The sequence below is a fragment of the Lonchura striata genome, chromosome 1, assembly GCF_050655825.1.
Source record: "Lonchura striata isolate lonStrDom1 chromosome 1, ASM5065582v1, whole genome shotgun sequence".
Taxonomy (NCBI): domain Eukaryota; kingdom Metazoa; phylum Chordata; class Aves; order Passeriformes; family Estrildidae; genus Lonchura; species Lonchura striata.
In genome coordinates this window covers 68,341,340-68,918,055 of record NC_140703.1, presented here as the reverse complement: position 1 = coordinate 68,918,055, position 576,716 = coordinate 68,341,340, and the positions used below count along the sequence as shown (strand labels likewise).

At 39.6% G+C, this 576,716-nt stretch overlaps 3 protein-coding genes and 2 long non-coding RNA genes across 17 annotated transcripts; 3 read left to right on the top strand and 2 right to left on the bottom strand.

Annotated features, from left to right (window-relative positions):
- Nucleotides 1-44,695: 44,695 nt before the first annotated feature.
- On the top strand, nucleotides 44,696-91,730 carry KL (klotho). Its single transcript, XM_021541866.4, has 5 exons — nucleotides 44,696-45,535; nucleotides 76,066-76,576; nucleotides 80,548-80,816; nucleotides 83,221-84,337; nucleotides 88,060-91,730. Exons 1-5 carry the CDS (start codon nucleotides 44,729-44,731, stop codon nucleotides 88,395-88,397), a joined length of 3,042 nt encoding a protein of 1,013 aa, XP_021397541.3. The 5' UTR covers nucleotides 44,696-44,728; the 3' UTR covers nucleotides 88,398-91,730.
- Nucleotides 47,885-64,266, bottom strand: LOC146768710 (uncharacterized). Its single transcript, XR_014955248.1, has 2 exons — nucleotides 56,832-64,266; nucleotides 47,885-53,267 (listed from the first exon to the last, which is right to left on the bottom strand). It is a non-coding gene; the product is annotated as an uncharacterized LOC146768710 (long non-coding RNA).
- Nucleotides 91,731-99,608: 7,878 nt separating the features above from the next.
- STARD13 (StAR related lipid transfer domain containing 13) lies at nucleotides 99,609-385,386 on the bottom strand. Of its 13 annotated transcripts, none has more exons than XM_085579263.1 (20): nucleotides 385,222-385,386; nucleotides 384,564-384,618; nucleotides 381,587-381,775; nucleotides 339,955-340,864; nucleotides 311,367-311,513; nucleotides 306,980-307,114; nucleotides 263,482-263,515; nucleotides 136,618-136,689; nucleotides 134,518-134,599; nucleotides 127,625-127,688; nucleotides 121,415-122,793; nucleotides 119,781-119,954; nucleotides 117,530-117,689; nucleotides 113,361-113,559; nucleotides 110,075-110,282; nucleotides 109,074-109,188; nucleotides 108,108-108,329; nucleotides 106,064-106,281; nucleotides 102,797-102,973; nucleotides 99,609-102,459 (listed from the first exon to the last, which is right to left on the bottom strand). In XM_085579263.1, the coding sequence occupies exons 4-20, from the start codon at nucleotides 340,708-340,710 to the stop codon at nucleotides 102,342-102,344; spliced, it is 4,260 nt and encodes a 1,419-aa protein (XP_085435389.1). In that variant the 5' UTR covers nucleotides 340,711-340,864; nucleotides 381,587-381,775; nucleotides 384,564-384,618; nucleotides 385,222-385,386; the 3' UTR covers nucleotides 99,609-102,341. The 13 variants fall into 13 exon arrangements, with proteins under 13 accessions (XP_085435389.1, XP_085435393.1, XP_085435399.1 ...); XM_085579267.1 differs by having other exon boundaries at nucleotides 381,587-381,728; XM_085579273.1 differs by lacking the exon at nucleotides 381,587-381,775.
- On the top strand, nucleotides 228,036-237,856 carry LOC146768709 (uncharacterized). The gene is made up of 2 exons (XR_014955242.1): nucleotides 228,036-228,408; nucleotides 229,558-237,856. It is a non-coding gene; the product is annotated as an uncharacterized LOC146768709 (long non-coding RNA).
- A 34,916-nt stretch (nucleotides 385,387-420,302) lies between the features above and the next one.
- Nucleotides 420,303-428,559, top strand: RFC3 (replication factor C subunit 3). The gene is made up of 9 exons (XM_021541933.3): nucleotides 420,303-420,407; nucleotides 421,540-421,677; nucleotides 422,203-422,270; nucleotides 423,900-423,997; nucleotides 424,273-424,454; nucleotides 424,703-424,839; nucleotides 424,967-425,065; nucleotides 426,064-426,133; nucleotides 427,370-428,559. The coding sequence occupies exons 1-9, from the start codon at nucleotides 420,321-420,323 to the stop codon at nucleotides 427,559-427,561; spliced, it is 1,071 nt and encodes a 356-aa protein (XP_021397608.1). The 5' UTR covers nucleotides 420,303-420,320; the 3' UTR covers nucleotides 427,562-428,559.
- The last annotated feature ends 148,157 nt before the right edge of the window (nucleotides 428,560-576,716 follow it).

The following is a 576,716-nucleotide window of genomic DNA, read 5'->3' as shown; positions in this document are numbered from 1 at the left end:
AAACAGGTCATGCTACATGCCATGAATTTTAGATTGTGTGTTATTGTCATTTATTTTTCTGTATTTTGAGTGCATCCCTGAAGTTTAAGCATGAAAAAAAGACTAGTTGAAAAACCTAGTGGATTTATCACCCAGCAGGTATTTGGTGACAGCTCTTGCCACAGGGATTATGACTCTTCTCTTGTCACTTTCTCCTTGAGCACAAGCTACACAGCCTGGGAATTTAAAACACAAGCTAATGAGGGATTAGAGGCATGTAATTTTTAGAACCCTTGTACTGTCAGGAGAAAAAATAATAGTAGGTTTCCTCTGTCATTCACACCAAACTGATCTAAATTAGCTGGAGAGACTGTAGTGAAGGACACTTTAAAACTCTTATTTTCATGTAAACTACATGGCATTTCCTGGTCAACCTCTTTGCCACCCATGAGGAATGACAAGGCACATTCAGCTCTAGAAGTGGCTGAGAGGCTATTTGATTGTTTTTGGACAGCCGTCTCAGATGCAACACAAAATATGGTTCATATAATCACTATTGTGCTTGTTAAAATGGGGGCTTTAGGCTCATCCTATGCAGAATTCCTTGGTGGTCAGAACTGCAGATTTTGGTTTTTGTGGTTCCATCTGTCTTGGTTTGTCCTAACTTCCAACACCAGCTTATCCTAAAAGGATCTTAGAGATGTACCTTGCCAAACAGCAAAGAAGATGGCAAAAGGAGACAGTTCTGGCCAGAGTTGAGCAGATCCACAGCTGGTTTTACCCGCACCCCAGTGAAGTTAACTCTTCACGTTTCCAGAATGGGGGGAGGTGTAGTAACTGTGCTTCTGCTTTTGAAAACAGGGTCTAAGGCTGCTATTTTTTTTTTTTTTGTGTGTGTTTTCCCAGGGCTCTCTTTAGTGAACTGATGTGAAAATTTATGGAGAGGTGATGCCTTGTGAAGGCTGACCTAGAATAGAGGCTAGATGGAGTTAAAGAATAAAGTGGATATTTATTAAAAAGCCTCAAAGAATACACCTTGGGCGGCAGTACAAGAGCTCAGCCAGGGCTACACCCAAGATGAACCCAGAATGATCACAAAATGGATAACCATTCACGAGGTTTCTCACATTTGTAAGTTGTAGTCCATTAGTATATTGGAGTTAATTGTCCAATTATATCTTTGGATTATGAAGTCCCATCCTTCTTGTTTTTATGTCTTTATTCCGCTGTCATTTATGCTCTTGGGCCTGAGATTTGGATCAGTTGTCCTTGGTCCCCAGCTAGAGAAGGAATTGTTTTGTCTACTTATTCTATGAAGAAAGCTTACTATCCCCTAAAGCTCAGAACTACACACTAAAGCAGTACAGAATCTGAAAAATATAAAAACTAAAACCTAAGGCATCAGAGGTTTAGACATAGTGAGACTTAAAGTGTGTAAAATGGTGGAGATGTTATTTTAAAATTGTCTTCCACATTGATAAAGAGGATTTTAACAAAGGAGTAAAAAAATGGTCTGGCAGCAGTGGGCTACTTTGACCTTGAATTCATATATCATTCTTAATACCATGATTCAAGCAAGTAGGATAAATAACTCCATGCCCTTTGGGCACAGATTGCTATACACAGCGGGTACTTTCCAGCAATGCGGATATTCTGTCCAATCTCCTTAGAGACAGAGAGACTTTGGGCCAAGCTCAAACCCCTTATAAACACAGTTGAGAATCCTTGTTTGGTATTCAGCTATTTTAGATGACATTTGCACTAATTTATCTTTTTTAAAGTCTGTTCAGCTGGACTGCTGCCTACATCTAGAGTGTGGAAAGTTGTTACACAGGAGTGCTCTGAACAGACAGAAAAGCAACCCCAGCCACCAAAAGCAAAGCCCCTTGACAACTTCAGCATTTTCAGGCACTGATTACTGGCATTGACAATCACTTCTAATGTACTCCCTGCCTGTAGGTATTGACGTCTTTGTTCTGATTCTCAGTCTTTGTTTAGGGCTTATTACTGTGATCACTTTTTCTGTTCTAGGTTTGCACATCAGCAGTTTAATTACAAAGACAGTTCTCTCTTAAATGTCAGCTTGCTATATTTTTGCTGTCCCTGTAGCCATTAACTCCTTTGTACTGATTCATGGGCATGGTTTTACACAGTAGACCTTGCTACCAACCTTGATGTCAATTTTATTTGTCCTTCTAATTTAAAACAGGAAAAAAAAAATAAAAAGAGGTCCTGTTTTTCCTCTGATACAAAAATGTTTGTGTCACGTTTATGCATGCACATTTACAGTTGCATGTGAAGAAGATATATACTCATGAAAATGGGGGACATTTATTTTGATGAATGGCAGTATGTTGCTTAGTGATGCATCAGGTCATATCAAATTGTCACTAAGCAACTACATGTGATCTGACATTATGAATTCCTTTTCATGTGTTTACTGGTTTCTTAGAAGCGCAAGTATTTTTTTTTGCCCTCATCACTAGTAATTAACTGTAAGAATCTGTTTAATGCATTTGTTTTCATTGGGTTTTGGTTATTACTAAATCTCTTCAGTTTGTCATAATTTTTCTCATCCCAGATATCCCATGAGGCAATGCACTCAGTTGCTCCAAATGTGAATTACAGCTAAGTGAAAATAAAAATACTGTATTTTTTATCGTATTAGGTTTTGTGCCCTTCTAACTCTCATCACTTACACTAGGAAATGATAGTCATCTACTGTGTCAATTCACTTACCAAATTACAAAGGTATTTTTAGTTTGGGTCATGGTTTATTAGGTAGAAATAACTATGTTTTCTTATGGTACAGACTGAAACTGAAAAGAAACTAGTGAACTAGAAGGTGCAGGTAGCTGAACATAGAATCACAGACACAAAGAATGAACTGAGTTGGGAGCAATCCATAAGGATCATTGAATCCAACTCCTGATCCTGCACAGGACACCTTAAATCACACCATATGCCTGAAAGTAGTGCCCAAACTCTTCTTGAGCTCTGTCAGGCTGGTGCTGTGACCACTTCCCTGGGGAGTCTGTTCCAGTGCCCAAGCAGCCTTCGGGTGAATATATCCAACCTAACTCGATCACTCAGTGGTCACAGTGGCCAAAACAGCTACCAATCTCCACTTCATTCATGAGATCCACTGTTGATAAGCAGATAAAGGAGGCCATTTTTCTGAGTTAGTTTCCCTTAGGACATGTTCCATAAAGTTGCCATCCAGGTATTTTAGGAATCTTCTGGCCTGGGCTGTACCAGCTGTGTGATGCTGCCAGTTAATTTCTGCCAAGCTGAAGTCCCCTATTAGGACAAGGGCAGTTGACTTGGAAGTGTTCCTCGGTTCCTCAAAGAATAATTCACTGGTGTCATTGTTCTGGCTGAAAAGTCTATAGAAGATTCCCAAGGTGACATTCACATTATATGTTACTCCTGTGATCCATTTGGTCCTTCTTCCAAGCCACCCCTTCTCAAAATTGGGTAGATATTTTTCTTGTATGATCATTTCCCCTCTTCATACAAGCACCAGGCCATGTCCTTTTTGGAGTGAGTGGCTGACTCAGGTGCTACTCAGCCTTTTGGGTGTCCTCCTGCAGGAATGTTTTGTCACTCACAATAGTGAGTCACAGTAGTGACAATTAGAGAGATACTTCTGTCTGAATTAAGGTGCAAATGACACTATAGGCCCAAGTCAATAGTACAGCAGTTATTTAACAGTAAATGACTGGGAGAGAAAGAGAGAGAGGAAGGTGTGAGAGGGGGGAGAAAGAAACATTAAGTAGAAAAAGGTGTCACCACTCTGTAGATTTCAATGACACCCTGTTGCTCCTCTTCTTCCAGTCTCAGTGGTTGCAGACTGTATCCATCAAGCGATGGAGGGAGAGTCCAAAAAACTCCCATACTGGTCCATTAGCACCACTCTCTTACAGCACCTGGGTGGGTACTGCAGGTGGTCAAATGTTAGCAGTTCAACCCCTTACACTTGTGTATATATTCCTCTCCTTTGACCTGGGATATTTGGACAACAGCCCCACCTTACCCATCTCAAGGTCCTTTTGCCATCCAAATTAGGAGACATATTCAGGAAGGGGTGGGCTTCAGTAGATGAGCAGCTGTTTCTTTGCAGTTTGCTACAGTGGACAAAAGACTTTTGGTGATCTTAACAATGATTAAGCATTAACCATTTCAGTCTCTGGCAGTGACTCCAATGTAGAGCCATCAATTAGCTTGAAACCTTTTGAAAATGTGAATTATTTGGTAGGAAAGCTAAAATAGCTTTAACTTGTTCAGAGATCTCCAGCTGTCTGTCTCTGCTTTCCTCTGTGCCATCCTAAGTATCACGACAACAGAAGTGCTGATTTTCTGTGGTGAACAGAGACCAACATGGGGGCACTCAGCTCTCTTTCCTAGCTTGTGGATTTCACAGAGCCCCCTTTGGCTTTATGTTTATGTTTCAGGGAAAAGTTGAGAAACAAAAGTGAATGTTTCATGCTTGGGGTCCTCTTGGGTCACTAGGCCAGAAGACACTTGCTCATCTTAACTGAGACTAAGAATAAGGTAAATATTAATTCCAGGTGGCATGGTGATGAACCATGCATAGACTATGGATGTTGCTAAGAATAGAATTGCTGCCTTCCAGAAAAAAAAAAAAAAAAAAAAAAAAAAAAAAAAAGATTAAAAGCTTTGAAGGGCAGGAGTAACCATTAACTAAGCTGGTTTTGCTTGCACAATTTCAGTCTTAGTTTTGGTCAGGCTTTCTGAGCATTATTAGAATATAAATGTCATCTAAATGAGTAGCAAATCAGTAGAGTAGCCCCTGCCTGATGAGAAGTAGATTCACCTGTCCTAAAAGAATTTGCTTGAAACTAGGGCAATTTCATATTTCTTTCAAATATGCAAGGATTGGAATTGCCCTCAAATGGTTCTGTCTGTGTGGGCGATAGGCAGTCTATTTGTATTAGTGTTGCCAACATGATTTCAATGCTATCGTCTGCACTGCTTATCTTGCATGCCCATGTGTGCTGCTGTGTGAAGCTGATCCAGGTAAAGTGAACCTCCTGTGCCTTTGTCACATGTCCCTCACCACCTGCATCTGGGTCCTCTGCTGCAAGTTGTGAAAGTGAGGGATGGTGGCAGCTGCCCTGAGTGTACTTGGGTGGGAGTGGAGGGTGCAGTAAGAACCAGGCAAGGAGCGCCATCAGCTTGGATGGATGGCAAACCTGCCCTGCAGCCTCACTGGGGTAGAAGAGGTTAATAATTGCAAGCGGGCTGACTGCATCTTGCAGGGAACACTGTTGTGAATGCGTCAAACAGCACAGTGGGGCAGCACTTTCCATGGGGTCCCAGGGCAGTTGCTGCTTCCTGGTCCTCCCTCATCCCCCACTACAATGTTTCTTTCAGGATAGCTCCTGATATATACATACATACATACATATATATATAGATATATATATATATAAAACATACATACATACATATATATGTGTGTGTGTGTGTATGTATGTATATAAATATACTTGACATGTTCAGTGCAGCACAAGCCAATAGCTTCTTGTGGAGAGGCACTTCTTTATATCATTCCCTCCCTGAAAAAACATTATCAATACAGAATTGCTGTGTTTTACAAGATCATGTTAACTGCACCATACATCTCTGAAAATAAACAAGAAAATAAATATATTGGGTGCAGAAGTCTTGCTATACAGTGTTGTAAATCTGAGAGTATCTGTTTCTTCCCATGGATCAGAGGGGAAATCAACAATGCTTGACTTATCTTACACTCTCCTTCTTGCTTTATCTACCTTCTCTGCTTTTCAAACAATGAAAAGTGAAATCCTGACTGATTTTAAGACCCATGTTTTAAACTTATGTTTAGACTCCTTAGACAAGCTCTGTTGAGCTCCATTTGCCAAACTTCTCAGTTTCAAAAGTGCTAAAATAAGTATAAACTCTTGTAGTTTAAGTAATTTAAATTGATACAATGTTTTTTATGTGGTAGGAAGCTCTAAGTTATTCCATAATGGGTTCATTTCTACATCCATCTCTAGAGTTCAGAATATACACCTCAGGGAGGGAGAGCAGAAAATCCAGACTTTGCTCTTTTACACCTGCTCAGAAAGGGTTGACTTGGACTGGCATTGGACTAGACTGTACTGGATGAGATTGAGAGTACATAGCCATCTTAAAACAGTAGGGTTTGTTCTAGAAAAGGAACAGAAATGCAAAAGCAGCTGTGTCAACTGCAATGCAGTTAATTCCATAGATGTGTGACTGATGGAGAATGCTACCAGGTCATGATCCACCAATACTGTACTTGGGAAGTCAGAAGAAAATTCTGGGTGAAATTCTGGTTCCTGAGGCTTGCTGTCTACACTAATAATATTAAATCAGTGTCAGGCCACAGGCTTCAGCATTTGTAATCACTCATACTGCTGGGCACAGTCACTGCAATTTTGGTCGGGGCTGACTTGCACTCTCAGCCAGGTCTGGATTTAGTGTGGGCTGGGGGTCATTTTCAGCAGTCTGCCTTGTATGATATTCCATCATTATGGAGGCCAAGGGAGTGGTAAAGTGGCTGTAGGCTGCTCCAGGGCAAATAAAAAGTCTCATGAATATTTAATTTGATGGAATGAATGCAGTTATGGTGTTGGAAGCACACCTGATTTCTTGGAATACTTTATGTATTGCATACTTTATGTAATTATCAGTGTAATTAACATTGATTGAAAGAGTGTTTACGTTTGCTGGGTCTTACACACTAAATATTGCTCACCACCATCTATCTTCTGAGAGGGAGCAACACTCTGATGACCTGAGCCAGCCAGATGCAACAACAGCTGACATGAAAAACAAGCAACCTTCCTTTTGGGCTGTTTTTGCAAATTTTAATAAAATGCTTCTCTGGCAATACAGCTTTCTGGCCAGGGATGCTAGTTTCTAGCATAAAAAAAAAGAATCAGTCAGTGGAGTTTTATCACTTCTCCTGAGGTTCTACACTGAAGAGCATTGAAAAATATTTAAGAAGCAACAGCAGAAAAGAAAGAGATGATCTGTTTTTTTCAGCAGCCCAAGGAACTGCGTGAATCCCTCTGCCTGTGCTTTAGGACAGACTGGTGCATAAATTCACCCAGGTGCAAAAATTTTCTTGTGTCCAAGCAATTTCAAACTTGGAGGGAAGAGGAAGAAATCAGGCAGATCAGCAAAGGACCATTACTTGATGAATAAGGCAGTAGTGGTTGCAATGTTGAAATTGTTTTAGCTGTCACCTATTCATGAACTAGAGGTGTTGGGCAGCCACCAAGCTGCCAATGGGCACTTCCTGTCCATGTGTGAAAGAAGCTCCCGCTGGGATTGCTAAATTGAAAAAGGGTTTCTGTGAAATATATCACTGTGAATGGCACATCAGGATTTTGAGGAAAGTGCCATCTATTTTAATCCAACTTTCTTCTTGTATTTTTGTGAGTTCTAACCCCTTTTTACACCTTTAAAGTCACAGCTTTTGCTTGTGGTTGTTATTCTTTATCCTGGAGGTGCAGGCACCCAAAAGAGTCCCAAAGCTTTCTGTCCTGAGCTTAAATGTTTGTGAAAGCTAAATTGCCTCTGATATGGACCTGCTTAGTGTTACAATTGCTAGGAAATATATTTTCATTTAATTTCTAAGAACTAATAGGTAATGGAGTTTAGCAGGATGACACAGAAGCAATTAATTGAAACATCCAAGAATTCAGAGGTCTGTTAGAGCAAGGATGTTGGTTTGTAGCTGATAACATTTTGCAAAATTGCAATTAGGATAAGACAAAATTATACAAATTCAAAAATATATTCTTCTTAGAGCAGCAGGTATTTTTTTAATTCACACACGATTATAAAAAGACTTCTTGATACAACCATTCTGGAGGGATGACTTACCGTGTCTTGTGTGCATGTAGACAACAATCCACAGCTACATGCATGGTAATTACCATGACAAGACTTGGTTGCTGTGCAGTCTTGGTCAAAGTGATGGTCACAGACCAGATCTGCCAGCTTGTGGGGGAAGACAAGAGAAGTGGTGGAGAAAAATCCCTGAGCAAATCCAAGGAACACAACATCCACTGAGTTTATACTCACTCAGGTTCAGTTGGGAACACCCAGATACCTCACCCAGGGCAGGGGCTTCACACTGGGTGATGTAATATTGTAGATCATGTCCTTGACATCTTCTAATGCAACACAGCTGCCAGTCACACCAGCTTATTATGGCCCATTGTGGTTCACCAGCAGAGATGAATGATCTCAGGCCACACCCCAATGTCCTGGTACTTCCCACGGAAAGGAGGGGGAGCCCCAAAAGCCAGTGGTTTGTGCAAGGGAAGGCAACTCAGCATGAGAAGAGGCACCACAGGATTTGTCTACTATCTCACTCATAGGCCATCATCCACCCTTTGCTTTATCAGATCAGAAGCTCACCTCCTCCATTTCAACAAGGCACTCTGGCTGTCCACAAATAAGGGAGTGCTTTGAGTCATTATGCCTAAACAGTTTGGTCTCTCACAGTGATGCCAATAATTTGACAGCCTTTCCAAGCTGAGCTGTACTTGCTTGGAACTCAGACTGCATCCCATAGACCACTATAATAGAATAGCATGAAAGAAAATACATTAAGGAAAGAAACATGAATCATGTTAAAATACAGAAATTTGTAAGGGGTCCAAGACAAGGAATGGTGGGTCAAGTGTTATTGGGATAACCACATGTCTGTGGAGGGCTGAATTTAAACCTTGCTTTGGTTTTATCACAGGCCATATTTGTTTGTGCCACAAAATAGCTGACAGATACTGCCTAGATAAGGTCCAGAGTTGGAATAATAGGAGATCTGTAATCTAAAAGCACAGGAAAACCTCCATGGACACCATCTTTGATGCACACTTGGCACTTACTAGTATTGGTAGAGCAAGTGACTCATCACTGCACTCTCAACCCCAGGAAAATAAATGTTTAAATGTCTTGTGTGAACCAATGGAAAACCTGATTAATTCAAATGTAGAACAGGAGAAGGCAGTTTAGTTGTGCAAGAATAGCTCATATTTCAAGGTAACTGTCAAAGTCTGGTAGTAATTGATTCCCCCAATACTGGAGACAGGAGCCCTCTGTTATAGGTCTGAAAGATTTGACTAAAGGAGCAAGGATTATTCTTCTCCCACCCAATGGTATGCCTCTGTTGCTATGAATGATTTCCTCTCTGTCACATTTGAATGCTTCTTATATGAATATTCAGTTCTGAACGGATACAAACTTGGTATGAAAAAGAGAAGGGAAAGTAGCTGAGGAAGTCTCTTGAACAATTTGCAACTCCCACATGTAATCAGAAACTACTTGCTGTGCTGTACTGAAAACAGTGAATTCCCATTGCTGCATTGTGGAAGCAGGAATTGGGAGTTCACAGCTCTTCTCTTCCTTGGCCTCAGTTTCAGGTGGAGCCAGTCCATTCTTAGGTCACATGGAGCTAGCTGATGTCTATGGCCATGCCATGTATAGGCTTTTTCATTTCTAGAGGCTAGTGGGAAAAAAGCCCATTGTGTAGTCTAGATTTTTTCACATTTATTCAATTTTTATTGCAAATACTTGTATAATTTTATACGTATGTAGATGAATATATGGAACTCCAAAGTATACTTTCATTAGTAATCTAAAATTACTTAGTGTAAAATGGGATGTTTTTGCATTTCTTTACAAGTAGAAGTCACTAAGTATTTTCTATTAAAAAAAACCCAACAGATTAAAAGTAATACAAAGTCCCAAAATTTCAGCATGCTGTTTGCTTTATAAGCAATGTAATATTGGTAGTCAGACTATGCCTTCCACAGCAAGCATCCAGACATTCCTCTTAAAGAAAGGGACATTGTATTACATTAGATTTTTAAAACAGTGCAGGAAGGGCAGGTACTCAGTGATTTTTCATGCCTACGTTCATATTCAGCTTATTTACTGACAACTCTCTTAAGATTTGGTTGAGGCTAAAGAACAGTTCAAATGTTTAACTGTTTTCTCAGAATTTAGCCCCAAGTGTGGCTGTAAGTCTGTATGGTGATGTGCCCCAGAGGATTTTGTGCCCATCTCCTTGCAGACAAACTTTGGCAGCATACACCAAGAACAGCCTTGGCATTTGTGTCCTTGGCATTACTTATTTCAGTCCTAGGTTTAAAACAGATCTGAAATATTGTGGAAAGATAAAAAGTTAGTGAAGATTTCTCCTCTCTGCTATGTGTAAAGACATTCAGTTTCAGCATACGTGGCCTAATAGTCTCCTCTCTGGTCTAAAGTGGGAAGGTCAGGAGACTCCTGTGTTCTTTGTAAAGTCCTGAAACACCTCAAGCTATATCATACTTTGTGGTCAACCTCAAACTGCTCTCTACAGCTCCACAAAGAAACTATGAATTTCCAAAATAGCTCAGAAAGGAGGTGCTCACATCAATGGCAGTGCACTCCAGTGTGGCATGGTTGAGTTTTCTCCTCTTTTAGCAGGGTCTTTATGTAAAAACACAGATAATTGCCTGTATACAGACAATTATCATTGTACCAATTTACATTGGTAGTTAATTTAGCTTTCCAGAACCAAAAGGGACCTACAGAAAAGCTGCAGAAGGACTTTGCATGAGGGTATGTAGTAGTAGGAGAAGGGGAAATGGCTTTAAACCTTAAGAGAGTAGGTTTAGATTAAATATCAGGAAGAAATTCCTTTCCTAGAGGGTGGTAAGACACAGGAACAAATTTCCCAGAGAAGCTGTGGATGCCCCATCCTTGGAAGTGTACAAGGCAAGGCTGAATAGGGCTTTAAGCAACCTGAAAGTTGTCCCTGCCCATGGCAAGGGGGTTGGAACTAGATGATCTTTAAGGTCCCATCCAACCCAAGTCATTCTGTGATTCTATGGATTTCATAGGCTTTAGTAATCCACATATAAAAGAGGACAAAATAATATTGCTTTCCTCCTGGTGTTTGTCAATTTTACTGATTTAAATTGAAAGCTTTCTGGTCTGGGGTCATCTTTGCAATTTGTGTGTACATAGACTTTCATAAAGGGCTTTAGAGTCTCATCTGGGTTAGAGAGACATTGCTGCACTAGAAATATTTACCAATTATTGGCAATAATTATTCCTTCACAGAGATGCACTGAAACACAGCAAAGACTATTTGAGGAAAGAAAAGCTCGCTATCAGTTGGCTAAATTGTTTGTGTTGGCCTGTGTAACAGTGCAGAGTGGAATTATTTTGCTTTACGTGATTGTTCTTGTAACTAAGGAAACTTCAGAGCAGCTGTTGACTTATTGTTGGTTTGTTTGCCAGTTAAATTTCCTAGAAAAAAACGAAGAAAATAAATTTGGAGAAACTAGAAATCAAAATGGGCACATTAATTATTTCTCTCTCTTTTCTTTATAACTGAGATACCCTGCATGCCTCAGCAAATTATTGTTGAAGTAACTGAAGTACTAACATAAAAAGCTTTAATTGAAAAGATATCTCCCGAGAATTTAAATTCTTTAGTTGAGGGCTCAGACCTCAAAGATTTTCATACATATTGCTGAAGGCTAGCGCACTGGGACATACAATCTTCAGCAGTGGATGATGCAAGTAATTAATTATTATAAAAAGTACTCAGTTTTCAGATTTTCCTCCCCACTGAGCTTGGTAAAGCACCAAAGTAGATATGTTCTTGCCCCAAAGAACCTTCGTTTTTATTAGCATGAAATATGGGAGAGAAAGCTTAGCAGAGCCATGAGGATTATTTTTAAAAGATAATCCTCACAGTGTCTTCATTCTCAAGTATTTTTCAGTTTTGCTTTATTCTTAATTCTTGGGTTTTATTAAAGAAGTGAGGCTTAGGAAATTGTACCAACTTTCTTTCCATATGCCTGCCTACAGTATATAAAAGATACCATATTTCTGAAAGTTTCAGAACTGAGAAATTCTGAGAAGAGCAAAGATCTAGTTTTTGTCCCCTGTGAAGAAAAAGTCACTAAGAAGAGAGAGACAACATGAAGCTGTTGGGAAATATACCATAAAAACACATCTCAGAAAAGCTATGCATAGTTGGGCTGGGTTTTTAGAGAAAAATCAACAATGCATCTGGACATGGAAATATTAAAACTATTCTTTTTTAATAATTAAAACCGCATTGCTCTGTGGTTTTGCTCTTATTTTGTTTTATCTAAGCTCATAAAAAGTTTGGATCCAACATGGATTAAAATTTTAAGGGCTGAGCTCTGAAACTTTCAACAGGGTTCCCAGCAGGACCTGATAGGTTCCAACACTCTTGAAAACCCAAACAGAGACTGATCTGCTCTGAAAAGTCATCATCAGGATAAGATGTCCTTATTCATCTGGAATGTAGGTCCTCATCTTGGCAGCCCAAAGAATTTTTTCAAGGGTTGCTTTAAAGAAGATTTCCCCCATTTTCTTCCTCCATTTCTGAGAAGAGCAAACTGTAGACATCAGCTCCCTATTGGACATAGCTGAAATAATATCCACCTTAAAATCTGGATGAGAAAATATTTTCACAATGGGACTTTTTGATCTCACACAGAGGTTTGAACCTTCAGATGTATGTAAAGCTAAAGCTGTGCCCTAGATATCCCAATGATGTTTTTCTCTCCAGTTCATATACTGTAGAGAAATGTTTTATAATACCTGAAAAGATAACAGAAAGACCAGTTGTCAGCCATCAAATGGTGTTTTTTCTAATGAAGTTCCTCAGGAAGTCAGTAGTAGCCATGCATCTTGCCAACAATTTTATCAATGTTCTGTAAGTAAACCACAAATAATATTTAAATGATTTGTAGTGAAAGCAGGTCAGCCACTTTTAGAAATGTGAGGTACTTGGTGACTGCAGGAAAGGATTGCTCTAAAACCTGTTTTCTTCTCAGGAATTCAAAGCTTTCTAGCTACAAATAGGAGCTGTGAAAACATTGTGGAATTCATCAAAGAGCTGACAGGGAACACGGCAATGTAGAAGGCTAAAGCAGTTAATGAACATGGATGGGAATGGAAGAGTGAGAAGGTGTTTTTTGTTTAGTATGTGGCATTATTGAGACTGATATGGGAAGGCCGAATCCTCTTGGCAGTATTTTTAGCAGATCTGAAAAACTGGAAAGCTCCAGAAAGAAGCACAAAGAAAAAAAACAAAGGACTCCATTTATCAGCCTCAGTAAGGGACATTTTTTGGCTAGGTTGAATGAAATGGTTTTTTTACAGTGGTAAAAACTTTCAGGAAGTCCTTTCCCTTCTTTTTCTTTTTGCATTTGATGTCTGTCAGTATTCTATCAAATGGTAGGATTTAGGCATGACAGACATCTTCAGTAAAATTCAGGGGTTGGTGCTGTGTGATCCCAGAGACAAATCTGATTTAATCCTTTTTGTTTCATGCAGGTATGGATATTTGTAACGCTCAACTCTCACAGGACATTTTTTATCAGTAGACCTTGGAACAAGTTGCAAATTATTTTTTTGTCATCTCTGTTTCTCTTTCATAGAAATTGAAATGCAGAGAAGTCAAGTGACAGAGTTTTCTAGAGGCAGATGTAGGAACAGAGACTGTACTCCCTCAGCACCTCTCTCCTGAGCTGCTTGACTGACTTCTGACTTCTCCTGCCTTCTCTGGGTAATACCAGATCTATTGCAGCAGTTTTCAGCCCAGTTATTATCAACTTGTTATTTCTAAGTTTTAAAATGAATGGAGTTCAACTGCCAACTGCAGATCAGCACTGGATCATGAATGATATCCCACTACAAAATGGGTAGAATTGCTAGTGTGTCAAAAGGATGGTTTTCTGGGAAACTGAAAGTGGGCTGGACAGATCTTGTGAGAAGGCAGTGCCCAGAAAAAATGTAAAAGTTCTGATCAAAAGCAGCTGATAGCTCATAATTATGGTAAATATCCCAATATCATTCCAGCTACATATGGGTATCAGATGTTAACAAGAGCAGTGAAGACCATACAGACAAGACTATGTTTGGCTTTCTTTCCTTTATCTTGTAGTGAAAATGTGAACCAACATTTTAACCTTCCTATAACTGTATTTTCATACTGAAGAAATGCAAATAACATTTCCCAAGTTTCTAGCAGCTCCTTGAAATCCTTCACTTGTGAAGTGTCAGAGGTCAGTGATTGTGTTTGTTGTTTGGTTGTATTTTTCCACAACAATACATAAAGACGCAGAGGATAATACAAAGCAGTTAATTCTCTTAAATATGTAGCTCATAAATATGTAGAACAAAATAATAAAAGGGAGATTCAAGTTTATTGAAGACCACAGGAACAATACAATATACATATAATAACATTTGATTAACTTATTTTAAAATAAATGTGGTGGTTTAATTTGTGTGTATTAAGTATACCCAATATTTTCTGTTAATTCAAAACTCTATGATATAAAAGAGTAATATCTCTCTACTACTTTTGAGATTTAATTTTTCCAATTTTAGATGTGATGATCTGGGAAAACCTGAATCTATTTGCTAGAACAATTTTGTTTAGCTGCTCTTATAAAACTCCTATCACAATTCACAGGTTTTATCTAACAAGAAAATGCTATTAAAGTCTGTGAGCTTTAAAAAACATCTGTGCTTAAGAAGAAAAAGAAATACCAAATAATAACAAATACAACAACAAAGCACAAAATGAAAATGGTAGAAGTGTATTACTCTTTGCAGTAATGTGCCATAGAGTAATGGCTTAATTTCCTGGGGATCAACTGAAATTCAACATTTTGAAGATAACTTATCATTTTCAGTGACTTTTTCAAAGTAGCATCTTGAAAAGGTACCCAGCAGTCTTATCAAAAAGTGACTTGAAGACCAGATATCTGTAAAGCTCCTTTTGCTTTGTAGTCAGTGAACCAGGACAAGACTAAGAAAACAAGACCTGTACACAAAGTGTGTACAAAGTGTGTTTAGCTTCAGCGATTACTGGGACTCTGAACCACTGTCATCCCATTAATTGTTAACTTGGGTAAATACATTTCAGTCTACCTCAAAACTAAAAAAAAAAACCAACCAAAAAAACCCCAAAAAAACCCCAAAAAATCCAACAAAACTTAGAATGCTTATAGTGGCCTTTTGGAGGCCCTTTGGCCTTTATGCCCCAAATATTAAAATTTGTATTTGGTGTGTTTGGTGGGATCCTTCAGGATAGTCCAAGCCTTGACCAAAGGACTGTCTGGTTTGCTTTGGAGGCTGTGCACCTGCAGATAACTTTAAAAATCCCTTGACTGAGAACAACATCTGTGTTGTAGAGTGCTTGATGCCACATATGGACAGTATATTTCCAGTGCCATCACTTCAATGTTGCACTGATTTGAGTGGACATAGGACTCGAGTCCTCAGGAAAAAATATTTTTGAATCAGTGCTTTGTGTGTGCTCTTTTCTTCTACAAATACGCAAAAGCATTTGATTGTTTTCTTCAGGAACTAAAAGTGAGAATTAATGTATTGTCTAAGACTGTGTCTTGTTTTCTTGTAATCAGTAATGCAATAGTTAATAATTATTGTATGTTATTTATTATGTAAGTTTTCCCTTTGCTTTCTTTTATTTTGGTGCAGCAAATATTGTTCCACCAGAAGATAAAATGTGACTGTGAGCAATGTTTTTCTACATTTTTAACATCATTAATATTTATTTACTAATTGTATACTAAATTTCTTCAAGTGAATTTACTACCATGGTGATTCTTGTTCCTTCTTCTTAGGAAGGAACATCTGTTTTAAGTTCAACAGATGAAAAAGTATTCTGATTGTAACCAGTCAGTGAAGAAAGATATATCTATATATCTATATGTCTATATATATGTATGGTACTGAAAAATATGAAAAATAAGTATTTGAAGCAAAACAATGTAAGAACAATATGAATATACTATAGAAGCCAAATTTTTAAGCCTTTTAACTGTACCTTACCTCAGTGCATATTAGTGAAATTATCTCCCTAGTAGAGAAGTATGCTAGTATGTTTCCGAGTAGTGAAGCATATATGTTGCTGTACTTCTGCTGGCAGCCCCTTTTGCCTGCCTTATTTTGCCACTTTAAAAAAATTTTTGCACAACAACCCTCTAAATAATAATAATAATAATAATAATAATAATAATAATAATAATAATAATAATAATAAGTAGCAGCAGCAGCAGCTCAGTGCATCTCAACCCCTGAAAATGGCCAGAGCTCACTGTTCAGAGGCAAAACCTGTGAGATCAACAGCTTTGAAGCAGTCTGCACAGATGAAGTGTCTTGATGGACTGTGTTTTGAGGCTTGAGATTGTTCAAATAATATCATATCCCTAATGTGATTCTGAGCGCTTCTTTTTCCTTCAATATGTAATCATCTTAATTTCAGTTATGTAACATTTGTATGCTTGTATAAGACATTTTAATGCTAAGATTTTCCTAGGTTCCACTTAGACAGTTCTGAATGTGAAGTGGCTAGTTTCCACCTGCTGCTGGGCAAGGTGGAAGAAGAGAAAACTAAGACATTTAAAATTTTATTGTTAATTCTCAGACATCAGAATACCAGATCAGAACTAAGGTCTTAAATTTAATAACTGTTTGTCTTGGATGCCAAAGTTACCTGAGGGCCTCACAATGTTTTTTCTATTCCTGATGGTTGCTCACCAGCTCTTTTAGAAAGAATTGCTTGTGAACCTTATGCTTCCAAGAGAGTAGATCTAGATACTGTCCAGATGTGGTTTGTCATCTTGTCCATGCTGATCACTGTTGCTTTTCCCGGTAATCTTAAACCTCAGGAGGTTGAAAGTCTCACCATGCCAATGACATGGTTGCACCATGAAATTCAAGTTTATCAGAACTTGCAGGCCAGTTTTCAAAATCATTTACCATGATGAGACTGAGCGAAATCCAAAAGAATCACAAAAATAGTAACAAAAGTGGCAACGGAAGTAATAGCAGGAAACTGTTTCAACTAATGTTGAAAATTCTGCTATGGAGATATGTCCTATTTTTCTCATGTCAGTCCTCTTTCAGAATAGCTAATCATGATATGGAAGAAGGATGTACACAGAGCCTAGTTTGAAAGGTTTAGTTCTCCAATATCCTTATCCCAGGGATGCTGAGTACTTCCCTACTTTCTGTGCAAAGGCTTTTCCAGCTCATATCATAAAGAAATGGCAATTAGGCTTCACTATTGAATTTTCTCTTCTCCCACTCTTAGGCACAGCCCAGAGTATGCAAAACAAGAATGGAAAGCAGGAATTGTCTTGCTACTAATGGAGCAGGCAGGTGGTAACCCCATTCTCAGCTCCTCATGTGTATGGGTGATGGAGAAAGGCTGTAATCAACCAAGTCAGAATAAAGTGCCTTTGCACAAAGCGATCTCTGAATGTTGCAAACCCATGGTTGCCTGGCAATCTTTTTAAGCTTTTGATACTGCTAATTTGTTATGTATTTTTCACACAGCACCATCCTTAGATGATTACTGTAGCTGATGCCATACAAAGAAATCTTTAAATTGTCCATGTTAGATGGTTTTGCTGATAAGATTGCCTGGTAGCAATCTTCTTATTGTCCTGTGATGATTCAAAGTGATTTTTTACAGGACATGAACATGAGCTGGAAGCCTGGGAGTTATTGGATCAGAGTTATGATCTTGGCAATAACAAAACATATTGCATGGTGGTATGTGAATGGCAAAAATCCACTGTGTTCCCATATCACTGTCTGTTCAGTGGAGAAATGACAAGAAATGATGCCTACAAGCGGATGTTGGTAGACTGTATTATTGTAAGGGATGGCAAGAGTTCCTGCAGTCAAGCTGTGAGCATACAAAGATGGTTATTTGGACATTTTATTAGTTTTCCTACAAGAGGTACTGAAAGCTTTGCTCTAACAGATAATTGTCACTTCTGCTATTGTTGCTTCGAATTTCCTCACCTTCCAGATGCTGCTGTGGCTGACACACTTTTAAAAATAAACTTTATTTTTCACTTTTTCTTTCTTGTCACATGCTTCTATCTCATTTTACTTTCCATTTTGCCATTCAGATCTCATCTCCTTTTCTCCTCCTCTTTTTTCCTTTTCTCACACCTCTGTTTTTAATTCTTGCATCTCCCTTCTTTACATTGTTTTTCTTTTCCTTCACAGTATTTTGTCCTCTCTTCATTTCTTGTCTTTCATCTTCTTTTTTTTCTACCACTAAATTCTTTCCTCTTTTTCCTTTCTACTCAGTATGTTAATAAAACATTTGACCATTCAAACATTTTCTGTCTTTGCTCTTCAGGCTTCTAAATTATTGCTATAGTTCTACCAAAACTTAATTAGCACATCAAAGAAGAGCTGTCCGCATTTAGGCAGGATTTCAGCCTTTCCAGATTTTTTTAGCATGTTTGACCTAATTAGAAGTCCTGTTTAGAATGACACTTCTACAGAAGCAGGAGGAAATTGTACAAGTTGTTTTCAGGATATTGAACAAGTCTTACACAGAATTTGAGAAATATAAAAATGTTAGATTTTTTTATTGAGGTGTTAAAATAATACTGATGGTTAAATATAATAACACCCATCTTTTATGATAATAGCACATTCTTTCCCTATCAAGTAAATATATTCATTTTAATATAATAAGTAATAATCCTGTGTCAAGACCTGCAATTGCTCCATTTTATGACAGCAGCCATTATGTTATGAATTATGTGCAGGAAACCCACTTTTTTCCCTCATATACTTTTTATGGCTTTCTTGTTCCTAATGAGGTTAATTCACTTTCCACAGAGTCCTCATAAGAACTGTATATAATAACTGGGTGAGTGCTATGATTTCCCTTCTGTAAGTGTTAAGTTTTTACATTCTCTAACTACAAAGTCTTAAGCCTATGCTGTAACTGTTTGTTATTTTAATTCTGAATTATTACTGGTCCCTTCCAACACTGTTTCTGAGATGGTGAGTCTGCAGTTATTAAATCTGTTAAAATTAAGATTGGCACTAAAATGAAACATATTAACAATCACACTGATTAATAAATCAGGAGAATATTTCACTTTGGAAAATGGAAAATTCAAAATTCAGAACTGTCTGGGAACTGTAATCAGGAGCACACGTCCTTCTGAAATGGATAGGGATACTCAGGCTGACAGATGTAACTTGTTTAGCACAAAAAAAAAGTTTTCTTCTGCAGGCAGGATATTCTGTGCTCTGTGTCATATAGGAGCCCTACACACTGGGATCTCACTGACCTTAAAAATTATAAGCAGCAGCTTCTGCTGGCTTAGTTCTGTTGACTTGGAGGGAGTTAAAAAAGCAGAGAATTTATTACTACATCCAGTTTCCTTAAATTCCCAGGAACATGCGGATGCCGCAAAGGTGTGTCTTAAAACTCCACAGCAAAACTTCAGTGTATAAATAAGACAGGCTGCTGTAAGAATGAAATACTTTGCCTGTTCTCTCCTTCTGCAGCTGAGCTCCACAGGGCAGTAAGGATACTGCATTGCATATTTGCAAGTATCTGAGATAATAACTTATAAACCCAGTATTTTTCAGACCTATTTTAGTCTCTGCCTGGGGTTCATTAAACACTGCTATGACAAAAAGGTAAAAAGTGGGTGTGTTTTTTTGTTTGTTTGTTTGTTTTTTTAATGAACTGTTCTATATCTGGAATGGCTTGGAACCAAAATGTGGGACAAAATTAGAACCAACTGAATAATGTACTAACTCTGCAAACACTAACCTTGAGTAGGTTATGTTAGGGTATGTTGTCCATTACAGTTTCTACATGTAGAATAGTTATTTAATAAAGAATGCCCTGTGAAGGTCAGACTCAGAAGAAAGGCAGCCTGTGCTGTGTAGATATTTGTAGCTAATTTGGCTACATAGGAAATATGCACTTTGAATAGTGGAAGATTTTGATGTTACAATTCACTTTCATTTCAGTAGTCACAGTAGGGTCCCTGCATCTTCCAATGCACCAGATCAATAAATCAGAGATTGAATAAGCCTCACTGAATATGTTCCTTGGCTCTGGTTCATTTCCTCATGAAGACTTTGGCCATCTGTTTACTGACTCCAGCTCAAGGGGGAGCAGACCAATAACATAAAACAGAATTTTCATGCCAAATAGCCTGAAACCAAATGGCTCTAGATTATGTATGGATTATGAACTTACAAGCAGAATACTGATTTCTTGAATCAGTAATAACCTGAAAGAAATGGGCCTTCATTTGACTGGAACCTGCAAATATGACAAAAATTTAAGTGTGCAATGATGCATTTCAAGATGACATTCAAAGTCTTGGGCACCTTATCATATAAATTTGGTTATTTTCAGTATTTTCTAGGTCTTTTTCTGTGTGACTGATGATGTAATGTATATTCTGATTAAGGAAACCAGTCCAGAAACAGCTGCATTTTGGTGGTCTCATGTTTTATCTGTGATCACTGAGTTTACTCCACATCTTTCAGGGTGATGCACAGTTGTTTCAGTTATTACAGTAAAGCAACCACTATTGACCAGTGGCTGTAGCTGTTTGTCATGGGGTTGGATGATCATTGTTATTTTGGAATATACATTTTCATAATTTTCTCTATTCTTGGCCTTTTAGCACAAATAAGGGATTTGTGAACAGCATATTCCCTTATACTAACGTCTTTCTGAGCATCACACATGGCAGCAGGAATGCTGACAAAAAACAAACAAACAAACCAAAAATTAGGCAGCAAAATTCCATAAATTCTATTAAACCACCATCTTCTTTTGCCATATAAGATGCATATCAATAAAGGCAGATCCTGTTCTGTATAGTAGACTGGCAGATTTCCCAAGAAGTACAGAGCAAAACTAAATATCTTTCATTAAATACCATTAAAAATATATATTTTGGTATCATTTCATGCTGTAGCAGATTAGCTGTGTGAAGTGACTTGCACAAGAAATGAGACTGCATATTATGGCAGACATTAAAGTAAATGTTGCTACTATTCCATTAATTTAAATGGGAAACTCTGAGTGTGATAAACCATTAAGAAACTTGTCTTGCAGCAAACACACAGGGACATTTCTTTTAGAAACAAAGGACCTTGGACTGTTTCAAGCAGAATTCTGTTCGGGAGACTAACAGTCATACACAATACATTCATTTTCCATGGCTCATCATCAGCTGGAGGTGCTCAACATGCCCCAGTGAAACATTAGGTAGGTGTAAAATGAGTCCTTGTGCTCCAGAGATACGTTAGGGACATAAGTCTTTTTAGATCTGAGTAATACTATTAATGGAATTTTCCAGGAATGAGCAGTTTTTGGTAATGTGATAATCCTGATTGTGTACACTTTTGGACTTTAACAAGTGCCGACTCAGCAAAATGGTCCCAGAAGAGCTTACTTTGAAAGTTATTGTCTTAAAATATTGCCTTTCTTTCTTAATAGCCAGTATGAGAAAAAGAGATTTTTCAGTGTCATGTGAATGAACTCTGGGAGCAAGCAGTGGATATAACACCACAACAGAGAGAACTCATAGGCACAGGGAACAGGGCAGAACTTATAATTGCTTCCAGTTAAATCTTGAGTTTCTCTGTGGTAAATATGAGAAAATGCAATAGTATCTAAATAATTAATGTATTTGATTGCATTTGCAATAGAATTTCTATTGTGTCTTGATTACTTGCAGTGAAATAGCATTCATACACTAGAAGTGTACCTGCGCTAGATACTGTGCAAACACATGAAAAAAATGTTAGTTCCTTTCATATATGCATTTTCTTTTAACTGTTAGAACAGGAAAACAGATTGCTCTGCAGAGAGCAAGTGGAATGTGCCTCCATGGAAGTACTCAAATCTCAAGTGGACAAGGCCCTGTGCAAATTGCTCTCAGTTTGAAGCCCTGAGCAGTGGGTCTAGAGGTCCCTTCCAACATATAAATATTGAGTGATACTACTTTGTACTTTGAGTTATAGAAAATTATGCACTTCTACTGTAGTCTCAAGGACATATGAAAAGATACTTGAAATGTATTTTGTTCCACAGAAGGTGTTTGAGGTGTACAGGAATAGTCAGAACACCTTTTTCTGTTTACTCAGTGATACTGATCATATTCCATGACACCTCTCACAAAGTAAGTTCCAGTCAGGCTGAACAAAATTCTACAGAATAAACTTCTTAAGTTGCAGAAAATAGAGCAAGTGACCCAAATTTAAAAAATTGATCTCAATCACCTCTCAGATAAAGCTGGAATTTTCTCCAATTTGTAGCTCAAATGCAACTATCAACTTTGTTTCGTCATGGTTAAGTGTTTTTTTTTTTTTTTTTTTTTTTTTTTGTTTTTTTTTTTGTTTTTTTTTTTGTGAGGTTTGCTGCTCACAGGAATTTCCAGCAAAATTAAATCAGGGTGAAGAGAAATGGGCCCTTGACCTGAGGTATGATAAGGTTCTTCTGCCATGACTCTGTGCTGTATTCTGCTTTTTGTGTGTGTTTGCACTGGTTGAAAGGATTTGCTCTATTTGCAGTAGATACCTTCAAAAGATGGGGACAGCAAGATCACAGAAACATCATACAATTATATGCTCTTGGATTTGAAAGTGTTGTATCTCCCAGGTATGATAACAATGGTACTAGTTCTGCTTCCATACCTGGCAGATATTTAGTGCTGAATATAGCCAAGAAAATACTGCACAATGCATGAAGAGAATTGCACTCTGAACATCTTTAGGATTATCAGGTTAGTTTCATGTTAATGCCAGAAATCTGATTTTCTGAACTGTTGAGGAAGAAACAGAAAATAGGAATAATGTGTGAAAAAAGTAATGAAAACTCTTATTTTGTTTTAGATTGCCAAATAAGATTTTCCATTCTTTTTCTCCACTGCTTTGGGGAATAGAAAGCCTACTTTAAAATGTAAATTACACATTTCATTGAATTTGTTGCAAATTACAAAAAGCTCTATAAAGTTATTCTTTATAGCAATCCTCTCAACTAGAGCAGAACTGAGAACTCCCCCTTTGTCAAGTGGTCTGCAAGTCAAGCACTTGCAACAGGAGGTGCAGGGGCTAACTGGAGATACCAGAGCTCCCTTATATTTTCCCCTACCTCCAGTAGGTGTACAGATGGGATGTATGAAGTTACATCTCCTCAAGGTCACTGCCAGCCATGGGCTTTCACACTGTTCCTAGTTCAGTTGTGTAGTAGTTCACCTCATGTCCATTTTGCATCCAAGGAGAAATCATATTCTCACTGGGCTAGGCTATGAAGTTGCAAATATAAGACTTTTTTAGTGCTGTCTTTTTGCTCATACAAAAATACACATACAATCTCACAATTTTCGTCCTAATTTCTTGTTTCATGCTGACAGTGAATATATTTAGAGTATTTTATGCAACATAGAAAGGACTTGACTGTTCCCACAGCTTTAAAACAGGTGGCCAAAGTTAGGTGGCTTTAGACTGGAATCAAAGTTATCTGCAAACACTACTTGATTGCTGTTGTTTGTCACAGATACAAGGGTTTTTATACTTTGATGCATTATGGGAAAAAAAAAAAGCAAACCTGCAGAATATAATGAAAAACTAAAAAAAAATGCACAGATTGCATTTTAATCTCCACTAAGTTTTTCTACTGTACATCAAAACAACTAGAAGAGTTTACAGGAAACGCTTCTTCCTGTGGCTCAGCTATTGAAATTAATGGGGCTGTTATACAATTCAGAAACTTGAAAATGGAATTTATCTTATCATACTCTTTGGGTGTAAAGAAATGTATCAGGCAGACTATGTCTTCCAAAAGCTTCTATTGTAATGAATGTGGTATTCATAATTTTTCCTATACAAGTTTATTTTAGAAAAAGAAAATGAATAAAAATGGGTTATTGAAAGTCATTTGTGAATTCACTCAATATTTTGAAAGAATAAGAAAAATGTCTTGGCCATTGCTAGATAAAATGGGTATCTTTAATATTACAGAAAGATAGTTATACAACACAGACTGATCTCTGTCCTGTCCCTTGCTACAATTTTTCAAGTTGCTGGGTACCTGCATTGTGGCTTTCTAGCTCATCTATGCCATGCATTTCAACTCTTCCTCAGATGTGCACTGGTAAAAGACCTGTCTGCATTTCAGGTTCTGCACAACACGGCTTTCATTTGCAAGTCAGGAATGGAGGGAATGCACCTTGTACCTATCACCTCAGTCTGAGCTGTGGTAGCTGGAAAGGGAGGATGCCTCATGGGCTTGAGGACAGCAGTTAGCTCCCTGGGAGAAGATGGAAATGGATCCTCTCCTAAACCTTGTGCTCTGTGCAGCTCTCACACTTGCTCACAGTCTAAAATGTATCCTGTCCCACATAAAGCTGGCAAAAATTAGTGTGGGAGGAGGGCTGTAGGGAAGGAAGAGGAGGAATGAGGAAAAGGTGAGATAGTCAGAAAGTGGCAAAATACAATCTTCTGTAGGTAATTAACATTTTTCCATGATTTTGTGTGAGTAAATGAGCACTTGGAGCCCAGTTGTGTAACACAAAGAATGAAAAGAAGGTCCCTGACTGTTAAAGCTTCTTCTTGATGCGGGATCTGCTCTGTGGCATTTGGGAGTGAAAAATTGCTACAGCAGAGGCTTCTCTAGCAACTCTCAGCTATGTTTTGTCTTGACAATGCCAAAGGCAGAACTGCATAAATCAAGCAACTTGTTGGTTCAGAGCTAAAAAGGTACAGAAGACTCATTGGTTTATATCCATCAGAAAAAAAAACCCACAACCCCATGCCATCTTTTATTCTTTTGTCACTGAACAGAATGGGTCATATGTAACAAAATCTAAGGAATGAGGCCATCAATTCACAATAGTGAAGGGGCTGTGGGCCTTTGTAATGTTCTAGTGGCTGATTCTAATGAAAAAAACCAACCCACCTTCAAAGCCCTCCAGCATTTGAAAGCATTTCTCTCACTCTTCCTCTCCTAGAAGCCCCAACACAATGCTATTGCATATCCCAGGAGGGCTGCTCTGATCTTGTCAAAGGTGTTCCATAGGTTGTAACGGGTACTCACAGCTGCTGAAGTAAGATTTGGAACTCACATATCCTTCCTTTTAGGTATGTCTTACTTACCGGGTCACAGGGAGTGGTAATGACTAGGTAAGATAGTAAGATATCTTAATGTGACTGTTGTTCTTTTTCCTGAAAAATCAATAAAAAGCTGTTTAGAAACTGCTTTGTATTTTTGGTTAAAAAGATTCTTAGATGGCGTCTTAGAAAGTGTCTGCCCTCTGGGGTTATCATCCTTTAGCCATCACACTTTCCACTATTGCTGTTAGTAAGTGTTCTTAAGATAGCCAAGCAGCTCTATTTATGTTTGGAAAAGATAATCTTTTTAATTACATACTTCCTATTATTGATTTTGCATGACAGTGCATAGTAAAATTTGAAGTGCTATGCTTAAAATATTGCACCAGAAGAAACAGGAAAAAATGAACTTCCTGGGGATGTGGTACTATCATCTGACATCAGCTCCCCAGAAACCATATTATGACTTACACAGAATCATAAATGCCTGTCAAACCTGACCTTGAGCATTTTCAGGGATTTGGCATTCACTACTTCCCTGGGCAACCTGTTCCAAAAAAATTTCTTTCTCATAACCCACCTTAATCTGCCCTCATCCAATTTGAAACCATAACCCCTTGTTGTGTCACTACAAGCCCTTGTAAAATGTTTTTCTCTGTCTTACAAGCTGCCTTTATAAATTGAAAGGCTGCAGTAAGGTCTTGCCAGTGACTTCTCTACTCTAGGCTGAACAACCCCAATTCTCAAAGTTTTTACTTCATAGGACAGGCGTTCCAGCCCCCATGATCATTTGTGTTCCTCCTTTGGATCTATGTGCTACTCATCTCACAGATTGCTCTGATTCTTCCATCTCTCTATCTTCCTTTAAATGCAATTGTCTCCAGGAAATGCATTTCCTCTACAGAGATGCTCTGCTATTCAACCTATTATCTTAAACTTTAGAGAAAAGCAATACAACAACTTTTAGCCACACTGAAACATGGTAATGACATTTGATCTGTTTGTACATGAACAGAACTGAAGTCAGGACATGAATCATGTGACTCCTGACCTACAGCCCAACTTGTAGAAAAACAAACTAGTTTGAAAACTAGTCCAGCTTTCACAATTGCCATTGATGGAGACCCCAGCACAAACACATTTTCAATGGATAAATATGTCATTAAGTGTACTTGTCTAGATTCAGTTTTCAGCACCGATAAAACTTTTCTTTGCAACATCTCTGCTGGTTTCCTGTTTGTGCAGATAGTTAATCTGTGATCCAAACACCTAATAACCACTCTTTTTTTTTCAGCTGTGTGGTCTGAAATGCTTGAATTTTCTTGTCTTCTCATCAATTTTAATTTTCTTCAGCTTTTTGCCATCAGCTTACTTCTTGGACTTCACACATCAGTCTGCAGCGGGATATTCCAGGACTAGTTGTGGTAATGCTAAATACAGCAGAGAGCTCCCACAATAGGAGGTTTTCTGGACAATCTGTTGGAGCCCAGCTCACTGGACTTTTTCCTCCTTAGGTGTTCTCAGGTCTCCTGGTGCTGTGCCATGACCTGTTATTATCATCTCCAGCAGCTATCGCCTGTTAGCTGAGCACAGTTACTCAGGTTATTTTTTTCCTGTGAATTACGCCCCACCAGTTCAGCCTGCTGCTAAGTGTCACCTCTCCAGCACTTTATGCACAGCGACTCCCCAAATTTCTCTATAGTAAACAATGAATTATTGAACACCTTTGGATAAGGATAGCAAATTGTCAGCTTAGACTTTGTATGGTATTCTTAAACACATTACTTAGATGTTAGAGGCAATATACTGATTGAAGCAAAGATTTTCCCTGTTTAGTTTCATTTCCTTTTCTCAGTCTGGTGATATATCCGCTGTTCAAAACTGAAAGAGAAGTAAAAACCATTTGGAGCTAGGGCAACAATCCTTATAGCTAGAGGAGGAGCAGTGGCTATTTTATGTCTTGTGTACACAGAATACTTCACACAGGCTCATATTCCTTCCAGCAAAGAAAGGAAAATTGTCTAGATAAAACATCCATGGAATAAGTGCAAAAGTGTTTGGAAAATTTTATTCTCAAAGTCATGATCAGCTTTTAACTGCCAAAGGAGGAGAAGGGGGTATTGACTGCTGCTCTGCAGAAGGGCTACCCAGCAACTGACACTCTAATCAATGGAGCAATTGAGTGGAAACCACATTTTTCATTTTCCAGATGATATCAAGCTTGGAGGGACTGCAAGGCTACCAGTGAAGTGACTCAGGTTTCAGGGTGGTCCTGACAATCGTGTGGAAACCACCTGACCTTTCCCTCCTATGCCAATTCAGTTCAACAGAGGCAGGCACATTTGACTGGGAACATGTGCAGGAATGGAGATGAATGATTTGGCAGCAGCTCTGCAGAAAGCATTCTGAGAATCACAGGGGATGAGAAGACCATGAATCAGCATTGTGCAAAAAAGGCAAACATCATACGGGGATGTATAAATAGAAGTCTTAAGTATAGATCAGTTAAAATAGTCCCCCTGCTCCACTTGGCACTTTAGAGAACTTAGCTGGTATAAAGCTGTTCCTGAATTTGTAATTACAAAAAGGTTCAATGATCAGATTGTGGTTGTTTTTTGTGCTTTTTTTTTTTTTTTAATCAATAGGGAAGAAAATGCAAAAGATAATACAAAAGTGATAGAATTAAGCAGAATCAAAGAAGTTTACTGTATTAGCTCTTGATGTATATCCGAAAGAGTAGTAAACACTGGTAAGTAACACTGGCCTTGAAGTTATGGAGTCTCTATTCTTAGCTATTTTTAAAAATAGATAGGAAAAACTGATATTAGGACTCCAGCTTGTAGAGAATGTGATCCTACCTTTTGGCAAGAGGGTGGACTTCAGGGGGCACATGTACTACCAAGAGCCTTTCCAACTCTACCTCAGCCTTTCTCTGATTTGGCACTGGATTAATGACATGAGGCTGGAAACTGAAGCATGTGGGAAAGAATAACCATAAACCTGGGTTGTTGTCAGGACCTCTCTACTGACCAGAAGATTACAAGGAGATGTAGAAAATATGAAAATGATTGCATATCCATGCCACACAATACCATTTTCTTATAAATAAAGATATGCCAGCTTGAAAATAAATTGCATGACACATATTGTCTTTTGTACTGCATTAGTAGCACTGTAAAAAATGGACACATTAATATCAAGGCATTTTCTTCTGACCCTTGATCTTAAACAACTTTAGGACAACTCATTCATCAACAGATTGTCAAGCTAAAAATTCAACAACTCTCCAAATGCCACTTGCATTTCCAAGTCTGCAGAAATCAGCCTAATTCTTCCAAAAACCTCAGTGTGTTGATATGCAGATTTACTTTTGTGCAAGGCCAGCAAGAAAATCACAAGCTCTCTTTATCCAGCCTAAGTAAAAGAAAGAAAAATGGATTTGACAGCTGGCCTTAAACACTTTCTCCTTGATGATCCAAAGAAAATGGAATCCATCTAAAGCTGTTGATTAATTCTTTAAATAGAGATGGAGAGCAGTACCTTGAAAATGTACCCCTTAGAAGTATAAAAAATGAATTCTTAGGGGTGGGGGAAGAGCTTTCTTTTACAAGATTTTCAAACAGCTCTTTCCAAGGGATCTAATACCTATTTTGTATTACAGGGTGACTTTACAATTTGTAAAATGTAAGAGAAGAGCTTTATAGATTCTCATAAAGGTGGTATGTACTACAGAGAATCTAGACTTTGAGGAGTTATCATGGATCCAAGTTAAATCTCTTCCTCTTCATACAGTCCAAGGAACTAACAGAGGCAAGAGGCTAGCTAAAAGACAAAATATTATTTCAGATAAAGTATATTCTAAAATATATTTCAACATTTTGAAAGAATAGCAATTGCCACAGACTGCAAGGCACATTTCTAGAAAGTACCAGAATATTTAATCAACAAATTCAAATCTATTTCTATGTATTTGAAATTATTTCAAAATTACATTATCTCTTTAAGTCTAGTTTTTTGCACACTGTTTACTGTTGCTGTCAATAAATAGTATGCGCTGCAGAGTTAACCAAACTAAAAGTTTGAGAATTCCTCTGAATTCTTACAGCTGTATCCAAGTTTTCCAAACAGTTGCATAGAAGCAAAACGGAGCTTTTTATCATGACTGAACCAAAATCTGCCTCTAATCTAAAAATATGATAATAAATTTGTTGAAATGTAGTCTGTCATTCAGTGTTTATATGTACCTTTAAGAGTGATGAGAGTAATAAGAATTTTATTGAACACCCACATGTACACATTCACTGTGCTACAAAATACCTGATTAAATCTAATTAAATGAGAACATTGCAGCTAGAAAATCCCTCTTTTACTTCTGAAAATGGCATATTTTTATTAAAAGGAATTCTATAGAAATGTATAATTTGCAGGAATTAATTTATCTTCTTTTATTTCTTGAAAAATCATAGGAGACTTTTAGAAGTCATTTCCTCCCCAGAAAATACGAAATAAAACGAAGTAACTTTTATTGCATCTGGAGGATATAGTTTCCCCAATTGTGCCATTCAATGGTAGTTACATGACTCTTCTAGACATGCTGACATATAAAAACCAAAACAATTTTTGAAGGGTGAAAAAAGAAACTTCAGGAATATGTTTTTCAGGCTGTCCACATTGAAGACTGCAGTACAAAACCCCAATATTTTTATGAGCCGTCATTTGTAGTAGTAAAACATATTAACAAAGGAAAGAAGCAAGTTAAATATATTCTTACAAGGCAAGGCACACTGTGCATGCAAATGAGATCACATAAAATCCCAACTCCTTCCTTTTGATGAAATATTTCATTGGAACTCCTAAAGAATATAAAGTAAAGAGAAGCAAATATAGCATACATATGCCCTCTAAGCAGAGAAATCTTGTTTCCCTTTTAAAACAGGGATTTTAATCAGCAGTGATTAATCCCCAGATAGAAATGAAATTGATATTCTCATTCTAGTAATCTGAAAAGTACTTTAGTCTACTGTTGTAGTCATTGTTCAGTGGAGGACCAGAAGTGTCCAAGAGAAAGTTGTTGCTGGACACATCCCACGCCAATAGATTGAGCAGGACATTAGGGGATGCCTGTATGGGTCCAGCAGATGAACTGAGCTTGATATTTGGTTCTAGTTCATTCCATCTAGCAAATGACACTAGAGATGAAATTTCAGTTTGAACTGGATGTCACCTAAGAGGTCATCTATACCTTACAAACATAAGATAAGGCAAAGAGCACGAGTGGTTTCAAAAAACAACACCAGCCCCCCATGCTCCAGCCCCAGCAGATAAAAACCAGCTGGCTTCACCTAACATGATCTCCTGCCACTCTGACTGTAACTGGTTGGTGTGTTTACATTAGTGATGAAGTCTCTAGGGTCAAGTACAGTCTTGGGCCAAGGCTCAGTTCAAGATTTGTGTATTATTTAACTCCTTCCTCTAAGTGATAATTAAAAATTCATAATCTGTGTTTTAAATTGGTGGTGTGCATTCCATTCATAAAGAAGAAGCACCAGTTAAAAATTCTCAGAAGACTGATGTCTGTTTGATAAAAGTGAATGGTAAAGAATAGAGAAATATTATTCTTTACACCAAGTCTTAGAGGCTTAGTATAAAGAATAAAAATAAATTTATAAGAGGCTAGTTAATGATTAATAAATACTATAAACATGTTACATAGGTACAGAAAATTGGTATATTGTATTCTAGGAGACAGCAAACAATGTTTTCAAAGCAGCCCATCAGACCTCATGGTAGGATTTTGACTCTAAAGTAGTAATTCTAATCTACTTAAAGCCATTTGTAATTATATTTTAAGTATAAAGTATGACTAGAAAAAAGATTTACATCATTATCTATAGCTATATCTGGTACAAACAACATAGTATGTATGCAAACACTTTCATATATAAGGAAATGAACGCTTGATTGGAAATACTTGGAAAGTGTTCTTGCTTTGCTTCAAAATGATCTCTGGACTTTCTATATTAAGCAGACAGAAACCAAGCAGACAAAAGAATTTGAAGTATTGCAGTGGGGAAGGGCTTTCAGCTGTTATCGGTATGAATGTATTAATGTGAAGGTCAGGTGTTCCCACAATGCAAGGTACAAAAATCACACCTGTCAGGACAACTTGTGATGGGAAACAAAGCATTAAATTGACAGAAATCCATTAATGGCAGTATAATTGCAAAAGGTATTTTTGCAGCACAGAAAGAAAGTGTGAGTAACCCTTCTCCACTAGGTATGGGGCTTCATGTTTTGTAATAAATTCCGTTATAATTTTCATATTTAATTTCTGTCTATATGTATTTTCCAAGGGGCTACATTGCAAATGGATGGATGACAATTCAAAGAGTGTGACTTACAGTTTGTTATACTCTTTGCAAAAGGCACATATATACTTAGATTATGCTATTTACTCTTGTGCCTGGCCAAATGAGATAACACAGTTGTTAAGCAAGTCACATTTGTTATCTTGCTACAGCATGTTCTTTTATTGCAATGGCATGCTTACTTAGCAATTCTGGATACCTGGAGAAAATCTGAAATGGCTGAATTACTGACAAGAGATATGTGGAAGCAAAAGCCTCTTATTTTTACAGATCACAGAGTGTTTCTCTAGAATGTATCTATGCTGTCATCGTCAGTCATTCTTTTGGAAAGATGAAATACTTCTCCCTTCTTGAGTGTCTTCTCCATTTGTAGTCCTTTATATCACTGGAATACCATGTTCTGACAGTGTCTGCTGCCAAGTGTATTTTCCATGCATACTGTGTCTGGCTGCAGTCACAAGATGCAATTGGAACTAAAATGGGAGAAGGCAGATCACTGAATCTTGTCTGCTATTATCTGACCAGAGACATGAACACCCTTTGGTTTCTTTTCTTGTATGTGGGTGCTATCGTCACATTGCATCTCTGGCAACGACACTGCACATGTGAGTCATGAGCACTGGGCTGCAAAGCAAACCTCATTTTCTCACTCTCTTGCTTCTAGATGAAAAATAACTCATCCCAGCACAGCTGGGTGAAAGGCGTACTTTCCTTGAGGGTAGAAAACAGATCTTCAGGCAGAGTCACTCACACCCAGAAATCTCAGTCTTCCCCATCTAGATAAGTGAGCCAAGCTAGAAGGCTGTTATGACTTAGGCTTCTCTACTTCTTTGATATTTTGATGTGAAAATTCCATCTGTATCAAAGCTGGCATGTACATTCCATTAAAAAACATGTGGTTTTGATAAAGCTGCATTTTCCAACCAAAAATAGTTTCTGTTGGAAAATTACCAACATATCCTACAAAATCCCATTTGGATGACAAACTCACCTTAATAATAACTTATAAATAATAAAATCCCATTAATAATAACTTAGGGTTTAATATACATTTACCAGCAAGGAAGGCTAATCCTCAAAAGTGTTGAGCAGTCATTTAAAGAACACTGAGCCTCATCCATTTGACTTGTTTTTGAACTAGTCTTCTTAACTTGGATATTTAATGAGATCCTTTCTGTAGCATCATTAGGGTTTTGCAGTCTGGAGACAAATCTCTGTTGGAAGCTACTGATAGCCACTGCAGCAACTTGTATTATTGTAGTGCCTTTCATCCCTTTCTAAAGCATTCACATTCACATTGATGAGATCTTCACTTTCCCTTCTTCCCCCGAGTGCCAGGAAAAACTTTAGGTAAATGTCAAAATGATTATAGATTAGGAATTTTAAAGAAGAAATTAAATAATATTAATGATAGACAGTATGCTACATGCTAGCAGCTCAAGCATTGTCAAGTTTTGGGGGCTTAAAAACAAATTCTTTTTTGTGGAAAAGGTAGGTAAACTTTGCAAATTTAAGGCATGGGAATAAAAGAAGCAATGCTCTACTGTATAATTGTTATCTAAAGTTACTACTATTTAGCACCAGCTTTATCACCAGTGTTTAGAAATACGTCATGCATGTGTGTACACACTGAATTTCTTCCCTATCTAGTTGATGGTCATGTAAGTTTCTGAGACGTGAGAGGATTAGAAATGTTTGTAAACTTGTCTGAGACATGGTAACTACACTAGTCATTTAGATCATGAATATAAAATACATTAACTGCTATAAATTTTTCTTCTTCTCTTAACATATGTGAGTCAGAGCTCTTGTTACACTCCTGAGCCCACCAGTAAACATTTCATGGAATCAACAATGTGCTGGGCTGACAATAACTTTTCTTATACCTTCCTTCCCTCGCAGTTCCAGGAACCATGAGTCTCCTTGGCCCTACCTAGACAAATCCTATTCCACTTGACAAGAAGCACTGAAGATTTTCATCCTTGATGTTTCTGAATTTGGGAAATTTGGTCACTCTGTGCAGGTTGGCATCACAAAGTGCCTTGGAGCAGAACAGAGAAGAGTAAAGGGTTTCACATCACAGCAATAACAGTGGTAGGTTTGTGTGTGGGGTATTATCACTTAGGCAGCAGTATGAACATAATATCATAGAATTATTTAGTTTGGCAAAGATCTTTAAGAACATTAAGTCCAGCCATTAGCCAGCATTGCCAAGTCCACCACTGAGCCATTTCCCTCAGTGCCATATCTACATGTATTTGAATAGCGCTGGGGATGGTGACTCAACCAATTTCCCTGGGCAGCATGTTCCACTGCTTAACAACCCTTTTAGTAAAGACATTTTTCTTAGTATTCAATCTAAACCTCCCCTGATGCAATCTGAGGCCATTTCAACTGGTAAAACAAAGTACAACAGCTGGTTAAAAGCTGGAAATAAAAGTTTGTAAGGACTTACATAGATGTTTATACCAACTTTCAGAAATCTGCACAGAATTTTGTGTACGTACAGATGTATTCTCTGAATAGGAACTGGTAGTGAAGTAGGTTAGATAAGCTACAGAGATGTTTTGCTGGTTATTGCTGTATGTGTAGATAAAAAAAAAAAAATCTTTGTATCAAACAGAAAGGGCTAATTGCACTTTAGCCATTTTCATGCTGCTGAAGAAAAGTGAATAAAAGAGATGGATTCATGTGCCTAGGGCTAAGCAGCACCATTTGGCTCAGGTCTGCATTGGTTATGGGCTGCTCCCCTTTGTAGCAGATTTGTCTTGCAGAGAGTTGTGCAAAAGCAGAGACAGAATGGCAATTAAATAGATTAGGCGATGAGTGTACATGCACACCAGAGTTCTCTTTTATTTACCAGTACAGTTGGACCTGTAGGTTAGTTTAGGACAGTATAACTCTGGAAGAACCACTCTTGTTTCATGCCTATGTGGCTGCTGGATTCCTTTACTCAAACAGTGGGCTGTGGGTGACCAAAACATTTCCTATGTCCAAATAGGAATAGCAATTAAAATTCTATGCAAAAATAAGTTTTTCTCATGCTTATGGGTCATGTGTTGCCCTGACTCATGTGACTCCATTTGAGTGCATCAGAAGAGGGGTTACTGGAAAAAGAGGGTGCATGTGAGGAAGGACAAAAGTGATTGGATTATTAGTCACATAATTTTTATTGCTTATCATTGAAAGAAGCAGGCTGCTCTGCTGAAGCAGAAGGTCTGAGTGTTGATAAGGAAGTTTGCTGTAGTTAAGTGCAAGTCCCAGACTTTGGGACTTTTTGGGACTGATTTGTTCCAAAAGCCCTTATGTGTGACCTCTCTGGTCCCTGGAGTAGTAGCAGTACTACTGGGGTCAAACAGCTGGAGGTGGAGAAAGGGAGGGGAAGCCTTTCGTTTAAGTCATGACAACTTCACAGTTGCATGTACCAAACACACCTGGACAGTCTGCTACTGCAGATCAGATAGCACTTGACACCAACCTAAGACCTTCTCATGCAACCATTCCCCCTGTTAAAGAAGCATAAAGATGCTTCTGTTGGTGAATATAAGTCCCATTTTAGAAGATGCACAAACTAAGTCACAATTAACATAGTTATGCCCATAATAGAATTTTTACTAACATTACTATCCCATTGTATATTAAAGAGATTTTGCTAAAAGGCTTCTTCTTCTTTTTATACTGCCTTAATATCACAAATCATAGAATGGTTTGGGTTGGAAAGGACCGTAAAATCATCTCCCTTATATCATGGTGTAGGTGAAGCTGACACTCAAAGAAAGGCAGTCCTTCCAGTTTACATATATTTCACAGTTAAGAGCCTTCCTAGCTCTTTAAGGAGTGACCACCTCCTCATAGGTATTTAGCTGATATTTGCTGTGGATTGTGATGTCCTTCACAGTAATAATGTGGAGTGTGATGTCCTTCACAGTAATGTGAAAGTATAGGCAGTCCATTTCACAGTAATGTGAAAGTATAGGCAGTAAAACAGTAATATGGAGTGTGATGTCCTTCCGTGTTAGCGGTAGAAGGGACTTTATTATATATGGTATGGTCTGGGGCTTAGGTGGAGAATGGGAACAGCACAGGATGCAGCTGAGTAATGATAAGTGTGAAATGACCTGATCTGTTTTGAGCATTGCAAAAGAGGAGTTAGAAATCAAAACACATTGTGCTAGTCCTGGGGAGGTACAGAGGGCCATGTGAACACCTTGTTACAGGCAAACATCAGACACCAAACCAGGCAGATCCTTTGCCACCAAACCAAGCCTGTCAGCATTTTTAAGAGGCAAGAGTAGTGCTGCAGTCTCTGGAGACCAAATCCACTGACCTCGAGGTCTTCCAGTGCTGACTGCACTGACAGCTGTGAGATGGATCTGGAGGATGCCCATAGCTTTGGGAATCATGCTCTCCCCATGGTGTGAAATTTTGCTGAGCTTTTTTTGGAAACACCTGCCTCACTTTGAAAAATCACATTTTCTGGCTTTAATTTGTGATCCTTGGGAAATTGCTGCTGGCCTGCTGAAATAATAATAGCAAACATGCTAAGACAAGCCTAGCACTCTGCAGGCATTGATGCACTGCCCTCACAGCACATCCACTGTAAGGGAACGTCCAGAAAAACCCTTGCATGCACAAGAGGAATTCTTGGGCAACAATGAAAAATAGGCATGAAAAATAAGTGGATATATTTAGTGGATCACCTTCCCCAATTTTTCCAGCTTTTTAAGTTAAAAACTGATTTGAACTGAAGATAGAAATAATAAAGAGAAATGGACACAGATACTTTCCTTTCACTTGTTTGTCAGCTGAAAGCCAGGCCTACAGGAACTTAAATGCTCAGTTAATAAAAAAAGACCAAATTAACTTTTCTTTGTATCTAAGACTAAGCATCATAAATCAGACAGAAAAGTGCCATACCAGCCTTTGTGACTATAAAATTGCCCAAAGGATACCTGATCTGACAGCATGCCCCAGAAACTGTAGCTCACTCAATAGCTACTCCTTGGTACTTAACAGAGAAATCAGTCTGGAAAATACTTTCTCCCCCACTTTCCTTGCAAAAAGTCCTTTCCCTATTTAAGTTTAAAGAAGGAATGGCTTGATGATGGCTAACTGTAGTACATTAAAAAAAAAAAATCGAATAGATTTAAAAGTCACTTGATGCTGCCTCTTATGAAGCATGTTTCACAATGACAGGCATCTGCTTTTCTCTCTAGGGGTGGACTGCCTCACTGTATATATAAGTGATTTTTTGCTACAAGGAAATTGTTTTGTAATTTAAAAACAAAAAATTGTTTGGATGAAGCATACATGCACCATACTGGCAAGGGGGTACATTCTTCCAGCAAAGAATGCATTTGAACTTAGTTACAGGGGCTGCAAACTATTTTTTTCAAGCTATTTTTGCATCGGTTATATTCTGTGCACATGTGAATGAACATTGTAAATCAAAGATTTGCACTTGGAAAATGTTTGCTTTAGCTGCAGCTCTAAATAGTAGATAACCTTACTAGTGGCTCAACAATTCTAGAGAATAAGCTTGCTTAACTTCCTTGCATATAGCTCAAACATACATATATCAAAGATTAATCAATATCTCCTTCAGCCACAATTTGGTAGTTTCCTCACAGCCAATGAGCAGAAATACAAAACACTTTTTTTCTTTAGAATCCCTCAGATGCTAGAATTTTCCGTAGTTACTTGATGGATGAGGAGGACTGAAACACTGATGTGCCAACATGGTACTTCATCACTGTGGCACTTTCGTTAGCTGTGCCTTCAGCTATCCACATTACAACTGTGGCATAGCTTGCCCCTCCTTATTAGATTGCTCATCCGTCTTTGATTTGCCACAGATATGTGCTGTAGAGGTGAATCAGAAAGGCTGGTGAAAATCTAATCACTGACCTTGAGAATATTCAAAATAGTCTCACAAACAATCTCAGAGAACTGAAGGCAGTGGTAGCACACTGTTTTGTCCTTGATGGTTTGGTCTAAAGAAGGGGTTGTAAGTCCATCAATAAGGGGAGAACAACCTAAACAGACTGGCTCCTGCTCAGGAAGAAGTGTTAAGATCCTGACACTGTTAAAGGCTATCCTTTGTCTAACTTCACTCTAAGAAATAGATGGACATCTTACTGCTCAAAAGAATACATGTCCTTGGATATCAGATGAGGCTAAAGCAATCAATATATTAATGACAGAAGTAGATGTATGATATATAGGAATATTATAAATGGTGTTAAGATAAAAATTTCTCTCAAAGTACCAGTAGAGTGAGACTGTTTGAGATTCAGACACCCACATGGCTTCAAAAAGAACTGGATGATGCAGAACTCACAGAAATCTGGCAATAGCAGATTGTGTAACTGGAGAGGCAAAAATCCACTATGGTCAAGGCTCCCATCTTTACACCTGATGCTAGGTATTATTCTGAACATATGAGGGTATTGCTTGACTTGCAATGGCCATTATGACTGGACATGGATCTCCCACATTTGGCTGACCACAGGAGAGTGGATGGTGTTGTTTGACAACCACTGTGTCATGCCATAGAGTCACCATATCATTTACTCAAAGCTGATGGATATGACATAAGATCTACATGTGATTTGTATTGTATTGTTTTGTAATATTAAGTGGAAGACAGGTGAAATACGTAGCCAGAAGTAATTTCAACCATAGTAGGCAGATGAAACCAGCCCTCTGTGCAATATCAGCAACTCCAATGTGGATGTGCCAGACACTGGCTGGCTGGAGAGGGGACCAGGCATACATGTTTGGGCAGGTGAATTTCCTTGGTGCTTACTTTAGGCTGACCTGAATCACTTTCTAAGATGCACATATTACATTGTTTAGATCTCCTTGAACTGACAAGGGCCCAAGTCAGTTGCCTGAACACAGGCATCTTTTGAGATGACCTGAGGCCCCCAGGACATTAGCATGGAACTACCAAAGTATTGGGTTTTTGTGGCAAGGTTTTGGTAGCAGGGGTGGTTTCTGTGAAAACTACCAGAAGCTTCCTACATGTTCAGCAGAGCAAATGCAGATGGCTCCAAGATGGATTTGGCACTGACTGAGCCAAGCCAATCAGTGATGTATTTAGAGCTCCTGGGACAATGTATTTAAGGAGTTAATGTGAAGGAGCAATTGCAGCTGGAGAGAGGAGAAAGAATATGTGAGAGGAACAGCCTTGCAGACATCAGTGTCAGTGAAGAAGAAGGAGGATGTTCTCCAGGCACTGGAACTGAAATTTCCCAGAAGCCTGTGGTGAAGACTATGTGGAGGGTCAGCTGTGCCCCTGAAGCCCACAGAGGTCCACGGGGAAGCACAGATCCCCCTGCAGCCCATGGAGGAGCCCATCCAGAGCAAGTTTCCTGGCAGATTTCCACAAGACACCCATGCTGGACCAATCTGTTCCTGGAGGATTGCACACCATAGAAGGGATATTAGAACAATTAATGCAGAACCACAGTCCATGGGAAGGATTCACGTTGGAGAAGTTGGGGGATTATCTTCTATGGGCAGGATTCCACACTGGATTACAGTGTGTGAGGAGTGCTCTTCCTCAGCAGGAAGGATCAGCAGAGACAATGTGTGATGAACTGACCATGAACTTTTCATTACTTGGCTGCAAAGTAAGGTACAAACCTTAAATTTCATTGCTGCAAACCTACTTAGTATGGAAATTATCAGACCTTCAGTTATTTAAGCAGTGCGTTAGGTAGCAGCAGAAATGCTTAATGTAAAATGGCTACTGGCCATGCATCTGTGCTTTAATATCTCAGAGATGAAGTAATTACAATAATTGTCAAGGTTTGGGTTTTTTTTTATTTTTCCCTTAGAAGAGTCTACTTTTCAAGTCTGGACTGTTGCAGCATACTCTGTCTTGGTTGACCTAACCTGGTTCAGCTCCTCAACCACATTTGAAGAGGCAGACCCCGTGTAACTGTGCATACTTACTGTTTTGGTAATAAATGTCTTGACTTCCTGGTGGTTTTGAACCAGTCTTGGAAATACAGGAGTAAACCCTTGGTAGACTAAGTGGAAATGTCTCCCAAGTACATTTATGTTAGTAGACAGCAGCATTAAAAGACTAAATGACTTCTCAGTTACTGAAATAAGTCCCATTTCAGTACTACACACTTCACACGGAATTTGGACTAAGTTTTTGCTCTTCAGTGGAAATTGATTTTGTGTAACGTAATAGTTGTGTTTATTAAAGAACATCATATAACTGTCACCCTGAAAAATGTTTATGCATTTGCAGCCTGCATTGCGTGTGCATTTAGTGATGCAGCAGCTTAGTGCAATATATTTTAAATTACTAGTTTACTAAATTTAATCTCAGTTCAGTTTAATGTGATATAACTCTTAACTGCAAAAGAGTCTTTTAGGCAGAAAAAATCTTACAAAGAATTAACACACTACAGTAGTTTTTTAAACCGATCCTATTTCTTTGTGAGCCAGTCTTTGCCTTGTAGTAAATGAGGCCAATATTTTGATGAGCTGAAACCAACAAGAAATAAGTATCTGAACTGAATTGTCATTCAAGTGCTTATTGAAATACAGACTTAGCAAGTACAGGAGTAATTCTTATCAATTTACCTACAGAAAGTGATCTAAATACATGGTGATAGAAGCAATTTTGCAACACATTCTTCCCTTATTGAATTTAATGCATAAAAATTTCAACTTTCGTGTATGTAAAACTCAGCATTGCATTTTCACTTTTGAATAGCAGTGTTTTTATTTCTTCATTTAAGTCCCCGTGGATCTTTCTTTCATAAAAGATGTGGTTTTACAATACAGGGAATTTGAAGACTGAAGAGAAATGCTTCAGTTGTGCCTGAACTGAAGAGATAGGATGATTGTATATGAAAAGTCACCACACACGTCTCTAGAGTGCTATCAGCTCTAGATTAAGACACAGAATTCAAGTTTTTGAGCCATCCTGTGGAGATGGAATGAAATTGGTTCCAAAATGACAACAGTTTATCACAGTGTATCACAAACCAAAATTAAGACAGCAGTGAGAAGAATGAAACTATTTTTCTGGTCCTTTTTATACAGAGACCACAGACCAGATTTTCATAGGTGTGCAGCTATTAGGGTTGAGATCCAGTTCCTCCAGATCCCTCATCTAAATTGTTAAATCTATTTCACCCTTGTGAGTGATCCAGTCACTCTGCTTTCCAGGATTTTCTACCCTAAAAGAGACAAAATTCATTAGGCAACTCCCTTTTTGGCCTGTAATTTTCCTGGGCACCCACTGTCACTTGTTCATACAGGCTCAGCAGACCCTATGGAAATGCATCTATTTCTTCAGCCACTGGAATCAGGGTTCTACTTCCATCTAAAAACCAGCTGAAGCCTGTGTTTCATGAGCTGTATGGCTGGACTTGACAAGGGGCATTCCTGTCCTTTCTCTTCTCCCTCAGCTCTGAACTCCTCTTGTCAGACAAATCCATGTCTCCTGCCCAGGACTGGAAGAGCAAGGCTGTACTCACTTCTTCAATACCCCTCTTCTTAGGAGAGAGGTAACTTCTTTTCCTTTCATCTGTGCCCATCCCTTCTTTTACCCATGCATCGACGCACTAGAGTGCCCATGATTCAGAATAAGCCATTGGAGTGGACTTGAGAGTGACTTGGTACTTAGAGATAGAGGAGAATTTGACATCTTCCCAAGCATTCCACAGCATTGCATTTATTTCATCAGCAAGTTTATTTTGAACCTGACAACACACTAATTTCTAATTTCAAAACAATGAAATGTCCCTAAGGTAATTCTGAATGTACAGTAAATGCATTTAAGTAGTGTGATCATGTGAGAAAGAAGGAACAGGTATGGAAGGCTGCACTTTTTCAAGGAAACTGGACTTGCAAAAGAAAGAACTTATTTGCCTTGTAGTCTGTGGTGTTCGGGCAGGGATGAAGAAGGTAAATCTAGAATGCTGTTGGACATCTTTCTAGTGGAAACAGCTATTGATGAGGAAGTGGAAGTAAAATTTCACAGCTTAGCAGTTTGCATTTAACAGACAGAACACAGAAGTAGTACTGTTATGCAGCGATGTCAGAAGCAGAGAAAACACTCAAATCTAAATCAGGTGGTGATTTTTTTAAGCAGTTTTTCCAAGTGTTAGCAAATACTTTTGTGTCCCGAGAGGAAATGCTGAGACTGCAAAATCTATTACATAAGGCCATTTTCACATGGCTGTATGGCTGTATGCATTTGGAAGTATGTTTGTGAACAGAGAAGGAGCATTAAAACAGGAGATGGTAGTTTTAGGCACTGAGATCACTTGTTCCATCACAAATGCTACTGGTATATGGCTTCTAGCTCTTCTCTGGAGATCTTAAAATGATAAAGGGGTTTTCTGCATTGAAGCATGGTATTACCTCAGGGGAAGCTGTTAAATGAATCTAAAGCAGTAATAGAGTTATTTTACCTAAAATTAAGTATCCCAGAAGATCCATCCCCTTTGGGATATAAACAGAACTGCTCAGTCAGAACACTGTCAAGTTTGATTGCATGCACTGACTCTATACCGAGCAAAGAAAATCTCAGCACAGCCTGAAGGAAGATTATAATGACACAATACTATACATTATACATATTATCAAAAGTTGAATGTTCAGTAATCACCAATACAAAGAGGCTGAAAATCAAATCCTGATCTGCTTACCTGGGGCAGGACTGAAAGCATGCTTGCTCAGCAACATGGACGAAATGGAGCCACACTTTGAACTCAAGGAGTAACGAGGGAGACCTGAATGTCTGCAAGTGTTTGGCTGACCTTTCTGCATGGTTAATATTGCACAGAGTTTTTTAGGCTGTCTGCTAGGAAAAAAAAAAATATTGGCTCAAAGCAGTTGGTAATTGTATTGCTGTCCTAAGACAAGAAAACAAGCTTTCTAAGAATAAAACCAAAAACAACACATGGAACTAGAGGCCACACCGCACATTTTCTGTTATTTACCCTCCCCCCCCCCCCACACACACACAGACACACACACAGACACACACAAAAAAAAAAAAAAAAAAAAAAAAAGCTTTCATCTGTCAGACATGCAGGTAAAGTCAAAGTTGAAGGGACAGCTTCATGCCAATGGTTTATGGTGAGATTTTGTCCCTCAAAAATGGGCTTCTTGCTTCGGGAGTACACTCCACTGTATTTTGACAGTTTTTGGATAATGTAGCCATTCTCAGATGTTTCAGAAGTTCTCTAGACTGACTTAGAGTAACACCAACAAATCATTTCTTTGCCTTGACTGTTGACAGGCTCTGGAAGAAACAAGTGAAGGAGCTTTAGTTCAGTCTCTACTTACTGGTTCTTGCAAAGTACAAATAGGATTGATCTAGGTTTTAGTTAATAATTAGCACATGAAGAAAGAATATACTATATGTATTTCAAAATCTCTTGTGTCCCTAGATACTCAATATTTTTTTCCTTAAATATTACCAATAGACTTACCATCACTAATATCTTTATTTAGGTATTGGTGTTTCTGACACATGCCTGTGCATTCCTATTTTTAAAATACTTTGTCAGCAAAATCCAGTGAAGACATTATGCATCCCTTGAAATCAGGTCTGCAGCTGAACAGGAGCCACTCCTTGCACAGGGACAATTGCAGCAATGCCCCAGTACACTTAACAATCTCCAGTTTCTGCAAGTAACTAGCAGCTGATGCCAACAATCTTTTTCTGTTGTTGTATCTGAAGTTGTCATGTACTCAGACTGTAATTGAATTTCAGCACCTTCTCAGACTGTATTCCAAACTCACTCCTGGAAACCAATGTCCAGCCTTGGTTCTGGGCCTGCCACCTCCTGTTCCTGCTTTACAAACTTTCTCCTTTAGGGAAGGGTTGTTGATGGTCCCCTGAACTGTTGAGACCTCCATCCCCCTAACATGGCAATTAATAATAATTGCCACAATGGAAGACTAATTCCAATTCTGTCTCCTACATCTTTGTTCTCTTTAAAAACAGCACAAATCAATCCCTAAAACTGATCTGGATCAGTGCAGAAAATATGGAAGTTGGAGGTTATAGAAACGGGCACGGGCAGGGCAATTGCCCTGCCTGAATTTGGGAGAGGTGAGAGCCCATCCTGTGCACAAAAAGAAACCTTCATTAGTTCACAACTAGCATTTAAATCCATTGACTCATTATCAGCAATTATCTGTAATTTTTCCCTGGGGAAGTTTATTTTCTAAAAATAAAATTAAATTACCTAAAGGCCTTCATTCAGCCTTATCTCCTGGGAACATGTCTCTGTGCTTAACAGCCTGTCTAGTAGATGTATTCTATTCTTAGGTGTCCCAAATCCTGTTAAGAGTTCACACCACTGAATACCAGGTTCTGCAAGGTGTTGGGGTGTTTCTGGCTTCGCCCTTGCGGCAGCTCTCCCCGATGGTTAAATGGTTCTGTCCACAAGAGACGCAAAGGGCAGTTTGAGACCTGCCTTTACAGAGCAGTCTGTGCCTCACGCCTGCTCAGTTGGTTACTAAACGTAACTCAGTAATCAAACTTAACTCGATTTGTTTTCTCTCCGTAAAGATCCGTGAGGCATTTCTAACTGGAACTTGTTTTTTGTGCAGCAAGCAACCAAATATACCAACCTCCTACTCCAGGAAACAAAAGAGTTGTTACTGGGAGGTGACAACCCATGAATTCCCGGGAAGCAGGCGGGGAGGAGTGAGCGTATGATGTCCTTGGACAACGAGTTCTCTGCAACTGCTGCTACATGAGAGATCCCAGGTGCGATGTGTCTTGCTAAATTACCACGACGGAAACACTGAGGGAAGGGAAAAGCGTTTTTATTTCCTCGCCTTTCCCACAGCCGAGCCCCGGGACCGCTCCCCCTGTCTCGGTCGGGCGCAGGGGCGCTGCCCCACGGACTCCCCGACGGCGGCACTGCAGCGGGGCACGGGAGGGGCTACGCTCATCCCCTCAGAGCGGACGGATCCGGCCGTCGAGTCTCCGCGGGCCCTTCCGACGGGAAGACAGTCGGCAGGGCAGCGGCGAGGGTCCCGCTTCCGAGGGGACAATGTAGTCGCAGCGAGGTGCGGGCAGCCGGCGGGGCGGGCGAAGGGCTGCGGCACCCCGCCTGCAGCCCGCGGACCGGGATCTTTCCCTTTGAGGGGCCGGGGCACCCACGGGCACCCAGGGGCGACAGGGATCTCCCCGAGGAGCCCACGCCCCGCTTCCCCCCTTTCCTCCCCGCCCGCCCCGTCTCACGCCCCGGCTCCCGCCCCCGGCGGCAGCTCTCCCCGATGGAACCGGCTGGGAATGATGCAGGCGGCAGCTCCGAGGTAATTATTAATGGCCGTGCCCATCAGGGCGGGAAGGCGGGGGCGCAAGGTGAGATAAAATGGGGCAGCGGGGAGCTGGGAGGCGGGAGCTGCCGTCGCGGAGCCCCGCCGGGAGCATGGCCCTCGCCGCGTCGCTGCTGCCACCGCTGCTGCTGCTGCTGTTGTGGCGGCCGGGGCTGGCGGCGCCGGGGCAGGGTGCGGGCACCTGGTCCCGTTTCGCCCGGCTGCCCTACCCGCAGGACCAGCTCTTCCTCCACGACACCTTCCCCGACGGCTTCCTCTGGGGCGCGGGCAGCGCCGCCTACCAGACGGAGGGCGGCTGGCGACAGGGCGGCAAGGGCGCGTCCGTCTGGGACACCTTCGTTCACCGCCCGGCCACGCCGCCGGGGGCCGCCCCGCCGGGGCCCCTGGGCGGCGACGTGGCCAGCGACAGCTACAACAACCTGTTCCGCGACGTCGAGGGGCTGCGGCGCCTGGGGGTCTCGCACTACCGCTTCTCGCTGTCCTGGGCCCGGCTGCTGCCCAACGGGACGGCGCCGCCCAACCCCGCCGGGCTGGCGCACTACGGGCGGCTGCTGGCCCGCCTGCGGGAGCTGGGCGTCGAGCCCGTGGTCACCCTCTACCACTGGGACCTGCCGCAGGCCCTGCAGGACTCCCTCGGCGGCTGGGCCAGCCCCGTCCTGCCCCGGCTCTTCCGCGACTACGCCGAGCTGTGCTTCAGGCACTTCGGCGGGCAGGTGCGCTACTGGCTGACCATGGACAACCCCTACGTGGTGGCCTGGCACGGCTACGGCACGGGGCGGCTGCCGCCCGGCGTTCGGGGGGGCCCGCGCCTGGGCTACCTGGCGGCCCACCACCTGCTGCAGGTAAACGCGGCTCCCCGCTCAGCCCGCCCCACCGGCACTCCGGTGCGCTGGTCCCACACCGGCATGGAACACAAGTCAGCACATCTATGGGCAAAGGAGGCAAAACTCGGTGTAAGGCAGGAGCTTTGCGACTGAGCTGGTGGAGTTAACTGTTTTGCAGTAGTGTCCACTTCTGCCCGCAGCAGTTCAGTTGCTATTCTGCATGAGTGAGGGTCTGCAGTCCCTGGACTGTGCCACTCCAGTGCTGCCTTTCTTAAGCTGGAAATGCTTAATATGACTGTAAAGAGAGTTTGTGTATTTGATAGAAAGGGCTTACTGAATTATTGGAGATGGTAGAAGTGGCCAATATGTTGTACAGAGACATTTTCTTGACAAAGTATGATGTTTTTTTGAGTGTGAGCACTTTTTGAGGAAAGAGACCCACAATTCCCCAATTAATCTTGTAAGTGGCACGAGTAGTTCTATATACTTCATTTTTATTCTGTGTACTATTATGTAATTATGGTATTTGCTGGGAGCAACCCGTGCGGATTTTCTGAGTTAAGCAGAAGTGTGTATGTATCCTTCCAATGACAGGAGAAGGGATTCCTAACTGGAATGGGGTGGTCATTTAGGCGTGATCTCTTGTACTTCAATATACATTTACATTTCTGCTAATACTTGTCAGCTCAGCACACACATTCTGGCAGGAGTTATATCCTAATAAGCATTGTGCATTAGATGTAGGCTTGAAGAAAACATCCAACACATGCCTTATTTGACTTTTTTCCACTTTCCTGTATTATTTCTGCATTCTTTAATGTTACAAATAAGTCAAAGGGAAAATAGAGATGGAGAAAATGTGGGTAGAATTTCAGGTTAATTTCCTCGTCCTGAAAACTTTAAGCTCTTTATGTAGTTACCATGGTCGTACTTGGCCATGTTTCATTCTTGAGTATATCCTGCATCACCATAGTATCAGAGTCCCTCATAATCTCAAGCATGTGGTTCTTCTCATAAAAGCTCTGTGAAGAAAGATACTTTTCTATGTAATAATTAGAAATTGAGCCACAGTCTTGGCCAAGCCATGTCAAAAGTGTAATTAAACCAGGAAAGTCTACCAATGCTTGCTTTAATGACGGAACCGTAGTATTTAGTTTTGTCCCAGTGGCTGTCAGTCAGGGTTTGCACATCAGTGAACATTTCTTTTTATGTACAGTGGAAGGCAGCAAGATACCACTTTTCCCCCCACATTTTATGAAAGAGGAACTGAAACACAGATTCACTTAAGAGCCAAAGTGGTCACTAGTTGTCAGTGTCCTTTTCCTGATGTGTGATCTTTGTAGATTATTGGTCAGTTACATTATACTTCCAGCTCTTCTACAAGTCATATCCTCAAATCGCAAATCGCCTGCAGAGAAAATGAGAGACATACATTATGTGCAGAGGAGCTCACATCCCTGATTTCTCCAGGTAAGAGTCTTCATGGAGGCAGAGGTAGAGCCTAGTTCTTCAGCACAGATAAGTGAACAGCTTTCATCTGTTTCTCCTTCTCCTTTTTACTTCTCTGTAGCATATTAATATTAGATCTTTTAACTTGTGCAAGCAGTGAAATAGGAGGAAGCTATATAGTATGGCTTCCACAGCCTAATATCCATGGAGAAAGTATGTGAGTTTGTGTAAGAAAAGATTAAAGTTCTACCATAGATGGTAAAGAGAGAATTGCATTTCACGTGGAAATTAAATTGTCTTACACAGGTCTAGCGTATTGACCTTGAAACTTGAATGTTGTTCTTTAATATGTGTCTATGGGTTGTATAATTTTGTAGGCGAGTTTGGGCATTTTTTTGGGAGTGTGCGCATCTTTGGTTTGTATCAGAAGGGTGCACAGCAACACTGCTTTATCACTTGAGCTGCAGCATGTGTTCAGCGCTGGACAGTGTTGCTGGGAGATACAGTCCTCTTAGACCCACTGCAAAAGATGTGGCTGAATCCTCTCATGCAAAGAAACCCCCTTTCATCGTCTAACCTTTTGCTCCCTATATCATAAGAGGTGATCCCTGGTTTCTTCTTAATCCTTTTTCCTTCTCTTTGCCATTCTTGTATTTTATTTTTCTCCAGGGAAATTGAATTTGTAGAACATGTTTGGTCTTTTTTGAAGTTAGAATTCGTTATCATAATCGTTTCTCAGCAAATGTACAGACTAGGTCTTAGTATGCATGACTTCTGACTTTTTTTCCTCTTATTTACAATATGCAGGTAAACCTGATGCCTCCTAATTTATTTGACTGGATTCTAATTATGTTAAAAAGCAAAATAATTTCCTTTAAGTTCTTTAAAATTCAACAGATATAAATGTGGATTTGGGGCTTTTTTTTTCTGAGTGACTTATTTATTATCTGAGGAAATAATCAAATAGGAGTTTGATTCAATTTAGCTTGTTTAATTCAGAGCTGGTAAAAACAGGGCAATGAAGTTTGATTTAAGTAATGATGTTTGAATTCAACTTGAATGGATTTCATCATATTGTACTGAATTTTTTAATTACCACTCATTTTTCTGAACTTCCTTAAGTGAGTCATAACATGCTAAATTGACGGAGACACTTTTTTATAGACAGGACCAAATAAAAATAGTGTAAAAAACTTGTAAGGAAAAATGATTTTATTAATGCATCCTTGGTGTGTTCTTGAGGGACATTCATCAGTATTAAGTGAAACTTTCACCCTTTTGTAGTATTTCCATTGATGCTTGTAGTTTTTGAGATGTCTAAGCCCTTCAAATGTGGTAAGAAATGGAGGAAGGTGTTCATGTTTATTCACAAAATAAACGGAATGGATCAAGTTTATTTCATAAAAGTTGGCATTCTCTCAAGTCAACAGCCAGAAAATGTAATGCCAGCAATCTGTCATGTATATGATGCATCGCTTTTCTCCAAATAGGAGTTGAGAGAGGTCAGTGTATTATGTTCTGGTTTTTGCAAATGCATTTTTTTCATTAATGGTTCACAGTATGTTGTCTGAGTTGAACATGCTTGGATTTACTCAATATAAACAGCATTTGCAGAAACAGAAGAACACGTAGTTTCCCTGAAGAAGTGAGTGGAACTGCTGCCTGGAAACCAGTCACATAGCAACAGACTGATTTCTATTCCAAAACTCTTTCCAAAACAGAAGGTAAGTACTCTTTTGTTGACCTTCAGTGCTAAACCTAATAAAGTATCAGTAATTTCAGCCTAGGAGAGTGGTCTTTTCTTGGTGTGTTTGTTTCTTTCAAAATTGAGACAGCCCTCAAAACTTTCACTCAGTGCAAATGGAATTATTTGGGATTTTCCTGAAAGTAACATAGATCATTCATAATTGTTTAGGCATACCTAATTTAAAAAAAAAAAGGAGGAACACTGCAAAGTAATAGTGGTTTTTTCCTATTCTTGCTTTCTTAAGGCATAATTCAAAGAAGAACAAAGAAGAAATTTATTCTTACCTGGGTTTGAGTATTAGTTGGGTGGCATATGTTTGCACTAATTATTATTCTACTCATTAATAATTTGAATCAGGTTTCTTTCAAATACCAGATTTGACAAAGAAGTGCAGTAAAACCGTGGTGCAAGTTCAGGTCTGATCTGCAGTTTTCTGTGCCAGTAGCTGCCAAAAGTTAAGTTATGTTCTCAAATTATATTAAAAGCTATAGTAAGTTGTTTTTAAGATTTAATGAAAAGAAAAAATGTGGTGAGTTTCATTTTAAAATGTGATAAACAGAGGAGTTTGGGTTTGTTGTAGTTTTGGGGATTCCAAAATGAAGTTTGTGGTAGAACTCATGTCACTCTGTTTTCCTTTATGTTAAAAGCTTTTCCAGTTTCCATTTCACCTTGTTTCTATGGTAGGTTTCCAGTACTTAAAGGTAGTTGATGGACATAATTCCTAGCTGTACTTGGGACCTGGGAAATAAAGCTAGTGAAGCATCTATTGTAGTTCAAGATAGTTTACAATTTTTTAATGCCTGCATTTCCCTTCTGACTGAAAGCTAGGATCTCTTAGAGCTTTCTTCCTGTGATACGTCCAGTAGAAACCTCTGTTATGTAAGCAGCAGGTTGGAAGTGCAGAGATTCTCCTTCCTTTTGAAAATATTGTCTTCTGAAATGCTCTGTCACGTAAGAGGAGGTTGTTTTAACTCATAATGTACCAATCTTCCAGAAGGTTAAATTCTGATTTCTCTTGCTTTAGTTGAAATTGTGCATATGTAAGTTTGTTCCTCACTCTTAAAAGCATCTTCTTCCTAATGTGCTCTGGGGAACAAAGTGTTTTTCCCTCCATCTTTCATTATTTCTTCAACCAGTTAGAAGCAGTGAATATGTCAATAGAGCTGCTGGCAATGTCGGGAAGTAGTGACCATTAGGACAGGATGTAGGCAATGAGAGGCATTTCATTTTAATTATTTTGGTTACTATGGTGCGTATCCTTCTAAGTTTGGGGAGAAACAGGAAAGAGCAGATGTGTATGGAGACACATCTGTAGTTTGCTTAACTCCAGTTGAAGAGTCCTGTGGCTTTCAGTTAGTAATTGGCAGAGTTCAAAGGTAGTTTGATTATCCTTGCAAATGAGTGTGTGATTTGTGTGTTTGGTTGTTGCTGATGAACATATGAAATGCTGAACTTAATCTGAAAGTCCAGGGCCAGTGTTGGCAAAGTTTTAAAAAAGCCAGGAAGCCAAGGAGTCTGCTTGTAGAGACTTGTAAATAAAGAAATGTCCACAGAAGAATTTCTTCAATTTTTTTTTCCAAGATGGTAAAAAGAAAGAAGATGAAATTACAAAGACATGCTTCTAAAGAAGTAGAGTGGGTGACCTGGATGAGGCCTGGTTGCATGGGGCTTTAGGCAACCTGGTATACTGTAAAGTATCTCCCCTCCCCACGGCATTGGGGTTGGAACTAGGATGACTTTTAAGGTCCCTTCCAACTCAAGATATTCTATGACAGGTTTTAGCAATTAAAGGATGTGTGTTACCGGTTTTAAATATTAATTAAAAAACTACTTATGCTTGCATATTTGCTTGCCAAAGTATGTAGAAAAATATCATAGTCAAATCTGTGATTTTAGATTAAATCAGAAGAATGGAGTAGAAGAATATGGTTGTAGACAAAATCTTAGGATCCTTACGAAATTACTGAAATGAATATTGGGCGCATGTCTCAAGGAGAAGGTGACTCATTGAATGTGACCATGAAAGAAGAGACTGGCTTCTGGAGAACAACTGAATTATTTCATATGAGAGAAAATGTGTCAGCAGAAGGTAAGCTGTCAAGAAGAAAGAATAACTAAGTACAAAAGGAGAAAGGGATAACTGGCCAGTGCAAGAGACTGGAGCCTTTGGTAAAATAGGATGAGTAGAAGATGAACGATACTAAAGAAGGGAAGGAATTAGACTCACACCGTTGCTCTCTGTAAATATTCCTGGACATAAATATTAATGACAGGAAGAAAATTGAGGATTAAAAGCTATATGCATACACACACAGAAGGATATAAATACAGTTAGATTGACTCTTAGAAGTCATGGATAGCTTTGGAAGAAAGCTGCTGGAATGGCCTTTCAGTGTTAATGGTAGGCAAAAAATCTTAGAAGAGTGCGGTTTGGGAAAATAGACTTGATGCATTTGGTGGCAGTGGGTGACAGTAGCAGTAAATATGAAATCTTCCTCTTTGCTTTGCGAAATTCTTAAGAGAATGATATAAGGCATGGGCTAAATCTAAGAACATCAATCAATGTAAAGAACAAAATGCAGTCTATATTAACAGTAAACAGTTCAGTCGATTAGTGATGACAGGTTCTGGCTTGCTGTAGCTTCAGGTCTAATCTGAGAGCACAAAACTCTTATAAGAAGCCTGGCCTGTTAAGTTTGTGGTGTGTATGCCTGGAGATTTGTCAGGGAGGGTCCTTTGAGATGCACACTGGAATAAAAAGAAGGACTTTGAGAATATCTGGATTTGGGACATTGGAGCCCATTTGTGTTGCTTCATCTTTATGTATGTTTAGTTTGAGAAGAGATAAACTTTTGTATTATGAAAAAGTTTAAAGCCTAATGTTTTGATTCTAAAAAAACCCCAACCCATATTCTAAATTCTCCCAGTTATTGAAATCTTTACAGATGCTGTTTGCAACAGTCGATACAGGAACTGAGAGACTGGGGCCACAGGTGCTTCTAGTGCCACCTGACAGCTGGATCTCTGTGACATTTGCATGATGGAAAGCACAGGGGCTTTTGCCCATCTCAAGATCTGGCCAGCCTGGGGGGCTGAAAGGCTGCAAGACAATCTTCAGCAGTGGGGGGAGCTGACAGGGAGCCATGCACATTGCCAGGGGACTGTCACTTCAATCTGCACATGATGAGTTTGTTTCTTGCACATTAGCTCTCATGCTGACAGCTAAGATTCGATTTTTGTTTTCAGTTACAGCTCTAAAGACAGCTAATGGTTCAAAATTGGCTGGGAGAGACTATCTTACTGAAACACCTTGCAATTTTGTGAGTCCAAAAGTCAACCCAAGGTATCCTTTTGTAGGTTTATCAGTTTAATGTTCTTACTAGAGGCTAGAAAATGTTTGTACCACTGGGATTATATTTTACAAGATATTTACTTTACAGTTGGGAAGACAGTAGCATCTGTTTTGATCCTGCTCCTAGGAAAGACTTCAAATGGTCACATGGGGGAAGGGGACATACTTGTAGCTGCTGGTCACACATTCTGGTAAGAGTTCACAGTGATTTTCCAATGCCTTTTCTCAGTCAGCTTTTTTCTTGTTTTTTTTAATATGTAGTAGCTCCACTGGATCAGTTGTTTTTCAGAGCTGAGGGCAAAGTTTACTCAGTTTGTTTGTTTAAGTTCCAGCATTTTAAGAAATGAAATAATTTTTTTGCTGCAGGCATGGAACCGTTGAACATAGTCATTGATTAATTAGTCTAATTATGGTTCCTTGGATATATATGGAAATGGTAGAATTAAGCAGCATGTATTTTCTTTTGAGAAAGTAGGTTGGAAAAATACTGAATTGTCAACTCAGTGATTTTTTAATGAAAATTAATTTTGTAAGTAAGAACGTATTGCTTAAAAATCAATTGAACAAATCTGACCTTATGGTTGAAAAGAAAGTTCAGCTGACACCTGGCTGTACAGTGGTGACACCCTTGACATGCTCTTTGTAACACACTTATTCCTCATTTGTTTTCCTGTCACAGTACAGTGTTAACTAATCATTGTTAACAAATGATGCTTGCAGAGAGAACAGTCACCACACCAGAATGGTCCATAACCAGTTATATACGCCCCTCCCGAGGCAAAATTCAGGCCAAAAAGAGTTGTAACAAAACATGGGGTGATAGGAAGGAGGAGTATTGGGAAAACAGATAATGTATGAAGATCTGGTAAGATGTGGGGGTGGCTGGCCAAGAGTAGGAATGTATGAGTTGGGTTTATGAGGCAATACTCCATTTTCATGTGTGTATTTAGCATTAAAAATTAAACTTGGTGTGAAATAAGATGGCCTGGAGACCTCAAGGATGAGTTGTTCGTTCCCTGTTTCATTTTTTTTAAATAAATGTCATGTGCATTATTTTGAGGAAGCTGAATGATGGTTTATGGAAATCACAGATCATGCTTCACAAGAATAGGGCCTGCTTCAATTACTGTCTTGGCTTATGTTGTCCACTTGCTGTCCTCTCATTGCCAGCAGCACTGGGAGTGGGGGACATGGTAAGTAGCCTGCAAAAGGAAAGAGGGATAATACATTAGATCTGGGTTTCTCAGAGGAGCTTAAGGAATATAAGTGAAAATTTATTTTCCCTTTAGCTTTTTGGGGAACAGTGTAATTTTCAAGCAGTTAAGTAAATTAACAAACTAAACTATTCCTCTTATCTTGAGGAAAATGTGCATGCCCATATTCAATCAGCATCTCTGTGTATGAAATGCAAGACCTTGGAAATACACTGAAGGAGTTCTTGAACTCAGTTTACCATTGTACTAACCTTGGCAGCTATGAACATGTCTCTTATTTTGAGAGAAGAGAATATTTGGGTATGTCACGCAGGGAACAGAGCTGCGGGAATATGATTCAGCTGCAGTTTGGCATCTTAATTATATGCTTGGTGGAAAAACAATAGCTTTTTCTTCATACCCCCCTGTCATATCAGCTAGCTTATTCTAATCTTCCTAAAAACTCCCAAATTCACAATGTCATTAGAGCAAGTTCAGAAAGATCTAAAACCTTTGAAACTGGAATTTGCTGATTCATTGAAACTAAAATATTGGAGAGACTTCAGTTTTCCAGAAAAAGTTATGAACTAGGGGAAATAAATATCAATAATTTTATTTTGCTGTAGAAATTTTTGGTTTTCCATTTTAATATGATGCTGAAAAAGTAATTTTGATGTAATGAGTCAGTCAGTCATTTCACACTCTGCCTTCTGTATTCTTTCACTGGATGAATGCCCACTGCTTCAAATTGGGTCAGTTTACCCTGTTTAACCTGCTGCAGTATGACTGACTTATTGAAGCTGGAGATTGATGCTTTTTATTCATTGATGAAAGAAATAAAATGGAGCTGTCAGGACAGAATTTTTGCACTGTAGAGGTTACTCTGTGTCTCATATTTTAGCTGGGCTCTTGCTTGTGCCACTTTTGTGTGAAACTGTAATTATTCAGTCATTTATCCAGTTCCTCTTTCCTATTTCTGCTAAAAGGAAAAGTGGTACTTGAAGGAGGCAGTTGCTTAAAAGGGGGAAAAATTCTAATAAAAGCAGCATCAGTTTGGCACAGTCATTCTGAGTATTAGAACCAGCAAACTGTAGCACAGGGAAGTTCTGAAATACTCTTTTTCCATAGCTCAGCTTAGGATAATGCAATAGAGACTTCTTCAAAATTGGTTGTTGATGAAATGCTTACAGCAAGAATATTGTAAGAGTAAGCCATGAAAGGCAGGAACCCTAAATCACACCAGTCAGATCTCACTGTACCCAAGCTGGACTCTTCTGGAGAGTAATGTTTCTTCTGTTACTAGTAATTTGGAATAGGTTTGTAGAAACCAGAGGGGGTGGAGCATTGGTCTGGATTAGATACTGATAGTGGCCTGTAGGACCTGCTTTTGTTTACTTTTGGTCAAGAAAGAATTTAAATTGTCAAGGAACAATGTAGTTTTTTGTTAGGCCTATTTTTTTCCTTTCTCTGTGCTGTGGCCAGGCTCCCAGACTTCCACTGAAAAATTATTTTACCTGAATAATTTGCCTTTTGTTGCAAGGTTTTAGGATTGTGGTGATATCTTTGCTTTTCCTGGTTTATTCCTGTGGCTTGCTATAACATCTGGAGCATTTGGCATGGGTTGTTAAATATCCTAGAATTGGTTTTTTGGGTCATAATGCTACAAACGTAGAATAACCAAATCATGTGATGGTTTGTGTTGGAAGGAGCTTTAAAGATCATCTAGTTCCAAATCCCCTGCCATGATGTGACATCCTACCCTCAAGGGGGAGGGAACACCCAAGATCATGGATGCTCATGCTTGAAATGGAATGAGAAGAATCAGAGGGTCCACAGGTTATCTCTATTATTGTGCACATGGGAAGGGACACCTTCTGCCAGATCAGGTTGCTCAAAGCCCTGCCCAGCCTGACCTTGGTCAAAGGAATGGCACATCCATAACTTTTCTGGGCAGCCTGTTCCACTGCCTCACCACCTTCGAATTTCTCCTGAATATGTAATCTGCATCTTCCCTCTTTCAGGTTAAAGCCATTTCCCCTTGTTTAATGCCCTTGTGAAAAGTCCCTCTCCAGCTTTCCTGCAGGCCCCTTTAAGCACTGGAAGGTGCTATGAAGGGAACCTTGGCTTCTCCAGGAGGAAGCATATAATAGCCATTATTATGTAGTGTTTGGGGCTAGAGTCTTGCTACAGTATTGCAGACAACTAAGCTTGGTGATTCCTGTATCTCTTATTTATTTGCTTTGGAGGTGTTCACTTTGAGTGAATGCTCCAGGGAGATATGTTTGTAGGGGTGAATTAAGTGTGAAAGACTGAACTACAAAGAGAGTGAGGATTAAGGAAGGGTCAAATGTACATCAGAGCACTCATTCCCAGTCTGGGAAAGGACCTGGAGGATCTGGAAGGATCTGTGTGACATTAGCATTTTGTAGACCCAAGATCACACAGAAGTGCCTGAGTGAGCTATTTGAGTGCCTAGGGGCAAAAAATTACACTGGGAGGTATACAGAGACAAGGCAGTTAATTGGTATGTGAAAAAATATAGAGTAATTTACCAAAATAAACTCTTTAACTGTCAGAGAGGAAGGCTTGCTGTGACACAAACACTGGCATTGGACATAAAATAGAAACAGTAGCAATGACAAGCTGCCAGGCAGAGACAGTTTTTTTGTTACATAATAAAGCAGTTCCAGATTTTTAAGTGACTGGTGCAAACAGCTGAAAATTTTTCTCTGAAGCACCTTGTTCTGGAACTGCTTCAATGATGATGAGATGGGCTGGACACCTGCTGTAGTTATCTCTTCTGCTCTTCTTGTACAAGTGTAAGAAAATAGTGCATTCTCAGTCCCTACAGTATCTTTCCAGTAAGATTATTTATCGACCCCACCCCTGAATAATACACTATTGTTTTGTGCAGTAACTATGCAGAAAGTTTGGAAGCACCAGCCCAGAGCATTTTGCATTTTGTGTCTCAAAATCTTCAAAGACTAGAATACATAGAGAAGACATATATATATATATATATATATATATATGTATGTATGTATATATGTATATAAGCAATTGGCATAATTTTGGAGTGTGGCCAATGAAAGCACTGCAGTTCTGCACCACAGGAATGACACTGCTGATGTAAATGCTGAAAAAAAAAAAGTACATTATTGCAACCGTAGTAGTTCAGATACAACTAAATACCTGTTCTAAGTGAAAAAAGTCTTTTGGTTTGTTGACTATGAAAGGGATGGTTTAACTGAAGAATAGTCTGGCAGGTATGCAAGTTATTTTTTTTGTTGGCTTGTGTCATCCAGATTGAGAACACAGGACAATATGCAAGGAAAACCAGTCTGCCTAACTAAGGCTGGATATGGCCCATACAGAATGATCTGTTTTGGTGCCAGTTGGCCACCAGCTCTCCAGCCAGGTTTCGTGGGGCTCATACGAGAGCTAGGTGGAGATCAGAGCCTGCAGAATTCCTGCACTCATCTTTGTGTATCCTGTACAGCATGGAAATAATTTTTGGGTACAGTTGGGACAGTCTTCAACCTGTAAAGATTATCAATAGCAAATGGTACTTACCCAACAGCTGAAAAACCAGTGTTAAAGTACCCGGAGTTCACCACACCCAGCTGCAGCTGTCAGTAGCAGGATATTCTGCTACTTTGAGTGAGGCTGTAGTCTTCAACCTGTAAAGATTATCAATAGCAAATGGTACTTACCCAACAGCTGAAAAACCAGTGTTAAAGTACCCGGAGTTCACCACACCCAGCTGCAGCTGTCAGTAGCAGGATATTCTGCTACTTTGAGTGAGGCTGTAGTCTGGCAAATTACTCCAGTCCCAAAGTTTAAAAGTGTCATTATTGTGCTGGTCTTCCAGGCAGTGTTTGCATCAGCTCTGAGACACAGTTTGGCATCTGCTTGGCCTTGCAATACCAGCTTTCCAGTAACCATTATGAAATGTTGTTTAGCATAAAGATACTTCTTTTAAAGTGGTTTGGCAACATTCCCAGTGATCCCAGAGGGAAGAGCAGCTAGGACTTGTTCTCCAGCTCTGAGGCAGCTGTCCACAGGGCTGACCAGGGTGGAGCTGTATGTACTTTGGCTCTGCACCACAACTAGTGAGTAAAGACATGGACTACATTGTCCTTGGCTGCCTGCAATCCTTTTGCATAGGACTATGTAATGTAAAGTGATGGGCCAGCAGCTCCAGGGTTGTGCAGCGGCTCTGTGAGGGCTTGTGATGGCTGGGTGGAGAGGGAGGAGTGCAATGCACGGGCTTTGCTATTAGATGCAGAAGAGCCATCTCCCTTGAAGACTGTAGAAGTAAATGCAGGGGTTAGCAATCACACTTGAGCTAATTTTAGGATGCGTTCACCAGAGAAACCTATGTTTGAGCTTGCCACCCTACATTCCTTTTCCAGATAATGGACAGTAGTGAGCATGGTATCTCTTGTTCTATGACCAAAAAATACAATAATTGTCCCATTTCTATCTGTGTGGTATAGGTGAACCTGTGGTGATAAACTCAATTCCAGTCTTTTTGTAGACCCACTCTCACCTTTAGTCTAATTAGTGTGGAGAGGTTCGGTAGATGACAGAGGAGGGAGTACTGAGGGGCTAGTTCAAGAATTTGCTTGAGGTGCTTTGAGTTCCTGCGACTGCTCAGAGGATGAGCTCTGACATATATTCTGGATCAAATGCAAATTTTCCTGAGTCTCCCCTATTTCAGCATGTGGTATCTCCTGCATGTCTGTAGGGAAGACCTGTGTCACATACTCTTACCCTGGTTTTCCTGGGCAGGGAGCCAAGTCTTTCTTCTGACCCAGGAAAGCAGCTGAAAGCAGCTCCCCCCTGCAAGGGTGGTCAGTAGCACCTCTTTGGTCCTGTAAATCCAGAGCAGGCAAAGAGCCATGGTGTCCCATGTAAGATGTCATGGACATTGCATAGCCCCATCTTGCAGCTCTTCTTTTCCCAGTCATCTCCTGCTGACCCACTTTTGCTGCTGGAGGCATTTTGTGTTTTTTTTCCAAGATATAAAGAGAGTAGTCCTTGTAAAATATTGTTTAAAACATAAAAAGAAAAAAAACCCAAACAAACAATCAAAACCCCTTTAAAATTAGAGTCTTTTTACCAGTAATTTGAACTGATATGCAATTGCAAACATATACTAGATGCCATAATCTCCTTCTGTCTGGAAACAGATGTCTCTTCTTTAGGAGCCCCATTATTTTCTGCAAGGATGTTACTGAACCCCACATCAAGTAATAGAATAGGTGTTTACTAGCTATGGTGTGGAGAAAATTTAAAAATGTGCATCCAGTCTTAAAAATAAATAAAACCTCATTATTGTAAAACAATACGTAGATATCTTCCAGTCACTTAAGAAAAAAGCAGCACAAGGAAAGACATACAACCATCAGGTAGTGGGGAAAAAGAGAGTTAAAAAAATTGTACTTCCAAAATGCTTTTTGTCAGATCTAGCAAGAAAACTGATCATGTTGAGCACTGGGATTCATAGACAGTAAAGGTTAATGAGGGTGAGGATTAGATAAATGTCGGTAACTGCAGGTGCAATGAACATAAAATGGTATGAATTTACACTACTGAAGTCAAGCCAGGCCCATCTGATAGCTTTCTGTGATAACTGATTGTCTGGAAAAAGAAAATATGATAAACGTAATCAATCTGTATTTTCAGTAAGACCCTTGAAATGGTGGCACATGGAGAGTTACTATTTCAGTGGAGAAAGAGGAGAATGTTCAGCAGCAGTTAGGAAATTGCTAAAGCAAATGTCATAGTGAGTTGTGCTGAAAGTAGAAGCATCAATCTCAAAGGGCAGTTCACAGCTGAACTTCTTAATGTATTTTAACTCCCATGCCTTGGCACAGGCTAGGATTGCACTACTTAGAGCATGAGCTAAAATTGAGGAAACAGTGCCAGTGCAAAGGATAATCAAAATAATAAACAGATGGAACAGAAAGACTCAAATTTTTTTTTCTGTAAGAAGAGAACTTGCTGATCACAGCATGACCATCAGATGCGAATATAATCCAACTGTGACAAAGACACATTTGTTTCTAGTCTCTATCAGATGATATTTCCAGCAGAGATGAGGAATTACTTTAGTAGAATATAACTTATTTACCTGAGCAAGACGACTAGGAGAGGATATACTTTATGTCTATAAATAGATCAGCAGGAAAAAAAAAAGGTGAAGCAAAATAACTTAGTGTAGGGAAAGTTTTGCTGCAAGAACAAGTGTTTGGACTGAGCATGAATAAATTCAACCTGAAAGTCTGGGGAAAAAGAATAACATTTGTGAAGTGTGATTCTGTAGTCATCTTCCAGAGAGTAGTATGAACAAAATACATAGCCTATGTTAAAGTAAATCTGGATCAGGTTCTAAATAGGATTGTGTCATATATTGCCCATAGAAGCACTGGATTAGATCTGATACCCTTGAGGCTCTTCCTAATTTTATAATCCATATTTTCTAACTCTTGGCAGAAGTAGACACAGGATCATAAATATGGTAATGAATTTTCTTTTCAGTATGATATTTTTTGTATTTCCGTTAAAATTCCCTGCAAGTCCAAATTTTTCTAACATGGTAATATCACTTATCATTGTTTCCTCTTTACTGTATCATTTAAAAAAGCATATGCGGTGTCTTTTTCAGAACGTTTCATACTTTTTTGTGGCATCCATTGTTGGGTCCACAATGAAAATACCATCTTGTAGGAACTTAGGAAGAGTGACAATTAACAAGACTAACTCCTGGTCTGCAGTAGATTGGGCTTATCAAAGGCCTCTGCTTTCATTCCTCCTTTTCTCCTGCAGCATAGTTATACCTAAAAAGAGGGATTATGGAGGCAGTACTCTCAGAATAGCAATAACCTCTATATATCTATCTATAAATAAAGTATATACATATATATGAAGTATAGCAAATATGCCCAGTAACTCATTTGATAATAAACATTAATGCATCTTATGTACTTGACTATAAATCGTATCCCAATATTCTTATTTATGTTTCAAATTACGTACATAAAATCCCTGATGTTTCTTCAGTATTTCCAACATCTCAGCTTTCTTCCTTCTCAGTAGTATGAGGAAAGTGGGTTTTGACTGTTATAGGTGGAACCTTGCTTTATTCCCAGGTGCTCATTTCTACAGAGATTATTTTTCCTTCCAGTAAGGCAGTAAGGACTTGTGTATGTGTCTCTTGCAGAGTATCTTAGCTGTTTTCTAAGAGTGTTCCTCTATAAAAGAGTTTCCAGTGAAAAAGTTCAGTTAATGCAATGCAATTTCTTCTACTTACTTCCCTTCTTCCTGCCTCCTTTCTTACTCCCTCCCTTCCTTCCTCCCTTCATCTCAGCAAAAAAACCTGGCTCTTTAAGCCCTTCTTACCCTAATTCAGGCCAGCAATTTGCTTTTCATTAGTGTTTGGACAACTAGTTAATTGCTGAACTGCTCCCTGCTCTGCTTTCTCTAGCATCATTGATTGAACCATGATTCCACATAAACTGTATAACCTGTGAATTTTTTAATATCTAAAGTGTGATCCTGATTTAATGTATCTTGTCTTAGACTCATTTTTTCAATATCCTTTGTACTACATACTCATTGAAGGTTGGGGCTCATTGGGGCTACTGAAAGGATAAAATAGCTGGCCAGCTCTTGGTGCACCATATGGGATCTCTTCAAGATTATTTTCCTATTTGATTTTGATTAAAAATACTATTTTCTGTTCTATGGTTCATAGCCTGAAACAGTTTGGGTTGATTTTGGAGAAAGTTAACCTGGTAGCTGCTCTGTAGGAGCACATCTGGTGTAATCTAGCTGTCCATCACCTTCTGGTCCATGGATTACTGTAGATACTGGGTCCTTAGCTCTGCTTTTTGCTAACGCACATGTAGGTACTGTGTTTGGAAATTCACTGGCTACATATTGTATTAGTGGTACACTTAATCTCCTTTTCCATCTAACAAGCCTGGAGTATCTGTAAGTCATCTGGTTGCTTACATGAGCTTGGACTGGTCTAAAAATTAAAGAGGGTATTAAAAAAAACATTGAGGTGCTGGATTTATGTCTCTTCCTGTCCTGCATTTAAGCCTGAGATGTCGCTATTCATTCTGTTGTCTGAGGGTGGGGCTGTAACAAACACTGACCTCTTTTACAAAAACCTCTGTGGCTCTGGAAGCGTTTCAATGTATGTCTTCATAGAAATCTGTTGGAATTTTTTGCTCTACCTGCATAACTGTTTGGACAGTTTACTTAGAACCAAAGCATCTATACAGATTCTTTCCTTTGAACTGCCTTCCTTTAAAACAGGCAATATTTAAATGACAGGCATCTGTCTCATGATTAGATATTGACCTAATTACCACATTGTACACGGCCTCCTGAAAAGTGCCAAGATACCTGCCCTCCTGGTAACTATGAAGCAGAGCAGTACTACTTTCTGGAATTTCTGGACCTCGATAAAGGAAGATGAATGATGCTGCTACAAGATTTGTGATCTCGCATTTCTCCCAAAATATGTTTTCTTTAAATAATTGAAAATACTATTTTATTTTGATATAGTATATTTTACATGCTGCAGTATGCTCGCAGAATTACCATGGTTATACAGAAATAAAGCCCAACCTTAGACAAATTGCTTAAAAAGTGTACCTGAAGCTCTGAGTTAATTGATAAGTTAAGGTTTCAATGTGTCCTTATATTTTTGTATCTATATTTAAAATAGCTGGGGAGTGAAAAAGTATTTAGTCTTATCTGAAATCAGTAGGAATGAAAATAAGTAGATATGCATGCATTTCATTTTTTATATTCATAGCACAGTGATCATTCTCATTTATGTATACAAGTGTCTTGTCATCACTGGCTTTATACTTTGTTCTAGAGCAATTTAAAGTTTAGTATTGCACTTTGATATAATAGACAAAAGATTAAATTTGTTGGTTTCCCCTTGTGCCCATTTGTTCACCTGAATAATATTTTTTAACAGTGTCAGTGTTAGCCAAAGGGAAAATAATATTTTGTTTGTTTCTTATGTAAAGAAACACCAATATCAAAGAGAGACAACTACTTTATCTCCAAAAGACAATGAGAACAGCACACTGTCAGAGAGCAGTGAAATATGTAAAGTTGCACTTCAAAGAAGAACATGTGCTAGGCCCCAAGAGTGCTCATTGTGCTGCTAGAGTAAAGTCTAAACTTCAAATGTGCTAAGTATGTTTAAAATTTATCAAGTTGACAGGATATTTATGAATACCTCAGTCTGTTAATGTGATGTTAATTCTGTTTAGGAAGTGTCTAGTACTGTGGTGGTGAGAGCGCAGAGGCTGAAACAAGGATTGCTGAAAGAAGAGTAGCTAATTAACATTTTCAGCTATGTATTAACCAGTGCACCCGCTTTTCCTTGGGCCTTAGACTAAGCAATCACTCTAACAACATACCTCATTTTCTTCTGCTATATTCTAGTTTCTTTTAAAATTTATTTTATTTATCTGAGGACTGGATAAAAGCAGTTTCACGGTGTTTCACTGTGATTTTTTCTTCATTGCAACAGCTGAGATTGCAGTACATTGTTAGTAACCCCCCCCTATCCTATATTGCTTAATATAAAGGTATAGGATATGGCTTGAAAAAAGAAACAACTGTAGCTGGTATTTTTGTATAAATTTTTAACATTCAACTTTTTATCAACAACATTTAAACATCTACTCACTGTTACATCATCCAGACAAGTTAGATTCTTTGTATACAAACAAGTGAAATAGTTTAATTTCAACAGGTAATCAACAATAGGAAGATTTTGTTTATAAAGCAATAATTAGATATTTAATTTTAAATACTTTTAGTTTGATGCAGTTACCTTTCTACAAGAATCCAGCTTTTACTAGAAATGGTGATTCTTATTCTGTTTGCTGGCTACAAGAGTAAAGCAGGAAAACTTTTATGTGTACACTTTTGAGTTAACACTCATCTCTGCAGTAAGGCAATTTTATATCTACCATTAAACATGTGTTTAGAAACAGACATAAAGGGACTTATTCATACCTCAAAAGTGTATTTTCATGGTTTCAGCACACTTTGGATGAGGTTCTAAATGTATTTCCTAAATCAAAGGGGTATAAATTGAATCCAGGTCAATCTGTGACTGCAGTATAGTCAAAAGCTTGTAGAAAAAACTGGATAAATACATATAAATCATCCTTCCTGCTGAAGAAATGCAAAGCTTCAAAGTCTGTTTCCAGTCTAAAACTGGACGCCCCATTTTGTCTTTCGTCTTTTGATTCATGTTGTTGCTCTAATTTAAAAAACTGGTGCCCCAAGAGTTTCACTTCTCCCAATGAATCATTTTCCTGCCCTTTCCTTGCACTGGAATTTCTCTTTCCTCTTCTGAATTTTGATTGGAATAGGTGCTTTTTATCTTCTTGGTGACTGCTGAGGAGTGTAGTAATTCCTCAAAATAAATATGTCTGACTAAAGTCTGTTTCCTCCAGTGACTATATTCCCACTGACAAGATGTGAGTTTGCTGAGTAGCCAGCTTGAATTCCTCCTATAATTTCCCAGATCTTCCTTTCATAGCCTAGCTTAGTGGAAGCAATAACATTAAGGAAGAATTACAGCTAATAATAGCCATTGTATTAATTAAAGCTTGTCAGTTAGCCCTGTGGTTCACTGTGCTGGTGCAAAGAAAGACAGACCACTGAGATATCCAGACCACAAATTATGAGTCATTCAGTTCTGCTTGACTTGTCCATCTGCAGGGTTCTATGATTAATCTTGTAAGCCTTTCAGGGATTGGTGCTGGTGTAAAACTTCTGGAGTGAAAAAGTTTTACTTAGATCCTCTTGGTTTTCCTGAATCCTTTCAGAATTTCAATTCATTCTTATATATTGTTCAAGAATATATGTCCTTCTCATTGTCAGAACTTCATGCATTCACAAGGCTACTTCTTAAGAAGCCACTAGGACGAAAGAAGTGGTACACATAATAAATGTGTACCATTTGAGAAGCCTAGAATATCCTGTCTTGCCTCCAGTTGCCAGTCCAAAAGACACAGGCTTTTCAGAGGTCATGTGTTGTTCAGATATCTTGATAGTCCAGAACATCCCAAAAAGGATGGCTCTGGGATGGTTTTGTTTGAGCAATCGAATCTTAGGTCACACATGGACATTAACTCTTCTGACTACTAATGCCATTTGTCAGGGTCAGGAGCTGCTTTCTTCTGGCCCTGGGGTGGGATTCAGTGGCTGAAGGACAGGTACCTGCTGGCATTTATGTTGTGGAATTCCTATAATATTTGCACTGGCTCACAAGCTTCACAGAGATCTGCAGGTGACCCATACTCTTGTAGCAGCAGGTCCTGGTTAGGCAGGTTCTCTTTAGGATCTGAGTTGGCACAAAAGCTACTCCGAAAGTTAACTTACTGTACAGTTTCAGGGACTTTGCAATTGAGCATTCCTTTTAAAAGCGTATAATTGGAATCACACACTTCAGTCATTTCTGTTACGTGTGCCCAAGCCAGAACATTTCAGTCAGGTTACACACAATTAGATAAGCCTGTAGTGATTGCTTTTTATCAAGTGTGCATAGAAACACAGCTGGATCTGACAGAAACAGTTGCAGACTGACTGAAAAAAGAAGGAAGAATTGCATATTCACATCTAGTCAAATTGTAATCTAAACAGTTGTCTGAAAATTGAAAAGTGGTACCTTCAATTTATATTGCTTATCCTGATGTACTGCTTTCTGCATCCATCTAGAGTGTTGAATAGGACATTCCATCTTATTCCATAGCCTGTTGTCATTGATGCATAGTTCTCATCTCAGAATAGTTAAATTTAGTGGCCAAGTTTATAGCAGAGTAAACACAGGTTATCATGTAAGTGGCTGAACTAGATTTGGGCATGAACAATCCAAATTTTTTATTTAAAAAGAATTTTGCAGTAATTGTTTCTAGCAAGTCTCCTTCATTCTGGTTTTCATTTGCCTATATTATAGCACAGAGCTCTGTTCTAATATATTGGTTCCATATATGGTGACTGAATTTGCAATTCCTATGATAACTATGTTGAGCTGAATGCCTTCATATTACTCATTGGTTCCCTCCACTGGTGGAGACTCTTCCATTTCCTTTACTGTTCATGTCCACTGGTTGTTTCTTTCTTGCAGAGGAACTCAACCTAGGAAAAGCTATCAACCATCACATTTATCTGGAAATACATTCTGAAGCCATTTGATGTACCTGGGCATTGCAGTATTGGTCTGTTGTGAAACTGATTAAGGATCATTCATTTTATATTTGCAACCATGGAATTGATATCTTTGAGTGCGGAAAAGAAAGAGGGTCTAGTTTACCTTCTAGAAACATTAAATAATTCTGTAGCAGTTGCTTAATATCTTCTCCCAGAGGGAACTACCTTTCTCCTGCTCTAGCCTTTTTGAAGTGGTGACTCTTGTGAATAAATTGGATGAGAACCCCATGATATGCTCTGGAGACCACCTATTCTTGTAGTTCACTCTTCTGCTGAGCTCACACTGTTCATGCACTTAAATGTGCTGAGCTTGGTAATTTGCACCTTTCACCCACTCTGTAGTTTCTGAGTCACCACATTAAGTCTCCCAGGAGAACCATGTGCTCATTTTGTATGGTGAAATGACTGACTTGCTTTGGTTTTGCAATAACATAACCTCTACTGCTTCTGGAGGGGGTAACAAAGTGCAAATGAAATGACCATGCTGGAATATCATCCCCAGTGTGGCTACCTATGCCAACCTTTTTGAATGCTGCTGAGGTCAGGTATTGCCCTGATCTCCACTCCCATTCCTGTACCTTCTTTAAAAACTTGGTTAAAGTTTTAATCGTATCTGCAAACACTGATAGAGAATCCTAGGGAAGAATAAAACTCTCAAAAGATTGCAGTTTACATGAGCTTGCAGAGCAAGGAGCTTCTTATTAATTTTTCTCATTCATCTTTCTAAGGTCATTAATCTACTCCTAAATATTTTTCTCTTTAATGTGCCAATTGACCTGTTCATCAGTTCACTTAGATGTGAACAGCTCCCAAAGTTATGGCTTATATTTGTATAATTCACTCTTTCAGTGATGTTTGAGCCTGACTGTAGGTTAATGTATCGCCTGTTTGTGAAATTACATGGATTTGATCAGCCTCTGATAAATGTTTCCATGCTTGACTGATACGAATATTGCATAAAGTTAGTGCACAGTGAAATTCTGGGGCAGTAGATACTTCTAGAATGGTATTGCTGCCCTGCAAATGTAGGGGGAACTTCTTCTCGTCCTTGCCCTCACAAAAAAACAATCCCAAAGACAGCATATGCTAAATCTGTTCTACCAGACTGGCATTTTTTCCTACAACAGGTGTGCTTTATGGTGTAACAGAATTAATTGCTCAAAATCTAACCATTACCTAGTAAATCCTGCTGTCTGCTTTTATGATAGGCCAGATTGGAGCATCAGAAATGCCTCTTGTAATTATTTGTTACTCCAGTAAGCTTTTTTCTGTTGTTTGGGGATATTTTTACTGTTTCTGTGGTTGATGGTCTAGACTCAAACACTTTACCATACTCTTGTATGTCTAATTTCTTTTGAGACTGATGAGGGAAATGCATCTACCTGTTCCATCTCTAGTTGAACTTCTGGAGCTTTTAGGCCAGCACATTCATGCACCTCTGTCAGCCTTCCCCAACTCTATGAACACAGACTTTCCAAATCCAGTATCATTTGATGTTTTTTTAATAATAGCATTACAGGGATTTCTTTCTGTTTGGTCCTTCTGTCTTTTGGGAGCTTTAAGTCACACTCAAAGTGTTCCAGTACCTATCCAGAAGCAGTTGGGTCTATTTATTTTTAATCTACTGATATGGCCAGGATAAGATTCAGGGTCAATTATTAACACCGGAGCATCAGAGCATCTATTCTGGGTTCTTTAAATGCAGGGATGGTGGTAATGAGTAACCTAGTTTCTGTATACTATAATATTCCTGCCAAACTGTAGGCTTTCTTCCAAGCTGGGTTTTTGGTTTAGTTTTTAGGTAGATTATGTCCAGCAAGCTAAAATCTTTTTGTCACTTCCTTATCTGTCAGGTACACTTATTGATGATGGACCTTAGTCTTATTTGTGTTTACCTCTTTCTCTTGCTAAGAAAATTTTTCTTTCTAATACACTATCTTGTTTGTTTATCTTCGGCTAACTGCTCAGATTTTCAACACAATTTTCTTCACATACTTCCAGTAAACCATCAGAAGTATGTTATTCTCCCTGTGAGAAGCCTGGCTTAGCAAATTTAGAGAGGTATGTTGAGAGGCCGAATATCAACAGCTGGATACTTGGCTTCCCTATATGCATCTACCAGAAAATCAGGTGATGCATCAAGCAAACATGCTTGACATAAGCATTTCTTCCAGAATTTTTACCCTTAAGGGTATTGGAGACATTTGCTTTTTATGTTTATTTAGTTATTGTGATTCTGCATATAATCAAAAATAGTTTCTTTTTTTTAAGACTAATGTCACTAAAGATTATGTGTGCTACTTTGTTTGGCCTCCTCACTATTGCTTTGGAAGGCAATAATCTCCTTTGGCTTCTGCCTTAGCACAAGGAAGAGTCATGAATCCTGGGGCTTTGGCTTCTAAAGCTGTGTTCTGTAGTTTGAGAGCTTCTGTGGGCAGTCCTCTTCTTCCTACTCGGCTGGTTTTTACTCTTTCCATCCAGTTCGTACAAACCTCTGTGAAACCACAGGTTTGAAGTCTTAATGGATGCCTTCTCCTTGATAGTACTATTACAAAGACTGGGAGTTTGAAGTTTTAGCATTCATTTACACTCAGTGATCTGACTGGGCATTGCTTTATCACTTTTATATATTCTATCAATGTTTTTGATATATCATTTTAAGTGAGTTTTATGAGGTTTTTATATGCTTAACATTTTTGCTCACTGCTGATTCTAGCATCATTCTTTCCAACCAGAATGTGGCTTAAAATCCACTAGTGTTCCATTTGTTTTCCTGGCTAAAGATGTATTCAGTTGTTGTAACTGTTACCATTATGAGTTTCTCCAAAGTCATGGTGCTTTTTTTTAAATCCTTCTTGTTCAGGTGTCTGACAAATATCAGCTCCTGCAAAGTGCTGTTGTCTTGGTTTGTGCTGTTTACTTCACCTTGGGCAGTTCTGTGTGATCGCATTTCTGGATTACAACTAAGTTCTTCATGTGTTTTCCCTTGTATCTATATTTTCTGTACTTGAGTGTGATCATGATGGTTGGAGCTTGGTCTGTCTTCCAAGAGGTTTGTGTTTTGGTAGAGGACTTTGCAGGTCATTCTCAGTACTGGAGCTTTTGTATGTTTATGTATCTCCAGCTGGCCCAAAGCAATTTTGATGGCAATGATTTTATCTTGGTCTTCCCCTAAATACTGCCTGAGATTCCCCTAAATACTGTCCCAGATTTCAAGTCTTTTATCAGTGACTATTTTAGTTCACTCCAGTACTGCACAATTGTCTCTAAATCACTCAAGAGTACCGCTTTGTACTTTTATCTTCTTTTTGTACTCTGTTTAAGAATCTCTCATGTCTTTAATATTCACATGGGTCACAACATTCCTTGAACTATTTTGGTGCAGTTCCGTAATTAAGCTTTTCTGTCAGAGGTAAAGGAAAATGATTAAACACATCAAGTGTCCCAGAAGCACTTGTCAGAAATAAAGCTATTTTTATCTTGTCTCCCATTGCTTCACAAAGTCAAATGCTGCTTAATTCTTTTCCAGATGACCTTTATATTTTCAGAGACTGTTTGCATCTCATGAGACTTGAAACTGCTTTCCCAGCCCACTTGTCTCTTGGTGCTTTAGTTTATTTGAACAGGACGTCAGCTTCAGTGGTTGTGCCAGCCTGTGATGAGTGGAGTGCAACAGGCACTTTTTCATCTCACTTACTCGTCTGGGCATTAAAAATGGCTTGAGTGAGTTGTGGCCCAGAGGTGTCCCTGCCTGCACTGCATGAGGAGTGCTTCAGATGCAGGTGATGGCAAAAATGGGGTGAGGAGTCCTGCCAAAGGGTTTGTCCTGTGTTTGCACAGCCTCCGATGGTGCTGGTGGAGTTTGCAGAGTTCCCTGTGCAGTCCAGCTGCCTTCTCTCTGGCTTCCATGCCACAGGGTGCTGGCCCCGTGGGTGTCCTTTCAAAGCAAGGTGAGCCTGAGAGAGGCTTAACTCAGGGCTTGTTCCATGACATCTTGGCTTTCTGTACTTCAAAGGAAAAGTTTCCTGCAGCAGCCACCTGACACAGCGGGATCAAGGGGTTTTTGTTTCTTTCCATCATGCTGTGGTCACTGTGTCTCCCTGCTGCATATCTAACTCTGATAATGTTCATTGTGGCTGTGCATACAGTGTATGAAAGTAAAATCCTTCCAAGACTTTCATCTGCTCTAAAATTCAATAGCAAAGTGTAACAATAACTCTTACTGGCTTTCTTATCTTTCAGGTTTATTTTTTTCCCCTTCTGCTAATAATTTTGGAGTACCTGCAATGCATCCTGATGGCTGTGGCTTAGCTTCATGCTTCTAGGCTGCCTTCTCTCTTTTATTGTCATGCTAGCAAAGCTCTATTTTGTTTATGATGAGGAAAAATGATGTTCTATCTAGCCACTATGCCTTCAGAAAAATATGTAATGCTTTTTTTGTTGTTGTTTGTTTGTTTGTTTTTGTTTTTGTAGAGGTGAGTATCACATTAAACAGATGCACTTCTTCTGGAGTTAATACACTGGTCTACAACTTGGGGTATCTGGTTTAATTTGTCTTTTTCTGTGCATATTTTAATATCTCTGTTTCCAGATCTTAAAATAGAGTGGTATTGCTTTGTGCCTAATGTGTAGCTGCCATAAATTAATTTGTGTTCATGTTCCAGTGACCATCACAGTGTAAAAAACAATTGGCTAATGGTTATTGAGCAAGGAACTGGAACAAAGGGTGTAGTTCAGATGTGTGATCAATACTTAGAGCTGTGATTCTAGCAAGTTTTACATGGAGTGGTTGTAGACTGAAAATAGTTTGCTTGGTGTTCTATGTACCATTTACATAGCCTAATTCTATTACAAGATTGTTGAGATTGGTCAAAAATACTAAATTAATTGAAGTTATAATCTGTGGTAATGTTTGCTAATAGATTGTAAAAATAAAACTGGAACACTACATATTTGGGAAGGAGTAATTGGGGAAAAACAGAGTAACTATATAGCTATTATATATAAAAGTCCTGTGCTTTATATATGAAGATGTTATTTTACTAGTTTTGAAATATGGGTAAAACCATAAGCAATTTCTACATACCTGTATCTGTTACTCAGTATTAAGAATATAGTTTGATTATGAAAGAGAATGTTTGCCCAAAGACTGTGTGGGTAAAACTGACTTAGGATCTAAGGGTAAAACTTATATTTAATGTGTCATCCTTTTGTTGTAGCTTTTGAAGAAAATACCTATTTTTGATGATATGGGTGAAAAAATACATTTTCCTCTTCCAGGTACAAGGCCGGTTGTGACTAATACATAGTAGGTTCCCCCATAGCATTCAAATATTTATTTCCATTTTGGAAGGGCTTTTGATGTGGAACTGAATAATTATGTTTTTGTTGGAAGTATGTCATCCCAGTTTCTACTAACCAAAACCTCTTTGTACACGTTTTCCAATTAACTCTTCTCTTTGTATTGCTAAATCATAGAATCATAGAATCATTTAACTTGAGAAAAATCATCCTCTCTGGGCAGCCTGTGGCAAAATTTCTTTCAGTGACAAAATTTTTCCCACTATCCAATCTAAACCTGCCCTGGTGCAACTTGAGACCGTTTCCTATTGTTCTGTCATTTGCAACATGGGAGAAGTGACTGACCCCCACCTGGCTACACCCTCGTTTTAGGTGGTTGTAACAAAATATAAAGTTCTCCCTGTCCCTCAGCTTCTCCAGGCTAAACAGCTCCTTCAGTTGCTCCTCATCAGACTTGTGCTCCAGACACTCTGCGAGCTCCCTTGCCCTTCTGGGGACACACTCCAGCACCTCAGTGTCCTTCTTGTAGTGAGGGGACCAGAACTGTAACACAGGATTTGAGGTGTCACCTCACCAGTGCCAAGTTCAGTAACACTTTCCAATTCATTTTAATTAATATGCAAATAGACAGTTTAAACAAGATAATTCATCTGAGCATGGAAAACAAGGTGTTAGTGCAATTTATTTGTGAATGAATGGTGTTATTACTGGTTCAGAAGACACAGAACTTAAAATTGAGAAAACTTGTTCTGGAGGAATGAACATAAATTATGGAATTGTGATGTTCCAATTAAAATTCTTGATTTGCTCTTGTGAAGGCTGTGCATCATGATAGATATAGATACTGAGAACCTGCAGAATAATACATATCAGTGCCAGATTCAGGAAGATCTTAATGATTCTGGAACTTAGAAGAGTAGTCAGGCAAACAAATGTCTTAATTTTACTGCATTGTCTTCATATAGTGATTCAGACTGTATAGGTCTGTCCTGCCATAGAGTGGACAACACAGTAGGATTTTGTCAGATTATGAAGCTTGTGTGCTTGTGTTGAATTACTTCTGCTGTCACTGCAGGATTTGGTAGGACCTAGCCCATGCTATGATATTGCAGTCTTGTTTTCTGCCTTGGAAATGTGTTTGACCCTTCCCAGGCTATTCAGGTCTCCATTTCTGCATGGAAATGGCAGGTGTGACCTGAGTCTTTATTATTCTGGGGTGGCAACTAGTTGCCTGTATTAAGACAGCTGGTGGAGCCAGAAATCTCCACTGGCTGTTGGGGGAACTTGGGCTCACACATGGACAGTGAAGTATAAGGTGTCTTCAGCTCAAAAGGAATCCTACCCTGGAAAGAGGATTCATTTGCCTGAAGATTGCTATGGGTGCAAATTATCATTTGATGTGTTCTGTAGTACCTCAGGTGTCTCTGTGGAAATAAGAGATGTGATTTAGGGTTTATTGGGAGACACAGCTTTCTGAAACCGGCTGGATTTTGGGCTGGAAGTCCAGTTTGCTCTGAAGTCTCTAAAACTGTATTAACCAGCTAATTTTAGTCAAATTAATTCTGTTCCAAATTTCCATATAGGCTCTCTGCTTTGTCACTGGCTTCTTCCAGATTTATTTCTATGCAGTTTTGGACTGTTTCATTGATCTTCATCTGCAGGGGACTTTAATGCACTGTTTTATACATTTAGAATTTTTTTAATGGAAATAATATAATTCCACTTAATGCACACTGCAGAGGGCAGACATTTAAGTGAGCTTCTTCTTGCCACCTTTCATCTGCCTATTGAATATGTCCCGTCTAAACTGAGTAATAGGTTTTGTCTGTCATTGGAGAGAGATGGACTCACAAAGGATGACTCACACTTCATATCTTAGACAGTCTTCTCATTTTCTGTAGAAGCAGACCAGGGAACTTTGAAAGTAAAGTTGAGTGAGATGATCCCACATTGCTACACTTCATCTTTTTTCATTGCAGTGAGAGAGTAAACAGCACCTCATTATGCTTGTAGAGGGATAATCTGTAGAATTCTCTTTCTTCTTTCTTCATGGTAGATCCAAAGCTACTAAAATGCTGGAAGATCTCTCTCCACTGATGGGAAACAAGGAGGGCAGAGAGTTCTGGGTGCCGCAGTTCTCAAGGTGTTCTGTTGCTGGGTAGCATACTTGCAAATTAAGATGACATAGATGAAATTACGTGTTTGAGAATGTACATGGTGGTATCTTAACATTTGAGATGGTAAACTGGAGATGAGTCACGTCCAACAGAGGAAAAATATACGACCCCTTTATAAGAGAAAATTTGGGTGTGCAAATTTGAGTTGCAAGTGGTGACAGATTTGTTCCCAATGGCATTTTAAAAATCATGTTTTTAGTGTTGGGTGTTGATTCTGACGTGTAATGTCTTTTGTTCTTTCCTGAGCGTAACAGAGCTTCAATGTGAAGTAAAGTCTGTACTTAGGTCAGCTCTCAGTTTTGGCATGAGATTTTGAAGTTGTTACTACAGTTTCTCACAAGCGTCAAAACCCATTGTATTAATATGGACAGATGGTCAGGCTCCATCATGTTTATTGGAGCTATTGATGTATTATAAATGAGAGCATCTACACTGAAGTCTGCATCTCAAAATTTGATTTAGATACATGCACATAGGTGTGGACTGTGATTCACAGTTTCTGAGATTCTTTTCTTTGGCTTTTGGTGACCACTCTGAAAGGGTGTGGCTCTAGTCTCCTGTAGGACCTGTGTCAGATCTGTGCAGGTGTTTTGTATATCCCACAATGACTCAAAGGCAGCAGGTTTCTGTATGGGGGCTGAATTGAGCCTTCATCATTGATCTTGCCTTTAGTTGCACTTTACTTCCAGTGGTTTTTCTCTCAGCAGTGATAATTAAAATTCTGCTAGAGCAGTAAAATGGTAGAATTTGCTGTTTTCCTGGGTAATTACAATGTTGATGTCAAAAATTATATTCCTAGTAATGCTGACAACTGGAAGTGTTTGTACTTCAAAGCTTAAATGGTTAAGAGTGTATGAAAATAAAACTCTGAACAGCAGCTATCAATAAATTAATGATAAAATTTGCCAACATGCCAACTGCATGGAGTGGAATTATCAGGGTTTCTATATTATTTATATTTCAGGGAAGGCTAAAAATGCATGTGCCATTTTAATACATGTTCATTTGATCTGCAACTCAGTATGGCGAGGGTGGAGGTTCATGTCATCACAGCACATATGAATGAATACTGAGTGATGAGTCTCAAAATACAAATATAAACTGTTAGTAGAATTACTAGGTAGGTTTTTATTCTAATGAGTGGATCTCAGAATTACAGAATCACAGGATGTGTCGGGCAAGAAGGGATCACGGTGGTTCATCAGGTCCAGCCTCCCTGCTCAAGCAGGATCATGCTGGATCCCATTACAAAGATATTCAGAGAACAGAATTTTTCAAGACAGTTCTTGAATATCTCCAGTGAGAGAAACTCCACAACCCCTCTGGGTACCCTATTCCAGTCCTTGGTGATCCATACAGTAAAAAAGTTCTTCCTTGTATTCAGGTGGAACTTCCTGTGCATCAGTTTCTGTCTGTTGTCCTATTGCTCAGCAGTCAGCACTGCTGAGCAGAGCCTGGATCCATTTTCTTGGCACTCTTCCTTTAGATACTTAAAAACAATGGTGAGGTCCCATCTCTTGTGGCTGAATAAGCCCAGTTCCCTCAGCCTTTCCTTGTAAGAGAGATGCTTCAGTCCCCCAGGCATCCTTGCTCTTCTCCCATGGACCTGCTTCAGGAGCTCCATGTCTCTCTTGTCCTGAGGAGCCCAGAACAGGACAGAGAATTCCAGATGTGCCTCACCAGGGCAGAGTAGAGGGGCAGGATCACCTCCCCCGACCTGCTGGCAGTGCTTTTCCATCCTCATCCACCCAAGGACACCAATGCCCTTCTTGGCCCAGGTTCTTTTGTGCAGAGCTGCTTTCCAGCAGATTTTCCCCAGCATGTCCTGTATTTGCCTTTCTGGAACTTCAGGCAGTTCTTATCTGCATCACTTCAGCCTCTTAAGTCCTTCTGGAGGGTTGCACAGAACTCTCTTGTACTGGCCACTCTCCCACCTTTGTGTTGTCAAATCTCATATTTTTACCTTTTTATCAATGACCTAGGAAAAAAAAAAAAAGGACAATTTCTACTAATGTATAGATTACAAAAGATTGAATATGGGTTCACAGAACAGTCAACATTCTTTGATAAGCTAGGTTCAAAGAAAAGATATGTTTTAGATGGTGAAGGGCTCTGGAGATGTGCATATGCTCACACTGTAATTCTGTGGCCACATGAGCAGAAATAGTATGGTAAATTGTCTTTGATTTTACTGCTGGCAAGACTGCCACTGGCATATTATGTTAAATTCTGCTTCTGCAGTTGAAAGATAGATGATGACAAATTGGAAGAGAATCAGAGGAGAGCAGTGAGAGTGGTTAAAGAGCTTGAAGGTAACGCCTGAAGATAATGCAAGGCTTCAGGAGCTTAATATTTAGCTTTTAAAGGGAACATCAAGAGACTCTTATAACTGACTCTATAAGATCTCAGGAAAGAAATTTGGTACAAAATATGTTCTTACAGTAAAAGATAAAATTATTCCAAGACGACTGCTTAAATTCTGATGCTAGGTGTAAATAGTACGTTTTATTAAATGGAATTATTGGAACAATTTTTTCAGGACCTTTGGCAATTTTTTTTTTCACCGGACTTTCTAAAGCCCAGACAGGTAGTTGTATATTCTTATGTTGTGTGTTTAGATTCAAAAAGAATTAAGTTCAAAGGTGTTTCTTTGTTTTATATCTTTTCAGAGTTTTGGGCAGCTTTTTAAGGTTCTTTTTTTATATATCCATGAATCTGCAGATAAAGTGGTATTCCTATAATGAAAACCTTTTTTGAAACATGTTTGGTTAAATGCATTTTCATTTTTGTAAATACTGGCAGTATTTCTAAACTCAATATAAGTTAATAAAGCCAGAAGTGTGTTCAGTGCTTGTAATAGTATCTTATGGAAAACAGAGATGCTCTTTTCCCAACCAACTAGCAATTCTGGTTGATACATGGTATTAATATGGTATTAATAAGTAATTTAAGTATTGTAAACTATTGATGAATTAATAAGACTGAGCCCCAGTTCTTGAGAATACTTGTGTTACTTAAAATGGATTTTTGGGTCCATTAATTAAAGCCTTTCTTTTCAACAGGCCCATGCTAAGGTCTGGCATCTCTACAATGACCATTTCCGTCCAGCTCAAAGAGGAAAAGTGTCCATTGCCCTTAGTTCCCACTGGATTAAACCCCAGCATATGACTGAAAAGAACATAAAAGAATGCCAAAAATCCCTTGATTTTGTGCTTGGCTGGTTTGCTAAGCCCATATTTATTGATGGTGACTATCCAGAGAGCATGAGGAGCAACCTCTCATCTCTGTTGCCTGAATTCAGTGAGGCTGAGAAGAAGTATGTCAAGGGAACAGCAGACTTTTTTGCTCTTTCTTTTGGAGCTACCCTGAGTTTCCAGCTTTTGGACTCCCACATGAAATTCCAGCAGTTGGAATCAATAAGCCTGAGGCAGCTCCTTTACTGGATAAACAGTGAATATAACAACCCCCAAATATTCATTGTGGAGAACAGCTGGTTCGTTTCTGGTACGACCAAGAAAGATGATGCCAAATATATTTACTATCTCAAAAAGTTCATTATGGAAACTTTAAAAGGTAGGACTTACTTTGTATTAATACATGCTTGAAAAATTATAATGCAATATAGCCTACAGAGGTGAGTTAAGGCACCAGGCTGAAAACTGATTTTAGCCTGTAGCATTCATCTTGGCACTTATGAAATGAGATTTCAAATACCTTTCCTGGGTTTGTTCTTTCCTTGAAAAACTCTCATATCTGCAATAGTATTTGGTGAGCTTGATGCTGCTGTCCTCGAGGTCAGTAGGAAAATTTCTACTGTCTTTGGTAGGAGGAGGTGCAAGACATGTAAACTAATTCTCAGTGGCCTTAGGAGAATTTACTATCTTATAAATGAATAGCTGCTTTCCTTATCTGAATGCATATGTACAAAATATAAGAATATATATACGGGAAGATAAATACTATGCAATAGGAATGCCCCTGAAAAAACCCATAAGACCAAAATAGTACATTTTAAAATTAAATATTTAAAAATTTACATTTAAAAAAATTTACATTTAAAAATTAAAAATTCATTCTGTGTCTTGCCATTGTCCAAATTTTACATTTCTACAGCTGTGGGCATCAATCACAGTAATTTGGATTTCCATCAGTTAAAGGAGAACTGGATGGTTGAGGGTATATAATCAAAATAATTAATTTGTTAACCTATTATTTTTTCCAAACATTAAGGGAACTACACCACCGTAGATGAGACTTACTTGCTGTTTTCCCGTTTTCTTCTGGCAAAACATTTTTTCAATCCTAGTAGTCGCTGATAAGTTGTTGGGGTTCCCATTTCCACTTTCATTGACTTTTAATTTCTAAATTTACAATTTATCAAGTGGTTTACTTGTCTACAGTTTACTGTTCTTGGTTTAAAGAGTATTATTTTATCTATTAGTTCAGATGAAATAGATGTTCTCTTACATTGCCATTTTCATATGGTGAATGAGAAAAACTTGGCTTCATTTTATTCTCAGCAGTAATGAAGATGCAGAGGACTCCCAAATTGGTTTCATCTGCTATTCCAGAAACCTAATTATTGCAAGTAAATTAAAAGGTGAATATATACCTGAGCAAAGCATTAACTAGCTATTGCAAGTATGGTATCACTAGTTTGCATAAAGTCAGATGAAGAGCTCATCTTCATGAAGGGGTCATAGTCCAGTTACCCCTATTTCTGCTTAGATTTTAAATTGCTGTAAATACATTCGTGGATCTGTCTTTTAATCACAGCTTGTTGGAAGCAATCTCAATTTACAAAGTGTCTTTCCATTTATTGTATCACTCAATAAGTAATAAGAACGGCAACAAGAGTATTAAAGACTTGTCATAAGACACTGGCATTTGCCTAAACCTTTTATAGAAAAAAAATAAACACAAAGAAAGCAGAGGCAGGCTGGGTCTGCAGGAAGGACTTTGGTATCATTAAAATGAAAAGTATTGCACCCAAATCTTCTGTTGTTAGAATCTGCAAAATCCAATGTAAATACCAGAGTTCTCTCTGCAATACCTTGGGGAATTTAGTTGAGAAAGATCCAAAAAAGGCATTATGCTGGCTGTGAGCAGAGTTGTTGGACAGCATTAAAAACCAAACATAAAGTCACAAGCTTTCTCTCTGAGAGATGCAGATACGCCTATCCAGTGTAATAAAGCATAGTAATATGAAGATTTTTGACGTATTCACCATGAAAATCACTCCAGTGGTGAAGAGACAGTAAATGACACTGGAGCTGTAGCACTGAGAAGCAAGGATGATTAATGTAGACATGGGGTTGCATTACTGGGATTTTGCTGCTTGCTAGATCTTGCCAATATCTGTGCCTGGTTGTGTGTATGCACTGGTTCAGACAGAACTACTTATTTCTGTATCTACTTAAACAAGTAAGTGCAGCCTAGTTGGAGCAAACCTAGAGTAAAAAAGAGTGTGAGATGGAGGCTGGTGTCCACACTTTATGTATTCCTGAAGCCCATTTCTGGATTAATTCCAGCCCAAAGGAACCCAGGCCATGCATTCTGAGTCCACGGTGTGAACTGAAGCATAATGAGGGAGATTAGCTCAAAAGTGTGCTCCTGATTTCCCTTGAAGTGCTGATGTAGGTGTTCATTCTGCTATTGCATGCTGTAGACAAGCTCTGTACATTTTTTTAAATTTATTTTTTTTATTTTCCTTTGGGAAAGAATATCCATTTGGGATTTACAGCCCTGTTTGGGGATAAGGAGGAGAGGAGAGGAGAGGAGAGGAGAGGAGAGGAGAGGAGAGGAGAGGAGAGGAGAGGAGAGGAGAGGAGAGGAGAGGAGAGGAGAGGAGAGGAGAGGAGAGGAGAGGAGAGGAGAGGAGAGGAGAGGAGAGGAGAGGAGAGGAGAGGAGAGGAGAGATACATTACATTTCATTGTGGTAATAATGCAATCTGTGTGGGATACAGTATTTGAGACTTCCAGACTTCTTAGAAATTCCAAACATTTTTCAAGTTGTTTCTTTCCTAGGTGACACTTAAAAGTTAATACACTTTTTAAAAAAGGATTTGAGGAGGATTTTTACAAGATGCTCAGGAAGTGTGGGAGTGCTGTGTGACGTGAAGAGAAGGGTGACATGCTGCTTAAAGAAGTTTTCAGTGAGACTGGTTCACACAGTGGACCTGTACTGGCTTTTACTCTGCTGTATGGCAGATGTCATCATGGGTGCATGCAGAGGTTAGAAAAATAGTGACATTTGCCAAACACAAAAGAATGATGCCTTTAGGAGGAGAAATATTCAATTTCCTTAGACATTTTCTCATGACCTCTGACAAAGACTGGGCCAAATTTGTTCCTTATTTAACTGCATTGTTCCTTTAATTGATTCAAACAGGGTTACAATCAAGAATCCATGTGGTGCCTCATAACTGGTTGTAATGAGGTACATTAGTAAATGTACCTCAGGGAATTAGGATCTTGTTATTCTGCTTGGCTGAAATAATGCTTTCAGTGTTACTAGGCTGGTAAATATTATCTTCAGTTAGTATCTAGTTCGGGGTGACAGAAAATGGTGAGTAATAAAGATAAACTTTGCTGGCTACAGTGCCAAACACTAGTTCAAAAGAACGCTTAAGAATGTGCTTAAATGCATTGCTGAATTAGGGTGTGTCTAATTATGTAATTAGAATTAGCACACTCTTTTGTGCTTTCCTGGAGCTGAGCCTTGCCCAGGAACATTTTGCTGAATCTAAAAAAAGTGAGTATCATTTGAAATCTTGTAATAATGCTGGTAAAACTAAGAGATGCCAGTAGATCCTGACATTAACCCTTAAAGCATGTGGTGATTTTAGAAGTCAAACAGTTGACCTAGAACATGCACATATTTTTAGAAACCCTTAAATATTTGAGCTGGAAAACACTGTGCCATAAAAGATGTAAAGAGGCAGAATTTCCAAATAAACAGAGTCTTTCTGTATTATCACTTCTACTTGGAATCTGTAATAAAATAAAAAAAAAAATTAAAATAATAAATAATAAATAAATAATAAAAATTCATGTGCACACCAAACGTGTGATATTCATCTCCTATTGCATAGGAGATGAAAAGGAGTACAGCTTCTGTTTGCATACAGGGTAGTGCTGCAGTAACAGCTACCCTGGAGTGAGCTGCAGCATGAACAGAGCAGAGGGCAGTGCAGGGCAGTCACCAGCTCCAGGGCTGCAGACAGCTCAGGCTCTACTCTGAGGCTGAGGTTTGGTACGTCTGATGAGCAGCTCTACTCAAACCACTGCTGCGCAGCTTCTCTTTCTAAATATAGCTGCTTTAAAGCCAAGCCAGGTACCTCTGCTGCCTCCTACCATAATCTGGCAGCTCCCTGAGTGCAGCTGAAATATGTTCCCTGAACAAGCTTTGAGGAAGGCCCTGAGATACTTATCTGACCTGTTGCATTGTTCTTACACACTAATGCTGCAAGCATTGCTGATAGGGTGTGATCTAGAGAGGAAAAATGAGCACCGTGCTAAGTTTGGGTTTGTTCTTTCCTCAGCTATCCGGTACGACGGAGTTAACGTGTTTGGCTACACAGTCTGGTCCCTCCTGGATGGCTTTGAGTGGCATAGAGGGTACAGCATTCGACGTGGACTGTTTTATGTTGATTTTCAAAGCCATGACAAGAAGTTGATGCCCAAATCTTCTGTCTTGTTCTATCAAAAGCTGATAGAAAAAAATGGCTTCCCACCTTTGCCTGAAAACCAGCCCATAGAAGGTATTTTTCCCTGTGGCTTTGCTTGGGGAATTGTTGACAACTACATTCAGGTGAGTCTGATAATAAAGCTGACAGGCTGTCCAGCCAGATCAGTGCACAAGTTCACAGTGACATATTTGCTGAATAGTGTCTTTGCCACAGTGCTGCAAGGAGATGGGTACAAGGCTTTTGTGCCAAACACTGTGTCTGTCATTCTTCACCAGACTTGCTGTGTGTGACCAAGGCAAACCAGCCAGATTGAGACACAATAAATAACATTTTAGAAAAATATATGGAAATGGGAAGGAGTCTGATGCTTGTCTTCCCTGAACATATGTGATCAGTTATGGGAAGTCAGCTCTTTTCAAAGGGAAGTCAATTAAATCTGCTAAACTGTAAAATACATGTTTTAGAAAACTTCCTGACATGCCACTTCCAGTGGCATGTTTCTTTATCTTATGCAAATACATCCTCGTGCTGTTCTTAGAGAGATTTTATATAAAATGAAGTAAACAGTATTAATTTAAATGAAATTTCTGTATTCCTTCTATTTCATTTTATGTCATCATAGAACCTAGCTAGTTCACGGTCCTCAGTCTTTATTTCAACTGATTTGATACTTTGGGAGAATTTTTCAAATTATAATACTTCATAACATGAATAAAAATTGTACCTTAGTTATGATCTCTTTAACTCTTGGGCTTTGTAATTCTTGAATGCTATTTTGGGTTGCAGAGCTTCTCTAACCACAGTAAAGAGGTGTAAATACAAAGCCAAGACTTAATCCAAAACAGAAATTTTAATTTATATTTTACACAAAGGCACAAGCTTTCTTAAGGCTTGAATGTGAGGAGCTTGTTTGTTTCTTCTCACTCCAAAATTATGATTTGACTTCGTTCTTTTGAGAAATACTGCAGCCTTCCTACCTTGTGCACTGATTTCCACGAAAATTCAAGTCATCCTTCTAGCTCTCAGATAGATTAAGAATTGGAAATGGAATTGCTGCTTTTGGAGTCAGTAACAACTATAAAGTTGCGGAGACAGTCAGCCTACAACAACTAAAAAAATCCCTCCCATCTCCAAAACCTTCAAAGCCAAATATTTTAGTTTCAAAAGGCCATTCAAACATTTTGTGCTGTAAGGCTTAGGTTGTTTGATTTGTAGATGCATCACAGTGGAAAAACTGTTTTGACAGCATTCCCACAGTATTAGTGGCAATGCATGCTTTAGTAATCTACAAGGGACAATTCTCCAGAAAAGCAATTTCCCTCAGACATGCTGTTCTTTATTACTTTCTTCTACAAGCACAGTACTGACCTCTCCGGAGAAAATAGCAACTGATTTTTAGCAGCTTCTGTTATACAGTCTGCAGAGCCTCAGCTACAAGTTGAACACTGGTTGTAGGCTGACACCTGCTTTTCAAACAGAGGGCAGGACAAGGAATCCGAACTCAGGGGGAAGCCACACACCAAAGATTAAAAAGAAAGAGAAAAGGACAAATAAAGACCATGGTACCACTATCCTGTGGTTTGGATCTAGAAAGAATTACAAAGAGTATGAATGAGGAAATTTTACACTGTGCATTATTATAAATAGTTCAGTTTTTTATTTTCTGGTTCTTACTGTGCTTGTGATTTTCATTAAAAAGTGAAAGTATAATTCTGAGCGACCCTGAGCTCATCTTGTACTGTGTTAGTGTGCCATACAGGCAGTTCTGACATCTGAAACCCTAAAGCCTTCTGGGGAATGCATTTTCTGTTGGAGTAACATACAGTGGGTTTACTCAGAGGCCCAAAAAATTTATTCAGACATCAACAGCCTGCTGAAATAGCTTGGAAATTACTTCAGTATGAATTAAATAAAAAAGGATGTCTTCAGCAAGAAGGAAAAAATTTGCTTGTCCACTGAATTTTTGCTAAAAATCAAGTGCAGAGCATTACTCATCTTTCATCATAGTCAGGAAAAGAAAAGAACACAGAAATTATGTTGTATTCATTATTTCTTCTCATGCATTCAGGAGTGGTCTTGAATCTGACTGTACTGGGTAATTCACAGAAGACAGTCTCTCTGTAGACCTTCCTTAATCTTGAAAGAAAAACATTTTAAAAATTACTGTACTCTTCACTGAACATCTTCTCTGGATATCTGTTGCAGAATTAGTGCCTTATCACTGAGCAATCCCTTATTTCTTTTGGAAACTGGAACAGCTTAGAGAAGACATAAACATGATGACCATTAGCATAAGTTTGTTTGGAAAGTAGGGTGAAAATAATATATAGATTTGGTATTTTTCTGACATCACTTGTTAACAGAAAAGTCATTCATACATACGAGCCCAAGATGCCAGTGTCAGAGATGCCGAATGCAGTGTTTTGACTCAGGATATTCTTTCACTAGAATGTGCCTGATGGTGATGATGTTCCTGCCTACCTGGAACAAACAGCTTGAATCTGGTGTGTTTCCTGTTCCTCCTAGGTAGACACGACACCCGCCCAGTTCCTTGATTCCAGTGTTTATTTGTGGGATGTTCACCAGTCAAAGAAGCTCATTAAAGTGGATGGAGTTTACGCCTCGAAGCGCAAGCGTCACTGTGTTGACTTTGCTGCTATCAGGCTCCAGATCTCTCTTCTGCAAGAAATGCATGTCACACACTTCCATTTTTCACTGAAATGGTCTTTAATCCTTCCTTTAGGTAACCTTTCTCTAATCAACCACACACTTGTACATTACTATCAGTGTTTTGCTAGTGAACTTCTCAGGGTTAACATAACTCCTGTTGTTGCTTTATGGCAACCTATGATTGAGAATCAAGAGCTTCCAGTTTCTCTTGCCAAATATGGAGCTTGGGAAAACACAGAAATTGTTCAAGCTTTTGTTGAGTATGCCAGATTCTGCTTTACAAGTCTTGGGGACCATGTCAAATTTTGGATCACCATGAATGAACCGTCTGTGAAAAACCTGACATACACAGCAGGGCACAACCTGTTGAAAGCCCATGCAAAAGTCTGGCATCTTTATGACAAAGAATTCAGGAGATCTCAGAAGGGCAAAATATCTATAGCTTTGCAAGCTGACTGGGTAGAACCAGCTTGTCCCTTTTCCAGGAATGACCAAGAAGTTGCTGACAGAATTTTAGAGTTTGACATTGGCTGGCTTGCAGAGCCCATCTTTGGGAATGGAGACTACCCAGAGGTGATGAGAGCATGGCTTCACCGAATAAACAGTGTTGACCTGTATAATTTCCACTTGCCTTACTTCTCAGAAGATGAGAAAAAGTTAATACAGGGCTCATTTGATTTTTTTGCCTTGAGTCACTACACTACTACCCTTGTGGGTTCGGAGAAAGAAGATGCAGTAAAATATGACCACTACCTTGAAGTTCAAATGATCAATGACATCACATGGCTTCACTCTCCCAGCAGAGCTGCAGTAGTGCCCTGGGGACTGCGTAAATTACTCAAGTGGGTGAAATCAAAGTATGGCGATGTCCCAATTTATGTTATGGCTAATGGAATTGACGATGACCAGAATATGGTGCATGATAAGCTCAGAGTGTATTACATAAAGAATTACATCAATGAGGCTTTAAAAGGTAAGGAATCACAGATGCTTTATATGTCACAAATGCCAGTATCAGTATACACTGTGTGATAAAGTATGCTTAGCTTTAAAATACATGTCCTCTGTAGAATACTCCATAAATGGAGTATTATGCATAAGTATACCTCTTACACTTACTACAGTGTAAGAGGTAATTTTTCCCTTGATTTATGATTGATTGGTATTACTAAACCTAAGATCTTGCTTATATTCTGCATAAGACAGCAGAAGATGATTTTTATGGATTCAACAAATTTAAATAGAAGCTGTGTGAGTAGCTCCATATGCATTTAGTCAGATTTTTTGTCTTATTGCACTTCTACTGTTGTTTTCCTTTGTTGCTTTACTCCACTGATGTGCCTTGGGGCTGGGTATGAGTTCTGTTCCTCAGTTGTCTCTGTATCTTATCCAACAGTGATCTTATCCAACAGTGATCTTCATAATAATTCAGCTGTCTACCTCATTATGCCATTTCCTGGACTGTTTCCTGCTATTCAGAACACATACCAGTCCTTTTCTCTGTCTCAAAGATTCATAAATTATAAGGCAAAAAGAATTTTGAGTCATCCTGTCATACAGCGCATGCTGTTTTTTCAGAAAAGCACAAGACCCAAATGAGATAATTTTTACTGATGAAGAATCTTTGGCACCTCACAGTGTGTGTATATATATATATATATATATATATATATAAATCTCATTTCTACTATTAGTTGCTTTAGCTTCAGCTTTATGCAAATTTGTTGTGCATTTCCACATGTATTTTACCTATGTAGGAATTTGCAGACACAAGACAAGCTATCTCTCATTTATCTCTGATAGATAATACAGACAAAGCTCTTTGTGTCCCTTGCTATAAAGCATCATTTCAAAGCTCTGAGTTATTAGGTTTTCCCTGTATACTGATACTCCTCATGAGAGGGGTAAACCCACACCTGGACACATTGTTCCTGTCACAGCCACATTTAGGCAGGTATAACATAACCTCTTACCCTCCTCATTGCTTCATTCAAGCACGTTGTTGGCCTTCTTGGCCATGGCAGCAAGTTGGTTACACAGATTCTGTGGTGATTTACTGATATTTTAAGCTCAGTTACAGATTCCTTTCCCCCATTCCAAGCAGGACTGTCTCTTCAAAAGTAGGTCTGCTTGTTCTTTGACATCTTCACATTTGGTCATGTGTAAATGCCTACTGCTTGTTTGTGCAAACCTTGCTACACTAGCTAAGTTATATCTCTAATCTTTGTGACTTGTAGACTGTGAGAGAAAGTTTTAACTTTATTTCAGGTTGCTGATATATTTAAGATCATTAAATAACTTAGTGCTAAAAGCGAACCTCCATGATCATGGTAGAAATATGCACACTATGACACCTTCAATTAGATTTACTTTCAATTACATTACAGACTTACTTCTAGTTCTATTACTTCTTAATTCTACTTGAGACTAGTTGAAATCTGTTTATTATGGGCTTCCCTTGACCTCATAACATTTTATTTTATTGTTCCAAATGCCATATAATATTAAGTCATTTGCCTTTGAAGCTCTAACTATTTAACATCAAACATCATTACTTTTATTGATCTTCTGGTCTCAGAAAAAAAGATGTCCAAGTTATCTGAAAAACTTATTTTTCATAAAGCCAAGATGATTGGCATTAATTGTGTATTATCTCCTACATTTTATATTTATCAAGCTTTATATAATCTGTTCCACTTTTTTGATAGGTAGTGAAGAATGGCTGGAAATTCCTGTCCACTTTATTAACGATTGGCTTTAATTTCCTCTTCTGTAATTTCCACGTCTTTTGCAGATTACAGAACATCAATATAAAGTGCCCAAGAGTTCATTCTCCAGCATTTTGTAGCACTGGATGCATGCTTTATAAATCTATAGTTTAAAAAATAATTTGGCTATATTTGGGCTTGTGGTTTCAAGCTGCTTTTTTTCTGTATTGCTTGTCTCCTTGGCACTTCTGTTTTCAAAGTGTTTGTGGATATAGACTTTTCTCCCAGTTCCTGTTAGCAAGAACACCTACATGCCTCTGTTTTTTACAGAACTTTGCCCTTTGTATTGTTCTGGTACTACCCAGTCACTTCTTTCGTCTTCTTCTGGCCAGCCTGTAAATAGCTCCTGTGTTTTCCAGCTTAACCTATTTTCTTATCTTTTCACCTTTTTTGTGATGGATAAATATGTTTCTGCTAACTAGCAGTAATACTTTTCCTAAAGCTTTATCTCCCACTTTAGACACCATACGCTCCTCCATAGTGTTTGGTCCATCAGCTTTCCATTTTTTATTTCTCCCTCTCTGATATTGCATTTTTGTGCATTTTTTTACATGACCTTGGCATCATGACTAATTCAGGTTTCTCCAAAACATGCATTTCTTTTTTGCATGACCTTGTGCAGTAACTAAGATGAATTAGAAATCTTGTGTCCTTACCTCAGTGTCACAGTGTAGAGGGGTATTGGTATGTGTATGCCCTGGCCTTAAAGTCCCTATTCTGCCTTCTTCCTCCAGCTGATTTCAGGCACTACATGTGGGAGTTTTTGTGCATGTAATATTGCTCACCTGCATTGTTCCAGGGGAGCCAGCAGGTTTGTGCAGATAGATGATTCCAGGATACAGTACAGGACCCTTTGGACTGAGGCTATATTTTGAAGTCCTTTGTACTCTTTTTAAGAGTACATCTTTGCCAATTGGAAACAAAGAATAGGAGTAACCATTTATGTAACACCATTAAATCCACCTGCAGTTCTGCAAACACAACTAATTATTCTGAGCAACAGCTCTGTAAAAGGCCAGGTAAATATTATTTCATTTTGCATGTGAAAAGTGGGTTAGAAGTGCTGAAGTCTTGCATGTGGCTTGAGAAAGAATTGTTTCCAGAAGCATATGAAAATTCCCTTCTGTGTTCACCTGCTTTAATTTGTTAAAACAGTGATTTTGAGAGATTAACTATTAGAGTTTGTGTTTACTACTTTGGATTGATTTTTTTTTTTTTTTGTCAAGTAGGATGGATGGCTCAAGGTTAACACTGCAGCTGCTGGGCCTCTTCCAGTAGCTGAGTTAGCAGTATGGACTGTGGACATGTTCTCAATAAAGGCTAACACAGGTCATCCTGGATCAGAAACCTGGGTTAATAACAGGAGAGGGCATAAACTTTTGCATAAACTTTCCCCTTGCACCACTGATATCCCAGTACACAACCTCAGCATGGCTGTGTGATTTTTCTGGTGTCACTGTGCCTTTGCTAGTGAGAAGTGCAGCCCGACATCCTCTGTTTCTTGACTGTCCCCATCATGATGTGCCCCGCAAGGGAGAAGGAGCAATCAGAGGAACAGGCTGCAGAAAAACAGGGGCAGGAAACCTAAAACCTGTATTCTTTCACACATAATGAAGAGAGCCATCTTTTCATGATAGGTTCCATGCTGATCATTAAACACAGTCAGGCACTCCAGCTGTGTTTACCAAGCACAAGGAAATAAATTGCAGGATACTCACAGATCACACTATCTGGCAGCGGCTGACAGATTTGTACTTTTTATGAGAAACACTTCACAGATGGACGTGTAGCTTACCTAATAATGGAGAGAAGTGCAGATGTAGGTTTAACATTCCCCTGCCACTCCTTTACATATGGACATATGGTACTGCTCTTGAATGCAAAGTGACATTGATTTGTTTCTTCAACCCTTTGTTTTCTTTTGCAGCTTACACCTTGGATGACATTAACCTTCAAGGATATTTTGTCTATTCTTTTAATGACAAGACTGCTCCTAAGTATGGTCTCTACAGCTACATTGCAAATCAGTATGAACCAAAGCCTTCTCTGAAGCAGTACAGAGAAATAATTGGCAATAATGGTTTTCCTGGTCCAGAAACTCCTGAGTTGCTGTGTCCGGAAGAGGTTGCCTCTTGTCCCGAATGCCACTTCTTCCGAACGAGAAAATCGTTATTAGCCTTTATCTCTTTTGTATTTGTTGCTTTTATTGTTACTATATTCTTCATTACTTACTACTCCAAGAGGGTAGAAAGAAGGTATAAATAGAGCTTCTCCTTTGAATACATCACTTGCTGTCCTTTTTCTTGCATCCCCTTGGGAAATCTGAAATAAAAATGCACAATGCTGTGATTGTTTCAGCATTAGGAAGGCATTTACATTGCTTGATACTGCAGGATGTTGACACCGAGAAGCTATTGCTTGCATAGGGCTTCCAGAAATAATTTTCCCTGTTACAGTACCTTTGGTTTATAACCAGTCCTTGATTCCTGTGGTTGGAGTTGTCTCACAAGTTTCCATGGAACCTTTTGTTAAGCAGATGCTTTCCCCTTCTTGGATTTCCCTTGCTGAGCTATACAGGTGAAAGTAGGTTTTGAAAACATGGTGTGATGCAAGAGCCTAAATGTCAGCTTCTCCAACTGAGGTGAAACAAGAATTTACTTTTCCAAATTAGGGTTTAACACTGGTGTTTCTTAACCAGAGCTAGAACCTAACTGGAGCAGGGATCATGACTGAGAAGAAAGATGGAGGACAACCACAAAAAGCAGTGCCAGGGGAAAGAATAATCCCCTTCCTAAAGCAGATGCTGGAGGAAGAACAGGGGGAAATGAGTCTGTACTGCTGTGAGCTCTTGGTAAATCAGTAACTGGTATTGTGGCTACATCTGAGTTCAGGATGCCATTGGGGAACTTCAGTTAAAGGAACTGTGTCTTTCTTAGCAGGTAAGAAGCAGGAATATATCCAGGGATTGCAGGGGTCATAATGGGTCATCTACTGGGAAGAGATGGGAAGGGTGAAAGGGCTTCTCTTTATTGCACTCAGAAAAAAAAGGCAAAGAACAGGAACTGGGATGTCTTCACTGTTGGCAGAAAGCTGTGTGCCTGACCTCATGCCTCTTTCCCTGTACCCAGGGACATGGCACAGCTGGGACACCCCATTTCTGCACTTCTCACAGCCAGTTGAATTCAGATGCCACTGCTGCTGCCCGGCCACTTATCTGCTGAAAACTTGTGGTAACTTAGCAGGGATGGTCTCTGCATGCTATTTATGTTGAGTGCAGAGACTTCAAAAGCCAGCATTTTGGTGTAATAGTGCAGCACTTTATTGCTGCCAGGGTCTGAGACTGTGGAACTGTTGGGCCAAACTTCTCACAGGTTGCCTGGAGATTCTCCTTTGAGTAAGTGGACCTGGCAGCATTTCATCCCAAAGTATTACTGCATGTCTGAGGGCCTCCTGTTTTTCTCTCAACAAGATAAAATAGCAGAATGTTAGCACTGTTGTTTATAAGTAGAAATAGAGAGAGAATGGGGAAAAAAAAACCTATGTAATTTTGCCTGCCTTGTGAATTGCTGCATTCAGAGGGTCCTCATTGTAAAGCAGTATGGTCATTTTTCTCTGCTTGCTAACTCAGACTGCATTGCCTTCAGCTGTAATTGTATTTTTATTGTTATGTGAACAATGTCACTTGCTGGAAAGAACATTTTAAAAGAAATATGCTCTGTGTTAATCAAGAATTATTTATCTACTAAAGTTGATTATGCTGTATAAAATGTAATGTTTATCTACTATATTACTAGAAGATGACTAAATAACCTCCCAGGGTTCTTTTCAACCTGAATACTCTGATTCTATACTGTATATTAAAACTTATATATGAAATATTATTTTAATTTGTAATTTCAGATTATATTTTTCCTTAAATAATATATAGAAAAAAATTAGTGTCTTCTCATAGTGATTGATACATTTTTCCTCTGGTTACTATCTTTAAGTGGTTTCTCTTTGCAGTTATGTATATTTTGGTATTGAGATTAAGATGCACGTTTCAGGGTAAGTGATGAAGTATTAAAAATATGTGTAAAAATTATTTATAGACTGATAGGACTTGCTGTAGAAGAGAACATTTCAAACTGCTGTATATTATGCCTTGGTGCCTGGTGCACTGAGGATTATGAAGAAATAGCTCTCCCTGAGTGTATGAAATGTGGAATGTCTTTTCCCTGGCACAGCAGTGAATCACCATGCAGTACGCTATGCCAGCTGCCAGATGCCTTTGCAGCACGTAACAAAAAGTGACGTTCATTTAGCACAAGCTGCACCCAGGTCATGCCCAGCTTGTGTGTTTTGTATGCGTTGTGTGCGTGGTGTGTATTTTGCTGTTGGTCAAACATCGGGCCTGATGTTTCTGAGAGCCAGGTGTACCTGGTTTGTACCTGCCCCCCTGGGTTTGAGGGGGGCTCAGGGGGAAATCCGGTAGAGCACAGGTGGCTTGGGCACAGTGCTGATGGACGCTGGCCTGACCTGGTGCTTCGCGAGCAGTTCCCATCCATCCAGCTGCTGCTGGGAGCTGTGGAATGGCCCAGGCACAGCACAGTGTGTGAAACAGCAGTCCCAGCACGGAGGAGGCGTGGCAGGCTCTTCCTATAGAGGCTGGGTGATATGTAACCACTGACAGGCAGATGGCACCAGCTGGATAGCTAATTTGTAGGTAAACTGGGATTTGTTGCTGTGTGATCATATCCACTCATGGAGCCATGATCCATGGAGCTAACACAGCCTTTGGCATAGTTGCCTTCAGAAGAGGTTTTAAATATCACTGCAGAGCAACAGCTGGCTTGGTTGCCAAATCCTTCTCCCAAGCATCCTGGCTGTGGTACTGCCTGGGCCTGTGAATTGCACAGTGATGGGCTGTTCTGATGGAGATAATGGTATGGTTTTGCCTCTGAAATCTGCTTTATTTTATTTAATCAGGGACAGTGCAAGATTCCTGTCAATTGTTTTGAAAAAAATCACTCTTCAGTAACAACAAAGAAACCCTTAAACAGGCAAAGATTGGGTACCTGTCCAAGGTATGCTTATGCAAACTGATGTGGCAATCATCTCCTTTGATCCTGCTGTGGGGCACTTGCTGCCTTCGATGCCCACATGAGAGCTGAGAGCAGTGATCTGATGCTCCCAACCCCATCTGTGCATCCTGAGCAGAAATGCAGGCAGCAGCAACAAGGACTTGGAGCAGTGGGGGCTCCCTGCTCAGGCTGCAAAGACAGCTTGGTGGTGGCTGGTGGTTTGTTTTCTGAAGAGCAGCAAGGCTCGGCATGTTCAACTTGCAGTTTTTTAAGTAGACTGCTTTCTTGATTTTTAGCTGTGTTTATAGAATGAAATGTTGTTGCCAGTTTACTCAATGTTCCAGAATAAACATTATATCTGTTCAAAATATTTTTATGACATGTGTGCAAAGCTTCTGGTTTATTTCTTGAAAAGATTGTGCAGAGTGACTGCGGGAGAGATGTCTTTGCTAAATGACAGGATTAATGTTATATTGTTTTTATAACAATCGCAGAAGTGAAATAAAGATACTGAATGTAACAAATTGTAACATGATCTTACTGTTTAATCTGTCCAGTTTATTCGCCTGCAGCATGAAGTACAGAGCATCTCAGGAGAGGCTATTGTGATAACTCTGCAAGGAGTTTGTGTTGTTTGTTTTTCCAATGACATAGAAGTAACTCTAACTTTCATTGGAGATTTCTAGGGCCTGTGGCTAAACAGATGTTTTTCCAACAGACCTAGGAGTTTGGAGGGTTTTTGTTATTTGAAGTGTTTTATTATTTTTTTAAGTGATTGTTGCTATTTAGAATATCTGTGGAAGTAACTATACCAGTTTAAGAGTGCTTTGGTGCAATAGCTTATTGCATTGTAACACTGCAGTAAATCGGAAAACTCTTCTATTCCAGTAAAGTTACTCTCAGGTTCAGGGATTCTGTCAGCATAGCTCAGCACTAAGCAGTCTGTTTGTGGCATCGTTGTTAAACATCCTAAGGAAAGAAAATGTCACGATTAAGGTTAGTGGGAGCAGAATGGGACAAACCCAATGAACAGAAGAGGGACCATACAAGCCTCAGCATGTCTAAACACACAGCTTGTCCTTTCCTCCTGCCATTGTATGTGTTGCTTTCAAGTCACTTAGAAAACTCGATCTGTTCATTCTGCTTCCAGAGATCGCTGAGGTGAAAATTCCCTTATTCAGGGTGAAGACGCCAATTCTAGGTGCTAGACTTTAGCTTTGGCAATGAAAGTTCAATCCTATTCCTTTTTCTATCAATCAAAGCCAAGAAAAAGAGGCATGGAAAAGAAAAGGAAAAGCTCTTCCTGTCTTTGATGTGCCACTCATGCATTGCCAAACCACCCTTCCTCAGCCCTCTCAAGGCTATGGCTGGTGCAAGCTTGTTAAGCCCACCCTTCTTGTTAAGCCTACCCTTTATAAGAGATTGGAAAAAAGGAATAATGAGGTGAGAAGAAAGTGTCAGGGCCCAATGTATCAGAGCCTTTTACTTTGCTTCATGAGTTCAACAGAAACATCACTGTCAAGCAGTTCTGAGAAAAATTAAAATTTTCAAGAAATCAGAAAGTTGAAATAACAGCCTGCAGCCAGGATGCTTCTGGGTGCTGACATTTCTCTGGCTATTATTTTGTGATGCTTTCTGTGTTTCTGAAGGAGTAGCAAAAGCACCAGTGAGGCAGAGAGAAGCCAGGGAAAATACTAATGAAGCAGGGCAGAAAAGCCACAGGCACAAGCAGATGTGCAAGTTCCTCATCCTGGGAGCTAAATGAGCAGTCCTCTGCTGTGGGCATGGGCCATAGGACTCGGAATATTCTTTGTTAAAAAATGGGTTTTTTTCCATATTTCTCATATTTCTCCCTCAGTGATATACCTCCTTCAATGATACACCTCCTCCATGAGGAATTTAACTGTCAAAAGCCTTTTTTTGTCACAAGAATTACTCACAACATGGTGCAGCCTCATTCTCTGATCCCAGCTCTCCTGAGGTCATCCAAGTCTAGCCCAAGTCCCAGGAGACCCATGGGAGTCTGAGGTGTAGGAGGGGTGGTCAGTCACAGCACTGAGCAAAGCAGTGGGAATTACCGCAGTGATGTTTTCTAAATGCTGCAAGTTCACAGTGAGTGGGATTGGTTTCTGCATTAGTTCTTTTTTGATAGTGGAAAGAGTTCCTTACTGAGAGTAACACACAAAACATAAGGTGTTTAGGGGTTTTTTGTTTGTTTGCTTTTATGTTTGTCTGTTTCTTTATGGGAAAGGGTGAGTTTTAACATTTCCCCTGTAATCTGGGATGTATGATGGAGTTCTCCCTGATATTTTTTATGGTAGGGGAGGAGAGCACCTTGGTAGTGACTTCTCAGTCACTGTTTGGTTCTCAGGAGCTTCCAAGCCAGAGCTTCCCTTGGGGCTGTACCTCATGAGGTGCATTTCCAAGATGAACCAATACCTCCCAAGTGGGACATGTGCTGGGGCCTGGAGCAAGAGCAGGACCAAGGGCATATTCTGGTGAGATCCTGGCTGGAATGGTGGTTTGGCTCTGGGCATTGAGCTGGCCAGTGTGTTGCTGCCTTCTGCATTCAGGGCTCTGTAAAAGGCCTTCAGCAGCTCTGTAAACCAGCAGGGCTGCACAAACACAACACCTGACCCGAGGAATCTGGTTTTCCTCCAGCCAGAGGAAACTGTGAATTGGCTGAGTGTTCAGTTCAAGAGGTGTAATGGTATAAACTACCTGAACTGTAAAGTTTTACGAGGTGACAAAGTTTTGTAGTCTGGCAATAGTGCAGTTGAGCTGGAGGCTGTCAGGTGCCCTGCCAGGAAAGAGAGGGGAGGAAGAAGGTGAGGAGGGCTTCCCAGCAGGCTGCAGCCTCTCTGGGCAGCCTGGAGGATGCCTTGAGGGGTGCAAGGCTGCTGCTCCTCCAGTCTGGGACATGCATGGCCCAGGCACTTAGTGCTGTGTGAAGAATGGAGCAGAACAAACTCCAGCTCTCTCATCACCCCTTCTCTCTTTGGGCACATATTTATATACACTTGGGCTATGAAATGGGGAGCTAAATACCGAGGTATGACAGAGGTATATCAAGGTGTATCGCTTACTTAGAAGGCAAAACGACGTTTACAGGCCTTACAGGTTTTTTGTCGATAGTTTTCACTTTGCAGCAACCCTTCTGCCTCCCCCTGTCCACTAGGATTAGATGGGTCTTATTTCCAAAAGCTAGAAAATAAGTGCTCATAAAGGAAACTGCCGGTGGTGCAGCTGCCTCTCCCAGCATTTGCTGAGCTTTTAAGTCAAATTCTGATGCAAGTTTGTGAATTTTATAGACATTTGTAACTCATTTATCTGCCACATTGCTGCAGGATCCTTGAGCGGATATTGCCTTTCCTTGCACCTCACAGTAGGAGGTGGTGGGGTCCTGCTCTTGGCAGCACGTGGTTGCTCCTGCTTGGTATTCACGGGCACATTCCTCTGCCTGATGATATATTATTATTGGACTGGAAGAAAAATAATGCAACCAAGCTCTTATTATTTTCTCCTTTTATCTGTTTAGTCATATTAATGTGGGATCATAGTTCCATAAATGAGCAGGAGATGCAGTCAAGGACGTTCATTTTTAAAGTTCTCCAATGCTCTTGTACTTCAGTCATTCATCTTCTGTCTTTAATTACAGCAAGTGATCTCAGAGGCACTTAAAAGATTAAATTACTCAATTATTTGAAAAACCCAAATGTAATAACTGTATCTTTTTGCTGATAAATACCAGCCATTGCTGGAAATGGTTGCCCAAGGCAAAACATATTGGGAGGCCAAGGAGGCCATATTGTAACATTTTGTCTTAACCCAGTGATGCCCTTTTAATTTTTCATCACTTGCAACCTTTACTTTTATTTGCATTGATAAAAAACACAAACTTTTCCATCACTGTCCTGGTGGTTTCAGCAGTGCGATGAATGTCACTGCCCAACATTTATGAGTGTCCTGGCACCTCCTTGGTGTGTGGAGAGAAGGACATGAGGATAACCATAAGTTAAAAAGGCATCATCAGCATGCCCAGGCAGTGAACCCCATCCAAGGCAATGCTTGTGGATGCGGGATGGTTCAGTGTTTGGGAAGGGGATGTAATTAAAACACAGGTGGTGGGGAAGGGGAATGTAATTAAAACACAAGTGGTGGCTCTCTCTATGATGAGGTGGGTGGATTCCCTGTTGGCAAAGTTGAGCATCCATGCTGTGATAGCGGGCAGGTTGGCTTGGACTCCCCAGCCTTGTAGGAAAGATGGACAAAAACTTGCTCTGAGATGGTGTTCTGGGTGTCTCATGGCCCCAGAGGGAGCTGTTGATGTGCCCTGCTTGTCGGCGTTGCTGCCAATACTGTGTCAGTGCATCTGCAGCAGCAGAGTTAGTCCTTCCTGACCAGCAGCCCCATTGCTCACTGGAGACCCCAATGTACAGCCACTGAACATAGGGAAGTTCCCCCTAAACAATTTTTTTTTTCCATCTTTTGCAAAGCAACAGATGGGGCTGAGCCAGTTCTGGAGCCTGGCTAAGGTGCTTGTGATCTGTCCTCCTTGGGCTAGGAGAAAAGCAACATGACTCTTCAGGGGAAAGAGAAATCGAGGGTAAAGAGTTAAAATCCTGTGCTTTCTCTTCATAGGTCCAATTCTGAGTTCCTGTCTCACTGGGCTCTAGACAACACTGGGCAAAATACCAGAGCAGTGATGAACCCCAGAGTGCTTTACACTTTGGTCATGGTAGGCTCCTTTCTCGTGCTGGTTGGCCAGCAGTGAGGCACAGGGCTGGGGTTTTGGTGTTGATGAAAGCTTCCTGCTTTGGACTATCCTCATGGTAAGTCTCTAAACTTAAAGAGGCAAAAAAGGGAGGCAAAAAAGGACTCTGTTGTCAAGCCAGACCAGCTGTGGTGTTTTGTGTCCTGCTGTGATGAGCAAGCCTGGCTGGTATTAGCAGGGAGCAGTGGGGTGGCCACGTGGGCTGGCAGAACTTGGGTGGGTCTGGGGGTCAGGCTGCCCTCAGCCAGCATCTGTCCCACACACGTGGTGGGGCACTGCTGGCCCACAGATGCTGCTGCTGAGAGGGTTACTGTCCTCTGCTCCACCACCTGTGGTTCCCATGTTTATTTAATTAAAAAAAAAAAAGAAAAAAAAAGGAAAAAAACAAAAGAGTATGTAATTCAATACACATCCATCCTTTCAAGGAACAGCAGTCATTCCAGCAAGAAGCAGGCCAGTGGTCTGGGGAAGGACAGATGGCCCTGCAGCTAATTTGCTCCCATAAATCTGTTGCAAATCCTCCCTGCAGTAAATGCTGGCTCTGTGTTTGTGAACATGTGTCTATCTTGGGGCTGCTATGAGCAGGAGATAGAGCAGAGTCTGTAATTTCAGGCTGTATTTCCCTTATGTGTTTTGCAGAATTGACCATTTTGGTTAAGAAATAAGTTGTAATCCTGTAGCTGGCTGCCAGCAGATCTCCATGCAACTGCTCTTGCAGCAGAGCCAGGTATTCTCTTGTCGAAGCTCCAGCATAGCCAGGAGCTCATCCTGTCCCCTTGCAAACTGCTGCTAAGGACCTGCACACTGCCGTTCAAGTCTCTGCTCAAGGCAGAGAGCATTTCACTGCCTTTAGCCTCTCCATCTTGCAGGATTCTCATCCCTGGGAGAGGATCAAAAGCCCCAGTTTGTCATTGCAATGGGACTGAGGCTTATGGTTGTTTTAGTGTGCTGGCCTTCCTGAAGAGAAGCAGAGAGACTCCTCACCCCAGAGTTTTGTCCCTACTGTGGGACACAGGACATTCTGTACTCAAGCCCTGGCAGGCTGGCCAGCCCTGTTGCAGCTGGAACTGGGACCACCTGGCCATGGCCACCCTGCCCTAAAGGCTGTGTCCTCCTGTGCATCCTGGGCTGCATTAGCAGGTCCAGGCTGGAGCCCAGCCTGCAGGCAGGCGTGCAGGGACTGAGTGGGACAGAGGTCATGCTGTGCTCAAGGACTGGGCTCAGGCAGTGGAAAAGAACTACCTGTGGGAGGTCAGTACTAAGGTATTGGGATACAGATCCTTGTTTCAGAGTCGAAGGCGTGGAAGCAGCTAAGTGTCCAGGTTACTTTTTGTGCAAGAGATGCTGATCTCTGTCAGAGACATAGAGGCCCTGGTGTCTTGGACCTGCTGTGGGGTTAGGGAGGTGTGAGACCTCCTGAACATCAGCCTATGTAGGATAGGCAAGTAGTTCTCTGCATTGTTGTGACATTTTCTCTCGTTTACTCATTAACCAAGACCCGCTGCTCTGGCCTGCATTTGCCCTTGAGTTCCACATGTCCTTGTGTTTGCTGAGCAGTCTTGCACAATGGAGCAGGTCAGTCTGCAGTTGCACAGTGTGTTCTGCTCTGCATCCATTGCTGCTCTGGATGACTTGTTGGCTTTCTACATTGTATTGCTGAGTGGCCCAGGGTATTGAGGGTCACAATTTAAAATGTACATTTTAGAAAAATCCAAACAGCTACCATGTTGCAAGTGTGTGGCTTGATGCCTTGTATTCCTGGTCGTGTCACACACTGATGTGTAACTGCATAGTAACAATAGTCTGCCTGGTCTAGCACCCATCTAAATGAAGCCCAGGTGCAGCCGTGGCTGACACACATAGGGCAAGGAGACCGTGACATAATCATGCTGAATTCCCATGAGATTGTGAGTGGGTCATGCTGCTTTCTGTTTGGCAAGGTCTGTGTTCACTCCCCAGCGTTTTCTCATCACAACTGAGCTGGAGCAGCAGTATGTGTTTTCATCCTCTCCTATCTGATTGGAAGGCTCCAGCAATCTTCTGGATATTTATTCCAATATTTTCACCTCACAGTCATCCCAGGGTGCTCAGCCTGTGCTCTTATCTAACAACTACGAGCCATTTCAGAGAGCAACCTCTCAGGCCTGCCAAAATCCTCTGAGGGTGACACCGATTCTGCAGTGTAAATGCATCAAGCAGAGGGATTGCCCTGCTGGTGACTCCTGCAAGGTGTTGTAGAGAGGATGGGCACCCAAGAATTCAACACTACAAAGTCTGTGCATACCAGTAGCTGAAACATCAGTGATCCTAAGGTTAAGACAACCTCATTGCCCTGACATTGCTGCAGGTGGGTGGGAGGGATAAATGGGAATGAGAGCATGACATGCAGTGTTTTTTTGCAAGAAAGGATGGACTTACACAGCTGACCATTTCTGCCATGGTAGAAAATTGGAAAAAAATTCTTCCTTTCAATTCAAATTTTAATACAGAGCTTTCTCTGAATGGTGGGACATAAAGGATTATCCCCTCTAAGATGGTCTCTCATAGCTGACTCTGCTCAGCACTCTGTTTTCTGAGACTCTGCTTCTTTTAGTAAGTCAAGAGAGAGTTGGAGGGATAGGTACATGACCTGCTTACAGCAGCAATAGAGCTTGTTTTCTTTTGCAGTGCTTTGCTTTGGATTCAGTATGGAAATAATATGGGTAATACAGTGATGTTTTGGCTATTGTTAAGTTGTTCTCACCCTAAGTCAAGGGCTTTTCAGTTTCCCATGCTCTACCAGTGAGGAGCTGCACAAGAAGCTGAGAGCGAGCATGGGCAGGACAGCTGACCCCAACTGGTCAAAGGGATATTCCATACTATAGAACATCATGACCAGTATATTAACTGGGGGAGTTGGCTTGGGGGGACAATTGCTGTTCAGGGATGGCTGGGCATTGGTCACTAAGTGGTGAGCAAACTGTACTGTACATCATTTGAGTTTCTTGGATTTTATTCCTCTCTTTTTTATCCCCTTGTTGTTGTGAATAATACCAATAATAATAATAATAACAATAATTATTGCTAACAACAACAATAATTTTGCTTTATTTCAATTATTAAACTATTCTTAACTCATAGGTTTTACCTTTTTCTGATTCTCTTCCCTATCTCTCCAGGTGGCAGGATAGAGAGTGTACTTAGTTGCTAGCTGGGGTTATACTACAACACCCATCCAAAGGAACATTTAATGCATCTGTAGAATGTGTATGACAAACTACAGCAATCACTATCATGCCACTGCATCTTTTACTCTTTTGCAATGGCTTGATGGATTCGAGATGGCTGATGTCTGACAGTGTGAACCCAGCACTCACCCAGCTCCAGTCACTCCTGTGAACCTAGACCTAAATTATTGACAAGAACATAGATGCAGAAACACAGAATTTGGAGAACATAGTCTTTGCCGTGAAGCTCATGTATATATACGGATACTACAGCCTAAGTATAATGAACAACAATATAATTTTGAACTTGCAGTCATTACTGAAGTCCCACACCAGAACAGTTTAGTGTATAGAGGTTGCAATAAAGAAATTGAGGGCTTAAATTCAGCATTTCTTGAGTCAATGGATAAAAAGAGAGCACAAAGGAACATGATTCTTTAGTGTATGCAAATTTATTCAACTCTGAAATTATTTATTTACAACTAATGACTGATACCAACTGATGAGGTAAAAATATGAGGTATTGATATAACATTTAAAAATGTAATTATCATAATGTATCAATGTAACAATACAAAATACTGTGGTAGTTGAATGGTAGACATGGCATAATGTGCATTTTGAAGAAATCTTATTTCAACAATACATGGCTTGGAGATGCCAGAAGCTCATGACAGAGCTTCTGCAGGGAAAACAACCCTATCTTGCTAAGGGTGGCAGATGGGCACAGGGCCTTTTCCAGCTGAGCAATGACTTGTGAGACAGGATAAAACAAATCACTGTCCAGGTTTTCCCTTATTTTCCTTAATTCATTATTTATTGCCAGACACTGCCATTCCCAGGGCTAGAAATTCTGTGCCTGTTAATGCTGAGGCGCCGCTGTATTTATGTAAACTAATGTAGCAGAAGTACTCTAATTGCTCATGTTTTGGAAAACAGCCGGCATGAAATCTGCTGCCATGGCCACAGGCATTTGGGAGAAGGTGCTGCTTTCTGGAATGGCATTCCCAGCTGGGGAGGCACTGTTTGCTCCTGGGAAGGCTGAGCCTGGGCAGTGGTGATGCCCTGCAGCCAGCAGGTGACTGCCAGACCCCACCATAGCCACATAAGGATCCTGTGAGTGCTCCCCTGTCTGCAGGACTTAAAGCTCTTGAAAGTTGCACATTACAACTATTGTTGGCCATAAACTCGAGGCAGGAGCTCCCAGGCAGCCAACATCCCTGATCCTAGGACTTGCACAACAAAACTTGAGTGACACAGCTCATGGGTGAAGATGACAGTGACTTTTTTGGAGTCCTGCTCCTTCACAAGAATATTGTGGAGCGCTGGAGCACTGTGGGTCACCTTGGGTCACCTTGTCCACGCTGAGCTCCCACAGGTGTGCTGCCTCAGCTCGCAGGGCTGTCCCCTGCCAGCATGCACGTGCAGGATGGCACGTGGGGTCATGCTCTAGCAGCTGTCACCAAACACAATGGCACAGCTCCCACACCTGGGGAATGTACAAATCTCTGGCTTTGAAGGGACTTCCTGATTCATTGAATCAGGGCACAAAGCTGTAGCTTCAGATAGGAAATGCATCCTGCTTAATCAACCTCATACTAATATTTCTGGATTTTGTTGGAAGGACTGAGCTGAAACACCGGCTGTGAGTGATTTTGCTGGTTTATGCAGCAATAAATGAATTCTAAGTGAACAAATACAATTAATGAAGAACAGTATTATCATGCTTGTACATTGTTACTGAGTCATAGATGTAATAACATTTTGGTCGTAGGTTAGTTAAAAACAAAATGGAACCCTGCCACAAAGGCAATGTTGACAAATTATTATTATTACTTTTAAAGTATTCTTCCATTAGCAAAATAATAGGTCCCTGAAAGTGAAATTATATATTAGGCTTAAATGGCTCCTACTCCTCATAGTCCTAATCCTGTTCCCATCAATGCCTACAGAGGTGGAATCATGCAGAACAGTGCAATATAAGATGAAAATGCTTGCTGTTACTATAAAAGCAATCTTTCCAAGAATAGCATTTATTTAGTCTTTTAAATCTCCAAGATGTGTTTAAAATTTTAAAAAAGCATAGTTATTTGTATAGTAAGAATATTAAAAGGCATGGTGTTCATCTACTTGTCTTTGTTTCCACTGGATGTGGAAAACCTGCTTTGGATTAGCCATCTCTACGGGAGAAGGAAAGAACACAGAAACACTTGGAACCTAGAAAAAATGCTTACAAAAAATAATTAATTTACAGCTTAATAAGTTACCAGTCTGAATTCAGCCATCTTGGGACACACAGCATTACTTTGTGCTGTCCAAGGATGAGCTGTTACCTGGAACACTGCACACAGTGAGGTTCTCTACTGACAGACACCAGTCATTTAAGGCAACAGGTAAGTTTTCAACACCTTCTACTAAAAGTCACAATTCTGCAGCTGAACATAAATGGCCTCCACAATGACTCAGATGCATCTCCATGTATTTTATTTGGTGAGACTTATTCCCTCCTCATTATTTTTAAGTGCACTGTAACCTCCTTCTTCCTTAGGTCCTGTAATTCTTCCTACATCTATTTATAGGTACCTTCTCATAGCACACACAAACACAAAACATATTTGGGAACAGGCATTTTTTATCACACAAATTAGGCCTGGTAGCTCTGATAACAGCAAACACAGCTTATGTAGCAGTGACACACTAAGAAACAAGTGACAAGTCCACTTAAGTTCCAACTGATGCAAGTGATTTGCACTGAGTTATATACAAAATAATTAATTTATACATATACATATATATAGATAGATAGAATATAGATAAATATATACATACTGTACATTATTTATTTACAATTAAAATATGCTTCTTAGAAGCCTTTAAATACCAGAGTTATGTAACATACAAGTAATGGCAATAATCTGTTTTTAAAGTAATAAAAGCTCTCTGAAGAAATGTTTAGTTCAATGATCAAAATTAATACAGAGTTGATGTGGGGGAGGGGGGGAAGGTGAAGTCTCCAGAATAAAAGAACTTTCCTATAAAATTACTTTTTCAGCTTTGTAACCCAGGCCTGGTCAGATTTCTGCAGCTTAAATCAGACCTTTGCTTTCAGTATTCCTGTTCTCTGCCAGACCCTGATTTATGCTCACATGCTCCCAGGAACACTTAATCAGATTTTTGTTTCTGGTCCCTCAGCAATCAGAGGTTGAAATGAGTTTCTGATCCTGGCAACTTCTGCTGCACACAGATGTCCAAAACCTTTGTTGTACCACTCTGGGGAATGTCCTCTGAAGAAATGAAAAGAGAATTAGTGAGAAACTCAAATACTCAAGAAACATGCCCCACAGAAATGTGCTTGCCATGCTTCCTGCTCCACACTGCCCATGGTGGTGGTGGAGATCCAAATACTTGTCTTTTTAAGTGTACTCTGAAGTTCTCCCTTGCAGTAATCAAATAAGTAGATTCTGTTTCTAAGGTCACATTTAGCAGTGGTAGGCAGTGAGTTGAGAAAAAACTGCAGGAAAACTCTGAAGCAGCAAAGCTACCCTAACCATGCCCTCTGTTCCCAGCTTGAGGGTTTTGTCCTGCTGAGTGGACAATACTTTGTGCAGGTGGGATACTTACTTTAGGTCAATCCTGCAGATGTGGGTCAGCCTGGCTTTCCCCGAGCCGCAGGGCTCTATCAAGTACTGGGAGTCCATCACGATGGCTCGCACAGCTCCCATGAGAGGAGCCTCTTCATGCTCCACAGAGATGGCAACCAGCATGCACATCCCCTTGGGCAAATCCGTCCTCCACGTCCTGCAGCAACAGATGCAAGATGGAATCACATTAGCGATGAAACTTTTGCGCACATGAGTAAGAACCAGAATTGAAGTTACAGTCTGCTTGTCTGCCTATCCTTGTTGCCTGCAATGCCAGTGGACTGTCCTAGGAATTCCTGGTGGAGTTTCATGGCCATGTGGAATGGCCACCCATCTCTGTGGCTCCAGGTGGAGAAATTTTGCTTCTCCACAGGAGTATTTTGTAACCATTAGTATTCTAGGGCATGATAGAGCTTTTTTCAGTTGGACAAAAGTTTTGGATAGGAGAAAGAGTAAGGATAAGGCATCCAGCAAAAGCTGAAACTGTGCATTGCACCCAGGCAGGCTTACGGAACAAAAAATGCAGTTTAGTACAGCAGAAATCCTCACTAATATGAGGGTATGAGGATACCCAGAATATGTTTCAAGGTTGTCTGAATTAAAAACAAAATATCCTTCCATTTCTTGCCTCTCCCATGTTTCTAGCCTCTCTTACATGCTGGAGAAGTTTTCCACCAAGTTTAAGATTCCTAGACTTTAATACTTAACATTTTTATTTTGTCCTGTAAGCATTCTCTACATACGCTTGTGTCTCACATCTTTCTCATCTGCACTGAATCTCAGAGGATAGGTCTGCACTCTTTCCTATGCTGTGGGAAGAAATGAGAAATTCTCACTGTGTTGTGCATCATGCATAACCTTGCTGTGGATTGTCTGAGAGAGGGGTTATGCTGCCTTTGGAAGTATCACATTTTAGCAGGTAAGCTGCTTTCAAGGACTGTTGAAGTTTGGACTTCAGCAGATAATGTTAACATTCTGCATTTTTCTTACATGAAACGGAACTGTTATTCTAGACTGCAGGAAGATACTGACCAGAAGATTTTATGGGCCTGGGCATTAAAAAAATTGATGAGCTATCTTGGCAGATGAAACATATGGGAGAAGGAAATCACGGCTGAGATCCAGTATGAGAAATCCTGAACCACCTCCTGCAAGTGCCTGCACAATGTTTAGATGTGCCCACATCATTTTGGTAACTACCCAGCACTCCCTGGGCCATTTGGGAAGTGGAAAGTTCTCTATCCCAAAGACTTCAGAAGACTTAAGTTTTCTGTTTCCAGTCATATGGATTTAGGCCAGTTTCAGTAGTTCTTTAAATATCTTACAGTAGTAAATCAGGCATAGCACTTAACTCACCAAAATGCTGTCATACTTAATGAACATGAAACACTTGTGGATTCTTTAATAAAAGTGATGCCTGTGTAGGGCAGCTGAGACCTGTGTCATATCCCAGGCATATGAAACATTTCTCCTCTCATCTTACCATCAGAGTCTTCTCTAGGGAGCCTAATCCCCTTGTTATGACTGTCACATTGAGAAAAAAGGGAACAACTAAGTTGATCCTTTCACAGTCCAAAGTTTGACTGAGAAGAAGAAAATTGCCATCTGTTAAAATATATTCATGTCCCCAGAGGTGTATTATAATTTCACTGTTCACTTCCCACCAACCATAAGGTATCAAATTGACTGTGGTATTGCTGGGTAACCTTGCTCTAGACATAATTATATCAATCAAAAGAGATAAACAACAGAATCTGACAGACCTGCCTGATAGCTGTTTTCAGCCCTTAAGAACCCACCAGGATTCATTTTTATGATATGCATTTCAGTCCTCGGGGGTCATTCTGCCTGGGTCAGTGAAAAGAATGAGAACTCGATAGCAGGATTTTCCTTTAACTGATGTGACTGCACAGCAGGTCTTTAAAGAACATAAACCACCACGAAACCTAATAGTGAACTAAGTGGCAAATGAGAGGACCAAATTGCGGTCATCAAAACCTCCCCACCGCTCACAGACCATCTTCTTCGTGCCACGCAGAGGCCCAAATTTATCACTGGTTCAAGATAATGACATTATATACAGAGATTATGTATAAAATAATGATAGATATATGATTATATAAAATATATAATATATATTTGATTATAAAATATTTAATTTAGCCCATTATACTGTGGTAAGTCAAAGGAAATAGAGTAATGGGAGAATTGGTTATAGAAAGCATTTTTTAAATCTTCCCCTAAGAGTTCCAATAATTCTTCCCTTATACCAACAATATCTGCATGTTGTCATCCTTTAAGAGACTACTGAAGTTCATAAAAGGGATGTACTTTCGTAATTATATTTTATTTGGCTCATCTTTTTCCTTCAATCTTCGTTCCCTTTAATACAATTCTGACTCCCTGTACCACTTTGTTTGTCAAAATTGCTTTGTATTTCTCTGGCACATTATTTCAATCAAAGAAAGCAGGGACCAAAAGCAGGAATGCACAAAATCATGCTAAAATAAATAACTGTAGGACTGACCCTGTAAGTGAAATAAGTCAGCAGCTCCTCAATAGCTCCTAGCAAGCAAAGGCCCGGATTTCAAAGACAGAAAAGGGGTTTTTTTTTTGGACTGTTCTGTACAAGCAGATACACAATGGTAGAACTGGGACTGAATGTGGAATATTGATACACAGCTATACATTTATTTGAAGAAGTCATCCCCTGGAAGAGAGAATACAAATCTACTGCCTCTTTCTGTTCATTTCCACACTAGGATTTTTATGGATCAGCATTTCTTCGTTTAAAAAGACTCCAACTGAAAATTTAAGATAATAAGTTATATAGACACTGTATAACAGCCTTAGCTTAAAAGCACCACTATCTTCTCTTCCAAACATTTGGCTCTTAAACATCAAACGTTCCCCAGAGAACAGCAAAAGCAGCGTAAAAAACAATTGGGTTCTATTTGCACTGTTTTGACAACAAACAAAGTTAAGAGAGAAGAACAGCTATTATCAGACATCTGTTCTGAGGAAGAAATTATATTTATGGCCTCAGGAGTATGTGCTGCTCAAATTACATCAGAGAAAAGGTCAGCATGCTGTAGGTGTATGACTAATTCAGTTTGAGAAATCAACACTGCTGCCCAGAAGTAGAGTTCCTGGAGAGCAATTACACAGATGTGAAGGCTGAGATAAGTCCAGATCTTTTTTATGCACTGCAGGAGGCAAAGGTACCAGAGAACCACCCTCCTCTTACCTGAGAACAACAAAGTCTCGGACGGGGTGAGGAGCCATGGTGTTCAAAACATACTGGTAAACTTCTGTCTGCTTGTCCAGGCTCTCCACCACCTTCCACTGCAAGAAGTCCTCGTCCCAAAGGTGACGTTCTCTCAGCACCCGGTTCAGGACAACTGATGGAGGGGCTTCAACTTCAACTGAGGCTTTCCAAAGCCTTAGTGGGTTCCCATCCCCAACCTGGAGTGAAGTGACCAAGAACACAAACCCTGATAATTTACATGCCTATGTTCAGCAGATGATAACTGAGGACAAAATCTCAGTGTGTGTGTCTGACTTCAGCTTAAGAGCACTCATATTTCCCTGCTAATCATTACTAATATTGCTATTGCTGCTGCTCTACTTGTCCTGGGCGGAAATCTGAAGTGATTTGTTGTTCTGCTCTCACAATAGAATATATCTGGACTAGTTCCCATAGTGCCAGCGAGGTTCTACATTACTCCTGGTGTGACAGACACTTTTCCAAGTCCAGACATCCTAAGTGGAAAGAGGAATATGTGTCTGCAGAAGTAAAAAGAGAGGAGAGACTGGAACCCTGGGCTGAAATAAAGCAACTGCCTTAGGCAATCTTATACACTACCTGGAATTGAGGGTCCATTTACCCTCCTGGTTAATTTTGGGGGAGCAGAACATACATTGATTCAGTTATATGTCAGGTACACAGATGTTTGCTCCTCAAAATAGCTGCAAGGGAAGTGTTGGGAAAACACCTTTCAAAGAGCACAGACTATTTGCTAACTCCTCCTTGCTCATAGATCCTTGTTTCTTGGAACACCTCCACAGCTTACAGTAAAGGGAGCAGAAAGTGCTGGGCTACGCACAAGGTGAATATCCTAGATTGTACACACACAGCTTTTCTGCATAGTTCTAGGGGTCCTATTTCAGGCAGTAAACAAGTTAAATAATTACTGGATCTTTCAAGTCCTGCTTTTGTAACCCTTCCCTACCCTACCATTCTCATATACCAGTGCATACTTTGGAAACCTCTAGTACCTCCCACAGACGGAGGATTGTTTCCCCAGAAACCTACCTTCCTCACCTCCCACCTTAAATTATTTCATGTTGTAATTCTTTCTCCTCAAAGCTTTCAGTTCCCCATTTCCCCTGCCCTAGAGCCCCAGACGCCAGTCCTCTCTGTAGTCTTACAGGTCCTTGACCACCAGCTGTAAAGGCCTCTATTCCCCATCTCCCACATCCTGCTCCCACCTGAGCCCTGTTACTCTCTTCCCAGCCTCTCACAGTCCCTCCCTGGAGAGGTCACGCACACAAGCTGGCCACAAACCACAGTAACTGCAATTTCTTTGCCCTGACAGAGGGGTTGCATTTTCCCAAGCTGGGTAATGCTGCCTCCTGCCCCCTCACCATCCAGATCTCACATTCCTCCCGGTGCTCTTTTCCTGCCTAATTAGTGTCACCTACCCCTAATTCATCCCTTCCTCTTGCTAGCTGCTGCTGGTTTGGAGACCTCTGCTTTGCTATTCAGTTTCCAGCAGCCCTGAACTCCACTTTCTGCAGGGACCCTGCAGCACCCTCTGCCTCACTACAGTGGTCTGGCTTTCTCTGAAGAAGTGCTGGAGTCCAAAACAGATTCAGAAATTTTAATAAAAGCTGCAGTAGCTGTGTTCTCTAAACTGCTAGCAAACATCAAGAACTGATCAGAAACTCCTCCTGTCCTCCAATCAAAGAATTTGCCCAGGAAATGTTCTCTGTTGTTTAACATTTCAGCTCACTCTCTCTGGTTGTGTTGTTTGCTGTGTCCCTTACTTGATCTATTTTGGAGACCCCAGCTTGCTTTCTGTGCCTTTCTCTGGAATCTCACATGTGAATCACTATTACATTACATTTTAACTGCTTTTAGTAATATTTTAAAAAATAATAATAAAGTAATATTGCCTTGCCAGAAAAAAAGGTGTGAGTTTTGCCATGCAACATGCCAGGATGCCCCGTAGCCGAGCTGCATTTTGCTTTTGTTTTATTACTGCTTCCTTCATGTCTTCCCAAATTACCTTTTTGTAGGCAAGTTCTGTGTTCTCTACACTGGAACATGTGACCCATCCTTTGAATTTCTCTTTTGCTTCTTTCTGGAGATTCTGCATGAGAGTTTCCAGGTACATCTGATAGTTCCCTCCTTCCTCATCCACTTGTTTCCCAAGCTCGTCCAGGGTAGGAGAATGCACTTCTGCATCGACATAGGAGTTTCGGGATTGGGTGATCATCTCGTGTGGGACCTGTGCCACAGAAGGGAGGGAAAACACACAGGGAAAATCTCCTGCTGAGAACTTTTCCTTAAGGCAATGTGTTTCTAGGCTGATGGACCATTCAGCACCCAATTGTATGAACTTAGGATCTGTAAAATGCACACCAATTTCTGTCTTTATGCAAGATGAAACACCAAAGTAGTCTAATGAAACAGCCCATGGCTCTGAACAGCACTACTCATGCAGAACTGTGTTAGATTGATCAACTGGATGTCAATACACCACTGTTACTCCTTTAGCCCTCTGAAATATTGCCTTGTGCTTCTGGGGAAAGAAGATATGAGCATTTGCTCTTGTCCAGCTGCAGTGTAAGTAGCTCAGGATTGACTGCAGGTCTCTATGTGATTTTTACTTTATTGCATGACACACAGAAATAAAGTGTATAGGCAATTATTTTTAAGATGAATAGATTTTAATTGAGGCCTTAAAAGCATTGTAATAAAATTTTACACTAGCAGATTTTGATTTGAATTAGTCTAAAATTTTCTAATCCAGTGATTTGGGTTGAAAACTGTCACAGCATCTTTTGAATATTAAAAGGGAACCACCATAAAGAAATGAGATAAATAAACTTTGGATGAAGCAAGTTTACAAATAAGTGAGGCACCCATCTCTGAGCTAACACAAGACAGAAAATATAAGGATAAACATAAATACTTCAAAGGGTGCTGCATTATGTGGCCATGAATAATGCTGTTTGAGTTTCTCACTCACCTCAAAAAGTTTGTTGCATTCCATTATCATGTGAGCAAGTCCCTGAGTAGCTGCCAGGTTTTCACTGAGGTCCTTCTGATCTGGCTTCCCTGTTGCATATTTTTTCTGTATTACTCTGTAATTGAATTCAGTATCTCAGGTAAAGAGCTGAATCTTTTTAATATGAAAGCAAAAACCAGCAGGATGCTCCCAACATCAGAGAGAAAAATCCCCTATCTTTAGTTTCTATTTATCAACAAGACTGCTCAAACTGCTGGGCCTTTTTTAAGGGAAAAATGTTTACCTAAAATGTTGCTCAGCCAAAGGTAAAAGCAGGAAAGGTTACACATATCCTCCACCATGTGTTGTACATTTTGAAATGGATTTTTAACAGACATGATGTAAAGTGGTTTACATTGTTACTTCTTAAAGCCCTTATTCAGACACAGGTTATACACATACTTGACCAAGAATCTCAGTGTATTCTGAACCAGATGGAAGGGGAAAAAGTCAAGACGGACCACTAATGTTTAGCCGGGCTATGCCCTGTTTAGACTACAATCACCATGTTACAATTTTAATGTGGCCTGAAATAAACCCTGTTTCCTGAATGACAGAATGTAGACAGTAAATTGAAAGTGAAAAAACACTCATTGAAAATCTACATGTCAAAATCCTTTAAAACATGGTTAATCTTTGATTTCAACCAGAGCAAAATCAACCCCTTTTCCTTTACAGAACATTCAACATTACTCATGCAAAACTCACTAGTGCCCCATTGAAAATTCCACATGGAAAACAGGCACCGCATATCCACAACAGACAACCAGAAATGCCTGCTGGGCTTGTGAAAACAAGTGTGCTTCTGGCTCTGCAGCAGGGGTTTTCCCCTCTTAGTGAAGCCATGCCCTTTTTAATGTGTGCTGGAAAGCAGATGGCTTGGAAAATTTTTCCTGCATACCACTGAAAATATCATTCCGTATTCAGGATGTGAATATTTATAATGCTGAGAAGAAACATACCTTGGTGAGCTTTCTTTCTTCACTATATTGAGATGGAAGAGGGAAGGGGCCAGACAAACAGCGATGTTCATGGGAGTCATCTGATTTTCCTCCACAGAGGTGACGTCGCTTAGGAAGCAGAGCAGAGTCTGCAGAACCTCCCTGTTCTCGTCGGCCATGAGCATGATTGCTGCCTGCACCGCCTGCAGCCGCTGCTCCTTGGGCACGTCTGGGAAGGAGCAAGGCACGTCCAGGGGGTCAGTTGTAAGATCAGGCAAGGAGCCAGAAAGATAAAGTTACCACAGACATTCACAGTCCCCTCAAGTGCTCAAAACCCGCCCAGATGTGGTGCTTAGGGATGTGTTTCAGTGGTGGACCTGGCAGTGTTAGGTTAATGCTCGACTCGCAGAGGTCTTTCCGGACCTTAGCAATGGATTTGCGAAGAGGCAGATGACAGGAGACCAAGGGGAAAAATCAGCTGGCTTCTGGAGAGCTGGGGTTTTTCTCCTCCATGAAGCACAGCTTCCCTCACCAGTGTTTGGCATTTCTCTCTTTGTTTGAAGGGCTGCTCCCAAGAAAGGCACTAGACTTCATTTGAAGTTTCTGAAGGGAGAATAGTACTCAGTACTCATAGCTTTAAATGGTATCTTTCAGGTTTTCTTTGTCCCCTGGCAAGACAGAAGTTTAAGTCTTAGGGAAGCTTCGGGAATCCTTAGATTTGTGTCCTAAACCATAGAAGAGTTTGATGAAAGTAGTGGAAATGTTTAAATAGCACCTCAGATTAATTTCTAAAACTACCATAAGTTCTCTCAGTTTGGACTTTAAGTCCTCCTCTGGGTATTACATACTCTCTATAATTGAGTGGAAGAACAACAAAAGCAGATTTACAGTAGAGGGAACAGCCAGCTTTTAGATTTGACTGCTAACCTTGTACAAGCACTTTATTTTAAAAGTTTTCAGACAGGAAAGACAAAATGAACACAGCTCAATACTTCTGAAGTTTCTGAAAGCAGCAAGGCCACGTTTTTCTGAGAAGTCAGAGGAGCCTTTGCTAAATCTATTCAATGTGTCTTTTCTTCCCACAACACCTCCTGGTAATCCCTCCCTCCCCTTTATTGTTGTTCTGATGAGTCTGGTACATGAAGCAGAACATCAGCCAGTGCTTCAAGTCACGGGTAAACATTCATCAACTGAGAGTTTTAGGAAAATGGAGAAAGTTTCACCAATGCTATGCCATATAGACTACTACATTAATAATCTCATCCAAAATCCCATGTGTTACAGCAATTCAAGCCATTCTGGATATATGAAAAAGGTCTTGGATATATGAAAAATATCTTCAGTGAGTCCCAGAAAATCAGAAGTCTTCTGCCAATACACTAGGAGAGGAAAAATTCTTTCTTACTTCACATTAATAATTTGTTAAACAGAACAAAGGGCAAGAAAAAAAATCTCAGCTACAGATTAGTTTAATTGCAGATGTTACGAAATACAATTGATATCTCAGAAATTTTCAACATTTTTTTCTTTCTATGAAAGGAGTTTTGTCAGTACTCTCTGAAACAGAAATACATACTTGTTGTTGGTCACATGGAAAAAAACCCTTGCTACTCATTCTTAATCCAAACAATTTTTTCTGGTGTCTACAGAGTCAATCTTTTGTTGTTCCTACCTTGGTTTAAAGACACTTATCCTCAAGTCTTTCTGAAATCCTTTTACTCCTGGTGCATTTTAGCAATCTTAGCTCATCATTTCCCCTTCTGACCAATGTAAAGAGAATTTCTTCAGATTTCCCTCTGCAGCACCATGCAGACATTACAGAGCCAGCCCATGCCTCTTTTTACATTTTTTGTTGGCTGGTATCAGTGTTTCCTCAATCATCCTCATGTCTTGGAAAAGGGGAGCCCTTCTGGCTACAGACCTGCTTATGCTGATGCCACTGGGATCTACCATCTCTCTCCTCCTGTAGCAAGGGGGTAATTTACTTGCAATCTCTTCTGTGCAAAGAGACATCCCCAGTTTTCATCAAGCAATAGTTTAGTGGTGATTTGTTTCCAAGGATACGCAGGACATGTCCTTGCAGTGGATAATCTTCTCCTTGGCCACGTCCTCATGGAAAGGGTTGTGACTGCCATTTTATTGGCGGCCAGAATTCCTGTTGCTTTTCTTAATAAGCTTATTAATGTGTGTGCAGGCAGACAACTTGTGAGCAGGAAAGAAGAAGGGGAAATGATGGTCCAGGGCTAGGCACCAACTCTCGCAGTTAACTTATGTTCCAAGACATCACGTACAGCCAAACCCACTGAATTTATTTGCAGTGCTGTCTCTCACATGCAGAATCCCAGTGTTCTCTACCAGCTACAGACACTGTGGTGGTAAATTCATTAGTGACTGCATGCCACAGACAGATTTTTACAGTAAAGGGAAGCAACGGAAGTATCTGAGATTCTTAAGCACTGGGATTACACAGTGTTTTAAAATGGCTTTCTATTGTTTTGGCAGCTGAAATGTCTGCAAGTGAAAAGACTAGACACACTTCTCTTTAGTGCTTCCAATTATTTGGCTTAGGCTGGCTGCATCTGCCAGAGTGCTGGCTGACTGGCCCTCATAATGGACATTGTCAGGAAAAAACCTCAAATTCTTCTGGCTGTTCAGTGTTTTCCTCACTGTTTATTTCTCCCTCCGTCTGGAGAAGATACACACAGTCATTTCCTGATTCACAGGGACTTTCATTATTCTGATGCATCTGAGTCTCAGATTTTTCTGAAGATTGCGTATGCTGGAGAGAAAAGAAGAAATCTTTCTTTCTCTATGAGTTCTTTACATAGAGCTTATGATCTACATGAAGGCAGCTTGTTTTTGCATGTACATTTTATTGACTATAAAGAAAAAACAAATAATCAAAAGTCACAGCAAGGAAAGGGACTACAGAGACATATATTCTCATGGTCAAGTACCACTTCTGCATGCCCAGAAGACTCACTTATATTGAGATATAAGAGCATAAAATGGGCACACAGTTGAATGAAATCTGACAAAAATATGAGTCTTCATGCTTTTTGTGTCCAGCAGCATGTTCTTCTGTCTTCTTTCTGATTGTGAGGCTGGTATGAACATTGCCTTTCCATTAAATTTGACAGAAATGTTTAGGTGGTCCTAAAGACCTGTTAGTGAAAGATTTTGAAGGCAGAGGGTTTTTTTATATCTCAAAGGTCAGCAGAAAGAAAGCTATCAAGTGTTAACACACCAACATTATTAACAGTGTATTACTATATAATAATAGAAATATGTAGAAATATCAACTTACATTGATAGATGTGCAGAAAAGTCTCTCCTAGTTTACTTGTGAGGAGAGGTTCTGGCAAGTCTCTGAAGAATTGCTTGACCATGTCAGCCACATCGTATGCGGACTGGTCTTCATAGCTGACGTTTTCTGGGGAGCTCTCGTTCATCTGTCGCAGGGCCTGGATTCGGGATTTCACTCCAGATTTCCGAAACAGACCCACCTAAAAACGTCCCATATTGAGTTGGGTAAAAGGGAAAATGGTACTTGAAGAATATATATCTGGTATATGCACTTATATGTGGGGACTTGGATCATGACCAAAGCTTGGGTTGCTTGTTTCACTGTAGGCGAGAAGGGGGGAAATGTGCAAATGCAATTGATGGTCCTACAAGCAAGGCAAGCACAGGCTGCCACAGAAGGATTGCAGGGGTTAATAATGCTGCTGCTCTCTGTCCTATCCTAGAGAGAGGGTTCAGAGTGCCTTGTGGTTTCTCTGCTGCCTGAGAAGTTTAAGCAAGATGCTCTTCTGATATAAATCAGCCTGGCTTGCTTGGCTTGGGTAACTGTCTGTTGATTTACTCCAGCTGAGAATCTGGCCTCTCATGTTTATTTGGGTATATATTTTGAAGATTAACAAGAAAATATTATGCTTAGCTAAGTAATAAATGCTGTGGCAGAAGATTAGTACTTCCTGGTAGAGCTTTAAAATCAAGATTAAATGTATTTTTTCCCTTTCATGCTCTCTGATTCCAAGAGTTCTCCCAAATCCCGCTGAAAAGTACAGTTCAAGAGCGGGGGCCACAGAGGGATTACTTGTGCAGTGTCACTAAGATACATTTTTATCCTGTTTGCTTTCTATTTTGAAAGGAAGTGGTAATTCTTCAAATGATGCCTTCAAGGCAGGGCTGCCCTTTCTTGTCCTTCTCCACCCACGGAATTCCCCCTGGGCTGAATTCCTGGGCCTCAACCACATTATTTATTCCCAGGTGAGTTTACAGTGTTTCATTTGGGAAGTGTTAACGCTGTTTTTCCCTCAGTTTTACAGGAAAAAGGTGAAACATTGAGAGAGACCTATGGGAAAGGCACATTTCCAGTTGGGAATTAGACCCCTTTTCCTCTGTGATTGATGTCTTGCTGGTGATCCTGCATGGCATAGTCCATCAGTAAACAGTAAAGGCAAGGGAATAATGCCTTCTGGCCTTCTCCCCCTTACTTCTGAGTAAGAAGCAGCACAGAGTTCACAGAGGACCCTTCTCTCTCTAAAACACCTCCCATGCTCACCTGGAGAGTATTTAGGATTTTGGTTAACTCGCACATTCATGACAGTAATTACATAGATCACAGCTCTGTGAGAAGGTATATTTATTTAATTAATTAATTAAATGAAGATGAACCGCTGCACCAGACTGGCTGTGAGGCAGCTCTTCTAGGTCTTCTTACTGATGAATTTAGTGTCACTTGAGAGCTAAATTTATGTACAGGAAGTAGAGAACTGAAGTGTGCCCTATGCTCTGTATTTATATTCCAAGTGAAACTCTACTCTTCTTCCTGTCAAGAGCATACAAGAAAGAGCATCTATCTCTTTTCATCTGGTTTTCCCTTTCCCTTTCTCTTCTTTTTATATGCCTTTTGCTCTTAGAAATGTGTGTCCTGAAGATGAAGACAGACTTGCTAATTCTGTCCAAAAAATAAAGTTTTGGCCTGTGGTAGATAAATGTCAGACCAGAGGCTCAGTTCTCTCCTTTTGATGGAAAGTGTCCTTGCTGGTGTAAACAACCATTAAAAACTTCTAGCTAAGTCTGCTTTGAGAGGTCAGATGTCACATCTCACCCATGCAATCTCCAGCTGCACATCATTCCACTACTCTTGATCTCTGTTTAAAGACATTTATCCAAACTTCTATTTCCTTTTTTTTTATTAATGGAAAAAAATTAAAATTAATTAAAAGAGTTCTTCACTCAGTAAAAAGAGATGTTTAACCTCTGTTATGCATTATTACAGACTTGTTCTGTAAATAAAAAAGGACTAAAAACCCAGAGGTTAGTCTGCCCCAATCTCTCTACTATCCTCATGCTGCATGGATCATCTTCCCTACAAGCAGCCATATAATGCATGACAGAAATAAAGATGCAGTTGGAAAAGGCAAAGCAGTTTTTATTTCATGAAGTGAAACTGAATTACATATCCTACAAGTAATTGTGGAGCTCCTCATGCAAGTTTAGGGATTTCAGTGGCAGGAGCCAGACCTTGAAATGGTTTAGAGCAACCTCAACTTTACCAAGTGTGTGCAGTAGAAGCTCTGTCACCTGTTCTGAACTCTAGCTCACCTTCTACAGTGCACAGGAGAGACATAAGCAGGATGCTGAGGTTACCCAGGTATTAGCAGACTTTGAATTAAATGGGAACAAAGGGAGTAACTGTAAAGCAGAGGAGCTGAACTGCCTGAAATGTTTTTGTCTAGAAAGATTTTTGGTGGAAAGATATTTTAAATGATCCCAATTTGTACTTCTCCTCCTTCCTTTTTTTTAAAATCAGTATTTCCCCAATTTTAATCCAAGAAGAAACCAAAGCTGAACTGAAATTCACAGAGCTCTGATGCTTCCCAGCCTGTAAACACAAATGGAGCAGATAGCTGTCTGAGGCTTTCAGCATCTTTTAATTGCTTCAAATCTCTCAAGAGCTTTTTCTTTCTCCTTTATACTCCCTTTACATTCTCCCCAATTATTTCTCTATCTTCTCTTTCTTCCTCTTATTTTGCTTCTTAGCTGACAAGCCCATCCCTATCCTTACATCTCCTATTCCTCTTATTTGGGCATCTCCTCCTCCAATCTCATCATTAATTCCAGGCTTGCTGCATCACTTTTCTTTCCTACACTGGCTTTCCCAGCTCAGTACACAAACCCAGCTGAGCACTGTGGCAACCAGGCCTTTTAGCTCCCGAATATATCACTTCTACTTGTCTCTATGCATCTTTCCCTTTCATCCTCTCTTAATAAACTTCTGACAAGCTGTTCATCCCACCCGTCAGCTCCCACACTGCACATGGCTGGCAGAACTCATCTCACCTCACTTTTGACACTATGGAGTTAGATGTCAAGGTCTGACTACTACAGGATCGCTTTACAGAGAGAATGGTAGGAAGGACTTGTGCCTTTCCCACTAGCTGCAAAGGGAAATGGTTGTGATTCACTGGAACACCTGTAATTTTCAGATTTCAGTTTTGGGGAAGATGACTGTCACCCAACAAAAAACTTGAACAGCAACTAGAATAGTGATTAGAAAATGTGAAGATTCAGAATAGTCTAATTCCACCCTTTTTGTGTGGCCAGAGCTAGGAAAGCAGCAAAGTCTGCAGAGCAAAGTGTTGGTTGCTCCTTTCGAACTTACAATTATCTAAAGGCAGTTATGAAAGAGGTCATATCACATGAGGTCAGTAACAGTAGAGGACTGAACATAAACAGCCGGGGGTTTTCTCAAAGTCCTATGTTCATAAAAATATACATCCTCATCCTTAGGGGAAGAACAGTAAAAATATGATAAGTATGTCCCTCTGTAGCTAGAGGGAATAAAAAAAATATGAAATACTTTGAGCATGAGGGTGTCCCAGCTGGCTTGTTGTAGCTAAGAACACTATAAAAGGCAGTGTACCATAATGGCTTTGGCATTGAACCCCTGCTGACCTAACTATCTGGATATATCTGACTCTGTCAACAGAATACTTGGAATATTTTGCTGAGTTTGCTCTCCATTCTTGCACTTTTCTGTCTTTGCTAAGTAAATAAAACCTTTTGTACCATATCTTGTGAAATGGTGAATGCAGTTAACCCTCAATGGCAACAATTAAGCATAAGCAGTACAAATACATTTAGAAGTGCGAAGTCCTGATCCCTTCCCAGGTTTCATTCAATATACACAAAGATCTCAAAATGTTGTTTGAAGCAGAGTGTGGTATACAAATCAGCAGGACTGTTACAGCTACAGAATTTCAACAGATTAGCTGGATACAAATCTCAAAATGGAAAACTTTTAGTTTTGGCCCCAGATATCAAATCACCAGAGGAGATCAAGGCCCAACATGAGAGATTATAATTTTCAAATAATCCCGGCACTTAGTACAAAAATGGTCACTGGTACTTGCTTAAAGTGGCTTTTCAGAAAAAACCAACAAGTCCATGGAGTAAAGTTCCTACCTGGTCTAGACAGTTGCTCCGTAGGTAGCGCAGGGCTTGTTGGATGCTCTGGGGAAGAGGCTGCCCTGTTCTCTGAACGTGAACTATCAGGGGCACACCAAAGACATTCTTGTCCTTGTAGTCAGGGACTTTCATCCTCTTCATGAACTTTGGCACAGACCTGAAAATTAACATGAACAGACTGCATGAAGAAATCAGTATTTACACACCTTCTGAGTAACACTACTGACAGAAATTGGTAACTGGGTAATTTTAATAAAGATGGCGAAATAATGTTTAATGCACAATACACAGACACTTTACAATTGGCATAATTGATTAATTTCTTAATGTCTATAAATCGATGGCCTCTAATGTACAGCATTACAATCAGTTCTAACAAGAACCTTTTACCACTCAGGTGTCAGCCAGCTGAAGCCAACAGGTTTAAAGCATCTTTTAGGGACTCACAGGAATGGCGAGTGGAGAGGGTATCTGCAGGAAAAGGAAGTTCAGTCTTCTAACATGCTGAATGATCTTTGTACTACTAGTTACACGATTTAGTATTTCTATTGACTAAAACTCTACAATAAGAAATGATGGTGGGAAATCCCTATGTGTCAGATTACTCCCTTGTGTTATATGATTTATTATTTATTCTAGTTGAGTAACTTAAGTGAAGCTGGTGAGTTTGCTTTCTTCAAAAAACTATGATGAAAACAAGAACCAACTGGATTCCCTTTTTGGGAGTCATGACTGCCACAGAATTAAAATTAAAAAGATGAATATGACCTGAATGTGACTAAGAATTTTGTCATCTGTGTGGGAAGAAGTAAAAACTCATTTTAAATTATCTACTGAAGAAGTACAGTGCGTAACTATACAGCTATTTACAGTGCCTCTCTTAAAAATCCTTAGAGACTGATTATAAAAACTGAAGGAATAGCTCTCAGGATGAAAACCTTGTACAAACAGTAGGGCCTAGAATTTGCTGTATTCTAGTCTGCTTGTTTGAAGTTGGGTAAGGTGAGATTCATTTCAGCGCACATGCCAACTAGCCACAGGGAGTGCACTGAAGGAGAGCAGTGAAATGGGGATTAATTTTACTGAATTTTAGTTCCCTTACAGAGATTTAGAAAAAGTCAGCTGTCTGGACTATCTCTATACCCACTCTAGAGAGAAACACCTCTGGAAGGTGACCCAAACCGTCAGCCTTGGATATAATGGGCTGCTTTGGGGTTGCCTGTCTTTTTCTTCTGACCACAAACAGCCAACCTGACTTACTCAGATTAGATTTATAACAGATTACTATTTTAAATTTTCCTAATGACTGATGTCAGTGAGGTGAATCTCACATGTATAAATTGTATCTATTTTTCCATTTCTAAGGGAAGACTTGTCTTAACATAGCTCACAGATCAATTTAGTGGGATTTTGGGGAGGTGCTTGCCACATAAAATTGACAATATAAATATCAAGTCATACTTCACCTGGACTGGGTGCCTTAGTGTATTAGGGAAAGATTCTGTCATCCTTTTGAATATTTCCCAGATAATTTTATTCTTTGTCAGATTCTGTCATCCTTTTTGATTATTTTCTCATGATCCATGCCCATTTCCATTTCTGGTGTACCTCAATCTGTGGGGCCCACCAGGGTTTTTATACCATGAAACATGCAGGTTTCTGTAGCCAATTGCTAGAGAAAGAGCCACATAGTGAGCATTCACATCTATGTGTGCTTCCCTCTACTCCCTGAGTGACCAGGTAGCTGTCACAGCTGACAGGGCTGCAAGCTCCCTCTAACACAGGTCCAGGCTTAGGCCAAAGCCTGCATCTTTGATTTCTAGAGAAAAGTCCCACAACTATCTTAACTCTTCTTTTAAAGCTCAAACAAAGCAATATCAAACACATGAAGCAGCAGCTGTTTCTTTTTGAATCACCAAAAGAATACTGGGTAGGACTTAGTGTAAACTTTTCCTACTTTGTAGTCACTCTCTCCTATTCCTGTTTCTTTTTCTGGAACTGCAGCATTGTTCAAAAGGCCAGGGCGGTCTCTCTGTTAGAGCTCAGGAATGAAGTCAGATTCTCAGGATCTATTTCTCACTTTGCCAATGAGCCACTAGGCAGCCATGGATAAAAAGGGCCAGTTTCAAATCCCACACTTGAAGTCAACGGTTCCTTCTAATTGCATTTACTAACCAACAAGAGTAACAGAATTAGGAGAAATTATTTTCTTCTAAAAAGTCTCTTCCCAGTTACCAGTGGCACTCACCAGGTCCAGCCATGTTTGTTTGACATGGAGTACTTTTCCATGATGGCAGTGAGACGAAGCAGAGAGAATTTTTGCAGTAGATTCAGCTGGGCTGCTGACTGGTTGCTGATGTGAAGCGACGCAATGGAGCGGCTCAGGCGATGAGAGATTTGGAAACTTTGCCATCGTAATTGCCTTTAGCAAAAGAAATGGTAGAAAAATCAGAGAACTGCTTTGGTGGGGCAAAAAAGATGGTGTACTGTGAGATAGGGCTGAGCAATGTATAAAGCATACATAAACACACACATATGTGATGGCTTGTGGTGCAAAAAGAAAGAAAATGTCCTTGGAGATAAATACAACAATTTAGATAATCTCTTTAATTTCAGAAATGCCCAAGTTTTGTCATTTTAACATTAGATTCATAACTGCATCCACTTATGAATGGGTCCTCTCCATATACTTGGGGAAGCAGTGCTGCCTGCTATGGTCTTTAGCCCACACACTTCCAACAGGATGTGGGAGGTTTAGAGACAAATCTTCTTTGCCTGACTCAGAACTGGTATTTGATGCCTAGTCCCTCATCTCTCAGGGGACTGACCTGACCACTGAGGTATTTGGAGATGAGGTTCTCCAAACTGTTTAAATGTTGAAAGATTTTTTTTTTTTTTTAAAGGATTAAACCTTGTGTCTCCTTATCTAGAAAGACAACCACCAAGCTACTGAACCATTCACATATTTTTAGCCCAATGCACTTTCTCTGTATACTAGATTCATCAGAAAAAAAAACCCTAATTTTATTTTCTTGTTTCACTACGTATAAGTTCTAACACAAATTCTAAAAAATTTGCCACTGCTCATTTACTCAATAGTTTCCTCCAGTCCACTTTCACTTTTGTGGTGGTGGTGAGCAAGCACAGGCAGCAGCAAACCATGGCATGGCAGAGTCCTCTATGAGGGTGTGACAAGGCTGACAGCAGATCAGTATTATCAGAAATACCAGTATCAGAAAATACTAGGTATGTTCTCCCTGCTTTTGCACTTACAAAGCTACCCTACATACAACAGTTTAGACCCAAAAAAGCTCTTGCCCAGGACCATTGGTACTTGGCACAACAGGAGCTCATCACTCTGACTTAAAACAGGTCTGCAAATTATCAAAAAAATTCCACTTTTCACTTTATTAAGAAGTAAATCATTCATCACAATTTCATCCCACCCACGTAAGGGGCTGGGGCAGCATAGGGAAGTTCTCTTTGAGCATAAAGGGGCACATTTTTAAAGCAGATCAGTGCATTAAAAAAGTGTATAAAGCTACAGATTCATAAAGATCTGGGTGCATAACTTAGAAGACAAATTAAAAATACATCCTACAATATATATAGGGTCCTGCTATGTAATCAATGGATCAAGGGATAAAGAATGTCTTAGTTTGCTCTATTAAACCAATTCTGCATTGATTCCATGTAAGAATATTGCAGCAGGATGTCCCTTCCCTCAAAATCCCACCTTTCCTTGGGAAATCCCCATCTCCATGCAGAATGAACACTACTGTTACGGTACCCTGTGCCTTCTGACTCCTAAGCTGAGAACCTCCGCTTAATTAAATTGTATTTCACAGTCTGTGGATTTGTATACAAAATTTTGCTGCTTACCTGCTTGGCCTTGTGAGTGATGCTCCCACCCCAGAGTCCCTCCTGTCCCTAACACCAGTGGCTTCGGATTCATTCAGGGATGTTCCATCTCTGTCCATGTCACTCGGGGTGGTCCGGCCATCGGACACAGAGTTTCCTTCAAAATCGAGAGTGATCTGTGTAGGCGACTGGAAAGGCAATGATGGGGATTCACTGACCGACACGTCGCCAACCGGCAGACCTGGCAACACCTTCTTTGACCAGCCGTCTACCACCTCCTGCAGTCCATTGACATGTTGCAAAATGTCATCTAACTGAGGAAAAAGGACATCTTTCTCTATGTCCAGGAGGTCCCCAGTACTAGCATACAAGTGGGAACCTGGCACATTGTCATAAATACTAATTCTGCTCTCTTTAGGACAGCAAGCCATCAGTCCGGATTCCTTTGGAGTAGAGCAGTTCTGCTTTCCCAAAGAGATGCTGCCCGTCCTCCAGTTTACACTGTTACTGTTGTCTGTAGGTGAGAGGCTTTCGATAGAAAGTGCCTTTGGGAAGGTCCCCGGTTTGTGATCCTTGGGAATGTGCACAACCAAATTCTCCTGGGAATGAAATTCATTTTTGCGGTTTTGGTCCACCACCTGCCGTAAGGCCGTTCCTGCCAGAACATCTAGGTCCTCCAGGTACATCCCACCTCTCTTGTTTGCTTCGTGGCACTTGCGTTCCTTTAGACATGGTGTGCTCACTCCACTGCTGCTGTTTTCGGACTGACTGCTGTCACTGCTGGATTTGGCAGAAAAGGGAAGCCCTCTTTTGACTGAATCTTGCCCCAAATTTTGAAGATCGCCATTGACTATCTGTACACAGTGCATGTCTTTCAAGGATTTTGGCTCAAACTGGAGAACCGGTCCACTGATCTCTAAAGGACCTGTTCTTCCCGAGCCTTTTAGTTTTCCATGCACGGCTTTTGCTTTTAGTGTCTCCATGCGTTTTAGAAAGGTTTTTGCTCTGGCTCGTGTTGGATTTTCATTCTTCAGGCCGTCCTTGGGGGATGGGGCGGTGTTTATTGTAGCAGAGTCCTGCAGCAGGGTGCTTTCCACATCATGATGGGCAGAGCAGTCGCAGGCCTCCCTAGCAGTGCTGGTGGTGCCAGATTGGCTCCTGCTGTCACTGCCCCCACTGCTCTCGCTGTGAATTGATGAGAGCTCAGGTTCACTCAGATCTGTAAGGACGCTCTCACTGCTTGTCGTGTTTTTCATTTTAATGTCCCCAGAAGAGCCATGTCTGTCAGATCGATGAAGCAGAGTGTCAATGTCGTCCACCCGAGACCATCGTTTGCTGGTTCTTTGGAAAGTCCATTTATTACTGATAGCACAGAGATCTTCTTCATCTGAATCTTCACTCTGGGAAAAAAGCAAGTGGCACATGTTAAAATTGTGTGCTTGAAATTGATATTTGAATTAATGCGATTGGGCTGCTCCAGGTGAGCAACAGGCAGCAAAGCCTCTCTGAGCCAAGTTTATGGAAGACTGGTCATCAGTCCTTTCATAACACCATCTTTCATTTAGTTGTAAAGACTGAAAACATCTTAACAAGAAAGAAATAAAAGCCTGCTCCATGTTAGGAATTCCACTGATACCTCTTGGCTTCTATGGACTGCCTGTGCACTGAATTGTATAGGGCTGATGCTCACAGTGACTGTTTAGGAAAAAAAATAATGTTTTGAAAGGCCAAAGTAAAGGAATCCTGATTTGCAGGGATGGTGTTAAGATACACAGGGTAAAGACAGGGGAGTAGCTGGGTACTACAGCAATGTGAGCTATTTAAAAATCCAAGACAGCAAATATCTGGTGCTGCACGTAGGTTTGCAGTGAGAGCTAAATAAACATCTATAAACTTCACAGGCCAGATACATCTAACAAGATTTATGTTTCAGGAATATAACGACAGATAAATAATCATGATGCTTAAAATAACAATAAAAAAATACTTGGCAGTATTGCTTAGGGTGTGTCTGAGTGCAGGCAAAGGAGAGCAGAGAAGGCAGCCATGGAGATGTGGGCAGGAGGAGCAGCCAGGCTCAGGCTGGCATGGGACAGCCTCTGCAGCTGAGGTGAGCTTTCCTACAGTAGGCAACCACCATCCTCCCTGCTGTCATCAGTAGAGGCACCCCAAACTTGATAACCTGCAGCCTGCCCCACTGTCTCTGGCTTCTCCTGAGGCAGCAGCACCCCACAGCCCTTCCTGGTCTAATCCCTCAGCCTCAGGCAGGCAGAGCCGTGCTTATGTTTAGGAGCTACTCTGCAATGCAGAGAATGTGTGCCTTGAAAGAAAGTTAGATAAAAAACCTCACCCTATGACATTTTTCTCATCTGTTTGATCATACAAAAAAAGATACATCTTCAGCATGAAGCCCACAGTTGCTAATGAGTACCATTTTCCTGACTTTGAACTGGACTTGTACTGTATTATTCTTGTGCATTTGTTTTAAAGCAGAACAAACTAACTTCACCTACATGACATCCAAACAGCTCTTCACATTCTTGGAAGCAGTATGAAGGCAGTAAAATATGACAGGCTGTCAGACTAAAATGAGGTGCTAAACCAGAAAGACTATTTTGGGACTGGAAAAATTCTCATTTTAAAAGTCTATTATTAGAAGTATTTTTATATGAAGTTTGGATGGTAAAGTTATCTCCAATCTCTGATTAGATCTTTGCTGGCCTGTCTAATTGAAAAATGTAAACCAAATTTTACAAGAGCACCCAAAACCTTAAATAATGTGAAAACTCAAAAGCTGGAGATTTGGATCAGCAGTGTGCCAGGTCTCACTGATGCCATAAACTTTTGCCAGTTTATCACTTCAAGTCAACCAGATGTTTTAGATCATGTCCAAACCATAAAATAAAATATAGCTGTGAAATTTTGGGTTTAGGCATCCCTCTTTCTTTTGTTAACATTGAGGTGTGCAGTGCTCCCGTGAGTTTACAGGAATGAATGGAGATCCTCATTCTGTGGCTTGTTAAAGAGAAAAATTGGGCACTTCATAGTGAAGTATGAGGGAAGGGGCTAGAAAAGGCTAATAATTCTGCTTTGGCCATTTTGTCTGCAGGGAAGAAATGGCACTTTAGACAGTTCTACCTTTGTTTTACCTCCACAGCCTGTTGTATGCATATATGGACCAAAGGACTGCATAGCCTCAGGAACTTAAAAATCCATTTATTGTGGTCTTAGTAGTGCCACAAAGTGGATATTTAAAAAACCGCAAGGGTACGTACTTTTAAATATTTAGCAGTGGTAATTATATCTACAAAGCATATCACTGCTGAAGCGTTGGTGGCACCAGCCAGCAGGATAAACATATTTTTAAAATTTGTTCTATATTGCAATATGCCAAAGGGACCTTAAGGAAGACTCTTGGCTGACACAAATCCCTGTATCTGCACTGACATTACTGTATGAGCTGACAGGATTTAGCCTGTATTTTCTACAAGCTGGAATCGATTAAAGTAGCCAAAGAGGTAGAGACATTGCAAAAAACACCAAGAAGAAAGCACAGAGCAGAAGACAGAAATAAAAATAAATGCAGTGGTAAATATACTTTAAATCTAAAGTTTGTGGGGTTTTTATTTTGTGGGATTTTTTTGTGCTTTTGTTTTGTTTGCTTGTTTGTTTGAGTTTTGTTTTTTGCTTTTTTTTTTGTTTGTTTGTTTTGACAAAGTAGAGATGAACAGAAATGGATATTGGAAGTAAAAAAGTTTTCCGTCTAACCACAGCAAAGACAGGATTACATTCTGCCCAAGAATCACTTAGAAAGTACAGAAGCTTTTCAGTGTCAAAATTTGCAGCTCAATTAAATAAAGGCTGTGTTTTGGGTTCCTTTTAATTGATAAAGAAACATGAATGTATTTCATCAGAAGCAAAATCAGGCAAATATGAAATGAAATATCTGGATGCTGAGATACTGCTATGGTGACTCACTACAAGTTCAGCTGCACCATGAGTCCTATAACATATTGTGCTTTTCTTTTGATTAAATCAAGAGAAATTCAGGAAGCCATGAACATCCTGAATGACCCACTGTTCATGTCAGATATCTGAGTGTCCTGACAAATGAAACTGTCCAAAAAAAAAAATGTTGAGAGCACTTAGGCCACCCACGTGTCACCAGCTAGGGAGACCGCAGATCAAGAGAAGGTCTGAAAGCAATGATTCATCTGACACAGGCAGAGGAGACATTTTGGAACAGTGACTGTATATTTCTACTGACCTGGGGTGAAATCAAGTGCACAGCTTTGGAGCATATTCAAAAGTCCAGTTAATACCATTATGTTTGGGAAGATGAGAAGGGGCAAGTTTCTTGAGCAGTGACTGGTAACATTTGCCAAAGAGAAAGAGGTTTTGATTCACAGATTTGTCACAGCTGATTTAAAATAGTACAGCTTTTTGACTGAGGGTGTACTTGCCTGAAATACAGAGGCATGATAACAAAAGGCATATAGTGGATTTATTTGCAGTGGAATTCTGCCACATTTTTCCAGCTGGGGGCAGGAATTCTCATAAATCGACAGCTGCAGAAGGCAGTTAATCCAAAGGCTAATCTCTGTCTGTCCAAATCGCTTACGGACATATTTGCAACACATACATAAGGATTTCTGTTTGCATCTTGATGAAGCCAAGGGAAGACAGCAGCCAAGGGAAGACAGTGGGAATGGTCTGGGTGGGAGAGTGGGCAGCAGGGAATGCTGATGCTGAGCTGTCTTTCACAGGAACCTTGCCTGGCAGCTTGCTTGGCCATATTTTTGTGAATCACTCAAGCAGCTGTGCTAGTCGTCTGCATACCTGCTATGCTGAAGCTCCAAAGCAGGCTGATTTTGCATTTCATTGTTCAGATCACCACAGAGACTATTAGGAAAAGCAGTATCTACAGCAATAAATGGATTTAGTTTGGTGATCAATTTCAGACCCAGTTTCTGGCTTTTACATTTCCTCCTGTCAGCAGGCTCTCCCTCTTCTTCTCTCACTCACATTCTCCTCTACTTTCAGTTGCTCTGTATCTGTGGACTAAAATCTCCTCCAAGTCCTCTTTGGCTACATTTTTCTGTGCTCAGCTTCTCTGTGGCTTTGTTGCAGGTATGGACCCAAATAGCTTCTGTCCCCTAGAAAAAGTACCAAGTAGGGCTGTGTCTCTTCCACCACAAATTAGTGGTCATTTGCAAGGAGAGCAGCTGAGGACTTCAATCCATTCAGAGCAGGGAGGAGTGGCAGCAAAAAATTAATGAAAAACCAACATAACAAAAAAAAACCCCTCCCTTTTTAACACAACCTAAAATCCAAGACAAAAAAACCCCAACCCCATATGCAGTGATGAGAAGTCCCTGTAGCTCCAGGGAATGGACAAAATAGAAATTGAAGAGGTTAGTACACAGAAGAACAAGCAGACATGAGTCAAAGCAGGATATCTGGACATTAAAACCATCCTTTGTTCAAGTTCCCTCAAACACTGAATGGAGTAGGATGAGACTGAATTTGCAAAGACATCAAAAATGCAGCTCTTGGAGTCAGTTTTTAAAAAGCACTAGAAAAACACTCTAAGAAGGAAAAACAGGAACCAAGATTTCTCAGAGCTGACAACTACTATTGTATAACATTCAAGGACTTTGGGGAATTTATGACCAGAAAACCAAACATTCAACAGTTAATGCTGGACATGTTACAAAACTCTCAAAATCAACAAACTGTTTCTGCAGCCCTCACTGAAACCCTTTACTCTCAGATAATTCCCATGTTACACAGGAGCTTGTAAGGATGACAGAGTTTATTTTCAAATTCTTAACTGGGAAGAAGTCAGTATAAGAAACAAAGAAAAGCTGTTGTTTTCATCTCAGCAGCTTCCATTTTTTCTGAGCAGGATTTTCCACTGTGTACTCTTTTGACATTGACAAACAAGCCAGTCTAATGAAGCTTTACTATCTTTTCACCCACTAACTTTAATTGTACACATGTAGAATTTAAGTACTGTGTGAGCCCTTCTAACACACCTAGTATTTACTCACAGTTTCTATTCTATTTATAATTTCAAGATTTAGCAATTTACATTATTATGCATCCAGATAATGCTGACATGCAAGTTCAAAGTAAAATAAGTCACTTTTATGAGCATTATTGAATTAAAGGCTAAATTGGGGTTGTCTTATCACAAAAGCCAGGGTATATTTATTGAAGTTCCCTTACCTTTTTTCTTTGGAAGTTCACATCGAGTTTCATTGAGGCGCACTTGTTCAGTGTGTTCAGTCGTCTGCAGGGCAAAGCAAATTCAAAAGATTAGCAGCCTCTGACTAAAGGGCATGATTTTTTGCAAGTTCAAAACATGTTCTCTTATCTTACTGTAGGGTGCCAACCACATATAACAGCTTCAGAAAGGATTCTGGTCATCTATTCCAGCTATACGACCACTGTATGAAAAGGAATCCTTAATTTCACTTTACTTGACAGCCAGGTTTGATAGATTGCTTTTTAATTTATAGACATTTCTGTACTTAGCAAAGGAAAAACTATAAACAAACACCTGTGATAGCTGGGGAAATGACAAGAGAGGGAGGTGAGTTGCCTTATGTAGGCATAACATAATTGGTCTAAAATGGGGATTTCAAAGCACTAGTGAAAGACCAAATAAAAAACCAGCTGCAGTTCCTCACTTCTGGAAATTGGCACATCTTTAAAAAAATTGACATAACAAACCGCTAGCTGCTACTTATAGTTTTTCCAAAGCCAATAGTTTATTTTCTCCTATCTGTGGATCTTACACACAGGTTAACACACCCAACATGTAACAAATCTAACATTTTAAAATAAATATTTTTAGCTATTTTTGACCACGTTTATACTGATATTACCAGAGTCTCTGTAAGGCTTCTTCTCCTTAAATCCAAGTCTATCCTGTGATGACAGTGAGTTAAATGACTGTGTGTGTGTGTGTGTGTGTGTGTGTGTATGTGTATGCCCTTGTGCAAGGACAGCCAGAGGACAAGTAAACATGCTCTTTCAATATAGAACCTCCTGTGGTAATGATAATTGATTTGGTTTTATTTATACTTAAAGATCCTGATACATGAAACTGTCCAACTTCTAAAAGCAGAAGCTTAAATTTAAATATGTTTGACTTTGAAAATTTTCCATATCTAGGACTGAATTTCAAAATAAAGGGAGGCAGAGTGAGAGAGCCACATGCTCACAGCACTCCTCTTTTGGCTGCTTCCATCTCCTGTGTCTTTATAGGCAACACTTGTCTCTGTTGCTTTTGGGGTGCAGGGAGAGGCCTCCAGTTTCTAGAACTTAACATTTGAAATGCATGTGATAAGTTACAAGGACACATGAAAAAAGTATGAGATCAATAATATAATCTCTCACATAACGTAAGAAGATTATGGCATTAACATATTCCTCTGCAGAACTTCTAATATTAGCATACCTTTAAAATTACCACCACTAACAAAGAACAGACCCACCAGATGTGGATCTTCCTTCAAAAAAAAATCACCTGCTCATTTGTAGATCAAATATTCCTCCCTAAGTCAAGCCAATAAATCCGTTATGCTGCATCAGAAAAGTCCTGTGCTTGTGGTATTAATTTGGGTATAAGATATGCACAAGCACACCCTGAATGCATGATAGTAATGTTGAAATAAATTCCAGGGTTTGTGGCTGTGCAGCTATATCTGCAGCCCTCTGCCCACAAATCTTCTTCTGGGATTACATCTATTATTGCAAAACTCCTCTTTTGCCCAAACACAGAATTTCTCAACCCAAAGTGGTGTTTTCTTGGGGCCCTGAGGCTGAATAATGTTCAGTGCTTCATTTGAGCACAAAATGTTTAAATGTGTGTATTGATATCAATTCCAAGTATGCAGAGGCACATTTTTCAAAGGACTCCAGCCAAGATTTCTGTCTTTGGGGACAGCTTCCTCTTAGTGCTGAATATTGGCTAATATTGGAGTCCCTGCACCTCTTTGTCAGCTGGCCTGTCCTGAAGGGAAAAGTCTAGCTACATTTCCACACTTGTTCCACCAAAACAAAAACGACTTTTTACTGGGTGCCAGGGAGTTCAACCCCAGGTTTTAAATTCATCCCTCTGCAAAACATTGTCATGTTTTTTTGGGGCTTTCACAGGGCTGTAGAATGATTTGCCAGTGAAATTACAGAATTAATGATCATATTTGTGAATTTGTCTGGTACTAACAGCTCAAATCAGTGTCAGTCTGTTTCAGCTTTTTTTGTCTTGTTGATGTGCCAGTGGTGGCAGAAAGCTTTTCTCATCAGTTTAAAGTCATCAGATAACTGACAGTCAACTCCTCAGCAAATCTTTTGAAAAGAAAAAAATCCAGAAGTTTCTGCTACAAAGGTTGTCACCAATGTCACAGTTGAAGTGAGAGGAGCGCTGCACTTTTATGTGACTGCTTAAAAAACATGGGAAAAGAATTCCTGTTTGTAATGTTAACAAAACACAAAGTCTGGACTTGAGAAAAGGCAGGGGAAAACACATGAAATAAACACAAGAGAGGTGGCTATATAAAACCCAAATAATCTAGGATGCATTTGGAAGTGTATCTAGAAATTTCTGCATTGTTCAGGGAAAGACTGCAAAATGTACTACAGCAGGTGTTTCAGTGATGTTAATTTTATTTCTTCCCCAGAACATCAAAGGTGGTTTAAGACTTTGGAATAATTCTTAAAAAGCCAGCAGAAATATTCAGGTGCCCAAACTGATGTTTCTGGTACTATTTGAGATCCCCTGGAATATCAAGCTTGGCCTTTAGCTGCTGCAGGTACCTCCAGACAACACATGGAGAAGTCTGGACTATCTGAGGAGATTTAAGATCGCCATAGACACAAGTCCTTAAGGCTTTGACTCCCAACCCCAGTGTTGTAATTGTTAACTCTTATGATAGAAGTTCTTCAAAAGCAGGAAATCTCTAACTTTTTCATCCTTTACAGCACTGAGCAGTGTTTTCAAATAAATACAAGCTTGTAGCTATGCAGGCTCAGGCCATCTGGAAAACCTTGTGGGGGACCTGTTGTCCTGCTTTAAGAGCAATCCAAGTAAGAGAGGGCAATCCACGGGATAGGGAGACAGCTCTGAAGTGAGTTTGAGTTCCTGGTGGATCCCTGGACCTTTTCTGCAGCTGCTTTCAAGCAGGTGTTTTGGAATGCAGCCATGAAGGAGAGACATCATGGGGAGGACAAGCACGGACAGCACAGTGTCTCCTGCATCAGCAGATCAGCAAATTCCCTCTCTTATGGATTTTGACCAGGAAAACATACTGTGTGGTTCTGTAAATGCCTTTCTGAGGGATCCACAACATAATTTCTTTATTTTACTTTTATTCCTAACCAAGTTTAGGTGCTACATACACATGTCTGTGCCTGGCTTCTTCTGGTGCTGTCAGCTTTGGGAAGAGGACATCAAGCTCTTGATGCTGGGCTTTGCTGAGGTCTTTACACTGAGTAAGAGTCCTCCCAGCACCAGTAGGGCTGGTGTGCAAGGCTGGCACTGGCATGTCCCTGCTCCATCAGTTTTGTGCATTTTCCAGTCCTGTCACCTTTTTATCATGGCTGCCACTGAGGGAGTCACCTTGTAGGCTCCAGGCTCACATAAGTAATCTCTTCTGGAAGTCAGTGGGAGCCATTCTGCTGCCTCCAGAACAGGGCTTTCTGTCCTGTATGGGGAGAGTCAGGCTTATTCCCCAACAGCACTTAGAGAAAGAGAACTCAGCACTGACTGCACACCCATTATTTCCGAACTCTGATGGGAGGATGTCCCATCCCATACAGCAACTTTCACTTTGTTTGCAAGCTGTCTAAGAGATAACAGTGATGGAAAAAAAGGCTGCTGGCTGCTTGGCACAGCTCAAATTTTAAGAGCTTGGTTTAGGGAACTATGTATCAAACTTGTTCTTCATGTTCTTAGTCACTGTATTTACGTGAATACAAAAAGTACAACGTGGCTTGGCTTCTCCTTCTCACCCTCTTATCACAGCAGCCACAAGAGTTCCCAGAGCAAAATTGGTTGCTGCTATTTTGGAAGTGACACAGCTATAAAATTTTCATGCTCAATTATTGTTTTGGCAGGATGACAGTGTTTGCCTGCAGATTGCCTGGCAATTCTCTATTGTTCATTACTCAATAAAATCTGAGTGGAATCTCTTGATAGATACGCCTCTAACCCAAAGGCCTCAAATTTGGTTTTTACTCTGCCAAATGTTCTTATTATATTATAAACAGCAGGAATGTTAAAATATCTCAAAAAGGTCACTGAAATCTTTTACAACAGGGAGTCTTAGACTTTCTGACTAAAATACTACCAGCTGCCTTAAAAAAAGGTTCCTCCTCCTTTGTGCCTCGTGTTGTCTGGTATACTTCAATGCCGTAGGAAAACTGATTATAAAATGAAATTGAGAGTCTGATTTCAACCCACAAGAGCAGAGAAATTCAGTGCTTATGCTATTACTATTCAGAGCTAAAACTGCTCAAACTGATTATCCATGCTGGCATTTCAGCTTCAAAATTATCTTCCAAAAAGAAATGAGAAGCCCATTTTGTTCAGCACTATGTGCTGAATGCACTATTAGTCAGTGTGATGGCTTGGTCACACATAGCTTTAAGGGCATCTTTGAATGTTAGAAGAATGGAAGTTTGACTGCCAACCTGGGAATCTGCACACAGAAATAAAAACCAACCTTTTTTAACTTTCTCTTTCCTCAAAGTGTATCACAGCCTGCAGCTCTCATGTGGTACATTGGCATGCACCTTGCAGTAACACCATCGCAGAGCAAAGGAAGGGCAGAGAACTGGCCACAGTGGTCAGCTGAGCTGTGAGAATTTCCATTGCACTGGAAAACTTGGAAGATGCTGTTTTGATAGCTCATAGAGTAACAAAGCTGGAACTGGGGTCAGCAGCTGACACTGTTCACTGTTTCTGATGAATTTGAATCTTGGCATTTGGTACAGTAGCTTTTTACAGCTTGCTTTCAGTGAAGGGGTTGAAGCTGCTGAGTTACATGCAATTAAATGTCTGCAATCCGAAAACATAACCTGTACATAATACTTGTATTTCTAATATTATGAGGAGCTATTAATTTTTAAGATCTAAGCTGTTTAAAATCTCCCAACAAAAATTCGAGTAAACAAGTGCTGTCTTCTGAGTAAAATAATTACAGAAGAAGGTGTTACAAAGTCATAAACCCATTTATCTTTAAAAGGTGGAAATATCTGTGCCTATGCTTTTTTCTGTAGGTCCTTTGATTTAGGCTAGTATAAAGCATTTTTTCCCATAAGTGCATCTATCTAGCTCCTTGTTAATTTTCCAAACCCTCATATTTTAATAAAAGAGGAAAAAAAAAACCCCAATGCAACCAAATCTCTAGCTTCTCAGCTTGTAAAATAATCCTCATAAATATATCAACATAGTGTAACTGAAGGCGTATCTGTGTGTCTATAGAAAGGCTGGAGGAGCAAGAGATGAGCTGTTCCCCTTTTTAGATGTGTAGGTGTTGGATGTCTGATGACCATAACTGTAACAACACCATTGCCAATTACTTCAAAGAAGAATGATTAGGGACCATCACAGAGCTATGAAATTACTATATCTCACTGTTTTCTCTCACAAGAAAGGGGCAGGAACTTACATAGTTCTTGCATTTTTAATGGTCCTTCAATTTTGTGAAGGGCAGAGGGGAAGATATCTCAGTCTCCTATCTCTATCACTTTCCAGTTCCCAAACTGCAGCAAAGTATGTCTTCCATCATGCCAGACTGAAGCGGGGGGATATACATATGTATGGGAAGAAGGTATCTCCCACACAGCAATCTCTCTCAGCAAGCAGCACAGAACAGCAGTGGATCAAGTCTACAGTTAATTCTGTTCTCAGGCATATGTGAGAGAGATCACTGGAGAATCCAAGTCTTTCCTACTGATTTGCCTTCAGAAACAAAAGCTATTGCACAGAGAAAGAGAATATTCTGTTCCCCATAGCCATAACAGACAGCATGAGAAGCAACAGGTCTCACTTGCAGCAGGGGAATTTTGGAAAAGCAGTCTGACAGCTATGCCCAGAAACTACCTGGATGTGTCAGGAAGGGGGGCATAGCCTGGGATGGAGTGGTGGACTGGATGAAGTCTCTTCCCTACCGTATTTTTGGTGATTCTCAGAAACCTTCTCTGCATTCCTCCACCACAAACTCAGTAATCCTTACAATGTACAGTATGATGTGGAACAGCATCTCCTAAAGCCATCTCTGCTGACTTTAGCTGCAGTTGCAGAAGGGGAAATAGAGTCTTGTCCAATTATCTTGATGTTGGTGTTGTGAAAATTTCCATAACATGTAATGAAGTCTGCTTGGTTAAGGGCCAGACGCTCCTTTGTCCTGACTTGAAGAGGAGAGGAGCAGAACTTGAGCTGAGTGCAGGGGAAAGAAGAGGGGAACAATGTCTCTGCAATGTGGTTTTGCAAAACTGCCACAGAATTGCTGTGTCTTGAGTCCTGGGGGACAGGGCTTGAGCAATGCAGTACAGTATATTCACCACAGAGTATAAAAAGCAAGATAAACAGCAAACACAGGACCACTGGGAGGGGCAAAGCACAGATCAGTTGTAGCATTTGTACTGCTGGGGGGTCTGTAGTACTGGGTCTGGTCCCACTTCTATTACTGGTGCCAAATGAGAGTACCAAGGGAATCACAGCAGCATGAAAACCATGCCTGCTGCCAGAGAAAAGGGCTTGCTGAATTCTCTGCAATGAAGTTTCATCTTTTTTGCTGGACTTAGATGTAAGAGTTACTAATGTGCAACTCAAATTCAGGGTTTGCTTGCGCTACTGCTAATTCTTAAAAAGCATCTGTTTCAAATCCATTGGATTTAGGTCTGCTCAAATTATGTGATTCTTTCTGTGAGTGTAGTGGTCTCCTACTGCAGCATCTTCTGTAAGAGAAATTAACTCAGAATGGTGGCATTATAATGCTCATCACTTAATGCACCTGGACAAGCACACACCTCAACTGCTACTATGCCAACAGTTAAAAATCATCTTACGCTATTAAATTATCAGAAAAGAAACTTGGAGTGCTATTTACCTGCAAAGAGGTTCTACAAGGTCCTTGTCAAGAAAATCATGATCTTTCTTTACTGCAGCAATGTCAATGGGAAACTGGGAGTCTGTAAAAGGAGACACAATATTAAGATGGCTGCTTGCTACTCAAATGAAAATAAGTTGTCTACATTTAAATTGTTTTGCATGTGCTTGCTCACTGAAATCTAGTATGACCAATTTCACTAGGCTCTGGTTCCCTTCCAGCTGTATTTGTGACCCTTTCAGACACCACATTGGGTTTTTTTCTGTTAAAGGTACAGCTGAATGTCCATTGCATTAGAGTGACAGCAAAACTATTTCATTTTGGCTTTAAAAAATACTCAACTATTAGCTGTTAATTTTAGGACCTTGCACAAATGGATGAGATCAGGGAATTACCACCACGCTTACTTTACATGAGCAACAAGGTTTTATCTTCTCATTACAGTGATTTAATGAGTTATTTGCTAGATAGACTTGCCAAAGCCCCAGAAATACTCTGTGCTTTTTGTTTTTAAAACAGATCCAAATAACAGTGATTTCAGACAGAGGGTTACTCAAATAACAGACAAAAAAAACCCAACTCTAAAACAGAATTATAATCCCCAATATTAGCTAAAAAGCCAGAATAGCATGCTGGAAGCTGACATTTGCAATGAAAAGCGACACAGCTCTAACAGTGGGATGGGTTCCAGTGCTGGGGCTGCTCTCCAGACTGCTCTGCCATCCTTAGGTACCTCAGCAGGATGCCAGGATACAGGAACTTCAGCCAGCATTTTTAGACACCGCTGCTCAACACTGACATAATAGATGCCTGTGAAAAGCACCTTCTTTTCAGGGATGTAGACTGTCTAGAGCACATATTGACTGCATGGGAACTGTTGGAGCCCAGCACAGGTTGTTTTTTGGAGAGAACATCCTTTTGTGTTAAGCAGGCAGCAGGCGCTCCTTTCCCTGGTGGAGTCAGTATGTGACATACTCCTAATACAAGGCAGACACAAAAGTACTGCTGGCTACCCAGGGACTGTGCTACATACACATTTGTGTCAGTTTTGGTCTGGCAGGCTTATTAGTCTTAGTTCCTTGCTGGATTTAACAGAGTCTGCCTGCTTCCTGTGGAGCCACCTGAGCATCTCTGAGTGGTGCTCCTGTCCCCAGACACCTGAGCAGCCCAACAGGACCCAGCACCTGAGCCCTGATGGAGCTCAGCTGGCCATGGGAGTGTCCTCAGCATCCCACGTCCTGCCATTCTCAGCCCCACGAGGGGAGGGATGGCATCCGAGCTGACTCCCTGCAGACTTGGCTCTGACCCATGAGGCTCCCTGGCCCTCATTCCATGAGTGAATCTGTGCTGCCTCCAGACTCATGCTGACCCTGGAAGGTGTCCAGAGGTGTTTGGCAGAGCTGCCTTTCAACTAATAAGCCCGAGTGGGCCTGAGCTGGGTTTCTCTGGCAGGGAAAACATGCACTTTGGGAAAACGAAGCTCAGTTTCCCTCTCAGCATTGAGCTGGGGAGAGCAGAAAAAACTCAGCTCCAGTCCCCAAACTACTGTGGAACACAGCAGCAGTGCAACTACTGGGTCTGCCCTCTGGAACACTCCTTCCCTGGGCATGAACTGAACACCTAGGAAGGGGACACCACCATTTGCACTGAGGTAGCACTGAACTATCAGCTTTTCTTACTTTGCAAATGTGAAGTGCAACTCAGATTATTCATTTTTGGTAACTCTGCAGAATTTTCAGTCTTACTTCCGTCATGATTGAAATTTTCAATAACTTCTAGTGTTTTAATCTTATTTCAGGCACGCTTCAGAAAGCTTTTAGAAAATAGACTCATACTTTTACATACTTTGTAGTTGTTTTTGTTAAGCTTTGAGGTTTACACAAGCTATGTTCCCCCTGCCCCATTTTTTTTTTAACTTCCCATGGTTACAAGGGTAAGAATCTTTTCTTTATGCACTAGTATGACTCCAGCAGCTGAGGCTTTGTGAAGCATCGAGCCATGGCCATAACTCAGTCAAATGTGGAGTTGGCTGACTGCAAGCTCTCCTGGCGAGGGCCCAGTGCACTTTCAGAACTGCACAGAGGAGAAAGACCTACTTACCCTCATAGAACTGAGCATATTGGGGAAATCCAGCTGCACGTAACCAGTCACACGCTTCCTTTGCTTCGATTTCTGAGCAAAAAGAGGAAAGAGAAAACAGTTTACACTTTGTTATTTTGAATTAGAAGTTCTTTCAATTACAAAGAAATAACAAAGAAATTTGGTAGGACCTATTTGCTGTGACAGTACTGTCATCACTCTGAATCACACTTTATAGCATCTAAAGAGAGTCCCTCTAATAAACCTGCCTGTCTCCATAGGACACTGGTGTGCACAAAGCCACTTGGTGGCTGGGACCAAGTGTTAGCCATCTTCTTGCAGCAGAAGTTGTTCAGCCAGGTTTGTGGCTTGGTGATCTACCTTCCCCCAAGGGTAAGTTGCTGGTAAGATATGAAGGTAGAGCAGGGTGAAATGGGGTGACAGGGAGCAGGCACTGTGTTCTTTCCTGTTCTGACATTTCTTACGGAGCAGAATGCAACATGAAATCCAAGGAAATCTCTGCCAGGAAAACCCCGGTGCAGGTTTCATGATACTGAAGGGACAATTGCAGGGGCATCTCCATTTTTACCAAGCTCCATGGGCTCACATTCTGGAAAGCATCATGCTGGGTCCAGCTCTGCCCAGCACCTGTACTGCCTGCATGTGCAGCTGCTCCCAGACCAGCTGAGGGAATAGGTGAAAACAGAGGCTCATCCACACAAATGTGGGTTTCAGAGCAAACCTGGGAAACACCTCTTTGCTGTCCAAACCTAGATCAGGATCTACCGCTTGAACAGTTTTGGTTTACAGGATCAAAGTCAAAGCACATATCTGTATCTCTTGCTTTTGCAAAACACAAAGAAACACGGCATGCAGGTGTTGAAGAAAGCAGATATTTTATGTTACATATTAATCAACCTGAATGAACCAGTCAAGAGTTTTGGCACATTTGTGGTTGTAAAATCTAGACAGCCATAAAACAAAACCCTAACTATAAAGCAAACAATGGAACTGGAAGAAGATGATCAGGCTCAGTTGCTCTTCTGCATATTTTGCCTTGCATGTGAAAAAAAAAATCCAGTTGTAAATCACTTTTCTACTAAAATGCATTTTTATAGGTAAGGTATGCTGTCGTGAACTTTTGCCCATGTAATTCTGTTCAGATCACTCATCATTCCCTTAATGACTTTACCCACTGAAGCTCACTATAAAATCTGCTTTGAATATACTCTGCAGTGTGTGACCTGCACACCTTTCTGATCCCCAAAATATGAATCACACCAGCAAATTTTGTAGCAGAAATCAAAATTCAGAATGCAAGGTCTATGTATCCAAAGTTCAATATCCCAAAGACGATTAGACAGCCAAGAACAGCAACACAATGGTCACAATCATTAGCAGTGCTGAAAAGGATTTACCACCAGGTCTTCATTTGCTTTGACATTAGTTCATGTCAAGGCCAAAAAATGGAGTATGAAAGTACATTCAGTTCTTAACAGTGCACAAAAGAATAAGCAGCTTACATAAAACGTGGCTCTCACTACAGCACATCTGTGCTGAAAGCACATCTCTATTATGTTCCAGTTTGACTCTTTCTATTAAATGCTTGGAAAAAAGACAAGTCTTTATACTTTTTTTCTTTTGCTTAATTCAATCTCATGAAACACAGACAAATCAATCCCATTTCAAAATGTATTTTACAACTCAGAACAGCTGTACGTACATTCTAGCTTCATCTGGCTTGGAAACACAACTGACAGAGGCTGTGGGTGATGGAGAATGCTACCATTTAATGCTCTTATACGCTTATCATATTTCAATGTTTTTTTGCAGTTGGCTGCTCAGAGGAGCTTGCTAAGAAATATTCTTGCAACCCAAACAAGATCTAAAAAATCTCAAGTTACAATGGGTGAGTAATTATGGGGAATAACTAAGAAAGTAGATCCCACTCTTCTCTGAGGTTTTGTTTTTAGTTTTTTTGTGGTGTTTTTGGTTTGGTGAGGTCGTTCTCAACACACTGTATTCAGTCAAATATCACTGACTGATTAACTTCTGCCTTCAAAACTTTGTGTCTTCCATGAAGGCATTTCTGGGGAGTATTTTATTTTCTGAATGACTACCTCAGCCTTGAGTAAGATTTGCTAATCTTCCAGGATACTGAGTTTTAAGACAAGTATCAGTTCCCAGTTCCCTCCCATATCTCTCTTTCTGGTCTTATTCAGAGTACAGCAGGAAGTATAGAAGTCACCAGGCTGCTGGCACAGTCCAAAACACGCCTTTGCTCATACAAGTGTGTTCCTGCTGGCTAAGGGCATCTGTTCCAGTCATTCCACTCTTGGTCCCTCCTACAGTTTAGGTGAAAAGGCACAACAAAGGATTCGCTCCTCAGCAGACATCAAAGGTGATTTATACTATTTTGCCGTGGGCATGTAATCCAAGTTATAGTTCAGAATGCAATATAGATGCTTTTATTACTGCATACTGCAATGTTTGAACAATAATTTGACAGGCTAAGTTTAACCTTCTCGTTTTGTGTGCATATCCTAATATTTGCTTTTTCTTACTTCATAGTGAAACATTAGTGAGGACTTTGGGAGGAGATGTGCAGCACCAAAAATACCTCAGTGGCTCTGTCAATGGAGGGTGGCAGAAATACTTTTAGCAGCGTTGTCCCAGTTCTGTTCCCACGTCCAGGCTAATACAGGGGTTTGATTCTGCCTGCAGCAGATGGTGTCTTGGTGCAACACTGAAGGACTTGGAAACCCATGTGTGTTCACAGGTGGCACCAAAGCTTTTTGTCAACAGCACAGAGAAGAGCTGTCATGGTGAGAAGAGCAATTTCAGAGAGGACATGGCTCAAGGCTGGCAGGAGGCACAGTTCCTCCAGCTCCTACCAGAAGCACGTGAGCCACCACTGACCCACAAGCAGCATCTCCCTTGGCAGGACCAAAAAAGCTGCTTGCCCCAGCACACCTGATGGTGGGTTTGTCCTTATGCACTACTGTTCCTTCTGCTCTGTGGCTGGAAAAAAATGCCAACTGCTTTCCACCTGCTTGGGCAGCAGTTAAAAACAATCATTAATTATTAAGACTAGATAATAATTCAGTCCCAAATATTGGCAACTGTCAGTATGTCTCACAGGACTAGAATTCTAAGGAGTTTTTTCCGTTTCTAGTTGAAGCTTGGAAGAAAACAAATTTCTCTTTTCCATTTCATTTTTCTACTGGTAGTGAGTTATAATTCAGAGAAAAATGAGGAGAGAGGTTCACTCAGGAAATGTGACAAGTATTCAGGGCACAGCTGGGTCTTGGCTTTGAGTCCATCTTCAGTATTAAACAGGTTTGATCTTGTCTCCCACAAAGTGGGTGGCTCTGGCTGTTCTGGGGCTGAAATGGAGACAGTTGTTTGCCATCTCTTCTGCTCTTCCAACACTTCCTCTGATTCTTCACAAACTGTTTTGTTTCTGCTCAACACCAGACAGTATAGCAGCCAGCTGCCACTGAAGGGGACATCCTTGCCCTGCCTATCCAACGCCAGCTGGCTGCTTCTCCTGCTTCCCTTTGTGCCACACCAGCTCCTGGCTAACCCTTAGAGACCCAGCTCAACCCCCATAGCTGGTAGAAAACTAACCCTCCAAAAGTAGGAATGGTCTACTGTTGGATTAGCAAACTGACTCAAATCCTCTAAGGGTTCTGTTTAATCTACATTAACTGGATTTTAACAAGCTCAAGAAAGCCAAACCAATGGAATAGTCCTTCCTGCATGAAAGAGCACAGGAGAATTAAAAAGCCTAAATAGTCTAAAAAGTTGTTTAGTGAAAAGCTCTGCCAGGAGAAACTCATGTAAATAATTTCATTTTCTGGCTTGGAATCTTATCACCATCTACAAATATCAATGCTAAGATCTAGTTACTATAGTCCTTTCCTTTTACCTGTCTAGATATCAGTATTTCATCTTATTTCTGCCTTTCTGCCATTGTCTCTTCTGTCTTCTGTTTTGGTGTTTCTCTCCTTTTTTTAAACTACATTTTTATTTAAAATGCAGATGTCTCTTTGCACAGTGCAGTGGAAGATTCAGCAACTAGAATAAATAAGGTACATCATTATCCCATCTATTGTGTTTATGTCAACTTTATGTGAAACCTTTATTGTTTACCTTCTGTAACAAATCACTGTTAATGTTCACTTTAGTATCCCTCCTGTATTGCTCTCCACTTAAATCTAATTTACAATATTCAGATAAAATATCTAGGAATGTTAGAGAAAATGATTAATCAATTAATTGGAAAGAAGTGCATTTGACTGTGGAGTCACATCAGTGAGCAAGTGGTTATTCTGGTTACATCAACTGTTGGTCCTTTCTTACTCTTTCCTGCAAGAAGAGGAAAATTGTTGGGATGACTTTGTGCTGTATCTTCCAGAACAAAATTCTAGCCTACCTGGCATTCCAGGGTCAGTTTGGAGGCTCAGCTCAACCCAGAGTGGTAAAATGCCTTTTCCTCTCAAGAACTGCTGCAAACCTCCATGAAAGGTAAACCAGAGAATATTCCTGGGGTGAAAACACTAATGGTGTCTTAGACCTGAGGCATGCTCCAGGCAGCTGTAGACACTCAAACTGCCTTGTCTCACAGGTCCTGGTACAACCCTTGCAATGTCACCACCCCGATGTCTTCCCAGAAGAGCACTCTTGAGGAAAGATGATTTCTTTGGAAAAATTCAGTTCAGGCTGAAGCTGTATGAGAACAGCTCTAGCATGTTTCAGCTTCTTGCAGCTCAGTCTGAGATACTGCAATGGCTGCCATTACTCCCTGGCCCTATATCTCACAGTCTTCAGGATATTTATCTGTTTTACTCTTCTTATTTTACAGATGGGGATTTACAGCACTTCAGAAGTACATAAGCAGGTTAGAGGTAAGGCTGATGGGAATTAGATGCCTGACACTTATCTGGCCATAAAAATAGGGTTATGCCACTCCTCAGTTACCCTTAGCTGTCTCATCTGGACAATCCAAATCCCAAATTTCTGATACTTAAATGCATTACTCTACCATCCTTCTGCTATGATGTACCACTAAAGGCTGACAGGTTTCCACTGAGTGGCATTTGCAAAGCTTCTTCAGAGCTCTGAAATTAGATTACAGTAGGGTATAAGCATGCTAAACTGGAAAGAATGTGAATAAATTTGTAAATATGAGAAAAGATGACTTTTCAACTCACATAGGAAATTCACAGCAAAACAAGAGCTCACATGTGAGCAACCTGGTCTATTGAAAGGTGTCCTGCCCATTGCAGGGGGGTTGTAACCTGAAGGTCCCTTCCAAGCAACACCATTCAATGATTTTATAATTCCATGATCTACAGCTTGCAAGGAGCAGGTTAATACCTTAATTACTGTCTTATCACCTCACTTCACTAGTGCAACCAGCTGGTGTAGAACATGAAAAAATTGTCATATTCCCTAAGGAAAAATGCCTGTGCAATTTAATAAAGACAGATACAATTTTCAGGAACCTTTCATGCTTTTAGATAGAGGTTTAATGGTTTACCCCATTCCCATCCACTCTGTAGGGCTTTTCCAGAATAATTCCAATAGTAATGCAACAGGAACTGTACCATGCAGCCGTAAAATTACCATTTATAGTACAAATATATAATAAATAATATAAACCATAAACATACAATGAATTGATATGTTTTACTGCACTATGGTGCACATGTGTCAATAAATCCTGATAATAAGGTTTTCAAAAGTGGAATTTCATTGGAATTATTTTATATCATGCCATATAATTAGTGTAAGAGACAAGGTTATGTTTTGCAAGGAAGGGACAAATAAAGCTGTCAGAGTGTTATTTTAATAGTCCTAAACCTTTCATGGAATACTGTGGTACTAGTAATATTACAATAAAATATGGACCTTTTAAACTACTGCAGCTGAATATAATTTAAATGTCAATAGAAAGATCTTTCATGAGTAGTTCCTTTATGTTTAATTCTTTACCCTTGGTGAATAATAGTCAAATGTGTCCATTCATGCTCTGACTTCTTTGAGAGGTTGAAAGTGAGAAGCCTGATTATTTATGAACATGAAAAAAAAACCTTGTATGCTGAGAGATTAAAAGAGTGTGATTGTTTACCTTGGAGAGCAGATGAATGAGGAAGGGTTATGCTAAAAGGGTATAAAATCAGGGGTAATACAAAAATAGGAAATTGGGAACTACTATTCACTCTACACACAGCACAAAAGCAGGGAGATTAATAAAAAAGAAGGAATAAAAAAGAAGGAGGGCAATCTGAACTGATATTGCCATTGGTATCAGGGGATGAGTTGGAGTTGGAACCTTATCTGACTACTCACTGCTACCACCACAGATTTGCAGAAGAATTTTCCAGAAAGGAATAAATGAAACCATGCTAAAGATAGTGTTATGAAAAGGATTTTTCCTGGTTAGACAATCAGCTTATACAGCTTTTCTTTCTGAGCTGCTGACACTTCTCTTACTCATACATAGTCTGGGACTATATTAAATGTTTCTTTCAATGACTACAATTATTTTGTTCTCTAGTGCAACCAAATTCTGTACAGGCCATCTGGGAGATTTCTCATTAGTCTTTTACCTTCAGCAAGGCTGCATTTCCCAAGAAAAAACAGGTGTGTTATTCTAGCAAGGAGTTAGGAAGCTACATCCCCCTTGGGTGAAAGGATTATGCTGAATTCCTTTCCCAAATTTATGGGATACTGGTAAAACTGGTAGATCTGAGATTTATAGCAGGTTCATCAAGCACAAATCTTTACAGGTCTAGGAACAGTGGCTATATTAGTATTTTTTGCATCTAGGTATCATCAGAGCTAGGGGTACAACACAATGAGTTTCCTAATGCAAATAACAAGAAAGTGGCTGTGCAAACAGTAACAGGGAAAGTCAGAGTTTGTAGTGCAGGAGAGATCTTTGTGCAATGTGCTACACTCCACATGCTTTTTAAGCTGAGATGTGACTTCCAGGGGCCACTGAAGCAGGCAGCAAACCAGGACAGCAGGGACACAATAAAGACCTTAGGAGTAGGAAATGTCCTGAGGGAATCCGACTTCAGAGTAATTAGCCACTCTATCAGGCAGCCATTACTGTTCCTGAAAGTCTAGCATAAAATTGACTCCCTAGGGAATTCTCCCATTATATAGATTTCCAAGGAACTCCTGGTAACAGGGCATACAGCACAATCATGCATCTAAATAAGAATGCAATGAGATTTGGACACCAAGTGGTTTAAACATTTGAACGTTTCAGAAATAACATTAATAACACTGCAAAGATGTTTAGCAGTCCCAAACAATGCTGAAAATCCCATCCATGTTATATAGTCCAGTAATATGATAAAACCAAGAAATTCAGGTCTTTATTTTGAGTGTCCTCTTGAGATTTTTGGTTGCTCCTTATCATCATCATAATTCTTATTTACTGCTGGTTTCCTTTTCCCCTTTCCTTTCCATGTCTTTCACTCTGAAGCCACTTTAACTTTGTCATTCATTTCTCTGACATCTTTGCTACCCACTGTCCCACATTCCCACTCAGTTTATACAACCTTACTTCATGCTAGTTTGTTTTCCATTTTTTTGCCATCTTCCTTTCAAATTCCTGAAACAGGATTTTAAATCCCTCCTAACCCCAAAAATATCTCTCTATCTTCAGTTATCATTTCAAAGTCACTTTTCTTAGCTTACAATTGATTTGTATAATACAGCACTTTGTGACGACACTCATAAAATAATAGCTTGCAACCAACATCTCATCTTGAGGCCCTTTTAACAGTTATAAAAATTGAAGAGAAAGTTACAAGAGGGACCACTTCATCCCTGGGTGAAATTAAGCTGCATTAGGATGAAATGCAGCAGCTGCACAAAAGAATGCTGCAGCAGTTTATGACAAGAAACAAAGAGAATACTTTACCCAGCTGAAACCACTAGCAGGATTTATGAGATAGAATAATTTTGCATATATACGTATTGGGAGCTGACAAGGACATCAGGCTCTCCTCCCTTTAGTCTTAAGAAAAATTCTCTGGTATTGCTAATGGACAAAAGTGATTAAGAACCTGGTTCCCTTTACATCCTCCTCCTTCCCCATTAGGAATTATATTCTTTTTCTTGCCTTCTGACAGTGCCCATGAGTCTTGGATTCATATAGGCTTGGAGGACAGAGTACCACCCCCCATTATTCAGTACCACACTGCCCATCCCAACTATTTGACTTGTCATTCAAAAGCTGAGAACTGCTGACTTGAGAATTAACAGAGCTCTTATACATGAGCACTGTATGCCCACTGAAAAATGTGTTTGGATAATGGTCTGGAAAATGTGAGTCTTTAAGAACTCTAATATAAAGTATATAGTATATTTAATGTGGAAGAAGCACTATCAAATGCATAGAGAAGAGGTAAAAATCACATCTCTTGGGATCTATTTCAAAATTTCTGGTGACTTCTAGGGTCACTAAGGGACAAATTCTGAAAACAGATTCTTCTTTTACAAGTTTATGCTTTGGGTTCCCAAGTTAAGGGGATCTAAGCAGCATCTAAACTTCCATGTATTATGGACCAAAGAGTGGCCTGAAGATTGAAATAACTGATGAGCTCACTTTGAAAAGGGAAATATTGTATCCAGCTGGTATTTAGAAAACATCTTGCTCCCTGGATGTGTTATAAAGTGATTTTTGCAATGTACCATTACTAGTCCAATACTTACAGACATTATTAATAAGTAGTCGGTGAAACTGCAGCTATATGTACCTATTCATACTATATATATGTGTTATATATATATTTGTCATGTATCTTCTACTGAATCACTATTGTTGAAGAGTGAAGAGCCCAAAGACTAAAATCAGCTTTTCAGAAAACAATCTGGGTGCCTGGTGGACACCAACAGAACACAAAGCAGCCATGTGCTCTTCTGCCAAGAAGGCAGACAGCACCCTGGGTTGCACTAGGAGGGATGACAGCAGGTGAAGGGAGGTGATTCTTCCCCTCTTCTGACCACTGGTGAGGCTACATCTGGTGTGCTGCATTCAGTTATGGGTTCCCCAGTAAAAGGAAAATATAGATTTACTGGAGTGAGTCCAGCACAGGGCCACAAAGATGATTATGGGCCTGGAGCATCTGAGATGAAGAAAGCCTGAGAGAACTGTAACTGTTCAGCCTGGGGAAGAGAAGCCTCAGTGGAATCTTGACGCTACTGAGCAAGGGACGGGTGAAATGACTTGTATGGTTTCAGAAGGCAAATGAGTGTTTATCCCAAAGCATTTCTCTTTTATAGAGTACATAGTGAACATTAATTCCATTGGTCTTAAAGTAAAAGCATTTCACCTGATTGGTACACTGGACTTAGGTCAGCGTGGTAGAACATATCTATAAACAATATGAACGGAAAGCAAGATAATAGATTGTTTACATTCCTCTTGGACTTTTTCCCAGGCTTAGCCTGGCAGAAATATTTCTCTTTTTCTCTCTGACTGAACTGAGAATATCCACAGAATGTCATCTGTGAGGATAAATATCTGAAGGGAGGGTGCAAAGAGAGCAGGATGTTCTCAGTGGTGCCCTGTGACAGGCAGTGGGCACACACTGACACACAGAGGCTCTGAACATCACAAAACACTTATTTCCTGTAAGGGTAACCAAGCACTGGTACATGTTCCTCAGGGAGCTGGTGGAGGCTTCATCACTGGAGATATTCAAAAGCAACCTGGACACAGCTGGTTATAGGGCAATTGGGTTGAACAAGATGACCTTCAGATGTACTTTCCTACGTCAACCATTCAGTGACTCTGACTATTTCAAGAAGTGTGCAAAAATAACCCTGAACTGACCCGACAGTAAGGAGGAAGATATCTCCATCAGCTTTCCTTATACTTTCCTTAGTGAACAATTGCAGATGAAAACTTGCTATAAGCTCCTCTACATCTCTTTTCATCTTGAGGAAAACTAAAACTATTGATTTTTGAACCCAGAAAGGAAGGGCAAGAATAACACCAAGGAGAGGAACAGCTAATAGGAAGAATATATGTACCAATTCCAACTGTGCCATTATTTGAAACTTGTCATAACTTTATACTTGATATTATAAGTGTTATTATCTTCATAGCTGGACCAACTCCGTTATTAGATTGCTAATACTTTAATCAGTAGAGCAGTAAATTCTTCAATCTGTACACAAGGTATGTTTCTTCACTGCACATAAAGTGCCCAAGGTGTTTTGTCTGGTACTCTGCCCTTGAGATCTGGTTTGAATTTGGATGCAGCAGAAGGATCCCACTACATATAGCTTGCAGCTACCCTCTGTCCTTGCAAGGTTTTGAAAAATGTCATCTCCTGCAAGGCTAGGGGAGACTTCCAGACAGCCTGAACTCAAGCAGCATACAAGATGTCTCTGGATTGCCCTGACATTCAGAGGGCTCCCAAGAGGATGTAGTGCTGGTCTGACCATTAGTTTTGACTCTCATGTGTATTCATAACTCCAATTAAATACAAAGATTTAATGTCTCTGGAAATCAGGGTTTTCAAGCTCAGTATCCTAAACTGGAGGTCAAGTCTCAGACTTCAATGCCTTGCTTAGATTTCCCACAATACCCAACGTGGCTTGCATGTGTGCAATACTGAAGTTAATTGGTCAGACAGTAATTGGAGCTTGGCAGATGAAAGGCACTATGGAATGCAGGAGAATGCTTCATGTTATAATTTGAATGAAAATGTAAACAATACCCCAAAAGGTAGATGTTGTCATCATAAACTTTCTCTCTGAATTATGCAGACAAGTAGAACAAAATGTTATTCCTTAGCAACATATTAATTATTCTTTGATTATGCCCTTCATATTCTCTAGATGTTCAAATTACATATGGGTAATCATATATACATCAGAGAAACTCTACCTATCTGAGGTAGTCTTCATGCTGTGAATTTATATTAAACACTGAACATTAATATGAAAGTAACTCCCCTTGGAGATAATGCTTTGATGTATTAATAAAAAAGACTTCACAGTTCTTGTTTATCATAAATTAAAACACTTTTGCAGTTCTGTGTGAGATGAGTAATTTGTAGTGCAAGGAACACTGATAAAACACAGTCCATGCAGCAGAGTTCAAATATTCAAAACTGAGGTCCAAATCCATGTCTTGTGCAGGGTGCTGAGCTCTCACCTGGTGTTATCAGTGTTATCTGCTGTTATAAGCTGGTTAACACTACAAGCAGATCTGTTTTTAGATCCCTCTGTTTCCTTATTATCTTTTTTTCATGCAAGGGCCTATGGAGAAAAATGTCCTGTGTATTTATTCTGAAACAGAACCCCAGATGGTGGCTTATTCACACAATTTCTAAGAAACTGTCATCTACATAAAATCCAGGAGCAGGAGGGCTGGCATTATCCTGAAAGTACAGGCAAGACCCATACCTACAAACCCAGATGTCTTTTTCTGATTCACAACCATACCACTATTGTTGCCATTGAAGTATATCAATATTATTAACATTTCATCATGCTTTGAGACTAGTGAAAAATCATTTATAAAATGAAGGTTAAAACAGTAGCTATCCATAAATAAAGTTATTATGATTATTTTTGAGAGGATCAAACACCCATTTCTGTTTATTGCTTTATTCTAGCTGCTCTTTTCTGTAAGAACATTACTAAAGAAAGCTACCATGATGTCTTTTATGACTCTGTGAGGAAATGAAAAATCAGTAAATTAATACTCCGTGCAAATTATTATTTTGTTTTATTGGACATTCTGAACTTGGAATGCCTTCCTGTTTGGAGTTGGATTGATCCTCTGGCAGTGCCAGATGTGATGTGGTAAGCTGGCTCTGCCATGAGGATAGGTTGGGCCAGATGACCTCCATTGTTTGATGGTTCAACTAATTTTTGAAATTATTTCAGTGATGGAAGAAATAACATATGCTTATGGAAAGACATTATTGTGAACTAAATTTTACCCTTTCCTTTGACTATGCAGTGCTGTAAGAACAGTGGAGTCTCACCAGTGGGTGTTTTAGCATGATCTAGTCCAGAGCCACTAATTATATGGCTGTGTGCTGATCTTTGTAGAGTCATGAGAAAAAACAAAAAGATTAAAGGAAACAATTACTCACCTTCTAAAAAAAGAACATCTTTCCTCACTCTGTTTTCACAAAAGCACTCATTTTTACAAAAGTGCCTTTCAAACAATTTTCTCTAACATGTAAACAGTATTAACGTGGGAAAGTCAAATTAAGGTTCTTTTTTAGACAGCAGTGGAGCCGTTCAGTTTCCATCATCCATAATTTTAAAATTTTATTTAATTTTACTGACTCGTTACAGATAACTTTCAATATCCAGGGCCAGAATTTTAAGGATATTTAAATTTCCAAACTCCTAGGATACAGACTTTCAAAGATGCTCAAAGCATTTAACTCTCATTTACCTCTTCAAGCACACTGGGTTATGATTTACCCAGTCTTGCCTTCTACTACCAGGAGGCTGCATACATTTTTGTGTACTCCAGCACATACATATCTAAATGTTTTTTGAACAACCAAAGGGATGATACAGAAACAACAGTTTTACCGATGAACTCAAATGTTTTGGATAGGTAAACTAACAAATTTCCATGATTTTTCTTCACACAAATAATTAGATTTTTTTTGTTCATTCCCCTCTACAATGAAAGCTGCAGTCCACATGGCTACAGAGCAGCACTCAAAAAACAGGCTAAACCAATTCTTACATGATAGCTGTACATAAACTTTTATTCATTCAAACTGGAGGAAAGAAGGAACAGACAACTTGGCTATGATTGTACAGTTATTATTTTTAGCCTTTTGGCTGAAGCCTTTAGTTTCCTTTCCATACATTTTTAAATAGAAGGCCGTGGGGGTTTTATGTGCTCCTCCCAGTAGAGAACAGACTTCTAATGTAGCAAAAATACTGATTTTCCATTCTGCAGCTCACCTAGGTCTGTTTCCATCTAATAAGCCATTGTACAAAATAACTGTTTCCTATAACAGGAAATTTTGCTATGACAGAAGTAACACTGGGTATCCATAGTACTGACACTTCTCATTTCCTCACCCCTGCTACACTGCAAACAGGAGCCAGAGTCATACAAACCCTGTAATTACTTGACAGTAATCATTGCCAGCAATGAAGCAGAGTTAGCAAAGAACTAATTAGCCCACCACCCAGGACTAACAACTCTGCACTTTCTTCCTCTTATTTTTAGCTACAAGCAGGAAAGACATAAATTGCTTTTTTATCAACTAGCATGAAAGAGCTTAGATAAGTTAGATGTTTGCAGTTATCACTCTATAAAGCCAGACCCTGGCCTTCAGCTATGTTCCATATATCAGCCTGGAAGGAGACAACAGGAAGGCTGGAGACCTACCAGTGCTGGAGTGCCGGTGCCAGAGAGTGGATTTGTGGGGTATCCATCAGGAGACACCAAAGCTATCAAAGAAGCACAAACCTCCTGTTTTCATGTCAATGTCTCTTGTTGGATAACAGCAGAGAATACAGAAGGGCTGGCTCTACAAATGTCAGTGAAATACGGACCCTGTCACTTTTTAACTTGCTGGATGAATTTCAACTATTTCTTAATCTTCCCATAGTTAATGGGAAGTCACTTGGATAGTTTCAGTTGCCATCTCATGGATGGAGTCCCTTTGCTCTGACTGCTGGAGAGCACATTCCCACTCATCTGAATCATTACTGGCCTGACAGTGGGCTAAGATGGTTTGGTCTCTAGACAATGGTAATAGCTAGATATTTGGAAAGTAAATGACTAATCCCTTGCCCAGCTAGACTTTCAGTGGGAAACAAGACACATCACTTAATGCTTACACTTCAGTTTAAAAATGGAAAAATTATTCTTCCCTCCTTAGGAAGCAAAATTCCTAGACTATATATGCTAAATTGTGTAGTATGCTCAAAATATGCTCCAAATCCATGAGGACCTCATAGTTAGCTTGCATGAGCTTGTCTTCTTTTACCACTTTAACAAATCAGTGGCCTTTTAAACAAGAGATTTTTTTTTTTTTTTAGTGCTATTAAAGATTTAGTCCAGTCATTGGCTGATCTCTAAATTTACTTATTTCACAGTATCTTCTGCCCACAGACAGACACAAAACACTTGCTTTTCCAGCAGATATTACCTAGTTAGAGTCAGAAGTTGCCTTAAGCCATGATCTGATTCTGGACGAATTAGAGCATTCACCAGGAGATCAATGAATATAAGTCCATGCTATAATTTAAGGTCAGTTTAGTCCAAGAGAGAGGCTAGCAAAGAAAAAATAAACAAATAAACACCATGGGTTTTTATAAAAATCTGAGAAGAGTGCTGAAATGCATACTTGAAATATTTCCTCTGAACTCCACAGCGTGGCTGGCACACCATGGGTTCAACACTTGGTGTGTGTTCAATATGTGCTATGTGGATGCACCAAGCCTGCACACACTCACTTGCCAAACAGAATGACAGAGGTAATGTGACTATTTCTGAAAAATGAAGTGTTTATGGCTTGCTCAGTTTCAGAGTATGTTTCATAATCTTCAACACTCACAATGTGTCACTCATGGGCTTGCAACATATTCCTTCTGAACAGAAGCTGCTTTGTGCTCATCACTGAAGAAGCATGTGCTGTGCAAGTGCCATACTGTATTTTGGCAGTAGCTGTTAGAAGTAAATTTACAGAGGATTAAGGAGATGGAAGGCAGCATGCCTCACTCTGTAATTCTGCAAAGCATTAAAACACCCTGTTTAAAGAAGAGATGAGAGATGGCTGCTATTCAAAATCTTGGGGCTTGAGGTTCCATTTGTTTTGACCAAATTTGCATTCAGTCCTTGAGAAGTCTCTGAACAACAACAGCTGTCCTTGCCCTGAAGTAGTATGTGAAGACACGTCCCTCCTTTGGATGTCACCTTGAGTGCAAGGTGGGAGCTGTCCCCAGGGGCAGAGAGCCACTCACACCTGCTCCAGAGGGAAGCTCCTGCCAGCTGCTATGCTGCCTCTGGGATCAGCCCTTCCCCATCTCCAGATGTACTCCATGAAGAACAGGATTCCAGGGCTGCCCTGGGTTTATGGCTCCTCAAGGCCAGGAGGATGAAAGTATGTGCTGAGGACATGAGACATTTTTGGCTGTCTAGTGGTACAATAATGACATACAGATATGCATAAAGATTGAAATTTGGTTGTGTATGCTTTGAAGGAAACTTTTTTTTCCAAGCATATTGTTTTTCTAGAGTTGACCTTGGTCTGGACTTTTAAGAATCTGACATTTTTTGATGGTTTATTTCACTTTCAGATTTTGGCAGGGTGTAGCCTCAGATATGCCAGAAGTATGATGAGTAAGTTATTCTCCAGACAGAAACAGAGGCAGAAAGCAGGCAGTTGCCTACAAAAGATGGTCTTTCCTACAGATTTTACCATAAAAATACCCAGCACAACTTTTGAAAGAAGACTAAATCTGACTATGAAATCTCAGCAAAATAGCAATTAAATACAGCAAATAACCACCTTAGAGCCCACATGTTGCTCTGAAACCACTGGTTAAAACTGAAGGTATGATAAAGGTATTTTGATATAGGAGATGGGCTATGTTTGGCAGGGAGTGTAGGGGGTATTAAAGTTTTTCATGTTGTTTTGCCTGATGCTTTGCATTTTGCAGTGGTTTTTTTTACACTGTGATGGTAGTTAGAAACCCATTACCCACAGTATTCTGTGGCCATGGCATTAGGCTCTGAAAGCTTACTTATTGCTAAGGAACTGCATTGTTGTACTGAAAATTACAGTTCTGTATTTTCTGGTACAACTTTAAGGACAAACAATAACCCAAACAAATCAGCCTGGAAGCCACTGCTTTACCTGCACTGGAGGATGTTAGGGAAGGCAACACTGCAAAAGGTGAAAATTATAATTGTGATGCTCCATTGGCTGACACTGATTTTGAGAAGAGAGCTGGGGCTTTCATTAATTCTTCCATAACTCCAAGCCAAAGCCAGTATGATGCTGCTAAAAGTAGCCTCAAAACTGAGACTACCAAGCTCCTATTTGTTAGATGTATTTCAAAGAATTTTCTTCATTCATTGTTTACCAATCTGGCCTTCCCTAATTGGGGGTAGAAAAATATAATGAATGCTTATCACCTGGCAAGCTCAAATCCCACTGGAAAGCACTTTTTCAGAAAAATGTTATTGTGGTGAGGACTTTCAGGGAGTGTTAGAGTTTTAAAGTTTCTCATGATGCTTTGCATTTTTCTTCTAAATGAACAGGAAAAAACTCATCTGGCTCTCATTTGAATTCTCAATAGACTTTAGAGAGGAAATTCCAACCAGAGCTGTATTCCTACACCTAAAATCTACATGGGAACGATGCAGCATGCTTGTTTTGAGCCCACAGCAGCCAGAAGAAGCAGAGCTGGGTTAGTGGCACACCCGCGTGTTCCATACAACAGTAATGGTCTCAGCAGAAGGGCTGGTTTTATAAAGCAAATCAATAGGACATGTCAGAACTTAAATATCTATATGACCTGCCTTCCATCATGCATGCAGAATATTTATTAATATATATGGGGATTTTCAGATAAAAAGAATGGAAATCATCTCACCTATCTGCAACTGCATTAGAACTATTAATCCTAGGTGCTACTAAAGGCTAGAGAGAGAAGGAGATACTTCCTTTAAAATATTTCTCTTATCTTATTATGTGAAAGAGGTAAAATGGCTCATGCACAGAAAGAGCTCATTCTTCTCATGGTATATACAGAGAATATGGGATGTACAGGCAGATAAAGCAAAAGACATTTCAGTGAGATTCTTCTTTGAGGCACATCCTGTTAATGGATGGTGTGACTTGAGGTCCCTAATTTCACTTATTTGCACCTGATATTCACCATTTGCATTGGTGGCATAGTGATTTGAATCCATGTTTGCAATGGGATTTGAGATTTATGTAGGAACATTCCTGTGTAGGTGCTCTGTATTTACCACAAACAGCATGTATTTCCCACACAAAGCATATAATGGGATTAGCTACTTGACCTCAAAATCCACTAATCCGAAACATAAACAATCAAGTAAGTACTTATGTTGTTCACCCCCTAATCACCACAATGCCTCCTTGATGAACAATTCATCTGCTGGATTCCGTATATATCTCTATGTATATATTCCATATATATGTATATATACATGTGTTATATGCATATCTCACTAGAATTAAGCTCCTGTTATCAAGATCCCCCCCCGTAGCTGATACTATGCATTCTCGGTATCCAGGTTTTCTTAATTGTTTTATAAGATGAAGTATCTGAAGCTTATAAACAACTCCCAGTACTTTAGCCTTTTAGAATTTGCCAGCAAAATGCTTTTCTTTCCCTAAATATGTGGGCAGCCTCTAGACAAAGATGTTAGCTCAAAGCACAGGGCTGGTTCCAAGTTCAAGTCAGGTTGAGGGTAGGTCTTCCCAGACAGAGGGGTAGGCATCTCCACTTTCCAGCTCCCTAAGAGCCCTGTTCCTAGTTCTCCCTAGACATGACAAGGGAACTAATTGCTCAGTGCACAACAGAGACTAATGAGAGAACGTGATCCTGGCAGAGCTTCACCAGAAGATTCTTGTAATTGATGTGAAGACAATATAACTGATTTGTAGACACATCACTCTGCACCATGCTTCCTGTATCAGCTTCCCACAATTGTTGCTGATTGCCTTCTTCCCCAAGCATTTTCTTCTCTCTCAGTTTTGAAACTCTGGGAAGAAACTTGTAATAGCAATTTGTTTGTGCATGCCTATTTGGCATGCTGCGCCGCACTCTTACACAAATAAAGAGGGAACACGATGTAACACCACAGCATCAGATTTAACTAAGATCCAATTGTGCTCAGTGCCATCTGAATATGGGAAGAATGTTCCCTTAAAGGAAATATCTTCAACACAAGTATAACATGGGACATATAACCATAACATGGGACAATGTTTGACTTACGACTTCATTGGTAAGAAGCACTTCTCTTCCAATAGGCAGCACTGCTCTATATTGTTCCTTCTGCACAGACCTGAATTTGGGGTATCTTTTAGAGCTAGTATGAAGACAGTCTTTGCTAAAAAGTGGTAGCTTGTTCAAAATCACCTCTCAAATAAGTTACCTTTGGCTGAACCACCAGTGTTTGGCTGCTGGAGGCCACTGGCTCTTGATTTATATTATGAGATTGTAAGCAACTAGAACAAATAGTTTATATTTCAAGGTGCAATTTATGAATTTAACTGTCTCACTTTTACTGAGTTCCTCACACCAAAAGTTCAGTGGCAGTCTGAGTAAATGCTCTGACTTGAAACACAAATCACCTAAAAAATTAATGATGAGCTATTTTCCTGAAAGTCTTAAGGACAAACACATTTCCAGGGCCTCTGAAGAGGAAATACTTCAGGGAGAATATTGTTATTAGGTGACACTGAGCAAATGCTTAAGCAGGAGTGATTGAAGCAGACTGTGTACCCTAAGAATTTAATGAGCAGCTTGAAGGAGTTGATGGCCTGAGGCATAGCCTCAGGTCATTAAATCTCAAATGGTTATTAATCCCTAGGAAACACTTTCTGTCAAGGTCATTAGTGCTATTATACAGTGGAAATTGAGGATGTATCAAGAAATTAGCATATTGCCTGTTTGCAGGAAAAATGTTCTCAGAGAGCATGGGCAGGTTGTTTCCAGGAGGATGCTGCAGTGTCCATCTTCCTCTCTGCACCACTTTGAAGCGGAGTTGCTTGGAAGTTACTTTTGCAGAGTGGCACTACAGGAACTTTACCATGCACTGAGCACTTGAATTAACAGCTCGGCGTAACTCCAAGGGATAACATTAGCTGAAATCCCTCCTACTTAGCATATGATTTTAGGTTGGAGTCCTGCCCTACTGTTGTTTCTTAGAATAAATCCAGGAAATCTGAGTCAGTTGTTGTGTACACTTTGTAGCAAACATAGTATTTGACCAAAGGCTGAAACTGTACAGGTGCCGGGATTACTGCCCTTTTCTCAGAACTTCCTAGTCTAAAGGAAACTTCATTGTCATCAAACAGAAATACCTGAAACCAGAACAAATATATCAACTGGCACTAGTGGGGTTAAGGCCAAGAGACTGACCAGCAGGCAGGGAAGGGCAGGAGGTGGTGAGATCCCACGCTGGGGTCTCCCTTTTGGATCCCATTTCTGCATGGGGCACCTTGTGAACAAAGCCTCAGTTTCACAGTCACTGCTATCACTTTCCCATTAAGCATGGAATGTGTTGGTCCTGTGACTTTTCATAAACAGAGTCAAGAGTTCAGGTAGTTATTTGATGCATTTTATGTAGGTAAAGTCATGATTTGGTGTCAGCTTTAGTGGTTATTTTTTTCCATATTCTGATGCTGCTTTGTGATTTGATTCTGGCAAACCAAATCCTATAATTCTGTTAAATTGTCTTTGTGGATCAGATTTTCCTACACTGGAATTATATCTACTACAGTGGTTATTCTGAATTTTGAATTACATTTATTTACAAGTGACCTGGAAATCTTCTACAATATAACTATTGTATTATAATGATCAATGCTTGACTTTTAAGGTAATACAAGGGATTGCAATTACCAAAATCTATCCCTTCTTTTCAAAACTAAGGAGAAAATCCAGAAAATTGTTACACAATAGAATAATTTTGCTTACATCCCTGAGGATGATTTAGCACTCCAATTACGCAGCTGTCAAAATTAAGTGAAGAGATCTTTCTTTATTAAAGACCATGAGGAGATTTCGAAAGCAACAGTATATTATTATAACAGTATATACTATACTAAATAAAGAGAAAGAACAAAAGGACATCATGATCTATTTAATTCCTCTGACAATGTCTGCATTAACTGATCAATGCTTGGACATGCATTGCTATTTACTGTTTGATTAAGTGTTCTCACATTCACTGGCTTCAGCTAATGATGTTATTTCAATTACACATTTCTGCATAGGTGTCAGGAACCTGCTCATATATGGGAAGCTGAGGGCAAATTAACTTTTTTTTTTTTTTTTTTTTTTGTCTGATTGCTTTCTGGAGAGATATTCATTGAATGGAACTGGTAAATTTTTGAAGTACAGAAAACTACTTTTACAATGATATCAAGTAAAAAACCACCCTTGTAGGATATGACTTCATGTTTTCTGCATGTATTGGGTCCTTGATTTTGTTAAGCGTGTCGTAGATATATTTGAGCACTGATACTGTAAGAGATGAAGTTACCCTTCTAAAATGTAAAAGATGAAATTGCACTTTAAAAACATAACTATAGCTGAATATTTTTAGAAGGAAACTTTTGCTTAATTTAAATGTTAGACATCATTCCAAATACCTTAAAAAGTACTGCATACATATCACAGTAAAGAAAATTTTATTTGGCACTACTGGCTTAGACATAGCTGTGAAGCCATAAATCAGATAAAGTATGTATTTGGACACTAAATTATTTTTGGACTTGGAAAATTCCAGTAATGCTATATTTTTACAGCAGTATATTCCTGTAACCTAGATCACAATCAAAGGATACATGTAAAGTAATTTTCTTCTGAGGAAAAGATAAATTTAAACTCCTATTGTAAGGGGTCCAACTGTGCAGTTTCACACTGTCTTAAGGAATAAGGTTCTCATGATGAAAATTTTCAACAGATTTTGTCATTGAAATCACTGTACCTAAATATGTCTAACATTTATTTCCATGCTTGCTTTGCTGGATTGTGCCATAAGGCATGCATTGTACTATTTATGTAAGAAACAGATCTGAAAAAGAACCACACATCCTTCATCTCTCCTGTATTTTCAACAAAACAGAGAATTCCTTACTGCTGAGCTCCTTTTTGGTTTTATTTTCACAAGTATCTTTTCCTTCTGGCTCTCCAACTGTGTTTTTTACTGTCCTAGTTTTCACAGCTATCCCACTAATACTCAGGATACTTCAGTGAGTCTCTGTCAAATTTCATTCCTACATGTGCTCTGTCACTGAATTTAGGAAATCATTGAACTCGACTGCCTGTGAGGGCAGTCACATTTTCTTCACTGGATCTTATGCAAACACAAAGAAAGGAATAATTTGATAATTCCACCATCTGACTAATATACTGGGACTGATAATAACTGCAGCCACATCCTGTAGAATGACCAGTTTGAAAAACATTAAAATAAAGAGTTGGCTTTTTCTCCTCCCAAGGATGGCTATGCTAATTTTATTTTAAAAATACTTAGAATCTAAGAAGATGAAATAAACCATGGAAAACAAGGCCAAAGTAGGGAGTGAAAGTTCATCTAATCCACCCCGTCAAAACCTGCAGGATTAATATTTACTCTTCCTTAGAGGAATCCTGGATTCAGGACAATTTCTGAGATACACCTGACTAAACAGGTCTGCTTTGGTCTCAAACTGGCTAGGTGGCAAATTTACAGCTCTTTGCTGAAGTTGATGTTTTGATGATACAGTTCCAGCTCTGTTTTCAGGAGGAGACATTAACTTGAGCACTGTGTGTCTGGAATGCAGTGCTTACTTTTCCAGACCTTGCACTAACTACCTCTGGATTGTCACACCTGTAGCAGAAACCCCACAAACTTCTCCTCTTTTCTTGCAAGCAGTATCTCATATTCCTGCCGTGCTGGCATCTCAGCACCATTTGCATCCCTGCTCACAGAAATAGTGCCATTTCATGAAATACTGCTTCCTATGGTTTGTAAGGGGTGCTGGATGATAACCTCACCTGTAGTGCTCAGATTCGTTAACCCTCACTTCTTCTGACAAATACAGAAGTGCAGATCTCCCCAAACTATCACAGGTTTGTTTGGATCAGAGGTCTGCACAACTGTGAGTTTCAGAAGGTAGAAGAGTGGATTCCAGGAAAGCAAAACCACCAGTGAATGAAAAGCTAAGAATATACTTTGGGCGAAGCATGGAAGAGGGAATTGCCAATTCCTCAAATAACATTGTTTATTTAACAGTATCCTGCTGGGGGGAACTACGTAACTGCAATGACTCTGAGTAACTGTGCGTACTTATGTCATGATAATGTGATGGATTATTGTGAAAGTCTGCTCTCAAGGGGGAAATATTTGTGTCAGGCAAATACTATCTTCTAAACAGCCTGTGGTTATCCCATACAGGGCACAATGAACAAAAAGTGTGCCTGAACAGCCAGGAGTATGTTCTTCCAAAAAGAAAAACCCTAAATTATAATCTTAGTGATAAATGCCTCTCCAAAACTGTATTTCAGAATGAGTATTTTTATCAAACACCAGACACTCTCACTACTAATAAATAACCTGAAGAGTATATTCCAATTTAGTATCAGTAAAAATATCAGCATTTAGCCCTAAAATCTTTTGCATTTAAAACCTTGTGAATAGTTCACAGACAATAATGACTGTGTTTCTCTTCTTTGGCAAAGAAAGATATTCAGTCAAATATATACTCGCTTATTTATAGCTCTTTGAAAAAAAAGACAGAATCAGAAGAACAAAATGTATATGTATATGTATATATGTATATATTAAGTCTCTACATTTAGCTGGTGTCTGCAATCCACAGCACACGTAAAGTAGTAAAAAACATTAATTAGTATTAATTAATTAATTTTTGTCAAATTATTGGTTTTCTTCAATCTCAGTGCCTGAGCACTGATATTCCCCAATAACCTTCCAAAGCATCAATGCAGAGACTGCACTCCTCCCCACTGCCAGCTCTTTTCTATTTTCCTTTAGAATATTTGAAGGCTGAGGAAGTAGAACACAAAAAAGATTATATTTAGTCTCTCTTCCAATACAGACAGGCTTTGAAGGAAGGCAGTGTAGGCTTATCCCAAAAAACAAGGTTATTTTTTGGAAAATGTTTAAACTTGCACATACTGAGTGTGAGCTTTACCAAAGACACCTTCTGTAGCAGTAAACAGCAGCAGATCTCCTTCCTCACTTAATACCTCAGTCTCATGTTTCAGTTTACAATCTGTTTTGATAGTTCATCCTATGTGATGAACAAAATCCAAACAGTACTTGCAGGGAACTGCGTGAAAAAAAAATCCTCAAACGTCCTCTACTATTGTTTTCCATTTTTAATGCTAAGGAAGATGTCATTGTGGTCAGACGAGAGAAAAATACAGATGCAAACAGAGTAATTTAGAAAAGGTGTCTTAGAAAAAGCTCTTACTCAAGTGTCTGTCAAGGGGATGAGGTACAATTGTTCTGTTCCATTAATTTTTAATCACATCTGGCAATCGGCCTCAAAAGTCTCCAAGACCTTATGATGCCTCAAAATGAAAAGGGCAAAATGCTCTCCTCCATCATTTTGGAAGACATCAGGGCATCTTCCAAAGCAGCCTAAAGGGCTGAATGCTAAGGGAGCTGCCTGAAGGACAGCAATTAGCCATGAGACCAGTAGCACCAGCTCATTTTTATCACAATGATACCATACCCCTAAGGCAAATATTGCTTTCAGGAGATGAAAAAATGAGAAATGACAGCATCACAAATGAGACCCTAGGAATGTTAAGATGGAAGATCCCTAACTGAAATATAATAAATAGCTTTACTGTGGAGTTGTACCTCTATTTATTTAATATTTATTTATTGTTTCATCCATAAATACACAAAATTTTCAAGTTGTTTAGATCCATTCTGCCATACACCTTCTCAAGCAATTTTCTACTGGAAAAACCCACACTAGCCACTAAGTAAAATTTTAAATCCTAAAAATAGCCAAAATCTTTTTCTAAAAAGCTGACTCTGGACTTCCAAATCTGACTTTATCTATTTCTTAAATGTTCTTTAATAAAATGGGCACATAGAGTTGATGATACTTTTTGTAGTTGGCCACTTCTGAAGTAGACTTTAAAGTTGCTTTTTAAGGAAACTTTTTAAAGTTTCAAAGTAGTAGATGACCAAAACTGTCACTTCATAGGTGCCATGTACTGATATAATGTTAACCATCTGTGAGCTGTACAGGTGCTTATTATGCTTGATAAATTTAGACCAAATTCATCACTGCCTGGGCTGGAAGACATTAGGGATGAACCGGTAGGGTGAGTCCCACATTTTCCTCATGATGGAGAAGCAACTCAGTTGTTGAATTGCTCAACTACAATAATTAAAATTTAATTTTTCACTACAATAATTAAAAACATTAGAGAACACTTTAAAATATATTCCTTTTATATCTTTCTTCACAACACAACTCATAGAGCTTCACCCACTAATTTCTTCATAAGTCTTTTAATTTCTGCATGCATTACAGTATATTTGTACAACTGCTTCTTAAAGAAATAATATTCATACCATCTGTCTCTCTGAGACACTCTCCTGCCTCCCAAAACAATTTCAGAATTTACTGACTGAAATGTTCAGAATTTTCAGTTGAATCTCACAGGAGGAGCCATGTCTCAAAGATATTACATTTTAGAAAAGCTGGTGCTGAGCAAAGTATACATATTAGCATTCCAGTAAGGGAAAGGCATTTGTGGGGTGACCCACTATGCATGCTGAGAAGCAGCAGACAGTTAGCTGCAGAGTACGCAACATTCTGCATCAGCATCAGTGCCTGTACCACTTCTCTTATGCATATTTAAGGAATGGAAGAGAGATCTGGGAAGTGACATGGAGGAGGGAAAGGACTTGTTTCAGTGAGGTGGGGTAAAGGAATCCACATTCGTAAGAAACCAAACTGCACTGATGTCAGAGCTCAGAAGGCAGAAATTCATTTACAATTCATTTCAATTTTACAATAACGTCTAAGATGGAAATAAAGGTCAATCACTAGTCATGCCTGGGTAATGGACTGTTCCAATTTTCAGCAGCTCTAGGATGACTCATGCGAGGAATACATCACTGCTGCATTCTTCGCCAGTGTTGCAGGACTGACCACATACAATGTCCTCACACTGCTCTCAGCCCCATCTGTCCCTCCCACTGCTTTCTTCTTTAGAAATTCCAAGAGAAAAAGATAGTGAGGGGCTGTTTCACTGAGTAGGAGCTCTGCAGCCTACCACTGCCCTGAGATACATATATACTTGCCTACATCCAAAAAAATCTCATAGAGGTAATTTGCAAGAAAGGGCCTTGGAGCATATTTCCCAGTCCTACAGATCTACCAAGCTCTGGCATGAATGTCTCTAGAAGAGACAACAAAAATGAGGACATAATAATAGCCATATCAAACCATCAAGCAACCAGCAATTCCCCAAATACACATCAAATCCAACATCTGTGCAGACCCATCCACTGTTTCACAAACAATTTCACAATGAAAGGTTGTAGAAAGCCCAAGTTTTATCCATACCAGGCAAAAATATGTAATACATTCACAAGAACAAAGCATTTACTCAGCATTTTTGTGGTGTGAAGAGACAAATCTGCACAACTGTTGTCATTATTTATATTTCACTACAAAGCCAAAATCAGAACTTTGCAACAGTCAGTGATGCTCAGATATTTAATGAAAAACTAGCTGGTGCCCTACAGAGCTTACAGTCCTCATAGACAGGCAGAAAATAAAAGGATAAAAAACCAAAAGCATGGAGACTTACGGATGGTCATCCTGCAAAGGGAAGAATTTATCTCTTGAGTTAAATGCAGGAGATGTGAGCTCAACGCACTCAGAACAAGCAGAGCCCAGGACTGCCTCTCTCTGAGGGGAGTGCTCTAATTCTTGGGCTATTATGCAAGAGAAAGATAAGTCACATCCATCTTCTAATGAGCAAAACCCAACTGCATGGATGGAGCTGCCAGCATTTATTTCCTATTGTTCCTCTATAATCCCAGTGGAAGAGGTATTTACTTGGATGAGGCAGACTGAATCATCCTTGGGTGGGTGGATAGATGGATGGATGGATGAAGAGGGGGAACAGATCTTCCTCCTCAAATCTTCAGTAAGCAACTGCTGCTCTCCTTAGACTGTATAAGCAGTTGTGACAAATTTACTGGACAATCTGCTTAACCCCAGGTACCTAAATTTTGAATTAAGTGGAGTGACTTTTCCAGAAGACACATAATCTTTCTAGCAAATGCCACTGTTTCTTGATTTTTCGGACAAATATCATGGTATTGCTAATTATAGTGGGCCTGATTTTCATCTAGAATAAATTAGTTTTGCTGCTGCCAATGACTGACCTAGAAAATTCATGTAAGACTGCAGGATCCTTACAAGAAAATAAGGCTCTGTGTTAGGTGGGGCATTGTTGCTAGGAAGACCCATTGCTGAATGTTTTAATCCAAAAGGCTAAAAACATTATTTTACATTATGATCTCTTTATTTATCTTACATTATGGACTTAGCACGGCAAACAACCTCCAAAATCGCAGTCTAGTAACAGTGCATTTGTCCCTGCTTGCCATCAATGGCAGACTCTTTTATCTTTCTTTTTTTTCAAAATTACCCAGAAAAATACAACAGAATAGATCCAGGAACCAAGCACTTTTAAAAAAGTAGAACATAATTAAATCTTTACAACAGAGAACAAGAGAGTGTTCATTTTCTCTGACTTTGGACTTGTAATTTCACTGAAGATAAATATTTAGATACCAACCAATGGGATATTTAATTGTCAGGAACTATTATATTTAAAGAAAGTGCTAGAGATTTTCAGACTTGTTTTCTTATGTGTGTTGACAACCCATTCCCATCATTTACCTTCTGTATGACATCTAAATACAATCACTGCTGTAATTTGTAAATTGTTAATATTAGGACTGTAGGGATGGCTATGCTTTCAGTTGTGCACAAAATAAAAGACAGCTTTTACATCAACATCTGGCTGACCTTCATTACTTTCCCATCCATTATTTGTACTCCTCCTTCTCCTTGGCCTATTTTTTTCTTTTTGTGCCCCTGTCTGATTTCATCCAGGAAGCTGCACACCCTGACTGTTCTTGGCTGGCTCCTGTGATACTCATAAACCATGAGACAAATAAACACAGGGGGAAAGGGCAAAACCAAAGCAGGAGGAGATCTAACAAAGCTAGATATGTTAATCCTCCAGCTGTGCACATAATCATTCCATGGCACCATCTGAACCGAGACACAGCATCCCACCAAGTCCTTCTATCCTCTCCCTGCTCAATTTGTGTGAAAATCAAAGTTCATCAGGTTAGGACCAAAACATTTCATAAACCTGACCAGCACTCGCAGAAATAGGACTGGCAATGGGACAACTGGTTTGCTAAATGATACAGTCCTCTGTTAGGAACTAACACATAGGTCTGACAAATGCACAGTGGGTAGAATAAGGGTGAAAGATTTCAATTTCAGGAGCTATTCTCAGTACTATTTACTCTTTGGGGTAAGCTTTTAACATTGCATCTTATCTAAGTGTCAAATAAATTCTATATTAATATCTAGTTCAAAGAGATCCTGAGAAGTGTTACTATTTGGAACTTCAGATCTCTGGAGGAAAAGCACCCTGAAGGTATAATAACTGGAATTGCATGGATAGAGTCTCCAGCTGGTTACCAGTGAAGTTACAGATTAGATACCTGGTTAACATATGCAGCAAAAGAACATGAGTAAGAAATGCATGTATCAGTAGAAATGTATTTAATGACTTTATCAGCTTGCATTTGTCAAATTCTGCTGGGTTTTAAGTACAGCCACAGAAACACCCCCAAAAGGATCAAAAGAATGTTATTTCTCATATCAGAAGAATAATTCTACTCAGAGAATAAGAAAATGAAACAACTTCTCACGAAGAAAAATGACCCTGTAAGATGATGCAGCTCTGAACCAAATTACATACATTCTACTAATCAATAAAGTACAGTTGTCAAGGCAACAATGACATGAGAAAGTGAAATACAGAGGTCTGTCTTACATAAACACACACACATAGCAATATGTTATGTGAACTTTTGTAATCTAGCAATGACTTCAAGGAAAAATATGTTTTTACAAAAGAACACATATTTTCCCAGGCTTGATAGATTCTTGTGTAAAAGCTTTTATGAGATTTTAGACAAGTTGCATTTTGTTTGGTAGTCTTTGTTCTTGTTCTTTCTTTTTTTAACTGGAAAAGTAATGTTTCAAAAAAACTGCTTTCCGTGAAAATTTATTCTTCCTATAAAAGTGATTTAAACCAGTGACAATTGGATGGAAGTTAAAACTCAATCAAAGCATTTGAATATTGATCCTGAACATAGTTTAGACTAAAAAAAATTGAATTTGTAGATCCTATCTGTATTATATTATGCAGACTTCAAGGGGCAAACTCTGAGTACAAAGACTAAATAAGAAAGTATTTTCTTTTCACAGGTCTTACAATTCTTATTGTATGTGTTTTTCACCTGCAAGCTCAGTTCTGCTGCCTTATTCAACAACTGTTATAATCTCAGTGATCTGAGTGGAAAGAATCAGAGCAGGATGTTATTGAGCAGGAATATATGTGATACCAGCCAGTCCCCTCTAATCTCTGATTTTGTGTTTAATTTGAATAGATCATTAAATTATTTCATAGCTTGCCACCAGAATCTCTCAGTACATGTGCAGGTTGCTGGTACAGGCTGTTTCTTTTGCTGTAGATAAATAAAGCCCAGGTGTCCCAGCAATGTTCACAACTTCTTGCCCCTTTTTGCAAAAAACATGGACAATACCTTCTGGTCACAGGACACCACCTCATGGTTCCTTAAATTACTGCTCATGTTTTACCCACCTGTGTGCTCAGCCACCTGAAGCTGGCAGATACTTTCCTAAATTGGATGCCATAGCAACCAGGGTTGAATAATAAAGGCAGAACTATAGCTGTCTATTGAATTTGCTCTGGAAGTTAACGTGGACAATATAAATGTAATATTAATAAATAATATGGAGCATGAGGATGTTTGACTGCTGCCTTAGAGGTCTGCAAGCATGCTCATTATAAGTACCAGGCTTTCAAGACTCTAATTTCTGAAAGACGGTTTTCAAACAAATTTTAAAAATGAACTGGTCTAGCTCATTTAGCATCTAAGATCACTGAAAAACTCCTCTGGAGATATCCCACTGAGATCTGCCTCCTAATTTTCAGTTCAGTTAAAAAATGAAGCTAACTCATTATGCAGCTGTCTGAAATATTCTTGTAACTGCAAATCCATGTTGTTTTTACAAAGAACTGAGAATATGGGATGGTATTTTCAGGTATGTATAAGCAATTATAGTCCAAACAAAATAGTGTCTTCATTTCTCATTGGGTTAAGTGATGAAAAGACTAACTGCTATGTGTGATTACCTCTATTAATTTGGATGTATAAATTAGACATGTTCCTGCAGGCCTATGGAGATTAAATGCACAATGTAAGTGCTAAATATTAACATGAATCTAAATTTTGAATTCAGTGGCTCAGAAGCACAAGAGAGGTGTACATCATTGTGCCTCTATCAGCCACGTTCACATTTGCTTATCTTGTGTACGTATTCTTGCAAACCAAATTAATACAACAGAGTTGCTCATGAAGGTCATTAGCCACTGGTGGAGGGATGTGACAAATTAAACATCTCCTGAACAAATCTTCTAAATCTTCCACCCAGAGAAGTTGTGGATGCCCCATCCCTGGCAGTGCTCCTCACTGGGTAGCGCTGTGAGCAATCTGATCTAGTGGACAGTGTCTCTACCCATGGCAGGAGTTTGGAATTAGATAATCTTTAAGGTCCTTTCCAACCCAAACCATTCTATGCATCTATTAGTCTTTTGAACCCGTCTTCTGTGACAAGTGAGGGCTCATTCCCTGCTTTAGGTGTATCATCTGGGATGCAGAGACACAGGAGAGACACAGAAAGAGCAATGCTGCAATACTATGCTCTGTCATGCTGGAAAAGAAGACACAGAGGATCTTTTTGGAACTGGAGTTTAGGTACAGAAATGGGGTCCCTAAGGACATGGGCAGCAGAAAGTAGGTGCAATCTCCAAGTATTTCCCTGAAACTAAACCAGTTGAGACCATGTTGTCACTTTTCAATGACACAAAAGTGCTCATGGCTGGCAAAGGATTGCCATTTGCAGGTTTTGTCCCTGCTCAAAGCCTGCATAACAAGTGCTAAAGCACACAGTACTCCTATTTCCCATAAAGTCACCCCAAAATGGAAAGCGACGTGTCACACTGAAAGGGTGAGTTCAGCTTCACTTCTCCCAGCAACACTCCATGAAGACGCTCCAGACACCAACCTCTTTTGCAGGATTGCTGGCTCCCAGGTTCCTTATGCCTAACTTTGGCTGCACTGGCAGATTTCAAGAACTGGGACACCCTTAATTAGTGATTTCAAAAGACCTTCCATTCATTTGCAATTCAGTAGCTCAATTCCACCTTTTAGAGACATCTACCACCCATTTTACCATGTCCACAGAAGCTCCTTCCATCAATCCTTTCCTTTTGTCTATAATGTCCACAGATATAAGAGAACATTGTATGTGACACAGAGTTATTCTGTTTTACTGAGTCTACTTGCCTTCAAAATCATCAATAAAGCAACAAACCAGAGGTAATTAAGAAACAAAAACAATGCTAAGGGCTTGATTTAAATACATAAACTCTGGAACATTCAGGACTCAACCTCAGCCCATCCTGTCTGTCCCTGTGCAAAATGTTTAAACAGCAAGTGAGCTTATCTCTTCTAGATGTGTTTGGTGGATGGAAACTGAATTTAATGTAGCTTCCCTGTATTTTATCTGCTTACATCAGAACCTTATTATTATTTTAACCTTACAATGACTTAATTAATGTCCAAGCCAAAAATAAATAAATAATAAAAAAAAGCCTGGGTGGCCTGAATATTATACCTCCATATTTTTTATGAGGTGACCTTTCTGAGTTCAAGAAACCATGTTTGATTACTGGTTTTGGGTGGGAGTTTTGCTTGTGAGGATTATGAGTGCATTATAAGGAAAGGCTACTTGATTTATGCATAATTCTTCTCTGAAGGTACAAAACAAGTAGCCATCAACTTAATGCTACTTAATGCTGAAGGCTTTAAAGGGTCACATAAAGTCATCCTTTTTACGGAACAGCAAGTAATCATGATTCTAGGTTAGGGTTATAAATGAGAAAGTAAATCACTTATGCATTGCATTCAGTTGGCCTCCACTCTGAACTCATTTAGCACATAACAGCTTGGCTGTTGCCGTATGTCTTGCGCAGACATTCAGTGGGTGGTTTCATAATGTTCCACAGCCTACAGAGTTCCTTTTTTTTTTTTTTTTGTTTAATCTAATTTACTGTTTTTATCAATATCTGATAAGAAAACAAGAGGCAGCTGTAGTTCTACCACCCTCCTTGTGCTTGTCACGTGCTATAATACAAAGTACGAATGGACTTTGGAAATGTCAAAATGAACAAATGGAAAATTTGTTCAAAAATGGGGTAATATAGCAACATGTCTAAAATATGGTCTGAGATTTATTTTTTTGTAAGAAATTGCATGCTCAGGAAGGCACTTTTGTGGTGGCCACATGAAAAATTATTCCATGTAATGAAGAGATTTAAGAGCTGACAAATAAAAATGTAGGGACTGCATGGGCAGCAGAATAAAGAGCTGGAGCCTGACCACACCACCCTACCAATCCTTATGGAAGAGGGATGATTAGGGGCTAAAAGTCCTCAAATATACTCCAAATTACTAGGAGAATGCAGTCCCATTGAATGGAAAAACAAATTGCATCAGCTAAGACCACTCTTTTGCCCTCCTGCCCAAATTCAAGATTAAAGGGAGAACTGGACTTACAGTGGAGCTGTTTACCAGCATTCTCTCTAAAGGAAGAGAGAACCCATCAAGAACCCCGTGATAAAGACAGATAAAAAAAAAAAATAACTCGGGCACTAAATTTGTTCTGGATCATCAGGCAGTTCAATGGCATAACCAAGGAAGGTACCAAGGTATTCCTTCCTCTGGAATCCATGGCACTATCCACTGTCGTCTTGAGTTAGATATGCCAAAAGGCAGGAAATGTTCAAACTAAATTAATGAAGAGAAAAAGCAGCTATGCCTCTGTGAGGATGCCAACAAGGAACTGCTCTGTGGGAGGATAACCAAAACACAGTGTCTGAGAAGGAAGTGAAGGAAATTAAGAAAACAGAAAAGGTTACAACTAATCTAAATTTCTGTAAACATACAAATCAAAATCAGAGGTCAACACATGAGTAAAAATAAAATGTCGGATAGCCATAAGAACATCCTCAAAACACAGAGACAGAAAATGAGTGCACATCAAGATGACATGAGGAGGAGTGAGAGTAGGCTGAATGATAGTACATGGCAGGATGCTGCCCAGAAGAGAGGTGATGCTGAGTTTATTCTTAGGATACTGTTCAAGCACAGTGCCTAACTGCTCCTACTGCACTGATAAAAATATTTGGTAAATACAGGAAACTTTCTCAGCAGTTAGGGTATATTACAAAATTCCTTCTTTCTTTCTTTCTTTCTTTCTTTCTTTCTTTCTTTCTTTCTTTCTTTCTTTCTTTCTTTCTCTTTATTTTCTTTCTTTCTTTCTCTTTCTTTCTCTCTCTCTCTTTCTTTCTTTTCTTTCTTTCTTTCTCTCTTTCTTTCTCTCTCTCTTTCTTTCTTTTCTTCTTTCCTTCTTTCTTTCTTTCTTTCTTTCTTTCTTTCTTTCTTTCTTTCTTTCTTTCTTTCTTTCTCTCCTCTTTCTTTTTCTTTCTTTCTCTCTTTCTCTTTCTCTCTCTTTTTCTCTCTGTCAATGAAAAATTTCTTGTCTGTACTAAGTAGTTATGTCTGGGAAACTGAATGTGATGGGGGACACACAATAATTTTTCCTTTCCCCAAGTTTGTTATGTAATCCTGCATTGGTATTGTAATCATTAGTAGAAGACCCTGTGAAGAGCCTAAAGGGTACCAAATGAAGTAGTATTGTCACCTGAAAAATCAATTTTCCTTTCCATTTTTGTCAACACAGTAGCAGTGTACTTACTGACTAAAAAACATATCCCCCACCCTTTCTTTTCATCATATGAAAATCTTGGCACTCATTCCCTGCAACATGAAAGCAAATGCCTGTAGACATGCCTGGTATATAACAAGTGCCTGTCATGCTGTGATGTGAGCTGAATTGATTTGAAGGCAAACACCTTGACAGACAGGCTGTCAGAGCACACACAAAAATAACACAGAGATAAATGAATAACACTGATGTACAGCATATCCCTGTGCTTGGCAAGCTCTTTATTCCATATAAATAAAAGAAATTGCCAGAATTGAAGCTATTTTAGCAACAAACATCAGAAAAACCAGTATCATCACCCTAGCATACTAATCTCTTGTGCTAAAGAGGGACAAGCTGTTTCTGCAAGCCTCACACACTGAAAACAGACTTTCTCCCAGATCTTTCACAAAGTCTTTCCTCCCTCTTCAGTAACAGCACACACTATCAGCCAAGCTTTTGGCAGGTTACAGAGACCTGTACCCATTTCTGTCCATTCCTCTTCAAACCTCTGCAAATCATAATTTCCAAAATGTGCCTGGCACTAGTGGAAGCACAACTCGCAACACTCAGCTTGCTGAGACCCAGAAAAAGCAGTGAACCTCTGGCTGTGTGCAGTAGCAGATGCAGCAGTAAGACACGTTCAGCATGGTCCCTTCAAAAGGTGCCAATAACCCCAACCAGAACAGGATGTCAGGATAATGCAAAGAATTCACTTTTTGCCCCAGTTGTCTCTGCCATCAGTCACTGTGACCCCTCCTCCTAAGTAAATGAAATCAATCAGCAGGGATTTCTGTAAAATACATAAAACAGTCATCTTCCAGACTCTACCAGAAGATAAATGGTTCCAGACATTGGACTGCAGCCATTTTCCCACACATGCTACAGTGTTTTGTCATCCATATTGGGCCATAATAGTGAGTGGGTTTTACTTTTTTTTTTTTTCTCAGTCAGCAGCCAATGTTTCTGCTTCTAACTCGTACACTAAAACCACAGCAACAAGAGTAATTTTTCTGTACAATTTGTAATAGAACAGTTTCGCTCCCAATCAGACAGTCTGGGGTCTTGTACAGAACTTTGACACTTCTGCGACAGATAATATCATCTTATCTCTCTCAGCTGGAGCTCCACAAACCTTTTTAGGATTAAAGCATATCACCCCAAATACAAGCCACTGAAGTGAAACAAGCATGAAATTATGAGCAACACAAACCTTATCTGAGAACCTGCTAACAAGAAATAATATGATTGCTTACAATATCTCATGCTGGCTTTCGTGCTAATTTCAAAGAAGGATACAGGTATACAACAAAAGATGCATCACAGTGTGAGTTTTCAATTAATTTTAACATATTTTCAAGCAAGTCCTTAATAATCTGTTAACATAAAATGCACTTTGGAAAGAACCATGGGGCTTTTTCATTATTAAGAAATGTGCAACCAAATTCTATCCTTAATTAAATCAGGAGTAATTTTATTAACAACAGTAGACTTAAACCTGACTTACATCAGCGTAACTGAGGGTAGGATTTAGCCCCGGGGTGTTTATACACTGTAGTTCCAGTTAGTTTAGATCTATTTGGGTGGGAACTCCTTTCCCCCTTCCAGAAAAAATATTCTTGCCTACCCTATTTCACCTCACAGCTGGGGCCAAAACAGCCTTTTCTTCTGAGATATTTTTCTGAAAGATTACAAATAAATCTTATCCTTGATACGAGGTGACCTTATTAAACAAAAAAACACCCTCTGAAGTAAGGGACACCAGCAGCTTTAAAGTTTGTTTACAAGTTTTGAAACACAGCACCTCAAACAGATAAGCTTATTTACATCTTACAAATAAATAAAAACTTTAAATAAAAGCTATTTAATACAGGAGCTACTTATGTCTGTTTTCAAAGCTGAAAAGCCCTTTCAAACAGTATTAGCTGTTGTATTAAACATCCCTGTTCCAGTATAGAAACTTACTGTCCACAGATATCCTTGGGCTCCACTGCACCTCTGAACCAAAATCACTTTCTTCTTTACTTCATTTTCTGCTTTCTTGAGATCAGATTCCCAGTTCCTGACAGATGGCTCCTCTGTCACTGAGCTCTGTTTCCGCCTCCTTATCGCTGCCAGCTAATACTTCCACGATGCTTAGCTGTTGTCTGCGGAGCTGTGCTCTACATCATTTCTACTCTGATCAATGCTCCGCTTGGTTTTAGGTTGTTCCTAGTCCCGCCTCCTGCTCTTGAAGAAATGAAAACTCACAGCTGGATTTTCTATAAATCATCCCTTTTAAGAGTGGCTGGGCAAGTATGGCAAATACTACAGCTAAGACCTGCTGCTCTATTTGAAACTTCAAAAACAATTCCTCATCTTAATGATGCACACATGAAAGTTAATCATGTACTAAAATCACTAATACTGAAAAATAGTGGCCAGATAATTGTGACCTTCAGGGCTCAGATGCTGATTAATGTAATACAAAACTCCTCTCTGTTCCAGGAGGGGAATATGGTAAAACCTACTGCCTCGGTGAAATGCTTTATAAAGCACTGTGCTTTGAACAGGAGCTTGTCATTCTCATAGAGATAAATTTACTTTTGCAATGCAGAGCTTTCTGACAGACCAGCCCAGAGTACATACTGTTTAGGCTAGGAGCCCTACACTTGAAAGAGACTTTACCATCACAGCAACTCTTCTGAAGTGTGGGCAGGAAATACCTTTATTTTCTGCACAGCACTAAGTGCACTACACAGCACTGAGCTCATTACCATGTTTAACAAAGCATGGAGTATAAAAGCAAGGTGGCACCATAAAATCAGCACTACGAACTTTGTTCTCACAAAAACAGCAAAACAGAGTTGAGTTTCTGCAAACTGTTAATTGTTCTAATCCTTCACCTTCTGGATCTTCTTAAGAAACTGTGTTGTGGAAATGAAAAATGACTGGACAAATCTGAATACAGTCTGAATGAGCTGTAAAATCCTGTTTTTTTCTCTTGGATTTTTCTATGGTGAGAGCTGCATCCCAGCTAAAGTGTTGTCAGGGTTAAAACCAGCTCCTTCCTTACTAACAACTGCTTGTGTCCTGGTGGCCCATGAGTTCCCCTGACTTCTGCCCACACTGAAGAGCAACTGAGCTGCTGCTGGACTCTTGATGAAGAGCTCCTCAGGTTTCCGATCAGGGAAGTGTGCAAGAGTAGCATGTGCCAACAGCAACTCCTCCCCAAGTGTGCCACTCAACTCTCAGCAAGCTGGGACCCATGGGCTTCTCCTGCCAGCTGCTGGAGCTGAACTATTGCATCACTGGTCTTCTATGAGTGCCTGTCCTCCCTTTTTGAGTCTTGTCTATCCTACCCTACAGTGTTCCAAAAATGCAGTGGAAAAACACCAAACAAAGCACTTTCGTCTATTCCAACTCTCTAATCACTTCATTACATGCACAACAATTCTCCCAAGTTCAGTTTTTCCACATGATAGATGAATCTCTGGGCTTCTGTCAGATCCAATTTGACTGTCTTTTTTCTCTAAGCTGAAGAATCTCCTGTGTTTACTCTGGGCCTGCTCAGCCTTTTTGCTCATCCCCTAGGTACTGCTGCTCCCATAAGTACTGCAGCCAGCCCTTTTGTTCACCTGATAGAAGTTGATGACACAGCACCCAAGCTCAAGCCTTGCTCACAGTCCATGACTGATATTGTTGAAAATATTCTCACTTTCTTTGCTTTCAGTTCTGCAGACAGTAAAGTGAGGACAGTCACTTGTCACCTTGTGATCACCACCACCATGGCATGGTGACCTGCACACAAGAATTCAGAACAATCACACCAGACTAATTTCCATATGGTTACTAGCCTGGCAGTCCAGGAGAAAGCAGTATGGATTAAGTAGACAGGAATGCTCTGAGCCAAGGACAACACCACTGTGATGAGCTACTACTCTTTTAACCAGCAGCCATAAGACACAGGTCCTCGGCCCCTGTTCAAGCTGCGACTCAAATCTGAAGTGCTGCCACGGCAGTGCTCTCCTGCGGGTGCACTGGTGGATCAGTGCCAGTAATTTGATGATGGAGAGTGAAATGAGCGTGGGCAGAGCACTATCCCTGCACCCAATCCAAATATGTAATGGTAAATATAGAAAATCTGTTTTCCAGGTGCTGTGGCACATTCAGTACTTATCAGCTGTCAAAAAACCCCACATAACTGATTAAAATTAGTTGTTTGACCTTTAAAGTGTACTTGAAAATCCATAAATGAGACCCATCAGTAGTACATATCCAGTTGACTAATAACAGAATTTTGGCTAGCTAAGGCTTCCAAAGAGATTAAATACTCAATAAAACGGTATGACATGCACTGTAAGATTAAAATCTTCCAAGGACTTTTATAGAGCATTTTGTTTAATGTCTGGAGTAATGTTTATGTACAGAGGGCAAGATTTGCTCTTTCTCTGCCTTGAGATTGCTGACCATCACCTGAACAACAAGAAAATGTTTGCTGCAGGTGGAAATAAATATATTTATTATACATTGTCCTCCATGTGGTTTAGCTCCAGAAAGTGCACTGAGTTCTTTGGGGGTGAAAGGGAAGATCTCCTGTTACCACTAGTAAGTGTTCAGTTCACAGGCTCAAATTAGGGTAAATCCCCAATAAGGCAGCAAAATGTGGTAGCATAGAAGATGGTTTATCAGGACTTTTTCTCTCTGCAAATCTTTTATTGGGCCACACTACTTGCTAATTTTGAACAAAGTCCTGCAGCAGCCCAGTATGACTGAACCCAAGACAATGGAACAAGCTCAGGTTCCAGGAAACAATCCCCTGCATTGTTGGTCCCTGTTCTGGACCACTTCTACCAGCTTCTTCCTAAGCAGTGTGAACATGAGTCAGGCTGTGTTCCCTGGCTAGGGGATCCCTCACTGTCCCTTTTTTGGTAGTACCGACGTTGTCCCAGGGAAGAAGGACAGCAGGATAGTTCCTCCTGTCACTGTTGTGCAGCCCTCACTTCCCCCTCACCAGGAAATGGTTGTGAGATTTGCTGAGACCTTGCTGATTTCAGCTCCTCATAACTGCACTGGGAAGGGGAAGGAGAAGGAATAAATAACTTTCCATTTCCCTCCAATGACTTGCAACTAGAAGAGCTCAGACTTCTCCATGCAGCCAGGATAGCTGTGCCGGCTTGGCCCTGAACTCTTTTTGGGAATTGTATATATTTAATATGTCAAGCCTTCTACCCTGAATTTGTCTGGTGAAAACTTTTAACAGTAATAATAGTGTGGTAAATAGAATTATTAAAAACCTTGTCCTTTTGTATCTTAAAACTCCAAGGTATTCAAGAACACATGATTTCTTATTGTCAGATTTTGCTTTGCTAAGACAGAATGCATGAGACACTAGACAGATGTGGGAAAGTCTTGAGTTCTTTGAGAAGAAACAACAGGTATGAGGACACTGATGAAAAGGAGCGAGATGAAGATGCTTATCTATGAAGACAAGCATTTGTGTCTGCCTACAGATCCTCTGCACCACTTCTCTGCAGCTTTCCTTCTCTGATAGTCTAAGCATCCCTTTTCAGCTGAAACTTCTCCACAGCTGAGCTACACTTGGGTCCTCCAGCTCAAGATCTCCTCATTAGTTTTCACCATCCAGTTGAAGGCAACAAGACCAGCCAGGAGATCTTTGGATCCTGGAGACAACAGCACAGCCCTGTTTCAGTCTCCTTTGATAAAACAAGCCACTTCCCCTCTAACAGCTTTTCCGAATCCCCTGATGCCAGCTGAGTGGGGGCTGGATCACAGGGAATGAGAACTGAGTGCAGCATTGCAAATGTGCCCCCCTGTGCCACGTACTCACCTGTCCCATGGGAATACACTGCCAGACAGACCCAATGGCCAGGCTGCACTGCCAGCCCATATTTTGGGAGTGACTTGCAATTATTCTCCAGTCTGCAAATGCACTCAAGCCTTTGATCTCCTCTGTTGCTCCTAACTGCCAGCCTCCCAGATTTTGCCAGCATTTCCTGCTACTGTTCCCTAATCATGCTACCACTGATAACCACGGTACAACTGCAAACTGAGCTGCCTGCAGAGGAAGGGCACATGGAGCCAGTGCCCCACTGTATGACCCTTTCCTTTCATCCCACTTTCTTATTGTGTGTCCTCTGCTAATCCTGGCAGATTCTGGAGGAGGACTTGAGGCAAAGGTTTTACTTTGTGCTGCCAGGAATGGGTGAGCCCTGTTTTCAGGTTTCACTTAAGAAACACACTCATATTTTCTCCTATAGATGATGGAATTTGTTCAGTTATAGAGATGAGGGAACATAAAGTGCTGCATCACTTTCAGCAAGAAGACAAGGGGGGAAGGAAAAATAATACTGGGTTATTACTATTTGAAACTCTGAATCAAAATTGATTTTTTGAGGCAAAAAAAAAAAAAAAGAAAATTGAAAACTTCCTATCTAAAATAGAAAACTGTAATAACAACATGTTGACTAGGGGATTTTCTCCTGGGCAGCTTTCATGCAGCAGATACTCCTACCTCTGACTGCCATTTCCCAAAGAGATCCTGAACTATTTGTCATTCATTTAGTATTGTGGTTGTTACGTAAAGTAGGACAGTTGTGCTATCTCCCCCTGATGAGAAAGCCATACACTTTTGCATTTTAAATCAAACACATTATTTGAAGAATCAAAATATGCATTACCTAACTTGTTTTTCAGAAAAACTCTCTCATTTACACTTGGTCCTCATTAAGTCTTTCTTCTGTTGGAAAATCTCTGGAGTTAACATGGCATATCTCTGTGTCACATGTGTTCCCTTTTAATAGCCAATATAAATGTTTTTCAGCTCTGGACTCTACAGCTTGAGTCTCACTTATGAAAGCCAAGCAGTGACTCTCTGCTTTACTCATCACGCAACCAAAGGACTGCCGATCTCCCGCTTGTCTACGGGCAAAGCTGGGGCTCCCAGAGCCTGGCCCAACACCATTCCCTTTGGTTTGAACAAACTGGTCAGCTGATAAACTCCATCCTGATTCCAAACACTCTTCAGCAAACTCCTCTTCCCAAGGACTAGCAGTGCCACGCTCAGTTCAATGGCACGTCCCCTCGCCTCAGTGCTCCTGCAGGCTGGGCCTGGTCAGTGTGGCTGTACGCTCCCACTAAGGAGATGCTGTGTGACAAGGTATCTCAACGGCCCCAAAAATGGCACTTGCCATGCTTCAATGACAGCAAGCCCTGCTTAACATGAAGTTCACTTTGTGGATGACAGAGGCACAGTATTTCCTTAGTATATTAAAATACTTCAAAGAGTTCAGAAATAAAAATTATTGGAATTGCTGCATGAGTCAAAACTTAAGAAGTTGATATTAAAATATAAATCACTGGCTTGCTTCAAGGGAGGAAAAAAAATCCTTGTTTTCAGCAGAAAGTTAATTGGGTGTCCTGAAAATCAGTAATTAAAAACACCATTAGTAGACAATAATCATCTGCAGTGCTAGTTTCCTTCTGTACATAAAAGGCTTTAAAATGACAGAGTAAGAGAGAAAAGTTCAGCATCAGCATTTGCCTCAAGACCCAATGCAACCAGGGGCTGACCCAGCATCCCTTATGCAGGGAATTGAGAGCTAGAAAAGATAGTTTTGTTGCTGTGAATAAAAGTTGGATTTTGGAATCTATACGCCTGAACCATTTAAAATTGACTTGTTCACAGACAAACCTGAAATGTCATCCTGAGGAACAGCACCACCATTGCTATCATCCCCCATGCACATGTCAGAGAGAAGTGCCACCACCCGGGGCAGAAAATGCAGTCACTCTTTGCCGTGTAGCAACACAAGGCTGGAGGCAAAGAATACGGTTTCCAAATTAAACAGCGGGAGTAATTTCTGCCAACAGGATGTAATTACTCCTCTTGTAAAAGAGCTGTGGAACACTTAATGGTTTCGAGCACTAATACATATGGAAACAGAGTGTTCCACAAATACCCAGCCAAGTGCTAGAGCACCACTGGCTTGGGGAGCAGTAAAAGGCTGAGAACACATCCTGTACTGCCTAAGACTTCAAGGGCCTCCTTCCAAATGCTGCTCTAGTGGGACTACTGAAATTTTTGTAACAGGTATGGTCACTGCCCAGGGTGAAATTACTTGTCTCTCACAGTAGCTGTAGTTACAACAGCTGACTGTGTCGCAGCACTAAGTATAGATTAATCACCATCAGATCTTAATGCCAGGTCTGTGACTACTTCAGGTTATTTATCTGACTTAGACTGCTATCTACCCAAACATCTCTTTATGAGCAAGCAGGATCTGAGACTGTCAAATAGATCAAGGTAATTCCATAGGATATATGGAATCTCAAAGTTGATGTGCTACTGATACTAATTTTCTTAAGGCCTGACCAAAATACATTTGCAGATCAGAAATAAATAACAGCATCTAAATGCAGACATTTCAAAATTATGGCCAGAATATTCCCAGCATTTAAGGCCTAAATCCTTCACTCAACAAATACAATAAAGTGTTAACAAATAAAACAAATAAAATTTGTTGAGTGAAGGATGTTCGGCCTTAAATACACTGTGGCAACTCAGCTCCTACATTTACATACAAAAATTCATAGCCATACTTAGGAAATCAGACAAGCAGAGCTCTCCACAAAGCAGCACTCCTGGTACAAGTTTTTTACTACCTTTACTAATGCAGTCTGGAGCTTGAGAGGAAACAAATGTCCCAGCACCTCCTCTTTCATTTCCACTGAAAACATTAAGTTTTCACAAGACATCCATATACATAAGACCTCCTGCAACAAAACCAGCTCCACTCACACTTCTCACAGAGTATCATGCATTTGTCAGAGATTTTAAGGTGGGATTTGTTAAAATTAAGAACAGTACCTATCACAGGAGAAAATTGTCCCTAACCAAGAAAAAAAAACAAAGTTTTCTGCACATCCCTGCCTCAAACATCAGGAGAAAAAATGCTTACATGCTGGTCTGAAGCTTAATAGGCTATAATCAAGACAGCAGAGGTTTATTTTGAACAGTCACTTAGGGAAATGGGCATGAATTCTCCTTGTTAACAATGCCCTTCAGTGTGTGATTCTCTTATCCTCACACTGACTGAAGAGAAAGCAAATGAGTCTGGTTGGTGACTATTTCACTATATAAAATTTATTTTTTAAACATGCAAAGATTCTTTTTGAACAAAACTCAGCATAATTGAGATATGAAACATTGTCTTCCTGACCTTTCAGAAATCCAAAAAATCTGACTTTGGTTCTTTGGTCAGTTGTGCTATTGACAAATTTATTTTCTTTCAACGACACATGCAGAAAAAACTTCACTAATCATATTTCTATTACCATGATCCTTCAAATCTTTTAGCATGATTTACAGAGGGGGAAAAATGAAAGAAAAACAAAAACTGGCAGTACATTATGCAGCTTTGGGCAAAGAAGATGATGGATTCTCCCAAAGTAATTTCCTGCAAAGTGAGATTCGATATAAAGATCTTGATTATGTATGTCAGTGCTGGGAAGGTACCCAGACATTTGAGACTATCATTTACAACCAATGCAGCCAAGGCAGAGGCCACTACTGGGTTTTATAAATGAAGAGCATTAGTACAAGGGATCAGAAAGAAAGGATTTTTCAGAAGAGTTTGAGACAGCAATATTTGATTTAACTTACAATACACTACTACCTCCTAACATGGTCCCAATTAGACCTATTTCTGCATACCACATTTAGCGAATGATGCCACACTTGGTCTTGTCCTTCTCTAACTCTCTTGGCAAAAGCAACAAAGACTTCCTAGCACTAAAAGGCCACACTGCGGTTTTGTTTACAAAAATCACTTCTAGGAAAAAAGAGAGGGTAAAAAAAACCTCTGTGAAATACTCTTTTTCCAAGGACAAAGCAGAATGGTTCCATGTGAGTCATTTTCAGTCTTTTCAGGCTTGGCATTTGTGGTATGAACTCAGAAAAGTCATTACCAGTAATTCTGTCATTTCAAGTGTTTGCAACACATGAGAAATAAGTGCTTCTAAAATGAAAATCCCATCCTAACCACTTCAGTAACATTTAGAGATCAACTTCCTACAACTTCAATCTAAATCCATCTCACTATATTTAAAAAATATTTTTGGATGCTCTAAGTAAACCAAGGCATTCAACCTGAGACTTGAGAAAGAGATTTTCAAAGAAAAATGTTGCAAGAAGCAAGCCATGATTAAGGAGACAACACATTTCCGTTTGTTCACTTGAAGCACTGCTTGTTGGATTAACCCAAAGCGAGCCTGCAGTCCAGCCATATCTTTTCTCCTATCTTTAATACAGCCAAGCAAAAACAAAGAAAAGAAAACGTATCACATGTGCAGCCACTTTGTAAGTAAGTTTTGAGCGGTCTAAATTAATTCCTTTGTTCCTACTGACATATGGAAACCGCTCCTCTGAACTCTGATGAGGAATCCATCTCTGAGCTTCGTTTTTATTTGCTATATTTAATGACTGCTGTTATAAACCAGTCTAAAGAGGGAAGCTAAAAGCAGAACGAAAATACAGTATTTGTGTTTAGGTTTATAACCAACAAAGGCAGTGCGCTGTGATGGTTTGGGTAGTCCCAGCAACATGGAGTCTCCCCTCTCCCTTCCCAGCAGGACTATCTGACGGTGTCATGGAAAAGACATATTCTTTAAGTCTCCAATAATCAAATTATCAAACAAAACTAAAGGTCAGGATTTCTGTGGGCACATGTAGAAATGTGACTCACAAGGGATTTCAAAGCAGCTTTTCCCATACATGCAAACCCTCTCTGATGCCACGATTTTTGGTGTCTTGTACCGTGCGAAGTCGCACAATAAAAATCTTGCTGCTAGAAAACGCGTTAAAGCTCCCCCTCGACACGGGCACACCTATTGACACAATCGCTGGAGGCACTGCTTGCGAAATCCCCGCGCCTCTGCCAAACCAGCCCGCAATCAGGCTCGGGAGCGAGGGGCGGAGGCAGCGCGCCCAGAGGAGCGTTCGCCCGAGCCGTGTTCCTCGGAGCCCAGGGCACGCCGGCCCCCAGCGCTCCGCGGCGGCGGGCCCTGCAGCTCCGGCCGCTGCCCGCTAGAGGCCGCGGAGGCCGCACGCCGCCCTGGCCCGGCTGTCACAGCCCAGGGAAGGGGAGATGAGCAATGGGAAGCGCTAAAAAACGAGACATATTTCCTTCTGACATTAAAACCTTAACGCTTCCTTAGTGCAGCGAGGCACCGCAGTCCTGACAGGCCAGTGGGAAACTGCTGTGGGTAGCTCTGCTCAACAGCAGCTGGAAAGCTGAGGAGGAGATGGATGAGGAGTGTGATCAGGAAAATGAGAAGCCACAGCTGGCTGGAGGGAAGCTACTCCTCTGTGACAAGCCCAAAGTAAACAATGAGTAGCCAAATTTAATGGGTCACTTTTAAAATTAATTGTGCTTTTTGAACATCACTCACTGGAGCTTGGCAAGCTGCAGCAGTCAACAGAAAGGATGCCAAGCATGAGGGGGATTTAATGAGCAGCGTTTGCTGGAGAACTGCAGCAACAAACACATGTGCACAGAAAAACACCGTGGAGGCTGCTTTGTGGGGAAGAAATCCGAGGGTGTTTCTCAGTACACTAAGAAACACATAGGGGTAGTATGGCAAAAAGAAGCAATACTCAGTTTCTCCAGTTTAACTCCAAGCGGGACTTTGCTGGTTATTCAGAGATTATATCCCACTCCTCTGTGAGGGACACAGGGAAATGGATGAAAATTAGGAGAGGAGACCTGCTCAGAGCTGTGCTGAAAGGGAATACATCAACTCTGGGCTTCCTCAGGAGGCACAGGAACAAGGCCCTTAGAGAGCCTAAGGCTGGAAATCACATCTAAATGTTCTTCTTGCAAGCTTGTGACAGGTTATCTAAAAAACTACAAAGGGTCAATGTAGATCTGATTATTCTTCATAGCTATTGATTGCCCTGCTTTTTGCGATGTTGAATTTCATCTTTGGTGTGAATACACCTAGCTTAATTATGTCCCATTTTAAGTTCCTTTATGTTCTGCCATCTGGATTAGTTAAATACTTTTGTGTCTCCTGCAACCTTTGTTATGTTCCACACTTGTGCCACAGATCATTAAATAGCATAAATGTCACACAATTCCTAAAATGACATTTCAGGGCAGCCCAATAAAAACCAGTGACCTTAGTAAAAATATATATTTATTTGCCTTGTATTGCTTTCAAGTACTTGGCAACCTTGTGGTGAAACATTCTATGAAGACTAGAGAATGTGGGTTTAAGTACCTTCTGGCTGGTGGTCAGACATCTCAAAAGCATTAAAGTATAATGCAAAATGTGAGTGCCACTGCATCCTTGGGTGGCCATTTTACAGGAAACTAGCGATCAGATAGTTTGTGTCCAAGTGTACAACTCAGGCAGTTCAGTGTGGAAGAAGAGGATTTTGGCTTTTGCATTTCATAAGGATATTCAGTGGTAGCTGTTGGTAAGTACCTCAATGCTGTTTGGGTTGATGTCCCTTGCCCTGGTGGAGGCTGACAGCCCTCCCACACAGTGATGGGCATCCTTGGGCTGTGGCACTTGGCTTGTCCTGAGGCGGCACACAGGGATGTCAGAGTGGAGCTCATGCTGTGACAGCAGCTCCAGAGCAGGAGACCAACACACACTTTGTGAAGGGTGCAGCACACCTGCACACCAAACCAGTGTGCTGGAAGCAGTGTACAAAGCAGTGTCTGGGCCTCTTGCTGGGACTGGTCCTTTATCAAAGGAGGGTAAATAAATTTAAGACTGATCTGGCTACATTCATGAAGACAACTATTTTGTTGTTGTTGTTGTTGTTGTTAAGAAAACAGAAGTCTGGTGGTTTGCTGGCAAAAAAAAAAAAAAAAGTAGGAAGTGGCACGAGTGTTTTTACATTTTATGAAGCCAAGTATGAGGGAGGGGGGTGCCTGGAGATGTGGAAGCACATCCTCACATTTCCAACCCCAGCTCCACTGGGACCTTCAAGTCCCTCTGGCCAACACTCAAGGAAAAGCTCGGTCCTTATCTCTAATGTGTTCCAGTTAGGCAGCCCTGAGAGCAACCCCAGGTGTTCATACAGTCTCTAATCCCATTAAAGCTCTTTTAAAGCAAGTGGTTTGGTTGTTTTTTTTTTTTTTTCCTAGTGTCACAGAATTTACACTTAATGGGTTTGCAGTTATTAGGTAGTTAGAAAAGTTATTTGCACTTTGCAGTTTGCTGCCAGAAGTGTAGCAAGAGACAAGCATTGAGGTCCTTGTGAATCCCACAGCTGCTGTGACTTTTCTGTGTGGGGAAGGAACAGTTGCCGGAGGCATTTCAGAGAAATGCAAGAACACAGGAACAGTTCATTAATACTGGAAGTGAATTTGCAATTACTGAGAGCAGATGGCCAGCTCACACAGTGAATGAACCTTAAACCATCTAGACTTGCAAGACTACAGCAAACATTGAAACACTACCAAATTCACAAAAAAAAAAAAAAAAAAAAAAATTCCTACGTGCTCACAGTCAGAACTCAGCTCAGATTTGGATTCTATATACAGTGGCTTAAGTCCAGATAAAGCTGTCAATATTAAACTGAGACAGTGGATTTACCACAGAGTTCATGCCCCTTCTTTTTACTTGCATAAAAAAACCTCTCAGAGCTGTCCAAGATAAGCAAAAATAACAAGAACCTTAATAAAATAACAGTATCAGCATCATTAATAAAGCTAGGAATCAAGCTAATCCTCCCTTGTACAACTGCAACTCAGCTCTATCAGAGATGTGTTAGCAGCATTAATAAGAATGGAAATCAAAGCTGAAATTACATGACTAAGTTTTTCATTACCTAATACTCCACCATACACTACTTTAACAAACGTATCTGTGATGCTGTTGAATTCTTTCTATACACATACTGCTTATAAAGGCTCTGTGAAGGAGCTTAAGAGAGATCTGTATCTTGAAAACACTCCTCAGTGCAGCTCATGGAGAAATTAGAATTATTATTGCTATAGGCATGTAACAGTACATATGTGCAAAGGGAAGGACTTGCTTAGCACCACGTGCATTTCCCCCTGCCAGGTCTTCATTTGGCTTGGCAAACAAGACTATAATTCCTGGGGGAAAGAGGGAGGCTGTAAGAAAAGTGCTCTGTTTCATGGTCCTTCCTGCATGTGTCCACGGAGTGAAATGCAATGGCTTCACCAGCTCTGAGAAGGCCATACAGCCATCCTTCAAAATCTTTGTCCTTATGACACAGAGTTTCAGCAGCTGAGCTGTGTACCTCTGGACTGCAAACAGTGAAGGCTCCCTAAGGTTTACAGATCTTTGCAAATGGGTGCAGAAGAGCTGCAGTGTTGCATGGATGTCAAGGCAGACGGCAGGGAGAGTCGGCACGTCAGAATTGCCAAAGCTTTGTGCAAGAGGATAATTGCAATTGAACTGCATTCTGAAGGCCAGCCAAAAGGCTGCAACAGCAAGAAAGGATATAGGCAAGGTAGGTGACTTAAAAAATAATGGTAATTGGATTTTCAGATGAGGAAGAGATGTTGGCTTGGTGGCATTTGTGATCAGTGCAAGTTGCTGAGCAAGGAATAGCAATAACTTAGAGACAAATCCCTCCAATCAAGATAACTGTCAAAAAGGCATCCAAAGATTTTTCCTTGGTTTCCCTCACAGAGTTAAGGGTGCATGAATTTTTACTCACCCAAATGATAGAATTTAAATTTTGGATGTACTTCTGGCAAAAACCTCAGGTTTATTTCACACAATCAACTTAATTCTTCTCTTAAGCCAGAAATCTGCATAGCATGTCAGTTTGCTCGTAGATCAGATTGTGATATAATTCAGCAGTTTTCTTTTCTGGCTTCATAGCACAATGTATAAAAATATGCCAGTGCATGTCATGAGCTTATACTACCAAAAGGCTACTCCCATACCTACAGCAACAGAAAGTGTGAAGTGTTGTAGCTACTTTCAGATTCCTTCCCTTTACACTTCCTTTTCTAACACAAAAAGTAGAAAGCAGAGGATAATTGAAGAGTTCTGCAGTGCCATCTATTACATTGTAAAGACATCGGTATGTTGATTCAATATCTCAGAACTACTTTAAAGTTTTCCAAAACTTTAGGAAAACAAAGTTTATATCAGAAATTATTTTGACAGAAGGTGGTTTACATATGCATTTATTTAGTATGCTGAAATATAGCATTAAAAAAACCTGTTGACTATAAAAAGCTATTTCTAGCAGTATCTTAATAACCCTGGTTATTCTTTGAAACATTTTGCATTTTCCTGAAATTGTACGATCCCAGAACTATTTTAAACAGCTATGCTATTGTATATATACCACAGCAATTCCACCAAGCTTCTGGGTCCAATTCTGCATCTGGCTTTGGCCATTAAAAATGAAACTGAAATTCTTTTTCTCCAACAAATACTTATCCCATTGTAGACTGATTAAATATATGGTAGCACTTGTAAACTGTTGTGATGACACAATACTTGGACCTCTCTCCATTAGCAAAGACAGATCTGGAGCAGACACTGGCAGACACATACTCAAGGATTTCAGATTGCCAGATGTTTCTAATTTTGTATAAATAATTTTTTTTTCCTTTCTAAATCTGACATTGCTCTTCATTAAGGGGTGGGATTTGGAAAAAAAAAAAAAAAGCAGAAAATCCCATGGGATTGAAAACAACAGATGTTGTCTGTTTTAAGCTTCCTTTATTCCAAATCACTGAATTTCGTGCTTTTGAGATTTTCCTGCTTCTCTTTTCAGAGGCCCATTATTTGCTCTTTAAATGGATTTTCAAGAGGCTGACTCTGACTGGAATGTATGTGAAAGAGATTTTCCACTTAAAATATACCTTTTTTTTTTCCCATTGAAATTACTAGAAACATACTGAAAATATGATAGAAGCACTACCAGGGCAGTATCACTGTGTATCCATACTGTGAGCAATAAAACCCACAGGATACCATCCCAACAAAAAGGAGGCACATGCTACTCACTTCCTACCCAAAAGCCCTCATACTTCCTGCTCCTCTATTTCCTGATGAACTGCCAACCTCAGAATCCAAAATACTGCCCCGGGACAGCCACAAAGGGATTTTAAAGCTTTCCTTAGAATCAATTTTCTTCCCCATAATCAGCAACTTTCCTGCATTTGCCTGCCCTCCATCCAGCTGAAGAGCCCCTGCCCTTAGGATGTAAACTCATTCTTTCTTCAGGTGAGTGACTGCATCTTTTGAAACGATTATGTGATCATGAAGTCATTGATTCTAAAACAGTCTGGGTAAAGAAGTAGCTGTGTAATGCTGTGGAAAGAAATGCTGTGTAATTTGATCTCTAAGGATATGTCAGGGAAATAATAAACAGGCAGCGATGTTTAGGACAGATTTGACATCCTTTTTTTTAAAATTGAGAGGTTTCAAAAAACAGCTATAGGAATTGTTTATATACTGGATTAAGTAATAGCACAGTTAGGAGCAGTAATTTTGCCTATCTAAAAAAACTCAAACTTGAGAAATAGTTCTGTCAGAATGTAGTGATATCTGACAGTGAAAATCTCTTCATTCCATAAAGAAAGCACAAGTAAATGTCTGCAATGTGAGGACAGACAAATTCAAATTTGCAGTTAAGCATATGATTTTCATACATTATATTTTTAAAAAAATTTGTCTCCTAGTCAATACAGGGTGAGTTTCTGGGAAGGATATTGAAGCCAAACAACCAAATTCTGTTTTCAACACATTAGATAGACAGGAGGCCAGGCTAAATGAACTAATGGGTTTAAGCTTTATGAGGTCAAACCTTTCTATTAAGTGTCAGAAACTCTATGTTTACAGTGATTATATCCATGGTCATTAATAAAAATAATTGGAAGTGACTACCCCTTTAATTTAATCAGATTTCAATTGGTACAAGTTCATTGAATTGCAGATGGAAGAAATATTAAACCTCACCCCTTCACAGATGGCAAGATTTTAGCAATGTTTTCACAAAGCCTCAACTGATATTTTATGCCTTAACTTCCTCTTGTATTCCAGCTTTTTTGCAACAGCACATGCACCACAGAAGCAATAGAAGTTAAGCTGTAATACAGTTTTGTTTGCCAAGCTTGAGTGGATGCAAACATCCATGCTTTTGCAATTAGTGCACCATTCATGTTCTTGTATAACTAAAAAATCTATTTTCAAGCTAGAAAATAGGAAAAAAAGGGATGGATTTTCTGGTCTTCAGTAAGGCCATCTCTGCTTCTATCTTCTGTAAGCTTTTGTTGGTCCTGAGGCTCTCAGATACTGATTTCTTCTGTTCTTCCATTTGCTCTGGCATTGTTGGCCAGCTGGGAAAGTTATATGTTTGCACTACTTGCAACATGCAGGAGATGCAGAAATTCAGTTGCATTTTCTGTAGGATCAAAGGTGACTTTTCTAAATTTTCTTTCAAAATTAAATTCTAATATATTCATCTCTCAAAAATACCAGAAAAAGAGTGCTTAGCTCTGGTCTTTGCTAATGCCTCTTGATTTTCCAACTGAAGGAAGGGCATGAACGACACAATCTTTGATATGAAATCAAGAGCCAGGTCACTGACAACAGCTACACCAGGAGCAGCCAGTGCCTGTCATGAGCTCCAGTCTTGGCAGTTCTGAGGTGTTTTGAGGTCACTTATCTTGAGTCCATGAACTTAGAAGACCCTCATATGAACAGAAGTGCCCTTAGCTGCACATAGGAAAGCCTTTCCCATGATTTCCAAGATCATGAATAGGGCACAGGGAATCTGGAAACTTGGCCCTGTACAGCTCAAGGGACTTTGGCTTCCTTAGCAGTTCACCAGCTAAGATATTGAAAGACACGCTGGTTCACCAGAATACTGTCAAATATGGAAAGATTTCACCAAAAGTTTCATGCCCATCACATGTCTCAGCCACAAAAGGCTTGAGAGAGTTTAAAATCTGAGAGACTGAAATACCAGTGTGCCCAGCAATACTCTTGTGTGTGTGTTTGGACTGAGTTGGGGCAGCTGAGGCGGCTGAAGTGTTGAGTAGCAGAGCAGAGGGCAAAAAGACTTCAAACTTACTTTGAGCATGTATACCTAGATTAGACAGGAGGGGGAAATGCCCATTCAGAGATATGAGATATGCCAGCATAGTACTGGCAGTGGAACCACAGCAGCTGGGGGATCAGGAGTGCACAAAATTACACTGGATAACTACTGACTTAGCTAATATGTGATCTTCTGATTTTCACTAACAGCTGAAGAAACCCTCAAATACATGAGGCTGTTGTCCTGATACTCAGAAGTTGCCTATGTAATGAACTGAAATTTGGAAAATTGTATAAAACCAAAAATATTGAAGTTCAGCACTTGTTAACACATTCATTCCTGATGTCTCTTCAGAAAAGATGTGTGGGCTTTGACATGTTCCTTCTTTCCAGCATTTTTTCCTCATCTATATAGCTTACTGACACAGCTCTGCAATTTTTTTGACAGCTCTAATCTGTGGATTGCAGACTTGCTGTAGTTCTAAGGTCCATGGTTCATCTCTTAGTCTGGTCTGTTTTTGTCCTGCAGAATATGGAACAGTTTTGGAAACAGCACATGCTGATAGTGATTGTGATTCTCCACAGCAGCTTCCCAGAAAACTTTGTGGAAAATGTATTTTACCTGACAATTCATGTGGACAAATAATGTCCTATAAATTTCCATAATAAACTTTATGAGAAATATGCAAAGGTTTCATAAACCTACTTCGCAGTAAGGGGAAAGCACCATTTAAAAGAAAAAAAAAAATACAAATATCTGTCAGCTTTAATACACTCATCTGAGGAAGTCAGCTACTTTGAGGAGAAACATAATGGTTACATGTTTTCAAGACACAGCAGCAAGTTGTATACTTCCAGCCTGTTCCTGGAAAAACCCTGATGAGTGCAAAGAGAACAACTGTGGAACACTAAACATGCTGCTAATGTGCGAAGCCCTATGTTCTGGGGAGAGAAGAGCATTCAGAAATAATTGAATCATCCAGGGCTGTGCTCAGTGCATACCCTAAGGTGATTATGTTCAGAATAGAAGCTTTCAGAATGTCATTTAGTAAATGAAAACAGAGTTGGATACCAGTAATAAACCAGTACCCTCAAGCTACTCATTTTTTATAGTGACTTAATTGAAACTTACAAATCACTGACTGCCAGATGCCTGGGAAAGGGGGCAGCACTGAGACCAGGACCAGAGACACTGAGATCCAGCAACAAACCATGACTTTGCCTCCAGTAAAGAACAGTTTATGGCTGTAATTTTCTTCCTTTGGTGATAAAAATGAGTCTGTCGTTCTCTGAATGCTCAACTATTACTTCCAGGATAGGGTACAGAGCTGGGTACCAACTTGTTTTCTACTTTCTAATTGCTGATTAACCCATTAAAATGAAACAAAGCACAAAGCTTTGTTTTGTCTTTCTTATTGTAACAAGAAGGCTTTTTAAAACTGCACTAGCTCCTTAATCACATTTCAATTACTTAATTTGCAAGAAGCACAATTCTATTATCTTTAAAAAGTAAGCATATATTTATAACTCATACTATTGTTATTCAAATGATATATAACCATTACATTTGGGATTTCTGCCTTTTTATATATATTTAGCACCTTCTTATTATAAAAATGAAATAAAACTTAAGCAATATTTCCAAATTTTTCAAATTAGTACTTTTTCTTGCACAGATATGTCCCTAACAGAGTTGTTTTATTAAACTGTACACCACAAGACCTAAATTGGCTTTGAAAATGTAGCATTGTAGTTTTCCAAAGCTGATGCCTAAGAAGAAAAAGCATTTATTTGAATGTAATAAATCTTCAGTGATGAGTAAAACATGAAGGAAGCCTCTCTCTTCTTGAAAGCAGGGGACACTCCCTTCCTTTCTAATAACGTACTACAAGGCAGAACTCCCAGCCTGTCATTTTTCACACAAACGGCTCATCAGAGTGGTTGAGAATGATTTGGACATGGATCTGAACAGGAGTTTTGGCACTGACATTACTTGCTTAAACCTGAATTAAATCATCCTAGGAGGGAAAAAGGCGTCAGAGAAGATCCTCGCAGTCCAAAGGCAAAGCACCACCCCTAGCCTGCCCATGCAGCCCTTCCTACCAGGCACTGCTTCATCCAGGAGTTTTGGCTGCAAGACTTCTACAAACCCAAGTCTCCAGCCAGTGTCCCTCACTCTTGTTCTGCCTATTCTCAGCCCATTTTTCCATTGCCGAAGACTGAGCATATAGCACAACTGCAGTTAACAGAGGATTTTGCAGCCTACCTCTCCCATGCAAGAGAACTTCAACTTCATCACTTTACTTACTTTAGTGTTAGTTGCTGTAAAGATATTTGCTCAACAACAAATTCAGTTCTTAACCCTCATTTACATTTCCTAGAAATTCTAGCAATTCTGTCAAGGTAGTAGCTTTGGGTAGTGCTTTCTGGGCTTAATCTCAGTCCAAAGGTAATTTTAATGCATATAAATGTAAATTCAAACACTTTGATTGTTCTCAAACCAGACACACATATGACATGATTTTCTGCAGGACCTCTATCCAAAAAAATTGGTAATTGCTCAGTATTAGGAAAATATTTCCCAGTTCTCACTGAGCTCTAAGGAATACTCCAAGTTAGAACAAAATCCTATTTCAGAGACATGAAGAAATGAAATAAGAAATAAAAGTAATGCAAAACAGCATTGAGCTGCCTGATTTTCTCACTGGGTTAATGCGGGAAACTAGAGTGACATGGAGTATACAAAACAAACACTTAATTTACAGCCTAAGATGCTCAGTTCTGTCCCCAGCCTCTCTGAAGGAGCTGTGACAGCCTCTGGCTCTGCTCAGCACCCCTAAGTAGTTACATCTGCCCCAGCATGTGGATGGCCTAAGCAGCATCTGGATCCTGGGGCCAACAAGCCCCATAAAGGTTCTTAGTCAACACACACTGTCAGAAAATATTAATTACCCAGTAATTCAGACCCCAGGGCATGTCAGCAATACAAACATCCATGTCCATCCTGATTTTATATATATACATACACATATCATTCACTTTCACTAAAAGGTGGGAGCTGGGGTGTAAGATTTGGATTTATTCATTGCATCAAACCCCTGCCTGTGTGGTGTGCTATCATCTGCTCAGGAGAAAGAGCCTTAATTATGGCAACTGGTGTGGAGAAATTAATCATCACTGAACAGTAAAAAATAGAAATCAATACTTTTGTGTCTTTGTGAAATGGTCTATTGCTAGATAGATATTCATGGCTATATTTCTCTCATCCTGTGAATATTAATAAGGTGGCAAAGACTATATATACATATATATATATATATATCAAAGGCTTGGAAACAAGGCTACTGCTAATGCAGGTCCTCAGTAGTAACATGTTTTAGCTACCAGCTGACTGATTTGTGGGATGCTAAGTAGCAGCTCCAGTACAATACAATCCTTCATTTCCTATTCTGAAACTTGTTTACTTCTGTCTCCATTTATTAAAGTACTGTCCAGCTATAATTAAAAAGGACAGGACAACAATAACCTTTAGTACCTCCTTGCTGTGATAAGCAAGATGCTTAAACAAGAGCTTAGACAGTTGACAGGCAAGTACAAATGGGGCTAAATTCACTTAGATGAGCTGTGTGACGGCTTCTCCCATAAATGAGACACAACAGAGAGGCAGGTCATTAGAATTCACCCTGCCATGGGATGACTGGCACGTACAGCTTTTGCAATCCTATTCAGCTGTTGCCACTGAATGAAAACACCTGCTCGTTGCAGGGGTAGGTAAGAGATGTTGTTTATACCTGGTGTGGGGGGCTGCCTGTGCCTGAGACACCACACTTGGGTAAATACGCCCAATGCCTCTGGCCTGATTCAACCTGGGCGGTGATAAAGATCTTAAATGAATTTCCAGGCATGAAACTATTACAAAATGGATTTAATGCTGAAAGGCTGTCTTACTGTATCTGTTCCACTGTGTTGTATCATAATTTAATAAACCAGAAAGCACAGAGTGACAAACAAGGTAAGCAGCCCAAGGGTAAAGTCTATATTGGGGTGACACCTCTAGGGTCCTGACATGGGGCCCCAGTGGCAAAGAAGCCCCAGCTTGCTTCAACCTCTGACCAGGATATTTGATCCACATATGAGGTATTTGCTATGGTAGCCATACCCCATATGACAAAATGAAAATTCTGATTTTTTTGCAGCACCAGACTGTTTCTCAGATGCCCAGGAGTACCACCAGTGCACTTGGTGGCCTGTTTTGTGGGATTATTATTATTCCTTGTCAGCCCTGGGTGTAGGCTTTCCATATGGTCATGAAGACTTCCCTGCTGCAGTACCGTAACATAATGCAGCAACTATTCACTTATGACTCAAGTCCATTGCTATTTATGCCCTAAGAATATTTTAGCCCTATTATAGGGAAAGTGGAGACAAATGTTACATGATAGTCTTATTTTACCATCTAATGAAATTATATACCACTTTTTTTAATGTGAGAAACCTAATTTTCCAACTAGGCAATGTTTTAATTTTTTATTTTTAATTACTGAGTGTGGAAGAAATACTGTGTATGTACTCATACAGAAGCCATATGTACATATCATTTGCCTCTGGCCTTGCTATGTGTTCAATTGCTGATAGTAATATCTTTCTTAGCATGTGCTCCTCCCATCTGTTGTAACCAAATGTTGTTCCTAAGCCTATGCTCAGTTTGGAACCTACAATGACTCACTCAGTTGCTCAACATAACCTCCTTTGTTTGGGTAGAACTCTACACAGTGCACAAAGATAAGAGTTAGAGCCATTACTGTAAGCTTTTTGAAGCACTAAAGTTATTTTGTCAAATGACTATTGAAAGCCTGAAGCAATGGTACTCTGGCTGCAATGCAAATAGAACTGTTCTCTGAGCTAACATGGGCTGATTTAAGAGACTTACTCAGTGTGAGCAGGTTTGAGCTCAACAGGTGATGCCAGAGCTCCTGGACAGATATGACAACATGAAATGTAAATTATGGCCTTGCAGAAGAGGTCTGAGAACTGGCAAGTCAGATGTCCATGTCCATCAGGTGCAGGTTTCTGAGCAGATCCCACTGCCACAGCTGGACAGTTCCTCTAACTGAGCAGGTGGTTTTTGAACCACTTCTTGGTCTCAGGCCTTGTTTTGGTCTTTCTCACATGCTGCATTTGAAAAGTAGGAGAAAGCTCCTATTTATAGGGTGAAATTCTGTTCTACCTATTTTTATAAGCCAATTTTTAATTCAAAACTTGGAGAAACTTATATTGAAAAGGATCTAGCCGACAAAGACTTTATGTAAGAATTTTTTGGTGCAATCTATGTTTAGACTGATTTCCTAAGGAAATGCCTCTGACATGGCCAGGCTTTGTGTTTCTGGTCTGTCTCCCTTCCTGTGTCAGGCTCCTTATTGCCTCCACCAATAACTTTTGAACAAATTGGCTGATTTGAAAGAGAGACAGATGGCTCAAAGGTATTAAACCCTTACAAGTTTTGTGAATATAAGCAGCAGGGTAATGGAAAGAGAGCCTCTTAGTGGCTCACTAAAGAAAAGGCTTCAGCAAAAATTCAATCCTTATTAAGCCAAAGAAAATCTGCACAAAGCTGAACCCTGACGTGCAAACTCACCACAAACAAGCCTTTGCCGGGGGTACTGTTCAAGAACTAGTTTGTGTTATCTATTGCAAAGCAAACATCATCTTGTTTACTGTAGAAATAGCAAGCTAAATTTTTAATAAGGACACTACTGAGGCAGTTAATATGCAATGCAATGATATTAATTAACAAGATACCATAAGCCACAAGCTTTGTTGAACTTATACACTGCCTAACTTTGACAGTGCATCTGAGAAAAGAGTTATATCAGTACTTAGGGCTCAGATTAAGATATTTGACATTGGCACATACATCTAACCACACACAGCAGGTTTGGCATTAAACAAATCACACTTGGCACTTGTTGAACAGGCTCTTGAACACTCCCCCCACCACGCACACATTGTCCTACAAAGAGCCTAGGTGGAGAAGGTCTGCACTTGAATCTGACAGAAAGCTTTGATCAGGCAAATTAGGACAAGCTTTTATGCAGAGTTCCTGTCTCTACAGACTGTGTGTTTGATGGCAGTGTCCCTGCTGGAGGCTCCTCTTCCATTATCGCTCACTGCATGATGCTCAGCTTACAAAGAACACTGCACTTCCCAATTTTCTTGCCTATTCTGTACCACTTAATTGTTATGAGGACACTTGAAATGTTGGTATTTTAATGCTTACCTACTTTTTAATTAAATGTTATGACCCATAACTATGCCAGATTCTGAGAGCTTAACTAAGAAAGAAGAGGCACAGGCCTGTATCTAGAGCTTTTGACCATATTTCAGTCTCAAACAGGGACACATAAAAAGTGTGAAAATAAACAATGGTGACATCACACACACTGCACTTCCTGCTACAGTGGTATCGAGAAGCTCCAGTGAGGAAAACTGCAGTTTCTGGGTACATTTGAAGACACTGAGCACACTGGCACCTTTGTAGGCACCAGCACCTAGCCTTCAGTTAGACAAATGTGCTCCCCACCAACCAAAACGGTGATAGGATTTTCTTCCTCTAGTTGCTATTATCCCATTATACAGTTTCACACACAAAAACAGCAGCTAACTGCAGGCACAAGACACTGAGAAAAGTAATTATTCTCTTCAGAACAAAAGGAGATTTCTTCTCCTCAAGCAGGTGGGCATGTCAGCACCATGCTGACACTGTCAGCAGAACCTCAGCTACCTGCTTTTGGGGCCACCTTTCTGCAATCCTTTCTGCTGATGTACTCCTCAGGGCAAGCATATATTGCCACCATCAGCCCAAGTCTCCTAAAGTAACTCTTGAGGCATATAGCATCTTACATACTTATGTGCTACTAGTGCATCATGCCTGGGTCTTCTGTCAAATCCCCACAGGGTAACTGCTTATTGGCTTCTAACACCAAGGCAGCCACTCTTGGAGCCTGTGACAGTTTAGTGATGGCACCTAACTTCTGGGCTGGGATGGTGTTCAAAACTTGTATCTGCATGGTTGCCTCTGGCTAACCTCAAGAGCCTTATGCAAAACTACTTGATGGTTGTCTTAATCTCCATGAGCGTGTAATCCCCTCACTGGTGCACTCCCTCCGTGCCAGACATTCCTGTCTGCATGCAGCTGTGCCACAGGGATTGCAACAGGCAACAGCTGCTGTCCCAGCGGTCCCTCAGTGCTTGTGATCTCACCATTCCTGTCTTGGGTCACAAGCCATTTTGTAATACCCCACAAATACCTCCTAGACTGGATCTATGCCGTGTTGCAAGGAGGGCACAACCCACTGCGGAACAAACAATCCATCTCTGTGCACTGGCTCTGCACCTGGCCATAGCTGTAACGCAACTAAGGGAGCACAGCCAAAGGTCTTTCAGTTACTGTGTTACCCAGAAGCTTAGCAGGGACAGCCACAGTGCCCCACAATAGGCTGTCACACCATTTACTGAAGGGTCTAAGGCTGCTGTGGTACACTGCCTGGAGTGCTGTCCTTGGGTGCCTACAGGGCAGAGCTCTCCTGCATGGGTCTGAGCTGGGACATTCACAGGTGGAACTGGCAATAAACCTTGCAGGGAGAGGAAGGAAACATGTGACTGACTGATGGATGCATTGTTGCTGTAGTGCTCCCAAAATTTTCATGGGTGAACTCAGCAGTACAGAGTTTCTTGCCTAGGTGAGTTGCATCTTCTCCATAGCACATGGCAGAGTTATTTAGGGCATATTGAGCCTATATTATGTGTATGTATAACTGAATTGCGCTGTATTGCAAGTTTCTTAGAACATACACGGGGTAGACAAGAATCCTTAATTCAGTCTGCCCTCAGTGAGCTTTAATTCTACATGCGCTAAAATTCTGCAGTGCCTCAACAACTAAAATTATGGGAGGATGCACTCAAATGTGTTGCATGGCAGTGTGGGGCTCCCAAGCAGCCACACTCCTATGGGTATGGTCCATTCTTGAACAAGCTATAGACAAAAAACACACTTGTCTAAAGGAAAAAGAGCTGAGAACATCGTAAATGAAGTAAATCACTGTAACACCACAAAACTAGGAAATTTTCCTGATTCCAGTCTGGTGGTGTTCCTGTAGGGCCAGACTGTTGCCAAGAACAGCACATGGCCCTCAAGGGGACTTCTAGAGGGCCATGATGAGTTCCCCTCTATCACAGAAGCTCTGTTAGTGCTGCTTTGCACTCTGTCCTGCTTTCCCAGCTGCCAGGGAATTTGTACTACAGCCTACCCAAATGATACCACTTGGGAACGTGCTATTTTTGCTCATGAGTGTGTCTGCATATGAGTGTTCATCTCTCTGATTTGTAAATGTGCAGCAATGAAGGCTCCCAAATATAAAACTTGTATTTTTAACTACAGTTGATACATAATAAAAACATTCCAAATCCGTGATTTTTAAAGAAATTATGAGCTTAAAGGCATATTTCCATTTCCATTTTGTTTATAGAGTAGGGAGGCAAAATGAAAAGAAAAAAGGGTAAAAGGGGCAACTATACAAGCAGACTCTGTGTAGCCAAATTAAGATGTGTATAAACACTGAAAAAAAAGTCCATAAAGTAAAAGAAAAAAAAGGAAGATTTTGTTTAGACAGCCTTTTTTTAATGATCAGTGATCTTATGCATGCTCAAGTTCTGTCAAACATGTAAAGGCACATTTCTAGCATACTTTCTTAGGAGATTTGGAAGAGGGAGCATGTGCATAGTGTGATAAGGAAGGGGAAAATACCAAAATGAAAATGGCAGTTACAGAAAGTTATCTCTGTAGGCAGATGCAAAACATAGGGCCAAAATCTGCGTTGTTATTTCTTATGGTAGAGGGTGATAAGGCAACAAAATAAATCAAATAGAGGAGAAAAATGAGACTAGTAGATAGATAAGCAATTAAATCAAGAGCTTAGACCTGTTCTGAACCTCTGCATTTCCCAAACATGCTCAAAGAGCACTATGATATTGCTGGCACATTGCAGCCTCCTACCTGCTGATTCACATGAGGTCCCAATATTTCTCTTTATGAATAATGCCAGAAGAATCTGGCTTTTCTCTTCCTGAGCACTGTGTGCTTTGCTTGTGCTGATCTCTCTTGAAATGTCAACTTTACATTTCCAATATCCACAAAGAAATTCTTAATAAAAAGATATGATCTGCATTTCAGAATGAGACCTTTAAATCCTCTAGGCCTGCCAGTTTCTAGGGAACTTTTGTTAAGAATGAAACACCCCATTTAATAACTGCTTTTCAATAGTAATCAAGAGAGTTGCAAACATCAGTGGACCACAGATAACAAAGGCAGTACAATCCAGGCAAGGGAAAAAGGGTTTTTTTACAGGATTCTTGTAAACAAATGTGAACAACAATTTAAAATATGTTCTGTGCATAACCTTGCCATATTTTAATTAGATTTCCAACTAAGATACTCTGAAATGTCTATTTAAAATCATTCTGCTGAGTTATGACATAAGGACACATTAGAAATGTGCAAACAAATCCAATACACCCAGCTGCTTTTTTGCCTTTCTCTGCATTGCTTGTGCAGCTACAGTCTTTGCTTTTAATTCAGTAACACTGCTGATTGACATTAAACAGAGCTGTCCCATTCCTCACTACACATTCTTGCCACCTACCTTGTAATAAAACCATACAATCACAATCTTTTGGGCCAATGATCTGAACGAGTCATCCTGCAGTCACACTTTTACCAGCCTTGATCCAAAGGAGGGAAGTGGCTGGAACCAAAACCAGCCCTTTTGGCGAGAATGTGCATTTCAGCTGGATTACATGCCCACTGACACTGCCCAGAGCTGGGGCTGAGCAGTGAGCTGCTCACTTCTCCAGACCAGCATCCAGGTTACAGCCAATGCTGCAGAAACAAGCCCCAGCCCTTGCCCCACTCACTCAGAGCCATCCTGATGCCAGCACAGGAAATTTCATTCAGGTCTTCAATGGAGATAATTTAGGTTAGGGTTTCAGTTCAGTTATAAGAGGTGTTGTGTGGTGTAGTTTTTGTATCAGGTCAAGGATTTTCCCCAGGGTGCTCCATGCCAGCTACTGGCCCTGACTGGTACATTCTCTCTGATGTGCAGAGATACTATGCATCTCACTGGTGCTACATCTGTCATCTTGCTACTGCCATGCCTGTACCCTTGCCAATTCCTTTGAAAAGAGCTGTAGGTGAAAGGCCCCATGAAATAAATTTTAGTATTTATTAGTATTCTAGTATCTTAGAGCCAGTATGCCTTTTGTGTGTCTTTCTATTTTGGCAAGGCAGTGTGATCTAGTGTACTTGAACACAGTGTTGGGGACTCTGGAACTGTAGCTCTGGTTTCATGCTCTGCTGCCACCTGTACTCCATCAAAATCTCTGAGCTTTGCTGTGTCCATCTTCTGATCTTCAAATTGCAGTAGCAGCTACAGATTCCAATTTACAGAGATGACACCAGGGTTTTCTAAGGCTGCTGAATACCTGTCACTTCGGCTTGCCTCAAAGGTTTCAAATGCACTGAGAAGAAGGGTCAGGGAGATTGAAAAAAAAAATGAGTCTTTAAGGTGATGCTTAACTTTAAAAGTACAATTTATAAAAATTGGTAAGCTTAATTATTTCTGCTAGCCAGTGGGAACTTTTTACAGTTTTTGATGTGGTACAAAACATAACAATTAAGAAGAGACTAGTAAAGTTTTCTAGGTTTTCCAGATACAAAATCACAGTGAACTCCTGATAATCCAAAGTCCTTTAGGCTTCTTAAGGTCAAAATATTTTAAAGCCAGTGCTTCAGAGGTGCACTTTTTATTTTTTTTTAAACAAGTGATTTACATTATTATTAAAGCAAATAAAACTACTTATCTGGCTAACCTAATTCCTACAGTCCAGTTACACTGATCATATAAAGATATCTGTGATGGTCTTTGGACTTTTAAATGTTTCCTAGAAAGAGTAAGCAATTTCTTTAATGTGTTTGTTTCCTGGGATTTTTTTCCTTCCTCTACTGATAGGACAGAGGATATAAAAAAAAGTAGATAACAATAACTAGATGCCTGTTTTTAGCTCCAAACTCTTCTGTCTTCATAAGACTAAAAACCTGTGTACATGCATTTTCTTATGTGTACATCCCTGCAGTAGACCTGCATTTACTTGCCCTCCTTTACCTGAGTCATATTTGTAGCCCTGGATAGATAATGGCAGTTTAAATACAGCTAACCATTGCCTGGGGCAAGACTAGAACTCAGAAGTCAGGGTGAAAAACAACTTCTGATTCGGTATCCCTGGATATTTTTGGAGGACTCCTCTATCTCCTCCATTAGTGACAACAGCGACCTACCTACCTTGTCTGTCTCCTTATCCCTCATTTGCTTTGTATTTGATCTCCGTTGTGCCTTGTTCAATTGCTCTGCAGATGTGGCCTCACCTCATGCTGTACATTGGAAATAAAGATACTGGGAAGGGTGGAGCAGACATGTTACTCCCCTCTTTTCTCACCCTGTATCTCTTCTTTGATCCAAATTTTCTTAGACTAATCTGCAGCTCCTCAGGCTGGGATAAAACAACTTAATTCAAATGGCATCAACTCATTGGACTTGACTGACTACAAATTAACAGCTCACCAAGACAAATCACAAATAAACAAAGCTACAAAGTCAGTTTATTTTTCTCTGCTTTCATCCTATTTTGATTTTAAAGACTGCAGAACCACAAGTTGGTTTCATTCAATGAATTATGGATCCTATACCATGTAAACTACACAACTGGAAGGTCTACTGAGACTGTGTAGCATAGTGCTTATGGCACAGATCAATGAAATTGGAAGTTCTGGTTCAATTATCTGTGCTGATGTATTGTTATTAATTTATATAAAATTGAAGCTGGCAGAAATTACAAGTGAGAAAGGTTTTCTGTTGCTTATGCCATAGGGCAAGATCTTGAACTTGGGTCATTCACAGACACAGCATTAAGTATACCATAACCCATGGGCTGTTAGGGACTAGTTAGGGAAGGAGACAGAACAAGGAGGCTTGTCATGAACTTGGTCTCCCATGCATCCTCATAGCCAAACCAGGTAAGTGAACAACAGATTACATGGATGACAAATGGTGAGACAGATGACTGGATTGCTGGTCACACAGTTTGTACTCAGCAGTACAAAGTCCAGCTGGTCGTTGGTTATTATTGGTAGCCCTGAGGCAATGATACTGGGCTGATACTGTTTGATGTCTTTAATAACAACCTGGACGATGGAATAAAGTACACTCTCAGCAAATTTGTGGATGGAATTGGCTGACAGGAACCTCACACATTCCACATAAGTCCTGCAGTTGGGATGGAATAACCCTGTGCAACCAGACAGACTGGGGCTAACTGGACAGACAGCCCTTGCAGAAAATCCTTCAAGGCTCTGTTGGCAACAAACTGAACATAAATTTGCCCTTTTGGCCAATGATACCATCCTCACACTAGGCTACTGCATTAGGAAGAATGTAGCCAGCAGATCAAGGTACATGATTGCTTTTTTGTTATCCACACTTGTGAAACTACAGGCTACTCCATTCATTTTGGGGTTCCCCAGCACAAGGATATCATGGACATATCACACCAAGCCCTGCAGAGGGCTGAAGCACTCCACAGAGTTGGGTTTGTTAACCTTGAGAAGAAAAGGCTAGGAGAGCTAATTGGTGGCTTCATCTACTTAACAGGAAAATGAAGCCAGGGTCTTTTTAGAGGTACACAACTGTAGGATGAAAGGCAACAGAAATAAGGTTGCAGAATTTTAAATCCAATCAGACATAAGAGAAAAGAAAATTCATCATGAAGCTGGTGAATAACAAATAACATCACAAGTTACCCAGAGCACACTGGAAGTTGTGTATCAGTCCTTGGAGAACTCAGAACTAAACCTGACAAGGTCCCAAGCAATCTGATCCAGCTGTCTCCATTCTGAGCAGGAGCTGGACTGGACAACCCCACAATGTCTCTTCCAACCTAAAATATTCTGCAATTCTGTAAAGTTCTCTTGCTGCCTGGGCAGTTCTTATACATTTAAGTTTTGGAGGGTTTTAGGATGTTTCAGTAAATGAGACATCTCAAACATGAAATAATGGTTTCTGAATGTCAGACTTCAACCAGAATTATTTTTTGCACTTAGAGGTGCTACTGTGATGCTCCTGGATTTTTATGCAAGCTATAGATAATTTATTTCAGCACAGGGTCTTTCACTTCTGGGCATCTGAACTCTGGGTCTCTAAGACAGCAAAGGAATATTGTGCCTTACCCAGCTGGTGTGACATCGTTGTGTACCCACATGGACACAGCCTGAGAGAATGTCACCTGAGTCCTGCTTAAAACTAGAACCTGAACTGTATTTCAGTAGATTGCAGTTTGATTAAAAACAGACTGAGTGAAAACTCAAGTCCAGAAGTCAATAGTCATTTCAGTGAAATAGAACTATGTGGAGTCTCGTGAATGTTTTTAATCCATATTAAAGGACTTAAAATGTCAAGAGTCCAGTCTGCTGAATGTAACATTTCCCTCCAGGATAAGCCTCAGAATGGAAACCATCAAATCTATGTCAATCTCTCATGTGAACAACAAATGGTCCAAAATTGCTTTGGTGCCAACAACATATTTTACAGATTGACTTATATCTTTTGTATTTTCAGTGCAAAATTAAAATAGATCACAGAGAATATAAGGTAATGGAAAATAGAGCTAATCACAAATTTTCCATTTTAGAGAAGATGTAGGCCCAAGATACATTGAAAAAAAATCTACTGTACTTGCATGTATTTCTAAACATTTCTGAGGCATAACTGTCGCATGTATTTATTGATGTCTCAGACTGAAGAGTACATTAGTGCCATTAAAAAGCCAAAATCTGCTAAATCATGCAATAAACATAATTGCAGCATCTGATTTGACAACTGCCACTGCCATAAAGATCTCCACTTCTGCTAATAAAGGGATGACATATAAAGATTTTGCTTAAATCAGCAAATTAATTTGTAACTTTCGTTACAAATTCTTGTTGTAATTTGTAACATGGAATCTGATTGTTTTTAGTGGATTGTTAAAAAAGCACCACACTTCAATATTTTAAACTCCTGGTATTGGCATTTTGCAAATTTGCAATTTGCACCTCTTAATCCTGGTTTTAAATAACTTTCTTTTAGTTTAAACAAAGAAGCAGACTTAAATGCAGTATGAATTACATCAGTAGTTAAATATCTAACCAGAAATTAACATCATTATAAATCTATTTTACATTTTACAATGATTTTTTAGGACAGCTGAGCCTCATCCATGCTGAAAGAGTATGTCAGCATACAACAGCTGCTGATAATAACCAGCATGTGTTGGCAGGAGCTTTTTGTTTTCTGAAGATAATTAAAACTTGCTATAGTTTTCCAGCTGCTACAGAGTCAATAAGGAATAGTTTAAAAAAATGAGTGGCACTTTTTTCATTCGCTTTAAATGGATTGTGGCTATGTCTATTGAATATTCACTTAAGACAATTATTCTACGGTTTTGGGTTTTCATAAGTTTTCTAAAAAGCAAGCTATAGGGCAGTAGTTTCAACTAGAAAATTTTGAACTGTAAGCTCCAGGTGCCCAGGAGGAAGAAAGCATTATGGTAACAAAAATGTTTTGCTGAACAAGAAAAATTACCCACTCAATTACTTGTGTCCTTATCCTTAAAATTCTGTGTATTATATATATTCAGATTGCATCTTAAAAGCTCTCTCTATTGGTCTTAGCAATTTTTTTGAAAACTTTCTGTTCTTACAAACATTCACAGGTGCCACGGAGCTGTAAAAAGCCTTGTCAGTCTGGGAGTCAGTGGCTCTGCAGAGCTACCATGAAAATGCCAATAGCTTTACACCAATTCTCACTGAAGACTCAAGATTGAGAATTTTTAAGGACTTTAGACCACAGTCTTCATCCAGTTTTCATACAATATCATACCTGGTGGGGGGTGAAAACTGTCTTTCTGCTTGTACAACTTTTAGGCCCCATGCTCAACGAGAGTCCAATGGCAATACAGCAACTTTCTTAACGTAAGTCTTCCACAGAAATGGTTCAAAATGCAACTTTCTAGAACAATGCAACTTCAAAGGTCTGAGACACTTCTAAATAACACATTCATTACTTAGCTGAGTAAAGTTAGCTGAGCAACCTAAGTGACCTCTCCTTGCATATCTCATTGCTGATGTCTTTCCATGAGCACCTGGAAACTGGTGGAAGCTGGTTTGCATTCTCTGACTAAAAAGATAAACCAAATAATGGAAAAGGAACTAAATTTCCCTCAGTGATAGTCCAGTTCTCTCACCCATTTTGACAAGCTGTGGATGTCAGAGACCCTGAAATATAGATCATCTGCTTTGTCAGTCTTAAAATAGACTTTCAGTACCCATTAGAGAAAAATAAGTATTACTGAAACAAAATGTAATTTATTTTTTTCTTTAGCATTGCAATTGTTTCCTTTTAAACTTCAGAGGCCAGAACTAATGAATTGATCTTCAGATAAGAGGCTACTCGAAATAATAAGACTTTCAGCAAATAACACTGCCATTATGTGCCAGGGAGCTGAAACGCTTATTATGCAGTTCAGTGAAAACTCAAAAGACACAAAGAATTTGATATGACTGGCAGCAGCACTGTCTAAAAATAGCTCTGCATAAAAGGGAATGAAAATGTCACCGGAAATCTCTTCCTTCCTCAGAAGCTGCTGGTAAACAGAACTGTCACTTCTTAGTCTGAACTGACAATTGCCCCATGCACAAGGGCACCCCTTCGCCTGTGGCTGGCACCCATGGCCCATCAAGGAGGATGTCAGGGCTGTGAGCTGCTGGGGAGGGGTGGCCTCAGGGGCGAATTGCAGCCACGTACCTCCCCAGGTAGCACCACTGATGCGATGTCTGATCAGCTGTCACCACAATGAAGACAGCTCCAGCTTTCAGCATGGAGCACTGGCTGAAGATAGAGCAATCCTGGCCATGAATCAGTGCTTGTATTATTTGATCCAGGGTACAGCACTCAGGCAGTAGTATGAAATGCAGCATTTGCTGCCATGGCTCAGGTTTTGGCAGGGGTGTCTAGTTTTAATACAGAATCAGCAGTTTGAATAATAAAGTTTTGGAAAAAGTATTCTGGTATCTCAGTCTGTTGATTTGGAAGGAGCTTTTAAGACAGATACAGACTGATGCTTGCTGACTTTAAGAGACAAGAAACTCCTCTTAACTCTGGATAAGACCTAGGCAGACTGCCACACTTTTAACGAAGTGAAGCTGACAGGATGGCAGTTTTAAAATATTCTCAGAAATATATATAAGTATAGTTGTAAAATTGTAAAGAAAAAGAAAAAAATGAAAAGCCAAGGACTTACTGCCTCACCCTCTGTGCCAAGCACTAACTTTTGGATTTTACATTATCCCTTTCAGATAAATGTTTGCAGGAAGAGAAAGCCATTACCTCTGAAGTTACAAAATGATTAGATATTCAGCTGCTGCCATCAGATGCAATTAAAGACAAAAACCTTAGATTCATCCTGCAGAACATTAAAGTTTGCCAAATATATTGTGAAAAAGCCACATTGTTTGGCTCTGAGAGTCTTGTCCTGTACAGACTCCCACTCCTGTATCAGTGGGGACTAGGGAAAATGAAAGATTCTGTGCTTCCTGAAGCTGAAACGATGGAAAAGCACTGTGCCTTTCACATGAATCCTGCACTTGTGCCATCTGAGTGTTGACAGAGATACTGCTTCCTCCTCAAATCTAGAGTCATCTTACATTGTTGCTCTCTTTTCAAATCTTGGGTCTTTTGGAAGGACATTCGATGATGCTGCAGTTATTGGGATCAGCAATATGATCTAATTATTTGGAATGGGTTTTGAAAGCTCTGACCTTACACAGATTTGGGATACTTATTTCAAAAGGAGAAGGATGGGGTTGTGGTTAGCTAATATGAACTGTCTGTTTCACAGTATGATATAATGAAAATTACTTAAGTATTTGGCTTTTTAACAGAATTTATTTCTGCATTTTTGCAGGAATGAAAAGGCACTTCATGACAGGATACATTTACTTTTGTGTATTTTCATCAGAAACTTCAAGCTTTAAAAATGGTATTACCTTTTTTGGGAGATAATACTACAGAAACTTTAATATTGGATCTTTAGACCTTGTGAGGAAGGTTTTTCCTCATTTTGCACCTTCTGTGGCAGCAGCAAGATTCCACTGCTAAATGAAACAAACACTGATTCTCATTTTTTGATCAAGTGGCATCACTCATCTCATGTCCTCACTACCGACGACTAGTCCTCTCTGAGGCTTAGTATGAGCTGAGCCAGCTGGAGAAGCCCAAAACAGAGCCAGGGAATCTGCTCAGCAGCCCAGGGGGTACTTCAAGCTCACCTCCCATCTCTTTTATTTAGCAGCACAGATATGTCCACTGAGACTCAGAGGCACATTTTACTGCCATACCAACACAGGAACATGATGTATTAACACCTAATACCTGCAAGCAGGAGTTTCTGGATAATAATGTGGATAAAGGGACATTGAAGTAATTGGCCCAAAGGATACGTGCAGTAAGGAAGGGGAAGTTTTGTCAGAGATCTGGGAAAAAAACACATGGCTCAGCATGTACTGGGGGGTTCAGAGAAGCAGCAGTTCCTTGCAGAGAAGTGCTACACAGGAGTAAAAGCTGTACCACCATCCTCCTTCCCAATCCATTCAGCAGAAAGAGCTGTGTTGTCTTTTCTTAAAGCCAAAGGTGCCGTATTTTCCTGCAAATGTTTGCAGGAAGGAAGCTGAGAAATCTCCCAGAAAATGGCAGGTCTGGTGGGTGCTGGATGCCAGTGGGTGCGTGTTTGTGACTAAAGAGGATAAAAGCTAGAATTAAATTAGAGATTTTTATTTGAATTTACTGATTTTATCCATATTCCTAAACCATTCAAGTGGTGAAGGACTAGAAACAAGCACGGCAAAATCAATAAAATAAACAAACCATGAAAGACACTAGTGACACATTAAGGGGGAAAAGAATCAGATACCCTCTAGGCCATTGGCACTAAAGGAGAGAAATGACAATAAATAGACAACGATTTTGGTTCCAAATCCTGAAAACTCTGATCACACAAACAGACTTTCCTCCAACCACAATCCAATTAAAAGAGAGTACAACTATTGCCAAAGGCCTGTAACATCTAGCTCATTAAAACAATACCAGTTGACATTATTAGGATGTATTATTTTGCTCCTTTAGCACAGGGGAAGGTTCATCTGAGTAAGTAGCAGGGCTGAGTCCTTCTTTGGCAAAGGACTTTGACTGGAAAGCAAAACATCTGGTACGTTCCAGGCAGGCAGTTTCCATGCCTGGCCGATGGTATTTACTTAAGACGTACTGCACAGCCCATTATTTTAAACCAAGTTACTTTGTCGAGTTTACCTAACTTATCACAAGGACAGAAACTTTTGTTCATCTCTGCGTCTGTATAAGCTAAAATCCCATGTGTTCTGAACTGCTATGGAGTGATTGTTTTATTCCTGTAGAATTAAACTAGGTCCTGTAACAAATGAGAGGCGAAAACCCACAAGATGTTTTCAAACTGAGTCACACACATCCTTTTCAGCCAAGCCATAACACTCCCAAGCCCTCTGAATCATAATGTCTACCCTTCAACAGCTTCTAAATAGTCCAGCTCAAGGTGCTCAAGCCCTCCTCTCTCCCACCATATTATGCTGTGATCATCTGACCCATTAAACTGAACCTGAAAGGGGAAACTCCTCAGGTTTTTAAGCAAAAAGTGCATCACAAGGCACAAAGATGAGGGTTTTCTCACTCACTCACATTTATATATCTACAAAATTGGTATAAATAAGAAATAACATAACTAGTATATATTGGATCAAGCTCACAAGACATATAATTCATCATTTTACCCTCAAAAGCAGCTATTAAAAGGTGTAACAAACTCAACTAAGGACAATTGTTTAATAACCTAGTAACAAGGGTCCTGTTTGCTCAGTCCTTTAGGCACTAATCCAAACACATGTGATGCCCTATATGGAACAGCTCATATATTTGTTTAAGTGCAATTAAACGTCTGAAAATATCATATGATAGGAGTAAGATAAAAAAATTGAGTGAGGCTAAGATGCTATCAATGACTACACAACTTGCACAGGAATAAAAATTAAAAGTACATAACTATCTATTGCCAATAAATAATTGTATCTGTTTGGAACATAAAACTGCAGATTTTTTAAAATTAACGTTTACAGTGCTCATGGTACAAATACTGCACTTTATTTTCAGGGATTTTTGTATAAATAGGGATATAAGAAACTGAGTATCAAAAATGCTATGTATATATTCTCTTAATTAATCAACTTTTGTGAGTAATTTTCATTTTACTTCTGTTATGTAGTATTTTATATGCCACAGTGACTTATCACTTCTTCTAAATTTAAACTAGCTCAACTTCTGATTAGTATTACTCTAGTGATTCATTTATTCAGCATGAATCTTGCACTTATTGGTTTAAATGTCTTTTAATATTACTGTCTGTACTTATTCAATGGGGTTAATATGAAATTCAGTCTCCTCCATGATCAGTGCAGAAGATATATGGCACAACTACAGCTGTTCATTTCACAATTTCAAAACAAGAAAGCCTCAAGTTACAATTTCACCTTGGCTGAAATCCTGCTTTCAGTGAAATTGAGAGTAAAAGTCTCCTAACCTATAAGAAGAGCCAAGATTTACTTTTTGGTGTCCAACCTGCATGTGTCAGCTGAAGTGCGTTTGACATTTTGTGGCTGTGAAGCTTTAAGACCAGAAATAGCCACTATTATTGAATCCAATCTCCAGTACCACACAGGCTACTTCTAGTAAAATATCGGAACCTTTTTGCCAGATAGTGGCTCCAGTGAAGGCTTCTCCCTTTTAAATGTCTTATTTTAATAATAATTAATAAATGTCTCTATTAAGAACAACCTTTTAAAACTTTAATTAGCTGGACTGCACTCTTATACACAAATATTGTTTTTAATATAACACACCTCAGGGCATTCTGAGCTTATAAATACCGCTAAGGATGCTCACATTTTTTGTGTTAAAGTTTCACACAAATACTTCAACCATTTCATAGTACAAGTACATAATAAAAGTATTTTTAAAAAATCTATTATTTAATTTAAGAACTCTAGTTTCCTCAAGTCTAGGTCTAAGGACTTGAGTAAAGAATGTATAAGGAAGAAAAGATGATGAAGAAGCTTCAGGTAGCATAGGGTGTCAGTTTCTAAGGGACCTTAAAGAGTGTATGAAACAACCAACCCAAAGATGTCCCTGCTGTGGCACCTGCCCCACACATACCTGATGGTGGAGGGGGATGGACCATGTCCCAGCTGAGCTCTGCAAAGCAGCTCTGCAGTTAGGGATGTTCCTCCTGGAGCTCTGAGCAACGCCAGCCCCAGTTCTGTCCTGTCCTGCATGCCTGGGCTGGCGTGCAGACACAGAGGCTCCGCAAGAGGAGGCACTGGGAGCTGAAAGGCAGCTACAAGGTGTTGCTGTCCTGACTTACCAGCTTACAGGCTCAAGAGGTAGTAGACCACCAGCACTGGTCAGAGATGACATAAGTGAGGGTGTTTGTATCATTACCACCAAGGCTGAATCTTGCTGGTTAATCTTTCACTTTCCTGTGTTCAATCAGTGAGGTTTAAACATGTGCAGGTAAAGTGGCCAGAATCCAGAACATGAGAAAGGCTATGGTTCAGGTTGCCTGAACAACTGTATTTTGTCCTCTTGGTACATCTGACCAAACTCACAGCCTTTGTTTTTTTAATTGTATCCCATTTCCCATCCTGTAATCCATACCTGTGTACATACCAGGAATTTTATATGGGCTTTTTTAATGCAGCCTATGACTACAACATTTTCACCTACATGACTTCCCTGTTCTCCTTTTGAATACAAGAGCATATTATCTTTTATGGTACAATAATAGTTGAAATTTAAGTCACTTGAATTACATAATTTTTTTCAAGTCACTTGTATACCTCTGTAACACTTTCCACAAATCCTACTCATGCTTAGAAAAATAGAAGAACAAAACACCTTGAACTAATTACAAAGGGAATACTATAAGACAGAAAAGTGCATTTGTTTGCACTTCTAAAACTTGCTCAAACCAGACAAATACAGGTGACCAAAGGTAATAGTAGACATACAAGATCAAAACTGAAATTGCAACACATAAGAGTATAAAACATCTGCTGAGCATTGAATACAGAGTTTGCCTTGAAAAGTTGAAAATCTGATTTAATATCACTCCATCAAACAATTTTCCTCAACTGTTCTTGCCAGTGGACATAAACTGAGACAAATCACAGGACATTACGCACTGTGGGCAGGAATTTTTTCACTGAGAATAGGAATTTGTCTTATTTGTTTCTTCATATTATTGTCATACTGAACATGCAGGCTAAGAATCTAATTTTACTGTAGATGAAAGGGAACATTTCTTTACCAGCTTGTCTATACTGGGGCAGATGTGGTTTCATTCACCTTGGCTTATACTCTACCTGTACTGCACAGTCAATGATTTCAACTTAACATTTTCAGGGTACGGCCTTAATTCTTCATTACTTTTCACCTACAGCTACTTTTTATATTTTCTGTTCTGAGTTTAGCCATGTACTGTAAAAGAAATAACAACTTTGTGACTCATGTAATATAAATTCTTGAAAGTCACCACCTTATTTATTTAAAGAAAACATGAGTAATCATTAATGAATTCTCATATAGTTACTGCATACAGAGTTTGAATAAATACCTTAGACCAAGCATGCTACACCCTGTTCCTTTACGCTGAGGCATGTGTCCCCTTCAGTGTGGAAACTAATAGGCTTATGGGGGAAAGAGAATCATCAAAAAGATCACATCTTGAAATTACCTGTTTAATATCAAACAGATAATTAGCACTCACATTCACAGGCCACCTCATAATTCTGCCTCAAGGAGTTGGTGGTGTACATGAACTAAATATTTAGGACTTTCAAAGTATGATCTGATTGAAATAACAGTCTGGTTCCTGTCATTTCCCTTGTGGTAATTTTCTTTTTAGAAATGATTAAATAGTATAATTCCTCTAATGACTCATTTAGTTTATTTTTAACTAACACCAAAGGAAAATACAAAGGAAATAGTCTTCAGCAAATGTGTTTTTCAGGGAGGAAGAAAAGCTGTATTGCGATATGATAGCGTAAAGTAGCATAGTTTAGAACAGTACATGCAGCTAATGACTGAAAAGCTAGCAATATATGCAACACTTGGTATCATACTACATTACTGACCAGAAATGAAAGCTTTCACTGCTTTATACACTGTAAATTGGATATGTTATTATTTTGTAAAACATTCCTTTCACTAAGGAAAAGATTCCCCCGATATGACAATCCTACATTAGGTGCCTCCAGTCTGAAAACCAGCAAGTGAAAAATAACTGGGTAAGCAGCAGAGAGCAGGTATTCAAACAAGCCCCAGGGCAGCTTAGCACTTAAACATGTGGCAGATCTGTTTTCAGCAAAGTAATTAACAAGGCAGGATTCATCATTCCAACAATCTTAAAATGCAGGCTGGATGTTTTTCTAAACATATGCTGCAATTCAAATTATTAGATTGGAGAGGTGCTAACACAGGAATTGGGGTAGCTATGCTCAAATACTTTGTCTTAATGGTCTTAAAATGTATGATTCAAAAATATACAAATTCAAGCAACTAAATAATTATTTACATCTTTACTCAACTGGATGACTGAAAGCAAGTTTTGGTTCTCATCTTGCATCTCCTAATCTACTTTTCAATATATTATTGATAAGTTTCTGTGTGGCACTCTGCTAGTTATGAATCCCATTTGTTAATGGGGTAAAACTCATTCACCTCTAAAAGTACAGCCAACTCCACCCCTTTCAGAGTACTCTTCCAGTACCCTCTGGGAAATGGATGGGGACTGATCCAGTACCCTCACACTGCTTACAGTCTGAACAAAGCAAGCAGAGATGGTGACACGCTGACCCAGCAAAACTCGGTGAAAGTCTTGTGAGGGATTGATGGATCTAGGGTTTTCATCCAGGCTGTTAACTGGAGGTTTCAAACTGGGTCATATTAGCTAGGCTTAGATTTTTTGGTATTGCTAACCCAACTATTAGTATTAAAATTATTAGTCATTACTTGAGGCACTGTAGAAAAAAATGTGTGACTTGGTTTTGCACTAGATGTGTGTCTGCCTGCATATGGGCTTACAGACAGATATCAGCATCTATCTGCACACATAATTTCCTTACTGCTAATGAACTGACACTTGACCAACAGTGGATCCTGCCCCCAGCTTACATCAATAAAAGAAGTGATGTAGAGACGCGAAATACATAAATCTTTCATATACTGAAAGTAATATACATTACACGATCAAGGTACTATACAAATATAATTTCCACAGCTCTGTGCAGAACAGGTTGGAAGACTGTGAAAGAGGAGCAGAGGTCATTCACCACAGACTGACCATCCATGCAACAAGCTGCAGGAAGAAAAGTTACAACTTTGAAACTCCCCACCATGCAGCTTCGCTAAAGCCTCAGCATCACTGGCTGGCTTTGGCAGTCCCAGACAGATTACAGTTTACAAGAGGGAATGTTAAATAGCACCATGACAGGTAGAAGAGGTGTGTTAATCCACCATATCCTCAATTAATGCTGTTTGAACACTAAATTGGTACTAGCACTGCACTCAAAACATTTTCAAATAAACTTATAGGGAAATAAATTACTCTTTCTTTCCATTCAATCCAGACCATACACTGGGTACACAGAATGACATAATATCCTTCCTGAAATCAGAGCTGCAGTGAGGACCAGTATCCTTCAAACATGACCAGTTCCTGAGACTGCCTTGCAAACAACCACATTTTCCTAATTGCCACAGAAACTATCTTTTTCATCTTTTTAAACCAGGCCAAAGAATTATGCATTGTTTTCTTTATAAATGCAATAAAATTTCATCACTATATTCTGTACTTCTGCCAGAGTTTGACAGCCACAGATCTAAAGAATCTTACTGGAAAGCAGCACACAAATATTGTCACTCCATTTAACTGCTGCTGGTCAAAACCTCACACCAAGTGCTGTGATATCTGCCAGATATGAAAATGAATGGTGTTATCCCTATCCCTGCCTCTAGTTAGCAGAATCAAACACCTTTTTGCAAGCGGTCCAGAAAGTGGCTTTTATCATAAGGATTTTTTTTTTTTCAATATGACATTTTTCTGCATGTAGGACCACATCCACTTTGGAAACCAGTGCTCTTGAAAATGGGAATCCATACAAAATCATGATCAATACAAAACTATGTATTGATTTGGTTTATAATCCAGAAAAATCGGCACACTTGGTTAGGGCTTTTATCTTTGCATTAGCCATTGTGAAGATGATTTTAAATTGTGTGTACAGGCCAAAGTATTTGTTCTGAGGCCAATCTGCATTTAGCTTTAGTGCCATAGACAGACATTCAGAATAAACCAAACTGATACATTTGTAGTAACTGCTTAGATAACCACTTAAGCAGCTGCGGAAAGCCAAGACAATTATTTTTAAGGATATGTGACAGATTTTCTAGTACCCTGACAGTTACACACACTTGTTTCCAAAGATATTATCCCAGTGGCCTTCATCCAGTTGCACTGGACTTCTGCTTCAATTTTGATTGGGTGACCATCTACTCTTCTTTTGTGGGTTGCTATGGGCAGGTTTGATCTGTAGCAATCAGAGCAGATGGACTGATGCCAGTAACTACTCAGTCAGACAAGACGAAGTTCAGCACCTAAGATGCCACAGTAGTTTATGATTAAAAGGTAATTTTGTTAAATCGCTAATCATGCACTAGCATTTGTCTCCTGGCGGTCGGTGCATGTGTGTATGTGTGGAAACAGAGGGTATGAGTGACTATTTCAAACCCTGTCTCTAGCCAGATAAATTTGGAATAGAGACAAGAAACGAGCCTGAAACATGAGGCATTAAAACCTGTACTCTTACGAAAGGGCAGACCGGCAGACCCTGCGCCAGCGCCGGGCTACGGAGCGCTCCTGCCAGCAACTCACCTTGCTGAATTTTCGTCACCAGCTGGTGCCGGGCGAGAATCCTGCTGGTCCTGTAGGGAGGGCGCCGGGCGGGCGGATCGCAGCGCCAGAAGAGCTCCTGGCCCTCGGGGGACACCGCGTTCAGGTAGAAACAGGCGGTGCCCGCCGCCCGGGGCACCTGCTTCAGCATCGCCGCTGCCCGGGGCTGGCCCCGATCGGAACCAGGGCGAGGAGAGCAGGGAGGCTAAAGCCCCAGGGAGCTGCGAGGAGCGAGCGCTTTAAATGCAAAAGGAGTGCCAAGAGCTACTACGGCTCGGCATTCCGGCTCTCTCCCACATGATCCGCGCGGGCCAATCGCTCCCAGCGCAGCCTGTGGAGCGGGACAGCCAGCCTGCCCCAGCCCCGCACAGCCCGCCCCAGCCCCGCACACAGCCCGCCCCAGCCCCGCACAGCCCGCCCCAGCCCCGCACAGCCCGCCCCAGCCCCGCACACAGCCTGCCCCAGCCCCGCACACAGCCTGCCCCAGCCCCGCACAGCCTGCCCCAGCCCCGCACACAGCCTGCCCCAGCCCGGCACAGCCTGCCCCAGCCCCGCACAGCCTGCCCCAGCCCCGCACAGCCCGCCCCAGCCCCGCACACAGCCTGCCCCAGCCCCGCACAGCCTGCCCCAGCCCCGCACAGCCCGCCCCAGCCCCGCACACAGCCTGCCCCAGCCCGGCACAGCCTGCCCCAGCCCCGCACAGCCCGCCCCAGCCCCGCACAGCCTGCCCCAGCCCCGCACAGCCCGCCCCAGCCCCGCACAGCCTGCCCCAGCCCCGCACAGCCCGCCCCAGCCCCGCACAGCCTGCCCCAGCCCCGCACACAGCCTCTGCCCCAGTCCCAACCTGTCCCAGTTCAGCCCCGCACAGCCTGTCCCAGCCCCAGCCTGTCCCGGCAGCTCCCCGGCTGGCCGGAGTTTACCCAAGCACGGAGGGGCTGCACCGAGCCGCTTCAGAAAGCAAAGAAGAAATAGTTGAAGTCGTTCTAAAATGAGTGTTTCAGAGTACTCAGAGCTGCCGAAACGCTTTTTCTCCTCTGCTCTACGCTGCCCAGCTGTTGACTCATCTCTGGAGATGATGCCCTCGCTTACTTTTCTAAAAATCATACCCCTGTTTGCCAAGAAAAAGTCCGTTTACGGAAGGGCAGTCTGAATCTCCAAAAACCGCATGGTACAAGGAGCACTGGAACAAGCAAAGCCCTTGGGATGAAAAAAATTCAACAACACCTAGCAGCAGTCACTCAGCAGTAAACAAAACCCAAGAGTCCCTAACATTAATGCTACCAAGAACTAGTCACAGCCTGGAAGAGGGAAAGGGGATGGAGATTTTCTCTGTTATTCAGGTTCCTTGCCATAACACCTTTTTTTGTTGTTGTTGTTGGTTTTTCTCAACAGACAGAGGATCATGTGTTTTCGTTCTATCCTCACATACCAACCACTAAGTTAGCAGAAGATGCTATTTCTTTAATTAATCATATGGAAACAGAACATTGCCATTTTTATCAGCAGGAGGGCAGCAAATCTGAGTGAAAATATACTGAAAATGCCTTCCTAAGTGAAATAACTTTTCATTATATTTTTAAATACCAATATTTTGGATTAATACACCCCTAGTGTGTGCTGATTTCTAAGAATTTTGGGAAATTAGTGATTTCTAAGAATCCCAGCTCAGGAATGATGCTGCCATCTCCTTGCCCCTTCCCATGAGACCAGTGTCAAACTGGGGCCTGGCAGCTAACAGCACTGTCGGAGTGGCTGCAAGCCCCAGGCAGCAAGGGCTCAACCCCCATCCCAACCCATGGGGGATCTTGACCTCTGGAAACTCTACCTGGACATCTATATCTGCACTGGCATTATTGTCTGTGTTCCGTTTTCCAGACTTGAGGCCAACAATATCTCACAACATGCCATGGTACAATGGAGCTCTCCTCGCAATCCGTGCCTCACAGGTGCTGACCAGGGCAGGGCCATCAAGTGGCACTGCCTGGGACCTGCCTCTTCATAGAGGACAAGGCAGATATAGTCACCTAAACATGAGAGGGAGAAGGACAGCTCTTGTTCACAACTATTCATTACAATTTTGCTCCATGCAAACCCCCTTAGGGCACATTTTTACTGCGATGCAATCTGTTTGCATTACACCTTACGAATTTTATTCCTCATCAATGTGAGACTTGTGCAGTGCCATAAAATGGAGAAATATAATTCCAGATACTAGAAATTTAAAATGAATCCTGTAGACTGGAAGTCTTTATTACCTGTTATTACCATTAACAGCACCTGCAAGTGCTGTACATGCTGCCTTTTGCTCCAGGTATGCCTGCATGGTCTTCTCTGAGGCTCTAAGCAGAGACTTCAAACTCAAGAGCAAAGACATGGCACCACTACCATCTATACTCCCAAACAGGACTGGGCACTGGCACCCAGGCAGTAGGACTAACCAGTCTCCTCTCTGCCTTGCTGTGCAAAGAGGAAAGGCAGGATTGCTTCACGGGTGTGAGCAGACAGAGCCTGAACAGCAGGGAAGAGATGGCTCCCATTCCTACCCCAGCCTGCCAAGCCAGTGTGTCAGTCACTCTGCTCCCATTTTTCAGGAATAAATATCCCAGAGACCCCGAAATGTCAATGGCAGGCACAGTGTTTATCCAAAGAGACATTACTTCCATGCAGGGAAATTTTTATTTGCTTAATCTACAGTTCTTTGATCGAATTCTATTTTAAAAATTCTATTGCTAATGCAAAGCAAGTATTACAATTTGATACCACTCTGCTTAAATAGTCAGGATTTCTTCTGTTGGAAAATGTATTGACTTTTTCAGCTAATGGCATTCTGCATTCTTCCTTGCAATACTTCCAAAGTCTAGGAAGCAGTTTAAGAGAAATGTAATGCTTCAAAAGCCAGTCCAAAGAAACAACCATGGCAAGAGCCTAAGTAAGGTGGATATACTAGTGGACACATCCACTAAGGGCTCAGCAAGCCCAGTTTAAGGGCTCAGCAAGCCCAGTTATATGTTTGTAGCAGACAGCAGAGCACCAGCCTCAGTGCCTCCGTGCTGCCTGTCCTTCCCATGCCCCACCAGAGCTGCCCTGCCAGCTTCCCAGCAGCTCATCTCAGAGGTCACAAAGGACAGAATAAGAAGCCTCTGTTGCTGAATGATGACTTTCCTCTCAGATACGAGGGTCCAAACATAACTTCAGAGCCAGAGGGTTGCCTCAGGCTCGGTGCTGATGAGTGCTGCTTGTGCTGAGGCTGAATTCTTTGGCTTCAGTCCAGTACTTGCATAGTAGTCAAATAAAACAAGAAACAACAAGCGTTAGCTGGTCTTGTTTGAAAGCTCCTGTGCTTGAAGTTGTGCATGGCGAAAGATAGAAGTAGCCCTCCTTGCATACTTTTAAAATTACTGTATCCTTGTTTGGTGACTGCCTTGACACTCACTGTTTTCAAAAATATGTCATTCAGATGAGGAAATTCCATTGGACACCAACCTCTCAGACAAGAACTACTAGAGAAGTCTAAGCTGTTATATAACAGCACTAATTAATATTTCAGTCTCAGTCTACAGACTGTTTCTGGAATAGTTAATAGAGCAACACTGAACTTAATGCGAATGCATCTCATAAAAGCACTTCAAAATGCACTTCCTCGTGCATTTTACAAGCACTATGAGGGAGCTCCAGCATACACCTGAAATTGCTGCCAGTCTTGACAGAAGCACAACCCATGAGATGAAAACCCAACCTCATGCTTTCACTTTGTGACTGATCTATAGGCAGGAAAGGAGATTCCTTCATAAAACTATGTCTGGAATTAGTAGGGTTTTTTAAAAATGGATCAGAAATGTCCACAAATATCTATAGTGCAATAATCCCATGATGACAACCAGTGACTTGATAGATACTGAAATACTATGGGATATCAGGAATCTTTAGTTAAAGGCTTATTCATATAGCACAGTGCTTTTGATGACTGCATGGACTTTGTATAACTGGCACAGTCAGCTCAAGGAGTCATACTCTTCTCTGTATGCATTCACAGGCAGAACTGCAACACTTCATTTCTGTTAATTGATGTTAATGTCCCTCTGACACCTTTTCTCCCTGAAATGGCATTTGGTGTGAGAAAGGAGTAAACTATTGGCAGGAAAAGTTGCCCCAGGGCTGCTCATAGATACTGCAGTACCTCAAGCAGTACATGAGATCTGCTTCCCTTTCACTGTGAGTGAGGTGCTGACATCAGCTGGAGAAAACAACACAATGTATTCTAGAAATGCTAAAATATATTTGATGACAAACTACTTCAACAATCTACTTATGACTGGCTTTTCTGGGCAAGACAACAGTGTGAGTTTGTACACACCACCTTAGCCTTAGAGTATTATTCCAGGAGGCAGTGCTACAGTGGGGTACTTGAGGATAAAATTGAGATGAACATCAATCTCCCATCTGCATTATGAATATAAATACAAAATATAACTATAACTAACTATAACTATAACTATAACTATAACTATAACTATAACTATAACTATAACTATAACTATAACTATAACTATAACTATTAAATATAAATATAAATATAAATATAAATATAAATATAAATATAAATATAAATATAAATATAAATATAACTGACTTTATAGTCAAGAGTGCTGATTTACAACTTAGAATGCACACCTCCCAGTGAACTGTGAAATAGGTCTGTGATGTTGTACCTGGTGTGGAGTTCTCCAGGCTTGGATTGAACCTGCTGTTCTCACACAGTAATCAGCCACTCGATCTTCCTGAAGTGACCCATTTCCCTTTTATTGTTAGTTGCACTTATCTCGTTATTTCACATCTAAAATATAATGGCAACTTGACAGCCTCTCTTCCTTAGAAAGTACTGGTTCTATGAGAACAAAACAGTACTTCTATCCACTAGAGGAGCACATTTGTTATTAACATTAGTGACATGTCATTAGAAGAAGCAGGAAACTCTTGTTTTCAAGTCACAGAAGAAAAAACTCAGGCATGTGTTTTCAACTTTCTGATCTCTGGACTCTCTTCTATAATTCTGTGGGTAGAAGAATGGTTCAGTTTGCTGGATTGTAGCCTAACTCCAATACCTTATATATGCAATATATCCTGGATACTGAAGTCCTATCCACATATCCCTATCCTATCCACACATTTTATATTTCTTGCCTGTTTCTGCCTTTAGAGATGCCTGCACAGCAGCTCATGTACTAAGCACAGGCAGTTTCTCCTTTCTCAAATTCAAGAAGAGAAAAAATTCACATGCGGGGAGCCCAAAGCCATGTTTAGGATGAAGCTGTTACTGCTTTCTATGTTTTGAATCTTATCTCTGGGACTGGGACTTTTAAAAGCAGTTCATTGCCTGCTGTTTAGGCAAAATATTTTATGTTTGAACACAGACATTTGTTTGAGGGGATTACTACAGGCTGCAAATTTTTCATAGAGGGCATGAAACATCAGGGAGTCTAGAGCAGCCAGAAATGCTCCCCTCTGGCTCAGAGGCACTTTGACTTTCTTCCTGAGGCTGTGCTGGGGCACTGAGGCTCTGCAGCTCATCTGGGGCTGCCAAGAACCAGACTGGGGCAAAAGGAAAATAGTTTATGTAAGATTTCTGCATTGCCAGGAAGTGAGATGGAGACGGCTAATAGCCGCACAGAATTACAACAGAGGATTGTTTCACTGGAGAGCCCAATACTGATGTGTTCTGAAAGAAAGTCAGCTGCCGTGTCAACTGTCTGATAGTGAGTTTTAAAAATGAACACTGCTACACAGGGCTTCTTATGCATGAGAGACAGGCTTACACGCACCCTTGAAGATAAACTTCAAACCAGGAGATGAGGCTTCTGAATAGTATATCATATCCTTTTCTTCCAGTGTCCCTGTTCCAGCATCAGAGGACAATCCATTTGCATTTTAAAACCCGCCTGTTCAGTGGATAGTACTGCTACATAAAATACCTCCTGATTACAAGAACATCCTGGCCACAGCCCAAAAGCAGAATATTAGAAATTATGTGCAGGAGTACAACAGTAGTACATTTAGGGAGCAAAAGGATGGCAGGGAGGTGATTGTCTGACCACCCACCCAGGCAAACTTATGGAAATAAGAACACATGCAAAAAACCAGGAAGATGAGGGTCAAGGCAAGAAAGTGTGATTCATCTCATCAATTCTCCTGTAGAGGTGCTCAGGATGCTAAATAAGCAAAATTAATAGTAACTGATTTGATAAAGGCTCCTCCAAGATCCTCTACCAAGCAATCATAAAGAACCTCAGCTATCATAGATAAAAAGGAAAAGGCGACTTGTGGTTTAATGACAGTGTAAAGACAGGAAACAAAAGTAGTAATAAATAATCTATGTTCACAATGGGATTAGGTTCCCAGAGGATTCATGCAGACATTAGTGTTGGAATCTGTTTTGTCCACTATCCATACATAGGTTTTACAATGGGACTGAATAATCAGTTGGCAAAATATAATGATGATACCAAATTAGTCTGTCAGTCAAACGAGAAATTAGTTGTAAACACTGAAGGTGTTTACTACTAGATTGACTGAGAAGGCCTTAAAATTTAAGCTGATAAATATATGGGACCACAAACACCCTAAAGATAACACAGTACACAGTGATGAGATTTAATGGGGCTGTTATCTCTATGGAAACAGGTCTTGCATAGGTTTATGAAAATCGATTACAAGTTCTCAGTAGGAACAAAAAAACAGCAAAGTGGATTTTAAATTTTTTTGGAAAAGCATTTGAGTGCAGACCAACAAAATACGCTGTTACAAATGTCTGCTCACCATTTGGCAATTGTGAGGTCTTTTCTCACAGTGGATAAAGTTGGGAACAGTAAGTGGGAGTAGGGTCAAAATGAATGAACATAAATAATTCTCCATATATGTATAGCTGACCCCTGGAAATCATTGTTAGACGATACTGTGGTTGCCAGAAGTTGGCAGAACTCAAAAAAGGATAAAATTCCTGGAAGAAATATTCAGCAAGGGCCATTAAGCAGAAAATTTCAGCTTGTGGCTCAGGACCTCCTTAAACCTGTGAATGCAGGTGGGATACACAACAAGTACAAAATCACTCTATACCTATCCAAGCATTCTATTTTTCCAAAAATAGCTGCATCGGCCCACTGGCCAACTGGCCATGATACTGGTGGCCATTTGTGTTGGTCTGACCTGTGGCCACCCCACTGGGGCTGTTCTGAGCAGGAGTGGCCAGTCTGTGTTCTCACCTGAGCTAATCAGATGTACCACCCCACAGCCTATGTAAATGTGGGCTCCTAAGAGCACTGCTAGTGCAGAAATGCATCAAAATAACTGCTCCTGTGGTCTGTGGCTGCAGCCTGTGGAATTACAGTATTTCCCTGGGCACAGCTTCTCCGTGCCCTCCTGTCAACATTTGCTGGTGAAGTGCAAGCTGCTGGTCTGTTGGCCACAAAGTCAGGCTCAGAGGATGCGACCTCTCTGTCCCTTCTGCTCTCCCAAGGGCTTAGAAGAGACCAGAGCCCCTGGATGGTTGGTAAGATCATTGGAAGGGGTCAGTTGTTTCATCCAGTGCCTGACTGCTAATTTAGGCATTATGGTCTCACTCTTGTTCAGTTTTTAAACATTTTTCCTCAGTCAAACCACACCAGCATATGAATAGAGACTCTATTTGGCTTAGCTGAACTCTTCACAAGCCAGGAATAGTGAGCATCCCACACTATGTAAAGTCCCTAAAGAGTGTTGAGTGGCTCTCAACAGTAAATTCAGAAAGAAACACAACAGTTGGGTAATAGAGTTCAAAAGAGGAGACATTTCAGGTGGCAGACATCTGCTAAAGTATTTGGAGAATATTATGGCAGAAATGAGCTAAAAGTAGTTTCCATACCCTTAGTGCAACTCCATATGCTGAATCTATACACAAGTTCCTAAAACTAAACCCACAGGAGCTCTGTAAATATATTTAAGTAGTGGTGGGCTTACACACACCCTAATCTCACAGTCTCACTAACAAAGTGTTTGGATAACACACTGATAACATAAGGAAGTGTTTAGATAAACTTAGTTCCTTGTAGTTATCCAAATACATTGTAAATCCCCACACAGCCCTACTGCTGCTGTCACTCAGTCACAGACAAACATACCTAACTGAGCCTTTGCAGACTTCAGGTAAGGGCTTTGCTATTTATTTTATTTCAAAAGCACTCCAGTATTATCATGATCAAATGGGCAAGAGATGAAATAATCAAGTTTTGATCTGGTTTTGACAGAAGATTTTCCCTCTCTCCATGCTAGAGAACCAATGCCAAAGTCAGATTTCGTAAAAGTTTTTAAAAAGCAACGTGGCAGAACAGAATAATTCTTGGCAACACTATTTCAAATACAGCAGCAGGGGACTGTTGTCTGGGAACATGAAATTCTCCAGGCTCCTTGAAATCAATGAATACTTGTTGCATGATTTCAATCTCTGGCCCAGTAAGGCAGACAGACACGATGGTTAGAGCACAGGACTAGCTGGCAGTGGCTTGCTGGAAGATTTCAGGGAAGTTGTATAACCTATCTCTGTACACCAGTTTCCTGACTGATAACAGTAATATTTGCCTTTCTTACCTATTTTGGTACCTGTGTGTAAAAAAAGAGAAATACAATTTTGTAGGAAGATTAATTTTCCTTACAAGCAATATCAGTCCACTAGAGGCAGACTAAAATCTACTGCAACTGCATGAGCTAAAGAGAAAATAAAAACCCCTTAAAATGGTCTTACACTTGTAGTGGATTCTTTAAGATGAGACACCTATTGCCTAAGCCTACAGATGGCCAGAGATTTCCCAATGTATTATTAAATGCATGTTATCAGATCTTATCAGTTCTGTGTAACAAGGATGTAGGGTTGTACATGTGGCTCTGCAGAGCAGTGTGCACTAACCAATAAGCTGAGTCTGGACTCTAGGGCTGGACTGCTGCCTTGTACTCAGGGAAGTAGCCTGTAGGATACATATAAAGTATTTTGTTCACTGACAGTTGGAATTCCTCCTTATTTATTCTACAGTCCCCAGGCCATGACCACCAGGACAGCCACTAGGTACAGCAAAGCCATCCCTTGTCTGGTTCCTGACCCAGGAAAGATGGGGCTTTTGCTAATGCATGGGGGAAGTTCAGGTTACGGTGGGGTGGCAACTGTTCCTGGAGAGAGATGTCCTCTGCAGAGGCTGGTAACCTAATGAAGCAAACTGAATTAAGCCTCATGGCAGCCACTGTCCCTGGTGCAGAGTGGGGACATCTGGCCTGACACATGGCAATTCTGTGCTGTTGCTGTGAGGGTGAGTGGGGGCAGTGAATACAGCACAGAGCTGAGGTCTGTCCCCATGATGTCTGGGTATGGGCCTGTCCATGCCCTGCAGAACAGGGTGCACATGACATTTTCTTCCCATCACCAGAGCCAGAACAAAGGCCCAGTACAAAAACCACCCTGGATGAGCAAAGAATCTGGTCACTGTCCCAGCCTTCAGGCTGAGCCACCACCTCACAGCAAGTGTGACCAACACACCTGCACACTTATCTGGCTGCATAATATCAGCTCTACTGGTGTCTGATTAGCAACCTCACAAATAAAGAAGCTGAGAGAATATGAGACATGCATGGATCACTTATTCCTTACTCAAAGCTAAAATTTAGCACAATCCACAGCAAGTGTTCTGTATAGCCCCATCTGTTTGGAGCAGAAAGAATGATGCCTATAGCTTTTAATCCCAAATTATTTCTTTCTTCCTATCATAAAATTTAGGAGTATAAGTTACATATATGTATTTTTTTAAATAAACAAAATGATAAAAAGCCCAAACAAATCCCCAGAATAATTCCAGGCAGAGCTTCCACAATAAAACAATAGTGGGACAGTTTACAATATTGATATTTATGAAGTGGACAAGTCCCTGGACAGGATTTTCTGTCTTCTAGCAACCAATTGCTCTATGCATAATATAAGCATTTCATTTTAGACTCCATATTTCTTGCATACTTCTTTTCACTCACATTTTGCCCTGTGTTAAATACACACCATGGAGCTGATGTGTCTCACTGGATAATGCTGCAGGTGGTTGTTTTTTTTAACAGAGTGGAAACTTACCAAGTAGCAGGAGCAGTAGAGAAGAAAGGGCTTTCTGGAGCTCCCTTTTGAGCCACCATGCTGCTCCTTCTGAAAAAGGGCAGGCTGCCTGCAGTTCTCTTTCCCCTTAGCCTGCCTTTGGAGAATGCTTCCAGTGTACAGGAAGGGCCAGAAAAAGTCTAGAACCTTCAGCACTGCAGGGAAGATGAACTATTTTCCAGCAAACATTCCTTCCTTTTCCTCCAGTCCCCAATACAGGTGTACTTCCTTTCTGCCCCAGTTCACACACTCCCTTGCACACCCTCCTTCAGCAGCCACTTACCAAGACTCTTCCTCTGTTGGTTCCCCTTCTGTTCGAAATAGGCACACCAAGAGAGTTGGTTGATAAGTTCCATTCCAGCTATGAATTTCTTTTTACTCTCTCAATTAAAGAGTGATGAAAATATTGCTGTCTACTCTCATGTTTATCCTGGCATCCTATCGCATCCTTCTCACAGGCTTTCTCCCTGTCCCACTGTCTGAATATACAGCTCTGTTTCAAATCAGTCTCACAGTGTTCCTCATTTGTTGTTGTCTACTTAAGGTGTTGCTCCATGTTTATGGAATGTAGTTTTACTGGAAAAATTCCTTGGCCAAAACCTTCAAAAGGAACTACTCATCTTGGGTCTGTTTTCCTTGACACTTGAAAAGCTCTGACTTTTTGGGAAGGTTGGTTTCCTCAGTCTGGACATAAGACCTCTTTGAAGTATCTCAAGTTGGGCAACAAAATATTGCAAAACTGAAATTGCACCTGACCATGAAGAAGGTTTGTCCTGTTTATGTTTGCCAATTTTTTTTGCCTCTTGCTCTATCAGATTTTGACAGGCGAGTGCTGTTCTTAGCTATAAGAACATGAAATTAAGGCAAAAGTGGGTCTGGAAGGAAGTTTCCAGACCATGTGTCTGTCATGGAGTTCTTTTGCTCCAAGCCAAAATTCACTGTATACCCTCTAAGTGCTCAGGATTTGCACATTTGTAGCTGAGTCCGGAAGTGACATTAAAGGACTTTGCATGTACTCTCGGATTGCAAAAGAATGAAGCAGAGATTTGCATATTTCAGTCTTTATTTTTTCTCCTTTTATGTCCTGGAGAGCTTATGACAAATAATATACTCACTGGTTTCTAATATGTTACCAAACATAATAGGTTGGATGATAAATTAAAACCAAATGGAGTTCTGAATGTTTTGCTTTCAAGCCACTAGCAAGCCTGTATTGCTTTAAAAATAAACTTTGTTCCCACTTTGCTCAGACTAGTGGCACTTCACTTTGCTCAGACTAGTTACACAGAGGCAACTCTGACCATGACACCTGGGAATGACATAAAAATAACTTTTTAAAATAGCAATTGTGATGTGAGGGATTACAGGTCTGCAGAACATTTCAAACGGGAAACAGTGTGTTTCACAAGCTTAGGTGTAGCTCATCTAGGAAGTGCACAGTCACATCACAAACCTCCCGTTTACTTTGCTCCTAATTGGCAGTCCTGTTAACCACATCAACAAAGAACTATTTACTGAAACCTGGAAGCTAAGCGGCCATACAACAAACATGGTCATACCAGGTTGTTATACTCTTTCCTAGTCATTCACTAGAAGCTGTTTTGAAAAACATGATACCTAAGCGTGATGGACTTTTGTGCTGACTGAGGACACAGCAAAATAAATATTCATAAATGAAATAATTACCTACTAGGTTGAAAAGTGAATTTCAGAATGCACTTTAAAACACGCATTTTGAATTCTGTATGGCTGCTGCCCCTGTTGCTTAGCTAAGACTATTAGGGGTCACAAGTAAAATCATGCAGCTTTTATTACAATGAATTCAGAATGTCTTATAAAGATGTGTAATTCACAATCTGACTCCCCAGAATAAACTGGAAATGAAGAAATACATTTATGCAAGGCTCAGGTACACTGGCAGGTTACTGTCAGAACATGTTCCTTTAAGTGCATATACAAGTGCCACTGAAGTCTCAGGTGCCTCATCAGCTCCATCTCTTGCTTTGCTGACTTGAGGTACCTTAGAATGAAGCCAGAGATGTTATGAGCAGCAATCTCTAAAATTAAATTCTGCACTGCTAGTGGCTCACTGATTTCCATATCAAAGGCACTTAGGTGGCAGCTGAAGAGATGACTTTTCCCAGTCTGTCACTGCAAGCAGGTCTTTGGTGCTGTCACTTGGCTAGGATTATGGCAAGAAATAAGCACCACCGTAGGGCAATTCATTCCCCTTGTCTCACACATCTATTTCAGGATGACAGGTCTGGCTTTCAGAGGTACCTATTTCTGTCTTGACTGTAAAGGACCTGGTGTAACTAGCTCAATCCTTTCAGAAGGCATCCCCACTAGACTCACTGCTTTCAAGTCAGGGCAGATGCTTTTCACTCAGTATGTTATTTATAACATGAATCAAAATTGTGTGGACATAGCATAAAATATAGCTTGCATTCTGAAGACTAAAAGAAGCCTAAGTGGAAAAGGAATGAATATTTCTTTTCTCGAGTATTTCTGTAAATTGACACCGCTTAGTTGACTTGGCTGCTACATTCCCATTTTGGGATTCAACCTCAATCTGGAGTTCAGGTTGAAGCTATGATACTACAGGACTGGCAGGTACATTAGTGGCTGTGTCACACAACTTGGGAAGCCAAAGAAATGCCAACATGGATTGTATTCACACCTTCATTGGCAAGACGAATCTAAGGATGCTGTCCTTGGGCTAGGAGTCTTTGCCTCTATTATTTCACTAGCAGGGTCTGCATAGAGAATGGCTGAAAACTGTTATGTGCTAAGAAACCCAGGGAAGAATTAAATGTTAACTTCTTTCTACTCATTATTTCCTACTTATGTTATTGTTGAGTGTTTCATCCCTGCAATTGTGTGAACATGTATGTTTTAGTTAGGCATCTACTGGCAAAACTGAGATGAGGCTTCCGGTGTAAAACAATGCCCTCTATTAAAGAAATAAGTCATCAAATAAGGCCATCTATAAATAGAAAGGGTTGTAAAAACAAATAGGGGAAAGCATCTGGTTTGCAGCATCTTTGCACCATTTGCAGTAGCTAAATCTGGAGTCAATTAATGACCTGTTTATTTTCCAAAATTTCAGTAAAATGCCTTGGCAAAAACTTAATCTGTCTCTGGAGAACATCTTACTTCCTTCCATATGTTGCCCGATCTGTCATAGCAATAAACTTCTTCCCAGTTTGAAGATCCCTAATGACTGCACCGATGCATTCCATAAAATAAGAGATAATGGTTCCAGCTCTCTACAAGTCATGGCCCTCCCTTAAGAGAAAGCAACACAAAGGAGTACAAGAGCAAGTGAGTGCCCTGTGTTACAGCCTCTATTGTGACCTAAAATCCAGAGATTTAAATCAATTCCTACCTACAATTCATCCCAGCTGTTTTATAATCCCTATGAATGTGATAATTTCTTTAAAATGCTGCCATGCCACAATTAATGTATATGCCTTGGCTTTGTAAACATTTGTCCTGCTGTCCTTGTTTTTTAGGGTGCCTTCCAAAGAAACAGCTTAGGTTGTTTAGTAACTACGCATGTTTATGGTTTTGTATAAAACAAACCAGATGTTTCAGAGTCAATTTTATTTGGTGTTGTCTTGTCTAGCCTAGATTCTGAAATTTATTTGTCCTCTATTTGAATCAGATTAGGTATAGTATCTTCTGTTTTATTACATGTTGGAAATATGGATGTTCTGGTACCTTCCTCTTTCTGATGAACTTATATATCCAACCATACTGATTAAATAGATAAACTTTTTTAGAACAAACTACTATTGGTTTAGAAGTTAAATATAACAAAACAGACTAGTCCACATGATTTGAATATTTAATAATTTAAATTTATACTGCATTTAAGTGCTCTGCTGAAATCAGACCAAAATCAAATTATCAGTTTTGTTCTGAAACAAAAGCACTTGGAGCTGTTAGGGATAGGCAGCGACTGCAAATGTAATTACAAAAATACTTATCTGCCTAACTGATATAAAACTATGTGTTTCTGATTCTCTGTGGACAAATGCTTCTTTATGTTCTGGAATGATGGAATAGGTCAAGTTGGGATGATGAGTGGGTCAAGCCATCCTTACATCAGAATGCAGGGTTTCTGTTGATTTTAGAGAAGTTCTTTATTCTCCTCAAAGTGACAGGCAGGAAAACAAATGATTGAAGTCTTTAGCTGATAATGCAGCTGCAAAACTTTCTTCCCAGGAAACAAACTGGGCAAGTCCCAAACACCTCACCATGTGGCAGAAATTCACATAGAGCCTCAATGTATGTATGTATGTTTGGTTATGCACATTAAGGGTCAGCACTGACATTCTGAATTTTCACTGTGTCTTTTTGGTAATACAATTTCCCAATTTATTCAAAAGAAGCTGGTGGGCTCAATGTTGTCATGGTGCTTGAAAATTCTCAACTGAGAAAAGTAAAGAGAAGATATGGTAAAAGTAAATGAAGTAAAAAATAATGCAGAAAAGAGGAATTAATTGTCATTTTTACCCTCCTATGATATCAGAAATAAAGTGATACTGAATAAAAGTTTAAATGTACAAATTAAAGTTTAACAATTGAAGAGAAGTGTGTGCTACACATTGGTTTTACTTGCAAGTACATGATTTGAGTCACTAGTTATACTGTTACCCAGCAGGCTAACACCCATCATTTTTCTTTAATTACCAAGTCCTCTAGCAGCTGAGTTATATACTGTATAATTAATTTCTGCTACTTTGTTTAGTGAACTATTCTGAAAATGAACATTTACCTTCTTTCAGATTGTGACTTCCACAAATGGAAATGGTGCTGGCCTTTGCTGAATATCCTCACTTCATCACATCTATACAAACACCCTATCCCCTGTGACTGGGGCATGAGCGAAGGATTTAACTCAGTGTAACTGAAAGGAAGAACCTTAAGCCTCCAGAACCCACACCTAGCATGACAGCAGCAGGCTGAGGGCCACAAATAAAAAATAAGCCCTTAGGGAGCACTGATGAGCAGGGTGTGGCACTGCAGTGTGCAGGAAGGGTGTGAGGCAGTGCCAGCCCGGCCAGGGAGCAGTGGGACCCACCTGGCAGAAAGCCACGGCCTCGCTGAGCTCCACACCCGGCACGGCTGGCACAGCTGGCACAGCTGGCACAGCTGCCCAGACAGCGCTGGCAGGAGCAGCTGCCAGTACTGGGCGGCACCTGTGAGCACAACTGTGGGAGGGTGCCCAGGTGCAGGAACTTCTCTGCTTAATGACAGGATGGGAGGTCAACAGCCCACCTGAGGTGTATCTCACCTATACCCACAGCATGGGCAACCAACAGGAGCAGCTGGAAGCCACTGTGCAGCAGGAAAACTATGAGACAGATGCCACCACAGGGATGTGCGGATGATTCAAACAACTGGAGTGCTGTGGTGAGTAGCTACAGACTCTTCAGAAAGGACATATGAGGAAGGAGTGGTGGTGGGATAGCTTTGTTAGAGAGAGGTTAGAGAGTTTTGATTATCCAAAACTTGATGACAGTGATGACTGGGTTGAGTGTGCATAGGTAAGAATCAGAGGGAAGGCCAAGAAGACAGACATCCTAGTGGGACTCTGCTGTAGATCACCCAAACAGGATGAAGAGTCAGAAAAATTATTCTCTAAGCAGCAGAGAAAAGTCTCAAAATCACTATCCCTTGTTCTCATGGGGGACTTCAGCTCACCAGACATCTGGAAACAAAAGAATCTGGCACGTGCCATTATTAAATTTCATATCGTTGGTGATTGCCCAGCCCTCTATAAAAATATCTTGGCAGGGCCCCTGTGCCTTTGGGGAAGTCAACAGCGCCTCCCAGTTTAGCATCATCAGAAAACATAGTATACCTTCAAGTTCTGTATCCAAGCTGTTTATGAACACACTGAAGAATACTGGCCTCTCTATCTTTTGTTGGATGCAGGGAGAAACACAGTGACAAAGGATGAGGAAAAGGCTGCAGTACTTAATGCCTTTTTTGCCTCAGGTATTAAATAGTAAGAACAGTTGTTCATGGGATACTCAGCTCCCTGAGCTGAAAGACTGGGACAGGGAGCAGAATAAAGCCTTCATAATCCCAGGGGAAATGGTCAGCAACCTGCTATACCACTTAGATGCACACAAGTCTATGGGATCAATTAGCATCCACACAAAAGTACTGAGGGAGCTGGGAGAAGTGCTCACTGAGCTACTTTCCATCATTTACCAGCAGCTCTGGCTAACTGGGCAGGTCCCAGTTGACTGGAAGTTAGTCAATGGGACACCCATTTAACAGAATGGTCAGAAGAGGATCCAGGGAACTACAGGCCTGTCAGCCTGACCTCAGTGTCAGGGAAGGTCATGGAACGGACCATCTTGACTGCTGTCATGTGGCACGTGCAGGATAACCAGGGGATCAGACCCAGACAGAATGGGTTTATAAAAGGCAGGTTCTGCTTGACCAGCCTGATCTCCTTCTGTAACAAGGTGACCCACTTAGCAGATGAGGAAAGGCCATGGATGCTGTCTACCTGGACTTTAGTAAAGCCTTTCAAACCTTTTTCCACAGCATACTTCTGGAGACACTGCTTATGGCTTAGAAAAGTGCACTCTTTGCTGGATAAAAAACTGGAGGGATGTCTGTCCCCAGAGAGTGGTGGAGAATGGAGTTACATCCAGCTGGTGGCTGGTCACCAGTGGTGTTCTCCAGGGCTTAGTACTGGGGCAAATTCTTCTTAATATCTTTATTGACAATATAGGGAACAAGGGGATTGAGTCCACCCTCAGTCAGTTCGCAGGTGAGGCCAAGCTGGGTGGGATTGTTGATCTTCTGGAGGGTCTGCAGAGGGTCTGGACATAATAGGTCGAAGAGCTGAGGCCAGCTGTTTGAGTCTCAACAAGGAGAAGTGCAGTGTCTTACACCTGGGTCACAGTGACCCCATGCAGCACTACAGGCTGGGGGCAGCGTGGCTGGGAAGCTGCTTGGTGGAAAAGGACCTGGGGGTGCTGGTTGACAGCAGCTGACATGATCCAGGACATGCCCAGGTGGCCAAGAAGGCCAGTGGCCAGCAGGACCAGGGCAGTGATTGTTCCCCTGTACTGGTGAGGCCACACTGCAAATCCTGTGTCCCTCACTACAAGAAGGACATCGAGGGGCTGGAGCATGTCCAGGGAGGGGAAACAGAGCAAGGGATACCCTGGAGGTATTAAAAAGATGTGTTGGTGGCACTGAGGGACATGGTTTAGTGGTGGACTTGGCAGTGCTGGGTTAATGCTCGGACTTGATGTTCTTAAAGGTATTTTCTAGTGTAAATGGTTCTATGACTTTTTTTTTTTTTTAATTTTAAAACATTTATTGAACCAAGGCAATCTTTTGGGAGTGTTTTTAAACACTACTTCCCAAATTTCAAATGAGTACCATATGCATAATGAAATTGCAATATTTTAATGTTACTCTTTAGTTTTGTGCCTTGAGATAGATGGTTACATATTTGTTTCTGAAGTAACATTTGCAAGTTGGGAGTGTAGCAAAATATTTGCTAAAAAAGAGTGTGAATAGTTCACAGACTTGTCAGAATCCATCTGTTTGTGTCTATTAATGGGTACATTCCCAGCTGTGGTCTTTCTAATGTAATAAATAAAAAGTTTCTTTCTTACTATAAATCCAATGGCTGAAATCTCCTTGTAAAATTGATTTATTTCAATAAAAATCTGTACTTATGTTAAAGACACCTCTTAAAATGAGCATGACCATGAGATGCCATTTGCATATCATTTCAGCAGTCATCTGACACATAAGTGACTCAGTCTTAAATAATTTACTACAGCATTTTTCTGCTTAAGCCCTGAAAAAGTATGCCTTTCAGATCAGGATGGGAAAAACACAGGCGTATTTGGCAAAGGAATGGGAGGCACATCCAAAATCCTCTAAAGGTTGGGACAAATGCTTAGTCCTCACTCCTTCATGCAATGAATCCAACACAAATTTACACAGGTGTGCAACACACTTTAGAGAAGTCCAAGCTATGAACAAATGCAGGAGGTCCCTAAATCTTTAGGAACCCTTTTATGCAATGCTATGTGTATTTTTTTTGTATTGACTGAGAGAAGTTACATTTCGAACTTTGCTTTTGACTTATCTCTTTCACTATTCTCTTAAACTATCCTTATGCAGCTCCCTTACTCTTATCCTATGCAGCTACCCTACATTTCTTCATAAATGGCAGGAAGACCATATACAATGACATTTCAAACTAATTTTTGCTCAAATTCAGACAGCACTACACATGATCTAAGGTACATTTGAACTATGCTACTGTTCTGAGGCAATATCCCTTTCAATTCTTTCTATAACAAAACCAATACTCCTCTTTTGTGTCTGTCTTTTAAAGAGCTTCTGTATTAAATGACCTGTGTAGGTTCAGTGCCCTTCTGGATCATCATGGCCTGGAAAACCAGTCCTCCCCAGAAAACACCCCTTGGTTTATCAAAGCACTCCACATTATATTACATCTGTGACAAGTAAAATTTGTGAAGTATTTATAAAAGTAGGCAAGCTATTTTGAAGTTAATGAAGTTATCTTACTGCTAAAGAAATACCTACAGTTGAAACACCTTTTTGCCAACTCTAATTTTTAAGTCATAGTGTTTTGAAATAAATTATGAATCAAATTCTTACAACTTAAAGAAAAATAACACTTATAAGTTCCAGTGCCTCCTCTTTCACTGTACTACAGCATGTTGCTGGATCTGTAAAAAAGATTTTATAGAAAATCTTTTCTATGTACTTACTGTTCAACAGCAACAAATAAAAAAATCAATATCTCTGTGAAATGGTCCATTGAAATGCAATTCTCTCTGGTGATTATATACAGCAGAGAATGTTTTGATCACCACGCTAGCTGAAAACAACTTATTCTTTAATTCTCATAAATGTTGTTCTACATTGCTAGTGGTCCTGCTGCAAAAGCTTAGGAATTAAGGCTTCTGGGTGGCACTCTATCCTGGAGGACAGAGGATGCCTTTGAATATTGCACTGCCTTAATAAAGCCAGCTGCTGTGTCTAATACTGAGTGAGGCAGGATGGGTACGCACACTAATTGACATTACTGTATGTAAATTACTGTATGTAAATTACTGCCCTCTACTGGAATGACAGGCAGAGTGTTTCACGTGAAATGGATGGTGTGTAAAGTAATTAAATTGATTGTCGAAGCCTGGTGTTTTATGGAACCGAGTGCCATGGATTCCAGGTGTTCCCAATCCCTTCTTGGAGCATAGGTACTAAATGCACACATATCTCTGTGCATTCAGCCTTTGCTTATTTGCAGTACAAGGTGCACGAGGTTGGCCTGATTGTCAAAATATTTTCCTTTTATAACTGTAAACAGGATGTGCAAAGGAGCTACAGAAATGCATTCCTCTTGTGAATGCTCTAATGTCAGTCAAGGAATCCTCTACACTGTCATATTTTTAAGTCTGTAATAATAAAAGGAAAATAGCACAAATTCTTAATTAATTGAAAATAATCCCAAACTCAAATTTTCAAGAATTGCAAGATAGGCATCACTTCTTTAAAATCATGAGGTTAGCTTGAAACTTACATTTTACAAAATTAATTTTTTTTTTACTTTTCAGACTATGAAATTCACATTTTCTTTTTAAATTTGCTATGTAAACGTGCTTAAGTACAAGTGAAAGCTGGTTTTCTCAATTAATTTTTACTCAGGGAAATGATTTTTAAAGGACTTATATAGCAGCACAAGATTTGGCCATTATATGACAGAAAACCCAAAGAAATAAGGAAGAGCAATACAGAACGTCTCTCAAGAAATCCAAGAAGTACAAAATATAACAAGATAAATGTGGGTCAAAGCACTGCTGTGAAACAAGGCCAATGCCTGGCAAGCACTGTACAAAATCAAATTGTTAAGTCATCTAAGTTCTCGGAATCCCTAGAAATATAACAATATCAGACATTTTGAAGGATTTTTTTCATTAAAGCAAAAAGACAAAATTCAGAATTGGGACTTCATGATTCCTGGAACTAAACATGACATCCTACTGTAGCTGGGAAAGCAGAAGAAAGGGAGTCTAATCTCCAGTGCCTTCCTGAGTCCAGAAATTTCACATTTTGGAATTTGCTGGCCAGCCACCAACAAACTATTGATGTTCACTAAGCAGCTGAAAGTTTATTGTGGATATAAATGTTCCATATAGATGTTCTGGCATAGTTATTATTATAAATAAAGTCACTTGCATGGGGATATGGAAGCAGCCTATAGGATTACAGTCATGTGAATAAATACAAAAATACCTAGTAGGAAATAACTGAGAAGATACATTATTTAATATCCCATGACTGATATAAAGAAGCAATCTTGGAATGGAAAAGTATCATCACTGTTTAATGTCAGACAAATGCATTAAGTATTTTTATCAGTCTATATAAGCTCCTATATATCTTAGAAAAATATGAGCACCAAAAAATGCATCTGTTTAAATGTACAGGAACTTAAACAGTATTGTGTTATATTTACTGCTTCTGTAAAAATAGTACTATGAATTGTTTCCAATATTTGGTCTACAGACAGCAGGATAAGTACAATGTTTACAGGAATACTCCATAAAGTCACAATGTAGAGAACTGACAAGGTATCAGCCTTCTTCTTGTCACATAGAAGCATCTGCAGGTGGAATGAGCTGAGGCCATGTATATGTGCAGAGAAAAAAAGAAAAATATATCTTTACTGAGAACTGAAAGAACCTTGTGAATGCTCAAGAAACCACAGAAAGCCAATAGAAAAAAAACAACCAAACAAACAACAAAAACAAATCAAAACCCAAACCAAACAAACTCAAACCAAACAAAAAACTGTACTACAAAAAGGACTGACATCATAACTCTCTAGGAAAAAGAAACATATTTTCTAAAGATTAATGTGTCACTGAAATCTGTGAACAGACAAGCTCCAGGAAGAGGGAGATCTGTCAAGAACATTTTTTAAAGCTATCAAATAGAAACTGACTGAGTCAAATGGTTTTCAGTTCTATTGCCAGCACTGATTCCCCATTTTATCAGCTGAGATTTCTATCTCTTACTGCCAGGAAATTAAGTAATCAAATTTAAGTTTCTTTTATGAAAGTAATCCCTGATACGACTCTCTCTGATGGAAGCAGTACCCATTCAAATACAAAATCTATGTATTAAGTGTAAAACCAGAAGATGAATGACGTTGCCACCATGATCACTTCAAACCTTACATGGCAAATTGCAGCAGAACCACAGGAATGGGTATGAGAAAAATACATCTTTCTCTGGACTTTGAGACAGTGGGGAGTCCTCCAACACCCCCCCATTACAGTCTCATGCTGAAACAGAAATACTTGGCAGGTCAAGCATATTGGTATTTTTGTAATTGTACTTCTGGAATTAACTTCTTGTTGCTGAGGGTCATGAGAGCCTGGCAGCAGCAGAACTAACAATGGTGGTATTTTGCCACCACTGCCCCCTTTCCAGACTCAAACCACTGGCCCTCAAGGAGTGCCTGGGGAAGGAGATGGAACTTACAGGATACCGATATAATCCATAAAACATAGGTGCAAAGAAAAGCCTCTTCATAGTTTAATTAAACTAATCTAAAACCCCTCCTCACATTAATAGAGAATGTAGGGTACAATTAAATTAATTTATGAGATCAATGACTACTTTTTTGGCTACAGCATTTTCTTTAGGACTGAGAGAAGAAAATTTCCTGGCATGCCTGGCCAAATGAATCACTCATAAGTCACCCTCTTTCTTCCCTAAAGCACTCCATCATGAATAAAGAATGTCTTTCATAACTTTTCTCCTTGACAAAGGACAGTCTTTTCCCATTGATGGGGCTGGGTTAGGGAGGAATTTACACATATACATCTTATCAACATACATGAGAATCAGTATCTTGTACTCTCCAGTGCACTGGTGGGGACACAGACAGTAACATCTCTACTTTGCTTTCTAAAAATGTTTTGTGCATGATTTTAAAATAGAACATAAAAGTATGCCCACCAAATACCACATTTTTCACACATGCATCTCCCACATTCCTTAATGAAAACTGATCTCGCGAAATTATTTTACAAAAAAAAATCCACTAATTTCATTAATGGCTTTAGAGTAGATGAATCTGCTACATTTGCACAAAGGTCTTAACTGAGAATAAATTTCAGTAATGTAATAATACCAAGATGCAGCAGACTCAATGTTAGTCCCATACTGGAACACCTGCTTTTGCTCGGGGGTTCTCAGAGGACCTGGGAGCCTGGTACACATATTTTCTTTGGGGTTTCCAGTGACTTCACCCCAAAATAAACTTCAGCTTTGCAGAGTAAAAACTTCAAAAACAGATCCTTGAAAATGTTTCTTTTTAAATGAAAATGGAAAATTATGAGAAAGATATAGATTCGATGGTTCTTTAATTCAGAAGCTGCAGAAACATAGCTGCTCTTGTCTCTATACTGGCGTGACAGAAAACTGTGCTAAAATTCACACAGTTCTGGTTGTGACAACTAGTTTCTTAAAAACCCACTTTTCACTTCTGTATTCCCCAAGATCAACAGATCAGCATGTGCCAAGGAGCACCATGCTGTCCGAGGAGCAATTGCAAACTTAGGCTTATTCATTTGCACCCAGTAAAACCACAATAACCCACAAACCAACCACAAATTACTTTTGAGATGAGCAGATGCGTTACCTTGTCATCTTTGCCACATGCTGAAGTTACTTTCTGCTGGACAAATTATTCTTCATTTTCTACCTACATCAGATAATGTTCAGTTTAATCTCTGATATAAATGCATTTCAGTCACATTTGAAGAGACACTTGTAGCTGCTAATCAGCTTACAAGGTGATCCTCAACAATTAAGCACACCTAAGAGTAGGACTTCTAAAGCTTTACATTTAAAGGTCTTAATTTTGGCTTCTTTAGACTTGTTAGATATTTTCTTTTACTCACAAGCCTGCCTCATTCCTGTTTCAGATTTGGAGCTTCAGGTAATCAATTTCTAAGAAAATATTAGTCCATGGTATGCTGTCCAACCTCACATTTTCATTCTACTTTACTAGAGACATTAAGTGCTTCATCCTTTGTAAGAAAACCCTTCAACCTCACAGGGGAAGTTCAAGAGTCAGTTGCTAAACTGGTGCCTGAAAAATCTGTCCAAAATTGGACAAGTTAAAACAGTTTGAAGTGTCAGTCTGAGCAAAACCACTGGAGGTGTGGTGGAAAATTTGATCCCAAATTCCTTTTACCCAAAGCACGGCCAAGCCAAAAAAAAGAGTGGGAGTGTCTGAAATTGGTCCCCCAAACCACCCCAGGCAGCTGCTTCTGGAGAGCTCTGTAGCTGAGTATGAGCAGTGCTCAAGGGTGTCCTGTCTGGTAGGGCTGTCACAGCAGGCAGTAGAGAGGATGTCAATGGATAGATAAGAGAAATTTTGTACCAGAATTGCTAGAGGAGATCAAGTAGGGATTTAATCTCTTAGAGAACACAGAACATACAAAGGACTGTGAAGCTCAGGTGAGAAGAGATTTGTCAAAAAGACTGAGGGTGCATCTATGCCACAGACACAGTGGAGGCAGCCTTACACAGGAGAAATCCTGACAGCAATCTGTGTAGATCACTAAATAACAGCTAAAAGCTGAACTTCGGAAACTAGAGGCAAAGCTTTCTCTTATCAGAAGAATGCTAGGGTGACAAAATTAATTTTGCAAACTTTAGTAAGTCTCAGAATTGAAATCACCTGCTAAATTCTTACTCAGCCCTCTTTCCACTAGGTAGTAAAACAAAGTTTCATCTTCATCTGCACATGCAGCTTCCAAGGATCCCATCTGATGATGGGGTATGGTCACGTATCAGCCCTGCTGAAGCTCTTGTAGGTGGGAGACAGAAAAAAACCCAGATTTCTGAGATTATGACAAGCAAATGTTGACTCTGTGGCAGAGCACCTTCCATTCTTCTCTGTTTTACACCAAGTCACTTGAAACAAAATCTGACCAGACCACCAGAAACTGCAAGCTATTCATTCCCTGGGTGCAGTACAGTTAGACCCCAAATGCTGATTTGCTCAAAATGTTGTGCAATAGCAGTTACTGAGAATCATAATTTGAATAGTAAAGTAGATAATTCAAGTTCTAACTCTCAAGAGTTGATAATCCTGGGGTTCAGCCTCCCTTCACCTCTTGCTTCTATCTGTAAAATGGGAACAATGTAACCTTGCAGCTTCTAGAAACAATTGAAACATTAATGGTATGACATATGCAAGCACCAGGCTCATGAAGACCTGAGGGAATTTGTAATTCTGTGCTTAGTCCAGTATTTCAGAAAGCTGCGGTACAGAAGGCTCTAAGATTCAGCAATGGGGATCATCACTTTGTGCAGTAAATGAGGCCAAAAAATTCTGAGCAACAAAAAGGGTGAGGTGATCATGTCAGTAATGACAATCCTACCCTACGAGGGGGGCTGTGCAATACAGTAACTGGGCTCCTTACCTCTGGTGTTTCCTGATTTAAAAGTACTGAATTTGAACACTAAATTTTAAATTTATTTAGTGTATAGTAAGTGAAAGAATGACAGATAGAAGGTGGCACATTCCCCTTACATACAAGGAATGTAAGAACTGCAACTTCTTGTGTTTTACTCTAAGAGCTGATCATTATTTGAGCAGGGATCTTAGAATTACCTTAGGTGATCACTATTGGAGGATCTGTTAAACACCTAAGTCAAATTCCTTAAACAATGGTTTTCAGTAATGGCAAAGCAGTTCAGGATTACATTAAACCAAAAGTATTTTACATAACTTTTCAGGCGAATAGGTCCCCACAGGGAGTTAAAATTCTCGTACATTTCCCATTCAGTTTGTGAATTCCAAATTAAAGCATAAGCATAGTGGAAACAGTGTAAAATACCTTGGCAAAAATTACAAAAAGTGCAAAAAAACCCCTAAGGGTGCAATTTTTGGCACTGTAGAGGGTACACCCATTGTTTGAAAAACAAATCCCAGTCAGTGAATCAGAAAAAGTGACTAAGAGCTGCTGGGCACCATGGATCTGTCCTGAATAAGACACAGTATGGAGCAGCCCTGTCCAGGAGCGTGCCTGAAGCCAGGCTGCTGCTCATCACCTCTGCTGTTAAGAGTGAGGGAAGGAAGGAAGGAGCACACTGTCGCAGTCTCTTTATGCACAACCTACTTTCCACAGCAACCCAGTCATGCTCTCTGCCTCTTTGGGAGCAGCTGGGTCAAAGTTCAGCTCTCTCCTTGCTCTAGCCAGGATTCAGCTTCTTTCTCCAACTCACATCCCTGCTGCCCAAAGTGTCCTGCTGTCCTCTCCTCCAGCCTGGACGTCAGGGCAGTAACTCTTCCCAAGGAGCAGTGGGGAAAGCCCTGAGTAACCTGCTCTGCTCCCAGTGCTGATCCTGCTATGAGCTAGAGACCATACCAGAGAGTTCCCAACACCTCATCTAACCCTAACAATTATAACATTTTTATTAATTACAAAAATGTGCTTGCTTTCTTTATAGGTCTCTCTTGGGCAACTGGTGTCCTGATCCTTATCAAATAGATAAAAGACTAAAGCAAACCAAAATAATACCTATGTATTTGGCTTGATAGTTGGAATATGACAGCACACTAGTGATTAAAACTGCATATCATTTTTAGCATTGCTCTTGAACATCAGTTGCCAGCTACACTGTTGCTCTGACTGCCAATCAGAGCTGAACTACAATGCAAACTTTGAGGAAAAAGAAGGAACTTGTACAATTATCTACCTGGTTGGGATCAGTTATATTGTAATGGAGAAGAATCTGTAGCTTTTGACAGCTTTTTTTTGACAACTGTTTGTTAGCCAGCAAATAGTTGACACATTTAGATCAGCTAAATTTCCCGCCTGGAAGCTGGAAGAAGAGGCCAAGGAATATACACTGCAGCTATGCAGGTCAGCACAACAAAAAAATATAAAAACAAGGACAAAAATGCCAGAGACAGAAAAGCATCAGAACAAGAGAACATATCTGGCATCAACAGATATTTGTACACATTTCATTATGTCGTCAGATAAGTAATTGAATTAAAGGACAAGTACAACAGCATCTCATCAGAGTATTATGAATAGTGGCATAGACTTAAATTGTGGCAATGCATAAACCCAGGACATTAGTATTCTATCCACCTTAAATAAAAAGTTTTGACTCCGTCAATTTTAATACCCAGTTGCTTTAAGAAGTTGGCTACAGTATCATGGCAACCTGCCCAGGTTCTTTGCTCAATCAAGCAATAGTTGTCTTTGACCAAAAAAGAAAAAAAAAAATAGCCAACAGTATCCTTGCTGAATGTCTGCTGGCATCTGCTAGCAATATAGGAACAAGGGAATTAAAAGTAAATGAAAACATTAAAAGTTTAGTATTTTGGTTAACCATAATACTACAAAATTAGTAGTTTTAGTAATTCATTACTGAGGCTACCCAGTTTAGATTAATTAAAAAAAAACAACCAACTACTATGCAATTTTTATCTATTACTTTAATTGTATGTACATAAGAACTAATGTGCTGTAGACACAGTCTGAAAACCTGCATCATTTACCTCTGTATTATACAATACCAGCATGTCACAGTGCCCTAGGCAAGGTCACCAAACTCCTAACAATACTGTAAGATGTGACAGAGGAATCTATCTTTATAAATTAGACTTCATTATACATTATCCTGCTCATAAATCTTGATGTATTGTTTTCTAGTATAATAACTCTAACTTATGCTTGCATGTACCCTCTAGATCTTCTAATTCACAGAGTAATTTACAAATAAACAGTGGATGTATGCTTATGTGCATAAAGTGACTGTGCTGCTGAAATAGCAGTGCTCTGAGACCCGACCTCCTGGAGCACCTGCCCTGCTCTGTGCCCTTCTGGTCCCCACCTGGGGATGGAAAAGCTGCAGGAGGATGGTTTTCCAGAGCAGGTAGGTGACCTGAAGCACCTTAAATGAAACAGACCATTTTTCTTTGGGACTTGTGGTACTTCTCACATGCAAACCTTATGAGGAACCAGCCTGGTTGGTTAGACTTAGAACACTGATCAGAGAAGCAAGTGAGCCTGCTTCTCGGAGGCAAAGCCAACCCTCTTCATTTCAGAGACGCTCAGAAGGTGCCTCTGACAGGGACCGACGGGGAGGCTTAGCCCCGAGCCCGACTGCGGTGTGAGCGCCCGGCAGGTGCCGCCTGCAGGGGCTGGGGCTGCGACCTGCCTCGCCCGGCCGCTGCCCGCAGCCCGACCCGCCCGGCCGCTGCCGGGAGCTCGCCGTCCCGCCGGGCCGAAGCCGCGGGTTCTCCCCGCTCCGGCAGCAGAGATGGTGCCCCCCGGACGTGCCCTGCAGCGGGACCCCTCCGCGCCGGGACGTCCCCCGGGGCGTCCCCTCGGGCGGCCGCGGGCAGGTAGCGGCGGCCGCGGCGCGGCGGGGACTGACCTGCGAGCCGCCGCTCCCGGACATTCCTCCACAGCAAGTCCCAGGCTTTGGCGGTGGAGTCCCGCAGCTGCTCGCTCAGCGACCTCCGGAGCTGCGCCTTGGCCGGGCGGCGCTGGCTGCTCATCCTCGGCGGCTCCGCATGCCGCCCCGGGCAGCCCCGCTCAGCGCCCGCGGCCGCTCTCCTCGCCGGGGACGGGCGGCGGCGGCCGCATGGGGCCGCGGGGCAGCCCCGCCGCGCCGCAGCCGCGTCACCGCCGCCCCGGGCGAGCGGCCCTTCCTTCACCTGAGCGCCGCCCGCCCCGGCCCCGGGCAGAGCTCCCGCCGCCAGCCTCACTGCCTCCTTCCTCAGCACCCGTCCCGCGCCCGCCGCTCTCCGCCCTCCTTCCCTCCCCCGCGCCGCGGCCCCCGCGGGGCGGGGAAGGTGCTCCGGGCTCCGGCCCGGCTCCTGCCCTGACCGGCACCCTGCGCCCCTCGGGCTCAGGCACCTCCGACGGCCCGGGACCCCGCGCCCAAATTCCGTCAGCCCGCTTGTGCCCGTGGCCCTTATTTGGGAACTGTCCGGCCAAGCCCCCGCGGCTGCCCTGCTGTCAACCCCCCGCTGCCGCCTCCGCGCTCCCTGGACAGCGACCGGGAGCTGCCCGCCGCCACCCCAGCCTTGCCGCCCCGGCGCTGCGAGCGGCCGGCGTCCGCTGCTCCGGGGAGAGGTCACCCGCCACGAGGTGACAGAAAACCTGGCTGGCAAAGGGCTGACTTTTCCCCAGGAGGCTGTAATAGGTACTTCACCCATGCCTCAACTTTTGTGGAAAGAAAATTCGGGGTTTTTTTCCCAGAGGCCTAGGTTCATCAACTCTCCACCCAAGATCAAGCCATTGTCCTTGCAACACAGCCTCTCCCGTTTCTTTCCCACTTTCTCTGCATTCCACCCACTTACTCCCCACCTCCTTCCCCCTGCATGACTTACGCTCTTACAAGCTCTTGAGCTTTTGAAAAGGTTTCAAAATTAAACCCTGGCAGACACTTTTTGCACATTTTAGAGACTAACATGAATCCTGATTTATTAATCCGTAGGGTAGCCAGAAAGTAATAGCAGGGCCTTTTTCCCATTTAGGAAAACCATTTTGTGTCTCTGCTTCTTCTGTGCTCTGGGAAATACTTTTTTAACAGTGTCCCCTTCCCTTCCCTTTCCTGGATGTTCCTCCAGCAGAGAGCCTGACAGCTGAGAAGGACAACAGTGGCTTCATTTCGTTTAGTCACAATCACTTACAGCTTGCCCTTTTGGCAGAGTATTTGTGATGATGTGATGCAAAGCAGAGGCTGATGTTCCTGCAAGCGAGTGCCCTATAATGAAAGAGCTGCATGGCCAGCCATGTTAAACATTATCAATATTGCCATCTTGTTTAGATTTAAACTTTAACTGCAATGTCAGAAGCTAAAAGCAGACAGATGTATTCCATTTTACCACTGCTTTAATAATGTCTTCTGCTTACTTTGAGGTGTGAATTTGTTTTTCTTTTTCCCTGTTCTTGAAAGGTTCATCTAAAAAGGTTCATCTTAAACTATTCTACTTTAGCTGATATAGTTGAGACGATGTGCTTGTCCAGAACTTGTGCAGATGTTGTATGTCACTCCTCTGCCTGCAATTCCAATGTCCTCCAAATGACTGGACAAACACTTTTGAGAAAAGGGATGCCTTCCAGGGATGGATGCATTCAAGATCTGGAAGGGAGACAGCATAATTATGTAAATACCCCCACATCCCATGACCCAGAGCAAACACCTGCTGATGTTAATGGGAGAAGAGAGGATTATGGCTCCTACAATCAGCTCCTCTGCCCAGTAAATCTGCCTCTGACCTATGCCTCTCTTTATTTAATCTCTCACCAACACAGCCATTACTGCTACACAAGACCTAGTATGCCTGTTTACTGCCACAGGCTTTTATCTGTTATGAACTAGGCAGATGAGAAATTAATTCCTGATACTGTACTCAGCTGCTCTATAAAGATGAGCCATGACACACAGTCTAAAGGTGAAATAATAAACTCAGTTTTGAAGGTTTCGTGTCGTACTGCTGTGTCACCACCCACAAACACCAGCCCATATCAGCCAGTCCTGCAACCTTCAGTAGCGCTCTTCTGGCAGCCACACTTGGATGCACCAACTTAGCGTGTCCTGACTGTCTAGAAGATAGATATCCCTTTCTTTGGCTGCTGTCTGCGATGGCCAGAATGTAGCAATAGAACAAAAGATATTATCTTCCCTTCTGTAGCATTTTTTAAGACCTTGCTTTATCAAAAGTATCCCTAGACTTCCAGGTTTACTGAAAGCAGCTAATTAGTGACTAGATAGTAGCAACTGCTACTATCCCATGTTATCTCACCACAAGTAACTAAGATAAACTGCAGTGATATGGCTGTATTTCATAATCAGCAACAGAACTGAACTGGCAAGCCTAGACCAAATTCTATGGCAGGCACTGACAAAAATCTTACTGATTTCAGGTACTTTATTGTAGAAAACTAAATCCAGAGGCAAGATCAGATATTGTAGTTTTCTCCCCAAACAAAACAGTGCTATTGGGTAATGAGAACACATCTCATGCAGCAACAGGCCTATTCCTATTTTATGCTTTTAATCATAGTCAGCTGTTCAGAAGTCTAATTACCATCACGAGTATTTTTGATGTATTACACCTCATAGTCACAGTTACAATAAAAGCTATTCTGCAGAATTTGCTTGAAGGATGGTACGTGTTAGGAATCATTCATAGGTCAAACATGCTTCATTTCCTTTTAGAAAGTTAGAAAACCTGACGAGATGGTAGAATTCTGGTCTCACACATTTTGCATATGTTGGTTAAGCTGATCAGTACTCATGTTTCCTGCTTGAAACATTCTGACATCCAGCACAAGATGGCTAACATTTCTGGGGGAAAGAAAAGGAAAGCACATTTTCCACAGAATATGCAGTTTTCCTGCTTGATACTAGTCTTACCAAAATGGTCCTTTTCAGAGTAATTGCAATGAAACCACTGTATATGATGAAGAGAAAGGAGGAGGTTCCAAGCTGCCTTAAAAGAAGCAGAACTATTATATTTGCTCATTGATAACAGAATATTGGCAGATAAAAGTGCTGTCTTTAAATCTTGCAGGCATGTAAAATGGTGGGGGAAAGTCTAAACTAGCTACACCCATGCTCTGGTGCCATTGTGGCACAGAAGTCTGATACACTAATTATATATTTAGCAATTTATAGTTCCTTCCAATCACCATGGCAATTAAACACCAAGTTAATTTACACTGCATAGTATTCTGGCCTCTAATTAGCAGTGAGCTTTTAATTTGTTACAGATTCCATTATGAAACCTGATGTGGTCCTAGTAAAGTAAATGCACACACTCCAGTGCACTGGTAAGAAGAGACTCTGACCAAAGAAAGACAAACATGACTACACATTGGTTTGCCATTTGTAAACTACTGAAAGACTATGATAAAAGTACATTTTCTTTCCATCCTCTTGTCTTTAAGTATCACGAGTCAGGATTTTTTGTCAGTTTAATCTAATCTCATAATATTTGCCTACTTGTAGAAGAACAAAACAGGATATGTCTTGTGGAGGAAAATGTGGGAAGAGTGCAGCCTTGGCTACTATGTTCTGTTTAGAGGACACAGGCTCCTTACCCTAGTATTCCTTAGAAAGTAATACTAAAGCAAAAGAGGAAACAACAGGATCTACAAGATCAATGATGCAGTTTGATGCTAATCAGTGCAATGCCAAATTTTATAATTTATCTCATTCTTCAGGAGCTGACTGTAATGCAGCTTCTTGAAATTTACTATGCTCAAAATGGTGTTGCTGTGCTTTTGTAGTTTCAAATAGTAGCTCAGACAGCCTAGATATAAACACATCAAGTAATATTTATAACTTTGACAGTGCTCTTTATGTCTTTGGGGGTCCTAGAGCTCTGGAATTTGTTTTCTATCACAGCTTAAATGGTCTGAGTTGGGATGTTGGGATGTTGTAAATCTGAGTTACCACTGGAAGGGAAGAAAAGATTTGAGGTTTTCCATTGCTTGTTTTCCTAACAGCAGACTCCAGTGAATTTCATACTAATTCTGTGGTTGAAGTTATGTAAAAAGCACCAAGGGCATATGAGTAGGTGTCCTCTTTGACATCTAAGTAAACAAACAAATATTTTGGATAGAGAAAAATAAGAATCACTGAATGAGGACAAAATGTTCTAGCTTGTGCCCTGGCACTCTCTCCTTGTTTTTTATTTACATATACAAATTATCATAGTTTTAAGTTAGCTTTAGCAAGAATAAATTATAAATTAGTTTCCCTGTTTTCTGGTTTATCAAGAGATTGGTACATATATGTTCATCCTTCATTTTAGCTTTCTGAATCTCTGGGAAAGGATTGCTCTGCACTTTGCCAACAGCAGAGCACTGCTGGCTTTCATTAGTAGGGGCCAAATTCTTTCACTTTTGTTCACAGTGATTAATGCTGAAATAAATGGAACTTCTTGCAGTATTCACTGTGAAAAGACTTTAAGTATGCTCAGATACAGACTACAGTAACAAAGTGTCTGCTGTTTGACTGTGCTCTCTCTTCCTTGCTAGAACAGACATTAAATTAATTTAATTCTATTCATACAGTGGTTGGTACTTTATTGTTGTTATTATTAATAACAAACTGTGTTCTCAAAGTGCTTGGAATCAAAAACTGGATGGAGCTGAAGTACAATCTTTGCCCTCAGGAGATTGCAAACAAAATATAAAACAGGACACCGATGGACAGAAGTCCTGATTGGGTAGGAAGGGTGGAGTATGAGAGAGCAATAGATCAGTACTGGCCAGAGTAGTAACTGCTGTGTACTTCTGGCACACCAGAATTAGTGTCTGGAAGCACCGATGCAAAGTGAGTCAGCTAGAGTCTCTTGGAGGTTAATATGGTATCTTTATATATTCAGAGGACCAACTTTCAAGAACAAGGGGCATTTTTAACAAAAGCATGCAAATGTGTATTTGAAAACATTATGAGTAGACAGCAAAAGCTGGGATCCTGTACACAACCAGGCTGTGGGAAGAAAGCTTTTAATATTGAACAGATAGATGAGGCAAGGGAAGGGCCTTCAGACTTCAGTCAAGCAGCCTATACTTGATGCACCATAAAGGCAGGATGAGCTGCAATAAGCAGTTACAGCAGAGAACTGCCAGTGTATCTGCATTTGGGATGCAATTCAGTAAACCAGATTGTGTCTACCAAGGCAGAGTAAATGGGAACAAAAGTGAAATGGTAAACATGGGATGAATTTTTTTTCTACAGCAATCAAAAATTTTCACCCGTAAACCTCCTTCTGACAAAACCCATTGTTTCTTAAAGAATAAAAATTAGAGAAATCATACATTTTTCTGGAAAATAGCTGTTATTTTCTTGGGTTTAACATGGCAGGATTTTCACATTCTGGCCAGCTTTAATGTGCACTTTTCTCTCTATCTTGCATTCTGCTTATATCTAGCTCTTGCAGGTTATTTTTCAATAACCTCTGTACCTCTCCAGTCTCTTGTACTAACACAGCCTAAATTGTCACAGGACACTATAAACTCCAGCTGAAGGTCCTGTGTGACAGGCAGGAGGTTGCTCTGTTATATGAGAATGGTGAAGAAGGGAAGAGGGAGGCAGCTGTGGTACAAATGATGATTGGACGGATTGCCCTCTGAGTAAACAGGGCACTTCTATGGAACAGTAGACAACAAAGCTGATGCTTCAGCTGAAATTCTGAAGAATTGCAGCCACAAGAGCCCTTGCACATTTCTAACATAACAGATGAGAAGAGCGGACAAAACAAACCAAGTGCCAATAAACTTTCACTTCCTTTCGTAAGATGCTCTGTGGACATCTTTAAAATATATTACATTGAAAATATGAAGTCTTGTGCTGAGCAAAGCTAGTCTCTATAGAAATAGACAATGCTTCAATGATTAAGCAACTGGGAAAGTGGGCTACATTTTATATGTGTAGATATATTGGTTTTTTACTGGAGCTGAGCTTGAAATTTTGTAGTGATTAATGCTCTTAAATAAGTGAGCAGCTATGTTGAAACACAAAATGTCTCAGCACAGAATATTGCCCCTGTTCTTCTCATTTCAGCTTCTGGTGTCTGATTTTCCCCCTCCTCTTCAGTCACAAAAATATATTGTTTTAAACTACATCTTTCTTCGCTCTCAAACTGTTCATTTCCGTAATATTGTATTGAAACCTTGTCTAAACCACAATTTTTACTTTTTTTTTTTTTTCCTAAACTTCCAACTGTTATTACCATCACAGTAGAAATAATTGGAACATTTTTGTAAAAAAGCCTTGCCTTGCAGCAGTCAATGGCAATTTAGCACACGCCATAGCAGGATATTGGTTCAGAGACCTGGGAGCTTTTTCTCTTTTTTTTTTATAACTCTCCTGGATTGCACAGGAAAACATGATCAATCTTGACAGCAGGTTCTAACAACAATGCAAGCAAATTGTTCCCCAGACGAATTTACTTATAAGAGTAGGAACATTTTTTCAGATATGCAAATACTTCTCTGCACACACACCTTTTGAGTAATCAGACTACTGACTGATGGCAGCATATTGCCAAGTATCCATATATTGCAACGTTCATCACTGGCCACACAGCTACTATTTTAACTTATTTAACAGATTTTAAATATATACATTTGATAAAATGTATATATTTACATGGCACTCATGTTTTTGGCCAGTAAATAAAGAGTGTTGTGGCCAGTTGCAATAGGGGATAGAATTTCAGGTAGGAAGATTATAAAGACCAGAATCAAAATTTGGCTGGGGCCCAAGCCAATCCCTATTAACCTAAACTGTTCTACAGGATCTTGAGTCACTAAAGCTGATTTTATATTTCTTCTTGATTCCTCAATGAAGAAGGGCTAATTGTCTATCCACAATATTGTCTGAATCTCATTTGAAGTGAAGGCTGGTGACAATTTGATTGTAAGCATCATTTCCCACAGCTCCATTGGGAAGGTTTCCCAGCCAGCTCAGAGCCTGCCTAAGCCCACTCCATCACCCAGCTCTGGCATTACAGAACTCTCTGTTCCAGCAGGTTGAGTGGTACGGCCATTCCTGGGAGTATAAAGGAGCTTAAGCTTAGGAAGAATGTCTGTTTCATGACATTTAACATATATGGGTATTCCCACTGAGAAGCAGGATATTCATGCTGTGAAGAAGGGGCTGGACTAGGTGGATCCGTAGCTCTTTCTGTCCAAAAGTGTCCCTGTTTCTGTGAGAACATTTTGGTAGTGTCAAGAAGCACCTGTATTCCATTAACTCCAAAAGCATTTCAGTGTTTACAGTAACCAGGAAATGTCCATGTCTGTGTTATATTAACAAGTCAGCAGTAACAACTTCAGTTTCAGTTTTGAGAGTTATGCAGAAGAAAGGTTTACTTTAAGTTGCTGAGGGTTTTACTGTTTTTGGGTGAAACACAGAGGCTTGTAGTACTGCCCTTGAAACCACTACAGAAAGCTTTGGGGAAAAAGTTACCAAATGATGTCCAATGGTGCTTCAGTAATGGTTTAATATAATCTGATAGGCAGAAGCATAGAGTGAATTGCAAGTCTAAAAAATACTTGTGACAACAAATTTGTAGCTACTTCACTTTAGTTTTGTTTGCTTGTACACTTTCTGCCTACTGCATAGAAGGGGGTTTGCATAATGGCATCATTTCATTCAAGATTCATTATGTTGGAAACAAAACTGTGTTATATTTTTATGTGTACTATACTACATATACTCAGAGAGGTAAGCCATAAGGTGTCACTGCATAGTAGGCAGCAAACTTTATAGGAGCACTGATGCGGTGCTGAAGAATTACAGTCTATGTAAAACAAATCACCTGTGAGAAATTAAAGCACAACGTTTTGTACTCTTCCAAATAGGATCCAATTTCTGCATGCAAGAGGCAAAAATCTAAGTTATGCACTCATGTGCTTTTCACATAACTGAATCTTAATAGTGACATTAAATTACTATTATATAAATAGTAACATCAAAGACCATGGGAGAAAGCTTTTCTCTTTTGGATTGAAAACAGTACATTGTAAAGCAACTTAATTACCAAGAAAGGCAGTAGCAGGGACTGCTCTGTAGCTGGCCAAGCATACCAAAGGTTGAGAGAGCTTGAGGAGGTGTTTCTGCATCAACTGCTACTGTGTAGACTGATGTGACCGGTTTGATGACAGAGATCACAGCCACAGCTCTCTATTGAGTGTGCCACCACTTGCCTGCCAGAAAGCACCATCTTTTTTATTTATAATTACTTGAAAAGTTGATTCCAGAAAAAACAGAGCAGGCTTCAATTCCCCCTGAAACAGTGTATTCAGCTGACCAGATCCCCTCTTATTAAGAGGCAATTTTTGAGATTACACCAAGACATTTCTCCGTGGCTTCATTTACATGCCATGCAAATGAAGGAGATATGCATTCAGGAGCGTTCCAGGAGGCAAGAAAAGGTTGTTACTTTGCTTGTATGTATTACTGGTTCCAAAATTCATTTTTTCAGAATTGCGATGGCTTCTAGTGAAATCAGCTCCTACAGATGATGTTGGAACACCTTTACAATGCTCTGGGTACAGCTGTTGCTCATCTTGTTTACTTACACTACTGTCAGGCAGATTCATTCCAACACCTTTTTGTCAATTTGGGCTGACACAAATCTGTTCAGCAGTAATTACCTGAGATTGTTCTACATTTCAGGGAATATTTTTGACTCATTTACATTACAAAACCCCATGCAAATTGCTTGAAGAATAGGTGCTAAAGGGATTATAATTCAGCAGGATCTACTGATCTTTTGAGACTGACGATCAGTTCATTTACCTGACAGAGAACATTTACATTAAATAATTCTTGGTTTGATCAAAGTTATCAGATACACACTTTGAGAGTTCAGGCCTTAAAAATATGTGACTGTCAATGCTAAAGGGAAAAAAAAAGTATCAGAAGTAAATATGAAAACCAAAAACTAGTCTACCTCTGACTCATACTGGAGTATGAGTCCAGTATGAGGTTATTCCGTATTTCTATTCTGAAATGTTGCTAAATTGTTTTGAAATTATTTACAGTACTTCACTGTTGCCAGTCAAATCATAAAGAAAACTGTTTCATCTAGGAAACATTATCCTTCTTTAGGACTTAAGTAGATTTGGGGTTATCCACCTCTTTCCTGTCCTATAGTTTGTCTTTTATAGCTGGACAAGATAATAGCAAAATAGGGTGTATGTACTACTAGAAAGTAGCAATAGGCCCTTTCTTTGCTTTGCACAAGTATAAATTACCTTTTTAATGCAGAATCCTTTTTAATACAGAATCCTGAAACTTAGGGTCTTTTCAATAATCACCAGGGACAACTTCCATTCCTAAAATAAGTACTCTAATCATTCTTAAAAAAAAAAAAAAAAAAACAAACCAACACCACAATTTAGGCCAAAGACTAGTGATGGTCTCACATTAATGGTGAAGTTATTCATTTGATGAAGTAATTGCAAAAATTGCCATATCCTTCACTGAAAAATTTCATCTAGTATGGGTACTCTCACCATGTTTCTTAAGAATACATGAACATAAAGCCCTCACTCCTTGCTGATTTGATGATCGTCATTAATTGGGAAAAAAGGTTCCAGCACAGAGAGTGTGCTGCTGCTTCTGTATCTTGCATACATTGGATATCCCTATGACTTAAAGGTGAATAGGAATTTAGGGCCACATTTCTTCATGGGGCAAGTAAAATAATTGTATCTTCCCTGCTTACCATCCTTCACTGACTACTCTCTTTCTTTTTGTAGACAGTTTTGTAATGTTGATGATGCTGGGCATCACTGTAATGTAGTTCCCTGAATTTACATGATTACATTATAATAATATCAATGCTGGTTTTTATAGTTCATATAAATCAGTGTTTTATTTGCTCACAAAACTAGTGCTGCAAATTGAACAGCTGTTTTCACTGCGCAGTTTTAATTAAGCTGTCCATAATGCTGCCTAGATATTTTTCTGAGCTGGTAACACTTCGTTAAGCATGTTGTATCAGTGAACACTTCAAATCACTCCTGAACATTACCTCACACTTAAGTAAATTGAAATCCCATCTTCACTGAGGTTGTCAAACCACCTTGTTTTGGTGATTAGAATTTGGTTTTCAGAAATCTTCCTAATCCTCAGGACCCTAGGAAATCTTGAATTTGCTACAGATTTTGCCATCTGTTCACTCACTTGTCAAGATAATGAAGCTTTAAATGATACTTGCCCTAGTAAAATCCTTTGGGCAACCTATTATTAGCCTCTCTTTATTCTGAAAACTGACAAGTTCAATTTATGTGTCTTTGGATCTTTTATGAAGTTTATGTTCTATGACCAAAATTTCCTTCCCACACTGATTTCTCACATTTTTTCATCTCTGTTTTGAATATCTATGGAATATTAGTTTGGAAGGGCAAGATAAGTTTTATCTCTTCCTGTTTTTCTGTGCAAAAGCAGCTTCTTTTTTCTTTTTACAAACCCATACTGGATCCTACATCTGTATTCTCATTTGGGAATGTTATAGATTGCTTTGTTGTTTTCAGAAACATATGATAATTAATGTGGGAAGCAGTAAGCAGTAATTATTTTTGTTGCCCACAATAACTTCTTTTCAACTTTAAAAATGGGTATGATTTTATCTCCATTGGACAGCTGAACCTGATGAATGTGTTCCAGCACTTCCACATTTAGGTCCACTTCTGACAGTGGAAATTTCTTTGTATCTTATTTGCAAAAAAGACTCCAGAATGTGCTCACATCCAAGCATTAAGTCTGTTAAGGAAAATGCATTAAGGAAATACTCTGTCCAGGCACAAAAATTTCATGGTTTTATAAACTGTTCTCCTAAGTCTTAAAGTATAAGTCCCTTTCCAAGTCTCAGAAGTGGATACAAGTCATCATCCGGGAATATAAACAGGAATCTGGAATTTCAGCTTTTGGTTCACAGTTTTTAAACGCTGCTTGTTATTACCCAGAAAGGTGTAATTAATTAATTCCCAGCCAGTCGAGAAGACATAACCCATGTGTGCTGCAATGATAGACTATGACGTGTCCATTAACCAGCAGAAAGAAAAGCAAGAATTTGTTTTGATTGCAAGGGTGGAGAAGTGTTATGCATGGGTTTAGAGATCTTGCAGTCTCATTTGCCCATTTCACTGAGAACCAGAGAGGAGTAAGATGTTCTGGACAACACAGAGGTATGGAATAGAGGCAACAGGAAAGGAGGGAGGGAGGGAGGGAGGGAGGAAGGCAGGCAGGAAGGCAAGAAGGAAGGCAGGCAGGAAGGAAGGAAGGAAGGAAGGAAGGAAGGAAGGAAGGAAGGGAGGAAGGGAGGGAGGGAGGGAGGGAGGGAGGGAGGGAGGGAGGACACCTTAAGGCATCATGAGCAGGAGAGTAAACAGACTCTAAAATGGCTGTGACTGTAAGAGGAAAATAAATAGTGGTAAGGAGGAAAACTAAAACTGTATTTTGCAAAGGAAATGTAGAGAAAGGGAACAGATACAGGGGAGTCCAGAAGACTATCACAGACAAATCCAGTAGGTGGGATTTGTGCATGGTGTAGAGAATTGAACAGAGCAATGAACAAAGTGCTCTAGATGCAATGATCTCTGTTTGCAATGCTAGTCCAAGTTAACAGAATTAACTGAGTGAACTTTAGAATGCTTAGTTTTGCACTTCATTCATTTTAACTTCATCTGTGAAACAGAAATGTTAATAAAATTTCAAGAGCAATAGATTTCCCTTCCTTGAATTTTGGACACCCACTGTTAAAAGAGAATTGAGGGAAGTTGAAAGGTGGGTTGGAAACACATGTCCTTGAGAGGATATCTCATTCCATTCTAAACCAGCTGCCTAGAAGAGGTGCTACAGTAGGCCTATGGAACAGGACTTGATCTAGCTGGAAAAGATGTTACAATTTGAAAATGCCTCTCTACCCCCAGTTACAGAAGAGGTTCTTAGAAAGCCATCTTGGACTGGAGATAAACCTGGAGGTATCAATTCCATCTCACATTTCCTTTTGCTGTGGAATTCTAGTAGTATTTCAGTATTCAACCCTTTTAGACTCATTTGAAAATCTCAGGTTGAGTGTGCTTCAGTTTCACTCTAGTCTTTTCAAAGTCTCTAATAGAGCTAAAAGGAAATTTGTCATGGTTCCCAATAGAATTTTTGTTCTGAAAGCCTATAACTTGTTTCTTTCTTTGTTGCTTTTTAACATGGGCTGTGTTTTGATGTGGAGATACAGGAATTGTTTTGCTGTTGAATAACAACTTTTCTCTTGCAGCACCAGCTGTAAAACACGAACACCTTGTTGGATCACACTTCGAAATCTGAAATGGGCATCCTGCCAAAGCTCAGGGCTTCCTTTTTGTTTTGACTGTTGCAATGTTCTTGTTTCTGTTAGTATCACGTTCCTACCACTTGTGCTTTTCAGACACCTACGGCCAAACTCAGTGTAACTCCACTGAGCTCACTGAAGCTGCAACAGAAGTGAATTTGTCTCAGTATGTCTGTAAATTAAACAGTCATTTAAGCTGGAGAGTGACATTGATAAGCAATAACAGCAGAGGAGTGGTGAAAGGAAGATATCTCCTAGTTAGTTTTGGACAGTTGACACTAACTCCATTGTCAGATAAGTCTTACTGACTGTGGGAAAAGCTGAGTGGGAAAAGTCACACTCGCCGCCTGCTAACCGTGGGAGGAAAACATATCTGGAATGCAGAGGAAATCTTGACATTATCTGTTCCCCCAACCCCTACCAGCCAGGCAATCAAAATAACTAGCTGAGTATCAGCTGCCTCTGTTCCTGGCTCAAATAAAGGTGCTTTCTTGACAGAGCTTTTGCTCACAGGAGAGGAGGCAAAGAGAAGGAAAGAGTCTGAAGTGGGTGTGGGGGAGTGCTTCCTGCCAAGACCCAGGAGCAGCTTCTCTGTGACATCTAAAAGAATACTGATGACATAAGCCTAAGTGCTGTAAATGGAGGTGGCTCTGCCATTTCCACAGGACAGCAATTCATGCCTGACAACCCTGCAGCTCAGAACTCCAGTACTCCATCACTCCATTTGGCCTCCATTGACATCGCCAAGGACAGTGTGCCAGACTCTGCTAAAAGAAGGATCAAACCCAAGGGAACACAACCACTGGAAAGGTCTTCTCCCCATCAAAGTATGTGTTGTTTAAGTATAAAGTGTAGCTGTTTCAAATGAACACTTGCAGAGTAAATTTATTTCCTTCTGAGCCTCACAAGACACAGGGTTTATCAAGACCTAAGGAAGCAGAGTATACTATACTTACATCAATGTATCATATATACATCACAGCAAATTACAGACACTCTCATATATTTCCGTATACACTCACTCTTTAGGTGTAGCTTAATACTCTGGATATCATCCCTATAAGGTTGTTGTTATACTTAAAAAAATCCAGAAATATGAGGTCATAGAAAAGGATCACAACAACAAAAGCAACAAATGAAAAGGTGCACTTTAAACTATGCTACTGAATATATTGAGTTCTCCAATACATCATCCAGCCATTGAGTGTACTGCATCTGTTATGTCTGTCTTATAAATAGGTAGAAATATTAAACAGAAGTTTATTTTAACTTTGGAAACTCAACTTACCTTTTTCTTACCACACGAGAGTCCACAGAGCTGTAAATGAAGATTTTGACTATGTGTTGGTCAGCAGACAAGAAAAATGTGTGAAAGGAAGGGCTAACTTTATGTGCTATATATTTATCAAACAAACAGATCTCAATATCAGTAGTCTGCTAGTGATGCCAAAGAACTTATGGCCTTATACCTGCTTTGCCTACTCAAAGACCCTGGAAATCAAAATTTGTGGCTTCTCTTGATGGAGTCCTGGCATGGATAATAAGGCAGGTACTTCTGGGGAAGGTTTGAAAGAAAAATAGTTCGTTCAGGGATGTTATAATTATTTCTTTCCACATTCTTTCTTCACTGCTTTGGGAAGAAGGCAGAGAAGAAACAATTCTTTGAATCTCTGTCTCCTATTTTGTACCCCAGACCCTTCTGTCTTCCTTTGGCAGAAGTGAATCACCAAGATCCCATAGACACTCCTTCTCTGATTTTTCTGTCCTCAGAAGCCTTGAGCTGCAGCTGGCTGAGCCAAGGCTTACCACTCAGGTGGTTTCGGGCACGCACGAGTAGGTACGGAGGCTCTCCATACAGCCACAGTGCTACTGTAAGCCCTTCCTGGAGCCAAACTTAGCACAAATAAATGACACAGCAAAGAGCACCTGGCAGGATGGGGACTGTAACCTGGACACCAATCAGTTCATGGACCAACATGCATGAAAATAAGCTACTGAGAAATTATTTGAATGCTGAATTAGAAACAAATGTAAATTTTTAAGTCATCTTTTTGTATGAAAACTATTGATGATAATGTAAGGCTATAAGGTTTGTGAGGGAAGGACTTTGTTCTGCCTGTACAGTGCTCACAAGGACACTATTCTGGCCTGAGGCCAAGTGTCACTACCTCAGTTCAAAAAAATTTAAAAATAATAAATGATCTTGTTGGCAATCCAAGTAAGCAGCATTTTTAAGAGTGTCCTGAAAGAACTACAGACATTTTATGAAATACAATATTTCCCATTATATATACATACATATATATATATATGTGTATATACACACACACACACACACACACACACACACACACACACACACATATATGAGTCTCACACATATATGAGTCTCCCATTTCCTCAGCTACATGAAAAGCAGAGGCTATTTTTTTCTTTATAGATACAAATAATTTCCTCTACAGCAAAAAATGCATCATTAAGAGACTAAGTATAATCCCAAAATGTTGCTGGTGACTGCAACTGGCAGAGAGTTTCAATCAACAAAGGAAAAAATTCCTAATTTTCTACAGGATATACCTGCAAGATTCTATGCTAGAATCAGTTTATTTCTCAGAGTTAAATCATAGAAACCTTTTATAACGGTGTCTTTGGGAACCAAGAAATACTCTAGGGTAGGCATATATCCAATATAAATAAATATAAAATAAAAACCTACAGCCATTACCCTCCCAAATTCCATGTCAAAAGCCTACACTTTATGAAGGCTGGAATAGCAGATTCAGATCCACTTAATAATGCCCACTAGTGAAGCAACCTTTTCGCCATCTGTTTTCTTGAACTTGCCTTTCCAATTGCTCTGCCTTCATAAAGACACAGAGCCAAGATCACAACTGACAGATGCCATTGTATACAACGGAATGGTATATGGGATAGCTTTGGTATGTCTTTAGCATTCATATGCAGCTCCAGTCTCCTCCTCTGGCTGCAGTTCAGTGGTGGGTTGACAGCATGGTGGAATTTACTAATTTGTTTATGCCTTATGCTGAGCACTCAATAAATACCAGCATCTATATGTGCATTTCTTTAATAGCAACTTGCTGGCCTGGGTGGAATCTAATACAGAGAACAGGAAGGGCAAAGACTGGATGGTTTTCAGCTGAGAAGCCTTCTAAAAAGGCTCCTGTTTCTTAGTAGTTGACATCAACACTATATAGCTCTTTGTCCTCCTCTAGTGGTCCCATTATATTTAGGGAGAGGCTTATGCAGTGATAACTTCCTTCCAATTAATGCAGTCATTACCCCACTGCAAACTGTTGAGGCTCATGCCTAGAGGTCCTGTGCTCAGTTCTGGCATGAGCCACAGTTCCATGGTGCTCAGGGAAGTGGAAAGAGGCGCCTCTGCTCACAGCCACTCCCAGCTACACAGATGCTGTGTGTCCTTGAGCCATGGCCATCTCCTCTGAGCAGAGGATGCACCACGGCAGGTTGCTCAATAGCAGCAAACAGTGGCATGGTCTGACTGCAGCCCCACAAAAGGTCCTGTGTTGCCAAAGCCAGAAGCTGACTGCTTTGATTTGCTTTATTGTCCCAAATACTCTGCAGTATGTTCCAGCCAGAAGCTTTTCTGTTTTCCTGCCTGACTTGCAAACAAAGAAACAGTGCAAAATCCATCTTATGTGCTGAGCTGTTCAGAGACATGATGCATGTCTCTCTGATGTAGCACAAAACCTTAAACCTTAATCCTTAGGAAATGATACTATAGAGTTAAAAAACAAAAGCTGAACCTAATGAATGGTTGCAAGGGAAATGTTTTCTAATGGGAAATACTAAAATTGTTGGAACTGCTTGCTACCCATTAGAAATGCTTTCTGTGAAAACAAAAGGTTCCTACCATATAGATTATTCTTTGTGTGTGCCCCAGAGCTTTAATGCTTAGTTAGCATAATAAAAAGCTAAAGGTTTATTTTGCTACTTGTATACTTTAACATTGGTTAAAGGTTGTCTAACCTTCAAACTTTCGCAGTAATGTCTTGCACAGGAAATAAAACACAAGGACATAGCTTGCTTTGTGGCTATCAGAGAGGTCTGAGGGAAAGGTCTAATTGAAACAGAAAACAAATATACTTTTACATTATTATTATTCAGTGAAAATTTTCCAGGCATTTGTTGCTTTTGAAAGAAATGTTAAATGGCAAAATTTGCCCTCTGCCATAACTCTTGGAAGCCCCCAGTTTAAAATAAGTTGGCTGCTCAGGAGCAAGGGAGCTGAATATATGGCTGGCTGGCTGCAACCTTTGTCAGGCAATTGCTCAGTCACAGAAAAAAATGACTTGAGAATCCTGTGTCTCCATAAACTTAGTTGCTGGAAACCAACACCACCTAATTCCAACAGAGGCAAAACTTTAGAGCAATTTATCAATCAGAATTAGATCACCTTTTACAGCAAGGTTCCAGTCACATCTCAAAGAGTTGTTACAAACCCAAGCTCATCTACCAGATGCTTAGTGTTCAGCTCTCCTTAGGAGTCCAAGCTGTAACCAAACTGAGATAGGAGAAGTATTTATAATATCTTCATTCTGAAATTACCTATATTTTGTACAATAATGAACTAGATATTATTTTTAATATTTTTAATCTCTATTTTCAGTATTTTTCTTTATTATTTAAAAATATTGACTAAAAATCAAAGTCACAGAAAGAACCATGGAGAAGAAAAATAGAAAAAGATATTCAGAATTACTTTGAGTAGTTGCATGTATATAAAGTGTTTTTATATATTGCTGCTGTATTGTTTTAGAAATGTCATATAAAATTCAGAGTACTTCTTAATGGATCAAGCTTTCGTCTATAATTCACATACTAAAAGAGTAAACATATAAATTTCTAATCTATACCTGGCTGTTTTGTTTTTTGGGTTTTTTTTGAGAAACAGCAATATCTCATTTCCTTCTTGCTTTTGAGAGAAGATCCCAGTGACCTCAACTACTCCAATACATCAGTAAGAGCTGACTAGGAAAGATTTGCCTTTTTAGAAGAACAAAGAAGGGCTTTGTTCTATAATTTCTGATTATGAAAAGAAGAGGCAATCTCATTGCCTAATTTTGGAAGCCAAACTGGCACTACAGAAAAGTTAGAACTGAAGCCAAATGAAATGACCTTCTGATGAATTGACTGCAGGATAAGCACCAACTCTACCTACTTCTAATTTGAGCAACACAGAGCATAACTAGTTAAGAGGCCAAACAGCTGGGTTTATTCAGTAGTTTACTTCCACTCCTTAGGAAAACAGCCTGTTCATTTTTCAGTCCAAAGTAAGCACCTCCACTTTGTGCTGGAAGCATGTCAAAGTGACCCTGCTCTGCTTTGTAGTAAGTGCACGGGATCATTGGATGGGGATATATTATTTTCTCCAGTTATTTAAGGTCAGGTTTTCATCTTGGGTAAACTTTTATAGCTGGAGTAATGACAGCATGAGACACAAGTACTGCTTAGGTCTTGCAAGACACCGCTGAATGTCTAATCCAGTGCTGCTCTCTTCTGAAGGGGATGAGAAGAGGGGTTTCACAGTCACAGCCTCAGCTCCACCACCAGCACACTTGCCAGACATCCATGGCAAGTGAAAGGCTGAAAGAGATCCCCTCCATCCCCCCACAAACAAGAGGAAAATCCCAGAGGGTATATGGTTCTGTGAGCCACATCCATTTCCCTGTTCAGAGTGTGATTAGCCCATAATTCCTACCCAGGGACTGCAGGAAAGGTAAAATAAAACCAGGAGCATAAAACCTTTTATGACTAAGGAAATATAAAAATATGTAATCAGTTGAAAGTACTGTACTCAGGTTTGATTTTGTGATGAATCGAGCACCTTCAGTTTCTAACAAGAGCCAGATGGAGTTCCAGCTCCCTCCCATTTCCCAGAATCAGGCCCGTTGTTGGCAGTTTTTCATATACAGCTGCATATAGCTGTATATGTGTATGTGCATATAGCACAGTTCTGTTTCTTACACTATGGAGACCTCTCCTTGAAGTCAATTTGCATTGTGCCTAGGCAAATATTGCAGTATCAGGCTGCTCATTAAAGCCCTGGGACCACTACTGCCCCTGTTTGAATTTTGCATTATATCAGTCAAGGATACACAATTATCTGTGGAGTACTTCTGAAATGGCCAAGGTCACATGAGGATTTTATCGTATTACCGCAGTGCACCATCTTCCTTGCCAGCCCATTGCTGTTCTGCTACAGACTACATTACCATGCATCAGCAAATACATGAGCACACTGCTATATTTAGTGTTTCATACATACCACTAAAATAGAGGATGTGTCAGCTTTTAATCCGACTTCAAATTTTTGTCAGCAAAGTGAGGGCTCATTTTCCCTGCCAGTGATGAAGTGTGCTCTGTATTAGTCATCTTGAGCTATGGGTGATAACTTTAAAATACATTAGGCAGCTAGAATGCTCAATCTGAGTGGAATGATTTTTACTAAGACATATACTGGGGGATAGTAAGGACACACATCATCAGTCAGCCAGGTTTTAGTAGTGACTGCCACAGGTTAGCCACAAACCCAGCAGCAATCTAATGGCAATAGGAGCAGCTAAGCATGGTGCTCTCTAGGGTACCACAGCAGACAATTAGGACCTTCTACATTGCAAGGGCAGAAGAGATAGCTAGTGCAGACTAGGTTTGGTGTTATGTACCTGGCAGTATGAGAAGAAAAGCATTGATTATGATGACTTGAACAGATTGGTTTATTGCACAGAGATAGAACCAAGGCAGTCCTATTAATGGCATCATCTAATGTCATCATTAATGACAGCAGGAATGTAGTTTAATGGCTGAAACCTCAGGTACCACCAGGATAGCCACATTCATTCCAAAAGGAAGCAGAGTTCAGTGGATAAATCTGGTGTTTTCGCAGGTCTTGGTAAAAACACAGAATACGGTATTTTTTACATATTTGTAGCACTTGCTTATTAATACCATCACATACAAGCCATACAAGTGTGAATTGCCTTCCTGTCTACCACTTGAACAGAAAGCCAACAGACAACTTGCTCACCTCAGGCCAAGGGTGAGCCTGTCTGCATGAAAACAACTTTTCTACTCCAAACTGCTTGTCCTCTCTTGCACCTGTCCCTTGCACTTTGCTAACTACATCTTAAAGGGTGTGGGCAACACCACATTTGCAGCCTAGATCTAAGTCCAAATAACATTGTATTTATTTAATAGCATGAAATTATATAAATGTATAAATTTCAGAGTCTGTGGAACTCCATTTCAGCCATCTCAGAGCTGTCCATCTCAGCCCCATGATGCTCTGGCAGGGCTGTTCTCTGCCACAGCCCTGCCCAGCCATGTGACCCAACTTGCAGACTGACATCCCTGTCCCCAGGCCTCACCCTGAAGCTGTCTGACCTCTGTTCCTGTGTCTGCCCCATTCCCCAGGGAGCCGTCAGCTCATACAGCATCTTGTCATGATTAAAAAAAGCAGAAAGCAGAATAAATTAATGCTTCAAGAATCACATCTAACTATTATTTAATTTTTTGAATGGTTACATTATCATTCATTCCAGTGCATGTACTAAGTACCAACGTTACTACATCTGGAAGTAATGACACAAGGCTGGCAAGCATGCAGTGACACTGCCAGCAATGCTGGTACTTCAGATGAGGTTCCCTGGTGTGTCTGGATGGTCTGTGCAGCTGTAGCTTTTCTTAGACACATTTTGGGTATCCTGTTTAACATATTGTGAGGCACCCACTACAAATCCAGGTAATGGAAGCCCCAGAATATTGCATTAATTTGGGGGAAATAAAAAGAAACATAAACTTCAACAGGAGAGAGAACAGCATTCCAAAGGGCAGGTTTTTCCCTCTCATATGCAAATATGTTTACATGGAGAATGACTGGAAGCTGAGGACAGTCCAGCCTTGGGGAAAGGGCTGCAGAAGTTCCCATCTCAGCTGCAGCAGCTCTGAGCTGCCCTGTGCATCCCCAGCTCCTGACTGGATGGGGTTATAGGTGCTCTTTGGTGGGGAGGGCAGGGTGACCCACTGGCACTCTGGGAAAGATTCCCTTGCCCTCTGAGAGCTCTAGAGCTCTTACCAAGAAAGGGGTCAGAAAAATAGAATACAAAAGAAAATGAGAAAGAATAAGAAGTAAGGATGTAAGGGGACAATGATGCAGAAAACAAACAGTGAGTGCTGTGTTGTGCTGGTACAGGCAGGATAGGTTTTCTTCTCATTCAAGAATTTCAAAAGAGAAAATTTATTATCCAGAAAGTGCAGAAAATATCAGAAATGTTTAAGTAACTGCAAATCTGGAAGAAACTCCTTTAGTTCAAGACAAAGATTTTCAATTTTTTGTAATTTCAATCAGGTTTTGTCTTTTTATTTCTCTTTTTTTTAATACTTCAATGTATCAAATTTCAAAGCCAAAATTTCAAAGTTTAATAAAACTTAACACTTCTCACTTTGAAGACTGTTATATCATTGTATGTTGAGAAGTGTGTGCCTATTTTACAGAAACAATTTAAAATAGATCAATGGATGCAAACCTTTTCCTGTAAAATGTCCTATTTGAAGAAATGGACATTTTCTTCCAGAAGCATTTTAATGATAAATTTATTGCCAGCTCTACCATATGCTAGATTTCTATGATTAAAGTTTCACCTTGGTGACCAAACTGTGTCAGAAAATGACCATCATTCTTCTTTCATGCTTGCAGTCATCAGATTTTCAATCGTCATCCTACAGTTCTCCCATTAGGATGGGCACTAAAACTTTATCTCTCTGATAAAATTAATATTATCATAAAAGTAAAATAATTAAAAATCAATAATACTATAAAATGGGAACACTGCTAAATTAATTAATTTTCTTTAAAATGCATTGCCATTGACAGGTTTTTCTTTTCTTTATAAAGTGAGCCTTCAGTGGCACAGAGAGGTGTTGATCCAACAATGAAGACAATTAAAACAATTGCTCAAATAATCTCAGAACTTCTGAAATTTGTTTAGCTTTGGAAAAGCCCAGGCATGTGTTTCCTTGGCAAATACCATCATGGAATGAATCCACATCCAAATCGTAAAGCAGCAAAAGTTAATGAATGAAAATATGTACATTTACACTTTGCTCAGCAGCCTTCATGTTTTGTTGACCTTAATTAAAACACATGAGGGTGAAACTGCCTATGGAGACCTGAGTTTTATAACCCAAAATTTCTGTCATTTTGCTAAGCCACTATGTTTTGCCAGCAGAGACACTGAATCAGTGAAATTGACTCCAAAAAGCCACATTCATCTGAATTTAACTTAGTTAAGGCTGGTCCTTGGAATGAACAGTGGATGCAGTTTAGATCAGAGACAGATGCAAGAAGAAATCACTGAGTGAACAAACTGGCTTAAACTAGTCCTTCAGGCCAAAAAAAAGATGCTAAGTCATCTAAGGACAGAGGGGTAATTACAGCAGCAATGTCCAATTGCTTTCCTTTTAATTGGCACTCTCTGCACACATCCTGACTAACAAAACAGAAAATGCAGTCAGAAATGGGTGACTCCAGAGGTCAGTTGGTTTATGACTGAAATATTTCTAGCTGGCAAAGACTTTCGTGGGAAGGTGGATTCATCTAGACTTTGGGAACATTTCTTTTTGCAAAATTGTGAGGCTGTTATTAAACCCCAGTAACCCACATTCTGGGAAGCAGTTCCTTTTCTCTGTATTTCCTAATTGTGCTTCATTACAATTTAATAAGGACATTTACTCTCAATTAAGCAAATCATCCAAGCAGTTTCTTATGCCTGTTGCAATTAATTGGTTTTGTCAAATGCGAGTTTAATTGTGTGTTAAGTATCTTGCTGAACCAGGATCGCTGTGTGTGTACATATGTCTATCCAAACCTTTCCTTAGCTCCTGGCATGATAATGTATGTGCAGTTCAGGGTATCTGAGTCTTTAGCTATGCTTATTGCTCCAGTCTTTGTGCCTTGCTGGCCCTAAACAATTCCTCCATAATGATGAAACTCACTAATGCTGTTAATAATGAAAAATGATTCAACCAGATAGTGTGCTCCTGCCAGGGGAGAAATCAGGCATTGTGACTCTGTCACTTGGGACATGTGGGTCCCAAGGGGCTGTTAGATCTTTTGAAAAATATGCCTCTATAATGAGCCCCTTCATCAGATTCAGCTGCTGAGTGACCACTGAGAAAAAAAAGGTGTTCCTCATCTCTACCTACCTCTCTCACACATAACACACACCTCGCCATGGCAAGACCTTCAGTCCCACTCTGACACCAGTAACAAAGGCTTGGGTTTATCCCCATTATTTCAGAATTTACCTTGCAAGGTGTAAGTCAAAAGGTGATGAATTATCAGCTTTCCTATGAACCACCTTAATCCTACACTGATAGGTCATGAACAGCAGCATGAAAGCGATTGTCACAAATGCACTGAACACCCATTTCATAGCAGAGACTCCCCAGGTCCTCCATCAATGCATGCATGGTTACACAAGCCACCAAGAAACTTTCAAGAAGTAATGCAGCCTTACCTGCTTTTTCCTTGCACAGCTTCTGAAACAGCATCTGTAAGAAAGTGATTTTTTTTTAATAATGGTATATTTTTTCCTTCAAATAAATTCCACATTTCAAGATGACAATCAATGTAATTATTAATCATCACTACCTTACACAAAGCATAAAATCCAGATCTTATCAATAAAAATCATGCAGAATAGCTAGTTTGCTTGCTAATGACAACCTGGCACCCATTCTCACACCTGTCTCGCAGTGAGTGAGTCTAGGAGCATACTCTACAAGCAGAATACATAAGGTATAGCACACTGTAAAATGCCTGAAAGGGTCTTGCAATACTGGTGGGGCTCAGGGAGCAGACAGGCTGCTAAAAAGTTGTGTAGTCAGCTCTACTGATGGGCAAGAAATAGGACACGGTGTCTCAGAAAGGTAGATGCCTAGTTCCTGTTCATCTGTGACCAAGAGAGGGTTGCTCTGCCTGAGGTTGTGGGCAAACTGACCCACCATGTTGTTTTCTTAATATTTTTCACCTTGCTGCTTTGGGTTTGCCATGCTAAATGAAAGGGGTGCCATTAACACCACACTTGGATGCACGTCTTGGTCCATTACTTTTCTCTTTAATAGCTTTCAGTGCCCAAATGAGGAGGTTGTTGACAGTGATTAAATGCATTTCCTTTCATAGATCCATCCACTGCCTCAGCAATGCAGGCTGTAAATGGAAGTAGCATAATAGGTGAAACTGCACCTAATTTTTTTTTAATTAAACAGAAGGGTGAACTGATTCCTCCAGGTACCAGTGTGAAGAGCCCAGTATGCAGGCAGCTGAAAAGACACAGTCCTGTGCCTTGCAGTGACACACCCTGTTCCTGTTATCTGCTTGTCTGCACATGGGCAACCATCCGCACCTTTCCATCAGATGCACCAAGTGCTCCATTATCTCTTCAGTCAATATTGCTTTTGCAGCCTTGATAGGAATCTCTCTATAAAAACATGCTTTTTGTTTACCTTTTATTTAATGAAAAATTTTACTGAGATATTGAAAAATTCCTCCTCTGAGCATCGAACCAAATTGATTAGGCATCTCTCTTAATAATAGGGAAAGCACAGCTAGTCTACATTTTTTTTGCCTTCTGCAAGAGAATTTAATTCTAAAAGAGCCTCTTGCTCCATTGCAAGGTCTGCCTGAGCAGCAGCTGAAGTTGATCTATCTTTAGCCAGCAGGGATTAAGAGTAGTGGTCACTTCTGATGAGAAGATAATGAGCGGGTGAGTCCAAATCAGGTTTCATTAGTGGCAAAGCATCTCATTTCCACAGAGAAGTAGGAAATTCAGCCATGGCTATGTCAATTGGCCAGGGACAAGCAGGTCCCACATGAGTGTGCCAGGTTTTTGAGATGCCTTTTGGAGTGAGGCATATCATATTGTCTCTCCAGTCTTCAGTGAGCTGCAGTGTTGTTTATCGCCCCGGCAGGGGACAGGCACCTGATTTTAGAATCACAACTCTGGCATAAGCCTTGCTGATGCCTGAATTGCTATACTGCATCTTAGGATAAGCACTTCTTGAAGAATTCATAAATGATACATAAATCAAAAATAAATACGTCAGTCCTTTATGTATAACAGGTTTGTGTATTCTAGTGCTGCCAGAAGGACACCAGCTATTAAAAACACACTCAGGCTATGTTAACTTCCAAGATCTTTTTAGGATGCCATACAAAAAAGGATGCAAATTATTGCTGGAACAATCTCAAGAGGCAAAAGAAAGCTGCCAACTAGAAGTGATTTACGGAAATGATAACGCACTATATAACTGATTGTGTAACAAAATACATTTATTGGAGGACAACCAACCCATCTGAACAGCATGGCACCAGCTAATCAAATATATAGAAACCATAGACCAAGAGAGTACAACTCTAGCCAAATGACTGCTGCAGCACCTGCTGCTATGAATAATACAGAAATCATTTGCGTACAACTCCAGCTGTAACAATTTTGCAAGTGTCAAACAGAAGCCAAAGATAAACACACTCTGCTGATATAGCCATGCTTTATTTGCTGAAGCATGTATACCAGTCCACAGAAACCAGAAACGTTTAGATGCTGGGTCCACTTCTCCCCCTCAGCAGTCCTGCATGTCAGCAGGGCCATCCCATGTTCACCTCTGTGAGAAAAGGTCTCCAAAAGCTTGCCTGGACAGAGTTGGCCTGTGCTCCATGATCCGAGCAGCATGAGCCAGTGACATAAATGAGGCAACTGTACTCTCAGTATCAGTGCAGGTACCTCAAGAAAGGCTGTGGATCTATTGGTGGGAGGAAAGTGGACATGTTGCATTTATAAAGAACCTGACATGGCCTCAAATTTCACCAGGGGGAGTTTTGATTGGATTTTAAGAAAAACTTCTTCACAGAAATCACTGCCAAACATTGAGACAGGTTGTTTGTTCAGGGAAGGGTGGAGTCACATCCCTGGAGGTAATTAAAAATGCGTAGATGAAGATGTGCCACTGAGGGACAAGGTTAAATGGTGGACTCAACAGTGTTATGTTAGTGGCTGGACTTGGTGATCTTTGAGGTTTTATGCCACCTGAATGATTCAACGATTCTGTGATTTTCTGGAAAGGCATTCTGTGTGGAAACAAATTACTCAAATTAATTCCTCAGTGAAGTGGAAGTGAAGGTAGAAGCAAAAGCATTATAAAGTCAACAAGGAAAATAAATAAACACATCAAAAAAGTGTTTCTCTGATGTATACATAATCTTTCATGACTATAAGTGATCAGGGCATGGAACTCGTGAAACTGGATTAAATTACTTAATAATATCCCAGAAACATTACTGTCACATAAAAACTTTTTTTTTTTCTGATACAGATTGTGAAATGGTTGACTCAAACAACTTCAAAACCATTTTAATTTGCAGTACTACAGGGATCCTGTAATGCCAGCCAATCCTGTGATATCATACACCATTTCAAAGAAAAAAAAAGATTATTTTGCATCCACATCTTTTGCTTCCCTCTTCCCCATCAACCTCTATTAGTTATTAGCTCCTTTATGCTTCCATTACAAATATGCCCTTATCTTCCACTAATATTTCTGAATACCTGTCAAACAGTCATCATTCACTCTCAGGAAATCACACCCTCCAAAAAAAAAAATAAAAAAGGTAATTAGTGTATCTGTTCTTCATGCAAATATCTCTTCTAGGCATTTAATAAAAAAGACAGAGAATTTATTCAACATAGATATGGTATCAGAAATATCCTTGCTATCAAATAAACCCTGGCATTTGGACAGGGCTACTTTACATCTGCTGTTAATAAAAAAGGCTTTGAATTCTGTAAGCTTATGTTCTGCAGTGAGCAACTGGCAGCAGCACTCTGAAACATGACACTCCTTGCAGAGGAAAAAGGATAAATCTATATGACTTCCTACTGGTTCACTGATACTGAAGGAAAGCACTCTAAACTGAAAAAGGTCCTGCAAAATATAAAGACTGAAAATCATGCTGGTTCTTCATTCTAGTAATTTAATGACCTGCCAGGTTTTAATTAGAGTGACATATAGGCAGTTTTAAAGGAGGAAAAAAGCCATCCACATGAAAAGCTCAATCATCTGTGTAGCGGGTTTATTAGATCCTTTTGGAAAGATGTTTACAGAGGAAAGAAAATCCTAGTTACTACTTCAAAATAAAATTCTACAGCCCAAAACTGAAGTAATATTATGATACTCAGCAATGTTAGCCTTAACTTGAAGTTTCCTGGCTCCTGCAATGAGATCTTCAGTCTGGATGACACTTGCAAGTTCCCTAGAGCACATTAGTCAGCTGAGAATAATGGCAATACTGAAGCTATTCCACAGAAAATACTGTTGAGATTGCTGTGTCAGAAATTTGATTTCTCTCAGACTTGGCACCCATCTTTGGTACTGCGTTGAAACGGCTGCTGGATTTTAGTGCTTAAGATGCATCTTCAAAGGCTGACAACAGAGCTCATAATTTTCCTTTAAAATACAACCACTGCAGAGGTGTTTATTAGACATCACACTTGATATACAGCCTGAGTTGTATCAGAGAATTTCCCCTTGTGGCATGGAAGACAGATCTTGGTTGGATGCAATTCTGCCTCATACCTGTTGCATCACAACATTTTGGCCTCCTCATCAGGTTAGAAACCAGGGGGAAGTGAAATTCTCAATTTCTTCCATCAAACCTGAGCTACTCTGCTGCCAACTATTAGTGATGGGGTCAAAGAAAGAAGTTTAAACAGACCCCCATTCTGCAGTCAAGTCTTCTTGCTTGTTCACAAGAAGAGTGACCAGCAGGTCAAGGGAGGTGATTCTGTCCCTCCACTTTCATGAGACCCCACTGAGTGTGCTGCATCCAGCTCTGGGGACTCCAGCACAGAAAAAGCATGGAATGGACCCAGAGCAGGGCCACAAAGACGATCAGAGGGCTGAAACAGCTCTCCTATGAAGACAGGCTGAGAGAGTTGGAGAAGAGAAGGCTCTGGGGATACCTCACTGCAGCCTTTCACACAGGCCACCAGTTTGTAGGAACCCTCATTGATATTCCTGAGGTCATGGAGCCCTTTCAGTACCTACTGGCAGGTTTCAATCTTCTGTAAGAATTCAGAGGACACAGATATATCTTTTGAAAACCCTCAACTTAATATTCTGAGCTGTATTCTAAAAAGTTAAAACTGTAAAATTGCCTTGAGATATTAAAGCATATTTAATAATTATGCACAGCCATTAAAACACACAATGAAATTTTGAAAATTATTTTCCCTCTTTTAGTATTTTAGTTGGCAAAATTACCCTCACTCACAGTTTTTAAAATGCATTTTACTTTAGTCTAAATATTTATTTTATTTTGCACCAAGATCAGTGCTAGTTCAAAAAACTGTCATAGAAAGAAAGAGTTATTAAATTGCTTTTTTCTCTTTGCTACAAATATGTATCTATTTTGCCTATTGATAGAAGTTTAGAAAATAATGTGACTTACGGCTGCTGTTTTGAAAGCTTTGATCAAATAGAAAACTGCCTGGAAACTATTTTAAAGTGAAAGCTTTTGAACAGCATTAAAAAAAGGTTTACAATAAGTGGAGCAGGGCAATAATAAAGTATATAAAAATTAAAGCCATTGCAACAATGGTCCAAGTGAGATTAGAAGAAAATGAGCTACAAGACTAACAGTAAAGCAACGTGCATTTCAGTAAGTGTAATTTATCATACTTATCTAAAAGAATTTGTTATATCAACAGACTAGGGAGATTTCACCTCTGGTAGATGCTAATATGATTTCCAAATGTTAAGCAATTACAGCCTCAGGGGGTTATAACCAAATTTTTATTGAGGAAGATTCAGTCCCAACAGGTGAGGAGCAGCCACTTGTGGTGAGTGCTAGGGTGTGCCTCCATGGTATTTTTTACTGTATTAAACCATTGCAATTGCTCATTTTGCCATCAGATTGGATGATACCATTCATCCCTGTGGCTCAACTGGCCATGCCTATTTGTCTTGCACCAGCACTAGCACTCATCTTGACAAATAAGAATCAAAAGCAGCAGAACATTAATTTTATCACCAAACAGTTTCTGCTGTTTCATTTGCTGCTTTCATCACAATAGCTCCAATACAGCTCCACTTCCTCTGTCTCACATGTTGCTCTAATGCAAGCACTTTGTTTAATACTCTGTAATCTCTTGGGTTTTTTGCTGTCATTCACTCTATATTACCTTTGCTTCTTCTATGATTTCCCCTATGGAATGAAATAACTGTGTTTGCTACTCCATGGTTTTGAAGACTGAACTATCTGATCTCCTAAATTTGGCCCCAGTACAACTACTGGAAGTCTGAACATGAATAATTTCCTTATTTAATGGCTAGCAAAAAGTCTCCATGTTGACAAGAGCCTCTTTGTTGCTGACTATGCTGCACCACAAATGCAGGTATGCTCAGATACCACCACTTAAATTAGGGTAAAAAAAAAAAGGTTCAGTATTTTGCAACTGATCCACAAATGCCACAGAAGGATAAGAACAACAGTATGGGAATCAGTAGAAATGGTAATTTGGAGCTTGCAACTACTGAGGACTTTTCCCACATCTTTTTCCATTTAAAAATTAAATTGACATGACTTTTCAACAGAGAATTTGAATTATCAAATAAAAAAGCTAATTGTTAAAAGGTTTCATTTTGATAGCTTTGAAGGAAAAAATACTTTTTGTGTTGAAAATGTGTTTACTTTAACTCATTGTATTTCATTACATAAGAAATTTGCAAAGCCTGGTCTTGAATCATAGAAGAAAATTTTACAAACTGCAAAGCATTTCACAGAACAGAAGGACTGTTTCTACCAGTATTTGTACATGAAACCATTAAAAAAGGACACCAAGATATCATAAGTTCAGATAGCTTCTTCACCTTAAAGGATTTTATTATACCTGTGATTTTAGAGGTCACTGGAATTAATTTAGAAAATAGCTCTGAACAGGTAAAATTATTCTTTTTTTAGTATTACTTTGGAGATGTAGATATTTAAAACTCCAGAATGTTACTTTGCTGTAATATATCCATAGTAATTTTGTTAAATGTTCAGGGATTCTATACTGTGCTCATGGAAGATCATGTTCTAACCAAAGCAAGCTGTGAGAACAGCTTCTCTGTTGCCACTATTTTGCCCTTTGTGGCCAGCTGCATATACATGAGAGACAGACCACAGATGTTTTACTGCAAAAACACGTATCCCTCGGCCCTTCAAGGTGACCAGGGCAGCCAAACAGGTATGGTTCCACCTGGTGTAAAATGGTGATACACCCCCATTCTCTTTCACTTACACAAACTCTCAATAGCATTTCCCATTTTTGTGCTTTTAGATATGCTTTAATAATAGCCAATATTTCAAAATCCAATTAAAATCTAACCTGACATGGGTATTATGTTCTTGCAAAGCAGGTACAGGCAACCTCAAGAATTTAGCCAAGGAAACAGCTTGTGGAATATGTATGCACTTTTGGTTTGCATGGTGTCCTAAATGTTCAGTTCATCATGCCCAATTCCCAACACCCACCCTTAAGGATCACTTTGTTACAGGATACAGTTCTGCCACATCTCAGCAAATTTCATCCTGATAAAATCAAAAAATGTCCTCTTCATTATGCTTTTATCTCTACCAAGTCCCAGAAGCACTTAGTCATTCTGAACTCCCAACTCTGCAGCAGGACTAACATCAACATACTCAGAACTGTGCAAATAACAATTAGTGCTCAATCCTCTGCTAAGATAACCAGCCATGCTTCTGTATAAACAAAGACATGAATAAAAACTGGAGATAATGTAGTTGTCACAACATATGCGTGGGGGTCAGGTGGAAATGTGATGGGGTGGAGGTGGGAGGAAGAAAGACAAATAAAAAGAGCAATGACTGCCAGAGATGAACAAAAGTGAGAGGCCAGAGAAGCCCCTGCTTTTTAAAATCCTGGAACAATACAGTGAGTCACACATTGCTATCATTTTTACCCGCTTGAGTAGGAAGAAGTGCTATATCTATTTTAAAGATAGAATGAAGTGGGAAAGGTACAAGAGGTCACACAACAACAAAGAGAGGCATGAAAGCTGGGGACTGCCATCCTGCTCTGGGAAATGAGTGACTGCTAAAGCAAACAGCAGTTAGCAGTAATCCATGGCAGAACATGAAAACCGAGCCCTGTGAGCTCTGGCTATAGCTGTGGTGTTATTTTAGTTTGGCCCAGAGCGGTACTTAGCTGGGAATGAACTTCAGACTACTATTAGCAGCAGCTTGTTTGTTTTCACTACTGAGTGTCCACAGAAATGTTTCATGATGGCTAGGCTCTAAGTGGATATCGGGTATTCTCCTTCACAGTCATTAAAACTCATCATTGAAATTTAGTCTTAAACAAAAATGCACTTTTCCCAGTAAACTGATGTATTAGCCATCAGTTAAAATCTTGGTCAACATTTTAGGCTTCTTGAGGAAAACCAACACAGGTTTGTTTAGTGGTCATTTTTCAGTAAAAAGAGTTGAGAACTCCATATGCACATGTGAACTAAGAACAAGAGGGCTGCAGTGGACCAAAGGACAAACAGACATGTATGGTTTGAAATTATTTAGACAAGACATGCTCAATGTTAATACTATGCTTAAATCCATTTTAAAAAATACACTAACAGTGGTGGTGGGCTGCATTTGACTCAACACACTCTGCAGAAACTGGATCTAGAAATCTTTACAAGATACACATTATGCACCCTTAGCCACCCCCTCTTCCCCTCCCCAGGTAAGCATATGCACACATATATAGACACACACAATTTAAATATATATATACGTGTGTGTGTGCAGCTCTGATTCACCCACCTTTCCAATCTTTTCCCTGCAAAAATTGCTGAGGTTGTAAGAGAGCATAAATTTGTGTACTCACATACTGAAGGGGCTGCTGGCTTAATCTGTGACCTCCAGCAAGTCAGTGCAGCACTGACTGAACAAAGTAAAAAATGTTCTTCAGCTAGTCATGAACATCTCCACTGCTACAGTGACCCTTGAATTACTGCTATCCAGAGCAAATCCTTAAGCAGTTTGGTCTCTAACTTCTGCAGCTATATCACTCCCTAATACACAAGTCTAACTGTGAGTCAGAGATGTTATGGTTTCCACATCCACAACCATATTTTATAATTTATAATTTACTGTCTTACAGATATCACAAAATGTCTGTACAGAAGCATTGACCTTGACTTTTCTCTGTCATATCATGTTTAAAGTCATTGGCAAAAGTCATGATGAGGTACTTAGTCACCTGCATGCATCCTTCTCTGACAAAAGGAGACAGCAGAAATTTGTTAGGGACGAGCTCATATTTCCCCTCCTTGCGCCCCATCCTCCTCACCCTCCCCTCCCCTCCCCCTCCCATTTCTGCATAGCCTAAAGCAGATTCAAACTAATCAATATATGTAGTACTGGCTAAAGCTATTTCAAAGCAAAAAAAAAAAAAAAACAAAAAAACCCCCACCAAAACAAAAAACCAAAACAAACCAAACCAAAACCCAAAAAAAAAAAAAAAAAAAAAAAGCCACTTAAGTTCTTGAAAAGGAGTTAAATAACTGCACTACCACAGAGGGGTCAAAAAATTGGCATGTATTACTTCTCAGCTGTCACGGACAGTCAAAATAAATATATTCACAGAAATATCTCCATACCTTGTACTCCTATAGGAAGAACTTGTTTTATGCTTCTCTGCACTGCAGACAAACAGTAATTTCTGGGTTTTTTTTTTGGGTTTTTTTTTGTTTGTTTGTTTGTTTTTTTGTTTGTTTTTGGGTTTTTTTTGGTAGCTAAGCACCATGGCCTTCCTAGAAATATTCAAGGATCCTTTAGCGGAAAACTCCACAATCTCTTCACAGTGTTACTGTTCTTCATAGCTCAGTATGATTCTTAAATGTAATAAACTGAACTTGAAATTATAGAATTATAAAATGTGATATTAGGCAAGTTTCAGACAATTGAAATAAAAAGAAAATTTTCATAGCATTGCTTAACATTTATGACATTTGTTGAACAATTTTTATACCACTCACAGGCACATCATGGACTACAACTAAATGCTGGTGGAATTAATGGAGATTTTTCTACTACATACCTTTATGTTTTTGTTATTAATCACTGTGAGACAAATATCATCATTCTCTGTTTTTTGTTGTGTAATTCAAATTAATGGCCATTGCTTAAAATTTGTTTTTACAGTTAGATTTAAGGCACTATTCATCTTTCAAAAAGCCCTGATTTTACAAAAAACATCATTGCTTCAGCTGATCTTAAATCAAAGTAGGTCTGATTTATATCAGACCTACAAGTCAGGTCCAACAAGAATAAACTATTAAGGTGAAAATTATTTTGTCAACAAATGAGAAATTTGAAAAAACCCCACAGTAAAGGGTGCACCTACAGATCCACATCTATCTTCCGTCCAGTTTTATTCACTCAATCACAGCAACTAAAAAAAATGCCAATTCATGACACAACATCTGAGATCAGAAAGCAGTGTTTGCTATTCTGTTTCAAAAAGTTACCTCCTAATTGGTATAGTCTAATGTTCCAAGAAAAAAAAATTAGAATGGAAACATTTGAAAAGTGGGCAAAACATACTAATTAATGCAAGAAAGGATTTTCAGCTTCCTATGTTCTCTGACTGGGCTTCTGGACTACTGTCAGAATGCACATCTGCAACAACTTTGGTGATACCTGCTGGAAAACTGGATGCTGAATGTGCCTCTACCTTCACAGCTTGAATTCTGTTTCAGCTGTATATAGAAATGTACATTTGATTGGTAATTGTTTTATTAATTATTGAGGGAAGTGAAGGCTGCTCTCCCAGAGTCTCATGGCAGTAAGATAAACCAGTTCCCCATTCCTTGGGACCTCCATGTGTTCTGTTCAAAGAACAATAGCTCATTCATAGTGACAAGTATCTGAGGACTTGTCCCTACTGCACTAGGAGTAAGACAGGACTTTTGCATAACTATAAGTAGATCTTCAGCCAGAGAAGCATATAAATTTATGTATGTAAATTAATGCAAATGAGTTTTCAAAATTTGCTGACCTCTTGACAGCCTGTGAAAAAAGTTTGAAGACTTTCTCCCAGGATTAGCTGTACCTCAGGACTGGGGGCTAGGTCTTGATTTAATCTAGGACCTACAAGACTTGCAAGAGCTTGAAGGAAACCATCAAATACACAGAACCTTACAATAAGCTGCTAGAGTTAATTACAGAATATCTGAAATTTCTATCTACTTATTATGTAACTTCAAATGTTTCATCCTTTGCAGCAATATCTGGGGCTTCATGGCCACTTGCATCTTCACATTCAGGACCCTTCAGTATCTCAGCTTATCTTTAAAACCCATTTATCACTAGAAATACGGACTAATATTTTACAGCTGATGAAAAGAAGAAAAAAAAAATCAATTGAAACATTAATGTCTACACTGTGCCAAACAGGACAGTATCAAAACAGACTCAACAACACACTTTATGACAGTGTATTTTAGCTCACCAAATATAACAGCCAGTGTCAAGCCTACTTATCATCAACATGATTAAAGAATGAAAATATGTAACTCTAGGCAGATGATTTAAGAAAGGAGAAGAGGCCTTACATATTAATCAAGTGTGAGATTAAGGAACTATCATTATTTCACTGACTTCTTTCTATTTCAGAATCTTTGTACCCCTTTAGTCTGAATTCATAGCTATACAAACCCAAACAGGCAGCAAATGCTGGGTGTATATAGCACCATGAAGCACTGCCTGGAGTTCCTCCAGGTTTCATGCTAAACATTCTTACGGCTCTTTAAAGATAAAAGCCTGATTTCTTGCTGCATTTTTTTCATGATGTATTGCAATGTTCACCTTCATTCTATGTCAAGTCTAATAGAATCATATCTAATCTTGGGCAAGCCTAAGCTCTATCTTGACTAAAATGCATTCCAGCATGACCCTTTTTATTTTAGTAAATAATCAGACAATGACATTTCTATGGTGACTATTATTTTAATGAGTTCTGAAGGAAAGAAAGAGACACTCAAATTACCTTTCACACAAGGGCTTTTCCTTTGGTACAGAAAGTACTCACCTCTCTTATCTCCAAAAGTTTTAGAGGTGTTGTAAATTTTCAGTACTCTACCTATCACCTTTTTGCTAGTCACAGTGTTTTGGAGCACATATTGAGAGCTTTATCCATATGAGACTAAAGTAAAAATTCAAGACAGCAACCTAGAGAATGCAGCAATTTACCATTTATGTAGTGTTATGTTATTTTATTGCTTACATTGCAAAGCACCTAATATTCAGGATTCAACCAGAAATAAGGTCACTTTTTAAAACACACAATATATGAAAAACTAGGTCAAACCCCATGCATATGTATAGGAACAAAGGATCACCCTTGGATTGAAAACCTCACAGCCTAGCTTAGACTTTCATTCTAGATGCTACACCAAATGTGACATTTTGCAAGGGGAACACCAATTGCTCAGTTGTGTGCTTATTCTCAAAAGTGCAATCCAATCTTGGATCTTGAGAGGATGGAGAATAAAATGTCTAGTCAGGCATTTGTGCTCCAGAGAGGAAAAGCAACTCAGAAACCCCCAGAGCTCAGGATTTCACAACAGCCAGCTGTAGATTGCTATGCTAAGACTGCGGCTGTACTTAGGCCTCTCAAGAACGGTGGCTTTCACCCCTGCAGGATCTCAAATCCCTGAATGTCTCTCAGTTATTTGAGTCTTCAGGTGGGAGCTGGGGGAGTGAAGTCTCTCCCACTATAATAGATAAAGGTGGTTCACGACCACTTGATGAAGCTGAATACTCAGAAGCTAATGGGACCTGATGATATGCATCCCAGGATTCTGAAGAAGCTGGAGGATGTTGTTGCCAAGCCACTCTCCATCAAATTTGAAAAGGCAATCATTAGTGTTATTTTTAAAAAGATAAGAAAGGAAGACATGTGGAACTAGAGAGGCTCACCTCTGTACTTGGGAAGGACAAGGAGAATGATGTTAAGGCACATGCAAGACAAGGAGGTGATGCAAGACAGCCAGCATGGCTTCATAAGGGTAAGTCCTGCCTGACCAATCTTCTATGATGGAGTGACTGCAACTGTTGAAAAGGGCAGACAGACAGATGTCATCTACCTAGACATTTGTATAGCCTTAAACACAGGCTATTTGACACCCTCATCTCTGGAGAGATGAGGATTTGAAGAGTGGACTGTTTGGTTGATAAGGAATTGACTGGATGGACACAGCCAGAGAACTGCGGTCAATGGCTCTATGTCCAGGTGGAGGCCACTGACAAGTGCTGTCTCTTCAGGGCTCTGTCTTTGGACCTGTGCTCTTCAATATCTTCATCACTGACATGGACAGTGGGATTGAGTGCTCCCTCAGTGAGTTTTCAGATGACACAAAGCTGAGCAGTGAAGTTCACAACAGAAAGACAGGATGCCATCCAGAGGGACCTGCACAAACCTGAGAAGTGGGCCCACAAGAACCTCATGAGGTCCAACAAGTCCAGGTGCAAAGGGCTGCACCTGTTGGGGCCATCCCAGACACAAGCACAGACTGGGAGAGGAACTCATTGAGAGCAGCCCTGTGGAGAAGGACTTGAGGTTTCTTGTGGATGAAAAGCTCGATGAGCCAACATTACAGAAGGCAAACCACAGCCTGGGCTTCTTCCAAAGCAGTGTGACAGCAGGATGGGGGAGGTGATTCTGCCCCTCTACTCTGCCCTCATGAGACTCCAGTTGGAGTGCTGTGTCTTGCTGTGGTGTCTGCAGCACAGGAAAGACATGGATGACAGGAAAGAGCATGTCCATAGGAGGGCCATGAAGATGATCAGAGGGATGGAGCCCCTCTCCTAGGGGGAGATAGGGCTAGGGTTGTTCAGCCTGGAGAAGAGAAAGCTCCAGGAAGACCTATGGTGGCCTTGCAGAACTTAGGGTGGCCTCTAAAAAAGAAAGGGAGAGACACTTTTCATAGTGATGGGAGCAGGCAGTGGATTTAAACTAAGAAAGGAAAAATTTAGATCAGGTGTTAGGAGGAAATTCTTTACTCAGGGGGTAGCAAGGCACAGGCACAGGTTGTCCAGAGAAGTTGTGGATACCCCATTCCTTGAAGTGTTCAAGGCCAGGTTGGATGGGGCTCTGAGCAACCTGATCTAGTGGGTAGGATATCTGCCCATGGCAGAAAGATTGGAAATACATTACCTTTAAGGTCCCTTCCAGTATAAACCATTCTATGATCAGGATGCTCAGGTGCCTACTAGAGATGTTTACACTTTCTGAACTGCTGCCACAGGATAATGGATACAAAAATAGACATGGCCATCTTTCTGCCACTAGTTCTGCCCCTAACAGTGTAATTAGAAACTGAAACGTCATTTTGCATACATAAGGAAATATGTATTTACAGGTGATTTCAATACTGCTCTGATTTTTCAATATACTCAGCAGCTATTCTATATCATTAATAAGATTAGGAAAAAAAAAATTAAGAAAAAAAATTAAGGAATTCCTGGCAAGTTTTACATTCCCCTTTAAAAAAATTACATACACCCTCCCTTCCTCCCTTCCCTCCAGCAAATACCACTCATGTTTAAGATTAGATTATTTTTCTCCTGATTCCTCTTTAGCTGCCAGAGAGTGACTCATTGTCAGATTGATCTAATTACAATTACAGACCTTGTTCTTCTGGTGTTACAAGGGAAAACTAGGAAACATAAAGGAAAAGGTCAATACAGAAAGACTCCAAGTCAGGATACGTTAAAAAGTGCCACTACTGATTTTTGTTGATTTTTCTATAGCTTTTTTTTACAATAATGCAACAGAAATCAGTTATACTTCTCAGACACCTACCTGAAAGGTTGGATTTGTTTTCGTGCAGCACTTTACAGATTTTAGTTCTTCTGGCATGAGTGAAACAAGAGGGCCATAGTTTAATCATATAGTTTAATAATAGCATAATACAGTTAGTAGAATAATAAATATGAACTATTTATGTAACATTCATGTGATATTTTGAAAGATCTATACATTTGGTAGCAGAGATAATTTAACACCAGCTGTTCCCCTAAGACATTAGCAAAGCAGGATTTCTTTGAAGTTATATTTGCAATGTTTAGCTTTTGAATATTATTATTCTGAAGATACTATAATGCAAGGTCTATGTTAACTTATAAAAAAAGCACACTGAGCATATGACATAGTGTCTAACAAATGGATATAGTTTAAAGCTCTAATTTATACACTTTGAAGGCAAAAGTGTACTTTAAAAGAGTGAAAATTTTTTCCTGAGAAGACCTATCTTTTGTTTGCCTTCAAGTTTTTCTAGAAGCCAAAGGGAAAGGTTGAGTCTAAGGATCTTGTTTTGTCAGAAAGTTTATTTAATATTAGTAACCAAGATAATTAAATCTGTACATTACTGTAATAACTTTTGTGTTTTCATATACTTCTAATTTTCCCAGAGAATGTAATTAGAGAGTAGGTATTTAACTGCACTATCCTTGTCACCACCTTTATCTAATAGCTGACATTATGCAGCTAAATATGTCACTCCTGAGAGTCTTCTCAATTTGTTTTGAGATGCTGACATGGTTGTATAAAAACCATGGCTACCTTAACAGTTTTGCAGGGGAAACAATTAGTAAATCTTACTGGTTTGGCATTTCAGAATAAATAAGTTTTGCTGGAGAAGTTCAAAATACTGAACAAACACAATACTGATGCAGTAATACATTGGAAGACATTATTAATTGGCAAAGCAGGCTGTTAAGGCTATTTACTGCTTAATTTTATTAATTATGTTTCATTTTGGTTAAAAAACCAAAACCATAAGCCTCATATTTTCAGACAATAAGATTTTGCCTTTTTTTGTTTTGGAGAAGAGATATGAAGTATAGCAAGTAATATTGTTTTTTAGTGGCTAAATAAACAAACATAAAGGAGGCTATGAACATAAAATGCAGGCCACCTGAAAATCTTTACTACAAAGGGACACCTCCTTGGAACCCAAACTCTTATTCCCAGGAAGATGGCTGTTACAGTCTTCAGCAGTGGCTAAGGCTGTTGCATAGAAGAGACTCAAGAACAGTCAATAACAGTTCAAGAACAGAATAGAATAATGGAAAATCAGAAGTCAAGGGAAAATCAGAATTTCCATTGCAACATTTTTGTCATAAATAATGACGAATCAAATTAATGGAAGGTATGGAAAAAAACCCAAACCTATATTGAAAATACGTGATTCATTTGTACATTTAACTGAAAATAAGTGCTTTTATATTCCAAATCATCAAGACGTTACATTTTGGCACTGTAACAAAACTTTGAGTTAATATAACAGTACATTGCACATGTGGGATTCACTTCATCTAGGAACAGGTGTCTACAATGCAAACATTTACAAGTGAGCCAGTTATTCTGTATGAGGTATTGGTCATCTCATAGAATAATCTCCTGAATAAAGCACTCTCTAAACGTGCCTGTTTTTGCCTTTAAAGAGTATGACCACCTCTCCTTACATGTAAAAAGTCCAAAAAAATCACATGAATTTTGTAGAAACAGCATTTTCCACAGAACTGCAGTTCTGTGCAGCTTTTGTCTCGCTGCACTGAATAGTCCCATGTAGGTCTGCAGTGGTACTTCCTGACCTCTCTGAGTCAGTACTAAGTTTTAGATAATGTACCTAATAAACTTGGAAAATTTGAATCAGACAGAAAAAATGTAGTAGCATCATGAGAGGTGTGAAAAGACTATGTGAAAGTAGATGCTAATAGAAAAAGTCATTAATGTTAAGTTGTTTTCCTCAGTGTAAATACCTCAGTGAAAAACATAAAGGTGGTATCAAAGCCGCCTCCAAGGAGAGAGTAGACATTCATGTCAGTTTTTTCAAAACACTTATATTTCCAACAATCTGAAACTAATGATTGGATTCATGTAGCAGAGCTAGCCCTTAAAAACATATTTATTGAATGCTCAGAAAGTGAATAATTACAGATGAACTGACAGAAAAGAAGTTTCTAAATAAGAGGTGATGCCTTGTAATGCAAAATAATGTGACAGAGGTTTGTAAATGGCCTTGGTATGCTGAGACAAATTCTCTGCTCTTGTGGCATTCCTCCTGCAGGTCTTGGTCCCTGCTACTTAGATACTATCCTCGAGCCCCTACTTCTCCCCTTCATATCCCCAGGATTTGCTATTGGAACAGTTCTTGCAAGCACCTCCATCACCTCTTCCACTGAAAAGCAGCAGGTTTCCCAAGACCTACCATCAAAACCACTGCAGCTGAAACAGGCTCTGAAATGAGCAGCCTGAAAATGAGACCTGGGGATGTAGTAATTGGCCAGGTGGTAAAGTGTAGGACAATATGGAAACATTTGCACCTGGGAGAGCTACAGCAAGAAGAGAGTCTGTTTATTTCCTAAATAAAAGGAGCAGTCTGTCACCATCACAGCTTAGTAACACTCCACTCTCTGGCTTGCCCAAGCTACAAAAAGTTAATGAGATGTTCTTTACAGAGAAGAAAGGGGAATAACGTGGATAACAAGGCAATGTCTTTCTGTGAATTAGTGTGCAGTGTCATGAAGGACATCATGGAAGAAGCATTGACCATCTCCCAAAAAAATCACAAATTTTCTGAGGATTCACAAAGGAACCACTCAGAGTTGTTAAAAACTGTGGAGAGAGCATGAAAAGAAAAGAGCAGTTACTCCTAGAAAGAAATTATAACATGGAAGATGTTGAGAAATACATATTTATAAATGGCATATCAAGACCTCTGTCTTAATTTGTAACCCCGGAATACCACCATCCAAAGCCATGAATTTTAAAAATGGGAAGAGGAAACAGATTTTTCATTAAACAAGAAATTATACTATGACATACATTTCTTACAGTAGGTTTTGAGTGCTAGTGTTTAGCAAAAAGAACTCAGACACCTTTTTGGATGTCAGAAATATCCATATTAATTATTTTTCAAGCCACTGCATTTTTTAAATGAAATTGCTTGAATAAACCTATTTCTACAGAGGAGCCAAGTCTTCTACGTGGAGGTTAAGTCCCATATTGTTAGCAGCATATTCCACATAAGCCTACTCACTAGGCTATAGTGAGTGGGCCTTTGAAATTTGTGTTTCTGGCCACCCTGAAAAAAGACACTGTGGATCTCACCCAAATAACAAGCCTCTCAAAATGCCTAGCAAACATTCAAAAAAGAGTTGAACAGAACACTACAAGGTGCTTAAAAAGTTTTAATTACAATTATGATTTAAAATAATAAATAACAGAAACAAGTGAAGTACCTTAACTTTCTTCACCTTAGGTTTTCATTTCCTTAGTAGTAAACTCTAGATAATATGGTCTGTGCAACACAATCCAGTCATCAAATTAATTACAGTATAAATTTCTACTCAATCTGTTTAACTAAGCATTAGTTGGAAAGTTCTTGGGAAACCCTTACCAACATAGTGAAAACCTTCCTTTATATAAATCATTTGAAAGAATATAAGAAAGGGAAGAAATCCATTGAAATTTAGCTCTTAGAAAGCTGATGAATAAGCTAATCTGTTACTGAGTGACTCAACGTTCAACTGTTTAAAATGGCATATGAACAAAACCCCAGGGGAATGCCATTGTTCCGAGTTATTTTCTTTTCTTAATTAACCTGAATGCTATTTTATAAAACTATTATTTTATTTTCTTAGGTATCTTCGATCTGAACACATAAATATGCAAAATATAGAAATATAACAATAACAAACAATTTCCGAAGTTAAAACTTGCACCTTAAATTGGAACTGCAGTAGTGAGAAAATTACTGAAATTAGGCTTCTTTTAGGATATAAATTGAATATGTTAATTTTATTCATCAGAAACAATGGCACAGTGCACATACATACAAAATCCACCAGAAATAAGGGAAGGTCACCAGGCTAATCACTTTGGCTTATTTCCCTTTTCTGTACTCCCATCTGCCTATTTTCTCTGCTCTTCATATTTAAAAGGAACAACTTGAACAAAGTTAGGCCAAAATTGACCCACTTTTTTTTGTTCATTTTAATTAATTTCTTTGTTACTTGCAGCATCTCTGTAATTTCTATACCTTCTACTTCACACATGGTTTCTCTTTAAAGCCAACTAAATTATGTCATGGTTTCTTGCAACTGATGAGAAAACCTGTAACAGTACAGTACAGAATCATCATCACCAGGGATGGATCTTTGCATTCAAATGGTGTTGTATGCAGGACGGGTATCTCTACATTGAGAAACAGGTCACCTTGAGCCTACATGAAATTAGAATTAGCAAATCTGCAGACCAAACTAATAAAAGCAGAAGAGCATGTTTCAATAACATGGTTTCTTAGAAGTGTATTATTTCCACATAATTTTGTGCTAAGATTCATTTCACTTCATAAAAAAATGTAGCACTTTGAATCCTCTCCTCCCAAGCCAGCACAGTCCATGTTTACTTATTAATCAAAGACGTAGAAAAGGAATTTTATCAGTAGGTAAAGTACAGTCATTGGAGAGGAAAGAAAACAACCTAAAGTACAGAAATCAAATCAAGTGCTACAAAAAGTACTCTGTTCTGCTATCAGCAATGCCAACTTTTGAAAAAGAACATTAAAAATTTCTCCAAGATGGAAATGGGAGCCAAAACTCACTGTAGAAACAGACAAACCTGGCAATTTCTTGTAACACAGTTCAGGACCTAATAACAGGCCAATATGTCAGTCAGTTCCTGCAACTGGCAGGAATTTTCAGATCAGTTCAAGAGTGATTGGGGATGCACAGACTACAACAGCTGACAGCTCATGAGGGCTCAGCATGATGAGATGAGCAATGAGGAACCCAAGATAGAGAATGAAATTGGAAGAGATCCTAAATTACAGCTTTCTTTCCCAAACTTACTTCTCCAAACTTTGTTTTATATTTTGGTATGAGAAAAGTATATATAGAAATCTAACAGAGCTTTAATGAGGATTGAATACAGGACAAAGGAGAGATTATGTAAGCAGACCTAACTGGAAAGGGGAAAAAATATAAACAAAGACTTTTTAAAAGATCTGTTTTTAGATTTATTGGCCCCATTCAGAAATCAAATTCCAGCTCTGACCGAACCTGTCTTTCCAGCTACTTTTTGTGCTTGGCAGGTAAGATGCATAGGGAAACAGTTTGACTACAGTTGCCAACCTGAGTTTTATGGGACCATGCTAGACTATCTTAATCACATTCATAGCATTTTGCTTTGGCTTTGTCAAGTCTCTAAGAAGAAGCAGATTTGCAATGCAAGATGACTCAGTGAAAGCAAAAGGAATAGGGAGCCTGCAAACAGACTCTGGTTCTGAAGCAGAAGAGTTGGTATTCCTGGTTATTTCACATGGATGCAAAACAAAATCAAGTGGGAGACAGTTTAGTTCCACTCAGAACTCATATGAGATAATCTGATGGTGGCAAAACAAGTAGCTGGGGCTGGATGCAACTTTCAACCACATGCAGGAGTGTCTGCTCAGTTAAGCAGAGTGCGGCTCTGTTCACTACTCTGAAGTGCATTTCACTGCACAGTTACATTCACATATCCTCCAAGCAGACAACAATGTGCTCTCCTGAAGTCTGTTGTGGTGGGTTCTGAAACCCTTCAATGAAGAACTGCATGAAGGCACTGGATGAAAAAGAAAGACTTAACAGGACCCCCATCCCACTTCCTTGCTGGTGGCTGGAACAAACTTCTGCACCTATATTTCTGAAATTACAGGAGTTCTATCCCATTAGGGCAGTACTATACAGGTGAGCAGAAGAGAACAGCCTGGTTTCTCCAGAAGAAGGGGAGAGAGAAGAAAGATATTGCAAAGCAAGGAATTCTTCATCTTTCCAGCACACCTGCAAAGAGGCTAAACTGGAAAATGTAAATTTGGTAAATAGATGTGGGCAGAGTTTCTGGCAGTGGTAGCCCTACTAACCACTCAGGCAATCTTGTCCAGAAGACAAGAGTGGACAACCGGTACTACAGAAAATTCATATGATAAACTAAATCGCATAGAGCAGTTCCATCATTGCAGTCTTTCTTTCTAAAAAGGGAAAGCATTACACTATCATGTGTCATGCATCCCGGACAGCCGGCAAGGAAAATGTGATGGAAAAGCTTTTTATTCTTGGAGAGATACTATCTTCCATCCTTTCCAGAGCCATAGAGTTTCATAGGGTTAGGAACCTGTCCCAGACAGCGCGGTTTGGAAATTTGCTAGTCTTCACTGGAGAAATGCTAATGAGCACAGCCTTTCACCCAAAACATCTTGCTGTCTGAGGCTCTTGCCAATTTGTTTTTTTGTTTGTTTTAATTAAGAAATAAGTTTGCTCCTCATGCTGAGAAGCAACTGGAGAGCCTGCTATACCAGGGAACAAAGAGAAAACATGAGTCACGTTTGGCAGCATCTGCCATTACACAAAGCATAAGCTGCACTAAAGCCAGTGCTCGCTAAAGCAAGTGAACTAACACAAATAGAGTCTTATCCATCAGCATCACTACATAGGTCAGAGAAGGCAGATGCAGCTTATCAATTTGTTCTGGGATCTTGTATCAAAAGACCTCAGGAAGGCTTTCACTGAATGATTCATAACTCTTGAAATCCCCCAGGCTATTTGAACTGAATAGCAGATGTAGGGATAGATGATATTCCTCTCAGGTAAAGAATGGATTGGCTTTATTGGAAATGCCACCAGATATTCAACGGAAGGAAGAGTACAATTAAGGCTATGCTCTCCCTTTTTCCTGAGGCTATAGGATGGAAACTGGGATGCAGGTCTGCAATCAGAAGCAGTTTTGCCTTTGACCACAAAGAAAACAGTCACAATCTGTATCACTATTCAGCCTGTGTCTAGAGTCATAGCCTGGAATCTGGAGTAAGAAGAAAATAACCACTTAGAAGACCATTTTAGTGCTTCCTTTGGTGCTCCTTTTCTTTCCCAGGTACAAACCCCAAACATTTGAGGTGCATTTGTACACCTCACTCAATAAAAAGGTGCTTTTATATGAAAAAGGATCAAACATAAAAATACTGCAAAAAATTAAATGTGCAAAATTCAGTATAGAGAAGACAGTGAGCAGATGCCTGATTTTCTTATAATAAAAATAAGACAAAATAAATCAAAAATCAGCTAACCATCATTAACAGAAAGAACATAATGCATATCATAGAATCACTAAGGTTGGAAAATATCTTTAAGATCATCAACTCCAACTGTTAATCCTGTACCACCACCATCAAACTATGTCCTCAAGTGCCATATCCACACATTTTTTGGAATACTTCCAGGGATAGTGACTTAATCACTTCCCTAGGCAGTCTGTTACAATGCTCTCTAACCCCTTATGTGAAAATATTTTTCCTAATACCTAATCTAAGCCTCCTCTGGTAGAACTTGGAGCCCTTTCTTAACCTGTCATTTGTCACCTGGGAGAAGAGGTAATGAAAAAGTGCAGACCTGAAGACAGGTGAGATACAAAATATAAAGACAAAAACTCTTTGATTGAGATAGTGCTGTATAAAAACAAGAGTGAGAGCACTGAACTCTTACTTTGGTGATAAAAGTAGGTTTCCTAAGCTTAAATGATGGGATCTGCATCAAATAGGTGGAGAAGGCTTCTCTGTGGAAGAGTACATACTCTAGGAAGAAGTGAGGCAGGGAATACAGAGATGGGGTATTAAGTTGAAGGGATTCACAAGTACATACATAAAATTACCTTGTTTCTGTTTGGGAGACCCTGGATAGAAGGATGCACAGAGGTATTGTGCACCATATAACAATAAAACAGGTAGTATCAATCCTCCCATACACACATAGCAAAGTTGACAGTCTACTGCCAACAAATCTACATTAAATGTAACTACGTAAAGCAAACTTAGTTTTCTGGATGCCTGGTTATCTTTCCTATTTATCCACATACATATTTATGCCACCAGGGCATATTTAACAACCATTCTTTCTTTACATCTATGTGCGTATCTACACAGGCATGGATAAGTCAGAAGCACTTATGTCTTCTGGTCTTCCTTCCAGTTATGTAACAGTTAAGCAATGTCTTCAGTTGTTACCCCTCTAAACTCTTCTTCTGATCCTACCTCACTTACAGTTTGCTACATCTTGTTTTCATTATGCTGTAAAACTGAAGCAGTGGAGGAGGAGGGCTGTAAGAAAACCATTGGTTCAATCAAGAGGCCCTCAAAATAGCAAATACATTTTATTGAGCTCTTTTCGTAGAAGCCATGCTCTTCTGAAAAGTTAACAAAGGAAGTTTTGACTCTTTCCCGATGGAATGAAATTTAATTTTTCACATACATATAGATATCAGAAATAGATGTTTGATTTCTTATAAATACATCCAAAACCAATTAACTGTGCCATAAACATAGTTCTGTTTTTATGAGTGTCATATCTTTTGCTGATTGAGTGCCAAAATCTCTTCTCAACCATTTCACTTCCAAGACAAATTGTCAGTATCCCCAGTGGCATGTATTAATTTATAGATGAGCAGGATCTTCATGGGATTACCAGCTGTTCTTCACATTTACATCCTTTGCCAAGATAATATTTCATAATGTTTTCTTGAACCACTCAATTACATGGAAAAGCCTCTGTAATGACCAGTCCTTGGCTCACCTTGCTCTCTTGTGGAAATACCATTAAAGCATAATTCTATTGGTTGGAAAAACATATGTGAAGATATAAGAGTTCTCTTGGAAATACTTGGCTCCTTGTGCAAGGAGCAATAGGATCTGCATAGAGCCATATCTCTCTAGCACATTTACCAGCATTGTTTTCAGGATTATCATGTTAACTCTAGACCAATCTATTGTGTGAAGTACTTCTCATTTGACACATAAAACATGACCTATATTCCAAAAAGCTTTCTGCATAAGTGTAAAGGAGAGATGAGGCAACATGCCTGCAGACCAGAGAGAAAAAAGAAGCACCACAGCTGTGCTGGGTTGTGTACAAGTAGCCCAGCTCCCACCTAGGTTTGCAGAAACAGAGTTTTAAGTAGGTTTTAAAAGGAAGGTTGTTGCTGTGCCCTGTCTGTTTGCAAAGAATTTTCCTAAAGTGTAAGGCCCTAACTGAGAGAGATCAGAAAGGAACTTTTAAGTCTAGGAATTTGGTATTGGGGAATGGAGAGATGGAAGGCGAGTGAGTATGCCAAGATGTGTACATGATAAGAAAGGAACAGGTTATTAAGGAATTTGCAAGTGAAAATAAAGACCTTACCTTTAATAGAGCAAAAGACAGAGGCATGGCTTGGGGAATGAAAAAATACAACTGAAGTGATAGATGAGAAAAATGATCCCTGCAGTAAAGTTTGGTACATCTGAGTGGCAGGACTGCACTCCTTTCTCACAAAGAAGCATTTAGTTCAGCGTCTCTGCTGAATCCAGAGGGGTTACTTTTGTGAGTTAAGAGTCTCCTGTGCCAGATAGAGCTCCATGAACTTTAGTGTGCTTCCTACTGAACTGCATTTATCTGAAGAATTCAGTTTTAGGCAATTCATGTCAAAAAGAGCATAGACCAGAGACCAGAAACAAAAAAATATCATGGGTATAGAAAATGTTGATTGTAAAGGAAAACTAGGTGAAGTAGGACTATTAATCTAGAAGAGTGGGCTGCAACCTGAGAGTAATTTCCAAATGTATGTTATAATGAGAAAAGAAACAATCTTTTTTCCACAGCTGAGAAGGACAAGAGGAAATTATTTTAATGTGCAAGAAACTTCAAGATTGTACTTTCAAGAATGTAATTTTTAATGTTAAAACATAGCCAAACAATGGTTGCAGGGTGAGATTGTGGGGTCTCTGTCATGAGATGTCTTCAAGAAGAGAGCATACAAACATCTCTCAGAAGTGATATAGATCCACCTGATCCTACACTGTGGCCAAGGAAATGAAATATAGAATATAACTTACAGGAATTCTTTAAAGCCTTTTTTTTTTATCTCTTGCTTTATTAACCTTCAAATAACCAGTTTATAACTTGTAATACGAGGTATTCTTCATTATTTGATCAGTACAATTAGATTTATATAATCAAATTTTACTTCTGTAACCTCACTTAAAATATTGTTTCATGAATCTGAATACTGTGCTGTGCTTTTTCAAGTGTCTTTTACTGATTAAAATAAGAGTAAGTTAGAAAGCTGAGACCTGAAATGGATCATTACTCTTCAGGTCTTGTTTTACAACTACTTCACACACTGACAATGGCAGATGTGGTACAGAAGTTTTTCTTGCAAGATAGGAAACAGTAAAGCTGTGATAGAATGGGATAAATAAAGAAATGAGTGTTACCTGGGATCAGTTTTGTCCCAAGGAGTAAAATGAAAAAACTCTCCAGCAAAATGAACCATTATTATAGTAATTGTTGCTGATTCCGAACTATCATCTTTCCTATAAATTAAGCCAAAAAGATAAACAAAACCATCATATTTTAATTTGAAAATAACTTTTAAAAAGCCCAAAGACTACCTAGTTCCCAGTAGGTCATGTTCTTAAATAACTATGGCTACACTTTAAATGGAAATTTGATGTTTCTTATTTCTTCAAATGCGACTTTACATTCAAGTTCTGTGGGGACTGTAATATTTTCAAGAAATTAAGTTTCCTGGACAGTTGGAAGTGATTGACCTTTATGATACTTTGAGATTTTAGTGGGGTTGAGGAACTACAAAAAGAAAATACCAAAAGACTCAAATTTGGAAAACACTATTCCCATTCATGTCACCAAACTCACTACAGATACTTGAAAAGCAATGATTAAAAATAGCTAGACTAGATGCATGTGTGTCAAGCTGCAAGTGTTCCCAGAGGGTAATCACACAGATGTCCAAGCTCACACAACGGAAATTACAAGGCAGGGTGCCTGCCACTAAAGAGACATTTTTCCTTCACACAGAAAAATGCTGAGGCCTTGTTCACACAGATTAAACCTTTCCAGTCCCTGAGGGTCCTTATTCTAGCAAGAACTGTGGGATAAATAAAGACAGAGAATCTAAAAAGAAACAATTCTTCCAAATAAACCAAAACAACATTATTGGAAATCTAAATACTAACAAATCGCTGCTGAGGTCAGGATGCTGCTTTTAGTTCCCATGCCAAATCTTCCAAAATCAACACTGTGGTTTGGCTGTATGTTATCAATAACTGCTTGCCATGCATTCATCTGACATGACTCACTGACACTCAGCTTCCTTCCTGCACTTCCTTTGGCTCTCAAACATAGCTCTGTATTCAAACTTAATTAGTACTGAAGTCACACACTGGCCTCTCGAAGCAGCACTGAGTCAAGCCCAGAGCTCACACAGGCAGAAGCTGACAAGTAGGAATGGCCATGCACACTGGTAATGTGCCTGGCTTTGAGAGCCTGCCAGGGATACAGAAAGAGCATGAAATTATTAAAATCTGAATTTCAAAATCAATATTAATGCTGGGTAAATGTGTCTGAATGAATCTCTCTGCCTTGTGTGCAAACACACAAATGCAGCTGAGAAGCCAGGCCATATGGCTCAGGCAGCTCAACATTTACACTGCTAATCTGCACAGTAATAGTCTTTAGCTCTTAAACTTTCTCACTTTAATCATGAGCACATGACACATTTTTTGTGGTTTTAAGAACTTCAGATTATGACCCAAATAGAAGTTTTACATAATTTATTTGAGAAACCAGTAGATAGCCAGGAAATTTTGTTGGGACACCAGACAATACAAGAGGCACTGTCTCTGCCAGTCTATGAATTTCATTATTTTGGCAGGCAGGAAATACTAGCCTGCAGCTGAAAAGAGAAAGGAAAAAAAAATAAAGGAGTGCAAATAGCAAGTTACTACTGAAGATGTCAATGCAAAGCAGTTGCTTTCAGGGAAAAGGAAGGCTGATTTCCAAGCTACTTTGTTGAATGTATGTTGTTATTTGGAACAACTATTTATTACAGACATGTTTGCCAGAGAAGTACAGCAAACATTAAGTATAATATAAAAACAAACAAAAAAGGTGCTCTGCAATTTCTGTTTCTGGAGACAGCTTTGAACTGGCTTTGCTACTGCTAAATGCTTTATACCAAAAGCTTTTTAGGTTCTTAATTCTTTACAAACACTAAGTAAAAATAGACATCTGCCCTTGAGTCTTAAGCCAACATAAAATATTTACAAGGATGGCATGACAACCAGCATGCTTCAGTTTCTGTAAGAAGTTGGAATTCCCCTGATAAGTAGAGGTTCTGTGAAGTGTTATCACACTATTTATATCAAGTGTTATAAATGAAATTCTTATGCTAAGGTACATGTATCCAAAGAAAATACAGCCTACTTAAACAATATTTTTGCCCTTGATTTTCATACAAATTAGCTTTTTCATCTGACAGCAAGTTCTTTATGATTATTCTGCAATTATTTCTAATTTCTCTGAAGCAGCACATTAACTAAACAGAAATAAATTATCTTCCATGGTGAATAAACTGACTCTATATATATGAAATCATTTGTACTAGAGTAAAAATGTGAAGTAGTCCTATTCTAAGTTTTCTGAGGGATGAGGGACCTGAGTGGTGACTCATGACCATGCCACAGGTGAAGTACAGAGATCAGATCCATACAGATCCTTATGAAGCAATGTTGGATGCCTGTGTTATATATTCCTATATCATAATCACATGACAACAGGGTGCAGAGACACCCCAGTGGCTCTGGGTGATGTTAGCCAAATAAAGTCCAGTTTTCAACCTCACTCTCAGTCCTGGATCTGTCAGCAAAGCTGGCAATAGAGAAGTAAGGATGCAGAATGTGTGAGGACAGTCATGGAACAAGAAAAATTATAAAGAAGACATACAATAGACCAGAAAGAGATTTTAGTGAAGAGCTGAAACAAGAGACAATACATTATCAATGTACTGTGAATAATCAATTATCTAAAAGTTGGGAACCTAAGGTCTACATGCTTGCAATGCTGCTGAACTTTCCCCTGGGCATGGTGCTCTGAGGCCTTGAAGAAATTCCTGCAGAAGGGCTCCTGCAAAGCTCCATGGGAACAAATGTATACCTGGATCTGCAGGACTAGAATTAAAGCCTTCATTTGTACAGTGTCTTCTTACACAATATTGACAACACTGTTCTCAAATATTCAAGTAGCAACAATTTTGCCTGCTTGTGCATTATGTGCAAAGTAATTTTAAGTAACAAATACATGTCTTAAATCATTGGTCCCAACAGTGAGCCTATAATGTAGCAATGATTTGCAAAACAATTGAAGAGAACCTTCGGAGGAGCAGTTAATATTGGATGTTGTGTATCATCAATATACTCACTCAAAAGCCATGAATCAAACAGAACAAATAAACCACCAATTCCAATAAACCACCAGAATCTTCTTGGGAGGTAAAAAAAAACAACAAGAAAAAAAGACAATCTTCCACAATAAAAGCCACTATGCATGAAAATCCCAGATTTACCTTTTGTCTTTCAATATGCAAAGTTCATCGAGAGTTCTTTGGATAATGTAGGGCTAAACAGAGAAAATAGAGCCTTCACCACAGTCATCAGTAGAATTGCTGCATTCTTTAAAGGTGTTGCAATTTTGTGCCAAAGTCTGCTGGAGCTCATTGTGCTGAAGGACGTTCAGGGACTGAACTGCCTCTAGTAAACCACTATGCCTTATGCTTTACCTGTGCATGCCCCAAAAGCCCAGTGCCCACTGCCTGGCTATGTTCATCCCGAAAACTGTATGCTTTGCTGAGGAGTCAATTTTGATCTTTACAATATGAGATTCAGGGCATTAATAGTTTTCAATATTAAAATCAGCCTAACAGGACATTGGCAAAATGTCACGTAAATACACAGGCTCATTTCCACACTAAGCAGCATTATCATCAGGAGAAGTCTGGGGGGAGGAAATGCTGAGAAAGGAAACTTGGAACCAGAAGTCATTACAGTCATAACTCATACACAAGACAAAGCAAAGTGTTTATTTTAAAAATTATTTAGAGTGAGATATGCCTGAACACATAATTTCCCCAGAGACAGCTGGGTCTCTGACAAGCACTTAAAACACCCATGCTCCTGGGATAAATTTTATTGAAGACAAAAGGCTACCATGTTGATTACCATGAGAAGGAGAATAATTGATTTTCAAAAGTACATGATTTCTGGAAGTTCAAGCTGGTCTAGAAAAGTGGTAGCATATGGCAAATGTGATAGACACTGCTGAGGATCTGGCCTTGTCTCTTAGGATTCAGTTAGAATTTAACAAAAGCAGACTTAGTGAGAAAATGGTACAATTTAGTAATTTTGAGTCATTTGCTGCAGGAAAAACAAAACAAAACCAGCAGATAGCAAGCAAACAAAGCCCTAAATCCCAAGCCATCTTTACTATGGTTGCTTTTCTTCTCCTGCAGGCATGGTGCATGAACTGCACAAGTCTGAAAAGTTTAAATAGTTTGGAATCAGAACCTGTCTTTCCCACCCTTAACTGCAACTCAGTCTTGTTCTAGCTTCTCTCAGAAGGAAGACCCATATGAGGTCTTCTCCTCACATAGCTGCCCTCATATCTCGCTGGGAGCTTCAATGAAGGCAAATCTGCCAAGTATGGGGCAGATACCATCCAACAGGGCCACTTCATCATTCCTAGCAATCCATTGCCCTTATTTATATCCAGATGTGTCTATGGCTCATCACCAGTTATTTTTTATCATATTGTTACCTCTAAGGCTTCCAAAATTCCTACACAGTTCCAACCGTACTGGCTATCACACTAAAACTCAGCCTTTTTCGTACCCAAGGAGTTGTGCCAATTGTTTTTGCCAGTCCATCTTCTACATGTGCACATCCTGCAGTGGATGTGAGAGCTGAGCATGCTGCTGACGATATGGCAAATCTAATTGTAAAATTACAGTCATCTGAAAGGGAAAGCCGAACTTTCATATGCCTAAGGGGAGTGGTTTGACAAATATATATGCAGATGGAAGCATATCAAGAGCAAACAGCTAGTCATTCACAGAATAAATATTCCCACAATACGTGCATAACGAGGAGTGATGGTAGAGCATGCAAAGCAGATGGCTGATCTGTGCAGCTAAATATGTGGGTCCCAGCAGCCTCATTTATGCTTACATTTTCCATTTTTTTGACCCCAAAGAATGAAAATGACAAAACAAGCCATAAAAACAAAACACTGCCCCCTCCCCCTACCCTCTTTTCCCCAAAAGCAAAACCAAAAAGATGCCAGCCAAAGCCACAGAGAACGAACAGGCCGTTCCAGGAGATGACCTGCTGCTCCAATGAATAAGAACTGCCAGATGATACACACTGGAAATCAGCATGACCCAGGATCAGCTGTGTTGAAATGCCTACCACAGCTGTGTACCTGTCACTCAGACTGGGGGAACTGTTATCCTTAAGACCCTACAGCTGAGTGAGGGATCTTCTTAGATCCAGATGACTTTGCTTTGCAAATGCAACCTTTGCAGACAGAACAGGTTATAAACTGGGAGCCTGTCAACTATATTATTGGGATGCTGACTCACTATAAAGTACAACTACACTCATTTTAATGTGTATTAAAGTACCCTGAATGCCTCAGACAGCAATGTTCAAGATGTACCTTATTGTATTGTAAGTTTCAAGGAGCAAATAGTATTCTAGATAATGGTATCTTTCATATTCTGGGTTAGGTAGGAAGAAGCAAAAAAGTGTTGCTGGGAGTGCACAAGAACTCTCTTGTTCTTGTTACTGATGGTGCAGGACTGAAGATGAAAAGACCTGACTGATCGTTTCAGTACTGTGAGAGACCTCATGGAGGAAGCTGGGCAATCACTTCCATTCTGACCTTCTGCCTTCCAGCTGTAGAATGAGGATAGTGACCTTCTTGGGTCTGAAAACAAATATTGCAATCCACCTCTTTGCATGTGGCTATCTTTCTCCTGACAAAGCAAGCAGGGAATGCAAACATTCCAGAATCAGATGAAATGTATTATTACAGAAATGCCTGTCAGGAAACACTGGATATGAACTCAGTCGTATATACAGGTCTCTACAATAAAATGCTAATCATCACTGGTTTATAGTTGAAAAGGTCTCATGTCTGCTTATGGACAATGAAAATAATACAGTCATTCAAATCTTCATTCAAGAAGTAGGAAAGGGTACACATTTCAGTGCTTTGCCCTCTTATTTCTTTCATGGTGATTTTTCAAAGCTATAGAAAATTTACAGCTTGGTATGCTGTAAAATTTGTTTTCAGCAAACCATCTCTCCAAATTACTGAGTATTTCAGATGTGCCATATGGTACATAATTTTGGTTTCCCACATAATTTTTGTTTACCCCATAATGAACTTGATCTTTAGAGCTGGAGAATGTCTGATATCAGTAATTCCTTTAAGAGCTTGAGGGGACCTTTTTAACATAAATTTTAGTATCCTAGAGTATTACATTTCTTAAAGGGGAAAACTTCCACAGGCTTGTTTAATATAAGAATGTCTACCATGCACATTCACTTCCTATCAATGTGGTTTGATATCAAGATTGGCCCACATGATTTTATTGTCCGGGAAATCTGGACCTACTCTAGTCTTCACTGCAGGTTTGTAGTTTAGTCTGAGATTATGCATTAAGTCTTGGAATTAATCTCTATTATTGAACCTCATGGTCTTGGAATTCATCTCTATTGTTGAACCTCATGAACTTCTGATGTGGTGAAAAAAATTAATCTTGTATTTCAACCACTATAGGCTGTATCTCAAATGATCTGGGAATTATGGATATTTAACAGATATGATACATATTTCTCAAAAAAGATCATATCATGTGCATACCTGCTGTGAATAAGGCAGAAGTATACTTCCTTTGACAGCATTCTCCAGATAGCCCACCCAAACTAGGGATGTACACTCCCTGGACACCATCCCCTCAGCCACTGTGAGAAAGGCTGAATTACTTCTTTTGCAATCTCCTTTGTAAGACTCCCCACTAAAGATCAGTCTTGTCCAATAGGCAGTGACTGGGTAGGCAGCTTGGCCACAAACTTCCAACGCAGCTACAGCAGGGAAAAAATTTACTGTCCCAATGTACTTTGTGTTAGACAGTCAACAAAACCCACCATACTCTCATTTGCCACATCCAAAGAGAATGGCATTGCAGGACAACAGTGCCAGTGAAGAGGAATGGAGCCACAGGTATGACAGCCATGCCTCTGGGGAGCAAAAAATGTTTTTGTTTCCCCAAGAGGCACAAGCTATTCTTGCTGATGGGATTTCAATCAGTTCACAGGAGCTAGAACTCCACATCACAGAGGCGTACGCAGCTAGACAGTTAGGCATCAAAATCAGCTCTCTCAGTGTAAAAGAACAGGCCAGCCAGTAGAACATAAGCATAGTCAAGCTAGATGTCTTAAGGAGCCCTCTCAAAGAGGTGCATACAAAAAAAACCCCAGTGATTAGTAGAAAAAGTCCTTCTTCTGATATGTCTTAATAAAAATATACCCTGAGGAGAGAAATGCCAATAAATCAACACAGAGCTACCTACTTCCCAAAACTTCTGAAGAGACTGTAACAAAGGGAGGATCCTTAATTAAGCAAAGTCAACAGCTCTGCAAGCCTCTGTCAGCAAAGAATCAGACAATCCTGACCCTGGGTTGAATTCCTACTGTGATACAAAGACTTAAATGAAACTTCAGATATACTGTCAGAAAACAACACTTAAAGAAAGCAGGCAGGAAATTCTTGAGGCTTCGATACAGGTACAGCTTGGGGATTAAAACTCATTATAACCATTTATTGCCAAAATTTATTTTTCTTCTTTTTATATTGCTACAAGGGATAGGGCTAGGGTGAAAAAGACACTCAGATCAGGTTCCCTGTTTAAAGAGTTCATTAAGAAGTAAGGGTACAATCATACCATGTTATACTTTGAGTTTATGTTGTTTAAGCTCTCGCTAAATTCACTGCAAACAGATTGACCGACTGGCTGAAAAGGCAGGACAATACAGAACACAGTCTTTAAGAATACAAGGATTTGCATCTCAAAATGCTCCAACTGTACAGTCCAGGACCACTGCTGTCTAGAAAGACAGTGATGTCTGACATCAAAGCACAGTTGTGTTAGAATTGCACTGCCTGAGCAAGGAGCAAGGAATAATTTACAGAGTCATGACTATAGATAGACTGCTCATTAGGCAGATTATCTGAGTTGAAATTTCAAGAACCTTTAGTAAACTATTTTTATACATGAATCAAGGACGACTCCATTAAAAAACTCCAGTGATCAAAAGAGGTCAAGGCTTTGGATTTCGCACTGCATCCTGAGCTGGTGTGTCAGCAGAGTGATGCCTTGCACTGCTGGGAGCAGCTCCCTCCCCACGCTGATCCAGAGGGAAGAGTGCCACCTGCTGAGGTCCTGCCAGCCTTCCTGCTTCAATTCTCTTATCATCTCTGTCACTCTGTCCACATCCACCCTCCTCTGCCTGTGTGATATTCCAGAGTACTTGGGGTACCATGTGCCTTCTATCAATAGAGCTTCCCACTGTGCTGCAGTGAGTCAAGGGAGTGAGGAGACATTCAGCCTAGGAACTTCAAAGAGAATAAGATTCCCTTTTCACCTGAATCAGGCTGCAAATCTCCTGAGAACCAATCTGGCAGGAACTGTGTTTTGATTAATTATCTGTTTATCTGTACAGGGATCCTTCTTAGTGTAGGCACAACCTTGGATTAGTTTTAGTCAATTTACACAAACAAATGAACCACATTTCTTAGGATACTCAAGGAGTAAGAAAAACATGCTACAGGAATTAATATCACTAATATCAATGGAACTGTGACTTTTGCAACCATGATTGCAGAGAAGATGATAGTGAACATGAAGGATAATATCCATGTCAGTGTCTGTGCAACTTGCCAGTCCTGTGGGCATTACAGAAAGCCCAGATTTTGCTACGGCCTCAACTGCTAAAAGTCCTTTTGGTGTTTTCTCCAGATGAACTTGTGAGACATGTAACTAGCTCTGAACATGCTCAAATTCATATTTAGTGTGCAGGTTGAGACACTAGATGAAACAAGGGGTCTAGAAACCAGGACCTACAAGAAAAAGTTAGATGAACCACATTGACCTGCAGAGGGAAGGCAGAAGGCAAAGAACAAGAACATAGCATGTTCTGCATACTGGTGATGAACACAAGAATATATTTTACACTATGAAAGCATAGTAAAACTTTCTAATGATCAATGGGGCACTGAAATGTATTATTAGAACAGACTTTATAGTCTGTTAGTAGGGGTCTTAAAAAATATGTTGGAGAAACTTACATCTGGGTGACACAGGTATAGGTGGTTCTGATGCGGCAAAGGGGAATAGCCTAAAAGTCCTCTTGAGGTCTCTCAGACTGCAGTTCCTCTCTGAGGCTGTGCAAACTCTGTTTCAGTGCAAACTCACAGTCCGAGATGCAAACTCCAATTTTTTAGCTCAAGATCAAAGACATGAAAGCTCTTCTGGAAATATTCAGCCTAATTTGCAGCCTTCTGGCTAAACCCAAAATGTTCTCAAGTGAGTTGTGAATCTGAAAATTTCTATTAGGACATTTTGCTTTAAAGAAGCTCCAGACACTTTTATTTCTGGGCACTTTGGTTTTGTTAATAATTAGTTACTGTAAATTTTAATGCAATGCATGACATACCAATTTAAAGGTCATCATTATGACACATGGCTGCTTCAGATAATATATGAACTTTCTCCTACAGTGAGTTATCAGCAAACCCCATCTAACAATTAAACTCAAAATCATTCTGTATTGAGTTCTGGGAATTTACAAAAAAAGGCCCTATGAGTGGTAGCAAGATACAAAACTTCAAATATTTTTTTTTTAAGTTGTACTTTCCTTGTGTAAGTGCACATCCTTTCACAAAGGGCTACATGCACTCCAGGAAAGGGGGTGGCAGTTGGGCAAAACTGCCTCCTCCCAGTAGAAGCACAAGAAAAAGTTGCACCTTAAGAGGGATTATCTTTGTTAAAGAGATGGGATGCACAAATTGCTCCATTCATTTGCATAAAAAATGCTTTCCCTGTGCATTGTGCCAGCCTGTGTCTCTGGTGTGTTATACATGGAAGCTCCTTCTTCCTCAGCGTGGGAAACAGGCATGAGCAGCCTACAGGCTCTCCAGAGTACAAAGAGACAGAGGCTGGTATTATGAGAGACCTTTGCACCACTGCTTAAGTGGGACCAGGGGTCTGACTCTGCCCAAGCTCTGAAATGCCACAGAAGCACTTTGTCAGCACAGGCAGGACACATTTTTAATTCTACATCTCTCGTAATATTTGAATCTCTTTGCTTTGCTCTTGCTGTGAACAACAATTATAAAAGTCAAAGGCTCCGTCTCAATCATGTGCTGTCTGATCAACATGTGAAACTGCTGGGAAAACCCTGCCTGAATAAAAATTACAGAAGTACTAACACAGAAGCCAAGATGAAGAAAATGAGTAATAGCAACTCAAAAAGAGGCATTATGATAAAATGATGACATAGAATATACTCACTCTTTGGTTTTTTTGTTTTTTTTTTTTTTTCATCCTGTTGTAACAAATATATCACAGAGCCAGAAAAAAGAAAATGCAAACTCCTGACCAGATGGACAGACAGGTAAGGTATGCCTGTACATACTTCCGTGAAGAAAACTGTGCTCAACCAATCCCACAAGTAAAAATACAAGAGACAGCCTCATAGGGTTGAACCCAGCACATTCCTGCCATTCTCATCCATGGGAGCTGGCACACTCTATCATCTATTCTTTCCTCTGACCGCTATAAAACACAGTAGAAAATTGTACTGTCACTCAGTTACATAAACTGTGTGTTGCATCTAAAAGCATAAGCCCAAAAAAACATGCAAAGAAAAGAAAAGAGAGGGAAATTGTTTCCCTTTTTCACTTCACTGAGTACAAAGTTATCTGCATGGAAGTGAAGTTCTCTCTCCTTATACTTGGATAGGCTTGGTATAATTTACTGGTATGGTTTCCAATCACCTCTTGCTATGCATGCATAGAGATTCTTATTTTGACAACTTGAATCTCATATCTACAGACAAAGAGCCAGGACATTTCAGTTTGTCTTGAAGAGGAATACATTTCTGAGGCTCTGTGCTATCACTAAGTCAGCAAATGTAGTGTTTATTATTAGCAAGACTGTACTACTATGAAATGAACTTGTGTTCCTGCAAACAGTGTTATCAGAAATAAAACACTAAAGTGTTTCTGCAAAATCATTCAGTCAGAAGATCTGAAAATTAACATAACAACAAATTTCATTCTAGAGTATTTAAATTTACATATGATAAATATGTCTATAAAAGTCAAGTAGCACACAGAGGATTAGTTTGGGATGTAGATACTAATTAATCAATGCCAGCCTGCAACTCTTATTTTGTCACTACAGCTGGATCTAGAAGGCAAATCTCACTGTGTGAGTTTGGGACAGTTATAATGAAAAAGGGATTGGGCTGGCTGAGAAAAGTGCTCACTCAATAAATTTTGCTGGCAGTCTCTGCTCATGGGGTTTTGGCAAAATCACCACCAAGCCCAGCTGCTCTGCTGCTACTGCCATCCCTGGTGGACCTGCTGGATGCCCTTGCAGAGGTGGGTGACCTCTATTTTCCAACTGCTCCTGTGGTTCCTCCCTTGTTCAAAGCTTTTCTTGCAATATAAACAGACATTATCGGTTTGAACTACATAAATAGCCATGTAATGCCAAGCAATAAAAATAAGCAATTCTAACCTCCTCCCAATACAGATTTGAATTTCATATACCTTTTGAACTACATTAAATGAACTTTATTCCAAAATCACTTGGAAACCTCAATTTTACTTTATACTGTATATAAAAAAATGCATATAAATTATCTTGTCTACACCCATCAGAGAATAATTAAATGTTTTAAAATTATTTTTCAGTGGCATTTTATGAATAAGACAGCTCTTTCCTTTCCTACATAGATAGCTCAATGAATTTTAAAAATAAAATATACAAAGTATGTCCCTAGCCTCCAGGTAATCCTTATGAAAACTAAATTAAAATAATGAATTTGATGCAAAGTACTGTTTTAAAAGGATACCATTAATGTACTTTGAAATTAAATAAATATTTTCATAGATCAAGTGATTTAACCATAGCAGTTCAAAGTAAATTTAAATGCTGCATAGCTACATTAGGATTACCACCTTCAGCTGGCGGCAACATTTTTGTCAAAAAAAAAAAAAAAAAAAAAAAAAAAAAAAGGTGCTTCGCAATTAACTAAAAAAATAAATTGTATTTGGTCTGGCTGAGATGGAGTTAATTTCCCCAAAATTAGCCCTCAATAGGACTGTGCTTTGTAGCTAGAAAGGTGTTGATAACATGGCAGTATTTTGGCTACTGCTGAGCAGCCCTTGAACAGCACCAAGGCTCTCTCCAGCCTTACCCCCTGACTCTCAAAGGCCAGTGGGCTGGGGGTGGACAAGATCTTCAGAGGGGACACAGCTGGGACAGCTAACCCAGGCTTGCCAAAGGGATATTCCGTACCATATGATGCCTACTCAGCAATAAAAGCTAAGATAAAAAAGGAGTGAGCAGGGAAGGGCCTTTGTATTTATGACATCTGTCTTCCAAAGCAACCATTACATGTGCTGAACCCCTGCTTCCCTAGGCTGAACACTGGCTCCTAATGGGAAGTAGAGAATAAATATTTTGTTTTCTTTTGCTTCTGAATGCACAACCTTTTCTTTTGCTTTATTAAAGTGCCTTTATCTTGACCCACAAGTTTTTTTTCTTTCATGTAATTTCCCCACTGAAGGAGCTGACTGTTGGGATGAGGGACAAAAAGGAAAAGAAATTAGCTATGCTGGGTTCTTACTTTTGTTAGGAGCACACTGTCCATAGCTCTGTCAAGTGCACTGGAAACAAAGCAGATGAGAAATCCTGGAGTATTATAGATATTGGAATATACAGCTCTCAGAGAGGAAAAGAGGCATCTACCCTTTACTCCCTATTGATTTTCTTTAGAGTTAGTACAAGCTCTTCCTGGGCAATAAATTCTTCCTGGGCAATGAATACCAAAAAGCTAGTTAGTCTTAAAGGAGAGAAGATTCTGTCTTACAGGAGCACTTGAATCCCAGAAATGACTGCAAGTCTAGAGTGCTCCTGGGAAAGAAGGGTGTCTCAATGTCCTCATTGTGCAGGCAGGGCAGAGGAAGAACAGGAAGGCAGCCATCCTGTTCAGAGGGACAGAAACCCCCATATGGGGATATACTCGAAGTGGGGTGGGTCACCTGACCTGACTACTTCAGCATAACACTGTCCCAGTGAGACACTGGTGAGATTAAGTACTGAACACAAGAAAAAAGGTTCTGCAAAGACAGAGTTTCAAGCTACCTGCATCTGTACTGGAGAGCTATTTTACTGACATAATTAATAGCAACGTTAAGGATAAAGAAGAAAGCAATTCACATGACTAAAGGACACAGTTTGAAATTTGTTTTTCCAAGAATAGGAATGCTGGAGTTAGCATTCTTTATGAGGAAGGATGGTCTGGTAAGCAAAACCAGAGACTGTATATGGGATTCTGCTCTTGACTATGTTGCAACCAATCAGTTAGTTTTGAGACTTTGAGAAAGTCAGTGAAAACCTGATTTCTGCAAAAATTTCTCTTCTGCATGAGCGATGTAACTTTAACAAATGCATTTATTTGAAGTATAGACAAAAATCTTCAGCACCAACATGGCCAAATAATTGTGTCTTCAAACACACTACATCTTTGAGGAAAGAGAACATCGAATGCCATGCCTTCATCATACAGGTCTAGGCTTCTTACTTCATCTTCTTGCACTTTGGGAGTCATACATAGTAGCCCAGAACCAAGATGGGCATAAGAAATCTTTGCTCAGATATTGCACAAGTCTTCTTGGGGCTTTACTATCAATTTTGTCAATGGGGGGGGCAAAGTCAGAGTAAAGCATGATATGCATAATATTCACCTTGGAAAACACATCCTTCTAGATAATGGATGCAGCTGTTGCTATACATTCTACCATGAACTGATACATTTATGACTATATCCAGCAATGACAGTGAGTGAAACTTATTTTGGAGTCAGGTTTAGGCACTTGTAATCTCAGATGTAAAACTAAGACTGCTTACATATTTTGTGGAGAAATGAAGGATCAGCTCAGAGCTTATAAATATCTTAAGATCCTCAAAATTCCAAAGAATGCTAGTGAAAGTAAAAACTGTTATGAATTGTCACATTATAACCTTTTCTGCCATGGATGTTGGCAGCTATCTGATAAAAGGCTTGTCGCACATGCTCACTAATGGAATCATCTCTGATCCCTGGTCGTCACAGACCAGAAATATTGAACAAGGAGCACACAGAAACACGATTCTGACTTTGCTTCAGCTGTTTTTATTTTTTAATTTCTTGGCTCTAAACATGATCAGAGGGTCAGAAAAGCATTACACTTACTACAGAGAGATAATAGCCTTAGATTACTACCTTATTAGTTTTATATTTCTAAACAATGTCAGAAGATATCAGACATCCTTGGAACCTCTGACCTAAACTGTGAAACACCATTTATAGCATCAACTAGTGTTTATCAGGAAAAAAAAAAAAATCCTAAAAGGAATCATAAACACTTCAGTCATGCAGATTACAAGACAGTTTTGTTCCTCATTTTCTGAATCAAGTGTCTTAGCACAGATGAACTATAGTTCACTAACAGTTTAAATGAAAGAAGCAGTTTGCCCTGCCTCATCTCCAGCCACTCTGACTCTCTCTTGCACCAGTCTGAGCAGTGAATCAGACTGAGAATCCAGACTAAAACACATCTCAAAACTGTAAAGTAATTAATTTTAACCCTGTTTATTTAATATGTTCAAGCCATTTGTCAAATCAAAGCATAAGAAATCAAAACTGTACTCCTCAACTCAAAAAGAAAACAAAATGCAAACTTAAAACAGATAAAGGATAAAGCTCTTTTTACCAATACATAAAGTTTTATTTTCTCGCTCGTTCCCAGATTGCATAGTGTGGAGCATACTGTGATACCTGCAAGAGCTAGTGTGTGTTTACTGATGGGTTTTTCAAATGTCCAGTAGACTCCTCTAAGTTAGACTATTGAAGTTTTCTCTGCTCAGAGCATAGAGGCAGGCACTGCCCATCAAATGCCAGATGGCAATTTATATGCCCTGGGAGGGATTTAGTTTGTCTAGCTCTAAGCACTGATGCCCTGGGCAGTCACTTCTTCAAATACTTGACCAAGAAACATCAGCACTTTCGGGGCATGTTGCATGTCAAGAAGAGACCTCCATTCTATCGACTACTTCAAGCCAAGGCATGTCTTGCTGCAGATGGGCTATTTCCTCTCCATTAATGGAAGCTATATAATGTATACATGGATTTACAAATCCCAGCAATTGTAAGGTGAAACTTTGCTGTTTGTTTCTAAGCATGTGACTTCCCTGCCAAGTACATTTTTCCTGTAGAACCTCAAAAAGAAAGTTTCAGTGAAGCAGCCTTGGCAGGGGAAGGACAGGAGACATCAGCCCTAAACCCATGATTTGCTGTTTTATTCCACAAAATTATCATAAGAAGTGCAAGTCATAAAAACAGGCATAAAAACAGCATACCTACTGTGACAAGTTTGCCAAAGGACCATCATTGTACCTTTTAGGTTTTTGCCCTAGTTGGTATCTGTGAAAAATGTGCAGCTAACATCACTGCCTTGTATTGAGAATTGAACAACTGTGTGCTCACTAATCTCTGCATATCATTCCTGAATTGAAGCATCCCTGCTATTTCTAGAACTGCTCTCTGTTATATTTGCTAATGTCAATAATTTATGGAGTATTTGTTTCTTTAAATGCCTTCGGTATATGAGCTTCTGGGGCGTGGATACAGATAAGTTCTTCTGGACCTTCTGACTCACAAAAAATTGAAAGAGAAGAAAAATTTGATCATCAAAATACAAGAGGTCTAATCTACCTCAGTGTTACTCCCAAGTTATGTATTATAGCATCTGGATCATGGGAGTTAAAGAGCTGCAGCCTGGGTGTAACACAGAAGGAATTAGACCTTTTTTCATTTGGTCCCACCCCATTTACTATAAAAAAAGCAACTTCAGTATATCTTTTTTTAAAAATATGGAATAAGCAGTGAAAATCTGCGTATTGGAGAGATATGACAGACTAATGCAGACTGCATGCTTGGAGCTAGACATAACATTATTTGAATTTGCATGAAAAAGACCACCAAAAGCAGCACTTTGAAGGAAGTAAAATTACCAGCTCCCCTGAATGACATTTGCAAACACCAGTTTCAACATTTATTCCTAATTTAAAGCATTGTAAATTAAAAAGCAGATCACTAATTTCTCAATAAATTCTTGTCTTCAGTAGTTTTTCTAGAGTTGCTGGTGCCCTAAGAAACATTTGCACTTTCTGCATTACCCTGCTCTTAGTCCAGCATACAAAAATGTTTGGTACGATGCACAGACTGTACTTATGAGGATTCGTAGAACTGCTTTTTATCATGCTAGTATTTCCTGATTTTCAACAAAAAGAAAAAAAAAAAAAAGCAGACTTCAGAGAAGGAAAAAAACCTCAAAACTTAATTTCTCTGCCTTTTCTCCCACACATCACTAGGCAAACAGTATTACTGAAACACCACTTTGAAAATATTTACATAGTACTAGTGGGAAGGCAGCTAAGCTGTGATACTTCTATATGCCTGAATATTTGGCCAAGGTAAAAAACAAATAAAGTTGGCAAGTTTCTTTTTAATTAATTCTGTTATCTATTCCAACTAGAATAAGGAACAAATCAGAACAAATGTTCATGCTTTTGCAGAAATGGAAAATAGCAAACCTATTCTCCAAGGAAAGGAAATAGCTAGTGGGAAGACAATAATGTTTTCAATTAGCAAGTGAGTGAAGCCAACCTTCAAATTTCCTTTTCAGTGCACAGGAGTAGGTTCATTTAATGAAATAGAGAATTTTTATGGTGGTATGCATATCATTCTTTGGTAGATGAATATGACAGTATTCAAGATATCTTGAATGTAATAGATTTTTCTTTAATCCAAATTGCACAGATAACTTAAAATAAGGACCTTGTTCGGGGAAAGAGAGCTGCTGAGATATTGGCTTAATGTGTAAACACTACTAACACCTATTGGCTTAGGGATAGGAGGAAAAGAGGATGGCAAATGTGATGCCAATGTCTGAAAATGCCTCTGAGGTCATTTGTGGAAGAGATGCTAGTAGAACTGATACATGCGGCAGAAAACTGCCAGAAAGTATGCCTAAGAACACATGGACAGTAACACAGGATAACGGGTTAGAATAACTGGGATTTTGGAGACCAACTTCTTTGAATGATCATGCAGATACAGGCAATTTGACTGCTACACTTCCATTTCAAAAAGCTTCTGATGAATTTGACCATCAAACTCAAACTATGCTATGAAGGGGGAACTACAAAAAAGATGCCAAGAAATAAAAATGGATTTCCATTGCTACCTAAAAATGTAAAAAGAAGTGTAAAATCATTGATTATTTTCTTTTAGAGTGGAGGATATTACCTAGCAGTCTCACAGATACGTTTTCAGTACACTCACAAATGAACTGGAAAATGGAGGAATAAAAAGGGACAGAGTTTTCTGATGATAGTCAACTACAGAGGTTAATAAAAACAAAAACTGACTGCATATTGCTGCAAGAGGACCTCATGATATTGAATGATTGCAAAATAACCAGAAACATGTAAACCAATAATAAAGATAATCCTCTACAAGATGCCTGAGATTCAGTTTTTGCCAGTACAAGAATTACAGCCAAAATAATAATTCAGTAACAAATTTACAATAACAAAAAGGTGTTGTATCACCTACTCCACAACTGAACTTTGGAAATCATTGCTACGAGACACTGAATATCAAAAGAACAAATGGCAAAAGGCCAACTAGAGTAAAAAAAGACTCTTAGGGACTATTAATTATAAAAAAGCAATACAGTGTCTGTCTTCAATGTACCTGTGTGATAAATATCTCAAAGGAAGTTGAGATGGCTTACTATCTATTTACTCTGTCCTTACACTTCTCTCCTGAACATCCAACACTGGCCACTGGCAAAGAAAGGATACAGGGCTATAAGTACTTTTGATTCAACCCAGTGCAGCCACTTTTTATGTTGTATGATGATCACAAGTAATTTAAAAAAAGGGAGACAGAAACCATTTACATTTCCAAATGAAGACACTGATCCTAAAGTAGCTTACATTTAGCTATTGGGAAAGTAAATCAGAGCCTTTTAAGAAAACCTTCTGATGGATTTTGACAGACTTTGATTGCAGGCTACAGCCATCACCTTGTTTAAAAAAAGCCCCGAGTAAATATTTCTGTTATTGGTTAGAAATAGGATTTAACCAAAACTCCAGAGCTGAGCATTCAGGCTTGCAGAGAATGCAGTGCTGAATTCACCATGAATTGGGCATTGCTAACCACCAAGCTAAAAAAATCCTAAAAGAGTACTTCTAAAATAAGGCATGAAGAAAAAGCTGTGGTAATGTCTCTGATGCCTGGAATCCATCACATCTTACCTACAGATGAATTATGCTTTAGAACTGCCTGTTTCTTTCCATTGACTATGAAGGGGATTCAAGTGACTAGTTCAGATACAGAAGTTTTCATTAGTGGTCTAAAATCAGATTAGATGAAGCCCACAGCCCTGGAGCCTCATTAACTAAAGTCCAACTTAACTTTTATCTGTATCTGCTTTGCAAACCAAACTCCTCAATGCAGTGCAATATTTGCATGAATCAAACATTTGATATGTGTGGAACAAATTATTTTGAAGAAATGCATAGACAATTTTAATGATACATAGTAAATTTTGAGGCTACTTACGTCAGATTTAGGCCGTGCTCCAGTCAACATTCGGTAAGGTAAACAATTTAGATACTGGTAGTCTCCTCTTCTATTTTTCCAAGATCCTTTTTCTTGATAATCTCCATAAAGGCCTGTCTCTACTTGAGCAGGGCACTGTAAGAGAATTTTTAAAAGCCTATAAATAAAGACAAGTCAGAAATATTTTTAATGTGAACTCTAAGATAAAAACTTTGGAATTTTATCTTTTTCCTCTGATTTTATCTTTTCCTCTGGATTTTTCTCCTCTGATGTAAGGCAGACATTTGGTTTCAATTTTTTTTTTCTTAAAAGCACCTGCTGCATCATTTTTACACTTTGCTAAGCTAAACATCCAGCCATTATGGAAAGTAGCTTCCTTAACATCCAGTATACACAACTGGAGAACTAATCAAAAACAGTACATCTTCCTTTAACTTAAAGGAACTGAATCATTTTGTAGAAAGAGAAATGATTTCATTAAAATTATTTTTAAACTTTATTTCATGTTTATTTTTGTATATTAAACGGAGACCCAGAAAATTCCCATTTTCAAATTACAGATTCTGCACTTTTCAAATAAATTTTTCCTTATTCCCTGAAACCTGGGGAGTTCTCATTTCATTGTTCCACTCCCACACCATTTTTTAAAAGGTGGGTGTCCTAATTCTGGGCTCACACTGAATGCAGTGTCAGGATGAGTCTAACTGCACAACATTCCCTCATGTATCCTGGTTTGCCCAAGGAATAACTGTGTGAGTGAGCAAGAAGCAATACATGTTGCAATCCAGCAGAATCCATACCACAGACAATCAGAGAAGCAGGGTCATGGGTGCACTGCAGAGCAATCCCAAGCTGTTGGGTACAATTATTCTAATCAGCCCATTTTCAGGCTCTTCCCCTTTATAAAGTGACATATGTGCTGCTGATTTTTAACAGCAACTGCCCAGTTCTCATTTAATACATTTTGTAGGGGTGTAAAATGAGGAGGCTTTGAAAAGGTGACAAAAAAATTAGTATGCAGCCCCCAAAAAGTTTGAAGACAATATACTAATGCAAAAGAATTAAATTATTAAATAAACTATAATCAAAGAGGAATTCCCTGCCATTCATAAATAATAAAAGACTGAAGCACAAAAAAATGGGATTCTCATTCACAAGATTTCCTGCTTTTTCTGTAGTGAAACTGAGTAGAAGATACTAAGTGTAATGGAGCAGATATATTAAACAACATGGAAACACACTGCAGCAAGAGTGATTTATCTCTGATGTTTCATTTACAAAATGTCTGCTTCCATACTGCTAGGAAGATTTTATTTCATAGGAAAGGTACAGATTTTACAGGAGTGGAACTATTGAATGTGTTTTTCCAAAACTAGCTGTTTTGTTGTTAGTACATTTAGACAGTACTGTTATTTGCACTTAAATCATGTGTTTATAGCATTGGTGAGAGAGTGTTTCAGAAAATAATTTGATTGTAGACAATTATTTTTAACATCTCCTCTGGATCAGCTACTGAGGAATCCAATCAGTGCTACTTCCTCATAATATTTGCCAACAAAAAAATGACCAGTAGCAATTTGTGGTTTACACAGTTGTAAAACAAGTCATCCCTTAGCCTTCATGTAAAAGCTATTATGTTTTAGAAAACAGCTTGAATTTTCTCACCAAAATACTGCAAAACTCTCTACTCTCACCCAATAGGTCCCATAATATTTATTCACCCAGCACATATTTTGGTTTCTTTTGTAAAAAAAAAAAAAATCTGTTTAAATGAGTATTATGAATAACACATACATTCACAACAGGAAAATGCAAAGAATAAAAAATATCAAAGAATTACTTCCATGAACAGGTGAAAAATCCTTCAGTAGAAAACTGACTGGATCAACCTAGTGATTAAATTACAAAATATATTTTGTAGATACAGCATTTGCTATAAGAAATAACTCTGTCATCTGTTAAAAATTGTCCACACCCTCAAGAGAACAACTTTCAGAGAAGCAGCTCCAACAAACCATGTTCCCACTCACACAGTAGTCACCTGCTTTGGAGATTTCGAGCCTCCAAAGCCAGCCTTACATCATAATTTCTTCTGTTAGTACCCAGTTGGGGATAAAACCATATGAAGAACACTGAAGCAGTTCATTTTATAGAAGCCAAATTTACACAGTTACTAGTAAACATATGTTTGAGAAAAGCCTTCTTTTTATTCAAGTATCATGGTGACAAGAAGAAAACATTAACATTTGATACGTGTGGAACAAATTACAAACTATAGTCAGAAATATGGTAAAATTAGCATGAACTGATAGAATATAAACTACTCATACAACTTGTGTGAAAACCAGACTTATTTTTTCCACTGCAACTGTCATTTTGAGATCTGCAGTAGCTGTTTCTTCACAGTACATTTATGTTGAGATTTATGAGGATCTATCTCTTCTTTGACTAGAAAATAAAACTAAAGCCACCCATTCTGAGGCAAATTATTCATTAATCCTTAAAGCAGAGCAGATGGTTCCCTTGCTCTACAAATTCTTTTGCAGGAGACAGCAAATGGTATTCCACCATCAGTTCCACAAGAGATTTTACAAGACTCTTTTTTGGCTCTGACCTTGCTGGTCTCATCAGAAAGACTGTGTATTAAGTGTTGTGCATTAAGTGACCTGTCCAGCTTCTGCATTGAAATTGGCTCTTTAAAGGTTTAAAGGTCATTTCCAGTTTGTCAAGGAAGGCTACAATAAAACGTGGCTGACTCACATATTTGCCTGTCCACACACAACTAAAATGAAGAGATCACTTCTATCCTTTAGGGTGAGGAAGAGGTGGCTTGATAAAGAGGACTGCAACTTCTCAAATATCATATTAAATAAAACAGTAATTTTGGTGCTGGTATTGAGAACATCCTAACACTCAAGCTGAGACTTTTGGTGGGAGCATATGTCCCAGAAAAAGGGCTGTGATGAAAGTCCTGGTCTCTCTGTACTCAGAAGATGTCTTGCCACTAGGTCTCGGGAAGAGAAGTGCAAGCATCTGGGCTGCTGGTAATGACATTCTCTATGCAAACATATCTGATGATGCTGTTCTTAATTATTAAAGTTCATTTGAAAATGTCACCTATTTAGATTTTTCTGCTGTTTACATGCAATAGGATTTGAAGACGTATCCTGTGATCTTCAAGCCATCACAGCTTTTACATTAGTAGAATAGGCACAGCCATAAAATAATGGGTGTTTAGATCACTGGTTACCCGACTGTCTCACAATGGGAAGTGTTTAAACTCGGATGGCTGGGATTTCACTTTCAGACAGAAAAGCAGACTACACTGTCACTGTATTTTGACAGAAACACTGAGCATTCTCCTGCAAAAAGACAGAACACTGTCCCTTAATAGGCAAATTAATTATGAAATTAATTTAGCTGGACAGAGCTGGTTCTAACTGGCTGACACGTACAGTAAGAAAGAAATGAGAGATGGCCATGGCCATCTGTTACTAACACTCTCTCTGTAGAACTTGGAAATACAAAGTGCAAGATTCTGAACATCCCACCTAGAGAGACAGGAACATTTACATTGTGATGATCCAAAAAGATGCTTTCTTTAAGAATTTACTTTTACAAAATGAAGCAGCAGTGACAGCAAAAACATTCACAAAAGATCACCCTCCACAAACTTCAAGCCAACATTCAGAGCTGAAAATCCACACAATTCGATCTTAAGAATTGAGTTTAATCATAGCCTGAAGTAGAGAACAAATACTTCTATTTCTCATGCTGGTCATTTTACATTAATCCCTTATATAAAAACCCTTTCTCATTCAATATCATTGCTCCTTTAATTCTATTTGCCCTCAAAATAAAAGCTTGAGAAACTGTTTGTCATCAATGCATGACAGCTGTCATCACAAAATATTCTTAACTAGAGGATTGCAGCTCTAAATCAACTATTCAAAAGCAAGCAAGCAAGCAAGCAATCTAGTTGTCCTGGGTGAGGGACAATAATTCAACCCTTAATGAAGACAGTGTCTCTCCTGCTGTTATATCTTCAAATAAATATGACAAGTATTAATAGGCTACCACTTAAATTGACAGTCTGAAAACCATGAGAGCAAATATCCCTAAAAATAATTAAAAAAAAAAGGTGTACAGTGCTTTTAAGCTATCCTGACAGAAAATTTAGAAGTTTCACCCTATCAAGAGGTCTGGTTATTTGACCATTAGCTATCTAATCAAACTAGAAATTTCATTTTATTGAGAGAAAACTTCTAACTTCCCCCTTACACCTGAGCTATTTGGCCTATTCTGAAACATAACTGAAAGCTAAGGCTTGAGGAGTGTTGTAGCTAAATGTTAGAGGAGGTACCATATGACATACATAAATTCTTACCAGTTTTTTGTGCCTTTTAGAAGAGGGAGTACTGGAGGGAGAAGAGCCAGCACTCAGAGCTTCTTCAATATCTAAGTTCAACTGTTCCAGTTTCTTCATAAGCCATGACATAGAGTCTGGCCATTCAGATTCTTTTTCTGGTTGGGTCTAAAAGAAATCAAACATTTGTGAAGTCTTAAAATATTCAAGATATTTGTAACTTGAAGATGCTTATCTTCTCTTCCAGCCCCCAAGGAAAAAGCTGACCAGTTCTTTCCCTGTCCTTGAATGACATTCTTCCATTTAGAAAGCTTCAATTATCACTCCAATCCCGATGACACATATTCATAGCTGTTCTACATACTCAAATGACTTTTGTATATCTGAATGACTTTCTAACAATTCATTTTGGGTGACCCACTGCTATTTCAAGCTAAGCAGAATCGAGACTAAAACTAACGTCAGTTCAATGCCTCTTCTTAAGCCACTTCTATTTCAGCATCTCTCCACTGATTGCTTGTTGCCAACAGGAACCAGAATATCAAAGATCATAATGTGCACTGTATTATATTCCTTACTATAATTCTAGACTTGTAGAATCTCTGCCCCTATGGTGGGAACACTTTATTGGTAACTTTGTCACTAGGATGCATTTTCCTTTTTATCTGAAGAGTTTTAGTGTATAACAAAAAATTTAATCTATTGTAATGTAATTGACAAAGATGCTTTTCTTATTCCTTAGTTTCCTCAAAATCCTTTCTAGTACTCTCCTAACGCACCTTTCCATTGTAGTCCCTATGCATACTGCTGCATTATGCCTTGTTTTCATTGTTCACATGACTTCTAATGATCCACTACAAAAACCAGTCACACTGAACTCCCTGTCAACACAGGCAGCTACTGCTCCCCAGAAGTCTGTCCTGAAGCTACTTCAGTTTTTTCATCTTCCTTCCTTTCACAAACAATACATATCTTTGCACAGAAGATAATTCCATAGTGAGCATAATCAGACAAACAGTAATAATGCATTTTCATCCTGCCATAATCCTAAGAGCATCATACCAACACTCCTCAAAACCTAGGGAAGATAGATGAGTACTGTTATTACTCTTACCTGGTGAATCTTTATGGTGCTTTGTTTCTTTAGAGGGTTTCACAAGTGGAACAGAAAGATAAGTAATTGCCTCACTATTGTAGGAAGAAAACCTTTACAAATAGAATCCAGGAGATTAATTCTGCTATTACACTGATATATATTATTACTAATGGAATTACTCATTTTCTCCCCAGTAACTAAGGTCCCAAATCATCAGACACTGAGTCCCATATTAGCAACAGACACATGATCCCTTCAGAGGGGCTAATATGATCTTTGTAGAGATTGTTTCAAAGCACAGAAAAATAAATACCCCAATTTTTACTTTTCCAAATCTTTATTTAGAATTTCACAATTTTTTACAACCTCTAAGTACTTCGCCTGAAATGCTGTAATAAGTGCTAAGCTGTACTTTGATTGCTTTCCATTGTCTTTCCAACTATTCCCAAGTAAACTACATGATGTTCCACAGAAAATGAGTATCAAAAGACAGTTCTCATATTGAATCCATTCTGAGTGAGATGACTTCACACAGAAAACGTGCATATTTATATATGTCCATAACAAATTTGTAAACAAAGCAAATATTCTCCTGTGGTTTTGCTTCCTCACATATTGGTCTTTCCAATACTAAAGAACACTCAAAAAAAGACTCAACAAGGACAAGACATGGAAACCCACCCAAATTCCACAAACAATATTGTATAAATTCTGAAAAAAATCTAATATTAATGTTCTATTTCTCAACACAGTAAAAATGCAATTTATTAAAAAGGGGCTCTAAGAATATGTTTTCTTACTTAATCATAGTAAACAATTCTGAAGCAACAATCACACAGGGAAATAAGTAAAGAGTGTTTGATTTCTGTGAGCTATGCAAATATTGCTCTTGCCAGGTGACAAGCACTGAAGCTTACATTAGAAGTTTGGGTTTCTAAGTTTAACAAGACGCAGCAGCAACTTCCACATGTTGAAACAGACCACTTTCTGTTCCACGACAGAAAAGACTACTTTGAGGGGTGTTGGAGAGGTGTCTCTATTTTAGTATTTTCCATGGAAAATACAAAAATAAAAATTCATGAAGACTTCAAAAAATTTCTAAGGCATTCCTATTGTATGCAACAACACACATAATATCATATTCCAATAAAAAGTATAGCTCCAAGCACAGGGATCACATTTTGCCTTTATCTTGACAAATATTTACTTACTAGAACAATACCTCCAATATTCACTAATGCTTTTTCAAACAACTCTATGAGCCAAACCCTCTTATTTTTATAAATTTCTTGTTTTAATGCTACAGAATTCAAAACACTGTCATTTCTAAAAAATACAAGTCCTAAGGAGTTTCACTGAACTATAAATCTCCTAGCATTCTCCATTCAGTTCTTTTTTTTAGTTCAGTAAGACTCTATATTGTGTCTATTAAGGGGATGAGGAAAAAGATGGGGTTTCATTATCCTTGAAGATAAAGCCAAATGGGCCTAGTTAGCAAATGCCATTCACTAATTGGAAATTTGGCACAAAAGCACCATTTGGAACAAATGCTGATTGGCTACGTATTTCAAAGGTTGCCTGAAATTCCTGCTAAACAGAAAAAACATGATGCTACTTACATTACAGCCTGCACAGTAGGACTTCTAACTGGTGAATAAATTTTGCCTAATCCATTCATGAGGAACACAGCTCCACAGTGTTCAGCCCCAGTAACTAGGTTGGACACTATCAAAGTGCTCCAAAGATCTGAGTACCAGGGTTTCCTGCCCATAGCAACTGCACAGGCAGTAGGGTCAGGGCGCCTTTGGAAGCTTTTGTGTTTTGCCCTTCAGAAGGAAAACAAATCTCACTTTAAATTATCTAGAGAATCATGGCCTGCTTTATTCACTGTTTTTTTTTCCCTAAAAGGTTACAGGGAGAACACTCCTTTCCATGTATTCTCAAGGTCTTTCTTTGTTAGAGCCATAGCCATTCAGCAATGCATAGGAACACTGTTACCTTTTAAAGAACCTTGAAAGCATAGAGACAGAAGTGCTTTACAGAAACACTTTTTACATGCTACCTTCAAACACAGAATCATATAGTTTTGAAAAGACCTTTAGGATCATCAAATCCAACCATTAACCCAGCACTGCCAAGTCTACCACTAAACCATGTCCCTCAGTGCTGCAGCTACACATCTTTTAAACACCTCCAGGGGTGGTGACTCCACCACTTCCCTGGACAGCCTGTTCCAATGCTTGACAACCCTTTCAGTGAAAAAAAAAAAAAAATCCTAACATGCAGTCTAAACCTCTCATGGTGCAAATTGGAGACCATTTACTCATGTCCTATACTAGACAGATGAGCAGTGACAGAAAGTGAGACCAGAGAATCCCTTGTCAAACAAGTGTTTTAAGGTGGAGCAACACTGTCTATGAAGATCATGGCATACCCTAGGCCAAGAACAACTTACTGGCCTTGAAAGTGAACTCCTCTGCTATATAGATTTCTCAACTCCCACATACTCATGTTAGATTAAAAAAAATTATAATCATAAAACAAGTATTATCCTCCATGGGAAATAGAAAATTAAGTGGTATGAACTTCCTAAAATCAGTTACAGATGCAGCTACTGTACTTAAGATAGCTATTGTATACAAGAATTATCTCAACAAATAAGATTTACTAAAACATATTTAACAATGAGCCAAACATAAAACTCAGTTCTATGTAGCTACTTCCTACAACAACCACAGTCTATTCTAGAACAGCTTAATGACTTTGTTACATGTACACATTCATATGTATCCAGACTCTGTATTAATTTGCATAGCTGAAATTTTATTACTACCAATAACAAATCAGAGATAAAACAAGGTGTAAAATTGTGCCCAATCATCTAAATAACGTATTTGCTCTTTTCTAACACTGAAAAGAAAATACGTTCCAGACATTCAGAGGTTAGTGCCTTTTGGACCAAAGGTTTCTGCACATTGTTTTTTAGCTTTCAAGTATTCTTCACTAATCTTATTTGGCAAAAACATCTGTGATAAAAGGCATATTTTTTTCAATGTTTGGTCATGAGGCTTATTGCAAGAGGCATAATAGCTGCCAGCAAATCTAAATTTAAACTGAAAGAATGTGGCAGAAATGAACAAGTCCATATAGAACACTCAGGGGTCAGGGTTAACCCCGCTGCCAGACCTCATCCTATACTGGAAGCAGAAAGGCTTTCCAAGTGAAGGGTTATGAGAAAATTACACAACTCCAAATTTATCTGATAATTTGTGGCTTTCACTTCAGAACTTCAATAGGTCCAATTGTTCTGGTAATTAATGTATTATACAACTTTGGGTAGTAAATCAGTAACCACCAAGTAAAGAATACCAATACTATTTAACCCTCCTCCCTATTAAATCTGCTCAGATAAAAATTCTCTCTGATGTACAGCCTACATCTGTAAAAAATGATTTTGTGGAACAATTTCAGGGACCAAATATCATATTCTGCTCTTGCTGCATGGATGGGGCCCCTCTGTTCTTAAAAGAATCTCTGTGTAAAAGGCGGTCTCTCAGCTGCTGATGGCTTTGACTACAGGGAATGGAGGAGGAAGCCAGACTGATTCCCAATGCAAATTCCTTAAAGAAAAAATTAGAATACAAAGAACTCTTTAATTCAAAAAATAGATTTATATGTGCCTCCTCTATTGAAGACAAAATATATCAAAAAGAATTTTCCTTAATATCCCACTATAGTGTTGCTTAAGTATTTTCAGAGCTGTTGGATGGACAACTAACTTGTGGCACCTTCATCCTGGAAATCAGGTGAGTAAACTCAGCAGTTAGCAACCTTTTCACTTTTAAGAACTGTATGGCTATATAGCTGAAATTATCAAGGAAGTCTCTTCCATCTCTCAAGTCAGCAAGAAAGGCCATGCACATATGTTTCTGGGAAAATGAAAGCTCTTCAGGGATATCACATAAAATTCAGACTGGGTCCTTCTGATCCCCAAAACATTCACCTAAGATAGGCTGTAAAGACCTTAGCAGTTTTGCAGAAGAAAAGCTACATAAATACTAACATGAAGATATGTGTTAATATATTTTAAAGGAAACACCATTTCCAAGACGAATAATTTTTCCTTAAACTTATTACACTTCTTAAATATGTCTGTGTATGGAGCTTTGATTTTCATTCCTGTCCAGACACTTTCTTTTTGTTGCTTTCCTGCCTGAAGGCTGCTGCCTCAAGCTACTGATTTCTTCAGACAAGTTTTCAGAAGTGACACAAGCCATTCGTGTATGAATGATGAAACTTGCTGTATTTTTTGATGCTCTAGAGCAAACTAAATTGAATTTTAAACACATTTAAGGTTGTTTCTGGCTTTTCTGCATTTTCCCTTAGAGTGGCCCCACACACCTACCTTAGTTTTTTCATTAAGCTCAATTGTGCATTTCTATGACCTTATGTGTCTGTATTTAAGCACACCACTATGTCTTTGTCTATGTCTTTGAACAATTAATACAGTAAAATATAAAAAATACTGTGGAAATAATAACTTCAAGATATAGTACAATAAGAATATTGGATGTTTTGGATTTTTTTTATGATTAACAGGTGAACACATGGGAGAAAATGGAACCCAAAGAAGACATGAGAAAATAATGTAACATAACCCTGACTTCATTACATGTGTTTGACTACTTAACTTTTCAAAGTCAAAATAGCTCAGAAATGGACTAAATACTTTTTTAGAACTGCTTTTAATCTTTCAGACAAATCTTTCAGAAAATTGGAAATTTTAATATTTAATTTGCATTCAACACATTGATCTTGCATGGTGATAATGTCCATCATATGAAAGAAAACAAAATTCTGAAGTCCTGTGTATCTTTTAAGGGTTCTTTCATTAGTTTTAAAGGTTCATTGCTCTAAGCTAGGAGGGACAGGACAGAATGCCTTGTATCAATGGAATCTTCCAAATACTAACTAAGTTTATGGAAAATTTCATAGATGAAACCCAAGCTAATTCCTGGGACTGAAGGCCACAAACTGTATCAGCATGGTGTTTCACCCAAGACAAGAGTGAAATTGGAAGGGGAGAAGAAAGGAATTTAGTTGAAGACAAGGCTTGGGGCAAAACATTCTGGAAACCAGTTCCACACTGCTGCAGAAGTTTTAAAGTGCAGAAATGCAGACAGTCTAATACGAAATTTCTGTTGCAGCTTCGTTTTGTTTCTAGCAAAAGTAACTAATTTTGTATTGAACTTCTCATTAAAAATAAAACCTAAAAACAATAACAACTTAAAATGGCACTGTTGGGGTGTGTTTTCAGTTTCCCCATATTATGGTTACTCCCTCTCCCCCTCTTTATGTTACATGGTCCATCCCTCCTTCTCCTCCTCCCCTTTCGCCTGTCAGTCTTCCCACTCCCCACCCCTGTTATGTGACTTTGGGCTGAGTCATCCCCCTGACCCCACCCCGGGGCTTGTCTGTCACCCTGAGGCCTCTCCCTTCTATCCAGAACCTTCCAGCCAGGGCCTCAGGTGATAGGCTGATTCCTGGGGACCCCTCCTTGCCTCTCACCTCATTGGACACCTTCCTTGATTGTCATTCCCTTCACCACTCCCCAGTTATTCCCCATTGGTCCCCTGTTGTTCCCTCCCTGTGTTGCCACCCCTGGTTATAATCAGCTGCAAGTTGTACCCAGTTGCCTTTTGGGGCATACCTGATTCAAGCTGAGGTGGGTCTCTTGGGCCACCAATAAACTTGGAGCAGCGGTACCCTCAGAAGGATGACTCCCGTGTCTTTGTCACTGTCGCATAGGGTCCTTTACTGGTCTGGCAGAGCAGAACTCGGCTGTCACACTCCTCACCCACGGTGGTCGTAGGGGGTGGCCTTTGTGTGCCGAACACCGAGCTAGCCAGAGACCAAAGAAGGCACCGCGACATGGCACCTAGTTGGTTTTAATGTCAAACTGGAATTTGCTCCAATGATTAAATTTTCCAGATTCTCAAAGCCTACAGCATCTCCATCTTCTATCAAATTATGATGTCAACACCAAATTTCACGAACAGGCTGTTTGTCAAGCCTTCACTGATGATACATGCTACAGAACTGGCACCCGAATGGCCAGACAGGCTGTCTTAATTGACATCTGCTCCTATTTCAGCACATGAATTATTCTCATGGGTTATCCCATCTTCAGCTGCTTCACAAGAGATGCCAGCTCATCATTTATCTATTCTACCATTTCCTCCACCGTGTGAAGTAGAGGAAGTGAACTGCACTTCTAGTATCCCAAACACTGATTCCAGGCAGTAGTCAAATTCCTGATATTGTCCATATTCCTTTGGTTTGGCACCATCAGCAACAGTGGTTGTATCTGCACATCACAATTAGTGACAACGAATGTCAAAGTACTTTACACACATAGGTATTGAAACAGAATTAATTTCTTCATTAAAAATTACTAATTACAGAATCCTCTCTTACCATGTCTCCCTTGAAGAATGTAATCATCTTGTGTCTGTTCACAGCAGGTATCTCCGTGCAGTGCTCCCTGACTACTAAATTCTAGGTTTCAGACTGCATTCCATGAGACTGAGGGATCTCACACCACTAAATCCACAAAAAGTTACAGCCCAGAATCAGTTAACCTACAGATCCTTCTCCACAATGTGGTTAGTTGTACCTTTTGAGATGGGGTAGGACTTAAAGAGTTTTCCTAAAATAGAGTTCTCTCTTTCAAAAACGTTATGGTTAGAGCTGCCCAGGATGTGTAAAAGCTAGGCGCAGCTTCACCTTTGGCCTGATACATTTCATATGACTTAAGGGGTAGGGATGTACTTCTGAGTGACAGAGAAGAACCAGAAGATACTGACACACCTGTAAATCGTCCCAAAGAAATTAGGGAGTGCTCCTTCCAAAAGGTGGGGCAGCCCACAGCCCAACTGAAATGCATCTATGCCTATGAATATGGCATGGGAAACAAGCAAATGGAGTTGGAAACCATGGTACAATTAGAAGACTACAACATATCAGGAAAAGAGGCTGGGACAGAACTGTATTCAAAGACTATGAGCTTTTTAAAAGAGACATGTAGGGACAGAGGGGTAGGGGTTTTGTGTTCTGTGTTAGGGAAGGGATAGATTGTGAAGAGCTGCCTCTGAAAAACAGCCACAAAAAGGTTGAGAGACTGTGGGTAAAAAATTCAAAGAAAGGACCAACAAAGGACACCTGCAGGTAGGGGTCTGATCAAGGGGAGACCAAGGTCAAGGCCTCCTGATTCAGATACAGAAAGCATGACACTTCAACACCTCATCCTAGGAGAGGACTTCACCACCTAGGCATCTGCCGGGAAAGCAGCACAGCTAGCTGTAAGAAATCCAGGGGATACATCAAGGACAACTTCCTGGTCCAGGTATTGGACAAAACAACCAGATGAAGAGCACTACTGGACCTGGTGCTCACCACAGTGGATGAGCTCATTAACGAGGTTAAGACTGGAGGCAGTCTAGGCTGCTGTAGACCTGGTTGTGAGTTGACAAAATCAGTGAGGTTGGAAAAGACCCCCAAGTGCATCAAGTCCAACCTATGACCAAACACCACCATGTCAACATCAGACCATGGCGCTGAGTGCCACATCCAGTCTTTTGTTAAACCTTTCCTGTTCATGATCTCAAAGAACATGGGCCTGGTGAGGAGCAAAGCCAGGGTCACTAACTTGGAAAAAAGGACACCTGTAGTTAAAAGTAACATGAACTAGAAAACAGTAATACCAGACAGAAGGAATAATAGGGTGTTTTAACTGAAAATGATTTTGTGACCCATCAAACATTCGGGAGATCCTGTCCATAAACCTTCCGAAAGCAATTTTGGAAAGGTTTTATACTTTGGGAAAAAGCCTTCAAAAATGCTAGGGGAAAGCCACCAATGGACTTATCTACAGCATAAAGCACTGGAGCCTTGAAAGAGGAAGCACTCGTGCCTTACTTTTGCTGCTGGTCCCAGAATAAAGAGAGCTGTGTGGTGTGTCCCAGCGGGGAGGAGGGGCAGCACTGCTCCCCCAGAATCAACAGGAGCCGACGTGGGTGCTCGCCTCTCCTGCCCTGTCAGCTCCAGCTGTGAAACAGCACACACAGGTGACTTATTACACTGTTAACTGGGGTTTTGTTTCGTATTTATTGGAAAAGCAATAACCTGGTTTAATACAGTACTTGATTAAGCAAGGCTTTGTCTGCTGCCTTTGCACACTGGCAGCCACAGTGATCAGTCACAACTGTCAGAACTCACTTGGACACAAGCTGGTGCTTGGTGTGTGGGCACTCCAAGGCACCGAGAGCTGGGAATCAATCCCTGTGCTGGCACCAGGGCTGCCCTGGCAATCCAACACACAAGCTGAGTCATTTCTTCTAAAAATACCAGTGTCAGTGTTTCCTTGAAGAACTCTGGAGGAGATTCTAAAGATTAAGATGGTAAAAGATAAGACAGAGATCTCAATATCTAGCAAATTCCTAATTGTAAAGAAAGAGACGCTAAATGCCAATGTACTTTTATTTATAAAAAACTGATGTAGGTAACTATAACCTTAACACTTTCTTATCTTAAAATACCAACATTCTTGTCTCAGTTACTGGAATTTTAAAAATTCATATCTACAGTGAAAGAATTTCAAAGAAAACTTGTACTATAGATAGTCTCAAACTACTTTGGAACTTCAACTGTTTTCAAAGTAAACAGCTTCTTTGGTACCTATATTACACACAAAAACGTAACTCATAAAAGCACTATTGATAATACAAAACCAGTAAAATCACAGCAATACTCTCATTGTATTTATGACAAGCTACCACAAAACCCTCAAACCCACTAAGGATTAAAAAGATGCTCTAAAATTCACAAGCATTCATGGAGGTCTGTCAAATGTGACATTGTTCCCCACCCAAGTTCTTACAATGCACTAATAAGAAGATACATTAATGTTAGCAAGCCATTTACATACAGAAATGTGAAATTAATTGAACAAATAGAGAAAAAAAGGACCTTCTCGAATTCAAGGGTACTTAAGGATAAAGATGAGAAAGCTTGGCAGAAGGGATACTGTTTTTTTACTGGCTAAGGATAGGTGGTGATTGGACAACGGATGGAACATGAATTCATGAGAGAACAAGAGAATAGATGATAATTGAAATAATGTAAACCTTCTAAATGATATCCTGAACCAATTTTCATCATGCTAACAATGAAGAGAGGGCATTAATCCCAGGCCCAGAAGAGTAATTAGGCATGATTCCCAGATCTCTGCTGGAAGTTTGTAACCCAAGTATCCAGGTTTAACCGTTGGGCTTTATTATTCAAAAACAATCTAGATGCCACCTATGTGCTTGTTTTAAGTGTTTAATGATGTTTATAATGCATTTTAAAAATTCACAACCATTCCTGAAACTGTTGGAATTTTTAAAGCAACAAAAGTAACAAAACTTACATAGCTCACATTGCTAACATTATTTCAAAAACTTAATGCGAAAACCACATTACTCAAGAAATGCAACTAGAGTTGCTAAAGCATCACAGAATTATCTCACGTTGAACTCATGAAAATTTACACTTATCTGTTAAGTAACAACAACAAAAAAATATGAGAAGTTACAGCTCGTGTAAGCTGTACAAGAGATTAACCCAGGTTTCCCCACATTACTGTGAGGGTGGTGAGATACTGGAACAAGTTGCCCAGAGAAGTTGTGGGTGCTCCATCCCTGTCAGTGTTCAAGGCCAGATCAGATGGAGCTCTGAGCAATCTGGTCTAGTGTAAGGTGTCCCTGCCCACAGAAGCAGTGTTGGAATGAAATTATCTTTAAAGTCCCTTCCAATCTAAACCATCATATGATTTTACTATACCCACATAGTTCCACAAAAATTCTTGTGGTTGTCCCAAGATAGCATGCACGTGCCAAGTCTTACAATCACCTTGGTATCTTTGCACAAAATGAGAGCTGAAATATACTTTAATTGTTTTCTGACATGCATGCTTAAAATGTCATATAAGATTTGCAAAGAAACCAGATTTTGCAACAGCAGCTCCTGCAGCAGCAGGGAACCCCCCTGGGACTGGGATACGAGACAGCAGCACCATCCCATGAAAGGCTGCACAAAGGTTTCTTCCTCCAAAAGTCATGCTGAGGAGAAAGAACAAAGAAAGGTTTCTCCAATCAAAAACGAATTTGTGAGCATTACGACCTGCAGGCCACCGGATTTTCTCACATCCCTCCAAATAATTTGGGTAGCATACTTTACAAAATAGATAAATAAATCCAAAACCAACCAACCAAAAAAAAAAAAAAAAAACCCCAAAAATAAAAACAAAACCCAAAAAAACCCAAAACCAAAAATAAACCCAAAACAAAAGTGTCGCTTTTCCAGATCCTTCTCTCAGTGGAAGCATTCTTTCACAAAATTAAAAAAAAAAACCCCAAGAACAAACAAACAACACGGATATGCACAAGAAAGCCTCCCGTAACACAACCCCACACACAAGTCGCTTCCCCACGGTGGTGCTCAAGGTCACCGGACACCGGGCCCGAGGGCGGGGCGGGGCCCAGCGGCCCGAGGCGGGCGCGGCAGGAGGGCTCGGGGCGCGCTCGGGGCGCCGAGGCGGGCGGCCCCGCGGCCGAGCGGGCCCGGGCGGGCGGAGGGGAAGGGGCGGGCGGCGCGGCGGGGCCGCTGAGGGGCGGCGGGGCCTTCCCGCGCTCCCCGCCAACAATGGCGGCCCCGGCGCGCGCTGCCGGCCCGGCCCCGCCCTCCCCGGGGCTCTGGCGGGGGGATGGGAAGGGCGGGGCTCGGCCCGGGCCAGCGCCCCGAGGTGCGCGCGCAGCGCCTCTCCCCGTCCCTTTCCGCTCGCGCCGCTGTGACGTCACCGGCCGGGGCGGGGCCGGGGCGCGAGGGCGGGGGCGGCGGCCGCCGGCGGCTCGCGGGGCGGCAGCGCCACCTGGCGGGCGGCGCCGCGCCGGCTGGGGGCGCCCCCTCGCGGTCAGGGAGGGGAGCGCGCCCCCGCGGGGCAGGGCGGCCGGAGCGGCCGGGGCAGCGCGCCGGGGCCCGGCCGCGCCGCGCTCCCCGGCCCCGCTCCGGGAGGCGTCGCCCGCACGGGCGCTGCGAGGAGAAAAGCCGCTGCCAGGGGGCGCGGCTCCTGCAGGGGGCGAGGCTGAGCCCCGGCGCCGCCGCCCGCTCGGCCCGCACCTGCTGCCCTCAGGGGCGCAGCGGTTCAGGGAGGGGACCAGGGGCCGCCAGGCTGCCCGGGACCCGAGGGGCCGCCGAGCTGTCCCTGCCTCCGGCGTGCCCCGACAGCCTCTCCCATGGTGGCGAAACTCTCCCGGCCACGCTTGGCTTTGCCCCTCCAAGAAGTGACTTTTCCATGGCGCCCTGCCTCAGGCTCTGCGTGTGTCAGAGCGCTTCAGCTGGAAAGACTCGCCTCATGCCTTGGCTGGGCGTGCGGGGGCTGCTGCTGGTGCCTCGGCTGCACAGCGAAGCAGAGGCACGCAAAGCTGAAAAGTAATCTCAAGACACGCAGATCTGTCATTTCTGGGCTCCTCCGTGCAAGAGAGACACTAAGCTCCTGGGAGCGGGTCCACGGAGGGCTGCAAGGGACTGGAGCATCTCTCTTCAGTGGAGGGCTGCAAAGCGTATCAAGGGACTGGAACGCCTCTCTTGCAAGGAAGGGTTGAGGGAACTGGCCCTGTTCAGCCTCGAGAAGAGACAACTAAGAGGGACTTCATCAATGTTTATGAGTACCTCAGGGTCAGAGGATGGACCGGGCTGTGTTCCATGCTGCCAAGCAATGGGACAAGAGGCGAGAGGCTGAAACTGATGCACAGGAATTTCCACCTCAGTATGAGGGAGGACTTATTTTCTGTGTGGGTCACCAAACACTGGAACAGATTGCCCAGAGGTGTTGTGGGATGTCCCTCAGCAGAGCTATTTTCAGAAATATTTTTGCAGTTGCATACACTGGTGAGAAGTTCCTGCTTTTATGTTGCTTTGTATTGCTCAGCTGCTGTGACATTTTTCCCACAACTTTTGAAAATTTCAGATACCCTCAAGCCAGTTTGGAAGATGAGAATAAAAATCAGGGGCAACCAAGTTTAATTAAAATTTTGACTGTATAAGAGACAAAAGTGATGGCCCATTATAAAACTGAGGATGAGATAACAGACAGTATAATTTCTGGGTAGCTGCTGATGAACCTATTTATTTGTGCTAATTTGCCAGACAGTGGGAAGTTACCACTAGGTAAAGCACATACTGATTGTCCCTTGCTGGAGTCATGTAGGGGGATGCTGGGGACATTATGGGGCAAGGTCAGTAGAGAAGACATTGGCAGTGTTGGGAAAATAGTGGGAAGTAGGAACTAGAAATAATGCAAGAACAGGAAAGGACTGGAGTATCATGGAAAGCAGTGAGAGGTGTGGAATAGTTTGGGCAACAGGAGGTCCTGGAAGGGGTGAGGCAGGAGGCATTAATTCTTCAGAATGTCAGGGTGGTAATCTTAAATCTGAAAAGCATTTTGAAACAATTAATTAATTTTCTGAGATAAATCATCATGGGGTGATTAGGTGAGTTCTGTAGAAACAGTAGGACAATAAATTTTCACTTCCTATCCTGAGATCCTTGATTTTATAAATGACTAATTTTTTCCTCTCATGAAGGGCAATTAGTCTCTGATCAAGAACCTGAAGAAAAATACATTACAAGGGTTGTTCAGAGCTGTAGGATTTGTATCATTCATCCCACATGCTCTTTTATTTTTTCATAAGCACCAAAGGGGTTTCTCAACAGCTTCTGCTTAGGTGTTAGCCTTGCCAGGTTGTTCCTTGCAGAGCACTCGGGGAGCGCAGTGAACTTCATTAGATACCTGTCTCTTGTGGCCAAGGATCAAGACAGGGATTTAGTAAGTCCCTTTCTGGATGTTAGGCAGGGGAAGAATAGTGGATTAAAAAATAGTCACATAAAAGATTTTTTTTTTTTTGGTGGCAAAATTGCAGCAGATGAGTTCATTTTTGAAAATCTTCTGGGAAAAAAACCGTCATTGGAAATGAGGAAGGAAACAAAATACCTCTGTAACTAAAACTACAGTGTAACACAAAAGATTCATTATATATTTTTTTTAAGTTTTGAATTGGCCAAATTTAAAGGGAGGTGGGAATAAGTTTGAAATCAGAAACCATTATGCTTGGTGACTAGATAAAACTAGCTCCAGGTATAATTTATAGTACATGTATATTGCTCAGTTTTAATGTTTTCTCTCCCCTTGTTTTGAGTGGGCTGTGGGTTGTAGCATTTAAATTATAAGAAGCTTGTCAAAGTGACATAAGGACACTGATCATAGCAACAAATAAATCTCCTTGTATAAATTTTTGCAAGTGAGAACGATGAGTAAAGAGGCACATTTTTCTTTTCATTGTCTTAAGTTTCTTAACTGCCTGCACTTAATCAGATGGGATTTCCCTCTGGAGTTCTTCAAAGACATCAGTGTCTTTTCCTCAACTGTATAAGAAATTTATGTGCTTCGTTTGACAGCCTGCTTTCTCTATAGTGTGGAAACTGAATACATTCCCTAACATCCAGATTTAGATAATATTCTGCTGATGTCTTAACTCCATGTTAAGGCAAGACATGCTGTGCTCCATCCCCACTTTCAGTACTTTGGGTCTTCTTCCTACTTTCCAAATTTCTCTGGAAGAAAATTAAAGAGCTGCTGGCCTACCCCAGCAGCCCCCATGGATGATCGGGAACTATAGATATTTAAATATTTGAGTGTCAGAGAATTAATCACCTAAACTATAGACATCAGATTTCATTCCTCCCCGCCTAGTAAAAGTGGCAAAAGCTTTTAACCTGGAGAAGCAAAGAGTCTTAAACATAACATTCTGAACAATCCATTGGCTGTCCCAAGGATATATCTTGCAAGTCACCTCTCTGTGTCTCTGTTTGGGTTTTTTTTTGCCATATTCTGTTTGGTAAACTGAATTATCTATTTCTGCTGCCTGCCTATGCTAAAAGTTAAAGCATCAGGTGTGTTACTATAGTAATCTGCTGTGGTTTATGATTTTCCGTTTTTCTCTAAATGACAAGAATAGCCATGACAAATATAGAAAGTAAGAAGCTGAAGGAATTGGGCAGAATTTAAATGCTGAATTAAGATCATCACGTAATGCACAAGAACACTCATCTCTCTGTGCATTGATACCTTATTAATGTAGTGTGTAGTTTTATGTTTTTAATTATTAATGCTAGTTATGTTCCTAAAGTGTTCAGAATTTGAACTACTCTTCTTTCAGAAGAAGCACATAAATAACATGTGAGTGATCAAAACAACTTTCAGAACTTTAACTATTCATTGTATTTTTACTTATTAGTGGTATCTATAAACAGCTGAGGCCCTGTCTCGCTAGAACTATAAATTTAAAAAGAAACTGTGAAGTAAATGTTGTATAATACTGACTGCATATAGTGAGTACATATAGGTATAATACTGACTGCATATAGTGAATACATATACGTATAATACTGACTGCATAATATTTTGCTGCCCCTGGACATCTTACTTTATGAAGACTCTTTTGTGACTTTTTTAGTCACAAAACAGAAACAAAATAGTGACTATATATTTTAGCATGTCCTTTTTAACTTGGGAAGAGGATAGCTCAGTTAAAAAACCTAAAACACTTTCTGTTAAATCAGTTTGATCTCAATTTTTGAAGAAAGGATGCTTTGATAAAGCAGCCTTAGGCATCATTCCTGAAGGAAAGAATAGTTTTTGTTCCCAAAGCTTGTAAACACTTTGCTTATATCATGTAAGTGTTTTTTTATAACACATAGGTTGGAAAATGAGGCCTGGAACTCAAAAAAATCTGTCTTGCTGTAGGAGTAGGATGGTCACTAAATGGCAAAATCTACTGTTACCAGAGCTTTAAGGTTCAGGTATGTTCCCTGTCCCTTGCTTCAAACATCATCTCCTGGAATAAGAAGGGTTGAGGGACAACAGTGACCTGAGGCAGGTGAAGCTGAAAGCATGATCCTGTCCCAGGGTCTCACTTACCAAGATTTAGCCTGACTGTTATTGACTCCCAGTTCTAACATAACTTGTATTTTGGAGTACTTTAGTTTTATTTGTATTTGCCTGGCTCTTTGTGAAGTACCTTAACTGAAAGCATTCAAAAAATTCTGTTTATCCTTGTTAAGGTATTTGGTAAGCTTTATTTATAAAAGTAATGGTTATTAAAAAGAACAGGAGAACATTACTGTTTAGAATTACTAAGAGCATTATACGAAAGAGTGAAAATAACCCCTGCTGTGGGATGATTACCAGCTGTGATAATTGTATTCACAAATATTTCAGTTCCCTGTGATATGGCATATTTTAGAAAAAACCCATCAACCACAAAAATCCACATAAAGAGATCTATTGGTATAACTCTAGAAATAACTGAAACCAAACAATTCCTAGGCTAAGTCAAGGACTTCAGCTAGTTTTTCCAGTTACATACTTCAAACCAGTGTATTTTGAAATGCGGGATACTTAACAGTAGCAATAATAAGCAAAATCTTGCTAGCAAAATGGAGTATAATGTAGAATTGCAATATTTGCAGGTTTAAGAAGATCTCTAGATATCCTTGAGAGGAAAGCTTTATGTGCACCTGGGGTATATCCAAACATGCCAGGATAAAAGCTGGAAGGACCATAGTTTGTATTTTAGCACACTGTCTTAATGCAATGCTTGAGGAACTTTAAAAAGTGACAAGTTCTCCCAGTTGCTCTCCAATCCTGCTCACCTCTGTATAGTCCCAATATGATATTGCTGCCCATAAAAAAAATCCCCAAAAAACCCAAACAAACCAAAACCCAAAACCCTGAAACAATTCCAGACGGGATTGGTCTAGACAACTCTGAGTGGGAAAATCTGCATAAACTGATCAATGTACAGTTTAGCTTGGCTTAGGCAATGTAGAAACCAGCCTGGTTGTAACCCATCCAACATATATTGAATTTAAAATTTAAAATGCCAAAGTGATAGCAATTTTATATTTTACATGGCAAGTGATTTTCTTTTCTTTTAATTGATATTTGTCAATGCATCAGACTTGAATTAGTTTTCAAAGACAGCTTAATTTTGACAACTTTCCTCTGGGTAAAATACCTTTACCTTCCAAGCTCCTTACTAGCCCACCTAGCAAGCTGCTGGAGGCTCCTGACATATCACAGTCAGGGTAAGGAATTATTCACTGTTATGGAGAATTTTGAATCTTTGGGGAGTTTTTTTCTGAACTAAAGTAACGCCAAATTTAAAAAGAATTACTTCCTTTGCAAAATGGAATGCTTTTATTTGTCATGTTACACCTAGGAGGTTGAGGTTTTTGATATATACTGCCAATTTTAAATTGGATGCATAAACCGAATGTTCCTTCTCAAGTTTGTACCGTTTTCAACCTCATACTTGCTCTTCTTACAGATTCCTTTTAATTTGAGTTAGAATTAAATGCTGTGTGTTCCAAGGTGCTTGTGTGACTACTCCTTAGCGTTTGCAACTATTTGTGCACAATGTCCAAATAAGAAAAAATGCACCCATCAAGGTCTAGTCTTTTTTAATTATTATTTTAGCTTAGATGTCTTCATTCTGTTTAATGCAACTTAAACTCACCTTCTTAAGAACTTTTTACAAAATTGGAAACATTGCATACAGGAGAAGATGATCAGAGATAAGAACTCTGAATGTATACATTCAAATTTATAGCAAATTCTAACTATTTTAATGTTTGCTGTTATTTTTGTTTGTATTCTTGGTAAATTCTTTTACTCGAAGAAGTGGCAATTTTAGAGTTTGCTGTCTGTCATTCACATGCAAAATGCAAGCTTTGTCATGTCTGAAAAGTTTGATTTCAAAAGCATTTTCTGAACTTCTGTAATTTGTTTTTGCCTTTATTTCAGAAAGACCTGAGTTTGTCTCTGCTTGCTTGGAATACTGGGGGTTTCCCACTAAGGCTTCTTAATCTCATTTCTCTCTTTCAATTATATTTTTAATCCTCAGTGACATTATGTGTCCCCCAAGACAAGTCTTGGACAATTCAAGATAGCACATGATTTTTACTACACAAAACATAAAACAGAGGGGTGTCTTGAAGTCCCCTTGCATTAGAAATGCATCATAGTATTGCAACTTTTATTAAAAAAAAAAAAAAAAAAAAAAAAACAAAAAAAAAAACAAAAAACAAAAAACAATAGGGTCTTTGGAATGTTTCTGTCTTCCAGGGATAATATTTTTTTTACTTTAATCATATTTTATCTCACAAACATGATAATTTTCCATATATCACTAGTTCTTTGTAATACCTTGGGAAAATCTACAACACAGCAGATAAAAGTACGGCTTGAGGTGAACTCTCAGGAGTCTAGATCCTTTGTTGCACAAATTCTCGGTACTCCACTTTCAGTTTAGGCACCTATCTTGGCATGTTAATAAAAGGCAGTCTGTATATTATTTCTTCTAGCTACTGGCTTTGTGTACTTTTCTCTTGATCTTGATATGTGGTGTACATTGTAAAGAATAAAATACATACAAGTTGAAGTGTTCTGTTCTGTTGTTTCTTGGCAGGTTTAGCAGCTTTTTTTACATTTTAATTTAAGTAAATAAGACCCCAGACTAACTGCCAAGGCTTTTGCCACAGTGAAGTCTTCATTATGTAAATACTGAAATGTCACCATTATACTGCTTGAATAGAAACAATAAATAGTAACTGCAAACCTTACAGTAATTTATCTACAATATCACTAATTCCTTCATCACAAAGGTTGGATTAAAGCCAAGCAAAGTTTCTCTGCATGTACATTAGAATTGAGCTGTTGAATCTGTGATGCTAAAGCATTACTTATTCTAGACCTGATCACATTGGGTTGATAATCTAAATGTCAAAGAATTTCAGAATCCATAGAAAGCACATATAAAGAAAGCCCACTCATGCAATGCAAAAACATGGTGAGATTTTACTGAAATTAATTTCTGGAAGAAAAAAATACTTCAAATGCAGATATAAGACTGCATGTCCTGTCTGATTTATTTCAGGAGAACTCCAGGCTAATTCAGAGGAGATTTTCCTTCCCTGCACTGCAAAATTCTTAGCTCTGAGATAATTCAAAATTAGACAAGAGTTTTACAAGAGCATCAGTTTGTAGCTTGGATAGAAAGAACAATCTGGTTCCATTTTTATTACAATTTTAAATACTTGGAGAGATTGTTAAGGAAAGGCTTGAGGCTTATGACACTTTCCTATAGAAAATAACCACAGAAGAATGTTGTAAAATTAAATCTCGGATCCATTAACTCTCAATGAAGTTTATTACATTTAAAATTTTTTTATGTATCTCTAAATTGGGTTCAGTCATGGATCTCAGTGTTCACACAGATTTCTTGTTGTACGGTAGCCTGTGATGTGGCAGTACTAAAATGGTCATAAATCCCTTAGCATGTCTGATCATATCAGTTGGGATCCCATGGCCCCACCAAAGAAATATGTCTGTTACAATATCAAGCTAACATTATTAAAATTTCATGCCAAGGACAGAGGGATACTAGCTGTATCACTAGTCTGTTTTCATTAACTGGGCATGTGTTAGCTAGGAAGAAGTTTCAGAAGCAGCTAAAATGCCTAATAGGAAGTGCTACAATCTTCCAGTGGGACTTCTGTGTATGAAGAAATCTGTAACTCATTTTTTTAATCCCTTTCAAGAACTTTTACATATTATAGGATATATTTTGTGAGGCTGTTGATTCAGTAAAGTTCTGTTTCTTTCTGTTTTGTTTGTTTTTTCTTTGCTATACTGCAGCTCTATTGGCTGACTTGAAAAGCATACCAAATCCTTGTCTGTCAGCCAAACCAGCTTTAAAATGCAACCCTTCCCTGGTCTCCTCATCTTTTGTGCAAGTTTCTGATCTCACAAGTTCTGTTTACTGCCCATCCCATAGTTTATACAGTGTCTCCATCTGTTCCTTGAAGAAATATCTTAATTTCAGTGATAAGCAGATTAACAGATTTCTACATGTTTCCTCTGGTTCCCTGCACCTAAGACTCAGTCTGTAATTGTCACAGGTGCCTCGTCCCATGCTCTGACAGAAGAATGTTGTTCATCACAGCCTTGACTTAGGGCATATTTTCTGTTGACTTTTTCTCTCCTTCTGTAGAGACACATCAAACACTTGAATGGGCTCACATTGCACAAGTTCCAGATATTTTGAGATACTTTTAAAGAAGAATCTTGATATACCTCTTTTATTTTATGGTCTCAGTGCAACCATAAGCACATAATTTTTTATGTTTTCTGGCAAGACCAGTAATATTGCTCTTTCCTGAGGTGGCCTTATGATTCTAAAATATTCAAATACACAACAAATAAAGTAATCAATATTTGAAAAAAACATAACTCATAAGTAGTGAATATTCTCCCCCTTCAGTATAAAATATCTCTTGAGTCTTCTGAAGATTTACTGATAAATGAAAACAATAACAATAAATATAAACAATGAACAATGCACTAATGCTCTTGGACACCCTAAACAAGGGTTCCCAAAATGCTGTTTGCAGGGTCTTTTAATGTGTGCACATGGACTTTGATGAGGCTGTGCAACAAAATTTGTTGGCAGTTCATTATCTTCTTGGAAGGACAACTATAAAGTTCTACACATTAACCTGAACAGCCCAAGGTTCACATTGTGCAAGGTAACTCAGTAATCTCACCTTCTATAATATATATATTATATATGTAAAATATATGTATAACCTAATTCAACACCAAGTTGAAATGCACTTTGTAAATTTTCTAAAGGAATTTGAAAGTCAAGATGAGTTGTTCTTTTGACTAATTATCCAATTTTCTTCATTAGTTTTTCCTAATTTTAATTTTCTCAGACTCTCACTATGTCAGTAATTTTTACTATATCCTACACATTTTCAGAGTGATGGTATTCTGCAAACCACAGATGAATCAACTGCAATGCAGCCCTCTGAATTTTTTGAGTGTTAGTCAGTCCATCACATGGAAATTTGTTTATCAACTCCGCATTTGATAAAGAACAGATTGTGTCCCCTCATATTACAACTTTTTCTCAGGAGGATTTTACCAGAAAGGGACAGCTAAAAGAGACAGGTCAAAATAGCCTGTGGGTTGTATTCTACAAAAAACAGAGTGCATCCTTTCTCCAACCTCAACCCTATAGCCACTGATGCCTGCCAAAGGTGATCTGTGATTTAAAATAAGTGTATCTGCTAATGGCAAGTAGTGTTTCTTTTCTAGGGCCATATATATTTTTAATTTTTAATTCTCTATTAATCAACAATAAGTGATGCATGTTTATTAAAACAGGCAAGCAGCATGAAAGTATGCTGGAGAAATAAAAGGCAGTAATATTGATAGCATCTACATGTTCTCCTACATAATTTCAATATACCAATTCTTTCAGTATGATTTTTAAGCATATCCTTAAATTACTATTACTCTTATAACCTCACTGTTATTTTCCAAAGTTCCTGTATTTTCTCAGTAGAAACAGTCCACAGCAAGCAGGACACAACAAATGCCACGTTGCAATGGGAAATGGTTACACTCTTAGGATTACTGAGGTGACAGAAAAAAGTACTCAATGCAAAATGCTTATTTTCACCATTAGTCCTTCAAATTTGTGAAGCTAATAAAAAATCCTTTCATTAACTTAATAAAGTCCCTTTATCTGACTTTCAATAGTAAAGAGCTGATTGTGATTATTTATTGACTGACAATATTGCATCATTACTAAATTGATCATCAGTTCTCTAGCCCCTTTTCCAAGCAGGCAGGAAATAAGCATAAACACTAAAAACCTTGCAAAGTTTGAGTCACCATGTCCTTATCTATCAGCTCTCAAGAATGTGTCACTGAAATAGAGAAAGTACAAATCTTACAGACACACAAAGGAAATTAGAATGTATAAAACTTAGTGCATCACTCCTTTCTTAGACAAGTAATTTCCCATATTTCTGCCCTTGATTTCATAGCCTGTTCTCCTTGGATGTTGTTATTTCAGTGCAAAGCTCTCCTACCTGGGTAGATTTCCAATGTGTGCAGAAGATGACTGAAAGGAGATAATAATAACTGTATTATTCCTCATGAAGAAGTCATCACAAGTTTGCAACTGTTCTCCTCCTCTAGCTTTGGAGTCTCAGTTTCATAAGGTAAAATGAAGTACAAAATTCCAAAGTATGGGAGGAATGAGAGTAGGAATTTGTACTTTACTCTGATATGTTCCTCTCTAGTTTTTGCTCCGGTACAACTGAATTAGAGAAGGTACTATTGCAGGGCAATTTTCAGATAGTTTGAATTCCACCTAAGTTCCACTGCCTCATTAATGAAAACAGAATAGTACCTCTCAGAAAAGTGCTTCAGAGCAGCTAAGCAAGCCACTGAGCAGAGTGTAAGCCACCCAAGTACAAGGGTAAGAAGCTTACTTTGGCAGCTGTAAAGTACCTGATCACAGATGTAGGCTTGACTGCTGCTCTGTTTTGATAATTTAAATTGAATGAACTCAATGTAATCTGAATAATGAAAATTCACAGGATCACAGAGTCATTAAGGTTGGAAGATACCTTCAAGATCATCTAGTCCAACCAGCAACCCAGCACCACCATAATCACCCCTAAACCATATCCCCAAGTACCACATCCAGATGTCTCTTGAACACTCCAGAGATGGTGACTCTGCTACCTCCCTGGGCATGTTATTCCAATGCTTAACCACTCTTTAGGTGAATTATTTTTATATCTAATCTGATCCTCTCCTTGCACAACATAGGGCCATTTCCTCTCGTCCTTTCACTTGAGACATGTCAGAAGAGACTGACCTCCACCTCACTACATCCTCCTTCCAGGTGGTTGTAGAGAGTGATGAAGTCTCCCCTGAGCCTCCTTTTCTCCAGGCTAAACACCCCCTACTCCATCAGTTGCTCTTCATCAGACTTGTGCTCCAGACCCTTCCCCAGCTCCATTGCCCTTCTCTGGACACACTCCAGCCCCTCAATGTACTTCTTGTAATGAGGGGCCCAGAACTGAACACAGGATTTGAAGTGTGACCTCACCAATGCAGAGTACAGGGGACAGTCACTACTGCTGATAAAGGCCAGGATGACATTGGCCTTCTTGGCCACCTGGGCATACTGCTAGTCAGATTCATTGTCAAAGACTTAAAACTTTCTGATTCCTTTCTCATAGGGTATGATTACTCGATTAAAATATTTAGAGGTCACACAGAAGGATACATTTAAGGAATGATAATTGACTTTAAGGACTATGACTTTTGAATAAATTATATGGGATTTATCTCCTCTTCTTGTGACTGCAGCAACTGACAGAAGACTGACAAATGTCATCTACCTAGACTTCCTTATTTGACACAACCCCCCATGACATCTTTATCTCCAAACTGGAGTCAGAGGGATTTGAAGAGTGGACTGTTTGGTTGATAAGGAATTGGCTGGATGGACACAGCCAGAGAACTGTGGTTAATGGCTCTATGTCCAGGTGGAGGCCACTGACAAGTGCTGTCTGTCAGGGCTCTGTCTTTGGACCTGTGCTCTTCAATATCTTCATCACTGACATGGACAGTGGGATTGAGTGCTCCCTCAGTGAGTTTTCAGATGACACAAAGCTGAGCAGTGAAGTTCACAACAGAAAGACAGGATGCCATCCAGAGGGACCTGCACAAACCTGAGAAGTGGGGCCACAAGAACCTCATGAGGTCCAACAAGTCCAGGTGCAAAGGGCTGCACATGCATCAGGGCAATCTCAGACATGAGCACAGACTGAGAGAGGAACTCAGGGTTTCTTGTGGAAGAAAAGCTGGACATGAGCCAGCAGTGTGTCCTCACAGCACAGAAAGACAAATGTATCCTGGGCTGAATCAAGCAGACAAGATGAGGGACAGATGCTATGGAAACCTCCATGTTGCATTTTAGCAAATTATTCCAGTCTAAATCTTGTGATTTAAGCTCATACAATGATTATCAAACTTTTCATTTGACAATGAGTAATGATGATAAAATTTACCTAACTGTAGTACAAGGATGAAACAAGAAAACTAATGACAGTAAGTGAATAATCAGGGAAAGAGAAACTGATCATCCATTTTTTTTTCCCGAATAAATTACTGTTTTCTGAAAGAATTTTCAGAGTTCAGTTGCCTTAGCTTTAAATGTCAAAAACAATGGAGCTTCACAAAACTCCTTTATGACACTACAGTTTTCTTTGAAGATTTACTGATTGTGAAAGGTGATGGCACTGCTCCCCTGCTAACACAATACAGAGCTGCACACAGAGGCTGTCTCTGACATTGTACTGGCCACTCCCATGCCTGTGCGGGCTCCTCCAAAAGTCTTTGAACTTACAGTCTGAAGGCCAAATCCTGACAAAGATATTCGTTGTGAATGCTATCTTAATTATCCAAATAATCTGTTTCAGTCATCTTGTCTCTCCTGGGGAGTGGCCTCTCAGTCTTTGTTTGACCCAGCTGAACACAGTAACATTCAATGCAAATATTAGTCCATCATTATGATGTTTTAAACAAACAAGCAGGTTTGGTTTAGATCTTCCTAAATACATTGAAAGAGGCGTGATGTAAGTAGAGTGCAGACAGGGAGGCTTCGAGGGGCTGCTGGAGCACCTAGCACTCCTAATGGTTACTCTAAGTGACTCCTTTCCAGCACTTGGCTTTCCTGACTTATCCCATTGTCTCTCGAGGGAGAGAGAAACCGTAGAAGAAGCTGTGACAACTCTCTTAGGTGTCCTAAGAAATGTCAACAGCAACAGAAATGGTTTTGGCTGTTCCAGTTGCTAATAGGGCCTGCCCAAAAAAAATGTTTGAAATTGTCCCAGAAAGGATTTTCAGTTTGCTGCCATGTTGGTAGGACTATGCTTGTCGCTTTGCAGCAACAATATTGCAGGGTTTCTATACAATCCCCGGGGTCAGGGAAGATCCATGACAAATTACACTGTCAAGGCTATGTTTTCATAATACTTTCTTGTTCCCTAATACCTCTTGAATACCTTCAATTATTTTCTTGTCTGAAATGTTACTCCTGAAAGTTACACATATTGTTATCAGGCTGTGTAAGTCTAGGATAAGCTTACTGATGGAAAGTTGAATAGTAGTTCCTGGTTAAATATGGTCTTCACCTGTGTTCTGTTCAGTATAGTTTGAAGAAATGGCAATCCAGAATGTTTCAGAAGCTATTCTGAATAATTTATTGCCCCTGCACACAGAGCTGGCTGCATGCACAAACACTGTATCAAGTTTGATATGACGACTTGAATTTAAACAAGAAAGGAAAAATGGCTGAAGTTGTCACTTCAGAGCTGCAAAAGAATCCCTGGACAGAACTAACCAAATAATCATAGAATTACTTACTTTGGAAAGAACCTCTGAGAACCTCTAAGAACATTTAGTCCAACCATTAGTCTAAGTATTTGGGCAGAACTGTGTTAGGCAGTAAATGTACTGCAGATTACAGACTCCTGACAGAGAAAAACCGATTGCCAAATTTAGATTTTATGAGAAAACACAGGAAATATATGTGGAACTGCTGTAAGGGTGGAAACTCGGGGACCATGCTGAATTCATAAATTGAACAGAAGTATCATTTATCTTGTACCACTCAGAAGAGGCAGAAGCTGTAAGCCTTTGGAAAAAGAAAGAGCATTATTTTAAAGGGCATCATTATTTTAATTGTTTTCAGCAGTTTCTTCCACTTGACATAGAGTTGGCAGCATACACAAGTTGAATGTTTTCCATCTTCCCTCTACTTGTTTACTGCTCAGTGCACTTGAAGATTTGTCTCTACTTATTAATTAGAATGAAACAAGAAGTTCAAGAATTGTCACCTAAATGTGTGTAACAACTATTTAAGAGGAGATTGGGACACTGACTCTGCTTGTGGTAACTGCCTACAAGGGCCAGTGCTTCCATCTTGGAGAAGGTGACAGCCTTTCCTCCTTTCTAGAACTCAGATTGGAGGTTTGCAGTCAGTAACAGGTGCATCTGGCTAGGAATCTATCCCTGCAGGATAGATTTTAAACACAATTTCACTGTGAACTTCAGTAACAAGGATTTAGCCAGGATCTTGTGCAGGGTGCTCTGTATGATTGTCTGTATCTGTAAGCCAAAGTAATGTGTTTATTACATGATTTTTAAGTTTAAGGTTTAGCAGTAACAGTTGCCCTTGTCAACATTTTTACCCCATGCTGTCTATTTACTTCATTTCATTTCTTTCCACTAGAAAGGTATTTTTCCCTAACACCATTTCCAAACAATAGAAATAAGTAACCTGGCAGTGACATACATTTGCTTCAACCAGAGTCATGGGGAGGAGATTTCAGTTTGCATAGTAATGCATAACTGCTGCTAAAATTTGAGAGACAAGATAATCTTAATATTTATTTTTAATTTGTGTTTTAAATTCTTGGAAGCTTTCCTAGAATGATGCATACTTATTGACATACTTATTGATGATGCATATTTTACTTATAGAAAAAAATCAAAACCAGGACTGCAACATTGCATCCAGTTTTTGAAATGTTTTGACACATTTACTGAAATTTATTAGGTAATTTCACATGCTTGTCTGGCAATTTATAATCCATTATTTTGCACTGTAAACTCAAGCTGCATCCTTGAGTTTATTTTATGGCATAGACATAAAGTAAACTAAATGACAATATCTCCTGGCATCTGCCTTTTATCTATGGGAATGACCTTCAGTAAAGAAAATCCAAAGGATGTTGTGCATACATTTTATTTATATATTATTATATAATATGTACCTTATATATATATAAGGTATATTATTTTCATTACTATAATGTTTTGGAGTAAATGAGGAAGTAAGACTTTGGCTTAGGTTAGAAGAACAATGCAATTACTTAATAAACCATGTGTTATGAGAATCAGGGTCAGTATTGCATCAGAAGTTGCACTGTTTGGGAACCATCTGTGGGCCTTGGACTTCTCATACTATCTACAGAGAAAGATATTTAAAAATCTGGTTTATTTCTTTATGTGCTGATGTGTTTCTGTAGTGAAGCTGGGATATGTACGAAATACAGCACAAAACTCACACTCAGTTAAGGGCATAGTCACTCCAAAGTGGAGATAGATTAGTACTAAAGGAGAGAAGCAATTAAGTATTTTACACCAGAGTTTTGATGTAAATATGGACATTATAGTCCAAATTCTACTTCCCTTCATTTAAGCTTAAGCAACTCTGTGTCGTAAGCGCTAGAAATAAAAGGAGAACTGCAAGCAAAATAAAATAAAACACACTGGGTAAAAGACTACAGGGCTATTGCCTGGTTTTCAAGGCATAGAGCAGATTTATAAGAAAATAACTTTTAAAAGCTGGAGGAAGGAGAAGAGAAGATGGAAAGGTATGCCTGACTTGTAGGTTAAGATCAATTTGTGCTGCAAGGTCAGGAACAGTGGAATTCTAAGGGTTTGGTTTTGCCCACTATTTGGAGTCACTTCTAATTTTTGTACTAGAACTAAACTTCTCCAATGATAAATGTGTTTAGCTTTAGTCATTTGGTTTCTCACCAGCTGTGAGCAGGGGGAAACTGTGCTTGTTGTCCAGACTAGTGACAATTGAGCTGGAAGCTTCTGTTCCTCCAGTTCCAATAAACAAAGCTAGTTTACTCAATGTTGTTTGTTTGTTTGTTTGTTTGTTTGTTTGTGGGGTTTTTTTTGGGTTTTTTTTTTTGGGGTTTTTTTTTTTTTTTTTGTCCTGGAAAGATTATATATAGTTGGATGATTTTTATTCACAGGGTATTTAATTTTGTCCTGAAAACTTATCTTTTCATTTTGGCCACTGGTCTATAGAATGTCATGATATATAACAGCACAGATTAAAATAAAACAGAAAAACCCAACCCACGAACCAACCAAAAATTATTATATACCACTCTTAAAACTTGTCCTCTATATTGTTTTAATGAAATAATAGTACAGAAAGCAGTTATTAAATGGAAACAGTGCTGTGGATTAGGTGGCTCAGTGCTACAGTGCCACCACACTAAAAGCCCATTTTTCAGCATGAAAAAATATATCTGCTCTAAGACTAAACATGAGCTCTATCTCTTTGTAAGAGTTCTCAGACTGTGTGCTGTACATAGCATGATATATGATCTTGTAGGAATGTAGGAAATTGAACCAATGTTCCCATTTAAATAAAAAAGAAACCAGAAAACCAAAGATTGAAGTTCAGGCTAATAGAAATGTGGTCAATCTGAAGTAAGATTTGTCTAGTGAAAAAAACTAGTACACTTTTACTGTAGATTTAGGTTCTTAATTTTGTAATTCACAATAATTATCACCCTATAACAATTTACACAACTCCTTTTCCTCCCGTAACCGACCATAATTGACATCACTTATTTAAAAGACGCTTGAAACTAAAAAATAGCTTGTATTACCTCTAGCTCCATGTGTTTTTCTTCTTTGTCATGGTCCTTCAATGCCTTCTCAGAATGATTATTGCAGTCTTCTAAATGACAGATGTGCTGATATTTAGTAAATTCATGTTGAGCTTGCTTTCTTTGGGAAACATTCCTTCTCTGAAGACGTTTGAAAAATGCCTCATAAAGTGGCAGTTCTGTAAATGTGTCATGATCACCTCTGTTACCTTTCTCTTCCTCTTCAGAAGAAAAATCATCTGCTTCTCCTGCCTCACAAATATGGAGCTTAGTGTCAGCTTCATGTGATAAAAATTCAAAATCAGAAAATGTGATAGCACATGGTTTGTGTTCTATAACTCTGATCTCATAATTTGTTTCTGGTTTCTTGTCTGAATTTTTTCCTGTGAGGACTGGCCATTCTGTGTTCCTGGGAATGTTAAAAGGATCTTCCTTTGATGTGTGCTTTGTAGAACAAGATAATTCTCCACAAAGGTGCTTTGTCTCAGGCTGGTTGGTGGCACTGGCATGCCCTGCAGCCATGCCAAGTTGTAAAGATGTCTCATTGTTGTCCAATAAGGATGACACAGACAGCAAGCTTAGCTCAGGTTCCAATAATGAATTCTGAAATTCATATGGACTTGTCTGATTTTCTGTCTTTCTTTGGTATTCTTCATACTTGGCTTCCTTTGGAGTTCCCAGGCACTTGGCAGATGTAAGATAAGGTGAGCCCTGTTCTTCTTCATAGATGTTAGTTTCCATTCCAATGGGTTTCATCCATCAGAGATCAAAATTCATTCTTGCTTTTCTTAAGAAACATACATCTGCATATGTAGCCAGGAAACATATTCTTAGCTTTCCAAAACCATGATCACACAGTCATTATTAATGCTTGGATTCTCATATAAAAACATCTGAATCCTTTCAGCTTCTGAAAAAAAATAAATAAATTAATGAAAACATGCTTGCAGTGGGGCACACCAGCAAAAGTTAACACTGAAACTTGAAATGCTCATATCAAATTTACTTCAGATTTACTTGTGCCTCTTCAAAAATATTTCATGTTTGCAGATTAAACGGACATAAAACATGAGAATTTTAACTTGTTTTGCTTAGAGACTGGGAAAGAAATGGCAAGTGCAGAAATATTTTTTAATTAAAATGACTCTAAGTTGATTATTGACACAACAGTTCAGAATCATTTGAAGTGATGTTAGACATATACTTGTTATCTAAACATGCCTCTGTTCACTGTATTTTCATTATTTGTTAAATCACTGAAAACTTTACACTGCTTTGATAAAGTTACTAAAATGCCATAGGAAGACTAAGGGACAAAACACGTGGAAATGTCAAAGGGAAAACAGACAGAAAAGACGATGTCAGTACAGGTGTGATTTTCTCTGTCTCAGATTCAGTGAATTGCCAGTGCACTACAGCACATGCCCATTTCTAATAGATTTGAAAAGGAATACAAGGAGGCTAAAAATAACAGAGAGCTTCAGTACTACATCAGAGTTGGCCATGTCTTCCAAAGTCATAATGTCTGTGCTCACACCCAGGCAGTGCACCTCCAATGCACTGGGAGAAGGGGGCAGCTGGAGAACTGATCTCGCATCACTGAGTAGCTTCTGTTCACCCATGCATGTCATTTACTCCTTGTGACAGATTGAATATTGGTAGTATTTATTTTAATGATTGTTTCAGTACTCCATCTGTGAGAGAGCAGAGCAGAACAGAAGCTTTTCAAAATAAAAAGAGAAGCTTAAGCCTTTGATATATGCGGCAAACCTGTCAATGATGAGGAAGATGTGTCAGAAGGCAGCACTGTGACTGTCAAAGTGGGAAGCATGCAAAGTAAGATGCTGGCATGTGATGTGCCTGTTACTGCATGTGCTATAAACTGAGCAATGCACACCAGCTAGGAATATTTTAGTGCTGGTTAGTTTATATTTTAGCGTTGCAAGCATGCCTTTGGTAATAGAAAGAATACTGTAACACATTCAGAAAATTTGGATTTATTGTATTACCTGTGTCATTTGAACTGCAGCTATAATAGATGTGAACATACATGTTTATGTAGACCTACTCTCAGCTATTGATAGCTATTTAAACGTCAGACATTATTGTAAACTGTCTAACCTCCTGCTGGAGTCAGTGGAGAGAGAAAAATGCTTCCAGAAGGTAAATGCTCTCACTTCTCTTGCTTACCTATTTTGATGTGGGAGAAGTCTCCATCCTGGCTTGACTGCCTAATACAAAACTATTGAGGATGTCTAGATAAAAGTCTTTAGAGGGACGAATAATGCCAAGAAGAATTTCAGCCCACAGCTGTGATACACAATAATAGATTACATTATCTATGCATGAATGAGATACCTACTCCCGAAGGCCTCGTTTTCTGAGGTGCCTCAGGTTAGTCATCTACACAGAGCTGACGTCACTTCCAGAAAGGAGAGAACTAATTGAGCACAATGAAAAAGAAAACATTTAGATAGAATGATTGGAATAACTAACTTCTTGCACAATATCTTGCACATTGTGGGCATAGTGGAAAAACCTCTTGCCATTTCAGATGATTATTATTTGTGCTTCACTCTGAGCCATCACCTTTGCTTCTGAGTTCCTGACAGCCAGCACCCTGGAAGAAGCCACATTCCCACCACACAAAGCCATCTATAAGCCAAAAATTTCTGCCTACTCTAGCAGACTTCCCAAAAGCAGCAAAAGATTATTGGCCTGGCTGCCCACATCAGGTGAGAGGGTGGGTTGTGTTCACCAGCCACTGCTGTGGTGGCTCTCCTGTTCTTCATCTGATGGTCGTTCCAAAAGAAGTAGCACTCCAGGTCTCCTGCAGAGATTGTCTTTCCCAGTCTTCACCCCTTCCTATTTCACTCTTTCTTCCCATCCTTGAACCATTTCCTGGACTCTCTTTAGTTTTGGTAATGCTGCCAAGCAGGATCTGCTGTGATAACATCTGCAGAAATACACCTCTCTGTTCACAGTAACATCTTTGCTGTAATAAGCAAAACATTTAGCAAAAAATGCTCCAGAAGCAGTTACAGAAATTCACAGGATCACAAGATGAGTTGGGTTGGAGGGGACCACAGGGCATTGGACCACATCTGGTCCAACCTCCCTCCCCAAGCAGGGCCATCCTGGAGCATGTGGCACAGGATTGTGTTGAATATCTCTGGTGAGGGGGAGATTCCACAATCTCCCTGTAACCCCCTGGCAATCTGTTCTAGTCAAAGAGATTAGAACAATAGAGAATAACAAAGAAGTTATTACACAATACAGAAGTTCTACCTCATATTTAGGTGGAACTTCCTGTGTATCAGTTTCTACCTTGTACCTTAAATTCTGCAGTAGGCATGCTCAGGATAAATGAATTATGTATTTTTTATTTCTAGTACTTTAGGATAATGCTTTAGACTCCCAAACATGAATTATCATCCAAAATATTGTATTTTTCATTATCTCTCTATATAACTCTATATTTACTAGCATTTAAAATAAATTCCCAACTTCTTTTAAAACTTTGCTAGGTTATTTCATTCAAACAAGTTTTGATTTTTGCAGGATATGATGTAAAGCTGTAATTTTTAGAGTTTAATTGCAAAAATCATGAAAATCATGAGGTTTTTCTGTTTACTGGATTTGCTATGAAAATCATGAGTTTTTTCTGTTTACTGAATTTGCTATTCTATCGTACTCTATTTTTCCTGGGATGAGACTGGAACAAATCAAGTATGCAAAAGCAGGCTGGTTTTGTGCAAGTATGGCAAGAAATCTCTGAGGAGGAAGTGGTGAGAAGAATGTCAGTTTACCCTTGTTCATCCCGTGCAACATTATCTTTTTACTGAATCTAGCAGTGACTATGAAAAACCTCACACTTTAATGTATAATATTAAATTCCATATTTATAAAGAGTTACACATAGACATTTCTAACTCCTAAAAATGGAGCAATCTTGGCAAAGCAGAGAATTTAGAAATCCTACCCATAGCAAAATTTGTAACTCAGAGTGCTCTGCACATTCAGAGCTAAATCTGTACATGCCACAAAATGCCTCTAAGACAGTCCTGCAAAAGAATGTATTTCTCACCACAATGATGAATGTGCACATACAAGTTCTGAAAACTAGTAAGCTTTCTGGAAAAGGTCTTGAAGGCTTTATAAATATGGAGATTACTTTTGTATGCATACGTAATTCTAAATATATACTGTAGCATTAGCTCTACTGGTAGAAGCTAGTGTGGATAATGTGGAATACTGAAAGTATATGCAGGTTTTTCAACTAAAAAGGGAATTCAGGGCTACAAGAGGTAACTGTCTGACCAGAGCTGACTCCAAGCATTAGTAAGAGTAAAAACATTAAAAAGCAGCACACAGGGTTACTTTTTGCTAAATGTGAAATGCATATCTGAGTGTAGCAACTTCAGCTGCTCACATATGTGAGTTTAAAATTTAGTAAATAGAATGTTATTTATTAATTAAAACTCCTTACAAATCAGCAGTAAATTAATACAGATTTTCAATATAGCTAGTGGCATGCCATAGAAGGGAAGTTCTCATATAGTCTGGCACACATAAATGTGTATGTGAAGCCTCACAGATCAACTTCTGTGTATCATGCTCTACTGGCTTGACTCCCCTTTGCCTGAAATAAAATTTTTATGATTTTTTTCATAGTGTTAATCTAACAGCAAGTCACCTAAAACAGCTTTTCAAACATGGCTTAAATGAGTGATTTTCAATACCCATTATGTATTTTGGCGTTACAGAGCATGTGAATATATGTAACTTTTTCAGTTTAAATTCAATTTAAATCTGAACTGACATAATAAACTAGCAAATCAAATCCTAATCTTGGCTGGAACAGTACACCACTCATCTAAAATAAAAAAATTCTACCTTTCAAGTGCTAGTGCATTTTTTTCCTATTCATAATGACTTTGCTTAGTATTTTTTATTGACTTATACAATATTCCCCTGAAAAACTAAGAAAACAAGGCAAGAAAATGCAAGATACATAGACTAAGAGAAAATGATGAGATTAGGATTTTTTCTTGATGATAATTTTACCTGTTTTGTAAGGTAACCCCATATTTTTCAATTCAGTTAATTTCCATAAGCGTAACAATTGCGTGAGTAACCAAAAGATCCTCCAAGCATTGGGGACGAACAGGGAAAGGACTGAGCAGATCCTTAACAAAAGACATTTCAGCTTCCTTGCTGCACAAGAACTCTGTCAACAGAAGTATGTGTGAGAATCCCTGGGGCGAAAACAGCCTTCTGCAAGCATTGGCCGAATTATTCACAGAAAAAGAAAAAAAGGAGAGGGGAAGGAAAAAAATAAAAAGAGAGAGTAAGAACATGCTTCATAGGATCACCAGGCACTTCTAAAAATACAGCATGACCTCATTCTCCACATTAGGCCAGACCTTAATATCATGCTTTGCTTTATCACCTGGAGCACCTGGAGTCAGGTTCCCACTGCTTGAGTTTGGATGCTGTCAGATTTTGAAAAGGTAGGCAGTAAAATGCCTTTTGATGTAGTATAAAGCCAGTGTAAAGCAGTACCAAAATTAGCTTCCATGTCACTTGCAAATTCTAATGATTTTTTGCCTATGTTTCGTCAAGAACTACATTCGCTGCCAAAGCTTTACAAGTCTTTCCTTTTATATATATTAATAGAATCATAGCTTGCAGACAGCCTTCTGCATATGCTGCAAAATGTAGTTGTAGTGCAAGTTACTGGACACATGAGCCTCTGAGTGTGATTATAAATCAGTTATTTGCAAATCTAACCTGGAAAGGAGAAGGATGTACTGTCACTGGAAATACAGGGTGAGAAGTCTTTGAGTTACAGTTAAATTTTGGAAGTGTTCTCCTATATTGCTTTTAAACAAAACAAAAAGCAAAAATGAAAATGCTGCTATACCCTTCTACTCGTGTAATGGATGTATTCATGTACTCAGGCTTGTAGCTGTAGATTACGTTTTTCACCTTGAGATATCCTTGAGGTACAGATGCTGCCACATGTACATCCATCCTGACTCATTTCAGCAAATGAAGGAAGTGGCACTGAGATGCTGGCATCTCTTACACCTCATGCTCCTGATTGCCTTCACTGAAGTTAAGCAGTATTTTATTCAGCAAAAAATTTGGCATAGTTATGAATGAGTCAGTCATCAAATGAAGTGACATATTGAGGCAAACATTTTTCAGGAATTATTTTATGTGACAGTTTGGAGAGGGCTGTCTCAGTTCAGAAATGTTCATTATCCCAGGGCAGCTGCCTTACCAGGTCTGTCTACAACAAGCTTTGCCATCACTGCCCTGACCTCCCTGTGTCAGAAGCTCATTCTCATTGCCAAGGAAAGTAAAATATCTTCTGAAATGCAATAAACTAAAATGATAAAGAGACACTTTGTTAATTTAATAGCGTTTACATTTATGTTTGTCTTACGTGAAACTGTTGATGGCAGATGTGCTGTTTTCCAAGCACTCTCTTAACAAACATAGCACTGTCAGCAATTTATTTACAGCTGGACCTACTTGCAGTGCATAGGAAGAAGGACTGCTATGAAAGGAGTTGTTGACACACTTTGTGCTATTAGCTGAGCCTGAGGCTGAGTTTAACCCAGCACAGGCACTAACATCCTGCCAGTATGCTGACTCAATTACATTTCTGCCTAAACCAGCATTTCCAAAGGCACTGTCATTGTCACCTTACACCACATGGTAATTGCAAATAAGGTGACAAAATACCCTCTGCAATTCCACTGTTGCCCTTTCTAAGAGCTTAGATCCATGGACAGTGTTTATTTCTAGTTAGTTCACATAAAATGGGCCTTGATTTTGCAAATCTTTCTGCTCTGCGCACCCCATGAATAACATGGTTACAATCCTGAGCAAAACCAAATGATGGGAATGTGTGAGCAGCAGTACAATATCTTCAAAGAATAAGATCTGTCTTTCCTTCTGCCAGTACGCACCTTTTACCACTGCATTCAGTGTGTTACTTTGGTTTTCCCTTTTTGCCTCATGTCCCTTGTCTTACACATATGAAATGTATCATCAATCTCTTGATGAGATACTGGCCAGAGGTTGTTGGACTACATGCTTTTAGAAGGCAGTTTTGAGTGATTTAAGATTACACTCAGAATTGCTTGAGAAATTAAACCTGATGTAAAGATATTGCCCTAGAATGCTTTGTTTTTATATGGGCAGTGCAGTCAATGTGGAACAGGAAGAGTAGCCAGCCATACATGGACACTGTTTGTAAACACAACCTCCAAAATGAACCAACACCTGATAAAATAATATAGAATAAATATTTTTAAAAATAACACTGGATAGACCACATAGGGGAAAAAAATGTCTATGTCCCTTAGGCTGATGAGCTTCACATTGGTAAGATACCAAGGTTTTTATCTAAGTTGCCAGTCCACACCAAATTCAGGAAACACCCGTTCTGCAAACAAAGACACACTGGTATGAGCTGCTTCTCCTTCCTGTTCCTTCAGCTTTTAAAGTGAATTCCATGTTTATGGGATGCTCAATGGACTGTTTGGAAATTAATCTTCATTTTGCACAAGTAGAAAGAAGCTGGAAGGACATTTTTTTTTTTTTTATATTGGAGGATGTCAGTGATAACATTTAGTTACATAACACAGTTCTAGTCATATCTTTTTAAGCTCCTTTATGAGAAATGACGTAAGACAACCACTTCTCACTTTACAAGTTAGGTAAATAACAAGCAGCTTAGTTTTAAGGTTTTTTTCTGTTTAGCTCATCTCTATTCAAAACTGTTTATTAACAAAAAATTATCTTTCACAGCCTGCGTCTTCCGAAATTGTACATATCCTTCTAAGAAATCTCTGCTGAACCTGTGACACTAACTAGCAGTCAAAAACAGTTATTTTGGCAATTCACTGGATCAGAAAGTGGTGTGGTCTGGTTTTGTATGGTTCATAATTTCTTTAAAATGAAAGAAATTAAGTTATTTAAGTTTATTTCCCTCTCTGAAAAAGAAAAACATATCACTGTCTTGGGTGCCTTCATAAGAAAGTATCAGTTCATATTAATTTCACTTTTAACCATTATTATCCACGATCTGCATATAGGGAATTGGACGCTTGCATCTGCTATGACCACACAGCCAGCAGAAGAGTTGTAAGCTGGAATCAGAATTTCTCTATCACTAAAGCATTGTCTTAATCACTTTGCATCTTCCATCCGTAAAAAGTGTTTTATTTACTAATTGTCATGATTGAATTTACACAAAGAACATAAGAGACTGGGGCTTCATCAGACATTATCACTGAAGATCAGCACTTGTTTTAATAGAATGAACTCTTCTTGCTAATATTGTTTATGGTTGCATTTCATTAGAAATATGTGCCCTTTCCCCCCTGAACTGGGTTCTTTTAAACAGGGATAAAAAGCTAATCTTAAAAAACCCCCTATACCTCTCCAAGTGTCTGATTTTCCCATAATCTATTAAATTCTCCCAACACCCTTCAGTAACCCTTAAATGCAGTGCTTCTGCTTCAAGCTTCCTTTACTCCCACAAGTTCAAGTTCTGGTCCTGATCTTCAGAGTAATCTTGATGCCTTGACTCTTGCTTCAGCACCCTCTGTCCTTGCCACCATGGCCATGGCCAACACAGGGCTGAATGTCTGCTGCAGTGGAAGAGATGCCCAGCAGCTACCAGAGCTACTACATTCCAGGAGAATGTAATAGTTTTCTCATTTCAGGAGAAACCACATAAAAATATGTCTCTCTTGCTACTTTCTGAGCAAAGTACAGAGAGAAAAATAACTCACAGGACAGCAGTGTCTGGGATAAGAATCGCCTCAGTTGCTCTGAAACCAGCCAGTCTAGAGAGTGGGAAGCAGCCAGACCCCTGCAGCTTCTGAACCCCGCCCAAGTACATTAATCCTGATTGCAAGACCTGATTGTTTCTGATACCTAAGCCAGCTGGCTGAATACCTGAAGGAAAACCAGGTAAATTCGACCGCCTAAACACAGGCTTCTAATGTCCTTTGAGACATCCCAAACTAATTCACTTGGCCTTCAGCTGGCAGCTCAGAGAGGTGTGAATCTCCAACTCCTCTGACATACCTACTGCATGGATGTCATTGGACAGCAGGGCATCTCAGGGGCACTGCTTGGCACCTGCAGGTAGGCACTTGTTTAAGCAGATGAATTGCACTTTTAGATTCCTCAGCAGGCTAGTCAAAGAATTTAACTTCAGGCGCTTAATTTTGATGACTAATTTAGGTTTCTTAGTTAAGAGCCTTAATCTCTCCTTTCCCTATACAAAAAGTCTGCATTCTTAATGCACCTCAATTCAGCTGGCATAAGTACTGTATTGCTTCCAAAAAAAAGTGTGTGTTAGTCTACTGATTAAGCAAACAAGCTGCTGTAGGAAGCCAAATTGATAAAAATTGCCAGCAGCTCCCTGCAGCTTAAGGACCTGTTTCTGTGCTCCAGTACATTATTAGAGAAACTTTCAAGGCTAGATCAGAACATACTCAGAAAACAGACAAGAACAAGCACTTTAGTGCCAGGTTTGTGGCACTTCAGCTCCCCAGGTTTGTACTCCTATCAGTCTTATAAAGTTTCTGCAGTGTTTTGGCAACATGCTACATTTCTCAGTTGAAATACACTGCTTAATGCAAGACTAGTAAACAGCTTGAATAGGCAGGGCTTTGATTTATGAACTGCATCAATATGGTAATGAGCACATTTGGCTAGGCAATTAGTTTTAAATTGTATAGGCTCACACCAGCTCTTGTTATTATGAGTACAAAGGTTTGTCAGAGTACCTCTGAGTTCAGTATTTCCAAATCCTCTGGTGTCTTTATGCCTATTAGACCAGAACTGAAGCAAATTAAAGCCTCTGCTACATCTTCTGAATGTAATACCACTAAACCATATGTATGAAAATATTAGCAGCGAATAGATTAAATCAAGGCATCCATTTAAAAATGCTACTTTGCATGCTTTTTTGTTTTCCCAGTCCAAGATGAGCTTTGATAATCCTCTCTAATCAGTGTCTGTAATGAATGCTAAAGAAATGGTGACCCTGCAATAAATGTCAATTATGACAAAGGCTGTGCTGCAGGGCAGCCCCTCCTCTCAAGACCTGCTGGGTCCATGAGATATAAATGGGCAGCAAGGGTGGACTGTGTCAGCTGCAATGAAGATCAGTTATTTCAGAGGGAGCAAAAGTTGTTTTTGAGGAACCTCCTGCGATCCCTATCTGTATGTGCAGAAAGGCCAAAATGAGTCTCGCTCAAACAGTTTTGGTCAAGCAACACTTTCTGATACATGGACTCTTCCTTCAAAACCAATGTATTTTTGATGGATAACCCATGCATTTTTTGTATAATGAAAAAACAAAAACAAAATAAAACACAAAGAATATTTATGTTGGGAGATATTTACTCCTTTTGATTAATTTTCAAAGCTTTCAGAAGAAAGAAGTATTTGGGCATAAAGTACTCAGATGAGTACTTCAATATTTTAAGCCTTTCTATCTCTTGCTCCCCTGTGTGATTTAAAAAAATGTATTGTTAAGTATGCAGTTGATTTGATAGAATCTCATAGTTCTTTCAAATTCTTCTATTTGGTGGATAAGCTTTGTTTTGTGTTTTTTTCCTAGATAAACCAGGCAAAGGCAAAACATCCAGCAACACTTAATAACAGCTGTTTTAGAGATGCTCAAAGTTTTATTTAGGTACAAAAAGAAGTATTTCTTAAGCCAAGGTGCATATTTGAGGCCTGAATAGCTATCTTGAACAAATTCCCTGTTTGCCTTTCTGCTTTTAGGTTATTTCTTATCCTGTTATTTGAGATCTTCCAATAATTAGTTACAGTCATCTGTTTTCCAGTCTCAGTTCTTTAATTCCAAATTTCTACTTAGTCTGATTTCTTCTTTTGCTTGCTAAATTAAAGAGATCTATGGTATCAGATATTCCTTCCCAATAGAGTGGCTCACTTTTTATCAAATAACAGCTCTCCTTTTTGGATAATCTTAAACATTTCAAGTGGTTTGACAAATGTAGTCTAAAAATATCTAAACTAGCTCTAAGACCACTAGCCTATGTCTCACAGATAATGAAGCAGTGGAGCTGAGACACACTGCTGTGATGCACATTTTTTTTAGGGTATCCAAAGAGTAACTCAGGTCTTAACGTGATACCTGCAATAACTGTATGCCAAGTTCAGAGGTCATTTCTGAAGCTATTCCCTGGAGCCTTCATAAGTTTGGGTTCTTATCCTCTTTTGTGAGACTTCCTCAGATTTTCTCCAGCTGTGATATGTTTTCACTATGCAGACTGAAAGTGCCTGGGGTGTTTGCACATGACTTTATGGAACAAAGTGGGAAATAAGCCCCCCATCATGAAGAATTACACAATCTACTAGCACATGCTTCTAGAAATTTTAAAGGGTCTGCTACACCTGAAGTGTAGTCCACAAATAAAGAAGAGATTTTTTTTTTTTTTAAGTGCTTCGGAGTAGGAAAAATACCTGAAACACTTTCTATACAATCTAACAGGTATGTAAAGCAAGAGTGTAGGATAAATATTTCTTAACTTTTTCGAGTTTTCCTTTCCTATATAAGCTATTTCTTTCCAACCTTTAAAAGTAAAAACAAAAGATAAGTAGAAATCTTAATCAAATGGGATGTCAACTGCCTGGCAGGATGAGGCTCACAAACATGAAATTAATTTAATCTGATTTCCATTGAAACATGGTATTGATGCAAATTCTGTTACTGAATCCCTTAAACAAGCAGAATGGTTATGTCCAGGTTCCACACAGCATACAAGTATTAAATCAAATGATGACCACCCTCCCTTGGCCAGGCAAGTGCCTCTGCAACTTTATTCACATAAATGAATCTCTGACAGAGATGGTGTATTTCACATTAATTTTTATGAGTACAAAGTTTTTGTGTTAACATAAGAGAGATTTTCTTTCTTTCAGAATGCTGTAAGTCATTAATTCAGATATCAGAGAGTAGCAAAATGAGTAATTTTCCCCCCTTTGTGACAAGAAAAAAAGACTACTTGCTTTGACTGACTTTTACAAGTGCAACAAATTCAGTTCCAATCTTCTTTCATAAAAATTTTGATGTGTTCATCTGTGCATACTGCATGTACTTTTACAGAGACCCACTTACAACTAAAGATGTCTGTGTCATCTTAGTGGGAGTTGAAGATCAGTTTTTCACGAAGCTCAGACACTGTAAATCATACCAATATATGTGTATATTTGTAATGTTATATATAAAGTCTTAGTGTTAGTGTATATTTGTAATGCTACATATAAAGCCTTATTTTAACACTGAGGAATAACCCACCACCTTTAGTTTAAATAAGTAAATATTTGATGGTTTTATTGCCTCTCTGCTCAAAAAAAAAAGGTAGAACAAATGCTCTTAAGTTTAAGCACTCAGTGCCTTCCTACTGTAATGCTTAAGGCTAAAGTTTTTAATGTTTTTATCAGTAAATATACAAGGAGGCTTGATCTTCAAAAAGCTACAGACCTTTCCTTTCATAAAATATGAGCCACTTTTAAAGTGTATTTCTCCAAAGGGAAAATGTGTCTGGCAGTAAACACTCTGATTTCAAAACTTCAAGCTCTGTCTGTTTTTTTTTTAAATACATGTCTTTATCCCCACTGTTTTTAAAAGAAGCTTAAAAATAGTAAAAGACTAACTAATGCAACTTTGTCTCCCCAAGCCAAAGTGATGACAGGGCAAAGCAGCTGTATGAAATACAGGCTTCCATGCACACCTCATCCAGGCATAAATTGCAAACCACCCACACCCGCAGCAGGCAGAATGGCCATGACAAGGGACCAGCCATGGCACTGCCTCTGGCCACCCACACCAGGGCACTTACTGCTGACAGGTTTCTCTCTGCCACCTCTCTCCCTGTTAGTATTGCAGTAAATGAACAGCTTTTATGCTTTTTGCTGGTGGGGGAACAGGGAATTGGTCTTGTTCATCTTTCATCGCGAGATGTTATGTGAACACATGGCAGTCCCTGCAGCCACAAGGCAGTATGTATTATTAACCACAGGACTGCATTGATTTAGTCAAGCCTCACTTCGCAAAATGATGCCCAAAAGCAGTGAAAAGCAGAGTTACTTTTAGTCTTTTCTGGGGAAAACCAGTGCCCTGTGTAGAAACAATGCAAGGATGCACAGTAAGGAGAAAATTAGCTGTTCCACTTCCCAAAACATGTCCTCAAGGCTTCAGTAAGCCCTGGAAGAACCATGCTCTGAGCTCAATAAATAGGCTGCATGATAACAAATAAATGCACAAATGAAGATTTGTAATAATTTAAAATTTCAGTTCCTCCAGCAGACAAAAATTAACTACCTTGATCAGTGTCAGATTGTGTATAAATATAGAGAAAATTATAGCGCCACTCTAAAATTGCTTATAGTCACAGCTTAACATACTTATTAACCTTTTCCCATTGCATTTTAGCATATTGATATGCTTAAAACATAACGTCTCATATGCTAATGGAATATTTGCACATATGCAAGTACTCTGCTTGTAAGACAACCTGGGCTGTAGTCCCCATGTTTTAGCTATAATACACTACTGTCATCCCTTAAAATCATTGGGAAGGCTGTTGTGATTTTATTGTCCTAGAAATTTCCATTGCAGTGAGAGATTGACAAATATCAGACTGAGAGCTGCTTGACAGGCCTTCACCTTGCTCACACTGAAAATTTATATTACCATACAGATTTTAATGACTTGTCCCTACCCTTCTGTAGCCTGGGATTTCCTGCTGCACCCTGCACACGAGACAGGCAGCCAAGGACGTGGCAATACAGCAAAGGCAATGGTGAAACAAGACACGGTAATCTTTGACTGTGTGCTGTGATAATTAACATCGCTTTCTGTGTGAGTTATTTTCATCTAATTGTCTAATTTTTGCAAAAGGTTCTGCTTCCCTTTAATTTGGATGCAGTACCTACCTGGCAACATCATATTTTTAGTAAATTCTTGTCATAGATGACCTTCAGCTAAGTAAAGAAATGTTAACTTGCATAAACAATTCCAAAGATATTTGAAAGTACTCTAAATAAACACCATACCTGTGAGGGTACAGGCAAGTAGAAGGCCTTTATGAGCTTCTACCTGAAATACTGTTGAGTTTCCTCTTCTCAGAGCAAGAAGCAGAGTGCCACAGAGCTTACCTGCTATGTATTTACTGCTACAAAGCCCCCTTACCCAACACTATTTCCTTATACAATGAGGATATATGGGAAAGCAGCAGTGTCCACCGTTCATTGGCTTTTTCAGGCTGAATGCATTGTCAGTACTGTGTGTGTCCAAAATAACTCTTTCAGTTATGAACATCAACCTGTGCAAGCAAGATAAAATACTGGGACTAACTAACTTCCAGGGTTTGTTTTGGGAGAGTTTTTATGTAATGGTGTTAGTCAAATAGTGTATATGAAAGCAATTCTTCAGAGACAGTTAAAATGCTACTGTAGAAATGTAGCAGACTGTGAAAGTTCTGTTTTAAGGGGTATTAAAAAGATGACCAGGATGGTTCCCTCAAGCATGTGTACTCTGTTCATACATGACCATGACAATTAGTGTAAATGCTCTTTATCAAACACCATTTTATCTCAAGTTAACATTTGTGTGGCAAGATTTCAGTTTCCTCTGATGGGAAATTAAAGAAATAAAATTATACTATTTCAAGATTTTTGAATTATCCATTTTCACTTGTTTCAAGGAAACTTGATAGCTTTTTTTGCGCAACATTTTCCACGTGGAGATGTGCCTCGCTAATGCATATTTGAGGAGCTTATGACAAACAGGAGTACACAAGTGAAGATAAGTAGTCACATGTTCGTGTGTTGTTATGAATTCAGAAATGCTGGGTGCCTCTCACTCAGAATACAGCTGGTATGAGACTTAGGAATTTCAAAACACTAGGTGCTTCTACATTTCACCAGAAACAGTGGCTAAATTAAATACCTTCAAATTTTTTTCCCTCTCCCAAAAGATATGTGACAAATCCACTGCCACAGAAGTGCAGAGGAGCTTAGAAGTGTCTCTAGCCTTCAGAACTGGCTGGGACAGCCTGGGTAAACTGACCACTAGTGATGCAGAGAAACCCTTTCAGGTTTCCTTTGTCCTATTTATGTCAAACACCTTGGTGCTCCTGATGCTTCTTTTCTCTTGATGGATGCTCTGCAGTGAATGATACTTTGCAAGCAGGGCCAGGACGCTCCGTGTAGCATTGGTTGGGCAGGCAGGAGGGAGCTGCCCATGGCCCATAACCTCCCACCACTTCTAGAAACAGCTCTCAGGGCAGCCCAGAGCCAGGCAGGAGGCAGCTCAGGCACAGCTGCCTTCAGCAGGCCAAGCTGCTTGACTCTGTTCCTGGATCATGGATTTGTAAACTTGCTGAACATGAACAGCATCTGTTATTAAGCATCTCAACTTGCAAAGTGAGCAGAAAGTCTAGGACCCAAGTTTAGTACAGAGAAAGAGGGGTTTGGGGATGGCTCATATGGATTGAGATGAAGGTTTGCTTTCACAGAACGTTGGAAATGCCTTAGGTTTAGGGTAAAGGTTGATATTTTTTAGCTATATGTCACTTTAAGTGATCTGTCACTTTAAGTGATCTGGCACTGGTCAGGTAATAGGTGAGCCCAGGCTCTACAGTTACATGTGGAGCCATAACTCAGCCCATCTTAGAAAAATTATGTTAGTCACAGTCACCAACAAACTGCAAAAAATAGATAAGTGGGAGCAAGGAGCAGGGCCTAGGACTCTCCCTTTCCAGGGAGATTTTTCTCACAACAGACCAAAGACCCCAGTACCTCTTTGCTCACTAGGTTTAGCTCTGTAAATGCCATCTCCCTTTCAGAGTAGTGCTTGTTGCTGGCAGGACCATTGTGCCTGGTGGCTGATGGGCTTTCCTGAAAAGTATGAGCAGTGTTTTAGACAGTGGGTCTAGAAAGCAAATGTTCCAATGAGAAGCCTCTTCTATTGCTACCATTAGAGCATCATTTCTTCTGAGTTCATTAATGTCATTAAGCAGATCTGCTCCCAGGAAAGAAGGTCGTGCTGTACTCACAGCCTGGGCTGCTCTCAGCATGGGTCACTGGGTAGGTCTTGCTGTGGGGTGGGGGCAGATGGGCCAAAGCACTGGGAGCCACCTGCCCCAAGCCTTTGCACTCCCCAGGCCCCAGTGTCCCTGCCAGTCAGGAGCAGGTCTGCTTTCACATGTAAATTGAGATGGAAAACAATGAACAGGCAGCAGTGATCAACCCAGGATCAAAAGCAAGGGCATGTAGGAACCGAGTTCATTGGTGCTTACAGCACTTAAAGCAGAAATTCAGGAATTAAGATCTGATGTAAAGATGACTCAGAAGCACCACACTGGGTTTAGCTGGCATGCATAGGGAGCTTCCGTATTAAAGGGAGCTAAACATTTGGCAGTGCCAGAGGGCTTTTATAACAGGAGAGTTGCTTTAGCCCTACTTTTTTAACAATGCCCGGTCTCCCAATAAGGGAACACCAAAGCTGACTCAGAGAACTCTGAGCTGAGACTCTGCCTAGAGGAATAATATGAATAAACTAAACTGCTCTTACAGCTCCCCCCTGTCAATTTACTAAAAGCATCATATCTGTAGTTGGATCTGTGGCTTAAAAAATGTGGCCTAAGGCAGGATTATTTTTTTGCTGCTATGTCAATACATTAAAAGATACAGAATGGATTTAAGAGTAGGCTGATGTGAATTGAAAAAAAAATCAGTAGAATTCTCAAAATATTGTTCTTGCTTTCTCTGGATAAAATCTTACAGAAAGACATGCTTCATACTACATGATTTTAAAGTGATGAAATCTTTGCTTGTTCACTGCTTCTTTTTGTGACTCCTCCTCTGGCTCAAAGGAGTTGTGCCAATATAAAAAAAAAGTTATTTATATTGTGGTAGAGCCAGCATACCACATAGAGAACCTGTTCTTTATTGGGTGAAGTGCAGTAAATTCACAGGAATGAGTCCCTGCCCAAGGAACACACAGCCTATAACTCTAAACATGGCACAGCACAAAGAACTATGGAAAGCACAAATGACCATATAGAAGGCAGATTGAGATGGGCATAAATAAACACAAATATTGGTCAGTGAGCTCCTAGAGGCTGGTTGAAGGCTTTCGAAATACTGATATATCACAAAATGCTAATTTTACAATCACATATGGGATAATTTTTTAAAAGCATTAAAAAGTATTTTAGAAAAGCATTTATAAAATCATTACCTCAGTACTAAAGACATGATGAGGTTCCAGGGGGTTTGCCATTCTAAATTCAGGGGGAATCAGAAAGCAAAGTATAATTTCAAAATATAGATGAAAATATATTCAATGATCTTGTGGAAATACCATTCAGCTAGTTACTGCCTTATGTGTCTTTGTGCATTTTGACTTAGGTGAGATTTGGATCGTTTAACTCATTCAAGCTACTTCAGCCACCTAAGTAACTATTTGTAAAGTCAGTGCAACCCCACAGTTTACTATTATGTATTTAATATAATTCTTTCTTCTAAGTGGATTTTCAATCTATTTTGAATAGTAAAAAATAGTTTCTTCTTGGCCAGAAATTAATTAAACCCCATTCATTCAAATGAAGCTAATTCCATCTCTTCAAAGACATTTTCTATGTTAGTGCCTCTTTTCCAAAGTTCCATAAAGTACTTAACAAAGTAAGTATCACAATTATGGAGGAAAGACCATAGAGGAAACAAAAGAATAAAAGGCTGTGTACATAATTTCTAGAACATTTTGCACTTTAAAAATTCTGAAATTAAATATTACATCAAATTTAAAGACAAAAACCTGTACATTTTACACTTCATCTTATTTAATGTGTTACTAGAAACAGGATTGAATTTTAGTCTCAGAGCATCTTGTGAAGTAATATTCAGTCTGTCAGCATGTTTACCCTTTAAAAAAATTCTGAAAAACTGCTCCCCAGAGAGATGCAGCTTTTTTTGGCAAAAGATGTCCTCACCAAGCTTCTTTTATTACCTTAACACAAAACAATTTCCTTAGTGAAATAACCTGTATGGTCAAAGAGAACTGTTTGCTAAAATAACTGAATCTAGAGTTTCTTCCATGAGAAATCTCTTGGTCAGAGAAATTATTTCTTTCCATTAGCTACTCAGCTCTTATTAAAGACAGTTCTTCAGATGATACCACACCAAAGAGCAGCAAAAACAACAACAACAACAACAACAAAGGATTAAATGCGTTGGTTGCTCCAAATGACTGGCTGAATCAGAGTAAAACATTGCTGAGGTGTGTCTTCTGCTGAGGCTCACAGAATCTTGGTTTGGCGTGTTTATGGCTCTGCTGTCTAGTTGCATTTTATTAAGGTTGAATATTATAACTAGATTTTATAGATAGCTCATTTCATAAAACAATCCAAACAATCCCTCAAACTTTTTGTAAAAAGTGTCATTGCTGCATTATTCATTTTATTGACTAGTGCACATAGGGAATTAATCAATTTGATCTGCAAAATAAAATTAGATATAGTACAGGCTTTAGCATAGCTAAAAGATTTGGCTGAGGAAAGATGTGAGGAGATGGGATGGACTAAAAATTAAAGTTATTCAAAATCTATTTATTAAAACATTCTTTTCATGGAACTGTGAGAAAAATTATTGCAAACCAAACCAAACCAAACCAAACCAAACCAAACCATTAGGTCAAATCTCTAGTTCCTCCTTTCAAAAATTAATCTAGGGAGGCATTTTGCCAGCATTAATAAAATGCCTTTTCTGAAATAACAGAAACGAATTTTAGAATAAAGTATTTTTTAATATTAATTCTCTCAGGAATTTCTGCTTTGAAGAAATTAACAAAGTTGTTCCCATCTCGATCTGCAGCAAAATATGCTTTGAAATGCTAAATTGTCTTGCAAGGTCTAATCTATCTGCTATTCACCAGTCCAAATCCTAGAGAAAGTAGTCTCTGCTCTAGAAAATTTACAAAATTGATAAAGAAGCATTAATAACAAAATTTTAAATATTATTATTTCTGTCACAAATACTGAGGGTGGTAGATCAAAATTTCAGTTTTACTTAAGTTGTTTCGGAACAGAAGTGTCAAGAAAAACCTCAGAGAAGACAAAACTGTTACTGCATAATCCAGGCTTGGAAACAGGGCCTGTTAGGCACAGCCTGTGTGACCAGTTTTCACTGTTTTTCTGAAAACAAGCTGCATATTAGAAGAGTTTGTCTCCCTCCAGGGACAGCAGAAGGAGCTTAGGATGACAAATACTATTGATGGGCTATCTTTGGTGCCCAATTGAATCTCACCAGGACTGTCCAGCTCAGAACCACACGTTCCACCATGGGACACCAAAACTGATCTCCTGGCAGCATTTGATTTAGCTTGTCACATCGCCATTTCTAGAGGGGCCCAGCACAGTCCTCTGAGAAGCTGGGGCAAGCAATCAAAGTCTCAGAACTTCAGAAGAGACATTTCAAGGATACACAGGTCCTAGGCATGCCCCATCTGCAATTAATCTACAGATGCTGTAGTGTTATGATTAGTCTATCAAACTTGTTAATGGGACATTTGCCATTAAAAAAAAAATAAATGGGCAGAGCATACATAGCAATATTGGCAGAAAGAAGTGCTGCTTTACTCATTATTTTCTCATGCTTTTGGTGGAGTGAATAAATCAACTCTGAACACTGTTTAGGAAACTTGCAACACTGATGTAGACTGCCTAAAATAACTTGCTTATTGATGACCTATAAATCCAACTTAAATCTCACATTAACCTTTTCTCTGAGTAGCTTTTTCATTAGTAGATGATTAAGTGATTGTAAATGGCTGAAAATGAAGCCACTCAGCTTGCAAAAGGGCAGACCAATGTCCCTGCTGCATCCATAAATCCTGGTATTTTTCAAAGTTGGAGGCACCAGCTGAAACTGGGCTGTTTCCTGCACAAACTGATTCAAAAACTTAAACACAAACCATTTCAAGTTAGTGGAAAGACACCTTGTTTGGTTTTTTTTTTTAAAGGAATCTTAAGGTCATACTTCCCATACTGTGCTCATCTCCCAGACTGGATCTTTTATTTTCCCCCTACTACATAAATATTAGTAGGGTGGAATTCCCATTAATGTCAGTACCACATTTCTATTTGTGATGTCACAGAAACCTTCCTTTTCACCTGCCAGAAGCTCATCAGAATTGCACAGTATTAACTATGTTCTTGTGCAACACCAGACCCATAGAGGGAGTGATGCCATTTTGTCAGACCTACTATACTATGTACATAAACATCAAAGCATTTAATGAAAAGAAACCTATGTATTTCTTACTATTAGTCTTTCATATTGCCTCTACTTTTAATCTCCAGAAGCTCAGTTTTGAAGAAGCCTCCCAAAATAGCACACTATATTGAAACACCAGAAAATACAGAAGAAGAGCCACTTTTAATTGACAAGGACCATCAGCAGGGACACCTGGTCACACTGCAGTGGTAATAAATTTGTTCCTGCATCTAACACCAGTTTCCACTACCTTGTCTTCCAGATTATTACATATGCAGAGAAGCCTTCTGCTAAGACATATACACTCCAATTTCAGCCCATGACCTCATATTTTACCTTTTTGCTAGAGAATCAGACCTATTTCTGCGTTCCACCCTTAGGTACTTGTACACTGTAATTAAATCCCATCTCACCTGCTCCTTTTTCACGGCCCAACATGTTAAGGTCTTGGAGCCATTTCTTGAAGAAATGTATTTCTTGAAGAAGATATATTCTCCTGCCTCCTAAATAAGCCTTGTTCCTTGGACTCCTTCCAAGTTTTCCTTAGGGAATGCACCAAATTACAATCCTCTTGAAAGATTTAGAGGTCCAGCGGGGCTTCACGTGGTGCAATAATTGGGGGAGATTGGCTTTAAAGGATATGGCTGGGCAGGTTAAAGTCAATGGAAGTTCAATGTGTGGAGAGATTAGAGGATCAAGGCTTGGTAGGCTGAATGCAGTATTGGGCCTAAAAATGTTAGCAGGGATTCAGACAACAGTGTCCAAATCCTAAATCTAGGGCTGACTTTCGTTCTTTGGTGTGCATTTAAATACCTGTGTAAATAGCTGTGGTTGTGAGGAAGCCCAAAGAAGCATTGACATTTGCTCCAAGTGTTGTGCAGCTGCAGAGAGACACCTGAGTGTGGATAAGATGCTACAGAGACAGAGGATAGTAGGAGTCCCAGCAGCACAGTCTGAGGTGAGGCAGTAAGGTAGGACCACTTATGGAAGCTCCTGCATTCCCATCCTCTCTGGAATTAGGGTCAGGATGCTGCCTAAAGTCACCTGACCCTGTCCTTCAAAACTGCTGGCAAGTGAGAGAGAGGGATTGGACCTGAAGGGTCAGCATCCCCACCTCCTTACCCAAAACTCCTCCTCCCCACCCTCCACAATGTGGATGTGCAGGGGATCTGCTCCCCAGTCAGGTCAGCTGCCATCCATCCATCCGCCCGTCCATCCATCCATCCATCCATCCATCCATCCATCCATCCATCCATCCATCCCACTTGACTGGCCTTGAGTTGCAGGTCTGTGCCACCACAGCTATCATAAAGCACTTACAGAGGATGCCTGAAAGCAACGAATCCATCACATAAATAAACCATAAGTGTAATTTGCCCTGAAAGTGAACGAAATGCTCTGTTTAACGACTCCTGGTTGTTCAATGATTGCAGCGAGCACAGTGACAGTCACAATGATGAACTGTGTTCCTCTGAATAGCCTCTCAGTAACAGCTGTGCGACAACTCATAAATGACATTTCTCATATACAACACCTGATAATGTCAGCTTCACTACACTAATGCATTCATTGCTCTAATATCTCAGTCTTTCAGCTTCAGAATGTGCCTGCCTAAAAAGCAAACCAATTTTTGTGTTATTTATCAGAAGACTTCATACTTTGTTTTCCATGGAAAATGGGACTGTCCTTTCTGTGTCATAGGATAGTCCTTATTCCAACAGGTAATACAAATTATTAAATATAAATAAGGATAGATGACAGTATTTGCCCATTTATCCCATGTAAATGGGTTTAATAAAAAAAAGTAATTTCTAAAAAGCAATACTGAAAATCTTCCAGGGGGAAGATCAGGAATTTCTGAAACATTATTCAAAGGCCTTTCCTGTAAGAAGTGAACTCCTTGGATTAGACAGCACATTTCTAAAAACTGGGGAGCACTATGAATGTTACATATCAAAAGCAGGATTGTTCCTTAATACCATCCTGTGCATATTCCACTAAGAATCCTTACAAAATATTTCTGCTAAGGATCCCTATAAAATATGTGTCAAATCTAGTATTTTGTGTCTCAGCCCTGCCCCCTTTATGAAAATCCCTGTCCATAGAGCAACTAGTCTTGTTTAGTCTTTATCTTTCAAATATGTACTTGAACTAGAATCTCTCTTTCTTTCTACTTTTTATTCTATTTTCTGTGGTTTTTATTGCATCTCCTTCCTTTACATTATAGGTGGAATGAAAAAATACAGTTTAATTCAATACCAGAAGAGTATTTCTTTCTAGAATCCCTGCTGAAATGCGGTTCATTTACTTGTGGTCTCTCATACTTGGCGACCAGCCAACAACACTTTTTGATTTTTAAAATGTTAAGGGAAAAAGTTCAGATAATGAAACAAAGTCCAATTAGAGAGACTAATGTCACAGGGTTGATGTCTTTGCAAAGGATTAAAATGTGCACAACACCAGAAGTGGCCTTATTTCAATGTTTCAGACAAAGTGGAATAGAACTGCTGAAATCTCCCATGAGTGGCAGGCTTTGCCTTTGCAGCCTTCATGGTTGTTTTTCTTGCAGCACAACTACAGATCACAGACTCTATAAATCTGGTGAGAAATGGACCTTGTCTGAAGGAGCTTGAAATTTAAACATGCAAAACAAGAGGTTGGAAGAAAATCAGGGTCACAAAAGCCAGGCAGCAGGTATGTGATAAAGGCAGCAGCTGCACAGGTTCAGGTCCTGTTCCTGTTTGGTTTCAATCAAGTATTCCAAATCTTAGGTTTTTCTCACAACAGTACAAACAGAGAGTTGGCAAACTAAGGTAACCAAAGTGATCATCGCTATATCTAAAAGGTGCTAATACCCAACTGAAGATTTTTTTTCATTATTTAAATGAGCTTTAAACAGGGCAGGAACAGGCACTGCAAGGCTCCTGCCTTTGGCAAACCTGGTTTAGGACGACCAGACTTGGCTACAGCCCAAGCTGCTGCTGAATCTGTCTCACTGCACCTTCTTAGTGCTTTGCTGCTCTCTCCAGCTTGAAGGATTAAAAAGGACAGCACAATTGTATGCTGCATTGATGTAAATCTTTCTCCTCTGATTTTCTAAAACTACATTTTGATTTTTGTTTCTAAAAAGATTTAATGTTTAATTAATCTGTTTTAACAGACAAGAAAATGTGTTCTAGCAAAAGGTTTCTCCTGTGTATGTATGGTCTGTTCAAATAACCTTTTTTCCCAACTTCTCTGCAATCAGAAGATTTGAATTTTAATGCAAAATGTTCATGCTAGAACCTGATCATATCCCAGAGCTACAATTCTGAGTGGCATCAGTCCATGGTATCTGACAGTATTTGCCAAAAACATGTCAGGACTCCCCTATAGTTCAAATCACCCCATAAATTCTACACTTACACAACATCGGTGACCTCATACCCAAGGCATGCCTTAATGATCAAGCAAGTGGAAACGTTCAGTAAATACATTGAATGTTTGACATTGTTATCAGTGGGTGTTCCCTGGGTCTCTTGTGAAACAATCCCAAGATTAATGCAAGGCTAAGAAGTGTCAGCCAAGTGAAAACCTTAAATGTTAGTTAAGAAATTTAAATAGACAACAGCAGTTTTCCTGCATTAAAATTCAGCAAAATAGATCTTAGAGAAGTATTGGGGAAAAAAACCCTGAATTTTCTTAACAGTGAGTTATTTGTGTTTGACTGACTTTCTTTTTAGTTGCTGCTTCTGACATTGTGAAGCTGGAGGAAGTATGCCAGTCTCATGAGGAGTTCTGAGAAATAAAACACTAAAATATCTCAACAAAAGTTTTGATAAAGTCCATGATAAAAATTAGGCTTGATACAGACAATTATTTCATCCTTTCATCCTCTCTAGATATAGGTCTTAGAAATACTCAGGTGTTAGAAATACTCCCAATGAAAAGAAGATTGATTCCCTAAACCAGAGCACAGTGCCCCCTCTACAGTGCACAAAATCTTGGCTACTTCTACTGATTCCCATGTCAGCAGAAGGCATTGACATGCTGTAGTAAAATAGCAGAGAAGGAAAGGAATAAAATCAGAAATGAAAGAATATTTTTCTTATTATTTTTTCTTAGTACTTCACTTTACAGGCTAAGTTGAATTTAAATACACGTGGTTGGTTTTGCACAATGGGCATCCAGTGCCATCTAACCTCAGACTTGTGGGGCAGCCTCTGTGGGATATGTGGGGTGCTGGTCCATCCACACGGCTTTGGTGCCCTGAGCAGCACATAACAGAAACATTTAGCAGCTTTGTGTTGCAACCACCATGCTCAGCATTGCCTTTCTTTGGCAGTCTTGCAAGGAATGAGAGCCTTGCCCTGTAAATATTACATGCTTCTGATTGTGAACCTGATTAGGCTGCTGAAAAGAATGGGAGAAATCAAATGCTTTAAGTACATGTAGGAAGGATATACAGGGCAGGGGTTGAGTTAACAGAAATTAACATTTCTGTTAATGTATCTTATATCCATACAGAGATGTAAAAGAATCATTAAAAAAGAGTCACATAGCTAAATTTATCAACAGAAAAAAATGCAAAACCGATTTCCCAACCTGTTGTCTGACACTCAGTCACAGACATCACCTGATTGCCTTTGCACTGAAATTATTTTCATCAAATGATTCACATTCATATACTAAACAACATAAATGGAACACTGCAAATGCTGGATTTGCAATGGCCTGAGCTGAAAAGAACTTACTGCCTAGGTCATAGAGGTACTTGGATGACCCTACAAGTTGGCTATAACAATGTTCAAGGCGGTGGTAAAAATGATGGATTACAATCACATTTGTGTGCGACATTACTAAGTAATGAACTGCACTGTACTACATGTTTTGCCTCCAGGAACATCTACTTATGTCATTCTTTTTAGTCATCTTTGTGCAGCAGAACATCATAGTTTGATAACCAACATATTCAGTTTCAGGAGTTCAGAATTGTGCCAAATCTGTAGTGTCAATTACTGTGTGTAAAATAAAATATTTACCAATTCTATGGACAAAAAAATTTAAAATCCAGCATGAACATCCATTAGCAGAAGTTTTTCACTTTTGCTCCCTACCTCTGAATTCAAACCCTTGACATGTCAATGAGCATATTCACAAGTAAGTAGGGGTGAGAGGAAAAGCAGGGCAGTGTCCTCCTAACAGCATCCCAGCTGTTCTCAGCTCTATAATGCCTTTTGCATGGTCTTGATAGCCTGACTTCCAGCAGTGTCCAAATGCTTAAAGAAGTAGAAAATTATTTTAAGGGATACACCAAGCACCTGAATTAAGACTGTCCCTCATGGTTATCTACTTCAGGAATGAGCTTGCAAACTTTGGTGTGAGGAAAAGCTTTTCCTTAGGAAAAGAGCTGAGCCTGCATGAAGAAATGAGTAGGCTGACATTTGCTCCTACCCTGGATCCCAGAGTAGACTTGAGGAGCAGCCTGATGCAGTTCTCTGCCCTAAGGTAAAGTCTTTATTCCTCATCAAAGATGAATTTTTGTTTTTATCATAGTTTTTTTCAACTTTGGGACTTCACATGGATAACACCTTATTGGAGTAAGTGATAAGAGCTGCTATGTGATAGAGAATGTCTCAGTAATGATTTTTAATGTAGATAAAAGACTGTATTACAATAAACAGAAAATACGTTTATCCTATTACAGCTAATGCCAAGGATAAAATCCTCTGTGATTCCTCTGTGTGTACACAAACCAGGTGCTGACAGGCCCAGCTGCAGACCCCATTTTACCAGTTTATCCAAGTAATCCTCAGTGAATCATTGCATCTTGTCTTGTTTCTAATCTAATTCCATCCATTATCCAAGATGGGTAATTTCCGGGGATACATTATAGCAGCAGAAATGTCTGCAAAGAATAAAAATTGTGAAAATCTACTTTTTGATATATGTAGTGCAGAAGTCTTCTGCCAGCCCTTCTTCCATTTGAGCAGGTCTGCACATGCAGGAAGAGAAGAATGAGAGGCATGAGCCATAGCCTGAATATCCAGTGTTTATGCATCCCACATGGCAAAAATGAGTGTATGGCAAAAATCACTGATGCTGGTGATAGCATGCTAACAACACTGCTTATAGCATGAACTTATACATTTACCCACACTCTCTGCCTGCTCATACCTCTGTCTATTGCCTTGTGTTAGATGGGAAGCTTATACACTCAGCTGTCACTTTTTTGTTGTATGCCGGTATGGCAGCCAGAACAGGGAAGCTGGGGCTCAGAAAGGATGGCCTGTGTCAAAGGGTAGCCCAAATTAAAATGCCTCAATGTAAAAAAGAAATGCCTCAGGTCATTGTCTTTATGAAGTAAAGCGGCCCAGCAGGGTAAAACCATCCAGTTCTTGTGGGTCAGAGGTCACATCTCTCCAGCACTCTATTTTTCTCCATTTTTATTCATACAAAGCCATCTGGGCACTTAAGAATGTCCTAGCACCTTCTCAATAAATGTCCTTAATCACAGTGTCTCAAAATTCAACCCAGTGTTTTAAATGGGAAGTGCCTTCAATTGGAAGAGAACCTGAAGGAGCAAAAGGTAAGATAACTCCTTTCTCCATTAAAAGAAGAGCAAAGCAAAAAAACAAGGACTCCTCTTTTCCAGAGGTGTAAATGAGACTTTTAAGCTTACAGCCCCAAGGGAAATGCATGTCCTATCCACAAAACCAGATTGTTTATGAAATTGGATGTTTGTTTAATTCAACAGCATTCATGTGCCTGTCTCATCATTAATCTCATTATGTAAATCATCCAACTATATGGATTTCAGCAGGAGCAGATTTCCATGCAGAAGACATTAGAGAATTCCTGTTTTAGTCATTAGGACTGTTTTAAGGGGTATTTATAGGGGCAAAAATGTGTCTCCTGTTCTCAGTCATCCACTCAGTGGCCTCAAATCCTGTAAGCTGAGGGTGGTGTTAGAGACCACTTCAGGTGCAAGCCTGGGTGCCAGTGCAGACCTCGCTGTCCAATCCCTAGCTGGGGCAGACATAGCTCTAAACCATGTCCATATAGTGCTGGGGCCTTAAGCCCCTTTGTGGTTTGGATACCTTGGGAGGCTCATTTGGGCATTAGGAACCTCTGTTCCAATTTCTGAATCAGAGAAGGGCTCCAGGAACCAGTGGCATTTAGGTCATTGAGCAGATGCACATCTCTGTGTTGCAAGGAGGATCACATGGACAGAGGGAAATGGAAGACATCACAAACTCTGCTACTAGGTGGTCTGAGCTGCATTTTTAACACAGAGTTTATCATGACAGCTGATGTATTTTAAGGTTGGATGCTGTTGAGCACATTCATCTCACAGAAGGCAGCAACATGATGGAGCATAGAAACACACCACTGACACAAAAGCAGACTGAAGTTAATTTAAAAACAAAGCTTAAACATCTGCTCCAAGGACCAGCTTTCTAGTGCATAGATGGGAACACTAAAGTTCGAAACATTACAGAGTGTTTAACCAGTACCACACCAGATGTTAGACGTTTTTGGCAACAGTGTAGATATTATCTGGCAAGTGCTCATGAGCAGCTGACAAGAATGAAGAGTGACATATAAGAAACAGAAAATGCCAGCCATATGGCATGAATATTATGCTAATGTTTCAGGTGTCAAGCAGTAGTCACTTGTGTTTAATTTGAGTGAGCAAAATTTATATGGATTTTAATGATTACACGATGTTATACACAATTTCATTTACATCCCCATATTGTTACAACTGTAATTTTGCCATTTAACAGTAATATACACTGAACTAAATTTCTCCACTTAGGAGCAATGTTGTTATTTTTATGGCTTTAATAACACATCTCCATCTCACAGGTGTAATGTTTATTCCTAAAGTGCTGCTGCAGTCGGTGAACGAGCTGTGATGCAGCCTGCAAGGCACCGCTGGCTGACGCTGTAGCCTGAGGTTGTCTGGTAAATAACAACTGCCTAAGAGAAGTGCAGCACCCAGGAAGACATCACAAACTCTGCTAACAGATGGTCTGAGCTGCATTTTGCAGAACTAAATTGCCGTGATTTGACTCCCAAATCTCTTTGTGCTGGTGTTGTATTTACTGTATTTCCCTCCTATTTTCAGGAGGGAGTTCCCATGGCAGACTGGGTGTCTGAGCCTCAGACACTGAAGGGGAGACCCGCTGGCAGCTCAGCTGCACCACATTTCCTGAAGGAACGTGATGACAAGTTGCTTTACAGACCACATGCCACATCAGAACTAGATTATTTTTCACTGAGAAGTGGAAGTAGCAAAGGCTGGTGCCATAAAATTGTGTCTTCTACTTGCTTTGCATCTCACCCTTAAAGAAGCTCAGATCAGCCTCATATTTCTGATAACAAAGGGAAAGGAAAACTAGCCTGAATTGCTGGATTGTCAATAGCTGTCTCACACAGACAGAGCATAAAAATGGCTGAAAAGTGCATTTGTTTGATGATCCATTTTGGGCTGATGCTGCTTCTTGATCAATGTATAAAGTAGCACATGACATATGTGACATCTCTGCCAAGGCATGAGGGTGATAGTTGGACTGACTGTGAGGAAGGCCAGCACCACTTCTGTGTCTATTTTATAGAAGGAATAAAAAATATAAAAACTAAATTCAAAACAAAAAGGAAAATAAAAATTTAAAAAAAAAAGGATGGAGATGAATTAAACAGCATCAAAGGTCTACTAGGGATGAGATCACAGATTTCTTACTGTGATGTTATTTGCATCCATGCAAAAGGTTTAAGTGGTAAAAAAATTTCTTTATAAACATATTTATGGGGGAAGTTTCCACTCCTTGTGGCATTATATGGTGGCTATATAATGAAGGTATAATCAACATAGGCTGAAGTGTGTTATGAAGAAAGGAATTAGACAGACACACAGAGCAGATTGTGGAGGACACCTGGGAAAGATGCAGGTGAGCTAGGAAGGCTGGACCCTCTCTAGTTCTGAGAGGAAAAGAGGAGTTCCTATGTCTTGCAAACACTCTTTGATGTATTTGTGATGCAGGTCTTGGCTGCGCCCTCGAGCTACACTGAAGATTAATTGGGTAGGTAGAAAATGTCTGCCTGGTGCCACCTGCCACAGTCACAGGGTTCTTATTAAGTGGATGGAGGATATATTGGCTGGAGTGAGCACATTCTGTCATGAAAGCTCCAAAAGTTGGCTCAGATGTTGCAAGACAGACTATCTGCCTGGAGCTACAAGTTGTGCCATTCTCTGTCAAGCTCCTCATTACAAAAGCTTGATGAAGGATAGGTTGCCCTCCACGTAACTTTGGCAGTGGCGTTGCCAGTGTGATAATGTTTCCATTGCCCTTAGATGCAAGACACGATTTCCAGGTTCTTTGGGAGCAGCATCTTCTGCTGTTTCTAGCAGGCTTTGGAGTCTAGCCAGCATCAGAGTCTCCTGTAAGCCCTCACTGTAAGCCCTCTAGAGCCCCTCAATTTACTACCTACTTGTCACCCTAATGCCATCTCAGTGTGCCTATTCTTGACTACTGCACTAGTGCTCCTATGAGCAGTGTGAGACAGAGCACCTCTCAGTGGTTTTACTTCCTTGTTTTCCTAAAGGGCATAACCAGTTTTTTTTGTAAGCACAGTCTGGCTTCCTCCTCTTTGAAAATCTTCAGACCAAGCCTGCATCCCGTTTTTCTTCTCTATGTAGTTTTGCACTTACAGAAGTGTTAGGCCTACAACATTTTCAAAACATTGTTCAATATATTATTCATATAAGCCCAGGGCTGATGCTCGTCCACACACCCATCTTTGAGGTTAAGCTCTGTGAACTGCATTTTTATATGCAGAGAACAGCTCTGGTCATAATGCCAAGTGCAATAACAATTACAAAAGGAGGAAAAATGTTACTCTCCAATTATCCCCTAAGTACTGCAAAGCAAGGGCAGTGTTTGGATGGAGCCAAAAGTGAGATCTAAACCTCATAAGTGGGGATAGGATGCAGCTGTCAGTCTTGCACCAAATATATCTTAGATTTGTATACATAAGAATGCAATCATTTTTAGTTACCTGTTTTATTTTGCTCTGAAGAGAAATGAAGCCATCTGGTCTCGCTTCGGAGGTGACAACCAAAAACTGCTGGTAGGGACAGCTATCAGCTCAGTGGTGAAAACACTCTTTTCTCCCAGGATAACAAATGACAGGATGTGAGGAAATGGCCTCAAATTGCACCAGGGGAGATTTAGATTTGATATGAGGGAAGAAATCTTCACTGAAAGGGTGATCAAGCACTGGAACAGGCTGCCCAGGGAAGTGGTGATATCACCATTCCTGTAAGGCTCCAAAAAAAAGGTAAATGTGGCACTTGGGGATGTGATTAAGTGGCAAACACAGGCATGCTGGCTTAACAAGGGAGATGGATTAACATGAGAGCAATGCAACTGCAGCACCCAGTGGGGGAGGCAGGGATGCGTGTCCTGGGCAGAGTTGTGGTGAGGCAGGAAGGTGCCAGCCCCTTCACAGCCCCTGGAGAGGAGGACATGGGGTGGAGTACCTGATGGCAGTGTATGGACATGGGCAGGCAGGAGCCAGAGGACAGGAACGCTGCTGCTCCCTGCCCCGGTGCTTTTCCTCAGGCACTGGGTATTGCATTTCACATCTCCATGTTTCAGTTCATTACAAACCTTTTGTTTGTGATCTTTTCAGAGCAGGACTGTCTCCTAATACATGTTTTCCAGTGACTTGCACTGTGAAGCCCTGATCTTGCTTGAGGCCTCTAGTCATGACTTTAATACAAATGATAAATCATCATCATAAAACAGGACTGCACAAATCCATAACTCCTGGCATAACTCAGGGATGAAGTGGCAGCAGCTCACAGACATGTGACAAGGGTCAGGGAGACCACGAAGGGCCAGAAGAAGTAAATGCTCAGAGAAAAGAGGAGGTGCTGAATGGCTTTGAAATATTTCTAGTATGTGTCAGTGTTATACCTGTGTCAGTTCAAAGCTGATTTCCTTCATCCACGTCACCTCCTTACAGTGACATGGCCAGGAAAAGGACTGAGCCACACATCACAGGCACTCACCAAGGTGCAGCTGCATGAAAATGTGCACACACAGTTGATGGGTGCTTTCCATCCTCAGGCTGTTCTGAGAGCACCAAGCTGGCAACCAGGATTCAGCAAAACCATTTTTTTTTTGTCCTTTTAGTGATGCCTAGAGACATTTACTCATGTCTCCTCTCTTTTTATCCATCTGTCCCATAAAGGAAAGCTATGTGGGTACGTCATACAGGGGATTTTGATAGTTCTGGAGACTATCACCTGTGTGTCAGCTCAGACTTACACAAGGATCATTGGCCAGGGAACTGCTTTCCCAGGCAGTCTCTGGGCCCATGGCTAAATTCCCTGACAGATCCCATCCCATGCTTGAATCTGTACAAGTCAACAACATGCTTTGCAAAAGCTGTCATCACTCTCTAGGGTTACACATTTTTTCAGTGTCCCCTAACCTGTAGAGGCAAGGAATTTGGGAGACCCAGAGCATAACAGGAAAGATTTGCTGCAGGAATGTGAGGAGATGATGGTGAAAAACCCAAAAGTTCTGTCCATTCATAGCAAATCAAATAAGCACAGAAATATCTTTAAGCCATTTTATCTGGCAAGAAGCCATGCTGTATTTTCAGCCAAAGTGTGATGCTTGGAGAAAATGTAGCTTCAATGAGCTGAATAACAGGTGAAAAAGAAGCATGAAGGGAGAATCAAGGTGTATTTATGGAAAAATATTTTGTCCTTGATGAACTGAAGGATTTATGCTATTCCTTCCTGTAGCTTCACTACTTCCAGGCAACAATTCCTAGTCTTCCTCCTTATTCCTGAGATTAGAACTTTCAAAATATTTTTAAGTTTTTCAAAATAAATGTAGTCTTTAGAGTCTTCCCTGCTGTAGGCTGCTGAAGGCAACACTGTCTGTCACATTGGTTTAATGGCTTACACAATCAGGAAAAATCCATCTTGTTCCCAGTTATGACTGCATTGTAAGGAACTTCTCTAATGATTCCTGTTTGCCAGATGACATTGTTTGTAGACAGACAATTACAATACAAAGAGATTTTTTTTTTTTTCCCAGAATTTATCATTGTTAAATTTTACATTTGGTATTGAGTACTCTAAATGAAAGCAGGTTCATTATTCAATATTGCCAAAATCACGCATGCTATTGCAAGAAAGAAATCAATCCCAGATTCAGGTCCTGGTGTATCGGCAACACTAGAACAACTGCTCTCACTCCATCTTTGTGGAGTAAATTTCCATGATTAGGATGAGAATTGGCCAAATAGCTTTGGCACAGATGACACAGTAAATCAGATGAACACAGAGAATTAAAACAATGGAGCAGGAAGGAGAAAAGCAGGAAGGGCTGAGGAGTGACATCAAATAAAGAGATGTGAAACGGATGTACTTGAACCTGAGCAAGGATATGTTTTGGGATAAATGAAACAGACAACAGCACATGAGACAATTTTCCCTGGAGAGCTACCCAGAAGTGTTTTAAAGAAGAACTTGAAATCAGAGAATATGCCATAGTGAGTATGATAACACAGGAATTAGGCACTGAGAGAGTCCACCACAGAAAGTGATCAGAGGAAAAAAAGGAGAAAAAGTGTTCAAGAAATTGTAAGTCCAGTCAGAAAGTAGAAGCTTTGAGAATGTACAGGAACCAGACTTGGGAAAGCTGGACACTACGTGACAGAAAATAAGCACAATAGTCTTCATAAAAAAAAGTAATTAAGTAATTTGGATTGCACTTCAGGATGATGTAAATGGGCTACTGACTTAGCATTTGAGGCACTGCCATTAAAACATTTTTGGACATTTTTGTCCTTCATTTTACTGCTGTGACAATGCAGCAACACATGAAGCACCACCACAAAGATGCTCTCTCTGGCTTCCAAAGCTTTTATCTTGCTCTGTGAAAATCAGATACTCACAATGTTAGGCCAGCCTTCCATCCTCATTGTAAAATTCAGGCATCTTCTGAACTACCTTGTTTAAATCCATACAAGACACAGCTTTTCGCATCCTGGTTTCAGGAGATCAAAGTGTCATCCTCTTATCCTCCTCATGAACACAAACTTGTGGTCTCCCTGTTCTGAGCTCATCTTTTTTATCAAAACTTACAGTTATGAGACTGACTATTCTTTACTTTTCCCAGTTAATGATAGACTAACACCTGCCTCTCTGGATTCCTTTTCCTTATATTTAAAGTTAACATAGTAAATTTTAAACAAACCTTTTATATATTTATATTATTTATATAATTAAAATATTTAAATACTGTTAAATTTTAACTTTTAACTTAGCTAACACAGTAACAATCTTCAAAATAACATCTTCAAAACCTACTTCTTTAGTACCCTGCAACTCATGCTCATCTGATCATGGTTAAGTGAATGTGCACTTTCATTCTTCCTTCTACTTTTCATTTCTACTACTTCTACCTGTTGATTTTGTTTGGGATTTTTTTTTGTTTGGTTGGTTTTTTTTGTTTGTTGTTGTTGTCATCTTATCTCCCCAACCCTTAAGTGAGTTTTGAGCGAAGCGGGGCTGTGAAGCTATCTGTCTGTCCAGTCACTATGCTGCAAAGTCCTCCTGCCATAGAAAGCCTTCACTATGGGCTAGGCTAGGAACTATTTGCTCTCATTACCATCATCTCCAGGAAGGCTGGGAGACATCTGTTGAATGTGTGCAATAGGCCTGACTTCCATTTACCCTTTGTCTTTCCAGCTGTAGAGACCCACCCTGATGTCTCATTAACAAAGTAAAAATAATGACACGGTTTTGTTTTCCCACCTCCAGGCAGCTGCAGAAACTTTCCTAACCAACTGTAAGCCAAATCTCTTGTCCCTGGAGTTCTAATGCTTGAGAAACCCACTAAGCAGTCTTAGTTTGCAGTTTGATTCACTTGTGTTCCGTGCCTTTCAGCTGGCCTCATCGGGGACCAGCAGCAGAGGGTGATGATATGTTGTGGAGGAGATGATACAGACTGAACTCACGGCAAAGGAATGCAAAGGAGAGAATGTCAGAGGAACAAACTAGATACTAGGTCATTTCATTCCTCAGTTCTATAAACTGATATTTTAAATGACGACTATCATGACTTGCCCTCCCTTTTGTGGATCCCAGTATTTCTCTTTCTTTACTGCAATGGCCTACAAGACTTGAGCTCTTCGAAGCCTCCAAGAAAAGAAGTATTTTCTTGTCTATCTTGGCTTTATAAGTTGTAGATAGTGACAGGCCTCCTTAACTAAGTCAGCCACAGACACCTCAAGTGCAGAAAAGATGTGGGATTTACAAATGGGTGCTGCTCTACCAGGAGAACCAGATACATGGTCCCTAGCATTTTTACATGCTTTCTAAGCCCTGACAAATTTACAGAGACTTTCCCATAGTTATTTGCCCCTATAGTGTCTCTTGGAGAAAAGACATGGAGCTGGCCAGAGCACAGAGAATAATACTCCCCTAGGTCACAGAAAGATTTCTTGAGGCTGCCTCCAGCAGACAACCTCATGGAAAAAGAAGGAGAGGGATAGGGAGTTAATCACTCCCACTTACACTAGGGCTGCATCCTCACTAGCAGGTGTGGCCTTATTTCCATCATTTTCTTGGCAGTTTGGAGGTTTATCATCAGATAGGATTGCTAGCCAGATCAAGGGTGGGTGTCACAGCTCAGGAAGCACAGCATGAGGAGTTCCTCATCCCTGCTCCTGCTGAGATTGGGGCAGAGTCTCCCTAAACTGTCATACGCACAAGGACATGACCTTAAAATAACAAATTTTTGAACATTTTTGAGGAACAGAGATTGCTGACAGAGAATTTGAGGTAATCTAAATCTTAGGGGAGGACAAAAATTCTGTGAAGCTAGGTTCAATAAGGCTTTAGTTTGACCATATCTTTAACCTGGGGGTTGATTAAAAGAAGAGACATTTCAGTGACTAATTTCTACGGGGTTTGAAATATAACAGGTTATTAAACACACAACCCAACAGCTGCAGAATCTGGCAGAGACATTGTTCTCCCTAAGCATTTTGTAATAGAGTATTTCAGATGATTGAATAGCTAATAAAGTCAGAGTCTTTGCTAAGTAGATGGATACCAGCAATATTGCAAAAGTAATTATAGATTTCTATCAAAAAATTCTTGACTCAAAATATTTATTCTCAGACTGAAGCTAATACACAGATCTCAGTAACAGAAAAACTATTTTAGCCGCTATTTAAAAGGTTTCCAATTTGCTCTACCATCATGGATTCCAATTACAACCAATTTCAAGGTGTAAGTTTTCAGATTGAGTATTCCTTTTTTCAAGGTAAATCCTCACCAGTTGTCACATAAAACTATTTTTCCCATTACTCATGTTCTTATGCTTTTTGGCAACACAGGGAGGCTTATTTTCTCCTTCTCAGGCATTAGGCAGTTGTGATATCTGTACCTCTTTAAAGTTACAAAGTGGTAAGAAAGGATCAGAGGAGCAAAAAACAATGTTAGGGATGCTTGCAAAAAAATCACAGAAGAGTCCCTCATACACAAAATTATTCACAAGCTTCTTTGTTGCGATTTTAGCTTTTTTTTTTTTTTTATTGATCTTTCAGATCTTTTACTCATTCTCCGAGAGGGCCACTAGAAAACCAGGGTATGTCTTAAAATCTTGCATATTCAGCTATGCCAGATAATTCACATGCTGCAGAAAAAAAGTTCTTTATATCTGTAACTTATCCCATTATCACAGAGGAGCATGCAGCAGAGCTTGTACTCACACTCGAGCTAGTTTATCTCTAATTCTGATTATTTTTGCCTGGTTTATAAAAACGTAATGGATACTCATTTCTATTTAGTTGAGCCAACACACATCATAGAGCACTGCCCATGTTTGCTTTGCTTTGCATTTCTTAGTGTCACCTCCTTTGCAGGCTTTATTAACCCCATGCCCTGCCTCAAAACACTCCCTTTTCCTCTTTGAAACCCCATATTGGAGACTCATTGCTGTTGTAAAAACTGTGAGAAATGAGATGGCAATGGCTCAAGTGCAGAACAATCAAAAATATTTTAAATATATACAAAGAAAAGCTTTAAATATATGCAAAAGAAAATATATATAGAAAGAAAAGATTTCTCAGAGAAAGCATTTCGAAGAAGCAGAGTTTCTGGGCACATGTGTGTGGCACTTGGGCTGGAGGAAGAGCACTGGAGACCAGTCTGCTCCCACTGTGAATGGGGCTGCCTCTCCCACCTGTGGCTCCAGCATCACCATCCCTGGGAAAAGGACAGCCCCTGCTCATCTATAAAATGCAGCAAGGACATGACAGTGACTACAGCAGCGTGAGCAGCTTAACCTGCTCAGATGCTGCTGAGCAATGCCCACAGAGATTTCATATCCGCACATAGTAAAACACACATCAAGGTGCTGGATTTGAACTCTAACCTCTAGGAAGACCTGCTAGGATCAAAGAGAGCTCCTGGTGGGCTCTGACATGCTGATGAGCTGCAAAAATATCAAAACCATAAGCAGGACTGTCTTTACCTTCCCTTACACACGGGAAGATCAGTCTCACACGCTAACTGTAAATAAAGGATGCCAGCAGTGTGCATGGTCAGAGAGGGTTGTTGCACCAAGGATGCAGGAACAGGGTGCATTACAAATCACTGAAAGATGTACAGTTTGTTGCAGACTGGTGCAAGTACTTGTGTGTGCAGGATCCAACAGGTTTTGAGGGCTACTACAGTGCATTATTAAAAAACATATCTAAATATGGTTTCCAGATAAATTGAGAATTAGGTCCAAGCCAAAAATTTGTATCAAAATCCCAATTTATATGACAAAGTTCAATAAGACATGTTTGTTTTGGTGTTTGTTTTTTTTTTTTTAATTACTAGCTATAGAAAGAGATGATAGCTGCTAAGTGTTTGCTTAAATTTTCAAGGCACTTTCCCTTAATGCTATGCTTGTATCTAGGGATTTCTATCCTTTTCTAGCAAAATTTGAGCCTAATAAGAAGTATTCTAACCCCCATTTATTGCAGTGGCCATCAGATAGCTAGATCTTTTATTTCTATTGTCAGTTGCAACAAGAAATTGGCGACAAAAATGACTATTGTGGCTGTAACTGCAGTGTTATTTATAAACAGCTAGATGCAGAAGAAATGCAATTTAAATTTCATTGTGAGCAATATTCAGTTCTAGAGCTCTTTAATGTACAAATCATAGCTGCTTAAATTGTAGTCATTACTCTCATACTACAATACTCTTTGTCATAACAAAGGGAAATCACTTTTCTGTCAATTACTTCTGCAAGATTAGTTAATTTGCACTTGCAAAGGATTTGGAGCAGCATCTCAGTTCCATGGAGATGTTTCTCAAAAGCATTTGGCAATTAAAGTTTGGGGAAATAGAAGTCACCTTCAAAATGTAAAGGAAAGGACAGTGCATGCATCCCAAGGTGTCATATGCCAATGAAGAGCAGAAATGACGAGCAGATCTATCACAAACTGCCAACCTCAGTGCTGCAGAAACCTGTACTGAGGACCTACAAGAGGAATGCTCCTCTGTTTCAGTTCTAAGCAGCCACTGAAATGACTGGCAGCACCTGAAATCACTGCCATGACTAGAGGTGAGCTGTGCAATTATCTCTATAAAACATCCTTCTCTTTGGCACCCCCATCTGCTGCTATCTGTGTGTTTGCTTAATCCATGTCAGATTGGAGAAAGCAAAAACATGAAGAGGAATGTTATTTTTACTTACTTGCTTGGAAATTCTGTGTGAGCTTTAGCATGTCTGGCTTGGATACCCACCTAAGGCATCACAGCTCCCGACCCTAGCAGCATAATTTAAGGTGTTGAAGTTTTAATGCCTGAATTCCTTGGAGGGGCGATGGAGGAACTGTGTGCATCATAGCCTGTGACACAACACAATGCTCTTCCACCAGTCTTGAAAAACTGTTTCAGGAAGGTTCCCCCTTCTGTTTCCTCCACACGTGGGTGTGGCACTTAGGGGCATGGTTTAGTGGTGGGTGTGACATTGCTAGTTTAAGGCTGGACTCAATGACCTTAGAGACCTTTTCCATACTTTTCCATTAATTCTATAATTCTGTTAATGAGTTCTGGGGCATCACCTGAGATCCTTCTTGCTAAGATCAAAGGTATTGTGGGCAGGAGGTGTGGCTGTGCCTTCTGCAGGCTGTGAGATGCTCTGAGTGGTGAGGGTGCTGGCTGTAGGCCTGGCACGACATGGTACTGTTGCTCCCTAGCCTGCAGGGATTAACACTCACATCAAGTGAGCAAACAGGATCCAACAGAGACAGCAAATCTTCTCTTCCCTCCATGAAAATAGTTGAAAGGCCTTTGGAAATTGGTGCATTCAAGAGAGGCTTCAGATTTAGCATGAAAAGTGGGTGGGGTTTTATACCTTACCTCTTCCCTGCAGCCAGGCAGAGTTGCTTAAATCACCTCAAAGCTGAGGTCACAGGTATTTTTTTTGTAAGTGGAGCAGAATAAGTGGAGTGCAGACACACCATGTAGCTGTACTGTCATGCACTGCGTGCAGCTGGCACAGCACAGCTTCACCTCTAGGTATTATTGCAATTAAAATGATGAAATAGCAACAGCACAGGCATCCTCAACAATGATGTCTGTGTTTAGGCACGTTAGACTATGCTGATACTGATATCCTGATGCTATATTGGCATCACAGCTCTCATGGAGTTTTGCAATGTTTAAATCCTAACCCCTACCAAATTCCAACAAATACAGTCACAATCCTCCTTCCTGATACTTCTCTCTTGATACAACAAGGGGCAGAGCATCCTTATCTTTCCTCCCCAGCCTGAGCTGCCTGCAGGTGCTGTTGCCGTGCTTTGGTGCAGAACATTTCAAAGGCAGAAATAACACAGGAGGGAGTTCTCAGCAGAGTTTACAGAATGTTTCAGGGCACCTTAATCATATGTTATTTCTGTTCCTATTAGGTTAATGAATTTGCAGCACTGCTCAGCCCAAAAATAGACTCTGCTCCAGTCATCCATAAAAACTTTAGAAAGTGTTTAAAAATCATGGGTGTTTATGTTGCCTTTAATTATTTTCCATTTCAGTTGCCTGGATTTTCTTTTGAGACACATGTTCTTGGTTTACATCAAGGCTATGATCCTACCTTGCACAAAAGATAAATCCACATTTGTTTCTAAGAATTAAAATTAGGTGGAGCTAAATTCTGCAGGATAATAAAGATATGAAGACATAAGCACAAGTATAAGTATCTAAAGGTGTAAAGATGTATACCAGGGTATAAAGATACAGACTGCAATTTTCAAAGTTTCAGCTTGAGACAATGACAGACAATATCCTAAATTGCTTTCATTTTTTTTTTCCTTTGGCTAAATTCCAAAATAATAGAGTCAGTCCCTCTTGTTTTTTCACAACCAGTCATTAAATGCCCCCTCTTTAAAATATACTTAGCTTACCTATTTATGTCACTGCAATAACATGCCAGGGAAAGAGGTCTTAGCTCATTTTTCACAGAGGAACAGAGAGAAACCACATAAATTTCTGGTTCTATATGATAAGAAAACTATTGAAAAAGGTGGGTTTTTTATGATGTCTAGATATGCCACTCAGACTCCTGTAATTTCAGGACATAATGCAGTGGCACTAAAGCATCTGGGGTTTGAAAGTTGAAAAAGCCAGTTGTGGCTGTAAAGGTTTTGGGAACAACAGTGTTTGGGATCCCTCTAATTTTTTTGGATAGACCCAGAGAGCTGTGGTCTGGGTTGCTCATGGTGCACCTCCCTCCAGCCCTCCACATTCCTATTACATGTGTGATCCCAAAAGCTGCCCCTACCATTGACATATGAATACAGTTGGTTATGTTTGGCTTTTTTTTTTCCTGAGAACATAAAACCAGCAATTTAATTAAGGTAATTTAATTTGTCTTCAAAACAATGCATAATGCATTAATTAAAGTAACTTAATTTGTCTTCAAAACAGAGTATTATTCATTTACCCTAAGGCATGAGACACATAGCACAAAGGGCAAAAAACATCAGAGGTACATGATTCTTACTCATACCTTCATCTTTCCACTTGACAGCTTTTGTGCTTTCTCATTTTCAGCTTCAAGGAGCATTTGTGTTGTATTAGCACCAGTCTGTTTTTACAGTGCTTTCCTTTGCCCTTAACTCCCTTCCTATCACACATTGCTTCTGGACAGCTTCTCTCAGGTGACTCAAAGGCCCCAGTTTTGCAAAGCTTTGTGAGAGTATAGTGTGAGAGCATAGTGTGATACTTCTCTGTCCTGAAAAAACAGAGATATTAGCAGTGTTGTGACCAAGGTGTTATCTTTTAGGTCCACAGTCCTCCTTGACTTTGTTGACTCTTTGGCTTGTGCTCAGCATCTCTTCATCTGCTTGATCATTTTCATTACCCCTGTTGACTAACTGCACAACAAATATCTTCATCTCACAAATGCATATGTGGAAGCAGAATATTAATTGAAAAAAAAAAAATCAGGCACATTTTTCTAGTTTCCTAGTAGAACTACTTGTTCCAAAATAACAGCCTTTGATGCATACCTATTATCAGCAAAAAAAATGCTACATAATACTAAATAGTTATAAAAGGTAAGGTTTTATATAACTTCTAAGTTCTGATAATTAAAAAAAAAATAATAAAAAATTTTGTAATTAGGCTGCATACATCCTATGAGTATACATCATATAAGTTATTCAAGGTAAACCTTGTGCCCATACAGATAGAATTTGTTAAGTTTATTTTATTAATAGAGTTCTGTTGTTGAGAATGTGCCCACATAGCACAAAAATATCCGATATGTAATGATAAAAAGTACTTCAAAAGAAACTATTTTAGCTACAGTTCAGCTGAGTCTTAGCTTAATCTAATGCCCACTTCAGTGGTAGATATGAACACACTTCACTCTAGGAACTTGGGAAACTCCAGTGAAGAACAGGCCTGTTGGCTTCATTGTTGTGTTTATTTCTTGGTGATACTGAATGTTTAGAGACTTGTGTGTTCCTGGAAGTTCTCACAGCAGGTAGCATTTGTAAGGAATCTGAACATACCATGTTCTTCTTTGCCCTTCAGAGTAACTAGGAAACCAGCCTCACCACAGAGGCCTCTCTCCCCTTCAGACCTTTTTTCATAGCTTTGGCATTTCTAACTAGCTGAGATGAATTGCTATTGGTAAAGATATCACAGAATTCAGTTCTTTAGCTGCAGCAAGAAAAGTATAAACTGAATGTTTCTCACCAGCAATATCAGTCAGAGCTGGCTCTCCCATTTGAAACAAGGCCAGCTAATGCCTCTGGGATGGATCTCAGGAGATAGGACAGAGCCGGCAGAGAGTCACACAAAACCTCTCCTCTCTGTAGTGCAGGATCTCTGGACTGTCCTAGTGTGCAGAACAGGGAAATCAAAACGGTTGCAAGGAAACCCCACCTATAATACAAAATAGCCCCATTAGTCTCTCCACGACAAAGACCTGGGAGTTATTTTGCTGGGTAGGTGGCCATGGGAACAGTGTGGTTATCATCACACAACAGAGACGGAAACCAGAACTTTCTCCAGGAATGGGGAAGCAGCCTCCAGGAATATCACAGGGAGCAGCAATTTCACAGCGAGAAGCAAGCTTCCTAAGATAGCATCACCAGTACAGAACACCACAAACATAAAAATTATCTAGGGAATCCTAAAATCGTTCTGAGCAGGAGGAAAGAAAATAAAGACTAACACATACATTTGCTTTCTTGAGATAGTTGTCAAAGGTTAGGCAGGGTGTGAAGGCATGTAGCTGGATTTAGCTTCAACCTTGCATAGACTGGAGACACAAAGCTGAAGTTTGGGGAATAAAAGTGAGATTGCTTTATTTAATCTTTGCTTTTGGAAGAAGCTGGAGGTGAGAGCACAACTGAAAGCTGGCAGGACCATCCTTCTGCTAGAACCATACACAACTGCAGTAACTCTTCAATCATCTCCTCATCCAGCCTGGCAGGGATGGCAGCTGCCCATATTGAACCACATTTCAACTCTGGTCACACTGGAATGAATCCAGGATCATGTAATTGACTTCAATGAAGTTATTCTCTATTCATGCTTGCTAGCTGAGAATCTGGCCCATTATATCTAGGCAGCAATATCTAATAGAGAAAATACTGCCAAATTAAGGGAACAAGAAGAACAAAACTATGTGACATGAAGAAGAAACATTTTACATTATAAGGATTATAGAGGCCCTTTAGTTTAAGGACTTTATCACCATTGAAAGGACAGCTGGCTGAAATGCATTTCTATATATGCCTAGATTTTCTTTAAAGCCTCATTTGCTGTTTAGAAAGTGAAAAGAAAATGTATTGATTTTAACATTATTGAAATAAAAATGCTGCAGTTTGTTCAACACAGAACACTAATTCATTATACATCTATGAGCAGGACTCTTCCATTTAGAATTTCCTCTACATTAATTAAGAAGGCCTCTCTGCCCAAAATATATTGAAAATATATTTTCTCTGTGGGACCACTTTTCTATCAGTGCCAAATTCAATTTTGGGAAAAACACCGTGTTTTGCTCTGCTGGATAAACCCAGGTTGTCCCTGCTGTAGTGACCAACAAAAGATAGAGAAAAGGAATCAAGGTAAGGGAAATTTATCATCACTGATAAATCACTTATTTCCAATAAATTCAGATTAATTCTCGGCAGGGCTTGATGATACAGTATATCTGACTTTAGAGAAGCCAGTGGTGTAACAGAAACTCTGCAACCAATGTTATAAGAGTAGCAAAAAGTTACAGGTTTACTCCAGCAGTTCATTTGTTTAAGAAATACTGACATTTACTTTTTAGCAGGCAATGGACTGAATTGCCTCACCGCCTGTTGTACTAAGCTGGTATCATCCCATGCCATGTGCTCTGACTAATGCAGCAGAAATGCACTTGTATGCCCACACCTCATCTGGATGCTGTTTGTGTTGTTGCATGATCTGGAGGCACCCAGAAGGAAAATGAGTGGTGATGGACCCACCAGGGATGGGGTTTCTGCTATACCCACTTAGCAGTAGCATGCCACTTACCCACAATTTTCACTTAACCTTTGGATTTCACCTGGACTCACCAGAATATAGATTTATAAACTGATACAACACCAAGAAAGAGAAACGTGAAGAAGAGAAGAGAAATATGGCTGCTTACTAAGGAAAATGTATGTTAAATTGAGAAATGTGTTGGTTTGTTTTGGGTAGCTAGAAAGGGCTGTGGAACAATCCAGATAGGATTTAAGACAATTAAAAAAAAAAAATTTAGAGCACATATCTCAGCTTGCACTAACATCAAAGTGATGTTTTCTTGATTATTAAAAGTTGTAGCATGTAACTCTTTTCACACAAGATTGTATATAAAATAACACCCTAGGATGACAGGGGTCCTGTTAGACCATCATGGAAAATTCCCATGTGGAAGTGAAAATATCACAAGCCTGGAGTGGCAAACTGCCTGCTCAGGTTTGGACTTCTGATCTGGGTATCAACCCCTAGAGCTCTCCCACAGAAATTAATTTCATTATTCCTCTTCAAGAAAGAGCAGATTATTAATGTTTCAGCTACAGAAATTATCCCCCTGTGCTAGTGCAATGTATCTGTTAGAATTAGTTCTGTAAATCTGCATAATAATGGACAATATTCTCTTAAACTAATTTCCTGCAATCATCATTAATTGGCCAGCTTTCTAACACCTGGTACCAACATATTTTTCATCCAGCAAGTGCAGTGCCACACAATGGTAACAGCAGGTTTTTACCTAATCCCTCTGCATACACAAGCAAACATCAAATGTGCCTGTAACAAAGACACACAGACCAGCCTGACATTTGCTGATAACTCCCAGGAGATTCTCCCTCAGTTCACCTAGTCCTGCTCAAACAGATTTGCCAGTGGAAAAGATGATTTGAAATAATTTCAAACTAGATTAATTGCACTCACTTGAAAAGAATATCCTTCTCTTCTTCAGTGTGCACATATATTAGTCCAGCTGTAAGTGCAGCTAACACTTTGCAAAGTTTTCCAAAGCAATAATTATTTAATCTTAGGACAATTCACAATAGCTTGCTTAATAACGAAGTTATGCAAATAGATATGCTTCATGCAAAGTTGTACACACACATACATGCACACATAAAATAAAATTTAAAAAAAAATTAAAAGTAGGCATTTAAAACTGTTTTTAAATTCCACTCACAGTTTCAAAGTTCAAGCATAAAACTTCTTGCCTTGCATCTGTAGCTCCAAGCTGTCTGTAAAGATAACACAGTCCATCAGATATCCTGGTTTTGTTTCCTTGCATAAAAATATCATCTGTGACAGGCACAGGAGCTGACTTCCAGGACCAGCCCCTTCGGCGGAGCACACCAATCGGGAAACCCGGGAGCACATGTGGAATGCTGCTTGCCTGCCCGCCGGTCACGGCCACGGGCAGCATCTGCTCTGCGGGACACGGCGGCTGCCAGATGAGCTCGGGTGTCACCGAAACACCGCGCTGGAGGTGCCACGGCCCCGGCGGTGCCCGGGTGTCCGCAGCCCGGCCCGGCCCGGCCCGGCCCGGCCACGGGAGGCTCTCACACAGAGCACCTCCGTGCCGCTGCTCCTGCTGCCCTAGGGACACCAGAGCCTGAGGCCAGGCGTTGTGCATAGCCCTTCCGGCATTATTCTTTAATGTTTTAATACAAATAATCTCATTTGCCATTATATTTAATGCCTCTTCACTTTTTCTTTTAGTTGCTATTCTAACCCCATTTAGAGTTTTATATTCCAAACCTTATCCCTGGAAAACCATGCCTGTGGAAAAGTCCAGGGCATTGAAAGCTGGTAGCGCTCCTAACCCTTTGGGTCAGCCTCACCTGGGATTTCCTCCCTTTCCGCAGGGCTGTCTGACCACAGGCTCCCCGCTCCTCCTGCCTCTGCCACGGCCGCCCGGTTGTTCCGTGCAAGCTCCCCACACAGCTCTGCTCTGTGCCTGTCAGCCAGAGAGGTCATTTTCTCCTTGCATCTGTTTAACTGGGTGACACGTAAATGCACACCGCTTAGGAATGGTATGGGGGGCACAGACGCCCCGCCGCCCTGCTCCCCGCTCCCAGCCCTCGCCCAGAAGCGGGCCGAGGGCGCTGCGTGCCTGGTCTCTGGGGAGCGCAGCCGGAACGCAGCGCTCCAAGCCAAAGCCCAGACCGTACACAGGCGAGCATGATGAACTAACATCTGTAGGTCTGCTTTCACTCCTGGAAGGGCAAGTCACAACACGCTGGGAAGGGAAACCAGTAAACACACAATGCAAAAGCCGTGCCTTTTCCAGCTGAAGTAAGAGACCTAAAGGCCTTCCCCTCCTCACACCTCTCATAACCTCAGTGCTGGCTTTAACTCAGAGTAGCAGCTTTACTTGATCAGATAACCTGACTTTTGCATCCAGGGTGCAGGTTAGAGAGGACGGGCTGTAATAAATACTGCTGTCTCTAGTCTGAATAACTAGCTGGTTTAATTAATTTTTCTTCTAATTTCTAGTTTAGTAGATTAGTAATTCACTAAAGGGACATTTTACAATGTTTTCCAATGGTGGATTAACCAGGCTTGTTAAAAACCTAGACAAAGCTCCATTTTCCACCCTCAGAAGCCACTGGTTTCTCAGAGGAAAAATTCCCACAGAATGTCACTGAGACAGGACGGACTTCGGTCAGTGAAATAAGTTCCCGCCGGATTCAGGGTGGAATTTCCCATTTCCAGAGGCTAAGGTCAGCACACCCCAAGCAGGAAATAACTCTCCCTTAGCAAGAGCCAAGAACCTTGGTGGAAGTGCTTTCTTTCATCGGCCGCCGGTGGGGCGGGGAGGGGCCAGGAGGGACCGTCTTTGGCGTGCGGAAGGTCTTTTGCAAATCTGCAACAAGGAGCAAGTTCGTTACCATTTTCCAGCGGGAACGTTTTGTTCAGAGGTTTCCGAGCTGGGGGCAGCTGGGGCAAGGCAGGCCGGAGGTTTTCCTGTCTGATCCTGGTTCCGCACCCAGGGGTGGTTCTGCAGAGGGGTAGAGTTAGGTCAGCCTGCCTGGCTCTACCTAGGGCTGGGACAAACCTTCAGCCTCTTTTGCTGCTGAAGATGCGCTGTCTGGCAGCACTTCGGAGGGAGAGGCAGAGAACAAAAATGTTGAGTCTTGTAAAACGGGTATTTCCACTGTGTCTGAGACCTTGCTGGGGTGATGCAAGGGAACCTGACCAGAAACCTTCCTGTACAGCCAGGGCAGAGGTTGTTCAGAGGCTCACTGGCTTCCCACAAGCTTTTAAAGGGTCTTGCTCCATTTCTCATTTTTTGGTCCTACCTGAGGTCAAACCTCCCAAGGAGACAGTTTTGCCACACCCAGACCCAGGCCCACATGGCAGTGACAAGTGTCACCGTGAATCTGCACTGGCACATGGGAGCCCTGCACACAGTGGCACTGCCTGAGCCCTCTGCCTGTGGGTACCTGCTGTGGCTGCAGAGGGGTTGGCACAGGTGGCCCAAATTTGCATTGAGCCTGGCAAACTCAGCCTGATAGATGGTGTTTAATGTGCAGCCAAGCCAGGTTTTGAAAGCTAAGCATGTGCACACATAAATGGCTGAGATTTAACAAGTCACCTTACCATGGCAGTGAGAGATGGACAGTCCTGACATCTCTCTCAGCCTATTTACTTGTTAGCACTTTCTTCCCTGCAGGACAGGTGTGCCATCTATTAATTCCCAGCTATATTGCATCTCAGTGAATTGTCCTTTTCCTTTATTCTCAGCATATATTTTTTTCTTCTCCTTTTAGTCCTGATTATGTCTGACAATGTCCAACCAAATTTCTATCCTCAGTATTTACAGCTTGCAAATATTCATTGGTTTATTACATTGCCTCTGAACCACTACTTCACCAAGGTCTGTGTATATTTCCCCTCATGAATCCATTCCTCCAGACCCCCAGTTTTTTGCTGTTCTTTCCTGTAGAGTTTGCAGGCTTTGTTTGGTTTTAAAAGACAGTGGAGGGAAGTTTAATTCTCTTTTCTTTAAAGAAGGGCGATAGCTGGATGAGATTAAACACATGCTAAGGAGAGTTTCAGGAAAACTTGCATTTGAGATGGCCAGTTCTAAACTTCATACTTGTTCCCTCTTATTTGCCACATTTGTTTGGATCACTAGCATTTTATGCAGCACCCCCTTTTGTCAAACACACAAATACATATTTCACTGTCCGGGGTAAATGCATTGACTTCATGAAGCCCCCTGGACAGACGCATCTGTGGGCAAACATCTGTTTGACTGCAGTCTCAGGATGGGACCTTCAGTGATACCTAGGAATCCAACCTGCACCATTGCCAATAAGGTGGGGTTTTCTGCAGCCAAAATGCAGAACCAGGAGGAGCTTCAGCCCTGCCTGAAATATCGATCACAGGTGGCTGCTGGGTCAATGGTCACTGAGAAGGTCACACTGGTACCTGTCTCTGTCTCTGTATCTCCCCTCCATTACCCCAAGGCTGAAGTGCAAACAGGCATCTGAGTAAAGAGAAATCTGTTGCAACACAGTGTGAGTACAACAAGTGTCTCCAACCTTTGTCACCAGATGCTGTCTGGTTTCCTTTGGCACAAATTGTACTTTACACTGCTAAGGATCTCACTGGAATCTCACTATCCTTACTAAGATTTAGTGGGAGCTGAAGGAGAAAAAATAATCTCAAGAGATTTTAAGTGAGGTTTGATTATTCATGGGAGCAGCAGGGGAATGGTAAAATTCTCCTGGATTTGTTGTGAGCTTCTGGCATTGCACCAGACTGCTGTTTTCCAACCACTCTCTTTTTCTGGATGCTCTTAAATCCAGACTGCAACTTTAGATAAGTGAAATTATGCATAGATGATGAAGAATCAGAGGACAATTCAGGGCTGCCCTCCATCTGGTTTATTTTGAGTACTTAAAGGAATTTTGACTCCTTACAGATCCTGGGAAAAAAGTTAACTCCCTCCACCACGGGCTATTCCCTGTCGACTCTGTCTGCAATGCAGCAACCAGAGAGAACAAGGTCTGTAATTTTAGTTTAGGTATATTTGGGCTTATTTTTACTCACACAAGCTACAGCAAGCTGTAGCAGGGCTACAGATGCCATTTCAGCTGCAGTGTTTCCATTAAGGCTGATTGGTAAATCAACTCAAAAGCAAACAAAAGCAATGTAAAAATGGACAAGATAAAGGAAAATAAATAAGTGTTTAACAACAATATCTACTTGTCTTTGCAATAGTTTTCATGGTCTTGTGGTTTAGGCCTGTTTTATAGTCCTTTTAATTTCATGAAATGTATGGCATGCTGTCAGTGTTTTTTTAGCTATTGAAATAACTCATAAGCAATGTTTTATCAAAAATCTCATAGCAAGGATTTTAAAATAATACCTGAATTGAATTAAATCCTATAATGTTGCCCTAGAATGATTTCTTAAGAATGTGGAAATGGGAAAAAAAAAATTCCTATCTAAAATTCTTCATAACTTACACCAAGAAAAGGGAAGAATGCCTTCCAGCTGGTCTGATTAACAGCTAGTTAACATCCCTAGATGATTTTAGTTAGCAGCTAGAAGTATCACCCAGGTCAGAAATTAATTTAAAAAAATAAATATAATTAGCTGCTGAACTGCATTTCCCTCTCAGAAAGGTCAAAATTGTGGTTTAAAAGACTTTTTTTCCAGTAAAGCTAGCAGTTTTCAGCTTTATAAAATGAGCACTTTGAGGATGAATCCAAATATTCTAGACTGAACTTCTGAGGGAAAATGTTTCTATGAATCAGCTCAACCAGCTCCCCTCAACAATAGAGCACTTGTAACTGCGATAGCAGTGTCCACTTTTCATTAATATGCAGCTATCAGTGTGGTGAGTCACATTATAAAGCATTTAACAACTGTTCTCATAAATATCATACACCATCTGGTAACTGAATCAAAAGGCTACATGCCAGTTTTACTTTGGGATAGAAAGGTCTGTTTTAAATTTGCACCCATAGTCTCCAAAAATTAGTATAGAGATAGGTCATCCCACCCAATTCTCCAAAAGTACAACTGAGAATGAAAATAAAATTTCAGTGGGATATTTTGACATTGTACTGTTTGTTCTCATTGCAAGTCAGAATTACAGGACTTGAAATTTTCATTATTCATGTCAAAAGACACCAATCTTTTTTTTTCTTTTTTTAATATTCTTAGGGAAGATGTCTAAGATGTCTACATTAAGTTTCATACAAAATTACATTGAAATGAAGTGTTCTGACATGCCCAAAATACAAAGAAATTTTGTTCTGAATTTGCTGGAGTGACATAAAATACTTTGCTTCATAGCAATTCAGTTTGAGATTTCCACTTGGTGACAACATCACCTCATCTCTCAGGAATGCTGGCTCCTACCATCATCCCATCACTCAGGCTGGACACTGATTAGGTCACACAAGAAGGCCTGGAAGTCCCCTGATGCAGCTCACTCAGTGACAAAGCATGGGAGACTTAACAAGAGGAAGCTTTGGCCATTATCACTGCATTGGCAAACACTGCACAGTTGGAATTCAATTTCTACTCAGACTGCTGAGGTTTATTGTCCTGACATAGAAGTTAAGGGCATTTTGGTCAGAAAGGGCTTGAATGCTTATAAGATGTATTAATTAGTCTGATGAAATGTACTTGTCAGAATACACTTCTGCCCTGTTACCCATACATTTTTCGGTTTCCATTTCTCAGAAATAAACCAATTATTATCTAACCCCTTTCACTGAAGCTGCCTCCAGTCAATTATAGAGTATGAACTTAAACTGGCTGCACTCCAGAGGTTATAGTGGGAGGGAAGGAACTGTGGAGGTGATAGAGGGACTGAACGTGACTCGAATATCCCATGGGGAGCTGGAGGTGAAGATATATTATAGTGCATGGGCCCAAAGGAGCAGATATGCAAGAGGTAAGCAGGAACAAATCAATATATAGAGTATAAAAATAAAATCCTACCAAATTATGTATATCTCCTTTTCTCAAGTGAATGTTAGAAAAAAACTATATAGAAGTCTCCCTGAGCACAGTTTCAGAACAAGGGATACAAACTCCCAGGGGAGGGAAACCTGCTATGTGCAACTTACTGTCCTGCTCTGCGGTAACTGTGCCCCTCAAAGATCAAGTGTTGCCTTCTAAATGCAAACAGAAAACTCTACCTTCTAAATGTCCCTGTTTCTCCACCCCCACCCTGTCAGCTGGCTACAGCACTATCCCATTTCTGAACACCAGGTTCACAAGGTACTTCACAGACATGTCTAAAAGCCTTCCACACTGCCCATACAGAAATTTTGGCCCTCAGAGCCTGGCACCATCAGCTTTGACCAGTCTTGCAAAGCACTGGCAAAAGTTTTAGAAAGGAATACTGAAGTATTGAAAACTCTCAATGAATTCTGCATAGAAATACAAAATTGAAACAACTTCCCTCCAATTGTGACCAACGGTCCATTGCTGGTGATAAGATCTTTCTGTAAGTATAAAACTGCAGGCAGCAGCACTCTTGTGTATTTATTTATTGCACTGTTTTTGATGGTTGTGCCCTTCTGATTCACTAAAGCAGCTATCTACATTCTGGCTTATTTGAGACTGGTGGCTATAGCAGTAAGAATTCATACGATGTCTAAGAGATCATCATGTGCAACTATGAGCAAGAAGGACAGCCCTTTCATTCTCATAATTTTTACACAGTTTAAAGCTCTCAGATATGGAAGTGGGAGAAGATTCAGAAAAGTAAGATACACTGTTTCTTCCCAGTCTAATCATAATACTTATATTGAAACCAGAGGTGAGAGAAAGTGGCTGGCATGAGATATACCAAAACAGGGCCCTAAACTGTGTGGGGTGCATATTTCAGCACCTCTGGAGGGCTCATACCATTACTCTTTATATGCTATGATATACTGTTATTCATTATTCCATTTAGTGTCGTTTTCTTGCTTCTTAGAGCACCAACTTCTTTATCTAGCATAAACTTTCTGGAAATTATTTGTATTTAAAGAAATCACTTGAACCAATTTGATTTATGAAGTTGTGTTTCCATTAATCTCCTCCTTGATCATCTCTGTCTTAAGGCAAATGATTCACAGCAGGTGAGACAGTTCCCTGTCATACCTCCACACACCAGTTTCGGCACAACAGAGCAGCTCTGACCCTTCAAACTCCCACCTAAACTTTCCCAGGGATAGACTTTTGGCTTGGTGCTCAGGTTTCTTAACTCACAGAGGAAGAGTAGAGCTGTGGTCTGGAGTTTCATCACTGAGTCCTGGGTTGCAGCCTCCCTGAGAAGCAAGGCCTCCAGCCACATATCTTTGTTCTTAGAGCTGAACTTCTAATGCTGTCAGAATCAAACAGAATTCAGAGTTCTCGAATCTGTGTGTAGCATTAAGATCTCCTTGTTCTACAAGTATATTAAAAATACTGAATGTGTCATATCAGGCTCAGTCTCACCACCAATGTGCATATTGTGAGAAACTCATGTCCTTACCTTGCTCTGGGCAGAGCTGAACTACTTCTGCCTTTGATCCAAGCAATAGAAGGGAAAGTGGATGCCTTAGGAGCATGCCAGCCATAGGTTCATGTATTATGCTTGCCAAGATTGTATGGTTTTCTGCTTTTGGAACAAAATTGTGGCATGCTTTTCTCTTTTTGGCAAGTCGACGCATCTTGGCAATGGCACATTTCAGGCTTGTGTGTGCTTGAACATTCATGGAAAATGTACTGTTCCAACACCCCACATGACTCCAGCACAAATAATAATCCTATTTTTTTTTCTCCATAGGAGCATTCTCAGGAACATATCATAAGCTCACAGAAATGCTGGTTGTGAGGGACCTCTGGGGTTCATCCTTCAGCTCAATTGTCAGCACTTGGTCAGGTCAGTCATGATTTTTCTAATTGAGTCTTCAAGACTCATTCCAAGGATAAAGATTCCACCACCACTCTCATTAGGCTCTCAAACTATTTCCCAAACTCTATCCTGAACCTCTCAGAACACAGTCTGTGGCCATTGCCTCTTCTGCAACTGGGCATCTTCCACTTCCAAGAAATCCTTGATTCTGTAGTATTTTTATGGGTATCCATTGGCATAGCTGTGGGCTGCTATTTCATTACCTCCTGGTGTCTTTTTCACCCTAGACACCTCAGCACCTCCTTCATGTAACAGTCTTTAGGCCCAAAGCTGGATACTGTTCCAGATGGGCCAGTGCCAAGCAGAGGGGGTAGTAACAGTTCTGGCTTTGGTCCCAGCAATGGAGCTGAGGAAGCAGTCTTCTTCCTCTGCAATGGAAGCCCAGGCTGGATCATATTTAGCCTGGCACCTGGGTCCTTAAGTTCTTTTCAGTTAACAGGGCCAGGCTGACTCAGCCACTAGTTTCCAGTCTCTTCTGGTGCAGGGGTTATCCTGCCATACACAGGGCTTTACCCTTTTCCTTGCTGAAGGGAAAGTGGAATGACCTCTCAAGGTTCTCAAGATGTTGAACTGAAGCACAGGATACCAGTTTTTTTACTTCACCTCTAACTAGTGTATTGTGAAGTTTTCTGTTAGTCATTTCAGAGACAATTTTCAGATTTAGCACCTGTAGTACTAACCACAGACCTCAACTAGAATTATGGAGGCTTCATATCTCTGCAAAAGTAGCAAAACTGCACCATTTTATCTTAGTTCAGGTTGGAAGGGACCTTTAAAGGTCATCTAGTCCAACCACCCTGCAATGAGCAGGGACATCTTCAACTAGATCAGGTTGCTCAGAGCTTGATCCAACCTGGCCTTGAATATTTCCAGGAATCCTAAGGATTTGCATTCAAGAAGAGAAACAGAAGAAAGCACATAGAGAAGAAAAAGTACATGAGGTAGGTTTTGTTGGTATTACACATTCAGGGACAGTCAAGGTCATAGAATCATAGAATCAAAGACTCATCAAATGCCTTGGGTTTGAAAGGGCCTTAAACATCTTGTAGTTCCACCCTCCCTGCCATAGGCAGAGTCATTAGACCAGGTTGTTCAAAGCCCCATTCAACATGGCCTTGAACACTGCAACCATAACTTCTCTGGGCAACCTGTTCCACTCTCACAATGAAGAATTTCTTCCTACGATCTAATCTAAACCTACTCTCTTGCAGTTTGAAGCCATTCTGCCTCATTCTGTAAGAAACTTATATCCAGCTTTCTTGTAAACTTCCTTCCAATTCTGGAAGATCACAATTAAGCCACTCCAAAGCCTTCTCTTTTCCAGGCTGAACAATCCCAATTCTCTCAGCCTTTCCTCATAGGAGAGGTGCTCCACTTCTCTAATTATCTTGGTGGCCTCCTCTGGCTTGTTCCAACAGGTCAATCCTTCCTGACCTGAGGGACCCCAGAGCTGGATGCAGTACTGCAAAGTGGGGTAGAGGGGCAGAATTCCCTCCCTTGCCCTGCTGGCCACACTTCTTTTGGTGCAGCCCAGGACACGATTGTTATTCTGGGATGCAATCCCACACTTTGCTGGCTCATGTCCAGCCCTTCACCCATCAGCACCCCCAAGTCCTTCTTGGCGGGGCTGCTCTGCATCTGTTCATCCCCCTGTACCAGGGGTTGCCCCCAACCCAGGTGTAGCACTTTGTACTTGGTCTTCTTAAGCCTCACAAGTTTCCCATGGTCTACTTCTCCAGCTTATCCAGGTCCCTCTGGATGGCATTCCAGGAGTGTCAATTGCACCGCTCAGCTTGGTACCATCTGCAAATCTGCTGGAGGTACAGTCAAGTCATTTGAGTGTTTTTGTGCATGTTTGTATGCTTAATGCTGTAACCTTTTTTTTTTAAATGAATTATAACCCTATCCTGAAGTGTGGCAGGATACATTAAAATTCCTGATACATTATTTGAACTTTACAATCACATTGAACCACTTCATTGCCAATATATACTCAAATTTTGTTTCAACTCTATTTTCACTATTATTAATACAGGCTGCTTTAGTCAGTATAGTAGCATTTATGGAGTCCAACAGATTATAAAATATAATTGACCTTGTCATTAATGTTGTTTGTCCCAGCAAGCAGGGAACATATTGTTCACAGCTCTTTCCAGTGTCCTCACATAAGAACAAGCAATTTTTTCTTTAGCTAGAGAGAACATTTCAAGAGAAGATTTCAAATGCTGTCACATTGGTGTTAAAATCAGACTGGTGGTGGTCATAAGAATAAGAAATTCTTCTGGGTGAGAGAGACAAAAGCTGCCTTGTTCTTAATATATCCCTTTCTATTTTCCAGAATGCTACAGCAAGCTCAATCTCTCTCTGTATTTCTTTTCAGCAAAGTTGTCACTAATGGCTTCTGCAGAAAATTTTAGCTGTAGAAGACCTTGTACCAAATTTCTGCAAGTCAGTACTATTTTTATTTTCCATGCATATGAATTACTGGTGCAGTAGTGACAACAGTATTTTAGCATGTGCCTCACTTCAGCAAAGTGATACTGAAATGCTCAAGAAATATCTAAAAGTTGGGCACACAGTTCTTATAAAATACAGAATACTAAAAGGATCACTCAACATGAAAAGGAGAGAAAATTTTCAAAGAAAACCAGAAGTAACAAACATGGGGTTTCTATATTCCAGTAAGTAGCTTGAAACTGAAGTCCAGTGGCCTTATTACAGGACAGTTCAGAGTTCTCTGCAATGTGTTTTTTATTGTACAGAATAATACCTGTCAGACACAGCCTATAACTTGTAGTAAGGAAGATGTACAAAAATGGAATCTCAGTGGAGTGAGAGATGTTCAGTTCTTACTCAGGTACACGATGAGCAGTAATCACAGCAGCCTGCTCTGTAATCCAATTGTTCTTCTTAATGACAATGTTACTGCATCCTCCAGTCTCCTGAAATAGCCTCCTGCCAACTCATTATAATATGATCCATCTGCTAGATTTGTAGAAAAAGGAGATTGTCTTTAAACACAGTCCCAGAGCCACTGTCCATGTTTAATCCCTCTCTTGCTCTCTGAGATATTACCTTGCCATGATTTCTAGAGTCCTGATAACTAGGTCTTTATATATAGTAGTAAATGACCTTTGAGATATTTGACAAATTCTTTAATGTGTCGTCCTTATAGCCAAGAAGTCCTTGGAGAAAAGACAATGGATATGTGAAAAATGCATGAAGTAAAGTACAGACCCCAGCTTGGTTAAAGAAGATGCTTATTCTGTTTTAAATGGAATGTATCACACCAGTACATGACAAGGCCAAAGTATTTAATTTAGATGAAGAGTGGTGAGCTCAGCTTTAAAACAGGATGAAAAGAGATAGCTAAATCTTTAGTCTATAGGAACTGTCTTCTGGATCTACTTCTTTTCCCACTGGAGAATTACAAACATGAAGGAAGCATTCAGCCCAGATTTTATGACATTTGCTCAAGAGAATGCCTTTTGATGAGGCAGTGAAGAAGAGATCTCACTGTATCGCAACACATTCCCATCCTGTGAGTGTGCAGCATTTAACCTCTTCTTACACAGGGAAGCACATCCCTGGAGATGCTGCTCTCACCAAGAGTCTCTTCTGGTGTAAGCAGCTGTGCAACCACTAGCAGTGCTGCTTAGCTCAGCTTGTCCTTTGTAGCAGAAGGTTGAAACAGCCTCAGGCACCTCAAGTGTTGGCCACCGGATAATTTGCCGTAAGTACAAGAGCACCACCTTGTGATCCCTGAAAGCCAGCATGCCGGCTGGAGGAGGAGGATGGTAGCAGTGGGCTCCTGCCACCCCCAAGACTCCTCTGTCCCTGGGACAGCCATGACCATACAGACCTGGTTCATTGCTTGCTGCCTTAGCAATATGAAAGACCACAGAGACAAACGCAGAACAACTTACCACTGATTTTTGCTCTGGGAGAAGATGTAGTCCTGCTAACATTTCCTGGTGTGCATATCTGGGAGAGGAACATCTTCCAGTGCAAGCGGTGTTATACATCCACCCAAAAGGATGTATCATTAACAGTAATAAATCACCTGGCTGCAGCTGCAGCCACCAACCAAATGCCCATACAGCACAACAGGATGCAAGATTTATTAAATTGGACTGCTGTAAACCAGGCAAAATCATAGGCTATGACAACCGATTTATTTTTCTGGGTTTCTGGGCTATGGAAACAGATTTATTTTTCTGTGTGCTAACACTGGTTAGACAGCACAGTCTTGCTCTGCATAGCCTTTGTCTTTTGCTCTATCTTCAGTAGGACCATTAAAATGGCCAGCTCTGAGTTACAGTTCCAGCTCTTGATGAAAAGACTCTGCTTCAAACAAAAAAAGAAAGCTATTTTTCAATTTTTATAAACCAGCACATTCACTCAGAGATATCTTTCATGTTATAGCTATATTTCCATTGCTATGGAAAATTTTAAAAAAGTTTGTACAAGCTGAGGATGTTTGTCTGGCAAATAAGGTATAAAGATCATACATAAAATGGAAAACAGTACCTAGATGTTATCTGAAACAATATTCTGGGACAACAAAAATCTGGCCTCAGAATCATGTTTGCAAAAGAAGTCTCGTCAAAGCAACTTTAGAAGTCTTGAAGTACTGTCCTGAAATTTTAATTTTTTTTAACATATAGCTGTGGTCAAATCAATGAAAAGCACTTTGGAAGTGCTGGATTAATTTAAGTCCTATTCTGGTAATTATTTTAGGACAGTGAAGGAATCTAAAAAATCCAAAACATCACCTCCTACTCATTTGCACAGAAAAATCAAAAAACAATTGAATCCATACCATATTATTGAAACAATATATTTTTGTAAATTCAAATAGTTAGGAAAAGATTCCAAAAACCTTTAGGTGCCTGTGGCATAGCTCAAGCAGAATTTAGATGCCTACATTCAAGAGAGTGAGTCACAATTCTGCCTGTGGCAGGCATACCTGAAAGGCACCTAAGCTGTCATCAGTAAAAGTATTTAGGCACCTCAAGTACTTCTAATGTGTATTCCCAGAGGCCTTCTTATCTTGGACGAGATGAGTGTTTCAGCAGATATTTTGTTTCACGGTGTGTTTAGGCATTCTCTAACTATTTGGTGGGCTGCCTAGAATCCTTTGTTTATCAGGGATGGTTACACAACACCCAGCCCGTGCCAACATCACTGAGCTCAGCACAAAACAGGGAGTTCATTTGCTTGCTGCTATTCCAAAGTCATGCAGATGAACTCCCCTGTGAAATGATGTCTATCATCTGCTCTATGTGTAAGGTGAGGAATAGTTTCATTACTGTAGGCATCTTCTTTTTGTGTATTTATTCATACACAAGCAGCAACTGAAGTGGCTGCAGGTTTCAGAGCTATAAACCCCTCTCACTCAGCTGTCAGAAACTCTGGGAGAAGGAGAGGGAACTTCAGACTCATCTCTTTTTTTCATAATTTTCTCATCATCCCTTTACTCTGGCTGTTGTACATCCCACAGTCTGGTTCCTAGCTCTTTCCCTCAGCTGCATAAGTTAACTAAGGTGTATAACTTAGAACTGCAAATTTTTGCCTCTGAGGTGGCATTGGAAAGTCAGGTTGGGTGTCATCATGCTGGGGTCCCTGTGTATCTGGGCTTTGGTGACTTTTCATCCTAACATATGTGAGCACAAATACAGATTCTGGCATCCACTTTTCCAGAAATGCTAAACAAAGACAAGACTGTCCTGGTACTGCCATTCATTCCCTGAGATGGTTCTGGAGGCCTTATAGAGCATCAGTAAGTATAACATTTAATGGACAAAGGAATAATCTCAAACATTGAGTTATTACTATTTAAAAATAATAATAATAAAAAGAGGAACTGCTTTTGAAGGATTTAAAGACTAAAAGACTTTAAAGACTAAAAGGCTTTAAAGACTAAAAGACCCTAAATGGAACACCCTAGACCACAGCAATCTTACCAGGTATTCCTTCTGCTATACTGCAAAATGCCCTAACAAGTCTGAAGTCATTACTGGGATGTTTTTAGACCCTAGACATCATGGCAATACTCTCTGTAAATGAGAAGTGTTCTAATTATAGAGCAGCAATACAGGAACTGTAATGGTGAGGACCAAACCTGGTATGTCAGTACCTCAGTACTGTGGCTGGGAAGGACCAAGGGCATTTGTAACTCGGCAGACCCACAGTGAGTGTTATAAGCAGCTGAAGGAAGAAAAGAATGGTTAGTTTGCATCTGTCATCTGACCACCTTAGGACTGATAGTTTTTCCCTGTCAGAATTAAGATAACAGCTTCTAGAAGAATGTGACCAGAAATGTGATTAAAAATAGCACATCCATAACAGACATGTTCATAAAAATAGCATATCCACAACAAACAGCTCTTAATGTTGTGAATAAATATGTTCACATCAGTTGGCAGAATTTTTTCTTTACATGAAGACACTTGAAAATTATTGTGCCCCAAAACATAAGCCATGGAAAATGTTTCTTTCTTTAGGGCAAGAAGAGAGACACAGTAAAATGAAGGTCATTATTTCTTTAGGTAGCTACTCCAATGGTGCTATTCCCTCTTCACAATTTTTCCCTGTTTGTTTTGGGCCTACTACTGTTTGTTTTCCCTACTATGGGCCACCCCAGTACTATCAAAACCACCCCAGTGGCACATGTTCAACAGCCTAATCTACCTTCTTACAAAACCCACAGTCCTGACCACTTGTTGCTCTGAACAATCAGGCACTACCCCCTCCTCCTGAGAAGAGGTTGTCACAGGCCCAGGGACAGAGGTTGAAATTAAAGTTACAGCTAACAGAGCTTCCACAGGTACTTGAAATGCTGCACTAATTGTGGCTCCGTTTGCATCTACCTCCCAGTGGCAGCTCTTTGAGCTCTGAAGGTCACGAAAGCACACAAATATTTAGCAGTAATAACCCACCAGAAATGTCAAAGCCAGGAAGTGAAATGCTACACCCACAATTCTCTATGCATTGTATTTCACTTTCAGTAAAGCATAACAAAGCAAAGCAAATAGCCTCAGAAAAGTTCATTTATCCAGTTAGAGAACGATGGGATTTTTTTTTAGTATGATTCTGGCTTATGTATGTATCTAATTTTCTCTGCCTGACCTTTTCCAGATCAGCCTCTTGCTCAGAAAATAAGCTGTCTTTTATTCATGCTGTGTTTCCACCTGACATCAAAGAGGTTTGCATATATGGATCAAGAGATCAAAGTTTCTGATAAGCTCCCAAAATCTGCTTGGTTGTGCCATTCAAATTAATACATTGTTAAGAGTTAGCTTTGGTAGCTATTATATTAAACAGTAAATTTGGGAAGTTTTGCTTGCAGGGTTTCTTGCCATTCACAGGTTTGAGACAAATTTGACTGCTAAATATCCCTAATTAGCCTATCTCTCATGTTGATTTCTCTTCTTTAGCAATTGGTGCTACACTTAATTTCTTTTTCTAAAAATGAAATTGCGAGCTAGGAAAAGTTTGCAGCCTGTAAACAGGCACTCTCAGTCTGTTGAGGCTTGAACAGATGCACAATTCATGAACTGAAACTACATGATATAACAACTCAACCATTTATTGACTTGATGAAGCAAAGATTGTTACTAACAATAGGCTATTCATACCATCTATCTTTTCTGATAAACAGAACAAGAAATGATTTGGAATTCTGTTTTTTGAAATACAGATGAACCCAGTTTAGCTCTTGCCATAGATGGAAAATATTTTCTGGTTTATTCTTCAGATAATTTTGAACTTAAAGTTGTTTTTAAAATGCTTCTGCAGCTTTTCCTAGAGAAAGATATTCCAGAGCTATGGAACAACTTTACATTGGTTCATATTCTCCATCACCTTGCTCATTTCAGGGTTGTAACAAAGTTCATCCCAAAATGATCTCAATAATTAATGGCAGTAAACAGCTGTGGTCCTAATACATGGAATAGTCCATAATGTACATGACTCATATTTAATTCATTCAATCAAAGTGCTTGAATTATCAAATGGAAAACAAGAAGCATGGAACAAAATTGCTGCAATGTTTTAAGAGAAAATCAACTTTGAAAAGCTGCAACATTCTGAATAATTTCACAATAATTTAAGATGGTCTGCAGCAAAAACAAAAAGCAGTAAATTGAGATCTTGTTGCGAATTGTGTTGCAGTCCATGTTAGGTTCTCAGTGATGCTGGAAAAACATGTATCTTTATATCTGAGAAACATGCAAATTGAAAAGCAAATAGCTGGATGAAAACAAGTCCAAGTCAATACTGATACAAAACTTGACCTCCTGATTTCACTAGCAAAACTGGAAAAAGTGCTACAATCACTTCATCAGAGAAGAGCAATGCACTGAATGTTCACCAGTTTAAGACCTACTATGGATGTAGTTTTTTGATGCAAAGCAGACCCTGAATGTTTTTGCATGATTAAGAGGCATTTGGGAAGCGTAAATGAAGAATATTCAGCCAAACGACTCAGGAGGTCACTGCTGCAGAAACATGTTTATATTTGGGTGGGAAGACACTATATATTTGGTAAAAAAGAATTGAGACTCTTGATTTCCACTTAATTTAGCTATATAGACACTTCAAGCATCTCCAATAGGAAGGATTGGCACATATCCACAGAAACTGTGATGTACTCCGGATTGGAGAAAATTCTCTTGGGTAATCCCAGCACAAATTCACTTGAATAAATAAGATTTCCAAGAGAATTATACCAAAATTTTAAATTTGGCAGTAGTCTAACAATTACAAGCCTCTACATTATCCTTAAGTGGAAACTGCTTTTGTCCTTCTTGTGGTACTTGGTTGATTTTTTATGACACATCCAAACAGACATGGAAACATGAGCATGAGTGTCAGGATGCATCTCTAATCCAAGGTCAGGCAGGAAGATTCTACTATCAGTCCTTAAACAGGAACATGAAGAACTAGAAGCTCATCTCCCAGGAGAATGTTGGGATTAGTTCACTTACTTCCCAAGAGATCAATTCTGGTGATTATCCTCTCTACTGCTCTGGCTTTTTGGTGTGGAATTGCAAAGATGCTTCACATTAGCACTTGTGATGTACAAATTGCTTTAAACACAGCATATTATTTGTGAGATCTTGTAGTCAGACACATTTTATTAAACAAAGAATGTAGCAATTCCATTATTTGTAACTAGATATTGCAAAGAGTATGTGGGTACCAATGAGAACACATTTCTAATGCAGATCTTTTGTCAAATTGTATAAAATAATAAAATTCCCTAAAAGTATCTTTTCAAACCATTATTGTTTTCCGCCTTCATCAATTCATGAAAGCTCAAAAGAGCCAACTAAATTCCTTTTGAAAGGAACTACAAACTCTGAAAAATCAATAAATACAACTGAATTCCCAGCAGAACATTTTTATACTGTGCTAGACAAGGATGAAGATGCATTTCCTGTAAACTTATCTATGAAAAAGACAGCTCAGAGACTACAATTTAATTACTAAGCTATAACAAGACATCTGGGGAAATTGCGAGATTGTCAGCTTTAGAAAGTGTTTATGAAGTGATTTTACAGCGAAAAAAAGGAAAGTATTAATTTTTGTGTCTTTTTTTTTTTATATTAAGGAAGTTTAGATGTTTACGTAGAATGGAAAGTTTGTCAATATTTTAAAACAAGGAACAAAAAGATTTTAAACTAAAAGTCAGATATAACTCAGTAGAAGTATGCTACTTCAGAAAAGCAGGTGTCCTTTCATAGCCAAGTATTTGTTCTTCCTTTATTGTATGGATGACATTTATAGCAGATTCTATAGCACAGTGTTTGTTAACATGAAGAACCAACAGTTGAAATTATCACTCTCTCACTCTCTTAGCATTTGAAAAGTTTACTGAGCAGTGAATTTATCATCAATGACATTTCTGTATAAATAGCATTGCTAATTTTTCTAACCTAATATTTATTGTATTATCAAAATAAGCAAAGTAATCCTTGATCTTGTTTTCTCTTTGAATTAAGAATGTCTTTTCCATTGTGTTTTTAATGCTGGTGAAATTCCATTGAATTTATGGGCAGCTACCCTGCTATAAAACTGATATCGTTTTTTCTGTATTAAGCTTTTCTAATCAGCTTTTCTTCTATCACCTCAGATAAATAAGACTCTTTATAGAAATACACTCTATTTTTTATGACAACTTCACTTTGTCTAGTTTATTGTTCAGAAGCTTTAGTAGAAGTTTATCCAAAGTTGGACATAATGGTTGTTCTCTCCACACAGAGATAAATAAAATGCCACCAATTTCTTTATCCTCCAAATTCACTTCTCTTCCTCAAAATCTGCAGATACTTTTTATCTATCATGCCCTAAAAATAACTTTGGGAGATGTACGTAATTGGTCAGTGTCACCAGCTCACCTTACAAGAGCTGCCCAGGTCCTTGCAACACCAAAATCACAGACGTTAGTTATGAGAGGCCTTGTAAGAAGCACCAGTACAAAACCAATTGAGATTTATTGGTCTAGGCACCAACAGGTCTTCAGCACTCCAATTCGTGAATGAAGTGGCAGTCACCTGGCATTCAGGAGTGCTCCAGGTTTGTTGATTTCTCCATAATGGTGCCAGAAGCAGACAGGAGCAAGGCACAGACCTGAGGCCCATCAGTCCATGGGACAGTAAACTCCCATTTTCTTTTATTTGCACTGTGGTTTCTGGTGTCTGATGAACCAGTCATGTCCAGAGAAATCCACAACCATTACCTGGACCACATCAACAAGGGAAGCAGAGAGTACCACACAGGAATAATTTTGCTTCTGAATTGAAATTAATATTATGTAATCTAACAAAATCCCTCTATTGGTATCATCAATAGCTGGGGAGAAATCAGAAATTATGACCTTTTGATCACAGTTGCCAACAACCAACAGTTAAAAATGTGATGCACAAGGGACAACAGTAGCTTGTCAAAATCCCTGCAGATTCTTGACTTGGAGACAATCAAGATTGTGTGTGACATTGGAACACTGGGACCAAATCATGCTGGATTTCCTGCCCATCAGGGGCTTTTGTCATGACACTAACAGCATTCCTAAGCAGTCAGTCATGAAAACCTCCTAGCAGCATTGTGCCATCAAAGCAGCACAAAGTAGCTTGAGTGCCCTGCTGAGTGAGGCAGCAAACCCCCTTGCCTGCCCAGACACAGTTTTGGAAAGATCTGATACATTCTGTACTCACATGATAGTCGTTACTCATTCTGAGCACAATATAGCAAGTGTTACTCTGTGCTAGGGTGACTGCATGTCCTGTACTGAGCACAGGACAAACACACTGTTATAATAGCCCTTTGGCAAGAGCTTGTGCCTCTCTCAGTGACAGTATCACCATTAAAGCTATGCCTGTAGGCCTAATCTCTCTGGCTGCTCTTTTTAAGCCGGCAGTCTTTTCTGAAGTTGATTTTCCTTCCTTGCGATGTTATCATTTATTACTGACAAAGGGTGAAAAGCTCAAACATTTGCAAACAAATGTGGTAAGACAGTCCCTACCCTGAAGATAGCATCATTTACTTTGGATATAAATAAATTAATCGTTTATTCAGAACTTTTGGCTCCTTGATCCAAACTTTACCTGCCCTGGTCACCAGTGCCAGACCTGTGCCATGGGAGCAGAGCAAACCCCAGCCTGAACTGTGGGGCAGGAGGGGAGATCAGAGCAGTCCCAGCCCTGGTCAGGATCTGGGCCCTGATTGCAATTCACACTGAAACTGCTTCTGTTTTAATATTCTCACCACCAGCCAAAAGGAACTGCTCTAGATACAAAATTCTTGTTTTCTCAAAATCTGGCCATGCTGAACTGTTGATATAACCTTCTCTAAAATAAAAGGCATCTCTAAATAATTCAAACTTTGTAAGAAGATGGGAGGGCAACAAAGGTGAATTCTATTTTTTTAAACTTCCATATTAGCAAAGAAAGACACTTCTAGAAATAATAAAATAAACCTCCCTACCACCTTGTTGTTCAAACACTTATTTTAGACAGTTGGCTTTACTTTCAAACGTGTTTTATAACAAGATCAAATAAACTCAAAAAAATTGATGGCAACCCTTCCAAAGTGCTTGGAGTTTTTGACATGCTTTCACATGTACTTTTGGCTGCTATAAACAGCAGGTTAGTGTCAACATGAGTTCCTCCTGTCTATTGCCCTTCTGAGTTCCCAGGAAGCAAAGGCACTTCAAATCAGTGTTCCTGAAGGTCACACTTGATCCTGCTTGCACGTTCTGCAAATACAGAGCTCGGTTTCAAACGGGGCAGGGCGGGGGCACTGGTAAAATCCATGTGTTCTGCAACATCAGATGAGCTGCTGTTACTCCAGCACTATATTGCGATTCACTCTCTCTGTGTCCTGACTAATCAAACTATGAACAAATTCTTTCCTGCTTTCAGCTGCTGTGATCCCATTTGGACTTCTTGTATACCTGCAGGAGAATAAAATCAAATATAATTTATGAGAAGGTTTGAACCCTTCTCCTGGACTCTGTGTTTGTGTAAAGGTTTTTTCATGCTTTTTTCCTTCATGCCTTTGCCCTTTAATAATGTTCTACTTGTGACTGCACAAATGTGATGCTTCCATTGGGACTACACGGTTTGTTGAGAAGTTCAGAAGTTCAACCTTTCAAATGATACATACAAAGGCAAGAAATGGTGCAACCCGCTGGCGCAGGTAGGAGCACCTGAAATTTTAGGCATGCATAAACTGAGGCCAGTGTTGGAGAGAACAGGTCCCACTCCTCACAGTAGCTGTGCATTTACATACTCTGACAGGCTTCTGGCAGTAGGCAGCTGAAAATGATGAGCTGTCTCAACAGATTAAAATTAAATTCTATTGAAGAAAACAACATACAAAAATTATGTTTCTGTATAAGCTGTGTGATTAAATGTTACTTGTTTCAAAGCTAATGTTTCTGTCACTTTCAATTACAGCTTTTGGAAGCTTTATTCTGCATCATTTAATCTCTTTAAATAACTCTCCTGTTCAGCTTTGTTGTAGGGATTGGCACACTTAGTATGAACATTGCTCTGCTACTAACTCCTGTAATAACATCACTGACTCTGATTTAGAATTTGGTTAATCATATCTGCTCTCCCTATCATGTCTGGAAGTTGGAAAAAGGAACATGTGTGCTGCAGTCACATGCTGGAACTTCTTTACTGGTCAAGTTATATTGAGCAGGCTCATGTAAAATATCTGTGATAAACAGATGAAAATTTATTAATTTCTAAAAAGTGACAGATATTTCTTGTTGGGGAATGGTTTTCAAAGCTTTTTTTTTTTTTAAATATTGCTATTCTAAAACTGAAGGGTAGAGTATTTTTCACATGGTTTTGCCATTTCTAAATTTTGAGACAAATGCGTAAACTGAGTTAAATTTTAGTGAGGTTAAACAAATTACAACTTGTTCAACTAGTTTGGAACTCCTGATGTAAATGAACTTAGACAAGAAAATCCTATATTTGTTGACAGAAGAACCTTTGAATCAAAATCAATATAAAAACTGATCTCCAAGTCTACATTTGGCTGAATATTTTCTTTTATTTGTCTAAGGAAATTACGATTTATGTGCAAAAAGAGGAAACTACATTTGCAATTGAAGAGCACATGGAAGAAAGCAGGGGGAGGGAGCTTTGCTAGCAAAAAAAAAAAAAAAAAAAAAAAAAAAGTTATTTTTCACCAAAGGCTGCTCTCCAAGGCGAGCTCTGCCACCTCGTGGGCTGCAGCCCTCTTACAGGGTAGTGCCCAGAGCTGGGGGCAGGAGAGCACAGTCGGATAGGGAGAGGTAGGTCTGTAAAAAAACCCAAACGACCCAGTATCTAAAATAAATTGCAGAAAGAATTTCAATAACATCGGGGATTTGAATCATAATTATTACAATTAGTCTCTTGCTGGAAAGGAAATTATGTCAACAGGACAGCACGGTATATTGGTCTAGCTGATCTTTCCAACCATATTTGCCAGATTTAAATCCTTTTAAAGCAGCATTAGGTACAGTGCAGACACTCAGTGTCAGTATTGCTGGATCTGTGCAAATCCTAACTCCCTGCTGCTCTGCCCCAGGCATGGGCCCTGGTGCCCTGACTCACTGGTACGTGATCCATGCAGACCCCAAAGCATCACAGGCTGCACCCTGGCAGGCAGAGGTAGGGGCAATCCTAGTCCAGCTTTGTGACCCAGACATGCCTTTTTTTGTAGATGTTTTTTATTTGTTTCTAACTGAAGGTCACAGAACCATGCAAATCACTGGGTTTTTTTCAGTTTGCTGACCTAAACAGAAATCTGGATCAAGTTCCAAACAAACAAGGAAAATCGATTCTCTCTTGTGAAATGAAGAGCTGGAAAAATAGTTTGGATCCACCCACAAAACTTCTTTGACTGAAAAGAATAATCACTAAGTAGCTGAAAATATAAGATAGGTGATTTCCAGCTGAAAACATTATTTAATAGATGTTCCTTTTTAGAAATGTTATGCTGCTTTGACTTTTCTTGCCTTTTCAGGAAGCAATAAAATCAAGACAAAATAAGCAAATACTTTCAGTGGCACCCAGTTTTAGCATGTTCCTTAATCAACAGATCAAGGAGCACAGACAGCTTTGGTTTACAACTCCAGATCCTAATTGTGACCTTCCTGGCTGGCAGCACCAAATGGGAAGGACTGGAGAAGCATGGGGAGACCCCTTATTGTACAGGTGTTTCAATGTTACCTCAAACAACAATCTTATCTGGTGGTATAAATATAGCTGCCACATTCACACATTCTGTTTTAGCCATATGGACCCACCAACAGTTTGCAGATAACCTATCACTAGAGGAACAAACAGATTTTTAGTATTTAGTTTAACCATTTAAACTGAAAAGCCATGAGAAATAAGGAAGAGGAGCATGTCCATGAAATGCCACATTTAAATCTTTATACTACAGGGTTTGACTCTTATTGCCTACACAAACATGCTCAGGTCTCAAAGGAAGTGGTTCCTTTGTCACTTCTCTGTGACAAAATTAAAAAAATAATTAGATGGAGGAAAATTCTCAGATATACCCATACAGCTTTGATCATTTAGGGCTAATTTCCAAAGTATGTTGAGAACTTCAAACATCAGGCGGTTTTTGGAATTGTAACAACTTCTTATAACACAAATGTCTGAATTCTGAGCACTTGACAAATGGCTAATGAAAATAAGGAGCTAAAGGAGGTGTGTACAAAATATATTGCTCAATTTTGTTTCTTGAGTGACCAAGCACATAGACAATTTTGCCTGAATAACTGGACGTCCCTATGATAGAGTTTAAAAATAAGGGGGGGAAAAGTGCATTTCAATAGACGTTAAGCAATATACTTGGAATGACATCTATCTATGATATATTTTAAATCATAGATGAAATATACTGAAGCATCAGAGATTCTAGGTGACTTTGCTATTATAGCTGCTTTACTGTTGAAGGCACATAAAATAGTTAAAGGGTAACAGCAGATAAGAAAGATGTGATTCTGCTTCATTTATTGATGAATCATACTTCCTTGGTGGGGGCTAGAAACTAGTCACACTTCTGTGATGATACAAAAGTAGGAAATTCTAGATTTCTACTAAATATTTTTCAATGACCATTGCTTTTTAAAATAAAAATAGTCATACAAATTCCTGAGGTAATCCAGATTTTCCTGTTAACTGTAGAGTTTACATGACAGTTTGTTACATCTATTTTCATTTTTACAATGTTCATTTAATGGTATGGTTGATGAGATGGCTTTGAGGGTCAAAAAGTCATGTAGATAGCTTGGATAAGGAATACAGATAATTGTTTACCATTAACCAGTGGCAGCAAGAACAAGTCTCTAAATGATAGAGCAGAAAGTTAAAGATCTGTAGGAGCTGACAAAACCTTACAATTTGATTTCAAGTGAAGAAAAAACAAATCCTGAAGAAAGCCTAGCACCACTACAGAGCATTTATTATGTATAGGACAATTATATTTTTAATAAGCACTACACATTGTATTTGTAGTCACAGAGATTTAAACAAGGGACCTGCTGCCTCCCCAGATACATGGAAACAGCAGTTTCCATGGACTCTAGCTCTCCCTCTGCATTCTTTCAGCAGCTGACTCCTACCTTTCTCATTTCAGAAGGACTGGCTGCTCCAGGAAATAAGAGATGTCACTGGACCCTTTAAAACATGGCCAATATTCACATCATAGCATTTATATTTAATGGGATTATTTTAATCTTGGAAGCAGAAGGACAGCAAGGCAGATTATTTGCATCTTTTAAGGACCAGGAGCAATTTAGATCAACATTACTGAAATTCAACTCTGTGGTGGTTTTAAAAATAATTTGATTGAATGCTTCCCTTAGTTGTCAAGAATTTACATCATAGAACATGAATCATACAGTACCTTAGTCCAGAGAGAGGACAGCAGAGAAATACAGAAAAAGGCCTCAAAGGGCCCACAACAGGCCACCTTCTCTGATTGTAGAGAGGGTCGATTCTGTTTGACCTGGGCACATGAGGCAATGCTTGCAAGAGGTAAAGTCAGGACCAGAAGAACATACACAGCAGCAGCCAGATTTGTACCACTTTACCTATGGGGAAATGACCTGATCATTTAGGGCAGTGCAATAAAATCTCCTGTTCTGTACTATAGATGAGTACTTAAATTTTTGTTAACATTTGAATTCTGTCACAGTAGGAAGTTTCTCATGCTGCGCATTATTCTTGTGTCAGCTATGATAATAAAACACCCACCTCCTGAAATTTTTTTATGAGCAATAATTTATTTTTACAATAAAAAGCACTTTAGATTATTTCTAAACAAAAACAAACCTGTGAGTATATGACTAGCAGCAGCTATAACAGAAGGATATAATTTGTTTTTCTCATCCAGAACCTCATGAAGTGCCATTTTTCTTTTTCACATCCCTGTGCTGTTCAAAACACCAGTTTATAGAGCTTACAAATGCACTTTCCTTTGGAGTCTGATATGTATTCTCCTGAGGATCTCAGACAATTACAGTAAAAAATAGAAGCATCAATTGCAATATTTTTGCACAGCATGATATTACACCTGCTGAGGTTTTAATTTGCCCTGAGACTGCATATATCAGCAGATTTTCAAAATTACATTACAAACTGATATTTCATTTGGCCTAAAATTCTGCTTAGTTTCTTGTTGTACCAAGGTTTCCCAGACACCAAAATCAGTGATTCCCATGCTCACAGGCAAAGGAACTTGGGATTCAAGAGTAATTAAAGAACCTTGCTAGACTTAGGAAGCAGCAAGGGGCTAAAAACCTTCCTCTGCACATCACACTACCACTACCAGCAGAAAGCATTAGAGTTAGGTACAAGAGACAATATTATATCCAGGGACAGAGGGGAAGAGAACAGGGATGGAAACTAGGAAAGAAAAAGAAAAAAAAAACTCCCATCTGTATTTCTGTACATTGCCTTTGCTATCCTGTCTAACCCAATTTTTTTAAAGCCATCTCCTGTTCTCTGCCAAATCTGTGGGATTTTTACTCTACTTGCAGTGGCATGATGACTGCTTGAAACATCCTCCATTCTAATTAGTAGGAACACTTGAATTTACATAGATTTAAATTAGATTGCATCTTTGCATTTGCTTTTAATATAATAAAGAATCCCCAGATGAGGGAGCTAGGTTTGTTTAGTCTTGGGAAGAGGAGGCTCAGGAGAGACCTCATTGCTCTCTACAACTCCCTGAAAGGAGGTTGTCATGAGGTGGGGGCTGGTCTCTTGTACCCTGCCTGCAGTGAAAGAACCAGAGAAAATGGCCTCAAACTGAGACAGGGGAGATCCAGATTATATAGTACAAAAAATTTATTACTGTTATGGTGGACAGGTTTTGGGTAAATATTATTGGAATGGTTTGCCCAAGAATGTGATGGAGTCACCATCCCTGGATGAGTTAAAAAGGCATTTGGATCTGGCACTGGGTGATCTGGTTTAGTGGCTTAGGAATTACAGTGATACTGCTGGGTAGATTGGATGATCTTGTAGGTCTCAATGATTCTATGATTCTATAACTCTATGTCATTAATGAAAACATTAAATAACACTGGTCTGAGTACAGAACCCTGAGGGACAACACTGACATCCATCAGGACTCTGAACCATTGACTGCTATTCTCTGGATGCAATCTTTCTCCAATTCCATATCCACTCAATAGTCCACCTACCAAAACCATCTCTCTCCAATTCAGAGAGAAGGATGCTGTGGGTGACAGTGTCTAAAGCTTAAGAGTTCAGATAGATAATAACTTTGTCCTTGTCCACTGATGTAGTCACTCCATTGGAGAAGGCCACTAAGTTGGCTAAGCAGAGCTTCCCTTGGTGAAGCCATGATGGCTGTCTCAAATCACCTCCTTGTCCTCCATGTGCCTCAGTGCAGCTTGCAGAAGGATCTGTTCCATGGCATTCCCAGGCACAGAGGGGAGGCTGACAGGGTGCTGGTTCACAGGGTCCTCCTTTCTAGCCTTTTTAAAGATGGGTAAAACATTTTCCGTTTTCCAGTCAATAGGAACTTAATCTGACTGCCATGATTTCTCAAATATGATGGGGAGTGGCTTGGCAATTACATCAGCCAATTCCCTCAGGATTCTGGGATGAAACTCAGCAAGTCCTATCTGAGGATTGCTCCCCCCAAAACACAGTGTTTCTACCCAGTTTCAAACCACCTTTCATGATAGACAAATGGGATGACCACGACACTACAAAATGAAACTCAGTCCAAATGAACCACTATGTAATAGAAGTGATTTTAAAATCCAAGATTTCCTCATATGACATATAAAAATCAAAGATGACATTCAGACAGATCAGGAACTTTGGAACAAATAATCAAATATCAAAAGTCTTAAGAGTAGATCTACATTAATTTAAAATGAAAAAAAATCTGTTATTACTTCCTTGACTCTTATATCATACTGAATGCCTTCAAAATATTTCCATAGAAACTTGTAACTTCTACAAATGCTGACAAAGTGTAAATTTTGCTATTTACAACTGCCCTTCTCCTTGGCAAGCCTAATAAAGATGACTGAATGACTGAATTGCAAAATAACTAATTCTAGCATGCCTGTGTGTTTCTTAGTTACCTACAATATAATTCCAAAGCTTTAAAAAACATAAGATTCTAGATTAGAAGTAGTAGATCAACAGATAAAATCTTGTTTCAATCTCTGATCAGTATCTGATATTGCAATTAGAAGAAAAAGCCCAGTTCTTAACAACCCACATATTTCTCAGTTACTGCATGGGAAAAATGATTCTTATCTTTTTGGGCAATCTGCTTACTCTTTCATGTATAAGATATAAATAGCTTTATTTTTATCTTTTTAATAAATTTAACAGGAAATAATTAAGTTTACATAAATAATTAATCAACAGTGTTTGATTGTTGTAAACAAAAAACCTTTGGACAATCCCATTATTCTAAAGCCAGGATGACTGACAGCAGCATGTACAACAGGAGAACAGAGTGCATCATGCTATATTGATGAATGGTGTCAAGAACCTGCACCATATGGCATTCAATGATAAACACAAGTTACAAAACCAAAAGGGAGAAGAAGGCAATGACACTTTACCTGAGGGTACTTCTGTAACATTTAGCAGAACAGCTGGATTGCCCAAGAATGAATATTCCACTGTATTACTAAATATATTGCAAATTTAGTAAGATTTTAAATCTAGTAAATCAAAGTTGCTTTGTGAATTATAGATAAAATCCTGAACCTATGGAAATCAACAGAAAAATAACTATTTCCTTCACTGTGATAAAAATATCTCCCATTTCCATATTGATTTAATAATTACAATGTTTGATAATACCAGAAACTTTAAGGGTATAATCTTTTAAATTTGCATATCTGACTTCTCAGGGGTTCTCTGGCTACAGAGAGAGGACAGACTTCACATGGTCAGTGAAGTTGGTCAGCTGACTTCTGGTATCAGTGGAAGGTTTCAGAATTGTTTTGACAATAACCAATTTGATAAAACAAGTTTCCTGAAATAATGGTATACCTACTAGAACAAGATTAAGATTTTAAATGTCTTAAAAATGCATGAAAATTTCTATTAGAAACAGAATCAAATTTTGTTTGTATATTTAGCATGAACCAGATTTAGATAAGGCACAGCATGCAAAATAAAGGCAGTGATATGGTCTTGAATGTATTTCATGTCTATGTCCATCTTTTTAAAGTCTTAAACATCTAGTGCCTATATAAGCTTGTGAGTTCATACTTGTATCTATGTGGAAATAAATTTTCCTCTGTGACACTGCTATAACTAATTTACCCTTATCATGTTCTCTCCTTGTTGTTTATTAGCACCATTTGTTATGTCGCATTTAAAATTAGATTGGGAGATATTTGGGGGAGGAATCACTAGCAATCAGAACTCTAATCATGCTGCTACTGGAGGGTGTTGAGGAACCCATAGCTGAGTGAACAGATGTACTCATTTTTAATAGGAGAAGTCATGTCATAGTAAATTACAGCTCTATTTTCTAGAATATGGGCCTATTGAAGGATTTGCAGGTAAGAAGTGGTAGCAGAGCTGAAATTGAAAAGCCGTGACATATCTGACACGCTAAGTGCAGACACTTCATGCTGCTGCTCAGACACTGCACACTGATGCAGAATGCAAATAGGCCCAAGATTTCTTCCACCGGCTACCAACAAAGCTTTAGAAAGGCAGACTTTGTGTAGCAGATAAACAAAGTGCTGACAGGAAAAGTTACAAGAGAAAAGAAGAGTTTATTGCCTGGCAGTGTTAAAGAATTACACAGCTTTTTCTGGAGGCAAGCTAATTTACAAGCAGAGGCACTAATGGGCTAAAAAGCTAAATTTCTGCTTCCTAGAAGAAATAGTCTGCTCTGCTTGAGTTTCCACTCAGAAAATTAGTGGATGACAGAAAAGTTACAGAAGATCCTACTAAGATAAGCAGGAAGCTTATGATGACAAAAGGTCTGCAAGTGCTGAAAAAATACATGACTTGATCCTGTCTGGACTAAATCCCCACAGAAAGCAATGGGAAAATAATGAGCAGTTCAAGCAGCAGACTCTGTATGTCTTGAGTTTACTAGAGGTATGTATGCACAGTGATGGAGATGAGACTGAAGATAAATATGGGAGAGCACTGCAGCTGGACCAGAAAACTCCAACTCAGCATCCTGTCTCTGACAGCAGCCACAAAAGGTATATGGGGAAGATTATATAAGTAGGGCAAATATAGAGTGGTAATTTCTCTGAACATTCTCCCAAACTTCAACAATGCTGTTTTAGGGGCTCTCTGTGCCAGATGTAACTTCCACAAAGCCAGTAAACACTGCAGCTTTTTCTTCTATGAATTTATGTGGCTCTAAACTTCTGTAAACTTTTAGCCTCCCCAGTAAAGGACTTCTAAAGTGTAACTGTGACCTATATGAAGAATCACAGTCTTCTTGTTTTGAACCTTTGAAAGTGCTACTTTGAGTTTGTGCCTCTTAGTTCCCAGAAGTAACATAAGTAGTCTGCTTCCAGTGCTGAAGGTTTTCTAGGAGGCCATCAGCAGGCTGGCCAGTGAGAACTGCTGGCTGCTAGGACCAGCAAGTCATAGAAGACTAATGTTCCTTTACATGGGTAAGTGATAACGGCCAAAAGAGGTGTGTCAGCACTCTACCCCTGCTTATTCATACTTGCCAAGGCTAAGCATGTTCCTTGGCACCATTTTGGCCCGTTCTAATACTTCCTAAGCCAATGCCAAGGCACACTCTGGAGGACAGCATCTGCTGTTTCTAACAGGCATGTTTCTAACATGCCCCAAAACAAGACATATGCACTTATGTCATACACCAGGATATCCATATGTTCATCTCACACTATGAAAACTTTATTCTGATGGGATGCAACTCAACCCACCATTCAGCATGTCCCATGGATGAGAACAAACATTTTGGTGTCTTCCTCCATAACTTTTCGTGATAGCTCATCTAATTTACTGAGAGTGGCCATTCTCTGCTTTCATTTACTACTACAGGATTTTCTTGTGATTAGCAATAAAAGGCCACTTGCACAAGTAGAACTGCACAAGTTTATGTGGCCTTCAAGATATGATCTGAAGGTAGTATGTCTAGAGACCTCCAGTGGAACCCATTGGCCAGGTCCTAAAAGATGTAGCAGCAGCCAGAGGTAAGATACTCTGATCTTGCTCTTTACCTCTTTCCTGTCAAGCTTATTAACTTATCTTAAAGGTGCAAAGAATTTATCACAGTTTTGACCACTGATACAGATGTCTAATTAGCCACCACACAAGGATATTACAGGCTAATAAAAGGAATGACACCTAAGTGCAGAGGACATATTAGAAAAAAAAACCCAAAACAGATTCCAGAAAGGAAAAATTTTTAGGAGGCAGAAAAGGTGACATGCTACTCACATCCACAGTATCCCTATAAACAACTGACTTAAAGAAAAACTGTTTATAAATTGGGAGGTCTCTCATTAGATAATTTAAAAAATATATTAATTGTTAACCTATTATTCTATATTACTTTATTTCTGTATCATAAACAGTGCTGTCACATATATGCAGTTAGAAAATAATCCATAAATTTTAACTGCTGCATCTCTGAAGGATGGACTTAATGGTTCTTCAAGACCTGCATATGTTGCTGGTTTAAGCTGGTTCTTCCAGCTTAAACATCCAGAGAGACATCTGAGACAAAACAATAAGAGACCAGCTTTGTCATGAATACAGCAAATTATTCATATCAACTCAATTCTACTTGCACTAAAGCTTGAAAAGAGGCTCTTCACACAGTTGCAAATGAGTTCTCTTCACTGTAAGGAAGTGTAAATTAAGACTGATACCTGAAGGAGTTGAAGGATAAAATAGATGAAGAGAACGAAAGCAAAATATTTAAACTACTATGTCTTGTTTTTCTTAAATTCAACAGCATAATAGACTGTTCCTCAAGTTGTGCTTAGCATTTAGAGCTGGGTTCTGCATTGCCAACTTTAGAAAAACCCACTAATTTGAAAGCGTCCTTGTGTAAGAAATGTAAGAACCAGAGGAATGATCAGAAGACCTGATGATTCTGTCCTTGTTTTTGTTTGACAAAGAGAAAAGAAGCAGTTTTGTCACTATAGTGTTGTAATGCTGAAGAACAGAAAGTCAATCACATAATCTCCGCAGGTAAAACCTGCCAGCACCAGGAGCTCTGGGACTGTGGTTCATTCCCATTCACATCAATAGCAATAGAGCAGTATGAAGGTCTATCAATACTAATAGCTTTTCATAGTGGGTATTGTTCTGTGGTAATTTTCCAAGACCTCAGCTAGGTAATAGCGTTATGTGCACAAGTCTCCTGTTACCAAAGGTGGATAAATCTGTGGTAAATGTTTTTCAAACTACATTTCTACTCCAGATTTCCTTTGTCATTGTGTATTGGACATTTTAATGTATAAAACCAGGAATTGTAGCATGCTGTAGCTTGTTATGTTGTTATAGATGTGTTTATAACAGAAACACATTTACAGTGAGGATGTGAGAATACACTGCTTTTAAGATTCCACCTACTGACACATGAACAGGGCTGGCCTCAGAATTAGCTAGTAAATCTGAGTAAGCCTCTGATGACTGACTGACATCAAAACAAAACTTGAAAGATTAGCAAAATTTATAGGAACTGATATTAAACATAAGATAAAAGCTCTTCTGAAAACAGAGTCTCTGGAGAAAACTAGGAAATTCAAAAGCTTTGGTAAGTCCATTGATTCAATAAAAATGTAATTACTCTACAAGGGAAAATACAAATTAGGAGACACGAGCAAGACTGCTGTGGCCTGAATAAAAGAGACTCTACAAGTGTAAGTTGTCAATTTGATAGATAAAATTATGATAGTCAAGATGTGAAATATTACTGTGTCCATAAAACATAAAATGTGCTATAGAACCTTTGAGTTTCAGTAAATGTATGAAAACCATGATTAGGACAAGCAATGTGGTCTGCCAGTGGTGCAGGATAGACACAAGCTTGGGTAACGTTGTTTTCTAGTAACTTACTTTAAAGGAATTCAACAGAAATCTGATTTTTGTGTGCCACATTTATTGCCATCTTTGGAATACACCAAGATGTGGTCAGAGGTGTCTAAAGTTAATTTTTTAGCATTCTATGAATTCAAGGGAGCTGAGACATTTATCATGAAGAGAAAATATTTAAAATTTTTTTTTAAAAGTTATCAAAAGTTAGAAATCTAAAAAACGCTTATTAACCTCACCACATTAGCTATGATATAACAGGCAAAGGTATCTAGAATGCAACTTTTTTCCTCTGCACTCATCTAATTTTTGCAAGGGTGCATTATTTGTCATTATTTTTTTCACTGTAAAAGAAACTCAGGTCAATAAGAAAAATTCTAGGTCAAGTCCTGATAAGAATGGAAGAAAAACACTTACATTTAAAAATAATACTAGGTCCACTGTCAGTGAAATTTACCCTTATCTAGAAAAAGACAAAAAACATCATATGTCAACATCTTCATGGAACTGATTTCTAATTACAGGACAAGCAGTGCATTTCTTTATATATTTAAATATCTGACAGCATGTCATTCTTTAAAGATCTTATGGACTAGTTTCCATAAGGTACTTTTGTGTCTTATGTAGAATACACCCTGAAAAGAATGCCAAATATTTCTTAACTTACTGAGTCATGCTCAGAACTCTTTCAGGAGACTTAAGTTCAAATCTTCAATCCTTAGTGGACAAGAGCTTCCTTTCTGTTCCAGTTTTGTTATTCCAAAATGCAGGCTGGTGGAAACTGAAGAACGTAAGTGTGTGTTTTAGTCAGTGACCTTATAAATCTCTGGAGGAAAGACCCAAAATACATATGAAATGGTTTTTAACGACATCTTCAGTAGAAAAATGGGCATGTATTCAATGTAGCTGAAGTTCATCTGAAAAATGGATCTATAACCCCATGTGTCCCCAGATGCATGTTTGAATTTATTTTCAGGCTATTTAAACAATGTCAACAGCCTTCTTATGTTTTTCTATTATGATTAACTATGGTGTAAATCTTGCTTTAAACTTGTAGCTGGGCAATTCTTACTGCTGGAAAAAAAAAAAAGGTCTTAGGTTTGCACAGCTATGCACAATTGAGGCCACAGAGGACATAAGAACAGCAGACATACCTCACTTTTTTTTTCTTGGCTTCTCCAGGTGCATTAGAGAGTAGGGAAGCTGAGCAAGGTCTGGTTGTTAGCAGCAGGATTTGGAACATGAAAAAGTACTGATTACATAAAACAAGTGTCCTGGGTGGATTTTTTTAACACACCTAATTATTTTCACCTTTCCACATCTTTATGAAATGGCTTTTTAAAATATTTTCCAGATGGACAAATGTACAAAAGACTTCACGGTAATGACTGATGCACAAGATGTATCCTCTAATTAAATATTAACTCCATAGCCTTTTCCAGAATACAGTTTTAATGGTTGTAAAGGAGTATCTTGCACCTTTTTAGCCCCATCCCTGTATGGAAAACTTCTATAAGGTTTTTATAACTTTAATTTTCCAGATTAAATAAAGGATTGCAAGATAAACAATCAGACTCCTGAGGAAAAATAATTTATTGGTTTTACTTCTCTTCTGATGAAGTAGCTTCTTTGGTGCTGCCAATCTACATGAGATGGGTTTATTTTAGATTTTTATTTGGCTATCACGATAAGCTGTTTTTTCCCCTGTCAAATTCAATCTGCATGACATCAGCATGTCACCAGTAGAACAGATGTCACTTTATTATGGTCTCTTTTTTAATTAGTGATCTAGTCTTCCTTGACGTGCTACAATTTACTTGCAGCAATATAGGTGCTCTGATGGGGACATAACCTAGAGTGACAGCCAACAGAGTGGCAGTAATCTGTTGAAATATTTGAAACTGAAAAGAAAAATCTATCTCAGTCAGATAAGCAGCCTGAAGGTTCAAAGGATGCCAAAAAGTCTTCTGTTTGAAAAATACAAGTCATTGTACAGCAAAATGGTACTAGGACCTTTTAATGGCCTACTTGGATTGCTAGCACAAATCATGCTGTAAATATATTTAGGAGATCAGTGTAACAACTCTCTAATTTGTTCTAATGCTTCAATAATGGGTTTAAAGATGTTAAAAAATATACATATATATACACACACACACACATATATATGTATATATATTTAGACACAGGTCTTACAGTTTTGCTTCAATTTGGCTATAGGATGGAGCTTTTCTTACAGTACCTGACATTGTGTCACTTTCTGATAATGTGGCTGCTGGTAGTAAGAGGCTCAAAATGCCATTTGTGTTTAAAATCTCTATTTTCAGATATATTGTCTAGTTTACTCATGCAGAGATGTCATTTTACCTTTTGACCTTTCTGTTGGACTGAACAAAATGAGTGAAGACATATTCTAAAAATCTTTGTGTTTGAGTGAATTGTGACTGCAGCTGAAATTGCCACAGCCTCCTGTATTATTCACATTAATTTATTTGCAATACAGTTGGCCAAATCATTCTGATTTAGATAGTTATTTCATTTTGTTTAGTTTACAGTGAAATTAAAAAATTAATGAAGCAGAAAATCAAAGCATTGTAGAGAATTTTAATCAGATATGAAGAACCACAACTGCAATGATAAGATTTTTACTTAACAAATTAATTTTGTTCATTTGCCTAATTACTTCCTATAGCACAAATTAACTGAAAGTTTAGGTATAAGCCCATGCTTAAATGCATTGCTGAAGTAGGGCACAATTTTCAAGATTTTCTTTTCAGGATAAGAAGAAATATTATGGAATTTTAATAATAAATAGAGCTAATAATAGAAAGAGCCTAGGGCTTTTCAGACATGCTATGTCTTCACTCCTTCATGTTTTCAGGAGCTGAAAGAATTTAAAAGGCTGGATTCAGTCCTATCTGCTTATGTCTGACCTCATGCAAAAAGGATTTGTTTCCACTGGTACTTTAGAAACATGAAATGCCTGTCAGAGCACTTGCTGGAAGATGGTATGAGTTAGCAAAAGCTCTCTGGTGGCTGGAAAGAGTGTGTAGGTTATAAGAAGTTATCAAGAAGCTGCAATGAAGTGACAATTATAGACACAAGAAGAGCAGTACATCATTTAGAAATTATTTAAAAGTCAGGCAAATGAGCTAAGGATCTGGAAAAACATAAAAAAAACCAAGTAACAAATCCAGCTAACCAAAGAGAATTCCAAATAAGTTACTAGTCAAATTCAGCAATGACTTTGAAGAGCAGCAGGTATGGAGCAGGGAGAACAGCCACACGTGAGAAACACTCAGACCCCAAACTGTAAATGTAGCAGAGGGCAGAGGAACAGGACATCCTGTGCCGCTGGGTAGAAGATAAGCACTAGGCAGGATATTGCTGCTGCAGCTTTCACAGACTGAGTCAGACAGAGAAGTACCACGAGAATCAAGAATTCAACTAGATTGGAAAAGACTTCTGAGACCATCGAGTCCAGCCTGTGACCCAACACCCCCCTGTCCGTCAGCCCACGGCGCTGAGCCCTCGCTGCCATGGGCTGGTTGAGCTCATGGTGGTGATGCTTGGATGGATCTCAGAGGTCTTTTCCAACCTAACTGATTCTGTGATTCCTTGAAATGAGCCGCAAGAGGAACGATTTCAGACGGGGCTCGGAGGGCTCGCTCCCCCGACGGGGAGCCAGCGCGCTGCTTTGGGCTGGCGGGCAGAGTTCATCTCCTGCGCACCGCTTGGGGAGCGGCTCTTTTGCCAAAGCCCTCAGGCAGCAGAGCGGCTGCCGCTGCCAGGGCTCAGGCGGTGCCTCTGTCCCTCCCGAGGGGAAGCCCCGCCTGGGCAGGGCTGGGGCAGGGCTGGGGCGCGGCCGCCGCCGGGGTTTGTCCCTCGGCGGCCGCCGTACGGAGCGCGCTTCCCGCCGCGGCCCGCGCGCTCCGGCGGCGCCATGAGCCTGTGGGCCGACAAGCACCGGCCCGGCGCCCTCGCCCGCCTCGACTTCCACCGCGAGCAGGCGGCGCGGCTCCGCAGCCTGGTACGTGCGGCACGGCTCTGCCCTGCCCGCCGGCTCCCCGCCGGACTCTGCCCGGCGCCCCGGCGGCCTCCAGGTCCTCTCGGTCCTCTCCTCCCCGCAGCGGGAATCCCCCCGGAGTCGGCATTGCGCCTGGATAAGCGGGAAGAGTTTACTGTGCGGGTGGCCGGGCACTGGACCAGATCGCTCGGGGTGGCTGTGAGCTCTCCGTCACTGGAGACAGTCGGGAGCCATGTGGCTGCAGGGCTGTACCCTGTGCTCGGGGGAGTTGGACCGCTGTGGTCCGTTCCCACCTGACCCGTGCTATAAGTGGGATTCCTGTGGGGCCGGGGTGGGCAGCTTTGCCTCCGTGCAGGCCCTGCCTTTCCGAGCAGCGCCCGTGCCGCGGGGAGGTGTCCCGGCATCGCGCCCCGCTTGGATGCTTTAGTGCCGAGGGAAAGGCTGCGGGGCAATCGGTGGCTCCACTCTTTCGAGCCATTACACATGTTCTTCCTGCTGGCTTGGCTTCTTTGCCTGATGTTAGGAGAAATTTTTTGAAGCGAGCAGCTGGGAATGAAAGTCAGGGCTGCTTCCCCTGCCAGGTGTGCCGCCTGGCACATCCTCAGGGATGAGTGATATCTAACTAATGTAGGTGCTTTCTGTGGGGTATGATCAAATGTGCTCCAAGTCATGCTTTTTAGCTTTCCAGGAAATAAACTTCTAAACGTGTGCATATATATATTTTATATGTATATATATGTAGTTATATCATAACTATATATATAAGCATCTACTTTAAACTTTGTTTCAACCCTTTCTTCTATGTGTTTCTCACAGTTGTCACTACTAACTGTGGGAAGCATATAAATGTTGGAGTGGGGTTTTGGGAGTTTGTTTTGTTGTTGGTTTGCTTGGGGTGTTTTTTGAGCAGTGAGGTGTTTGAAGTTAAGTGAGTTGTACATGGCTGTCAGAAAAATACTATGTTCTATAGAAATGTTGCTGCAGGGAAGGATTTCAGTAGTTTTAATTCTAGGTGTTATGTTGTGATGGAGCTGGAAGAGACATTTAATGTAAACTTGGATGCAAATGGAAGGATAAGTGATCTTATAAGGAAAATACTGTGGTAGATAACTGATCTTGTTTCTTTTTTGTTCAGGTTCAATGTGGTGACTTTCCTCATCTGTTGGTGTATGGCCCATCAGGAGCTGGAAAAAAGACAAGAATAATGTGTTTGTTAAGGGAATTATATGGTTCAGGAGTGGAGAAACTGAGGATTGAGCATCAGAGTATAACGGTAAAAAAAAATCTCCCATCTCCTGTGAAGTAATGTGGAAATACTGACATATTTCTGTTGTGAGACCTTTGTATTTATTTGAGTTTAAAGAATTATTTTTTATTTTGCACTCAGTATCTTCAACATCTTTATGTAATTAATCACACCAGTTTGATTATGCAAGCAAATTATTTTCGAGATGTTCTTCAGGCCTTCAAGATACAGGGTTCTTGATTGTTTTCTGTGCCTGATTGGCTGTTCTTCTGGTGTAGGTTTTTTTGTTCAGAGTGGGTTTTTTTATTTATCATTTACAGTTCAGTTTGGACAATAGCATCTCTGCTGTTGCTATTTTACAGACTGGATGATGTGTCAGTATTCCTTTTTTTCTTTGGAGGTGGGGCTGGGACCGTAAGAGATAAGCAAGTCTGTATCTTGGGAGTTCTTTGATCTCTGAGACTCTTGGTTTTCCTGTGACTTAGCCAGGTGTAAGATCTTAAGAGATTTTCAGAACACTTTCTGAACCTCAATTGCTTGTTTTCTACATAGGCACCTTCTAAGAAGAAGATTGAAATTAGCACCATTGCAAGTAATTATCACCTTGAAGTTAACCCAAGGTAAGTGTGCAGTAAAGGTGCCTCACTTTAAAGGTAAGCTACTGGCTGTGTTGTGAGTCCCTTTAGCCTGGGTGTGTGAGGGACTGATTGCCTGATCTGTTGCCTGAGCAAGTTAGGTAATGGTCAATGGGTTTGGTCTGCAAATGAGAGCAGGGAGTGGATTTTTAATTTAACAGCTCTGAATAAACAAAAATTTGGATTGCTGTGTACTTAAGGCAGAAATCTTCTGTTTAAGTGGCTACATAAGCATACTAATGTTGAGGAATGGGCACAGGAGACAATTCTGGATTTAGAGATTTCACCATTTCAGTTGACATTAAGAGCTTCTACTGGAACTAACACCTCCATATCATTAGTTCTCTCATAAATACAAAAATTAAGGAATTTGAAAGAAAGAAAGGCTTACGCTGTAACTCTCCAAATAAACTGTTTAGAGCATGGGAAAGACCACCACAAAATACTGTGCATCCTGTCTTGACTGAGGTCAGATTACTGATTTAAACAACAGAAGCTCTAGTGGGAGCTATCTACATCTTCTTTAGCAGTTATGAACTGTGTGGAGACCCAGAGCAAATATTTGTTTTTACCTGAAACCATGTAATGCTGCTTTGAATCACCATGAGTGAATGTCATTGTGCACTGGGAGGTGTTGGTTACTGCTAAACCATAGCTCATGCTGCCTTGCGTTATAGAAGTTATTTTACACTGCCAGGTCTCCTTTAGGAACTCATTCTTCAGCTAATCTGTTTATTGATTAGTGAGTATCTGCTGGTGTTCTAATACAGACACAAATAATTATCAGCTAATTACCAATAAAAGCCAAAGCTTATTGGGAATCACTATTTTGAATATGTCATTTTGGTGTTATCAAATGTGTGACCATTCAATCCAGCTCTGATAACCTGAAACTACTAACACTTTTCCTGTTACTCTGTATAGAGTACTTAGAGCTTGAAACATAAAATAATTATATTTCAATTTAAATACAAAAGTACTGAACTTTGATTAAGGATCAATATCCTGATTTTTAAGCTTTCAGTGACTGAGCAATTGTCATGTTTATGTCTGACCAGAAAGTAAACATCTGTGCTGTCCAATGGCCTATGAAGTTTGACTGAGCTATAACAATGGTGAAGTCATGTGCATCTTAAGTAACATGGAATCGGGTGAATGGCTAACAGGGAGTGTAAGTGAATTTCTGGGAAGGACTCTGTAGAGTAAAACCCTGCATCTACATGTCAAACATTCTATTATATGGTTAGGCTTAATTGTTCTTCCCATAATGAGTAAAAAGGTTCACGCTGTATGTCCTTGTTCAAACTAGGTAAAAAAATTTTAGGTTTCTCATCTGAAGAAAATAAGTTCTATTTTAATGAGTTAATCAAACATTTAACAATGGTTTTAACACATTTGAATAGAGTGCTACTAAGCCAGTTGCACCTGCATAAACTGTGGGTTTTTATTGAGGAGGTAACTTTCAACAAAGTGTATGGGTATTAGTTTAATTCTAACTTGGCAGCTTCTGAATTCTTTTGGCATTCTTACTTATTTAATTCACTTTTGGGGGATGTATTTTATATGCACTATAAAGTTGTTTTAAAACAAGATTTATTCTAATTCCTGGTACAGTGATGCGGGAAACAATGACCGTGTGGTAATTCAGGAGCTCTTGAAGACAGTGGCACAGTCCCAACAGCTTGAGACAAGTACTCAACGAGATTTTAAAGGTGAGTAAAACAGTTAAAACCAGTCAAAATAGCCCTTTAAACATGGGGAGATTTCTTTTCACTGTTTTCTTAGTACCTGTATATTGCATGAAGATTGTACAGTCAAAACGGCACGCAGGTAATCTTAATCTTTTCTTTCCTGCCTGTGGAAACATGCTGCCTTTTTCTGTGTGTTATCACCTATTTAGGTGTTATTGCTTGTATGTCAAAAGTATTTTTCCTTAGAAAGATTTGATATTAATACAGAGCCCCACTATGTTTAATCCTTTTTTCAGTGGTGCTGTTAACAGAAGTTGACAAACTTACTAAAGACGCTCAGCATGCTTTGCGAAGAACAATGGAGAAGTACATGGCGACCTGCCGGTTGATCCTGTGCTGCAATTCAGTGTCAAAAATTATAGGACCCATTCAAAGCAGATGCCTGGCTGTACGAGTGCCTGCTCCCAGCATTGAAGATGTATGTTGAAACAGAAGCAAAAATAAGTTACTATAAAATTCCTATTAGATAAGTTCTTGCGGTGGACTTACATTTTATTTTCACATAATAACTTAGTTTTCCTTTGTGTTGGATGATTTGCCAAGGACAGCTTATGAAGGACTGATCCATCATCTCTGGTCCAGCAGATTCTTCTGTTAGAAAGAGGAGAATCTGTAGGTGCTGAACACTTTAAGTGTTGTACTTCCTGCTATCTGTTTTCTGTCTAGATCTGCCATGTCTTGTCCAGTGTGTGTAAGAAAGAAGGCCTGACTCTTCCTCAGGAACTAGCTCAAAGGATTGCAGAGAAATCTGGCAGGAATCTTCGGAAAGCGCTACTTATGTGTGAGTCCTGCAGAGTACAACAGTAAGTCACTGCAAAAAATAATGTAAATTATACTGTCAGACACATAAATGACCTTGCTTCTGAGGCCTTGTTAAAATAGGCAACAATTGGCTTATATTGTAATCTCTAAAAATAAAGTATTTTTTAGGTATCCTTTTAGTGCTGATCAAGACATTCCTGAGATGGACTGGGAAGTTTATTTGAGAGAAACTGCAAATGCTATTGTTGGTCAACAGACACCACAAAGGTGGGTGAATGCACTTGCTAAGAGCTGTAAATTATGTTTTCCATGCACTGTGGTACCTAAAAAAAAGAGCTGTATTCAAAAATGTGGCATCTCCAGTAATGTGTAATTTTCAGTGTTTCTACTGAAGCTGGTACTTTGCAGCCAGAGGAGTTGAGCTTTAAAATTGCCAGCAAAGGCTGAATGAGTATCAGGAACTGAAGAACTGTTGCTTTTTCCCGTCAAAGCTTAATAATCTAAAGTAACCATAGGCTTAGTTGCATGTTGTGTTTCCCGGTTTGGTGATTATTTTTTGATGGGTGTGTATGGTTGGTCTAATTTGTTTGTTTTACATGAAATTTCTCTTTGACCATCTTTAGCATAAAGCACCTTTGTAAAATAACTGGAAGTGAGAAATTGTTGCATTTTATGAGCACATCAGGAGATGACTCCTGTGTCCATCTCACTATCACACCCAAAGCCTGATCCTTTTAGTGTGTTCCATGCATTACTTGCATGAGATGTCATTTAATTTAAATGCTTGTAGCATCTGCCCTTCTGTTTTCAAAAGCTGAGCATTGGTTAATTGTGTCAGCTCTGCCACTTAATTGTCTTACCCCTTCTTATAAACAATGAAGACAGAAAAACAGCATAAAGGAACTCTCTGGCTGTAGTAAATTGTGTGTCTCCTCACTAGTCTTAAGCATTAATACTTAAATATGAAGAATTAAAGGGAAACAATTCTGAGACAAATTATAATAGCCTTGTAGCTTCTAGATTAAGTGAGACCATTGTAACTAGGGTATGTGTCATTTATCTTTTGAGTAAAAGATGATATGCAGCCTTTGAATTGAAATTGACTCATGCAATGCTTTTGGCTTTAAAATAAACCCAAAACTAAAAGCAAAAAAGAAGCATTGCTTGGATTGCCTCTTTTCCTGCACTGTATTTTACTAGTTGTGAAAAGACATTAGTATGCTTAGGGATCACACTTCTCATATTTTGTGGTGTCTTTCCAACAGGCTTTTAGAAGTCCGTGGACGACTTTATGAACTCCTGACCCACTGCATCCCTCCTGAGATTATAATGAAGGTAATTCAACTATCTAGCTCTTAAGGTGCTATGAATTTTAATATTGTGACTGTCTCAACTAAAGCCTTTAAAAAAAAATACACCAAAACATCATAAATTATCCAGATATTGATGAAAAGCTGTGTCCTTTCCAACAGACTAAAACTTGTTCAGTGGCAGAGAAAAACAGCATCATAGCTGAGTGAAAATAAAGGAGGACATTTTTAGTCCCCTTCACTTCTCAGGCTAGTTACTATATTAAAGCACAGTTGAGGATCTTGGTGGTCTTTCACTGCCTGTATGATTCTGTGGGCTACTCTTCATATGATTGGTTTGCTTTTATAAAAGTTTTAAGTTTATTATTTGCAATGTCTTTGTGGAGAGGTGTGGTGAAGAGGCTGGACCAGCAGGGCTATTCAAAGACAGATGTCGCTGTCACCTGGAGGAAAAATGCAAGTGGGATGTGCATATTTTTATTTTAAGGAGCGTGAAAGGATGCTGAAGACAGCTGGAGTAGAACAAAGATCAAAAATAGAGTTTGCAACTTAACCTAGTAATATTTGCTTTGCTGTCAGACATAATTTCTTTTCACATTAACAAATTTCTGCTTTCTGATAGTTTTGATACTTAGATGTTTCTTTAACCTTCCTTTGTTACAGCAGGTTAGTGGATCTTGCAGTACTGTGTTTGAGAGGAAGAAGGTGTATGTTCTCTGCTCATTCCCTCTTCATAAACTTGAAATGGTCTAGAGATACTTCTCACTTAATCCTGGCAGTTTTAATTGAGATAGATTTGCAATGATTTTATTGCTGTCCCTATAATAATGCATTTTGGGGTTTTGTAATGCCTTAAGTATTAAAGTCAAGTTGCCTTGTGTGTCTATATATAAATACACTCATAAATACAGACAGAGACACTTAAATTCTAAATAACCCTTTTCTTGTTTTTTATTAATGTTGTTTCTCTTTTTGCTTGATGTAGAAGGTAGAAGTAAGTGGCTTTAATACAATTGCTGTCTTGGTAAAAATTCTCCTCAGGCCATGTGCCTACATTCAGTAGAGGTTATAGTATTTGGAGATGTGATTAATTAATTTTCTTTTATTAAGGCATAAATTATTCCAGTAAATGAATATATTGTCTATTGGATTAATGGGTGAACTATTGGTTAATGCTTGCTATTTTCAGAGAACCAAGGTTATTGTCTTAACAAAAAATATCTAATTTTTCAAATACCGCCCTGTTTTTCTCCCATTTTAGGGTCTCCTGACAGAACTTCTAAATAATTGTGATGGACAACTGAAAGGAGAAGTTGCACAGATGGCGGCCTTCTATGAGCACCGCTTGCAACTGGGCAGCAAAGCCATTTATCATCTGGAAGCATTTGTTGCAAAGTTTATGGCAATTTACAAGAAGTTCATGGAGGATGGGCTGGATGACATAATGTTCTAACTCTGAAGCGATACACAGAATGTTGTGTCAAGATACCAATGGTGTTGCAAATGTCTAGTTGCCAGTGCTTGATTACTTGTGGGTCTAGTTCGAAGTCAAATATTTTTATTCTGCTGTTTAATAAAACAATGTTTGTTCAGGTTTAGAAACCAGATGGATTGTTTGACAGCCACAAATCCATCTTTAGATCCATACAAAATGCATTGGCCTTTCAGAAAAACAGCACATTGCCTTGGAAGATTTGTAAGATCAGAGCTGCTTTGCAATATTTGTAAGATGACATTAGGAAGAGAGAGCACAGGTGCTGTATGCTTGGTTTTTGTTTGTTAATCACAGATGGGCAAGGCTGAAGGAAAAATGTTTTTTCCATGTTCTGCCAAGTTCCACCTTGAACATGTATGTTCTGCCTTCTGATCTATATGTCTTAGTGTTTGTCTGGCTTCTTTTTTTTAGCCTGAGTGTTTTCTGTAGTGTGCTCACACCAAATGTTTTCTTCCTTTTTTTCTTTGTAAGCAGTTAGGTTGAAACTGTGGAGGAGCAATACTTTGGTGTTGCTTGTAAATCACGTGTAACACCTTGTTTAGAAGGATTATACTTTTGTAAAGCAAGTTCATTTGCTGTCTGACACTCTTGGGTTTGCCTCAACCTACATCCTGTTCAGGTAAAGGTTACTACTTTGACTATTTTTTTAATGAAAGGAAAAGTTTCAGCTTTCAACAAGTATCTTTTACCTCTTAAACTGATATGTGGCATTTTTAAAATGGCAAAATAAATTGTAGCAAATAGGAACAAAAATGCTGAATTGGTTTTTTACAGTGTCTGTGACAGCCTAGGTGCATTCATCTGCTTTGATGTAGACATCTTTCAGAAATGTGGGATATCCCACACATGCTGGAAAAATGAAGAGAGCCACTGAAATTTAAAAAAACTTCAAATCAATACAAGAAAAAGTGAAAAAACAACCTCCCATAATAAAGATAATAATAGCAAACCAACAATACCTATGCTGCAAGTCTTTTACCTATTATGTCTCTGTTCCATGGTACTCTAAAAATTACTGAATTCATGGTCTTTTTTTTTTTTCTTTTTACTTTGCCATGATAATTTAGGCTATTACTAGACAGTATTTAAAGCTTAAGTTAGTTAAATACTGCTGCTGTTCTCAAGGACTTAAGGGTTCCATGTGGGGTGTTAATGCACAGCTTGCATTCATATTCATTCTCAGTAAGATGGTGCTGCCCTGTTTCCTGCTCAACGGGGCTCCTGAAGAAGTAGATGATGAGTTTTTTCCTTCCATATGCTTGTCACCCAAATCCACAGCACTGTAACATGTCATATTGTGAATGTCTTCACTGTCAAAAGATCCTGTAGAAACATTAGTCAGTGATAGTGGAAGGGAATACTTAAGTTCATTACAAAGTAGGGCACAGCTTTGTAATAGAGGGGGCATAATTATGTACATAAAAACTGCCTTGCTCTGTCTTATCTTGCTCTAGATAAGACAAGATAAGGCCTTGTCTTATCTACTGATTTTTAAAAGCTGAAGAACAGTTTTTGACTTCCCTACTACTAATGTATAGTGTGTGATAAAAGTGTGAGTTCAAAGGATGATGAAACACTTCTCCCTCCCAAAAAAACCAGCCCCAAAATCTAATGTGTGAGAAAGAGGTATAGTATGTAGGGGGCTGCAAAATGCTCAGGGACAGTGTTGCTGTGGAGGGTGGAGAGGCAGGAGCTGTATTAGAGGTGTGGTGTGTTGGGGCAAAGGAACAGCTTGCTCTTTCAAAAGGCCTCAGGAGCTTTGCCTAGAAATCCCAGTATGAATTTCTAGGTGTTCTTGCTGCTTCTTGTTGAAGTTTTATTTTTATCCTTTTCTACCTGGGATGAATCAAGAGTCACCAAGGATGGAAAAATGGTATAATGACAGCCATTTTCTCTCACAGAAATCCTATCACTCATCCTGCAAGCCAGCATTTCTCCCTGCTGATCCTAACTCTTGGCTTCCACAGTCTAGAACACAAATCTAAACACACATGGACACAAGTATCTTAAAAGTTTCTGCACACTTGCTAGTAATTTCTCAGGAAATTTTGACTTAGTATCCATAACAGGCTTTGGGAAAAGTGGTCATGCCACCGAGCCTGTCAGAGTTCAAGGAGTGTCTGGATGTTGCTCATGTGGTTTAGTTTTAGTTGGACTTGATGATCCTTAGGAGTGACTTCCACCTTGAGAGATTCTGTGATGATGATCAGTAAGTGTTGAAGTGTTGTGCTTTCTGGGAATGTTTTAGAGCCTTGCTTCCCCTCAGGGGTAGTTGCAGCTCTTGCTTAGAGGCAGTGTGATGCAGAACTGAGGTGCTGAGCTTTGCAGCAGGGAGCAGGGAGCCTTGAGCTTATGCAGGTGGATGTCAGAAATAAAATGGAGTTTACTGCCTTTTTTTTCCCTTCATGGGGCTCCTGTTCAAATCCTTTTACCAAAAATACACAATGCTAGCCTGGCAAGTGAGCATCTCCTGGGTTGGGCATAGCTGCCTCTCCAGCCTGGAATAGAATCACATAATCATTTAGGTTGGAAAAGACCTCACAATTGAGTCCAACTGAGCCTGCACACACATGGCCCAACAACAGTGCTGTGCTGGACCTACACTAGGCGCAGCACACCTGCCTTGCAGATGAAGTGGAAGTGCAGATAGACTCCTGAACACTGACTAGCACAGGACCAACCTCTAGATGATAAATTTCTTCAGCTGATTTCATCTTTTGAGACCTGCTTAGAATTGCTGCTGAATTGCATGCTGAGAGGATTACCCTCGCTTTTATCCAGCAACGCCTCCTGCTAGCTGGAAATGAAAACTCCAAGCTGCTCCCTCCCATGTGGGCCTTAAGCATGGAGGTGTCTGAGGGGTTGCAGAGGAGTCAGCTTCATAATAGTGCAGAAAGCCAGAGGTGAAACCGGTTTTAAAAAAAGGATCAAGAAACTAAAGGCAGCAAGTACTTCTGTTGAAACTTTGTGTGTGTGCTGAACTTCTGGAAGAAATGGAATGCTCTGCTTCAGCAATCTGGGAGTTAGTAAATTGTGTCCCAATCATTTGAGCCTTAGGTGGTGTTTCAGTAGATGTGGGTTAGGCACCAGCTATTACCAGCATGTGGTTTTACCACTGACACCACTGCTCCATCTGTGCTTCTCCTAGCAGCCACCACCTTTGTCCTGGCATCTTCTTGGAGCTATCTCTGTTGTTATTGGACACAAAATGAGTACAAAAAAGTTTGGTAAGTTCAAAAGAGAAAATACTCAGTTTTATTTAAATACCTGGTATTTATAGAATTCTAAAGGTGACTGTGGATTAGAGGATGGAATTACCACTTCTCCAACCACACTGGTCTAAAGATCAATCAATCATTTCTCTCTACCCATAGAGAAACATGTAAACTATTCTATTTATACAAGAAATTGTGTGGGAATTCTGACTTTCAAATATGTATATATCAGAAGGCTGAAGGAGTTTTATGAAAACTTCAAAACTTTCAAAAAAACTATAAAAGAAAACACTTTTAAAAATCAAGACAACATATCTCCAGCTCTGTCTCAAGACATGGAGTAGATTTTGGTCTTATATATTTTAATCTATTTGCAAGCCACTGTACAGAGCTATAAAGAATAAAATTTGGGCATGGGGAAGTTGAAGACTGAAAGCTGGAGACCTACTGTGCTGCTCTCTCTCTTGACTGACCTCATGTGTCCCCAAATAATTTTTCTTGGTTTTCCCTGTGACAATCTCCTTTGCTGTATGAAATGTGATGCTTTTAGTTGGCAGTCTGTGCCAACTAGTCAATGGCACAGTTTCACTATAGCTGAATGTTGCCAATGTGGGCTTTCACTGCAAGCAAGCTGGTGTTCTTTTTTTAAACTTGTGATAGTATGTTCATGTCAAATGATTTTTGTGCCAAAGTAAAAGGCAACACTTAGCTCACTCCTGGTCACAATGAGATATGAAAGGCATGCTAGTAAAGCATGTGTTTTGAGAAATACATGGAATACTTTCTGTGCTTTTTACCACTCAGAATCCTTCTGCAAAATATTATTTCAGTCTTGAGCGAGAAGGAAGGAAAGAAAACCAGGAGTCCCTTCAAAGAGAAGAAAAATAATCAGAATGACAAAGCAGGCAAGGACAGATCCTGAGGGAAGACAGGTACACTCATTAATTGTATTTACATTTCAAAGACTAGTCACCTGCAGTGTTCTCAATCATACCCTACACTTATATTCCCTGCCACACACCATGAATAATAAATGCACTTTTGAAGATAGAGTAAGTGACCAAATAGGCTTCTTCCAGTTTTAATTTTGTGGATGATCTTAATTTGAGAGGTCAGTACAAATGCCTATGGTAAGTGACAATTTTAGGCCAGTAATTGCTAATTAAGACAGAAAGCAAGATGCTGGTTAAGGCACTTTCAGATAGATCACAGATAACCTTGCAGGAGCTGATTAACTCAAACGAGATGCCTCCTTAGGTGATAGCTACCAAATGGTACTGGAGCAATTTTTAAAATTAAAAAGGATGAGGGAAAAGGATTTATGAAACTCTTGGCAGCATTTTCTCTGGAGAAAGAATTTTGATAATAAGTGGGGTTAGCTGTTCGCTAATTAGCAAACAATTAGAAGAAAGACATTTACCCAGCGGGCAAACATCTTTTATGATAGACTCACACTCATCAAACCTGTTTATGCTGAAGGAGGATAAACATTGCTATGCTCACAGTGTCTCAGTGATGTGAGCAGCACCAGCTGCTGCTCCTGTGCCACCTTTGCATGGGCTGGGTGGGACTCGGTGTGACAATACTTAATGTGGAAAGCGCAGAACACAGGACCATGCTCTGTGCTTGTGATCCTGGGTAGCTAGGACAATTTCCCAGAGTTCCACAAAAGAAATTAGGAACAGCACAGCAGCCATCTGTAGATAAAACAGAAATCTCCAACATCAGGGAATCTTTTGGGACCTGCAAGTCAGAAAAAGTGGGAAGAGATTAGTTTTATTTATATTAATATAAATTATTATATATTGTAAAGGAGAGCGTCATTGATAGATCAGAGTTAGTGTCAGACATTGGAAGCTTTTCTGAAAGTGTCTCTTGGACAGGTGAGGCCTCAAATGACCATAAATTCAGAGGGGTGGATGCTGTAAATTAAAGCAGAGATAAGACAAAATGCATCACCCTTTCTACAAAACAGGGATGTGTCATCAGCACTGCTGGGTGAAAAGGTGGAGGGGATGATGAATCTGTCTGTGTTTAAGGCTGCGCCTTCCACAAGCAATGGAAAGAGATGAGCAGGTGCTGAACATGAGCTTGCTAGTCCAAACAAGACTTCTGTTGTTCCTCCTCTAAAGGAACTATTCCTTGCCATTAACTCTGTAGGCAATAAAGGAGTACAAAACTAGAATTACATACAGATCTACTGACTCAATGCCTAAATGAAGCCAGAAGAATTGTACCTGTCTATTCTAGAATCCAGTGCAGAACAGCAAAGAGCACAAAGGAAAACAAATTGAGAACAAGGGCTGCTTAGGAGTGCAGAGCATTTCCCTCCTATATCCCTATATCCCAAGGTAGTGCCTACCTTGCAGACTGCAAATGCAGACTGTGTTGAAGAAATTAAGGAATGCACTCAGTCATGGGTTTGCTACTGGTATCCTAATCAAAACAAGAATTTAGAATAGAGCTTATGGCTTTATCACATTTCTGACATGCATAAATGTGAGGATTTATTAATACATGATCTTTGCAGACAAATGTGTATTTTTGTTTCCACTTTGAGGACCGTGTCTGAGAGCAGTTTCTTTTGCAAGTCTGAATTTAGTCTGATCCCAAGAAGTCCAGAGGCAGCAATTTTGTGCAAGGCATCTCACATGGCAGCAGGTCTGACCCATCCCTTAGGCAGAACTTCCCTGCAAAAGTGGCCCTGTGCAGTTCATTTCATTCAAAACAAAGACATTAACTCCTTGTTTGAGGTGAGAGCTGCTTTTAGAGCTGCTAACGGTTGCCCAGAGATTAAAAATCCTTCCAACTAGGCTAGTATTGCCCTGTGACATGGATCTGTTTGGAAACAGCTGGTGTGGATCAGACTGACAGGGATATCATCATTGGGAGAAATCTAGTGGTGACTCATTGCGCCTGAGGGAAGAACTGGAGATGATGAGCTCTAATGGAATGCTGGAACAGGCTGAAACCTTCCAACAGGAGTAGTCAGGTTCCGTTAAAATACCTGTGTTGTTCTAGGAAAAAGCTAAGTATCAGGTGTGCTTGAGGGGAAGGACTGGCAGCCACCATCAGAGGCATTTTTCTTGTGCACCATGTGAATAAACAGCCTATTGAACCACGGGAGCAAATATGATGGAGGGTCTCAGAGGTGCTTTGGGCAACCTGAAGTTGCACTAAAAATATAGAGATGCTGTTAGGGAACAGTGTTAATAAGGCTGAAGCTGTTCCATTCCCATATGGGCCACACATTCAAGAGTTGGACTGGGTTATGCTTTTATGAAATGAAGGGAATGGTGTCAACAGAGCTGAATGGCAGCAACATTTGGTGGCTGAAAATTGTTTTCTCCATTTGCACAGTGATGCTAACATTTAGGGAGAAAAAAGGAGCACTGCAGTGGCAATCATTACAGATGGAGGACACTGATTAGCCTATCTAGCACTTCCACCTGAGAATGCAAGATGTACTATGACGGTACCATGGAAGGAAGTAAAGGAAATGTTATTACAGATATTATATCCAAATTGAATTAAAGCTGCATTAAAAACCAGAGACTGCTGCACTTTTTCATGCTAGGTCTGAAAACACGATATACATCTGCTACTGACAGCCACATAAAGAACATGCATGGGCTTATTTCTCAGAAAACAAGTTTGATATCTGACTTGCTGCTTCACAAATCAATGGAAACAAAATCAGGAAGCAAAATTATGGACAGACATTAATAAATAACATCAGCAAAGCAGCTGTGTTGTTTGGGATTATTGTTTGTTTTGCTTCCAAATATTTACTTTACATTGCAAACTCTAATAGTAAATTGTTACAGTTTCTTTATCTATAAAAATCAGGTAATGAATCTGACTTTCTTTGCAAAAGGTGAATCTGCAGATAAAAGCATTATGTTAATAAATATTTTCTCAGTTGACTAGCAATCACTGGAACACTTTGCTGTGCTCATTCACTGTAGAGATTTAAATGAGTTACTAAATCCTTCTGACTTCTAATGTTATTAGCAGGGCAAGAGCAATCCTTAAAACATGAAATCCCCTTTTAAAATTGTGTTTTTGAGGGGTCATGTAGTGGCCTACAGGGAGGCAAGTATCCCTTTGCTTCCTTGGCTGTGGCTATGGCTGTGAAAATATCTTTGGAATGTGACAGTGTCATGAGTTATTGCCTCTGCCACGAGGGCTCTGTACACCCAGTAGTTCTCATAAAAGCTAGTCTGTCTCATGTGACTGGAAATATCATATGGATTGACAAAGTGGAGCTGTAATATAATGGTGTATCTTTCACTTACTTTCCACATTATGTTGTATCAAGTGGCAGAGTACAATACATTTTAAAGTAAAAAGTTGACATGAATGATTATATAGTAATAAATGAACAACAGAGGCTTTTAATGCATACATAAAAAATAATCCAGCAATCACCTTCCAAATGTATTTTTTCTATTTTCAAGCAACAAAACACAGCTGGCAGCTGTTTATGAAAAGGATCAGTGTGCTAAAGTGTGCTCAGCCTGAAATAATAACTCTAGGAAAAAATTTCAATGAAGATGTATTTTAAGAACAAAATCAAAGAAAACAAAGTCACAGAACCTGAGAATTTCAAAGCAGCTTCTTCCTCATACATGCCCTTCTCGCCAAAACAAACCCAAGGCTATAAAAATTTCAGGAACTGTTTTCAAAGGCGCTGAGCTTTCAAAAGAAAGAAAACCTCTAGCATTCCCTGTGCACTTCAATAAGGGAATTTTCCCTAGAACTTCCACACTTTAGTTTTTTCTCTGATCATGCACCAGTTAGTGTGGTCAAAGTACAAATGAGTAATGCATAGCTCAGGAATATGGTGCTCTCTCTATCAGCTTGGCCAGTTTCTTGCTTTTAAAATCGTAGCAGTAACTCAGTCAGGCCCCACCAGGACCTGTCTGCTGTCAGCTATGATTGGTCAGGGCACGCCCAATGACTTTTTTCTGCATAGAAGCACCTACTCTGCTTTTGCTCTGAGGTTAGCAGAAAGCTCTTTGGTTTGGGTGATGGTCTATTTAAAGTTGTTTTCTGACAGCTAATTCTTTCTGACATGAAATCAGGTCAGGTAAATACACTCTGCTGCAAACACGATGAATTCCTTCTGCCGTTAGGGAGATGCACAGTTGCTTGGCCTAATTCTGCAAAGCAGCTCCTGAAAGCCTTTGAGCAGTGTGGTGGGCAGCACAGGCTTAACAGCCACTTCAAAAGTTATTGTATTTAAAAAACTCAGTTTGCAACGTAGAAAAAATGAGACGTATGTTTCGGAAAGCCATGTGCTTTGGGTTTTTTTCAATGTTTTTCCCCCTTTTTAATTCATTCAGCTCAGCACTGTAATTGCCATAATTAATGAGCCCTTCTTGGTGCCATTGATTGCCCAAATCCGAATCAAGTGATCTTGAGAACAGAGACCATCTCAGAGATTTCTCTGACACTGTGCACAGTGCTTTTTTCTTCTCTCTGCAGGATGAGCTCCTTGCTGTCCTGCATAGCTCTGAAGTCCCATCCAGCTTATGACAGGGCTGTTTCAAAGCCTGTTCTTTGTCCCTGTAAAGAATTGGTTTTTGTACTCCATGTGAGCACGGCTCACCTGAGGAGCAGGAAGGAGGTGAAGGTTTCTAAGGAAGAAAGTTGTCTTGCTTTTCAAATCTTCCCTATTTTTGCTCCATTGCCCACACATATATCATTATCTGGCCTCCTACTCTCAAGATATGAGCCATCTCTTTTATCACTTGCATGCACCTCTCTTCCAGTTGAAAAATGGTGTAGCACTAGAAGTGAACAGATAAGGTGAATAAGTATTCCTTGAGGCACTAATGAATACAGAGTGTAGGGACAGGGACTTGCTCTGACACACTGTAAGTCGATGGTTTGCACTGCAGGAATACATCAATTATCTTCTGTTGTGCTACATGTGGTTGTAGAACCTTTATCATCTCTGACATGCTGCTAACTTAAAGTCTCTACCATACTGTCATATTTTAAAAACACAGCAGAATTTATAAATCTTGAAACAACTGGCATCTGTCAGACTTGCAATAAACAACAAAATGATCTTTTCTCAATGAATGGCTACAACTTGGTCAGTGGCAAAGCAACCTGGAATGTTGAATCAACATATTGGTGAAAGACACTTGGTAAACTAGCATTTGTCTACTTCTTCTCAGTAAAAAATATCTACAATTAAAAAAATAATTAGATAATCTCACTCCTGTGTAATACCCACCTGTCAGCAGACAAACATGCAAGATATGGAGAACACCTCATCAATAGGATGTTGAAACTCAAGCAATGCAGTTTCCCTTGAGCCAGAACCCAGTTTAAATTTCTTTTGCATTTCAATAAAAATTTTTGCATCAGAAAGGGCAATTGGTCTCAGACTTTGGCAGGAATTTGCAGAATGCCAGTACTGCAGGTTAACTCCTGCTCTCAGGCTGAGCAGCTTTGGAGGAATTTACAACAAACATGGAGGTTGATTAGGTCTTGGTGCACAGCAGGGACTCTGGCAGAGGTTCTGCTACATCAAGGGAACATTAAATCCTGTAATAGTGCTGGAAAGAAAAGAGCACATATTAAAGACACTGAAAACAAAAAGCAATAGCATTAATGATAATTAACCAACCTTACATTTCCCTCCGTGAAAACACTGTGCTAGATCAAGCAGAAATTATGGCTTCTACAGAGGAATAATGTGTCTTTCAAGGAAAAATAAATAAAGGCTTGATTCTTTCTAGAAACATAAGTACAGAAAATGCTAGCTGAAGCTCTGTATGTGTAGCCTCTAAGTGCCTGTCAGGGTAGCCATTCACCATCAGATCCATTTTGCCTCAGAAAAAGAGACACTTTGCAATTAAAAGAATAACAGCATGAAGTCCAGCTGTCACAGGAAAACACTGCAATGAATGATGCATTCAGAGTCTCAGTGGCAATATGAGGATCAAAAGGCAAGCTTTGAAGAAATAGGGTGTTTTAACATTCAGTTATATGACTGCTCTGCCTGTAGGTTCCCCTTTTTTGAGATCAACAGAAATCAATTCCAAAAGCTTAGGTCTTCTAGCAGTAGTTGAGACGTTGATACTGAAATATTATGGCCTTTGTAATTAAAAATGCATCAAGTATCACTAAGGAAATTACAGTTTATTAATACAATAACACACTGAACAAAATTTTAGTGTTGTCAAGATAAATATGTCAGATAAGTTTAAAAGCTGTGGATGATTGTATTCCACTTAAAAAAAAATGCATAAATATAGGAAACAGACCATTTGCATGGGGTAACATCACACTATCCAGAAATCACAGAATTACTGCACTTGACTGTTTTTAATCAAAGCCAAGCCTGTGAGACTCCAAGACCACCATGAAGTCACATTCATCTAAAGCAAGCAGCTCACAAAAAATAATTTTTTTCCTTTCCTTGCCATCAAAGTCATTGTCTATTGAAATTGTTTAAACTGAACAAGTTGCGCTGTGTAGTAGGTGCTGCTTCAGAGATGGAGGTGAGCTGGCAGTGAGGCACAAATGCCAAGGCCTGACTGCAGCCCAGTAATGACACGAGCCTGCTTCCCTCCCCTCCAGTTGAAACAGTTCAGATCTGCTTCTCCTGCAACTCCTTCCACACCAAACAGTCAATGGCACTGGAGAGAATATTTTCATAGAATCATAGGATAATTTGGGTTAGAAGGAACCTGAAGATCACCTGCTTCCAATTCCTGCACCATGGATAGGGATACCTTCCACTAGACCAGTTTCCCCAGCTGACCTAGCCTGGAACACTTCCAGGGAGAGGACATCTAGAACTTTCCTGGACAACCTGTTCTAGTGCCTCACCACCCTCATCATAAAACATTTGTTCCTATTATCTAATATAAATAAACTTTAGAAAGTCCATCTTCATCTTTCTAACAAGCCCCCTTTAATTGTTGAAAGATTACAATAGGGTCTTTCTGGTCCTTCAGTGCTACCCCTAGCAATCTCTCAACATCAGTTCATCATGTTTTAAGGTTATTTTCCACCATCCAAGCACTATAAAACAAGGGTCCAGATGCATGAAAGTAGATTTATTATAGTGAATGGTACTTTAAATTAAAAGTAGATTTGTCCTAGATTGAAATAAATACAGAAACTTGCAGGTAGCTCAATATCAGAATAGAGGAAACTTATTCTGGGTCAGAAGAAATGTCCCTCCAGCATGGCACTGTGGCAGCCAGCACCAGAAGTACAGGGAAAAAATAAAAGAGTGATGCTTTGTCCCCTTGCCTCCTGTGGCTGGCAGCCCAAGAGCTGTATCTGATAGCCAGGGATGGATCTGCCCTCCATGGATACTTTCTTGGACTCACTTGTACTTCTGATTACACAAATTCACATGTCAAAGTAACCTGCAATTTAATTAAATAGGGTTTTTTTCTGTTTTAAATCTTTCCCTGTAGTTCTCCTGTTGCAATAAAGCACAGAAATTTACTCCTTATTCACTAATTTAATATAGTTTGTGAATTCCAAGATGCTATCTCCCTCAGAAGAAGTATGAGTTATACATTTCCTTTAAGACACTTTTGTGATGACACTCTATTTAATTAGGTAAAGAGCCATAATCCATTAATCTGTCCTCATACATAACCAGTTTGCACCTTTGATCATTATAAAGACCTTTACTTTACAGGTTCACCTGTATCCTTCCAGAGATGGAGAAAACCTGAATTTCATTAAGTATTCAAGATATGGGTGCATCAAGTATTTATCTTCTACCATTCTTCTGCATTTTAATTCTTGTTCTTAATATTTGAATACTGTTTTGACCAGGTTTGAATGCTCATCTAACCCTTTTCAAGGCAATGAAAATGTGTCTTTTGATGATTTCAATAGCTTTCTTGAAGAACAGAGAGTACCTCTGCCATACCATTAGTGAATTTTTTCTATGCACATAACCTGACAGTTATCCACAAATACTTTTCTGAGATTTTACACCCAGTCACTGGTTTCATGTGAGAATTTTTCTTGCAAATCCTTGCAGCTGATAATCCTGAATAACTCTGCGTCACCAGCAAGTTTTATCACTGGCCTAGTGATTTCCTTTGTAATTCTAAATTGGTGTCTTTTGAAATCAGCCTTTATATAGGTGCTGTACACATACACTGAGCATTCAGCACTGAGTCCTTCACCACTTTCACACTCTACCAGCATTTTACCCTTCTGGCTTTCCCTTCCAATTTTCCTTAAGAGTTTCTTCCTTTCCAGTGATAAACTTTTATGCAGCAAATTTTTTAAAGCATTTTCTAGCAGATGGTTTGATTACAGTCCCATTAAATTTAGTGAGAGGATGTGGTTCTTGCACAATTACTTATTGACGTGGGCCTGATTCATTGTTTCAGACTAATAGGAGTTTTTTCCCTTTTGGGGGTTCTCAGATTAATCTTTTCAAGAATCTTTGTGCCCCTGTTGTACCATTTACACAAACTATATATTGTGCTTTCTCAATATTGTGTTTTCTGCCCCTACTGGCCCTGTGGTCTCTTTCAATAATGTGAGTCATTTTCTCTAAGTTTATCAAGGAATTGGCAATACATTCTTATTATTACACTGCTCTTCTTAGCTTTCTACCTACTGTTTTTTCTTCCAGCAGCTTATCCTCCTGCTATTTTTTCCACAGAGAAATATTTACATCTTTTATCTTTTTAGCTGTTATGCAAGCCTTGTAACAAAAGGTAGAAAAACCCCTTAAGGGCTTTAATGAACATGATTATATCATTATCATACTAAGCAAAATCATGCTAGGGTGATGGAGACAAGTAGGGCTACTTTCAATTTTTCAAATATCCAAACAAATAATTGAAAAAAAAAATTTGCTTGGGTTGAGCACAAATGCTTGACCAAAACTGCTGACAGCTCTGTAGCAGCGAAACCTTGCTTCATGGATTATTGGTTGTTTTAAAACAAGCATCTTTTTCCTTTTGGCAATACATTCCTCTACCTTACGAAAAAATCAATCCAAATTAATTTTGTGTCATATACTGCTCATTTCCACTGCTTTTGTTTAAATTGAAAACTGAAAGATTTTCCATAGCTGAAAATACATAATGCAATTTTACATTTTAAATGGAGAACATGAGGAAGAAAGAACATTTCAAAGATTCTTCTCTTCTTCATTTCACAAGGATACAATTAATTGCTCGTTCTCTTAATTTAATACTGTGACTAGTCCTACTAAAAGATATTATTTAGAACAAGCGGACAATGCTAGATACATTTTTGTGCCATTCAGCTGTCTTCATAGAACAAAACTGAAAGCATAAACAACTTTTCTAAATTTTTTACAAGTCACTTTCAAAATTAATATTTTAGGTCAGTGATTCAATTTAAACCCTACTAAATGACAAAAAAAAAAAAGAGATCTGTGTAATCAGAAATTGCTTTTCTCTGCTAAATTTTTTTATTGAAGTTAAATCCCTTTGGAGACATTTGAAAAGTATTTAAGCATCACAGAATTTTTATCTCAGAGACTCTTTTGTACATATTATATATACACTTCAGATGCCATTTTATGTCTGTCAGCTGTAATAATGGGAACAATTGGAACATATATAAAGACATGGTTCTAAGCTAAATGTTATTTTAGTCTCGCCATTATGATGATATCAAAAATAAAAAGGGGAGGAAAAATGCAAATATACCAAGGAATTATTTAAAAGCATTATTGAATAAACTTCAAACACTGTTTCCATGAAAAACTTTTTAGTTTTGAAAACAGAATTCAGTTATTTAGGAAGGAAAATTTATTTATTCTTTTATTTTTTGCACATTTACTGTTAACATGAGGAAATATAGCTGCTGCCTTTATAAAAACCATCATAATTGTGAAATTTAATTAACTTATTAAAGTCTTGATTCAGGAATCATATGCTTTATTTTAAGTATTTGAATAGCTACACTGCTTCAGCTGGATTACTTTTGTATTTATTAAGGATGATTCTGAAGTGTTTGTCACAGCAGCATAATAGTGGGGACACCTATAACTAAAGCCAGCAAAAGAAGGTAATAAAATAAGGTCAAGTAAAGCAGTCTTCATCAAGTCATGCCTCTCCCCTGCTTTGTGTCATCCTTGAGGTGCCTACCCTGGATTACTTCTTCCCTCTTCCCCTCACAGAGCAGTGTGGGCCTTCCTGGAGCTGCTGGCCCTTCTCACCAGCTGCTGGAGCTGGGGCTCACCCAGCTGAACTCTCAGAGATGGCTCTGTGTGCCTTCAAGCACCATTTAATCTTGCTTATACACTTTATACTCGTTGTCATTGCATAGAGAGAAAATAATGTAGGCAGCTGCTGTCTCTCCTTCCCTTGCAAGTGCCTCACAGCTCCTTTTCCACCTCCTTTGGGCTATTTGGCTGCAGGTTTCAGGGGTTGATGGTGGTGGTTTCCCCACCAGTGCAGACAAGTGTTGAAGGACTGGTGCCCGTCCCTGAGGAGTGGAAATGTGTGTTTGAAACCCCTCCAGTTGTGGAAGGAGGTGAATCGAGCTCTTCTGCTTTCTGGGTCTTCTGCTTCCTGAGGACTTGGCTGTACTAGAAAGAGAAAAAAAAAGCAAAGTCTCTGTAATAGTCTGTTAGACATCAACCTCAAAGAGACCTTATGCTAGGTATCTTTATTTAGTGAAGAAATTGTAAATGAGCACCCAGGTCAGGTGCCTGGACACTGTTCTGGATCCATTCCGGATCACAATGTCTTATTCAGTAGGACAACAAGCTTTAGGCAGTACAGTGTGAAAGCCCCCTACTAGGGAACCCTGCTCTCAGATGACAGCACAATCCTGACAAAACTAACTGTGCTGTGGAGGCTGCTCATCTCTCCTTCCACAACCACAGCTGTGTTGCTCTGCACCCCGAGAGAGATAGGAAAACAGCTGTACATTGGCAGCTTGTGCAGCTGCTGAGAAGCTGTCACCTCTTTTATTGACACTCAGCAGCTGGCCAAGACCTTGCAGCCAGGTAATGCTGTTAAGAACATGTAGGAGAGATTTAAGACAGATATACTGTCAACATGGTGACAGTGATAAGGCCATAGATTGTGGTCTAAAATAAATTATTATATTTAAAAGTGATAAACTGGCTGCTGGCTGTTACTGTGAAAACTAAACTAAATATAAGGGTGTATTTGAATTTTGCACCAGTTCTGTGCTTCAGTAACTTGACTAAACCATAAGGAAAAGAGTTCCCTCTGCTGCAATGTTTGTTTTCCTAAGTAAAAAACCCCAGAACTAACAGAGTCCAGTTTTCTGACCTGAACACATCCTGAGATAAGTGTATCATACACTGGGAGTAAACTTAGGATATTTTTGATAAATCAGTTATAACCAGCATGAAAATATCAATGCAAGAAGCACAGAGCTCCTGATTTGGTAGAGATAGAAAACCTTGCTGTGGGTGATAATTGCCTAAAGAAACAACACTGTCAGTTGAGTGAGTCCAGAGAAAAAAACTGTGGAAATGACAGAAAAGCCAGCAGCTCCTATGGAGCTTCTTTGCATCTCTAAGAATTTGTGATTACTAGCTTGAAAATACTGCATTATTCACTTTTAATCAAACACTAACATTGGTGAGGCCAAAGCTGAAATCAGGGCTGGCAGATGTCTCAGAAGCAGCAGAGGTACTCTGTGGGTCACCTCATCAAAACAAGATAATCCCACAATGGGTGGTATTTCTCCTGTGTCTCTAAGACCTCTTGTGATATTCAGATTTTGTTAATATTTTGCACATCTGACTTCCACCAGGGAGGAGAATTCACTGCTGTGAGAGGAACTGTAAGAACATTAGGCAGCAACTGGTTATAGGAGAGTTGATGAATTCTTCTCAGAAAGCTCAGATGGGCTTTACATTACAATAGATGCAGAAAAAAGAGAGGTTATTCATTTTTCGCCTCCATGGAAGACTTAAACACTTGGCCCAAATGTGACCCAGTTTCCTCCAACCTACTCTTAAAATCCTCTTAATATCTGAGGTAAATAACCTTTGCTGCAAGGTACGATGATTATATTTTTTTCTTCCTATGTCAAACAAAAACCAGCTTTCTCTAAAAGTAATTTATGTATTTGAAGACCCTTTCCTTCACTCTTTTATTTTTTCTCTTTCTTTACAAACCAAATCCAATTCCTTCAGCTTCTTCTAACAATTTATGTTTTCTAAACATCAGTTATTTAAAATATCTTAATACAGATTGCAAACTTTCTAAGGCATGGTCCCTAAAAGCAGATAAGATGTTCCACCTCAGATCTCAAACACACCCAGGCACAGGAGAGTGACTCAGTTTTCTGACCTCCATGAAACTGTTCTGTCGTCATCCCAAGCAGGTGTTTGTGTGATTTTGTAGTAGTATGGCACTACTTGCACATTTTTGATCTGTGGTCCATCTTGCCTGGTCATTATTTCTTGTTTTGTTCGTTGAATGTTTCCTTGCCGAGCACAGTATGTCTCTTTTGATGGTTTCTCTATAACTTCTTGATTCCAGAAAACCCTCAGTTATTTGCCTTTGTCAAATCCCATCTTCCAAAAGAATTCCAGCTCCTCCTATACAGACTGTGCCATATGCTCTTTAGCAGCCATCAACGTTATTAATTAATATTTTGCATAGAAATAGATGTGGGGTAACTCCAAAGAGCATGTCCTCTTTCGTGTGTACTGTGTGGAGAGTGAACCACTGATACATTTTGAGAATTATTTTCTTTCCATGTTCTTGGCTCCATTTACTTATTTTACTTGCAACATTGACACAAGAGTCAAGATTCATCATGTCTTCTCCTCTTACCCTATCTATTGGGATGATTACCCTGTCAAAACCAGAAAATAGATTGACTTGCTTCTGACAAACCCATATTGGCTGTTTCCCCTTACATTAGTATTGTGCAGGTTTAAACAATGTAGGTTTAAATAATTTATTCTATTTAAATTAGATTATTTAAATTATTTATTCTACTACCTTTGCATAAATCTGAGTTAGCCTGGCTTCCCCTTAATGTCCTTTCTCTCTCTTTTGGAAAAAAAATCTTATATTTGTTTTTCTTCACATGCTGGAGATCCTAAATATCATCTGCTAGTTCACAGAAGATTAATTTCATGATTTCCTAGAAATTTGTGTAACTAAATTTATAGAAATATTCTTTAAGATGTTCTTTTACTTTATATAGTCCAAACTCTTGTTCTCTTATTAAAACTCTCTTAAAGTTTTGTGACTATTACTAATTTTTTGTGAAGACCAAAGAAAAATGCAGTTTTCCTTCTCATTCTTATTTGCTCTTCTTTCTTTTTTGTTTTCCTCTTACTATGTATACATTTATAAAACCTTAATCTAGTTCTAATTCATGTTATTTTGTAGTCATCCTGATTTTGGTTCTTCACACCATACCATGTAATTATTAAAAGTCATGGGTTTTGCTGATTTTTTTTTCAATATCTATGGCATTAAAGAGTTCCTGTCATACCAGACCTGCTTTCCACGGGGACAGATTTCTTGTTTTGCCCTTAACATTGTCTGTTTAAGGGAATTTTCTGACCTCAGTGCCTTTAGTTGGAAAGAGTTAAAAATCTTTTAGAAAATAATCCTGATTGATCCTTTGGAAAAATGGAATATAGGAGGACTGGCAGGTAGTGGTGCTACACCTATCTGACAAAACTCTGTGTTGTGCAGTAACCCAGGTTGCACAAAATGTGAAGTTTCTTTATGGCATAAGGAAACTTCGTCATTATGGCAGGGCAATATTGTGCCCATAATAATTGGCACAGTACTGCAGTATAAATACACTGAGATCTGTTATTACCTCTTGGTTTCTTCTTGCTCAGTATCTCTCTGAATTTTACCATGAAGACAGAACTTTAAAGACTAAGGAAACTCTCCCAGAGCTTTTATTTGGACTATTTTTTTTTGTCTTCCAAAAGACTTTTCCACTTTGTGTATTTTAAAGAATTATACTATTTGCAATTACACAGACTATTTGCTCAGACAGTGTAAATTAGAACTATTCATGTTTATGACCCTTAGGTTCTCCTCACTTTTTCTGTTAAATTACCATGAGACTAAAAGTTCACAGATTAAAGCAAAGTTTGTTTTCATATATTGGTATTAACACTGAAGAAAGCCATTTGATGCTCTTCACTCCATGAACCCTTTTTCCTACTGGGCTAAAAATCTGATCACATATTTCAGTAATAAAAAATAACTTTACTGACTTGAGTATCTGACACTTAATTGGAGAGGAAAATATGATGTCTTCACATTTACATTTGCAGGAAAGAAATTTCATACCTATATTAACAGAAAAAGCTTCTTCTTATCCCTTGCCCATCTCAGAGTACAAGAGCTCAGTATATACAAAACTTTATTAACTAAGAACATGATTTTTCCACATAAAGGAAAAAAACCCACATTAACAGAGGTAAATTCATGATAAAAGAAGTCAGTCCTGTATTATGATTCAGAACAATTCCTTGACCAAAGGGACATTAAGAGTGCCAGTCCTCCTTCAATTACTGCAAGTGGCAAAAATCTACTAATTTCAGTAATTCAGCAATGGATTAATCATGTAAACAATAATAGAATCTATCAGTATATGGTAAAGGGGATGATTTCTGTTGTTTGGTGATATTAAATCTCAAAGTTAATACACTGGGAAAATGAGTATGATATCTCTCTTAAAGCAATGAAAACACTGTGGAATGAATTGCTTATACTCACAGTACAAACAGTCTCCCAAAAAGAAATTAAGAATTTGAAAGTAGCACATTTTAAACTTTTTCTGATATAGCATGTCTGTATTTGTTTCTTGTGAGGTTACTCCATGGAGCTGGCAAAAATGACTTTTTTATATATGCATATGCAATAGGGTGAAAAGTGCAAGTTAAAATCATCAAGTTAGGCCATATCTTCTGCTTTACTTTAGACTGTTCACAAGCACTCCTGGGGCACAGACTTTATACCTTCTGAACATTTCTGCATACCCTTATCAACAAATCTGGCTTGTCCTTCACTTATTTCCCTGGATTTCCAAAATATGCCAAATCACCTTTGGGCACAGGATGATTCCCCTGGGCAAAGGATGTGAAAAACCAGTAATAAAGACTATTACCTATTGGTCATGTTTCTTAAATTGTGGCTGAAGAATTTTCAGGTGGTGTAACTCAGCCTGGTTCCCACCTCCCTGCAATGACATAGCAGTGACAATGACACAAAGATTTCAAGATGGATTTGGACTTGAAAAGTAAAGTCCTTCAGCGTTAAAGGAAGATCACCTGAGACATGGAGAATAGGAAGTGCCAAGATAAGTGAAGTGCTAACTTCAAGAGATGTGAAACATTAACATTTCACTTTGATTTAACATAGCTTGGAGACCTTCATATTCCTTTGGTTGAGAAAAGGAAAGTCAAGTTCGCTGAGCACTGTAATTTGTTTTATTTACAGTACTGTCTAGCTTTTAATCAATATAGGATTAATAGCAAACTTTTAAAAGGAGATTGAGACATTCCAAGACTTCCAACACAAAAGAATTCTTAAAAAAAAAAAAAAAAGAGAAAAAAGCAGATGTTAACGCTACCATTCAGTGTTTGCATTAAATGTGGCCAAAGGCAAATAGCTGCTCCACTGTTAAATTAGGATGGGAAGGGCAACTAATCAAAAGGGAAAAATCTGACAAAAAATTAAACTGAGGTTACTCAACTAATGTTTTGATGTGGCAGTGCTGAAGTGAGCACTTCTGCTTGATTTTTCATCAGCTCCATGTTCTTTCTCTACATTATGCCCTGTTTTGCTGAAACAGGTCTCTCTGCAGAGAAGGAATGGGTAACTGAAATAGGTTGGCCAAAAGCAACCTTTCTTTTTGCTGGCTTACTTTCCAGCTCTATCAATGTCATGGTCGTCCTTCTTCATAAACACAAAAATGATTGTGCTGGCTGACAAACCATGGAGCATGGGAGTAAATCCAGTGTTTGGGAAGGTTCAGAAGGATATAATATTGAGCTTTGAGTATGTTCAGTGTTCCTAAGCGAGCTTCTTTGTTATATCTTGTTCCAGACAGAAACAAAATTTCAAATTTCTGCCATGTGATAAGGCACAAACAAGTCTTGCCTCTTCTGTTTTTCACATTGTAGTTTAGTTGGGCTTAGGCTGGAAAAAGCCTCACATCTGTGTGACTTAGATATTTTGTAGTTTTTCTCTGCATTTGCAATAATACACATTTCTTGTGCTAATAGAGATTTCCAGCCCAGGTCTTCACAACCCAGAATATTCTGTTGGTCAATGAAAAAATCCCAAACCTAGAAGAGACAGCAGTGCCAGCCTAAGTGGTTTAGACTCTTTATAAGTCTGTCCTGTAGCCACTGGCAGCACATAGAACTTACCAGCAATGGACAAGGCAGTGCTGAAGCTCTCACTCCCACAAGGCAGATGTGAGCTGTGGCAGAGTGCTGCTTCATGGCCTCCAATTCGAGCCAATTCCACTGATGGGAAACAGCAGTTGCAACCCTGTTGCAACCCATCAACTTGAGAGTTGATGTGAAGTTATTTGCCATTCCTCCAGCCTGAGGGAATAATGAGGAGGAGAAAAGAAGGGCATTCAGTGTCTGTACAAAAGAAAATGTATTCCTGACATATGCCATGATGTATACCCTTGACTGGCCTAGCTTGAAATTCTCCCTCCATTTTAAAGAAGATACAACTGCAGTGGAATCCAGGTTATTTTTTACCCTCACAGTATGATGAGCACAGACTGCTCTCTCCTGACTAGCAGGCTCTCTGCTGTTCTGCTGTGTGACGGGAGGTGCTCAAAGTGAGATCGCTGCAGAAGGCCGTTTACCTTGGCCTGCCCAGCACATATGAAATCAAAAATATTTATGGTAATGATGCTACTGCAATTCTGCTTGTAATAGACTCAAAATGCTAAGTGAAGGCATCATGTAGTGGGAGCACAGCACTGAATTATTCCTGTGTATTGAAATGCTGATAGACAAACTAGGCTGCTAAGTAATTAAGTCACTATTAGACCCAACCATTAAATCCATTGTCTGCTGTTCTAACTGCTGCTAATTGCTGTCACCATGACAACAGGGGAGTTTCTTTATCTGAAATCTCCATGTATTTTCCTTTTCATAATGGAGCCTGCCACAAGGAAATTGACATCTGCCCAACTTGAAATACTTGCATTGAAATAAAGGCAGATATCTTTAGATAAGAACAACTTTAATATCAGTGGATCTTATCTAAATTTTTTATAATTTCTTTGCAGAATTATCTGGATGTTAACACAAAGTGCATTTTAAAATAGATTATAAATTTAAAAAGCTTGCCTTCTCACTTGCATGATAAAATCCATGGTTCATCTTAAAATCAGGAAGGTGAATGCATCAGGCTAATATAATACTCTGTACCTTGTGCAGATTTTAGTTCACAACCTGTTTATGGCTACGCTTGCATCAATATTAACCTTGGTGAGAGCACAAATTGTATCTCTAAATAATTTTTTAAAAAGAGAAATAGTTATTTAGGAGCCCTTCAAATATTTAAATCCTATATTTAGGTTTTTGCCATCCCATAGCACCTGTTCTGGGACCACATCAATCTGTTATTCCATTTGAATGGGAGGTGAATCACTGCCGAACTGCAAATAGGAAGTCTGCTCTGAACTCCTTGTCTAATATTAACTGCTGATGCCATCTCTGAAGAATGAATGAAGGACATGCAGAGAAAAGCTGGAGCTCCCTCAGTCCTTCCCATGTCTTACTTCAGCATCAGCTGAGAAGAGGTGCTGTGAAACAGTGCCAACACTTGGCTAATATTAGACTCTATTTTCCAAGGAGAAAGGATAGAAAGAAGACTACCTGGGAGCTCTATCTGGAAAAAGAACTTCAGGACTTTTTCTGTGTTTAACTTTTGAAGGAATCGGCTCTCATATAAACTGAGCAAGAACTACTAAAAGGATTACCTCTAATCTGACACCAGAGGCTGCTTCCCAGAGCTGGAGGGCAGAGGAGAATCCTGCAAGTAGATCCCTGTCCAGTGCCATGGCACCACTCTTGGAAATTGTGTTTGATCTGAAAATCGTCTTTGTCCATGGACACCACAACAGTTTGGCAACAGCCTGAGCTTAAATTACAGCAATCAAGAAGTTGAAAGCCTGTGACATTGGTGTAAATTCAATGTGATGGTTCTTTGTGTGTGTTTTATTTGTCCATATTGTAAACATTGTGAAATCTGCCAAGAACTGGCACAAATATATTTCCCAACACAGGGACTGTAATAAAGTGAGAAAAGTGCATGATAAAGTTTGGGTGACACCCACAATGTGTCCTAGAGAAAGGGAAGGGAGGAAAACATCCACTCTACATTTCCTTAACTTAAGCACTATGACATTGTTTATTTAGGAGATAGTATTTCCAAATATTATGTTGTCATTAAAGAGAAATTGCTGAGGCTTTTAAGGGAAGAAAGGCCATCTGTTCTACATTTTTATACAATGTGTTGTTTTCTCGTATAAATCTGAAAGGAATTTTATGATCTTTAACATAATGTTGATTAACTTGCTTATATTCTACTTAGAAGCTGTTAGCTTTTGCTTCATGAAGTCTTCCAAAGTTTTTAAGTCCACCCTCAAAAAAGATCTTTTCTAACAAGTCCATTGTTTCTAGGCACATCTTTAAAAATGGCAGATGAAAATGATGATAAATACCAAAAGAATCTCAGAGTCTGAAACAAAAACTCCGATGCATGTAATTTGTCCTTTGCTTCACTCAGCACCCAGGAATATCCATATCTACAGGCTTCCTACTGCACAATTCATTGACACCATGTGTTGCTAGGGACAAAAATCTTTCCAGCTTTCCAAGCATCCATTTTTCTCAGCTGTTCTGGGTTGGCATGGTGCACAGATATTAGCAATGCCCCCAGGAAAACCCTGTGATATTGACCATAGCTGATTGCATCCTAAGCCATGTTCAGTTCAATGTAAAGTTTTGTATAGACAAGCTGTAAAAAATGTGATCTTCATTGTACATATGAAGGATTTCATGACAGGATTTCATTAAATTATCAAAGATTTGGGCCACCAAGACAGACTGCCCACACTCCAACAGCATGATTCTAACAACTCTATGCAGAATAAATTCTCTGATGCAAAAGTATTGATGGCAGAGCCTCACTGCAGATCTTTGCACTGTAGGATGGCCATTAATCTGACCCCTCACAAAGTCCTTATCTGGTCCTTGTTTTCAAATCCATGCACATTTTAAATCCCGTCAACTCGAGAGATTACTGTTTTGCAGTTTCCTAGGCAATTACATCGCAGTGAAACACTGGAGCAAATTCAATCTTGCAGCAACAGCAAGAAACTAACTCTAGAGGTGGTTTGGTTATGACATTTATTTATCTGAAAAGCTGTGCTAGGATTAAATCTTGTAGCCCTTGGTGTCTTCTGTCATGTCAGATATTCAGTCAGTATCACTGGGAAATTGCCTAGATCAAGGTGATGACAAGTATTGGAGAAGGATGAAGAAGTTCTTTGGAAGTTCATCACTGTTCTCTTCATTATATGCTCCTAAATAAAAGCCACTCTTGAAATACAGATAATAATAATAAAAAAAACCAAACTACAGTGTAGATGAGTTGCCCTGGTTTAGTCTCTCCTGCAGAGCACTGCATATATTTTTAGCTTCTAGTGAGGTTTAAAGCTATCACCTTGCAAGCACTTACACAGGTGTTTAACTCTGTGTGTGCAAACAATACTGCCGAGTGACTCCAGTGGGGCTATTCCAGGCACAGAGTTCAGGACATGCATCAGAGAGTACAAAACTGGCTCTCCTAGGCAGAAGGATTTTTTTTTTATTGTTGTTCTTCATTATAACCCAGCTCTGCTGTAGAAGCCAGTTTTTAAAAAATGCCTTCAGAAAGACCCTGGTTGAAATAGCTGAAGTGCTCTACTGGGGATCGTTTCAAGAGGAAGCTGATGTACTAGCAAATATACAGGCAAAGGCAGAAGGAGGCTAGAGCAGGAAAGGGAAATTGCTCTTTGGAGCAGCCGCAGCATCATTTCAAAGCTTTGCTATTGCTTCATTTGACAAGGGGAAATAATAACTGGTGAATTGATGTAAGATCACAGGAGTGAAGAGCACAGAACTGTTTAACTCTAGCACACACTCAGGATAGTTTGCTTAGGCTGAGGGACAACCTGAGATTTGCTATTACCTTGATACTTGACTAGCAGGAAAAGAAAGAAGGGCACATATCAAAGCATCTAGCAAGAAAAACTACACAGCAAGACATCCTTTCAAATTAAGGCACAAAAATGTTTAAATGCAAAAAATCCATCATGAGCTGTGTGTAATGCAGTGTCTCCTCTGCAAAGGGAGAGAAACAGATCTTGCAGCAGCTGTGATTCCCTCCTAGAATTATGAAAAATACCGTATCTTTTGTTTTAAAAGGGTAGCTCCAAGAGTGGGGTAAATGCTCTGGACTCTCTGAAGTCTAACAGTCCAGTTCTGAAAGGCACTATTAAAATTAGTTTTCCACAAGGTTCTTTTAAGAAAATAACCCTCCTGGGAGAGGCTGGAGGGAAAGAGCCATCAGGCTGATTCCCAGCAGACACAAGCAGTCCTGCTATGGACAATCCTGCCTGGAGAGCTTCAGTGGATGTCCACCTCCCACACTTACCAAGCTATAAACTACAAAATGCCCGACAGCTCTCCTTTCAATGCTTATAGTACAACAGGCTGAAACCTGTATAAAATATAGTGCACCAGAGGAAGAGAGGAGAGAAATGTTTGAGGGCACAGACACTGAGATTAGTAAGTAAAAGCTGTTCTGACAATCTTAGGAAGCCAGTTATGCCCCACATCACAGAAGCAAGGAGAAAACCCAAAACCAAGATTGAAAAGCAAACAGGGATATTCACCATTCTTGCCTGGGAGAAAATAATTTCTAGGGGATTGACTCAGGTTCAAACACATGATTTATACATGCCAGTCTGAACCTCAAAGATTTTCAGTTTCTCTATCATCACCAACATTCTTTCTCTAGTCACAGGGAAAGCCATAAAATAATCTGAAAATCAAGCTATGCTTCAGGACAAAGGATGTTTTCTTCCCAACACAAAATAAGATGCTGCAAATGTCACACAATGGCATTTTACATTGCTTTTGTTTGCTTACTTGCATAACAAAGGCTTTGGGGAATGCAGTTTGTTGTTGGTTTTTTTTTTTTTTTTTTTTTTTTTTTTTTTTTTTTTTTTGAGCATACTCACCCGTACATTTATGTGAATTAAAAAAAAAAGCCAATCTGTTCATCCAGGGTTGACTGGAAAGCAAAGAGCAGAACAGCAGTTCAGTCTTAATGCCTGTCACCTTATCTTCAGCTAAATTTGACACAACTTGATTGAAAGTGAAATTAAATTAGAGTTTAAAAGCCATTGAAAACTTCTGAGTTCATAAATGATTATGAAGCTCCTGAGCACTGTGAAGGCTCTGACTGTTCATGTGGGATGTGAGCCTTGTACAGGCTATGCCTGATGCTTCTGAGAGCCCTTACACCTCACAGCACTGCTCCCCAGGGCGAACCACAGGCTGCTGATGGAGGGAACTCTGTCTCCCGCATCCAGAACAGGAGCTCATCCTCTGGCTGTGGCATGGTAGCTACTGCTGTGTTCTAAATGCCTTAAATTTATTTTTGAATTTGAAAATAAATTATCTGGGTCTGTTCTGTTTTTGACTGGTAGAGTTAATTTTCTTCCTAGAAGATGGTACCTTGCTGTGTTTTGGATTTAGTATGACAGTAATGTTGACAACACAGGGATGTTTTGCTTGTTCCTGAGTAGTGGTCACTCTACCTTAAGGACTTTTCAGTTCCCCATGCTCTGCTGGAGAGCAGGTACACAAGAAGCTGTGAGGGAACATGGCCAGGGTAGCTAACCTGAACTGGCCAAAGGGATATTCCATGCTGTGGAATATCAGGTCCAGTGTGTAAACTGTGGGGAGCTGATTGCTGGCATCAGACATCAAGTGATGCATTACTTGTGTTTCTTGGGTTTTATTCCTTCCTTCACTACTACTACTACTAATATTATTAATATAAAAATCTCAATCATTCAACTATTTCTTTATCAACCTATGAGTTTTCTCATTTTTACCTTTCCAGTTCTCTTGCCTCCATCCTGCTGGTGGAGAGGAGTGAGGGACTGTGTGCGTGGCACTTAGTTGCTGCCTGGGATTAAACCACAACAGGGAGAAGAATAGGCTTTCTAATTCTAAATAATGTCATTCTTTGGGTAACACCCAATGATGTCAATTTAACTCAGCAGCTTTGTGGTTCAACCTAATAGGAGAGAATAAACTGAATTGGTAATAAGCTTGCTTTTGACAGGGACAGTCTTCTAGAAGGATGTGTCATCAGAAAGCTCCCAGATGGAATGAGTAATTCCTGATTTAAAAGAAAAGCTTATTCTTCTCCTCTGCCCCTGAGCACTTGCAGCTGTGAGGGCAGCCACAAGATCAGACTGCCTGGAGCAGCACAGTGGCTCTTGCCCAACTCTTGCCAGCTCTGTCAAGGCCCCTCTGCCCCGCCCAGAGCCCCATGTGAGGAAAATACCACGCTCCAGCACGGTGTGGATGAATGGAGGCAGAGATCTCTGAAATTTGCTCTTGGGGAAAGAGGTTTATTGGGGGTGCAGAAGGTTCTGCCTCGTGCTCCCAGACACAGCACGTGGCCGGCCCTGAGAGGGTGGAGGAGGGGAGAGACAAAGGGATGCTCTAGAAGAGGGGAAGCTCCAAGGGAGGGGAAGTTCCAGGAGAGGCGAAGAGGTTCCAAGAGACCACGTGGCCCCTCGAAGCCTCCTTATCAGGGGGGCTTTGAGGTGGGTTGGGATGAGGCATATCTAGTGGGGTTACAGACATTTGATGTTTTAGGGGGAGGGTACAGAGGTGCAGGGTGAACATCTTTGGGGGGGTGGGATGGAACAGTCTATTTCACCCCAGGACCCATCCAAAGGCAGGGGCATTGTCCGGCTAGCTGGGAGAACTGTTCTCATCCCATCTGTATTGTTTATGAACAATCATATTTATCTATCATCTGCAACACCCATGCACATGGGATATGCCATGAAAAAGCTGGCAGGAGCATGGGAAGTAGGGCTGACTTAGAGTTGTGTCCCAGCACCACTGAGCCCTCCCTGATGCCAGCCAGAGAGACAAAACTGGAGCTACCAAGCTGAGCTGGGCTTCTTCAGAGACATTATTAGCTTAAGTCTTACAGCAATTAGTGCCAGCAAATGATGTAACAGCTGCCCTATCATAGCAGAAAATCCAAAATGGTGACTTCTGGACCACACTATTTCCAATACCTATTAAAGAGATGATGATGACCTACTCCTCTCAGTTAAATGAGTATTTTTCTGATGATACATTTGGAAAGCCTGCTTAGTCTTTCTCCCTCTCTGTGCCCCCTGCACCATCAGTGCTCCTGTCTTATACACAGATGTCACATTATGACTGCACTGAAATAGCTTGCCTGTGAAGCACCAAATCTTTGTGTGAAACACAGAAAATGTTCACCTGGACCTTGTTAGGGTGCCTTCAGAGACCTTCACCAAATTTATTCTTCCACCAGCAGCTGCAGCCACCACAGGAACACTCTGCCAGTCTATCAGCCTCTACTCCTGCCAAGCAGATAAGAGGAGAACAGGAGAGGAAAAATCAGCCTTAAAGCCCTTGAAGGACAGCTCCCATGAGGTGCCAGAATCTGGAGAAGGACTTATTAACAGAGAGGGAAATGCAATATGGGACACAGAATGGCTACAAGAAAAAGAGAAATGGAAGTTCTAGATGGGAAGAAAGTGATAAAAGGGAATTTTATAAATAACAAAGATGGAAAATGAAGGACAAGGATGTAAATGAAAAAGTGAAGACCAAAACTGAGAAGAAGAAAAGGGGATAAAATAGCAGTGATAGGAAGAGAAACTTCAGGTTAGTATTTAAATTAATTTGTTTTGGTGCATTTTTCCCAGATACCACCACACACAGGCACAGATCCATAATTTGATAGTTAATCAGCAATTTGCGGATTCCTCATAATGTTCTATTAATATTAGTACAATGTGGTGAAACCTTCCTGCAGCCTCCTAGCTTCTGCAGCACGTCATACTGGACTTATCCTCACCCTTTTAAAAGGCTGAGAGGCAGCAGAGCTGCATCTTTTCCATATTCCTAAGGCAAACATTTGGTACGTGCCTTTCCAAATCCCCCACATGCTGCAAGTGAAGTCAAAGAGGTGGCTACATGCAGAAGGGAGGCAGGAAAGAAGAGCTAGAATGGAAGGATGGGATCTGTGAGACTGAACCAGTGCTCACACAGAAAAAGCCACAACTTTTGGAAGACCTGACATGGGAACATGCTAACTTAATACAGGTAATTAACCTGGAATAGCAGTCTCAGTCATTGCCAATACCCAGTACAGCTTCCACTACTGCAGGAGTGAGCAAGGAGAGAAACTGCCATCAAGAGGCCCAATGTATTTTGAAAGGCAAATGAGGAAAAAGCTCCAGAGAGAAGGTGGTGGTGCTATATGGGTATTGTCATAGAAGGCTGGATTGTTAAGGCTGATCCATAGTCCTGGATTCTGAAATGCAACCTGGAAAAAGGGTTGGAAGCTATGGGAAAACTTTTTGGCCCTTCATACTGGAGAGAGTGGTGAATTTTGAAGACCTGAGCTACACACTGATGCCCTTTGTGAATTTCAAAACGTGAACTTCGGTTGCGACATAGAAACTAATTTTACCAATACTTCTGTATTGAAGGCAAAGCCTGTTTAGAGAATTTGGGACACTGGATACCTGAATGCTAAACTAAATATTAACTCACACTGTTAAAATTGGTGCAATCTGGGGGAGTCACCATCCCTGGAGATATTTAAAAGATGTGTAGATGTGGCACTTAGGGACATGGTTTGGTCGTGGACTTGGTAGTGCTGGGTTAATGGTTGGACTCAATGACCTTTGAGATCTTTTCTATCTAAAAGATTCTGTGATTCAATAAGTGTCAGTGCTATGTTCTTGGACTTCTGCTTTGTTTCCATGCTGTCTGCGCTGCCTGACCTCGGGCATTACCAGTTGTAAGATTCCCCTCTATGATCTTCATGCCTTCATGGACAGACAGATGCCTTCCTGCTCACTACCCCATCCACTGTGGTACAGTTTGCTGATCCAGCCCTTTGGAGGCGTAGCACTACAATACATCTTTTCTTAGGAGCCCCTTGCAAATCTTTAAGTAAACAGAGTGCATGAAGGAACAACATCCACCTAAGAGTAAAGGAATAAAGAATCAAATCCAGAGCCTGAAAAATAACAAAAGCAGGAACATTTTCTTAGGCCTAATGTAGAAAGAAGATTGACTCCACAGTGAAAAGTTACTGGTGGAGTGGGGGTGCCACTTCTAGAAGCTCAGCTGCTGTGCCAGTTACAGCTTACTCTCAGCTGCACTTGTGACACAAAATTCACATCTTGCCCAATTCACTGGACATCTAAGGAGAATTTTTATAAACACATGTTGGCAACAACTATGGGTAACAAAACAAGTTTGCATCACCACCACAGCTCCCTCTTCCTGTCAGGGAGCTGTCACTGGAAGGGAGGCTTAAGCAATGAAACTTCCCCTGGAGATGCATCTGTGCATCCCTTAGAATGCTGATGCTGTCCAGGCAGCATTATACTAAAGGGGGCAGAAAAAAAATCACCCAGAGAAGATTGACTCTGCAAACTCTGCAGTATCTAAAAACAGATACATGTGAAAACAAAAGCAAACAAAGCTTACTTATGGTGCCAAGTGTATATGTGAATCCATAAAACCATCACACTTGATGGTTTTCTCCTATCTAAGAATAAGGCATGCCTGAGAGACCGAAACAGTAATTGGATTACACTGGATTGAATGTCTTAGTGTTACTTTGTGCCATTACAAAACTGACATGATTATACAAATGGAAAGCATAAAATTGGAAGTATTAACCTGAAGTTCTTGTAAATTTAGTGTTTGATTCTTCCTGCTTCAGACACCTCAAAAAAAAAACCATATTTCTGTAACTTGCATTATGCCTGAACCTTCCCTACTAAGCCTGAGGTACTAAGAAGGGACTGTACCTGGGAACAAAGAGGAGGAAAGATTTCTAGCACTCTGCTTAAGGTTTTATGCATTCAATTTCCATTAATAAAGCTAATATTTACACTCAGAATTCCAACCTCGAAGTGAATAATGTTCAGAAAAATAACAGTTTATAAAAAATGTACATAACCATTGAACTGCACTCTAATTTTCAATGTTTTATTTAAAGAGTTATTTAAGGGGAAGAAAATAATAAGATAAGCCTCTGGCCACTGAAGATCTGAATCATTTTATAGATGTAGATGCAAGTAGTCAGCAGAACAAAACAGTACGTGACACCATTTCACAGTTCAGGGACTGCTGGGAACAGAGACATCATGTGAAATAATTTTCAATATATAACTTTCTGTATAATAACAAAGAAGCAAAGAAACAAAGAAAAAACTAAAGGCAAAAACCAGATAGTCAAGAAATCACACATTGACCACAGCTCAGTGAGCTGGTTGTTGCAATGAGAATTGCTAGAGAAAAATTGATTGTAGATGGCATTTTTAGAGAAAAATGCAGTTTCAATACTTCTTTTTGCAAAATCTCAGATAATTTCCTGAGTGCAAACCAAAACCAGGCTTCTTGAGTGCTAACACAGTAGCATGCAAGGAAAAGAGATGAAACAGCATGAACATGCAGCTGAAGCACACTGGAATTAACCAGACACCAGGTATTTTTCTGTAGGAGAAATACTTCTGTTCAAAGTAGCTAATTATGTGCTTATGTGATTTTGTACTACGCAAATTCCAACACTTTCCAGTTTGGGTTAACAGAAATGGAAAGTTCTTACCCTGTTTTTTCCATCCTGATAGATCCTACAGTTACAGTAAGGGTTTCAAATAAATATGGATTTTATAGAAGATTTGATGAGGGTATCAATAGACTTGCTTAAGTTTTAATGGGATCTATTTTCCCTGACGGCTTTAGGTTAATGGTTGGACTTGATGATCTCGGAAGTCTTTTCCAATGCAAATGATTCTGAGTCTGTCTAATACAGAATTCAACATGGATACATATTCCATGGGAAAATTTTGCTAAGACCTTACTGAAGAATTACATCTCCATACTTTCACCTCTTGCTTTGGACTAGGGAGAAGATGCTGTGGAACAGAGGGACTGGCAGCCTGTCCAGCTCCTAGAAATCCCTGTGAGACACATTATCCTTCATGCAGACATTGGTGCACAAGGTTATGGTAGAGTGTGGGCAGTGCAGGTAGATTTGTGAGATTCCCTAGTTACACAGCATTATACTCTTTAATTCCTCCTTCTCCTCCCCACCTTGGGCTCAAGACAGTGCAAAACTTGGATTAAAAGGCTAAATCACATGAGAATGGCTCAAGCATTTCCACTAACACAGTTTACAATGAACTAGGCAGGAAAATACTGCCAGTTGCCCATGTTGGTGACTTTTCCACATCTCCCTGTGACAAGTTTCACTTCTTTCATGTATAGAATCACAGCCTTCACTTCTTAATACTACTACATCCTTGCTCTCCAGCTATATAAATGAGCACTGCCATCTGTACCTGGTAATCCTTTGTTGCAGCCATCCGGCATCCCCTTACAAATCTGTGCTTTTCAGATAGAAGCAATCTATAGTAGCACTGGTCATCTGCACTCAAACACATGTCATCTGATCCCTGTTTATTTAATAAAGAGCTTGTATTGGAAACCCCTGGCAGTAATTCAACAGTGAAGGACTGTGGATTTAAGCATTATGGATTTACGTAAGTGGAGAGAAAACCAATCTAGTTTGTGCTTAAATGATTGTGTTGAGTCCTGCCAATTGAGCTGGAGGGGGAAGCTCTTGTCTTGCAATTCCCCTGTTTAGCCTGTGGGATATTTGCCATGAGGGAAAATGGGAACTCCTTGTATCATATTCCATTAAGGACAAAAGAGTAGAGATGAAATAGAAATAAGTTTATCTTCATTAAAACTTTAGTATTGTAAACAAGGCATCTTATAATAAATGGGATGGATTTGCACAGTTTTAGCCAAATTGAATGGTGTACTTAATTTTGCTACTGACAGCTGCAGTTTTGTCACTGTAATAGTTAATTTCTTAAGTTTTGATTTACAATCATTTAACAAGCTTTTCCTTTCCCCACCTCAATTCCTTCTTTCTTTCAATTGCAAAGCCTGAAAAAAGAAGATAAAAAGAAGCATCAAAGCAGGTATGGATGCATCATCAGGTCCTGAAACAAAAGCCAATAACCTGATTTCACATTAGTTTGGATCATCATTAAAAAATCATATCAGTTTAGAAATGGTACATCTTCCCAGCTTAGAGGAGCCATTCTGAATTTTCTGAAGCATCTCCCCCTACCCCTGTATCTTCTACACTACTGCATGTGCTTGTATAGCTCATGACAAAAACACATCTCTGAAAAGGCAGCCAAAACCCCAAAATGACAGGATGGCAATGAGGCAAAAGGTGAGACAGTGAAAAAAAAGAAAATTGGAAAATTGCATGCATAAATATAGCAACAACATCCACAGATAAAGTCTGAGAAGAGATGGGTAATCTAATCCATGTAAGGGCAGGAATAAAATAGCAGTTGTCCAACATATTAGACCCCCTGTGGGAAAAAAAAAAAAAAAAAAAAAAAAAAGTGGTGCTAAAATTTGGATTCTACAGAAATCCTGAAGAAGATACATTTGTGTGAGTAGATACAGTGAGGGGAGAGCTGTTCATCAGCCCAGGACTGTGGCCAGGCAGGTTTTGAATGTCTCTAAAGATGGAGACTCCACAATTTGTCTGGGCAACTTCTTCTAGTATTTGTCACCATTACAGTAAAAAGATATTTCTCGTGGTCAAGTAGATGTTTCAAGAAGTGTCTGACTCTCCCATCTTGTATTTATTTCATTTTATAAAATCCCCCTTTAAACTGAAAAAACACACACAGAAACATCATCACAGCTTGTGGTCAAAGAAGCATCACCCAGGACTCAGAAAAGTGCTAAAGCCATGGGCTATGTAGTGTGCATGTGGCCAACCTGCTCCAAGAGAAGCTTAGCCCAAAGTAGCATGGACACAAGTCACACTGCCACATGACCTGTGGGTCAGGAACTACTCCCATGACCTGTTCCCTTTGGCATGACAGGATAACCCTCAGGTACACCCACACTGAGGGGCTGTTAGCTCCTCTCTGTGCTCTGACTGGTTTTCTCCAGTCTTACTGCTATAAAGAGGAGGCCCATGATGAAGGGGGTAAAGAGCAGTGTTGGCCTAAGGGCTCACCTTTTAATTGCAGTATGGATGCAGCTGAATTTTCAAAAGGCCTGGTGCTTTCACACAGGATATCCTACTAAGTAAATATTAGACACTGTAGAGCAGAGAGGCTGAGTGAAGCCATCATCTCCTTGATGAAGTGCGCTAAGAAGAGCAGTAATTGCTCTGCTGAAGTTGAGAGCTGACATTTCATATTGTCCTGAGGTCTGCTCAGGAGGAGAGTCACAGTGTGGATCTCAGGGAGATGGAGACTCAGATTTCCTTCTGGCTACACTTTCTTTCCACTCAGACAGCCAAATACTGGATTTAAGCAGAATGTGAGGTATCCATTATAGAAGTGTATCAACCAATCCAATATTAACGTGGAAGGAATCCACAGGCTCTGTACAGTCAGTGGAAAGACGAAGGCATTAAATTTAAATAGGAGAATCCTGTTTTCTCCACTAACACTGAACTGTGTTGTTCTATTTGCCTGATCCACTCCCCCTTCCTCCTTGCTCTCTCCACCTCAAAGCTGTCATGTGGAAGTCTGTTTGGTGTACCAGTGCCCCAGCTAAGCAGGAAGGATTTTATCTTAAACAACTGCAGCCCACTGAAATATGTACATCCATCCCCATTGAGCCTGGCAACAGTTTCCACAATGAATTCCAGCTGCAGCCTCCCCTTGCTGTTTTTACAATGCTCAGTTCATAAAATTTACAGGGGCAATATATACAACCTATTCTGCTCTCAGAGATAGCTGTGGGATTGCAGCGAGGCCTCTGATAATGCTAAATATTTTTCCTGGATTTAATACTTGAGGGAAGAATAAGGACTGAAAAAGTAGGAGACAGTGCAAAATAGCATCCTGCCACACAGAAAGGATCATGAGAATTTAAACTAAAATATCCCAAGCAGTATTTACCAAACAGCCCCTGGCTACAGAACTTCCTCTTCTGCAGCTGCTTTAAATAATAAAGCTTCAATGCCTATTGTTTTTTTCCTTACTTACAAACAAATCCAAATGGCTGATTTAATTATGCTGAATACAAAACTGCAATGTCTCTGGCCAGAATTGCTTCTGACAGTACAGCAGTTGCAAGGGCCCAGTCTCACAGACCTCCAGAAATTAACCCTGAGGTCTGCAAAGAGTAGTTTGCACAGCCCCCAAGTTCTTCTTTCTGGGATGAAAACAGACAAAATGTTGCTGACCTTTCATTCTAAAGAAGATAAAATTTTAAAAACCTTTCAGAAATTGAAAGCATAGGAGATTTTGCCTTCTACTTCATATAATAGGAAGAACGGCATCTTGTTTGCTATTTTCTTTTCGTTTCATAACAAAACAAACCACTGTAAAACTGAATTAAGACCGAAGACAGGAAGAGTTGTGCACAAATCCTGAATTATTATCTTAAGCCAAACCAAACAAATATGATATAGAGACAACAGGCAAGATAAAAGGGAATCCATAAAAAATTCAAAGCAGTTTGGAGCCACTTGTGAGCTAAGGTTTGATCTGTGTTGTGATAATGTAGTGCCAAAGTAACTCCTCCAATGACATCAACAGAACTACTCTGGCTTTATACCAGCATGGCTGGATTCACAACCTGGCACTGAATGCATTTGTAATTAAACCACTAGTGCACTTGCCATACTCCCCAGGTTTATAGATGTTCTAAAATTGTTCAGTGAGTGGTAGTTATATCCAGGATGTGGATATAGTAAAATATATTAGCCAAAATGGTCTAGGCCAAATCTTGAACTGATGGAACTCTACCAATTACTGCCTGATGTGACCTGTGCATCCACCCCATGTGTGTTGTTGCATATCAGTCATGGCAAGATGGATCTGCAGAGTGATCTCGTCTTGCCAAAGTACTAAAAAATCATAGTGAGAGCAGTCAAAATTAAATGTGAGGTCAGCAAAGACTCAGACCTGGGACTATGAATATCCCAGCAAATCCTATCCTCTGACATGCAATTGAGGCTAAGCCTAACAGACCTTGTTTTGCTCAGTGAGCTTATGGGATTCTTTTTAGCAGAAGCCTGGGCTTGACTCAGGGTGTCCCTTCTCTTCTGGTGAAGGCACTGTAATTCTCAGCTGATAAACTGACTGAATTCCAGTCCATTAAAACCTCAGTTTGTGAGAGATTTGGAACTCACGCAATATAAAGGAGCCCTGGCCTTGGCTGCTGTTGTGGAGAAGTGGTGGGTAGGTCGTGGAAGCGAAATAAAATATCGAGACAAAGGAAGTGCAGGACAAAATGGAGGAGAGGGAACAGTTGGAAGTCAGAGCTCTGTTTTCTGCATCACAGTAGGAAGAAATAAATTTTTATTTCTATTTGTATTTCTTAAAGGACCTGTCCTATCAGTATTATGTCAGCTTTCCAACATATCTAGGTAGTCCAGAAAGAGTCAGACTCTCCAGCTATTGCCTGAAGAGTGCTCCATGCCTTTATCTCATTGTTTTTCCCCCAAAAACATTCCAACAGGTAAGTTTCATATCATCATTTGTTAACTCTTCACTCTCTATTGTCTCATTTGGCTGAGTTCAACCAGCTGTGGTCATTCATTCCATGAGGATTTTCTTTGGGAGCAGATGCATTATTCTTGTGCTTCCAATGTCTCCTAATTACCTCCTCACTTTATGCAGTAGCTAATACCATAATTTGGCTTCCCATTTTACTTTTATTTTAACTTCATTTTTTTTTTCTAACACTTCTTCAATTGATACTTAGAGACTTTGGAAAACTTTTTATCTCTTCTGTCCAAAGCAGCTTCAGTCAAAAGCAAGAAGAAGCAAGGTTGGATGGCTGATACCCACCACTGGCTGCGGATAAAGGTTCTCACTGTTTAGAAATAGTACAGGACAATATGCTTCTGCTACAGAGAACAGCCAAAATCTCTTAGCAACTTTAGCAGAATATAAAGTAGTTTTATATTGGCATAAAACCTAGAGAGTGGTCACCATTTCTTTCTGCCCAATTCAGTGATGTTGGCACAACTTAGCCTGAAAAACAAAATCAGAAAGAAGGCATAAAAAGATGAAAGTGGTGTGATCTGTAAAAAATATATTTGTTGATATATGAAGTTAAAAAGTTACAAGTCATCTTGCATTATAGAATCCTGAATATTAAGTTTTAAAGTCAAATGAATTTTCTAAAACAGGTTTGATATACAAATCAATAAACAAGCTTCACAAGGAAAGAGAAAAAAAAATAATAGGAGTTATTAGCAATTTATTTCTCATGAGTGAACTTGCTGCCAATTCCCCAGTGTCTTTACATAAAGCAATATAAAGAGATGAGAAAAACACAGTCTGCTGTAGGAAATTCATTCTGAAATAAATATGGTTTTAAAAGTCAAAATAAAGAAGGTCGTTATGAAGCCAAAGGGAAGTTTCAAGTCCCCAACAGAGCTATAACTGATGACAAAGAATAGTAATTCTCCTGCTTGTGCAATCTGTCCTACTCAGTGTCCTTGGCCTAAGGAATGATATAGGATATAGGGTGCCAAAAATTCAGTAGCATTATATTCAGAAATTAAAGGAAAAAATAGCAAAAGAAAATATATCATATTATTTTCTCCACATTTTTGCCTTCATTGGAACAAGAAAAGACAAAAGAATAATGACCAGCTGGTGAATAAAGTGGCCTATATCTTCTTGAATGGCAAAAGCACCAGAGAAGTTCAATGTCAAAGCATCTGCTCCATGCAGGATGTCATCAATCCAGGTTTCCAAGGGAAGGAAAAAACCATTGCTGCTGAGACACATATTAAACCTGCCTAGAATCTGAAATATATGTCCCATATTAGAGCAGTCATTCATGCTCTTCAGAAGAATTGTCTCCTACTGTAGCTCTTAGATGAAACCAGGACAATTGAAAATATTTATAAAAGATGGGTATGTTTGATATCATGACCTATAAGAGCTTGATAAATCAATACAAATGTCAGTGTCCACTCAGGAGATTAAATTCCTGGTGAACTATGGCAAGACACTAAGATGTCTTTTTGTAATAATAGAATATAGATGTTTCAGATCTGCAAGTCATTTTAAGGGTTCTCATTTCTCTTTGAAGGACTCTGGTGAGAAGGGAGCTTGGTCTTGTTGCAGAAGCATTTCCAGTAAGGTGCTTGGTCCCACCTCATGGCTTGGGCAAATGCAACATGCCTGTGCCTTTGTCTGTGACTGCACAAGTGAACTTCTGCAGCAAGAACGACCTTGGCAGGGTGGAGGGCACACACAGAGCTGAATGAAGCAGCTGCAGAACCACCTCACTACAGAGGCAGACAAATTTGTGGGGCCATAAGTGAAAAAGATGGAACAAAGACACCTTTTTCACCCCTCCCTTTTAGTATTATAGAAAAACATCAAATATCACTCAGCAGTAAAGATTCTGAGACACATGGATGAATGGATTTGATTCCACTAGCACAGAGCATTACTATGCATGTAAATTGGTGCTAATTATAAGATAGTGTGTCTTTCAGTGTAATTCATGTCTTGGGAGGCCCAAAAAATAATTTCATTGAAAGTAAAGGTGCCTTTCTTTTAATTACAAACTATAACTTATGCATTTGGAAAACTGAGAATTCTTAGAAGTGTAGTTATTCTCTACTGACATCAACATTTTAAAGCACCATTAACTCAAACAGATAAAATAAGATTAATTTAGATCATATTATGTCAGTAATGGCTCATAAACATTTATTTCTGCAGTCCGCAGTTCTATCCTAGAAACAGAGCAAGTGCTGCACTGGCAGAAGTCAAAGGTGCCTCCTGGCCCAAGGTGTGGTTCTGATGGTTGCACATCAGAAACTTGTGGGGAAACCTGTAGGTGACATCATGGCAGCCCCACAGGAGGGAGGGGAAGAATGTCTTTGGTCTCCTGAATTTCTGGAAGTGACAATCTTTATAATCACTCTACTTAGAATCAATTTGGGATTGATCCATGTCCTCCTCCCAGTTTGAAAGAAACAATGAAAAACTACAAAAGCAATATTTTAAATATGTGACATTAAAAATATGTTAAATGTCACAGAATATGATTACTGATATATATATCAGTATGTATGTATTAGGTATGCTTTCAAAAAAATTATTTGTTTAAAATTAATGTTACTAATTTTATTTTCACCTTTTTTTTCCACCCTACATGGTGGTTTTCCTGTTTAAAAAATATCCACCACCTTTGTACAAAAGCGGGCTATTTCTATTTTATGACATACTTTTTGTTCTTTTTTCTACCTGCTCTATATGACTTTTTACTATATAGCATCCTCTGTATCTTGCTGTTCTATTCTTCCTAGAAATATAAACGCTAGCCTTATTAAGTCTGCTGTGACACCAACCCTACACAGAAGTATTTGGGGCCCTAGTCACATCTCATTGATGCCTATGAGAAAATAATTGTCCTCCAAATCAGTCACTGTTGGCCAGGCAATAGGCCAAGGAGAAAGCTTTTGGCCGGCTGTTAAATTTAGAATATTTACAAATAAAGAAATCTAACCATTTTCTAGATGACTTATTCTTTCAGACTGCTATCTCCTGCCCTGTGCTCCTGCAGTTTGCTACTTCCTATCACTTGTGTGATCCTGGAGAGGGCTAAAGTATATTGTCTGCATGTGGTCACATCCAAACTCTTGCAAAATAAACCAACCAGACAAATCTTGCTGTTTTGTAAAGTTATAGGAAGACCAGGTGCATGCTGACTCAGTCTCAGCAGCCAAAAAAAACACCAGCCCCTTGATTCTTGTGTCCTGAGGATTTCGCTAATGTACAAATATAAATTAAAGAGGCAATTCTCCAAACTGCTCAACTATTTAAAATATAAGTTAAAATTTTAATGGAAATGCTTTATTTGCCTTGACATTCAATTACTTATCTGACAGGTTAGATTTAAGTCTATAAACATCACTGGGATATTTGTCTATTAGCTATTTAACCTATAAATATATTTACTGTTGTCTCAGCTCACAGGACAACACACCATGAGCTCATCTGCAGCCTAGGGTTGGACAGTTTATTACTGCACACATTTTTTTCTATGAGATAGTCTGTTTTTAGTATATGACAAGACTTCATCACTCTGTGTTTTTTAAGTTTTCTCAAATGCCTCTAAAAACTTTTATCAAACCTTTTCAGAAGTGTAGAACTACGTCCCTTTGTTCCTCTTTCTGCTCTAAATCGAAAGTGCTTTCAAAGAACACTAAGATAACTAGAGAAAAACAGCTGGATGTATTCTAGTTTTCATTTTACCACCCCATACTACTTGGCAAAGTTTTTGTGATCTGTGTCTCTCCCAGAAGCAAAGCAGATGCTGTAAATTGCAGGTGGATGATAGTGCAGGAGGACCTGAGAGCACCCATCACAATCTCTGATCAAACTTGTTGATCAGAGAAGGTAATTTTTCACTATCTCCCTAAGCTTAGTAGAATCCCTCCACACAGCAAAAGCAAAATGAAAATTCCTGGGCTTTAACTCAGGTACTAGGTTCAAATCATTGCAACCAAGCATCCTTTATTTTTTTATTATTATTTTTTTTTTTTTATTTTACTTTTATTTCTTTGGGAGAAATTTTCCATCTTCCTACTGTAGAACATAGCCATTGCTGTGAAGGAATTCTTTCTGTACAGACAAAAGCCCATCTTTTTTTTACACCCTGCTCCCTTTGAAGCTTGCCTGGGGCCCATCTGCTTGAGCAGGCTGATATACAAAGACACTGAATCAAAAGGAGGCAGCAGGGCACTGCAGAGAGTATGAAGTGACTTCCCAGCCTTATCCCTGCTTCCCTGACATGCAATATTCCCAATGAAGGCTGGGAAATAAGTAAAGAATCCATCCTGACACCAGAAAATACCAGGCAGTATTATCTCAGACATTTTAGGCCACTGTTTGAGATTGCTGCTGACCCAGAATTTTCTCCCCATTTCCTTTGCTACCCTTCCTGCCAGAAATCCTGTGCTGTTTCTTGAATCACTGCCCAAGCCACCTTCAGGGTAGACATGAGCACACTGTTCTCTGCTGATGTGAGTTATAAAATATTCGTTCTGATGCAGTTACACAAGAGTAATCCAATTGTGCTGGAAATTGAATAACTGAATTAGCTGAGCTAGTACAGTTTTCCTTCTTTGGACACAGCACTGTTCCAAGGAAAAACCCAGTTCCTGGAGCATGGCCATTCACGTTTGCATGCAAAAAAACTACAGAGGTGAACTGTAAGCTCTTTTGTTTGTAGCTTACCACTGCTCTGCACAACAGAGAACCAGTCCATGTCCCAGCATCCTAAAGTACCCCAAAAGTGATGCTATAACTATGCAACAATTACTACTAATGATAGCAGGCCTAGAAAAAATAATTTCAGACTCTGATTTTATATGGTGTTCTGCTAAGTCTTTTTGAAAAAGTACTTAAAATAAAAAAAATCATACCATTCATCCAAAATCAATTAAACAGTGCCCTCTTATCTCTGGACTACACAGGCAGGAATCTGTGTAGACAGGGACCAAGAATCTAAAACTGTGCTGCTAGAGAAGAGGTCACCCCATATCAAGGATGAAGACCGCTGATGCTCCAAAACGTACTGGTACTTCACCTCTGAAATGCTGCAGAACCACTCACAGTGTGCATGAACACAGCGAGGTTTTATCTCAACAAACTGTATGACAGCCTCTTCACTGAATACTAAATTTCCTCTGAATACTAATGCCGGCATTGTGTTGACTTTACAATGCAGAGTTCTCTCACTCCCACTATCAGCTCAACTACCATACAAATTTCCTTCATTACTGCTGTGACCTCACATTCCAAAACTCTCCCTTGCAGGAAATTACATGCATTTCAACAGCGGCAAAAAGCAAGGTTTGAAAGTATTCTGCTGCAATGGGATTTGAAATCTGGACTTTGAATGCCTTCATCTCCAGATGATATCCTATCATAGGCTTTTGCACAGGAAGCTTTAAAATTGTGTGTCCTCCTTTGCAAAGACACAAAAAGAATCACTGAAGGGTGTGACATTGCAACTGATATTGGCTTCCAAAAGTTAAGCCAATTGAAAAAAGAAATTCAGTTTATATGCACCTTTTCAATAGGATGAGGATAGAAAAAATATTTAAAAAAACATATTTTAAAGAGAAAGAAAAAAATTCCCATCTTCTCAATTACATGAATGAAAACCCAAGTGTGTTAGAGTTGCTAATTCAAGTAGTACATGTAGTAAGAAAAAAAAATCACACACAATCAATATGAGTACTTCTCTCATTATGCAACAATAAGAATTTATCCACCAAATGCAAGTTCTAATTTAGGAAATAATCCCTCTTGTCACAGATAATCTTGGTCAGTACTTTAACAATTACCAAAAGTCCTTATCGGGGGAACTGTTATCTACCAAAGTAGGGAAGGATTGTGGGTGAAATGTACTGTGTTTTCCCAATCCCAGGCTGAGAAAAAATTCCTTTTATGGTCACAGGGCAGGTTTCAGTGTTTTTCAGGCTGTGATATACTGCAAAACATCTAGAGTCTAGCAAAAGGAAACATAACTTACTCCATCCTGGACTTCTCCTCTGCTATTCCTGAAACTGAGCACCAATTCTAGACAAGAGAATAAAATCCAGCTCTATGGTACAAGTAGGAATGATTTCCATCCTTCAGACTCTTTCTGCCATGACTCTGTGCCACTATGCCTATAAAGCCCCAAAGTCACTCCAGCAGGGTGTAAGTTGCACCTGAACTGTACCACAGGCACCAGCAGTGCACCACACTTACCTTACACTCCCCATTTATGTTTCAGCTATTACCTGTGTGAGAATAAAACAGCTTTCCATTTTCTGTTGCATATGAACCTCATCATTTCAGTGATCTATTTGTCCCACGGCATCACACATGCCTATATCTAGGCTATGGTGGGCAGAAAATACATGAAGGGGCTAAATGATAAAAGGCTCAATTATAGCATACAGTCTTGTGATTTTTCCTCTAACCTCACTTGGTTCAATATGCATGTTGGAACATGGTAGCTGGGAACCTGGTACCTGTCTGCCCCTTTGGTTAAAATTAGACAGCATTTCAAGAAATTGCTGGAGAAAGGAGACTGTGCAACACAGTTTCATGAGCCATGTATCCTTTGGAAACCAGGAAATGAAATAAGTAATTGGATTTTGTGATAATTGACTTTGCATAAGTGGGTCTGAATTGATCCAAAGGATTAATACTTGTGAAAACTTTGAAGGAGAAATTTATGAGCCCATATATTTTTCCCTCCCCAACTTTTCTCTTTGTTTACTGCAGTTAATTTGCTCTTCAGGCAGGTATATATTTTAATATGAGCTGTTCCAGGAAATTCTGTAGACATTTTGGAGCTGTACATTTTCACCAAGGTAACTAAACTCAGAAGATATATAAATATATATTTTGTTTCACTATTTTGCTTGTTTATCACTTCTGTGCCCAGCCCTTCAATTCTTTACATCTGCATTCCTGCATCAAGTCTCTACTTCAGAGGCATATTCCCAAAAGTCCCAGTTCCTTGAAACACAGTATTCTTTTTAAAAGGCAGAAATGACTTTGTGGTCTGACACTTGAATACCTGAGGGATTTCTCCTGAACTTACTGTGTGAATGTTGACAGAATCAGCAGGAGACAAATAGAAGCTTTACTCTTCTAAACAGGCTCGTGGAAATGCCACTGTATTTATAACAGAAGGTATAAATCCCCAAACCCCTTTGTTCATTGTTCTGCAAGCACTTGCTTAAGCAAAACTTAACAAAAAACACTTGTGCAGCAGTTCTGTTAGATTACACCAACAACAAAGGAAAAAATGACTGTGAAGACACAGTCTTTTTCCAGAATTTCCTTGTTTTCCACCATACTGATTTATTCCCACTGAAAAGGAAAACTTATCATGCACAGGTGTATTGTTAATGTTATGTTAGAGGTAATATATGGCAAGGTCTGTAATAATCAGTCACTGGACTCTTGTTGACATAACAGGAAAAATCGTTATCTTTGAATACGTCATGTGTTTGACTAGTTTGGGTGAGCTGGCAGAGCTTCCAGCAGTGAGAAAGTCCCTGTGGAACCATGCTCCAGTTTACTAAAATACTCTAGTCTCATCTTCATTTGGAGGGCATATGGACAGAAGAGCCACATCCAACTCTACTCATTCCTAAGTAAAGCTCAACGCCAAGCAGAAGATGAACAACTCCAGAAAATTATGAAGTAAGCATGGTGAGACAATAAGAGGACAGGAACAAATGAATAAACAGCTAAGATTAGATTAGGATAGATTTGTGCCTCATTCTGACCCACTTCTTGCAAAACAGGATGAATTACTTCAAATGCATTTTAAGTTTTATGTGTACACTCTCTGTCCCACAGCGTGCTTTCTGCCATCTTTACAGACAGGAAAGAGACAAAAAATTGAAAGGAAATGCATGCAATTCCTCACCAGAAAAAGGCTATGGGTCATAGTGAGGTATGCAAGACCTTTGCCATTTAATCAAAACTGACGACCAAATTTGCATTTGGCATCTATGAGCACAACAAAAGCCAGAGTACAGAGAGCAGAAATTCAGCTGCACACACACACACACACACACACAAATGAAATAGGGGTAATATGCAGGAGCCTTACAGTTCAGAGAACCATATTAAGGATAACGTGTTGTCTCTCTCATCTCTTTCTGGGTTGCATGTGTAAAAATATGACTACCCCCCCTTCTTCTACTTTGATGCAGAGAAGCTTGCGGCAGTGAAATTGAGGGTATGTCAGCAGAGTATTCACAGGCATAATTTTGGGTTGTATGGGTATACCCAACTTTTAAACTGTGTAGTTTATGTACTCAAAGCACTGTAACTGTGGATAGAGTCCAACACATATTTTCTGACAGTGTTGCCAGAAAACATACTGAACTTCTGCTCAGACTGGGTCTCATTTTGGAATTAATTCAACCTCATTTTCTCTCCAAATCCAGGATAAACTAGCACAGAGATTTTTTTTTTTTTTTTTTTTTTTTTTTTACAGTAGGAGACAACTTTCTATCTGAGCTATTCTAACCATAGAACTGTGACACCACATCTAGCAGCATTACTGCTACAGCCAGCAGCAGTAAATTTAATGTGCTTGAGCCCAAGCTGGCACTGAAGCCAGCAGACAGCCAATACATGATAGCCAACAGAGACAGAGCAGGTATGCAAACCTGCTTACCCCTCCATAGTGGATGGCTGGACCCATACTTCCACTGAGACAATTCCTGCTCCATGCCTACTCCTGATCAACAGCCAGGATTTGTGTATGATTGCAAGCATGCTCAAATTTGTGCCAGCACAGCGTTGAAGTGAGCCAGAGACCAAGCTAAAGACTGGATCTCTGCTCACATCTGTTTCTTGACTCTTAGAGCTTGTTTTAGGTAACTCAGGAGGGCTCAAGACATTCAGGGACAGCTTAGAGGAGAGCTCACTCCAGGGACTGCCTGCAGCAGGCAGCAGAGATGTAACTGTACCTGGGCTGGCTTAGAACAATCCCAGTTTCAGCTCCTCACACTATCCTGACATATCTCAGGGTATGTATGCCCCTTGTGCCACACTGCCCACACAGCACTGCAGAAAGCTACAACACAGGTAACACATTATTTCAGGCAATCCAAGCTGAAAAGGAAAAGACTCACAAAATAGCAATTCCTTCTTTGGGCCTCAAAAGCATCACTTGAGAAGTCAATGTACTAGGTAAAGAACAAATATCTGGATGTGAGCCAGTTTGCCTCAATTTGCTCTGTAGGACCCTCCTATTAAACACTACAGAAACAGCTTTTGAGGTGTTGCAGAGATTCAGAATAAACGACTGATTCTTCCATTTCCTTTTGTTTGTCCATTACATCTTGAGCCTTTCCTTCCTCACACTAAAATGTTGTCTCTGAAACTTTCCTAGCAGGGACAATATGAACCTGTGTAGCCGTCCCTTGAAATCCTTCACAGACACTCTTTTGCACTGGGCATTGACAGAAGGCTTATGGGCGCCTTTGAATTGTTGAGTACTTTGGGTCAAATTTAAAGTGACTTACATCTAGGCCTGGAATTCTATCTATACCATAAAGATCTATATTTGCCCTAAAATACCCAGTTTGAAACTACCATGCTTGCAACTCACCCTGATTCACTCTTTGTCTCATCCTTCAGTTTGTTCTGTTTAGGCTGAATATTTGAGAATGAGAGGCCAGTAAGTGACTGAACCACAGTCTCCCTCATATTCCTCATTTCTGACCTTCAATACCTCTCTGTGCTCTCCATATGAAGAGACCAGCTGGAAAAAGAGCCAAAAAATTCACACACCACTTGTGAGGAGCCCTCTATTTTGCAGCTAAGAAGCACAAAATGTGGGCTGCTCTGCTGTGCATTATGAAGGAGATACAGATGGTGTAAGACAGCTCACGTGGTTCAGAACAATTGAGAAGGAACCTCAGGATAGACCTGACATATCAATGCAGACATATTATAGTTCCTCTGCAGATGGTGCAAACCATGGCATATAGATGTACCAGAAGCTCTTCACCACACAAAAGTGAAAGCTGCATGCCTTCTAAATAAAAAATCCCAAACAGAGCCACACAGCTAAAATGAAGCAATCGGTAATCTTGCCACTAGGTCTGTTTCTTGAGCTTGACAAGGAGCCTGACTAAAGAAAAAACAAAAAAAAGTCTCTTAAGTTATGGACACAAATTGCTTTCTGTTTCTTGGGTACATGCAGAAAGGAGATGATTCTATCCCTCCCTTTTAAATTACTCGGGCAATATTTTGTTTAATAAATTAAAGTCTGATGCTGCTACACTGCAATTAGAAGTTCTGACTGTATTATAATTTTTTTCCTTTTTAAAAAATGTTTCTCGTTCTTCACTGCAAAACGCTGCGAGCTGCAAATTATTTCTGCATTTCAGATTTATACAGAAATATGTACAAACCAAAAGAGGAAAAATGAAAATATATTCATGCAGCTGTTTCTGCCTATCACCTTTAATCTTTCATACACTTTAAAATATGTGCTTCCCACAAAGGGAGAGAGATCTATTTTTGCTTTATGTGAATATAAAAGTAATTTGTTGCCATAGCAATATTTTTTCCATCCAAATGCTCTGAACACCACAGTTGCTTCAGGTCTTGAGCAAACTGTAACTATCCCAAAAAAACATGTAAAGTATTATGCTTCAATAACTTTCTCAGTTCCATTACAATTACATTTTTCTGCTAGACATTATTAACAAAAAAAAAATTCAATAAAGATGTTTATGTCTATACAAGCTTAGTCCCAGAGATCACTTTCAAAATCATTTGCTCTCATCTTGTTTAATTCAATTTGCACTAAATATCTGCAGAATGGACTGAAACAAATCTGTATCCAGTGGGCCAAATTCTGAAGCCCACAGGAACAGTGAGCAGATTTAGAGCAAGATGTTAATCCCCTACATGCTCTACTTTCTTAAATTCCCCACCTCATGTAGCGCTCTTAGTAGGGCTCTCAATGATGTTAGCCCTGTTCATTTCCATAGCAACCCTCTCCACAGAGTGGAACAATTTGTTAAAATTGTTGCGGTTCAGCCTTTGAAAACAGCAATACCATAAAGATTTGTAGGAGAACCCTTGCAGAGCTTGGGCTATGAGTCACCAACAGAACATAATTTTTTTTTTTCTTCACCTTAATTTTGACCCTGTCCTGGAAACAGCAACTTCCACGGCTCTGGGATAACATTTCATGCAAGCTGGAACTATGGATTATGCTGTACAAAAAATCCAGCGCCTTGCTGAAACTTACTATGCATTCTTATTGCAGTAATGTTTAAATAAAAATAAAACAGAGACCAGATTAAATATTTAATCTTCAAGATTTTAATAAAAACCCCAATCTCAGAATACGGACTTGTTGGCAGCTTTCCCCCCTCCACCTACATCACAAGAGCAATTTCACAACTTGGGGGATTTATGTAAATTAAGGTCAACTGCTCCAGCCCACTAATGGTGCTCCCAGGCATGATGACACATTAAACTCCATCAAAACCTCCACACTGGCCACCTGGTGAAGGTCTAGTGAGGTTCTCCTGATCTGACAACAGGAGAATCCCTGTGCAGTTCATTTGTAAAGAAGGCACTGCTGGTGTGTGTGTATCCAATTTTTACTGTTTCTGACTGGATGAGAATTGTGTCTGCCTAACTGTCTTTGTTACCTTGCACACATTTTCACCAGCCCTTGAATGCTTGCTTGTCTGTTTTGCTGCACATTCTTGAGCTTGTAAACCCATTGGGGGTTTTTATGATCTATCCCACAGAGCCCCAACCTGGCAAGCTTTTTTGCAAAACTACAACATGAACACCAAATAAACATGCTTATTTACAGCCCAGACACAATAACACAGTATCTTGTTTCTTAAAAAAATCTATCATGTGTTTTCTTAATCCAAATGTAAGTCATGATTTTACCTTTGTATTTAAATTATCCCCATCTGTTTAAACTGGATATGAAAAGCAAAGTGGTCTTTTTTCCATGCTCTCACAACTAACCTGAAATGCAATATGAATTTTGTACTTCTGAGTACTCTGAATCTGCTGTGGATGGCTGTTCTGTGCAGTCATCTGCATTGGTAGTGCCTGCATGTGTGTTTTATACAGTGGCACAGAGAGGGAAAGGAGAGAGCAGAAAACAGCAATGTAATAGCAAGGGTGAGAAAAATTATTAGGAAATCTTCAATTGACAAGATATTTGCAGTACATGAACTGCCATAACATACTTGTCTCAAGGTGAAGTTTCATGGTTGGCTGAAGACAGACTAAATCCACGTACTAGTGCAAAAACCTGAGCATTCTTGCCTTCCTTTCTGTCCCAGCCTGCAAGTTTCTGTGTACTCTCTTCTTCCAGCATTAACAAAAGACTGGGAAAATGATCTAAACAAAATTGTTTTTCTGGTTTTGAGTTTGGCCAGGTTAAAGTAAGGTCACTTTCCAGAGCTGATCATGCAACCAGTCATGTAAGCCCCAGTACAGGGGTAAAATTGCCCCTTTCAAGGGCATCACACCAAGCGCAATGGAGGTCACTGAATCCCTGCTGTGAAGGAACACTCTTAACTGACCAAGTTTCATATGGATAGTTCTCTTGAAGGGGGAATGCACAAAACAGCTATCCATCAGTATGTGTCAGGCTGTTTACAGCCAGAGAAAATAACTTACTGTAAACAATGTTTCTGTAAGACAGGATATATTTAAATCACAATTTTACAGATAAGGGAAGAAACTGAACCCATCAACTTTTATCCCTGAGGTCAAAGAGGAAATACAGAAAGCATGAGAGATCTCCTGCCTTTGTACAAGGCTCCTTTACTTTGCATATGCATCTTTTTTTCATGTGTAAGTGCATACATATACACAGGGATTTATATCACATAACGAAATGTGTCTAACACTGTCAAAAATTGATTTCTGTGGTCAAAAACAAAATAACAACTGCTTTTAGTAGCAAAATTGTAAACCAGCTTTAAGCAACAAAGACACATTCTATATTTTACACTGCTGACTCCTAAATGTGTTTCAAGTTTTTTTAAATATATAATTCAAGTAATTCTGCTTTACCAAGGAATAACAAATGTCAATATTATTGCAACAAGTCATAGTGCTTATTAATATTATTTTATTTTTAAGTTCACCTTAATACCACTTGATGTGCAGTGAACATTAAATATTTTAAACACAATGCCTGGTGAGTTCCAGTTGTGCTTGCATCAATGTCATAGTTTTAGAAACAACAGCTAACAATGAGTTTTTTATACCAAATCATGCACTGAACCATTTTCTTTTTGGCTGTCTACTTTCTCTCCACAGTCAGGCAGTTCCTCAACTGGCAAAGCTCCAAAAGACATGAAGATTCATAAATGCAAATATGTATCAAATATGCAAACATTATGGATCTGTGTGCCCTGATATATGCATGCTCTTAAAACACAGCAACATAGTTTCCTGATAAAACCTAATGATATCTGACAGCTCATATTATAAACTGATTTCTTTCTGGAAGAAGAATTAGTAGGGAATACAAATGGAGAGGTACAAGAAAGTAAAATAAGTATGTTTACAGGAAGGAAAATAATGCAAGGACAAGTACAAACTGGCCAGTGTTGATCATGCTGCAGAAACTCCTGACCATATTGCAGTGCACAGGGTGGAAGCTTTGTGTTCCCAAATCGCACTGCAGAGGGTTTGGGAAACTGGGAAAGGAGAAATGTGAACTTGGGAGCCGAGGTAGGTCAATGAATCTGCAAGCATGCATGCTTGCCAGCCAGACTCCTCTGGAAAGGAGGATGAAGCCACTGTGAAGGTACTTGAGAGACAGACACCCAACCTGGCAGACCTCTCCAGCCCACTGCTCATTACCATGAGTTAGGTCAGGGCTTCACACTTCACTGGGCAGGGATTTGTTCCTCTTTCCACACAGTGAAGCATCCATCAAGGTTGTGCAATAAGCAGCTTCACCAGCTGGAAACAATGGGCCAGAGGAAGATTTTATTTAAACAGGCAAAATACTGGGAGGGCCTCTCTCACAGCTGCCTAAAGGCCCTTCGTGCCACCCTGAGAGCCACAGCCAGGCATGTGGAATTAAGATCCCATGCAGCAAAGGCAGCTTGGTGTCAGAATGGCATAAAAATCTGCACTTGTTGCCTGTGTCCTTGAGGAGTCTGAGGAAGGGGAGCCATGGGCAGGGCAGTGTGGGCCCAGGAGCCTCTCCAAGGGGCTCAGGAGGGAACAAACCCACCCTGGCTGATGGCCCCCGCTGCCCTGTGCTGCTGGGTCCCTGATGCCCATCCCTCCCTTGCAGCTCGTTCTACACCAAGGAAACCCACTCAGCACTCCCTTTTGTGGGCCTGGTTTATGCTGGGATCCAGAAGATTGGCCATGGGCCCTTGGGAGTCACAGCACTACTTCAGGGGAGCTGCCAGTGGTGTCCGAGCCTCCTTACTGCACAGAGCCAATGCCCAGCTCTAGAGCATTCAGCACAGCACAAGGAAGGACTCAGCTCACTCAGGTGGATATGGAAGAGAAAATTTTGGGGTGTGGGGCAAACTGTCATAAAAGATAAGCCCTCAGACCTGATACATCTCATAAGCTAAAAGAAATGGAGGATCACTCAATCCAGCTCTGGCTCTAGTCACAGTTTCATCACTGACCTGCTGCACAAAATTGCTCAGATTCATTGACTATCCACACAAATTTTGGTTCTGGAAGGCTGTCCCCTGAGGCAGTCTATTTGCATCAAACCCCTTGAAAATAACTGAAAGAAAAAGCAGAGCAAACACAGTATACTATTATTATTATTATTATTATTATTATTATTATTATTAATAATAATAATAATAATATTAATAATAATAGTAATAAACAAACTAAAAACCAATCCTAGCAAATATAATGTCTATATAAAATTTCAAAATCATGAGTTTCCTTTGAAAACTAAAGAAATACACATATTTTAATTTCAATATTTTCTCAATTATTTATTTGATATCATACCAAAGAAACTTCAAACCCCTAAAAGGTATCCTGATCATGCTGGTTCTGCAAATACTTGCTTAGATGAGCAGTACTCACTCATCTAAAATGGGGGTTTAGTCCATGTTTTTTCCCTTCCCTTCCCTTCCCTTCCCTTCCCTTCCCTTCCCTTCCCTTCCCTTCCCTTCCCTTCCCTTCCCTTCCCTTCCCTTCCCTTCCCTTCCCTTCCCTTCCCTTCCCTTCCCTTCCCTTCCCTTCCCTGCCCTGCCCTGCCCTGCCCTGCCCTGCCCTGCCCTGCCCTGCCCTTCCCTTCCCTTCCCTTCCCTTGGCTTTTCAAGTCAGATTTCAGCAGAACTGGACTTCTGTTCTTGATCTGATGATGTTTGTAGACAATAGAAAAACCTGACCTTGCTATTGGTCAGTGGGTAATGTTAGTGGGAACCAAAACATAGTCACCGGACTATGGTGACTAATAAAGAGAGGCAATTTAGTTCTAAGCATGCCAGCTCTATTTTGAGTCAACTGCATCTTGGAGAGCCTCCAAAGTTGTCCCAGTCCAGCTAAGTTAGCCAAGAACAGGAGTTATCTCCTCCTGGATCTGTCCTGGTCTTTTTAAAGTTTTATATCTTTCCTTTAAAGGCCTGTAATTTTTTTTTTTTTTACTCTTACACTGCTGTCCTCCTCTGTGCTCTTTTTGCACCTTCTCACCTGTAAATAAACTTCTCTGCCAGTACCACAGTTTTTTACAGATTTTCAAAAGCAGAACTCTTTGTTCAGCCTCCAAAGTTCTTTAAGAAGTAGCTGCTCATTTATATGCCAACCCCACTGAAAGCATAAGGGCAAACCCTCTGGGTATGGGAGCAGAGCTCATTAAATTCAGTGGAACCAAGGCTCCAAGTCACCCAGAAGTCTGCTGTACACAGCTGTCAAAGACAAGAATTCACAAATAAAAAAATAATCTGGTAAGAAAATTATTTGGTAGAAAAATAAAAATCTTTAAGGATTTGTCATCACACATATTGCTAACAATTTTATATATATTATTTGAATTCAAAGATGTCAGGAAGAGAAAGTCCTGCAACATTAGAATATGAAATTAAGTAAAGGATTCTGTTATTTCTCTAACATGTAGTCTTTTATTTTTCATTATAAACACTGCCTGGTCTGTGATTATGCTGACCCTTTGCTTCCTCTGGCTGTGCACTTACGCCCTTATTCTACAAGGCATCCAATTTACCTAAATTGGATATTAACTCAATAAATTTATATTATATTTCTAACCTAAAACACAATTGAATTGCAGTTCAAGTATACAACTTTCTTGGCTGGTAAAACTGTTTTCAGTGGTGTATTTTTATGTTACAGGAGTGACTGAAAAATTATAAGGGACTAACTAGAACATTCCTGACATTTTTTGTTGATGTGGGACTTGTTTCCACTGAAAAAGGAAGTGAGGGAAGACATCAGAAATTTTAGAATGATGGTTGCAAGAATTTTTCATTGGTTTGGAGCTGAGCTCAAAGACCATTTCTGTCAGTCAGGAAACTCTTATTACCTTCACATATATTGCTAAGAATGTCATATAAAGCATTACTGTGAATGTGCAGTACATAAGCAATAATGCTTCTTAGCACTGTTGATGCTAGAAGTTAAAAGGAATTGAATAGAGAGGTTGAGCTTGGGAATCAAATGGCTCAGAAAACATATCTTGACATGTGCTACAGACTGGAGTTATGCACAGATGTAGCATTCTATTTTGGCATGCTAGCATTTAGGTAACTTAAGGCAATATTTAACAAATAACAATGGATATGCCATTGTATTCCAGTGAATTTTGCTTGTGTTAAGTTTTATCCAAAAGATTCTGGAAAGAGCTAAGAAACTAAAGTTACTAGTGAATTTTCCAACTCCTGCTAATTAAAAAGGTGAGATGAATCTGAAACCTTGTCTATAGGATAAATAGTGGTATAAGGTTTCCTCACGTTGTATTTATCATAACAGGAGGAAATCTGATGGTTTTTATATAACAATATTTTGTTTTCAATAAACTCCATTAATCTGAAATATGTTAGTGACTTAGTGTTCTGGTGATTTTAATGATTGTTAGGGTTTGGGAAGGTCAGGCCAACAGTTCCATGCATAAACAGAACACAAGAACACAAAATACATAGAGGATTTTCTCTGATTTCAAATAAGTTGTGGAATATCAGAAAGGCAGAAATTTTTGCCCACTACTATAAATTCTAACAGATATTTTGGCAGTTATCCCCCTAAACCCATTCATATTATCAGATGCCTAATAATGAATGCTATAATTACATTTTATGCTAAAGAATTAGTGGGCCATAAAATTTGCTGATAATGTGACTGATGATCATAGGATAGATGAAAGGTGACAGATATGCTAACATTTGGTGAAATGCCATGCTAGAATAATTTATTTATCCATGTAAAGGATGATATTCAGTTGTTTATCAGATGTTGTTTTTCAAAGTTTTACTTTTTCAGCTGAAGTATGATATTCTCAAATATGAGATAGTCTTTTTAAAGAAAAACTTGTTAAAAAATATTTTCTAGATGGAAAGAAGATAAGAAGGTAAAAAACCCCTTTTATTCAACCTTCATCTAAACAACACTCACATTGCAATGAAAACTGCTGAAAAATTGAAATTGTCAGAGACATAATTCTGGAATGTAGATACGCCTTTCATTGGTCTGCTGAATAATCAGATTTAAGATTATGGTGCTTTAATAACATACATTATACACAGATAGTAAATTATATTAAATGGATAAAAGAAAAAGTTTTCCATTTTTATGGCACTCTATGCCTGTGAATATATTAAATAAGTGAATATTGATTAGATGATGTCTCAGGATTCCATTAGCTATGAAGATGCAAGCACAAAAAGGTGCATAGAATTTAATACTTATTTGAGGACTGGAAATAAGATCTGTGAAAGATGATATGAATGAATGCTAGGTTCCAGAAAATGCATGATACACAGAAATGGCACATGGCAGAAATACATAGAGATTTCTGTCATGATGAGGAATATGTAGCATGTAATGTTGTGCATTAATTAATTATCTAAGAAATTGCAACACGTGACATTTTGTCTTAGACTTAAAAGTGAAAAATCCCACATTTTGTGATAAAGCACTTGGAAATTAGGATGCTTAGAGGTAAACTTTGCTTCTCTGGGCTAAACCTTCCACATTTTGCATCCTACAAGAGTTTGGGATAACAGTCTCACCACACTCTGGCTTTCATTGTAGAAAGCCCTGTGTGTTGGTGTGGACAAAAGTGGGAGTGGTAGGGATGATGCAGGTGATTCAGGGATTGATACAGGCAGCATGGGAGCTGTGCAGGGCATGCCAGAAGATACATCATCAAAGGCTTAAGAGAACCTTGTTCCATGGTGTCTGACTGCTTTTCAAGGAAAAAGCTGTGACAGCTGTTTGCAGTATGGGTACAGTGTTTCTAGGAGGGTTCTTTAAACCCTTTTTGAAGTTATTTGCTTCCCAAGGTACACTTCTCTACTGACTGTTTTCTTGTTCCAAGCTTTTGGACCTTGAACTTGCTTTTCTTAAAATGTATTTTTAATGGTCCACCTTATAAATGTCTTCCATGACTTCCCTGTGCTTCTTAGTGTTTTTTTTCAACATGTAGAATAGTTGGCTGTTTTCTAGTACTCACATCTGAGAGGTTTCTTTTGAAATACTGTTATTAGTTTAAGATTTCTGAAATCTGTCAGTTTCCAACTGTTGTTGATTGGGATTTTGCAGAGCTCATGGTACTCTTACTCAAATGGAAGCAAGGTGCCTATTTTTGCTTTCACCCCACCCCCCACAATATTTTTTGAACTTGTTTGTAATTTTCAAGAATATTTGCTGGAAGATAAATATCCTAAAGATAAATACGTTTTCATAAAAGTAGCTACACATTGTAGGAGATTATTACTAGAGTTCAAATATCACTCTCAATAATTTCTGAATCCATTGGGTAGTTTCTGTAGTTACAGATGACAGAATGTTTGTCATTTTGAAATATAGTGCAGCAAGAAATAATAGCCCTGTGTTGATATATGCAGAGTAAACAGAAAATCTAAGTGTAATACTGTTGAACAGTCAATTAACCAAGAGAGACACAATTCCCTAGAAAGACAGGTTTTGTTAGCTCTTAGAACTACTTGTTTAATCAGATTGTCATGTGATTCTAAGGCAAATACCTTGCAAAAGTCTGCCATACATCCTTTATCAAACAAATTTGTAGTACAAAAAAATGAGATTAGTTTGACCCGGCTGTTTTAAACTCTAAAATTATTTTCCTATCTCTTGCTTTAGATTCAATCTTTCACTAGTTTTTCTGTAATTGGGCCCAGGCTGACTCCCTGCTGAAAGCCTTATCAGCCAATGCACTATCCTTTTTTTGAACATTGTCTTAACAATAGCACTGTTTGGTCTTCCCAAATTTCCTTAGTAATTTGATATTTATTAAAAATTAACATAACCAATTTGTTCTCTAATGTCCACACCTCAGAGGAACTCATTTAAACATTCTTCTTTACTGGGGATGGGCTGGGAAGTGCTTCTTTGACTTCTTATGAAATTAGATATTTATTGAGTTCTTCTGCCTTTTCTACAACATTATTTAAACATCTCCTTGATTTTATGTCTTTTTAATGAAACCAGTGTCAAAGTGCTTCCTGAATTATTCATGGTAGTTTGTGGTGATGAAACTGTGGAATATAGCAGAAGATTAATGACTTTGTGGTTATGATATCCTCATACCATTAAGAGATTTAAGTTTTATTCCTACAGGCTTCCAATGTGACATTATCAAAGTAAAACCCTTTTGTGTCATATGATCACCTCTTTCTGGAGTTGTTAGTGAAGAATTTAAAACATTGTGTGTTTTCCTTGGTCTGTTCCCTCTGCTTCCTTCACGGGAAGTCTTAATTCTGTAAGACTTTCTATTCTCAGTTATCAACCTCCCTCCTTCCTAATGGTGATCATAATCCACTGTTCTCTCATATCAAAAGACAATGAAAGATAGTCTCAGACATGCCCTAAGATCTCATTCACCTTTGACCTTACTTTTTCTCCTTGCTCCTTGTCATGTCCCAGATAATCAAACACGTGGTATACAACCCTTAAACTGAATTACCATTTATCAGCTTTCATGTATGCAGGCCTGACCTCCCTGTGCTGTGGCCTCTCTACCCTTTCCTGCACTGAAACTTTTCTTACATGGTCTTCTGTGATCTCTTCCTGTGCTGTGGACATTTGCTGCATCACCACATTCTATTTTCCAAGGATAGCATGGCCAACTTACATTGGAAACCGTCTTTTAATAATTTTTCAGGTTTTATCTGTAGCTTCTCTTGCTAAATATTTTTCTTTTTGCAAATAATTTATTAGTTAAGCAAATCAGGAAATTTTAAGAGCTTAACCACATCAGTTGCTATTTTATTCAATTTTCCTGATAATCTTAATTGTACACCACATACCTGATAATGTTTATATCTTTCCTGCATTACAAATAATCTTGATGATCATTAAAATTTCTATTACCAGCTTCATGCAAGAAATAAAAAGGTTCACTGATAATCCAGCAGGTCAGATTTGATGATAATTGGAGCTGGTGAGGATATCTCTGTGAGCAAGACTGGCCCCATCAGTAGCAGTGATCGAGTGTTGTCTCTGGATGAGTGGTTTTTGACAGCAAAATGGGCTATCTCTGTGTTCAGGTTCATAAAGATCCCTTTCTCTCCTCTTTCTGGACATGATTACAACTAGGGACATCCACAAGCAGCTACTTTATTCAAGTTTTACTACTAACGATTAGCAGCAAGTTTTTATTCTTCATGGCCAGCACGTACCTGGCCATGGTGCAAACAGGTCACCACTGCTATTTTTGATACTTCTTGAATTTACATTCTGTTCCTTTTTGGTTCAGTTCCTGTTTTGTTCTATTCAAATTCTTTGATTTCAGGAGGGTTTTAGAGAGAAAACTCTATTCACCATTGAACTACAAACTAGACACAGCTTACCCCTGCTATGACAGTTTAAAGATAACTTACTGGCACATGAAGAATTTATCCAGGAAAGTGCACCAGAATTGCAGTTGAGCACTGTCTGTAGTTCAAGCCTGTGGAATACAAATACTGTAGTGTGGGCACAGAATTCACAGTTTGGGTTTTTGCAATGTGCCCTACTCAGCACTCACAGCACATTGGCTTCCCCCACCCCCCCGCCCCTCCATTTTTCAAAAGTGTAATTTAACACAGACAAGGAGATGATCTCAAGGAGGATTCCTGGGTTCTGAGTAGAGCTATCATGGATCAGCTGCAATCAGTGAGACTCAGAAATAATAAAAAAGATGGTATAATGGATGACTTTAAATAAGTGGAAGATTTACATAGGGACAAATATGGGAATGACATTAGGGCCCAGGCAAGGGGAATGCATGGACTTGAAATACATCCACAATTCATTAAAACCATCTACCTTATTTATTACTACCTTTAAGCCCATACAAGGTAAATACAAATGTACTTGGGAAAATTTTTCTGGGGTTCGTTCAATACATTTACTACTACAAGAAACAGAATATAGTTTCAGTTAAGAACAGAGAATAAAAAATGATTTTTCAAAATTAATTTTCTACTCCCAGCTACATCCTTCTGATCTCATATGTTCAAAATGATGGGCAGAGAGAGAAAAAAAACCCTCAACATTTGGTCCTGCCTGTTTCCCAAGCAGACTTTTGCAATATTTACCATGATTACAGAATTATTTTCATAGCCTGAGTAGGATTTTATATGTCATTGATTTCATAGAGTGGGTACATCAGTCATTGCTGGGGTTTATGTCTTTGCTGGAAAAGCACTGACCAGGTTTTAAGAGCATGCCAGCTAAAATAATGTGAAATGGTGATAAGTGCCAAATTGTTCAGGCAGTAGCTATAGCCAGTCTTCCTCATTTTGACTGCTCCCTGTGAGGAGGTTCCAGAGGTCTGGTATTTCTTGCTTGGCTAATACTGGGCTTAAAATGTTCTGAATTAAATATTCTGGGAACAGTCAAGATCTAAAAGAAAAAATGAGGCATAAGTCATTATGCATCTACTAAGGAAAACCTGTGCCAGCAGAAAAACTGAGAAGTCTGGAGAAAGGTGGAGTGTGTAAGGAATATTCTGCCACTGTCAGTTCCCCCGTTATCTATTTAGGATTAGTCTCCTTTTTTATGATCACAGAAGATAATTCCTGAAATAATGCCTTAGTCATCAACTGTGGACACTCTATTGAACTCATTATTCACAATAATTTTTCCACAGGCAGTAACAGCTTGGAAAGAGACTATAACATCCATGACTGGCACATGAATATTTTTCGAGTACTTATACCTCCTTACTTCTAGGGCTCATCCACTCTTGAGTTTGTGTTCCTCTCTGCAGTAATGATTTTGAAGCTATCATTAAATAAATGAAAAAGAGAAAAAGCAGGAGAATGTAAAAACTAAATTTCAAAACATAAAAATCATCAATACTTCACATGGCATGCCTCATACAACTCTCAGACAAAGATGTTGAATGAAATTAATATGACAATACCTTCCACATCTAAAGATCAAGACAAAAGGCAAGGCTGAAACCTGAAATTCAGAAAATATACTTTATTCTTCAAATAATAAGAGCAGCTCTCCCTACCCATCCTGTGGTAATAACATCTCTTTCCCTGTGCTTTCATAGCATTCATGCAGTACAGGTATATTTCAAAGTGTTTATAAAAAAACTCATGAATGCATTACAGAACATATGGAATAACATTTTTTTTTCCTTTTTAAAATGAATTTATTAGGACTCCCATTCCACTTAACCAATAATATATAGCATACTTTTCTGAATTTCTCTCCCCAGTATCAAGCTGTTGGAGTATTGGTTTTGGAGGTTTGGAGGAGGATATGATCTCCTCTGTGCTAGCTCTGAACCTGTCTCAATACTGAATGTCACAGATTTCTGTGTGTGTGACCGGTTAAAAAACCCTGTGATTCTCTCAGATACTTTCTTATAAAAGTGCTTAAATTTACCCCTGCAGTTCTATTGCAGAGTTCTACAGTCTGGATAATATCTGTCACAGTGGTATCCAAATGCGCTTTTAGTTAATGTCTGCTATGTAAATGCATACTCATTTAACCCACTAAATATGCTTGCCATTGTATTAATGGAAACTGTTTTGTATTTCACCAAAACTCCTTGTTCTAAGACATGTAAAACCAAAGTCAATCCTCCTGAATAGCTGTTGACACTAAAACCTCATTGATAACAACAAAGTCAAGATGAAAATTAGTTCCTACTTGTCCCTCCCTTTAATTGCCAGGCTTCCTCAATACCCTGGCATTATATGTTTTGCCTTTGCTTCCCACTTAGATATCAATGAAGACCACACACCTTAAAGACACAAGGTGAAATATCTTTTGCCTCTGATATTTTTGGCTCCTCCTTCCTCAGGGAAAATCCTAGCCATATCCATGAAAACCAAAAAGTTTAATTTCACTAACTTTAAGTTATATACCTTATCCCATCCAGCATGATCCCTCCATGATAAGATTTTATTGCAAACTTCCAGCAGTTCACTGGCCAGTACCAGACTGATTATACACTTACCTGTGTTCTTGTGGTTTATCCTGTTCCAGAAGTGCACAGACATCAACTTGTGCACCAGAACAAACACTACTTGTTTGGAACTGGGACAAGGTTTCACTAATAGTTTCAGGATAGTCTGATTCTTCAATTGAGGTATCTACTTCCACTGCTGATATCCAAAATGGGATGGCCCTAGTCTCTAACTTATAGCTGGGACAATTCTGTGAATCACAAAGCTATAGTGAGTCTGGCCTCTTATGAAGTACACCTTCTCATATGCCATGTGAAATGAAGAGTTCTGCTCTGAAGAACACACTCATTCACTATCTCCATTATCCTTTAGGCAGTGCTTTCTTTATTGCAAAATCATTAGCAAACAGCACAGCAACCTGATCCCAAGACGTAGCCTAGCTGCCAATTTTGAAGCACCATGTGCAATAACACAGCATGGTATAATTTTTACTGAAATTTATTTTTAAAAATGTTCTTTGCTTTCCACAGTTCTCCCTCTTGTAAAGAAAAAAACCCAAAACAACAAAAGCAAACTCAGAAGCGATCACAATGTCAGCGAGAGTGAAAAGCCCAGATTAGTTATCGCTATTGTTAGGAACAAGCTATTGTAGAACAACCACCACGACTGCACTTTACAAGCCTCTTGACTCATTCTTGAAATTGTGTCCCAAATGAGTGTAACAGAGAGCAAGTCTGACTGCAGGGTGTGCAAACATGCAGTTGTGGGAGAAGAATTCAGAACTCAGCCCCTGAAATCAATGTGGTTGCACCAGAGTAACTGAGAGCAGAATGTACTATATGCTACACATTGGAAGTCCTGTCATGAGTTAGGCAAAGAAAAAATACATGGCATACACAAATTGTAACATAATTAGCTGGAACTAGCCAGAATAAGCCATTTTATGTGAAGAAATCTCCTGTGTTCTGGAAAAAATAAAGCTTAATTTTAGAATACTGAGACTGTTGTACAAGGCATCTATGGAATGGTTTGTTAAAAGCCATTTTTAATTTATTGTAATTGGTTTGCTCTTATTATAGCAGGAGCCAGAAGCTGCAGCAAAGGCTGAAAAAAACAATTTCCATCTTCTCTGGGACAAGAAGTGAAAATATCAACATGTTCCTTGGAACAAAATGTTCTGAAAAATATGGATTCAGAAACAATTTAATATTTGATCTTTTACTATCTGAGCACAAAATCTGCAGGTTTCTGCAATGTTACTCTGCCTGGTGGGGTTTGGAGGTTGAATTGCCTGCAGGGTCACTCTGTCCTAGGTAGGTAAGACAACAGGCTCATCACAGTGGTGGGGCTGGCAGTGAGAGGAGAGCCAGTGCTGTATCCATGTAGAGAGACTCCAGCCTGGGAGTTCACCACCACAGGGACAGATGAGGCTGAAACTACAAACCCACGCTACAAACCCACTACACTGTAAAATACAGTGTTGTTACGAAACCAAGTTTCCACTGAACCGAGTTAAAACACAATATCTTGGCTCAAAGAAAAGCCTCAGAGCCATCTGGGAGATGTGGGAGAATGTTTTAATTTTTTTGTGGGTGTTTTACTTTATTGTCCAATCATGCCCTCATGGTATTAGAGGCTGCACACAGCTAATTAGAGAAGACAGCATATTTTTTGGTGAATTAGGTATTCTTGTCTCCATTTCATGAACCCAGAACTGATGCACCATTAGGAGATATTTCTCTCTCTCTCACAGTCCTCTGTCTACACTAATAAACTGAACAGGCTCAGGCTAGACTACCACAGATAGTTTTTGCCAGTATCATCTAACACTGTCTGGCCATGGCTTGGGAGACTTATCCCAGTAAGCAGTATGGATGAGATCACCCTGTTCTGGGTGAGAAAAAACCCGTGGGGGTCTATAAACAGGAAGACCTCACCACACCTCTCTCTCATTCTCTGTGTCCTGTCTGTGATCTACTCCATGCACTTGCATGGTAAGACAAATACGTGCCCATGTGGTAGGTAGGCTGAAAAGAAGGTCTGAGTGGTAGGAAGCCTTGTTTTTTCATCAGTTTTGGTCCAAACCTGTCCATAGTTATATTCAGCAGGCAAATCCTGACTGCTTGTGCAGGGACATGAGAAGGGGAGGAGTGGGTGCTGATGAGTGCCAGGAGGCAGGGAAAGAGTGGGACTGCAGTATTGGCTTAAAACATTTGTGAATAGTAATTGCCACACCTAACTTAAGGTATTTAACCAACTAAGTTTTTTGACGTGTCACTGCTGGGGCTCCACACAGCCTTTCATGAGCAAAAGGAGATACCTCATGTGATCACAGAGCACACTGGAGAGCCACAACCTTCTCAATTTGGGGACTTTGCTAAGTGCCCATGGTCAGGTTGGAGGAACAATTTTCAGGTGGCTTGTTGAAAGAACACACAAAAGGCCTGTGAGAGAGCAGGAAGGTGGTCCAAAATGCCTGATGTCAGCACAGATTAACTATAAGAACATATTTCTCTTCTGGTGGAGGTTTTCTTTATTAATACAGTCTTTTCTTTATTAATATGAACATTTTATAATTGGACCAGGTAGCTGAAAATGAATAGGAAGTATTGAAGTTACAGAGCAGATCATGCATGTACTTATGAATTGAAAGGAGAAATTCTAGCTGAGACATTACTGAACGTTAAACCTTTCTCCAGTGAAAATTAAAGGGTTGTTTAGGACTGCCTACAAAAGGTACATCAGATGTTGAAGTGCAATTAAAATCCAGTGGGGCCAATTTTGCAACTAATAAAAATTTGTATAACTGAAGTTCATTGGAGCAATTTTGATTTTCAGCACCTGAGGATCTGCTTCTTAGTCTTAATTATTTTTTCAAGTGTTCCTCTGCTGTGGCAGAAAGGGAGAAGAGGCAGAAAGGAGTCAGTATGAAAGAGGAAAGATGTATGTCTCTATTACCTTACAAAAGCAAAGGCAGGGAAAATGGAAGCTTTAATCCAGACTAATGCTAATAGATGTACGAATATGTGTTTTCTGTTTTGTTTTGTTCAGGTGTTATTTTGGTTTGTGCTTTACGTAAAAGGGATGAAAATACCCTTAAGAACTTAGTCTTGAGCAATCTGCTAAAGAGGCACTTTTATCTGTGCAGAAATAGATATTTGAGAGCTAGGCTTATTGAGAAAATTATAAAAGGCTTATTTCTCACTAAATGAAAGGATGTCTCTTCCTTCAGTTATCATTACTGTAGTTTGGTGCCTTCCATTTAAGCAGTAAATATAGCTCTCAGTAAATTGACCTGCCCTTTAACATGAGGGTCCTCCTTGGGGCCACATAAACGCAGTGAACAGTGTAAGAGCATGTACCCAAGGGACAGGGAGGGTATATAAAGTACTTGTTATGTCTAATCCTTCATTTGTATTCATCCATCTATAATAAATTTCCATAGAGGGAATGCAGTCTTAAAATCCAGACTTTAGTCACCAAGCACTTGCTAAATGATGCTTTTGTGTTGCTTTATCAGTAGCCAAGGATAATATTTGATATAATCAAATGACAGCTGCACTGATTGTATTTTCTCTTCTTTCTAATATGGTAGTGCAAAACAGCTTTGATATGCAGCACACTGATGAACTCTTAGAGATGGTTTGGCACAGCTTGCACTAATTTAAGACAATGTTTTAATAATTGTTGGCTGCATCTGCAAAGCAAAAATGTGTCCTATGTAAAAATCAAAACAGATGATTTGGAGTCATGGGGAAGTAATTCTTCTAAAAACTTTCCAAGTGGACAATGTCAGGAAACATAACTGCCCCTTTGCCTGGCTCTGTCCTTGTCCCACTCGATGGCAGGCAATCGCTCTGCAGAACTGCCAAGGCTGGGGATATTTCTTCCCACCCAAACCCAGGAAGTAGGGAAAGAAAGGCAAAGCAAACTGAAGGAGAGCACAGCGCTGCTTTGGAGGCCACAAAACAGCTGCTCATGCCCCTTACTACCCATAACGAAGCAATTCTTGAAAACGCTGAGTGTAATTAATAGTACATAGGAAGGTCTTCAGAGGGATTTTGTAGGCAAGTGAGGCTTGTTTCTGACCATAATGGTTGCTGCCTCTGATCAGCTCCACACACTGGATTCAGCAAGGGTATGTGGAGAGAAGGGGTGGAGAAAAGGAAGAAAATGGTCATTTTGAAAACGTTTCAAATCCTTAGTATATGCATAATCATTTGATCAATCAGAGAAAACAATAAACCTTTTACTAGACCCGGAGTCCTAAAACTAATCTACAGACAGTAAACAAAGGGGAGTGGGGGAGTGATAAAGAGAGGGGAAAAAAAAAAACCAAAAAAAACCCACAGTCTCTACCTGCTACTACCATCTAGTGGTAAAAAAAGAAATAAAAGACGCTTTTTCAGGAACTCTGTGAGTGGGAGGGAGGAGGCTGGTGTGATTAGAATTAAGAAATCAGAGACTTGTTATCTGTCATCCATTTTCTCCCCGCAAAACCAAACACACACATATAATCACCCACCCCTTGCTCCGGTCATGAAAAGTAAGCACAAAGCCAGAGCTGTGAATATAAAGGATCAGTCAGGGAAACTTATTTATCTTGACCTCAGAATTCACATCTTTGCTTTCATCATACAGATATGATTTAAGATTTCCACCCACAGCCATGTTTGCCCTCATATTTTTTTTCCCCTCATTCTATTTTGCACAGTAGCTAGTAAAATAGAACCTGGGCTTTCTCAGTTAACCGCAGGAAAATACAAGGCCATGTACATAACCGGAGAGTCGCTCCTCTCCTGGAGGCTGTGTGTGCTGGAGGCAGTGAGTTTACTGCGATGGGCTCAGCTGTCCTCGCCCTCCTGCTGCCTGCCAAGGGCAGCCCTGCCACCCTGCCCGTGGCACGCTCTGCTCCTGGCCCGACTGCCCTGAGCTGGCACCTCAGGGGAGCAGAGCAGGAGCTCTGCTGGGGCTCCTGCCTGGGGGCTCGGTGCTTCCTCCTGGGACACAACAGGGACTCCACCAGCACCTCAACTTCAGCAGCACCTTTGAAGGATCTGCTTTGAAGCTGCCAGTCTACCAGGCAAACTTCTACCCTGCAGGAAAACGAGCTTACCAGTCTGAAATGCAGGGCTAAGAAACCATGTACTTTATTTTGGGCAAGTACAGAGAGGGGAAATAGCAGCAGACTTTACAGCTGCCTTGCATATCTGTTTGTCTTCGAGATGTGTTCTTTTCAGCTCACAGATGAGCCACTTCTCAAGGTGATGCACATCTCTTCACAAGCCAGTGGGAAAGTCTTTCAGTTCTTCCAAGCTGCTTCTGTCCCCATCACAGCCTGCTTTCTCTCTATGATTGCTAACCTTAATCTATTTTAATTTGGTTGGGAATGTATAGTGCAAAGGAATTTTAGAAGTAAGGTATGCAAAACAATATATAGATAAAATATAGCTTTTCATTTTTAAGGCAATGATTAGTGGGCAGCATTAATTATTTTTTCTGCACGTGGAAGACAGAAAAAAATTGTCATTGTCAACCAATGACTTGGACTGAAGTCAGCTGCTACTCTCCCATATTTCAATAGGGTTCCTGATGCATACATATGAACTTTGGCAGCTTTCTGCACCCTTCAGTAGTTATTCCATCAAGGCATCAGGTTCAGTGGTAGGGGCAATTGGAATCATGCATACCATACCTGCAGCAACTGGCATGTTGTGTGTCCTCAGATCGCCTCTTCCCTCTGCCTGGAGCAGGACAGCTTCCACACCACTACAGCTCATTGCAATAAATACATCTATAAAATATGCCTTTTCCTTCTAGACATGTCTGAGTGCAGTCAAAAGTTTATGTACCTCAGTTCAGAGCACACTGGCACTGTATGGGCAAAAGTGATTTCAACCTTAAATTTAATGCCTAAAGTTAGAGTTACCAAGTGCCATAACTACAGCCTGTACCCTCTCCAAGGGGAAAAAACCAAACAAGAAACAACCAACTAAAATCAACCCTGAGAGGCATATTTATTTTAAACTTATTGTTCCAGACTTAAAGTTAATACCTAAAATAGGTCAAGAAACCATTAAAAAGCTTCTCTCCATTGAATGTAGCAGAAAGTAAGAGTGAATAACTCCAGTGCAAGATATAAAACTAAAGCTACTGAAGTTCAGCATTAGGTGGATAGGAGTTTCCACTCCTGTTGGGACACTGAAAAACAGGGAGAGCTGGACAGGGAAGAAGTTCCCTATTGACAATTTCCCTGTGAGGAAAGCAGCAGTTACCCAGAACCTGGTTCTAGAAGAAAATCTTAAGGTATAAAATACTGCTCTGGCAACAGCTCCATAGGCAGGTTAAATGTCCTTATACACCCAGACAGATCACTGGAAGGCTCGTCCACAGATTATCACTGAGATATAGGTCCTGGTCCTTCTACCAGTAGTCAAATTCCCCCAGGTTAGGGGGAAAAACTCTGTCCCATGTCCCAGATGGCACTCAAGCATTATTTTTTTGCAAACAAGCTGTATCAGTGACAATGATAAATATTTAATGATCTGTCTCCTTTACATCTCTCTGGCTGCATGTCCTATAGTCATTTATTAGAATGATGCTGTCTCACATTTATTCGAGTATCTATTGCTAAGAGATCCAAGAAAATAGAAAAATAATTATTCTTCATCAGGATGCAGTTGCATTTATAGAAACATTTGTTATATTTATAGAAGTGTTATTTACCTAAACACTTACTCATGTAAGTGTGTATGCTAAGAGATTCTGTGGTATTTATAGTTAAAGGAAATAATGAACTTTAAATAAAAATTGCATGCATATTTTTCTGATAATTATTTAGTTCTGATAGAAATTCCTTTTGACATTACGTTTATTTAATTAATCTATTTATACATTTATTAATCTCAAGCCTTAGCTTAGATACTCACTTTCTAGATGGGTACATTTTTCATCATCATTTGTACTGGTAATTGTATATTGTTTTTATGAAATACCTGGAAATATGTTCCTCCTTCATGAGACAGTCACAAAGACCTTTCTGACCAAAATGTGGAGATTTGATTTTTCAACATCCCACACAGAATTAAAACAAAAATAATGAACACTACTGAGATCCCCTAATCATTTTGATTAGATGGTTGACATCCTGATGACTTAGTTAAAAAAGGAATTTTATACCTTATTTGCACAAGTACTAAGCCTGCATGTCAGTATTTAGTTCTATGATGATGGCAGGTTTTTTCTCTGTTTTCCCCTAATGAATACATTATACACTTTAATTTTTTTTCATCTGATTTCATGAGAAATAAAGTAAATAAAATTGTTTTATCTCACTGTTTTCCTCCACCTCTTCTCCCTCTTTGTCCCTTTTTAATCAATTTAGGCAGAGGCCTCGATGCCTAAGAAGCCTTAAAATTTTTTAATAATCAGGGGCTGATTAGAGAACACTGACTTCACTGATTTTGCTTTTAAGTGAAATGAACAGAAGATTTGGTCGTGCCTGAGTTCAGGTTGCAGCATGCCCCCGTGGGCCCGCGTGGGCAGTCGGTGTGACTGTGGTCCTGCCGCTCGCTCGTGCTGTCTCTTGGCCAGGCACTGAGCCCCAGGAGGCAGATGGGGAAGGGATACCTGGGCAGGTGGGGCACTGTGCTGTGGGGATCTGGGGAGCAGGGCAGTCCTGGGAGCACTACGGGGCAACGATGGGACACTGGAGAGAGTATGTGTAAAACGGTGGGGGTTGTAGTGTATGGAGAAGCTCTTGTTCTTGAGGCGAGCAGGTGTGAGGTGTCACTCAGCCACTTGCAAGACAAATCCATGTGAAGCGAGATATCCTTAGCTCCCCTCTTCACGTACTGATTTCATTTCTTTTATGCTCAACTTCTGCTGTTATTTTGTCCACTGTTCCTGCTCTGGCATAGGTCACACTACCTACCCAGCCTGTAATCTTTTCTGCAAAGGATGTGCTTTTATTGTTTTCCATGACTTCCTTTCAGAAGGAAGCTCCATGTATCCTAGGTTATTGTTATAATTTTTTTTCATTATCATCATTTTCTAATGTGCAAAACTACTGAAAGTAAATGTATGCTGCAGCTTTTTTATTACATTCCATTTACCAAGAGCATTTTGTGTCTCCTTTAGTTTTCTTTGTGTTTATTTTAGCTTCTCATTTCTTGTTTGCTGCAAAAATATAATTTATTGCCCTCCTCTCAGCAGTTTCTAGATACTCAAGAAGTGCAATGTCATTTGCAAACTGCAAATAGGTACTTGTTATTTATTCTCTGTAATCTTAACTACTGAAAGTTTCTACCAGGCATGGCATGTAGAAAAAAAAAAAGGGGGGGGGGGGTTGGATAGAAGTGCACTAGAAAATTTCCTTTTCTTTCTCTTGCTTTTGCAAAGTAGTTACCTCATGCTCTATGATAATTGTTACTATGAGGAGATAAATGCTACTTTAGCCTCAAACTGATGAGCTTCACGTGGCAATTACTTGGTGGAATTTCATTGCTTATGGTATGCAGGTCAGATTAGATGATTCTTCTGGCATTAAAATTTATGAACCTATAAATTTCTATTTCTCACTTGTTCTCGTAATGCCTCCTAACATTTCCAGTGAGTAACAGCTCTCTCATCTATCACATACTCAAAGCTTAGGTAAATTATCCTGCATGACCTTCAAAGCTTTTCTGTCATTTTAAGTCTGGTCTTCCAGATGTTGTGCCCCTAAAGCTCTAAGTAGGTTAGGAATTATGAGTGCCTAGGGTTGCTGGATGAGTGCTTGATAAACTGCTTCAGTTTGAAAAATCCAGTGGCTTCTCCTAGCCATAGGTTGCTTGCCTTGTAAAATCGTCTTTAACTAGCTAGCTTACAGGAGTAAGATATTTATTACTCAGAGGGAACTTTATTTTTGCTGTGTGTGTGTCTGTGTGTGGATACATTATGATGACAGAAACTTATATTGATGTGTTTAGGAATTTATTATGGTTGTTTTTAACCAACTCCCTTTCTGCAGACCCAGATGCGAGCTCTCTCCTGCCACCCCAAGGGTCTCTCTGACCATGTATTTGGACCCAAGACTCAGCTCTGATGCAGCACAGCTGCATAATCTCCACACAGACAAGTCTGAAAGAGATGTGAGGAAGTCTGTATGGAGATAAGAAAGACAAAATTACTGGCATAAGTAGGATTGTTGAGATAAGATCAGTAGTTGGTGTATTCAAGAGGAAAAACATCAGCGTGGAAGGATATGAAAAAGGAAAGATTTTAAGACACTGATTGTGCTGGTTGGGACTGCTGGTTGTGAGTGATCAGCTCACCAGGTAAGAGTGGTCAGTGCCATCAGGAGCAGGTGGATGTGGATAACCCTGTGACAAGGAACACCTCCTTTGTGGAGCTGCTGAGGCCAGCCCTGCCCCTCCCTGCTCACCTTTTGTTAGGGTGGGGGGCACATCTGTGCTCAGCCTTACAGCTGGTTAAATACTGCCTACCTGCTTCTCTCTGTTTGCCATATTTGCTCTGTGCTTTAAGCTGTTTTTTTTATCTGTTTGCATAATCCCTTGTACTACAGCACCAGGATGCTGGAACAACAGAACTCAGGAGAGGATCAGTAATAAGTTCCTTAAACACCAAGTTCAAAACCTCTAAGTATGTTGCAAAATTTAATTTTTTTTAAAAGTTAATTAGCATTTTTAAAGTCTTCATTCTAATTTTCCCTTTTGTCACGATCTTAATAATGTTCCTGTCCTTGCTTTCTGCTGTTTCTATTGTGTGTGTTGTGTCACTCAAAAATTTGAAACTGTTTATAATGATTCATCTTTTTTCTTCAGGAAGAAGACTTCTCCTGTAGCAAAAGCTTTAAGTTACAAGCAGGTTTAACATACAAAAATGCACCATTAGCTGAAGTCTTCAGAAAAAGCCTTTGCATTGTCACTGGAAAAGATGTTTGGACTACAAGGCTAGATCTTGGCAGATGACAGGCATGTTTCTAAGTCTGTGACAAGGACAAGTTCAGGTTCAAGTTGACCTGAAGATTCAAGGAACTGAAGATTCCTCAGAAGGGAAGAAGGAGAGTGTCTGCTGGTGAAAGAAAACTTTCAGAAATCAGAAAGCTTTGCAGCCTGCCTGACAGTTTTAACTGCTCTTAAAGACCCCTTCATTATGGGCTGGAGGAAATGAAAGCTTCACAATCACTAAGAAAGCCTGTGTGGGAGGGCTGAAGTAGGGTGTTTTAGGTGCATTTGGAGTGGCACTTGGGCACGATAACACTTGGAGAGACCAAGCTACAGCTGCCATTAGGTGTAAGTCTGTAACTGGTTGCTTGGCAGGGCAGGCAACCTCAGCATCAGAACTAGTTTATCTAAAGGAATTTTCTAATGAGTGATCTGTAGAGAAATTTCAAAGGGCAGAAAGATGCTGAGGGAAACAAAAAAATATAAGAGAAAGATCTTGAAACAGGCTTGTAAGTCAGAAAATACTTTTCTTCCACATTTGTGGGAGGGGAGATTGGAAAACACCTTTAAAGCATATTTAATACATATTAACAAAAATCAGCTTTGTTAAATGAAAATTATATAGTGACTGATGGATGAGGGCTCTTACAATCATTTATAAAGACAGACCCACACAACTGTCAGCATAAAGGCATGGAAGGCAGTGTGTGCCAAGATTTTCTCATGGAAGGAAAATTGAAGCCAGAGAAATAAGACATTTGTGTGGGCACATGGGCTATTAGTTTTTGATTAAAATTTCATTGTTGAATCAGTAGCTCTATTGTTTGCTAATGAAGGATCATTTTTAGCAAACACTTTTATTATAATTTATGTTTAATAGTGCAGCATTTTTGATAATAGTGAGCACAAAGAAGACGTGAGAGGATTTAAAATCTTACTATTTTATAAGTATTGGGTTCTCTGGATTAGCTTGAATGTTCAAGTTTTTAAAAATTTCTTCCTATAAGCTCAAGAACTAAGAACCTGGCTCCCTCAAACTCTTATTTAATTGCTTCAGCCAAAGAGTTAAGGAAATTCAGGAAAAACACAAATTATCTGTGAGTCAAATAAAAATGGCACAGCTGACAACAGCGATTATCTCCTTAAACCATGTACAAGGAAAGATCTCAGGGTAAATTTGAAGAGCAAAATACCCAGAAGGAGTTAGGCTTTAAATAAGTGAAAGAATCAAATGGTTGAGGAAGAAAGATATTTTCCCAGTGTCTCAGCTGTAGATTATTGACAGACTCCTCCAGGGAGACTTTATCAAATAAAATGCAGATATTGGTTGTTTTGCAGTTTGGAGGAAGAGAGTTTGCAGCACATATCTGTTGAGACATAAACCAAATATCTGTCTGATAAATTTTACTTTCTGGGCAAAACTAAATCTGTTACTGAATGTAGTAAGCAGGAAAACATTTGGCATCTCCTCCAGAGTAAGAATGGGATTCTTAGGCTATTGAAGCTAAGAGGAAGATTGTTGCAAGATGTTTTTAAAATTAACTAATTTCTATGGGTATTCTAAATAAGACTGTGTCTTACATTTGCTACAGCTTTTATCAGTTTAAGAAGACATCACTTATTCTTCTGATGTCTTCTTAAACAAGGCAATACATCTCATGTAAGAATCTCATAGTCCAAGTCATAATCCAAACAGAAAGTGAGATGGGAAAAAAAGGAGAAATTATTAAAAGCATTCATTTCTGGTTAACTTTTCTTTTTTTTTGTTTTTAAGCAGACAAAATGAATAAAAAGTTTTCCACCTTAATACTTAAATCTATACTTCAGTTATGGCATTCTTTTTCTTGGAAAACAAAGGACCATTAACAAGTTTTTAGGATTGCTTTCTTTGAACCAGTCAAATGAAAATACTATCCCTTATGTGAGCTTGACACGGTATTAAACTGATGAGCTAAAATGTTTAATTTCATTTTGTCCCTCAGGGAACTTCTATACCAACAGACTCTTTTTTTTTTCTTTTTTTTTTTTTTAGCTTTATATCTATACTTTAACCAGCTAGTAAAAATAGAACAGATAAATTAGTTTTGCTGGAAAATAAAATGAGAAACAAAGGTATAGATAATTAGATTTGTATACATATAGAAACTATATACAGAAGAAATAAAACTGTTACTTTAGGACCTGATCGTGTTAACATATTTTTCAACTACTTTCTACAGAATTAGAGATACATAAAAAAGTCTTTAGGAAAAGCTTCTAAACATATTTTCAGAATTTTTTTCTTCACATACAGTCTTGCTGCTTATTCTTAAAAATCTGTGTTCACCATTATCTGTCTGACACATGATAATGAATCCCTGCTTCCTTCCTATACCTATGAGGGTGGGACCTTTTCCTATGCTGTCCTAACTCAGTAAGGGACATTGTATAACATTCTTATTCATTGCCTTTTTCTATATGTGCTTTAAAGCAGGATAAAAAATTGGCAATAATGAGCAATATTAGCAATTAATAGCAATAATTACCTTTTGCCCCAAAAATGATCTGCAGAAATTTTCTTTGTGACTTTGTGATCTGGTAACTTTTCGTTAACTCCTGACTTTACATTAATTTCTACTACTATCTCTCCTAAGCTTTTTGTTTGTTTGATTTGGATTTCACTTTTCCTTTAACAATATCCTTAGGCAGAGAGCCCCTCATGGGTCAAATCCCATTTTCAGAGGTAAATGGTGTATATTCAACTAACTAAAATAAGTGCAATTTGAAAGCACTGCTCATTGGTCTTTACTAGAGCTTGATTTTATGTTTTACTTGTTGACCACATTGTTGCTTCAGGGCCCCAAAACCATCTGTGCCAAGAGTTAAAACTGTATTTTACCATCTATTCTTCATTCTGCTAAAAATTGCCAGTCTTTCAGTTGTAAACAAAGGGTGATTTATCTTCATGGCTAGAAGGAATGGAATTAGCCCATCATAAATTCAGGGTAATCTGTTTTTCCATTACTAGCTTTAGTTCAACAGCTAATGAAGGAGAAGCCAGTACATTAGAGCATTATTGTAAGGTGACATTTTAATGAGAACATAACTTTTGGGGAACTGAAAAAGGATATACAGCCACAAACCCCACTAAGACATTGAGGGCTGGCCTGACTTTCTTTCATCTGAGGCAAATGAAATGCTGGATTGGTTTTACTTAAATGTGCCTCAGACTAGCTGTACTTGCTCTGCATAAAGAGCAGGGCAGCCCAATTCATTAAGCAGAAAGAAAAGAATGCCTCTGTTCAGGCCAGGCACGGGTGCCACACAGCATTCCAAGTCTCGAGAAAAACAGTCTTTACTTGAGGCTAAACCTCAAGTATGATGTTTCTTATGACCAATTTGCTATAAATGATTCATTAACAGTATTTCAGAACTATGCCCTTGGGTGAAAAAACCCAAAACATTCTATTTATGCATGCATCCAGAATTAAATGTACATAGATGCATCTTTCCTACTTAGAAGTGTGCTATGTACATAAACCTATGTCCTTAATCCACTTGCTGCATCTTATTTATTCTGCAGTTAGATTTCCCTTCAATTTGTGACATTAAATACCACACCACTTAATTAGAATGCTTGTGTTTCTTTATTTCCAGCCATTGAATTGGCAGTGTCCTTCTTCATATTGTGTGCTTTTGAGAGTCTTCTTTCATTTATACTTTTTACAGTTACCTTTTGCCTCAAAGCTTGCCACATTTCTGTAATTAATCTCTATTATAAAAGCACACACATATCTGTGTGAATATAAAAACAGCAAACAGGGCTCAAAGACAGGAGTTTTCTTTCCTCCAGAGCAGTGTAAAACAGACTGTGGGGCAGTACCCATGAAGAAGGTATGTCTGTGTCCTTGGGTGCCAGGGGGTATCTCTGTAACCTTGGGGGGACAGTGCTCTCTGCTGTCCTGTTTCTCCAGCCAACAGTGGCCTTGGTCAGCAATGCCCTGCTGGAGCTGGAAAACATCACTCTGTCCATTCTAAACCAAGGGTAGAAATATCCAAACTGAAGGGCTAGAAGTCAAGTTCTAAATATTGTCCAAAACCTTTACATTCCTATATTTATATGTATGAGGCTTCCTGGCTGCCAAAATCTGGAAATCCATCCCAGGCTGGCACTGGAACCCCATCAAGTCCTTCCTCATGGCCAGCTCTAGCACAACCAGTCTTGATGCAGACGTGAGGGTGGAGTTGCAAGCAGAAACCTCAAAGAGAATAGTTCTGCTTCAGTGGTGGTGGGCTGGAAAACCAGCTCGGTGACCCTGCATATAATGGGGAGATTTCTGCTGAGTTTGGTGAAAAACATATCCCTTTGAAGAATATCTCAAGACTTGTAGTGTTTTAACAGACATAATTAGGCCAGGATCTCTGTGACAAATTGGACCTAAATCAGCAAGAGCATTTTAAAATATCTGAATGAAGGCTAGAACAAACAAAAAAGAGTAACCTTCAGTGAAGAAAATTAAGTTTAGAAATACTTGTTCATTCAAATATATCTTATTTTAAACAGCCATGCTAATCTTAAAGTTTACAATTATAAGAAAGAAGGACAAGTGCAAATGTCTTTGTAAACATTATATTCAAATTTGAGTAACTGAAGAAATTGGAACATTCTGTCTCTCACAGGAACTGTGTGAGCTTTATAATATTTGCTCAGATTTAGATAACATAACAAACTGAATGCATCTCACATTGCAGTCAGTGAGAAACATTATTTTCAAAATCAAAAGGGCAATTATAAATGAAGAAAAGAGTAAAATTACACAGTGTCATTTTATTGTACTAGCAAAATAGAATGAATGAGGCAAAGTCAGAATTTAAGATATCTAGATAGCTGTTATTTAGGTTGTCTGGTTTTTTTCTTAGGGTGCCTGACAGATATAGAATTCCATAAATGCTCTTGAAATGCTGAGGATGAGAAAGCTTGTGCTGGTCTACAGCTGTTGGGGCAAGAAAAAAAATTCCATTTGAATTTTGATTAATAACATGTCAGAATAACTAGAAAAATCCATGTGTAGTTTTGAAATTCCTTTTACTTTTTGGAGAGTGTTGGGACTCAGCCATGAGATGCTTTAGGTGAAATTTCATGCTCTGTAAGAAGTTACAGAACAAAATAAGTTGTGACTGTAAAAGCCGGTCTTTGACATAGATGAAGAAAGGAAAATCAAATCAGGAAAGCCAAACTGACAGAGCTGACCTTGTGGGACCCTTCCCACAAGGAGCTTTATCAGGGAGGCTACTGTCACTGTAATGAAAGGGTTTAAAAATGCAGCTAATATTTGGAACAAAAGAAAGAAATGAGAGTGTAGTTTTTTTGAGATACTGGCAATTTGTCTTCTCAGCTAAGGTTAAAGAAAGTAGTTGTGAGCATAAAACCTACAGCAGCCTGACTATTTATTGTCTGAGGAGAATAAAGATCATTCTCCAACAGAAGATTGTGGCTGCACTCAGGAGTTTAACAACTTGCTACCCCCAGGATTAGAGGTCCAGGAGACATCAAAATATGGTCCAAAGATCAAATCCATTAAAAACCTTTCTCAAAAGGCACATATTTCTACATAGGCAAATAAGTGAAAATGTGGAAAAAATAGAATCAATATGGATGTGGAAAACCAGAAATAATAAATGACTATTCAAAGCTTAGGTCAAATTCTATTTATCTGTTAATGAAAAGGACTGATGCTTTGCAAAGGCATGGTGATTTTTGGCTTAAAAGAAAGTTGTGAAATAGTATCTGAAGCAGCACCTCTCCTTGGTCTGTCACATCATTCAGTTTTCCAGAAAAATTTATGGAGCTTGAAGTGTCTTGATTTTCCTCTTTCCTGAGCAACATAACTCAGCAGCTACCTCCTATAAGGAATCATGAGAAAAGTTCCTCATGGATTGCAGTCAAGCACTGGTTATAATAAAACTGAGGAACTTCTTGACCAAGGAGCATTCAAGAATGACCAGAAAAATGAGGCAAGGAAGAACAAGCAGCTCCATTACTCTTTTCACTTCCATCTGCATGTGTCTCATGCTAACATGGCTAGTGATAATCCTGAGTACTTCATAGAGCACCTGTGTTGGGGTGCCCATGCAGACTAGATGTTGCTCTGAGGTTAGGGAAAGGACTAGCTTTGCACTGCTGCTGTTCTGCCCATGGGAGACACAAGAAGTTGGGGCCCAAGGGATGACTGCCCTGGACAGAAGGGATGCTTTGAGGCTGTGTGACAGTCATTTCAACAAAGGTCATAAATTTCAAAGTTGAAAATTCAAAGCTAAAAAAGAAATGCTGCAAGGAAGGATTCCATACCTTAAGCTTTGTCCCATTTCCAGCTGCTAGTACTGTATTTCTACTCCATCTCTGCAAGCTTCAGGCATCTATCTGATGTTGGGAAGAGCTGTTTTAAGACAAGCCCCTATATCTTTTTCTCAGGAAGTTTCATGTGCTGATTCAAGCACTTTGCTCTGTTCTCATTATCTAAAGGGAGAGGTAAATGCGCTCAAAGTACTTTTGTTCCTCATGAAAAAGGAGAAAATGAAGACTTTAAAAGAGAAGATGTTGTTGCTACTTACATAATAGCTGCCATCTTGGGCTAAAATAACTTTGCAAAATTTTCCCAAACAAAATGTAGTGTCATTTCATATCAGTACTTACATCTCCTTATGGCTTTAGGGTAATATAAAAACCCTTGGACTATTTGCTTTATTCTCAGCCTTTCAGCTGATGCATAGCGCTGTAAAACTATCTGACAAGACAAGTTATTGTGTCACTCAGTTTATGGCGAGGATATGATAATATTATACCTGTGCAGAATTACATTTCTTACCTGAATACAAAGATGAAGAGGTGGGAGGCAGTAATGAAGCCAAAGATATTCATAAAATCCACCTGACATAATTACTCCATGCAAGAAAGTATTTTGAAGCAAAGATCTATGGCAGAACCTGTATCTGTATAAGTAAGTGGTGCAACCCAAGAGTTAGATCTGAAACCCAGTAATGGATCTGAAAAGACAAGGAGCTGAGGCTGTGGGCTGGGTGTTATTTGCATTTCAAGAGGCCTTCCCTGGCCTAGCTCTAACCTTCCTGCTCGAACTGAGCACCTAAGAGTGGCTGTTGTGCTTTGGGTGATTCCCTAAGAAGCATTTGAGAGTTTAGCTGCACTGGGAGGGGCACAGCTTGCACACAGTGACTCCGCTCATCTCCATGATGTCACCTGAGGTACTGCAGGTGGGGACAAATGGGAAGCTTTCAAAACTGCACACCTGTTACAGACTAAAATTCTGCTATAGGTGTAGCCCATACAGAGTGATCTGAAAATAGTTTTGCAATTCTATTGATTTGAGTTACTGGACACAGATGAACTTTTAATTGTGTTTGTGCTGTTGATGAGTGATTTGCTGTGGGTTTCCCCTCCTTCTGCCATCCCTTCCTTCTCTTTTTCATCCTCTTTCCTTTAAAATCTTCTAGAATGAATAAGTAAAGCAAGATAATTCAGTGAGACGAATTACCATGCTATGAACAGGGAATTATTCTTGAGGCAAGAGATGTATTACTGTTTGCATATTTCCAATGGAATGAGAAGAGATTTGTTTCATTGCATCTATTGATGATTGAGTGGTTTAGTTCAGAGCATCTCTTTATGCAAAAATGATTTCCAATGAACTATGAGATGAGGCTGGCTAAGGACTAAGTGCCTATATTTTCTATTTCATATTTTTCCTTTATTGTTTAGAAAAAAGAGGATGGGATACCAGATCTTACAACTGCATACATGTTTTGTCTTTATTAGGCCAACCTTCTGGCATATTTTTACAAAATCAGAAATGAATCTAAGAAAATATTCAAATTGAAAGTGTAGATGTTTGTTATGGTGCTGACCATTCTGATATTTTTGGCCATCTCAATCGTATAAACATAAATAAGATAGAAGGATCCAGAGTGAAATTGCCATCATAGAGGCAACAGATGGCTATGGGAACATTAAGTAAAGTCTGATCTATTGCTGATTACAGAATGGAAAACTGTCAACAGCAGATTCTGATCATCTCTCCAAGTTTAAAGATGAATTGGAGGCTACTGTTAGCCTGGACAGGTTAATATGAACAGGGGAGATGCCCCTCAGTATGAGTCTGCACAAAACCAGTAACTCTTCAGGGTGCAAGATCCAAATTATATACATTTTAAAGATTCAGGATGTTAAAATGATGTTACCTATTTGAGGATGCATAGCCCTTACTTATTTGTTTTCTAGTCCAGCTCTGGAGGCACTGACACTGGCTGCCTTTAAGTTTCTTCTAAAGAAAGACTGATCACTAAGCAGGTGACTGTTGCATGCTGCAGATGGATTGTTCCCGATGAACTTTTCTTCTGCAAAGTCTGGACCAGGATTTGGAGGTGAGTGAGTGTATATTGCTGCACTGCAAAGGCTGGGGATCAGTGGGGTTTGGACTCCTCCTAATCCTGGGCTGTGTAGCTCTGCACAAAGGTTTGTATTCTGTATTATCACTCAGTTAAATTAATTGAAACTTGCCACCTTGAAAATGAAAATAATTACAAATTTATAAACACCACCATCACACAGATATATAATGATAAAGTTAAATATACACTTGCATATAAGCATATGCCTCAGATCATTAGTAATTGCTGAAAAAATACATCTGATTTTAAAAAATCATTGGGAATCCATGCCCAAAATGACAGCTACTCTCCCTATCATAAAAGCTATTGGCTGAATTGTCTTAATGTAACAGTCTCAACAAGTAGGCAGAATATGTTTTAAGCATGGATTGAGCAATACCTTAAAGTGGTCTTTTCAGGTCATGGAGGAGGAAGTGTATGTAAATAAGGAGCTGAAAGTTCATAGAACTTGAAGTTTAGAAAGAAGTCATGGTATGGTACAAAATTCAGTTTTGACTCAAGATTTTCTGTAACAAAATATATGCATATGTTGTTTGAAAGTGGAGTTACTATGGTAATTTGTTATTTACCAGAGAGAAGTAATTGAACAATTTTTTTTCCTAACTGGTTTATTAACAAGTCACACCTGTTCTTGAGTGGGTTTAAATTACTCACCCTTCTTTTCTATGCCAAACTTTTCATGTTTGATTGCTTTGCTGTTTCAGATTCTATACACTCCTTCCTCTGACGACTGATGCCACTTCTCATTTGCAGAAGTAATTTTTTTCTATCTGACATCTCAAAGGATAAAAAATATTTATTTTATTTATAACCTCTATAAATTAACAAAAAACTATAAATTAACAAAAAACCTATGCATAAATCATGTCTTCATATGTATATAAAATGTATAGATCTAGGTAGATATATGTACTCATCTGTATATCACTGCAACTTGGGTAAGCACTACGCTCTTTAAAATTGCAGTCATTTAATATTCATCAGTTTTACCTCTTCATGCCAAAAGAATTACCTGAAAGACAAGAAATTTGATCCATGGAACAGAGTGTATAAAAAGAAATTTTTTCCAAAAGTAATTGATTTTCAACTTTGCACAGTGTGATGTGCACTAAGCCAGCTGCAGAAAAACACAGAGAGGTAAATGTCATACCTACTGAATTATAACAGCTAGAAAGCTTCCTCTGCCCTTTAGGTCATGTGGAAATTTCAGGTGGGGTGTTGAATTTTTTGGAGGGGTCGGGTGTGGGTTGTCTAGCTCACACAAAAAAATAAGTTGCAAAAATCAGCTTACTTTGTAAAACATCTGTAGGTTATAAGAGTACATTAGTATCTGTTGACAAATCCTTGCCAGAAGGGAGGAATGAGATCAGCAAATCATGGGCATATTATGATTTGATCCTACCACATACTCAATTAGATCAAAGCTTACCAGCTCCACATGCTCATTTTTAATTTTATAGTGATGCCTCAGGCCAAGTGGGTGTCATGGAGGACATGTTCTGTGGTGATAACTGAGACATTTAAGACTCAAAACATTAGTGATTTTTTGGGCTATAATGTCAGCTTTAAGGATTTTTAATTAACACCTTCTGCATGCAATAAATATGCTCCTTTCACCAACAAAGTTTTTTTTCCTCTTGAATTCTCTGAAAAGAATTTTGCTTCAGGTCTTTTATCACTATCGAGAAATAATAGCAAGCACTGCATTAAAAAGAAATTACCCGACAAAGTGAAAGATTTGCTTGTCTGAGAACATGGGAGAATGCATACAGTTGTGGGGTAGCTCTTACTATTAATTATATTGCTGCATTCTTCAGAGGAGGAAACAAGATGTTTTTGTCAAAGTGCTGGGGAATTATAGGGTCTATCTTCAGGTTATGGTAAAGGGGTGGACAAATGCAGAACTGCCTCCAGAGAGACTACAAGCAACGTCAGTCCTATGCATTTAAATGCCAGATGTGTTCAAGGCAGATGTTTTACCTGCATGCACAGAAATCAGCACTCCTGACTGGTACTCTTCTGGATCTTATGAATCCCTGGACAGCAGAGGTGTGGCTCCCCTTCCAGCCTGCTGGTCTGGGCCCCAGAGCACCCCACACACCACTGGTGGGTTACTGTGAGACTCCTCTTCAAGGCAAGGTGCGAAGGGAAACAGTTTTGCTGCACCCATACTGGTTTTTGTCAACGGATTGGAGAAATGTGTAAACAAATCCATTGCTTGTTTGTGCACCAAACTGCTCTGGCACACAGGGCACCTCACTGCTGAAAAGTTATCAGCCTCCAGAGAGTGTACCAGCTGTTCCAAAGGGAAGGCAATATTATCTGATTGCCAAGGAAAAAAATGCCATTTCTTTTTTGCTTGTCCCCACCTCCACTTCCCCATCATCCCCTACTCTTTCTTTCACAGATGCTATTTTCCTCTTTGGTCTGAATCCTCTTCTTACCTGCTTCTTTGCTTTTCAGCTCCCAAACATGGGACAGCCCATAATGACTCCTCATTCACAGTATTTGAACCTCTTTTTCTCTAAACCCTTTGGAGCACAGCCCTTCTCTCCCCACTCTTCTTAATCACATTACCATGGGAGATGACTTTCTCAGCCCTACCTTTTTTCTCTCTCCTCACTCCTGCTTTTCCTTCTCCTTCTACATCATCCCAGAAATGTCAGGTTTTATGTGCTCTTTATGGGACTCCAAAGGGGTCTGACATGGTTAATCAAGTCCAGATTTTCAGGCTGCTCTTTGTATGTGTCACACTTTTCAGTAATGACCTTCCCAAACTCCTCCTCCCTGTCCACAGACAGGGAAGCTCCAGTATTTTGCCAGTGTGGCTTGAGGATGTTTAAAGAGACCAGCTGTTCATTAGTATGATGGTAGAATCAAAAATCTGATAAAAAGCTTAACAATTTGGGACAAAATATTATTGATTAATCAAGTCAATTACCTCATATTACTTTGTGCCTGCTACTGAATTCTTCTGCAACACTGCCTCTCTAAGTGTCTCAGGAGCTCTACTGTGCTAGGTATTAAAGGAAAGGAAAGACCCTATTTGGGAGTCACGTTACAGTTTTGCAGGATTTGTGTGGATTCGGTGTGAATCTCTGGCACACTTCATTGCAAGATTAAGATTCTGCAGGCCTATTCTCCTACCCCTACATGATGTGCCAGCAGAGAGACCTGTGATATCTACCTATGTGCAGGGTCAGCTGATATTTATTTGTAGCTCTGGGGAATCTCTCCCTCTTTTTAACTGCATGATCTTGGTGAACTAGACAGAAATTAAATTTTAAAAAATAGATTGTTGCTTCCAGCTGGAATTTGCAATTTGAGATGGATCAGCATGGCTCCTCCTGTGCACAGGGAGTGCTCAGTGACAAGAGGACACATGAGCAATGTTGAAGGTTTGTTATGCTTCATGCAATGCAGGGTGCTTCACTTAGGCCCATAGAAGCATTTTCTTCACCAATATCAGCGCTCTCCAAGATTTGAAAGAGAGCCTCTTCAGTATTCCTACCTTTGTTCTTTATTTTAAAGCAGCTGTTCTCAGATGCCTCCTCCTTATAAAACACTTCTGAACTTTTTACCCCCCTAGCTTGTGTGTTTTGAGTGCCTGTTTTGTGGCCAATACCTCTTTCCATTTCAAATGCCCTTAACAGTGGGATTTGGGGAAGGCTTTGTCTAATGGCATCCTTCTGGAATGGCTCAGAATCAGCCTGGGTCTTTCAGGTACCTTTCCCTCTGGGAGCTATTAATGTATTTATATCCTGAAAGGCTGTTTTTGATGTTACTCTGCAAGCTGACAAATAAGAATGCTGAAAGGCCCCAAAATTGTGGAATGAAAAGAAATCCAAACCACTCTGGCAAAGCAGATTCAAATACTCATTACTTTTAAGAGTACAAGAGCTGTTGTCATCATATCCTTCAGCTGTGCAATGCAGGCCCATGGCACAAACTTGTTTCTGATTGAGCTAGAACATGTTATTCAAAGATTTCCACACTTTATTTAATTACTTCAGGTGATGGCAAATCTAGCACATTACTTCACGGATTATGCCTGCAGTTCTGTATTTGCAGTTCTGATCATCATAGGTGCAAACAATGACAATGTAAGAGAGGCCACTATCAGACATATTCTTCCCCTGCTACTCTTTACAAATGGATGGAATCATTACAAGGACTATTTTTTGAGATTCAAGCCCTTACTTTGTTACTGACTTACTGAAAAAAACCCAAAACTGTGTAGGGCTGTTTCTTCAAAGGAGTTTTCTCAGTGTGGAGAAGTGAGTTTCATCCCACCTTTGTAGTGGCACACATTTGTTAACCCAAAGCCTGAATTCAGAAGCAGCCCATCTCCAATCTGTGGCTGTTTTGGAAAAGCTTTCTTCCTTTGTTCCTCTTCTATCCTGTTCCAAGCCCAAGGGAGCACTGACACAGTTACAGCTTCAAAGTGATGGCTCACTTTTGTCCCCTCTGTGCTGGACAAGTGGTGTAGGAGCCCATGCACAGCTGCCTATGAGGGGAGCAGGGCTGGCAGCCAGCCCTGGACAAGCCAATGCTGGGGCACAGGGAGGATGTCACCAAGCGGAGCACTCCAGCCAGGCTCCTCATCCTGCTGGCTGAGCACGTGCTGGGGTCTGCTGGGGAAAGCTGCTGCCTCAGACAGCTGATGACCTCTCTGCTCTCCACTGTTGGTCTCCCACCTGCTCTGTGGTGCCTTTGTTAGCCAGCATGACTAATGCTGCAATTACATGCCAGGATTTATCCGCGCTGTGAACTGACAGCTGACAATGTGAATTTCTCTCTCTAAAATCCTTTTGTGCTGGCATTTTGCAGGCAATATACTGGAATTTGTTTTTCTGTCTGCGTGCTTACCGTGTATGCTTTGGTTAGTCTAAATCAAAATGTTAGACACAAACAAAGACTATAATTCCTCCTAGTTTTGTACAAATTTGCCAGATGTCAGTGTGAGTCCATCTTGGCCAATAATGCTTTTAACATTTACTTTGGTACTAGATATACAAGCTTCCAGCACAAACTTGAAACAGCCTTGACCATTCCATTTGGCCTATGTAACATTCAGCCTGCAGATTCATTTCCATGCTGTCTTCAGAAGCCCTTTTTATAAACTGCTGCTCCCTGTTAATAGGCATTTATGTATTGACTGTCTTTCATTGATGGAAGAAATAAGTATTTTTAAAAATTTATTATTAGTAAAAAAAAGTGTGACTTTATCTGGAGAAAAACGTGTTTTATAGTAAATTATTATATGAAGTTATTATATGCTATATTTTGTAACATAGCCAGTACCATTATAGGGCTTTCATTAGCGCAGAAGTCACTTGCTCCTGATGTGAATGGGAGTTTTACTATTGACTCCAGCAGAGCCAGGGTTTCAACCATCGTTTTAAGGCTTTTATTATAGGAAGAGGTTTATTGAGTGATTTTACAGTCTCGAGGGAAGAAAATCTGTCCAGTTTCCTGCCTTATTTTTACACCTATGGCTCAGAAGAGAGATGCAGACAAAATCTATAAAACCCAAATTTCTTTTATAGACAATGGAAAATGAACTTGAATTTATTTTGGTTGTGTTTGATCAGCTGTTCCTGACTCTGCATGCACTGTCTGTGCATAGTGGGCACATGGCCAGCCTGCTGTAAATGAACTGCACCAGCAGAAAATGCAGAGGAGAGAGCCTATTTTTCTTGAAATCGCACTATGCAATGTGATGTTTCATGTTACTTTACAGACAACATACAGTTACAGCAAATGGTTGATGTCTTCCAGCTAATTTTTTGACTAAGCAGAACACAGGGGGAACAAGCTTCAAGTCATTCGGTTGATGTGTTGCTTGGGTAAAAGAGACCAATAAAGGAACAGGGAGTAAAATATTCAGTGAACTTGTGGTGTGCAGAAGGAGGGAAGAGGGCAGATGGAGAAAAAAGTACAGAATGAGCACAGCAGAAGAAAGGCATTCAGAAAAAGAACTAATGAAATATTAAATGCCCATAAATAGCCAGTGAAATCTGTGCTGTGTAGGGTAGCATTACTATTATGCTAACTCTTGATTTAAGACATATCTGCAAAGCATTCACCAAAAGACTAAGTATAATTTTTCTCTGTCATTAGACGATTTTTGAAATGACTGGTTTATGTCAGTTTTGATGAAGCTGCATGAAACACAAAACCTTACGTGTGATAATACCTTGTGCCTAGTATCTTGTTAAATTTTCCTCTGGACACTGGGTTATGAGGCGTGTTCCCTGATGACTGAGATATAACACAGGCTAAATAAATGTGCAAGATTACTAATTTTTCTCCTGGATATGGATTTAAGTGATGCAGAATAACTTGCTGGATCCTGCAAGTCCTTCCTAGAAGTTTTTCCTGTAGGTGCTGATGCAACACAGCTGTTGGACTGCTGTACTCAATATACCTGCCTGGATGAAAAATAATTTTCTAGCCTTATACCTTTTACAGATTTGTAATGGATGCTTATATGAATAATCTTATTTTCGTACACAGTCAATTAATATTTTTTGGGTATAATCTATATTTCCAGCTGTGGTATACAGACTCCGCTGAAATGGGGTTCTAACTCCAAGTCTGAAAAGTGAAGAAAGGCTCCAAAAGAAGGATTTTTTTTTCTTTTGAGCTTACAGGATCTCTATAAATATGAGGAAGCTTCTGGAATGATTTCTGTATTTTCCCCCATGGGAGCAAATTTCCAAAGTCATAGACTAGTGGACAGGACAGCAGGACAGCTCCTCTTGGCAAGGAAGAACTGGAGACTTCCGTAGTGGTGCCAGGAAGCTCACTCCTTGTGAAGGTTGGCAGCAGGCGCCAGTCCCCAGGATGTGCTGGGAGGTGTGTGCGCATGAGAGGCCACAGAAAATGTGCCAGAGAACCAAAGGGGTTGCCTGACACAGCTTCCTACATTGCCCACAGAGAACTGTGAGCATCAGTGTTTTCTTTTGCCTCTTGCTCTGCAGCAGTGCAGGTGCTCAGTAACCCCTGACAGCTGTGCAGGCAGAGTTCGTGGACTGCAGCCCAGATGTCATCTCCAAAGGAACAAGGGTTTTGGGAAATGCATGACTCTGTAAGCATGGTACTGTGAGATTTACCCTGCCAGATGATCCCACTGAAGGCCAGCTGGAATAGCTCCTCTTGAACATAAGACATGAAACAATGGCTGCCAGGACCTCATAGTAGACATTTAATTTTGCTTGGCTTCCTTCAGGATGGGAGAAGCCTTTTTTATAAATTATTCAGTAGACCCATCTGAAATTATTTTCTTCTTGAGAAATTGCTCTGAGGACATTGTTTATAAGCTTCTGACCTTTAAATGACCTTCTTGTTCCATTACCATGGTTCTTGGGTATTTAAAGCTCCAGGTCACTTTCACTTTTAATTGTGCTTTATTATTCTCCGTTGCTGCAGAATGTTTCAGTCAATTTAACTAGAAGGGAGTCTTATACACTTCCCTTAATGGATTAAATTTGGGTCATAAAAAATGAACAATTATCCTTGCCTATTTTATTAATCTTAGTCTTGTCTCATTTATTTTTAAGTTTCTGTGGGCCTCCTTTGAAGGCAGCTATAAGCTGAGTTTATTGCACGTTAGCAGGAGAGACTGTTCTCTAGTGCTGGGGGTGAAAGTGTGATGAGGAAGAAGTAAGAGATGGGGAGAGTTTAATGCTGGTAGGGTTTGGAAATAATTGCATGGTTCATATATTTTGTTTCAGAGTAAAGTGAAAATTAATAAAGCAGAGGGTTTATCTGACATTTAATCCTGACTGTACATAGAAGCTTGTTGAGCAAAGCATCAGAGTGCTTTACTTTCCTTCCAAGATTTACTAATTAGACTTCAGTGGTAAAATACTAAGGCTTAGTACAGATGAAATCTTGCATCTTCCTATTAACAAAAGTGATTATGAAGCACATAAAACACATGATGGTAACTTCAAATTCTGTTTCTGTAATACCCTAGCAGAATTGTAAGATGCCAATAAGCTCACTAGCTGTGAGCTTTCAACATGGAAAGTGACTGGAGTTTATTTTTAGTTATAATTCTTCTAATTTTTTTTCTCATTCTAATTCTGCCTTTCTCTTCTTAAATGTTTTTGCCCGGTTTCTTCTCTCACTCTACCTTTATTCACATTCTACGTCCTTCTAGTATATTGTTCCCCATGTTAATTTTAAATATCTTACTTCATCTTCAAGTTAGTTTCTGTTTAAAGTAAAATGAAAATTGCAGAAAGGCATTTGACCCTAAGAGAAAAATTGCATGCCTGAAATTTCCAAAAGCCCATATTTTCAGTCTAAACCCACCTATCTAGATGTCACTGAACTGTGGGGTACCTGAGCCATCCTTTGAAAGTTTCCCTTTATGATAAATTTCTCTCAGTCTGAGCAATCTATGGTTACTTGATGCCTTAGCCCAATAATGTCCCAGAAGATAAGAATACTTTTGCCTCTGAACTCTGTGGTCCCAAATTCAATCATCATTCTCCAAACACATACAGTATATGTGCACAGATTTGATTCCTCATTGAATGAAGTTGTGGCTAGTTCCCTTTAGTACACAGTTACAGGCTCAGTGCTTGAGCGTGGTAGGTAAATACCAGGAGGTGCCTATGAAGTAGGAGCTCTGACTCCTTCCTCAGCATCAGTAGTTTAATACCTTTATCTCCTGTCTCCTGTGTACTACAGGAGCACCCAAGCCAACTGAGGAAAAGGATGAGGAGAAAAAATTATGCCCCCAAAATTGTTTTTGAATCATTCCTGAGGACTTGAATATCGGACCTGGAGTCCCATCTTTTCTTCTTCCTATTCCTTTTATTTTCCCTTCCAAAAGGAAAACTTCACCAAGTTCCTACTCATGCTCCCTTTCCGACCTCATTCCTGTGTGGAGTGAGGAGATACTCCGGTGGGATGTTGTCCCACTCCTCCATCTCTGCCCATCAGCAGGTTTGTTAAGGGAATTGGCTTGGAGAAGAAAAGTGAAGCAAAGGAAGGAAGTGGCTCCAGTGTGTGCAAGGGTGTGTGCACCTAGAGCTTACTCTGGTAACATCATCAGGCCAAGGTTGCAGCAGGTACTGAGCCCTAGGCTCTGAGTCCCACAGCTGTGCCAATCTTCAAGACCTGGGATGCAGACAGAGGAAAGGCCTGGGTTGTGCCTCAGATGACATCCAACACTCTCAGCTCATTTATGCCATTGCTTGGCCTTTGTGCTGCTGACTAATTCCCACATGAAGAAATGTGATGTAATGCTGATGTAATGAGGGTAGTTTTGCTGTCTGGTGTTAGTCCAAAAAAAAAGGCCAAAGTGAATTTTGTTTGCAGAAATAATATTTTTTTATCAACATGACCAATAGTGTTGTAAAAATGTGACATGCTTTTGTGTGCACAAGCATCCCTGGAACAACAGTAGCAAACTGAAAAGTTATTTTTCTGGTGAGGACCATGCAGAACTTACCTGCAACTTAGTCTAGTCCAACTGATGAAGTTAGTGAATCATGTGAACTGCTGTGGGATTCCCCTCACTTAATGGTAAACATCTATTGTAGTTAATGATTGAGATAAGTCTCAGTGGAAGTCCTTTAGAATTGATGGAAAACCAGTTCAAGCCATTAGATTTCAATTAATTGATCTGTAGAACTCTCTATTCCCTTCATGACTGATTAAGAGAATGTAGACAAGTAAGTCACATTAGCTCATATTCTCAGAAGCTTACCTATGATCCAACAATACTCTGCTGATATGTTTCAATTGCAGGAGGATCATGTGGTGGTTGGCAAGATGAACTTTTGGTATTTAGGCCAGATGACATATTTTGCCAGGAGACGGTCAAGGGTTGAAAGGCTCAAGTCTAATTCTGAAATGCTTAATGTCTCCTACTTGTACTAAGAAGAATTAAGAACACTTATTTCATTTGGAAAGCACTTGTTAACAGCAAATTCATGCACCATAGGAAGCTCTTGTGAGCAATTTACATATTCTAATTTAATCATATGGTATCTTGTGCTGGAAATAGATTAATGCTTTACATTCATAAACTTCAAAGAAACCAGTAGTAGCAGAAGAATTATTTGACCATCATGTGTTAAAAGGTATGTTGTTAGCTGAACAGAAACATGACTGGATACCAATATTAGGAGCACAGAAGTTTTCAGATTGAATCCAGATAGTGGAATGTGAAGATTTTTACTAAGCAAGATGGGAAACCATTGTAGGCAATTACCTATTTTATAAATTTGTGTAGGTGGTAGTTTCTGTCTAATCACAGGAATGTTGCTAACTGCTACCCTGAAACATGAGGATTCACAGCAAAGGTGATGTTTATTTTGTATTTGATTTATCTGTGTAGGTCCTGATGCTCTCTTGCAAACCTCAGATACTTTTTTGGCCCTCATAATTCATAGGTCTCATTGATTACATCTACACTGGTAAATAAAACTGGTGCATGCCCAGTGTCTGTGTGAGGGTAAAAGATGTGGCACATCTCATGGTGCTGGAAGGCCAGGAAATGAGCTCCAGGACCGATGGTACCAACTGGATTGTACTTACACTGCCACTCTGCAGCAAAGTGTGTCTGCCATACTGTGTCTTGGCCCGAATGGTGATTCAAAGACATAAGAATGATGCTTCTGTGGTTTCTTTTTTTATTTTTTTTTTCTTTTTTCTCAAAATATCTGAGATAATGTCAGCAAAATGTCAGATCTTTGAAAGTGACATTTTCACAACATGAAACTGAGGACTTATCTCTTACAGCCTGGAGTGCATCTGGGAATATTGGATCCTTTGAGGATATCGTTGGAAAACAGAAAAAAACTAACTGGTGCATTGTCCATGCAAGAACAGCTGCTCAAAGGGAACTTCTTTCAAATATGCCTTTGCAAGAAGCCAAATTGGAGCTACTGAGAAAGGTGTAATGTTTAAGCAGAGGCAATGCCTGAATGTCCAGTGTGTGAGCAAACTTCCTGCTCCTCTTTTTACTCAGAAGTGGAGATTCTCAGAGGCACTTTGCAGCAGTGAATTCCAGAGTCAATTACTTTTCACAAAAACCCACATATCTTTGTAGCAGCTGGATGCCAGTTGATTTCATTGAATGTTCTTTGCCTATTGTGTAATGAGTGGATATAAAGCAGAGCAAGCATCTATAGTCCTTATACTGCTTGTTGGTCTCTCCCTGTTTTTTGCACAGATGTGTCCAACAAAGAGGAGTGTCTGGCTTCTAGGCATTATTCTAATGGAAGTCATGAATGGTGGTTTATTTTTATTTAGTACCTTCCCATATGTAGTGGGTTGATGCTGGCTGAATGATAGTCATCCACCAAAGCCACTCTACCTCTCTCCCAAGCTTGACTTAAGAGATACAATGTGAATTTATTACTAACAAAACAAGAGTGGGATAATGAAAAAATGAAATAAATCTTAAAAACAAATTTCCCTACCCCCTCTTCCACAGCTTTACCTTCTTCCCCTCAGTGGTGCAAGGAGATGGGTAATAGTGATTACGGTCAGTTCATTGCACATTGTTCCTGCCCCTGCATGGGGTTCCTCCCATAGGAGATAGTTCTCCATTAACTTCTCCAATCTCAGTCCATTCCACAGACAATAGTTCTCTGTGAACTGCTGAACATGGGTCACTCTTCCATGCATGCAGTCTTCAGGCACAGCCTGCTTCAGCACAGGTCCCCACGGAGTCACAGGTCCTACCAGGACACCGGCTGGCAGGTCTGCATGTCCCTGTACTCCCCTTTGCTACCAAAACCTGGCCACACAAACCCAATACACCTTATAAAAGTCTTTCCAACTTCCTGATTGCTTCCATTACCTGCAATTATTCCAAGAAATGAGTTAACCAGATATGAGCCTGGAAAACCTTTTTGGTCATTCAATGTTTTGTATTAATTTTGTGATCTACCTTGAACCAAGAAAAAACCTCCCAGATTCTGGCTACCCTAAAGTAGGTGTCTAGCCTCACGGCAAAACATGAATTCCCATTTTCATAGACACAAACACATACACTCCTGTGTTAATTGGGATGTTTGGTGACACTGGAAACCTGCCCACTTTTGATTGTATGCTCCCATGTAACCTGGAATGTCTACCTTGAGAATTCCAGATTGGAAAATACAGACCCAAAGTAGTTTGGCTTTTGAACCATCTCTAACCTTATATTTTTGTGAAACAGTAATCTCCACTATCATTGCTATATGCACCGTTTCCAGTGCATTTTCAGTAAATCTTGTGATATATCCACAGAAAATGGGATAATAGTTGTTACAATACAATGCAGTGTTGGACTAAGGTGTATCTGTATCTGATGGACCTGATAAAAACCCCAACATCCTTTCAGGGGCACTTTTTCCTTAGAGATTTTTAAGTACTTAAATGAGTTTATCTTTTAAAATTTCTGCCTTTTTTCTTAATTTTTTTTAATTTTGTAAATCCCTTACATATTGTCCCATCATTTGGTATGGTTGCAATTATAGCTGACATTAAGCAGAGTATTTTTCTTTAGGAAACCGGGAAGGAGTACCTGTTAAGGCTCTGTAAGTGATAAGATATCACAATGAAAAATAGATATCATGTGTTTCAGAAAATAGACTAAATCTGCAGTTCTGAATAGTACTTGTTAATAAAGGCAATCTATTCATGTGTTCAGCATAATTGATGGCACCACTGGTGCTACATAGTCAGGTGTCTGTTTGGAAGAAAAAAATATGTTTCCTCCTTGCCCCTTTTACTGATATTTGGTTCTTGTATCTTTAGTCAAGATTGAATTGTAAGTGCCTCAGAATACAGTCCAAGATGCAAGAATTGTTCTTGTGAAGTAGATAGGATACTTGTTTCTAAAAAATGAATAAACTCCTAATCTATTTTTGAATAATAAATCTTGATTTGCATTTTTTTTGCTAAAATTTGCATTTGCAAAGTCATCTTGCATTGAAAATCCTTTCTAAAAATACTTTAAAGGGGAAAGAAAGTAATAAGTATTGCAAGAAGAATGAGAATAATCAAATTAAGAGTATCTTAAATTAACGTTAAATTAATAATTACTTTAAGAATTATACCATGATTAGGAAGAGAAAGGAGAGAAAAGTGTGAAATCAGAAAAGTCCCAAGTACTCTGTGGTCTGGGACTTCCCAGTCTATGTAGTGATCTGTCCCATGAGAATAACACAAAGTATTCAAAAACTGAAAGGTAATGATGGGAAGAATAGCATAAAAATTTAGTGCAACTGCTAGCCCCCATGGTACCTTCTCCCAGACAGTGTGGTGGGGTTTCAGAATAAGCTGGGCAAGTCAGTCCATTTTAAGACAAAAATGCAGTAACACATAGCAAAAACCCATCTCCTTCATCTTACATTAATTCTGTCATTTGGCAGAATTCTGTCAAGCTGACAAGAGCTGGATAGGATTTTTGTGGGAATACCTTTTCAAGTGAAACACCTTTTGCAGTCTGTCAACACAGAAATATTTTATGGTACGAAAGCTAGTGATTTCATCCATGTTCTCACTTAATTGCTCATGTAGCTTTTACAAAAGTAGCCCTATTTAATAGCCTCCATGTGTAAAGCGCCAAATCAATGCTGTGTTTTAGTGTCTCCTGAAATTACCTTTTCACATTATTTTCTTTTCATTTCTATTTGTGATGTGAGATTATATTCTTTGCATTAAGCAGCAGCAGTGCATCTGTTTATAATCTGTGAAGATCCATAGTTGTCTAATCTCAGCTAAAGACTTTCAGATCCGTGTCTGATCCCTTATTGAACCAGTGGTGGCCCAAGGCTTGTAGCTGAACTTAAGATACAATTATGTGTCTTCAAACTATGCTACTTTATAACCCACCTAAGCATCTTATTTCAGCTGCAGCCATATGGAATGACGATGCCAAAGCTATATAACCTACTTAGTGCAATTTTGAGAACTCGGCTAGCATAGCAATTGTCCCAAAGCCCTCAAGAACCATGAATTATTTGCATTTATTCGGGGAGTTGTTTTCCTGCAGGACAAATAGCAGTTGGCAGAGGAGTAAGCCCCCAAGACTAATTTAATTCAAAAGCATGCATTTGGATACAAATAAATGGTTCAATATGAAACATAGCTGTGCATCTTTAGGCACAATGGTACTTTGAAAACCTGTGTTTTCAGAAATTCTTTTGAAGTACATGATTAAATACTAACAAGGGAAATAAAAGAGGATCACCTCATCTTTATAGTCTGGAAGATATGACTGTATTTTTGTCAATACCTCTTACCAGATAATGTAATACTAGAAAACTACTATTCCCTACCTTCATGTGGATCAGAAATAAAAGATACGGAATGCTGTGTTTCAATGAGATTTCTTTGCCCTTTGATGAATTAAATAATTTTAAAGACATGAGGTGTGCTTTTCCTTATTTCCCAAACACCTTCTACATCTAATACACTCTCAGAGGTCTGGTTGTTCCTTTCTTCAAAAATGTAATGTATTTTGCATTGAAAATCCAATTTCTTGCTAAGAAACCTTCAGAAGAACACACGGTATTTAACTCTAGCTGTATTTGCCTCGTCTTTTGAGGTTATCTCAGGCACATAATAAGCATTATCAGCCCATCCATTAATAAATTACTGTGAGACCAAGACAGCAGAAATGCTTTGCCCATCAGAGCATATTACAGACCTCATACTGTGGTCTGACTACAATGCCTTGTCTTTTTTGAAGGCTACCTCAAAATGCAAGACAAATCCAAGCTTGAAGGTTAGAAAGAAAACTGTTTTGGTATGTAAAATACTATAGAAAGTAGGTAGGCATCTTGACCAATCTTGTCACTCTAGAAATTTCTCTTTTAAGTTGTAAGTGGCTGTTGGTTTGTTTTGCTTTTTTGTTTTTGTTGGTTTTGCTTGTATGCATGGTTTTTTGTTTTGGGATTTTTTGGGTGGGGCATTTTTGTTAGAGTTTTGGTTTGTTTTTTCTTTTTTTTTTTTTTTGGTGAGTAGTGGTGTTGTGTAGGTATTTATTTGCATCTTATAGATCTAATTACAATGACATCATGTTGTTTCCACAATAACATTCAGATTTCTTGAGAATTGATCCTTGTTACTATAGAGAAGCAATTCTGACTTTCTTGTTCTTTCTTGTTTCAGTTTTGATTGTTACAGGCTTTGTTAAATTCATGCTGTGGCAGAAGGTAGGTTCCAGGTTCTGATATAATCTCCTTCTTGCCAGGACAGCTTTTTTGAAATACATAATTTTTATTAAAATATACTAGTGTTTGTTCTCAGCAATGATATGCCATAAAGTCCGAATCCATTGTTCTTTGCTTATCTCTGTACAATTCATTAAAATGTGATGGTAGATTAATTTTCAAAATTTTACCCCAAAGCACTTTGCAGAATCAAGCCCAGAATTTCATCCTTATTCAAGAAACCATATAAGAGTGACTTAATTACTTTGCTGAGATATGGGTTTTTTTATGACTAAAAGCATGTATTAACGTATGCTGGTGTTTTATCAATAATAGAAGATGTAATTCTGAAATAAAGAGGATGGTGTTGTAGGACCATATTTTAATGTTTTTCAAATGGAAATAGGTCAAACTCTTTTCTTTAGGTGTATTTTGCCTCTATCGTTAAGTTAAAGAAATACCCTTGCACTGTTCCCCTAGTTTAGGTTATTTCCTATTCTGAAACCTCACCACCACTTATGCAGCTGTTTCTCCAAAACCTCTAACTGACTCAGATCCACTTTCTTTTATGTATGTTATTTTTCACTATAGGGTAAGTAAATAAATTAATGGATAAGTAAAGAAAGCAAATTTACACCTATTTTACAAAAAAGTATCTGTGTCAGAAAAATAAACCTTTAAAAACCTACTGCAGATGCTCTTTTGGGGCATAATTAACTAAATTATAAAGAAAGAAGTTCATAATTCATCTTTAATTTTCCACCTTGCATGGTGTTTCCTTTATTGAGAAAGGCATTTATATGAAGTGGCCAGCCTGGAAATCACTGTGCATAAATGTTGGCACATCCTCTTATTAAAGTTCATTAGGAAGTAGAAAGGAGGACACTGAGAACAGGAAGTGTCATAAACCATTTTGTTGCTTCTGGACTATGTCCTGGCTTGTTTATGTCTTGGCTGCAAAGCTGACTTTTTGTGAATGCTGCCTCATTTAAAAAAATATAAATGTGATTACCTTGAATAGGCTGCTTGGAGTGCACTGTAACAAGATTTTCCCCTATTGCATTATGAGATGCTTCTGAAATGTGTATAATATTTTCTTCCCCTAGCTCAGGACTCACTTCCCAGGCCAAATAAATGGAGTATCTGGTGAAGCCATTGGAGTCAGGGAGGGCAGAACCTTCTCAGGAGAGGCATTCTGCAGAGTGCTGTGCATGGTAGCGAGACATCAATTGTCTCATCACTGCTGTCTCCAGCCTAAAACTTCTGACATCTTCAGCACGCCCAGGATTTTTAGTGTGAAACCAAGGCAAGAGTAAGTCAGGCTATGTAGTGAGGGAGGAAATTGGAAGCAGCGTAATTCATAATGCAACTGATTTCCCTAAATGCAAGGCTAATTCTTTATCAGTAGCTTCATTGATTAAAAATATAAATAAATTCTCCCCTTCAGTTGGTTCTTAATGCATATGAAAGCCTGATGCATTCTGTGCATATTCAGAGAAGGCACAGGCCAATAAACTTTTAACTTGGACACAAACCCCATGGGACATTAGAGAGCCTTGCACAACAGAGGAATAAACATATGGAGGGTAAATACCAGACATTAATTTGATTAGAAAATCAATACATAGAGCATTTTCCTTGCACTTCAACCTATTAAGACAATGATCAACAAAAGTCCCTGGACTGCTTACACATGTTACATTAGATCTTTATCAGATAAAGGTCAGAGGAAGAAACCAGAACTCCCTTCTCCTATCTGAGTGCCCTAACTTCGAGGCTTTGGAGCCACAGTCCTCTGCTCCAGATATTTCCGGCTTGTGAATATTCTTCTTTGGCTGCCCAGAAGAGCGGTTGCCGCAAGAACCTCTTCCCTCTCCCGGCCATCCAAATGCCCCAAAAGTCTTGTGCTTTAGTGTACCCCTTTCACATACATTCCCTCAAATCCAGCAGGCAGCACAGTGTGGGGTCAGGATCTCAGGCCCCTTTGTAGGTGCATGCTCTGCCTGCCAGGGTCACTGTGTGTAGTGCTCATTTCCCTTTGCTCTTTTTGCTTTGCTTAGAGCCCTGTGCATGCAGGTGCCTCTCCCTACTTGGAACATCTGCACTCTGAGAAGAAGTGTTTTGTATTGGTCTGAATGTCTTTCTTAAGCTCCACAAAAAGCTGGCAGTCTTTTTATTTGCATGCACCTTTTTATTTGAGTGTCTCTAGGACAGAGCTCACACAGAGAGATTCTCTCTGGTTCAGTTTTATCTTCTTTACTGCCTAAAAAGGGATGGATCAAATCTAAATGTCCTTGCTGAGAGTCAGATTCCAAATTTGTATACGGCAATTCACAGTTTGAGTACTAGAAGAGGATGGGTTGGATCTTGCCCAATGTTTTACCTTTTTTCTTTGAACTCCATACTCTTTTTTCCTCTCTGAAACATTGGAAGTTCTAGTGCCCATCCTGATTTTTTTTTTTTCAGAATCCAGGTTCATTATGTGAGTGCAAATATTGTGTGACTCCTTTCCTTCTGCATTAAGAAAGGCTGCATTCCCTAGCCTGTGAGTAAGCAGAGTCTAGGATTCTTTTCTTGCAAACCAAATTTTAGTCATTCAAGATTTTATAATCTGAATGCATACTGGATATGTGGATAATGTAATTAGATATTAAATTTCAGTTCATGTTCTCCATTTCCTTAATGTGTTTGGATGGTCTTTTTTTCCTGATTTAAAATATTGCTTCTGGATGTCAGGTTCCTAAAAACCCATTTGATTGGTAACTGCAGAATGGTGGATCAAATCAATGTTATGAAACCGAGTGTGCATTTCACACATTAGCTGAGAGCTGTACTCATCTGCCCTCATTCATGCTCACTTTTATGCTGCTGCCCTTTTGCTGCAGTAATGGAGTTATTCCAGACTTACATGGCTGTGCAGGGAAGAGCACAAAGAAGATGAAAGAATGGATTTGTGCAGCTCTGGCTGTAGATGTGCGCGTGGGGACAGGGTGGATGCCTCTGCACCCCCATGTCTCTGCTCCCAGCAGGGTGACAGACGCACAAGGCCACAGGGAAATCCTGAGGCAAGAGCCCCCAGTATATTCCTAAGCAGGCACCTCCTCTGGGAGACATGGACTGAGGGAAGTAGGAGGAAGAATAAGAGGACCTCATAGCTCTTTGCCTATTGTAAAATGTAGGTGAACCTGGTGGGAAGAAATTATGATGTCTGACTCTAGCTTAGAAGGCTGAATGATTTCTTTATTATAACTATACTATAATAAATACTATTTAAAGGAGATATTAAAACTACAAACCTACTTTTTTTAACTACTATATCTAACTACTCATAACTTGTGACCTTCTGTTAAGAGTCCAGACACAGGTGGATTGGATTGGCCATCAAGCTCAAACAATCCTCACTAGAATTCAATCAAGCAATCACCCCAGGTAAACAATTCTCCAAACACATTCTACATGGAAAAGCAAGGAGCAGAAATAGAAATTGTTTTCTCTTTCTTTCCTCTGTGTTGCTCTATGAAAAAATCTTGAGAGAAAGAAGAATGTCCCTTCGACATTTGCGGGTGTTTTCCTAATTTAGAGGTATTCCTTGACCTATTTTGCACCATCAAAGTGCCATAGAAAGGCCCTTAAAATGAGACTACAGCACAAACACTTGAGTCTTTTGGGAGAGACATAATTTCTGTGAAGGCTATTTTCCTTCCATTTTGTGCAGCACTAAGTCTTTGGATTGATACTGTTCATTTTAGTGATAGTAATTGTACGCCTGGACAATCAACTGTGGTGCAGTTGTTGTTCAAAAATTTATACCTGGCTGAAAATAAATTGATTTGGTCTCTGAGTTTCCTCTACTTGGCCTCAGGCATGGATGGAGCTCGATGAGCCCCTTGCTTTTTGTAGTTCAATACGATTAATTTAAGTAAATGAATTCCATAAAGAATTCTTGACTGTGAGCTTTATTTTAGTCTATACATCTCTTCCACTATTTATTTTTTATCACCTTGGAAGTAGAACCAGAATTAGATATTCAATTACCCCAGCTGATGTTACAGGGCTCATTTATGTGTCGATAACTAGCTGGTCCTTTTCAGCTGTTTGATGTGTGCACTGAGGGTGAGGGTAACATTGCTGAATCAAATGTGTGTGCATGCTGGAGATGTTGTTAGTGCTTGGTGTCAGTGAGAAATGTGATGGTACTTGGTTATCCCTTAAGGCTGGTCCTTTGTGGGCTTGCTTGTCCACTGTGATGGAACACATTTGGAGGACTCTAAATCCACTCTAACACACCTTCTATGGAGGAGTTGCCATTACATTATCTCAGATAATATTTGTATAGTGCTCATAGCATCCTGTGTGCCTCCAGGAGCAAAGACAAAGTCTGTGCCTTGAATAGGTGGCAAATTAACATTTCCATAGAGCTCAGCAGCCTTGTGGATTATAAATTGCAAGGACAGGCCTTAAAAAAACCCCAATAAGATGGTGCAAGGAAATGTATCAAATGGTGTACTGTGAAACTGCAGGGTATCAGATGTCAGGCTTGTGATTTTTCAGTTCTGCAATTCTTTATCGATTTTTTAGATTATTTTCTGCTAATTTTAGACATTTAGGATACATCTCATGCAAGATAAAACAGTAGCAGTAGATCATGGGAGGCAGGGCCAGGTAGAAGTTTCTTGCAGGTAAATTAACATAAAAAGAAGAAAGACTGCCTACCATCACTACCTCCTTCCTTGGATATAAGTTTTTTTAGCTTATTTTTAACAGAAATTTGTCAAGAATTTGCAGTTATTTAAAAACATTTAGACTTAATGCTAAATGGTGCTCAGAAAATACCCTCCTGATTATCAGAATCTTCAATTTCTCAGTAGAAGATTCTTTACCAAGAGGTTTCAGTGGAAAAGAAATGTCTCTAACTTTTTTTATCTGGGACCTCAAGCAGATCTCCTGCTCTGGATTTCTCTGCAGAACTTGTAAAATTTTCACCTTTTTTTCAGTATTTTTCCTCTGTCTCTGTGCTGTGTGCCCAGGCTTCCCTACCTACACACAAACAGTTTCAAAGGCATTTGCATGTCCCTTCTGCTGCCTGACCACTTCATAAACATTGGGCGAGTCATTCTGATCTCACTCAACTTGGCCACCCAGCAGTTGGGTATCTGATCTGAGAGAGAGATCTCCCTGTAGCCAGTGGAGTGAGATGGGAAGGAAGGGAGCTGGCCCAGGATAGTATGCTACATCTGAAGAGACCTCTCTGAGGTGGGTAAAAGAAATATTTATCTGGGGAAGAGTATCTCTCTTTCTACTCTGCTTGGGAAGAACCTCATTTTTACATGGCTAAAGTCACATGAGATCAATTACATATTTTGTTTATTTTATTTTCTTAGGTGACAAATTCTTCATGATGGAAGTAATCTAATATAATCTGAGTTATAATCACTGGGGTAGTAACTAATGTAATAGCATCTAATTTCAGAAGAAACTTAGTACATTACTTTTCTGCTTCCAGTTCTTTCATTACTGATTCTTTAATGTTTTGAACAGCTTTCCAATGCGGCTTTTAAAATGTTTTGTTTCTGTAGGGTACCAAACATAAACACTTAGAAAATGAACAGCCATTGTTTTGGGTAAGATTTCTAGTATTTTAAACAATTTACAGTTCAGTGTAATACTCAGATAATTGAATTAAAAATACTTGATGGATTCCTAAGGCTATAATTTATTCCAGATGTTTTATATACAACAATGCAGTTGCAGATATTCATATCTATCTGTATGCCTTTTATTTGCAGAAATGTTCTATCACATTTACAAAATTGGACAGCCCCAAACAGTAAATTTACATGGGAGGGTGTCTCTAGGTATTGCTGGAGAAAGAACATTACAATCACAATTTTACCCTGCTTTTCTTCTTTTCCATTCCCCTGCTAGAGGATTCTGCTGTGAAGTGTTTATTCTCTTTTTCTAGTTTATTGTTTTTTACTGAATTTGGAAAAGACTGGAAACTCTTCTTCTCTCTCTGGTACTGTAGCACTGTTTGGGCCTGATTCTTGCTTTGCTATTTCCATCACTGCAGAATACAACAAAATCAGATCAGCCTAGGCTGGAAGTGACCTCCAAATATCATCTGCTTCTACCTGCCATGGGAAAGGAATCCTAGCCATTAATCTAGCACCCTGTCCAATCTCATTTTAAAAACTTCCAGTAGTGGCAACTCCACCACATACCTGGGGAGGTTGTTCCAATGACTGGCCTGACTGTAAAAAAAATTCTTTATTATGTCAGGATGAAATCTCTGCCAGTACAGCTTATACCCATCCATTGCCTCTTGTTTTCTCCATCTGGCTCCTAATGAATAGAGAGCTTCTGTCACCTTTGCAGCTGCCCTTTAAGTACTGAGATACTGTGATGAGGTCCCCGCTAAGCCTTCTCTTCTTCACAAATGAATGACCTTACTCCTTTAGTCTATCCTCAGAAAGCAGGTTCTTCGGCCCTTCTTAATTATCTTCATGGCACTCCTGTGGACCTTCTCCAGTCTGCATCTTGTGGACCTTCTCCAATCTGCATCTTTCTTGAGTTGTGGGGACCAGAGCTGGGCACACTACTCTGGATACAGCCTGACAAGCACTGAATATTGTAGGACATCTCCATACTTCCAGTGATACCCCTGCACATGCAACCCAGGAGCTGATTTGCCTTTAGTGGTACAGTGGCTCTCTGCTGTCTCATGCTCATCTTGTTGCCTGCCAGGACCCCAGGTCCCTTGCAGCAAGGTTCTCCCCAGGCACGCAGATCCTGCACTGTGCTCTTTGGTTACTTTGTCCCAGGTGCAGCACTTTGACTCATGTTTGCTCATACAGTTCCTGCCAGACCCCTCTCCCAGCTGCCTCTGAAGAAGGCTCTCCACTCTGACATGTTTTCTTGCCTCCCGGCTGAGTGCCCTCAGCAAACGTGGTGAGTGTGCAGCAAACTGCCCAAAGGCTCCTTTCTGTTCCATCTGAATCCTCAACTTCTCACTCCTTTTATATCCCATACACTTTCTAACACACAGAGGTCTCCACAGAGACTTTGCCTCCTCTGCTCACCAGTGCAAAAGCTTTCATTAACAGCGAATGGCTTGGACAGAGCTCCCTGCTCCCTGGCTGTCTTGGGAGCCTCCTGGAGTTACACACGACAGCTGCAGCCTTGCACTCTGTGTGCGACAAGGAGAGCTGAATGCAGATGCTGATCATTATTGAAAATTTATTTCTATACTATATGTCATCATTAACTGAATAAAAAAATATTAAATTTTCTCCTTTTCAAGTAGAAGAGGATACTTACTCCTTATGAAGCTCTTCATCCATTCCAAATGTTCTGCTTTTCACATATCTGTGAATTTTCCTTCCGTCTTATCTTCCTGATCCTCAAGAATATGCAACAGATAGCCACTGCTCTTAATAGTTTTTCCCCTTTTTTTATCCTTTGACATTCTCCTTTACAGTGGAGCCAAATATGATGTTTAATATTCTCTTTATTCTTCCTTAATCTTCAGTCCTTGATTATCACATTTCCATCTGCCATGCATGTAGCAGCATTACACAGCAAATAAAAGTTTTCTGTGCAAATACAAAACCACTGAACTATGTAGTTTCAAATGCTATGGTGCAGGCTGTGTACTATTACTGAATGACACGTTCTGCAAATCAACTGAATGTGCTTATTTTTTTCCTTCAATATCATTTGAGAATTTCCTTAATCAAGAGGAAACATAATTGCAAATAAAAATGAGAAAAGATTCTGAACACAGATAAAGAATGTATCTTATACAGTAATCAGGCCTGATAAATGTAAACATAATATATACATTATCAGACTTAATAAACATGGTTAGATGTGCATTTTTTAATACATAAATTGTATTGGCATTCAGCCATAAGGGATTTAGTTCTCCCACATTATTACCCTTTTATTTATTGCAAAGTGCTGTTGGGGCTGGTACGTGGTTATGGCAGGTAAAGGGCAGAATAATTGTAGGATGCTGGGGAGACAGCTACACTTTCCATCAGTGCCCATTCAGGAAACAGAAACTCCAGGTAGCCCTTGGGACATGGAGGATGTAGGTCACTTGCGTACATTCCAAATTAAAAATCAGAAACTGAATTCAGTGTCTTAATATTTTGTGAGAAGGGAAAGGGGAAGGGAAGGGAAAGGGGAAGGGAAGGGAAAGGGGAAGGGAAGGGAAGGGAAGGGAAGGGAAGGGAAGGGAAGGGAAGGGAAGGGGCGTCTGACCTAAGAGGCTGAAAACAATGAGAAATTTGTAATCAACTTTCAGGAAGGCAGAAATTTTTTACTGCCTGAAATAACTGAGCTTGAGGAGGTCACACAATGGCTGTTGAAATTAAAGTCCTTGCTAATTAGTTGCATCTATAATGCTATTATAGTACTATTTATATACTACCAATTCTCTACACAAGACTGAAAAGCATGCTCACCCTCAGCTTTGTGTGTTTTCATGATAGCAACATTTATAGTACTGTGCCCATGTTTGCAAGAGGGCTGTGAAAACTGCCAGCCTACCCCTTGTCCTTGAGGCTGTCCATCTCTTGATGTCTGCTGGTGCCTGTGCAGCAGCTGAGGCCTGTGAGGCAGGCTCAACACTTCCGATGTCACCATTTCTCTCAACACTGGCCATCTACAGGGGGACATAACAATTTGGAAATCCATCCTTTTACCAGACTTAATGGGAGGATGTGAGATGAGACCTGATGTTCAGCTGATGTGCTAACCCTCAAATATATTTTTTCTAGGAGAATCTCATTCTCAATGATTATTAAATCCATCTGTTGATCAATTGGTGTTCCTAGCCTGCTGCTCCTTGGCAGCTCAGATACATTGTGAATGACTGGTTTAGACAGTCAGGGCAGAACAAATTGTTCTAATTGCATACAAACATTTTACTTCTAACTTTCTGCCAGTATAAGAATATCCTAGAGCTAATCTTAGGAATAACACCTACTTGATTATTTTCCTAATTAAACACTGTTGACTGCCTGTAAGAAAGAGGTTTCAAACAGTATTTTATTTGGGTAATGACTGAACTGTCCCTCACTGTCCCTTGCTCCCAAGGTGTTTTGGAGGCTGCTCTATGGTGTGTGCTTCAGGCTGCCTTCCCCAGCAGCATCTGTGGAGTCAGCCTCATTTATCATCCCCAGATGCTTTCAGGCCTGCCCCAGGACAGGAAAGAGACAGCAGTGAGCTGAGCAAGGCTCTGCACTTCCCCAGTAATGTGCTTTTCCCCAGGGAGGGCAGGGAATTGAGAGAGGACAGGCAGCAAGTAGAGCAAGGCATCAGATCTTGTTTTTCTCAGCTGACTTGCAGAGGGACCTGCCCAGCCCAGCAGCCCCAGCACCTCGCTGCTCCCAGGGGAGCTGTCCTTACTGGGTACCAAGCCAGGCAGCGTGCCTGTCCTACAGCTGGGTTTTTTAACAATGTCATTTCAAGTCTCCTCAAGATCAGTTCTGTGCTCTCTGAGGAATACCTTACACAGCTGTACAGGGAAAAAATCTTTCCATTCAGAAAACTATGAGGTGACAGCTGTAAGCTGTCATAAATTAAGCCTTTCCAGGAACAGTCCCTCCCGCTTTGTTTCCAGTGAATATGTTACTGGCAGGGAGGTAGAATATGTTTCAAATGTGGTGTTGAAAAAAAATAATAGTTTCCTTAAGGAGCTGTGACATTTTCGAAAAGCCAGAGCTCTGACACCCTTCCGAGCAGCAAGGTCTGGAAAGCCTGAAGCTGCCCCTGTCTCTGTACCTTCATGGCTGAAGGACACTCCAGTGGGAGAGTTACTTCCTCTGATTTGGATCTAAATTTATAATAAAGAAAATCATAGAAACTCTTAAAAACTTCCCTCTTATTTCCACAGAATTAGACATCACACAACAACTTTATGAGGACTGTCTCCTAAAAGTGATGTTTGAGGCTACATAGGTGGTCGGCAGAAAAAAACATTTCCTGGGGTGGCTCCTGAGACATGCTAGTGACAGGAGAGAGCCCAGGGGGATTCCTTGTCCACCCTTTTTTAGTTTACACATTGCACAGTCTTGAGGCAATGAGATTCCTGGGTGCATATTGAGACGTAGAAGTGCCACCAAATAGAGTGATACAGCCTTGAAGAATATACAGGAAAACCATAGAAGTGTGAGGAATTGTATATAATCATAAACTACAGCCTTAAAAAATAAGTAGCATACAACAGATAAAGCAATTTATGCAGCTGAACCATTATAAAGAAACTCTATAGTCCTTATTGAAGAGTTCAAAGAACACTAAATGTGGAATATTTTATTTTCAAGCAAAGTTTTTTTTTTTAAAACCCTGTAAAACCTGTAAAGTCTTGCTTATTAAACATACTGCAAAATTTTGATTAGTATAAAACCTCAAAGATCAAAAAATGCCACATGCTGTATTTAAATACCCTCAGACTATTAGAACCTAAAGGTCATAATGTTGGTTGGAGATTTTAGTTTCACAAAGAGCTTCTCTTCCATGCAACAGAAGTTATTCCTTTCCTAAATGTTAATTTGTGAATCTAAGTTTGATTCAGTGCCTTCTATGGATTAACTGCCTTCTAGTTCAGCAACAATATGAAAATGGAGCCCTTCTTCAGGGATACGAGAACATTCTACTGGAGTAGAGGGACGGTGCTGGGCTCTATATTCAGTTGTCCTCTAAGCTGCAGCTCTTCCATGCATGAATGGAGTCATTGGTGCTTGCCAGCACATCTGGAATAGATCCTCTCTGGTTACAGACCTTCAGTAATTCATGTCAGAGCACCTGGAATAAATGTGTAGGCTACTCCACTAAGTAGGGGAGATGGGTATGCTGCAAAGTCTCTTGGTGTATGGGATGAAAACTGGCTCCCAAATGTGTGTCTTTCACCAAAGAATGAGTCTAAATGACTTACTGGGGTTAGATTAACCCTGCCTCATTGTCTTTTCAGCCAAAGTTTTCTACAGTTAGATTCCTGCAGGAAGTTTATTTTCTCACTGCTTCAGAGATCGAGCTTTCCCAATATAGATATCCTTCCGCATGGAAAATGCCAAAAATAATGTCTGGAAGAAAAGTGCTTGCCATGGGTAGGAAAAAGAACACAATAAAAAAAATGCCTTTGAGGTGTTCAGATACTGAGTATAGACAACTTAGGTAATCAGATAATAAATTCAGTGTTAATATCAGATAATAAATTCAGGAAAAGGAAAAGTTCTGCTAATATAAAAATATTTAACAGGAAAATGTTGGAGTTTTTCACAAATATTTAATGGGAAGAAGTCAGATATTTTTCTTCAAAGACTTTTTTGGTATTTATTTTTGTACCAATAATTCATGATACATATGCTTATTTCATTACTATTCAAATATTCATATGAAACAAAACAAATCTGAATACCACAATTGAAATACAGCACTCTGAGTGTCTCAGAGCTTTTTGGAGCTCCCAAACTGATTTTTTTTTTTTTTTGAGAAGCCTGAATATTCTGTGAGATTCTAATGATCCTTTACTTTTGAGGAAGAGTTTAAAGCAGATTAGTTGGGAGGATTGTGTGTGAATACCAAGTCCTTGTCCATCAGCCCTAACACATGAGAATATCTGATGTTCCCCTTCTCAAAGGGTGGTCCTGGCTGGTCCTAGTGAGCTGCAGGCCCTGCACCTGCATGCCTGTTTCCTCCTAACTAGAAGGTTTTATCTCTAAGAATAAAGCATATATGGGTGAACAGAACTATGCAAACACAGGTGCATGCTGTAACAGTAAATGCCTTGCTGATTACTTAAATTAAGACCAATTTTCAGAACACAGCTGCTTAGTGCTATGTAATGCTTCCTTAGGTATTGTTTTTAACAAGTTGTGAAACCTGCTCAAGGAGTTTTTTTTTGTCACATCTGCTAGTTATGTATTGAGCTTGTGATAGAGCAGTTATATATAGAATAATGAGAAATTTTGTTAAAAATATCCAAATTTCAAAATTAATTTTTTTAATTAGATGAAGGCTTTGAGCTTGACTAGTAGTGATGTATCAATGTACAGGTTTCTACAAGAAAAAGAACCCCAACTTCTTTTTGTATGTGGTAGTAGGAATGTTTAGGATATGTCATAGCCCAAGTCATAGCCCAAAAGTACTGATCTAAGGATTATTAATTTCCAGTATACAAATGAGCTTTATACAGTAGAGAAGGAAAGAGCAAGTGATATAGGTAGGTCCCATCTACTTCAGAATCATGGACATGGCCTTGGTAAGGAGAGATTTTTGCCTTATGAATCTGCTGATGTTCCTTAGGGAACATGGTGGGATTGTGGACATGATGGTCTGGTCAACAGAATCCATCTGAATCCTGAAAGGTATTCAACAGATTCTCTCACAAAAAAACCCAAATCCCAAACTCAAACATTTGAGAAAACTGTGTAATGGAATAATAAGACAGTCCTTTTATTTTTGATAAATTGTTTGAATGGAAAGTTTGAGTAAATAGTTGGAGGCATGAGGGTAGTGGAGGAAGGTCACCAGTGGATTCCCATTGAGGTCTGAGTGGGCACATGGGCTGTTCAACACATTCATGAACCACCTGGAGGAAGGTTTGAACAATGCCAAGACAAAGGTTGCTGATGATGTAAAATTATTTATAGCAGGACTAACAACAAAGGCAAGGATTGAATGTGAAGACTGACAGAAAAAATTTGAGACTGAGTGACTGGAGAATAAAATGACAGTTGAAATTCAGTGTATAATTATGAAAGAAATGCACAGATGGGAAAATCCTAACTTTGCATACAAAATGATGGCCTTTTATCTGACCATTACCTCTCAAGAGTAAGATCTTGAGGTTACAATAAATATTTCCATGAAAATGTCAGTCTCGATGCTCAGTAGCAGTCAGAAGCAGATATAAATGTTAAGGATCATTAGAAGAAAATAGAGAACAATAACAGAAAATGTTATGAAGCCATTTCATGAATTTATGGTTTAGTCACATTCTAAGTGTTGTATAAAACACAGGTACCTTCATTTTCAAAAGGAAATGTTAAAGCTGAAAAACATTCTGTGAAGGGCAACAAAAATGATTACAGTATTAAATAACTTCCAAGTGAGCACTGACTAAGTAAACCAGGACTCTTTAATACTGGGAAGCAAGCCCCTACAGAGGGGATAAAACAGAGGCATGAAACATCATAAGTGATGTGAAGGTGATAGTGGTTGATATATTCACTTTCTCTTCCAATACAAGTATAGAGAAATTTAACAGAGACTGTACAAGAGGTTGAAAACAAACAAAAAAGGGGTATATTTCACCCAGTAGTAGTCCCTGAGACTATTGTGCTGAAAAACAAAAAGGTGACAGTTCCGGGGGATATTGAGAGTAATTTTTCTTGGCCTAAATTTGTTCAATCCTTATCTTTGGTTCTGTGGATTCCCCCATTATATTTATATATATCTCTTTCATATCTAGGTGGCAGTATAAGGACTGGTAGCAGAAAGAATTCAAAGCCTGGGAAAATTCTTGTCATCCCTGGTAAAATGTCTCAATAAGTATTTATGTTTTCTTCTTGCCAGAGAGGACACCTACAGATAAACAAAACATCTGCTGTTGTTCACTCATTTACATCATCAAATGTTTGCTCTGTGTAGTGTGGGAAAAAATAAGAAGATGTAGACTTCTCCAAGACACTTTAAAGGCTGATGATAAAAGGGATGAAGTTAAAATGGCAGCAAGAGTATGTGGGTTTGAAGTTTGTGATCATAGGAAACTCTGTATGACCACAAAGAGGTGCCATCTTATCAAGGAGCTTCACGCTACTCCTGTTTCTTGATTTGTAACTGTACAAGGAGACAAACTGGTTTTATTCCCATGTTAGATCAGTGATTTACAGTCAAATCACTGAGATGGGTACAGCTCTGCTGTTGCTGATGGAAATTGATGTATTCCTTCACCTATTGCCTTTAAGGACACTTGAGTATTTCAGAACCTGAAGGACAATGCTTCTTCTCTGGCAGGCACCTTCATCACTGGTTATGAGGCATTTTTGAACTGGCTAGTAGGTTCATATACTTAATCTTCCTACTGATTAGGCTGTGTGAAGATTTCCAAAGACCATGAGCAAAAAGGAAACCAATAGGGTGCTGCTGTTTTTACAGGTCTGACCATTAGCATTGCAAAATATAGAAGATACTGCAACAAAGTAGGATTGAGAAGAAAGTCTTACAGATCTGTGGGGAAGAGTAAAGAGGGAAGAAAAATTAAAAAAAAAAAAGAAAGAAAGAAATTCTTGAATAGCTCTTATGGGATTTAACCTAAGTTTTGTTAAGTTGAGGAAAATATTTCTCCTAAATATGATAAAGCATTCTCAAAAGCAAAGTAATTATCTGCAGATCTCAAGAAGACAAATGACATAAGACACAAAAGTGTAGGTGAGAAAGATGCTACAGGAATGAAAGGAAGCATCTGTTGCTATAGGACACATGAAAACATGACGCAAGCCACTTGCTATTTGCAAGGTAAAGAAGAAAGTTTATTTTCTGACTCTGACTTTTATACTTTCCCAAAGGTGACATTGGATTGGAGAGTGAATGGGCCACCTCTCCAAAGACATTGGATAAACTACTAGTACATCAAGTTTTTCCACCTCCATAAAAGAATGCAAACAATATGTTGTTTACAGAAATTGTGTGGGAAAGTTCTCCAACAGAATGTAAACTCAGAAAGCTTTAAAAAATCTTAAGAATCAGGGTGACAAGCATCAGATTTTTTATTCTTCCAATAGACACAACCACCTTTCTTGAGAGGTTATTTTCCCCTTCCCTTCCCTTCCCTTCCCTTCCCTTCCCTTCCCTTCCCTTCCCTTCCCTTCCCTTCCCTTCCCTTCCCTTCCCTTCCCAAAAAACACCCACAGCTTAGTTTGACTGACCCTTTCCATATCTCTGAGTATTTCTCTATATCAGAAATAGCTGCAGGAATTACCTCCATGTACTGCAGTCAGCAATGATATACGGAAGAAGGATTTTAGCTAAGGTACTTAGAAGCCTTGCAGTCTTATAAGATGAATAAGAGCTGGAATGGACATATCTACATTGTTTTTAATAACTGTGCTTATCAGCATTTTGAAAAACAAATGAGATGGTAGTATACACATATAATGTATTAATGTTGTTAGGTATGCTATCTTAGCAATTAAAATACAAGTTTTTCTAAACCTCAGGTTTTTAACTAAAAAGAGGGCATATGCTTTTCCTTATTGTGAAATACCTTTGAGAAAAGCTTAAGTCTATATTCACTGTCCAACAGAAGGGATGAGCTGGCTTGTTGAAGGGAAATTGCATTAAGCGTAGAAACCCAACAAAAACATCAATTGTAGTCTTAGCCCTTATTCACTCAGCTGGAGGTTGTTCACCAATCATGTGGGAACAATTATCTTTATGGATTATTGATTATATTAAACCCTCAGGCAACTGTGGGCCTCATAAGGCACTTTGTGGCTGCAAGAAGGGTAAATTTTGTTGGCTCTTTCAAGAGCCTTCCTGAATGATTTGAAAATGTATTAATCAATCTCTAGGGGCAGTTACCACTAGTAATCAGGCTAGATGGATAATTTGATTAATTACAGATTCTTCAGAACATAAATAGGTACAGTAATCAGATTAGGGAAACTAAAAATACAACATACTGAGACAAAGGTCTAATTAATTTATACATAAGGCAAGTAAAATGTAAATATGTTAGGACGGGTTGTTGGAAACAGCCAGGGATTGCCAGAGGGAAGGAAATGATGGCATGTTTTTCTCCTCATGACTGCCTTAGTGGAGCATACCAACTGCAGAGTTTCTTCAGTTGTTTTAGAACAACAGAAGTCTTATTATTTCCAGTGATGAACTGATGCAAAATAACAGGATTTGAAGCAAACCTCACCAAGGCCAAGAAAAACCCTTCTGTTTTGAATGCTACTGTAATAAGAATCTTTAATTGTGAGAAATTTGGCTCCTTGCCTGTTTCACCAGCAGTTCTTGACTTTCTAGTTTGCTGCTCTTAGGTCTTTAAGGGTTTTGTCATACTGTTTAAGGGAAATAATATTCTCTGCATACTAATATAGAGCTATTCTTTTTGTAGCATGCCCATTGTGAATATTTAGCATTGGGTTTCTTCCTGCCTACAATATACACTTTTTCCTTTAATCTTATCTTCTGTGTGTGTGTGTGTGTGTGAGTGTGTGTAGTTTTGTTTGTTTTGCTCTCACAGCAATTTATGCTACTTCAGTCTAGTCTGGAGGAGATGGGATTTTAAACCTTCCAGAAAATCCTTCCAGAAGAGCTCTATGGGGCAAAACTGACTAGGAACCCAAGGAAAAAATATGTAATCTCACACCCTTGGCAGTTTACTCTTAATGGAAAATTCCCTCCCATTTTTCAAATTGGTGATTTCCACTCAAAGAAGTGTTAAGATGTGTGACACGTGTGCCACTATTTGGAAATGGGCCTGGTTGGGTTTCACTGGTGATACAGATCTCACTGCAAGTCACCAAATGAATTGGAAGTAATATATATTGTACTGTGGATTAAGTTGTATCCTTCAAGAAACCCTGTCTGACCGCAGATTGAAATACATGCATCTCTCAATTTCTGATATTATGATAAAAAAACTCTATCTTACCCTGCAAAGACAGTGTCAGTCATATTTTAACTTAATGGCTTGTATGCCTCTGAAGAGAAGCAATACTACAAAAATTTGTAGTTTGAACTGCAGAGCTAACAAGCCTAGGTAAGCTATAGGAATCCAGATCTCTTTCTCTGTGATAACTCCTGCAAGTGATATACACACACTATAAAAAACCAAAAGTGCATGGACAAAATTTGCATGTCATTGTACAGTTGTGTTACCAAGTAGAGGTCTAACAATTTGCAGAATAAAAATGGAGGATAATGCACAGCAATAAAGCTGGATTTAGCTCTAGAGCCTTAGTTTTTTTAACACAACTAATTTTGGCCAAACATGTTTTTGTTAGAGAAGAGCATACCTTGTGTATTAGATTTCATTATTCCTATCTCAGAGAAATTAATATCTGAAATACATATCTATGGTTCATTCTTAATTACAGTTACAGAAGATGTAAGTTGAATCCTTAATGTTGTATAAAACTATATGATAAAAAAGTGATTTATGTGCAACCAGCTAATACTCCTGATATGTTAGCTCTTGAAACAGAACCTCACACAGTGTGTATGAGACCTTATCCATGAGACAAATATGTCCATTGTATTTATGTTCCTGTACTTTCCAAGCATTTGAAATTAGATTTGCTTTGTATTTTAAAGAAAGACACAGAAAGAATAGCAAGTTCTTATATGGCGTAGCTCTATATATTTGCTAAATATTTATAGGATCATAGAACCATAATTTGGGAAAATGCCTCTAAGATAATTGAGTCCAATTTTTAACCCAGCACTGACCGGTCCTCCAATGAAGCATGTCCCTCAGTGACACATCTGCAAGTCTTTTAAATATCTCCAGGGATGAATAATTCTACCACATCCCTGGACAGCCTCTTCCAATGCATGACCATCTTTTTGGTGAAGAAATTTTTGCTAATATTCAATCTAAACCTTGCTTGGTGCAACTTAAGGCCATTTCCTTTTGTTCTTTCCCTTGTTACTTTGTGGAGGAGACTAGCTATAGAGAGCAACAATGTTTCTCCTGAGCATCATTTTTTTCTCATTTTCTCATGTTCTCTGGAAAATTTCCCCAAACCTGTGTGAGAGAGGGGTACCCGGGCCTTTTTATCTGACAGTTTTCCATGTGTCATAGAAGTAAAATTTCTAGGAGGTACTAAATTCCTTCAGGTATACTGAAGTGACAGAAGGCAGTTTATGCTTATGTTGCCATCACTTGTATCTTAGTAGAAAGAATAAATAATAATGGAATAAGTGCTTTTGATCATGCTTTAATGAAAGTCTCAATACAATAGGGAAGGTGCTGCTCTGGAGCCTCTTGGCTGGCACATAGCTGTAAAGTGGCAGGGATTGCAGATCCAGCTGGATCCCATAGCTGAGCCTGAGCAAAAAGTGCCTCCCAGGGCCATGGACTGCACAGGTGTCAATGTCAGTCATGTGCAAGTGGATGCCACTTGAGGAGCAGATGCTGAACATCTACAGAGAAAATGTTAGAGGACTGCCAATCTGGAGATCAGGTGGCATCATGGAAATCATAAGACTACCCTGCATCACAATGAGCTGAAACTCAACCTGAGGTCAGGGCAGCTAGTGAAAGGTTTGTGTAGCTCAGCATCTTGTGTCCAGAAGTAGCTAATATTGTCTGTCCAGACAGGCGTGTAAAAGCAAAGATGTGTCACCCTGGGGCTTGTTTAAATTAGGGGTGGATATTCATCTACACTGCAAGCCGCAAAGCAAAGAAAAAAACTGTTACTGTGTGAGGGAGGAAAAGAAAGAAAAGTGTGTATTGAGCAAACCACAACTCTGCATGCAGCCTGAGGTGTTCTTTGGCTGGAGAGATTTTTAGAAGTGGGTTTTTCATGCACCTTCTGTATGCAATTTCCTAAATTAATTGATACTTTTCTCCATAAGGCTTATACTGCCTGTTTGCCGTCTGAGAAGCTATGCACCTGTCAGACCTTCTGCTTGTTATCTAGTGTGTGTTCCCAGACTCCTCTCTTTTGCAGATCTAGATTTGAACTCATGAGAAGATGAAGCATCCTGCCTTATCTATTTCTTCTTCTCCCTGTACAAGTCAGGCTGTTACCATGTGTGGGGGCAGTGCATCTCAATTGCATCCTGCTGCAGCCCTGATAAATTCAGCAGCATGTGGCAGTGAAGTGCCTGGCAGACCTCTAAGATAAGCAAGATAAATGCTGTGCACTTTCCTGGTGAAGATCTTCATACAAATGTGAAGTCGCTCAGGCTGTGATTCAGGCCCCCTCCTCAGAAAGCTGCTGTATTTCCCCATCTGCTGTGTAAGGGCAAGACTTATTTGTGAAACTTGAGAATTTAGGGAAGAGAGAGTAGATCATGAATGCCTATTGTAAAAGCAATTGGAGTATTACTTAAAGACATTATTGTTACAAGTGGTGGGAAACCTGGCTTGATCTATCTCTTGTGAGGATACAAGCTCTTCAGAGAACTCTTGAGGCAGCTTCAAGCAGCATAAGTCTCATTTTGACTCAAACCCTCTGCAAAAAGGCCTGCAAGTGTTGGACCTGCACTGCTACATCAGGACAAAGAAAAAAGAGAAATCAGCAGCTGGCATACAGATCCTTCTTCACCAAGCATTGCTGTTAATACCTGTCAAGTTCTGTATTCTTCAAATTGTTGAAGGAGGGAGCAAAGCATGGAAAGATCTTTTTTTTTTTTTTCCCCTAAGTCATATATGAGTGTGAAATTGCCCTGGTTGTGGGCTGTCCACCCAGACATCAGCCCAGGGAAATACACTGCTACCAGGGCTGAGACTGATGGGAACCTTAAGCCAATAGTCAGTTTTTTTAATTTTGACAGTGTTGAGTCGTGGATGCCTGCAAGCCTGGGCTGGTAAATGCTGCACTAGTAAAAGCAAAGCTAGTATTTATAGACAGGACAAGCCTGTGGTTGCCCCAGTTTACACAGCATGGCAAGAAAAGTGATTGTCATGCCTGCCTGCTGCTTCCTGACCTGTCCCACTCTATGCTATGTATTTATGCTATGCTACCCTCTCTGTGCTGTGCTGTGCTATCTGTGCTTTGCTATGACATGATGTCTGTGCTTGAGACATTCCTCCCACCTCAAGGAACTGTGAATGAGACAATTGTGATTTCCTGAATCGCAGTCACAGAGCAGCAGGGAGAAGGCAAAGATCTGATCTCTTCAATTCATTGTACTGCAGCAAGTAGACAACATAATTCTCTAAGGCTGGTGGTATTTTTACAGACACTAAGTTTTACATGAGGAGGTGAAGAAAATTAATTAAACTGAGGCAGAGCATTGAAGGTGGGCAGAAGATACATTTTGTGTTTGTTATATCTGTCAGGCACTGTTTTAAACAAATCATGCCCTCTTTGCCAGATAGTTTTTCAGTAAATATTTTATCTACTGGTCTGTGTAATTTTAACATTTCATTTTGTAACACACATTGCAATATAATAGAATTATAACAGTGCCTCAGTGAAAAGATGCTTACTTCTTATTGCAGTGGTTTGAGCTCCAATTCATTTGAATAAAAACCAGCATTTCAAAATTATAAATGATTGATGTCCTTCAACCGCAAAATCAGTAGATACTCATGATTCTCCTCTTTTACTATTGAACTTACTGAAATACAAGGTAAAATACAAGGTAATAAATACATTGGTAAACCTATTACATAAAGACCATAAAACTGTCATTTTTCTGGTACTGTAGAAAATACGTCCCTGAATATGAACAAATACCTGCTTTTTCCAGCTGTGCTTTAATTTTACTGGCATGTTATTATGCTATCCTGTTATGCTAGCTCTTGACACCTTCCAAAAACAATGGAATAGTGCAACAGTGTTTTATTTTCTTATACTTCCTAAGTGAAATACAACCTTTAGACACTCCCTAAGTTGTACAGGCATTTCTCAGGCTTGTTTTCCAAAGAAGAAGCTGTCAGAAGCACAAAAAGCCTTTTGGTGAGTCATTTATTGTATTTGAACTGTGGCTCAGTCTGGAGCCCCTCACTGAGATCAAGACTCCATCAAACAAGGCAATGTATAGCCATGCTGTAGAAAACAATTTTTCCTTAAAGATTGGGCAGAGTGGGCAGGAAAGACAGCACTACAGGGGCATGCTATACCTCCACTATCAGCTAGCCCTGGGAGAAGTCACTGGCAGACGCCTTCCAGACTGATGGACAGCTCCTCTACTACCCAGCTCCCAGCATCCTGTGAAAGCATAGGAAGACTGCATCCCTATAGGAAGACTGTGCTGAGCCCACTGAGTTGTCACAGAGAAGAAGGACAAGGGGTATAGGGTAGAGGCTGCATCCTGAGCTTTACTACTTCACCTGCTGTATTTTGAGCAATAGACATGCGGGGTTTGTCTGCAGTTTTAATGAAAAATACCCCCAAATGAGACTGAGTGTCATTTAGCACAACCCTGCACACCTGGAGATGGCATGAATCTTACCCAGTGCCATCGGGTAAGACCAGTTGCTGCTGTCAGCATGGGATAAAACTTCCTCTGTTCTGCAGCAAGGACAGTTTCACATCCCCAGGTCAGAAGGGCCCTTCTGAGAAGCCTTTGCCCAGCACAGCTGGAGGCATTGCCTGTGGTCCTGGCACATTGCAGTGAAGACAAAATGTACCATCAAATGGTATTATTTGGCACCTGCAATGAGCAATGACAAAGCCCAGAAATTTAATGAGGAGCAATGGACATGTCCCTGGACATGATAACTGAGCTCAAAGAGCTCATTGTTCCATTTGCCTATTTCATACCTGTCCTCTGAGTGGGAGAAGGAATTAGGCTTTCTCAGCTGTAGCCCCACAAGCAATTCACCATGTCTTCCAGTACAAACCAATAGGCCGTGTGCCCAATGGGGCTGTTTGGGTGGATCAGGAATGGTCTGTGGCATTTATAACAAGGCCAAATAGGAAAAATAACATCTTTCATTATGTGATCAGATTATGTAATTATGTTGAGGAAACTGTATTATAATGGAGTTGACTCGTAAAGGCTTCTTCACTGTACAAGACCACATCAGTTTTTCCCCACCATTTTTGCCTTTTGAGGGTGAGATCCTACAGCTGTAATGCAATTTGCCATATAAGGGCTGTGAAATAGAAACCTTTAGTTTAATTTTTGATAGATCTAATTTTTTTTCTTGGAGATGTTTACATTGCTAACTTTCATAGCTGGATTTGACCTAAATCTATGAAGGTCAGAGATAGCTCTTTGGAGTTTTCATTTCAAACCATGTGTTTCACCAACTGTGGTTTGACACACTTTATTTTATAAAATAAAAGAGACAATGAATGAAATGTTTTTACTAGTGAAGTCTGACCTTGGAAGGAACTCACAATTGTTGAGTGTATTTGCACATCTGCATGCTTAAATATAGTCATTAAGAAAAAAAAAAATCTCAAAAAGAAACCATGCACTAAAACACCATGGTCAGACATATGCAAAATAATAAATCTTAAGAAATTTCCACTAGTAACAGGAAAATTCTCCATGATTGGTGAGCTTTGCCTGTGTCCAAGCTGATAAAAAGTCAATGGTCATGCAGTTGTGCTTTACTGCATATCATCTAAAAAACAATTTTCCTTTCATTTGCAGGAAAGCTTCATATTTGATTGATTGCATTGCTTTTTGCTTGTATTTTGCCTGTACAGATTGATGACTACCATATTATACAAGTAGAACCTAAGCAAATAAACTAATTTTGCTATCATTCTATTTATGGGGCACCTTCAAGGGATATTTACATTCTTCATGTAATATTTACATTCTGATACATTCACCAGTGACAAATGGTTTTCCTTCAGGTTGTTTACCCTGTTATGTGGCTTGGCAAAGGTGATTTCACTAAACAAGGAGTAATTTTGTTTGTTTGCCCCAGGTTGGTTCATTTTCCAATCAAAAATATGCCTCACAATAAAGAGCAGGTGCTGTCTCATGGACCATACCCAATAATTTACTAGTTAGAAGTGGAAAACTATACAAGAATTGACATAATGGCTTCTTTTTATTCTTTTCCACTCAGTTTGAGTTAATTTTCTTGGTGTAAGTTGTACTGTGTCTGCACTGCTGCAAGGAAACACCCTGACCTGTAGGCATCTCTTTTCCTGACATGCTGTGTGATCTTGTTCATTGGGAAGGAGCAGCACGGGAGAATACAGATGCCTCCACAGGTAGGAGGTAAGTCAGGAAAGGATGTATTGCTGAACACCCCCCTGGAAATCGTCTGCTCCATCCATCACCTAAGAACCTCTAAAGCTTCATGAAAAGATGAATGAAAGGCATAATTACTCAACTAGGGTTGAAATGCAAAGTCAAGAAAATAAATTAGACAGCTTCAAATCAGGTAGTGTAATAGTTTCAAGTACACCAGTGGCTTTAAAGTGAGGAAGGGTAGGTTTAGATTAGATATAAGGAAAAAAAAAATCTCTGTTATGAGGGTCATGAAGCAGTGGAGCAGGTTGCCCAGAAAACTTGTAGATGCCCCATCCCTGGAAGTGTTTAATGCCAGGTTGAATGTGACTTTGAAAAATCTGCTGTAGTGAAAGAGGTCTCTGCCTATGGCAGAGGAGTGGAACTCATCGGTCATTAAGAGCCCATCCAATCCAAACCATTCTATGATTGTGAAATTTTGAGATGTCCCAGGTATTGCTGGTGTCTGTTGGACATACTCTGAGGATGCAGTCCGGCACAAATAGCTGAGGTTAGGCAGAGGGTGCCAAACCAATCTGGGCACTGATTGCAGATAGGTCACCAGGGAATCTCATTGCCTCACTAACAGCTGAGTCCAGTCCAAATGATCTGCAGGGAAGAGTTTTCTGGGGATGAAAAGGAGCAACTGTGCTACACACATTGCTGGGGGAACCATGGTAATTTTTAATAGGTAGGACTAAGTGTATAACCTGGATTTGGGAATTTGTGTTTTTCCGTTCACTTTTTGTTTTCTGTTTTTCTCTTTATTTACTCTTGCTTTTTTGTTTGTTTGTTTTTGAGGGGTTTTGTTGTTGTTTTTAATTACATTTTTTGAGTTTGTTTTTTTTTTTCGTTTTTTTTTTTTTTTTTTTTTAAGTAAGAAACTCAGAGAAATTTCTCACTAAAAAGCAGCTACTGAGAGGGGGATTTTACCATAGTGGTAATGAGCATTCATCATCAATACTTTTTTTGTAGATAGTACACCATCTTCAGTGTAGGAGAAAAGAGGCAGAGGTCCTTAGCAAGCCATAATGCTTCCCTGAAGATCCCCAGCTACTGCAGGGTCAGACCCTTAAGCTTGACTTACTGTTCCTTGCCCTGAGAAATGCCTGCATTTTCTCACGAAGTTTGCTCTGAAAGTCAGGATATGTGAAGAAAGAATTTCCGTCTCCTTCCCCTGTTTTTATGACATCCTCACTGGCAGCAAAAGGCTGCATTCCTCCTTGGCAAACCTTACTCAGAATCCTCTCAAATATTCCTATGTCAAGGGTTTTACCAGTTGATGTTTCAGAGTAAATAAAGCTTTTATTTTATTTTAAAGAAGACATTTGAAATAAATTTCCTTTTGAATGGAGATCAGTATAAATAAGAACCAGAAGCTGAACAACGTGCCTAGTGTATCCCAATTAGCACTGGATTATTAGTCTGCCAGGGTGCCAGCCTAAAAGTCGCTGGCTGCTTTGTAACACAGCTGGGCAACTCACTAATTGTTTTTATTAATGAAGAAAGCTTCCCTTCCTCAGCTGTTTCTTAATGAAATTGTGGGTTCTTCCTTGGTTAGCAAATCAAATCAGACTGCATTTGCACACGTTTGTGCGACCAACAGATTGCAATTTGAATAAGAACAACATCTAAGTTTCAAATACTGCTCATGGATAATGAATGATCATTCATTGGTAATAATTAAATTTACTGACACATGAATTATTATATCGAACTGCGAGAAATTTGTTAGATTAGGAATACTGGATCCAATACAGAAAGAGAAATATTATGAAATAAACTTTGGCGTCAACTTATAATGTATTTATCTTGAAAATATTACATAATTTTATAGTTCAAGTAAGTATTTGAACAGCTCTTTATGGAATTATGTGATGTAGTTTGTAATAAGTATGTGACACCAAAGTGCTACTAAGAGACTGTTATTTCTTGCCCCAGTCACTTGACACAGGTGATAGTTTTGTGAGATTAATACTCCTGTCACATAACACTTGCTTCTGCCTAGTGTAATATCTTCCCCTTTATTGTGCCTGTGAATCAAATGCAAATAAAATTATGGTACCAACTAAATTTGACAAAAAATAAAATAGCATCCTTAGTCAATTTTGTGATGCCTCTGGAAGGCCAAGAGGGATTTCCTCCCCCCCGCTATTTTACTCATCCTATTCAGTGATGGAATAAAGAGGCATTCCCTCACAAGGTCCTGGACTGGACAGAGCTGGTGCAGACAGCAATCTCCTGATCTGCTTTCTTGGCTGCTATTTCAGTTCTGTTCTGATGCAAGCATACTGCAGCAAACTGCAGCAGCTGAACAAAGAGTGTGTGTCCATTTGTGGTTTCTACAATTTTCTTGTGGTAACAGAGGGGACTGTGAACTGTGCGCTAGCCTGAGAGCGTTGGTGCCCAAAGTGCACACTTAGAGAGCCATGCTAACTGGGACACTGGGTCAGTCATGAGAGTGCTGAAAACTGGAACAAACTTTCCAAATGTAAGAGTGTGAGACATAGTATGTAGAAACTTATCATGTGTGATTATAGTTCTAGTCCTGGATCAGGAGGAATTGTGGAAAGTTTTATCCATCACTGGTCCTATGACCTACTGCCCCACTTATATGTGTCTGTAGGATGGGCTCCAGAAACTGACTCAGCTCAGATTATACCATGGACCACCTTGCTACAGTGTTCTGTCAACCCTGAGGTTTCACTGGCCCTCTTTCCCTTTCACCTTCTCAGTCAAAATTGTTAGTATATCTTCTCTGGGCTCCTGGAGCTGCAGAACTTTATTCATAAAGGAGAACAAATAGTGAAAAGCCATTGAAAAATCAGGGAGAAGAGTGAATCTTTGGAGGCTGCTACAAGGACAGAATGTGGGGTTCTTCATTTTCTGACAAGAAGGTATTGTTTCAGTGCAAGATGACTCTAATAAGAGTAATTGTTAGGAATTTTTTTCAAGGCATATATTCGTTGAGAAGTGCAGTTAACTTGTGATAATTTATGTGAGATTTTAAGCAAGAAGGAAGATGATGAGCAGGAAAAATTCCCAGGATGGAGTATTGTTACCTTCCCTCTTCCCTATTTCTTATCCACAAGGATGAGAACACTGTGAGGTGAAGGAGACCAAGGTTCAATGCAACCCTTGCATCCTCTTTGGAAACATAATGCTGGACTTCAATTAAAATGGCTGGGAGGTTCAAATGGACAGGGCAGTTTTAGCAAGGCAGAAGTGATAAACAAGGAATGTCTTGCAGAGTGAGGACCCAAGGAAGGTAAGATGCTGATAGTGCTGTTTTCTTTCTGCTGAGAGGGTAATCTGGTTGTGACTATGCAGTGCACGTCTGCCTACATCCACATCAAACAACTATTCCCCAACTGTTCCCCTGAGTTAGAGACCATTTAGCTGTTTGCAAGTCTGCCCCATCACTTCTCTGTTTATTTTTTTTAGCCTCAATTCTGGAACAAAACTTCAAATCTTGGCAAAGAATAACTGTCAGCAGCCAGTAATTTGTTCTTCATCATAGCTTGGGAAATGAAGTCACCAAATCAGCAAAGAAATTGCTTTTCTATTGGTTGAACTCTTAATTAAGGGGGTAGGAGAGAAAGAAAAAGGCCACCCATGTCCAGATGGAGATCTTGAGAAATAGTATGTCCTGGGAAGTTCTGGAAGACGTGAAGGGGCAAGATAAGCAGGAGTTCTCTGTACTGACTTAGCTCTTTTAGCCACAGGTTTGTCTATCTCTTGCAATCTAGCTGTGGTTTACATGGGTTTGAATCTTGTAGACACAAAAGTGGATAGTTTGGCTTTACCATCACATGTTTCTGCAGGTGTCAGTTCTAACAGAGTGAGCTTTTTAAAAAAAAAACAAACAAAAAACAAGAAACCAAAAGTTGATGGTGGTTGCTGCAGCAAAAGAGAGAGAAAGGTATTCAGCACTGATTCCAGGGTAACCAGCGGGGGTCATCTTTTTGGAGCAGTGCTATCCTTTTGGAGAGACCCAGACATCATCCAAACTCAGGCAGAGCAACCATGCCGACCCAAGCCTCATGTGCCCAGGGGAAACAAGATCAGGTGGCATTTCTAAAGCAGAGTTCAGTGTGGATGGTAGGTGTAGTACTAAGTAAGTCTATGCAAAAATATTATACAAGGTTTTAACATTTACAAAATTAAGCTTATTTCTCAAGCAGAATCTCTCCCCTCAATTGATGCATGAAGTGAGGAATTTTTGACAGATCACTTTTTCCAAATGTACAATAAACAACATGTCAGCAGCTACTAGAAAAAAACAGAAAAAAAGATCTCTTAAAATAGTTACCTAACCTGCACCTTTTCCTTTCAGCTGCTATAATTTCTCCGCAACTCAGCAGCCCAGAGAGCAATGCTCAGCATGTTTTACAAGCACGTCATGTAACTTGCGGAGAAGAATAAAAAGGTCATCTTTCAAATGCTGTGTAATCCTGTACACTATTAAGTACTAAAGGTACTTCTCATTTGAACCAATAGTACTGAAAGAAACAAGAGTGGAAGTCATGAACATTTAAAAAGGGTTCTGTTAGGCCTATATGTGATCAAAGGCAGGAACAGTCCTTTGCTGAGAGAGACACACTATGCATTTTCAAGTTGTGGGACTTGTATGGTCTTGCCCATATCATAACATATATCCTCAGCTGTGCCCAGTGGAACTGGGTATGCAATGTGTGTGCCTTAATTTCTATATGTCTGCTGTGTCTATTGATTATCTGAGCAAATGATGCTAAAGCAGCGAAGTCATGTTTACCCAAATTGAAAAGATAATTGACCAGATCCATCCCTCATGTAACTGTTCCAATCGGTGCAGCTCTGTCAAGGACAAATTTGTCTTGAGAGAAGGAAAATTCCCCCTTACATGCCTGTTAAATCAAGGGGCAGGTGCCAAAAATAAATTAGGAAAAATAACACAGATTTCCAGTAAAAAGCACATCTTATCCAAGTTTGTGTTTTCCTGAAAAGATCCAGAAAAATGCTGTTGGAGGACCAGTGGCAGGGTGCTGCTGCAGGGCTCTTGTGCCCAATCCTTGCCCAAGTGGTTGTACTGCAGAGGCTGCCCTGACCCGGCACCCAAAAGGCTTGGGCTGGGTCTTCTCCCTGGCACGTCTCCATTGTGGGGTGGGCACAGCGGGGTGCAGAGGGGAAGCTGGTAGAGACTTCTTTGTCTCTTCCCCATCTGTACCTTTGAGTAAAGCAGGCACACACATCTGGGCTGATAGACCCAACAGGCTTCTGCTAACCATGCCACTTAGAGTGGATGTGAAAGAGAGACAGCTTGTTAGTGAGGTCGAAACAGAGCCCGTTTATTTATCAGTGTAAACATCCCCAGGGGGCTGGATTAAATGTTTGCATGCTGGGGAAAACAGATTGTGCCAGCAGAAAGGATGAGTCAGTCCTAAAGAGAGATGCATCTTGCATTCTGCTTCTGTGCCTGCCAAACTGCCCTGCACCCTATTACTGGGGAAGCTTGCGCCTGGATTGTGATTTTCTAGTACTAGTGGGTATTTTTAGTCAGGTTCTCTCTGACACCCTCTCTTAAATGCTAGCCATTAATGCAATGCACATGCTGTTTGTGTCATTTTGTCCTTAGAGAATTCTCGATGGATGGATTGTTCTGTAATGCAGGTAACCCTAATGAATAAATAAATGTCAACTCGATATTTCACAGAGTAAAATACTATAGCTATTCTCAGTAACATGCTGAAGTAATTTCACCTTTACAGAAATTCTCATCTCAATTTCAGTGTTTTCAAATCTATCCAATACAAATCTGAATGAACAATTCATTATGAATAATTTATGCAGCAGATTTGACCCACTTTTCCATTTGCAAATTACTATAATTTCTCTGTAATGGTTGTGTTTTCCCCTCCAGTTTTTCCCTACAAACCTAGATTGAGGCCAAGCAAGGCCATCTAAAATAAATGGTTATTTAACTCTACCTACTGCTTGCTTCCAGGCTATGGATGCAACACTTCTATGAGAAAATATGATATGGAAAATACACTTTGTTTATTTAAATTTTGTATTATTCCTCTTTGATAAAAAGGCATAGAGGTACTTGGTTGTTTGCTGAGAGTTTTATGCAATTATCACTTGCACATGTATAGAATTTTTATCTTGTGATTAGTCATCTCTGCATTGCTATTGTTGCTAATTAGTTCATACAGTTAATTTTGTAAAGAAGCTCTAAAAAATATCAGTAACCAGCATAGAAAGTTCAGTTGAAACTGCAGTATAACGTATTTGCCTCCTCCTCCCAAGGCTTTGTTTTAAGCCTCATTTCTAGAAAAATTCTGTCTTCATTCCTGATTGATGCAATGCAGACATGGCAAGCATGTTTATCTGTGGCTCTTCAGAAGGCTTTATATTCTTATAAAGCATAACTTAAACAGTGAAATTATATTTGTGCAGTGTTTCTCATGAACTGTGTTGTGATAAATTTCCCTCTTTCTGTTTTTGATTGATTATTGTTGTACCTGAGTGCTGTCCCAAGAAGATGAGGAGTTCTTGAATGTTCTCCTCTATATGCAGTTCAGGAAAGGAGTTTCTAACTGTGCATTTCATAACATGCCATGTGCACCTATAAGAATCCCAATGGTTCTTATACAGAGAGTTGTTTTATCTGTCAAACAGCTGTTCTGAAATATTTTGGCTCTTCAATTTGTTCTTCTGTTTGCTTTTTAGAATACAGTGTGGCAGCCTGTATTTCTGCCTCAATAAAGTGTAGAATTAGGCATTCATCCTTTATAAGGATTCTTATCCCTTTATAAAGATGGATAGCTTGGCCATGAAAAGCAGAATATAGCTTCTGAAAGAATTGGGAACTATGTACAAATGAGGCAGTAAAAATAAATGACACAGTACATTCACTAGCCAAGCAAGATGTTACAGTGTACATAAAGGCTAAGATGCTGACTTCACAGGACCTTGTGAGCAAAGCTTCTGTAGGCAGAAGCAATTTACAATTATTGGTACATTAATGACAGTATGTGATAAGTGAATTACTGGGACTTTGGTAAATGCTATCCTCATTAAAAATCAATCTATTGTTGGCACTAAACCCATAGTTTTCAGATATGCCTACATATTGAGCCATTAAAAAAATGTCAGTCTGAGCTATCTTCTGGCAAGAAGAGTCTCAACTGAGGAGTGAAACCTTATTTTAGCAGGTGTTGTAGAGCAAATCTTTTTTAAGCCACTGGAAAATCATACATGTAAGATACTGGAAGACACCTTTCTATTAATTTCCTGCAGAAAGTCAGAGGAAGTAGGTTAATGGTGTTTGAGTTACAGGTTCAAGCTGTTGAAGTGCAGCTAATTTTGAAAAATGAAGTGCCCTGGCAAGAGGGCTTGGGGCATTTTATATTTCAGGTGTTGGAAAGACATTACTAGAATCTCTCCAAGATCCAACCTGTGCCATCATAGAGTGGATTTGCCTTTTAGGAATTATCCCCATGGTGTTGGTTTTTTGTATATCTGAGAAGAAAATAGGCTTCCAATTGGCTTAGGTGACATGGTGATGATTGCTGGAGGAAGTATTGCTAAATACAGAACCTATGGAAGGTGTGTCCTCTAGAAAATATTGAGGTAGCAAAAATGAGGGGGAAATGGGGAGGGGAATAACTGTGATTAGGAATAGCTAACAGTCATCCCTCACAAAAAGCTGAAGAACTAAACATGTACTCCTAAACTTTTTGCAGTTTTAGACAATTGTAGGTGTGGAATGTTGCTGTACTTCTTCTCAAGGGGCGTTGTCAAGGAAGTCAGACAAGCAGACCATTTAGTTTTTGAAGATTGTAGATTTTGTAGTTGAACAAGGGTTCTAACACGGGCTGACCCTTGGAAAGCATTCTCTGATCAATGATGGATCAAAATATATTCTCTTTGACTTCTTGCTTATGCAAGCACCTGCCAGCAAAGATTTGTCTCAGCAAATTGACTGGAGTGCTAAGGCTCTCTGAAATATGAAGGGTACCTGGGAGATGTGAATAGGGACACTAAAATGCATCCAAAAAAGAGATTTCTGACTGGGGAAAAGACCAGTGGGACATGCAGAATAACAAGAAAGAAGACATTTCTGAGTCAGCTGAGAAGTTCAATTTATTTTAATGTCTATTTTCTTCTTAGTCATCAAGGTCCATAGATAAACATAATAAGCATTTTTCAGCCTCAGTCTTGTTTACTCTGACTTTTAAATAGCTATGGAATGTGATAATAATTCTGCTTCCTTAAAATTATTTCATATTTGCATGTTTTCATATTAGGTAGCTCTTGGGAAACACAATGTTTTAGGGTTAAGACCCTTTCTGATTCCCAAATTGTTCTGAACTAAGATCAGACCTGGCTGGAGGGAAGCTGTTAAAGCAGTAGTGTGGTACAATAAGGCCCTGTTGCCTCAGAAGCCTATCGGGAACACAAATGTTTCTGCAAAACTCATAGGCAACAGTACAGCAGTATTTGTATGACTGTAATCCTGAGGTAATGTGTAAATGCCCTGCATTCCTTTGGGATGGGTGCTGTGCCTGTGCTGACAGACTGCAAAAAGAGGCTCTGGTACTCAGGCTCTCATCATGAAGCTGATTACACCTAAAGGCTTCCTCCTTCACAGCATCCAGAAAACATACCCTCAGTGAAGGGCATGCTCATTCAGGGTTTGAGCAAGCTCCTCAGGGGGCCTTTTTCTCCTGGAATAATTTCTGTCTTCTTGGATTGTTCTTCAATCACATTTTGTGCGATAGCCTCATGATTTTCATTGACACATTGACATAATTGTAGTAAGTTATGATGTAAAGAGGTACTCCACACAGATTGGAAGCATTGAATTTCTTGTGAATCTTCAAGAATCTCTTAGGAATGTTAATGAATCCCATTGTTACTCATTCCATCAATGGTCTTAGAGGTTTTTATGAAGTGCAAAATGTTTTGTTTATTGTAAAGTGCTGAAAGTATGAGTCTTAAAATAAGATCAATACTCTTCTCTGCACCACGCAATTTTAAAAGAGAAAACATAATTTGAAATGCAATTTCAGTTTCCTTTACTTGGGATCCCTATTTGAATCTTATGTTGGAATAAACTGAATTTTCCTCCTTTATGTCCAAAGGAACTACTGTATTTTTACTGATATCCCAATTAATATTTGTAGTGTCCATATTGCAGAGAAACCAGATTGCTCACCACATATTTGTAACACAAGAATGTTGGAAGTATGTTTTATCCCAAGTAATAAAGTAGATTAAATTAAAATTTGATTTAGGGTTTTTGAATGGCATTCCATTCAGATCAAGAAAAACATGTGGTGTATTTGAGAGGTGATCTTATGTGTTTTTAAGCAATTATCTGATAACCTTGAACTTAAAATAATGGGAAATTGAACAGGAGGATAAAAAATTCTTAATTCATATAATAAATATTAACATATATAACATTCAAAATATTTTATTTGTATATCTATATATATACATGCACAAAGGCTCAATATGCTTTATACACGATTAGATGTCAAAGACATATTTCAGTTTGACAACTGAATTAAATAATAGTTTTCATATTGATGAGTAGTCATTCATATTTTACCTTATTGTTGAGTTTATAAATTCATATGACCCGAGAAGACTTTTCTCACCCCTTTACATTGAGCTGGAACTTTAATTCTGCCCATCTGGCTTTTAATAGGAAACAATTTAAAGTTATTTCTACTTTTTAAAACTTCAGGTTTAAAGTACAAATCTCTGAAGGTACATACATGTTGTCCAATTGGAGCGATCCAGCTGGATTTCATACCCAGTCCTCATCTGCTTGCAAGATGTTGCAAGTTTGGAGGTTGTCATCTGGAACACATGCTGCTCATTAGGATGAGCTTATCTGAACTGTGTGCATGGCTCCAACCCAGTATTCCCTGCACTCACAGAGGTCTCCAAAGATACCCTTGTGATCTCTCCAGCCTTTACACCCTCATTCTCTCAGCCTTTACATAAACACTGGGCCCTTAGCTGTACACTGTATTAAAGGCTGTTTCTGATGGAAAGCTACCAACAGCCTCTGCCTGCAGTCTTCCCTTGGCTCTGGACCTAGAGGAAATCCAGAAAGCTCTAGAGAGCATGTGATGTACATGGTGGCTTTAGCAGCCCTAACCTCAACTTCTGGCCTAGACCCAGGAAGATACTCTTAGCTACTGGTTTAGATCTAGCATAAGACTCAATAGGAGTTGTGTGAAAAGAGGAATTAGTAGGGCCACTGGGTTTCTGTTTTGGAGAGGATTGGATTGAAACCTAAAACTTCACATTTTTTTTCTTTTTGCTTTATCTGTTTTGTTTTGTTTTGTTTTTTTTAAGGCCTTTTTCATTATAAACAAAAAGCTTTGTTCAAATAAAATGCATTCTAACAAACTGGAAGCTGTTAATCTTCAGTACTTGCTGAAGATTACTCACTCTTTTAACTTTTTTCATTGGAGCCAGAACAGGTCAACTGTACTTATGGCCTACAGCAGTAGCCTGCCATGGTCACCCTGCTGGGCCAGGTTGGTGGAGGTCACTAATCCAGCTGTTGGCTGCTGGAGCTAAGCCAGAGCCAGCAGCATAAGCAAGGATGCAAGGACCGGCCACTTGCCTTTCCTCTCTTTCTGTGCTGAAAACAGTATCCAGAAGCTGTGGGTAGTGCAGTTATTCTGACAGCACTTGGGATGCCCCCAGTGCCAGCACTGAGGGTACCTATATTGATGACACAAGTACGTGTGTTCCTTCATTAAATAATTGGTGCTGGAGCTATTAGTCATCCTTTTATGGTCAATCTTGTGTGACCTCAGCCAGCAGGAGTAGGTACTACATCTACAGTGTGGTTGGAAAAAAAATGGTTGGTGTTTCTTTTCCAATGATAAGGAGAGAGTACCAACCTACACACTCCCAGGTGGTGTGAGCACATTTTCTAGGCTTGGTCACAGTGCAATGGGGTGCTATTTGGATAGTAAGAATCTGCCTAATGACAAGGTTCTGAGGTGCTCTTTGTGGTTTCTGCCCACAGTACGTGCTGTACACAGAGGAAGATAACTTACAGCTTTGTCAAGGAAACTGTATCCTAAAACCCTGTAATGATGGCCAAGCACAGGAGCAGAATGTTCTAGATGACTTCACATACTCATTTGAATTAAGCATATCCAGCTGATTTCAAAGACAGCTACAACTCCTCTTCAGTAGCCATCAGCAGATATGCTCCTGGTGTACACACACAGTGGAGGGTTTAATGAAGGGCTCTGATTTTTACTCCAGATAATTGTGGTGGCTTCTTCACCAACACCATGTTGAATAATGATAATAGTGGTTAAGGTAGCAGCTTCTTATGATCTCTTTACATATTTTCCTCATGTCCTATAATTTTTGTACTATGTCTTCATGTAGTTTTTTCTAGGTTAAATCATCAAATTAGCCTGTTAAGACAGAAAATGAAGAAGTGCTTGTGTAAATTACGTATAATACAAGAAATCATTTGACTACTTCTAGTGAAAAGACAAGGTGTAGGAGAGAAAAGGCAGAGTGGATGTCTTGATCCCAGAATGGAAGGTGGAAAGGCCTGTGTAATACACCCCATGCATACCCCCAGTGGTGTCTGGGACTCAAAACTTCACTCTGGGCAGGGCAGTGTCAGAAGCTAGCCTGCAAGAAACTACGAAGGTGGAGTCAAAGCACTTGTCCATCTCTAGATGCCAGAAATTGAAGAAAATGCTGCAGGGGAGTGCTTTTATTTTCTCTGCAAACATTTTCCTGAACATGTGATACTGTAAGTATGCTTCTGAAGAACCAAAGCACAATCAACTGGATAACAGATGTGCAACCCAATGCATTTTATACAACACTTTAGATGCTGGTAGCCACCCATGGAGTATGAGACCTGGACCCCAGTTATTCTTTGCCTTGAGGAACTCTCTTAGATCCCATCTCACACTGGAGAGTCTTCAACCTGCCTGAGGCTGCAGAAGGCTGGATGAACAAATGTCTTGTTGTTATTTTCCTTGTTTAAAAAGTAAATGCAGAAAGTAGTGCTCTTCCAGGGTTTGGGTTTTTTCCTGGAATGGTGAGTTTGAACATTCCTAGAATGCAGAGGACTTAAGCCGTTCTCTTTCCTTCTGTACAAGAAGTGAACAATGCTGCCTTGTATTATATGCAAAGGCAGTCTTATGGCTCATATGACTCAGCAACCATATTTTAAAAGAAAGCACAGTTTTCACAATGATTTTAACATTTAAAAACAATTCTCAACTAAGTAAGCAAGTTTAAAATGCAGGTACATATCTCAAAGACAAAAGAAGGACAAAATTTTTGGCACTCTGTTTCTGTATTTTCTTCTGGTTGAACAAGGCGTACTTCAGGCAATGTGCTGACTTCTGTGGCTCCTTTTTTAAACTGATTATCTTTCCTAGATATCATACAGAAACCTGATTTTTAACTCATATTTGTGACCCAAATTTTCACTCATGGATGCCTGAATAGCTATAGTGTGGAGGGAAAACAGGGCTTAAGAAAAGGCACATTTCCCATGGGGTAGGTCATCACTAACAACAAATGTAACCTCATTATCCTTTTCTTACCTTATTAATGGAGGAAACCTAGAGTGAGATTTGCCATAGGGTACTTCAGTATGTCTCTTATTTATTCCCACTGGGACAGCAAGAAAAAAACAGAACAAAACAAGATTCCTCACTAGCTCCCTTGGTATCACTGCTCTGATGTTGCCTTTATTCTACAACTTTCAAGTGGTTTCCACTGGGAGTGACCACAGCAAGAAAGAGATGAGAGAAATGGGGATGTCTTTTTACATATGAAAAACATCTGCTTAATGCTGTCAAGTGCTCTGCCATGAGAAAACTTCATTTTTTTTTTCCTCCCTCCAGTCACTTCCTCTACAGCCTCTGCCTCTCTCACAAAAATATTCCAGTTCTGGGCATCAAGTGGCAAACATTGTGTGGCAACCATAGGTTCCCTGACAAGTTAGATCAGAAAAAAACATTCAATGATTCCAGCTTAATACAGTGAAGTAACTGATATTTTGTACAGACTACCAGTATGATCAGGCATCATGGTTTTGCCTCTTGTCTTGGAAAGCAGAATGGCCTCTTGTTGACCAGGAAAGAAAGGTCTGATAGACTCTGGAACCAGTTTAGGAAATTGCTGCCAACTCTATAAATTTGAAAGAACTACAGGCAGATTAGTTATTACAGAAACAAGATCCTTGGGATTCACTGTGAGATCCTCTGACCTCCGAATATCTTACATCATTGAGATAAATTAATCTTTTAAATAAGTGCACTAACTCGTTGTGGTGGGTTGACCCTGACTGGATAGCAGGTGCCCACCAAAAACACTCCGCCACTCCCTTCCCAGCTGGACAGGGGAGAGGACACAAAAGGCTCATGGGTCAAGACAAGGGCAGGAGGAGGTCACTCAGCAGAAACTGTCATGAGTAAAACAGGCATGACTTGGGGAAATTACTTATTTCAAATCAAATCCAAGTTGGTTAATGAAAAATAAAGCAGGTTCTGCCAGTAAGCTTAATCCAACCTGGACTCCTCTCTCCCCAGAGCCACGGGTCCTGCCAGGACTCTGCTCCAACATAGACTTCTCATGGGGTCACAGCCTCATTCAGGCAACCACCTGCTTGTGGGTCAGCTCCTCCAAAGGCTGTGGGTGGATCTCAGCTCCCCTGTGGACCTCCAGGGGCTGCAGGGGAATCTCACCTCCTATGCCTGGAGCACTTCTTCCCCCTCCTCCTTCACCGATATTGGTGCCTGTAGTGCTGTTCCTCTCATATAGTTTCAATCCTTTCTCTGACTGCGGCTGATGTTTTGCAGGTGGGTTTTTTCCCCCCTTCTAAAATCTGTTACCCCAGAGGCACTTCTACCAGGTCTGTTGGGCTTGGTCTTAAGCAGTAATAGGCCTGTCTTGGAGACAGCTGGCACTGTCTTTGTTGGACACGGGGAAACATCTTGGCATCATACCACGGAAACCACCCCTGTAGCAAAACCTTTCACACAAGCCCAATACAATGCAGTTTCAGTGAGTACAAATACTTTATGATTAAATTCAATGGGACAAAATGTCCCATTTTGAAGGAGAAGAATCATATCCACTTTAACACAATCAGAACATTTTATCTATTAAACACACTTTCCACCCTGCTCAAGAAGTAAGTTACACAATAAAAGCACAGGCCTGATGGTGGAATCTAAACAGGTGCATCATGTGAAACACATTACTTTATGATACTATTAAAATCCTGAATCTAAGTCCATGGAGCCAAGTCTCCCAGCTTTTCCTCCCTTAGTGATTTGCTGCTGAAGGAAAGGAGAAGTTCCAGGACAGTGACCAAAGGTAAAGCTTCAAGTACCCTGATCACATCAACTACTTAAAGTAGCAATCTAGAGTTGTCATGATAGCTGCATGCTTCCTCCATTGCTTGTTTTAATTCAAACTGGTAAAGTCATAAAAGTTGCTGAACTTTGAATATATCACCAGTAGTAATACTCTTTCAAAGGTAATCCCAACATTAATATCCCAGGCAGGGCACGAAAATATTAAAATATAGGAAATTCCATACAGAAGTTTCCAATATTAATGTGAAGCACCTTAGCCAATAAAAAAGAACAGTAGTTTTAGTTCATAGAAATGAATATTTAAAAACAATACTATAACACATTTTCTTTCAGTTGCATTTTTTCCTTGCAATATTCATTCTTCTTGACAATAATGGCATTGTTTTCTCCAACTAATATATTTCATTTTTCCTTTATAAGAGCTGAAATGATGACACATCTCACACATCCCTCCCCCATCACTAGGCAGCAATATATAGCTCCATAGATAAATCTCAAATGCTTAGATAGCTCTTTCCACAAAAAGAATCTAACTTCATTCCTCTTTATTATGGGTCCAGCTCAGCTGCCCCTCTTCATGCTGAAGAGTTTGTATAAGAAAACTGAGACTCCCTACAGAAGATGGCAATAGCTGGCACACTTCCGCAGCTGTCAAATAGAGCAGCACTTCAGAGCAATGCTTTCGCATCCTCCAGGATTTTGTTTTTCTAATTAGCTTTGATATACAGCCATCTCTGAGCCTGACCCTATTCATGCACAAGTTACTGTGACATCTCGTTACTGTTTACAGGCATCCACAGTACAAACACAAATGCAGCCCAGGGTGAGCTCTCCAAATTCCTTGCTGATTGAGGTATTTGGATTCAATAACAAGATTAGTGACTTTAGATTACTAAGGAAGAAGCCAATTACCTAGATAATGCTTGATCTGTCTACTGGTATTAAAAAGAGGAATGGAGTTATTTGGCCACTTGGAATTTTCTGTGGCTAAAAAATGGCTGTTTTGTAAATAATTGAATTGAATGCAGAGACCTAATGATGCAAACTCAATAGCTTTACTCTTTTAAAAATAAGTGATGGGCTGCCCATGCATAAGGCAATGGCACAGCCAAATGCCAGTGCTGGAGAGTTACAGTCAAAGCCGGGCTTTGACATCTGGCCCCTGAGCTTGCCAAGATTATTCAGTCAGGGATTGCAATGGATGACTACGTTAAAAAAGAGAAAGCAAGCTGAGTAGGGATGCAAAACAACCACCTTTCACTCCCATCTCTTCTCCTCCTCCACCCCCATATGTCACAGTGCTAGTGAAAGGAACAATATCCTGCCAAATTAACTGTTAGATCCCATGTCTGTGACAACATTTTTGGAACACGAAAGCTGTTCTAAAACCTAAGCTTCTATCGAAGTCTAATCTGTGACCTAGGAGACAGGAGGTGTTTGGAGTGGAGCTCAGAAAACTGGCCTTTTCAAGCCTACAGAATCGGGTCATCCAAATTCACTGTGATCATGCTGCTTTAAAAATGATGTTTTCCAGCACTGTATTATCACTTGACTGTGCATGATGTCGGCAGGTTGCTGGTGAAGCTCAGGGTGCTTGATGATACTGGACATCATTAATGGCTGCTAGACTTCATCTTGTGGTTCTCTGATTACTGAAGTTGGCTCTTTTTTATTTTTTTAAGAATATTCTTAATCCTTTCTAAAGGGCTTATGAAGTTTAACAAATAGCTGCTATTCAGAGCCTCCTACATTTTGATGCTGAGGGAAAATGATCCAAATTAAAAATAGTGATTTTGAAATTGATTATTTAAGTTACATTAATCTTCCAAACCAGTGGAAACTATTATGCAAAATGAAACTTACTTCCAGTCACTATAATTTGCTTTCCTTTGGACTTTAGAAGTGATTTAAATTAAATTGAATTTAGCCTTGTTTCTTTCTAAATAAGACTGTCCATATAAAAGGTTTGATCTGGTTTTATGGTTATTTAGATTAGGAAATTACATGGTAAAAGATAAATAGAGACTACAGAAAAGCTTTTTAGAATATATAAAATGTGTCTTGTTACCCAACCCTTATACAGCCTTTCTACAGAAACTGCAGATTCAGTGGTCATTTTCTGTAATTAAACTGTCATGGAAATATTGAAAAAATTTCAGGGTAGGCCCTAATCTCAGTAAAATGTGTACATATGCACATTTATCTTTGAAATCAGTGGATTATACAAAAAAGTATGAGAGTCAGCCACCTGTGCTAATGTCACATGGTACAGGCCTGGAAGTACAAAGCAGAAGGTTTTAGCAGAAGGAGAGGCCTTGTAACTCCGTTGTTTATCCATCTCTAGGCTCATACGAATGTAAAGAGTAGATCATTTATTTTTTCAGCTATCCCCAGGGATTCATGCCTCAATTTTCCTGCTGTGGACATCAGTGACTAGCTGTGGACATCTGCAGTGGGGACATATTTGTGTCTTTTCTGCAGTTTTTTTTTTTTCAACATTTTACAACTTGTCTTTTTATTGCAGAAGAGACCTCTAATAGTCTTGTTCCTTACTTTTGGAGAAGTATGGAAATCACCATGTGTAACTGGCCTCTGCTGACTGGTTATCACTGATGGCCCTGAAATTAGGTTTTTGTTCCTGCAGAACACGTGGTAATTCCCACCATGCTTCAACCTGCCTGTGGTTTTAAAGGAAGAGAAAGGATAATGCCATGGTCTGAAGCACCTTGTTTTATACTCTTCCCTTTCAAAAAGACTGGAGAAAAAATGCAAGATGCATTTTTTTCTCATAAAAGAGTTAGGAATTTGATTAGCTACAATCAATGCCTGGAGCTGAAGTCAAATGTGTGCTACCAGTTCAGGCTTTGACCCTTCCAGTTATGAAGTTTTCCAAGCTGGTCAATTAGTAACTGAGTACTACAGAAACCCTAAATGATGCCATTCCAAGTGATACCTCTGCCAGATTCAAGTATAGCTCTGAGATCAATAAGGTGAAAAATTTGGGTGACAGTTCATGTGTTCACTATCTGCATTTTACAAAGATTCAAGATTTCACACATACTTTTATATGTGCTTGGTGCCACTGAACTCCTTTCCCCTAAGAAATTTATTAGGCTTGTCAGTGGGTTTCTCTGTGGTATGTTAGTAAGTGTAACTATGCATAAGCCATGCGAGGATTCCCCTCTCTGAAAATTCAGTACTACAGCATTTTGAAGAGCATCCCATTCTCCCTGACAGAGAAAGGGTGAGATTAAGCTTTCCAAGGAGCACTACTGCCAGAAAGTCTGGCAGTCTAGCCTGACTTCCTGAGAGTAGTTCAGCTGTGGCAGTAACAGACAGAATAGGAACTGGACTCAGAGACAAAAGTAGAGCCATTGGGAGAAAACAGAAATGTATTGAAGTGTTGATTTCTCTCAGGGTTCCGATGGTCAGGGTGACCCTGAGATCGTAAAGAGTCTTTTCTCCCTAGCCCAAAGCAGCCAAAGAAGGAGCCTGGAATGCTTCTGATTGTGCTTTCAAGGTTGTTTATTTCTTCTTCTCTATAACATTCTTTCTCTGACCTGCCGAGCTCTAGCTAGCAAGGAGGCCATGGCATTCTGCCTCGAGCCTCCCACCTCATATACTCAAAACTACATGTCTATGTTTACAGTTTCTTTACCAATGCCTATCACCTATGTTAGACTGTGAATCTCTACCTTAAACCAATAGAAAAGTGCCACCAGCACACCAAGACATGGAGGACAAGACAACGGAGAAAAAGGCTAGACATGCCCACATTCCTCCATATTATAGTCTAAAAAACCCAAATTTCTACTTTTCCACCCTGTGTTAGTTCAAATATCACACTACTAAAACCCTTGTGACTTGTAATTCCTCATACAAAATTTACAGTTTTTTCCACAGGCTAAAATCGAAGCCACAGATGTTTTTTACTTCATGTCAGGGTCTCTGAGACCCCTGCCAGGGTCTTGAGACAACCAGGGCAGCCAGAGGGATGTCCTGGACACCGACAGTGAAGGTGGGACAGAAAACAAAGAATCATCTATATAACACAAACTTCAGATTTGGAGCATTTTATTGCATTGCCAACATCACACTTTTATTCTGTCCAAGTAATCAGACAGGTAGATTTCATGCAGTGCTGTTGTCCCCGTATCCAGGTGTGCTTATGTGTCACTAGATTGGAAACACCAGGACTCTGTTTGAGCTGCTTCCATATTTTCCAGAAGACCATGGCTGATGATCAAAGCTTGGGATCATTTTTTTTCTGGCCTTCCTGCTGGGGATTTAACTCATCAGAATTTAGGCTGGGTCTTGAACAGGACATCATTTTGTAATATAAGATCAAGGGACAGTTCAGAAGTTCCTCATTGGTGTTTGTAAAAGTCTCATGATGCTTACTCCCTGCCCAGATTCATTTTCAAAGACTTTGGGAACAAAAGAGTATTTAAGAACTTTGAATGCAGGCTACTCTGGTACAATAGAGTACTTCTTCTTTGCCTCCCCATGGCGACTAACTTGCTGAAGCAGCTGAAAGGCCTGAGTTTTAGTGATAAAATGTTCTCAAGTGCCCAAAGTTATGGTCCAGTGAAAGGCTAAATGTTACTACTTGGTGTGAACTGAGAATACAGCTGTTTATTTTCCCCAAAAACCTCAACAGTTTACTTTCAAACATACAGCTGATGAAGGAGGTCCTCCTTTGCACAGTGACAGCTGGCAGTCTCTGAGGAGACCTGGACCACCAGTGCTTGCATTCAGCAAGTTTGGCTCTACCTGAACTCCTGCAGAGCACTTTGTGAGTCTGTAAGTCATGGTCAAGGGTATTGTGCCAGGACCTGTAGAGGCAAAAATGCAAGATTCATATGCCATGACAGGGAACAGGGATGAGTCTTCCTCCATAATGGTGGTACATTCTGAACAGTGTGGCATACTTGTTACCAGCTATTTATTCACCTGGATAAAACCCCAGAAGGGACTCTGGATATGAATATTAGAGCCTGAGTTTTCTGTTTTGCAGGTGAGTGCCCCGAGTACCACATTTTCTGAAGTGAACGTGCTCTCTGATTTTTCCCAGTGTAAAGAGTTTTCCTACATAGTATGATCACGTCAAGGAAAGACAAGGACACTGACCACACGCAAATTAACTTTCTTCCTAACAGACATGGAAGAAGTACCAGAAGCTGTTGTTGTGTAACCAGACAAGCTGAAGAAGGAAGTTGCCTTGGCTTCCTTCTTTCTTCATCACTATGTTAGCACTTCCAACCCTGCTTCTGCAAAGAAGAGACTGTCTGTATCTTTGCAAAACTGACTGTAGGCTTCTGTCTAGTGAGCAGGACACCATGTTGTGGGTCCAGACTGTATGCATACATAGATATACAGGTATGTGTGTGTGTGTAGGCATGTATGGATGTGAATACGGAGGTGTATATTCCTCCAGTCTTGCCTCAGTTAAACTCTATTGAGGGACTGGGTTTGAGACATTTCATTGTACTTAGCGTCTCCTAAGGACAAGTCTTAGGTGACTTCTACTGAGGTTGCATGTCTGCCCATAATTACCCTTTTGAGGCTAAATCTCAGCTGTGGGTTCTACCCCAAGACCCAGAAGTCCTGGCAGAAACCTTGCAGAGTGTTATTTTCAAGTACACCTATCTTCTATTGGATCCAGACCTCAGATATTAAAAGAGGCTTGTTGTCTACTTTTTATAACCTAGTGCTATAAAGAACATGGAGATAATTAATGTATATTGTAACACAGGGAATTGGTTATGTACCAACAGGAGCTAAAGAGCACAAGAGGTCAAAGGAAAGATATATTAAAAGTTTTGCACCGTGTTGTTACGGGCACTTGCATTTTGGGAAGGGGTAGGGAGGATTAAAGGTTTCTCACATTTGGGCCACATTCCTTTCATGATTATTTAAGTATTAAACAAAGCAGATTCTAGCTCACACAAATATCCGATTAGTGAAGATAAGACTGGCAAGGAGAAGGCCTTCAGTGTGTGAGGTCAATTATGCTTTGCTGGAATGAAATGTGCTTATGAGCAGGGTTCTGGTTCACCAGAGAAAGGTTTAGTCGCATTGATTCCTTCCTGGATTTTTTTTTTTTCTTGGTGCAGAATGGTATAGACTTCACAGAGTTTATGAAATATTGAAATGTAAAGTTCTTGCTAAAGAAGCTATACTAGCTTGGAGTGTGGAAATGCAAACTTATATGTAGTTTATCCTGGTAAAAGATGCCCATATAGAAGGTGGAGTTAGAAATATGGTGTAGTGCTGCCTAGGAAATAGTTCCTTTTTTGGGTATGAGTTGCCTGTTAGGTAGCTTTGACAATCTAATCTCAGTAGTATAGATTAAGCCACAGAGAGTCAGCCCTTCAGTCATGTAGCTTTTGTTTGCCAGCAAATTTGTGAAAACAATGTCTGGTGAATCCAGATCAGTATTTTAGTACAGACCAATTGTCTCTGTTACCTTGCTCTGGGTTGTGGAGCAGTCTCTGAAACAGGTGGACTGCTCTTGTTTGAAGTACACAAAATTACGTGGTTCAGGAGAGCCTTTAGTGTGTTCCAGCCAGTTGTGCCATTCAGTCCATGGGACAAAACTGAGGTACTGCTCCCTGAAACAGGGGTAATATGCCCTGCAGACCCTTAATGCCAGCTGTCCCCCTCTGTGGATTCACTGCTATTACATATCACCTCTTACTAATGCAGAAACCAGTCTCTGCAACCATTACTTTGGAACAGAAGGGAAAATGAGGTGTATTAAAGCATCCCTATTCCTCATCTCCACGTGGCTTCAGTGTTGGATTTCATTACTGAGCAGCACAGGCATTCTTGCCACTTAAATGCAAGATTTGCAGAGTGATTAGACTGGCAATAGGTCTTTCAAAGAGCATTTATTATTTCATAAGAGATTTTAGTTTCCTTTGCATGAGTAAGCAGAACAGCACGACTCCTTGTCTTCCTTCAGGACTCATGGCATGAGATAGAGAAAGCTGTTGCAAATAAATCAACAGTATTTTGACTCTACTGAAGAAACCTCTTTGTGTGGGAACAGAGATCTGTGGCTTATATTTGCAGTTTCAGTACTGGTCTTCTCTTCTGGCTAGCACAGTCTATGCCCTAAAAATAAATGCAGATTGTAGGTTTGCTTGAGGAGACTGCAGAGCAAATTGGTCTAAAATGCTAGATAGCAGATATAGTTTTGTTAGTTATGTTCAAGAGCATTAGTTTCTTCTGTAAAATTGTAAGTAGTATCTTGATTAACAAAATGGTTTTAATTTAAGAATGGAGCACAATGGCCAGTTGTGACATGGATACTGCTTCATTTTTGGAACTAAACTGTTTGGAGTACTGACCTAGGTTGCACAAGGAGACAGCCCAATGGGAAGGCACTCCCACGGTCACCTTGGAAGAAGCAGTACTAAAGGAAAGACTTCAGGCTTCAGCTGTCAAAATGCTGTTTGTTCAGGCTGGCTCAGCTCCTGACAGGACCAGTGGGGAGAGATGTCTTTGGCAGGCAGTGTGCCCCAGCCATCTATCCTAATGCGTGATGTACTCTGCTTGGGAAATCTCTCTCTTGCTCTCTAATAGCTTATTTTATACTGGATATTTAATATTTGAAGTGCTGAGGTGACTTCCACCCTCTTCTGTTCCCTCTTCTGCTCTCTTCTCCTCAGTGTGTGACAGTAAGAACTACGTCTGTTTGTCTGCAAGGCAAACTGATGTTTATAAAACTGAAACAAAAACACTTTCTCTACCTCCCAGGACCATTTTTCAGTTAACTTCAATATTTTTTTTTGTGATCAGGCTCCTCAGTATTGGAGACAGAAGATACTGGAAGATCCTAAAAATTACCATTATGAATTAAAAAATAGAAAGTAGGTAGTTTTCACATCTCATATATGCTGAAAACATGATTTTAATCATTCAGCGACAATAATTTCTCAAGCATGTGCCTGCAAATATCTTTAAAAGAGTGACAGAAATTACACCTAATAGTTTTTCTGTGAAGTACTGAAAAATCTTTATCTTTGGGCTGATTTTCCAGGGCATTAAATGATTTTGTTAGAGAGAGGCCAGGCTACGATGTAACATGGGGCATTGTGATTACTGAAGCCATTACTGGTTATATTGCTTGTTGCAAGCAGCATGGTGGGAGAATTTGTCAGTGCAAAGAGCAGCGTGGCATCCTCAGCCTGTCCTTTCTCTCCATCTTCTCTTTCTCTTACAGAAAAAGAATTTGTAGTGAATTGCTTTAGAAAAACTGAAGACCTACAGAATAAACTGAGGGCAAAATCCATGCTGCAAATTGAAAGGGATCTGATAAATGTGGTGCATTTTTTATTGGAAAAACATAGCTAGCTAAAATACAGGGTTCTTGGGTGCTTTATATCTGTGCTTGATGGGACTGTCTCAGATTTTATGGGTGTTTATTTTGCCATCCAAAATAAGTTTTCTCATGCCAATCACACTTCCTGCTTGATAGCAAAACTAGAACTAACTACTCACAGCAAGAAAATCCAATGGACATATGAAATGTCTCTGTTCTGAGATGTTAGGAGCTTGAGATCTCTTCCTTCTTTCCATGGGGCTGTTTCTATACAAAAGGTAATTCAAATATTTAAAACTATTCATTTGTACATGTATTGTGGTAATGTAAATGGGGACAGCATCTGAGGACCTTCACCTTACTTTAGATGTGTTCACTTTTGGTGCAAACTGTGTGTTTACCACTTTAGATATATGCTTTAGCAATGCATGTATGAAACAAACCCTTGCATAGTGAAATAGAGCTGTTTGATGGATTTCAGTCTTGCTTTTTTTGTTCTTAAAAAAGCAAGACACAGAGGATTGTTGTCATCAAACACATGCTAGGCAAGTGGCATAGCCAACATGCAGCACTGCATAATTATGGCAAGGCAAAGTTCAGAAAGATGATGGGCACTGACAACTCATTTCCCCGCCTGTCTCTAGCTGGTGTATTTCTCTGGGAATCCTATAGACATGTAGGGCAAATAATGCTAACTTATTCCAATCTGAGGTAGCAAATGAAGGCTTGAGAAGGTAAATATACTCAAGTAGAAGAATCAGACTGCAGTTCCTTATTCTCTGGGGAGCACTGGGAGAGGGCATCCAATAATTTGATTGTCCCAGGGATCTCAAAGCATGTATAATGTTGAGTCATTGAGAAGGCAGCAGACCTCATTCTGGATGGGACTTACAAATAAATAGGAACTGTATTTCTAGATAATGCTTTCACTGTTGTCCTTAGTATCCTTTGATTGATATTTTTATCTTTGTAGTTTTGTTTTGGACCATGCCAATAAAACTAACAAGTGATGTCTGGAGAAAGGACAAAGACAAATCCTGAACCTGACACTGATCTGCCTCTTCAGCTGGGGCCTTCTGGAGGGGGAACAGCCTTGTCATCAAGAGGCCACTGTCAGAGGTACAGTTCTTGGATGCTATTTGAAGCTTCCCCTGGCGGCTGCTTATTTCAAGAGCCTTGGCTTCTCCTTGCTCTGGAGCTGGCATTCAGACATGAATAATGACAACCAGGCACTTGCTTTTCAGGTGAACATCCATATATCTCAGTCAGGGGACAAAAGAGCAGCTGAGGGAAATGGGGTATGTGAATATTTATAGGCAGACAGAATGCATTATTTCCTCTTTAATGCTACACAGGCTTGAAAAAAAAAAAAAAAACCAACCAAAAAAAAATACCAGAAAAGGTTGGCAAAGGAAAAGCATTAGTCCAGGTTTGTTACTTTGCTGACAAACAAATAGGTGGGTGTATTTCCATTCTAATGTTTTCACTGACATTTTTAGTATCATCTATTTGGGGTTACCCTATTTTGATCTATAAATACTTGATGACATATATTTGAGTTGTAAAATATACTTTATGTATATTTTTAGAAGAAGGTGACCCCTACCCTATTTTTTATACAGGGAAACAGCAAAATGTACAGAAATTGAGCTTTGAGTTTTTTATTTGCATAGAACTTTGCATATGTTGCTGCAGGCCCCCAGCCATGTAATAATCAGCATGACTCCATGACTGCAGAAGGCTGATCAATTCCTTTATTATATCATCTTATACTATATTATACTAATTAAGAAGCTCAGTAACCCTTACAGCCAGTCTGATACAGCTTTGACATAATTGGTCAATCAATCCAAACACCATCCAGTGTCCAATTAAGAAATCACCCTTTGGTAAACAAATCTCCATGACACATTCCACATGTGTACAACAGCAGGCGCAACAAGTGGAGATAAGAATTGCTTCTCATTTTTTCTCTGATCTTCTCACAGCCTTCCCCAGGAAAATGCTTGGGAAAGTCTGTGCCCATTCTCTGTGGCCAGAGAGCTGCTGCCACATTGCATATATTAATGTGTTTGAAATTAATGATCCTTTAATTAGCATGATAAACCAGACAAAATAAAGCAAATATTGGATGACCAACTCTTCCTTTAAAATTTTCAGAATCTGTGAACCCCACTGATATGAGAACTATCAGTGCTTAAAATGCATGTTTATAAATATTACAAAAGCCTGCATACAACAAAAGAAAAAAAATCTGCTCATTAAAATTAAAGGAACATTTTGAAAATGTTTAAGAACTATTTGCATATCAGAGAATGGAATCCAGTTTGGAAATACTCTTCTAGCACAGCTCACTAGCTGGTTTTCCTGAGATTAGCCTAATCAGCTAGCATGGAAATAGCTGGCATTTGGTCTTACTGATGCATTGCAAAAGTACACTGTAGGCTTTCATTAAGGTTTTACACTGCTGTTAGAAAAACGCCTTGTTGCAGCAGTGAGGAAATTTACATTCTTCAGGTCCATGTGATTGGATATTATGAATGAGAAAGAATTGTGTAGGGAGTGTGATGTGGATTAAACTGGGAGACTTCTGCTTGCCAGCTCAAACAGTAGGGCAGGCTGCAATTTACCTTGTGTTCAGTAAGCAGATAAGATAAAAACAAATATAATCTAGCAAGAAGGAGGTCATGAGAAGAGAGGAGACTGCCTAAAGAAACTGTGGAAGTTTTGCAGCTGACACCCACAAGTGTGGTGCAGTCAACATGCTTGAAGCCAGGGCTGCATTCAGAGGGAGCTGGGCAGCCTGGAGGAGCAGGCAACAGCAACCTCTTGAAATTCGATAAGGAAATTTAAGTTCTGCCCCTAGGCAGGGAGAATTATGGGGGTGTATTGGCTCTGCTGTGGGATAGCTCTGCTGTAGGTGCTCTTTGGGTTTGGTAAGCTGGATATGGTGAGCTGGATATGAGCCAGCAGTGGATCTGGCAGCAGCAATATCCTAGACTTTATGAATAGAAACAGCCAGCAGAGCAAAGGAAGTGATTACTCCCTCAGCTCAGCATTTGTTACACTACATTTAGGCTACTGGATCCATTTTTGTCTCCCCAGTTCAAGACAAACATTGATAAACTAGAGGGAGTTCAGTTGAGGCCACTAGAGTGGGAGGAGGAAGAGAATTTATGCTGTGAGGAGAAGCTGAGGAGGGAGCTGGACTTGCTGAGCCTGGTGAGGACACAGCTTTGGGGGCACCCAACAGCAGTCCCTGGGCACCTACAGTGAGGATGGAGACAGATGCTTCAGACCCTGCTGAAAAGAAAGCTAACCCAGCATGGGGCAGGATGTTGCATTAGAAATAAGAAATCCCTTGCAAACTGAGCTGTCCTGTAGTCCTACAAATAGCATGAACGAGGAGTAAATGAGGGAAACAAAAATACTGGAACAATTTATCTGCCAGAGATTCACATTCAGAAAGGTCTTTCCCAACCCAGGTCACAAGTGCTGTTTATGCACTGGTGTGGCCACACAAAGAGGCAGTGTAGTAGTAGATAGATTTCCAGATAGAGTAGCAGATAGATTTCCTGGTGGATAAGCATTCAAAAAAGACATCCATTCCATTCAGTCAGCAAAGCAAGGCTTCTGAAGTCTCAAAAGGGAAGCAAACCTGGAGAGAAAAAGAGAAACTTTAAGACAGATGGTGAGACTATGAGAGGTGCTCAGGTAGGCACAAGTACTCAGCCTGGGGCTGGATTGGGTCTCTGAGTCCTCATGAATAATAAAAAATTAAAACAAACAAAAAAACCTTAGAAGCATGCTGGTTGGTTTTGTTTAGGACTGGCTGAGATCTTTGCGGGTGAAAACTAAAATTGGAAGACAAGATCAAATGCATAATTCAAAGTTATAAGAGAACGTGAGTCACATGCTGAATGCCACAAAATCAAGTCTTGGGCTCAGAGATACTGTTAAAATATAGTAGTTAAAAATCAACATACTGTTTATGAAGGAAGTTGCAGCCAATTTGCTGATTAATCCTCCTTCAATCCTGTAGAACAAGTACTCTTTGGCCTACATAAAAAAGCATCAGAGGCTAAAATTCTGGGGCCCTTGAATACATTTTTTAATGAAGCTATTTTAATCAATGTTGAAGAATTATATATATTCAGGGAGATTGTATGTTTTGGGTGATATGTAATGGGTGGATAAGCTTTTTGTTTTGTGCCACTGACTTGAATACTGCCCAGCACTGGAGTGGCTGGATATCATGAGTACTATATCTGCTGGCTTCAGTCCAGTTTCTAGTGGGCAGGTGTCTATACTATGAAAAAACATCATCACCATTGACATTAATTTGTATCTTTATTGAGAATTACTGTACAGAGGCCAATATTCACATGTGTATGACTCCTTTCAGCTTTTCCAGGGACAGAAATGGAGTTCTAGCATAAGATGGAAGTATCACTGGAAAATACTCATGGGTTGTATTTTTACATATATATATATACACATTTTACTTAAAGAGAACCAAGAAAAAATACAGTTTCCAATGCTTTACATTTTACTGTTTAAAAAAATTCACATTGAAAAAAGACCACATAAAGTTTACCTTGCAATCAAGCTGCCTTCCTGGTGTTTACTTCTTTACAGTGGTTGCTTTATTTAATGTATTCTCAAACTATCTTCCTGCACAAGTGCTTTTCCAGATAAAAAACAGAGTGGAGAACTGTATCCCCAACCCTTAATTCATCTCTGGCAGCCACAGAAGACAACATTTCCAGAGCCCTCTAATGCTTATAGCTTCCCCCATCAGTTGTCTGCTGCTTTGCATAAAGAGGGAGGGTCTTTCAGGAGAAGGTAATTGAGTATGAGCCTGGCTACTGGATTAATTTCAGGCTTTGGTGGCCATTCTGTATCTGAAACTGCAAGGATATACCTGCCTCCTGGATTAGCAATAGAAAGGGAATACATCTTTGCACAGCCCTGATGAATTCTCAGCTGTACTCTCTGCCTGAGTTGGAGCAGCTGGAGGAGAGGCTTATGAGCAGGACAAGAAAACCTCATGGCAAAGAGAATTGTAAGGCTATATTTCTTCTTTTGCTTATAAATAAAGAACTAGAGCCATTGCTGGGGCATGAGAATGAAATATGCAAACAAACATTTCATAATATGGTCCATGCTAAAAATAGAAATATTTCCTTTGGTCTTTTCACCTCTGTGAAAATTATGCACTCACATACACCACTGAGCTCTCAACCTAAGCCTTTGGTTGTGATCTTAAAAATTGTTTATATGGTCTGGTGCTGATAAAGAGATAGTTGGCAAAGCAAGCAGCATAGAGAGACATGGAACATTATGCAATTATTTTGAAAGTGCAAAGGTTCATTAGACTTGCTAGAACTCAATGACATTATTTACTCTAATAATGGTGTATTCATTTAAGCCAGTAAACATAAATATCTCCAGTCTAATGGAATTACTTGCCTTAGCTTTTTACTTCTGACAGAATTTCTTCTTGTGATTACTTTCTTAGTGTTGCACTTGAGGGTGCCTAAAACTTTTGGATTCCAAATAAATCTATTGTAAATTCAATTTCTGACTTCTTCTGGATGTTGATGAATGAAAAAAAAATTGATATTTAGCCTTGCAGGACCAGCCAAATCTGTGGGAAATGAAGCTTGTACTCTTTCTGCTTTGTGACCTGCCATAAACACCTAACTCAACAATTCATGGAACACTGTTGCCTGGTTTTGTCACTTGCAGTTTAAAACATGGCCTGGGAAAAAATATATTGCTACATTTCCTCTATCATTATATTGGTTTATTCCCAGAAGAATGAAAAGTATATTCAAGATTGTTTTGAGATGGGTTAACAGCTGTCAAGAAATTTAATTGGACTTTTGTTGAGTAGTTTTGAAGACTGGCTCCCTTGTGTCTCTGTAAACACTATCACAGTCCTTATACCAGTGTCAAAAATCCTGCATGAAATTATCATACTGCCAAGGGGACAGGGTTTGGAATGAGTGAGGAAGCTGGAACATTCCTTTTTTGCTGATGTTGCTTATCGTCCCTTTTGACTGTTCTGAACTTGTGTATTGCAAAGTCATTGCCTTGGCAGAATTCTAGAAAAGTACCCAGGACAGCTCACACAGCTCATAGCCCACACAGATTGTTAAAGTTAGGCACCTCACAGAAACCCACAATTTCCAGGACAGCATAGAATGAGGCACCTGCCCATTTCACTGACAGGGCTGAGCCACTTTCAGTCACAAGTTGTAAGATTGGTTTAAAATTTATTACTACATTTTAGTTCAGGGAATTCATAAACATCAAAGTCACATAATTAGCAAAAAAAACAAACCAAACCAAACCAAAACAAAACAAAAAACCCCAAACAAATAAAGGGTTTCATTTGTATGTCCTGAAAAGTCTTCCCAGTCAACTATAATACATCAAGAGTTCTGTCTAGAAATCTAGAAGGAACTTGCTTTATGTGGACAAGGAGGGAGATATGAGATATTCTTTCAAAGTTTGCTCATTTTTGTTTTGTAATATCTGTAAACAGAGCAGCATTATTTTCCTTGCTCATGTAGTTCAAGTAACGGACATACAAACATCAGGTTGTGAAAATTCTGTCACCCCTAATAAATCAGAGTCTGTGCTGGATATGAATATAGTCCATCACCATCCCATTTAGATGGATAGATAGCCATGGTCTACTGCGCTTTGCTTCAACCTGCTGGAATACTTAGGAGATGCCTAACCCTAACCAGTTTCTCCCATTCTCTGCCTCTTTCTTTAATTCCTTGATTTATGATCCACACTGAACAGCACTTCCCAATGCTTCTGACAAAGTGAAAGGGATTGTTAATCACTCACTTTTATATTCTACAAGAACAGAAAATTGTTTTAATTGTGACATTGGTGTTAAACCTTTGGTGCTGCTTAAAGCTCCAAAATCTTGGAGCAGAATCCCATTTCTAAGCAGGGGAAAAGAACTCCATTTACAAAATTAAGACCATTTTCCACACACAGCTTTCTTATAGAGAATAATTTTCTTACTGTAAAAATGACTGAAAGAAGGCAGCATAAAAAAGGACTTGGAATTCACTTCATAACAGTATCACTTGGTTGACTCTTTAATAAAAGTGACATTTAAATAATATTGGATAGTAAAATATATAATAAAAATAAAGGGGACTTTTGGAACCTAGGATTTCTTTTGATAACATTAAGTTACTTTGCAATGTTAATATCTTTATCTGCAGATAGGATTCAAAAGAAAATCACAGCTTAGCACCAGGAAAAATTTTGAATGGAGAGAGGAAAGCCATAGTGCATACAAGAAGAAGGATTGCTCCACAGTGCAAATACAGTTTTTTTACCCAGACTTCTGTTTTACAGCAAAATACGACCTTGCCAGAACTAGGAGAGCATTAGTGGGCCCAGAATTGTCAATTAGATGATTTGTTTATAACTCACAAACTCTGGCCTTCCCAAAGAGGTTTTTGTTTCTATATTTATGGAACACTCAACACTCTGGCACTGTACAACGCTATTGCAATTTTCTGGAAAAAAAATCAGAAGTGTTAAGTGCTATGATAGCGCTCCATCCTATACCTGAGTGTCTTCTCCATGTTCTACTAATAAAAAATTATGACAGACATCAGCCTTGTAGATCCAATTTAATTCTGGAAAGCTAGGCTCTGTTTTACTACTTTATCATAACTTACATCATTTAAATTATTACTTCATTGAGATCGTTGTCTGTAAATAAATCTTACCCTGAAATTCATTCATCTACTTCCTTGGTGAATTTGTGGATCTGAGATTGTAATTAGAAATTCGAAATTATAATTGGCAATTGGGCCCATGACTGAATGTTGATAAATTGTTTTTGCACGGCTGTGAAGAAATTAAATCTACTCCAATACTTCAGCTGTATTGGCTTCATCGAGTTATCACTGGCAAAATGTAGTAAAAGCTTACTTTTGCCATTAAAGGGAACAGATTCTTCAGATGCTTCTGAACACATTAAAGTGACAAATCTGATGAGTTAGTAGGGGACATTTTTGGATAGTTACACTTCAGAATAGAGCTGCACTTCAAAGCATGTTGTGCTGCACTAGAACACATTCCACCAAAGGAGAAGATGGGGCCACAATCACAGTGAAAAGGGAATGAGGAGGGGGCTGCAACCAGGTTCACTGAGATGGTGGCCTTTGAGAGTGTAAAGCCTTTCATCTCAACAGCTTTTTTCTGCCCACTGTACTTTGTCCTGGCAGAACAGCAAAACAAACCACACACAAACAAAAGGTGGGATTCAGTGCTGCCTAGTGTGGAAGATTGAGCCTGGGGCAGCCCAGCCCCTGCTAAAGCTGCAATTTGAGCTGGAAGTCACTGCTTGCCACTCATCTGGTCTCTCTTTTAGTGCTTCATGTCACTGGTTGTCTGCTAGCACACTTCTGGAACAATTTTTTTATTTGGTTTGCCCAGCTCAGACTTCATTGCACTCGATATACTCAGTTCTGTGAATAATAAAATTCTTCCCTGTTTTGGTGTGGGATCATCAGCAGATCTTTTTAATAAATCCTAGGCACTGATATATTCTTTTCCTTTTATCATGGCAGAACCTGTAATACTCAGAAGTATCAAGAAATATTGATTTGCATGGGTTTGATGGATGGCATTTTTTCCTGAGTCAGCAGGATGCATGCTTAGTGCTGTGAATTTCCAGTGAATGTGTCTAATTTAGTAAAAATGCCTATGTGTGATTGTTTGGGGTTATACTATACCCCTCTCCCCACCCATCATCTTTCTTTATCTTGAGACTAAGGTATTTTCAAGGAAATGTTGAAGAGAGATCCCCATTCCTATACCACCCCTTGTGATGCCATATAGTACTCTGGATTCCTAATTTTCAAAGTATCACAGAGTCATAGACTAATTAGGGTTGGAATGGATCTCTGGAGATCATCTAATCCAACTTCCTACTACAGCAGGTTCACCTAGAGCACAGGATGGCAGGTTTTGAATATTTCTGGAGAAGGATACTCCAACAACCCCTCTGAGAAATCTGTTCCAGTGCTCTGCCACCCTTGAGACTTCCTATCTTTTAACTGAATAGAATATAGAATAGTTGAATAGAATAAAGAATAAAATAGGGTTTAACATCTCACAAACAAACTATGCAGAAAAGTGGGAAGAGAAAAGATGAGCACAGTTTATGTTTGGCAGTCATAAAGGTAGCTAAGTATGTTCAGACAGAATTAGCAGCAGATACCTGTAGGTAAAAAATCCAGTTTGCTGTTTTCATGACAATAATCCTATTACTTGGGACTGTAAGTCTACATATGGCAAGCAATGTGTTTTTCTTAGAAACTGCTTATTACATACCTGATATATCTACAGGAGAAAGAGGCCTAAAGTTTTGTGCTCTTGGGTGCTGTGGACAGATCAGAAATATATTTCATAAACTTCATCTGAAGCAAATAACCTTCATAGCCTCTCTTGGGGCAAGATCAATTTATACCACCAAGGATGTTGCAAGCTGCCTGCAATATCTTCAGAGCTGTTGCCTGGTGCTGGAGTGCCAGATTCTCATTCTCCCAAATGCCAAATTCATATGTTGAAATAGAGACAATACTAACAAATTACAGAAACTGTATGAGAACTAGCAGGCCTGATTTCCCATTATGCTGCTTCAGTCTGCACTAACATGGAGGTGAATGAGACCATCAAAGCATGCTACAGTGCAGTGCAGGAGTGTTTATAAGCAGATTTACTAGGCAGGCTTTTTTTTTTTTTTTTTTTTTTTTTTTTTTTTGTAAAATCTGAAAAATTTAAGTCTGGAAAGCCAATAGATTATGTGGATTTGAGTCATGCACGTTTCTTACTGCATATCATTAAACTTCATTCTTTAAAATGTATTCACACTCTAAAGACTCACAATTCATGTGATTGTGCTATCATGTAGGAAAAAAGCTAACTAAATACTACTTGGAAAAGGAACATTAAGTAGCACAGTATCTTGTGAGCTAATTATACAGTGAGGTAAGAGCTGGAAGGGAAAATAAACAGGACTAATGAAACTACCAGATGATACTTTATAAGGACTTCAGCACACTTGTGTGAATGGAAAAATCATTTCTTGAAGAGTTCAGAACATAAGCACAATATAGTAACATAGGATCCACTCCAAAAAAACGAAG

Bases quoted from the DNA above. Each gene is read 5' to 3' on its own strand.
- KL (XM_021541866.4), top strand. From the start codon at position 44,729: ATGGGGCAGCGGGGAGCTGGGAGGCGGGAGCTGCCGTCGCGGAGCCCC. The intron at 76,577-80,547 runs GTAGGACTTACT...TTCTTTCCTCAG, and splicing joins CATTATGGAAACTTTAAAAG to CTATCCGGTACGACGGAGTT. The intron at 80,817-83,220 runs GTGAGTCTGATA...TGTTCCTCCTAG, and splicing joins TTGTTGACAACTACATTCAG to GTAGACACGACACCCGCCCA.
- STARD13 (XM_085579263.1), bottom strand. From the start codon at position 340,710: ATGAAACCCATTGGAATGGAAACTAACATCTATGAAGAAGAACAGGGC. The intron at 136,690-263,481 runs GTAAGGCTGCAT...CTTTTTGCTCAG, and splicing joins GCTGTGCAAGGAAAAAGCAG to AAATCGAAGCAAAGGAAGCG. The intron at 102,974-106,063 runs GTAAGAGGAGGG...CTGTTGCTGCAG, and splicing joins CGAGACTTTGTTGTTCTCAG to GACGTGGAGGACGGATTTGC.
- RFC3 (XM_021541933.3), top strand. From the start codon at position 420,321: ATGAGCCTGTGGGCCGACAAGCACCGGCCCGGCGCCCTCGCCCGCCTC. The intron at 420,408-421,539 runs GTACGTGCGGCA...TTTTTTGTTCAG, and splicing joins CGGCGCGGCTCCGCAGCCTG to GTTCAATGTGGTGACTTTCC. The intron at 424,840-424,966 runs GTAAGTCACTGC...AGTATTTTTTAG, and splicing joins GAGTCCTGCAGAGTACAACA to GTATCCTTTTAGTGCTGATC.